General features: G+C 42.9%; 11 protein-coding genes across 17 annotated transcripts; 5 read left to right on the top strand and 6 right to left on the bottom strand.

Moving 5' to 3' along the window:
- Positions 1 to 38,104: 38,104 nt before the first annotated feature.
- Positions 38,105 to 56,267, bottom strand: RHOH (ras homolog family member H). The gene is made up of 2 exons (XM_060247297.1): positions 56,173 to 56,267; positions 38,105 to 38,909 (listed from the first exon to the last, which is right to left on the bottom strand). The coding sequence occupies exon 2, from the start codon at positions 38,735 to 38,737 to the stop codon at positions 38,162 to 38,164; it is 576 nt and encodes a 191-aa protein (XP_060103280.1). The 5' UTR covers positions 38,738 to 38,909; positions 56,173 to 56,267; the 3' UTR covers positions 38,105 to 38,161.
- Positions 56,268 to 74,248: 17,981 nt separating this feature from the next.
- N4BP2 (NEDD4 binding protein 2) lies at positions 74,249 to 121,861 on the bottom strand. Its single transcript, XM_060246282.1, has 18 exons — positions 121,608 to 121,861; positions 114,973 to 115,203; positions 111,721 to 112,061; positions 105,924 to 107,172; positions 103,639 to 103,766; positions 102,231 to 102,319; positions 100,852 to 100,928; positions 98,980 to 99,135; positions 93,141 to 95,410; positions 90,978 to 91,063; positions 87,436 to 87,475; positions 86,407 to 86,636; positions 85,217 to 85,335; positions 84,552 to 84,687; positions 83,461 to 83,649; positions 81,132 to 81,300; positions 80,366 to 80,489; positions 74,249 to 78,057 (listed from the first exon to the last, which is right to left on the bottom strand). Exons 3-18 carry the CDS (start codon positions 111,941 to 111,943, stop codon positions 78,012 to 78,014), a joined length of 5,331 nt encoding a protein of 1,776 aa, XP_060102265.1. The 5' UTR covers positions 111,944 to 112,061; positions 114,973 to 115,203; positions 121,608 to 121,861; the 3' UTR covers positions 74,249 to 78,011.
- A 13,704-nt stretch (positions 121,862 to 135,565) lies between these two features.
- On the top strand, positions 135,566 to 219,756 carry PDS5A (PDS5 cohesin associated factor A). Of its 2 annotated transcripts, XM_060246264.1 has the most exons (34): positions 135,566 to 135,768; positions 136,584 to 136,754; positions 174,699 to 174,902; positions 175,076 to 175,162; positions 175,555 to 175,652; positions 177,110 to 177,236; positions 178,115 to 178,195; positions 179,150 to 179,290; positions 181,134 to 181,249; positions 181,993 to 182,087; positions 182,945 to 183,090; positions 183,693 to 183,844; positions 186,329 to 186,442; positions 186,928 to 187,009; positions 187,384 to 187,432; positions 187,525 to 187,664; positions 188,844 to 188,959; positions 189,892 to 189,997; positions 190,814 to 190,974; positions 192,993 to 193,116; positions 195,986 to 196,144; positions 196,325 to 196,393; positions 197,427 to 197,563; positions 199,115 to 199,238; positions 199,494 to 199,698; positions 201,277 to 201,391; positions 204,787 to 204,919; positions 205,391 to 205,510; positions 207,815 to 207,877; positions 208,833 to 208,978; positions 211,338 to 211,443; positions 213,681 to 214,036; positions 217,743 to 217,893; positions 218,596 to 219,756. In XM_060246264.1, exons 1-34 carry the CDS (start codon positions 135,742 to 135,744, stop codon positions 218,686 to 218,688), a joined length of 4,314 nt encoding a protein of 1,437 aa, XP_060102247.1. In that variant the 5' UTR covers positions 135,566 to 135,741; the 3' UTR covers positions 218,689 to 219,756. The 2 variants fall into 2 exon arrangements, with proteins under 2 accessions (XP_060102247.1, XP_060102248.1); XM_060246265.1 differs by lacking the exon at positions 217,743 to 217,893.
- WDR19 (WD repeat domain 19) lies at positions 191,576 to 561,813 on the bottom strand. Of its 3 annotated transcripts, none has more exons than XM_060246267.1 (36): positions 561,718 to 561,805; positions 561,383 to 561,448; positions 560,713 to 560,838; positions 558,364 to 558,479; positions 557,138 to 557,253; positions 555,268 to 555,348; positions 553,067 to 553,179; positions 552,004 to 552,177; positions 551,041 to 551,111; positions 549,749 to 549,921; positions 549,541 to 549,655; positions 548,988 to 549,094; positions 547,114 to 547,236; positions 545,653 to 545,802; positions 543,488 to 543,635; positions 541,931 to 542,135; positions 541,662 to 541,821; positions 539,878 to 539,988; positions 539,650 to 539,759; positions 539,036 to 539,093; positions 538,299 to 538,445; positions 538,130 to 538,212; positions 534,240 to 534,323; positions 532,718 to 532,864; positions 530,811 to 530,935; positions 529,722 to 529,834; positions 528,838 to 528,906; positions 528,448 to 528,525; positions 524,572 to 524,668; positions 522,829 to 522,953; positions 516,717 to 516,798; positions 515,115 to 515,265; positions 510,610 to 510,733; positions 509,735 to 509,811; positions 508,229 to 508,350; positions 191,576 to 191,589 (listed from the first exon to the last, which is right to left on the bottom strand). In XM_060246267.1, the coding sequence occupies exons 3-35, from the start codon at positions 560,823 to 560,825 to the stop codon at positions 508,242 to 508,244; spliced, it is 3,855 nt and encodes a 1,284-aa protein (XP_060102250.1). In that variant the 5' UTR covers positions 560,826 to 560,838; positions 561,383 to 561,448; positions 561,718 to 561,805; the 3' UTR covers positions 191,576 to 191,589; positions 508,229 to 508,241. The 3 variants fall into 3 exon arrangements, with proteins under 3 accessions (XP_060102250.1, XP_060102249.1, XP_060102251.1); XM_060246266.1 differs by lacking the exon at positions 191,576 to 191,589 and adding an exon at positions 507,111 to 507,404 and having other exon boundaries at positions 561,383 to 561,443; positions 561,718 to 561,813; XM_060246268.1 differs by lacking the exon at positions 191,576 to 191,589 and adding an exon at positions 507,111 to 507,404 and having other exon boundaries at positions 561,718 to 561,807.
- UBE2K (ubiquitin conjugating enzyme E2 K) lies at positions 233,758 to 271,010 on the bottom strand. 3 transcript variants are annotated; one of them, XM_060246273.1, is made up of 8 exons: positions 270,428 to 270,610; positions 254,848 to 254,888; positions 247,468 to 247,561; positions 242,649 to 242,707; positions 239,599 to 239,681; positions 236,591 to 236,690; positions 235,010 to 235,138; positions 233,758 to 234,789 (listed from the first exon to the last, which is right to left on the bottom strand). In XM_060246273.1, exons 6-8 carry the CDS (start codon positions 236,678 to 236,680, stop codon positions 234,715 to 234,717), a joined length of 294 nt encoding a protein of 97 aa, XP_060102256.1. In that variant the 5' UTR covers positions 236,681 to 236,690; positions 239,599 to 239,681; positions 242,649 to 242,707; positions 247,468 to 247,561; positions 254,848 to 254,888; positions 270,428 to 270,610; the 3' UTR covers positions 233,758 to 234,714. The 3 variants fall into 3 exon arrangements, with proteins under 3 accessions (XP_060102256.1, XP_060102255.1, XP_060102257.1); XM_060246272.1 differs by lacking the exon at positions 254,848 to 254,888 and having other exon boundaries at positions 270,428 to 271,010; XM_060246274.1 differs by lacking the exons at positions 247,468 to 247,561; positions 254,848 to 254,888 and having other exon boundaries at positions 270,428 to 270,609.
- SMIM14 (small integral membrane protein 14) lies at positions 290,359 to 333,535 on the top strand. Its single transcript, XM_060246275.1, has 5 exons — positions 290,359 to 290,601; positions 315,800 to 315,901; positions 321,751 to 321,799; positions 331,282 to 331,430; positions 333,332 to 333,535. Exons 2-5 carry the CDS (start codon positions 315,827 to 315,829, stop codon positions 333,362 to 333,364), a joined length of 306 nt encoding a protein of 101 aa, XP_060102258.1. The 5' UTR covers positions 290,359 to 290,601; positions 315,800 to 315,826; the 3' UTR covers positions 333,365 to 333,535.
- On the top strand, positions 343,140 to 368,799 carry UGDH (UDP-glucose 6-dehydrogenase). The gene is made up of 12 exons (XM_060246262.1): positions 343,140 to 343,294; positions 352,326 to 352,494; positions 354,276 to 354,377; positions 356,473 to 356,673; positions 356,788 to 356,985; positions 358,014 to 358,161; positions 361,831 to 361,925; positions 362,088 to 362,218; positions 365,649 to 365,782; positions 366,186 to 366,277; positions 366,364 to 366,474; positions 368,270 to 368,799. The coding sequence occupies exons 2-12, from the start codon at positions 352,333 to 352,335 to the stop codon at positions 368,378 to 368,380; spliced, it is 1,485 nt and encodes a 494-aa protein (XP_060102245.1). The 5' UTR covers positions 343,140 to 343,294; positions 352,326 to 352,332; the 3' UTR covers positions 368,381 to 368,799.
- On the bottom strand, positions 371,620 to 393,018 carry LIAS (lipoic acid synthetase). The gene is made up of 11 exons (XM_060246261.1): positions 392,753 to 393,018; positions 388,472 to 388,644; positions 387,841 to 387,934; positions 386,880 to 386,960; positions 384,389 to 384,545; positions 381,925 to 381,982; positions 381,690 to 381,818; positions 380,678 to 380,823; positions 380,470 to 380,540; positions 379,610 to 379,721; positions 371,620 to 373,292 (listed from the first exon to the last, which is right to left on the bottom strand). Exons 1-11 carry the CDS (start codon positions 392,828 to 392,830, stop codon positions 373,240 to 373,242), a joined length of 1,152 nt encoding a protein of 383 aa, XP_060102244.1. The 5' UTR covers positions 392,831 to 393,018; the 3' UTR covers positions 371,620 to 373,239.
- Positions 395,233 to 401,763, top strand: RPL9 (ribosomal protein L9). The gene is made up of 6 exons (XM_060246260.1): positions 395,233 to 395,323; positions 395,420 to 395,535; positions 397,297 to 397,392; positions 397,613 to 397,745; positions 398,975 to 399,055; positions 401,622 to 401,763. Exons 1-6 carry the CDS (start codon positions 395,278 to 395,280, stop codon positions 401,726 to 401,728), a joined length of 579 nt encoding a protein of 192 aa, XP_060102243.1. The 5' UTR covers positions 395,233 to 395,277; the 3' UTR covers positions 401,729 to 401,763.
- Positions 409,394 to 435,433, bottom strand: KLB (klotho beta). The gene is made up of 5 exons (XM_060246259.1): positions 434,632 to 435,433; positions 417,928 to 418,438; positions 415,308 to 415,576; positions 411,232 to 412,375; positions 409,394 to 409,850 (listed from the first exon to the last, which is right to left on the bottom strand). Exons 1-5 carry the CDS (start codon positions 435,343 to 435,345, stop codon positions 409,450 to 409,452), a joined length of 3,039 nt encoding a protein of 1,012 aa, XP_060102242.1. The 5' UTR covers positions 435,346 to 435,433; the 3' UTR covers positions 409,394 to 409,449.
- On the top strand, positions 440,752 to 506,124 carry RFC1 (replication factor C subunit 1). Of its 2 annotated transcripts, XM_060246270.1 has the most exons (25): positions 440,752 to 440,905; positions 447,826 to 447,939; positions 449,679 to 449,754; positions 457,918 to 458,034; positions 465,344 to 465,576; positions 467,971 to 468,045; positions 471,282 to 471,359; positions 472,598 to 472,685; positions 472,771 to 473,060; positions 479,391 to 479,498; positions 481,047 to 481,226; positions 482,549 to 482,653; positions 484,409 to 484,805; positions 485,073 to 485,182; positions 485,960 to 486,074; positions 486,284 to 486,372; positions 488,324 to 488,461; positions 495,759 to 495,854; positions 496,412 to 496,510; positions 497,667 to 497,821; positions 497,921 to 498,038; positions 501,123 to 501,268; positions 502,981 to 503,194; positions 504,799 to 504,987; positions 505,636 to 506,124. In XM_060246270.1, the coding sequence occupies exons 1-25, from the start codon at positions 440,903 to 440,905 to the stop codon at positions 505,714 to 505,716; spliced, it is 3,414 nt and encodes a 1,137-aa protein (XP_060102253.1). In that variant the 5' UTR covers positions 440,752 to 440,902; the 3' UTR covers positions 505,717 to 506,124. The 2 variants fall into 2 exon arrangements, with proteins under 2 accessions (XP_060102253.1, XP_060102254.1); XM_060246271.1 differs by lacking the exon at positions 467,971 to 468,045.
- Positions 561,814 to 576,716: the final 14,903 nt, after the last annotated feature.

Genomic DNA, 576,716 nt, shown 5'->3' with positions numbered 1-576,716 from the left:
GATGCTAGGAACATTGGCGGCTTGAAGCACCTGAAAATCAGGCATGCCATGCTATGCCTTCCTCCCCTTTCCTCTATAGTCTTGGAGAGGGCACCCTTGGATGCTAGGAGCATCCACGGCTTGAAATACCTGAATTTCCAGCAGCTATAGCCAAAATAGGCTTGGGGAGGGTACATTATCAACAAATACTGAGCATTCCGTCTGCTGGCACCCAGTTCTGTTGCAAACTCTGGCATCCCTATAAAGATAGGATCTACCCGGCCCTCTGTATCTCCCACCACTACAATCCCCACAGTTCTTTAGCCATTTTGGTAAAGCTTCTTTTTTATTTTAGTGGGATTCCACTTTCCAAGAGACTTTGTCACCCCTGCTGGGCTGGCTGTTGAGAAACCCAAACAGAAACAGTCATGTGGAGACCTGTCAGCTTTCCTTGAGAGGAAAGTTATCTCAGTGCAGAGAATTTTCAAGCTTTATTATGAAGAAAAGAATCCATTTGGCCAGTCAGGTAGGAGATGGGAGAGGGCACATGCTGGAGTTAAATGTTCCCTTCCCTGTGCCCCAACTGGGTTCTGCTCAGAAGCTACAAGTGTGGTCAGGCAGGCCTGTTTCAAGCAGGGCTCTTATGTATTGGCAGGCTGAGTCACCATCTAAGTGATAAGGTGAAGGCATATCACAAGGAATGTACTCTAGCCAGTCCACAGGGATGACTTTTCTGCTAGAAATCTTTGATTCAGTGAAACTTTTCTGAAATCAAACCAGGGAAGGGCTGCTTGTGGAATCAAGGCTCTTTTCAGATAGCTAATGACATTTCATCTCTTAATATTAGCAAGGTTTCTAGGCTGGGGGATATAGAGAACTGTTCTAAACTATCATTCCCATGATCCTTTGAGGGGGGGATCATTATGCATAAAGCAGAAGGTTTCATTAGAAACAACTGAAGAGCTACCTTTGGTATTTACTGCTCACCCAGTAACATCTTGTAAGTGATGTTCAAGTTTCAAACTCATGAGACTCCAGCAATCTAGGAGCCACATGGCATAAGGTGGCTATGGCCTAGCTATTTGCTTTAGAATTGCTCAGCCTAACCAATTTCAAAGCAGTGTTAAGGGTGGGGGGAGATGTGGAAAGAATGACTTGTGCTGCTGTGAGGAAGATGTGGGATTAAAACACAATTTGTGCTGTAGAAATGAAACCACAGAAGCTGCTGTTCTTAAAACAAATTTATTAGGAGTTTATCAGATGCGATGAAAGATAGTTTATGAAAAAAAGCTATGCCTATAAATCAAAAGTCATTGTATTAACTGGAAATCCGCACTGGGGACTGCCTCTGTGCGGCCACCTTGCCAGCTGCATAATCTGTTCTTCTGGCAATCGCAGCTTCACCGCAGTTCGAACAGCCCCCAACCAAAAAGAATGTAGACCAAACTGTTCTGGGAAAAGACCAAGCAGCCTCAGGGACAGATCCAAGACCGCCATAAACCGTGCCTTGGTCAAGGGCTCCCCGTTGCAACTCAGAAAGAAAGGTCCTTCTTGGCGTGGCCTTGCTTGTAAATATTCTGAAAGGGCGACAACCGGACACAGCCATGGCACTTCTCTCCGAACCAAACGGAATGGAATTGTCTCTGGGCCAACCCCGAGGACGCGCACCTGAATGTCCACGGCGTCATCTGTGAATTGAAAATCAGAGAGATGCAACAGTGCTGGACCCAGAGCACTGCTGTCTTCAGCCACCATCTCCTCTGGCCTCAGGGCAGCAAACCAGGACAATATGAAAGCTGCCTTGAACAGGACCCGGTCATAGAGACTCGTGCAGACACTGTCCAGTACTGATACCAGGTTTCGGAGCATCTCTATGGATAATGGAGTCCAGCCTCTCCTTAGGATGTCTCTCCGCCTGGCCATAGCGATTGCCATGCGAGAAACATTTATGTCCTGAAGGGGATCCGGGAAGGAAAACATCCTGGAGATGTATGAAAGTCCAGACAAGTACCCCAGGATCTTGGGCGGAGATAGGTACCGTGAGTCCAAAGCCACCAGAAAGCTTCTGACCTGGTCCACAGGAATCGGCCAGGCTGATGGCATCTGTGCTTCTTGGCGGAAAGCTACAAACCGACTCAAGGCCCTTCTGTAAAGTGCCCAAATCCTGGTGTGGGTAGAACTCTCCAGAGACCGGAGTGCCTCCAAAGGCTGAGGGCCAAAGTGTTTCCTGGCTTGTCTTCTAAAATGGCGGCAATCTGGAACGAGAGAAATTAATGAACGATTAGCAACAGCTCATAAGCAATTTAACAACAAAGAAGTAGTTGGAATTCTTTTACAGGAAAGAGGGGAGCATGCACCTTGCGTTCCTTTTATGAGGTAGGAATGACCCTCAAGGTTATGATTAAGGGATGAGTGGAAATTCAGATACATCAGAGAACTTTTCCATGCAGCGTAGAATCACAGAGTTGGATGGGACCTCCGTCCAAACCCTGAACATGGCAGGAAATTCACAAATGCCCCCCCCCCACATATACCCACATTGACCTATGCTCCATGCCCAGAAGAAGGCAAAAATCTCAGGAACCCTGGACAAACTGGCCTGGGGAAAGATTGCTACCTAATCCCAATATCTGAAGAGTGATAGGCTTCCCAAACACTTGTGGCGGGTGTTGGGGATGGGACCACAGGATATGGGTAGAGATTTAACAGAAAATACAACCTTCCCCAAGATAAACAATGTCAACCTTTGGCAAAGATACCAATATAATAAAACAGGAATAAATGAACTGACTGATCAACTATAACTGTTAGTCAGGAATAAAGTAAAAATTTCCCCTAATATCTAGCCAATGCCTTCCCACCCTTAATTTAAACCAATTATGCTACTGAATAAAAAAGAGTTGGGATTATTCTATGGCAAAAGAGGGGAGCAAACATAATCGGTTATTTTCAAGGGGTAGGAATGAAGTGCACTCTGGAGGGAAGGTGGTGGAAATTGGAATAGATCAGAGAGCTTCCCTAGGCGGCTATATTTGACCAGTGGCAGGCTACCAAGGGTAGTGCGGTCTCATAACCCAATGCAGTACATTACTAGGAGAAATCTGCGCTAAACAGTTGGGTGGAGGGGGCAATGAGGCTTTCTTTGGAAGGCACCCGGTCCCGATCCCGCCAAAGAAAGCTCACTTGGGTGACCCTGAAGCCTAGCAGGCACGGGTCTTAGCTACAGTCTCGAAGCCGAACAGCCCGGCTAGGCAGAACTCTGAACCATTCCGCCTCCCCCTCGTAAAGCCAGGACAGGGCTAGCGTGGCGGCGGGGAAACAGAAGGCAGCCCCCTCCCCTTTAAGAGTCCACAGAACTGCACTTGAAGAGCGGGTGGAAAGCTGGGCTTTTTTAGGCTTGCACCGTCCGGTTAGAAAAATGCCTCCCGGCCGCCATTCAGGCTCATTTCTGCGGGCACCGGAGAGCCACGTGCGCCAAATCAAGCCCACCAGTCCGAGGCTCTGAGGGGGACACGGGAGGCTGCGCCGGGAGGCGCGTGGTGGAGAGAGAGGAGAGGAGAGGGCCAGCAGCCCTTCCAGAAAGAGAGCGGCGCCCCGCCGGCGGGCCCTGCGCAAGCGGGGCTCTCCGACGCTTCAAGAGCCGCGCAGGAGGCTCCCCCTGGGTTTCGCTGACAGGTACTCCCCCACCCCCGGGGACTGTCTCCGCGGAAGCCGCCCCGTCCTTCGAGCTCACTCGGTGCATTCACACGACACTGAATAACGCGTTTTGCAACTGGATTCTTGCAAATCTTACAGAGTCAAAAGCCAATTGCTCTCCCCCCACCACACGTCTAAACGCCTCTTGGTAGTCAAGGGCTCCTTCCCGCAACAGACAGCAGGGCACCCCCCCCACACACCCTACACACTCACACCTCCCTCCACTCAAAAGGGACCGTGCAACTTACGTCCTCCAAGCGGCGGCTCTTCCCGGGCGGCTGGCTCCTCTTCGGGGAAAGTGGCGCCAATTTCAGGGCGGCGGCGGCTGCGGCTGCGCACTGGCGTCTCCTCCTCCTCAGCGGGCCAAGCGGCGGCTTCGGCCATCATAGCGTGTTCGGGGGCGGTTTCCCGCTGGCGAAGCACCCAGGCCAGCCACGCCAAGGCGGGTTCTCGGGCTAGCAGAGCCAGCAGCAGCCAGAAGGGAGAGTCGTTCCGGGGCTGCGGCGGCGGAGGCATCCTAGGACGGACGTCGTTGCTGCTGCTGGGGCGGTTCATCCTCGACGGCGGCAAGAGAGAGCGAAGACGGGTCAAAAGCGCGGCGGGTCCAAGAGAAGGAGCGGCTGGGAATGGGAGGCCAGGCGGGGGGCATTTATGGAAGGCTGCGCCCCAGTGGGCCAATGGAGCCGCGCGCCCCGGGGGGTGGGGTGGGGGCGGCACCTGATTGTCCCCCTTGATGGTCCTCATTAATGGGCCTGTCTCCTCTGATGGACATGCAAATCCTGCTTGTGGCCCCGGGGGGGAGATGGGCACCGGCTAAGAGACCCACCTTCATGGGCGCTGGATGTGGAGATTCCAGTCTCTGCAGTTCATTACTTCAACTTTTAGGCAAAGGATGGATTCTCACAAATTGATCTTCTCCCAAAAGTCAAAGGAGCGGTCAAAACTCCAACACACTTTGTTGTATTTCCATCCTAGGAACACTCTTTCATGCCACTTTGTCCATACTAAATAATCCACTCTTAGTGCACTTTCCAACCGGATTTTACTGTGTAAACTGGCAAAATCCCGTCAGAAAGTGAATTGGAAGTGAATTGAAAGTGCATTATTTAGTATGTGTGATCACAGCCAAAGTCCTATTCAAGCTCAAGTAACTAGGTGTGAAATATTAGTCTTATAATTATACCTCATATAGGAAAAAGCACTCAAGAGGTACCCTGATGGTTGAGACTGTTATCCCAGCCCCAGGCTCCTGTTAGTGGTCAACCAGTTATTCTGGACAAACAGGTCATTCCCCTGACGTTGCCTCCTAGTTCTGATTTTCAGAGGTTTACTGTCCCCACTCCTTAGATGAAGAGTGCTCTGGTTCACTGTTTCCCAACCTGTGGTTCACTATAACAGACTTACTTCTGAGTAAACATATATAGTTAAGTGGAATATGAAAACAAACTGCATGCTTGCCATAGGAAAACATGGTTTCTTTCAGGCCTGTAATGAGTGATCCTTGAAGGGAATTTGCTTGAAATCAACAACTGTTTTACAGCTCGTTTTTCAGAAAGTGGATTGTTGTGAAAACATTAATTGGGGGGGGGGGAGTGTTTGCTTTTGCACTAGAAGAGGGAGCTATGATGTATGAAGAATTTAAAGTGTGGAGTGTGCCATTCATGACTGTAACACCATTATGGATACTATTTCTGGTTTAGTGAGGAGGCTTGAATGGCATGGAGGTGAACAGCATCTGCTGGTCAAGAACATCCCATTAAGTCTCTGTTTAAGAAACAGGATGTATTTCTCCAGGGCTGCTGGCAACCTACCTAGGAGAAGGTTCACCACTTGCTAAATTTGCATCTAGCCAGTGGGAAGAGGATAGGAGCTGGGCAAGTGAATTAAAATTAAAATCAGAAACCCTTAATGAAGGCTGTACAAGAGCCAACCCCAACATCCAACCAATAGATAAGTATTCCTAAAGACCCAATTCAGCCACTTAGATAGCTGCCAAAGATGCCATGTTTGTTGCACATGGAAAATGACACTCTGCTCCTTAGTGTTCATCTAGAAAACTAATGCATATTTAGAGTATCCTTACCCTGTCAAGAAACTCAGGGCAGTGCTTTCCCTTCTTTCATTTATTTATACTCTTCTCTTCTTGAGGGGTGCCCAAAGTAGCTTACAACACTTTTTTTGGGTTTGCATTTAATTGTCAGCACAACAATCCTGTGATGTAGACTAGGCTGAGACGGAGTGGCCAGGGTCACCCAGTAAGTTTCAGAGCAAAGGTGGGTTTCGACGGCCTTCTCAGTCCTAGTAGTGCCATGATAACACAGTGGCTCTCAGAATCTGCATTTTATTAACAAACTGCAGTGGAAAAAAGGTAATCCATATTTTAACCATCTTGACTGGAACATAAGTTTTATGGGAGGGACTAATTCACACATCAGAGGACTCTGCACTTTTGGAAAGCAGATTTTGTTAGCATGCTTCTACTAAATTTCAGTTTGCTACTTAGGGAGACATCATTAGATCCACAAAAGCTCAACCAGCCACAGAACAGGGAGCATCTCCCATCTCCACCCATAGATTTCTGGCTCTTCATATGGGAAGTTAAAGACACAAAGCTTTTGTGAAAAGTGCAGCAATCTTATCTAGAATTGCTGTATTTGTTGTGGAACACCATTTGTTCAGAAATCCACCCCCTAATTCCACACTATCCAGTGATTACAATTATGTCCCTATTAGGAGATAACAGGAGTGCTGGCAGAATTTACTCCTAGCCCAAGGGGCATCACTATCATGCAGATTGAGAGATAACAACTAAACTGAATGCCCTTAATGTCATCCCATTTAGAGCTATTTTGTGCTGGTTAGATCACACTTCTAAGATGCCTTATCCCAAGGGTTCTAAACTGAAAGCAAAAGCGATACAGACCTTTCCATTTCCAAATACCAGGATTTCTTTGCTAATACTGGCCCTATACTAGGGTGAGGGGGTTGGTTTAAGTTTATAAAAAAGTTTTTGAAGAATGTGCCCTGAAGCAACAGCAGACTTCCATTTCCCTTTCTGGATAGTTAGTATTGCATATTGTAGATACTCTAACAATCCATTTGGCCAGATATACTGTGAGTTCAAAATATTTAAGTTCAAAAAAGGAGGGTTGGTTTACAAACAGCAGCTGGAAAAGAGAAAGATGGAAGTCACTTGCTTGGGGAGGCAGGTATAAAAATCAGACTGCATACAGTGGAGGGATGGCCTTTATTGTGATAATATTAGTTTCTAAGATGCCACTGGACTCTTTGTTTAAGTACACTCTACTATCCATATTTTGGCATATGTCTATTTATTAGTAACCTCTGACTTGGCCCCAACTCATCAGATCTCAGAAGCTCTGAGCTCAGATCAGAGTCAGCTCTGGTTATTATTTGGATGGAAGACCACCAAGGAAGTCCAGGGCCCTGACACAGAGGCAGCAGACAATGGAGAACCACCTCTGAACATCTCTTACCTTGAAATCTCCATGCAAAGTAGAAATCCAATAGCACCTTTCTACTTTGCTCTGTTGCTTCAAACCAACATGGCTGCGCACCTGGATCTAACTCCATGCAGTCACCATAAGTCAGTTGCAACAGGATGGCAAAAAACAAAAAAATGCTTCATTTATACCCCCCTGTTCTCTTGAATGGGGACCAAAGGAAGCTTACATTGCTCTCCACTTTTCCATTCTATCCTCACAACAATCGTGTGAGGTAGGCTAGGGCTGAAAGTGTGTGACTGATAAGAGGTGACCTGGCAAGCTGCCATGGCAGAATGGGGGTTTGACTAGGGACTCCCAGATCCTGCTTTAACTCTGTAACTGCTCTGCCACATCAGGGTGTGTGAAAGGAAACTATCTTGGCATTCTTACATCAGGTTCAATGGGAGTCCTTTGTAAGGTCTCCCCTCCTGATATAACATCACAGATATACCTAGCAATATACCTCTGGGTGTCAACTCAAATCTAACCTGGAAAAAAGGAGATTCTCAACCCCAAAAGAGTGGTTGACAACTGTCTAGGGTTCCTATACTTCCTTCCACTGCAGCCTGATATGCTGAAATATAAGAGGCAAAGTGTCTTTCTCTCCTGGTTCTACCTGTTTTATTTCTGTTAGGCAAATAAACTGAACCTCCAAAGATCTGTTCATTTTGCTGGAAAAGGCAGTGTCTGGTGTACAAAGAAAAGGACCCTGAAAGGAGCAGCAAGAATTAGATAGGATAGCACCTCCTCTCTCCTGTTAAGTGTCATTCCTTGTTTGCCCCCAGATTGCTAATCTTAGGGCAATTTCCTCTTCCTTCACTCAGTCTCCTCTCTCTCCAAGCTAGAGATGTAGTTAGAAACCTATCTCTGGGTCTCCTCTTTCTTATCAAGTATGTTAGTTCCTAAAGAAACATTTATCTGCTCTTTAATCAGGTTATGCACCATTACTGTGTTAATTACATTGCCAACAGGTGTTCTAGAGGCCCATTAAAGGTGCATTAAGTAGTGGCCCATTAAGTGCATAAAAGGTAGAAAGATCGCCAGAGGCTCTAGGCACAAGCAGGTGAGATGAAAGGAACAAAGATGGTGGCCTTTTCTGGTGCACAGCATAGTCACTTGATAGATAGGCTCATGGAGAACAACAATCTAATTTGGAAAGAAAGAATGACAACCCATCTAATTAAAAAGGGTTTGTGAACTGAATTCCCAGAAGATCAACAGACTGCTTGGAACATTAAAAATGACGAGGAAAGAGGTGCAATTATTGCTGGCTTAACAGACAGGCAGGTATTAAGAGTAACTGAGATGCCAACCATATTAATGAGCTAGAGACAACTTTGTCACAATCACTGTTTTTTTAAGTGCCACAAGACTTCTCAGTTCCTTTACCATAACCTTGCCTGCTTTGTTCTCATCAACCAGATGTATGGATGTACAGCTTTGCGTGATCCAGAATGTACACATTCTTAAATTTCTTCATGTGGGGCTGTAACCAAAGGCTGACAAGCCTAATATAATAAATAACAGGAAGTTCTCTCTTCCAGCTTGCTCTGAGCTGATGATTTCCACTATACCACCATTTGCCTGTGATGAAGGGGATCCTCTTATGACTGCAGTCTTAAATGTGTTTACTCAACTGTAGACCCCGATATAACTTAGTGGAGCTGATTTTTGAATAATTATGCTTAGGTCAGGGCTATTTCGCAGATAGTGGACATTATTTTGCAGATGAAATTGAAAATACATATAATACTCCTGACTATGACACATAATTTCATGTTCTTTTAACCCTGCCAAAACAAAATCTTCCTTCTACAAAATGAAAATAATCACACATTTAGCAGACAATTAAATGGCTGTGTATAAAGATTGTTGGGTTCATTTTGGTTTATTTCTTAGCGTGATTATCTCCCCACTGAGGACCCAAAACATTCTAAACTGGTGCCCATCAGTTTAGCTCATCTCCTGGCCTTTAAATACTTATAATACGAAAACACTCAGCTTGGCTCTTATTAGGGGGGAATGATTAACCCACAATCCCCACCAACAGAAATCCAAAGTCTGAGGGTTAACTTTTCTTCACAGGCAGAGTGTGATAATTCTTTTTCTAATATCAATGTACTAATTCACTTGTTTCAAAAAGTTTAATGCTGCTTAGAAGTAGAGTTGCCAACACACCCAAGAATCCACCTGGCCTGTTCCTGTGCCTTTAATAGAACAGTGACTCACCCACCATGCACCCCCAACACACAGCTACAGTTTTTAAAAAAACTTTTTCACCTTCAGATCAAGGTTTCATTACTGGCACAGGGACAGGTTCAAATCCTGGCTACCTTAGCCGCTACTAGTCCTATCATCACAAAGACTGTGCTTCCTCAATGGCAAAGGACCTTGCATGTCTTTGAGAATACTTTACAGTATGTTGAAGCTTCAACTTAAATTCAGGCCTGACAAACACTTTCTAAGTATGTGACCCCCTCCCCTTTCCAACAGAAGCCCATTTCTTCAACAAATATGCTGAAATTGAGCAGGTAACATTTCTAGGTGGCACAGGGAGGAGGTTTCACCTATGGTAAATTATTATGCATCAACAGAAGGCACAAGAGCCCTACCAAGGGAAAAAAACAGTCTTAATTATTCTCTTCCAAGCTCATCATATCTAAGTCCTGAATGTAGTTGAACTAGAAGAGTACCCCCGAAAGATAGGTTCTTGCCTCTGTTTGACCTTATGTTTCTCATATTCTAGGCTTCGGGCTCTTATTCCAGGCTAAACTGAATGGCAACTTGAATTTTAAACATTTCTAGATGGTTTACTTTCAGGGGGTGTTTTGCTTCGATGGCTAGTAATTTTGCCCTATTTTTACTTTAGGAAAACAATGCTTTTGTTCTCCATAAGTTTTGGAAATAAGTGTTTGAAAGATCAGGGAACTACATACAATATATATTAATCTGTGTTGCAAAAGACGAGGCTGCAGATTGAAGGAATTTGCAAGCATTAGGTGGAACTTTTGCTTTTATATAGGTTGTTTGAAAATGCAACAACCAAAGGAATATATTTCTGGCCTTTTGGCTGAAGGGGTAATGATTAAACTCCAGTGGTGCTAGAGAGAGGACAGTACCCAATCTAAAACCTATTGTCCAGTATGAAACAACCATGGCCTTCAGTTGTGGATTTGTGATCCATTTCTGTGGAATGTTTCTGTGATTCATTTTATCTGGTGCTGATCAAACACCTCCCATGAAAGGAACAGCAGTCTATATACATTTGCAATCTCAGTGCCTTATCTTGATTGCGTCATCTCTAATCAAGGGCTGCAACCCTGAGTAGATGTCTTTCATGATAAATGCTACTTAACACAGTGGAATTGCTATACAGTAATACAGTATGCATTGCTATGCAGTACTTCAAAGCATGTTTTAAGGACAAATAAATGGCATTAAAGTCCGTTTGATTCTGACTTAAGTATTTCAGGCAGGTTTTTGATAACATATTGCACAACCCATTAATAGGATGACAACTCAGTCCAGTGGATTGAATGGCAAAACAATAGATTCTAACTTTGTATCGCTTCATATTCCTAACACTACCCACCAGCTGTATGTAGTTCTGCTCCCTTGTACACCATTCCCTCGTCTGAAGACGTATGGATGCATACCAAAGCTTACATTCTGAATAAAACTTTGTTGGCCTTAAAGGTGCTAGCTCACTTTGAGCCCGAGGCAACAATATAAAATTGTGCCCTCCTACACATTCATAGTAGCTTTCCTTTTTGGGGGGGTGGGGTGGGCTGTAGAAATGTAAGCACACAAAGAACAAACAATAATAGAATCTTTGAGTTTATTTCCACGCTTTTTCCTCCCTGGAGGAATCAACAGCGCAAGCAGCCAGGCGACCCCGCGGTACCCCGACAGCGACTCTCCTTTTTGGCAGCTCATGGCCATACTAGCCAAAGAACAGGACTTGAGGCGGCTGGGCTGCGTGCTTCGCCAGAGTGGAAGCGCCACCAGCCAAGCCATAGCAGAAGCCGCAGGTTGGGTCGCTGAGGAGACAGCAGTGCGCAGCCGCAATCGCCCTGAGGTTGGCGCCACTTTTCTCCAAGAGGCGCCGGCAGGCGGGGAGAAATGCCACCTTCTGAAAGAGCAGCGGGAAAACAGCACTGTGCCCCGTGTTTTTTAAACAGTCGCTGCCAGTGCTGCTTGGTTTTTTGGTATTGGGGAGAGAGGGGTTTGGGTCGTTTTAAATTTTTGCCATGGGTTCAGTGCAAAATAAACATAGTACATAGGAGATACTGTGTACAATTCTGGTCACCGCCCCACAAAAAGGATATAGTATTGGAAAAAGTGCAGAAAAGGTTTGATTAGAATGATTAAAGGTTTGGAATACTTTCCCTAGGAAGAAAGGTTAAAACGCTTGGGGCTCTTTCGTTTGGAGAAACGTCGACTGCGGGGTGACATGATAGAGGTTTACAAGATTATGCATGGGATGGAGAAAGTAGAGAAAGAAGTACCACTTTTCTCCCTTTCTCACAATACAAGAACTCGTGGGCATTCAATGAAATTGCTGTGCAGTCAGGTTAAAATGGATAAAAGGAAGTACTTCTTCACCCAAAGGGTGATTAACGTGGAATTCACTGCCACAGGAGGTGGTGGCAGGTACAAGCATAGGAGGGGATTGGATAAAAATATGGAGCAGAGGTCTATCAGTGGCTATTATGTGTGCGTGTGTGTACACACATATATTGGCCACTGTGTGACACAGAGTGTTGGACTGGATAAGCCATTGGCCTGATCCAGCATGGCTTCTCTTATGTTCTTATGAGATAGTATTTTTTCAGTTCAGCCTCTACTACCAACCAGTCATACTGCCAACTATGGTTGCCAGCCTGCAGGTGGGGCGTGTTTAGTTTGTGAGTGACGTAGCATGTTGGTGAACTGAGTCTTTATTAGTTTTGTTTAGGCTGTATTATATACATGTGATTTCTGTTTATTTTATTTTTTCAATCTGTAAGCTATTTTTGAAAACAAAATGTAACACCAGAAGAAAAAAATATATATTTGAGAGTCAATATGGTGTAGTGCAGGGGTGGCCAAACTTGCTTAATGTAAGAGCCACATAGAATAAATGTCAGATATTTGAGAGCTGCAAGGCATGAATGTTGGATGTTTGAGACCTGCAAGACAGGAAGGAAGGAAGGCAGGCAAATAGATGGGGTGAAGGAGGCAGAGAGGTAGAAAGAAAGCAACTTTAACTTTAAATGTATTCTCCAAATGGCCAGCTGGCTTGGAGAATTGATTTAAAGAGAAAAATGCCTTTTCCAAATCAGTTGATGGGGCGGTGGGGGGTTTCAAGAGCCACACAGTATGTGTGAAAGACCACAATATGTGGTCACCCCTGGTATAGTGGTTGAAGTGAGATGCTAGAGGCAGGACTGGCTTATCCAGGAGGCACATTAGGCACAGTGCATTGGGCCTATGATACTTTTAGGAGCTCATGAAAATGTTTAATTTTTTTCCCTCACACCAGATTAAAAAAAACTGTAGGGCCCAAAAAATCTATTAAAATATTAACATATATAAACATATGAAGCTGCCTTATACTGAATCAGACCCTTGGCCCATCAAAGTCAGTATTGTCTACTCAGACTGGCAGCGGCTCTCCAGGGTCTCAAGCTGAGGTTTTTCATGCCTATGTGCCTAAAACAAAACAAAAAAGGTCAGAATATTTAAAATTATATCAAAAATAATTTTAATTTGTGGGCCATGAAGGCAAAAGTGCCAAGGACCCACAAAAGTCATAATGCAGCTCTGACTAGAGACCAAACTGCACTATACTGCAATTATAACAGTGCACTTTCCACTTAGCTAGACAACAGCTGTGAGAAAAGTTTTAAAATAAAGCCGGGGAGGGCTGATTTGGCTCAACACTGTGGCACAGGGGGAATAAGTTTTTTCTTTGTGGGCAAACTATATGCTTCCTTGTTGTATAAGTTACTTCTCTGGATTGAGGATGAAGCCATACTGGGTCAAGAGCAAGCTGGGTTCCATAGAAGAGTTGGTGCAGGTGACCAACTCTTCAGTGTATTGCAGACAAGTACCCGCTCAAAAGATGGGATGTTAGCTGTTGCCTTTATGGATCTCACAGCAGCTGTTGACTCTATGCCTAGGCAAAGATTTTGGGACAAACTGAATAAATCATCTATTGGTAAGCGTTTCCTTTTTCTGATCCAGCAGCTATATGATCAGCCTGCTGCCCGGGTGAGATGTGGTCTATCTGGTGAACTGACCAGGGCTATTCCATTCAGTAAAGGAGTCAAGCAAGGATATATCCTAGCTCCGTTGCTATTTAACTTATATCTCAGGGGTTTAAGTTCTCATATTTCTGGAGATAAATTTCACTCACCTTGCCTGGCTCATGTTAAACTACCCTGAAATGATTTGAAGTCATATATGGGTGTTCCTTTAATAGTTGGTAAGTTGCAGTAGAGAAAGGGGGCTGAGAGGGGGGGGGGAATGTATGAGTGAGGTGATTGGTGGGTGACTGAGAGAGTGTGGGTGGAGCTAAGTATGTGTGTGTGTGTGCGGGAGAGAGAGAGAAGTCAGTCAGGAGTTAACTGTCAGTTGTGGTCAGGCAGTCTACAGAGTCTGAAACGCAGTCTTCTGACTAGATTCCCATACTAGCACTGTGAAAGGCATTAAGATTATAGGGAAGAAAAGTAGAAATACCTAGAGGGCACATTAGGGGCTAGACAGAGAGCCAAAACCTAATATAATCAGAGTATTATAGGAGTATGAGAGGCAAGCTGTCAGAAAGTTGAGTTAAGAAGAAAAGGAGGATTTGAGAGGGGAGGAGTGCGTGAAGTTAAAGAGTGTCACCTCAGTCAGAAGTTATTATTATTCATTGAAGAATTAAGCTATAAACATCTTGAAACCAATACACTTATTGTACAAATAAAATTTTGTTTTATATTATCCCAGAGTCCTATGATTTTAATAACATAAGAGTCTCATCCTCAGGGCCACATAGGCCAACGCAGAAGCCTTAGAGCTTGGACACAATTCAGTGGGGAACATTAAATAAAGTGGTTGGGGTTAAATTCCTGGTGGCAGCATCACACAAATTAAGAGAAATTGTGACATATCCTGTCTCTCATATGAAGATAATACCACACTTTTGTCAAGATTTGTGGTCAGCTTGTGTAGGCTTATAGGTTCCTTTTCTGAAGGCTTAACTTTTAATGTTTCCAAGTCAAAGGTTCTTTTCAGTAAAAAAACCCAAAAGATGATGTACAAATGGTTAGTACCAGGTCAACCCACTGAGGAAGTCCAAACATCTAGGAGTTATTTTTCAAGCAAGCCTTTCTTAGAAGGTGCACTAGAACTCTGTTGTGAGAGTTGCTGTGAACACTGGGAAGGCCATCTCAAGATTTTATTACTCTTCTCTCTGGTGGCCAGTATGTTCCTGCAGCAGTTAAGATGCAGTGTGCTGCTGGGGTTTGGATCAGAGAAGTAACAGGCAACATTGATAAGACTACTATTAAGATTCCTGTATAATACTTTGGGGATCCTTTGATGTGTGTTAGGAATAGCTCTGAGAGCCAAAGTTGGGGAGATGTCCTTTGAAGCAAAGGCCTGGGCAGAACATTCATTCTAAAAACTAGAATCCTAAAATCAAATCCAGAATCCAGCCTCCTTGGTGTGGTCAAACTGGACCATCACACAAGTAACTGGAACTAATTACTGGATCATAAATGATTACATTTGGGCATTACCCATAATGTGACAGAAACAGCAAATGAGAATTGACCCAGTTCATTAGAAGACATCTGAGGGACTTTGATTATGAGAGTATGTTACTTAGAGGCTGCAGAATGTGTTCAACTTTCTCCTGTCTCCAACATTAGAAGACATCTGAGGGACTTTATGTCAGTACATTGCTTAAAGTCTGCAGAATCAACTTTCCAAGATGCCAAGCTATCTATCTGAGCTAACTCTTCCAAAGTATAGAAAGGAATTCATGCATGTGTGCCTGAATGCCCTGCCTTCAGTGGTGATGTTAGGAAGATCCAATGGAATTCCATATTCAGATAAACTCTGTGATTGTGGCAACAACAGAGCCAATTCTGTGGATTGTATTTTTTTTACTGCCCCAAATTTTCAGATCGAAGAGCTGAATTGATCCATCCATTGTTTAATTAATTGCCTCTTCAGAAGCTAAATCATTTTGGTTAGTCAGGAAAAAAAACACCCTACTGTATAGCAAAATTTCTGGCAGCTGTTTTAAAGTTAAATGATAACTTGGTAGTAACTTTTAGACTCATTTTTGGGAGTGAGGGTCTGGTTGTTAAAAGAGTAATTAAGAAGTAGGTACAGGGGGAAAGCAGGAGCCCTCTTCTCCAGAGTCAGATTGGTTTTCTGCTGACTTTTGAAGTTACGTTGAGCGTTGATCTTCTATGCAGGACTGTGTATGGGCAGTGGCCAAAGTATTTGAGCATCAGTTTCAGCATCTGACCTTCCAGGGAACAGTCAGGGTTGATTTCCCTTAGAACTAACTGATTTGATCTTGCAGCCCAAGGGACTCTCAAGGGAGAATATAGGCAGGATTGATGAGAGTGGATGACAATAATACCAAGTCACTTAATTCTGAGATCTCAATGAAGCTAAACCAGCAATTAATGAATGCCAAAAATGCAGCTGAGGCTCTTGGCCTGTATGGAAATCTTACCAACTTTGTTAATGCTGCTGTCTGGCAGCAGGCCACCTTGTTCAATCATAATGCAGGGCTTTCTTTGTAGCAGGAAGAGGAGTAACTTTAAAAATACACCGGGAACAAGGAATGAGAGAGAATTATTACTGCTATTAATAACACTGTTTTGGAAGCTTTTGCTGAAACCATATGATTTTAATCTGCATAGCCAATTAGAAACCCTGCTTGGCGGAAGCACTACCTAACCTTTCTAAAAACACTTGGGGGCACCAGGAAGTATCAAAAGACACCTGGCACCCACTGACTTCTGCCAACAGGTGAGATGAAAAGGTGAGTTAGACTTCTGTCAAAATGCTCTCATGGTGTTTTCTATAAGGCAGAGGGTTCCAAGTTGTACCTTGTGTGGGCTACAGATGTTCTGGGATCTACAGCTCTGCTGCTGCTCTTATGGAACTGTAACATGGCATTTTATGGCTATGCACTTGCTACTTGCTCTGCTTAACCAACCTCACAGAGTCATTAAGGGCAAAATAGTGTGGGAAGTATCACATGTGCTGCTCTAAGAAAAGGATGGAATAAAAATTCAAAACCTGCATTGTACAAAAGATTCCAGAGAAGCCTTTTTTTAAAAAAGCAAACTTTATTCAGCTTTCCAGATGACATAAAAATATAGTTTACATTTTTGCATATAAATCAATGTGAGTACAAATAAAGTACAGCTACATATATCATAGGATCACAAAATCATAGAGTTAGAAAGGCCCTCCAGGATTATTTAGTCATATAAAACATTTAGCCATTATTTAAAAAACCCTTAAAACCAGCTATTGGAGTATTCCCCACCCCCAATTAGCCTTGAATTAAGGCTGATGTGACTTAACACTGGAAGAGAATATTGGACATTTTTCAGTGCACTGATTCGAGTAACTTCAATGTCCTGCAAGTGCCACTTAATCTTTATTGAACACTTTAATCAGATCTGCCTCCCGACAAAAAGAAGTAAAGCCTTGCGTTAAAAAGACTAACAGTCCTCACTGCTGCATAACTAAAATCACCATGTACTTGAAAGCCCTGATACCAACAGGGCGTTGTAAAAACACGCAACAAAACTGGCACACTGCAAACTGGAAATCAAATCTATTCACTCTATCAAGTCACTCTATCAACAATCAAGTCAGCCACAGGCCTTCTGCATCAAATAGAAAAGTCAGTACAAAATGCAACAAAGCTTGTATAAAATGGCTCTCTTCATTTATTAACGCGGATTGCGTCTGTTTGGGCACCTTGCCAGGTACTGCATCAGTCTCTCAGGTAATCCAGTCTTCACCGCTGTTATCAAAGCCCCCACCCAAAAAGAATTTAGGCTGAAGTGCTGTGGAAGAAGCCCAACAAGAGTCAGAGTATGATCAAAGACTGCTACAAACTGTCCCTTGGTCAAGGGCTCCCCATTGCCATGAATGAAGAAAGGTCCTTGTATGTGCGGTCTTGCCTCTAAATATTTGGAAACAGCCACAATAGGACATGGCAATGACTCCTTTCCCCGACCCAAGCGAAATTCAAATCTCTCTGGGCCAATTCCTAACACGCGCAGCTGAATACGAATGGAGTCATCGAAGAATTCAAAGTCATTCAAACGTAGCAGTGCTGGATCCAGGGCAGTGTCATCTTCGACCACGATCTCCTCTGGACGCAGTGCCGCAAACCAAGTCAACAGAAACGCTGCCTGGAACAAGATGCGATCATAGAAAGTGGTGCACACACTCTCTACTGCTTCCACCAGGCAAATTAGCATATCCAGAGAGAGTGGAGTCCACCCTTTCGTTTGAATGTCTTCCCGTCTGTGCAAGCCTATCACCAGGCGGGGAATGAGGAAATCTTGAAGGGAATCTGGAAAATTAAGCATCCTGGAGATATATGAAAGTCCTGACAAGTAAGCAATTATATTAGACGAAGACAGCTGCTGGGAATCCATAGAGACCAAGAAGCCCCTGATCTGCTCTCTGGGAAGAGGCCACACCGACGGCAACGCTGCTTCCTCTCGGAAAGTGACAAACCGTCTCAGGCCCACTTGGTATATCCTCCAAATCCTCCGGTGGCCTGAACCTTCCACTGATCTCAGGGCTTCTAGAGGCCAAGGCCCAAGATGGCGGATGGCTTGGCATCTACAGCGAAAGCAGTCTGGCACAAGAGAAGGAAAGGAATGATCAGCAATAGCTCATAAGTAGAAATAAATAAAGTGAAACATGTCATTCAAGTCTTAAATTAGTTGGAACTGATGTACAACTTGCATTCTTTTTATAGGGTGGGAATGATCCCAAAAAGGTATGTATGAGGGATAGTGGTGGAAATAGGAACAGATCAGATATATTCAACAGTATCTGAAAAATGTCAGGCTTCCCTTTCAGTTATGGGAGGGGTGGGGGTGACTATATACCTAACTGAAAATACTACAGTAACAGCTGAACTATTAACCTCCCCCCACCACCACCCAAAGGGAGCTCTCCTTTTAAAACATACAAATGAAAATGAAAGGTTCCTTGTCTGTTCTAAAGCAATACATGAATCACAGGGCTGTACTGAGACGGCTTCTGTTCTATACCCAGTCCCTACAGGTTACAGCCCTCTGACTAAGGAGAAATCAGACTTTTATTTATTTTCAGGTGCAAAGTGAAATCCTTGCATGACAGCCAAAGATCACTCATGTTTCTCTTTAAAAGATATTTAGCATTAATCTAATTATTCTGACTCACTATGATGCAAAATATTCCTGCATAGGTAAATGAAATCAGAAACAAAAACTAATCCTGCATTGAGCAGGGAGTTGGACTAGATAGTCTGTATGGCCCCTTCCAACTCTGTGATATACATATTACAATTCGCATTAACCTATCTAATATTTTAAAAAAGATTTCTGAGATGCCCCCCTCCCATAACATCAAGGAAATGGTGGCACATCATGTGCCACACATGCAGTGTCTTAATAATCCTGCGTGCATCAGAAAGTTGGGAGCACCAAACTAGGATGAATATGCTCCCCCCACCACACATACATACTGGCAGTCCAGTGAGGCTGGGGGGAGGGAGCCAATAAGGGGTTGCGAGCTCTTACTTAGAAATCAACCCAACAAAACTCATTTTGGAACAAAATTGTGAAATCCAGCAGGCTACAGAATCATAATGACAGTAATTTAAGGGAAGGACCAGGCAGAATTCTGAGACACTCAGCAGGCGGGGGGGGGGGGGGGGGGGTCCGGAAAAACAGCTAAAATGCGGCGCGGGGTGAGGGAATCCCTCCAATAAGAAAATTGCACAACTACAATTCAGTGAGCGGATCCCTAGCTGGGCTTTTTTTAGGAGCCCTTCCCCAAAGCCCAGGTTTGTCCGATCCCGCCCCCGTCTGCAGCCTCTCCAAACAGGACTAAGAATTCCCGCGGCCGCCTGAACGGACGGACGGAGCGAGGCTTCCCTCCAGGCGGGAGAGGTTTCCGTTTGAGGGTTGCCAGCTCTGGGAGGGGAAATACCTGGAAATTTCGGGGGTGAGCCTGGAGAGAGCGGGGTTCGTTTTGGGAAGGGAGGGACCTCAGCAAGACACAAGGCTACAGAGTCCAACCTCCAAAGCAGCCATTTTCTCCGGGGGAACTGAGCTCTGTTGTCTAGAGTTCAGTAGCGGGAGATCTCCAGGCTACACCTGGAAGTTGGCAACTGTATTCCGAAGGGAGCTCGAGGGATGGAAAGAGGGGGCTCTGCAAAGACGGCGGCGCCCCAAAAAGAGGTGGCCGACGGCAAACCCATCTCCCAGGGCAGCCCCGTCCGGAAAAAAAGGACTAACAAGCCGGCTGCTCGGGCAAACACAACCGGGCAGCCCTGTCGAGCTCCCTTCGGCAGAGCGGCAAAAAGACACAACCAAGAGACGTTTCCCGCTCAGAACTTGGTCTCTGCCTTTCCGCGCATGCCCAGAACTCTCCTTTGCCCTTCCAACCCCCCCCCCCCCCATGCCCGAGCGGACCCGCAGCTCACCGTTCCCGGCATAGCGGTGTTCTCCCGCAGCTCCTCCAGAAGGTGGCGCTTCCTCCTCGGCTGCCGGCTCCTCCTGGAGGAAAGTGGCACGAGCATGAGGTCGACTGCGGCTGCGCGTCGCTGTCGCCTCAGCGGGGCACGCTGCTGCATTTGCCGCGGCTTGGCTGGCGGGGGCTTCTCTCTGGCGAAGCACCCACCTCAGCCACCTCAGGTCTGGTTCTTGGGCTAGTATGGCCATGAGCTGCCAAAAGGGAGAGTCGCTCTGGAGCGATGCCATCGCTGAGGCCTGGCTGGCGCTGTTCATCCTCGAAGGCGACGAAGGTCCGAAGATGACGACGGTTGTGTCCAAAGTGCAAGTCCAGGGGCAAAAGCGGTTGGGAGGGATGCCGGCCAGGGGGTATTTATGGAGTGGTCGCCTTCGAATGAGCCAATGGGAGCCGCTCGCAGTTGGGTGTGACGGTTGGATTCAAACTGCCCTGCCTTGCTGATTGACCGTTCATGGGGCTTTAATGTTTGATGAAAAGGCTGGGAGTTCAAATCCTCCCTTAGGGCAGGACAGGTGTAGCTGTGACATCAGTTAGAACCCCCATCCCCGCGCTGCATTGTGTGTTTTTGTGTTGTTCCTATTGCATTGTGATGTTGACATGCAAATGAACGGGCCTTGCCCAGAGTCTTTCAGATTACACTCCTCTAGGGCTCTTGTGAACTTTGATGCAAAAGTTGGAATCTTAAGCATTGAGCCTCTCTCAGAAGTCAAACCTGAAGTCACCCCAAGCAAAACTGTTGGGTCAAGGGGCTGTGGAATTTTATTTTTGTATTACATGTTGAAGTAAGCAGGTAAGAGGTGTCCTGCTTCATCAAACCAGTGGGCCATCCAGTTCAAGATCATGGTAGTGGTCAACCATTTGCCCTGGAGGGCCAACAAACAGGGCGTTCCCCCAAGGTTGCCCCTTTACATTCGTTTTGAGAGGTTTACCTCTGCCTCCTGGGAACTTCTCTGTTGTGTCAAATGAAGTCCACAAAAACTTATGCTGGGATAAAATCTTGTTTAACTTTAAGGTATCACTAGAGTCCTCTTTATTTTTGTTGCAGCACGTTAATATGCCAAAATAACTAAATTCAGTGGGACATATCTAGTTAGTGTGCTATCGTGGCCTTTTTCATTTTAATAGCAAAGCACTACATTCATTCCTGAAGTGTTGAGTCTAATACTGAAAGTTATACTTCCTTTGGGTTGGTTTCAATAAAATATAAAGCTATGGCTACGGTGTATTGCACACTTTTTAAAAAGCTGCTTCATTTATATCTTGTGTTTCTTCTCAGCGGGGACTAAAAGCTACTTACATTGTTCTCCCTCACAACAACTTTGTGAACTCATGTAAAAACACATCATATTTCTATCATACCAGCCCAATATATTCTCTGACCTGACAGCTGGGTCTCAAAAATGTAGCAACTGAACCTCTCCTGACATGAAAATAAAAGATAGGACTCAAGTTGCCAATGGTCTTGGAAAAACATGTGCTGACCTTTTAACATCCCATTAAACCTCTGTTTAAGGGACAGGATGTCTTTCTATGGGCTGTTGCCAACCTACATAGGAGAAGATTTATCACTTTCTAAAATTGTGTCCAGCTCATAAGAAGGGAACAGGAGCAGGGCCAGTGAACTAAGGTGCTATTTTAAACAAAAAATGAGCAGAATTATAAACTATTACTCTTCATGATCTACCAGAGCCAACCCCAGAATCCAGCCAGTAGATGAGTATTGCTCAAGATGGAATTCAGCCATTCAGAAGTCTGCAAAAGATAGCATCTTTTTTTGTACTTGTAAAACTGCACTGTTGCCCTTGGTATTACTCTGGAAAATGAATACATATTTAGGGCATTCTTACTCTACCCTCCTCTCAAAAAGTTCAGGGCAGTGTTTTCCTCTTACAGTTTATACCCCGCTTCTCTCCCTAAGAGGTATCCAAAGTGGCTTACAACATCGCTCTCCCTTCCATTTTATTGTCACAACAACAATCCAGTGATGTAGACTAGGCCGGGGTAGAGTGACCAAGGTCACCCAGTAGGTTTTGGGGCAGGTGTGGGTTTGAACCAGGGCCTTCCCAGTCCTAGGCAATACTCAGTCTTAGTTAAGGGATAATGGTGACACTCTACCACAGTGGCTGTCAGAATTCACATTTTATAAGTTGGATCAAAGTGAATAAGTGCATGTTTGAAAAAGTGATTTTTGGAATTAAGTTTTTCAAATGTTTCAGTTTGCTACAGGTTAGGGACACATAAGTCTGCAAAAGCTCTACCAGCAGCAAAAAGGGATAATTTTCCCCATCACTCATACCCATCCAATTTTCACTTATGGATTTGCAGCTCTTCACATGGCAGTTGAAGACACAAATCTTTTGTGAAAAGTGTAGCGGTCCTATCTAGAATTGCTATAATTTTTCTGGAAGGTCTTGTATGCAGAAATTCATGAAGTCTTTTCTCAATAGCCAATGATGAGACATCATGGTCTCATCATTAGACGGAATGGAGAACAATATTGTAAACCACTTTGGATATTGAGACATTAAAAAGGTAAAGGTGCAAGCACCAGTTGTTTCCAACTCTGGGGTGATGTCACATCATGACGTTTTCTTGGCAGACTTTTTAAGGGGTGGTTTGCCATTGCCTTCCCCAGTCATCTACACTTTACCCCCAAGCAAGCTGGGTACTCATTTTACCAACCTCAGAAGGATGGAAGGCTGTGTCAACCTTGAGCCGGCTACTTGAACCCAGCTTCTGCCAGGATCAAACTCAGGTCGTGAGCAGAGCTTGGACTGAAATACTGCAGCTTACCACTCTGTACCACTGGACTCCTATTGAGACATTACATGGGCATAAAAAGATAAGAGGAGTATCGGTAGATATCAACTGAGTTGAATGCAGTTGAGGTAGTCCTACTCAGAGGTACTGTTTGTGCTGATACGATTAGATTTCAACAATGCCTTTTAGCAAGGGTTGTAAATTGGCATTTAGAAGAAAGTGATCCAGTTACTTCAATTTGCTTCAATTTGTTTATTTGCTAATGGGAGGGTAATGTTTTCAAAATGTTTTTAAGAGTGTCTGCAGATGTAATAGTAGTCCTTCCATCTGCCCCTCTGGACAGTTAATGTTAATAAACAAGGTCACAATTGCAATTACTCTTTAGCATAGGGGTGTCATTCATTTGTTATGAAGGCCAGATTTGACACCAATGGATCTTTGTGGGGATGAGCCATGCGTGTCATAAAATGTAATGCCAGATACCAGAGAGATATACTTTATAAAGGATACAGATGAACACAAGATATTTTTTAAAATACAAACATGCTTGAAACTCTTGTGATATTTTATTGAAGTTCCGGTTCCGGGAGTGGTCGGGGCGGACGGCTTCTTTATCACCGCTCAGTGAGACTGTATATTTTATCTTGTTATTTTAGTTATCTTTTCATTTAACTTCATCAATTTGCTTTTAGTCTGATAAGAAAACTTCAAGGAGTTTGTGTTAGTGCCAAGTAGCTTTTTAGGCTGTCACCTTGATGCTTTGGTGTGATAGTTACTATCTTGTTAAACAGCTGCTATCTGTTATCCACTCCCTCAAGAGTGAAAAACTAGAGTGATTTATGGTACCAAGGACAGGAGCACTTAAAAGGAGGAGAGAAAGAGAGGATGAAGGAGAGGTGACAGAAAGAGGAGGGGATGATTTACAACTCCCTGCAAATAAACAGACAAAAATTTGTGACTTTTTTGGAAAAAAAACACAGTTATTTATAACGTGCCAGTCGCAAATTATTCTGTTCCCCTGGCTGAGTGTCATGAGGATTTGGGGTCTGAGTCTGAAACGCCTGACGCAGTTTGTTTTGAAACACAGTGGGAAAAACTACTGGAACCGCAAATCATTAGAGAAGAAAAGGCTAGAGAGTCAGACATAACAATTAATAAGTATGCAGACCTTACAGCGAAAACAGTGACTTTGATTTTGGAAAGAGTTTCTGAAATACAAAATAACATCAACAAACTCTCCTCAAAAATTGAACTGTTAATTAAAGACAGGAATCTCCCAGCTGCTGCATATTATCATGAGAGACGGAGCTCACCTGTAAAGGGAGCTAATGAAGTTAAACGACAAATGCAGTCTCACTGGGTCGATAGACCCATAAAACAATCCTTGGTACTTAAAAAGAATAAGATATGTTTAACAATTTGCCCATTTGGAGGCAGGAAATTTGGTGTGATATTTTATCTAAAATGGAAAGGTGAGGAAATAGTGGGATTTGGCAATGCATTTTTAAAAATAAAACATCAAGAAAAAGCACAAGGGTCACAGCAGAAACTAAAAATATAAAACGCTCTGAATTTAGGAAACATGAAATAGTTGGGCATTGCAAGCTTCTATCCCAAGGTTAAAGAACTCACTAGGCACCAGTTCTCAGGTCCATTCAGCATAGACAAGCTGGCTCAAAGCATCAGCCCTGTATTTGCAAACGCTTCAACTGGCCATAAATGCTGCAACAAGTGAAACTGCCTTACCTCCACTCCATTGAAATAGGTTGCAGCACAAAGTTGCAAGGAAAACATGGAAAAGCCATTCTGTGTTTTCCTTACAGCTTTAGAAGCCAACAAAGACAAGGCAGAAGGAGCTGGGAATATCATCAGCAGCCTGAGAGCTTCAAAAGATGAGGACAGGAGTGGGAAGAGGGGAGAGAAAATTGCCCTGGGCCTGATTGAAGCCCTGGGGGGGCTGGGTGTGGCTCACAGGCCAGATGTTTGACAGCCTTGCTTTAACACATTAATCACACTTATTGTGAGATTAACAGTGCTTTCTTGGGAGTAAGCATCATTGAATACACCTTACTAGAATTCAGAGCAGACCTTCTTAGGATTGCTTTCTGAAAATCTTAAAGTAAATAAAAAGAGACTTGATGACTTTGAGGTGTTGAACTCATTTGTTACAAGGGATGGATCTGACAAAAATGTTATTTTGTTGGGCCGGGCCATGTGTGCCATAAAATGTAATGCCAGGTACCAGAGGTATAAACTTTATAAATGACACAGGCATATTCGGTTAACAATATTATTTTTTACTCATAATGCAAACAAAAGCAATGGATTCCTAGGAGTGAAAGCAATTGATTTACTGGGGAATCCACAATAAATGTATTTAATCATATGCAAGACTAGTTCCCCTGCCCAAAGGTATAATTGCAACTTGATTTTTTAAAAGGAAGTTTGTATTTGGACCAAGATCAAAGTACAGAGCCTACAAGTGTATCCCAGACCCAGAACCATCTTTTTAAAATAAATTTTTGCATTTTGTGTGTGTTTATATGTTTAAGCCCCCATGCCTGGAAGTCATGTCAACCTCTGGTGACTCCTACTGGAGCATGGAGGACATTCAGAGAAGTGGCTTGATAGCCTGCCTCCATCTCCTGACCCTGGTATTCCAAGGAGGTCTCCCATCCAAATACTTGCCAGGGTCGGCGCTGCTTAGCTTTCAAGATCTGATGAGATCAGGCTTGCCTGGGCTATTCAGATCAAGGTAACCCAGAACTATCTTGAAGTAGATGGGAAAGAACACACTCTTCTGAATATGCAGAACTTGGGCTCAGTCTTAAGAAATCTTTCTTGGTAATGAGCCCCATCAAACAAAATGAGGCTTTCTTCCATGTAGACCTGCTTAGGATTGTTCCCAGAGCTCATAGGACTTGTTTCTAAAGTACACATAGGCTTGCTTTCATTCTGCACACATTTACTTGGGAATGAGCTTCACTAAACTAACTGAGACTTACTTCTGAGTAAATATGCATAAAGTCTGGTGGTATATGAGACAAGCTGCATGCTTGCTGTAGAACAGGGGTGGCCAAACTTGCTTAACGTAAGAGCCACACAGAATAAACATCAGATGTTCAAGAGCCGCAGGATACAAGTGTTAGATGTTCAAGAGCCACAAGACAAGAAAGAAGGCAGGCAGACAAATAGATAGGAAGAGGGATGGTGGAAAGAAAGCAGCTTTAACTTTAAATGCATTCTCCAAGCCGTCAGCTTGGATAAGTGATTTAAAGGGAGAAATGCCTTCTCCAAAGTGGCCAATGGGGTGGTGGGGGCTTTGAGAGCCGCACAATATGTGTTTGGCCACCTCTGTTGTAGAAAATGATTGTTTCTTCCAGGCATGTAATGAGTCATCTGTTGGGGATTTTTCTTGAAATCAACTATATACTAGCTGTACAACTAATTTTGCAGAAGGAGAATTGTTCTGAACATGGTAGTTTTTGGCAGGTGTTTCCGGCGCAGAAAGAAAAACAGCTTTGTGGTTAGACTGTTTCCATTAGTGTATCCACCACCATGTTCACCTAACCAGCTGCTTTTGCACTAGAGAAAACTATGATGTATGAAGAATCCAGAGTTTAGAGTATGCAGTACATAACTGCATATTATTCTACATACTGTTGCTGATTTAGTGAGGACTTTCAGAACATGTCAGCAGCAGTGTCATCATGTCAAAAGATATTTCTATCATACTAGCCCAGTACAAATACTGAACCTTTCCTGGCATAGAAATAACAGGTAGGAATCAGGTTGCCAACAGCCCTGGAGAAAAACTTTGCCGTCCAGCATCTGCTGGTCAGTAACATGCTATTAAGCCTTTTAAAAGGACAGGATGTATTTCTCCGGGTTGTTGGCAAACCTACGGAGGAGAAGGTTCACCACAATTTGTGTCTAGCCGCAAGAAGGGAAGAGGAGCAGGGTCAGTGAACTAAGGTGCTGATTTCAGTGCTTTTTTTGTAGAAAAAGCCCATCAGGAGCTCTTTTGCATATTAGGCCACTCTGATCTGGGAGCACATGGTTGCTGCATGGGGAGTTGGACCCCTGGCCAGCCCAGGCAGAGCTCTGCTCTTGTGGGCTCCAGCAGAAAGAAAAAGCCCTGACTGTTTTTAAACACCCCCCCCCCCAAAAAAAACCCCATAAACCCATGAAACTTCTGCAAGAGGCAACTAGCAGATAAGTATTGCTCAAGACCCAGTTCAGACCTCTGCAAAAGACATCTTTGTTGTACATGGAAAACTTCAGGGGTGGCCGAATTGTGGCTTGGGAGCTACATGTGGCTCTATCACATATAATGTGTGGCTTTCGAAGCCTCCTATTATTATTTATTGTATTTGATGAATTGACCTATCCTGGCCAGTGCCATGCTCAGGGCGATGTACGCCTATGAGGTTGGAAGCTTGGAGAAGGCATTTCTCTCTTTAAATCACTTCGCTAAGCCAGCCAACGGCTTGGAGAATGCGTTTAAAGTTGCTTTCTTTCCACTTCTTCCTCACCCCCATCTATTTGCTTTCCTTTCTTTCTTCCTTCATCTTGTAGCTCTCAAACATCTGACCTTCATGTCTTGTGGCTTTCAAACATCTGATGTTTATTTTGTGTGGCTCTTATGTTAAGCAAGTTTGGCCACCCCAGTCTACTCCTTGGTGTTCATCTAAAAAACGCATATTCAGGGCATTCTTTCCCCCTCTTCCATTTATTCATACCTCTGCTTCTCTCCCTGGGGGGGGGGGGGTATCCAGAGGAGCTTACGACATAATTCTCCTTTCTTCCATTTTATTGTCACCACAATAATCCTGTGATGTAGACTAAGCTGAGAGTGGCCAAAGTCACTCCATAAGTTTCTGGGCAGGTTAGATTTGGGTCTTCCCAGCCCTAGTCATGTCACTGCAGCACAGTGGCTCTCAGAATCCACATTTTATCAATAAACTGCTTTGAAAGAAAAAAAAAATACACATTTTAACCATTTTGACTGTGGAATGTAAGTTGTATGGGAAGAGCTAATTCACATATCAAATTAAATCTGCATTTTTGGAAAAGAGACTTTGTTACTATACTTATCCTAAGTTTCAGTTTGCTACTTAGGGGCACATAATTAGGTCCACAAAGGCTCTAACAGCAGCAGCAGAACAGGGAGCTTTTCCTCCCCATCTCCTTCACTCATACTCTTGTAAGTTTTACCTATGGATTTGTGGCCCTTCACATGCTAGTTAAAGACACAACGCTTTTGTGAAAAGTGTAGCAGTCCTATCTAGAATTGCTGTAATTTTTCTGGGAGGCCTCCTATTTAGGACGTCATCAGGTAAATCTTTCCTCAGTGTCCAGTGATGAGACATGGTTTTACGCAGCTGGCAGAATTTGCTCATTCTAGCCCAGGGGCAAGTATGGATTCTCCACTGTGTCATGAAGATTAGTAGATAATTGATGTTAATGCGGTTGTGGTAATCCCCCCCTCAGCTATCTTTTGTGCTGATTAAATCACACTTCAAAGATGCCTTTTAGCAAAGGTTATAAACTGACTTTTAGAGGAAAAAAAGATCCAACTATTTCAATTCAGAAGGACCAGTACTTATTTGCAAATGCTGATCCCTATGTTGGGGAGTAGAGAACATTTTAAAAAATGTTCTTGAAGTTTCTGCACGGAAGCAATAACAGTTCTTCTATCCACCTCTCTGGACCATTCTTGTTGCTGAATGAAGTCAGAAGTTACATTACTTTATGATATACTTAGTTTCAAATTAATCTTAAATTTAAAAAGAAAAGAGTTGTGATTAGTGTACTAAAAGTATAGCAGAACAGGCAGCTGTGGAGTGAATTACTACTGAATGCAGCAGGTGAAAGAACACTGTCACCAATACAAAAGAAAAGAGAATGATGGAAGTCCCACTAGAGAAGCAGATAGAAATCTCAGAATAAATACATCCATGTGGGCAGCTGTATTGGTCTGAAGCAGTAGAACAAAGTTTGAGTCCAGTGGCACCTTTAAGACCAACAAAGTTTTATTCAAGGTATGAGCTTTCATCTGCACACTCACTTCCTTAGATACATTGAAATGGAAGTTAACAGTCCATATGTATAGGCAGAGAGTGAGCAGCAAATTAGAATGCAACATAATGAAGATGTTTTAACAGATGCAATGACCAAGCAGGAATAGCAAGCATGTAATTCAGCAGTTTCCCTTTCCAGTCTGTTCCTGAAGTTCCTTTGCAATAAAGCAGTTACTTTGACGTCACCCACTTAATGGCTATTTTGTCAAAGTGGAGGGAAGATCCTTAGCATGAGAATATTGCTGTCCATGTTTTCATGAAGGAGGTTACATAGTGATAGAGCCTGGGGATCTCCTGGAACTATAGGTCACTCACCTCCAGACTACAGAGATCAGTTTACCCAGAGAAAATGGATGCCTTGAATTGCAGACTCTATGATACCAAACACCACCAAGGTCCTTGTCCTCCTCAGGCACCACCTCCAAATCTCCAGGACTTTCCCAATGTGGAGCTGGCAACCAATACCCCTCCCCCCAACTCTTGCCGATGGCCAGGGGAAACGTAGCATCCCTACTCTGGTGTTAAGTCAAAGCAAATGCTTAAGCCTACTGAAAGAAAATCTGTCTTATGGAATGAAAAAGGCCACATATGGTGGACATTTAAATGGCCTTGTACAAAGGTTATTGGGTTGGTTTCAGTTTATACTTCAGCCTGATTTTCTCTCTACTGAGGACCCAAAACATCCTAAATGGGTGCCTGTCAGGTTAGTACATCGCCCAGGCTTTAAATATCTTTGACAGGAAAGCATGGATCTTATTAGGAGGCAATGATTCACCCACCCACCCACCCCCAAAAAAACACACAAACAAACCAAAAACCAGATTTCTTTTGAGGTTTAGCTTTTCATCACAGATTGAGTGTGACGGGCATTATTTACTAATTTCAATAGACTAATTGACTTTTTCAAAGTTTAAAGTAGAGATGCCAACACATCAGAGAAACAGCATGTCCTGTCCTGTGGCTTTGATAGTAGCATGATGACCCCCCCCTCCCCGGCAAAAAAACCCCCAACAACAACCCCACAATCCAACAACCTCACATGTACAGATTTTTAAAGCGATTTCACCTTCAGATTGAGGTTCCATTACTGGCATAGGGACCAGGCTGAAATTTGCTCACTCTAGCCATGAGTCCTGTGTTCTGTTACAGAAAGACTGTGCTTCCTCAGTAGCAAAGGGTTGGGACCCTGCATATCTTTGAGGACCCCTACCAGAGGGGAAAAAGCAGCCTTAATTATCCCCTTCCAGGCAGGTGTATCTATTTTCTTGTGCTGTTTTGTTCGTGGCTATCTCCACGCAACTCTGCTAAAGGATTTCTAAATGCGCAACATTTCTGAATGTAGTTGAACACTACCTCCTAAAAATGGGATGCCGCCTGTGTTTAATCTCATGATTCTCAAATTCTGGGCTGAAAGGTCTAATTCCAGGCCAGGTTGTCCAGATTTGTCTAGCATGGCACTCACATATCGAATGTTAGCAATGCTATTGCTAGACACATTAAGAAAACTGAATGGCAAAATGAATTTTAAAAATTTCCCGAGACTTAACTTTCAATAGGCGTTTTGCTTTGATTTCTAGTAATTTTGCTGTAGTTTTACTTTATGAAAAAGTATGACTTTGTTCTTCATAATAGGAAGTGATTGCAAGATCAGGGAACAGAACCACATGCAATATATGCTTATGTATGTTGTGAAACCAAGGCTGTAGATTGAAGGAATTTCTGTGACTCACATGCACTGCAATTGTGAGACAGAACTTTTGCTTTTGGTTTTATATTGGTTGCTTGTGAATACGACAGCCAAAGGAATCTACTTTCACCCTTTTAGCTGAACACGTATTAATTAAACTCTGGTGGTACAGGAGGAAGGCCAGCACCCAGTCTAAAACATATTGTCCAATATGAAACAATTGTTAAATGGATTCATTTGTTTGGTAAGGTTGCCAGCCTCCAGGTGGGGCCTTGAGATCTCTTGCTTTTACAATTGATCTCCAGCTGGCAGAGATCAGCTTCCCAGGAGAAAATGGCTGCTTTGAAGGGCAGACTCTATGGCTATTGGACCATGCTGAGGCCTCTGTCCTCTAGATTTACCCACAAAGTCTCCAGATATTTTTCAACACAGGCCTAGCAACCCTTTTCAATCATGGCTCTCAAACGAGAGTTGCCATCTTAAAAACAGAAAAGTCTTGACAGAACTCCTGCTTTAAAAACACCCATGATATTTCAACAACTGGTGTTTTCCCCCTCCCTACCTCACCTAGGCTGACATCCGGCCTTCATACTTTTTTTCTGTAAGCCAGCGGTTCCTCAGTGGGAGCCATGACAACTGAGGCTGCCATTTCCTTCCTGTTTCCCAGACTAGGTGCAAAGTAATTACCCTAGAACTCCAAAGTAGAAGGAACTAGCTGTGTCAGGTCCACATCTAGAAGGAAATTAAAAAAAAAAATCCCCCTGAATGCTAATCCTTCATGGAATACCTTAGGTCTGTTCTGGTAAAGGCCACATTATAAGGAATGGAAACATTGAACACGGCTTTAGGATTTTAATGTCAGATTCATCCACCTTTTTATGGCTTTGCTAATTCCTTCCTCTCGCACACCTGTTGTCAGCATTGTAAAGGAAAAAGAAACAACTTCCCCTCCCCATGTGGTTTATAGCTAAATATGGGACAGTATCTTTGCAATTTACCTTTTAAAGACCAAGAGAGATTCTGGATTCTGCTATGGTTGCCAATAGGCCTGGAGAATATGACCTGTCCCTTGAATAGAGGTTTAGTGTGTAGAAGTGGGTAGCTGCTTTTGTGTGTGTGGCATAGAGGTAAATAAAATCACCTAGTAAATAATATCCCTGTAAGGCTCTATTCAAGGGACGGGTAGACTGCCAACACCTGCTTAGGAAATACATGGAGATCTGGGGGTGAAGCCTGAGGAGGAGAGGGGTCTGCAGAGGGAGCAGGGTGTAGTGCCCTAGAGTCTACCTTCCAAAGACATCATTTTCTCCATCATCTGGAGATCTGTTGTAATTCTGAGAGATCTCTAACCCCCACCTGGAGGTTGGCAACTGGAGGGGCAGAGCACCCCCCCCCCCCTGCAGTTGGAAATCTTTGTTTCATTGGTGTTGCTTCTGGCTGATCATATGTAATGTTGTGCACCTGAACTGGTTTATCAGTGAATCTAGGCTCAATTTGTTCTGCTGATGCCCAACAGTGGTTTGGATTGTGTAACACCCAAAAACACATTGTTTGTCATGGAAAGTTCCTGAAGGTTTTTTTTTTTGGGGGGGGGGCGCAATGCCTGGGGAGGGCAGAGTTTAGGAAGGGAACTCAGCAGTGACATGATGCCAAAGAGTCCACCCTCCGAAGCAGCCATTTCCTCTGGGGTACTCACCTCTGGAGATCATCTCTAATTCCAGAAGAACTCTAGGCCTTATATGGAGGTTAACTTAGTAATAGCTTTTATTACGCCCAATCAAAATGACGTAAAATGTTTTTTGAGTGCAACAGAATTCTTCCTTGTAGGGTTGCCACCCTCCAGGTAGTATAACAAAGAAGAGCAACATAGGGGTTGGTATATACAACAAATACAACATATTACTAATAACAATAATGATTCATAGAATTAACTCAATTAAATATATTTATCCAAACCAGTTCAAGATTAGTAATTCTTTTAAATAAGTCATTCTGCTTTAATAATTTTTCTCTGAAGAAATGCTGTACTTGTAATGCTTGTAGACTGCTTTATGTGCTATGGAACAATAGAAATGTGGACAAGAATTAACCTCTCCATGAGGAAGGTCTTGAACGGACCACAAGGCTGGCAAGATCCATAGAGGTGGTTCTGGAAGCATCCTGTATTGATTCCTCTATTGTACTTGGATTTATGGACTTTGGACATTTTTGCACAAGCACTTTATTGACTTATTTGAAAGAATTACTCATCTTGAACTGATTTGGATGTACTTTATTGGGTTAATTCTATGAGTTGTTATTGTTATTAGTAATTTGTAACACGGTTTACATTTGTTGTATATCTCCAGATGACAGCAATAAGGTCCCCTGGAGAAAGTAGCTGCTTTGGAGGTGTAGAGGAATGTGCCTGCTCTGGCCTGCACGGCCAGGTCTTATTCCGCCCTGCCCTCCTAGGTGTTTCTCCACACCTGGAGGAGCTTTTCTTTCATTCTCAGGGTAACTCGCAACCACCATCTGATCGGGGTATGGAATTGGCCACTGGGATACTCAGGACTCCCAGCTTCCCTTCCAAGTTCTGAGGCCTTGCCTCTGTATTTCCCACTGCCCAGCACCAGGTCACCATGGCGACAATTTAGTGCCTTGCATGCCCCTGGAGAAATAGCTACTTGCCAACTGCCTGTCTTCCGCCTGGCATGCCTTTTTAAATTAGTAGGTCCAAGGCAGTGGAAGCCTATGTGGTACAGAGAACCATTCCCAGCATCTAAAGTTATAAAGTATTTATTAAACATAAAATGTTCATAATGTAATTTTGGGTTATCAAATTATTTTTTTACTGGCCCTTGTTTCTCTGTTTAATAGTTTATTGTTCTACAGACCATAGCCTAGGTGTCCCCAACCTTCTTGAGGCTGTGGTAATTTTGAGGTGAACACTACCTCAAGATGGCTTCCATGGGAGGCAGGGCCAAAACCCAAATGGCTGTCAGGAGGTGGAGCTACATAGAATATCCTCCTTCCTCTCACCTCCTGGGATGAAGGAAATCCTCAAGGGGGAATGGAACCACACACTAAGGAAAGCCTGTTTGCTTATCAGTCTTCCTCATCCTCCAGTGGAAAGCTCTATCATTTGAATGAGGGAAGCCAGTAAGGAACCCTGTTTTATTGGCCCCACCCACTTTCTGGAAAATTCAGCAGGCACCAAGGGAAGAACTGGCAGGCACCATACTGGGAAATCCTGCCTTAGCCTGTGATCATGCTGATCTCCTTGCTGAGAAAAGCTTCACCTGTTGGTTGAAATTGCTGTTAGCCCTCAGACTGTACCAGACCAGTCTTTGGGGTCATTTGGCTGTCTTTTTGAAAGTGTTTTCTGAAGTAATGAGAGGATGCTTATGTGCCACAAAACAGCTTTTATTACGAAATTATTGGTTTTTAGAAAACCAGCCTCCAGAAACATACCGGTACATGTCTTAAAATGTAGCACAGACATTTGTTTTAGTGCTCATTTAAATGCTCATCAAACCAGACATACTGAGAAAGGTGCAATTTGCATGCCACCTACTCTGAAGTAGTCCTGCTGAAATAATCAGCAGTGGCCCATAGGCGATGTGGCAACAGGGGTGACAGGTTTCCTGTTTGCACAGGAAAATGCATTAATAGCATTGACCTCTTTCAATGGCATGCTTACGGTAATTTAAACCCACTTCTGACAGACTACCTCAAAATGGGAGGCTATTTTTGTCCTGCCTATTAGACTTCTACCGCTTTGGAGTCACCAGCTATCAAAGATTCTCAGCGTCACTAAATACGGATAATCTTATAGTATAATCGCTGATAACTGAAATGAGAATACAAAGCTCACTTTGTGATAAAGCACTGCAGGGGCTCTCAGAATTTTCTGCTCACGTGCCCCAATAGCAGCTTCCTGAGTTCTCAGTCCTTCGTTCGTGTGATACTAATTTAAAAAAAAACAAACCCAGAAATTCAGCAAAGTTTAGAGTTTTGCATTCTCACAGTGTGTTTGTTATGCTGGTAAGGCTGAGGTTGCCAGCTGACTAGGATTAAAGCATCCTGGCTGGCTGCTGTGCATTTAGCAGCATCTTGATCATCCCCAACAGAGCCTCTCACAGCATGGAGATAAACATTACTACCTACTATGCTGCAAATCAAGCTACGGTTAAAGGCAGAGGGGCAAGTCACCAGCCAGTTACTAGTAGTGATACTAGAACTTGGGGGTCTATACTGAAGGGTTTTTAATGTGTTTCCCCCCCCCAGTGGGTCTAGTATATTGTAAAAGTAGTTCTTTACAGGCAGCCCAATTCAGACATAAGTGGTGGCCTGCCGTGGCGTAACTGCCACACCCCTAGTAGACTTCCTGAGGACTTCGGAACGCTGGAGCGTGGGGAGGGGAGAGGCGTAGCTTGCCCTGAGGGAGACTGTCACCATGGCAACACCACTGCCGTAGGCACGTGAGGGAGGTGGAGGCAGCCAGAAGGGAGGGCCAGCCCACCCACCCCCCATTGGCCAGTCCTGGCGCATGTGCCGCGGCTCATGACAGTCAGAGATGGGGAGAGGCGGCCCTGGAGAGGCTGAAAGCCATCCCCAACCCACCTCCAAACAGAGAACGGAGCCTATAATGGGCAGACCATCAAAGGCAAAGGAGAGACGTCCCACCAACATGGGGAGGGAACAGGAGTGAGGCTGGGCATGCGCGCACGAGAAGCCTGGCTTGGTGGCGAGGTGCAGGTGGAGATGGGACAGGCCTGCACGGGACCACGGAGAGGCCGTCAATCCCCTCACACCCTTCCGCTGTCAGAGACTCTGCCAATGGCAGGCAGACAAGAAGGAAGTACCAAGTGCAGGAGTTCGCTGTCATAGACAGCGGCTGGAATGTGTGTCTGGGAGTGAGCAGCCTGGCAGCAGACACCCCCCCACCCAGAGACCCCCTGTGTTGCCCTGACGCTCCCTGCCATGTGGACGAGGGGCCGCAGAACTCAGAATGCGAGTGCATCAGCCGCAGAACTCAGAGTCCACATCATCAGCCCCCCCCCCCAGTGCTCTGCACACAACAGCCCTGTGGGGTCGGGTAGGCTGTCAGCTTGGGCAGGCTGAGGGGCGGCACCCCCTCCCCTGTCCAGCCACACAGGGAGCAGCGTGGCGGCTCATAGACCAGTTCCCCCCCCCCAAAACCAAGTCTGCCCACCCTCCCAGGCATTCCCTCAGATAGGTCACTGACAGGGGGGTGGGGTTGCCCAGGGAACGTTCAGCAGATGCCAAGCAGGAGAGACAACAGAGGGCACAGCTCAGACTTTATTTTTCTGGAACAGAGTGCAACAGTTTCCCTGGCGCACCTCTTGGGGGGGGCATGTCATGGGCCAAACTGCTCAGGGGGCCGCCTAAGCCTGGCCGTGCCTGACTCCTCCCCCTCTTCTGCCGCTGCAGTCCGCTCCGCCAGACTTACACTTCCACTCAGGTGCAGCCCTCAGGCGCCGCTGCACTCGTGCGGGGCGGCACTCGAGCGGAGCTGTGCTCACATAACTCCCCTCCGCTGTGGCGCTGCCGATCTTCCACTGGCGTATGTGCCACTTCCGCCAACATAGCGGTAAGTCCTTTCCCAAAGCACTTTTGGTCCCACCCCCTCTGGATTGTGCTGTTAATGTGTAATTAACTTGCGGGAATCACAACCATAAAATATGGTGATTGTGACATAGCGTTTGGAAAGAATTTGGTGGAATAATGGCTGTTTTTTTCATAATGGTCTTCCCATTTTTACTTTGATTACGAGGTTCCATGTAAGGAGAAGGGAAAATTAACAAGGTCCGTTTTAAATTTACAATTGCAGTTCTTGCATATATGTTCTATATTTTCTTTTGACCCTGGCAGTTTTCACTGACAAAACTGAGTCTTTGCTAGAATAACAATTCCAGAGGGGTAGCTGTATTGTGTGGTGTGGTATGGCATGGCGTGGCGTGACGTGGCATAGTATGGTATGGCCCAGTCTTGGAAGCTAAGGAGGGATGGTACTTGGAAGGGAGACCACCAAGGAGAAGTCTCTGAAGAGGCAGGTAATGGCGAACCAGCTCTGCTCCTCACTTGCCTTGAAAGCCCCTTGCTGGGATTGCCAAAAATTGGTTGTGACCTGATAGCATGTGCATACACAGCTATGTTACAATGCAAATCTAAACTGAGTGATGTAATTCTTAATTCCCGTTGTTGTTTAGGACTGTACTGCAACTCTGCTGCAGCAAAACTAAATAGGAGTCTTGGAGTAATGTTATGCCATCATGAACTTTCATGTCTGCCTTATTAGATGTTTACAACAGAGTGGGTTCTAGTCCACTGATTACGTGCCGGAGGTGGGTGGGGGGAATCTTGTTAAAGTGTCAGATGATTCCTGCATATTGCTTTTCCTTGCCAGAGGTTACTATCAGATTTCTGGCTCTCAAAATTTTGTCAGCTGTATGCAACAAAATGATGTAATGATGGAGATGTTTCAACGCTTCTGAATTACAGCCTATCGTGCACCTGTTACAGAGGCAGAAGCCTTACTGTAATAAAAACTGGTCACCTGAAATTTCCCCAGCATTGCACAAAGCCTCAAGGTTGCTAAAGGGATTGTCTACTTCATGAAAAGAGAATCTTGTCTTTTTAACTGACAGGAAGAACATAAATGAAGTTTCTCCCATTGTTGCCAGGATGGCTCTTAATAAACATACCAGCGCTGTAGAATAATCAGAGCTACCTCCCTTCCCACATTATGTTAAACAAAACTGATATTTCCCCCCTGGTTTTTTTCACATTTTTGCTTTATTGCCCATGACGTTGCTAGGTCAGAAGAAAAGGACAACAGACATCTATATTATAGACCAGTAATCCTCAACGTGACATCCACTCCACTCCATTCTTTCCTAAAGCAAAGAGCTTTTCAGCATCACATTGGATGAGGATGTGTTTCAGAAGAACCTGTATGCCTTCAGGGAACACCCATTTGGAAACAGCTGCTGTCACCATAGAAGGATGCTTGGCTTGGGACCTTGTAATGTTTTGTGGAGCCTCCTCCTCATTTTATGACTGGTCCCAGTACACCTCGCAGTGATTTTGCAGCTGTGTAGTACCTGTTCTCAAAAATCTAAAAGCTGAGGAGGAAGGTTGGTGACCCCTGTTATAAACACTGGTTTTTAACAAATATTCCTTCCCCCAGGAACTCTACAAACTAAGTTCTATGAGCAGGAGAGGAGAGGGAGGCTTTAGTTTAGTTGCTGATATCTCTCAGCACCTTCACAAATAAGAATATTTTGTGATATTTTGCCAGGAAAGCCATTAACATGAAAACCAAAATAAGCCTTTCTCTTAAATTATATCCCCAACAATTAAAGACAAGCGCTGATGTTTAGTGAAAGCAACCAAACGTCCAGCATTAAATAAATATATTGTAAAGTTCCCAAGTATTATAATCAGACTGTGATATACATTGTATCTCTGATGTCTCTCAGTTCTCCAAATGCATGCCACTGGAAGTTAAACAGTTTCAGGGCAACCTTCTTAGGAAGGAAAGTTTTGGTGTGCCTGCCACACAAAGTTCCCCGAACCGATCACAGTCAATCTGCTCGGAAAGCATAACTGGGGGTGATTTCATTTTTTCTTGTGTTTAGATCGATATGAGAAGGAAATATTTTTGTGCCCGTTGTTTAAAAGATCTTGCATTCATCAACAGAGAAAAGTTTCCTCCTGGATCGTTTTCTTTCTTGATTCACTGCAGTACGGACAGCGCACTCAAACACCTGCTGTACTCCTCTGTTGCTGAGCGATGAACACTCCACGTAGCCCTTAGCCCGGATGTTTTTGGCAAGTCGCTTACCATGCACAGAACTGATGCAAGCTGCGCTATAAGGTCCAGCTTCCCTCTGGTCAGTCTGAGTAGCCACCACTAAAATGGGGATCCGGGGCAAATGGGTCCTGATCTCTGTAACCCATTTGTTCCTCAGGCTCAGAAACGAGTTGTGATTGGCCACCGAGAAGCACATTAGGACCACATCAGCTTGTTGGTAGGAAAGAGGACGGATCCCTTTGAAGCTGTCACTGCCCGCTGTGTCCCAAAGGCCTAAACTAATCTGGATTCCATCCAGGAAAACTTCGACTCCCGTGTTTTCATACACAGTTGGCTTGTAACTGTCCGGAAAAGTCTCAGAGGTAAAACGCAGCAGCAGTGCCGTTTTCCCAACAGCGGCATCTCCCACCAGAACGCATTTCACCGAATCCAACATCTCTTCAAAGTCTGCTGTTTCTAGAAGGGGATCTAGGGACACAGTTCTAAAGTGCTGAACTCCATACAGTAGGAATCAGTAGTAGTTTCTACAAGGTGTTTAAGGAGTTTTACACAAGGATCCAAAGTCTCCTTCCACAGTACTTGATGCTTCACTGAGTCAAACCAGCTTCCTGCAACAAAAAGAGAACACGGATAATTTTGTTGCATACGTTCCTAAAAATCTCTTCATTTTCTTGCAGGCAACAGATGAATTCCAAACCTCAGTACGCTTTACCCAGTACCCTGGTTGTGGCTTGAATCCTAACACTTAGCTCAACAAAGCTTTCCTTAGCCTAAAGTTGCTTCCTCCAGTGTAAGTGAGCTCTCCCTCTAGCAAAAGTTGGAGGAAGGCTGGAGAAAGGCTCCACTTTGCAGAGCGAAATAGTGGGATAGAGGTCCACATATATGTGGCATAACATAGAAAGTCCCGCCGAAATATTACCAACATTTCAGAAGTATAGTCTTGCAAAACTTCGTTATTCTTCCCTGACATAACAATTCCCTGAAAATGGCAAGCTACAGTAATTTGTAAAATAGCGTTTCTTTCAAAAAATGATAATTTTTTTATTTGCAGGGAGTTTTTTAAAAATGTAATTTTATATTTGCATGCAAACACAGTCAGCTGCTTATCAGCAGAGGGGCTGCTTGTGGCAGCTATGGGGAGATAAGGCTCATCCTTGATGCTGGTCCCTCCCTTCTCTACCAAACTCAGAGTTTGTTTTTCCTCCTAACCTCTGTCCTCTTTTCTGCTCAGAGAGAGAGAGAGAAGAAATATGTGTGTGTGTGAGAAAGAGAGAAAGAGCTGTTTCCTTCAGAGAGTGGCTGTTCTCTCTCCTTTCTTCATGAGGAGAGGAGGAGATGATGATGAAGAAAATAATAATAGGGAAGAAGCCTGCTAAAGAGTAAGAAATGTTATAGAACATGTAATGGCAGTGCAAATGGGAAATATTGAGCCCCAATGGACCCCCCTCCTTCTTCTGGTCAGATACGTTATCAAACTGCTTTGAGAGCCCATGAGTGTGCTGGTGGCTCTGCAATTGCATGGAAAATGAAAAATACGCCACAAATCTACACTTGAAAGACACTCAGTGAAAGCGGGAAAGCAACAGGTGAGGGGGAATGCATCCGCGTAAGGTACCACAAGTCTCCTGTTAATTTAAGCTCTATAAATAAAGCAAATATTATGTAAAGTCCCCAGTGTATTCTCTTTAGAGGAAACCCAGTGGTGTTAACACTCTGGAATTTAATACCTCTTGGGGACTTGGACCACTCACAATACCACTTAAGATAATAGGTAATCATCAAGCCCACTTTAATACATCTCTTATTTCTGTCCCCCTCCCTCTATCCCCCGGGTTTGTTCCTCATTAATAGAGCATCTGCGTCTCTCAAATAACATAGCACCAAATCAACTTCCATTTTTTCCAGCTTCTTTGACTATAGCATATCCCTGTTGAGCAGGATCTTGTCGCAAGGAGATTGAACCTTACTTACATGCAGTTTCTCAGAGCAGACAGGCTTTCTTGCTCCACACAGACCAAGTGAAGAAGCTTAAGTCTACTTCATGCTTCTAAAGAAGTAGGTTGCTGCCTACAAGAGCTCCTACCAGAGAAAAGCCACTGTTACTAGAGATCTTTGTTCTGAAGCTGAAAGACTAAGCGTGGCAATCCTTACAAACTAACAAACAGCTTCCAGTGCACACTGGTGTCTTTCACCTGACTTCTGCTTAGCAGTATTTATGAGGTAATAATTGCAACAGGAGGCATTTCCCCAGTTCACAAGCACTGTATTCATGACACGTCATGGGTATTCTGAGGTTCACAATATTGTGGAGAAGTCTGACTATTCCTGTTACACAGATATCCATACCCTGATTATTTCAATCTCATGTGAATACAGGAAACTGCCTCATACTGACTCAGACCCTTGGTTCATCAAGGTCAGCATTGTCTACTCAGACTGGCAGCAACTCTCCAGGGTCTCAGGGAGAGGTCTTTCTCATCACCTCTTACCGGATCCCTTTTACTTGGGGATGCTGGGGTTTGAACCTGGGATCTTCTGTGTGGTGAGCCGATGCTCTACCACTGAGCCATGGTACTCCTCCTGTCTCCACATATGGTCTTGGCTTCCAACAGTCCTCTCAAGAGAGGGGTCAGAGAATGGAAGGGCCTCTGTCACAGGTGACTATAGAAATGTGTTCCAGAGGCACAACAGCTGTTCAGAGCAGTGCTCTGAGGGGCAAAAGAGCGTCCCTTTTGAATAACCTTTGTAATCCATTTTAGCAGCCAGCTGTTAACAGATTTAAAGAACACGCCATGAAAAAGCCACAAGAAGGAAGCGGCACAGTTTGAAATGGCCAGAGTGCTTCAGACACGGCTCATTACAGATTTAAATTTGCTGTATGAAACCTCTGTCTCAATACCGCTTTACTTGGAACTGAGCCAACAACAAGTAACAACTGGTTTAGAATGGCGATGTGAAAGGATCCCGGATGAATCCTGTGTTCAGCACAAGGGACTAGACTTTTGCTTTTCAAAACATTGAGTGTGGGGACCATGGCACGGGGATGAGGGGCTCCTGTCCCCCCCCCCCCCAAAAAAAGCATTTTTAAGTGCTAAAAAAGCATGTGTTTTGTGAACGAAGGGTACTGAACTGTTGTGGTAGGTCAGCAGCAAAGTGTTGTGGTAAAATTATATCTACCTGCCTGGAATTCCTGAGGCATGTGAAAAATAAAAGCTAACAACGCACATCTCCTTATTCACTGTGAATATTTACCTTAGCTTGTGTGTTTTTAAAAAAATAAACTTTGTTCTTGTTCCTTTACACAGAACCCACTCCGTGCTTGTCAGTTTTACTTCAGTGATCAATCGGGCTTAGGTGGGTTATACCCAGGCCAAGATCCTATCCCTTTGAACCCAGTTCATATTCTTTTTAATTTCCTGCTGGGAACCCTGATACAGTGAGGCAGATGGGAAACTTGACATTGTGACTGGAGGGGAAAATCCTGGCTGGAGTGGTAATTTAGCTTACTAGGATATTCATCACAGCCTGTATTTCAGAGGCTTATGTTTCCAGCAGCAAATTTCAAATGCATTTTATTTGACTGAGGATAAGAGAGCCAAAAGGCAGGATGGGCAGCAAGCAGGGAGAGTTAAAATAATCGTGATGAGAGTTGTGCGTCAAAGATGGCTGCCAGAGAAACGAGATAATAACCATGTGAATGTCAGAGAATGAAGAAGGTGTGGGAGAGGAGAAAATGAGTGTGAAATGATTAGTGGCTAGCTGTTTCCATGTTCAGTCTGCCCTTCTAGAAAAAATGTCTGCAAAAGAGAGATTATACAGCAAAGATAAAAGAAAGGATATGGATGAAAAAAGATTAGAGAGCTGCCCTTGTGTGACTGCAGATGTAAAGTTTTATTTTTAAAATAAAATGGCACCAACGGGCTTACAAATTCAAATTTAAAATATACACTATAATCCCCAAATACTCCTCCAAATTTGCAAAGTTGTTGCTAACCCGCCACAGCTTTGTAGCACCACCTAAATAGCTGTAGAGACTGTGTCCCCGTCACCTCATGAGGGAGCCTGTTATGTAGCGCAGATGCTATAATGGAAAAGGCAAAGACTCTAGCCAGGCGGACAACACTAAACAGAACAGATGCCAGGTATTCCACAATCATCACTGACCAGCATACCTCAAACTAGTTTATCCAATGTCTTCTCAAAACTTTAGAATAAAGAGAACCCATAAACCACCAGTTCACATTTTGGCGTTTCTCATACAAAGCATAACGTACAACCTGGCTAAGACTATGAACATATTTAAGCCTTGTTTGATATGAGAGTTAAGAATAAGTTTCTAAGTCTCTTCCAACAAAAGTTGGATTTGCAAAAACTTTGCATGAATGCAGGGGATTTATAGATAATTTTAAATTGTAAGAATATAAAGGAAGACTTCAGATTCTGTGCCCACCTTATGCACCATTATTTTTCCTTCAGTATATTTATTCTGCAGCTACAATAAAAATGTTCTAAATCATGGTGGAATATTACTTGTGACTACATGGGGGACGGCATCCAAAGGTTTTAAAAATATTCATGCAGTTGTCCTATCGCATCTCTGCAGTAGCGTCAGCAAGCACCTTCCATTTAAATCTCCATGGTTCAGGTTTTGCACATGCATTTTCGCATTATTTATTTATTAATAATTTAAGAATCAATGAATTTGCAGAATTCAACCTAATTGATTGCAAGGCGGACTGGGAGGGTTACTAAATTAACTTGAGATATAAATAGTGGGCTGTCAACCAGGAATTGGTAGGGTTGGTGAGGAGGGTAAGTGAAGTGGTAGGTGGAGATAAACCGGAGAGTGACATTGGTGACTTTATAGTGAGTTGATTCAGATGGCCGGCCAGGGGATTCCAGTGCTCCTGGGGAGGGGAAGATACGACGGTGGGAATAGACAGAAATATAATGGAAGGAGACAGAGACAAAGCGGTGCTCGGCCACCTTCCAGTCTACTTCCCATCCCAATGGTGGCGGGTAGTGGGTCTAAGAAGAATTGCTCGCCTCTGTCATTGGTGTTATGTAACGCCAGGTCCATAAATAATAAGACCGCGACCCTTAAGGAGTTTCTGCTACAGCAGAACATGGACCTGGCTTGCGTGACCGAGACCTGGGTGAGGGACGGGGAGACAGTAGCTCTCTCCCAGATGTCCCCCCCGGGATACTCGGTCTTCCACCAATCACGGAGTAGCGGGCGGGGGGGAGGCGTAGCATTACTCATACGGGAGGATTACTCCTTTCGGGCTCTCCCGGGCCCAAAGATTGATGGGATTGAATGCGCCGGTCTGGCGTGGGATGTTGGAGAGGGGTTGGCAATTTGGCTGGTGTACCATCCGCCTAACGCACCGGCCAATGCCTTACCATCACTATTGGAGGCAGTGGCGGGCTGGGCGTTGGAGTACCCGAGGCTTATGGTCCTGGGTGACTTCAACGTCCATGCCGACGACACGGCCTCCACTCAGGCGATGGACCTAGTGTCGTCCATGGCAACACTGGGACTCTCTCAACTTGTCACGACTCCCACGCATCAGGCCGGGCACACATTAGACCTGATCTTTGCGTCCGGGATTTTGGTGAACGATATCGCCGTAGAAGCGGTACCATGGTCGGATCACCTAGCCCTTAAGGCCCGTATGGGGATGCTACCCCAACCCTGTATGGGCGGAGAGCCTATTTTGGCTCGCCCTCGGGGCCTGATGGACCCGGAACGGTTCCAAACGGCCCTGAGGGATCCTTGGCCCACTGGCAATTCCCTCGATGACCTGGTGGAGATCTGGCAGGACCAGCTATCCAGGGCTATCGACGAAATTGCACCCCGGCGTCCTCTACGCCCTCGCACGAAGCTGGCCCCATGGTACACCCTGGGGTTGCGCCGGCTGAAACAAGGGCTTAGACGACTAGAGAGGCAGTGGAGGCATACTCGGGACGAAGCAACGAGAACATCCTATAGAACGTTTATGAAGTCTTATGAGATGGCAGTCAAGGCTGCAAAGAAAGAATACTTTGCTACCAAGATTGCATCTGCAAACTCGCGCCCAGCACAATTATTTAGAATAATTGGGGATCTTATAACGTTGCCTCAAGGCAAACCAAATGTTAGAGAATTGGAAATAGGCTGTGAGGCATTTGCGAGATATTTTGCAGATAAAATCTCGTTGCTCCGCCAAGACCTGCCTACCACCTTGGATACAGTGAGTGAAATTGAGGCTCCGTGCCTGTCTTCAGGTTTAGTGCTGGACCACTTCGACCCGCTCAGCCTGGAGGAAGTCGACAGAATCCTCTCCGCTGCTCGCCCGACAACATGCGATCTGGACCCCTGCCCCTCTTGGCTGATTAAATCTTGCCAGGGGGAGCTTAGATGTCCTTTACGGGACATCATAAATAGGTCCCTCTTAGAGGGGCAATTTCCAACACCCCTAAAAGAGGCCTTGGTCCGCCCTCTCTTGAAAAAAGCTACAGCAGACCCGGCCGAATTGGCGAACTATCGACCGGTGTCTAATTTACCGTTTTTAGGTAAAATTATTGAGAGGGCTGTGGCGCAGCAGCTTCAGAGGTTTCTGGATGACGCTTCTGTCCTGGACCCATGTCAGTCAGGCTTCCGGCCGGGCCATGGGACGGAGACGGTGCTGGTCGCCTTAGTGGATGACCTCCAACGGCAACTGGATCGAGGCGGCGTTGCAGTGCTGATGCTGTTAGATCTGTCGGCTGCATTTGATACAGTCGACCATCGGCTACTGACGCGCCGCCTCGCCGACATTGGGGTTGAGGGGTCGGCCCTGCAATGGCTTTCCTCCTTTCTCCTAGGTCGGGGACAGAGGGTGGCTATTGGGGGAGAACGATCCCGGAGGCGCACACTGGATTGTGGGGTGCCTCAGGGAGCAGTTCTCTCCCCGATGTTGTTCAACATCTATATGCGCCCCCCGCCCAGATTGCCCGGCGGTTTGGGCTGGGTTGCCATCAATATGCAGACGACACCCAGCTCTATCTGCTAATGGACGGCTGGCCCAACTCCGCACCAGGGAATCTCGACCGGGCTTTACAGGCTGTCGCGACATGGCTCAGGCTGAGCGGGCTGAAACTGAACCCAGCGAAGACAGAGGTGCTGTGCGTGGGCCGCGGCGCCCTGGGAAGGGAAATAGCTCTTCCGGCCTTCGACGGTGCGCTATTGAAAGCAGCGCGCCAGGTAAAGAGCCTAGGTGTTTTACTGGAGCCTTCACTATCAATGGAGGCCCAGATAGCAGCCACTGCCAAGTCAGCATTCTTCCATCTGAAGCGGGCAAGGCAGTTGGCCCCTTTCCTCGAGCGCCGGGACCTCGCAACGGTGATCCACGCAACGGTCACCTCAAGACTAGACTACTGTAATGCCCTCTACTTGGGGCTACCTCTGTGCCGGACTCGGAAGCTGCAGCTAGTGCAGAACGCGGCGGCCAGGCTGTTGTTGGGACTTCCAAAACGGGAGCATATACGGCCGGGGCTACGTGAACTGCACTGGCTGCCGATTATATACCGAGTCCAGTACAAAGTGTTGGTCGTTACCTTTAAAGCCTTATATGGCCGAGGACCCACCTACCTGAGGGACCGTCTTTCCCCATACGAACCCCAGAGAGCACTGAGGTCAGTCGGGAAAAATCTGATGACCATCCCCGGGCCGAAGGAGATTAAACATCAGAGCACCAGAGTACGGGCATTCTCGAGTGCGGCTCCTACTCTGTGGAACCGACTCCCCGAGGAGGTGCGGGCCCTGCGGAACCTTGAGCAGTTCCGCAGGGCCTGCAAGACCGTCCTTTTTAAACTGGCACATCCGGACTGTTAGGAAGATCAAGAATTAAGGAGCCGCCAATGCGGTCTGAAGATTCACACCGCAGAATAATTATATCATTGAACTGGTTTTTAATGTTAGTAGTTTCATTGTTGATGTTTTATATTGTTGGATTTAAATGTTTTTATTATATCACTGTATGTTTTGTAATATGCTGTTAGCCGCCCTGAGCCCGCTAAGGTGGGGAGGGCGGGATAGAAATAAAATTTATTATTATTATTATTATTAGTTTGTTGAATGAAAGGGAATAGAAAGGAATGCAGGCAAAGGGGGGGGGGAACCACTGTGGAAACTAACCAGACTTTTTCTAAAACTGACAAGCAGCCGTGAAGCCCCATTTTCCATATTACTGAACACTGTGGGATTCTCTGCTGTGTTATTGACCACTGTGAAAAATGGGAAAGAGTCACACAGTCTCAAAATATGGAAGAACATGTTGAGAGTACAGAATGCATGATAGAACCCATTGACACTGGAATTGCAAGCTGTGATCGTTGGCAATGTGTGTGTGCACACTCATGCATGTGCCTGTGCAAAGTTGGCGGCAACTCCACCATGCTTTGCACGGGGCTGCAGTTTGTATGGTTAAGGAGTCCTCTGGCAGAAGCTCTGGAGAGCTTTTTTAGTCTTGTACCACTAAATTGAACAAAAATGGGGGGAGGAATTTCACTCATGCCCTAGCCTAGTGCATCTGCATAGGAACCCTAATTTTTTGTCCTTCCTTGCAAAATTGCAAGATGGGTTTTGTTTTGCTTGGGTTTGTGTGTGTGTGTGTGTGTGTGTGTGTGTGAGAGAGAGAGAGAGAGAGATTCTCTAACTTGATCCTGCACACTGGTTGTGATCTTGGCAGTTTTTTAAAAGCCTGTCCTGTGTGGATTGCACTTCTCCTCTAAATGGATCAATCCCAAGTGATTCTTAAGTCCGGCCATTCAGAGAGGTCCATGTGGCTCAGCCAACACTTTAATGGTAGGCTTCTGAAGACTGCCAAAATGGCCACCCCCTCCCTAAACTTTGTTCACTAAAGCATTAAAGGGAAAAATGTTTTCAAAATTTTAGACTTCTCATTCCAGTCTCTCTATCTCTCTACATCAGTTTCCTTCTGCACTGAGGATCTCCCACTTTATTTTGTTTGCATTCAGCACTAAAATTCCACACACACACACATTTTTTTTTCCCACTGGAGATGCCGCCAGTTGCCTCCTCACCGATCCCTCTTTCAACTTTCTTTGAATACTTGCTATTCTCTCCTTTTCTAAAGCGGAAGGGACTGATTTCATTTATCTATAAGGGTTTGCTAGACATTGATGCTGTTGATTTGTTATCCTATCAAGAAATTTGGCAAAAGAATAGTTCAATTAATTTTCAGGAGGATGTTTGGCAACAAATCTGGTCATCTCCTTCGTTTGTTTCAAAATCATTGAATATACAATTACAAACTCAAAAAAATTTGTTTCGGTGGTATTTAACACCTCAGAGATTAAGCCATATGGCGATAAATCAATCCTCCAAGTGTTGGAAAAATTGTGGAGAGGTGGGCACGTTTATACACTGCTGGTGGTCTTGCCCGAGGGTGCAGTCGTTTTGGGCAGTAATTGTGGCAAAAATCAAGGATATCATGGGTTATAGTTTACCCTTAAGATTGGAACTCATTTTGCTTGACTGTTGGAAAGGTATTTCTATTTCTTCTCTCAATAAATCCCTGATATCCCTTTTACTAGCTGCTGCTAAAATGGTATTAGCCCAATTTTGGAAATCTCCCAATATTCCTCCAGTTAAAGCCTGGTATGCTAAAATCTGGGAGGTCTATGCTGTGGACAAGATAGCAGATAGTTTATGCAATATAAACAATTCAGAAGGTAACGATTCTCTGATGTACAAGTGGCTTCCATTTCTTAAATTTTCTTTTGGTCCTGTAGATCAGATACGTACATGTATACCTGGTAGATATTATGACATTATTAATTTGATGTAATTAATATATGGACAGAGTACTCATTTTTTTAATTCAGCTGCCAATTATGTATGTGTGTGTGTATGTATATGTATATGTATATATGTGCATATGTATATGTGTATATATGTATATGTATATATATATGTGTGTGTGTGTGTGTGTGTATATATGTATGTGTGTGTGTGTGTGTGTATATATATATATTGTGTTTTGTTTTGTTTGTATTTTGTGTATATATATATATTTTGTTTTCTGCTGGTATGCTATGCTTATACACAAAGAATGATTGCAGATACAGTCATTGATTGCTTTATTTGTATGTTTATTAAATTCAATAAAAAAGTTTTTGGACAAAAAAAAAAGTCAATACCAGCAGAGAACTAAACCTTGTGCAGCTGTTTTTAAAATTCTCCCCCCTCATTTTAATTTTTTTAAATTCAGTGATCCAAGACTAGCGGTAGTATCATGTTGCTGGACTCATGCCTCTTGTAAAAAATAAAAAAATTAAAAGCAAGGGGAAAATTGAGCTTGTAAACTGATAGTGGGGAGGATGGTGGAAGGTACAGAGTGGGCAGAATGACCTCAATGTGTGTGGTGAGTGACCTTCGAGGGGTGGCAAAAGGGCAGGGGGGAAATCCAAGGAAATCTGTACACTTTTGGAAGTAGCTTCAGCTTGGAAGCAGAACAAAGGGAAAATAGCCACAGAAGTACTCTTAGAAATCCTGGGGAAACAGTGGCCAGAATGCGACCTGATAACTGAAGGAAGGAAAATCAGTGCAGAACAACAAAGAAAACCTGACGGACATGCATGATGAAAGTGAGGGCTAACAGGCTTAAGCTTGAGTGGACATGCCAGTTTGAGGAACTGATATTGTAATTGTCATAAAGAAACTGCTGCTCCCTTCCCAGGAACCAGGATGTTCACACTTGACCACACATGAAGAGACAGAACTTCACACAAACAACAATCACTATGAATTTGACCAGCTATGACCCTGTCAGGGGTGACCCTCAACCGCTTCCCTCATGCTTGTATAGGGTTAAAACATACTGGAATGGATGCCTAGAAAAACTAATTGTAAGGGAGTTGCTAAAATCATGTATTTGTTTTATTTCATTTCAACTGACTGACAATTCTTTTACTTCAATGGGTGTGCTAATCTTGCAAAAGACACTCCACCACCATCACAGGATGTCTCTGTGTTGTTGTTGCAAACATACAAAGAGTTATAGAAATGTACAAGAGTTTCACAGCCCAAATTTGTATCTGATGAAGCAGGCCGTTGCCCTTGAAAACTAGTGCCACAGTAATTTGCCACAAGAACTGTTTCTGAATTTTAACAGCTTGGGCAATCACTTTGGGTGTTGAATTTATATCTTTAATTATAGTCATCAATTTATGAAAGTGGCAACAAAAAATGAAGCATTCAGAAGCATGGTTGTAGTTGTATTCTACCCACATAGGAATTAAAGAATTATAGTTTCAATAGAAGTTTACACGTGTGGCCTAGAAGGCAGCAGAAAGAAAGATTAGGATGAATATGCAGCTAACCTGTTCTCATTTTCACATGTTAGATAATGTCAGCAAAAGTCTCTGAGAGCCAAATTACACGTAACATTTTTCACTTGGTTGCCATGTAGATCCAGAACACCAGCTATGAGTTCCTCAGGAACTCTTATTCAGAAGTGCTGCAGGGGTCCGATTCTGACCAGGATCACAGTTCTAATAGAGCTGCTACATTCCCATGGGAAACCACAAGTCCTCACAGTGACCACATGGAAAACGTAACATGTAGTTTGGGTGAGGCAGCAAGAGACAGCAGCTTGAGAGAATCCTGCATCAACACTGCTCCTTCATTTGTAGAGGCCTGTCTGTGCTTGCCAGCAAAGGACTAATGAGTTTAGGTGAATTTTCTACCCCCACAGAGGGTTTTGCAGCCCTGCATTATATTGATACAACATTATAGCAATCTGAAATCCCAGCTTTCTCAGAACTGGATTCAAATTGCCACCGTGCTGTGAAGCTCCAAATGACCTTGGGCCACTTTCTCTCAGCTGAACACGTGTTGGAAGGATAAAAGTGGGAAAGACAACAGTGCATGCTGCTCTAAGCCGCTTGAAGGAAGAATGGAATAAAAATATGCTATATAGATAGATCCACCCTACAACAATATTCCTCAATGTGGAGCCCACAGGTGACACAGCACCCCCCCCCCCCCTCCCAGTGTATTCCCTGGTGGTCACTGCTTCTTGAGTCTTAAAGCTGTTGTATGGAAGAGAAAAAAGAAAACAAAAAGCTTCAACCTACTCCTACCAACTAAGTGACTAACAAAATGCTGTGTTCATTCTGGGCAGCCATGTCCCCTCCACGTGGCCAAACAGAATTTTTCTTATGTCTCAGAGATGGGCAACCTCTCCCTGTGGTCATACAGGGAAACGGAAATCAAAGCTAAGAGCTATTACCAGTTTTCTGCCATTGCCTTGAAGTAAAGAGGTACCTGCAAGGGGGATCTGTTTGGAAGTAGCTACCACCGCTGTGGAGAAACGCCATCTGAGAGTGTTGGTGCTTCATCCAAAAAGGCAGGGATCAGTAAATTCCTCAGCAGGGCTTTGTAGCCTTCCCCTCACTCCCCCCCTCCCTTCCAGAGCCAAACCAACAACGCTAGGGGGAAAATCTCCTAGAGAGGCAGGAAGTGCTGTTGTTCCTTGCATGTGTTAGGCAGGAAGAGAAGGCAGATTTGAACTGGGGCTCGAGCGAGCATGTGGTGAGCAATGGAGGCTCCTGCCTGGGAGGGCCCAGGCAGGCAGACCAAGTGAGTAATTCTCAAGACAGGACAAGTTTGGACCAGGGACAGTAGAAAGCGTTTATAAACACCTTTCCTTTGTCATGCTGCTTGCTGTGCTGTGCTGTGCTAATTTTGTAGATGCAACTGTTTTTGTTTTGTTTTTCTTTTCCTATCTGTTTCTCTTTTTAAATAAATATATTTTTACTGTTTAAATGCTGGCAATCAATCTCTGTACCACATAGATCCCCGGACCGCTTTAGACCACGCTGTTTTTAAGAAGGGGGCCCCGAGGAAGGGGGAAGGCATGCAGTTGGATAAGGTGCCAATCCTCCAGGGGTGCCCCAAAGAAATGCTGAGGTCTCTGTGAAACCCAAGTGCAGGGTGGCAGAGGACCTGGAGGCCTAGCCTCACAGCTGGAGAGGGGGATTGGGAGTCCTGTTCCTCTCAATCTGAACCCCGGGACTGAGCAGGTGGTGGCAGCGAGCCCAAGGGGCAGGAGGAGAAATAGCTCCCTCCAGGAGTTGGCGACTCCATAGGGAGCAGACGGGACCGGGCCTGAAGGCAGAATCGGGCCGGTTCCGCCACAACCGCCATGGAAAGACACTTGATTTGTGTATGTGGACTCATGGAATGTTCCTTACCAGTGTTCCTGCCTGGCTCATTGGAGTCTTAAGGACTGAACTTGGGGACTCTAGAACAATGGGCAGTAGGATCCAAATCCCTGCTGTCCTGGTCCAAACAGAAGCCCCTTGCTGGTCCAAACGATCCAATGGTGTCCTAGCACGGGAACCGAGGACTGTATATAGTTGGCCCCATTGGCCCAGTTTACCCAGTCTTCTAGTTCAGCCGTTACCATGCTGTACTGAATAAAGAGAGTTATGATCACGGCAACCTCGTCTCTTCTATGCTTTGAACCTGCTATATTATAATTTGGAACCTCCCAGCATTTTGTGACTGGCTCCAGTCACCATGGCAGCCACTTTGTGTTTTGTGATGGTGCTGACTAACTCCCCCCCCCCCCCAAAAAACCCCCAACAACTCCAGAGGGCCTACAGACTTAATGAGACTGGGAATTTATAAGAATAAATTATCCAGGTATCTGTCGGAGGAACACCAGGGACATTGATAAAAAAACCAATGTGAAGAGCAGAAACAGACTAATAGGGAGTCAGATTAGTGGTCTACTTGAACAGGCAGAAGATCTTTGTAATCTCTTTTTGAGCTCTTTCTAAATCTTGATACCAGTGAAAACCCTTTAACTGGTGATAACAAAAACAGTATCTGAAGTCTGTTGCTGGTGGAGCATCATTCTGATAGGTTTGGTCCAAAATACAATTTTTGTCCCAAACAACTGAAACATACAATCCAACATAGTAGACCCCACGAGTCTTAAAGGTGTCACTGGACTCAAACTTTGCTCTGTTGCTTCAGACCAACGCAGCTACCCACCTGGATAAATGACAAATAGCTTTCATGCCTGTCATTTGAGAATTTTGGTCTAGTCCTTTAATTTTTAATTCTATATATCAAGCTGTACATTTGGATGCATTGGTTCAGAAGCAATACATTCATGGATCTATAACAAATGTTTGCAGCAAACTTGGTTTTCTAGAAGGATCCAGTGGCTTTTGAGCTAAATGTCACCTTGATTCCAACAAGCTATAAATATTTCTCATGATGAAAATAGGGCAGCTGCAAAGTCCTTTTTGTTGCTGCTGCTTTGATTTCTGTATTTACTCTGTAGTTGATTGGCATGGTGAACGGCGTAGTTTTGAACTATGAACTCTGGAGAAAATAACAGAAATGTATAGCATTGATCAATCTGACATAGGCACCAATACAATCTCTTAAACAGAACTAATTTAGCCTACAATGGCGTCTACGCCAACAACAAGGATTTGTCCATAGCTACTCATTATACAGTGAACACGGAAGTCAATGTAGTTTAAAAAAACCAAAACCAAAACCCAAATATTAATTTGGGGGGAACTGCATCTGGTTCAACCCTGCACAAAAGGGGTGAATTTCAATGTCCACAACTTTGATAAAGTTTGCCTTCATATTTTTACATAGAATGCCCTATTCTGTGCTCTCTTCCCCTAACATCCATTGTTTTTTTTCTTCATTGGTATTCACAGATAAAGCATTTTCATAGCTCAGCTTTATTTTATTTCTAGCCTGGTCCAGGCCCACCAAGCTATTAACATCAGAGACCAAAGTATTTTTGGCGAGGGAGATACAGCCTGCACTTTGGAGGAAACCCACTGAAGCCATTCCCTATCTCATTGGCTGTCCAAGCCCTCTCTCATCCACCTCCCATTCCATTTCCAAAAGACATTTTTTGACCTCCGTCATTTGTGTGGGAAGGAGTATCGAATAGAATAGAATCACAGAGTTGGAAGGGGCCATACAGGCCATCTAGTCCAACCCCCTGCTCAACGAAGGACCAGCCTAGAGCATCCCTGACAAGTGTTTGTCCAGCTGCTTCTTAAAGACTGCCAGTGAGGGGGAGCCCACCACCTCCCTAGGTAGCCAATTCCACTGTTGAACAACTCTTACTGTAAAAAAGATTTTCCTACTATCCAGCCGGTACCTTCCCACCCTTAATTTAGACCCATTATTGCAAGTCCTTTCCTCTGCTGCCAACAGGAACAGTTCCCTGCCCTCCTTTAAGTGAAAGCAGAAGACAATCCTGCTCAGCTCTTTCGGTGGAATCCAATGCAGATCGACTCCTCCAGTCTAAGTACATTGGAGCTACGGAACTATGTTGTTCATCACTTAATGTCTTCTGCATCTCACAGTAGGCCTTAAATTCCTGGGAAGACCACATTCCCAGATGTGCCTGCCTGATAACTGCATAGGTCTTCACTCTGGATGCCTCTAGCACCAGAGGTGAGATGGGTGACTGCTAGAGATGGGCCTTTCATTGGTAGCACCTCAGCCGTCGAAAGCCATTGTCACAGCAGCTTGCCTGGAGCCCAGTTTGTTATGTTTTTGGCCCCAGGCAAAAACCATTCTTTGTCCAAGTTATGTCTTTGAATATTGGAGTTGCCTTTGGCTGGTTTTACTGCTGCTTTGCAAAAATAATTATAATGATTTAATTCTGCTTTTGTTATGTGTTTCTGGTTGTATCTTGTGACAGGCCGTTTCTGTCAACTGAGGGGACTCACACGGCCTCGTATCATTTTGGGGGAATCAGGTGTATTTTAAACTATGAGCCTTCTCCTCAGATACCAGGTGTTCTAAAAGCAGTGAGTGTCTAAGCTTTGGGTTCACTGTTGTGAGGGAAGTTTTGTGGTGCACAAGTAGAATATGGAGGTTACTGAGGTAAGGATTATAGATTAACAACAACGGAACTGATCAACAGCACAGGTCTCCAGATAGACCAAAGACAAGCCCAGCTGAGGCATGTCAATTTAGAGAGCAGTTTCAGCTTTCTTTAATACTTTCAAGTATAAACAGGCTTTGACCGATTAGCCACTAGGTTGGATCCTAACACAGAGACAGGATTCCACCCACATCGGCCTGCCTTTTTCCAAGAGTCAGACTGAATGGCACCAGGTCTGCTGACTGCCCGAGACAGGCCTAACAACTGGGTACTCTTTTCTCATCAGAAGTAGGGCCAAACCACTTTGCCACACTGCCAAGCAGAACCACCCTTCACTCTGCCCACTGTTCTCCTGAGCCAGACCGAAGCTCTCTCTGTTCTCTCCCTCAGGCAGACCTGAACTCAGTTCCCGCTGTGCTTCTCTCCACCATTCCACCGCCACCCCCCTTTCTCCAAGGTAACTGGATGCTGGAGCAGCACTCCATAGGCTCAAGTGTTTCACCTTCAGGGGCGGGATAGCCTTCTATATCTTTTATTCACTATCTAGTGCTTTGAGCCATTTCAGGCATTTTTGCAGAGATTAAAAATAGTTAAAAGAAATAAGGAAGACACAGGACTTTGCTGTAAATATGCAGAACATTCCGTAGTGTTGACAGAGGTAAGCAGCAGTAATTAAACTTCTGCCCTGACCTGGATGGCCCAGGCTAGCCCGTGGTCATCATCTCAGCAGCCAAGCAGGGTTGGTTTTGGTTAGTATTTGGACCATCAAGAAAGCCGAGGGTTGTTACACAGAACCAGGCAATGGCAAACCGCCTCTGAACATCTCTTGCTGAAAATCCTACAAGCTCTGACTTGATGGCACTTTCAACCAGTGTTCCCTCTAAGCTGAGTTAGCGTGAGCTAGCTCACAGTTTTTTAGCCTCCAGCTCACGTGTTTTTGTCTTAGCACAGGAAGAATGGCCCTAGAGCAAATTAATTTATGCAGTAGCCAAATTGCTCACTCACAACTTTAATGCCAGTAGCTCACGAAGCAGAATTTTTGCTCACAAGACTCCATAGCTTCGAGGGAGCTTTGCTTTCAACCACCAATTAAACTTCTCGCTTTCCGTCAAGAGATCCATGGGAGCTTTGAGATACTTCAGGAGCACTCAAAGGGGGGCAGGCTTAATCATTCACTTTTTCTTTGCAAGAGGAAAGCTTCACACATGCAAATGGTTGAACAGAGAGAGTGGCCAAAGTAAATTTAACTGGTGCCTTATTCTGACAGTGCTTCTGTTAACACCAGCTGATCATTGCATAGCCAGAGAGTCAAATAACATTTCTGGTGAATTCTAATGATGTCTTTGACTAAATAGGAATAATTTACTTCAAGGTCCAAGCATGTGGCAGAGGGATAAATGAATACAATTTTCTGGAACCTGGGATAGGGGGACAATCTGAGCTGCAGGCCCATTACTATGAGATGGTCATTACAATATTTCATAAACAAAGTAGAAATGTTTCTTTTATGTTGAACGAGATATGTTTATGTTGAAGAGGTGGTCCATATTATAGGTTTGTATGGGGATTGCAATTTTGTACTGGGCCTTGTTTATCTCATGTACCTTAACACCAAACAAATAGCACCTTTCATCTTTTTTTTTGGCAGCAAAAGCAACCAGGAGTCCAGCTGTGTCATGAACAGCAACATATCATGAGTTCCCATACATATAAATGTACTTTATCAGTTATATGTTTTTGTACTGTAATTTGCAGTCCTTATGAGTTTAGCGTGCCGAGCATGTTTGATCTGATGCATTTATCCCAATAAGGGTTACTTGTAGGCAACTGTGCATAGAAATGAAACCTTCATAAATTAACTAGTTTCAAATGATCACTAAGCGGTAGTGAGCGATCACCCCTGAATACAAAAAAAGCTATCTTTTACTGAAGTTCTCCTTACCTTTCCCTTCCAGGATAATCTTTTTGACTACATGTCCGCGTTCAAGATTGCTTTTGTGAAATAAGAATTCCCTACATGATGGAACAAAATGAAAAATATTATTACATTTAGGGGCACTTTATGAAAGCAAGAATTTCTGGCTCGCAGTAAATAGATGATGAGAATAGATTCAGGTGGGTAGCTGTGTTAGTTTGAAGAACAAAGTTTGAATCCAGTGGCACCTTTACAACCCAGAATTAGATTTGTTGGTCCTAAAGGTGCCACTGGACTCAAATTTTGTTCTAGATGATAAATCATCCTTGAGCCGAATCATCTTGTTCCTCGCTTGTTTACTGATTGAGACTACATTCAAACAGTGACAATTCTTTGTTGCCTTGATTGTGATTGAGAACGCATTTATGCAGTCAACAGAGCATCCACATGATCTATTCAGCGATTAATTTCCATCCTGCTCCACCTTTCTTCCCTATCCCATTCCTTTCCAGGAAATCTGGTCCACTCCATACCTTTCCTCATATATTTCTGTAATGAAAAAGCAATTGTGTCTTTTTAAATTTAAGAAGATGAAAGCTGTGGATTCAAAAGGCGTGGTAGAGCGTGGCAATAAATTGTTATACCATTACTGTGCTCTAGCACAACAGAAATTTCTAATTTAAAAAACTCAAAAAGCTCTCCAGTGACATGGTAGGAAACATGGCAGCTGCAAGGAACTGATAAAAGGAAAATGGTGTCAGTGTGGCTGGGGACCTTCAAAAGCACACACCTGTCCATCCTGATGGATTGGAGTAGAGTTACCAGATGTCCTATTTGTTGGTGTCTGTCTTCTTTGGGGCTCTTTAAAAACTGATGAAAATGTCCTCTTTTGGGGTTGGAAAGTTAGGAGCATTCCTAGTTAGTAGCAATTATCACAGCTTAAATAATAGAAGTATTTAAAATGACACTTGTCATAGTGATCACTCTCTCTTTCGCTCGCTTTTCAAAATACGGTAACCCTAATTTAGAGTGCATTCATTCTTTTAAAAAAAGATTGTAGCAGAACAGGTTGGGAAAGATTGGTGGGGGAATGGAAATTGGATTATTAGAGGATGATATCATGTGGATACCCCCCCCCCCCAAAAAAAGTCAATTTGTAATCCAGGGCAGTGAACTACATCCTCCTGGAAGCAGCATAAGACTGCCCTTTTTCTCTGGCACCTCTCACGTGCCTTAGAGAATTGCCCTACACAGATAAATTTAAGCAATAAAAGCTTTCCCTAGAAGGTCAGTTGTACAAAAAAGTTTAGCTGATAAATTTCTGCATGTTGAGATGGTTTTAAAGATGCAGGAGCAGTGTGAGTAAAAATGCAGCAGCAACCCTACTACTTGTGTTTTGAAAATAAGAAGGCTACAAAAATAGGCCAGAAATGTACACCATTACAATATGAGACTTGGTCAGGTGCAACTCAAAGATGTGTGAACAACAGAAGATCCTAGGAGCTGAGCCACGTATAACCCTCAGATTGACTATTTCTAGATTACAAAGATGTGCATCCAAATAAAGCCACTTTCTGTCCACTAGTGCCTTTGTAGTATATGTCTCCTAAATGTGAGCGGCATATGCAGTCATAAAGAAACATAATTTACAATGTGATGATGGCTTCAGGCAACTGGATACATTGTCTCCGTTGAAAACCACTGGTGCAGATATTCTCTAAAGAGGTCCGTGTACAATTTGCAGAATACTTAAGTTTCTTCCACTATATTCACAGACTGAGATCTCTGCGATAGAGAAAGGTCTGCCCTTCAGGACTCTCATACTCCTGCTTGCAAGAAGGAACTACCACAGGACCTTCGTAGTAAGGAAGGAAGTATCCTATAATGGCGCCAAAATTCCATGTGGCTTTGTAAATGGTTGTAGGGTTGGTGTGGTGGCCGCAGATCAGATATGGGTTTCCCAAAGGTCAGTGCCATTTTGAAGGCAGTGGAGGAAAATGCTGTCAGATCTCAGCTGACTTATGGCAAACCCAGAGGGTTTTCAAGGCAAGAGACATTCAGGGTGGTTTGCCATTCCTTGCCTCCACATCACACCCCTGGTATTCCTTAGAAGTCTCCCATCAATATTAGCCAGGGCCAACCTTGCTTAACTTCCAAGATCTGATGAAATCAGACTAGCCTGGGCTATCCAGGTAATTTTTCCAAAAGTCAGTACGGTTTTGAAGTTACTTCAGTTATTTCCTAACCTGTGGAACCTACACATTAAGTACCTTCAAAATGGTACTGGTTTTTGGGATCCGCACATATGGTATAGCTACATAATGTGCAGGCCAAGTTTATCTGTTATTAAACTTGGGCCGCATGACATATTGTGAGGTCGTAAATACACTGTATGTATCGGTCTGTGACCAATCCCAGCTGCCCGGGGCACGTACCTGAATTACATTAAACATACCCTTGCTACATGCACACATTTTCATGTTTCCACACAGAGGTCCCAATCCAATGGCGTGTGAACATTTAATTTTATTTTCAGTTTCATTTAATTTTTAAATTTGTATCCCGCCCTTTTCCACATACAGTAAAGGAGGCTAGAATCTCACTCATCAGTTGTTTGGCATGGAAGAAAGCATATGGAGGAACTCAATCCATTTCTCCTCCCCTTCCCAAATGATTGATTTGGTTGGATTCTAGTTTTAAAAATGAAAATAAAAATAGAATTATAGCCTTTTAAAAAGGGCTACATGCGCACAACCCCATCTGCTAGAAAGGGCTAGGGAACTGCATGTGCCAACTAAGGACATATGTATGTTACATGAAGCAGATGCTGTAAAGATTGTTAGAAGATGGAGTTAGGCACAATGAAAAGAGCTGATATAAATGGATTGAAACTTGCCTAACTGTGTACTGGATTCTGTCCTCAAATGTTTGCAGTTCAGGTCATTTTTCTTTGTTGATATATTCTAGATGATTTTGTTTTGCACACTCAGTGCCATGTTCTGGCATTTGGCAAGTGTCTTGCCATTAAGGAAGAAATGCACAGCATACATATTTCAGCCTACAAGTTTTTGGACCTTGCTTGAAGATGTATTGTAGATTTCCCCACTCAGCTTCCTTTTTTTTTTATCTTTCATGAGTGCACAAGAGTTATGTTTTGAATTTCAGTGCTCTGAATTTGTTTTCTAATTAAACATGAGTTGCGGGGGAGGGGAGATTCTGACCAAGATCATTTTTCAAAGTGAGACAGAAATGCATGTTTAAGACTCTGCCATGAAAACCAACAAGATAATAAGTTTGGCTGGACCCTGCCTTACAGTACTTGCATATTCAATTGAGCTTAGGTGCATCATCACACTGGTGAGATTTCATGCAGTTAAGAACAGAAGAGAAGCCATGTTGGATCAGGCCAATGGCCCATCCAGTCCAACACTCTGTGTCATACAGTGGCCAAAAAAACCCAGGTGCCATCAGGAGGTCCATCAGTGGGGGCAGGACACTAGAAGTCCTCCCACTGTTGCCACTCCCAGGCACCAAGAATACAGAGCATCACTGTCCCAGAGAGAGTTCCAACAATATGCTGTGGCTTATAGTCACTGATGGACCTCTGCTCCATATGTTTATCCATGGCACAAATCTTGGGCAATGGGTTGCCAGAGGGATTTTGAAGGGCAGTTTCAATAGCTTTCTGAAAGGCCTACAAAAGTATCCATTCCTCCCCCCCTTTCTTTTTGCAAAGCCTTGTTAGAGGTCTTACCACTTGGTGGCTTTTATCTTACAGCAATGGAACTCAGATGGGTATTTATTGACATGTTGTGAGTGATGCTGACTATCATACACTGCCCTCTGTGCAAGACAATATGTGGTCAAATAAAGAAATAATGGGAACACCCAGGCACAATCCTTCAGTGGCAAGTTTTTGCTGAAATGCTAAAGTCAGATTATTTTCAAAACAATGGGAAAGGCCCAGTCTTACACAAAACACCCTTGCCTTCTATTTTAACTTTATTTTAAAACAATTCTGTACATTTTATTTGTTTTATGTTGCTTCTCTTCTGGTCAGGGCAGCGCACATTATTCCTCTCTACTCCATTTTATCACTCACATTTAGGAGACATCAGTGGGCAGAAAGTGGCTTCATTTGGGTGTACATCTTTGTAATCTATAAATGGTCAGTCTGAGGGTTACACATGGCACAGCTCCTAGGATCTTGTCTGTTGTTCACACATCTTTGAGTTGTACCTGACCAATTCACATATTGTAATGGTGTACATTTGTGGCCTATTTTTGTAGCCTGCTTCCTATTTTCAAAGTACATTATGCTGAGAGAGACTGGCCCACACAGTCACCCTGGGAATTTCATGGCAGAGTGGGGATTTGAAAGGTTGGTTGAGAGCTTTGCTCTTCCAACTCTACCATCTCTAATGGTCTAAAGTTCTTCCTTCAACGATTCTACCCTTTCTGCCTTGCAGCTCTTTAGGCCTGGGGGTCCACTCCAGAACTTCAGTGAAATGTCCACCTCTGCCACTTCCCACAAGTCCCTGCTCAAGCCTACATTTCTTGTGAACTCAGGGGCACAATCTAAGGTTTCTAGCTCTGGGTTGGGAAATTCCTGGAGATTTGGGAGTGGAGCCTAGGAAGGATAGCATTCAGGGAAGGATAGCATAAGGACCACCTTCCAAACTAGCCATCATCTCCAGGGGAACAAATCTCTGTAGTATGGACATCAGGTGTAATTCCAGAAGATCTCCAGTCCTCACCTGGAGGTTGGCAACCCTAGCACAATATTGTCACTCTGCTAGAACATAAATCTGTGTAACAAAATACGTACTTTCCTATGTTGAATCTACAGCCTACTTTTCTCTCCATCTTTCCATCACAATTGTGTCTTCCATGGCAAGTTTTAGATTGACATTTATCTGAAGAAGTGTCTTGCATACAAAAGTTTTTATCTTGAATAAACATTTGTTGGTCTTGAAGATGCTACTGGATTCAAACTTTGTTCTAAGTTTTAGAGTATTGCACATTACCATTATTATAACTATTCCACCAAAACCACTTCTTAAATGGTATATATTCAGCCTGAGGACTGCTGTTGTGTGCTGGAATCCAAGCAAGAATCCACCAGGTTGTGGTAAGGTAATAGGGAAGTCCTGTGATCTGCCTTCTGATTGCCACACTGGCCACTGAAAAGCGAAATATCCCAAGTGGGCAGAGATTTGCTTTTCAGGTGACTTCCTAACCTCTAATCTCAGTAGTACGTGAACCCCTGGATTCAGATCTGAATTCAGTCTGCATGTCTCTCTCCTGTTCCTTTCTACACACAAAGCAAAAAGCATTAGGCCATTTTTCCCAGGCCTTTGCACATACTTTGCTGGGGGGGGGGGGGAGGAACCCTTTGTCTATATTATAAAAAGCTATATGATGTGTGTGTATAGTATAAAATATATTAAAATAACATACGTAGTATAAAAAATTCACAGCCCAAAGTTAAGTGGTTTAAAGCCCCACTGCCTTCATCAAAGAGCATTTAGGCAAAAGTGTCATTATCCCATTGGAGATTTATAAGTGCTTTGGTCCACTTTTTTAAACAAAGCAAAAAGAAGAAGAAGGCCTTACTTACCGAATACAGAACAAGAAACCGCAGCACTTGTAAAGTGTTTGAAGCAGCTATTTTCTTAGGAGATCCAGAAAAAAACCCAGTACGTTCTCTTCCCAACTGCAGAGGAATGACAAATTAATAACCTAAAGAGCAGAGAAAACCAAGCGACATTTTCAAAATAAGCCCCACTGGTAGAGTGTAGTTGGCTGGGATGCCTTGAGGGTCAGAGCAGAGAAGGAGTGTCAGGAGCTGTGATGTGAAGAGAGAGATAAGCAAGCGAGTTCCGTTCGTTTCAGTTTCCTGCGAGCTGCTCAGCTCAGCCTCTGTGGGTTTTGCTGTGGGTTTGGTGTGTGTGTGTGTCATTATGACTGAGACAATCTGAGCATGTCAAGCCTGCAGAAAGATGTGGGGGGGGGGGGCGGGCAGGGGAGCATCTTACTTGAAACTGGTTCTTTTCTCACACCACCCCTCAGCCATCCCTTGTCTCTGTGGGAGGGGAGTACACAGTTCTCCTACACAACTTACCAACCAAAGCTCTATTTTCCAAACAGCCCTCTCAAGTATTTAAGGGAGCAAGCCTTCTCAGATGCCAGACTTCCAACACCATTAAAAAGCAGCCCAAAATAAGCAGCAGTCTTCTGGCATATGCGCATGTTCGTGCGTGCGTGCACATACACACATTCTGGCACAAGCTTTTGCTGACCTGCTTTATCAGATACCTACTGTAGGCCCCAACTTGGCATACAGTTATATATGAGATTATTAGGGTGCGGGGGAGATAAACAACAGGGTCAAAAGCAAGGCTTTTTTTGTAGCAAGAACTCCTTTGTATATTAGGTCACACATCCCTGATGTAGCCAATCCTGGAGCTTACAGTAGGCTCTGTACTAAGAGCCCTGTAAGCCAGGGGTGTCAAACATGCAGTTTGGGGGCCAAATCAGGCCCCCAGAGGGCTCCTATCAGGTCCCCGAGGAACTGGCTGTCATCTGCTTTCTTCTCCCTCACTCGTTCTTCCTTCTGCATAACAGCTTGCTTTGCAAGGCTTGCTCAATTGCACAGGAGCTACAGAGCAAAACCTCTATTTTCTCCATTGGCTGAGGCTCCTCCCTTGGGGAGAAAGGGGGGGATAATAGTTTGCTTTGCCAGGATCTCTCAATTGCACAGCAAAGGTACTGAGCTAAGCCTCTCTTCCTTCTATTGGCTGGGGATGGAAGTAAAGATCCAGAGCTTCCTTTGCCCAGTTCCCTGGATCCCATGGGAGAAATACAAAGAAAGCATCTTTAAGACTATGAGTGCTAACATTTTAAGCATGTTTTAAGTTTCTTTAAAAATATTTTTGTGTCTGTCTGTGTTCTTTATAAAATTTATATCTCTACTGCCTAATCTTATATAGGTACAGACATGGCTCGGCACAACCTGACATGGCCCGGCCTAACAGGGTCTGATTTATGTCAGATCTGGCCTTCACAACAAATGAGTTTGACACCCCTGTGGTAAACTCTTGGAAGATTGGCTACATCAGGGGTATGCAGCCTAATATGCTAAGGAGTTCCTGCTACAAAAAAAGCCCTGATCAAAAGATCATTAAATGTAAAATATTAATATAAATAAAATGCAGGAAGTACAGAAGTAATAATGTAAAATTTTAGCCCTTTTACTCTGCTATTTATATATTTCCCTTTATAACCTCTGCGTAATTTGCCTAGTGAGGACTCCCCATGTGCTTCTAAGTGGGGGCTCTCATCCATGAAAGCTTACGCTAGAATAAAACTTCATTAGTTTTCAGTTGCCGGAAAGCTCCTGTTTATTTTCGCTGCAACAACTAACATGGCCCATTACCCCTCTGAAATTAAAAACAAAAAACAAAACACTTGTCAGTTATTTCCGTTATTTTTTGGTTCTGCATGGAATTTCAGTTCAGTTACATCAGGAAATCAAAATGTGCTGGCCCTGACTTAGCCATTGACTTACACATTTTAAAAAGAGCTGTCCCTATACTAAATTACCACCAAGGGACTATGTAGTGCACAGTACCATCAAGAAGTCAGATCTTTAGTGTCTGCATTCATTGGGGCATTCTATTCTCCAGACAATAGCCTAGGACAGGGGCAGAAATATATTAAGCTGCATAAATTGACCCATTTATGGGTGATTAGTAGGGCTGCTAACCTCCGGCGGTACCTGGATCTCCTGGGATTGAACAGAAACCAGTCCATCTGGAGAAAATGGCTGCCTTAGAAGGTGGACTCCATTATACCCCATTGAAGCCCCTCCCCTCCCCCAAACCCCACCCTCCTCAGTCTCCACCCTCAAAATCTCCAGGTATTTCCCAACCCTGAGCTGGCAGCCCTAGTAATCAGCTTTTTCAGTTACCCAGTGGTCATGGTCACACCTCTGAAGCACATGCACTTGAACAAAATTTTTACACTTTGAATGGGAAGCAGATGAAATTGGTTTGCAGGAGTGGTTTGACCCATGAGGGTCCATCCTTGATTTACACTGAGTAGTAACGGTTCACCAGTGCCAGGGTGTTTTCATACAATAAAGCAAAAACGAGTCCCAAGTTCCCAACCTCACAGGTAGCTATAAAGATCATGGGCCAGTGTCTTGAAGCTGTGGTAAAACGGCCGAGGGTAAACAAACAGACACAGTGGAGCTGACACTGACTGGAAAGGCAGAATGTTTGGCAGGTGTCAACCCACTAGACCTAGATGGAGTTAAACGTTCTTTGGCAAATCAAGTTGGGAGCTTGGAAGTGCTCTTTGATTTGGCTTTGTTAATGGCTGTTAGAAGCCCCTTCTTTTGGTTACATCTTGCTCGTAAGCTGGCCCCTTATTTAGACTCTGCAGACCCAGAGATCCAAGTGGTTGTCCAGTCTCCTTAATCCAACAGTCACACTGAGGCAGTGAAAAATGTCTATGACTTTATTGTGCCATGGCCAAAAAATCCTTCCTAACTACAAAAGCATTATTCTTCCTCCTTCTCCATGATAACGTACATTTATTCTCCAGTTTATGTCACCTTTACATGACCTCCATTCCCACCAGTTCTATAGCACGGCAACTCAATAATCCAGTCATCTGCAGACATTTGCTAGCATACCTAGTAAAGTACTGCAGAGGCCTAAGAATATTTTCTCACATTCTTGGAGTCTTATCTACTATCATAAAAAGCTGTGCTTAGCCATCTGAAGCTGCTTGTGAAGCTACCAGCTATTCTGCTGACTCCTAAGGCGCAAGAGTTCACTAAACAGCACTATAAAATGGTGTCAGTCGGTAATTTTTTCTTCGCTACTATAACTTGCAGATTGACTGCACTGTGTGGGGCTGTCTTTGAAGACTTCTCAGAAGCTTCGCCTTGTGCAACCTGTGGCAGCTACTTGGAATAGTTAACTCTTGGGGAAGGCAATGGCAAATCACCCCGTAAAAAGTCTGCCGTGAAAACGTCGTGATGTGGCGTCACCCCAGAGTTGGAAACGACTGGTGCTTGCACAGGGGACTATCTTTATATTTTTTTTCATCAACTGTACTAGTCAATGATTTGCTTCCAAGTTCAAATGAAAAGTGTTGTTACTCTTGAAGCTGTTCAGAGCCTGGGAACAGAATACTCCCAGGCTGCAGGCATACTCCCACAACCTTGAGACAGTCTTTTCCTTGTGGTGCCTTCTCTCAGGACTGTCTGTATAGCAACAACGAGGCTTTCTCTGTGGCAGGTCCAGCCCTCAGGAACTGCTGCCACAGTGGGGTACGGCAGATGCCTTCACTGGAGGCATTTAGGCAAGCGTGCAAGACAGTTTTGTTTCAGACAGTATTTGGTGCAAATGTTTTTGATAGATTTGTCTGTTTTTAACGTTTTATTAATTCGTGTACTGTTTTTAGACTGTTTTATTTAGTTAACAGACTTACATTTTTAACTACTTGTTCTTGTGCTGTTATGTCATGAGAATATGAGATGGGGATGTAAATATATTAAATAAGCAGTGCTTTTTTTATAGCAGGAACTCCTTTGCGTATTTGGCCACATTCCCCTAATGTGGCCAGTCCTCCTGGAGCTTCCACTAGACCCTGTATCAAGAGCCTTGTAAGCTCTTGGAGGACTGGCTACATCAGGGGTGTGTGGCTTAATATGCAAAGGAGTTCCTGCTACAAAAAAAGCCCTGTAATAAGTAAGTATGATCCTTTGGATAATATTCCCAAAAAAGTGCTGACTCAGCAACGGTAACCCTTCTGCTCATCACTGACCTAAAGTTAAAAGATTTCACAAAACGGCAGAGACATTGGAAGACACTATGTGGCTCTTTGCCACTTAAAAAAAAAATCAAAAGAGTAAAACCAGAAGAATTCTGAGGGGTGCACAATCATTGAGGAATTTCCAAAGTTAAGAAGAATGCTTACCACAAGCTATGTAAAATTATTCTTCTAAAAGTAATGTTTACATACAACCATGAGGTCTAAAAGTCCTTTTTGGGGTAACAGGGAAACAAATATGCCACAAAAGCACTACCTCCCATGAAGAGATGTGGCAGACAGTAGGTTCTCTGAATTCCCAGATTTCATTAAAAAAAATCTAGTCCCTTTCATTGTGGAGATATAGCTTTATCTCTGCTGGGGAAAAGACTAGAGACTTATTTTGAAAATGAAAGCTGGGAATACAGAGAACCTGCTTGACCTATAATTACCAAAATATATCAACATTTCAGAGCCATTTTTAAAAATGCAGTCATGATATATTGATCCAAACATGAGCAAAAAATAAGGGGGGGAGGTACTGTGACTCCACCAATAATGAGAGCATCTTCCCTTGAATATCCTCATTACTTTAGGCACTTGCAGAAGTAAATTAACGTTACACCTTTGAAAATTCAGATGGACGGCAAAAGGGTAGAACTGTGCCCAAATCATTTCCAGTACTTGTGGATTGACTTATAAGAAAATCAGAAGTAAGCTGAGTGTGCAGCAAAGCCTTGAACGCAGTATCTTATACAAGTCACAAATGAAATCAGGTTGATGCAGCTGGTCTTGAACTGCAGGTAGCTGACTTCAAACCTCCATTCAGTGAGGAAGCTCACTGGCTGACCTCAGACCAGGAAAGGAAGTGGGGGAGATGGTCTATAACTTTTCTATCCCCTTTAATTCTTTGTTTCCAACATGTAAATTTCTGAGTATAAATGCTCCAGTCAGGGCTCTTTTTCTAGCAGGAGCTCATCTGCATATTAGACCACGCCCCCTGATGTAGCCAATCCTCCAAGAGCTTAGAGGGCTCTTCCAAGAGTTTAGAGGCCCTACTGTAAGCTCCAGGAGGATTGGCTACATCAGGGGGTGCGGCCTAATATGCAGAGGAGCTCCTGCTAGAAAAAGAGCCCTGGCTCCAGTGCATTTACGTTGGCTCCCTCACCCATCAAGGCTGCCTTGTTTGATTTCAGTGAGGAAAGCAGATCATTGTGTGCATTCTTTAGCGTGTGCAGATCCAGTGTCTTTTGGAGGGGGAATGAGACGCTTGAATGCACATAAAAACACAGGGCGGACTGGGAGGGGGCTGTTGGTGTGTGTTTGTGAACAGAAACAATGCAGCCACTTAAGGAATCTGGTGCTGTTTTTCATGGTGCACTAATGAGAAGAATGGCTTAGGGGAAGCATCATTAACACCAGTGAGTAAAAATATTCTTTTAGGCCAGTCTGAAAACTGGGTAGAGTAGCAACTTGTAAAACATTCTGATCAGATAAAGGCAGGCATAGTTTATGCACTGAACATCCATTAGAAAAGATTAAATAAAAAGGCCTGTCCACATTGATCGCCACTTTGTACAAGCGGGAGGGGGGGAGGATAGGATTACCTGTGGGCTTGTACATGCACTGCAACTATGCATGGAACACTTTGTGTGTGAACCAACTTTTACGTGCATCTCACATTAGCCGCCTACCCTTCCTCCCTCCCTCTCTCCACCCCCCCCCCCGCCCTGCTGGTAGATCACATGGGTGGAACATACATACAGATAAACACACAGGCATTGGTGCATATAAACTGATCTGTGCTTGGGGGATATGCGCAGGCCCACACGGGCCAAACATGCAATCAAAATAGCTCTAGGTTTAAATGTGATCTTAAGATATTTTAACAATGTTGTAAGATGCAAATTTAGTTCCAAGACTCCAGTCCCCACCTTAATAATTGGCTCATTGTGGTGAAAGGCTGATTCTGTGCCTTTTGTGTGTTCAAGAAGTATTTTGAAAATCAGGATGGAGAGAAATCTGCTCTGCATAATTCACAGTTGTTTTTTTCTAACTTTGCTTTTCTTGCTGGGTATTAAAATGTAGCAGATATACTAATTTTAATTATTTTTTTGACTGTAAGAACCCAAGAGCCAAGTCCTGCATCAGGCTGAAGGCCCAGCTAGTAGAGCACCTTGTTCTTAACAGAGGCCAGCCGGATCATTCTAGGAAGCTAAAAATGCTGTGTTGTTGTCTGTCCCCGGCAACAGATATTCAAACTGTTGGAAGTTCCCTTCAGCTACTATGGCCAATAGGTATTGCTAGATCTGTCCCTTTTTTAAGTCCTCTGCAGAACACACAAGAAGACAACATTGGATATATCCCGCCCTCTATTCCAGATTTCAGAGTCTCAGAGCAACTCACAATCTTCTTTATCTTCCTCCCCCACAACAGGCAGCCTGAAAGGTGGGTGGGGCTGAGAGGACTCTCACAGCAGCTGCCCTTTTAAGGACAACCTCTGCCAGAGCTGTGGCTGACCCAAGGCCATTCTAGCAGATGCAAGTGGAGGAGTGGAGAATCAAACCCGGTTCTCCCAGATAAGAGTCTGCACATTTAACCACTACACCAAACTGGCTCTCACCTCATTCTTGAGGGCTCACTTAAAGGTATACATATATGGAAACACAGCAGTCTTCATTTGGTGAGGTTGGAGCTGTATCACCCACCACTTCATCAGGCAACAGATCCAAAGGTAGTTTGGATCCATGGTCTCAATGGGAGACCTATTTGCCACGGGAATCACTCAATTGGTGTTATTGGTGTTCTGGGGGGGGGGGGGAAGAGGATGGTATGAGTGGCTGAGTGTGGGAATGGTATGGAACCCAAGGTGGAATCAGGTAGCAGATGAGCACTGAATGGATGTCCCCAGGAAGGGTCATAAGGTGGACATGGTTAGGCTGGGCATGTAGCTGACTGAAATGGCACGAATCAGGGCAAGCCATAGAAAGCAGGGTGTGGCAGAACTAAGTGCGATGGACTCAACTGAGGTGAAATAGTATGTCTTCTTTCCGGCAAGCAAAGCACAGGAGGGAAGTTCCAGCAACACTTTACCTTCTGAGAGGGAGTCCTCCTGTTTGTGGAAGTGAGGAGACTGGGTTCTTGGAACTGGAAGGAGGTCTTACTCCCAAATGGTGGGTTCTGATACCTCTGAGGAACCATGGGAAGCCTCTCTGTGGTGAATTTTGAAAAGCAATTTCTTTGCTTTTCAAGCCATCAGAGATGAGGTAAGAAGAACTATGACTACAACGAAGGGGGGAGGGGAGGAACGAGCAAAAGCTAGGACTAGTCTTCTCAGCTTGGCAGTAAAAAGAGAACTGAGGATGAATTGTGCTTCTCCTTGCTCATGCTGCATGATGGTTTCAGCCTCATGCACCGAGGGAGGAGTGCCTTTTCAGTTTCTAGAAACTAGGAAATTCTCTCTGAGGTGGTTCTACACATATGCTGTCCCAATGTGTGACTGCACAGAGAACTGAAAATGAAGTAGCAGTTCTCCAACAGCTCCTTACCTGTTTTCCTACTCTCTCCAATTTATTCTCCACTTTCTTTTTATACTGCCAACTGAGAAGTTGCTTTCCCTTCTTCAAACTGTCAGTATCTATTCTGTCAGGTACTTCGAACAACTTAACTATCTCAAGAGCAAGACTCAAGTCCAGTAGCACCTTAGAACTAGCAAGATTTTTGGAGGATACATTTTTGTGAGTCAAAGCTTTGGGAGCTTGTTGGTCTCTTAAGGTGCTACTGGGCTTGAATGTAGCTCTTCTACTGTAGACCAGCCTGGCTACCCTTTTGAAAATTGTCTCAAGTAACTATTTCCAGCAACACATAAAGACCCGGAACCATCCAAACCACAGAGATCAGCCCCCCACCCCCGCGGAGAAAGTAGAGAGAACAGTGGTGGCACAGTAGAAAGCAGAATATAAAACAACTGCGCCTGAAACAAATACGTACTTTACTCTTCCATTAAAGTAGAAACATTCAAAACCTTTTATAAGTGCACAAGCATCAATAAATCAACATTACGATTATAAAACTTTAAAAGCCAGAGTCCCATAAAGAACAAGTCAATTTCACCACGTGACTCTGGAAGAGTTCTCACTCCTTAATGGGTTATAGAAAATCCCACATAAATTTCCAACACAAAGTCTATCCGCAAAACTGGGCTTCAAAGGGAAATTTGCCTTCACGTGATCGCCATCTTGAAATATCACGTTTTGCTGAATGCAGCTTTTTCATAAGCCGATGAAATATAAAAGGTACAATGCTCTTAACAGTTCTGTAACAACTCCCAAGGTACAATGCTCTAAATGGTTCTGCAGCCATGTTTCTATTTTCCTTCAGAATTTCCAATGGATAAATGGGACAAAAAGGCCTCCAAAATAATTTCAAACTGGCACTTCACTCTAGAATTGCTCAAAGCCCCCAAATCTCCAGGAGTTTCCCAACCTGGATTTGGCAACCCTACCCCCATCCCCTGCTGAGGAGACCTGGCAACCCTATCTCTTGCTATCACTATGCCCTTTTCACCAGGTACTGTCAGTACAGCAAAATTAAAGTCAGGCTTGTCTGCTTTCCCTAAGGAATTTGTGTGTGTGTGTGTGGTTTCTCACTGCTGTCCCATTCATGTTGGAGGCAACAGGTGTTCTCAGGTCATTTTGTGTGACATCACGTAGAAAAACCTTACTAAATGAAATCATTGGAAAACTCCATCTACCATGAGGAAGTGGTGCAATTTGTGTAATCGTCACCTTTCCCTGAAATACTACCGTTTTTTTCTGAATTCACAAGTTCATTGAGCAGTTACCCACATGGACTGTGCTTTCGCTTTCCAATTCATAAGAGCCAGGGGATGAACTGTACCCAGCCCGTCTGGGCTAAAATCCTCAAGCAACTGGGCAGCCTTCCAGACGAAGTCACCACCTTCTCCTCTGTCTGCTTTCACAAGAGGGAAGGCTTTGTCAGAAGGTTCTGCTCTGTGATGGGAGAGCGGAAGAAGGCTGGGCCAGAGTTTCTGGGTCAGTTACCTAGGGAACAGGCTCAATTGAATGAAAACAACATTTAAAAACCCATCAGAAATAAAATTTAGAAAGACCCAGAAAGCAGAAGTTCTTCCTGGCACTTGTTCTTTTTCAGGACCTGAGTTCGATCCCGGCGGAAGCTGGGTTCAAGTAGCCGGCTCAAGGTTGACTCAGCCTTCCATCCTTCCGAGGTCGCTGAAATGAGTACCAAGTTTGCTTGTAGGAAAGTGTAGATGACTGGGGAAGGCAATGGCAAACCACCCCATAAACTAGTCTGCCGTGAAAATGTTGTGATGCGATGTCACCCCAGAATCAGAAATGACTGGTGCTTGCACAGGGGACTATCTTTATCTTTTACAGATATCCATTTTCGGGGTGTTTTCTACATGGGGATGAGTTTGTGTGTGATTTCCCGATTGCTGCTGCAGCCAATAAAACACAGCAGCAACAGGGCTTCTAAATGGCAAGTATCACTGTGTTTTCCCTGCCTTAATCCCGACAGCAACCTCCCTTATCACCAGAGCTTTAAATAATAAAAAAAATTGGCCATTGATATACTGGGGAAAGGCATATCTCCGCAACAAAAAGGACTAGAGACTGTGTTTTTTTTAATGAAAGGTGGTAATTTAGAGTACGTGAAGATTGTTATGATGTAATGATAAGCCAACTGCCTTTTTCTTTTTTAAAAGCAAAGCCCATTAGGGGCGGGCAGGGAAATAGGCACTGCCAAGATCCCGTCCACATGGAGGCCTGCCTGGTTTTGCTGCAATATTTCCCAAATTATCACAGCAAAGTAGGTTTGGGAAAGATCACAGGAAAGACTGGAGAAGACCTGGAGGTGTACAGAAGTACCACTGTGCTGTGGAGAAGTGGCCCTGGTTCTTCACAGCATGAGCTGGGGCAGACAAGATGTCCAGGGGAAGTGGACATAGTTAACCTAATGTTGGTTCATTTAATTGAAGAGGGCGCATGAGTAAAAAAGCAGCAGGATGCTCATTGACAACAGAATTTAGCATAGTATCATTTGCAACCTCTAGTGGTGGTGAAGCCACATTACTTTTTGATTGCTTTTAAAACCAAACAAGCACTTACCGTAATCTTCTGGGGCCAGTTTATGAGGGGTGCACTGTATTTTACACAGAACACTTGACAATGAACATTATAGTTCCCTCTCAGCCTGACCCCGTGCACATTTACTCAGAAGCCGATCTCATTGTCGTTCATGAGATTTACCGATTAAGTACACACCACCTCTGTCAATATTAGCGGAGCAGCAATCTATAAATATTTTTAAATAAACAGAGTAAGTGCTTTCATCTTCAGTGTTTCCCTGATAAATGGTTTCTTTGCTTGTTGTTTCCGGTTTCTACAGACTGGTGTGGAGGACTGGCTATAGTGCTGGACTAGGATCTAGGACTGGGTATTGGACTCATTTGTTATAAGGGCCGGATCTGACATAAATGAGACCTTGTCAGGCCAGGCCATGTGTGTACCTATTTCAGATCAGGTGTCAGAGATATAAACTTTATAAAGACACAAACACAATGTTTTTTTTAAGCTAAAAAATAAAACACGCTTAAAACATTAGCATGTTGGTCTTAAAGGTGCTTTCTATTTCTCCCATGGGATCCAGAGAACTGGGGAAAGGAAGCTCTGGCTCTTTCCTTCCTTCTCCAAGGGACCAGGAGGGGGAAGAGCCTCAGCCAATAGATGGAAGAGAGGCTTGGCTCAGCAGCTCTGCTGTGCAATTGAGAGAGCCTGGCAAAGCAAACTGCCTCCCCCCCTTCCTCCCCAAGGGAGGAGCCTCATCCAATGAAGAAAATAGAGGTTTTGCTCTGTAGCTCCTGTGTGATTGAGCAAGCCTAGCAAAGCAAGCTGTGATGCAGAAGGAAGCAAGAGAGAGGAAGCAGACAAGAGCCAGTTGCTTGGGGGGCCTGATAGGAGCCTTCTGGGGGCCTGATTCAGCCCCCAGGAAGCATGTTTGACACTCTTGATCTAGGAGAATTGGGTTCAGATCCCCAGTCTGCCATAGAAGCTTGCCAGGTGACAAAGGCCTATTGCATATTTCTCCATATAGTTCTTGTTGCTGCTGCATATGCAGACACATTCACACTGGTGATGTGAAGCATCCACACAACAGTTTTCCTTATGTTGTTTTTTTTTTAAATCAGCCCCATTCACAATTGCCATTTCCTCCCCCTTGCACTGGAAGGCTTTTTTGTGATTTTAAAAATATTAGCAATTTCTAGATTGTGGCAATAAATTGATAGAATAACATAAGGGCTTGTGCCCTTATTCAATTTCAAAAAGGGCTTTTGAGCTTGTGCCTTTTTGAAACTGAATGTCTTAGCTGGACATCAATGATGTTTGGTTACAGGATGGCTCTTGGATGAAGCTTATTTGCGAAATGTGGTATATGAAGTCGATGGACACGTAAAGGGAACACAGTACCTTTGGAGCCTTTATCTTGGGAGACTGGATCAACCACGGTTTATGGAACTTATTGTGATTAAATTTTCCAGGGGAAGCCTCTTTTGATTGGACTCTTTGCATTCTCCTTGGAACCTTTTTGAAAATCATTGTGGAATCCATCCCCTTATAGAAACTTCCTGTATATTTGTGGTATCTTTATAAACAATTTGGACACTGTACTTACTATTCATATGTTTATAAATTTCTTCATACACAGTAATTTTGCCTAGAATTCCACCCCTGGCTTCTCCATATGGAAAAACTAGATTGCTAGACTGTAACACGTCACCCTGATGCTTAGCTGACCAATGAAGAAAGGATCACTTTTTTGTATAGCCAGTCCAGTGAACTTCCACTAGACATTTTAAATGTTAAACCCAGAGGATTACACCTTAAATGCTCAACAAGTATTAGTATAGAGCTCCCAGTGTTTGAAGAGTTCACCTGCATCATCTCGTAAGTTAACCCTTACAACAGCACTGCAAGGTAGGCCAGTATTATCCTCATACTGCAGGTGGGGAGGCAAGCACACATCTGGCTTCAGGTGACATTTAAACTAAGGACCTCTCTGAACAAAGCTCATTCCATACCCATGATGTTGTTCCAGCTGAAAATCAAGACATGCATAATTTCCTAAGTTTTTAACTTTGTATTTCAGTAATTTCTTTAAAGAGACTGATGCAAAACTTCACTTCTGGTTCATTTTCTCTCAGTGCCCCTTGGAAAAAAAAAACAGTATGGGATCATAATTTATTAAACTGGATTTTATTTTAAATTCTTCACATAAAAATTCTACAAGCTAACAGCAAAGTATTACAAAAAAGATAGGAAAACAGAGTAGCTTTATACACTTTCTTAAAAAAATCTTTTAAAAATAAGAATCCATCAGTGTACTGGCCATTTTTTTAACATGACAAAAGGGAAGTACGATATTGGATTTTAGTATATATAGTTTGAAACTAGAGCTATCATCATCTACTGTCTGTTCAGCAGGAGAGACAACAGCTTCTCCCTTCCCTTGAAGTGGACAAAAAAAAAATCACTATTTTTCCCATATGAACATTTCTGACCAGTCTTGGCCACTTGCATGGCAAGTTGTTAACATACGACTTGGGCTCACAGATGGCAGCAATTTCTTGAACTTATGTTGCCAGGAAAAGCCCTGTGGCAGCAACCGGAAATTGTTGCTAGCCATATACGTCATCATCTTTTACATATTGCACTAGTCCATGCAAAGTGTGGAGGACAATATATATTTTGTGAATTAGTCTGTAATGCTTGAGCACAGCATAGGTCAGACTTTATGTACTATATTCTAGAATTCAGTGTGTTGCACTCTGTTTATCTGTCCAGGAAGAAAGATTAGGCAACATTCTGGGAAGCCTGAACTGCACACTTCTTCAGATTAATGCAAGTTATATTTATAGAATTACTTTCCATTAAAACATGCTAATCTCTAATTTCTCTAGGCACTTTCTCTTTCCCCACCCCTAAACCCACCACCCTGAGTAAATTTCTTTCCTTTTAAATAGTTGCATTAACAGTTTGGCAGCATTAACAATGATACTTATTCATACATGCTCATCAGATCTCCTCGCGAGGTTAATCTGATATGACTCCAATAATATAAAAGGGTAAACAGGTTATATTCTAATCTAATATGACTCCAATAATATAAAAGAGTAAACAGGTTATATTCTTTCCCAGTTTAAGATATCGGACTTTTCATATTAACAAGACTTCTGATTAAGCTGAGAAGAATTAGGGGACATTAAAAAAATAAGTTTTTATTCTACAATGGTTTTAATTTTTAAAAACAAAGCTGGCTGTTTCTTTTCTGCACATGTATATAACTTTCAAATGGTTATTTCTCAATAACAATCAACTACAATTCTAAAAGAAAAGCTGGAGGGTACAATCTAGATGTCAGTTTTCCTGAGCTGGTGTCACTGGAGTGAGTGGGATTTGCACAAAAGGCAGTTTTGTAAAGGGAGCTTTAATACCAAAGCAAGAATACATCACTGACCCAGAAGAAAATCAGTTATTAACACCAGTGTATTAAACAGGCAACCTGGGCCCTTCACGGCATGGTTTTCCTACACAAATGCCTCTTCTTTTGTAGGGGGAAAAAGTGTGTGATTGATACAAATATGTCCTTTTTTTTCTGCTTACACAAGATGTGGGGAATCATAGTTTCCCATCAATTGAACATGAAACAAAAGGCATACCTGTGTAGCAGCAATGCTAAAGTGTAAAGCAGCCTTAATTTAGATCAAATTCTTGACTATGTCTTTGACTAATCCAAGAAAAAGTCTGAAAATGCACCTGTCTTTTAACAGGAGCAGAAACAGAACTGGTTTCTTTAGCTATCTGGCATTGCATGCAATTAAAAAAAAAAAAAGAAGCCTCCATTATCAAGTCATTTTAAGATACAGAAGAGGTGCCTATTTTTCCACATAACTCTGTAAAATAAAAAGGCAGTTCAGTTTTTTATGCCATTGTCTCTTCTGCCAGGCATTTTTCTTAAAATAATTCTCATCTTTCACATTAAAAGTTCCATAATAACAATAATTTCCCCATCCTGTAAAGAGGCTGCAGTTAATTTATGCGCCACTATTTGTAGAACATACCAATATAAGGTTCTTGATCCAGGGAAGTGGAATAGCAGTAGCAAGCTCTGTACCTTCTCCTTTGCTCTGTGACCTCTTCCCCCACCATCACCACCACTGCCCTGGCAATCTTTTGCACTTCAATGAAAACTGTTTACTTGAAGAATCAGGGTGACTATCGATAAATGCAATGTAGACAAAGATATCATATGAGTTCATTAAGCCAGTAATTGTTGTAGGGACTTTTACTGTGGGCACAAAATGTGTGTGCAAGTTGTGTTGTATTCTAAGTAAAAGAGGCATCTGGGTTGAAAATATACCCCCTTAAATATTCACTGTATGCTAAGGAGAAGAAAAAAATATTTCACATTCCTGTTCACATAATTCTTGGTATGCAACCTGCAACTACTCTAAAAATGCCAAGAAATTAAAAACAACAACCCACAAATGAATTTCAAAGGGCACTTGCATTTCAACTCTGAAAAAGGAAAGGCATACATTGATGGCATATTTTTTTCTTGATGAAAATAAATTTTAAAAACATGTTAGGGCTGTAGTTTGTTTCTTAGGGAGGCACCGAATCCCAAGGGAAAGATTCAACCCTCTTAATTTTATAACCAGCATTATCACATGGTTTGCTATTTCAAAATGTGTCTTAAAACATCTTGAAGTCAATCACCACTTGCCCCCAGCAACAAATTCAGGCATTTAAAAACCTGTATGAAATAGGCTGCTATGGCAATAACAAAGAAAGTTTTTTCCTAATGAAACTTCATGAACTCTCCTTTTTTTACATGAATAAGATGTTTATGCTTTAACAGCAGCATGGCCAGAAATTCAGTAGATAAGATTCTTTTCACCACAGCACACTGCAGTGGGAGAGGCTGCTATTTAACGACTGCAGTCTGCAGAGCTGCTGATGGCGCAAAAACTGCCTTGAATTGGCAATCTCCTGTGCATCAATTCTGCCAGTCGGCTGGCATCTTTTCTAGAAGAGTGCCTGATTCTTATTATGTGCTCTTCTGGAGAATTTTTCGTCCCAAAGAATTTGAGACCACTGTCCCAAACCAGTGGCTTTTCTGATGGCATGTGTACGGGACCCAATTCATAGAGCTCCAAAGGAAAAGGTGCTTCCCTGTGCATTCCAATGCGGGGAGCAGTTGCGTGTGATTCGGCATGGGCCTGATCCCAATACTGAGGTCAATAAGGAAGTTGCTGCTTACATTGAGCTGTAATTCACAGGAAGGCCACAGAGTTTATGACCAGGGTGAATTTAGCAAATCATCTATCCTAGTCACAATAACTAGATCATTTAAAAATTCCTCATGCAGCACAGGCAACTGGAATGAATCTTTGTCACTTAAGGATTTCTTTTGCCCCACTGTGAGTGCAGGGAAAGGAATCCAGGGTATAAATAACAGACAGGTCTTGTTACTAGATCCAGTGGGTCACTTCTTTCCTCCGACTTCCAGCTGCTTCTGCTTCTTTGAAATAATCTCGGGAAACGTACAAAAAGAGTGACTTGCCTTTTAAACGCATGCAGAGAGTAGAAAGAGTTAAAAAAAATGCAGAGCCAGGGATCGCACAGGTATTCTCTGTATCGGATAAGAAAATAGGTGTTTTTGAACTGGAGCCAAAACTTCTTGTACAGAAGGGCTCCTAAAGACACAGACTTTCTGATAGCGAAAGGCCTGCCCAATACTTCCCTTTACAAAAATGAATCCAAGAAATCTCAATCAGGTAGGCAGGGGGAACATGCTGACAAACACACCATCTAAAGACCAAAGTAAAGCGTTAATAGGAAATATGGTTCTCTAAAGAATAGGAGAGTAACCCTAATATACTTGGAAGCTGCCTGTTTCTCAATACTCTCAGATTCTGTAGTCCTCTTCGCAACATCCTTTTACTTCAGCATGACCTTCAAGCAGCCTGGCTTTATTTCCGTGAACCTGCGAATCAGAAGATGCAAGTTCAGAGATAATATTATGAATCAATCACTAGTTTAATGTTTGTTTATTAGGGAAGTTTCTATGCTGCTTTTCCATTTGAATGAATGCCTGAAGCTGCAAATATTACACAAAACACAGCAAGAACAATATCCAGAAATACAGTCTTATTAAACATGAGGTAATTATCAAGTTCCTTCAAAGAAGACATTGAAGAAGACATTGGATTTATATTCCGCCCTCCACTCTGAATCAGAGCCTCAGAGCAGCTCACAATCTCCCTTTCCTTCCTCCTCCATGACAGAAACCTTGTGAAGTGGGTGGGGCTGAGAGAGCTCTCAGAGAAGCTGCCCTTCAAGGACAACTCTGGACAGCTATGGCTGACCCAAGGCCATTCCAGGAGCTGCAAGTGGAGGAGTGGGGAATCAAATCTGGTTCTCCCAGATAAGAGTCCGCACACTTAACCGCTACACTAAAAGGCCTTTTGGAAGAAATCTGCCTCCAGATTTTCCAGAAAACATGTACTTTTACAGAGAAGTAAATTTCATAGCCTAGGAGTGATGGCCAACCAAACCTTTGAAAAAGAACAGACTCGTGCAGCAGGTACCTCCCACCCCGTTTCTCAGGGCTGGCTGGTGGCTGGAAAGAGTCCTTCAATTACATTAAACATAACCCCTGAGGGCTTTGCAGATCAAAACGAACTGGGTCCCCAAACAGTTCATAAAATACTGAGGCTCACTGCAGAGGCCTCCTGTTAATACTTTGGCCACAACATTTTGTACTAGCTAAAGTTTCTGGACCGCCTTCAAAAGCAGGCCCATGTACAGCACATTGCAGCAATCTAACCTGAATGTTACCAAGGCAGAGTCGAGAGTGGCCAAGGCAGCTCTCCCCAGGAATGGCTGCAACTGGCAAATCAACCTAAGCTGGTCAAGAAGCACTCATAGCCACCTCTGCCTCTGCTTTATCTATGGACAAAAAGGAGTCCAGGATTATCTACCACCTGCTAGCCTGATCCTTCAGAGAAAATGCAACCAGTTTGGTGCAATGGTTAAGTATGCGGACTCTTATCTGAGACCTGGGTTTGATTCCCCACTCCTCCACTTGCAGCTGCTGAAATGGCCTTGGGTGAGCCATAGCTTTTATGGGAGTTGTCCTTGAAAGGGCAGCTTCTGGGAGAGCTCTCTCAGCCCCACTCACCTCACAGAGTGTCTGTTGTGGGGGGAGAAGATATAGGACAGGGGTGGCCAATGGTAGTTCTCCAGATGTTTTTTTCCTACAGCTCCCATCAGCCCCAGCCATTGGCCATGCTGGCTGGGGCTGATGGGAGTTGTAGGCAAAAACATCTGGAGAGCTACCACTGGCCACCCCTGATATAGGAGATTGTAAGCCGCTCTGAGTATCTGATTAAGAGAGAAGGGCAGGGTATAAATCTGCAGTCTTCCTCCTCCTCTTCCTCACTGTAATCTGTTCTTTGGACTTTACTCAGCTTTACTCCTTGATCCACAACACTTCCCAAATGTATTCATCCAGCCCAGGTTGGAAGGGAAAAGGGATATAAAAACCTTTACTAGGCCTAATAAAAGTATCTACTATCTTGCAAGTTTATTCTATATACCCAAAGCTTTGGGCTTATGTTTGCTGAAAAAAGAGAATCTTTGCTCCTCTCCCCATGTCATGCAACAAACTGCCTTTGCAAACCAAAGAAACTTTGAACAGCGAATTGCAACATGGTAGTCTATAAAGTCTGAATTGTACTGGGCATGCCCAAGCCCTTAAACACCCCTAACGTGTCCTGGCCATCACATTAAAAACCTGTGCTTTATTCTCCATGAAAAGATGCTTTCAAAAGTAAAAATACAGGAACATATCAGAGTATTAGGTGGGGTCTGAGGTAACTAACAGCTGCAAGAGATAGAAAAATTACACAGATTCACTCTCTATGCCCAGATTCACCAAGCCTTCCATCTTTCCTTTGTTATTTCCCCAGTTAGTTTATAGTAACTCATTCTCAACACTCTGCTTTCACTTGTTTCCATCTTTTCCATGCATGTCAAAAACTGTAAAACTGAACAATGGCTATTACTATATTAACATGGTATAGGCGAGATGCATGAAGGCTGTAGCTTCCATACAGAAATGTCACCGAAACAGGTCATATCCTTCAGATCTAATGATGTGTGCAAGCAGCTCTGTAAAATTCATCCAAACCCTCCACTATTTCTTTTAGAAGTAACCAAATCCCCAGGGTTTTTTTTTAATTTGATAAATGCAGGTTGTAAATTTTTAGCCTGAGCATTGTTTAACTCACCTGAATTTGTGGCTTCCCAGATACTTAATGACTGCCGGTCTGATGCGAGCAACCCCTCCCTGACTATGGTTTCCCTTTCCTGTGATCACGTAGAGATATGGTTTACCACCAGCCTGGTTGCATTCTGTAACACAGGTATGACAAGGGTCACAGCGTTCTCTCTTCACACACAGCTTTTTAAAAAAAACAAAACTAACGGTATAAAAACATCAGTAAGTGAAGTTATCTTCACTTTCTTTCTATGAACGTATGAAATTGCCTTAGAATGACTCAGATTATTAGAAAGTTCAGCCCAGTAATATCTACTGTCAGCGGCCTCAACTTGCCAGAGATTGCTCCAGTCCTGTTATCCAGGGCTTTTTTTGTAGCAGGAACTCCTTTGCATATTAGGCCACACACCCCTCATGTAAACAATCCTCCAAGAGCTTACAGGGCTCTTAGTACAGTTCCTACTGTAAAGCTCCAGGAGGATTGGCTACATCAGAGGGGTGTGGCCTAATATGCAAAGGAGTTCCTGCTACAAAAAAAGCACAGCTGTTATCCCTAGGACCCTTTATCTGGAGCTGGCCAGAGACTGAACACGGGGTCTTTCATAAGCAAAGTTTTGAATATGGAACAGTGTCATGACCTGTGTTTTTTCCACTGGCAGGGGGGAAAAACAACAGGACAATTTCCCATGAAAGTTTAATATATCCACTGTAGTCCATGCAGTGAAGTCCAAAAAAGCCAAACTGTTTTATGAAGAGATTTATTTATTTTTTGGTACCTTCTGTCTTCTCCTGCAGTACTCTGGACAGATGGTCCAGAGCTTCATCCACATGAAGACCATGCAGATCCAAAAGGTTTTCAGGCAGCAGGGAGGCGTTCACTTTCTCAAAGATTTGCATGGCAGCATCACGGTTTGCTTCTTTCATCTTCTCCTCATGAAGGCGGCCCTTTATTCAAAACACACAGCAGCTGTCAAATCACAGGGGGCAACCTAAGAGCTGCGCTGAATATCAGGACTCAAAATGTAACTCCATGATCAGGGAGCTGTTATGTCCCATGCCTCAAGAACAACGAGCTGTTTGGCTGGATTGTGTTTGTATCAGAAGATCAAGCAAAGTCTGATCAAACGAGGTTCAGGCTAAGGTAAATGAGACTGTGCAAAACAAGAATAGAGATCAGAGAGGAAGAGTAAATATTATGCGATCTCTAACTGAGCACAAGAATAGTTGCTGCAGAACTACGAAACTCTGCCTTTTAGCATTAAGAAGCATACACAGGAGTAGTTTAAAAATACAATTCCTTGTGTATAATAAAGGCTAGGGCAGGGGTGGCCAAACTGAGGCTCAGGAGCCACATGTGGCTCTTTTGCACATGTTGTGTGGCTCTCAAAGCCCCCACCGCCCCATTGGCTGGCTTGGAGAAGGCATCTAACTCTTTAAACCACTTCGCCAAGCCAGCCAAAAGCTTGGAGAATGCATCTGAAGTTAATGTTGCTTTCTTTCCACTTCTCCCTCCCCATCTATTTGCCTGCCTGCCTTTGAACATCCGACATTCATGCCTTGCAGCTCTCAAACATCTGACATTTATTCTATGTGGCTCTTGTGTGAAGCAAGTTTGGCCACCCCTGGGCTAGGGTATACCCCTTCCATCATGCACTGTATGCCTGTGTTTCTTCAACAGCAGCCAGATGGCGTGACTCTCACTAATGAAATGAGGTTCAAAAGTAGATCATCATAGAGCATGGGAAGACTGCCATTCAGTGGGAAAAGTCGAACATTCTTCTGGGCATGCTCCAAACTCTCAGGTGCATCCAGTGTAGCCCAATGATAGTAACTACTAAACCAAGGGTGTCAAACTCATTTGTCATGAGGGCCGGATCTGGCATAATGAGACCTTGTTGGGCTGGGCCACGTCGGGTTGGGCCATGTGTGTACCTATTTAAGGTTAGGTAGCAGAGATATAAATTTTATAAAGGACACAGACAAACACAAATATATATTTTAAAAAAACTTTAAACATGCTTAAAACATTAGTGCTCATTGGTCTTAAAGATGTTTTCTTTGTATTTCTTGCATGGGATCCAGGGAACTGGACAAAGAACGCTCTGGCTCTTTCCTTCCTTCCCCAGGGGACTGGGGGGAAGGAGCCTCACCCAAGGGAGAAAATAGAGGTTTTGCTTGTAGCTCCTCAACAATTGAGCAAGCCTTGCAAAGCATGCTTATGCTGAAGAAAGCAAGATATAGGGAGAAGGAAGCAGTTGACAGCCAGTTGCTTGGGGGGCCTGATAGGAGCCCTCCAGGGGCCTGATTTGGCCCCTGAACTGCATGTTTGACACCCCTGTTCTAAGCCATTCTATATTGTCTTACATTAATTCTCTTTCAGGGTATCTAGATGGAAGCTTGCAGAGCTTTAAGTAGCTATAGTAGCTCTGCATTGAGTGTACCAAAGACAGAACCCTTCCGTGCCCGACTTGCTCACTGCAGAAAGCCTATACTTGTTCTGTCTAGTCCCTGGAGGAGGACCAATGTACGGGAAAACCTCCAAACATCTTGCCTGTGGAGACTGGAAGGATTCGAACAGCAGATCTAGTTCCTCCAAATCAGAGCCATTTTACCATAAACTTTATTTAATCTATTCTCCTTACACTGCTTTAATGCACTGAATCACAGTGGGTTTTTTTAAATCAGTTGATCATAATAGTAGTATACTATTCCCGTAAATAGATTCTTCTCAATAAATTGAACCAAAAGGAACCAAAGTTTCATTTCCACATATGTAAAACATACTCTGGACTGCTTGTTGGAAAACTTCCTTAACAGTCCATAGGGAGACCTCATGAAGATGAATAAATCACTCAAGTCATACTTGATTTGTGGCTCTCTAGTATTGAATACCAAAAGCCAGGGCTTTTTTTTTTTTTTTTGCAGAAAAAGACCACCAGGAACTCATTTGCACATTAGGCCACACCAATTGATGCCGAGCCAGCCGGAACTGCATTCCCGCTCAAAAAAAGGTCCTTTTTGGTGGTTTATGGGAGCCACAAAATAGTCCACATTTCCATTATAGAAAGTGCATACTGCATGATCACTACTAATAAAATAATTTACCCGTTGTACATAAAATGCTGCAACAGGCTTCATTCCCATGCGATAGGCCTCTCCAGCTTTTATCAGACACTCCTGCCACTCCTTCTGGTGAAGAAAAGCCTCTGCCCTGAAGTCATCGTATCCTGGGTAGCTGAAGTCTTGGAATTTCTTCTCAGAGAGGATGTCATCAGTCTCCTTGAACTTTTTGGCCTATAATTCAAAACAATCAGATCACAGTCAAATGTTGAAAGTCACTTTAGGTTCCCAGTCCCACTGTGGAGAAAAGTGAGGCAAAAATGAACAGACTGATTCACTAAATAACATCATCCCCCAGATGTTCATGTCAAAATAGCTATGGGGAAAAAAACCTACACTAACCAAGATGAGCCTTTCCTAGGTATTAATATTATTAGCTTCATTTACAGTCCACCTTTCTTACTTGGACTCTTAAGGAGATACAAACAATCAGCAAGCAAGTTACAAAGAATGAGAAAAAGATATGAATGTAACAGCAAAGATTCTTGTAAAACAGAATAATGGTGTAGGGCTGGGCAGGGCTGGAAGGACTACAGGTATCAGAAAGACTATTCAGTCATCAGCAGGCAGAGTACAAAATATGATAAAGCAATTCAGTCTAAAAACATTTTTTTAAAAATAAAACAAGATAATGCAGTGGAACTGAGACCAAAGACTTGGAAAACATTTGTCTTATATAAAGCAGTGCAAATTTAGAAATATTATTCTATTTTTTTTGTATTTTTGTATTTACATGTGTGTATGTGTGAGTGTATACCTGGAAGTCATGGTGACCTCTGGTGACTGACCCCTACTGGGGACCTGAAGGATATTCAAGGAGGTGGCTGAATGAAGCCTGTCCCTGCCCCTTGACTGCTGGTATTCCAAGGAGGTCTCCCATCCAAGTACTTGCCAAAGCTTTTGAGATCAGGCTTGCCTGGGCTATTCAGGGCAATTTTAGCAAGATTCAGGGCAATTTTAGCAAAATCAGGCGACTGGTCTGGGAACTGTTGCTTAAGGCAACATAGTCAGAGGATCCATCTCTCACTAAAACCAGAGATTATGTATTCGTAATGAATGCACAGAAGGACCATTACCTTTTTTTCTCGGCTCTTCGAAACACCATAAGAGGACAGAGCGATACCCTGAGCTGTTTCTTTAGCTACAACTGTTTTTACAGGGTCTGCCTCCAGGACACAGTTCAGAAACTGGACCGTTTTTTCCAAAGAATAACTACGGCAAATAAAAAGCAAACAAAGTACAATGAATAATTTTGGACATATATAATCAAATGAAAAAAGGAACATCCTCCTATAACAAGAAAGGGAGGGATCAAAGTATTGATATTTTTTACCTTATACAGCAATGTAGTTTGCAAATGATGCATTCACAACAAGGCAAGGGCTACAAAATCAGGCCACTGCCTCTTCTGCCAACATGCCTACACTGGCTAAACTTTTAACATCTTTTTCCACAATGTGATCTAGAGCAGAGAGGTAATCCCAAGGCCCATCTCTTGTCCAGAGTCATCATCCCATCACATTCCACATTATAGCAACACCTTAACCCAGTGGAAACACTGAAGATGGTCAAGCATGCAGAATGAGTGCATGGCTGTCACTTGAAAAATCCGGGGGAAACCAAGGATAGGTCTATAAAGGAACTCATGCTTTTTTGAAATTATGTCCAGTAATCACTTCCTGTTCTACTGATAATGCACCATGTTACAAGATATTAACGATTTACAACAAGTAGAGCTTACTTGTAATCCTTGAAGATGTCCATTAAGAAGTTTGGGCTAATGGTTGGGAACATCTCCAGTAACTGCTTCTCCTTCAGGATGGCAGCACAGTCTTTTGCAGCCATGGAGGGAAAACGTTTCTAATCCAGAAAACAAAGTATTAACTGCAAGTCTTTTTTCTAGAAGTCTTTTTCTAGAAGAACTAATAATGTAGCTGAATAGAAACTAGGAAAAGAAAACAAGCCATAGTTTTTATGTGTGTTTGCTACTTGTTTCACATAATTTGTGGCTATGTTCATAAAGAAGCACTGAAGAACAAAAAGGTTGCATGCAGAACTGTCTTCAAGATGCTTTTGGAGACAAGTGCCTTAGGTCTACTGAAGCCAAGGGATGTTTTAATTCCAAGTATACTGTACGTTTTAATGGTTTTGGTAAATGTAAGTAAGAACTTAAGAGCAGCCCTGCTGGATCAGATCAGTGGTCCATCTAATTCAGCATCCTGTCTTACACAGTGGCCATCCAGTTCCTCTGGAGAGACAACAACAGGGCATAGAGGCCAAGGCCTTCCCCTGATGTCATCTACTGGCTCTGGGATTCAGAGGCTGACTGCCTCTGAATGTGGAGGCTCACCCTAATAGCCACTGACAGACTTATTCTCTATGAATATCTAATTCTCCTTTTAAAGCTGTTTATTCCTGTAGCTACTACAATAAAGGTAACTATGAACTGAAGTAAAAGAGAAAGGGACAAACCTGAATGTCCCACAAGAGAGACAAAACAGTGTTTCTAGTTTTTGCTGCCTGTGCAACCCACAGCAGAGTTACACCCTTCTAAGTCAAGGTTACACTGACTTCAATAGACCTTAGAAAGGTGCAACTTTGCTTAGGAATCCCTGTTAATATGTAGTTCCCAGCGAGCCACATTCTTGGCTATCAAGAACATACAAAATTTTAAAAAGTCATGGAAATGAAGCTTTATGCTGGCTCAGAAATTGTTAAAAATCGTTAAACTATTTTGGGACAAATTCTGAAACACAGTATATTTGAATTTAACTGGGTCCTGGGAAAGATACCTAGCAGAAGGCAAACTAGTGGCAGAGAAAAAAAACTGCTGATAATGAATGGAATAAAATTAATCCCATCTCTGTTACCATTGCACACTGCAGTTCAGCGCAGGATGGCAAAGACATCTTTAGTAAGTAATATTCATACCAGATCCTGTTTTTCGTGCAAAGCTATTTCTTCAGACATTATTTCCCGGAGTGAAACTTTTTGTCTCTGGACATTCCAGTGATCCATGAAGGGGAAAGTTTCTGAAGCTGCTGTGCTTTTTGTAGATGGGCAAGATGCTAAGGAAGCAGTTTTTTGCGCTTGATGGTTTATTTGCTGAGGAAAGATACTGTCCATATCCTGTAGACAGAATTGCTCAAATTGTGTAGGATCTTCAGAAGCAAGAAAAAGGGAAGGCAATTAAGAATTAAGCAGAACAGTTACACGAAAGGTCAAAAAAACAATTCAAATGCATTTCATTTTCTTGTGTTTCTAGTGGGACATCTAACCTTAATGATGGGCAGCAACATATACAATCAGCAAATTGCAACTAGTATAAATGTAACAACTCTACAGATGTAGTATAATTTAAATATTTTGCAATGTTGCTCCAATGAAGAACATGCTTCATCATGAGGACACAAATTATTAAGAAATGAAGTTAGGACTTGGACAACTTAACAAAAATGATGAAAGATGTTCACTAATCAGTTTGGTGGTTTATATTAAAATTTGGAGAACCAGTCTGGTGTAGTGGTTAAGTGTGCGGACTCTTATCTGGGAGAACCGGGTTTGATCCCCACTCCTCCACTTGCAGCTGCTGAAATGGCCTTGGGCTAGCCATAGCTATAGCAGGAGTTGTGCTTGAAAGGGCAGCTGCTGTGAGAGCCCTCTCAGCTCCACCCACCTCACAGGGTGTCTGTTGTGGGGGGAGAAGATATAGGAGAGTGTCACTCTCAGCCTAATTAACACCACAAACTGGATGCTGTCAGGATAAAAACGAAGGAGAGGAGAACAATATTGTAAGCCACTTTGGTCACAAGATAGTTAAAAGGAATACACACAGAAATAATCATGCTCCCCTGCTGTGTCCAGGGCTAGGGTTCAGTAAGGAAATAAACTCATTTCTCCAGATGCACAACATTCTGAACAATGCAAAGGCCAGTGCAGTGAAGGAAAATATATGCTTACCTTCAGCAAGCTTATGCAATTCTTCTCTCTTCTGCCGCTTCTAAATTAAAACATGTTGATGGATTATATACATGTTTTAATTTCAAAACACTTCCTAATTTTTGAAAACAAACAGTGCAATCTTAAACACAGTCGCACCATTCTGTGTCCATTAATTACAATGGCCTTAGACGGATGTAATGCTGTACAAGACTGCACCGTAAGATTAGTAATATTTACTTGCATCAGTGATTCTTAACAGAAGCCACATGGCCTTCAGGGATGCTCTACACTAGGCGTCCTCAACATGGCGCCCATGAGTTCCGCGATGCCTGCATGTAAGAATATATTTTGTATTCCTTTTAAAAGGCATCCTGTTAAACAGAACTTCTACCTGAAATATTGAAGAGTTACTATTAGAGTTATGCATAACCTCATGGCGGTTTGGCATAGCCAGTTTGGTGTAGTGGTTAAGTGTGCAGACTCTTATCTGGGAGAACCGGGTTTTATTCCCCACTCCTCCACTTGCACCTGCTGGAATGGGCTTGGGTCAGCCATAGCTCTCATAGGAGCTGTCCTTGAAAGGGCAACAGCTGTAAGAGTTCTCTCAGCCTTACCTACATCACAGGGTGTCTGGTGGAGGGTGGGAAGGTAAAGGAGACTGGAGACTCTGAGATTCAGAATATAGGGCGGAATATAAATCCAATATCTTCTTCTTCTTCAACCGTTTTTCTGGTGCCTGCCAAGTGTTTTTTTTAAAGCGGGTGGGGCTGTTGCCTAGCAGGGCTTCTGACTGGCTATAAGGGATGTGATTTGCACTGCAGATTTTGCAAAAGTTAATATGGCAGCAGATGCCACCACAGTATAAGGATCTCCACTTAGAGTTGCCAGGTCCTCTTTGCTCTCTGGTGGGAGGGGTGGTTGGGAGGGAGCTCTCTAGGAGTGCAGGAGGACATCACCATGTGCAATGTATGTCCCCATGATGACATCACACGGAAGTGACATCATCAGGTCTGGGATGCTGTCACTTCCATGTGATGTCATCATGCTGGGGATGTTCCACCGGGTGGTGGGGTTCCCCAGTGGCCAGCAGTGGATTGCAGCCTGCCAAATAGGGGGATCCCCGCTCCCACCTGGGGGTTGGCAACCCTATCTTCATTACATGGATGACAGCAAGGTGTGTGTATGTAAGAACATATTTCGCATTCCTTTTAAAAGGCATCCTGTTAATTAGAACTTCTACCTGAAATATTGAAGGGTTGCTATTAAGAGTTATGCATGACCTCATTCCCCGAGATTTTGAAGTTGCACCCACCACCCTGTGTCAGAATTCCAAAACTGCCTTCAGGCTCAAAAAAGTTGGGGACCCCAAAGAGACTCCTCCTTACTTTTTGCTGCTAAGACCATCATTGCACTAATTGGAAATTGACAATGATACCACACTTTCACATTGGCATAAGAAGATGTAGGATTTATATATCATGGCCAAGCTCAAGGATAATCTTACTCACTTTGACAGATTTTCTTCCCCTACCAATTTTACCTCTATCTGGTTTCCCATCTTAGAATATTTGCTCTCCCAGCGTGAAATTCCTAGGGTCAATGACGATCTATATTTGTGGTAAAAATTATGTACTTTCTGTTATGTTCTTTGCCTCAACCTATTTACAATGTGTTGTTTTATACCAATGTATGGATCTTGCATGTTCTCCTATCCCCTCTTTTACAGCTCTGCCATATAATTTTGTTGTGTTTTTTACTGTATTGTTTACAAACTTCAATAAACTGTTAATAGAGAAAAAAAAAATTGGGGGGGGGGCTCCTGCTCTACACCTTTTGGAGAGGTGATTAAAACTTTTCAGGACAAATAGGATGCATTCAGCTCCTTCTCCCCCAATGGCAATGACTACTGACAGTTTGCAGAGGACAGCTATTTTGTACTGCTCACCCCACACAGAGGATATAATCCCAAATTTCCCCCAAAGGTCCTTAAAAGTGTGGCGCACAGAAAACAGGAATCAAGACTAACATTAAAGAGTTATTTGATGGCCATCAGGCACGAGGATCATACAAAATGTACACCCGAGATCTGAATATTATATTCATATAATAAAAAGGTAGAGGTGGTCCTCTGTGCGAGCACTGAGTCGTTACTGACCCATGGGGTGACGTCCTAGCATGACGCTTTCTTGGCAGACTTTTTAATGGGGTGGTTTACCATTTCCTTACCCAGTCATCTACACTTTACCCCAGGGGTGGAATTCTAGCAGGAGCTCCTTTGCATATTAGGCCACAAACCCATGTTGTAGCCAATACTCCAACAGCTTACAAGGCTCTTTTTTGTAAGCTCTTGGGAGGATTGGCTACATCAGGGAGGTGTGGCTTAATATGCAAAGGAACTCCTGCTAGAATTTCACCCCTGCTTTACCCCCAGCGAGCTGGGTATTCATTTTACCAACCTTGGAAGGATGGAAGGCTGAGTCAACCTAGAGCCAGCTACCCGAATCCAGCTTCCACCAGAATCGAACTAAGGTTGTGAGCCAAGCTTGGACTGCACTACTACAGCTTACCACTCTGCACCATGGGGCATATATTTGTATAATAAATACTCCTAAAGTTACCTTGTGTGCAACTTTTTAATTTCTGGTTTAGGCAGGTGTGGTTGCACATTCAATGATAATCCTGCGTACTTGGTGGACAGTAGTGGATTAAAGATACCAGTTTGAACACTTGTACCAGTCTGTAACAGGTGCTGATAACATGCAACTATGTTCTGGCTACTCAAATGCAATTTTTCAAGCAACAGGAGCAGCAAACAGTCCTTATTCATCTAATAAGAAACTGCACTAGATATTTGAATGAATGACTGTTATTGCCTTTAAAAAGAACCAGACAAGGAATAGCTTAAATAATTCTAACAGTGACATCCTAAACAGAGTCACACCCTTCTAAGCCATGTGACGTAGAAGGTTGCAGTTCTGCTTAGGATGGCACTGCAAAATATATCTACGTAGAAGTTAGGCCTTAGAGTTAACATTTACTTTCCTCAGTATAGTTTCTCCAAGTACAATCCTACCCCTGTTGAAACCAGCTGGAAAATTCCCACTGTTTTTAACAAGGCTGACTTTGCCAACATATGTGCCAATCATCCCCAATTCTCCCACAAGGTTCCAAGTCACAGTATTAGGCACCTCATTTTAGTTTTTATTGCAGCTTTTCCCATATATCCCATATTTGCATATGCCTAACTACTCCTTCCAATAAATGAAAAATATCAAACTCGTACCTTCTAATCCAACATGCTCTAGATGCATACTGCTTTACAGATATTGTACTAGCCCCCCCCCCCCCCTTTCAAAGTAAATTAGCATTTTGGGTTGCATATATAAAAAAAGAGATTTGTTTTGAAGTTGGAGCACTCTAGACATGAAAGTGATGCATGTCCTATATACAGATATGTCCTAAAATGATGGAACATTAAGCACATAGCTACTGCTGTGAATTAACAAGGACCATATCTAAGCAAAACAAATACTATAATCACACCATAAGAAATGTCTTACCATAATAGATGCTTTCCATTTTTCATGAATTTCTTTGGCCAAATTCAGATCAATATGAACTACATAATCTTCATTAGTTAACAACTCTTATGGAAGAAAGAACACACATTCAGGCAAAGTACTACACTAACTAAACGTAGCCCAGCCATGCCGCTCCCCCAACCCCCAATCAGACAAGGACTTATAAGATGAAGAAACAATCACTACTTGAAAGAACTAATCAGGAGCATTCTCTAAAACAGACAGAATGTTTTCCAATCAACTCAGTTCATGAATCAGATCACTAATGCAGAATAAGAAGCAAAGTAAATTAAAACAGCATAAAAAGTTATTCGGAATTACAATCCAGTTCACGAAGTAAGGGTAGAGCTTTTCAGTTAATGATCAGCTCATCTGTTTATGATACTGATTGACCTCTATGAGGTGTAGCTTGGGACACCCCAAAGGTGGGATCAACCAAAGAACCATTTTACTTTCTCACATATAAGTACATCGTGGCCAAAATGGTGACATCACAGTATCACACAATAAGGAAGACAGCATTATCACAGTGCCTTCAATACGCATGATGCTTTAGAAATTTGGGACACAGGCTACATCTAAATAGCTACCACACAAGTGGTATTTTCTATGGCGGCCCTTCCCTTTCTATGGAGGCCCAGGTCACAACAGTTGCACGATCTGCCTTTCACCATCTGCGGCAGGCCAAACAGCTGATGCCCTATCTGACATCCCAAGACCTAGCTACAGTGATCCATGCAACTGTCACTTCCAGGCTGGACTACTGTAACTTGCTCTACACAGGCTTGCCTTTGAGGCTGATCCGGAAACTTCAACTGGTGCAAAATGCAGCAGCGCAGCTCCTAACTGGATTGCCTATATGGGCAAGCAGTCGACCAATGCTGTACACATTGCACTGGTTACTGGTTGAGTACCAGATCTGTTTCAGGGTTTTAGTATTGAGATTCAAAGCCTTATGCAGCCTGGGACCGACATATCTGTGGGCCCGCCTCTCCCCATATGAGCCCCAAAGGTGTTGCGATCGGCCAATCAACACCTTCTGGTCATCCCTGGCCCCAAGGACGTCCGACTTGCCTTGACTAGGGCCAGGGCCTTTTCAGCCCTGGCCCCAACCTGGTGGAATCAGCTCCTGGTGAAGGTGCAGGCCCTGTCGGATTTGTTACCCTTCCGCAGGGCCTGCAAGACGGAGCTCTTCCACCAGGCGTTTAGTTGCAGCAGGCGGACATCCTCCACTCTGTTGCCTATACCATTGGCTGCCCTCCCCCAGTGATCTATTATCTGAACTTTTATATTCAGGCCACTGAATGACTGCACCTAAGGTTACACTGCCTCTGCTACTTAATGTTGATGTAATGCTGTTGTTTTAAATTGTATTTATTGGTTTTTATTGGTTTATTATATGTGACTGGTTTTTATCTGTACGTGATCCGCCCTGAGCCCATTCGGGAAAGGGCGGAATATAAAATAAAAAAAGTGAACAGATGCTGCCATTCACTCATGGGGCGGGGGGACATGATGCACTTGGAGAAAACAGTGCAGCAGAAGCAAAGCCTGCCTACTAATGCCATAGAGCACAGCTTTGCCTCTGCTAATATGGTTCAGGATGTTCACATCCAGTCATCCTCCCCCCCAACCAGTATCATTGCAACAAGCAGTGAAGTGGTTTGCCCCCCAGTTGATTGTGAAAAAGCAGCTTGCCCAATCTACCTACAGAGAAGGTAAAGGGGGCTCTTTATACTCTGGCACTTTGAACTGAATGCAGAACTGGCCTGACGAAGACCAAATATGTTCCAGAAACAAAGAACAGAGAATGGAGGAAGGGGTACCTGCTCAGCCCCCTGAATGCTTACAGGAACCAGGAGTGGGTGAAGTTGGGATCTGAAAAGATTTCCAAATTAATCTTCACCTGTGATTCCTTGCAGGTCCAAGCCTTGTATAATAGCTACTGTTGTTTCAAGTACCTAGAATTTAGTTTCACATGAAGCTGCAGAACTCCTCTGAAATATAAAAAGCTAGCTACATAAGGTTGAATCCAAAAATGCCATCCTGTTTATGGGTAACATAGGATCCAACCCAATATATTATTCTTTTCATTTTCTAATGAATGATTATATACTTAGACCATTTTTTAAGTTCTCTTACCTGAATCAACACCAACGGGTCCAAATATTTCATTTAACTGAATGGCTAGTTCAGGAGGTAAGACCAGCTCCAGGCAATCTATATTCACAGACTGTGACACAGATATGGTTTGATAGCTATTCTGGTGAGGCACTTTGCTTTCTTGATTTTCTGCTGCAGCAGAAAACACAGTTTTACAATTCATTTCTTTGTAGGACTCAGATTGGCTTTCACAGTTCACACAGTCCTTCAGAAATACTGGATTTGCCAATAGCACTTGAGCAGCTGTATCTTTTATTTCTGAATACTCTTGATGTTCCTCTGAAGATCTGTTACCTGTTTCTGTTTCAATGGTGGGACCTTCAGTTAAATTATCAAGTACATTTGCAGGAACACAGAAGCCAATTTCAGTATTCAAAGCAGCACTCTGATGATCATTTTCCAATAATATTGAAGGGGTTATTTCTTTTGTCTGTGTTTTCAGTGTATCTAAAACAGATTCTTCGTCATCCAGCTCACTTATATGACCAGTTGGAACATTATGATGGACATTCTTATTTTCTACTGAAGAAACAAGGCAATCATTTGTTAGTAAGTTGGGTATTTCGGCACTTGGCCTGGAATCATCCACAGTTTTCCCACCATCATTAAGTAAGAAATTCTCAACTTCTGAGTTCTGAATAATTTTATATGTTCTGGTTAGCTGGGTGTGATCTGTAGACTCTGCTAGTCTCTTCTCTCCATAGTGAACATCTCCCTTAGAGTCAAGAGCCACACCAGGGAGCTGAGCCATTGTTTCCTGCAAACATTCAGTAGTGTCGTCTTTGCACAGCTTTTCAGCAGAATCTAACAAGATTCCTGTAGTCCAGTCGATGTCCCTGTTACATCTTTCATACAGGTCTTTCAGTGCATCGAAAGAAAAGGATCCAAACAGTTTACACAAAATATTTAGATTCTCAGATTCATCAATGTGGACGAGTTCTCTTTCTTCCACATATGTGCTTTTATCATAGGTGACTTTATACGGTATTTTTTCTGTACAATCTGGAGCAACATCAACACCTTTTGGTATGAATCCGTCCAATCTGCCATGTAACACCCTGGTATCCTCAGAAGCAATCATTTTCCTTTCAAGCCTCCACAAAAGAGCAAAGTCTTTGGGCTCTGTCTGTGAATACTGGCTTGCCTCTGCTGAACGACGTTCATCTGCCTTCTTTTCCAGCAAATGAGACAGAGACAACTGTTCCTCTGGCTTGCTCAGGGCCAAAATGTTGGTAAACGTCAGGGCTAACTTATGATGCTTCCGTGTTCGTTTATTCTGCAAAGGCCTTTTCTCACTAACCATTTCAGGTGAGACTTCAGGTGTCTGACAGCTTTCCCTCTTTGGTGAGACTTGTACCTCTTCCCTGCTTTCTGATGTTCCAGGAAAGACAGCCAATGTACTTAGGACACTGCTGTGGGTATCATAATGATCACCTGTAACTTCTTCAGAGTCATTAAGATCTCTCTTGGGCATTCTTTTCATTTTGTGATGTCTTTGTTCTAAAAAACTTTGGATGGGCCAGTCCCCTACTATCAGTGATACTGATCCATCGTCCTCTGAATCAGCACCAGACGTACAAACAGACAGCTGGTTATCATCTTCCTGCCTGTTTTCCTGTAGCACCTCCTGATGCACTTTCCCATCTATAGCTAAGTTTCTTAATGAGTCAAGAAGGGGCGTATTTATTCCCTTATCTCCCTCATCATCCTTTACAGTGTGTTTCCCTAACCTTCTTGCTCTTTTCAACCTCTGCCCCATAGTTTGTTCTACCGGCCAGTCTCCCACAAAGTTTATTATCTCTGGCCTTTCTGATTTCTCTAAACCAGAACCTTTCTTATTTCTGGTTCTCGGTTCAGTAAATTCTGTTTCTGACGACACATCACTACACTGATTTGCTTCGGCTTGAACATCTGAATCCTTGTTACTGTACTCCTGAATGTTTTCAACATTACATTGTAAATCTGTGCTTTCCTCAGACTTCTCAAGGTCAGCTTTAATCATTTTCATTTCAAGAACGGGTTCTATTTTGTCTCTTCTTGGGGGTAATGCATAAATATCCAAGTCATCCAAAGGGACGCTACGTTCAGAATGGGATTCTAATAATTTATGTCCAGTTTCTCTCCTTTCACTCTGAAAATTCCAGTTCTCCAGGGCTTCTTCTGACAGACACTTCTCATCCGTGCTCAATTCTGTGCGTTCTGAAGGTGGAGCCAAAGGTTCTTTCCCCGCATAAGGCAGCGTATCCTCCCTATAAATCAAACAATAGATTTAAAAAATAAACAAAACACCCACAGATCAGATGTACATCTTATAAAGCATTTTAGGCCATGATCTTTATAGAGCAGAGGCCTTGTCTTAGAAATCACAATCTTCAGCCAAGGCATGATTTCCATGATTACACATTTCCTGGAAAGACAAAAGAAATACAGGGCCCTGACCTGGACAGCCCACAAAAGCCCAATCTTGCCAGATCTCAGAAGCTAAGCAGGGTCAACTCTGGCAAGTATCTGGATGGGAGACCTCCTTGGAATACCGGCAGCTGGGAGGACAGGGGCAGGCTTTATTTAGCCACTTCTCTGAATAGCCTCCAGGACCCCAGAGGGGTCAGTCACCAGAGGTCACCATGACTTCCAGGTGCAGACAAACATACAAAACAAAAATACCACCACCAACAAAAGAAAATACAGGGTTTTCTTTTTTTTAAAAAACAGTATTTTGACTTTTAAATCTATCTGCTGCAGCAATAACTGGATGCTGCTGAGAAATGACTGGGGAAAATAGGAGCTATTAAAGCATTGCGGTACATACTGCAGAGTTCCGTGAGGGCTCTGAAGCATATATAAATACTGTGAATGAAAGCTACTCCATTCACTTTACAGTAGGAAGTTTATACATAGAAACAAGTAGTATGTGTAGTCCTCCCCTCTACACTAAAATGAACTGAGATATCTATGCAGGTAAAGAGCTCATTTTTGTGAGTTCCTGTGCTTGGAACCAACTAGTCTATTGAGTCAATGTAGCTGGAAAGAATCGCAAATGCTGACCTAGGACTCTGGCGTCCAGTCAGTTTCTGAACACTGGAAGCATTCCAACCACCTTAAACTTTCTCTTAGCTGCAAGTTTTTCATTGAAATATATAGTTTTCAAATATATATAATCTCCACTACACGGTGCATACAGGTAGAACATGTAAGTAACCTTTTATGTCAAAATACAACAAGACATTTCAGCCCCGCAAAAATTACAAGGAGGGGGGGTGCATATATGTGTCAGTTAACACAACTGGACGTTCCTCATCCCTTCCCAGAGTGCAAGACTGACAAGCTGTGGGATAGATCAACTTCCTGCTCTGTTAATTGTGAACCTCAATGGTCTAGCACACACCCATGCTGGATACTTTAAATTTTGTATTGTTATAGGATCTGACCACCTTCACAGCTGAGACAGTCCTTGGGAAGAGGACTGTGATTTTTTAAGAATCAAAGGAAGCACTTTTCCTCTGATAATTAATCCTCCTACCAAGACTCTTTCAGCTTGAAAGAAGGCACACAGCACCCTCTAAAGGCTTACAATACTGTGGAGTGGGGAGAGAAGCTTTGTGGGGAACATTTCCCAAACATAATCATCCCTCCAGTTTACTGTAAACACATATGGTTTCAGGAGGCATGCTCCCCCCACCCACCCAATCAACACTCAACTGGCGTTGATATTCCATGGCTCATAGATGAAGAAGAAGACTGCAGATTTATACCCCACCCTTCTCTCTGAATCAAGAGACTCAGAGGGTCTTACAATCTCCTATATCTTCTCCCCCCCCCACAACAGACACCCTGTGTGGTGGGTGGAGCTGAGAGGGCTCTCACAGCAGCTGCCCTTTCAAGGACAACTTTTATGAGAGCTATGGCTGACCCAAGGCCATTTCAGCAGATGCAAGTGGAGGAGTGGGGAATCAAACCCGGTTCTCCCAGATAAGAGTCCACACACTTAACCACTACACCAAATTGGCTCTTTTAGGTTAGTTTTAGGTTGTTCAAAACCATGCAATCTTTTATCTGCTTTCAACCTTTCTAATAACTGTGCATAAAAAAAACATGATCAAGTATATACTTCTGTTGTCAAATCTTAATTTCATTTTACAATTCCTCTGTTATGGCAACTTTATTCCTCAAACTATTATATGTTTTTCCCCCCTTCTCCTTTGTTAAACTGTAATTTTTCAGTATACCTTGGAAGGCACCCAACTGTGAAGAGACACCCAACTATCTTGCCCTATTTCAGAATCTTACTCATAGGCATAAGATCATCAAGTCTGCTATTAGGAGTGACAGGTGGGAAAAAAATTGTTCCTCACTCTACTTGACTCATAAACACAATATTCCTTCCAGTGTTTTTCAAACATTCTGATTTCACAGAGTCTTCTCCAAATTGCCTTGCCTGGCAATGAGCCCTTGTTTATTTGCCAAATTTTAGGACATTCTGAGGTGCAAACCCAGACTTCGCAAATGTCTTGCATGAACGGTGTACGTACGAGCTGAAACATACTTCCCTGCAGTCATAGATTACAGAGGAAGATCAGCACTGGTGAGCAGGATGTCTTTCTGGGAACGTTATCTGCTACCACCAATTTTATCTGTTGACTTCATTTATGCACTGTGTTCCTGCCAACACCCTGAAGGTGCTTTACATTTTAAAATACTCATAAAAAGGCAAAATCCTCTTAAGCCGAATGTCCTCAAACACTTGTGGTATGTGCTTCCTGACAGACTTCTGCATCCTTCTCAAGCCACCCAGGTCTCTAGGGCTGCAGTCCTAAGCAGTGTTCCCTCTAAGCTGAGTTAGCATGAGCTAGCTCACAGATTTTTGTCTTAGCTCAGGAAAAATGGCTCCAGAGCACAATAATTTACACAGTACCTCAGAATTTTAATGCAATAGCTCACAGCTTTAATACGAGTAGCTCACAAAGTAGAATTTTTGCTCACAAGACTCTGCAGCTTAGAGGGAACATTGGTCCTAAGAATACTTTCATGGGAGTCAGCCCCATTCATTAAAATGGAACTTACTGCTGAGGAGACCTCCTTAGGATTGCTCTTCTGGCTGAAGAACCTGTGTTGACAACAGATCTCCCAAGTTTGAAAAACAGTGCTCTATTTTAATAAGAGTGTACACTAAATGCACAAAGAATTGTTGAATGTCTGAGGATTACAATTACCTTCAAGCATTCTATAACATATATTCAACAACACATTTATCCAGAGAAAAGGAAGTTTGTGTTAGCTGGCATTCTTGAAGAGCATGTTGGCTTTTAACAATACAAGGATTCGTTTTACTCAAACTATATTAATACATGCAAACAGGGCTTTTTTTTGTAGCAGGATCTCCGCTGCATCTTAGGACACACTCCCCTGATGTAGCCTATCCTCCAAGAGCTTACAGGGCTCTTAGTAGAGGGCCTTCTGGAAGCTCTTGGAGGATTGGCTACATCAGGGGTGTTTGGCCTAATATGCAAAGGAGTTCCTGCTACAAAAAAAAAGCCCAGCATGCAAATGTATGAAAAGGGACTTGCAGCGCCCTGAACACCAGAAACACATTTCCAAACACGCTTCCAGAAACTTACACCACAACATATTCATTAGTCTTCAAGGTGACAGAAGACTGCAGTTTGTGCAGGAATTAAACATTCCCTGTTTCCCCCCTTCCTAAACCCACAGTTCTTCTTTGACCACAGTTCTGAGAGAGCACAAATGATGAAGGCCTTAGGGGAGTTTTCAAAACACAAATTCAAGGTTTCATATTTGGAAGGTTGAAATATTAACTTACCCATGTCCCTTTTTGTGATGAAGAACTTCTTCAAAGGTTGCACTTTTCAATTCACTTGGCATTGAGGAATTCAAAATTGTGCTAACCGTCAGACAATGTTCATATCGTTCCAACATTTTTTTAATCTTTTCTTTTGTTACTCCATGAATATTTCGCCTAGATATTAAAATCAGAAGGATATTTGATAGTATAACCTCATAAAAGAACCACATTAAACAATGTAACCCATTTTCCTTATTTCCTTTTCTCATTTAGCCTCCCAGGCTAAATATTTAGATGATATAGCTTTTGCAGTGTCAAAATTTAACATCAGGTTTTAAATACTACTATCTACACATACACAAACAAATGGAGACTTTGTGTATCACCTTAATATCACACTAATGTCACCTTAGAAATGTATTACTTTTAAAATATTGATTATGCAGAAGAAGAGATTTTAGCATTTTTTATTTTCTATTTCTATTTTGACAATTTAGAGACAACTTGCAAATGTAAGGGGGAAATACACTGAACTATTTTTATTTAAGTTCTGAATCACGATGACGTCTTAAATAACTTTTGTTAGAGCTCTGGAAATAATTAACAGTCCAGAATATTATTTCTTCTAAAACGTTTTCAGCAAATGTGGACACCTTAGCATATTAGCAAAAGACACAGGGCTAGAAAAGTAAAACACTTAAAAGACACCACTATGAAGTTATTGTTGGAAATTTTGTGAGGAAAATTATTTAAACTTTCCCAGATAATTCAATGGACCACTGGATCATAAAAGAGTTGAGAGATCTTTAATATTGAAAAATATATTTTCTTTCTAAAGAGGTAGGGACATTGGGATGAAAATAACACTACAGACTACATTATGTAAGCTATCACTAACAAGCTGTTACTCAGCTCACTCCAGATCCTAACACAGAACTGCTAACTGCTCTTCTTTAACAGTTCTTCTTTAACAGTTTTTCAAGCCTCTTCTTAACATTCCATCAGCTCTAGTCTGACTGACAGGTAAACATATTTAATACTATAATGACTGAACTTTAGACATTGCCTAGACAAACAATATAGATATTCAAAATTCCAGCAGTTATGGCATTTGATTTCTTTGTTTCTCGCTGTACCTATGGAAGATCAGTCACTGTGTCTGAATAGATGACAGCATTCCATTTCCTCAACCAATGAAGAGGGGACTGTAGATAGCCAAACAGCAACAGAAGGTGATAAGATTGTTCCCCATGTTTTCTTTCCTTCTGACCCCTGGAAAGATCATATCTGGTGTCACAGGACTAACAAGGACAAAAACCCTTGCAGGTCAGGGGGCTCAAGAAGAATCACTCCTGCTCTCTCCTACCAGCAAAAATCTGTGTGCAGAAGAGGGGGTGATTTCACTCCATTCCCTGCTCCACATTGCAGCCTCCACAACAAACATGGCTTTATTGTCCATGGAGGTGCTGTGACTCCAGGCCTCACTTATTTGGGGATCAACGGGGACTGCAAAGAAAATCTGTGCATGCTGCAAGCATAGTTCAATAGATGCCACTCCACCAGCATAGGCCTCCTATATCAAAAGTCAGGAAGAGTATAGACTCAACAACAGCCCCAAATTTATGGAAACTGAGCATCTTTAAAGGAATCAGTACACAGCTAAATAGTATTTCTGAAGTAGCTGGATAGCAATATGGGTATCAAAGATGCAACTCAAAGTACCAAAGATGCAACTCAAAGTAATTCAAGATTTTGATGGGGCTAGAGCAATTCAGAATATTGCAGCAGTATATAATGTTTGAACTGGCATAATCATGTTCAAGATGTACACTCTGTGTTTACTCATACTAGGATCTGTTCTTAATAAATGAGGAAGGAAATTTTTTTTACCTTTCAAGTTCTTTTGGTTTAAACTTCCACCAAGTATCTGGTTCACGAAATATAACTTTATATTTGTGTTGCTGTGACTGAATAAAAATATAACCGATGTAAACCCACTAATAACATATTGCATTATATTATATCCAAGATTCAGCAAGGCAAGCATACAGTTAAAAGATGCAATCAAATCTTAGTACAGAAGTCTCACTGGTAAATCACTACCACCAGGCACAAAGAAGGAGATCTTCCAAAAACTAAATACAAGTATCCACACCATAAACATATTAAATAACATAAGCTTCTATAATTATAAATTCTATGGCGCGCACACCTAACCATGGCAAATACTTGCAAAATCTAATTACAGTCTCTCCAAATGTCAAAGACACTTAATCGAGGGGGGGTCAAACTCATTTGTTTTGAGGGCCTGATCTGACATAAATGAGATCTTGTTAGACGGGGCTATGACAGACCGAGCAGTGTGTGTTCCTATTTAAGATTAGGTAGCAGAAATAGAAACTTTATAAAGGACACAAACACAATTTTTTTAAAAACTTTTTTGTATCTCTCCCATGGAATTCAGGGAACTGTCTCTTTCCTTCCTTCCCCAGGGGACCAGGACAGGGAAGAGCCTCAGCCACTAGAAGGAAGAGAGGCTTAGCTCAGTAGCTCTGCTATGTGATTGAGAGAGACTGGCAAAGCAAGATCTGCCTCCCCTCCCCTTCCTCCCCAAAAGAGGAGCCTCAGCCAATGGAGAAAATAAAGGTTTTGCTCTGCAGCTCCTGTGTGATTGAGCAAGTCTGGCAAAGCAAGCTGTGATGCAGAAGGGAGCAAGAGAAAGGAAGAAGGAAGCAGATGACAGGGGCCTTATAGGAGCTGTCCAGGGGCCTGATTTGCCCCCTGAGCTGCATGTTTGACACGCCTGACAGACCATATTCAGACAATATATACCCTAGAGAAAATAAGGAGTGGGACTTAGGCACATGCTGTGTCCTCCATCCTGAATCTTGGCAAGACACAGATGATGCTGGCTGGGAAGGCAGAGGTCTTGAAGGACATTGCACTTCACACATCTGAAGGGGTTCAGCTGATTTTTGCTGACTTGCTTAAGAGCCTATGGGTTATATGGGGCCCAGCACTATTGTTGGAGAAGTTAACATAGCTAGAGAACACAGTTTTTGCCTTGAGACTCAGTGAGAAAGGTAGAAGAATAAATAAATCCCTCTCACTGAATAAAGACAGCGTGCAAACCCCAAAGCACTTCTGATCTTCCCCTGCGTAGCACCAGAACAGAACCCTGGAGAGCATATACCTGAAATACCACAGTGTGAGCAAACCTAGAGACAGCAGGTCTCCATAGCAACAGCACTAAATTATAGGCTACTAACCAAAGCAACGTATGGCTTCATCTCCCAAGCCTGTATATTTGTGTTGTCTATTATTATAGGAGTGACCCTTTTTTCAAATTCTTCTTTGGCTGAAAAATATACCAAAATTTAAAAAAAAAGTTTAATTTTATTGTAATAAAAGTGACCTTTAAAAGATACATTTCCTTTCGAATAAGAGCTATCACAGAAGTAAAACCAAATGTTTAGAGGTTCTTTCTGGGTTTTCTTTTTTTGGGGGGGAGGCATAAGCTATTGAAAAATGACAGATTTAGGGAAGAGGACAAATTCCTGAAAAGACTCCCTCAAGTGTTACTTAGGAAGAGGGGACTAAGCGACTGCAGGACTTATATGAAGTACAGAAACATGATCCAAGCAAGCAGGGGTGGGTGGGTTGCAAGCCCAGCACAACCAGTTCAGTGTACAGAATGCCCAGTAGAACCAAATGCCACTGCAGCAATGCAAGCAACAGAACACTAATGCCAAACCAGAGAATCCCTGCAGTACCAACTGAAGGAGAGGGGGGCATTTTATTCAAGCCCAGCATAACCAGTTCACAGTACAGAACCTGGTGCTACTGTGGCAATACAAGCTTAAAGGGATTGGTCTCAAAGCACAATGTCACAAGAAGTCCAAGTGGGGAAGGGTGGATTTTGCAAGCCTAGCACAACCAGTTACCATGTGCCGAAGGTCAGGCAGAAACAGTCCCATTGGCATTGCAAGCTTAAAAGGACTGCTCTCAAAATATAATGTCACAACAAATTTAAGCAAGGGAGGGATTTTGAAATCTCTGTGTAAGAAAATGGGAAGGGAACATAAAGAAAAGCCAGCAAAGGGGGGCAAAACTCCTCTTGAAACTAACAAAACTAGTTGCTTTGAAGTTTGGTAAGCGAACAGTTTCTCCGGAAATGTATCTATTCACAAATTACAATGAGCCTCCATGAACTGCTCGAAAGTCCATGGAAAGTTTGTGTTGCTTGACTTTCTACAAACTTAAGTTTGTGAACATGAACTGGCCATAATTTGTCATGAAACTTCAGTTTATGAGCCAGCTTGTGCCCATCCCTAATGCTAAACCCATTATATCATTTGGATATATTGATTTTAAAAAAGTTTACTTGTATGTGGGATTCCTGAACACTGGTTCATATTTTAAGAATATACATTTTCTCTTATCCTCTGGCAGTTTTCCGGTGTTTCTATTGTTGCATTCCAGTAACAGAACCAGCGACAACTAGCTTTAGTTACTGGAGAATGAATTAATTACTAGAGAATGAATACCCACTTGTTTTTCCAGTATGCACTGACATATTGGAAAAACAGCTCCAATCCTAGCACAACTGCTGGTAATTTTTTTCTGTTCATAGATTTCTGTATTCTTTATTATTACGCTACTATATCTAGCTCTTACCACGTTTCCAGTTCCATTCATGTGCCTCTGATAAGCGATCAGCATTAAACTGGTATTGTCCACTTTTTGTATAAAAATAATCATCTGTACTAAGAATACTTCCACCAGGATTATCCTCAAGCAAAGACCTGTGGAAAAAAAATCAGAAGAAACCAGTATTTTCAGCAATGTTGCTTTAAAACACTTTAAGAACAAAATGTGCAATACACTAACAAGTCAATGATGCAAACCTCTAGTTCAAGGGTGTCAAATAGCAGCCTGAGGGCCAGATCAGGCTCCTGGAGGGCTCCTATCACGCCCGCGAACATCTCACTGTCATCTGCTTCCTTCTGCATCACAGCTTGCTTTGCCAGGCTTGCTCAATCACACAGGAGCTACAGAGCAAAGCCTCTATTTTCTTCATTGGTTGGCCAGCACATGAAGCAACTTATGTACAAAAGGTTGCAATGCCCACCCATTCTATGTTTTCCCATGGGTCTTAGGCTCAAAGCATTGACCATGAAATTTCTGTAATCAAAAGTAGGTTTGCAGCTTACAGACACGCACCTGAACAACACCTGAACAGCATACTAAGATTGCTACAGCACATTGTCTTCAAATGTTTAGACAATAATTCAGAGCAAGAGGTGTCAGTTATCAGAAACTTTTAACTATATTGCAAGGGTGCTAATCTTTTAAGTTTTTAAAGAATCTTTAATTGTGTTTTTATGTGTTCTTTATAAAGCTTATATCTCTGCTACCCGGCATTACATTTTATGTCACACATGGCCCACCCCAGCAAGGTCTTATTTATGTCACATCCGGCCCTTATAACAAATGAGTTTGACACACCTGCTCTAGTTAAAGTTTATGCCATCAATATTGTTTTCTACAGTGGTACTATCATATACATCAATATTATAGCTAGTTTTGAACCAGGGCCCTAGAGAGTGGATCTAAAAATCCACATAAGGAGGCCAGGACAAGATAGGGGGTAGTGTTCCACAAACCTGTGTGAAAATAGGGGGAAGAGGGGCAGAAAAAAGTCAGTGAGGAAGGGAGAGGGGCAAAAGATTCCAGAGAACAAAACAGAAAAAGGTAAGTAATGTAGAAGCAGGTATGCTAGAAGAGATACTGCAGGCATGGCTGGGAAGGAAAACACAAAAAGCAAGGAAAGGGATTAGAGAAATGGGACACAGCAGGCAACTGGAGAGCTAAACAGGGCACAAAGCTCGCCTTCTCCTGCTGCTGCCTCCTAACTCTAGAATTCAGATCTGCTGCCTCTGAATATGGAAGGTTCCTTTAGTCAACATGGCTAGCAGCTACTGATGGACCTTTCCTCCATGAATAGTTTGGTGTAGTGGTTAAGTGTGTGGACTCTTATTTGGGAGAACCGAGTTTGATTCCCCACTCCTCCACTTGCAGCTGCTGGAATGGCCTTGAGTCAGCCATAGCTCTGACAGAGGTTGTCCTTGAAAGGGCAGCTGCTGTGAGACCTCTCTCAGCCCCACCTACCTCACAGGGTGTCTGTTGTGGGGGAGGAAGGTAAAGGAGATTGTGAGCTGCTCTGAGACTCTGAAATTTGGAATGGAGGGTGGGATATATATCTAATATCTTTATCATCTTCTTCATGAATCTAACCCCGTTTTAAAGCCATCTAATGTTTGTGGCCACCAAATTCCATAATTTACTCATTCAGTGAACAAGTTTTTCCCTTTGTCTGTCCTTAACATATTCATTCATCAACTTTACTGGATGTCTGAGTTCTAGTATTATGGGACAGGGAGACAAAGTCCTCTTTATCCAACTCATGCATAGCTTTATAAATTATTACATTTACCTTTAGCTATCTTTATTTAAACTGAAAAGCCCCAGACTCTTTAGCCTTTCACCACAGGAAAGGTGTTCTAACCTTTTAATCAGCTTGGTCATCTTCATCTATACTTCTTCCCAGGGCTTTTCTTGTAGCAGGAACTCCTTTGCATATTAGGCCACACATCCCTGATGTAGCCAGTCCTCCAAGGGCTTACAGTAGGCCCCGTATGAAGAGCCCTGGAAGCTCTTGGATGACTGGCTACATCAGGAGGGTGTGGCCTAATATGGAAAGGAGTTCCTGCTACAAAAAAAGCCCTGCTTCCAGCATGGCAATATTCTTTTTGAGATATTCTAAGTGTAGGGAAGATTTGTAGTATTCTCAGTGTTCTCCTGTGAACCACCACAGAAAATGGGCTTGGGCTTTTTTTTCTTTCTATAAATAGTACAATAAGAATATTTCATAATCTGTAATCATAATCTGAACAACCTACCTTGCTAAATATGATTTGCCAGAACCTGGAACTCCTCTAAGAAGAACAAGCACGTGACCCACAAAAGGTGTCTTTCTTCTCATGTGAGAAACAGAAAGCTGACGTACTTGAGATAGATTAGTTTCTTGGCTCTCATCTTTATTTCGCAGGGTCTTTACCAAAGAAGAGTAGATATCCCAGCATTGTGAAGATTCTTGCGGGGCGTCTATTTTTCCAAAACTGCTATAGTTTGAAGTAGGCCGCCAGTGTCCTGGGCTGAGTACAACTGGAGTTACAAAGCTATGATTTTGTGGGTAAAAGGCAGGAGCCATTAGATTCCAGGTAGATTCCTGACAGTGTTTCTGGAGAACAGAAACATGTGAATTCCATGACTGTTGAGACTGGTCAACGTTCACAAGAGGGGCCAATTTAAAACCGGCTACTGGGCACAGGTCAGGAACAGAAATATTTTTAGAATTATAACAAACAATTGCTGAATTTTCCTCTTCTTTCGTAGCAGGGGAATTAGAACTCTCAAAAACACTCACTGCAGACTCAGAAGCTCCCTGGCAGAGTTGAATAGGCATGCCATTTATCACCATGTGGTCCAGTATAGCATTCTGTATCTCATCTGGATTAGCACAAGACACTTCCATGCTGCTCTCTGTAATGGTTTCTAGAACTGCATTGCTGTCTAGTACTACTTCCGGTAAACTACAGTTCTCTGAGATTTCTGCAAAGATAGCCTCATCATCCAATGGGTTGTTTGTCTGAAGGCTGGACTTTTGTAAAACTGGTTCAGAGATTTTATAGTAATCAGGAGGATTTAATGTAGGCAGTAAGTTCCCCATTTTTTCAATGCCTGCTTCCATTTGTTGGGAAGTAGGTACAGCAGTATAACCCAAGCTGGACTTTGCACATTCAGATAACTTAACACAGCTAGAACTATTGCTGCCCAAAGCTGGAGACAGAGTACCTGAGACTTGGTCATTCTTCAGATCCTTCAGTTCACTATTAAGATAATGTTTCCCAAAAGAATTATGTAGTAAATAAACCAGTTCTCCAGAGGATGAAAACTTCTCCAATTCTTCATTCAACTTCACAGTCTTTATTTCAGAACTTTGGTCCTCTGTTTCGTTTGCAACAACGCTTGGCTGGCTTTCAACAAACAGTGACTCAGAAATGGAATCAAAACCTGAGACTTCGGATGAAGACATTACCCGCTTAGCAGCCGTGGACAATTCTAGTAGATAATCCATAGCGTTTTCCACTATTAAAACAAGAAGGAAATGGTCATCAGAAGCCATGCAGAACTTATTCTGAAGTCAAAAGATGCCATGGACAGTGTTGCCTCTAAGCTGAGTTAGTGTGAGCTAGCTGTTTCTTACCCTCTGGCTCACATTTTTGTCTTAGCTCACGAAAAATGGCCCCAGAGCAAATTAATTTATGCAGTAGCTCACAACTTTAAGGCTAGTAGCTCACAAAGTAGAATTCCTGATCATGAGAGTCCACAGCTTAGAGGGAACATTGGTCATGGATCAGACTGAGATAAGCAGTGCTGGGGACTCCCTGGGAGAAGGGGACTCCTCAGGTGCAAAGGAATTTCATGTAGTTAACCCTGAACTAGTGCCAAAGCACCTACAGACTAACCAAGGCTCACAGCCAGCAGTTGACCCAGAGCCATCAGCACCTGCTCCCTGATGCAGCAGGTGAGAGCTAAGTGAGGCTGTCCTCCATCCTTTGAGCACCAAAGACAAGCCACAAGCAAGGATGCAGAGTGCACATCTCCTGGCCTGTCGCCAGCTGCTTGCTGATGACAGCCTGAAGTAGTTGCAGCACTGCTCCCAAGCAGCTGGTTATTAACAAAGGCTTGTTAGGAAGTGCCTATGAAACCCAGTGCTGGGAGCATGCATGTTGTCGAAGCAACAAGTCACCAACCTCTTCATTAGTGACCACACTGCTGAACTCTGCTGTATACCCTTGGACTGGCTCTTGACTCTGACATCTTCCTCCCTGCACTTGTAAATGACCTTGGATTGTTAAGACATTGCTTCCTGTATAATGCTTTGAACTGGACTCTGCTTGCTTGGTAACTGACCGTTGGACTGAACTTTGACGCTGGAATTTGGCTAGAATTGGCCCAAGATTCTGACAAAAGACATCAGAAACAGTGTTGGAAGTGTCAAGGAATTTAATCTCTCCTGTTACCTGATTATCCATTTAAGCCGTCAAGCAGTGCTCTATGTAGGGGCAACCCGACACCCCATGGCACCGTAGGTAGACTCGCTACCTGGCACCCTCGTGACTCCCACGCCTCCTTCTCTTCTCTCCCTTTGGACCCTTCCCCACCCCATGTCAATTTCAATGCCGGAACCAGCTCTAGTGCCACGTTCCGGCTATCTAAAGCCCCCCCCTCCCCAACCGATAACTCAATCGCAGGTAAAGCAATGCCACGGGGCCAGGATGCACTTACTGTCTGTCAGGATCAGCATCCTGAAAGGGCGACCTCCCTGCTGCTGACTCCTCCCCTTCCCACTTCCTCAATGGGAGAGGAGTCAGCAACAGCAGGGTTGCCCTTTCAGGAAGCTGATCCTGACAGGCAGTAAGCGCGTCCCGGCCCCACGGCGTGGTTTTACCCGCGACTGAGTGTTTGGCCGGGGAGGGGGGGGCTTTAGATAGCCGGAACGCAGTGCTAGAGCCAGTTCCGGTATTTTAATTGAAATGGGGTGGGGAAGCGTCCGAAAGGAGGGAGGAGGAGGAGGCGCAGAGCTGTGGGGGGGAGGCGAAGGGAAAGGAATGGAGGGGCAGGCGATGGTAGTGGTGGTGGCGGGCGGCGGTAGCAGTCGGTGGGTGGGAGAGGCAGGCAAACTAGGTGCTTGCCTGGGGCACAGGGAGGGGGCGTGGGGAGCCCAATTTGGCACACCCACCCTCCCAGTGCCCTAGGCAACCACCTAGTTTGCCTAGTGGGCGAGTTGGCCCTGGCTCTATGCTGCCATGTTCAATGGAACTTCTGCCAGACCTCCAATTAAAAAAAAAATTATAGACTAAGCAGCTGAAGAATATTCTTCAACTCTTTGGCCACCTAGGAAGCAATGAACAATATGTCCTGAGCTAGTCTAACAGAATATGTGAAGGTAAATTTGTTCCCCTGATGATTTATTTTTTTAAATTTAATTTAATTTGCAATTTATACCCCGCCCGATCCTGCAAGGTGGGCTCAGGGCTTACAACATTAAAACATTGCAGTAACAATAAATAAAACATATCCAATTAAACACAACATTTTTAAAAATATCTCATAAACATAATACATAAAATAGAGGGTCATAACTCCAACAATAATACAGCCAGAAGTCACAGTTCAGGAGTTGGTACCATTTCAGCTGGCTAACACCACTTAGCACAGCTTCAGGTCCTTGACACCACTCAGACCCTTGACCAACTCAAGCATAAGGATAGTAAAGTGCTGGGGGAAGGTTTCAGAGGACGCCCAGTAAATTAAAAGCCTGGCGGAAGAGCTGCATCTTACAGGCCCTGAGAAACTTATGTACGTCTGCAGGGCCCAGATCTCCAGTGGGAGCTCATTCCACCAGGTACGGGCCTGGATTGAAAAGGCCCTGGACCTCGTTGAAGCCAACTGGGCATCCTTAGGACCAAGGATCTATTATAGATTAATAATGCTTGATTTCAAACTAATTATCATAACCCAGTGCATAAGTACAGGAGCTCAAACACTTGCTAATTTCAGTGGGTCGGATGTGTGTACAATTGTATACTGGGATCAATATATATGAACAAGATCAAACCAAAAGACATTTTGAACTCATCTGCTATCGAAGCATCACTGTCCTTACAAAAGATTAAGACCTAACTATAATGGTTTAAGGGGAAAGTGTGCTGTAAAGGAGCTAAAAATCTACACTCAGCTGCAGAGTGTGAAGGACAACGTCTATGCAGAATGAATATTTTAATGCTCACAAAGAAGAAATGGGAAAGTAAATTACAACACAGCAAAGAAAAGCTTAATACAAGAGACACAATCATGTGTCCTATCACTGACAAAACAGCCCAATCATGTAAAAATACTTTAATTATTTTGAAAGCCAAGATCCTAACAGAAATATGGGAAGACAGTTTAACTATCTACTGAAGGAGAAACTGTAAAAACAACATGAAAAATGAAGTCTGACAAAGTTTATAAGGATACAGCACTAATATGAAACGGACTCTAAAAAAACTCCAGAAAGTAGAATAGGAAAAAATAGATATAGCAGGCACCATTTCAAAGAAACATGAAAAAGTCAGCCTTGACCAGTAAAGCAGAAAGCTAATAGAAACTTCTAGTTTTGTTTCCAGACTCTATCTAGATTTGGGTATAGCCTAGGCAAGTATTAATCTCATCACTTCAATTTTGCTATCATCACTCCTTCTAAAAGCAAGCATGATCATTTTATGCCTACCCAGTAGGGCACAGAGAAGGGATTTCTCCACACCAGATATAAAGGTAAAGGTAGTCCCCTGTGCAAGCACCAGCCATTTCCAACTCTGAGGTGATGTCGCATCATGGCGTTTTCATGGCAGACTTTTTTCCAGGGTGGTTTGCCATTGGCTTCCCCAGTCATCTACACTTCCCCCTTAGGGATACTCATTTTACCGACCTCGGAAGGATGGAAGGCTGAGTCAACCCTGAGCCAGCTACCTGAACCCAGCTTCTGCTGGGATTGAACTCAGATCATTAGCAAATATACATATACACAAGATATACATTATGTTAAAGTCAAGGGGGGAAAGGCCTAATGACTCCATAAGCCATAAAATGGACAAGGGCAGCTGAATGACAATTATAGATTTATTTATTTTTTAAAAAGAAGCAGGAAGAGGAGGAATTACTTTGCTGAAGTCTCTAAACAACAGTATGCCATAAATGTCAGGGACAGGGAATGCTCAACGTAAACCTCACATGACTGAAATTTAATCTGTGTCCCTAAATCCAGAATGTTGTAAATGTTTACAAATTGATCTTATTTATTAAGGTTTCTTAGCTGAATTTTGCAAATAAATAAAAAATGCTTGAAACAGCTTGTAAAATTAAAACAAAAAAACATATATTTATTACATAAACCGAGAGTCCTGTAATTCTAATTAAAAACATCATCCCTATGCACAACATCTGTGTAAACTACAAAGAAGGCTGAATCCATAACATTTTATAATATCCCAGAATGGAAGGTAGGGGAGAAACCATCAAGAGAATACATATGGAGCTGGTGTACATTCTTTAATCCCAACTCCACCTTCTCCCCTAAATCTTCCCACTGAGCACAGGGAAAGGGAGATAACATGGCACTCTCCTGAACTGTCACGCTTACGTTCAGGGCTATACGAGCAGGCTCCTGCTACTTATCTAAAGCTCAGCAGTCTTGCACTGTTACGCCATGGAGAGCGGAGCAGATTTCCTAATAATTTATCATCACAGGTTTTTAATTTGCAAGCAACTGTTGCTTTACCTGCTTTACTCATTGTTACTATTCAGCTTCCCCAGAAACTAGCAAGGATCCAAACAATTTCACACAGTTTAAGATTCACTTGTTCATTTACTCAAGATACCAGAACAAAGAGATAAGGACAACTATTTTAAAACATGCACATGAGCCAGTTCCTTTTTTTTTCAGACTCTTTTGGGTACGCAGAAAGAGATGTGAAACTGTTTTGTTTCATTTGCTCATTTACTCAGATTCCTAAGATGAACTGCATACTTGAAGGCGAACGCTCTCTCATGAAACAAAAGTGTTGACAAAAACAGCAGAACTTAACTTACCTCTGAAATCACACTCAGATAGCACCATGTAAACAACAGTAGGATCCAAGTCAGAAAACATTTCTGACAGGCTACTGAAGAGCTCTTCTTTATTGACCCCATGTGGTGCTTGTGACATTGAAAGATCTACTGGAGAGGGTGCCAAGCCAGTAGCAGCAGTCGTTTCTGAGTTGATGCTCTTTCTTGAGGGGCTCACGCCAATACTTTTCTTTTTCTTTGGCATTTTGCTTTTCAAAATAGAAGTTTCTTGCAGGTGTTATTTTATCCATATAACATTGGTTCCATCAAAAACAAGAGCAACTTTTTTAACATACTGCATATTCAGATGTGCAACTGCAAACCTAAAAGGAAGAGACAGATAGGACAATTATTTAAAATGCAACTGAATCATCTCCTCTTTCAGGTGTTTTTGTGTATTACATGAAGATCTGAAACTCTTTTCTTCAGTACTTAAAACTAAAAAGGTTTTTCTTTTAAGCTATGCTAAAAATAAACTACTATTAATACTTAATGACAATAAAGAAAGGAGAAATGCCTTTTCAAACTAATAAACCCTTCTGTTTTTGTTATGAATCACGAGTGAGACATGAAAAACAGTATATTGGTCAAAAGGCAAGATTGTTTTTGAGACAGTGCACTTCAGTAGATCATGTAATGATCTTACTGAAGGACGACTGTATTTAAATTACTGACTGGTCTCTGGGGAAAAACAGTTCTTTCTCAGCTTCAGTTCCTCACATAGAAAATGGAAACTATGACTTACCTCACAAATACTATTGAGTGAAATATAAAGACTACAAAGTTTTTTATATCTATACAAATAATAATGCTAAAGTTGTCCTTTCACATCAGTACTGTAATGACTGGAGGCTGTAAAATTTATAACTTAAAAATTCAATACTTCCTTATTTCTACCTGTTCAGATAGTATCCCATTCCACTCCATCTCACAAGTCTCTTGCTCCCCCCCCCTCAATCTCTTTTTAGGGGTTTTATTGGGAGACTAGTTTTGCTTTCTTTGTTGAATGCAAAACAAAAATGCTAAAAAATAAACTATAAACAAAGCATTTGTCATATATAACACAAGCTTTTGCATTAAAGAGCATAATATTCAAGTTCTACAGTGAGGCTGATCTATTCCTATTTAGATTGCCTTGGATATTTGTGAATGTCCAAATTACCAGCTGTTAAAGGTGAGCATTTCCAGCAGAATGCATCAATTAATGTGTGGCCATGTAAACATCAGTGGTTTCAGAGAGAACCCAGTACAAACAAAACAAAGTGCTGCTGTAAACTAGTAACGCCTGGCAGATTAAATACATGAGCATCAGCTTTGATTTTATAATATTTATGGCCCACATACTGGCAGCCTGAAAGAAGAAAAGGCCTCAGAAATTTCATGCAAAGTAAAGCGATTTCAGGCAAAGAAAAACAGACACTGTAAACCAACAAGAAGATGTAAAACAAATGGTGAAGGCAAACTGGGGTGGAAAAGAAGACTTGAAGAAACTGAAGTATGGAAGAAGTGGAATAGAAATGCCACAGAATCAACATTTAGTATCAAACAAAATTACTTCATAAAGTAACAATTATCAAGTGGCACTAGATGACTGCACACCCACTGCCTTACAATAATTATCAGTTAATTATTAACCTTATATTAACTACTTCTTCTATACAGTATACTTTTTTTCTATTAAACTTAATAATGATGAACTTTGCGTAATGATTCCAGTCTTCATGCAAAGTGTGAGTGATGGGGAGGGGAAGAAAACAGCAATCACAGTGGAGTCTGATGGGCTCTATCACTAGAGCCACAACATCTCAACCAGGTTGCAGTTCTGCCTGCACAGCAGTAGTGATGTTGTTGTACCACATGGAAGAGGTTGAGGCTTTCTGCTGGAAGTTCCTCCTGGCGACTGCCAAATCCCCACCACGTGCATGAATAATAAGGTGTTGACTATTTTTTCCCCATTGTTATGGAAACGTCATCACTAATTTTTCATAAAGATATAACCTACTTTCCATACACGGGCTTGGTAGCTCTCTCTTCAAATAGCGTTAACTCATTTTTATTCCAGAACCAGAAGTCTAAAGTATACACAAGTTTATCTGATGGTTACTTTTTTGAACAACAGTAACTGCTTTCCTAATCTTGCAATTATTCTTTCAAGGGTTAAAAAAAATACTCTCTCTCTCAGTCACAGTTCCTGTTCAGATTAATTAATGTAGATTAATTTCTAATTGCCTAACAAAGGTTGTCTAAACAATTAAGTGCTTTCCCATGCCTTCTCAATTATTTTATTTATTCTTTTACTCCCCTAAATTTAAGCATTTGCCTGAGCTGGAAAGATTTCAAGGTCTTTAAGGAATAGTTTACAGAACACTCAGTGCCAATTGGCACAAAGCAATATGGTGTTAAAAGTGGGAACAAGCAACATGATACTTGTTCTACTCAATATCTATGTTTTGTCTACATCCAAGTATCCATGGCTCTTTTCTTGATCTCTGTTTTTTTTCTTTTCTTGAAAGAAAATGTTTCAATCTTTATCTCCCTATAAAATTGGGTATGTATGGTCATATTATGATTAAGCTTTAGGAAATATAGGAACCCTTGAACCATTAAGATAGTTTCCAAAACCTGCTTTGACGGTCAATAATATGTCTTACCAGCATCTCAGGGTTATGTCTGATGCAGCAGACATTTCTGCACTAAGGACCATACACCCATATACAAGACAAACGGAAGACACGACAAGTGCTGAAATTGCATGCAACATTTGATTATTTAGCTGTTGTTCACAAATTCTGTGACAGAAAACTTTGAAAGTTTTAAAGGAAGCGCAGGCTTTGACTGATAAAATCCTACACAGCTTGGGGAAAAAGTATCTGCCAGACTGCCTGCTTAGGTATGAACCTTCTCATTTCCTAAGGACTCCTTTCCTTGTAGTCCTTGCCTTCAGAGGTGACAACTAGGAATAAGATATTTTCTGTGGTGGTCCCTCCAGAGACATTTGCTTGGAAACAACATTACTATCTTTAAAGTTCTAGATCAAAACAGATTTTTTTAAAGATTATCTTTCTGCTTCAGTTACTGCTGCTATTACAGCTTATTGGGTGGATTTTATGATTTAATAATTTTATTTTATCAGTAACAATACTATCTGATTTTATGTTTCATTCAGTTGCTGCCACGGAGGTTTATATTGACAGGTGAGTTACAAAACTCTTAAAGGTGAAAATATTTACTCACTTTCAGGTGTACGTCTTCAATGTTTATAAAGAAAATTTTGAAACTTTTTTTCCCTAAATTTCATCTCTGGTTTTGATAAATTAATTGCCAAAACCAAATAATATCCATGATGCTGAGAGGCACTGCTAAGCTTTTCGGTGTCAATATAAGGTGATCATCTTCTTTCATATCTTCCAAACAGTTTATTATCCACTCTGGATTTTACCAATTTTCATGTTGTGATTCATTAACCTACAGTTAGAAAAATAAGCATGAAATAATAGCATAGTTTTGATGCACAAAATGTCACAATGTCATACATACGGTTGCCAGGCTTGGGTCGCTAAATACCTGGAAATTTGGGGGGTGGAACCTGAGGAGGGCAGGGTTCAGGGACAGGAGGGACTTCAATGGGGTATAAGGCCATAGAATCCACCTTCCAAAGTCACCATTTTTTCCAGGGGAACTGATCTGTTGCCTGGAGACCAGCTGTAATCCCAGATTTCCAACCACCACCTGGGGATTGGCAACCCTATGACAAAGCACTCCTACAGAAGCATATGGGGGACCCAGATTTGGCCTAGAGGTTCTACAGATGCTGACCCTAACCTATAAAGTAAAAAGATCTGTGGAAGGAACAACAATGTGCACACCGGCATGAGCTTTCAAGAAAAAGGGCAGAATAAAAGTATCTAATATGTGTATGATTGTGTGCTTACACATGCACATATAAGAAGAGCCCTGCTGGATCATACCAATAGTCCATCTAGTCCAACATCCTGTCTCACACAGTGGCCAACCAGTTCCTCACACAATGGCCAACAACAGGCCGAGGTCTTCCCCTGATGTTGCTTCCTGGCTCTGAGATACAGATTTAGTGCCTCTGAAAGTTGAGGTTCCCCTCAGTCACCATGTATGGTAGCCACTTATAGACCTATCCTCTATGAATGTATCTAATCCCCTTTTAAAGTTTATTCCTATGGCCATCACTACATTCTTTGGCAGCAAATTCCACATTTTACTCACTCTGTGTCAAGTAGTATTTCCCTTTGTCCTTCCTGAACCTTCTGCCCATCAACTTCACTGGATGTCCCTGAGTTCTAGTATTTTGGGAGGGAGAAAATTGTATCTTTGTCAATTCTCTCTGCCCCGTACATAATTTTATAAACCTCTTCCATGTCCCCCCTTAGTCATCTTTTTTTCTAAACTGAAAAGTTCCAGACTCTTCAGTCTCTCCTCAGAGGGAAGGTGCTCCAATCCCTTAATCATCTTCATTCCTCTCCTCTGTACTTTTCCCAGTTCAGGTTTTCTTTTTTTTTGAGCTATGCTAATTATAGTGTTATTAGTACTGTACTACAGTTCTAAAAGCGATTATACGATACTCATTTACATTTGTGCATGAATTGCAAAAACAAAAAAGAAATTAAAGACTAAATATTTAAACACACACACAGCAACAACCAGACACCTGACAACACCAAAAGTGAATTTTACTCTATTCACTGTTTTAGACTCTGTTTATATAACATGTGCCCAACTGAGCTGCTATTTATAACATACGTGATTTATCAAATTGTCTTGTTCTATTGATTAGGTTTTAACTGTTGTTTTGTACTGTTTTTAGAATGTTGTGATCCGCCCTGAGCCCGTTTTGAGAAAGAGTGGAATAGAAATTGTCTAAATAAATAAATAAAAGAGGAATGACTGGTTCTAAATTATGGTCCTACAAAGATAATTGCCAGGTCCACTTTTAACTGCTATGACACTATATGGCCACAGGCAGTCCCTGCAGAAGTAAGCAGTGGCCTAATGACGTTCTGTAGTATGATCGGAGCTTCTCCTTTTCTCCTTCACTTCTGAAATGTGAAGGAACGAGGCCTGGGTGGACAGTCTGGTTTCGGTTTGCTTGCATGAAGAGCCTGAGGTATCTGGGGGCTCCCTTATGAATCAATGAAGATGCTTTCAAAGAGGCACCTACTTAGCAAATCAGATAAGTCATGTAAGACAGCCAAGACCCATATCACAAGAAAAGAATGAGATCACTTAGACATGCATTTGCATATGCTGTATGTACATATGCACTGTACTGGTTGGTGTCAGAGATTCAAACTCTTCATCTGTCATGGAGGCTTGCTAGGTGACCTTGGGCCAATTGCACTCCCAGCCTAACATACTTCAAGGGGTTGTTGTGAGAATAAAACGCAGGAGAGGAGAACAATGTTAGCTGCTTCCATTAGGGATAAATAAATAAAAGTGTTATCTGGCCCAGCTTGGATGCTACTGGGAAGTGGGATTTTCCTTGTTTCATAGCACCATCATGCTACTGGGCACAACCCAGGTCTTCCTTGACTTTTCTGCAATATTTGCCAAATTGGCTTTACTGCAGTTTTTTTTCACAGACCCCAACAAAGGGGGATTACCTTAAACAGCCCTATGGAGAATAAAACCTCTTTGATTGAATTACAGTAACCCTGTGGCGCAGAGTTGTAAAGTTGCAGTACTGCAGTCAGAGCCCTCTGCTCACGACCTGAGTTCGATCCCAGCAGAAGTTGGTTCAGGTAGCCGGCTCGAGGTTGACTCAGCCTTCCATCCTTCCAAGGTTGGTAAAATGAGTACCCAGCTTGCTGGGGGGAAAGTGTAGATGACTGGGGAAGACAATGGCAAACCACCCTGTAAAAAGTCTGCTGTGAAAATGTGAAAGCAACGTCACCCCAGAGTCAAAAACGACTGGTACTTGCACAGGGGACTACCTTTACCTTTTAACGCTAAACCACAAGGCTGTGCAAAGAATGATCAGTCTCTTCAGTAATTTTTCAGTACAGGTACCAGTCTTCTGACTGAAGAGAGGTCGGAAGTTCATTTATTCCATGTACTGATTGATTTCTGGAGGGTACACGCCAGTTGTCTCTAAATAATGGTTTAATCAGATCTAGAGTTACAAGATCATTTTTAAATAACAGTTTTAATGTTATTTAATACATTGACAGTTTACTGGCTGGGAAATACAGAGTTTCACTTTGAACCTGGAACAAATAAACTTCAATATCTCTCCTAAAGACTAAGGGCAAAGATTCACTGTTTTAAGGGAACATTAGGTGATAAAGCAGCATTGTGATTCAGTGGTCAAAGCAGTTTTAATCTTCATGTGGCTGTTTCAAGTAGGTGTGAGTGACTCACAGTGGAATCTTACAAACAGTCACGTCCTTCCAAGCCAATTTATTTCAATGAACTGAAGGGTGTGCCCCTGTTTAGTAACATCCACATAACTTGTTTATCCTAACAATGCATTAATTATTAGTGCGCTACCTGCATACTCTCCCAATTTTAGTATATCAGCTGCCAAAGCGAGCACATCTACCTGCATACTCTTGTACAACTGCTAATTTCTCAATTATCTTTTGATAATTCCCATGCTTTCATGTAAGAGGAAGGGCAGAATGTTTGAAAATGTATAAGCAGCTTCAGAAATTTAAGAAGAAGACTGCAGATTTATACCACCTCCTTCTCTCTGAATCAGAGACTCAGAACGGCTTACAATGTCCTATATCTTCTCCCCCCACAACAGACACACTGTGAGGTGGGTGGGGCTGAGAGGGCTCTCAAGGACAACTTTGCCCTTTCAAGGACAACTCCTGTGATAGCTATGGCTAACCCAAGGCCATTCCAGCAGCTGTAAGAAGAGGAGTGGGGAATCAAACCTGGTTCTTCCAGATAAGAGTCCGCACACTTAACCACTGCACCAAACTGGCTCTCTTAAGAGAGGGATTTATACAGTTTTGCATAGCTAAAAGCAATAACTAATACATTTTTGCATAGCTCATCTTACTGCATTCTTACTTTCCATCGTACCCCCATTCTTACCAGTCTGAAAAAGAAAAAGGAGATGAGCTTTGGAGAAAAGCTTTTAAAAAAACCTAACAAAACAAAGTTCAATCACTCCACTTTTACAACATACAAACATTAGTGTAACAACAACTACTAACAAAACAATCCTTTATTCTTAAAAAAAATCCCAATGCGATTTATGGGACCTTATCCAAGTGAGAAGTTCATGAAAGTTGGCTAATACTTCCTTATTTTTAGATTATTTTTGGATTATGATCCGCACACTGATTTTATCAGCTTTGATTGTAAAGTCAATGTTGTTTTGGAATGTCTTAGACATGTTATACACTTTAAAATTTTTATCTGTACTAGACATTGTTTTGTGACATCTGTAAGCCACCACAGCAGCCTATTTTTTATTACAAAGCTGGATAGAACTCTTCCAAAAATATACTGTGAGCATATATGGTGAGCATATATGGAAAGCAAAATCCTGGCAATTCACTCCTGTGAAGTACTTCCAGTAAGCTTCAAAATATAGCATATTTCTTACTTATTTTACTACAAACATACACAGCCTTTAAGATATTAAGCTACAAACAGCTCACTCTAATTTAAGGATCTCTCCTACAACTGCTGCACAAACAGTCCAAATATTAAAATATTGTATTCTGATTTCCATTTTTCTGCAGCACTAGAAGTTCTAAAGCAGAGTTTGTTTTCTTGTGAGCTGCTTATGGCACCTTTTCTGATGAGCCATTTATTTACAAATATGCAGACTGAGTAGATGGGAAGGAATATACTTAAGCACTACTATCTAAAAGAGCCACCATTCTAACCTCCTTAAAATACAGCAAGCTGCTCTAGTCAATCAGAAATGACTGCACAACTTTTTCCTAACAACTCCAAATTCAACCTGCTTCTCCCTCCATTCTGTCTAAACAGCAAAACCACATTTCTTAAATTTTGAATTTATGTGTAATACAAACTCTGTGGCACAGCCTGGATAAGAAAGATACTGGAATATTGAAAACTGGACATATCCTAAGCAGGCAGAAATGAAACTTTGAAACAGGAGCACTTCCCACACCTTCAGAAATGTATACCAGCTAAACTTACGCAAGTAATCTGATGTACATGCAAGCCCTACATTTCACCATACTCTGATCTGCTTTCAGCACAAGCATTCTACCAGGCATATAACCATTATCTGCCAGCAAGGTCAAAACACATCAGTAGCAGATACAATGTCTTCTCTCTCCATTGCCACATTTTATTTTTCTTCAGCACATTTAGTTTTACTGCAAACTTTCACCCTACATATTGCATTCAATTGTAAAGAGTTCTGTTTGCATCTCTACGTGGCGCATATAGATCCTGCCCTTCCTCTGAAGAGCTCAGAGCTGCCATACATGGCTCTCCCTCCATTTTGTCCTCACAACAACCCTATGAGGTAGATAAGGCTGGGAGGAGAGCTAGCTGCAAGGGCACCCAGCAAGGTTCCATGGTAAGGTGAGGATTCGAGAGATTTTTAAAAAGAGGCTGATGGTGCAATATCAGGTAAAAATACATTTTATTGCTCAACTACATTTTCAAAAACTCCCTACATACCGTATCTTGCCAACTGGCTTTGTCAGGGGAATCTGTTCGTCTTGCAGCCATTCTTCAAAAAGTGTAAAGGATCAGTAGCAGGGATTCAAACTTGGATCTCTCAGATCTTAGTCTAGAATGCTATCCTCTACACCAAGGGTGGCCAAATTTGCTTAATGTAAGAGCCATACAGAATAAATGTCAGATGTCTGAGAGAGAGTCGTAAGACATGAATGTCAGATGTTCGAGAGAAGGAAGGAATGAAGGAGGGAGGGAGGGAAGGAAGGGAATAGATTGGGGAGGGAGCGGTGGAAAGAATGCAACTTTAACCTTAAATGCCTTCTCCAAGCTGCTAGGTGGCTTGGCTTGGATAAGTGATTTAAAGAGATAAATGCCTTCTCCAAACTGGCTGATGGGGCAATGGGGGCGTCAAGAGGCACACAACCTGTGTGAAAGAGCCACAGTTTGGCCACCCCTGCCCTACACTGCCTCTGCTCTCCCAGTTTTGTTTGCAATGCAGAACATTAACATCAGGGCGAGAGAGAAGGGACACCACGTGGTGTAGGGGTCAGAGTGCCAGCCTAGGACCAGGCGGGTTCGAATCCCCACTTTGCCCTGGGTTTGGGGCCAGCCAATTCCTCCCGGCCTACCCGGCAGGAGTTTTGTTGTGAGGATAAAAATGGAGAAAAGGAGACTCTCCGCTCTCCCCTGGCAGCTCAGCTGACTGATCTGGGCCAACCAGTCGCTCTCCCAGCTTTTGCCCCAGGCCTGTTTGTGGAGACAAAACGACGCGCACCGCCCTGAGGCAAGACGCCATTTAAAGCGCACCAAACAAAACGGAGCAATGGAGAAACATTTGAGCACAAGCGTGTGTGCACACCCACCCACCCACCTTCCTCTTCCCCCCAGCGCCGCCCAGGCTTTCCCCCGCGCGGGAATCCACCTCAGCCCTTCCCTTCTCAACGGGTCATTTTTGGCGGCGAGGGCGCAAAATACTCTGGGCGCGCATGGCTCCATCCGCCCAGGAACAGGGCTATAGGTCGGGGGGGGGGGAAAGGGCTGGTTCCCTCGCTCGGCCCGAGCAAGCCGCTGCAAGGGGCACCGTGAGGCTCTAAAGGAAAGGATCCTGCAACGAAAAATCCGCGCGAAAGCGGCTCTCGCCGAATCGTTTTCCCGACTGGCCCCCGAAGGCCTGGTCGTGGTTGGCTGTGGGGCGCCTGGAGAGACACTCACCCACCTACCTCCAGTTCCTCTCCGCCGAGACCGCCCGGGGCCTGCCTCGCAGTCCGCCTCCCTCCGGTTTCCAGCGGCTTTTTTTACCTCAGGCCTGCAGAAACCGCCGTCTCTCTTCCTCCCTCCCAGCCAATGTTGTTGTTTTTCGCTGGCGCGAAGGTTTTCCCGAACAGGCGTCGGGGTTGGAGGACAGGTAGGCCTTGAGCGCGCCGCAGGGACACAGCGCCGCTCCCAGGCCGGCCGGCGAACAGCCGCGATAGAGGAGAGGCCCCTAGTTGGGCCTAGACTCGCCAGGAGCTCTTGAGCGCCTCCTGGGTCTCTGTGACCAATGTTCCCTCTAACCTGCAGAGTCTTGTGAGGAAAAATTCTACTATGTGAGTTTTACTGGTATTAAAGTTGTCAGCTACTGGCATTAAAGCTGTGAGCTACCGCATAAATTATTGTGCTCTGGAGCCATTTTTCCTGAGCTAAGACAAAAATGTGTGAGCTGGAGGCTAAAAATCTGTAGCTATCTCACGCTAATGTCGTAACTCAGATGCCGGGACCAAGTGCGCAGGATCCAGCCCACGCACTGGTGATAAGAGTAAGATTTACAACAAAAGAAAAACACACACACGCACACAAGGAGGCGTCTGAAAAAGTTATCTAGTGCTGCGCAAATCAGTCAGAAGCTTCTTCATAACTCAAAAAACTCTTTATTTACTTCTTGGTACATTCTTCAAAAAGACCCTACAAAAGACAAAAGACCCCTCCCAATACCGAGGGCTGCCTTTTATATCTTTCATGACTTAATAACATGCCACCTGTACCAGCCAATTAATTACCCTGTGTATTCTGCCCAGCAGCAGCTCACACATGCGTATATGAAAGAAACAATAAGTTTTCTCTAACAGCAAAATCAAGGTTATATGAAAAAGCGCTGTCCACATTCTTTATCTCTCTCTGTTCTCAAGCCTGCATTCCAACACGTCTTCTCTGTACTTAAACTGAATGAATTCCCACACGCTAACAGCTTAGAAGAAGAAGAACTGCAGATTTATACCCCACCCTTCTCTCTGAATCAGAGACTCAGAGCAGCTTACAATCTATATCTTCTCCTCCCACAACAGACACCCTGTGAGGTGGGTGGGGCTGAGAGGGCTCTCACAGCGGCTGCCCTTTCAAGGAAACCTCTGCCGAGCTATGGCTAACCCAAGGCCATTCCAGCAGCTGCAAGTGGAGGAGTGGAGAATCAAACCCAGTTCTCCCAGATAAGAGTCCACACACTTAACGGCTACACCAAACTGGCTCTCTTAGAGAGAACACTAGGCTGTGATGCCCGCTGATGGAGCCCTCCTCTTTCCTCACAGGTCTCACTCATTGTCCCCAGGTGGGACCTGCAGATCCCCTGGAATTACAGCTCATCGTTAGATGTCAAAGATCAGTTCCCTTGGAGAAAATGGATGCTTGGGGGGGGGTGGACTTGTGGCATTACACCCCACTGAGTTCCCTGTCCTCCCTAAGCTCCATCCCCAAATCTTCAGGAGTTTCCAGACCTGAATCTGGCAAGTCTACCATCCCATCCCCGCCCCTGGTGGGACAGGGGCGACCTGGCAACCCTACTGTGCCCCAACTCAATACTCGGCCTCAGAATGAGAGTAGTGCATCTGAACATATGCAGAGAGTGGATTTCTGGCATCAACACAACCATCCTCTAGGCCAGGGGTGGCCAAACTTGCTTAATGTGAGAACCACATTCAATAAATGTGAGATGTTGGAGAGCTGCAAGGAAGGAAGGAAGGCAGACAGGCAAATAGATGGAGGGAGAGGTGAAAGAAAGCAACTTTAAAGGCATTCTCCAGCTGGCTTGGAGAAGTGATTTAATGCATTCTCCAAGCTGGCTAATGGGGTGGTGGGGGCTTCAAGAGCCATATGTGTGAAAGAGCCACATGTGGCTCCCAAGCCACAGTTTGGCCACCCCTGCTCTAGGCTTTGATGGCAAAGATGTAGCTCTGCCCACTCCAGGTTGAGAAATTCCTGGAGCCTGGGGGCGGGGAGGGTCTTTAGTAGGGTATATTGCCATATTGTCAACTCTCCAAGGCATCCAGTTTATCCAAGGAAACTGAACTGATCTCTGCAGTCTGGAGATCAGTTGAATTCCGGGAGACCTTCCAGTCCCACTTGAAGGTTGGCAACTGTACAGGAGGGTAGAACATCTGAGTAACTGTAAACCCCACAGCACCTCACGTTTTGGAAATTATTTCGTTTGCCAGTGAACTTTCCTTGGTACTGAGAGTTTGAATGGAAAGAATAATTGAATATTCCTCCATTTTAAAAAAATGGGGAGGATTCTCCCCCCATTTTTCAAGGTCCTTTCCACTATGGTGTTCACCAAAAAGTACCAGCCACAACAGTTAAGCAAGTATCAAAAGTGATATACTGCTAAACCCATTCTGTACTCCTGGTCTGCTTGTCCTTCATGAAGTTTATTTCCTAGCGATCTTCAGCCTGCCTGCCTTCCTGCCTGATGTTGGCAGCAGGGCTTTCTCTCTGGCCCACAGAAAAGCAAGGGAGAGGAGAAAATAACGCAATTTAAGCAAGAAGAAGAAGATATTTGATTTATATCCCGCCCTCCACTTCGAAAAGTCTCAGAGCAGCTCACAATCTCCTTTACCTTCCTTCCCCACAACAGACACCCTGTGAGGTGGGTGGGGCTGGAGAGGGCTCTCACAGCAGCTGCCCTTTCAAGGACAACCTCTGCCAGAGCTATGGCTGACCCAAGGCCACGCTAGCAGGTGCAAGTGGAGGAGTGGGGAATCAAACCCGGTTCTCCCAGATAAGAGTCCGCATACTTAACCACTACACCAAACTGGCTCTCCACAAAAGAAGAAGAAGAAGAAGATATTTGATTTATATCCCACCCTCCACTTTGAAAAGTCTCAGAGCAGCTCACAATCTCCTTTACCTTCCTCCCCCACAACAGACACCCTGTGAGGTGGGTGGGGCTGGAGAGGGCTCTCACAGCAGCTGCCCTTTCAAGGACAACCTCTGCCAGAGCTATGGCTGACCCAAGGCCACGCTAGCAGGTGCAAGTGGAGGAGTGGGGAATCAAACCCGGTTCTCCCAGATAAGAGTCCGCATACTTAACCACTACACCCAACTGGCTCTCCACAAAAGAAGAAGAAGATATTTGATTTATATCCCACCCTCCACTTCGAAAAGTCTCAGAGCAGCTCACAATCTCCTTTACCTTCCTCCCCCACAACAGACACCCTGTGAGGTGGGTGGGGCTGGAGAGGGCTCTCACAGCAGCTGCCCTTTCAAGGACAACCTCTGCCAGAGCTATGGCTGACCCAAGACCGTGCCAGCAGGTGCAAGTGGAGGCGTGGGGAGGTTTGATTCCCCCACTCCTTCACATGAAGATGTATGTTCTCAGCGACAGTTTTCGCAGAGCTGTTATCTCACGAGCAGGGTATTTGTTGTGGGGAGCAGAAGGGAACCCCCATGCCAAATTAAGGTCGTGACACTCCTCCCCCACCCCCCAAGATGTATTTGTCTTCTCTTGAAGTCAATGCTGGGACTTAAGGTACATCGGGAAGTGGATTTAATATGCATAAATACAATAATAGGGAGGGCGGAGATCTTTTAAAGGTGGAATGAATGAATGGTGCTTGGCATATCTTTGAACCCTGAGATTCAGGGGTAGGAACCCTGTGTCTCCAAGATTAACACGTGTTTCAAAAGGGTATCTACACAGTGGCAGCAAATGAAATTTTATTATCTATGAATGAAAAATTAAGTGCAGATTATATGTTTATATGGAAAGGGTATTGCTGCCCCCACCATCTCATGGTTCATGTCCAAGGAGCACAATGAAGTTGTATGGATTGTGGGGCTTGTAGCAGTAGTAGAAATTGTATTTTGCAATTGTATAGAAAAATATACATAAGCAATATGAGAAAGAACTCTGTGGTTTATCAAAAATGTGGCATCTAGGGTTGCCAGGTCTGTGTTGGAAAATACCTGGAGGCTTTGGGGATGAATCTGGGAGAGGGCAGAGCTTGGGGAGGGGAGGAGCCTCAGCAGCATCCAATGCTATAGAGTCCACACTTCAAAGCAGCCATTTTCTCCAGGGGTATATATCAACAGGTGCCGATGTAAGTGAATAATAAAGTCAAAAAACACTGAAATAACAACACTTTTACACAATGTAGTGTATATGCAACCTACATTTATCAAAATACATGCATAGCGATGGTCATCATTAGTGACTTATGAACCACTCCTGATATTAAATTCACAAATGCTCATAATACAAATGCAGCTGGAAAAAGAGTTCTTTTCACTCTCCCACACTGTCTGCTGTATGAAAATAATGATACAATTCTTCAGTGGCAATTGCCTTCCTGCTGTTCTCCCTTATGCTCAACAACTTAGGTGGAGTTCTCAAATCTTCGGCACAGCTTGTCTCTGAGAGAGTAAGGGACCGCAGCCCAAGATTCCTCACGGTTTCAGACCTTCATCAGCCTTTTTCTCTCAGTGTTTTATCCTGGAGCCTCAGTACAACATTTAACCACTTGGATCAACACATGTTAGATCCAAGAGAGCCGGAAACAGAAAGAACAATTAACATGCCAGCAGCTTGGAGAATTCATTTAAAGTTAAAGTTGCTTTCTTTCCACCTCCACCTCTCTCCTCCATCTCCCTTCCTTCCTATCCTGCAGCTCTCAAACATCTAGCATGTATTATGCGACTCAGGTATAATCACCCAGTACTTGTGCCTCTTGACTCTGGTCTAGATGGACGTTCCTGACAACAACCCCACCTCCTATAAGTAAAGGATGGAGGGGATTCTGTTTCATCTGTATCTGACAAAAGTGTGCTTGCACACCAAAGCTTACACCATGAACAAAATTTCGTTTGCCTTAAAAGATGCCACTGGACTCAAACTTTGTTCTGCTGTTTCAAACTAGCATGGCTACCCTACCTGAATCTACCACAGATTATAATGGTAAATTTCCTTAACTACTCTCTGTGGATAGTTCCTCACTATGGGACGATTGATCCATTGATGGCTCTGTTGAACCATGTAACAGTAGGGTTGCCAATCCCCAGGTGGGGGCAGGTGATCCCCCGGTTTGGAGCCCCCCCCCCGCTTCAGGGTCATCAGAAAGCGGGGGGTGGGGAGGGGAGGGAAATGCCTGCTTGGAACTCTTATTATTCCCTATGATTTATTCCCATAGAAAATAATGGAGAATTGATCCACGGGTATCTGGGACTCTCGGGGGGCTGTTTTTTGAGGTAGAGGTACCAAATTTTCAGTACAGCATCTAGTGCCTCTCCCCAAAATATCCCCCATGTTTCAAAACGATTGGACCAGGGGGTCCAATTCTATGAGCCCCAAAAGAAGGTGCCCCTCCTTCATTACTTCCTATGGAAGGAAGGTGTTGAAAAGGTGTGCCGTCCCTTTAAATGTGATGGCCAGAACTCCCTTTGGAGTTCAATGATGCTTGTCACAGCCTTGATCTTGGCTCCACCCCAATGTCTCCTGGCTCCACCCCAAAGTCTCCTGGTTCCACCCCCAAAGTCCCCAGATTTTTCTTAAATTGGACTTGGCAACCCTATGTAACAGAGAGGACATAATCTCTTCCAGCTGAAGGGGGCAGGAAGGCATCTGAAAGAACAGCTTGAATTTTGGAAGAGGCTGAAACTGACAGACTTTGTTGTGAATTGACTGAAGTATGGGGGGGGGGGGGAGTGTTGCAAGCAGTGTTCCCTCTAAGCTGAGTTAGTGTGAGCTAGCTTGCATTTTGTTTACCCTCTGGCTCACAAATTTTTGCCTTAGCGCAGGAAAAATGGCTGCAGAGCAAACTGATTTACACAGTAGCACACAACTTTAATGCCAGTAGCTCACAAGTGGAATTTTTGCTCACAGGGAGTATTGGTTGCAAGGTGCCTTTCTGTGAGGGTCTGATGCGGGGTAGTGGATCTGCTGCCTTTTAGGAGTACTTTTTTGCCTCCCACTGTGCTCCATTTGTACATTTACAAATATAAACCCCCCCAAAAAAACAGTATTGAAGTTGTCATACTGTCTCCTCCAAAGGGAACCAACCTAAGTTGTGCCACAGTTTGGTTTTGTTTTTAAGTGAAACAGGTTTTTAAAAAGCAGAAGTCTGGTGGTGGCATCTTAATGTCTGGACTCCTGTTGTATTTTTCTGATACAGACTAACACAGATACCCATTTGGAATCTACAATTTAACATGCCAGCTTTGTTACCATTTTCAGAGGTGCTTACTCGGTCCTATTATATCCAAAGTTTTTGGCCCATTTTATCATAGATTCTTTCACTCATTCATCCTCTATCTCAAATTTCAACAAGAGTTTATGCATTTTAGCCAGCCCAGCGGTCCTTTGGAAGATAAGATGCACACCGCAGCCAGCAGGGCCCAGGCATGGCACGCTGTGATCACGCCAGGGGGGAGGTGAAGGGAAGGGAAGGGAGGGGTGGACATGTGGTTGTGGTGGGCGCACAGGCCAAGGAGGCAGGCAAACTGGGCGCTTGCCTAGGGCACTGGGAGGGGGAGCCCAATTCGGTGCACCCACCCCCCGGCGCCCTAGGCAACCGCCTAGTTTGCCTAGTGGGCGAGCCGGCCTTGATTTTAGCAATAACATGTTTGTCATTTGTACATAATTATGTTTCAAATTCAGTTTTAGGTTGTTCAAAACCATGCAGTCTTTTATCTGCTTTCAACCTTTCTAATAATTGTGCATTAAAAAAACATGGGCAAGTGTATTCTTCTGTTGTCAAATCTCTTAATTTCATTTTACAATCCCCTTGAGAAAAATCTAATATGTCACGGTATGTTAACCATTTATGTTTAGTTATCATTTCTCGTCTATAGGACGCTTCTTGGGTAGTTAGCCACAAGCTGACTCTCAGGACCTTTTTTGAGCAGGAACATACAGGAACGCAGTTCCTGCTGGCTTGGTGTCAGAGGGTGTGGCCTAATATGCAAATAAGCTCCTGCTGGGCTTTTTCTACAAAAAGCCCTTTCCAAAACAATGGTCACCAGGGGGTGTGGTCTAATATATAAATGAGTTCCTGCTGGGCTTTTTTGACAATAAAAGCCCTGCTGACTCCTATCCTCCTGCCACCCACTCCCCCATTTGCCATGCTGCCCAGAGACTGGTCCCTGTTACCCAGATGCTGATGTCACAAGGCCAGTATCACAATGCCCCAGGGAGACAGAGATGTATAAGTATGCTTGAGCCTTGGATATTGGATTCACAGATGTAAACAGAGACGTTCAAACTGAATCTCTCTTCACAGCTTGGAAAAGGCCCACCGTTGGGCTCCTGGTAAGTCATCAAAAGGGCCAGCGGTGAATTTTAGAGTGGGAGTTGGTGGGGAGAAGGATGGTTGGCAGGAGATGGGAGGTTGCGAAGCAGGAGGTTGGTAGGAGGCGGTTGAAGACAGTTTTATTTAACACATTTGACTGGTTTAGTTTGGAATGATTGGCAGTCCAAATTGGAGTTTTCCACTGTGACTTTTAATGGGTTTTTATCATTGTTATTTTATTTGTATTGTTTCAAGGGCTCCAGAAACAGCAAGATCGATGAAGGGTGTGCTGAAGACACGGTGTGGAATTTCCCACTCCATCTCCTCCCCGGCTCACTGAAACCCCCTCCTCCACTAACTCTATCTCCATTTCCTCTCTTTTGACCACCCCCACTGTGTCCTCTAACCCAATGTTTCCCATTTGCAGGATCGTGACCTGGTACCGGGCCATGGAAGCCTCACTACCAGGTCACAAGAAAAGCCAAAGCTAGCCCTGCCCCCAGCAAAGCTAGCCTCGCCCCATCTCTGTGTTGTGCAGAGAGGAGCTGGGCTGCCTCTCCTTCCTTCTCCCCATTCCCAGTGTTTGAGAAAAAAGCTAGCATCCACAGGTACTTTAGACCTATGAAGTATTCTTCAGGGTATGAGCTTTCATGTGCCTTGCAGTATGTTCTTTTGGGGAGATTTCCCCGGGAGGCCTGGGTGGCAAAGAAGGGTGTGTGTGTTTTTTTCAGCCGGGAGGGGTGGGAAGTGGGCATTCCAGTAGCTATTTCTTTTTTACCAAATGACCCCTGGGCAGAATTTTTGCTGCCTGGGGTCATCTGATGGTGAGGAAAGCTTTTTTTCCCTTTGCCCTCCCCTTCTTTCTTTCCCTGCAAGTGATGCTCTGTCTGTATTCTTGGTGCTGGGAGGGGGGAAGCAACAGTGGGAGGGCTTCTAATGCCCTGGCCCCACTGGTGGATATTCTGGTGCTTTTGGGGCATTGTATGAGGGAATTTTGGACTGGATAGTCCACTGGCCTGATCCAACATGGCTTCTCTTATGTTTATGTTCTTTCTTTCCATGTCTTTCTTTTCGTTTCCTTTCCTTTCCTTTCCTTCCATTTCTTTCTTTCTTTCTTTCTTTCTTTCTTTCTTTCTTTCTTTCTTTCTTTCTTTCTTTCTTTCTTTCTTTCTTTCTTTCTTTCTTTCTTTCTTTCTTTCTTTTTCTTTCAATTTTTACCGGATGGAACTTTTCTGTTCATCATACTGTTGTTGCAGACATAGGAGCTCTGCCAATGAAAAGTTGGTACCCCCAGTTGTAGCCAGGTGGCCTTCTATGAGATTTCTGTGTGAGTGAGTGAGAATAAGAGGTGTGGGGCAGAAAGAGATTATTGGAGATTACTGCAGTATAGCTCAACAGCACTGGAAGAGATGGTACTATGAACTTGGCACCATTTTACTGGTCCTGCTTTTAACAGCTGTCTGACACCAAAATTAAACTCCACCTGTAGATATTAAAAAGGATGAAAGTAGTTCACTGGCTAAGTATCTGCACAACAGGTTGCTTTTAAAGGTATGGGAAACACAGCCAGTAAAAAGCTGCGAGCCCTTCATAAATATCCTTTTTGGGATAACTGCAGAAAAGCTTGTATGAACTTCATATAACTTGAAATTAATTCATTAATTGCAATACAATTCTCTGCTACCTTTCACAGCAATTTCCCCGAGATTCAACCAAAGAAAAGTATGAAAAATAGCTGTTGAAAGATTTTCTTGAAACCAAGCAAGCTTGGTTGTAGCTTGAGGCAGGGTTCCAGCAGTAGCAGCTGAAGGAAGGGCCTACTAAATGTGTCAGCATATTTTGAGGTAGAGCAGCTGCCAGGGCCCAGTGTGGGTGGTACACAGTGCTGGCATTCCTGATGGCAATGGCAACAGCACTCCCAATTGCATACATTGGCCAGTGCTGTTGAGGAAGGGATGTGCAGGTGGTGCAGGCAATTGAACATTGGCATTAGGAGTTCTTGCAAGCTGGAGAAGAATACGCAAACAGATAGGTGCATGCAGGTGTGGGGGTGAAAAGAGAGGACTGCCCACTTTCCACCCCCATTTTGGGTTAGCAGCTCCTGTCTTCAGGAATGTAGTCTGAAGAACTGTCAAACTGAGGTGAAGAGAGAAGTTCTAGATCAGGGTAGCCAAACTTGCTTAACATAAGAGCCACGTAGAATAAACATCAGATATTTGAGAGCCACAAGACATGAACATCAGATGTTTGAGAGCCACTAGACAAGGAAGGAAGGCAAATAGATGGGGGATGAAGGAGAGGTGGAAAGAAAGCAACTTTAACTTTATTAAATGCATTCTCCAAGCTGCCAGCTGGCTTGGCTTGGAGAAGTGATTTAAATTGAGAGAGCTTTGAGAGCCACATTGAGAGAGCTTTGAGAGCCACATAATATGTGTGAAAGAGCCACATGTGGCTCCCAAGCCACAGTTTGGCCACCCCTGTTCTAGATCTATTGGGGAAATTAAGAACTAATAAGTTTCCAGTTCCTGATGGCATAGACCCAAGGTTTCTTATGGAATTCCTATATTAGATTGATGATCTACTAACCAGTATATGTAACTTGTCAGTAAAATCAGTCACCGTGCCAGATGACTGGACAGTAGCAAATGTTACACCAATATTTAACAGGGAACCAGGAAATTATAGGTCAATTCGCTTAATGTCTGTCTCAGGGAAATGACTAGAAACTGTCATCAAAGATAAATTATTAGGCATGTTGAGGAACAAAGCCTGCTGAGGAAAATAAGCATGGTTTCTGCAAAATGAAGTTCTGCCTCACCAATCTTTTGGAATTCTTTGAGAAATGTAACATACGTATAGATAATGATCGTCTGATAGACATTACATAGTTAGACTTTCAAAAGGCTTTTGATTACATACCTCACCAAAGTCTTCATTGCATAATAGGGCAGGTCTTATGCATTACAATTTGTTAAATGACAGGAAACAGAGTAGGAATAAATAGTCATTGCAATGGAGGGAAGTAACCCAGTGTGGCTCAACTTTGTAAAAGGCAAACTCTAGACTGGGAATCATAATGCCACCATACAGATCTTGATGAAGCTTCTGTTGGTATCAGATCCGTAGCTACAGTGGGGCCCCTGGTGTCCAGTCCCCACCAATCAAACCCCTATGCAACTATTCTGGCCCCATCAATCAGTCCCCCATTGCTCGCCGTCACTCTGTTCAAGAGGCCTTAAACCCTTTCTTTCTCCTCCCCCCACCTCACCATCCAGCCTGATAAAAAGTGCAGGGGAAGATGAAAGCTTGTGCATAATTTTGTGATAATAAAAGGGATAACATGGCATTTTGGGGGGGGGTGTTCACAAGATATTTTGAAAGTTTACACTGAGAGCCTGCCCCCTGACCCCCCCTAAACAAAAAAATCCTGCCTATGGCCCCACCAAATTTGAAATCCTTGCTACGGCCCTGGTTGGCATACTGTGCACTTCTGGTTGCCCTATCTCCAAAAGGACATAACAAAGCCAGCAAAAAGTACAGAAGAGGGCAACCAATGCGATTAAAGGTTATAGCACTTTTCCTATGAGGAAAGGCTGAAGAGTCTGGGACTTTTCAGTTTAGAAAAAAGATGACTAAGAGGGGCCATGATAGAGGCTGATATGCACAAGGTGGACAGAGTGAATATCTTCTCCCTCTCCCAAAATACTAGAACTTGAGGGCATCCATGAAGTTGATAAGCAAAAGATTCAGTATGGACAAAATAAAATAAAACTTTACTCAGTGAATTCGCTCTCAGAGGATATAGCGATGGCCACAGACATAAATGGCTTTAAAAGGGGATTCGTCATGGAGGATAAACCTATCAGTGACTACTAGCCATGATGACTAAAGCAAATATTCGCATCCAGAGATAGTAAAACTCAACACCAGTGCCAGGAGGCAACATCAGGGGAAACCTTGGCATCTCTGCCCTGTTGTTAGCTGTCCAGTGTAACTGGATGGCTGTTGTGTGACATAAGATGCTAGACTAGATGGACCACTGTTCTGATCCAGCAGGCCTCTTTTTATGTTCAATCGCTGCAGACATCTAAAAATGGGACAGTGTACCTATCTAATTCAAAATGTCCCAGAATAATATATTTACAAAGTAAAGCCTCTTGCATTTAGTTCAACGCATTCCAGTTAGAAAAGTCTGAAAATCAAAAAATATCTCCTTCCAAAGGTGATAGGTTTATAAAACATTTATTAGCTGCCTTTCTATCTTGCAGCACTGAAGGAAGCTTACAGCATAAATAAAACAACAGTTATAAAACATATCAAAGACAACAATTTAAAATCTCAGGACTGTCAATAAATAAAACCTGACTTAGTCAAATGCAATCCTCAATAAAACTGTCTTCAGCAGCCTCCTGAAGATCAAAAGTGAGGGGTTCAGGTACACCTCACGGGAGGTTTTGGTGGGGCTGCCACCAAAAAGCCCTCGTGTGCCCGCCAGATGTGTTTCTTTTATTAGTAGGACAGTCAAGACTCTCCCTGTGATCTTAATTCTCAGGCAGGAAGATTTAAAGTATACACCACTTAGTAAACTGACCAATGATCCATGACACCCTGATTACTAGAATAGTCTGAAAACAGGCTGTATCTAAATCTTTCTTGTTCAGTTTGCAGGGCCAGATCTAGGGGGTGCAGAGTGGGGTGCTTGCCCCGGGCACCGACGGAGGGGGGGCGTCAAATTGGGTATGGAGTCTATTGTATTCTATGGGACCATAAGACAGAATGGCCCATAAGGGGGCGTCATTTTTTAATTTTGCCCCCCCTCAAAAAACATGTAGATCTGGTCCTGTTCAGTTGAGACTATAAACCATAACTAACAGGAAGGTAAATGGCTTAGAAGGATGTAACGTTTGTTAGCAGTGCACAGTAAAATACTTCATCAACTAGAAAGCTGACATATACACATTTTGCAAGATATACTGTGCATTTATGTATGTCTGGTGGAGATTCCCTTTCATTATCATGAGTAGTAGCTACTGACGTACTTCTTGATGAACTCATGTTAACTGAGGCTACCGGACTAGTTATCTCCCTTTAAAGACAATGGGGTCGCAAAGAGTCGGACTCAACTGTGCGACTGAACAACAACAACAAAAGACATTGTAATAAGAGGAGCAGCAAGGAGAGACTGAACTATGAAACGTAGGACAAGCCAAGCCCACGTGGCCTTTCATTCTTCACACCTTTAACTCATTTCAAAACGGGAGGGAGGCCAATTTTTAATATAGAATCATGGACCTCCAGGGGTCATCTAGTCCAATCCCCTGCACAAAAGAGAAGCCCAGGAGGGACCCAAAAGACTAACAACATGTATTCTCCAAAAAGCTTTCCTGAGTCAGAACTCCGATGAAGGGACCAAAGCTTAAAGTTGAAATAAATATTGTTCCTTTTCCTACAGCGCTGGGCTCTTGTGAAGTCTGAATACTGCTTCCCAATTGGTTCAAGCACAGTGTGCCGGGTATGTTTGGCGCTGCCAAATCAGGTCGTTGTTGTTTAACTGAGCAACTGGGCTCCTCTCACACATTAACAAGGTTTTGGCGCCAACTGAAAAGTGAGCCCTTGCTGCAGTCAACCTCCATGGCTTCGTGGCATCTTCAGAGTGGATAAAAGCGGAGATTAAAAAAAAGCTCCTGGCCGGGCTGGGAACCAGCTGAGTAGGGCGGCACCCTCTTCCAGTGGCGGACTGGCCAGAATGTCAGCTTGCCCCTTAACAATAGACAATATGTTAAAAATGTTAATGACCTTTTAGTAGCTTGAAAATATAATAGAAGTTCCAGTATTATTACTGTAATGCAACTAAAATGTATGTTCTATTTAGGGTGGCCAGCCTCCAGGTGGGGCCTGGGGATCTCTCATTTTTACAACTGATCTCCAGCTGGCCGAAATCAGCTCTCCTGGAGAAAATGCAATCTGTACTTACATTTAGTATCTACCATATACTGCCAGTAATATGTACGATAGACGTACACTGTAATTACTGAAATATATATATTTCCCAAAAGCTGTATTGAACCCTTTTCCCACTTACGTATTTTTTTTAAAAATTTTATTTATTCCTTACAAAAATGAAACGACAGCCTTATAGTTGTGGGTGCACCCCCTATGTCTCCTGGCAACCAATATTTGTAGACCCATCCAAGTAGGCAGCCGTGTTGGTCGGAAGCAGTTGAACAAAGCAGGAGTCAAGTTGCACCTTTAAGACCAACACAGTTTTATTCAGGATCTAAGCTTTCGTGTGCTAAAAGCACACTTCTTCAGACCAGGGCCTGTACCTGACTCCCCTCGTCTTTAGCACACGAAAGCTTGCGTCCTGAATAAAAACTGTGTTGGTCTTAAAGGTGCCACTCGACTCCAGTTTCGTGCCATGTTTTAGACCCAGTCCGCCGTCGCTGCCCTCTTCTCCAGCGTGCCGCGAAGGGAGCCAGGAGGAGGAAGAAGAAGCAGCCCAGAGCGCGGAGCCTTCCCTTCCCTTCTCTTCCCCTCCAGGGCTGTCCTTCTCCGGCTGGCCGGGGAGCGGCACTGTTTCCCCGCGGCCGGGCAACCCGAGCGAGGCGCACGCGCTGCCGGAGGAGCCGGGACTGAGGCGGCCAGGCAGGCAGCCACCGGAGGAAGGGAGTCGCGAGCGAGGGCGGCAGGGCGCCGGTCGTCAGCCGTGGCGGAGTAGCGAGCCCAGCCAAGCGAGGCGGCGAGCCCCCCGCGGTCGGCCGCTTCTCCTCCACCGCCACCCGCTTTTCCTCCACGACAGCAGCCGCCCCACGGAGGCCGCTCAATGCTGCACCTTCCGGAGCTGCAGGAGGTAAAAAGGCGGGCGGGCGGCCCCTGGGGTTGCTTCGGTTCCCTCGCGGCCGTTTCCTTTCGGCGCGGCGTCTGAGGCGACGGGGGGCGTCGAGAGGCTGGAGGCCGGCGGCTTCTCCTTTGTGGGGCTTCAGTCGGGACGAGGGGGCCAGGGGAGGTCTTGAGGTGGAAGTTGAGGGAAAGCCCGCTGAAGTGGGTGCAGAGTGGCCTGCGCCTCTCCTCGGGGGCCGGGCGGCGGGCTCTGTCCCCACCCTGAGGTGAACCCTCCTCAGGGCCTGCTCGCGGGGGTCGCCAGATGGGGCTGCGGGGGTCGCCATCTCCCCTCCTCCTCCGCCCTCCTCCTGTTGGTTTCTGTGCCTCCTGATAGTTTTGAGGCCTAACAGCTTAGGCCTCGCCTCCTGATTCTGGGGTGGGGGGGGGGAGCGCATCTTGGGGGATCTTTCTGGGGAAGGGGAGAAGCCGGGGTTTTCCTCTCCCCGCCCTGGGATCCTTTCTCGGAAGACCGTGTCTTTTCTCATGCGAAATAAATGTGATTTTTTTGGCGTTATTTTTTTTTTCCCCCCATTGTGAAACGGCAGCAAAAACTAAGCGTGTCGGGCTTGGGAGCTAGCCGCCCGAGGGAAAGGAGGCGGCGGTCGCGGGTGGGAATCCTGGGTTGGTTTGTGGGGGGGGAATAAAAAGGCAATTCGGCCTGGTTGCGGAACGGCGAGGCCTTCTGCGAATCGAGGTTTTTAGAAATGGGGGAAGGAAAAAGAAAAGAGAGAGCTTTAGAAAAGTCGCCTCCATTCCGCTGAACTTTTGTTTTCTGACCGATAGAGGCCGGTAGAGGACTGTGGAGAAGGAAACTTTATAACCAGCAGCACCAGGATGGATTTCCCATCTGCCCAACCAAAGCCTCCCGCTGACGGCAAAATCATCTTCTACCCTCCTGGAGTCAAAGAGATCACGGATAAAATCACAAACGATGAAGTGGTCAAACGCCTGAAGGTAAGACTCTAGTTTTGTTTCAGTTATTTTTATTTGTTGGACTTCTAGTTGGTTCTTCAACCATATCTGTCTCTCGTTTATTGATTGTCCCATCTTGTGGTTTGTATTGACTCCACTCTGTAATCTGCCTTGATTCCCAGTGAAAGCGTGGGGACTATAAATAATGCAAATAAATAAAAGTGTGTGTTATTTTAAAGATTACTTTCCTTTTTTTATGCTTGGTACTTTTCAGGACAGGTGAGATTATACGTATTGTTTATGCCCAGCTGAAGTTTGTTAAGAGACATTCTTAAGCTTAGGTTTTCTGAGAGGTCATCAGAATATTCTATTTATGTTATAGAGAATTTTATAGTTTCCTTTATGCTGTTCAGCTAATTTGCAGTGATGCTACGTTGAGGGGACTGAGGCAAGCCGGGAACAATTATGAGTAGTAAGAAAGTCAGAAATACCGATTCTACATCCTTTGAAAACTTCAACGTTGCATTTATCTTGGCTTTCCCCAATGTAAGCAATCTGTGGCTGTGGGAAGGAGCCTGCATGGGTGTTGCAGAGCCAATGGAAGCTGTTTCCTGGTCCTGTGACATGACAGTGAAGGTGTTGGGGAGGGAGGAATAGGAGGACAGGATTGGTTGATAACTGCTGAAGCAGCCAGTCATGCTCAGATGCTGCCTCAAGCAGGGAAGGAAGCCGGATATGGTTGCCTGAATGACTGACGTGTGCTCCTTGAGCCTGGTAAGCTCTGAAAAATTTCTGCAAGAGGAAGAGAGTCTTGAATTCAATTATCCAAGCCAGAGGGAAAAGGAGAAGCCTGTGGCAGTTAATTCATGCAGAACTGTGTTTTGTTGTCTCCTTTGAACTTCTACTCTTTTTCCTTTGTATTGCACATGTTTATTGATGCGCAAGAATTGTAAAACATTGGAAAGGGTGAGAAAGAAGAGAACTTGCTCTTTCAGCTAGCTAGAGTCAGCCACGGGAAAGGTGTTTAATACTATGACATGTCACTATTTATCACCTTGCCATGGCTATCAAACTGTTATGATAACCTGATGATGCAGCCATCAACATCCCAGGAACGCATGTCTTCTATATTGTTGTTTTCTTGTATAGTTGGCTCTAAATGAACCTAGCAGTGGAGGCTTGTTTTACTCTAAATGAATGGAAAACAGAGGGCTTAGGTTGTGGTAACTCCGCATGGGATTGCATTGTAGAGGTGGTTTATAGATGAATCATGGCCAGGTCTGGTTCTCTCTTTGATATCCAAATGCTTCCCATAAGCTGAACAGTAAATTACCTTGGTTGTTACTATGACAGTGGAAAGCCAAGATTTCACAAAATATCTGTCTTCATCCAAGCATCATCTTTTACAATTGAGCTGTGTTCAGTGTTGGGCCATTTTTCTTTTCCAACAAGCAAAATAAAGGTGCTTGTTGCTAACAAGTGAAACTGTCTTACTACAAAACTGTCTGTTAGTGTTACTGTTTGCATGGACAGATTAATTTCAGAGTACATGTACTATCGTACATGTGTGGGTTTGCATTTTGTGGCCAGGAACATTCATTGCAACAGATACTGTAGGCTGATACTTTAACTGGGTAGTATGGCCATACCTCTATGTCCTGAAGTTAATACTTCGATGTTCTTTCTGCCATCATTTACTATTTGCATCCTCCAGTAGTTTTGAATGCGTTGCATTTTGTCTGGATCTCAACAAGCTTCATGCTTTAATAGGCCTCACTATAGAAATGGCAAGTGCTCTGGTTAAGTTACACAGAATCTGTAAGTCTCTGCAGCAGTTGTCTTTGCTTTTTTGGCTTTTAGGCCAAATTGCTTATTTCCTAGAATCCTGTCTTCCCTTTTGCTATTTGCATTAAACTTGTTGCTGTCTTATCTTGTTAGTTCTCCTATGCAGTGTTAATCACCCCTCTGAGGTAGTAGAATGGGCATCCTGGTTTGCTCTTTGCAGATTTCTTGTTGCTGCTTTTTTCCTGCCTGTGATTGAAGCTGTTGATTTTGCTCGAATGCAACTATCTTTGAGCACTCATCTGCTTGTTTCTGTGATATTATGAAACTCTGAATAGTAGAGAGCTAGTGTAAACAGTGCAGCCCCAAAGTGGAGGCAATCATATAGGCTTCCTTGTGGTGTAATACTTAAAAACCTCTTGCCCATGAATTGTTTGGGCACAATGCATGGGAAAAGAGGATTTTTAAGCATTACATGAATCATGTGGAGTATTGGTATAGGAGAATTCTTGTGTGTGTTGTTGTGACTCCACTTGTATTTTAGTGCAAGGTCATTGGTCCCTAGCACATTCCAAATTAGGACCAACTGGAGCAGTATAAAACAGTGGTGTTTGTGTAACACTTGTCATTCTTTCCGAAGTGGGAATGGGGCTATAAATACAGTTGGCTAGCAGTTTGTGATCTTCAAATATTAAGATAATTAGGGAAGAGAGAGGGTACAAAGTTTAATTTCTGGTTGCTGCAGTTGATAGGATGTTGTCATTTTCTTGTGTTGGGCCTGGCTCTGTTGTACTATTACATTTCCTAGTAAATCAATCATCTCTTTGGTTATAGGAATATTATTGTGGGTCATTGTGGAAGTAGTGCTGCATTTCCTGAACCTTGGGGACAGTATTTCAGGGAGTGCAATAGGCTGTAGGAGGAAGAGAATGTGGGAAAGATTTGTTAATGGGTGGAGTACCTCTTTGGATCCATCTGTATTTCTATCTTCTTATGGCTTCAAATGATGATTGAAGCTTGAAGAGTCCTCTGTTCAAAAGCCACATACTAAGGTCCAAATGGTAGCGTTGCAATGTTTACTGAAGCAACACTGCCCTGCTGCACACCTAGTAACCTAACGCTCCTTACCTAGTTGGTATTGTATTTATATTCTGCTTGCCTTCCAGATAAATTTTACTTTTGTGTTTATGATATCTTTTCAAACTGCTTTGTCGTGGTTCTAGATATGCACTATGGTGGCAGCAACCATATTTGTTCATGTGATTGCTTAATTCATATACAATACAGAATGTTGGCGGCAAAGAAGTTTGGACAACAGGCAATGGGAAAATGAGGACAGGGAAGGATTTCATTTATTTTACACTTTTATCCGTCCTTTCTCGCAATAAGTTTGTTAGAGTACATTGTCATATTTAGCTCGTCTTTTAATGACTTTCTGTTTTGACTGCCAGACTGCCTGGTGTTACACTACCTGTCATTGTAATAGTAAAGCCCGGCAGTGACATGCTGGTTAGTAAATACATTTCAGTTGTAGAATTGCATTGCTAATTTAAACAAGCACTTTCAGTGAGGGAAAAAAACCCGAACTACGGGATTATAAATTTGGTTAAGCCACTAATCATTACATTTGATTTATTTTATGTATACCACGTTTCTCCCCAATGGAGATCCAAAGAGCTATGCTGCTCTCCTCCCGTTACTCCTCACAACAGCCCTCTGAGGTAGGTTAGGCTGAGAGTTTGTGACTGTCCTGGCTCAAGGTCACTTGATAAGCTTCCATGGCAGAATGGGAGTTTAAACCTGACCTAGCCTGACACTATACCAAGCTTGTGCAAATAAATTACATATTTGAAAACATTTTCATTTTTTGTTTGACAAGCTTTTTATATACATCGTTGCCACAGTTGTCTGTTTTGCCTTACAGAAGTAAGTGTGTAAAATGTGTCTAGCACAGTTACTGCACCATCTGCATGATATGTCTGAGAGGTTAACATATCAGTTTAAAAAAGCCTTGTCAGTTTAAAAAACAAACAAACTTTGGCCCGATACAAGCAAGGCAGTAAAGACTTGCTTGTAATCATAACTTGCTTTTGAAAGATTTGAGGGGATGTGATTTCAAATAAAATAGAAAAGAATATCACAGAATATGCATAGGTATACGTTTTCGCAAGAGATCCAGAGATTATTCTCTTTAAGAATAATTATAAGATGATGTACTGCTGGTACTTTACTCCTCACTGGTTAAACAAACTTATTTATTTTTATTTATTTCAGTTTTATTTAAACACACAAAGAAATGCTGGCATACAAATCAGGTGCTTTATATGTGTATGTCTTTCTTTCTGTGTGTATGTATGTTAGTTTTTCCCTAAAATATGCAGTTTTGGAAATATGTAATGTAAGCTGATGTGTTCCCTTTGGTCTGATTAAGAATATTCAGTTCCTCTACTAAACAATATTTTCGTGAAAATTGCAGCATTGTACATACCCTTTTAATTCTGATAGCTAAAAGAAATGGAGAGGGTTGGATCCTATGAATGACTATAAATGTTTCAAGATAGGTTAAAGTTGTAAATACTGTTTTGAGTGGTTTTTTGAGTGTATAATTAGAAATAAAGATACTAGATTCTTACTGATTGCATATAAAAATACTGTATAAATCAAAGCTTCTAATTGAGTAACCCCCCCCAAAAAATATAGAGCAGGCACCCCAGTATTGAGTGTTTGAGGTTAATTTTAAGGGGTTTAATTACAGTTTTATATGTAGTTGGTTAATAAAAACTAAAGTTCATAAGAAGCGCTCTGTTGGAAGAGAGAGGTAGAAAGTCACTTTGTGATTTTCTTTCCAGTGATAGTCATTCATTTCTTGTGCATCCATAAACAAGAGAAGAAAGCAACAACTGTTAATCTGTTTTTGCCCACCAACTGGAATTCAGAGGCATACTGCCATGGAATCTAGTGATTATTCAAAGGTGAACGTTTGGAATATGCCCCTAAATCCGTAAAATTGTCAAGTAAACAATGAAACCATCATATAGGCATGCACTCCCAGAACTGGGAGATGAAGCTGAGGGAGGGGATCTGTTCTCTTAACAACACTTGTACAGGTGAAGGTACTCTCCAAACCTTGTCCCAACCTCCTGACCAAGATACTTTAAACTGTTGCAGAGGTTGCCTATATATATTTGTAAGTATTGTTCTGGTGGATCCCAGGTGTTCAGGTTACAGTCAATTTTTCTTCTTCATCAAGGCTCCTAATTGGCCTTGAGAAATATATGCCCTTAGCCGTTACCCATTCCCCATCCTGGTTCATAGTATTGCCCAGTGCAACAGTTAATGGTGTGTTCACTTGGATACATATCTAAATGTGCACTCCCATCCCAATTGGTGCCTTGACTAGGGATGGGCATGAACCAAATCATGATTTGTGCTAAAAATGGTTCATGGCTCATTCCAAATGGGTTTATCTGATCCCACTGCACATGAATGTGAAAGAAACCAGACTTTTTCTTGGCATGTTGTTTACTTTGTTTTTCCAGACAGCCTGATGCTGGCATGATTCCCTAGACCCTGCCCTTCTGAAGCAGCAGCTCCAATCTCCAGCAGCCTGCACTTCTGTTCAGTTTCCAGTGAAACTGACTTGAACACTGCAGCTCCGCTCTCCCAGCCCCTGTGTTTCTGATCAGTTTCCAGTGAAACTGACTAGATGCTGCAGCTTTGCTGTCCCTCCCCCCCCCCCCGGCAGCTTCTAGTTAGTTTCACTGGAAACTTAACAGAAGTGCAGGGATTGGGAGAATGGAGTTGTGGTGTTTAGTCAGTTTCCAAGCTTTCTGGGGGGTGAAACTGACTGGAAGTTGCAGGATGGCTTCCCTTTCCCCCCCCAGCTTGGCATACTCTCTGAGATCAGTTTACTGGGGGGATGGTAGCTCAGCCCCCCGAAATTAAATGTACACCAAACTTTGACAGCTGGTAGAGCAGAGTCCACTGAAGAGTTTGCTGCAAGTTTGGCATCTCTAGCCTACTTAGCCATTGTACCAAACAAACCACGAATTGTTCTGGAAATTGAAAAAATATGAAACAGAACAAATCACTGATTTGGGCAAGTCAATGAATCATGAATTGAACCACCATTTTCATGTTCCATGCCCATCCCTAGCCTTGACCCTGTCTTGAGGGGTGGAACATAACTGAAATAACAAGTGAGAGCACAGTACGGCACAGATCTGGGCAATATTTTCTCAGATCTATACTTGTTCATATTAAAGCCTTGGAACTTGAAGTTTGTCCAGTTTTAATAAAAAGTATTACTTGTTTAAGTGTTTGATAGATTACTGGGTAGCTTAGGTCCAGTCCAGTAAAAACAACATACAAATTGCTTTTAACATGGAAACTTGCTGCTTGCGATTTTCTGAACTGTTTTATATCAAGACTTGACAATTTGGGGGAGGTTATTGTGCCAGCCCAAAAATTTAGGAGTCAGACTCATTTTTCAGGCTTCAGCGTTTTGTGTTTTAATAACCCACATTTAATAACCACAATTATTGCTACCACTAAACTTAGTCCTAGCTTTCTTACGGTTTCTTGTGATTTTACGAAAGCTGTTACTAAAGTAATCCAGGTTGTCATCACTACAACAAAAAGCTAACCTCTCTCCAAATTCTCATATTTCATTATTGCTTTAAAAAGATCCATATAATTGAGTATTGGAGCCAGTATGGAAAACAACTGGTTACCACCATTGAAGGATGTAAAAAACAACGTCATAAACCAGGAGTGAGAAGAATTTAATGCGCATGCATTTTTATGTTGTCACATTCTATGCTTTGCACTTCTGAGGGGCACTGAGAAACGCTACTATGAAATATTACTGAAAATTTCTAGGTGCTTGGCAATCTGGCGCCTGGGATTTTTTGAGCCTTGGTTATTTGGTGCTGGCAAAATACATGAATGATCATATACTATTGTTCTCTGACTTGCTATCCCTCCTTGGCTGGCTGCTGACAGGATAATCATTTAAAGCTAGGAGTGGCAGTGTTAGAGTAGGTCATGCATGCAGAAGCCATATTTCCATGCCTTGTGTTTCCATATTGAGTACTTTAAGGCTATGTAGGTCATAAATGCTGTTAAAGGGCCAGGCTCTTGCAGTAGTGCTGTGGTGGAAAGAAGACAGCAGATAAAAGTGGAGCGGTTTGTGGGGAACCTCCTTCAGTTACAGTGATCGAGCTGCATGGATTTACTTGGCAGAAGGTGCCATTTGATGTCACTGGAGTTGGCTTAAAAAGAACCGATTCTTCACCTTGCAGCAGTTTTTATATACTTTTGCTGCCGTTAAATGTTTTGTTTTGATCATGGTAGAACACTAAACTAGGTGTATAAAATGCTTAATAAATGTTTGTGTGCTTGATAAATTTTTGTCTGTATTTAAATAAATGCATTTGTGTATTAACTCAGTTTTTTCACACTAGTTTTGAAAATATTTTTTCTAGACTGATTCCTTGAGGTGCTTTGAAAATTAAAATGTTTCATCGTCTAGAGTGACTTTCTTGTCATATACTGAGTCCTAATTAATGGCAAGCTTGCATGTACAGTACTACCGTTACTGTCTCCTGGCAACATCAAAGAGAGTATCAGGGAAAAAAAGAGGAGGCCCCTACGGGCTGAATGCATGCTTCAGACTTAGATTGGGGGAGAGAGAGAAAGTCTTCTGTCTCTGGTGGTTTAGCAGTATTTCTGTGGTCTGTATAATAATAGGATTGGCTCTTATAGTTGCATAAATGGAATGGGCTTCTGGTGGTGAGTGTTTCCCACCTTCCCTCAGCAAGTGACTACCAGCGCTGACAAAATGTGTGTTTCTTTGGGTGTGATACTGCAGCAGCTTGTGAGCTTTGGTTCACAGGCCCATGACAGTGGTTGGTGAATTTTAAAATAGTGCAAGTGCAAACCATAGCTTTCTGCTTCAGATATTTGCTGTGAATATGGTGCTAACTCAGTATCACACAAGAGGAGCTGAGACTGGCTAACCAAAAATAGTTTGTGAAGTGTCAACCATAGTTTGCCAGTATGTCTAAACTAGTGAGTTTTAATGACAAATGGAGCATGGCAGAAACGTGGCATTAAATGTCTCAGCTAAATTGCAAACAGCTGAATGTGGAATATTTTCTGCAAGGTTGAAACAGCAGCCTGCTTGGCTCTACAAAAAATGTGAGTGATTATTCAGGATTTAAAACTTGTTTCCATTGAAAAAGTCTTTCCACTGCCAACTGAAAAACATATATTTGCTTTTTAAAAAAATATTTAAAAATCAATTTTTAGAATTGTTTGAACTTCAGTTGAAGGCCTTCCTTCCTGCAAAAAACAAAATGCCTGTGTATGTACATGCATGCACATGCCTGAGCACAGCTTTCTAGCATAGGGATTGGGTATGGACACTGATGCTATGAAATTATTACAGGGCTTGATAAATCCTGGATGTTGGGTTGCTCTAGTGCAAGGGTGTTGAACTCATTTGTTACGGGGGGCTGGATCTGACAGCAAATGGGACTTTGTGGGGCTAGGCCACATGTGTCATAAAATATAAAGCCAGATGGATGAGATATAAACTTTGTAAAGGATACAAACAAAGGGGTTTTTTTTAACTTAAAATACAAACATGCTTTAACCTCTTGCAATAGATTGTTCAAAACTGAAAGATGGGGGAATAGTGGGATTTGACTATGCAATTTTAAAAATAAAACATCAAGAAAAAGCATAAGGATCACAGCAAAAACTAAAAATATAAAATGATCTGAGCCTAGGAAAACATGAAATGACTCAGTATTGCAAGCTGCACACATACACACCCCCGGTCTACTCAGATTGACAGTGACTCTTCAGTTAAATATCCTCCTTTGGCTGTCAGTTCCCAGGTTAGAGTACTCAGTGGGCACCAGTCTCAGGTCCTTTCAACAGAGACAAGCTGGCTGAAAGCCTCACCCCTTTATGTATGCAAGAATACAACTCCAACTAGCAGCAGCTTAAACTGTCCATACAAACACTGGAAAGTGAAACAAGCGCCACTCCATTAAAATGCACTGCAGCACAGACATAATTGTAAGGAAAATACGGAATGGATTTTCCATTAAGGTTTCTGGTCCCAGATACACAACTCCCAGAGTCCATAATGAAAAATCTACTCCACATTTTCATTGCAGCTTTGCAAGCCCAGAAGAGCTTCCTGCTACAGCCAGCAAAGACAAGGCAGAAGGAACAGGGAACTTTGGCAGCCTTGGAGCTTCAAAGAGGGAGGACAGGAGGGGGAGGGGGGGAGAAAAGAGCCATTGACCTGATTAAAACTCTGGGCAAGCTAGAAGTTTTACAGCCCTGTCCTAGTTCATAGTAGTTTCATCATGGTGTGTAATTTTGTCTAATATAAACCCTACATCTCTTGTCTCTGTGCTTGACTGCCCTGCTGCATTACCCATTTTACGCAAATCTCCCACAAGTGTATATACACTGTCTAAAGGGGCTTTCCCCTTTTCAGGAGTCAGAAGCCTATACACATGTGTTAAGGACAAATATGTTTGGGACTCTCTTGCTTGATTTATACAGAGGTCCAAGATTTCATCTAATGCCTTATAAGGGTATACTGAAGGAAAGGTCCCCTGTGCAAGCACCAGTCGTTTCCGACTCTGGGGTGACGTTGCTTTCACAACATTTTCATGGCAGACTTTTTTACGGGGTGGTTTGCCATTGCCTTCCCTAGTCATCTACTCTTCCCCCCCCCCACAGCAAGCTGGGTACTCATTTTACTGACCTCCGAAGGATGGAAGACTGAGTCAACCTGGAGCCAGCTACCTGAAAACCCAGCTTCCCCCGGGGATTGAACTCAGGTCGTGAGCAGAGCTTAGGACTGCAGTACTGCAGCTTTAACACTCTGCGCCACAGGGCTCTTTATAAGGGTGTACAGATTCTTAGAAATAAGCAGACACTGGTTAAAGTATTGAGATGGGAAACAATAGTTGGAACAACAACAAAAACCCTGGGATCTTTGAGGCTAACTTTGTATCCCCAAAATGTGAAGATGGAGGGGGGTAATAAAATAGTTCTCAAAATGGGTTGGAGCCAAAAGTTTCAAATCTCATTGGTAGTTCAATAAGGTAACTGCTACATGGGAAATATACCTTTATAGGAAATCGGAGATACCAGTTACTGCTTCAATGAAGTTTATGGCCCAAATGGAATGACAAGCTAGGTTCTATGGTCACCATTTGCTTGGATTGTTTTCCAGAAAAAAACATATTGAAGGACATAAATATATCAACATTGGAGATTGATGAATTTATGTGTCATTCTTAACTCAGGGACAGATCCTGTTAGTGTTTGTGGAATGCTGGATTTAACTAACTGAGCCACTGTTATTACCTTTGAATGGAGGGAGGGGAGTGAGCTCATGTTTGTCTTTTCCTTAGCATGGTAGTAGTTGCAGTACCTCCTTTGTTTGAAGTGGTGTGATTTGCTGCTCAGTGTTTTCATTCTGCTTCCAGATTACAGAAATAGATTCCTATCTGCAAATTCCAAACTTTGGTAGAGGCCAAATTAAAAATAAAAAGGATAACCAGTCCTTCTGGAGGATCGGAAAAAGGATCTCAGCTATGTACTCATGTGCTGATCCAAGAGGTTGCTCGTGGGGTAATAGATGCTGACACTTTTTGTTCACTTTTCATGGGAGGAGAAAAGCTAATATAGGGAAGCTCCAGTGTGCATTTGTCAGTAAAGATGGGTTAGAGCAGGGGTGTCAAACGTGGCCCAGGTGCCGAATCAGGCCTCCAGACAGCTCCTATCAGGCCCCCGAGCAACAGGCTGCCCTCTGCTTCCTTCTCCCTCTCTCTAGCTTCCTTCTGTATCACAGCTTACTTTGCCAGGCTTGCTCAATCGCACAGGAGCTACAGAGCAAAGCCTCTATTTTTTCCATTGGCTGAGGTTCCTCCCTTAGGGAGTAAGTGGGGGAGGGAGAGTTTGCTTTGCCAGGCTCAGTCATACAGCAGCGCTACAGCAAGCCTCTCTTCCTTCTATTGGTTGAGTTTCCTTTGCCCAGTTCTCTGGATCACAGATTTGTTTGTGTCCTTTATAAAGTTTATATCTCTGCTGCCTGGCATTACATTTTATGACACACTTGATTTAGCCCCACAAAGTCCCATTTGTCTCAGATCTGACCCTCGTAACAAATGAGTTCAACACCTCTGGGTTAGAGCTTTTTGAAGTTAGCCGAGTCCCTCCCTCCATTTTGGAAGGGGAGAGGGAATGGAGAAGAGTTGTCAGAAGCAACATTTGTTTTTTAAAAAACAGAAGTCTTTGTCTCCTAGCTTGGCTGCCACTGCTTGCAGTAGCTCTCGTCCATTTCCCTCCGTGACTGTAATTGGAGGAAGACTTGGCTGGTATCAGCAAGCTCTACCAGCTTGTCCTCACCAGCAACTACTTTAGATTTGGTGAAGATTTATTCCTTTAGATCATTGGCACACTCATGGGCACTCTTGTGACGCCACCCTATGCCAACATTTTCATGGCTAACCTGGAGCAGTGCTCAAATCTAACTGCCCCATGGTGATTGTTAGTGGTGATTGTTCATAACATGAAAAAGCATAATGTAACATATTGCAATACTGCACTTTAAATCATGGAAGCTGGAGCCCTGTAGAAGTATGTGTCCTGAAAATGGCTTCAGTGCGGTCCTTACAGTGCCGTCCTAAGTGGGTCTACTAAGTGAGATTCACTCCCAGAAAAGCGTTCTTAGGGTTGCCTTATAAAAGCCTCTGCAGCATATTTCTGGGTCTTAGTTAAGAGAAGAGAAGAGGAGTTCTGCATGTCAGCAGTGGGTGTTTTATATCTAGGTTGCTGTTAGCTGTTTGTTGTGATGACTACCGGTATTATTCCTAGAGATCTGTGTAAAGTTCCTGGAGATTATTAACCATAGGCATGTAACGTGATATAATTAAAAACAATGAATTTCTTGATAATAAATTGAGCATATTATAGGGTTTTGTTGCCAAAGTTAGTCCCATTTAAACAAACATGTATTTGAAAACGTTGTGTATATCTGGAGAATACATAAGAATTACCATCATTGCATGTTATAGATTGTCTTATATAACATATGTCATGCTGTACATTTGGAGTGAGGAAAGCCTTGTCTTAAAAAGCATTCTGAAAGGAAAAAAGTCCATAAGATTTTTTTTTCATTGTTCTTTAAAATGTCCTAATCTTTCCAGCAAATAGTCTTTTTCTTGTTTACGTCCAGACCTTCACATTTGTAGTTACATAATGTATATACTCTTGTCATATCATTAATAAAATTACAAGTCATGATTTGGCATTGTCATTCCCATTTTAATTATAGCAGTATGTAGCATTTTTGAGATTAGACAAAGTCTGTTTTTATTAACATAGTATTTTTTTTTGGGGGGGGGGGTGTTTCTGGCAAAGTTCCATTTAGTCCAGCATTCTTTTTTAAATGACAGCTAGACAGATGTCTCTGGAAACTCAGAAGTGTGATATGAAGTCGATGACCATAAGCTGTTATTTATCCCCAGCATCTGGTACTTGGAGAGATACTGAACACAGCCCATAAGGACTCAAAATATGTTCTCTTTTAATTAAACCTCAGATTCTCAGGATGTTGAATCATGCACCAAATGTCTGTACTGTTACCAAAGACTAATAGACTACACCCATCTTTTTAAAAATCATTACCAAACACCTATGCATAGTTTCAGAAAAGTATATACAATATATGTTGACCATATCTTAATGTACACCAAACTTTTGTTTTCCTATAATTTTACTTTATTATATTAAACAATAAGAATTCTCAGTTGTTGAATAAATGTTTAATATAAGTATTTTTGTCTCTTTGTTGTGTTATCATAATAATTTTATCAATTAATATATTAAACCAGCATTTGCTTCTATTAAAGGTATTGTCTTTTGTGTCCAATGCTTTGCTATTATAGTCTTCCTGGCACTATTAAGTTTCTTAACCAATATCCATTTTCCTTGCTTTCCCTCCTGCATCTGTCCTGACAAAATCAGATGGTGAAGCTATTGTGCTGGAGCATAGAGGGAGACATGCTCTCACAGATATGGGTGTCCAGTGTCATGAAGGGCTTTGTGCTTGATAGCCAATATCAGTGTTCCCTCTAAACTGAGTTAGTATGAGCTAGCTCACATTTTTTTAGCCTCCAGCTCACACATTTTTGTCTTAGCTCAGGAAAAATGCCCCCAGAGCAAACTAATTTGTGCAGTAATTCACAACTTTAATGCCAGTAGCTCACAAAGTAGCATTTTTGTTCACAGGACTCCACAGCTTAAAGAGAATATTGGCCAGTACTTTAAATCGAGCCTAGTAACTGATGGGCAGCCAGTGGAGTGACTGCAGAATGGGAGTAATATGCTTGTTATGTCTAGCTCCTGATAAAAGCTGAGCTGCAGAAGGCTGGAGTTTCCGACTGGAGTTTCCAAATTGATTCTGAAGAGAGACCAATGTACAGTGCATTACAGTAGTCTAATCTTGATGCTACTATGGCATGGATCCAAGTGGCCAATCAGCCTTCACAAGATAAGAGGCCATTTTTTGAGGCTGGGTTGAAAGAAAGCCTTTTTTGCAAATGCATTAACTTAATTCTCCAGCAATAATGTTGGGCCCAGTGTTACCCCATGGCTTTTAACTGTTTGCAAGGGACAGCTGAACCGCATTGAAAGTGGGGAGCATAGTGGCTTTCATGTTCTTCACTTTCCTAACCAGCATTACTTCTGTCTTTCTAGAGTTTAGTTTCAATTTGTTCCCGCTTAGTCATTTAACCACAACAATCAGGCAGTGATTTAGGACTTCTACTGCATCACTGGGAGATTTGGATAAGGCTATGTGTAGCTGTGTATCATCTGCATATTGATGGCCAATCTCAAAACTAAGAATGATTTGGCCTAAAGGCTTTCCATAAAGATTGAAGAGCATGGGGGGATTGTGTCCTGTGGAACCCCACAGGATAGGTCCCACACTAATAATAACTGATCTTCAATGGCATGCTTTGAGTCTAGACCATGAGGGATGATTTCAGCTATTTATTAATTGGACTTCTATTCCTCCCTCCCCTGCAGTGCTCAGGGTAAGTTACAACAAATAGATAAAATAATGAAAGAGTTAAAACATCCTTCCATTTAAACTATACAAAACAAACAGTAACACAACACACCAGATGGCAATCAGGCACCGATGCACAATGCTCCCACAGTTGTGGAAGTGCACCCACAGTGGACCAAAACCTGCGTAATGGGCAAAAATCACCACTGGTATCCTTTGATCCAGATGGTATAACAGGACAGAGCAGGGGAGGCCAATCTAACTAGACACTCACCACCTCAACCAAAGGCCTGATGGTCCATTTTACAGACCCTGTGGAACTGAAGCAGATCCTGCAGGGCCCTGATCTCACTTTGAAGAGTGTTCCACCAGGCCGGAGCCAGAACCAAAAAGATCCTTACTCTGGTCGAGGCTAAGCAGATGTCCTATGGGCTGGGGATCGCCAGCAGTGATGGACATTACCAACTAAAGCTAGCAGAGCCATTTCTATCCCATAGCCAGGCGTGAAACAGACTGAAAAGGTCTAGAGCAGATGAGTTATCTAAGAAGACCTGGGGTTGGTCTTCTGTTGCTTTCGCAATTCCTTTGTCTAGGAAGATTAGATTAGAGATAGGGAGATAATTGGCTACATCATTTTTCTGTTCAGAAGAGTTTTTTAGTAGCAGACAGATAACCATCTCTTTGAGTGGCCCTGAGTTAGTGATTGATTTATAATAGGTACTATGGGTTTGTTGATGTGGACTTTGAATGATGTTAGAAGCTAGGATAAGCAAGGATCCAGGGCACATGTACTGGCCTTCACAGATCCTAAGATCGTGGCAACATCCATCATGGGTCAAAGTGGTCCCTAAATAGGCAATGTAATAGGCAGTTCTTCTGGTGAACCTATTTTAATCAGCAAATTTTCTTTTTGCAAAAGTATCACAACTAATTATCTGGTCCTGATACAACGAAGGCTCAGTTTTAGGAGTCAGCAGGTACTGACTTGTTATTTTGGGTTGGTGGCGAATAAATTGATGTCATAGTACCACAGAATTCGCCATCTGGTAAACAAGCAGAATGGCTAATCTGTTCTTAATCCCTAATGTTCAGTGCATACAGTCAATGCTGTGATGGTTTTCCCTGGAAGTCTGTGGAAGTTGAACAACTCACAGAGAATAATGGCGATGCTTTCTCCACAATCAGCTGCGGATGGTTGATGGAGGACTGCATAACCAGGTGGTGCTGGTTGGGACAGAAGAGTTTTATTTGGACCACATCTCCACAATGAATGCCAGGTCAATTTCCTCTTCCTGTAACATCTCATACAGTTGTGTGGTTTTGTGCCTTATGCATTTGGTGTGCTACATAGTTTACAGGTGAAGGAAATAAGCCTCCTTGCCTCAACAACACTTGGGAAGGTATGGAGGTTACACAGGCAGTGAGCTTCCCCACCACAAATGGGCATTGTACATCGTATGCCCATGTCTACTAACTCCCAACTCAGAGGTGCCAAATTCATTTGTTACAAGGGCCAGATCTGACATAAAAGTTACTTTGTTGGGCTGGGTTACGTCTGCTGTAAAATGTAATGCTAGGTACCAGAGATATAAACTTTTATAAATTACACTGGCAAATTTAATAAACAATATTTTTCACTCAAAATACAAACAAAAGGAATTGATTTCCTAGCAGTGAAAGCAACTGGGGATTTACTGGGGAACCCACAAAAGCTCCAATAAATGTATTTAATCATATACAAGACTAGGTTTTTTCCAACAACTGAGCTTTCACACTGAGCCAGTGTGGTGTAGTGGTTAAGAGTGGCAGACTCTAATCTGAAGAACAAGATTTGATTCTTCATTCCTTCTCCACATGAAACCTGCTGGGTGACCTTGGGCCTGTCACAGTCCTCTCAGAACTCTCAGCCCCACCTGCCTCACAAGATTGACTATTGACCATACCCATCACCTGGCCATTTCTTTTCATTTCTGGACAACTTTGACAACACACCCCTCACTGTGTTGTGCCCACTCCCCGCCCCCCACCTTCCTTCTCTCACACCAGTTGCTTGTGGGCTAGAGAAGAGCCCTCAATAGGCTGGTTCCGTTCCCTGGGGCGCATGTTTGACACCCCTGTCCCAACTGCACGGAAATACTACATTCATCAGATATCTTGTAATGAGCGCCCCCCAAAACAATAATAAACCAGCCAAACACCCAACGATTAACATGCTAATGACTGCACAGAAACTGCTACAACAAACCAAGGGTCAAGTTGTGGTATGCTAATGTCAGTATTGTCCAACAGGTGTAGTTCTGTGTCAGTAACTGGTTAAGCTTTCCAGTAGTGGCAGACCTTCTTCCCCAGACCCAAGAGCCTTTTGCAAGAACTTGCCTTTAAAATGCACCACAGAACCTTAATACCTTCCCAGCATTAAGATGTTTCTCAAAGTTACAAGGAACAAGAGTTGGTTTTTATACCTCACTTTTTTCTACCCTAAAGTGGCTCCCTTCCTCTCCCCACAATAGTCAATCTTGTGCGACAGGACTGTGACAGGCCCAAGGTCACCCAGCAGGTTTCATGTGGAGAAGGAATTAAGAATCAAATCTTGTTCTTCAGATTAGAGTCTGCCACTCTTTTTTTTTTTAAACTTTAAATTTTTATTAATTTTAACCAATATTCAATAATTCAAATACATTCTTAACAGCTAAACTTTTTCAAAAGATGAACACGTATATTACAGTTGAACGTAGATTACCATAATTCTCCTCTTATTCTTTGAAACATTGGATGTCAACTAACCCAAATATAATGCTGTCTATCATTTAAATGTAATTTTCAATAATATGAAAAATCAATATATTTTTTCGGAACATATTTATGAGGAACCTTTTCTGAATTTATATAATTAAAAAACGGAAACCATTTTTCAATAAAGTTATTATTCTTCCTTTGTATCTCCATTGCTTTTATTTGTATTGCCAATTTGTCCAAAGCAGCTACCTCCCATACCTTAGTCAGCCATTGTTGTACTGTAGGGGACGCATCTCTCTTCCAGAATTGAGCAATCAGTAACTTTGCCGCCATTAGCAAAAGACTTATTAATTCCTTTCTCAAATGAGAAAGTTTTGAATTGGGCCAAAAATTCAAAAGAAAAGATTCTGGCATGAAGGGGATATCTTCTGCTGCAATAATATCAATTATGTGTTTAATTTCTTTCCAAAATTTATTAATTTCTGGACACAGCCACCAACAATGTATAAAAGACCCTTCCTGCTTACAGCCCTTCCAGCAATCTGGAGTTGGTTTTATGTGAGCCAAAAAAAGCTTTCTAGGCGTCAAGTACCATCTTGCAAACAGTTTGTAGTTTTGGAGTTTCACATTTAATGAATAGGTGGTGTAAAGTGGAGATTCCCAAATAGATTGCCATTGTTCCAATGAAAGGGATATACCACAGTCTTTCTCCCAAGCTTTCTGTTGGGTTGTAACCTCAGACCAGTCTTTGGCATTAATTAAGTTATATATAGTCGACGTTAATGTTTTAGTTCGTTCTGTATTCTTTTTCAGCAAGTTTTCAAAAGTTGTTAGCGGCCTGTCAATCACTTCTACAATTCTGGGGTTATGCAAAATAAAATGTATTTGTTGATACTGAAACCATGGGATTGATACTTTAAATTGCGTTTCCAATTGTGTTTTAGTAAGCATTTGTCCGTTTTTAATGATGTTTTGGAATTGGTATATTCCTGTCTCTCTCCAAATTCTAAAATCCCCTGGTTCACGTCCTGGCTTAAACCATGCTTGACCCAGAAAGCTTGCCATCGGCGAAGTGGATGGTGTTAAGGTTTTTTTGTGTCTATCCCAAAGTTTTAAAGTCAGATCTAGGTAAGGGTTATTGTTTACTGTAAAGTGTCTGTCTTTAGGAGTGTTCCAGATGGCTTCCCATAGATGATCATCTATTAGATACGATGCCTCAATTTTTACCCATGGTTTCCCGCAGTGCTTTATTGCATACATTAATATGTTTTTTAAATTTGCAGCTAAATAATATGCTTCTAAATTAGGTAGCCCCAACCCCCCCTGTTTTATCGGTCTTGTCATTAACTTAAATTGAAATCTTGGTTTTTTATTTGACCATAAAAATTTAGAAATAAACTTTTGTCTTTCCGCAAAATCCTTAGTTGAAATATAGCAAGGCAGGTTATAAAATAGAAATAAATATTTAGGAAGGACGAAGGTTTTAATCATATCAATTTTTTCTAACAAAGTCAAATTTAATTTGCTCCACTGTTCCAATTGTGTTTTAATGGTGCTATCCATTACTTTATAGTTGACAGCATAGAGATCCTGTAAATTTAATGGTATTTGTATACCCAGGTGACGAATAGATTTTTGAACCCATTTGAACGGAAAGGCGTTTAATAGATTTGATTTGGTATTTGGAGACAATACGATAGGGTATAATTCAGATTTTGTATAATTTATCTTAAAACCTGATATCCCACTAAATATTTGGATATGATTTAATAATGATGAAATAGATTGAAGAGGGTTTGTAACATAAAAAACTGCGTCATCGGCAAATAAACTCAATTTATACTCTTCTTTCCCTACTGAGATGCCAGTTATCGATTTCTCATTACGTACTGCAAAGGCCAGCGGTTCTATAGAAAGTGCAAATAGTATAGGAGACAGGGGACATCCCTGTCTCGTACCCCTGTGCAACTCTAAGTCCTCAGATCTATAATTATTAATATAAATTTGTGCTTTCGGCTTTGCATATAAAGTTTTAATGGAGGTTAAAAATTTCTGACCAAATCCCATATATTGTAATAAAGTAATTAAGTAAGGGACCTCCACCCTATCGAAGGCCTTCTCTGCGTCAATGGCCAAAAGGACCGATTCTTCTTTTCTTTGTTTCCCCAAAAATATTAAGTCCATTGTTTTACGGATATTATCCGTTAACGTTCTTGTGGGGATAAAGCCTGATTGGTCATTATGTATGTATTTTGTGATAACATTATTCAGTCTGTTGGCCATCAAAGCAGAGAAGATTTTAAAATCATTATTTAGAACCGAGATAGGTCTGAATGAGGCTGGGTTTTGTTTGTCTTTTCCAGGTTTAGGAATTACTGTAATTCTTGCTTCAGACCACGTGTTAGGCATTTCTCCACTATACAGAACCGAATTGCAGGTGTGGACCAAGGGGTCCAGCAGGTCTTGCTCAAAGGCCTTATAGAATTCTATAGGGATTCCATCCCTACCTGGAGCCTTATTATTTTTAATATGTTTTAAGGTTTCAGATACTTCAAGGGGAGTTATATCTTGTTCTAAGTATGCCTTATGTTCCGGAGATATTTTAACATTATAATTTAGTGAAGTAAGATATTCATGAATTTTATTAGGTTCTGGGTTCTCTGACTCGTATAGTTTTTGATAGAATTTCTGAAAAACTTTAATTATATCACTTGACTTAGTAACTAGGGATCCCTGATGATTCCGCATATTGTGGATAAGATGAGAGACCCTCGTTTGTATGGTCCTCTGTTTAAGCAGTTTTACTGATTTAGGTGTTTTGGTAAAATATTTTTGATTGAGTATCATTAAATTTTTTTGTATTTGAGATGTTTCCAATAGTTCCAATTTTTTTCGTTCCTGTTCTAATGTCCTTAACAATTTTTTCCCTCCTTTTTTTGCATATTGCAGTTCCATATGTTTAATGCTATTAGTAAGTTCTAGTATTAATGATTGTCTTTCCTTTTTATGCGTGGAAGCTAGTGCAATTAATTGCCCTCTAATAACTGCTTTAAATGCATCCCACAAAGTCCCTTGTGTTACATCCTTGGTGGTGTTGAATTTAAAGTATTCCTTTATTGCTGCTGAGACTTTTTTACAAATCATTTCATCTTGTAGCAGTAATTTATTCAGTTTCCAATGGTATCCCTGTTTGTCTTCAGATTGAGTGGTAAGTGACCCCAAAACCCAAGAGTGATCTGAGATTGTACGTGGGCCTATATCTGCTTCCTGAATTTGATTAGCCATCTTTTTACTCACTAGAAGATAATCAATTCTTGTGTGGATCTGGTGAACATTGGAGTAATATGTGTATTGCCTTACTCCGGGGTTTAATGTACGCCAAATGTCCACCAAATTGAATGTATCTAATATATTCTGTAAACCTGTTGATTTCAGTACTTTTCCCCCCGTTTTATATGTCCTGTCTAATTTGGAGTCCAGTATGTAATTTAAATCGGCACCAATTATTGTTTCTCCTTTCTGAAATTCAGACAGTAGTTGTAAAGTGGTCTTCAAAAACTCTCTTTGGTTCACATTTGGGGCATACACAGATGCTATTGTTAATGGCTGGCCGTCCATTTCTCCACTAATAAAAATATAGTGACCTCTAGGGTCCGCTTTTACTTTTTGGCAGTGAAAGGGTACTGATTTCGATATTAAAATTGCTACTCCTCTAGATTTTGATGTTCCTGCTGCCAAATAACTTTGATTAAACCAGTTTGAGGACAACAGTTTTCCATTTGTGTTCTTTAAATGCGTCTCCTTTAGGCATACAGTGTTTGCTCTATCCCTTTGCATGGTGTTAAGCAGTCTCTTACGTTTTACAATATTATTGAGACCTCTACAATTCCAGCTGAGGAGCTTATATGGGCGTGTCATCTTCCAATCTAACTAACAAAAATAAAAATGAAAATATTAATAACAACAATTTTCAGTAGTGTAACAACAACACACCACCTCACACAATAAAACTTAACTTAAAAAACCAACTTTATAAACTAAATTCCCTGATTAGGGATACTTTTCAGAAACTCCTCCCCTAAAAAATTCCAAACAGAGCAAAGAAAGCTATTATAGTGCTTTCTTATCTGAAAAGTAAAAATAATCCTATTACTATTCCTATTATTCGAGGGCGTTGTTCAAATGTCACAACTTTTTTCAAAAAACAACAGTACAAATCAAAACTTCCCTCCTTCCCTCCTGTACAGATATAGGCAGACTTAATTGTATTCCTCATTTCAATATAGCATTTCGTTAATGCAGTTAATGACTTATAATCTTTTTTTCCCCACCTTAACTCTATTATTAACTGTGTCTACTAACATTCACCTCCTCACTCATACTTAATTTAGCTATATCAACACTCACTCATATCCTCATTCAAAATTAACTCAGTTTACTTATCCCCCTCCCTTATTATTTAATCCAGCTGAACATCATGTAACATAATACTTAACTTGATTTACATTCTACAATGTACTATTTAAAGTACTTATATAGGTTCTATCTGATTTACTTAACTAGTACTGCCCTCTAGTGGTTTTACATCTTACTGTATCTAACCATAGAACTTAGTCTACATAATACATATTAAAATATCTTCTTCTTATATCTTCTGTATTCTTGTTCTCAAATACGTTGTTAGTTTATCTGTAGTTCATGTGTCAGTAGGGGTTTGTTCTTCTTCTTCCTCTAAGTCTGGGGAGAGGGTCTGTAGCTCTTCCTCTTCCCTTTGAGATAGCTTAATATTCAGTTTCTTTAAAAGCAGTTTTCCCGTTTTGATATCTGATGCCTTTAGGAGGGCCCCTCCTTTGTACACTATAATGTCAGAAACAGGGCTCCAGCGAAATCGAAAGTTCTCAGTATACAGTTTGGTTGCAAAAAATTTCAGGCTCCTTCTTTTTTCTAAGGCTTCTGGTGGCAAGTCTAGTAGAACTAGGACTTTTTGTCCCTCATAACTCAAGGCTCCTTTCTTTCTTGCTTCCTGAAGAAGCCTGGCTCTCGTTGTGGGAAATACAAACTGGATCAGTATATCTCTTGGCTTCCCTTTCTTTGCTAAGGCTAACGGTCCAAGGCGTATGGCTTTTACAATCTCAGGGGCTGTACTCTTTTCTCGCCCCAATACCTCCATCAGCCATTTGTTAATAAAGGGTAAAATACCCAAGTCTTCCTCCGCGCCCTCTTTAATCCCTCTGATCTTCAAATTATAGGCTCTCCAGCGGTTTTCCAGCGATATAATTCTGGCATTGAGTCTTGTTTCTTTAATTTTTATTTTTTTTATTTCTGTCTGCAATGCAAGGGAGGCTTCTGCATTGCGTTCCGCCATTTTGGCGGTTACTTCCATGTCGTTCTCCATCTCCTCGACTTTTTTATTTATTGGAGCTAGCCAGCTTTGCATAGACTCCTTAAAGAAGGTATGAATATCCTCTTTAAGCTGCAAAATGTCTTTTTTTGTTATAGGAGTCTCGTCTATCTGTACTTGCTCAGTCCCGGGGGAATGCTGTCCTGCTGCCATATCTAGGGCCGCTTGGTTTTCCCGCCCTGGTGAGGAGTTAGGAGAGAAAAACTTCCTTACCGACTGGGTCGTCTCTGAGGCCGTCTTCGGTTTCAGTTTTGGAGTCTCCTTAGCCTTTGCTTTGCTTTTTAAAGGTTTTCCCATTTGGGGCTGTTTTTTCGGTCCGCGATTTAGCAGAAGGGCCGGGATTTCGGAGGGAAGGAACGGAGCTGTGCTAATTTGCGTCCACCATTACCCGGCGACGCTCCCGAGTCTGCCACTCTTAACCACTACACCACACTGGCTCAGTGTGAAAGCTCAGTTGTTGAAGGTGTTAGTAATTAGAACTCCTGGAGCTTACAGTAGGTCTGTGAATAATAAGACCGAGACCCTTAGGGACTCCCTGCTTCGGCAGGATGTAGACCTGGCTTGCGTGACTGAGACCTGGGTGCAAGAGGGGGAGACAGTGGCTCTCTCCCAGATGACCCCCCCGGGATACTCGGTCTTCCACCAATCACGGACTAGCGGGCGGGGGGGAGGGTGGCGCTATTCATACGGGAGGATTACTCCTTCCGGGCTCTCCCGGCCCCAACGATCGATGGTATTGAATGTGCCGGCTGGGCGTGGGATGTCAGAGAACTTAGTAAAATACTTGTTTCTCTTTGGGAAATTCTATAGATGGTGATGTTTTCACCACTTGGAATCTCCATTGTATTAATCGTTAAGGCTCCATTTTGCACTTTTGCTGTGCAGTGTGTGTATATCTAAAGCCATTGGGATGAGTTATCTGGATATTGTTCATGCTTTTCATCTATTTTGGGTCTTCTGGGATTAGATTGTACAGTCTGTTGTCACCAGCAAATAGACACATGCTAACAGGATGTGTGCATGATTTTGGTTGCTTTCCCCCTCCCACTGCAGACACCTCCCCCAGCAATGCACCTATTGCTGTTCTTGAGAGTCTCATTATCCTTGGGGCAGTGCTTTGTGGTTCTCAGGTTACTATAGTGTTGTGGGGGGGGGGGGCAGCTAGAGAATTCTGTTCCATGAGTGGAGCAATAATAGGAACTATCTCATTGTCTCTGTGAAATGAGTCCGGATGTGGATGCATAAGAGAGTGCTTCTGGGTATGTATGTATCTGCCTCCTCCTTACTAGAATTACACTAGCCAGGCCTTGTTCATTGGTGCAAGACTTCCTACAGGAAGGGGTGAGGGATTTTCAAGAAGACTTGACCATGACATGTGTTTTGTAAATTGATTAGCAATTGGATGGACCGGTTCCAGACGGCTCTTTGGGATCCCTGGCTCCCTGGCGATTCCTTTGATGCCCTTGTTGATGCCTGGCAAGATCGGCTGTCCGGGGCAATCAACGAGATCGCACCTCGACGTCCTCTACGCCCTCGTTTGAGGCTGGCTCCATGGTACACCTTGGAGTTACGCCAGCTGAAACAAGGACTTAGACGACTAGAGAGGCAGTGGCGGCGCACTCATGACAAAGCGGCGAGAACATCGTTTATGAGGTCTTATGAGATGGCAGTCAAGGCTGCGAAGAAAGATTACTTCGTAGCCAGGATTGCGTCTGCAAATTCGCGCCCAGCACAATTGTTTAAAATAATTGGAGATTTAACTGCACTACCCCAGGGCAGACCAAATGTTAGAGAATTAGAAATCGGCTGTGAGGCTTTTGCGAAATTTTTTGCAGACAAAATCACGTCACTCCGCCAGGACCTGCCCATCACATTGGATACAGTACATGAACTGGAGGGTCCATGCCTGTCTTCTGGTTTAGTCCTGGATCACTTTGACCCGCTCAGCCTGGAGGAAGCCGACGGAATTCTCTCCTCTGCGCGCCCAACAACTTGTGATCTGGACCCATGCCCCTCTTAGCTAATTAAATCTTGCCTGAGGGAGCTCAGATGTCCTTTACGGGACATCATAAATAGATCCCTCCTGGAGGGGCGTTTTCCAACGCCCTTAAAAGAGGCCTTGGTCCGCCCCCTCTTGAAAAAAAGTACAGCAGACCCGGCCGAATTGGCAAGCTACTAACCGGTCTCGAATTTACCGTTTTTAGGTAAAATTATAGAGAGGGCAGTGGCGTTGCAGTTGCAGGGGTTCCTGGATGACGCTTCCATCCTAGACCCTTGCCAGTCCGGCTTTCGCCCGGGTCATGGGACGGAGACAGTCCTGGTCGCCCTGGCGGATGACCTCCAGCGGCATCTGGACCGAGGTGGTGTGGCGGTGCTGATGCTATTAGACCTGTTGGCCGCGTTCGATACGGTCGACCATCGGCTACTGATCCGCCGCCTCGCCGATGTTGGGGTTAGGGGGTCGGCCCTACAATGGCTCTCCTCCTTCCTCGAGGATCAGGGACAAAGGGTGGCAATCGGGGGTGAGCTCTCTCAGAGGCGCACACTGCATTGTGGAGTGCCTCAGGGAGCAGTCCTCTCACTGATGCTATTTAATATCTATATGCGCCCCCTTGCCCAGATTGCCAGGAGGTATGGGCTTGGGTGTCATCAGTATGCAGATGATACCCAGCTCTATCTGCTAATGGGCGGGAGGCCTGCCTGCGCCCCAGTGAATTTGGACCTGGCACTGCAGGCCGTGGCAACTTGGTTAAGGCTGAGCGGGCTGAAACTGAATCCAGCGAAGACAGAGGTCCTTTGCTTGGGTCGGGGCGCTCTGGGAGGGGAAATATCTCTCCCGGTTTTTGACGGGGCGCCATTGAAAGTGGCGTGCCGAGTCAGGAGCCTGGGAGTCCTACTGGAGCCTTCATTATCAATGGAGGCCCAGATAGCAGCCACTGCCAAGTCAGCCTTTTTTCATCTGAGGCGGGCAAGGCAGTTGGCTCCCTTCCTAGAGCGCTGGGACCTGGCAACAGTGATCCATGCAACGGTCACCTCAAGACTGGATTACTGTAATGCCCTCTAAATGGGGCTGCCTCTGTGCCGAACCCGGAAGCTGCAGCTGGTGCAGAACGCGGTTGCCAGACTGTTGTTGGGGCTCCCAAAGTGGGAGCACATACAGCCGGGGCTGCGTGAACTGCTCTGGCTGCCAGTTATGTACCGGATTCGTTACAAAGTGCTGGTTATTACCTTTAAAGCCCTATATGGCCAAGGTCCTGCCTACCTTAGGGACCGTCTCTCCCCGTATGAACCCCAGAGATCACTGAAATCAGCAGGGAAGAACCTGCTGACTATTCCCAGGCCAAAAGAGGTTAAACTACAGAGTACCCATACTCGGGCCTTCTCTGTTATGGCTCCACAGCTATGGAACCAGCTTCCAGAAGAAATGCGGGCCCTGCGGGAATTTGAACAGTTCCGCAGGGCCTGCAAGACCATCCTTTTCCGAATGGCCTTCACCGACTAAAGAGAGAGACTGCTAAGCAAACTTACCATCTGTATAATAGCACCAACATATTTATATTAATTTTATTATTTTAGAGTTTTAATAGAATTTTAATTAAACTCTTAAATTAGTATTGTTAAATACTGTACAATGTATGTATTGACTTGTGTTATTAGCCGCCCTGAGCCTGCTTTGGCAGGGAGGGCAGGATATAAATAAAATTGATGATGATGATGATGATGTTTTGTTTATATAAATTAAATGTTACAGATTTCTCCTTACCATTTTCACATTATTAGTAGGTCAGTTTTAGTAGAGAGCCAGTTTGGTTAACTATGTGGACTCTTATCTGGGAGAACTGGGTTTGATTCCTCACTCCTCCACTTACAGCTGGTGGAATGGCCTGGGTTAGCCACAGCTATCGCACGAGTTGTCCTTGAAAGGGCAACTGCTGTGAGAGCCCTCTCAGCCCCACCCACCTCACAGGGTGTCTGTTGTGGGGGGAGAAGATATAGGAGATTGTAAGCCGCTCTGAGTCTCTGATTCAGAGAGAAGGACAGGGTATAAATCTGTAGTTGTCTTCCTCTTTAAAAAGACTGAAGAGAGCAAGGGCGACGCAGAAAATGGCGGATGCCTGAAGCAGCTGCTCCCGACTTGTGATTCCTTCGCTTCCTCCCCGCTCCCATTTCTCGCCCTGACCGTACCTGGTATGGGCAAACGAAGCACGGCACACTCAAAGGCACCCAAGAGAACCTCCGGGAAAACCTCAGCAACTCAGCAGGTACTTAACTTCCCTCCAGTCAGTCCCGGGCCTTCGATCCCTTCTGAAATGGCGTCTAACCCCTCCCCCAGCCCTGGATCGGAGGAAAGCTCCCCGCTGACCACTCAAACATTCCAAACTGTCATTGCACGTTTGGAGGACACTATAGGCGACAAACTCAATAAGGCCATTGCTCCCATACAATCGGAGCTCAAGAAAATAAATGAAACTCTGGCAGCAGTCACCCAAACCGCAGATTCAGCGCTCGAGATGGCAACTCAAGCCCATGACGCTGTGGGAACTCTGCAACGCTCTAACCTCTGGCTCCATGAGAAGGTGCTTTACTTAGATAATAAACTTAGAGCTGCAAATTTGAAATTTCGCGGGCTGCCCGAGCAGGCTGAGGAGAACCAGGAGATAAAAATCTTTATGGCCTCGTGGCTTGCCTCAGCTCTTCACCTTCAAGATGGCGTTGCCCCTCTCATTGATTCGGCCTACCGTCTGGGTGCATTGCAGCCCAATTCAAAGGACTTCTCAAGAGATATACTCTCTACAAATCCAGACTCTAGGACCAGAACCTTGATTCTTCAAAAAGCCCGCTCTGAAGAGGGCCTGCTCTACAAGGGTAAAAAGATCCTGGTTCTGGCCGACCTTTCTCCAGAAACTTTGATGCACAGGATATGAAACCAATACTAAACCTGCTTGCAGACCATAAGATTCGCTTCCGATGGTCTTCCCCTACCCAAATTCTGGTCATCCGTCAAGGCCTTCGCCTGTCTGCCTCTGATTTTACTTCTGGCTGTGATCTCTTAAAGCAACTGAACATTGACTCTCCTTCATCTTCGGACTCAACCTCGGCTAACTCACTTCGCCCACTCAATTTACCGTTCTCCTCCAAGCCAAGAAGACAACGTTAAGTATATTACGTACCTCCATTTTGCCTTTTGTCTACTTTGACTCTCTTTATGGAACTGTTGATTCAGTAACCTATGTGCCTTATATTGTCAGTTAAAGGGAGCGGGCTTTTTTTCCCCCTACATTTTACTATATCTACAAAGGGACAGTCGGGATGTTCCTTCTTCTTGCCCTCCCCAGATTGTACCAACCTAGTATAGTGTAAAGTTGTATTGTTCCTTAATTGGTAACAATGAACAGTTTAGTAAGATTTATGTTGTTGTGGTGGTGGTGTTATTTTTGTAAGGAGGACTGTTATCCTTCTTTGTTGCCTATAGAAGGCTCTTTTCCAATTGTTGTTCTTAATTCATATTGGCCTGATTTATTAAGTGCCGGCTACAACCCATATGATAAATGGTATTTTTTAAATGTGATTGGGTTTATGAAACTTTTTACTCTTTCAAAGTGTGGCTTGCATAGTTTTAACTTTAACTTTGAAACCAAGATATTAACTGTTAAATTGAACTTACATGCTCAGGTTCCTTACCTTGTTTACTCTATTCTTAAGGTTCCAGTTTGCTTATACTGTGATAGATCAGTAAAGGAATTACAGTTGTTATTAACCATTTTTTCCTTTTCTTCCACTTTGGTTATACAGAGCTCTATTTTAGGGTTAACAGGTCTCTTATGTAATGTAGCATTACTACTACTTTATATTATATCACCATTATGTCAGACTTAAAGTTAATTTTTCTTAATTGTAGAGGCCTTAACAACGTTATTAAGGCCAAAAGACTTTCTTCCGCCCTGACCAAATTGCAACCTGATCTTCTCTTCTTGCAAGAAACCCACATTAAAACTGCAAACACTACTATTCTTCGATCTAAATGGTTCCATTCACAATGCGTAGCCCCCGGCTCCTCCAAATCACGTGGTGTCGCCATTCTATTCTCAAAAAGAATTCGGTTTGTCCTATCAGCCCAAGAGGTTGATCCCCAGGGTAGGTATATTTTTGTCAAAGATAAACTCAACGATTCTCTTTTTACCCTGGTTTCCTTATATGCCCCCAATACCTCACAAATTGCTTTTATAAAAGATACACTATCTAAACTTGCTCTTTTTCAGGAAGGGGCAGTCATTATAGGGGGAGATTTCAATCAAATTATAGATCCCACCTGGGACAGATCATTTAAACCACACTCCCCCTCGCCTCCTTCTTCGTCACCTATGCAAAATATCCTTCACGACTTTAATCTGTGTGACATCTGGAGGATACATAATCCTGGGGTCAAGGATTACACATATTTCTCTGCAGTTCATAATACTTTTACGAGAATTGATTATTTTCTTATCTCCCCCTCCTTATTGAATCAAGTTTCCCATACTAATATTGGTCTCAGGACACTTTCAGATTACGCCTGGTTAGAGTGTACACTGAACACTCTTCTTCATGACAAACCCACATATAATTGGACACTAAATAAGACTTTATTGTTGAACCAAGAATTTTGTACACAAATTGAGAAGGAGATTAATCTTTATTTTGAAATTAACTCTGAATGTGGGGTTTCCCAGGATATCGTATGGGATGCGATGAAGGCAGTTTTGCGAGGCAAATGTATTTCCTTGCATTCTGCCTACAAAAAAAGAAAACCAGAACTTAAACAACTCATACTAGATGTGACGGAAAGCAATGGGTTAAGCATAAGCTGAAGACGCACAGGGCTGCGTCAGGTGACCTGAGGGTGGGGGCAAAGTGCTCTGAGCTCTCAGGGAGGGAAAAAAAGTTAGTTTAGTGAGGGAAACTGCTGAGGCAGGAGTTCAGTCAGTTGGAGTCTGACAGAGTGGAGGCCTGTCAGAGAAGTCTGTCAGTGGGGACCTGACAGAGACTGAGAGGGTCAGTTAGTGCCGGCCAGAAGGGCTAAGAGGGCAGTTGATCCTGTGAAGAAGCTGGAGACGGAGACGGGGAAGCCTTCCAGAGACTGCCAGCTGGACAAAACCAGCCAAGAGGGCTGTGTGTGTGTGAGTCAGTTAAGACCAGAATGGTCACAGACACCGGGAAACTACTCTAAAGATCTAGTGAGGAGGTTGAGGGAGTGGATGTGGGTCTGAGACACCAAGAAGGGCTGAGAGGAGAGACTCCAGTCGAGGGGTGAGACTAGACACATCAATCCCAAGAGGCCAGACCTTGGCTAGAGGTGGAGAGTGAGTTAAAGGGAACGGTGAACTGTGTAACTGTGAAAGATTCAAGAAAGTAAAAGTGACTGTAAGCTTGAAACACCTGAACAAAGAATAAGCCTGTGTAAATATCTCCCATATCCCCAGTTTAAGACTTTTTGTTACAATAAATCTGTGGTTTAAGTTAAAGTTCTCGTGAGCCTATATATTTTGTGGGAAGAATAAACAAAGCTGCTGTGGTCCCATCAACAGAACAAGTAAAATACCCCGAAGAGACGAAAATATAAAGATCCAGTGAGGCTGTGAGGTGGGCGCTGCTATACTAGACAATATTAAACTCTTAGAACTAAAGCATAAACAAATTTGTTCAAAGTCTACCAAAAGCTTGTTCTTGAAAGGCAGAAATTAGATCTTCTGGAATCCTCTGCTATTAGGAAAAATCTATTATTTGTAAAACAAAAATACTGGTATAACCACCCTCGTTCTCTGAAGTTGCTTTCATGGAAACTTAGGAAAGAACTAGGTGAGAGACAGATTAATTTTGTTAAGGATGATTCAGGTAAGATTCATTCGTCTAACAAAAAAATATTGGACACCTTTCACCAATATTTTCAACAGCTTTACACTTCATCCAATCCTCCCTCCCACATTATTGATCAATTTTTTCAAAATCAGAATGTCCTTAGCCAATTATTGCACGAACACCAAGTTTTTCTACTCACCTATTTCTACTTTAGAAATAGCTGACGCTATCAAATTTTCCAAAATCAACAAGACTCCGGGTAGAGACAGACTTCCCTCAGAATTCTATAAAAAATTTAGCTCTTCACTACAGTCCCATCTCGTTACAATTTGTAACCTAGTTTTGGAATCTGGTCGTATGCCCCCCTCTTGGTCCCAGGCGAAGATAGTTCTTATTCCAAAAAAAGATAAAGATCCTTTGAGTACCAAATCCTATCGTCCCATTTCACTCTTAAACAATGATTATAAATTATTTACCTCCATTTTGACCGCCAGGCTCAATAAAATCGTTGGTTTCTATGTCCACACCAACCAATCAGGATTCATCCCAAATCAAGACATTACGGACAACACTAGACAAACAGTTAACTTAATTCAATATTGTTCCTTCCAACCGTACGAATCCTGTATCCTTGCTCTTGATATTGAGAAGGCCTTTGACAGTGTAGAACCTCTTTTTCTCAAGAAAGTATTACGTTACATGGGTTTTGGGCCAAAGTTCATGATGGCTATAGAATCTCTGTACTCCTGTCCATCCGCTCTTCTACAAATCAATGGTCAACTTTCCCCTTTGCTTAATTTGGAAAGAGGGACTCGTCAAGGGTACCCCTTATCGCCACTGTTATTTGCTATTGTTATAGAGCCCTTTGCCAATATGATAAGACTTTCTCCTGAAATTTCTGGTGTCTCAGTTCAACATTCTACTTTTAAAATAAGCCTATTTGCTGATGATATTGTTTTATTTATCACCAACCCACTTCAATCTCTAAAAGCTATTTCTGTACTTTTGTCAGACTTTGGCAAAATCTCGGGTCTTAGGGTTAATCATTCTAAATCAATTCTTTACCCGATCAAAATCTCTAATACCTCCAAAAAAGACATAATTGGTACCTATCCCTTCAATTGGGTCACCGAGTCATGGCCATATCTAGGATTGAAAATTCCCTTGAATATCTCCGGCTTATTAAACACTAATTATAAAGCCATTGTATCCGAAGTTACCACCACTCTTAAACAATGGGATGTGCTGCATCTGTCTTGGATGGAAAGAATCCAGACAATCAAATCCTTTATTTTCCCTAAATTCTTATATTTATTTCGGGCTCTCCCTATTGAGATTCCTCAGTCTTTGTTAAATTCCTGGCAAAAAATACTGACTTCTTTTATTTGGAACTACAAAAAAGCCAGAATTAAAATTTCAACCCTGTGCCGGTCCAGACTTAAAGGAGGCCTGGCTGTTCCTGACCTTACAAGGTATTATAGAGCCGCAATCTTATCCCAAATGACCAAAATACTTTACCGACATCCTCCACCTCCATGGGCGTCCTTAGAGGAAGCTCATTTCACCCCTTTGAAATACTACGAATTAATATGGCTTAAGAAATCTGAACGCCCATCTTGGCACTTCATAAATCCATTCCTAAAGGCACTCTTATCTGTATGGGACTCGGTGCGCCACCTTTTAGCTCCTGGCCTTTCCATCATTTCCTCTTATATAGGCCAAAGGTATTTCCCTCCTGCCCAATCACCTTCCTCTTTTAAAGTTTGGAGAGACTCTTCAAAAGTTTTTTTCTTTCATCTTCTTTCATCTTCCAAGCAACTTTTGCCTAAAACTGAGTTGGATCAAAAGTTGTTGGCTTCGGTTCCTTGGTTCGAATATTTCCAGCTAAGTCACTTACTTCAAGATCCCAAAGTAATCTCCTCAATTTCTCGCCCTTCCACTGACTATGAACATTTGATTCTTCACCTACAGGAAGAAAGAGAGACTAAACGTCTCATCTCACGGCTATACTATATTCTCCTGTCAACTCTGGAATCATCCTTACCCTCATATACCACTTCATGGCACAAAGACTGTAACACTATACTCTCTCCTGACCAATGGGACTCCATATGGGCCAGTGATACTTTACACTCTAATGTAATTAATATTACTCAACAGAACTACAAACTAATAGCTCGTTGGTATCTTACTCCAAACCAATTTTCCCATATGACTCAACTGGGCTCCCCTGTTTGTTGGAGGAATTGTGGTCTTAAGGCCTCTTATATACATTGCTGGTGGGAATGCCCCAAAGTGAGACCCTTTTGGACTTCAATTTGTGCCCATCTCTCATCCCTGACGGAGGTCATAATCCCAGACAATCCAATAGTTCTACTTCTCAATCATTGGTCCGGTGTCCAATTGTCACCCTCTAAGAAATCCTTGATTGTTAAACTATTGACGGCTGCAAAAACAACTATTGCGCAGTCCTGGAAAAACCCAAATAAATTGTCACTTGATACTGGTTACTCAAAGTTTGGGAGCATATTGTCATGGATAAAATTCAAGCGGCCATGGACCACAATGACCCTTATCAAGCCTATGCCAAATATTTGGCAACGTGGCTTCCTATTTTAGAACGGCTGGACAGTGACCCCTTTTATATTCCTATACTAAAAACAAAATGTATAAAGATTTCTTGTTGTTATAAGAATCCTGTAGCAACTAATCGCATTTATATTATATCTGTTTTTCTCCTTCTATAGTTTTATTTTATCATATTTTTCTATTTTATTTTATTTTATTTTATGTTATTTATTATATTAATATTAATATGGATATTGATTATTTTGAGAACTGTTTTGATCCTTTTTTTGAGATTTTGGTGTATTTTTTCTTCAAAATAAGCTTTTGTAGTCATCTTATGCTGATTTTACTTGTAAATTTTTCAATTTTATATTTTCTGTATGTTATATTTGGATTTCAATAAAATTGTTTAAAGTGGAAAAAAAAAGACTGAAGGTCGGACATATGTGATCACTAATGAACATCTGTTTTGGACTCTCTTGTGCAGTCCCTTTAAACTTTAAGCCTGAAAAAAACTATTCCTCTTCAAACTTTATGGATCCTTCTCATGTTCAGTTATAATACCAATGAGTTTTGAAGGTATATTGCACCATATTCACATTTTTTAGAAATACCTTTTAGTCAGAGTGTTTCTCTGTTTTATGTAGGGTAAAGATGTGGCTAACATATTTTAGGAAGCAACTTCTTCAGGAAAACCAAACTATTGCTTTCGATCTGTAGGGAAAGCTCTAGCTTGCAGTATTAGAACTGTGGAAATACATGTTGTGACTCCTTTGTTATGCTCTCCCACCATATTTAGTTCAGCACTCAAAAGTGGTAGACCATCTCAGAGCCGCTCTGAGATTCTGAATCACAGCTTGTCGACGTTTAGATATCAGTACTAGCTTGCTGTGGGGGAAGTGTAGATGACTGGGGAAGGTAATGGCAAACCACCTCATAAAAAGTCTGCCGCAAAAACGTTGTGAAAGCAATGTCACCCCAGAGTTGGAAATGACTGATGCTTGCACAGAGGACTATCTTTACCTTTTTACTAGCATGAGAGCCAGTTTGGTATAGTGGTTAAGTATGCTGACTCTTATCTGGGAGAACTGGGTTTGATTCCCACTCCTCCACTTGCAGCTAGCTGCTGGAATGGCCTTGGGTCAGCCATAGCTCTGGCAGAGGTTGTCCTTGAAAGGGCAGCTGCTGCAAGAGCCCTCTCAGCCCCACCTACCTCACAGGGTGTCTGTTGTGGGGGAGGAAGATAAAGAAGATTGTGAGCCACTCTTAGATTCAGGGTGGTGGGTGGAATATAAATCCAGTGTCGTCGTCTTTTTAGAGAATCTGTTGCAGTCTTTTATTTAGCCTCTCAAAATTTGTATATATGTGCTTTAAAAGCTTATTTACGTACAAGATTTTTAAATTGCTTTGAGTTTTGAGAAAGGGTAGACATTTAATAAATATAAACTCATGTCTCGGTTTCTCTTCCTTTTTTTGCAATACCAGGTCATTGGTTCATCTTAGTGTATTCTATGTTCTGACTGTGACTCTCTATAGACTCAGACAGATAAACATCTTTCTGCATTGAAATTCTTTAAATGGGGGTGATGGAACTGAATTTGGGGCCTCCTGCATGCAATGAAAGATCCTTTGCCACTGAACCTGTAGCCTCTCCTCAAGTTTTAAGCTTTGAATAAGACCCAGCTGGATAGTATGAAACCTAGCATTTTGTTAATTCTGCAGAGAAATACTTCATTACTTCTTCACAGGGGTGGAGTTCTAGCAGGAGCTCCTTTGCATATTAGGCCACACACACCTGATGTAGCCAATCCTCCAAGAGTTTACAGGGCTCCTTTTTGTAAGCTCTTGGAGGATTGGCTACATCAGGGGTAACCTAATATGCTAGAATTCCACCCTTGCTTCTTCACAGGTTCAGAAGTGGAGCATCAACACTGATTTGAAGATGACAGGTCGTTTCCAGATCTGAGCTTCTGATCTGATGAACATCTGATTTTGACTGTCTTCTGCAGCTAGTCCTTAAGGTGATCGAGCCATGGCTACAACCTGATGTTGTAAAGAGTGCGTGGTCAACTGAGTCTTTTATGGGTGGCACACACATTGGTTGCACAGTTGGCAATTTAGCTATTTGCTGCAGGCAGATAGCAAATTATAAATTTGTGTTAGATTACTCTGTATGTTTAATTAGAATTGGGATGATTGCTTTGTGCATGGTTTTTTTTAAAGCAAGCTATCACAGAAATATCTTTGTAAAGTGTAATTATTTAAGTACTGGTACTTCTTCTTTCTTAAAGGGTCCTGCGATGCCAAACAGTGGTTCCTCTTGTTTTTAGCTTGTTTAGGCTGATATGGTCTTGTTTTTTCTTTAATGCATGGATGCCGATGTGTAGTTGAATGAATAACAAAACCTGTTGCTTGTTCTGATAGCATAAACATAATTAAGATTACATTTGCGATTGTATCTCTTTTTATTTATTATTTTTAATTTGTAATGATTTTTAGTTGCGGTGTACTGTGTGTGTGTGTGAATTTTGTATATTGTTGCAATATGAGGAGAAGGTTGGGGTGTCAGTGAAAGATTTTTTGATTGTAGAGGTCTGTAGAATGTAAATGTGTCAGATCTCTTTTGTACAAAAGTTCAGCAAGCTGTGTGCTTTCTTTTTTTACTATACTGAGATTATGAATGATAACTAAAACACAACATTATTAGATTTTTAAAAACCTAGTCAACAGTTAAATCTCTAAGGAAAGCCTGTTAATGCAGATTAGGCCACAGGGGCAGTGCAGTTAATTAGACTGTGTATTGTGTGAGACAAATATTGCTATGGGGCCCTTGCTTTGCAGTTGCTTTTAACAGTGCATTTTTTTTAAATCATTGAGTGGATAACACAGTACATGGAATTCAAGAACTTGCTAAAGAGTTTTACAGAATTTTATATTGTTAGGTAGCCTTTCAGATTATTTAATTATGTCTTGTGATCATGATTATTGGATTTCTTCGTAGTTAATCTACTTTGGTTTTAAATTATTTGTAATTTGTTTTGTATTTACTGTCATGTTTTATCTTGAGCTTAAGACCATTGGTAAAAGAAGCTAGCAAATGAAAGGAATTCAAGAACTTTCTTTCCCTCTCACCTATTGGAAAAACATAGAATTTTATGTGCTAGCCTAAGCCATACTTGATGGGGCTGATGTTTTGGACCAGTTTAGAAACTGGTTCCTTTGAAATCACGTGGCTTTAATGATACACAACCTGCAGCTGTTCTCCTTCTGGAAAGAGGGAAATAATTCATCTGGGGTAAAGTATAGATGACTTGGGAAGGCAGTGGCAAAGCACTCCATAAAAAGTCTGCCATGAAAATGTCATGATGCGATGTCGCCCCAGAGTCGGAAACGACTTGTGCTTACCTTTACCTTTTTTAGCAGGTATTCAAAAGTAAAAGAAGAAATATAAAGTTCCTCTCAAAGTCGAAGTAATATACTCATTTAATATACTCTGCTTAATACAAATTTAGTTTCTTCTGATAGACTGTGCTTATATCAGGATGTTTCTCTATTACCAGAACTGTGTTTTTCAACAATTAAAGACAGAACTGTTATGAAACCAATAGAGTGTACAGTTACAGCCAAATTTCTATGAAATTATTCCAGGTATTGCCACAGTAGTCTATTTGTTGCTCCAAGGTTTGAAGAATCCCAGTCAACAGATCACCATGGGGTCTATACATTTTATTGTGGTGTCTAGAATTTTGTTTTTTTGACAAACCCTTTGCTGCTAAGCTTGGCTGCTGCTGCTTCTAGTAGCTCTTGTTGACTCCCCCCTTCAACTTCCCATTGGATGGGGATTTCACTAGCTTTAGAAAGATTGGAGGAGGGGGGGAGCAGCAATAAGGTTGTCACCTGTATCCAAAGATGTAGAGAGAGGTGGCCTAGAGGGGGTTGGTTGTACTGTTTGCCAGGGCATCTGGAATGGATTCCTATACAACTTGGAATCCTCAAATGAGTTTTGGGGAAGAATGTGTATGATGCGTGACCAGATAAGTTAGAAATAAATATGGGATGCAGAGAAGAATGGCAGATGGTAGCAGCATCCTTCCTTCGGGCTCCAGGCCTTAGGAGTAGACTTGGCCCTGACTCCAGCGCTCTAAAGATATGGTTGACCTGATGATCTGGAAAGCTCATTTGTTAACTGCTGTCCAGGGAATAAAGTTTGAGTCCAGTGGCACCTTTAAGACCAACAAAGTTTTATTTAAGGTAGGAGCTTTTGTATGCACACACGCACACTTCCTCAGATACTGAGATATCTGTAGAAGTGGGTGGGCGCACACAAAAGCTCATACCTTAAATAAAACTTAGTTGGTCTTAAAGGTGCCACTGGACTCAAACTTTGTTCTGCTGTTTTAGATCAACATTTAGATCAACCCCTCCCCCTAAAAGTGGTGTAATCCTCCATGGATTGGGTATGATATAGTTCTAGGTCATGATAATTTACTGGTTGAAGTCCATAGAAACGCAGAATATGACTGCTTGTTATAAGGTTTTACAAAGTCTTTGTAAAGCCAGTTTGATGTAGTGGTTTAAGTGTGTGGACTCTTATTTGGGAGAACCAGGTTTGATTCCCCACTCCTCCACTTACAGCTGCTGGAATGGCCTTGGGTTAGCCATAGCTATTGCAAGAGTTGTCCTTGAAGGGGCAGCTGCTGTGAGAGCCCTCTCAGCCTCACCTACCTCATAGGGTGTCTGTTATTGGGGGGGGGGGAGAAGATATAGGAGACTGTGAGCTGCTCTAAGTCTCTGATTCAGAGAGAAGGGCGGGGTATAAATCTGCAGTCGTCTTAATCTGGATTTAATATGCAAATTACACTGCCTGTGTTTCATCTTATATGGATGTCTTGGAAGTAATTATTATACAGAAAAACCAGTACATTTTTCCACATATAATTATTATTGTTTGCAAAAAAAGGCGCAGTTTTACAAGGTTCTGTCTTTGTACAGAAACTAAGCGCAGACCATATTAGATGATGTTGCATCAAGGCAAGTAGTATATAAGTCTAACAGGACTGTCTTTGAGCCTGTAGTCAAACATCAAAGGTTAGTCATTATAGGTTCCTCTTTAACACCCATGGTCTTAGGGTAGTAGATAGTGCCTATTGTCCTGTGTTTGTGTTTAAAATTGGCATTCTTCAGTTAGCACTCCATAGAATGCCCCACCTTACTTGTGTTGTCTGGAAGGATTTATTATTGAAGGTATTTTTAGCTGCTGACATATTTGCTGTTTTGACACTGCTGTTTAATATGTAGATTTTTAGGTGGAATTTAAACTGATTTTAAGCTTGTGTCTTCTGGGTTGCCTTTTGTTTGTTAACATTTCTAAATTATGCTTATTTGGTGCTATAAGGTTTTATCTTGTATATTGCTTCAAGTTGACTGAGTTGATTAAGTAAGTAATGGTGTGCCCTAAGAAAACTTGTAAAGTCAGTACTGGTTTGACTTGGTCATTGCATGTAAATTCAGAGTAAAACATTAAGAAAAAAATATTTCTTTTAATCTTTAGATGGTAGTGAAAACATTTATGGACATGGACCAGGATTCAGAAGATGAAAAACAACAATATCTCCCTCTAGCCTTGCACCTTGCATCAGAATTCTTCCTCAGGAATCCCAATAAAGATGTCCGTCTCCTTGTAGCATGTTGCCTGGCTGATATCTTTCGAATTTATGCCCCAGAAGCACCATACACTTCCCATGACAAACTCAAGGTAAAAATTATTTGCAAATAATATTCATCCATTTCAGTTGTGTTTGTATATTCAGGCAAAAGAGTAGTTTTTTTAACATTAAGAAATATTTATAATTTAATGAACATGGACTACAATATATTAAATGTTCACCTTTCAAGATGTTTTTTAAAAATCTCCTTCTTATTTTACAGGATATATTCTTGTTTATTACAAGACAGTTAAAAGGATTAGAAGATACTAAAAGCCCCCAATTTAACAGATACTTTTACTTACTAGAGGTAACTTTTTTTTACTAGATATAACTTTTTATAAATCTCTTGATGCCTTGCAATCCACAGAAATTAAATTAAGATGATATTTATGAAAGTTGCAGTTTAATATATAGTTTTTTATTCTAGTTTGTGTAAGATAGAAATAGTTATCTCTCTGATCATGGACTTATTTCAATGGTATTTTTTATCATGGACAGCACATGGTGTGTAAAGCTGTTTAAATATTATTGGAGTAGAAGAGTAAAGTGCAGGTAGCCTAAAGTTAGCAAATCAGTTTTCAATATGTTTGTGTTTTAGGCCAAACTGCTTTGAAGTTTGTGATAACAGTTAGCATCACTTACATCTGCATAGTTCTGATAAAAAAAATAATTTAATGCCTTGCTTTGTTTTTGTTTTAGAATTTAGCTTGGGTTAAATCTTATAACATCTGCTTTGAGCTGGAAGATTGCAATGAAATTTTTATTCAGCTTTTTAGGACTCTCTTTTTAGTTATCAAGTAAGTTGGATTGCTTTGAATTTTTGCATAGTTTAAACATGCAGGTTTCTTTTTTGAGGGTATGAAATAAATTCCAAATGGTTATAGAAAAATAATTGAACAGATATTTATGGGAATGGTATTGTGTACTCTTCATGTTTGTCTTAAATACTTAGAAGAACGTTTATTTTTAAACAACTTTAACAGCACTAAAAAAAAATCCTGTAAATTGCAATAAAAACTGCAGTGGTAAAATGAAAGCTACCTTCCTACTGGTTATATTCAGGGCTTTTTTGTAGCAGGAACTCCTTTGCATATTAGGCCATGCACCCCTGAGTTAACCAATTCTCCAAGAGCTTACAGGGCTCTTACAGGGCCTACTGTAAGCTCCAGGAGGATTGGCTAAGTCAGGGGTGTGTGGCCTAATATGCAAAGGAGTTCCTGCTACAAAAAAAGCCTTGGTTATGTTGGTAGTCAAGATAATTTTTATTTTGTGTCCAATGAGTCTGTTGGGGTCAAGCATGTTCAAGAAACAAATACAGGAGCAGCATCTGCAGGTTGGAAAGGCTTGGTTCTCTGTATCTTCCTTTTATTTCCTTTGCACAAAATAGACTAGCTACAGTTGGCAGGAAAGCTGGAAGAAAGAGCAAAGCCCTGTTCGTCTTTTCCAAAACAGGGATTATCAGGAGCAGAGGATGCCTTGACATTGTCTTCCAGTGCTGTCTTTGAGTATTCCCTTGTATAACCTTATGGTTTGCTTTCATGGCAAAAATGCTACTTATGAGGGTCCTGGTACATTGGAAGCAAAACCTTCCCTTTCCATCTGACTGAGTATAATTCAGTTTCTGTGTATGTGCATGTACGCGTGCTGTGTATATGCGGACAGAAATATTGTACTGCAATATATCGACATCCTTCCCCCCATAATTTGTATAAGGCATTTTGTTAATTGTTCTGCTTTTAGAGCTGATCGTATTTTGACAATGTCTTGCCCATATATTGATGGGAGGTACGATGGCTCAGTGGTAGAGCATCTGCTTGGTAAGCAGAAGGTCCCAAGTTCAATCCCTGGCATCTCCAAAAAAGGGTCCAGGTGTGAAAAACCTCAGCTTGAGACCCTGGAGAGCCGCTGTCAGTCTGAGTAGACAATACTGACTTTGATGGACCAAGGGTCTAATTCAGTATAAGGCAGCTTCATATGTCCATATGGCATGTATTGGGTGGGGGATTTTTGCTGGAATAACAAAAATGGAAGAATGTTGGTTGACCATGATGTAACCTCCTGGTCTAGGTGTTTGACCATGGGGTGGGAACTGTCTGATCAGTTGTAAAAGAGAAGAAAAATGTCACATAGTCTAATCACTTTAGTTACAGTGACAAAATTTTGAAGAATATGAAAGGACGTGCATTTTGTAAGTTAATAAAGGACTTTGCAATATTTGTTCTGTTACACTGTTCTAATCTAATTTTATTGTTAGCAATAGCCACAACCAGAAAGTACAAATGCACATGCTAGATTTGATGAGTTCTATCATCATGGAAGGCGATGGAGTGACTCAAGAACTGTTGGATTCAATTCTTATCAACCTCATCCCTGCACATAAGGTTTGCAAATAAAGACTACCACCTTCCAACATAGTTTAATTTAACTTTTATCTTGCTACTTACTTTGTCCAAAGAATTGTGTTAGCCTGTTACCCCCCTCCCTTATATTCTTTTATTGTCTCGGTGTAGTACCTGGTTGTTGGTGTGTTTCCCTAAAATGCAATTGTATATGCAGTCCTGTTGATTTGTAAGAAAGGTTTTGGAGCAGACCAAATAGGGGTGAATGCGTCTGTTTTTGTGTTTTCCTTCCTACGCATTGAATCGCCGTACATCATCTCTTGTGGAAGAAGATGGCTGGATGCACTCATACTGTAATCAAATATATGCTACATGTATCTGGCCCCTGTGGTAACCTGTGAGGACCCTTGTTATCTGTGGACGGCTGTGGCTGAGATGTGAGGGTTATGGTGAAGCATAATAGATTGGGTGTAGTGATTAGTGGCTTGCCATATGTTAATTCTTTATATGTGTGGTAGTTGACAGCTTGTGAATTAAGGGGCTTGCCAGGATAAAATCATCTTTAAATCAAAGATCTTCTTGTGAAAATATTTTTACAGCTCTCCTTGCTAGAGTAGTACAGACATTGGGTTGCAGGGAGATCCCATCTACAAATGAATGTAACGTTGTGCTGAGTTATATTTTTGCTTTCTATCTAGACTGAGAGTGTGAATGAATGTAAAGCTCTCACGCTAGCCCTGTATCAACATCAGCAGGACGTATGTTCTGCTTTACTAGAAAAATGTCTTATATTGGAAGCACTTAAGAGTTTGTGCTTTATCCCCTGTACATTACGATGTGCCTCTGTAGATACAGCCAGTGTTTTTATATTGATCATTAACAAAGGGAAGAATTTACCTATTTTTTTCTTTTTATTACAGAACCTTAATAAACAGGCATTTGATCTCTCAAAAGTCCTGTTGAAAAGAACAGTCCAGACTATTGAGTCATGTATTGCCAATGTACGTAATATATGTATTAATATGTTTTCACTTAATACTTTTTAATTTGCTTTTGGACCTATGAATGCTTAATATATTTGAGATAAGGTAGACTGAACAGACACTGTTGCTGCAACTACAGCTGCTGTAGTATTGGGATACACAGCAGAACATTGGGTTGACATATGCCCTTCTGTTGTCAGTGGGGGGCACAGCAGCCACAAAGTTTCTCTGTGTGTACATATTCAATCTTTCCCTCTCTAACACTGCTCTAGAAAGGTGGGGTGGTGGAGGGGAGAAGTGAATTCAGGTGGCATTGAACTGTCTGGAAACCCTTGCTACAGGTTGCCATTCAAGTGCCTGGACTCCTAAATGTAGTATCTATTGATACTATTTAGTGCGATTGATCACTAAAATTTGTTAGGTCATCTAAAATATAAACATGTGTGAAGATTACACTGAAAGTTCTTGTCAAGTTGGGGTGAGGCCAACAGATTAGCTACATTGAATCTGGCTGGATCCTGGTAAAACTGCTGTCTTCTGTGCTGCCCTGTAACAGCTCATCCTGGCTCCTGCCCCCACAGTTTGCTGTCTGGGAGCCAGTTTGGTGTAGTGGTTAAGTGTGTGGACTCTTATCTGGGAGAACCGGGTTTGATTCCCTACTCCTCCACTTGCACCTGCTGGAATGGCCTTGAGTCAGCCATAGCTCTGGCAGAGGTTGTCCTTGAAAGGGCAGCTGCTGTGAGAGTCCTCTCAGCCCCATCCACCTCACAGGGTGTCAGTTGTGGGGGAGGAAGATAAAGGAGATTGTGAGCCACTCTGAGATTCAGAGTGGAGGGCGGGATATAAATCCAATATCATCATTATCTTCTTCTTCCTTTAGCATAATGCTAATGACAGCTCTAATGCATAGACTCTTATTTATTAACTTTAAGGCTGAGATGTTATTATTAAACAACATCTTCTTTTTTCTAGTTTTTTAACCAGGTTCTAGTACTAGGAAAATCTTCTGTAAGTGACCTGTCAGAGCATGTATTTGATCTAATACAGGAACTTTTTGCTATTGATCCTAATTTATTATTATCCGTAATGCCACAACTCGAGTTCAAACTGAAGGTAAGGGAAAAAAATGCAGTCTTAGAATTTAATCTAAATGCATTTAATATGCAGGAAGGTCAAATGTGTGGAATTGAGGTTTTGAAGAACAAATTGTTTTACCTTGTTGCTAACGGCAATATCTATCTTTTGGTCTGCTTCCAAAGATACTTCCATGTTTAGTGGTGCTTTGAGCTTAACTTTATCAAGGAGTAGCCTCCTATAATGTGTCGTGAACCATTGATTTGTGCATATCAAAATCAGGTGGTGATAGGATGGGGGCCTCTTAAAAACAGGGTGGGGATACTTCTGTAAATTCAGTCCCTCAGGTGCTCTTGGGGCTAGATTAGACTCCTTCCCTCCGTCTTTAGCTGACACTCTGTTGTTCGGTGTTCTATCCATTCTGTACCATTTTTATTCCCTATCAAGACATGTTTTGTTCTCTTCCTCTTTTTGGGGTGGGAGGGTAAGTTTGGCATCCTATTTTTTGATACCCGAAGAGTCCCCTAAGTAGGCAAAGACTTCTGCTTATCTGTGAAATAACCCCATTGAGCAGCTTTTATAAATTTATGCAGGTTTGCTCTTGGGAGATATAGTGATATGGTATGGAGATCTTTAAAAGAAAAAAAAATTACTGGGGAAGCCCAAAGTAACTATGTAGATTTCAGCCCTTAATGACAAAATTATTAGCTCCCATTAAAGTACTAGGTCAGATTAATCAAATGTGACCAAAATTGCAATTGTCTAAGTGTTGAAGTAACATGGCAAACTTGTTAGGCTGTATCAAAACTATACAGGAATTTTGCTATGAACTAGTGTTGGGGCACTGAACGTAGTGCCTAGGTTGCTTTAATGAAAATAGTGCCCTGTTTGGGTGGGGTGCGAGGGTTCGACAAAGCAGGGTAGAAATGTTTTAACAAAACACAGTCTTTAGAAGAATTGTTAAAACAATAACACTTGTAATGTTAAAGTAACACTTGTAGTGCTTAAACTGGCAATAGGCATTATGGGTGGTCTTCCAACAAGGGACATTTGATGGTATTAGTAGGAAGAAGAATGATAGAGAGGAGAATTTAATTACCAGGTTAGAAAAATGGAGGGGGGGATTAGGAGAAGTTGGGGTATAAATGTTATTTTAACTGGACGAGTCAATATAGAGAAGACAGAAGTGAAATTGAGTTTGATCCCAATGATAATCTCTGCCGTAGAAGGCTCTTGCATTAGCAGAGAAAAGTTCCCTGCCCCTCTTGTCCAGCTGCAGCCCACTATAAGCCCCAAAATGCTTTTCCTCTGGGGACAGGAGACTCCCAGGAACAACATGAAACAGATTGAAGTTCTGTAGCAGGAGGGAAGGATTGATTTAAACCCCCCCCTCCCAACAGAAATATTCTGATCTTTTTAGTGTCATGAGGCATATCTTCATGCAGTTAGGTAAGGGCTATCTTAGAGATGTCCAGGCTAAACTGCAAGTGTGAATTGAACATGTTGCTGAAAACAGCTTTTTCTTGATGAACGATCCCTTTTTATGACTATAACATGTTGAACTTGCATCTTTTGTTGTTTTTATTGTAAAACATCTTGAGCATATTTATAGAAAAGCAGTGTAGAAATATTTTAAATAAACAAACATTTTGATGAATTGCTTCCATTATGCTGGGATTCCTAGAGCAACATTGGGAGAGAATTCTAAGCAGAATTTGTGACATAGATTCCAGAGTTGCTTTTGACTTTTCCTGTTGCTTGTTTTGGAAATTAAAAAACATAGTTCAGTGTTTGAATAGTCTTGATGTATTGGAACACTTAATAATTGTAATTGTGAGGAGTACAAATATCATTCAAAAGCTGTTTCTCCTTCCATTGATAGAGCAATGATGGAGAAGAACGTTTAGCTGTTGTTCGGCTTCTAGCTAAACTGTTTGGTTCTAAGGATTCTGATCTCGCAACACAGAACCGCCCTCTTTGGCAGTGCTTTCTTGGCCGGTGAGAAACCATACAGATGTATTTTCAGCTTAATTTGCCTTCGGAGCAATACTTTTCCTACCATTTCTGTCTCTTCTCCCACCCCCGGTACTATGTTTGTTTTTTATTTCAACCGGATTAACTTCTGCATGTTGATACCAGCTTCTGTTTTCAGACAAGCTTCTAAAAATCATGGTTTATTGGTTGTGTTCTGTTTCTGGTGATGGAAGGGTTATTCTGTTGGGGAGTGTGGTTTTTGCTGATTGCCCCTTGTGCTGTTCATGAGGATCTCTTGACCCTCAGGAACAAAACTGGGAATTTAGTAAGTTTGGTGGGATGAAGAAAAGATAAAGTTCCATCTGCTTTAAGATACAGGATTCAAGTTTTATTTTTATGTATTTATCAAATTTATATCCCGCCCTCCCCTAATAGGCTCAGTGCAGCTCACAGCAAACATAATTTTAAAAAAAAAATCAGATATACAATAAAATCATTTCTATATGCTTTATGGGATGGTAAGATAGATCAGATATTTTCTGCTGTACCCTGGATAGCCTTGTTTAGTTGTTTCAGTGCAACTTCATTTGACTTTTGTTTTAAGAATTACTGCATTCCTGTACTACAATTTTTGCTCTATTTTCACTGTGTCATAAATACACTTTGTGCTGCTCAGATGTTGGCACTTATGAAAACATACGCAGGTTATTTGTGAATTTAATATTGAATGTGCTCATAATTGCAAATTGATATTTTTCTTCATCCAGATTTAATGATATCCATGTCCCTGTGAGATTAGAAAGCGTGAAATTTGCAAGTCATTGCTTAATGAACCATCCAGATTTAGCAAAAGACCTCACTGGTAAGCTTTCTGACATTAAAAGAATTTGACAAAAGACAAAAGGGATAATTGTTTCAACAACATGCCATGATGGCCCAATAAATAAAAAAATGGCTGTGAAACATAAATGTGTCCACATTATTTTGCTTGAACATCGAAAGAGTCATTGAAGGCAGATTTTCATACAAGAATAGAAGCCAGTGTGGTGGTGCTGATAGATTGCATTAGAACATAAGAGAAGCCATGTTGGATCAGGCCAATGGCCCATCCAGTCCAACACTCTGTGTCACACAGTGGCCAAAAAAATTATACACACACACACACATATATATATATATATACACACACACTGTGGCTAATAGCCACTGATGGACCTCTGCTCCATATTTTTATCTAACCCCCTCTTGAAGCTGGCTATGCTTGTAGCTGACCTCCTGTGGCAGTGAATTCCACATGTTAATCACTCTTTGGGTGAAGAAGTACTTCCTTTTATCCATTTTATCCCAACTGCTCAGCAATTTCATCGAATGCCCACGAGTTCTTGTATTGCGAGAAAGGGAGAAAAGTACTTCTGAAACTTAAGTATCTTAAGCCATTTCTAATTCTTCTGATATTTTCATTTTAATGCAAAGCCTGATGAGTTCAACAAACCTATTCAGGTTGTTTTACCTGTCAGTTATTGACAACTCCTTCTGAAATGCATGTATTGGGAGATAGTCTCATTGCCTTGAAAGTTGCTTCAGAATAAGTGTGTGAAGGATTGTGGGTAAACAGTTTTAGTATTGCTGAAATTATTGTTCTTTTTAGTGGCAAGCAAACTGCGTGAATTTCTTGTATCTTTCAATACAGTTTATTAACAATGTTTTTTTTTTTAACAGAGTACTTAAAAGTTAGATCACATGATCCAGAAGAAGCCATTCGACATGATGTCATTGTTACAATAATAACTGCTGGCAAAAGGGATCTTTCTTTAGTCAATGATCAGCTACTTGGCTTTGTGAGAGAGAGAACACTGGACAAGAGGGTAAAAACAAATGAAACCGGTCTCCTTGCTGTTATGTATACAGAGACAAAGCTACCTTTCCAATGCTTTGAGACAGTATAGCTTTCCCTCTCCTGCTGTAGGTCCCCAGGCCCTTTGAATTGGTGCCCCTCCTGCCAAAAAAAAAAGCTCAGGGCACCCAAAAGAAGAGTAGTGGTTTAAAATGGGGGGGGGGGTCTACACTGATAGGAAGGAATCTGACCATCTCCCCCTCTCTTCTCTGGCAGAAGAAGCATCTTTATGCCTGCAGAGAAGATTAGTTGAATGATTAAAAGTTCTTTTTTTCTGTCTTTACTACATTTCTAGTCTGCATTTTAATCAAAAGATGCCCAGAATATTGTCGTTTACTCCTGACTCTTTTTTTCTCCCTCAAGACATCAAAACTGAAGGGTCCTACTGTTATGACTACTGGGGGAAAGTAAAATACCTTGGGGCTTTATGGTTCTATATCTCAGAAAAAGAACCACTATAGTAATTTCTTACCTCAGCATTTGAGACATATTATAATTGCTAACTTTATAAGTAAAAGTGTTTGTGGTGGTGGTGGTGAGGATGATGATGATACGTGTTGTCCTGTTTCTAAGTGGCGTGTAAGGAAAGAAGCCATGATGGGACTTGCTCAGCTATACAAGAAATATTGTCTTCATGCTGAAGCTGGGAAGGATGCAGCAGAGAAAGTGAGCTGGATAAAGGATAAGCTTTTGCACATATATTATCAAAATAGCATCGACGACAAGTGAGTCAATCTAGGCCACTTTCCTGAAATGTAACTGTGTTATGTGGCTGCTCCAGAAAAGCCAATGGGGAGAAAATGCATTGATTGTGGTTTCAGAAAATGTGCTGCAGCACAGCAGTATGTCTCAATAGCAGCAGAGTGGACTGAATAATAATTACAATGTATGCCTCTGCCATTTTATGCTGTACAGGTAACTCCATGGATTCTCTGATTTATCCCTGTATCAGTGATAATTTAATCCAGGAAAGGAACAGTTTTAGTGGGAACCTCCCTGCTCAAGCTGTAAGATTCTTGCACTTTGCAACTTTAGAGTAGGAAAACTTTTGCGTTCCATCACAAGGCCGTGTCTGCCTCTCAATACAACTCAAGGGCTTTTGGTTCCTTCTATGCTTCCAACGAATGTCTACAAGTCATCAGTGTCAGCAAAAATCATGTAGTTGGAACCTCTGCAGGGACTCATCAGTTTACTCAAGGACCTGAGTTCCCTCTTCCCTTCTCTCTTGCAGTTGTTCCAGAGAAGCGGTTTGGGAACCAGATTTAGCCTAATTTCTCTGATTCAAGATACAGAGAGACCTGAGGAAGGTTAAAATATTCTAAGAGGCTTTGCCAGAATACCAGCCTGCCTTTGTTGTAGAGTCTGGATGAGGAAATAAAGAACGTAAGAGGAGCCATGTTGGATCAGGCCAAAGACCCATCCAGTCCAACACTCTGTGTCACACAGTGGCCAAAAAAACCAGGTGCTATCAGGAAGTCCATCAGTGGGGCCAGGACATTAGAAGCCCTCAAACTGTTGCCCCTCCCAAGACGTTTTGATTTCTTTGACTTCATGTCATCTGTCTTGGCTACCCCACTTCTTCAACACCAAAGCATTCCAGATAGCCCTTATAATGTAATTTGAATGTATTTAAATCTGTCCAGCTTGTATTACCAGAGTGCATTGAGTGGTACCACTTTTCAGCCAAGGGCAGCACATTCTGTCAGTGGAAGAGCATCTAGTGCTGGCACGAAGCACCTCTCATTGGTGGAATACACTACCCATAGAAGAGTGTGATGCAGCTCATTGGACTGGATCCCGTCTAAATCTTCTAATGGCAGAATTAGACTTTCTTGCCTCTTTCCTCCCAATCAACTGCATGCCACTGACCTCCACTAAGTGCTGCCCCGGGAGCATAGGAGGAACCTAAGGAGTAATGTGAAGGGAGGTCTGCAGCTGGAGGGAGGAATTAATTGAAATTGCCAGTTTGATCTGGATCCAAGCGATTGTGTTGAATCCTTGGACTTCCTCTGCCGAGAGCAGTCTTCTGACAGGAAGTTCTTCTTTCGACAGAAGACTCACCTCATCCAGTTTGTTGGATTGAGGTTTGGCATAGAATTCTGGACAAAAGCCTGTATAGTTCAGTAAATGTTGAGTTCAAATCCCAGTGAAAATGCTAGACTTATGGGTAGCACACAAAATCTAGCCAGAAAATTGGTGCTTTATCTTAACAATGAAAGTAACATAACTGTAAATTAGATTGATCAAGAAAACCAGGGTTATAACATATTCTAAATACAGTCAGCTTCTGATTTTGCGGTGAAATAGTTTGAGCAATGACTTCTTAGACTTTACAAACTAGTTTATGCTTAATTACTGTGGTTCATTCATGGTCAGAACCTAAGGAGTCTGCTCATTCATTAGAGCTCTCTTAAGTTTTCCATTCCAAACACTGTTCATTGTTCTACATCACAGGCTCCTGTAGAGAGTTTTCTAACTTTAAATAGCTATTGAAGTTGGTACAAGAACCTGTGGTCTAAGTGATAGTTTCAGAAAGCATGGAAATTGTGCAGAATAAAGCATGGCCACTTGTCTCACTGGGTTGTAATTTGAAGAAATCAAACAATCTCCTGTGCTAGTTTTTCCCTTTAATGAAAAAAAATCATATCCTTGACTTTGGATTCCCCCCCCCCTTTCGTTTTTAGTATTTTGGATAGCAAGGGATGCTAGATAATGCAATTAGAGCATTCCAGTTATCTTACTAGTATGGATGGCATTTGATGTTCTGTATTCAGCAGCAGAGAAAGATTTTCTGTGTGCAAATGGGAGTGTGGTGGAACATAATTAAAAATGGGAAGATATGAATAGTTAGGAAACATAATCACTCAAGATGTTGGCTTATTTTACAGGCTTTTTAATGTTGCCTTATGACGAGTACTGAATATTCACTATAATATTTTAATGAGTACTGAGGAGTGAGTTGCCAGTTGACGTGGCAACTGTTCCCTTACCTGCATTTAGGAAAGTCTATGACATGCTTTTTGGACGAAGGATTTTTTGTTTATTTTTATTGTTGTCTCTGTTTTGCAAACGTAGTTTTAGGCTATTTGTTACTGTTGACCTGATTTGTGTTAAAATTTATTGTACAGATACATACCATTCTGAATTGCCTTAGGTGCACTCTTTGGGGACAGGTGGTCCAAAGCAATTTAATTTTTTTTCTTTTGCAGGTTACTAGTGGAAAAAATTTTTGCTCAGTATCTTGTTCCTCATAATTTGGAAACCGAAGAAAGGATGAAATGCTTATACTATTTGTATGCTAGTTTGGATCCAAATGCTGTTAAGTGAGTGTGCTTTGGAGACACAACTGCTCAAGCTTTTACGTGGGGTTGAAAATTTGAATGTCCTACATATTATGCTTTTTAAACAGATATTGTCTTATAGTTGATAATGGTGCTGGATTTGTAATGGGGAAAGTGGACTTTTCAGATAGATCTTGGAATTCAACTTCAGTGAGTGGCTTGACCCTAAATACCTCTGAAATTAGTTCAGTGTTAATGTCCCCCCCTTTTGCAGGATGTGTGTGTGGGGGGGGACAGCCAGGATAAGAATTAACTAGTGGGTGGGGGAGAAATCTGGGTTTATATGAATGATTACTTATGTCTGAACATTTAAGTTTATCATTTATTTTTGTTTTTAAATTAGACTGTTGAAAGGGGGTAGTGGGTCCAGCAAGAGAAGTGGTCCAGTTATACAGTAGGCACAGTGATTTCATGTGGCCTAACATTGATTTTATTCAACGCTTTTTTCCCATTTCTCATATGTCTAGGGCACTTAATGAGATGTGGAAGTGCCAGAACATGCTGAGGAGTCACATGCGGGAGTTACTGGATTTGCATAAGCAGCCCACTGTACGGTTTTAGAAAATCTAAATTGCTTTATTTTGTTTGTCTTTCCAGATGCTCATGTTATATTTGTTCTACTAAAAGATTGTTCTTAGAATAACCATCTGTTTAGAGCTTATTAATTTATTAATAGAATTTAAATGAGACAGTCATCAGCAGTCTGACATGTCACCTCTTTCCTGTTGGGCAGCAGTATTTGCAATATAAAATAGGACCCTTCCAAGAACAGAGAGCAGTTGGGTTTGGACATTGCCGCATATTTGCATCGAATCATAGTTATTTACCGCCTGAAATACGATCACTTGCAGTAGTAGATGCAGAGCAAGTGAGCATGCTGCATATAGCCTGTTCATACTCACTTTTAACCTCTTTCTCTTCAGTCAGAGACCAACAGTGCCGCTATGTTTGGGAAGCTGATGACCATAGCAAGTAAGACCTGTGGATCAGTATAACATGTTTCAATACAGCTTTAGAAGCTGTTGCTGAAACTTTAAAAACTTTTTCATGTTTTAATTCTGTAGAAAATCTTCCCGATCCAGGGAAAGCGCAGGATTTTGTAAAGAAATTCAATCAAGTGCTTGGCGATGACGAGAAGCTTCGTTCTCAGCTTGAGCTGTTGATCAGCCCTTCGTGTTCCTGTAAGCAGGCAGACGTCTGTGTGGTAAGCACTGATGGTTTTCTTAAAAAAAAAAAAAGATGCATATCAGATCTCCTTTGGTACGTTTCCAGGAGAATATGGACACATAGTGCAAATTTGATGCATTGACATTGTAAGCATGTTTACCCAGAAATAAATCCTTGTGATTTCAGTAAGACTTGCTAGTAGTGAGCCATTGCAGACTGTAGCATCTCATAGAATTCTCCATTGCGGCATGTTTAACTATAGCATACGTCACAGTTTGGTACTGTTTTCATATAAGCCACAGATGTTTTAACACAGTGATTGATAAAGGAGCACCAGTACATTGATGCCATTTTCCCGTCCATCGCCCCATTTGTATTCCTTTCTATATGGGATCTGTATACATACCTTGTATCTGCATCGAGCAGTTGCTGTTATTGAAAAGGCTGAGAGGGTTGGTGCAAACAAGAGCTCTCAGCATTTGTCAAGTGCCCAAAGATCTGGACACCCTCAAAAGAAACAATTATAGGTGCTTGGACTTGGATGGCTAATGCTCTCAGACATCTTGAGAATTAATCCAGTGTTAACATTTATTTTAAAATCATTCAACTATCAAAGATGCTTGTCAGTTGTGAGGTATACAAGCACACAGAGAGCCTTTTTTTGTCAAAATGTGTAGTAGAATTTTTTTTTTTAAAGTTTGTCAGATCAGCTAAGGTGTGTTTGTTCTATGCTGTTTTGTTGGTCCCCTTTGTAACTGAGCAGCCATAAAGGGTTTTTTTTTAAAGCATAACATAGAGCAATTTTTCTTGGTGGCATGTTCTACAGTATCTGTTAATATCCAAAACAGTTGTTTAAATCTGTGCTTGTGTATCTGGATTTTTACAGATAGTGGAATTAAGATAAAAAGGAAGATATGCAATGTAAAATGTAGGAGGGAGGGCAGAGTAAAAAATGAGAAGGTGCTAAAGGAGATAACTTTGTGATAAAATGTTAAAATAAAGCAACCAAATTGTGCCTGTTGTATCTAGTTCACATATTAATGAAGATTGGTAGAAATCCAATTCTGTTCTGCTTTTTAAAAATTCTTATTAGCCACATCCTGTGAATTTTATCAAAGTGAGATGTTTGCTTGCTTTGTTTTGTTAGTCAGAGTACCACTTATGCATGTTTTAGTTGTCAATTTCAACCAGCCTGTTCTTTAACCCTTTTATTCAGAGGGAGATTGCACGAAAACTTGCTAACCCTAAACAGCCAACCAATCCTTTCCTGGAGATGGTTAAATTTCTTTTGGAAAGAATTGCCCCTGTTCACATCGACTCAGAAGCCATCAGGTAAAGCTGACTGAGTACTAGTGTAGTAGTTTCTGAAACACAAAACTACTCTTATATGGGGGAGGTGAGGCCCACAGACATAGAGCTTGAGTGCTATTATTAGTATCTTTGTTCCTGTTACACATATTGACAAGCTGCTGGAATACAGTTAAATTCAGTCAGTTCATTAATTTTTTACACAATCTCATGTTGAAAGAAGGAAAAAAATATGGTTACTCTTTAAAATTTGAAAGAAGAAAAAATTATTTCTTGTTAAGGACAAAATTTACAAAAATTATTTCTTATTTAATACAAAATGTAGTAAGCCAAGATTTTAAAAAATCTAAATGTGGCTTTGGCTTAATGATATGTTCTAGTCAATTGGTATAAAAGCAATAGTAGGGAGGCCAGACTGTGTTCTACACAGGCTAGGGCCTTCTCAGTGGCAGCACCACAAATGTGGAATGCCCTCCTGGAGGCCATAAGGGCCCTGCGGGACCTTTCCCAGTTCCGCAAGGCCTGCAAAACCGAATTATTTCGACAGGCCTTCAACACCTAACCGGGAGAGGACTGCCACCCTGCACCACTGAGGAATTATGATCATTATAGGATCACTGTCAGAAGAAAGAAAGATCCCGCCTATACTGAAGTTAAACAGCACCATAAAATGTTTTAAAATTGTTTTATTGTTTTAAAATTGTAATTGTAGATGTTTCGACTGATTGTTAGCCGCCCTGAGTCTGCTTGCAGAGGGGGTGGGATAAAAGTCTAAAGAGATGATAGATAGATAGATAGATAGATAGATAGATAGATAGATAGATAGATAGATAGATAGATAGATAGATAGATAGATAGATAGATAGATAGATAGATAGATCCTGTTCTTTGTAATATATAAGCCATGACTATTGACATATTGATCATAAACATAATCTTTTTAATTCTTATTTTAGTGCATTAGTCAAGTTGATGAATAAGTCCATAGAAGGAACAGCTGATGATGAAGAGGAGGGCGTAAGCCCTGATGCAGCTATTCGTTCTGGGCTTGAACTTCTCAAGGTACTGTTCATATAGTCAGTATTGCTTCTAAATTATTTGCTCACTGAGCCATTTCAGAGCACTGCTTCCAACAATTTTAACAAAGATTTCAGATATTGTTACACTGGAAGAAAATTACAGGAAGAACCAGTCATCCTTTTTGTTTCTCCATATAGAGATTAATAAATCGGTTTGTATGTGGTTTGAGGTACAATTGAATTACCTTGCATGAGGCAGCATAGGTCAGTGCTTGGGTCATAGAGGCAGAGCCACATATAATGCCTATTTTGAAGAGCACACACATTTCAAAAATGCTGAGAAGCTGGCGATACTAGCTCAGTGCAGTGGGGATAAGAAATGGTTGTTGAAGTGAAGCTTTGAGAGAGGCAGAAGCCCAGCTGAATGCAATGAAAAAAACTCATGAGGACATAGAAATAAATATTTTAATGCCTTCCCCCCAGACCACCTGTGTGATATAAGTATTTATAGAAATGCCTTTTTAATTTTAAAAGCTTCAGTCACCTTTAATGGCATAATACATGTGATTTTCTTCATTTCAGAAGTGCTTTTCCATTTGACTTGGGGGTATAAATAAAAGTCAAGAGGTGATTTGCTCAGTATTGCTAAGGAGAGAGCAACATGGGGAGGTACCTGCCACCATGTTTTCTGCTTCCATGAGATCAAACATTCCCACCCCAGGGTTTTATTAGGATTTTTCAAGTGATTTTCCTCATGTTAGTCAAGTTCAAGTGAAAAATAAATGTGCATAATTTGCCCTGCTTCAAAAATACTGACTACCTGCATTAAAATGCTTTTTGGTTTGATGTATATCCACAGGTTTTGTCTTTCACGCATCCTACCTCGTTCCACTCTGCAGAGACCTATGAATCACTGCTGCAGTGCCTCAGGATGGAAGATGATAAGGTAGCAGAGGCAGCCATTCAAATATTCAGAAACACGGGCCACAAAATAGAAACAGATCTGCCACAGATAAGATCGTGAGTACCTTCCTCCACTTGCCAAAAACACTTTTAACACCGTTTACTTTAGTCTTTATTTGATTTAGTATTTGCACCAGAGCCAGTTTGGTGTAGTGGTTAAGTGCATGGACTCTTATCTGGGAGAACTGGGTTTGATTCCCCACTCCTCCACTTGCAGCTGCTGGAATGGCCTTGGATCAGCCATAGCTCTCACAGAGGTTATCTTTGAAAGGGCAGCTGCTGTGAGAGCTCTCTCAGCCCCACCTACCTCACAGGGTGTCTGTTGTGGGGAAAGAAGATAAAACGAGATTGGAAGCCGCTCTGAGACTCTGATTCAGAGAGAGAAGGGCAGGGTATAAATCTGCAGTCTTCTTCTTTTTCTTGCTGGTGCAACTCATTGCCTATTACTTATGGTTTTGGTTGTCCTCTGAATGTGTTTCTTGCACTATCTTAAGAAATAATAATTACTGCTGTTTCTAGTTACATTTCTGCCACTGTTTTTTCACTGGTTAGTTTAATTGAATTTTATTTTTCTATGGCTATTTTAAATTCCTAAACTGATTTGAACATGGAGAAAAGTGGGATATAAATATTTTTAAAACCAGTGCTGCGTATCAGTTGTTGCATCATTAACTGGTAAATAAGGTTTGCAAAACAGTTCTGGATGTCTTCTAGATCCATCATTAAAGATTTGTTGGGTTATAGTCTGACCAGGATGTGATAAAAATGGCAAGTTTGAAAGATGTCAAACTTAATGTAGATAAAATGTCCATAATGGAGTTTTGCCATAATAAGAAAGGATATAATGACATTCCTTTAGGAAAACTTAAATATAAAGAGACAGTTTTTAACTCTATGCATATTTCTCAAAAAGGAAATGAAAGATATAATTTTAAATATTTTCACTATAATCTTAAAGAAGATTAAGGCAGATCTTTTGATGTGTACAGACTCAGATTTTTCCTTATTAAAAGAGAATCAGTGCAGCCAAAACAACATTTAACTAGAAAAGCATTTCTTATGTTATACATTGATTTTAATTGCAGATATGAACTTAGTGACAAATTATGTTAATGAAACTGGGTGAAGCAAAAAGCCAAGAATCAAAAACTGAACGCAGTGTGGTATGTGGATGGGAAACCATGGGTCTACTAGATGTTCACTTAGAGTATCATCAGAACTCTCACTGTTCTGGTGGATAAGTGACATTATGATTAGTCCTTAACAGCAGTTGTATACAAAGCTTCCTCAGCATTTGTTAATTTGGATGAAGAAAATAAAATATCCTGAAGAAAACAAGTGTTTTGAATCTGTACTTAGATCTATGGCTGATGATCTTTTTCTGCGGCCATCCTATGAGTCCCAAAGAGCTGATACTGGGGGTCAGTTGCACCTCGAAGACACAGTGCAGCAAAGCACTGGGGACTGCTGTGAGGGTGGAGAATTATCCAAAATTCCTCAGTTGTGCAGCTGGAAATCTTACTCTACCTGCACAGCACTTCCTTGGCCCCCAAGATCCAATTCATGGACTAGCGTGGTTACCAGAGATTGCCTCTTGCCTCCAAGATATAACTGTAACCCTGATGAAGTTGGAAAGGTTCAGTATGGGAAAAATGGAAAGGTTTGAATCCTAAATTACTGTTCCATCAGCTGAATAATAGTTCCACCAACAGAAACGGATTTTCTGTGGGTGTAGAGGAGTGGGTGATTAACCCTTCCTAATTGCAGACCCACACTGTTCCTGGGGGCCCACTGACCCACAGGAGCACAGTTTATGGGGAGGATGACACAGAGGGTTGCAGTTGAATGGGGTGGGGGAAGAAGTTGCTTTCCTTTAACATCACTCTACTTGTGCTACTTATGGATCAGTGCAAATAGTCTGATGCCTCTGAACTACCTTTCCGCAGAAGAAAATATTTTTTTCCTAATCTGCTATTTTATATAACAGAGATTGCTAGAATGTTTCCAATTCATGCAAATATTACAGGAATGTATTTTTTGCTATAATTTCTCTTTTTTGTGTTGAATCTATGGAGAACCCTAATCCCTATTTTGCATCAGAAAGCAAAGAGAGGAACACCTCACCAAGCAAAACAAGCTGTTCACTGCATACATGCCATATTTTCAAATAAAGAAGTGCAGCTTGCACAGATCTTTGAGGTAGGCATGTGTTGTTTGTTATATATAAGCGATGGAAGAATGAGGTCCTAATTACAGTGCTGTAGGCCATAGTGAAGGTCTTCATAAATACTTAATGTTGTACCGTTTGCAGTGGTGTTCGATGCACTACCATTGAACAGTATTTTGAAGTAGCAGGTTTTAATCAGCAGATTCATCTCCTAAGGCTTTTAATTGTTTGATAGGTAGACTGAAAATTGGAAGCAAATTTTTCTAAGATATTTTGGTTATCATCTGCTATTATATGTGGACATGGAGAAGAAATATTTAAAATGTCCTGCACTTGTACTAATGAATGGTAGTTGTAGTTTATTAAAATAGAAGAGATCTGCCACTTACTGTCATATAAAGACATTTGTGTAGAGGTTTCAATAACATGTAAGTTAAATAGGTCAGTTGAGATACAGGTAACTGTCTAAAAATACTTTAAGCTCTTGACAGGCCTAAATTTCTCTGTGTGATTTTTGTCAAGTACATGAAATTGTCATTGTTCTCCACCAGTCTTGGGATGCATATAGATGGAGTGGATGCTGTTTCTGACATCTTGTGGTAGAAAAACTGACGATTGTGTGTCACCACTTTTTACTCATTTTGGGCTGGTTTCAAAATGTTACTTTTTTTTAAGTGTTTGACTCCTTGAGGCCATTCTGAAATGGTCAAGCCAGTTGTTTTCAGTCTGCTTCTCAGTTTGTATCTTTACCCATGATTTCAAGGGCGGGGGGGATAGTCAAGGACACAATACCGAATCGTAATGCCAGAACCAGCTTCTCGGTCTGAGCAGTTCATCCCTTTCCAGGTTTTAAACTGAAAGAAAATGTTCATTAATTTGATCCATTCATTTTTCAAACAAAGCAAGGTTTTCAGTTTAGTTTACCTACGTGCTATTCTGGTGTAGTTCATTCGCTTTGTTTGTAACAGAACACTAGAGATCATAATTTAATTAGGTATGTACATTCAAGACACAGTTCTGATTTGAACACATGCAGAACTCAAGCCTCTTCACCTGGTGCTCAAAATTGACAGGAAAAAATTGTAAAATGTACCGTAATTTGATAGCTCCCTTGAGCCCTGAGAGATCATAAGCTTAATTTCTACATTTACAACATTATTTTCTGAGCATCTGCGTGAGCAGTAAGAGATCCAATGTTTCCGATGTAATTTTCTGATCTGAAGCTTTTGACATGTGCCATGTTCATAGGGGAAAGACACAAGAGATGAAATAGATTGTAATGTAATATCTGAAGCAAGGCTTTCAAAATATCTTGCATCACTTAATTGTATTGTATTTTTATCCTACCCATTCTTCAAAGAGCTGGAAAGAATTCTATAAATAGGCTTGTTACCTTCCTTTGAATCCACATTTTCCTTCTTGGGCAAAAAGTTGCTTGTGAATGTCAGAGCTCTTTGGAGCAGCCCTGGAAGAAGGGCCTGCAAGTGGGCAGACAAAGAAAGCTGGCAGATGCATGCCACTGTGTGGGTATGGAAACTCTTTAGATCCCAGCTGCTATTATTTTTATAGCTGGTTTTCCTGACACAGGCAGAAATATTTTTTCCAGCAAAACTAAAGAGAAATTATTCTTGTCCTTACATTAAGAACATAATAGAAGCCATGTTAGATCAGGCCAATGGCCCATCCAGTCCAACATTCTGTGTCACACAGCGGCCAAATACACACACACACACACACACACTGTGGCTAATAGCCACTGATGGACCTCTGCTCCATAATTTTATCTGACCCCCTCTTGAAGGTGGCCATGCTTGTGGCCGCCACCACCTCCTGTGGCAGTGAATTCCACATGTTAATCACCCTTTGGGTGAAGAAGTACTTCCTTTTATCCGTTTTACATTAGATTGGAAATGCAAAATGTATAATGTCGCTTCAGATTTAAGTAAAACATATCTGTCTCAACTATATATGTAAACATTATCAATTGTCTCTCAAACACAGCCAACTCAAAAATGTCTTAAGAACATAAGAGAAGCCATGTTGGATCATGCCAATGGCCCATCCAGTCCAACACTCTGTGTCACACAGTGCCCCCTCCAAGCACCAAGAATACAGAGCATCACTGCCCCAGACAGAAAGTTCCATCAATATGCTGTGGCTAATAGCCACTGATGGATGTCTGCTCCATATGTTTATCCAGTCCCCTCTTGAAGCTGTCTATGTTGGCAGCTGTCACCACCAACTGTGGCAGTGAATTCCATGTATTAATCACCCTTTGGGTGAAGGACTTCCTTTTATCAGTTCTAACCCAACTGCTCAGCAATTTCATTGAATGTCCACGAGTTCTTGTATTGTGAGAGAGAAAAGTACTTCTTTACCTTCTTTATCCCATGCATAATCGTGTAAACCTCTATTATGTCACCCTCAGTCGACGTTTCTCCAAGCTAAAGAACCCCAAGCATTTTAACCTTTTTTAATAGGTAAAGTGTTCCAACCCTTGAATCATTCTAGTTGCCTTTTTCTGTACTTTTTCCAATACTATAATATATTTTTTGAGGTGTGGTGACCAGAATTGTACACAGTACTCCAAATGAGGCCACGCCATCTGAAAGATGCTTGGATTTTGAGGAACGTTAAAAGAGTATTACTAGAGGCTGGTCACTGAAGATTGTTTAGTGACCACAGGGAGGAGTCACTCACCTAGATATAAAGCGATTAATTAAAATGATTAATTTTTAGGCCAAATTAGTATGTTGCAGTAAGTCTCAAAGTAATTAGGAGGCTAAATCTGTATTGTGTTCTGGGTCCTGCAGCTAATACTTTGTAAAAGAATTACATTGTTTAGAGGTATACATCTGTTAATGCACAGTAGAATTATTAATGGTTCTTTCCCCCTCCTAGCCTCTAAGTAGAAGTTTGAATGCTGATGTTCCAGAACAGCTGATAACTCCATTAGTTTCTTTGGGACACATTTCCATGTTAGCACCGGACCAGTTTGCATCACCAATGAAATCCGTAGTTGCAAATTTCATCGTAAAAGATCTCCTGATGAACGACAGGGTAAGGTTTTATATAATAAAAGCTGAAATTATATGCTGGTAATGAAGAGCTTTATATAAATATCTGATATGATTAGGAGCCTGTGGGGAGGCAAACAAAATTTAAAAACCTCTTCTAAATCAAGACATTTTATTTATTTTTCACTTGAGTCAGCTTTTAATCTTGCATAAATATCTGCAGTCTACAGGTGAGAAAAATGGAAAATTGTGGTCCCCAGATGAAGAGGTTTCTCCAGAGGTTCTAGCAAAGGTAAGTTAAGGTTTCTTTAATGTATGATAAGTTGAAATTTCCTACAACAAACACATAATAGTATTAAGGCTTTTCACTATCAAGAGGAGCAGTCTGGTTTGATCTCTCTTAATATTGCAATCTTCAAAGAAGTTCATTTACAGTGAAGGAGCTCAGTGGCTATATTCCATTGACCATAGAGTCTTGCAAGACCTTGATGTTCTCTTCTTCTGTCTTATGTAGGCTGTAGGTTGAAGACGTCTCAGTTATGAGGAGCCACAGTTTGTTGCAGCTTCTATATTGAGAGTTTTATTAAATTGTGGTTTGCTTCCTGTTTGCAAATCAGAATTCTAAACTGCTATTAAACTGTAGTTTATAGTCCTAGTTGACTGACAAGAAACAAACTATTTTGTTAAGGAGACTGATTTGAAGAGCATAAGAAATAGTTCTAAAGCAGATGCAGTGTGGGAAGGGGAGAGTGCATGCAAGACTGCTTCATTTGATGAGGTCTGAATGCAGCTACTATTTCCAAATTTAAAAAAAAGTTTGCTTTCTATATTCTGACCAATCATATTTATATTAAATGCTGTTAAGATTTCTGTTGACCAGATTTTTTGCCCAAGTTTGGTAATATCTGCTCTGTTCAACTAATACATGTGCTGTTCGTCTTCTCTAGGAAATAGTGCTGTTCAGTTTTAATTGCTATTTTTGTTAAACTTTATATATTGAGAACATAAAAATGCATTGTTGCTCTAAACTTCAAACAGCTGCTTCTTCAGCTGAATTTTTTAAAAAAGAACTAAATGGATCTGTACCAAACCTTTGAATTCATCATTTTTCATTAGGGTTTTTTTAAGTGAGTATTCAGGTAGACATACAACCACTAGTGAATTCCCAGTACTTTGTGCAATGTGTCTGGCTTTTCCTGTTCTGAAACTAATTATAAATTAATATTCTCTTCAACCGGTTGCTAAAATTTCTGTACATAAATTCACAGGCTAATCTAATTTGATATTATTAGCTGCATCACACTGACTTATTAATTGGTTAATAGGTTCAAGCAATTAAACTTTTGGTACGATGGTTGTTGGGTATGAAAAATAATCAGTCAAAATCTGCAAATTCAACCCTCCGGTTATTATCAGCTATGTTGGTCAGTGAGGGAGATTTGACAGAACAGAGGAGAATCAGGTAAGGCTCATTCAAAGTTGCCTTTTGCTTGTTCTAGAAAGTCTTCTGTTTTGTTTTTCAAATTGCAATTATGCTTTCTAAGAGCTTAAACACCTAAGGTTACAAAGCTCAGAGAAAATAATTACAAATGTTGATCAGCAGATTATTTCTGAAGTTTTATGAAAGGTTCAAGTTTTATGCGATAGCACCACATCAGTCTTCCATCCTTCAGATGTTTGCATTCTGTTAGCCATTTTCACAGGTTGTCAGACCTTTTAAATCAGTTTCTTCACTTAAAGGTTTTTGGCCCACGTCACTTTTTAGCTATAAATGGGGGAACGTCCACATTTAAAGGTACTAATCCTCAGAATCCCTGAGCCAGGAGGCGATATGAGGGAAAGGCTGTGGTGTCTTTGCCCTGTTGGCCGTCTAGAGGAACTCGCTGGCTACTGTGTGATACAGGCTGCTGGACTAGATGGGCTGTTGGCCTAATTCAGCAGGGATCTTCTTATAAGCAAAGAATATTGCATCTATGGTCAGTGGTTGTTTGTCATTACTAAGAGAAAGGCTGTGGCATTTGCCTGACCTTTGTGAAAAACATATCCAGGAAAAAGTAGTGCATTTAAACTAATTTTTGAGCTTTGCTTTTAAATAAGCTGAGTTGCGTGCTTTACATCTTTCAGAGTATTCATTGGTGTTTGAGACTGGGAAGAGGGCATGTGTGAGTGAGCTGGCACATTTCCTCCTAGATACAAATAATTGCCACTTAAGTATAAATTCTTAATCCCTGCAGCACCGCCCCCAAAAAGTACAGTCTTAAGAGATGTATTGATCAAATAGAAGCTTTGTATTCCTACTTCTAACAGGTGTGTGAGAGTTTTGCCACCTGCAGTTGCTGTGACATCTATAGAGCATACCAGATCTCATGGCTTGGGATCCTACTGTTTTGGGTCAGTGTTCAGGGTGGTGATTAGTTTTTTTTTAAGAGGCGTATGACACTGTGACAAATGTCTTGACATAAAGATTAGCCCTCATTGCTGGATAGCTGTCCTTCTAAGGGAACTGCTTGGCCTTTACCCCCCTAAGGAGGCTGCTTCCCATGACCAAGTACCTCTGTCAATATACTGAGTCAGGATCAGGCTTTTACCACAGCCTTATACAGATCTGTGCTGCCGTGGCATAGTGGTTAGAGTGTCAGGCTAGGATCTGAGAGGCCGAGGTTTGAATCCCCACTTCTGCTATGGAGCTCTCTGGGTGGCCTTGGGCCAGTCACATAGTTTTAACTTAACCTACCTCACGGGGTTGTTGTGAAGGTAAAACAGAGGAGAGGAGAATGATGTAAGCTGCTTTGAAGGGTAAAGTAAATAAAATAAATCTAGTGGAGAAGCCAACGTGTTAATGAGCATCTGAAAAGTTATTTTTGTTAAAAAAAAGATTTTGGGGACCAGGTTGCTACCCTTTCAGGTAGAAGCTGGTGTTTGAGTGATATGTGTTAGAACTTTTGTGCTGTATGCGTTGTTAAACAGAGCTGAGACTTCTGAGAGAGGATAATGTGCTTTCTTTCGTATGCAGCAAGTCTGATATGTCCCGCCTACGATTGGCTTCAGGCAGTGCCATAATGAAGCTTGCACAGGAGCCTTGTTACCATGAAATTATAACCCCAGAGCAGTTCCAGCTCTGTGCACTGGTCATTAATGTAAGTAACCTGAAGGATTGCAATGGACATGTTAATTAAAGCAGCTTTTATTCCCAAGCACAGAATTTGTATTCAAGAAAAGTTTATTTTTTCCTTTTTTATGACGCAACATTCATCTTGTGCCTGTCCTTGAATGCTGTAAATGTTTTCTTCTGTGGAACCATATTTTAAAATGTGTTTTATAGAGTTTTTGTTTATCAGATTGTTATTGCTCAGTCATATTTTTTTTAAAAAAAATTCTTTTAACTCTTACAGGATGAATGTTACCAGGTGAGGCAGATATTTGCTCAGAAGCTACATAAAGCACTGGTAAAATTACTGCTCCCATTGGAGTACATGGCAATTTTTGCATTGTGTGCCAAAGACCCTGTAAAGGAAAGGAGAGCACATGCAAGACAGTGCTTGCTAAAAAATATAAGTATACGGCGAGAGTACATTAAGCAGAATCCTATGGCCAATGGTTAGTAAACTTTCCTGCCAATTCTCTCTCATGATATTTTTCCTCCCAAGTACTGTTTGGGGCACTCTCACTTTCTATGTGTGAATATATTTGTTTGCAGAAACGTTTCCAAGAAGCATAACAAGTTCATTTTACAGGGTGTTTCTTAAAGAAGGAGATAGCTGTATTGCTTGCTTGTACAGTAGCAAAAAAGTGATGCTTCTGGGTCTTTTTGCAAGTTCTGCAAAACCATGGCTTAGTATTGGACTAAAGAGCCTCCCCTCCCACCTCTTAGAGTTAGAAACATAGAATAATAGAGTTGGAGGGGACCTCCAGGGTCATCTTGTCCAACCCCCTGCACAATGCAGGAAATTCACAAATACCTCCCCCTAAATTCACAGGATCCACATTGCTTTCAGATATCCATCTAACTTCTGTTTAAAAACCTCCAAGGAAAGAGAGCCCACCACCTCCTGAGGAAGCCTGTTCCACTGAGGAACTGCTCTAACTGTCAGGAAGTTCTTCCTAATGTTGACCCAGAAACTCTTCCGATTTCTTTAATTTCAACCCATTAGTTCTGGTCCTACTTTCTGAGGCTGCAGAAAACAATTCCAAACCATCCTCTATATCAGGGGTCCCCAACCCCCGGTCCGTGGCCTTTTAGCTACTGGGCCATGGAGTGAGGCAGAGGCACCGCACTGCCCCTTTCGCCCACCCAGGTCCCAGGCGGCCGTAAGAGACAGTGCAGCCTCACTCCAAAGCACTACCATTTTCATTCGCCCAGGTCCTGGGCGGGTAGAAGGGGCAGCATGGCAGTGACCTTCGCCTACCCCTTAATTATAGACCCCCATGGTGGCAGGGATGGGGTGTGGGTGCAGCCTGGGGCAGCAAAACCCCCAGCACCCCCACCCCCACTGTTCCATGGAAAAATTGTCTTCCACAAAACTGGTCCTTGGTGACAAAAAGGTTGAGGACCACTGCTCTATATGACAGCCCTGCAAGTACTTGAAGATGGTTAGTTCCTGTTCAGCACAAACTATAATTTCTTGTTATATCCAGCGCAGTGCAGTGGTTAGAGTGTGGGACTAGTGCCTCGGAGACCCAGGTTCAGGTCCCCACTTTGCTTTGGAAGTTCACTGATTGACCTTGGGCCAGTCCAACCCACTTGGCCTAGTCTACCTCACAGGGTGGTCAAGAAGATAAAATGAAAGAGTGACGAATGGTGTAAACTGCTTAGGTTCCCTGTTGTGGAGAAAAGTGGGGTATAAAAAGTAAAGTAAAATAATATTTGATCTAGCAAGCTGTAGTTTGTGCTGTCTTCCAGACTAGAATGATACCTGCCGGTCCATGACTTGAAGTTAGTTTGCAATCCTAGATTAAGCATACAGACTATCGTTTGTCAGTTCTACTGTACCGGAATGATAAACTGTTTTGTACTAAACAGGAAATAACTAATCAACTTAAAGTGCATGAGGGGGAAGGGGAGTGCTGTATAAATGCAATACTCCTTCCCTTCTGAACCAGCCTTCTGATGGTCTATATGTATTGTATATTGTATTAACTGGTTGCTTATGGAGCTCTTATGCCTTATTGTTCCAGAAAAGCTTTTATCTCTGCTGCCTGAATACGTGGTACCGTACATGATTCACTTGCTGGCTCATGATCCAGATTTTACAAAACCTCAAGATGTTGATCAGCTTCGTGATATCAAAGAGTATGTGTTGTCCTGTATCAGGCTTATAAGAAACTATAAATGGAGAGCATTGCATTTGTGAGCAGTCTGTTTGGAAATTGTTTGTGTTGTTGCCAAAGAAAAATCCATCTTCAGTTCTTTCATCAATGTTTGTATGTGCAACTTGCATAAAATTAGGAATGTCTTCGTTATCAAGAGAAGCATTTATCTGGCATATTTCTGTCTTCCCTTGTATGTGTGTGTTTATTTCACTTAGTACAGTATTCGTCTTCTGAGGGACACAGAGGTTCCTGTATATAATTCTCAGGCAGTCTGTTCAACAGTTTACAGCTCCTGACCTGCCAAACTTCATAGATCTTCAGGGGACTCTCTGAGTGGGGGTTAACCCTCTCAAGGAATCAGGATATTTTTGACCCTGGAGCCATGGGGGGAGGGAAGTGGTTTACCCAGGGCTTTTTTTGAGCAGGAACGCAGTTCAGGCTGGCTTGATGGCAGAGGGTGTGGCCTTATATGCAAATGAGTTCCTGCTGGGCTTCTTCTGCAAAAAGCCCACATGAAACAATGGTGCTATCAGGGTGTGTGGCCTTATATGCAAATGAGTTCCTGCTGGGCTTTTTCTACAAAGAAAGCCCTGGGTTTACCCATTTAAAACTTTCTACAAGCACTAACCTCCTGTTATGCCTTCTCCTCAGTGAACTGCGGTGCCCTGAAGTCCTTCTCTTCCCTCCCCCACTACCTTTCTTTTTTAAATGTTGAGTTTCATCAAAGGGGAAAATAATGGGATCAATCTAGCCCCCAGTAGACTTGGCTTGAAAATGAAAGCCCTATGCATAATTGTAATTTGAGGTTCTGTTGACCCCCAAAATATTGGAAAAAATGATATTAGCACTGTTCCCATATTTAAATAGATGGACCAAACACCTATTTTCTCATAATGTATAGCTATAGATTTTTTTTTGATTTTTTTTTTTTTTTGCTTCATGGATTTAGAACACTTTTTGGAACTGGAGGTTGAAATGACCCCAAGGGAAAGCAGTCTTTGTAACCTGTATTGTTGAGTATATAGTAGTAGGAGGTAAAAGCCCAGTGTTTGTCAAAGCTTTTTTCATGCCCATAGCCTCATGGAAAAGCGCAGATTGAACCACACTGCACTTTTGGAAATGGGGTCATTCCACACCCCATTGCAAGACAAGCTAGCAACACATGTCTGCAGGTATATTCTAACCCTCACATTTTCCACACTTGAAGGAGCCATGAAGCCTGAACCTTTAGATGACCGCTGGCCTTCTGCTTATTGGGCTAATTGGTTTCCTTTGTCCTTCAAATTTTGCAGACCTGAGTGGTCTTCTCACCTTTACATATCTGGGGGTGGGGGAAGTATTCGAGATCAGAGGTCCCCAACCCCTAAGCCATGGTCCGGTACTGGTCTGTGGCCTGTTAGCAACCGGGCTGTGAGTTGTATAATTATTTCATTATATATTACAATGTAATAGAAATAAAGTGCACAATTGTATCATCCTGAAACCATCTCTCCGCCCCCGCCACCCTGCCTGGTCCATGGAAAAATCGTCTTCCACTAAACCGGTCCCTGGTGCCAAAAAGGTTGGGGACCACTGTTCTAGATGACTCCAGCCACCTGTCCACTGAACTTTTCACCTTCAATTTCTCCAAATCTCTGAGTCAACTTTTCAACCTTACATATTTGGGGGATGGGTGGAAGGTTGAAATGATAAAATAAACCGGTCCCTGGTGCCAAAAAGGTTGGGGACCACTGTTCTAGATGACTCCAGCCACCTGTCCACTGAACTTTTCACCTTCAATTTCTCCAAATCTCCGAGTCAACTTTTCAACCTTACATATTTGGGGGATGGGTGGAAGGTTGAAATGATAAAATAAGGAGGTGTGACATCCTTGCACAGCCACCTGCATTTCTACCTTGGCACACCAGTTGCATATTACTGAGGGTTTTGCCTTCGCTTGAAATTCAGAACTCTATTGAACAGTGGAAGAACTGACAACCCAGGGTACTTCTCAGTCCTCTGAAGCTGAGTTTTATAGATTCCCAGCTGTGTCTTCTGCTTTTAAAATGGTGTGGTCAATTTTATCCCATTTACATTTTTGTGAGGTTTTGATGTTTTTAATGAGGGGTATTTTTGACTGAGAAGCCCTGTGGCACAGAGTGGTAAAGCTGCAATACTGCAGTCCAAGCTCTCTGCTCATGACCTGAGTTCGATCCCGGCAGAAGCTGATTTCAAGTAGCCAACTCAAGGTTGACTCAGCCTTCCATCCTTCCGAGGTTGGTAAAATGCTTGCTGGGGGGAAAGTGTAGATGACTGGAGAAGGCAATGGCAAACCACTCTGTGAAAAGTCTGCCATGAAAACGTGATGTGATGTCACCCCAGAGTCAGAAAGGACTGTTGCTTGCACAGGGGACTACCTTTACCTTTTTTATTTTTGACTGTCCTTTGTCCTATATTTCTGAAGGAAGTTATGAGGCCTGATTTTTTTTTCTTAGTAGCTAATGCCATGACTGAGAGAGCAGTCAGGTTTCCATGACCTTTTGCTGTAATGTGGGGTCACTTTGACCCCTATGCCAAAGTAATATAGTTGGTTTTTATCTCCTTGGGAAGGTTAATTTCTATAAAAATGTGTATACAAACAGCAGTGAACACTAAGTTGCAGAGGTTTACAAGATAATGCATGGGTTGGAGAAAGTAGAGAAAGAAGTATTTTTCTCCCTTTCTCACAATACAAGAACTCATGGGCATTCAATGAGATTGCTGAGCAGACAGGTTAAAACGGATAAAAGGAAGTACTTCTTCACCCAAAGGGTGATTAACTTGTGGAATTCACTGCCACAGGAGGTGGTGGCAGCCACAAGCATAGCCACCTTCAAGAGGAGGTTAGATAAAAATATGGAGCAGAGGTCAATCAGTGGCTATTAGCCACAGTGTGTGTGTGTGTGTGTGTGTATAATTTTTTTTGGCCACTGTGTGACACAGAGTGTTGGCCTGATCTAACATGGCTTCTCTTATGTTCTTATGTTCTAACTGACTTTACTTATAAGCTTTTGGCTTATCACAAAACAGAAGATCTTTTTACTTTCACACCAGCCTTTACTAATTTAGAATAGTTCTGCTCCATGCAAGCTGTCAATTACTAAAAATTGAGACCATATTTTCTCCCAGTCCAACACCTTTGCAGTTAATTTCTTCTGTTTTGCTCTCTTTTAACTACTGAGGCCTGCTTTCTTTAGTGTTCTCTATTTCCCCTTAATAGAAAAATTTAGGGCTCTTTTAAAAGTTTTTTTAATGTTTTTTTAAATAGTTGAGATTATGAAAGTGCAGTTGTTGGATATACAGTTTAGAGTTTGAAGGAGGAGCCTTCATCCCCAAAATGTGCTTGTGTTCAATTAGGTGCCTGTGGTTCATGCTGGAAGTGTTAATGACAAAGAATGAAAACAACAGCCATGCCTTCATGAAAAAGATGACGGAGAGCATCAAGCTGACGCGGGATGCACAATCTCCAGATGAGCCAAAGGCCAGTGAAGTAAGAAATGTGGTGGAAGGGGAAGAGTTTTAAAGTCACTTGTTGAACAGGATGGACAGAATGCTTCAGAATGAGCACTAAGCTAGGATCTCTGGTTTATCTCCAAAGGGAATGTTAGTTGTAAGCATTTCATGTTAGCAGTCTCATGTTTTCAAAGTTCTAGCAAAGTATAGTTGTCAGGAAGCAATGCTGATTGTTCCTTAGAAAGGGAATAATATAAATGATTGTGACTCATAGGTGTAACGTGAAAGTAGGAAACAAGGAAATCTTCAATAGTAGTCATTTGGTCTTTATGTATAACACAGTTATAGTACTGCATATAAACCAAGATGAGAGGGGAAATCTAGTTTTTATTTTAAGCACAAAAGATGTCCATAGAACCGTGTATTAAAGTGTAAACACAATTTTGCTGTCTTTTCAACGAGCAAATTAACCTGCGAAAGTACCACTGTCTCTTTCTCTTTCCCTCAGAAACTCTACACTGTATGTGATGTGGCTCTGTGTGTAATCAACAGCAAAAGTGCTTTATGTAATGCAGAATCTCCGAAGGATCCTGTATTGCCAACCAAATTTTTTACACAACCTGAAAAGGTAATTTCATTAAGTTTCAATTTCAGGAAGGTAGTAAAAAACAACCTGAGACTGGATTTTCTAGTTTGGTATAGCTTCAAGTACAGCAAGATGCAAGCTTGTGTCTCTTGATTTTTATTAACTAGATCACCCACTTATATAATTATCCCAAAGTTATCCTATTCTCTTCTCTAATCAAATAAGAATGCTACTAAACTTATTTGCAGTCATTTGGAGATGTCCTGGACTATTGAATCTTGGTCTGTCATTTTATAAACATCAAACCTTTTTTTTTCAGTGTAATACTTTATTGCAGTTTAAAGTTCAGTTGCTACAAATTAGATTCATAATGTTCTAGTGAAGCGTTTGATGTTTGATAAGAAATTTTGCTCAAAATAAAAAACATCAAATCTGAATGAACATGTGATGGCATCTTTGAAATGCAGAAACTTCACCGAATCTTCAGTTTATCTTAACTAGGCCACAGTATAGTGCACTTTTCTTTAAAACAGCTGTTGCTGGCAGTGGAAAGTGCCATCAAGTCGCAGCTGACTTATGGTGACTCCTCATGGGTATTCAAGGCAAGTGATGTTTAGAGACGGTTTGCATTGACTGCCTCAACATAGTGACCCTGGACTTCCTTGGTGGTCTCCAGGGGCAGCCCGAGGCTCGCTGCCTGGCACTCCCACAAGCACCTCCTCCTCCTCCCTCCCTTCGGATCCTTCCCCACCCCATGTCAATGCCATAACCGGCTCTAGCACCACGTTCCAGCTATCTAAAGCCCCCCCCCCCCGGCTGATCACTCAGTCACGGGTAAAACCACCCCACAGGGCCAGGAGGCGCTGACAGTCTGTCAGGACCAGCATCTTGAAGGGGCGACCCCGCTGATTTCTCTCCCATCCAGGAAGTGGGGAGGGGAGGAGTCAGCAGCAGCGCGGTTGGCCTTTCAGGACGCTGATCCTGACACTGTAAGCAGCTCCCAGCCCTGCGGCACGGTTTTACCTCAATTGAGTGATCGGCGGGGGGGGTGGGGTTAGATAGTCGGAACGCGGCGCTAGAGCTGGTTCCGGCATTGAAATTGACATGGGGTGGGGAAGGGTCCGAAGGGAGGGAAGAGGCAGGGAGGGGGGCACGGAGCCGCGGGGGGGAGGCAAAGGGAAGGGAATGGAGGGGTGGGCGGTGGAGGTGGGCAAACTAGGTGCTTGCCTGGTGCACCGGGAGGGGGGTGGAGAGCCCAATTTGATGCCCCAACCCTCCTGGCGCCCTAGGCAACCACCTAGTTTGCTTAGTGGGTGAGCTGGCCCTGGTGGTCTCCCATCCAAACACGAAGCAGGGTTAACTCTGCTTAGCTTCCAGGATCTGGCAAAATCGGGCTTGACCGGGCCATCCAGGTCAGGGTAAATAACCCATGAGCAGTTTGGGTTCCTGGCCCTCTGCTCCATTGGCCAGCAATGGAGGACTCATCATCCAGCCTGAATAATTAGAAACCTTTTTTTTTTTTTGTTAGAGTTAAACGTCTTTTAGGAGAGGCATTTGGGTGGAACATCTACTCCTGCATTTCCTAGGAAAGTGTTGTCCCAGATGTTATTTGAAATATTTATTTACCTAAACACATATCGTTTTTAAGTTTCATCATTTTTAGGAAATTGAATCATATACAAATATAGTTAGAAACAAAGATGTGGGAGGACCTTTTGGTTTCATAGGCTACTCAGAAGAAACTATTTACAATCTCACAGGTTGGAAGTTTCTCGTTAAGACTTTTCAAAGGGGAATATGAAGTTTAAATGCCATCTGCTCAACAAGAATATTTCTTCTCCCCCCCCCCCAATCGCTTGTAAATCTGTAATTAAGAAAAAAAGAAGACTGCAGATTTATACCCTGCCCTTCTCTCTTTCAGGGATAACTCTTGCGATAGCTATGACTAACCCAAGGCCATTCCAGCAGCTGGGTGCATGTAATCATTGCTGACAAACATTATAGATTTTGCTTAGCAGCCCCAGGACATCATAGGTTGATGAAACATTTGCCCTGACTCCCAAATCATATATCACATCACATTTGAAACCCATCATTTTAAAAGCAGTTTGTCACCACAGCACCTGTTTGAGAAAGTGAAGAATAAAGGCATCTTGGGCTTCCCAAACGTTCTGAGCGTGTCCTGTTTTTGAATGAAAGTTGTATCTATTAGAAATAGCTGTTTAAAAGATCAGTACCAAAACCTGAAAGAATTTCAGATTCTGACAGGACTCTGAGAAATTTTACTGACCCCTGGAAATGTTGAAGTTAACAAGAAGAATTAAGTAATATTTCTTTGTTCTGCAGGATTTTTGCAATGACAGGAATTATATCTCAGAAGAGACAAGAGTTCTTCTTTTAACGGGAAAGGTATTGTTGATGGCATCCAAACGTATTGTGTGTAACACATTTAATTGGTCATGTGTCCATTTAAGTTAACATAGCCCAGTGATACAAGGTAGAAAATTTTCCAAAATGAAAAATTCTTCTGTGGATAATTTTCCACCCTACATATGTCAGTCAGTATAGTCCTTGTTTATAGACATCAGGCTTGTTGTGCCTCAAATCATTCATGTTTGATGAGCTAAATGTGGGGTATAAATTATGGACAAACCCTAGTGCTCATACATAGTGTATTTGTGTTCTTTCTGCTAACTTTATTTAAATAATTAAATTATTCTAATTTTAATTTAAAAAATGTTCCAATTCAGATTTTGCCGGAAAACCCATATCACTGATGTAGTTCCCTTGATTTCAGCAAGGAACTAGTATAGCTAAGTAATTTGTAGATTGTATCCTATTTTGCTTAGTAATTGTTGGCTTAGTAATTGTTGGCTGCCACTTTTAGAATAGCTCATTCTTAATCTCAAAGTGCAGTTTAAGGATAGTCTTTATTGTAATGATGTGGCATAATGCACATACGTTCGCACTTGTTCTGTACCTGGAATGAAGGCTGAAGGTCTTCCAGTATTTCATGGAATAATAATGCACTGTAGATGTGTCTCATGTGTATAACCACATGAAAACAAGCATTATATTCCAGCAGCTCAGGCATTTACAGTAAGTAGTGGTGGCTTTAGCAGTTTGATTATGCCAGACGGAAGTGTTTAGTAGTTCAAGTTGAAAGGGCAAATTTATGTACAATCAATCATATAGGAATAAACGTATAGGAACGTATTCCTGTGAACAAAGTGGAGTTTACTGTGTTTCACCATAAAATGATTTATTTTTCACTACTGTCTGGAAGAGTTTTAAAATCAAATGGTTAGCCTGTCTGTATCATGAAGCTGCACACACTTAAACAAATTTACTTTGTATATTTTAGCCCAAACCAACCGGTGTGTTAGGAGCAGTAAATAAACCTCTTTCTGCAACTGGAAGAAGACCATATATTAGAAGTACAGGATCAGAAACTGGAAGCAATAATAGTGTAAACTCAGAGCTGAGCTCTCCCGCAGGAAACCGATCAAGGTATACTTCAAGCAACAGCATAGCTGAGATTTCAAAAGCAGGCTTTCTTCTAGTATTACACTCACTTTATTTGTCTAGATGCATGCCTTTTGCATGCCAGGTTGCCAGAGTTTGTTCCAAAGAGAATTTAAAACTTCAAAGAATGTAAAAGTTCCAAGTATTTGCATAACAGATTAATAGCAGTACCTTGAAAAATAATTTATTTGCTGTCCACCAATTCAATAGGAAATTCAGCTAGAGCAATATAATTTTTACGATCATATCAGAATATGATATGGAAACAATTTTTGGAAACAATTTGGATATTTGGAAACAATTTTTACTGAAACATTGATGAATCTCCTAACTAAACCAGATAATGTACAATAGGAATAATATACAAGGAGGGGGATGCACAAATCACTTGCAGGAATGAGGAATCCTCCTCTGCTGCTTCCTCCCTTCTTTTGCCTCCACCTCCCTCCATTTTCCTTCTGCTGCTCGCCTTCTCACCAGCCTCTCCTTCCCATGCTGACTTCCTGTCTCTGTCTCCTTCTTCTTGACCAATCACCACCCCCTGGCATTCCTGCTGCCCTCACACACTCAGCATTGTTACTGGGGTTACGAGGCAAAATGAATGAGATGGAGTAGTGTAGCATCATGAGGTCCCATTTTCCCCATGGGTTTTTGCATGCCTCTCAGTGTTTTAATTCAGATTTTTCTGAATTTCTTGGGGCTTCTGGAGTTTGTAGAAGAAAAATTTCCCTTATCTGTACGTATCCCCATTGCCTGGATTTTTTTGATCCGTACTTTGGGGGCATGGTTCAGAATTAGATAGAAGGATATATAAAATGCCTACATGACTTGAATGCATGAAGCTGCTGTAGGCTAAATCAAACCACTGGTCCATCAAGGTCAGTATTCTCTACTCTGATTGGCAGTGGCTCACCAAGGTCTCAGGTAGAAGCCTTTCACATTACCTGCTTCTTTTAACTGGAGGTACTGGGGATTGAACTTGGGACCTTCTGTCTGCCAAGCAGATTCTCTGCCACTGAGCCATAGCCTGCTCCATTACAATATGGATTATTCTGTGACTTACAATAATAGTTCCGAAATGTTTGCTATGAAGTTGAGCACCTAATGTGTTGGAGTGTTATTTCAATCCTTTAATGGAGACTCATTAATTGTGTCTTAATCCCAAACCCTTATTTTGAACTGAAACCTGTTTGTCTCCTGTAGCCTTTACATTTACTCTTAACTTCAGTGTGTGAATCTGGCTGCTTAAAGTGCAATAAAACCATATTCTCAGATTCATATGTCACTGCTTTAACGCAGTAATCCCATTTTGTATTAAGCAATGCTTTGTGTTAAACAATGGTTTAAATGTTTTTAATATTGTAATTATAATAAGATGAAGGCTGATTGCCAATTGAAAAGCAAAAAAATTCTCTCTACTGATTGTAGTGTCTCAGACCACGTAATCGATTAAAAGCATATGCAAATTTATAGGGATTCTATAATTCAATGTGGCCATCAGGGGTGGAATTCTAGGAGGAGCTCCTTTGCATATTAGTCCACACATCCCTGATGTAGCCAATCCTCCAAGATCTTACAAAAAAGAGCCTTGTAAACTCTTGAAGGACTGACAACATCAGGGGTGTGTGGCCTAATATGCAAAAGAGCTTCTGCTAGAATTCCACCCCTAGTGGCCATACCTCTACCTGTAAAATGGAACAGAATATCTGAAATGTGCGTTATTCAGGCTGTAGAGATTGTGAGACTCCATCCACAGTCTAGCTCATAGGTAGGTACATTCCATCCTGTTGAAGTGAGCTGAAATGCATCTAATTCTCTGCTAGATTGTGGTGTAAATAAAGTATGATGTAGTGGTTAGTCTCGGCTAGGCTTGTGGAGTCCTGGGTTCAGATATTCACTTGGCCATATATGCAGCAGCCATTTGTTTCTCTTAGCCTAACCTATCTCACTTGGTTGTGAGGATAAAATGAAAAAAACAGAACTACATATGCCTTCCTAAGTTTTTTATTAAACAAAAATTTAGTGAATATATAGAACTGCTGATTTGTGAGCTCAAAGAACAGTCTTTTGGGGGGTGGTAGAACTAGGATTTTCAAACTTAGCTTATTAAAGATTAATGATTATAATTAATGATTGCTGATGTATGGAAATGTTTTATTATATATTTTATTTTTAATATTCTATGTTTGTTAATTGTTAATGTGTTTAAACTGTTGTTAACCACCCTGAGGCCGTAAGGGGAGGGCGGGATACAAATCTAATAAATAAATAAATAGGAAGAAATTCTTACAAGGATAGCTAATAAAAGCAGACATATATTGACTTGTGTTGATTCCTCCGACAGAGAGCAGAGCTCAGACATATCAGAAACTGGCGTCAGTGAAAATGATGAGAATCCAGTTAGAATTATTTCGGTAACTCCCGCAAAAATAGAACCTGTTAAGAACAAGGTATGGTTGAGGTGCTTAAAAGATCTCCCAGAATTGCTGCCTAGCGTTCTATGCAACTACAATATTTGCTTTGCCAACTTGTGAAAACAAAGTGCAGATTATTAGCACTGGTTTTGCTGAGAAATGGAAAGAAAGTAACTGATGGAAGCAAGGCTTACCTTGGTTACTGAATGCCTGATGAGTGAGGAAATGTGTTCTAGGGTAACAGAGGCGAGATTTGGCAGCACATGCGGTGGTTTGTTTGTTCAAAAATATCTCCATATTGGAATCTCCCTACATGTCTTCAGATATTGTCATTTAATGTCAAGGTAGGGGCATCTGTGTTGAGACTTAAGTGTTGTAAGAACTCACCCTGGCAATATAGTTAATTATGTATTTCTGGTTTGTTTCCTATGCATAATGTTTCACGTTCGGTGATTTACTTTGTTTTGAGAAAAAAACAAAAAAGAAAAGTTGAACATGTGTAGTATAGTGGACAGAATATCTGAATGGAGGGATGCTTGGGTCCCTATCCCCAATTAGCCATGAATCCCATTAAAAGATACCATTCTGGTTACCTTTTCTGACCTGCCTCACAGGGTAAAAGACAATAAATGGATTACAGTGTGAATGTCATACTAAATACAAAAAAATGTGATATATGGGCTACTATATCTTTTTAATAAAACTACTATATCTTTTCAATGAAACTACTTATACATTTCACAACTATAAATTCACACAAAGAATTAATCATAACCACAAAGTTATGTGACATTTTCAACAGAGTTCATTCTTTGTGGACTGCTGTATCTTTTAAATAAAACTACTCAGCTTTTTTTGAGCAGGAATGCACAAGAACACAGTTCCTGTTGGCTTGGTGTCAGGGGGTGTGGCCTAATAGGCAAATGAATTCCTGCCAGGCTTTTTCTACAAAAAAGCCCTGTGTGAAACAATGATGAATTTAGGGGATGTGGCCTAATATGCAGATGAGCCCCTGCTGGGCTTTTTCCACAAAAAGCCCTGAAACTACTTGTACATTCACAACTTGTCATTCACAGCATTCTCAACAGAGTTAATTCAAGGAGTAACTTAGTTGTAGACTTCTTTCGTGTTGCCACTTCATCAGAAGTCTTAATATCTTCCTCTTGTTGGGCTGTGCTACGGAGCAAGCCGGTTTCTTTTTATAAGCAAGCACAAAACCTTCTGTTTCATTGCTAGCTAAATATTCTCTCTAAGTACAAGCACTGAGACTTCACGAAGGAAACGCCCATTGTTGCCATTCACTTTTATATAGGGAGCGAGCCAATCATTTTTCTTTATGAAGTTCCAAACCTTTTGTTCAATAGCTGGCATAATGCTCTCCAAAATTACAAGCAGTGAGTCCTCATGAAGGAAAATATAATTTCTATAAAGAGCATGCCTTTCTTACTTTTAAGCCGGAACAAAGACTTTTCTTCTACTGATGGCAAATTAAAAAGAGCCCTTAGTGTTATCCGTTAGGACATTTTCCCTTGTGTAGGAACTAAAGCAGGCTGCCTGTCAATCTAGTTGAAAAAATGCCTTCAAACACAACCAGTCACGCTCCCATTGAAAGTGTGCTGGGGAGAGAAGGCTGGAGTTTTACATTTGGTGTAGTGGTTAAGTGTGCGAACTTATCTGGGAAAACCGGGTTTGATTCTCCATTCCTCCACTTACAGCTGCTGGAATGGCCTTGGGTTAGCCATAGCTCTGGCAGAGGTTGTCCTTGAAAGGGCAGCTGCTGTGAGAGCCCTCTCGGCCCCACCCACCTCATAGGGCGTCTGTTGTGGGGGGAGAAGATATAGGAGATTGTAAGCCACTCTGAGTCTGATTCAGAGAGAAGGATGGGTTATAAATCAGCAGTCTTCTTCTTCTTGCCTGCACCAGCTTTTTGCCGTGGCTAAAATTCATATCGGCACTGACCTTAGCCAGAGCTAATGCTAACCAAACACTTGAAAAATACTCAAAAATGAATCTTTTTATTGTCACCATGTATCCAAATCGGGTTGATGGTATTAAAATAAAATCTACTGGGAAAAGTGTAGCTGGGAGGATGAAAATACTTGCTTACAGTAGTAGATCTCTATACTTGCAGTGCTTGCAAATTGGTTATTATAGCCGCTCTTGGAAATACACTTCAGAAACATCTCAAAGCTTTTGAAAGGGATGTAATTGCCATATGACCTTCTGGGGATTCAGTTTGTCAGAGACGAATAATGCCTTTTCTTTTTTTCTAGGAGATGAATTCTGATCAGGCGACACCAGGAAACGTTAGCATGGAACGAGGGAAAAAAAGAACCACAGCAGCAGCTGGGGCGGAGAATATTCATCAAAAGACGGAAGAAAAGAAAACGGACGAGACGGGACAGTCAGCACCTCCCAAACCCCGGAGAGGGCGTCCCCCCAAGTCTGAATCTCAGGGCACCGTGGCAAAAAATGCTGAAGCCAGTAAACCGTCTGGGAGGGGACGGAAAAGGGCAGCGCCAAGTCAAGAGGGTCCGGGGGGGTTAGAGGCAAGTAATGCCAAAGCACCAAAACAGCAAGACACAGCAAAAAAAGCAGTACCAGCACAGAGACAGATTGATCTACAAAGGTAAGAAAACACACAGACGATTCTTGAGGACTGGTCCTAAATGTCAGAATAGATTTTTCATAAATGCAGAGCAAAATGCCCGTAAGCCGGAACCTACCTTTAACCTTTAGTGTTAACTAAGGCCAGGGCAGTGTGTGTTGTGCTTGGTGATACCCCTGTAATGATCTTGGATTTTGTTGGGTGGTAATCTGGAAAGGTGCTGATGGTTTTATTTACAGCTCTAGCATTTGCCTGGATTGAAACCGTGGTTTTTGAAAGAACTGCATGGCCTCACCCTTCTACTGGCTCTTGTCCCCTCACTTCTGTCTACTTTTACCCTGTTCCTGCCCACCCCATTTTGCAATTGTAGTCCTTGTAATACGATTCCCACTTCTTTGGGGGGAAAGATGCATAATTCTGTGTATGCAGTTAATATACGTATAATTCTAGCAAATAACAAACAGCAACTTAATTGAAGGTACTGGGATGGAGATTCTTTTACTATTTGCAGCCCCTTCCCCTGCAAAGCTATAGTCATGTTATTTCTGTAGGTCCCTGACCCTCGGGAATGACTTTGTGAAAGCTCTGGGGGCTGCAGTGGGAAAAGGGAACATGGCAGCAATCCCTCTTACAAACTTATCCGCTTTGAAAACTCTTTGGGTCTGTCTCTAGCACAGAAGTAGAACTTTTTGATGAGAATGATGTAGCCCAAGAATGGCCAAACTTGCTTAACATAAGAGCCACATAGAATAACTGTCAGATGTTTGAGAGCCTCAAGACATGAACGTCAGATGTTTGAGAGCCGGAAGGAAGGAAGATGGGGAGGGGGGGTGTGAGAGAAAGCAAGTTTGACTTTAAATGCATTCTCCAAGCTACCAGCTGGCTTGGCTTGGAAAAGTGGATTAAAGAGATAAATGCCTTCTTCAAGCTGGCCAACATGGCAATGGGGGCTTCAAGAGCCACATAGTATGCGTGAAAGAGCCACATGTGGCTCCCGAGCCACAGTTTGGCCACCTCTGATGTAGCCTTTCACTTGATGATGCTAAACATCAGTGTACAGAATACAAAAGTCATTTTGCTGAAAACCCTTTCCTACAGTGTCCTGAACGACCATTCACAAATTCTTGTTGTTCTCAAGCTAACACTGAGTGGATCCCAGGTGGAAGTTGGGCATGGAATCAAACCTTCCTGTTCCTGACCAGTGCTCTGATGGGGGTCAGGAAAATGCTGTCATTCAGAAAAGACCAGGTTTGGGGGCCCGGTCGGGCAAAATGGCTGGACAAGGAATCGGACAAAATGGCACCTGCATCAGGCTGCTCATGGGGAAAGTGCGGCAGGGCAAAACTTCCACCGTCATAAGAGTGAGATGGCAGGAGTTTTGACTGGTTCCTCATCCTCATTTCAGCCCCCCCAATAGCAGCATCTTTTAGTATGCAGGCTCACAGAGGATTACTGTGGGAAGCGAGGTGGCAGAGAAAGAGCTATGAGTGCGTTCTGTTGGCATGACAATAGGATCCAGATTCCTTTGCTTAGTTAAACAAGTAGGAAAAGACTTCCAAGTAAACGCAAGATTTCTATTCCGGCCAGTAATAGCTACTCATGAGTAGGCTGTTCCCTTTGTGGTTTGCTCTTGAGGGAATCAAAATGGGAAAGAGAGCAGCCATGTGAACTGTTCTTTTCTCTTCAGGTTAGGGACAGGCTACTGGAGGTTCCTTCTTATCCTTGAGAGTCCTTCTTATCCCTGAGGGTTCTCCCCAGTCCCTCTGTGCCAGGCTTCCATTCCTTTCTCCCATTCAGTGTGAGACATTGGCAAAGAGATCTGTGACCCAGCTTCCTTGACATAGTTAGAGACTTTGGCAAACTCATCTCCACATTCACCTCTGCAGTTTACTGCCATTTGCGTCTATCTTGGCTTGTGCACAGAACTGTTGATCAGCTGCATAAAAGGAAGGCTGCCAAAGACTCCATTTCTGTTCACACTGGGATTTCCACTTGAGCTAGTGTCCTTTGTGCTTTTTTTGTAACAGGAACTCCTCTGCGTATTAGGCCCCACACCCCTGATGTAGCCAATCCTCCAAGAGCTTACAGTAGGCCCTGTACCAAGAGCCCTGTAAGCTCCAGGAGGATTGGCTGCATCAGAGGGGTGTGGCCTAATATGCTACAAACGAAGGCCTGCATATTAGTAAAGACACAAGCAAAAGCAGTGGATCACAGATCCCCTTGCCAGGAGCAGCTGCCTCTCCTCTTTGGCAAGATTCTCAGTCTTGCACAATGATTACTGCCCTCTGAGTTTTTTGCAATGTGAAATGGACTGGGTGGGGTTTCCTGGGGCCCCAAAAAACCAATTCTGCACCCCTTCCAGTGCAGATAATCCAGGGTGTCTTGATACGGACATGGGAGGAGGAGAGCTCACCTTCTTTCTGATGGGATTTGTGTAGCACTCTCCTCCAGAAGTGGGGCCCAGCATTGTAGGCTCATGCCAGAGTTACTAGTCCTTTAGCCCTTTTGTCAATTCAAAATTGCCCTCTGTTAGAAATTGGTTGCTGACTGTGGCGTTAGAAGGAGGAAGGGTATTTATTTGATTCTGGCTACTGACTCATCTTGCTTGTAAGCAGCAGAATAGGAGAAGCTTGCTCAGAAGTCTTCATCCGGCACTTGCTCAGAAGACAAAGTCACCCTCCTGGGAAACCACGGAAGGTTTGATTGGATGCTTGTTAAGTAGTAAACCCCAGGCCCAGTCAAGTATCTTAAAATTCATCACTCTGCAGGTGCCAAAGGACTCAGTGGAACAGCCAGGTTACTGGTGGAGTTATCGAGTCCAGCCAAAAGGTGTGGGGCTGATCTCCCTGTGCTTTGCAGCAAGCTGCTTTTGAAATGGGTAATGGTGTTCAAAGCAGCCCCATGGTGCACACTGATAAAGCTGCAGTACTGCAGTCCGAGCTCTCTGCTCATGACCTGAGTTCGATCCCAGTGGAAGCTGGGTTCAGGTAGCCGGCTCAAGGCTGACTCAGCCTTCCATCCTTCCGAGGTCAGTAAAATGAGCACCCAGATTGCAGGGGCGAGGGGATGGGGAGTGTAGATGACTACCTTTTAATGGTGTTCAAATAGTAGTTTGAAATCCAGTTGTGCATACCCTTGGTCAAGGCCACACAATTTGTGGCACCCACCAGCCATGTATTATAGCCGGTTAGGAGCTTGACAAACACTGCAGGGGGCAGAAGGAGGTGTGTCTTTTGGTGTCCGGCATAAAGACAGGAGTTTATCAGGCTCCTGGTAGGATACCATTTATGGCTGTTGGGTTGTATTTAACTTTTGGGCCACAGGTCGGGCTTCTCTGCCCTTGGATGTGTATCAAGTAGCTTTATGAAGGATTCCAGTCCAATATTGAGGAGCTATTTTTAAATGGATTCTAGCAATATCTGGTATTTTAACTCTTCCTACAAGGAAGCGTTTAAACTCATTTGGCTTATCTTAAACTCAATAACCCTTTTTTAACAGCAGGAATTGTCCAAATAAGTATGGAGAACTTTTAAAAACACTGTAAAACACTTCTGTTCAGCTCTGTGGTATATACTCGATATCTGTAGATTACTCGTCCTCCCTTTCAAAGAAGAGCTAAGAAAAACATTAATAATGGTTTTGAAAAGCGGAATAATCAACGTGCCTCCATTGCAAGGACAGTTAGAATTTGACTCCCAGATGATATTCCCATTTTAACATTTTTCAGAAGCCAGGTGCTGGGAAGTGATGGAGATTCAGTGTTGGAGATAGAATCAAGTCCTGGATATTCTCCCAGTGAAATGGATCTTTTTAAACTTTGTGAGAGCAGCCAGGAAGACACTGAGGATACAGATCTAACAGAGGGAGGCTTCCTGAAGGTGCAGCAGGCAGCATATAGAGTTCCATTATGGATTTGTATAATTGGGGATGCTGGAAGGAGGTGGCGGCAGTCAGGCCTTTTATGAAAAGGGTTGACATGTGGATGGTGGGCGTCGCACCCTGTATTTTTGTAAATTTGGTTGATCTGATAGTTTGATAATGCAGGTATACACAATACTGGCCTGTATCCAGAGGCACTTTAGAGATTTGGCACGTTTTCTTTAGACAGGGTGGCTGTTTCCGCCCATTCCATGCCCCTCTAAACTGCTGTGCTGCCCCTGAGGGTCTGCTGATCTTATCCTCTTAAGGAAAATGTAAGGAAATTTTCTTAACTGTGTGGCTGGATACAGGCCCCCATGCTTTCTCTCTGTTTGACTACAAGTCCACTGCAGAGCAATTTCTAGACTCAAGTGAAAGCATCTTTATGATCACACCTGCTTTGAATTAAAATAATGCTTCCCCCCCCCCCCCCCCCCGCCCTTGATGAATTTGTGAAAGTATTGCTGAGTTTACTGTGAAAACAAATCGCCTCTGTTCAGGGAGATTAGGGTTAGGGCCCTAACTTCTACAGCAGTGATACTACTGAAAACACAGTTCATTGTAAGAAATTAAATGTGCATTTGAACAGGGAAGATTTGTTTTCCTGGCTTGGGGTAGACTCGAGCACTTCCTAAAGCTTTTCATTTTTTCTTCTCCTCAAGGTAAAAAGAAAATGTACCCCCAAGGGAAGGAAAGGAGGGCCCAGTCCCAGCGTGCCCCGAGCTTCTGCAAAACCCAAGAAACTTCCTGTATAGGAACTGAAAATATTTCAACACTTTGGCTTTCAGCTCTGAAGACAGAAGGAAAACTCTGCTTCCCTTTCAGTTGAAATTAATCTGCAGAAACTCTTGAGAGGCTAAAAGCATCTGTACTTATTTCCCCAGAGACTTTTGTTATGAAAAGTCAATAATTAAGCAAATTGCTTAACACTTGATTCCAGTTCCCACATATCTGGAGTTTAAAAGTGTTTTACTCCATTAATTTTCATGCTGCATTTTTAAAAAAAGAAAGTCAGAGGGAGGTCCTTATAACAAAAAAAAGATTAAAAATGCTCAAACCTAGAACCAGATTGGCCATCTTTTTATGAGAAATAAAGGCCTACTGAATGAATTTAAATGAAGACCCCAAGGAAAATCCTGAATTCTTGTTTGCTTTACTTTTGAAGACTCTTATGTATAATTCTTTCAACTTGCCTACTTTCCAGCAAAATTAAGGTGTACAGATTTTGGTTCCTGCTACGAAAAGTCACATAGTGGCAATTTTTATACATGTTGCTTTCTGACTTTTATCAGAGTGGGAGAGTAATCACTTGATGATTGATTTGCAAGTAGACATTTCATTTTTTTAAAAAAAAATTCCCCCTCTGTTTTAGTTTAATATAATTTGCAATAAATGTACATATTGTTGTTTGTTTTATAAAAACATATATCACTTCTAAGTGGGTTTGCTCCTGTGGTTCTGTTGGAATATTCTAAATTTTAATGGAGTAAAGACAGCCCCGGTATTTGATTTTATAATGTTTGTCACCAGATTTTTATTATTGATGTAAAAAATCAATTTTTAAAAATAGTTGGACTTTGGCAGCTTTGTAAGGAACGTTTGGAAATGTTTAGGATTGCTCTCAATTTTAAGCATTGTGCTGATTGAAAATAAGTCTGTTTCATGTTTTTGTCTTCCTGTCCCAGCTCATTTTTAATGTTTCATTTAGAAGACCGTTGCATCAATATTAATTTTCCTGGCATTGTTTGGCATACTGTGTACACTTTTATGTACACACTATCATATTTAAGTTTGTTGCATAAAATAAATGCTTTTAGGTGTCACGTGGTATCATTTTGCTTACATCTCCGTAGAATGTTTCTTTTGCCTCTTTCACAGCATTTGACAGGTCGAAGTCCCCAGAACCTAAAAACTAACCTTGAGACCTAGGATTTTGACACTTTCCCAAGTCTCTTCACAAAGCATGAATTAAATTTAATGGTGAGTAGGAATTTTAAACATTTTCTTTCCAGGCTGGATCTTAAGGGCTTACAGGGCATCACTGTGTGAGCAGAGCATGTTTATGTCGGCAAAAAGCACTTACTTTACACTTGCTTCATGAAGTTCATTTTCTCTTTTCTCTTACTGAGAACTTAAAGTGCTTGTTGGAGAAGCTGATTCTAATGGCCCACAATAATGGCTGATTGTAGATGACCTGATCTACATTTTATTCTTGATTTCCTCAAGCTTACTGAATTGAATGCATGTGGACTCTTTGGCAGGAAGCCATCTCAGTTTGAAAATACATGACCAAAAATACGAGTTCAGAAAGATTTAGAGTGACTTTATTTTGTGTGTTTTGCACTTTCATGGGTGTTTGGTGTCAAGTTCAGAATCTAACATTCTTAACCTCGGCTTTTGTTTAAAAAACGTAATTCCTCTTCATTTTGTGGGCTTGGTGTCTCGTAGCTCACTTATAGGGTGATGGGCTTCAGACTTGGGAAAAGTCAAAACCTCATTGGGATAAAATCAATACTCCAGGCATGGTTAAGGTTCTTAGCAACATCTTTATTGGGCCCAGTGGGCTGTGGTTACACACATGCAGTCACCAGACACCCCCAAGCAGGGCTATTTGTATAGGAAGAACCCAGCAGGAACTCACTTGCATATTAGGCCACACACCCCAACACAAAGGCAGCCAGAACTGCATTCCTGCTAAAAAAAAAAGGCCCTGCCCCCAAGCATATGCTGTATTACAGCTTTTAAGGCCCGCTCAAGCAGTTGGCCCCTCCCCCAAAGCCTCATTCGCACTTCAGCCGTCAGGCCCCCACATGCCCAGGGGCATGCCTTCCCCACCTAGAGCTGCTGGTGCCATGGTCCACCCTTGTCCAACGCCCTTCCAATGGGAATCTCCCTGCCTGACATCCTGGATTCCAGCTTCCAGGGGTGACCACTGGCCATTTAACCCAGCCACCATCCTTCTGGTTCTTGGCCTGCCAGTCATAGGGTCCTCGGTTTAACTTACTCCTTGAGTTCTGTACCCAGTGTCTTCCAAAGATAAATTTGGAATGTTTGCAAATCCTTTTAAATGAACATATCCTTGTGCTTACCAGCTCATTCTTCTCCCTTTTCAATTACATAATTTTTGAAATTTTGCCTTTCTGCACTAGCATCCCTGTCTAACTTAATTTAAAAAAAAACAAAAAAACCTTGCCTGCCCATCAATACTCCCTCTAAGCTGTGGAAATTTGTGAGCAAAAATTCTACTTTGTGAGCTACTGGCATTAAAGTTGTGAGCTACTGCATCAATTAGTTTGCTCTGGGGCCATTTTTCCTGAGCCAAGACAAAAATGCATGAGCCACAGGCTAAAAATCTGTGAGCTCGCTCACACCATCTCAGCTTAGAGAGAACCTTGCTGCCCACTATCCTGTGCGCTTAAGTGTGGAAAAAACTCTTTCCTGTGCACTTAAACCAAAACATTGGCACCAGCATTCCAGAGTACCCTATGTGTGCTGAATTCAAAAATTATATAAACATTTCTTTTAAAATTTCTATTATTTTAATAATGACCTAACTTAGTGTAAAGTAGATCCAGGTGGGCAGCCATGTTGGTCTGAAGCAGTAGAACAAAGCAAGTTGCACCTTTAAGACCAACAAAGTTTTATTCGGAGTGTAAGCTTTCGTGTGCTATAGTATGGAATGGCAAACAGTCCTAAATATAGAGAAAGTATGACTCCATACTAACTCACTGCCCGCTTTCTCTATATTTAGGACTGCTTGCTATTCCATACTATTGTCTAATGAAGCTTACATTCTGAATAAAACTTTGTTGGTCTTAAAAGTGCAATTTAATTCTGTCTGAGTGCATTCATCGTTACTTGCAGCACTAATTCCAAAAATACGTCAGAAGAATCGTTGGTTTGACCATTCAGTGCCACGTGGTTTTAAAAACAAAAACTGAAGTCTGAAGAGAACTTCATGAGCATCGTTGATTTAAGAACACCTGGTGAGACCTCGATTAGGATCTTCAGTCCCCTTTTGTGATAACATATGAAATTCCACTTAGAATTTTGTTTGTAGTAGTTCAACAGAAAAATCTGTCTAGTATGCCGATTCCCCTCCTCCCACTCTACTTGTTTGTGAAACCAAAAACTGGTATTTTGATGCTCACTAAGCAAAGCTTCTGGGATCCAGGTCAGTGAAGTACCTTTCAGCTTCCTCCCTAAAGCCAGGTATTCCTGACCTAGCAGTATCGAACAGCAGCTCTGTAGTGTTCAAACAGGAATGAAGTCTGCGACAGGTAAGCAGCCAGCAATCAAATGAAACACAAATGCAGCATTTGGATTGATGCTGTTTATAGACCATTTTCAGTGAATTCACAGGTAAGCCGTATTCTTTGTGTTCTCCACAGTGGTGTAAATATTAGTATACAACAGCAGAACAGCTGCACATGGGGAAGAGCAGTTTTTTAGTGCTTCAGCTTAAAAGCATGCCTCTACAGAATGCAATAGCCCAAATCCAATCCATTGTGAAAGAACTGAAAACCATGAATTGGGGCAATGGAGGTTGAGGGCACCTCATCTGGCCCATCCCCTAATAAAAAAGTGCCCTGCTACATTGTTGGTGTGGTCTCTTCAAATCATCAATGTTCAAATCCTTAAAAGTAACACAGCAGATCTTCTTCGTGGTCTCTGTGCAGTCCCACACATGGGTCTTGCCGCAGGCAATGAATCCATTCCTCGGAGTTCCAATAGCTCGCCTATAGCGCTTTTGGCGCGCTCCCCTCCCGCCCTGGGGAGCAGGCAGCGACCGCGCATGCCTGGAGCGGGGGGGGAGCGCCCATTCCACTCAGTTTCTTCCTTTCCGCCGCCCGGACAACACCTTCCTCGCTGCGCTCTTCCTTAGCTCGTCTCTCCTCAGCTCATCTCATCTCTACTTTGACTGGTATCGTTCTCTCTTTCTCCCGTTTCGTCCTAAAAAATATACAAAAAAAAAAAAAAAAAGAACCCCGTTTCTGCGCTTTTAACTCTCTTTTTCCATACCCGTCCCTTCCCGCCCTTCCCTCTCCCCCCCCCCCCACCGTCCGGGGCGTATGGAAGGGAAGGTTACCTTCAAAAAGTGTAGGCACTGTGGGGCTAAAATTCCCACCACAGACGGCCACAGCCACTGCCTTTTCTGCCTCGGGGAGGGCCATCGAGTCGACGCTTGCCCGCATTGTGCAAACTTTGGCAAGCAGGCACGCAAAAACCGCGCCGCACGACTACAGGCCTTCCTCTTAGAACGGTCTCTGCGGGCTATGCCCACCTCCGACTCGCCGCCTCCCCCACCTCGAGCGGGAGATTCGGCTGCCCCGGCTGCGCCTCAGCCTCAAAAGACGCACAAGTCCGGGAAACGTCCTTCGAAGCACGCCGAAGCCGGCCACAAGTCTTCGAAGAAACTGCGTCATCCCGAATCGGAGTCGGCGCCGAAGAAGCCTCGGCACTCGGATTCGGCGCCTAAGAAACCTCACCATTCCGAGCCGGCGCGTCATTCCGAATCAACGGACTCGGCGCCCATAAAGCCCCGCAGCACCATGTCCTCGACCGCTCAGTCGAGTTCAGCCCAACCACTCTTGCCGTCCGAGTTGTCGACCCCGGTTGATGTCATCACGGACATGCCCAGGCTTACACCTCACACCTCCACGGCTGTGGAGGTGATTCCGATTCGATCTCGATCGCCTTCAGTACATAGCGTGGTACCTTCCGAGATCCTTGAACCCGACCGTTCCACCGACCCGACGCAGACTTACTTACGCCCGTCTTTGCGACCTGACGCCTTCCACGATGTTGCACTCTCTCCGCTGTACCGTGAATCGGCAACGCAAGTTTCCTCCCATCGGATTCGAATTCGATCACGCTCTCCGCGTAGCCGCCACGACTCCGGTTCCTCCGTTTACTTTGAACAACAGGATTACTACTCGAGAAGGCGATATGAATACTCTCCTCTATCCAGATCGCCCTCACCTCGACAGGGCAGATCCCGTCACCGTTCCGGCTCCCACTCTGATTGGGACATCCATCGTAGATACCACGAGTCAGACTCCTACTTCCACCGTGATCCCGAGACTCCACGGGTCCGTTATGGCGGTTCGCCTCGGTCCCGCCACGCGCGCACAACCCGACGCGAGGATTCGCCTCAGCTCCACTTCGACCGCCCTTCTCGGCTTCGTGACCCTCGAAGTCACTTCGAGTACTCACCCAGACTCCTCAATCGCCTGCTATCATCTGATCAAGAGGCTGGCCCCTCGCATCATCACCGTGACCACCCTCGGTACCGAGACGTGGCTAAACCGCGTACTGCCTCTGCCACCGTTTCCGTGGCCCCGGATTCTAGACTTCGGTCTTCTCCCAAGACCTCGGAGGCAGCCCCCGTCTCGGAACCGATCGTTCATCCACCCTCCCCCTCCACGGGGGCCTCTTCCTCGGGAAAGGAGTCCCCAGGCTCTTCGGATTCGGAGGACCACTCTCCCTCTCTCCCACCGGACTCGGCGCAACAGCTCAGGCTCTCTCCGTCCGATGCATCCAAGGCCTATCTCAATCTTATTACTTCCATGGCGGAGGCACTGAAGATACCTCTCCAGGCAGACTCCCCCAAAGTGTCGGACATGGTACATGACCTGGTTCAATCAGACTTCCCTTCAGGGTCCTTGCTTCCTATGCTACCGGTGCACCTGGAGGGTCTTCAGGAGACTTGGGACAAACCTGCATCAGTACCTCCCACTTCTAAAAGGCTGGACTCCCTCTATCGAGTCCATGCCCCTGACGCCAAATTCCTTGCATCACATCCGGCTCCGAACTCTATAATTGTTCATTCTGCCATGAAGGCCAAGCCCTCCAGGCATCCCGCACCGCCGGATCGTGAGGGAAGGAAATTAGACACCTTGGCAAGGAAAATCTTCACACTTGCTTCCACCAACTCGAAGCTTAACAATTACCTGGCTTATTTTGCTGCTTATACTTTTAATCTAGCGAACCAGTTCACACCACTGATACCATCGCTTCCCGATTCCTCTCAGGGAACAGCATCAGCCCTGGTTTCCGAACTCTCCAGGGTCTCCAAACAACAAATTAATTCGATTCGACATGCGGTCTCCTGTTCATCCCGTGTCTTTGCCTCTGCGGTTGCCCTGCGTCGTCATGCTTGGCTGAGATCCACTAATCTTCAACCCGACATCAAGCAGAAGATAGAGGATCTTCCGTTTGATGGCCTTGGCCTCTTTCATGCCTCCACCGATGAGGTCTTGTCCTCTGTTGACGACGGCCGTAAAAGGGCCAAGCGCCTAGGAGTCGCCCAACCTGCTTCGCAACCCTTCGGCCGCAAACAATCTTGGAAACCATCTTTCCAAAGACGCCAGCGTTCTCCTAAACAGTCTGAATACTGGAAAAGAAGACCTGCTCAACAGAAGCCTTCTTTTCAGCAAAGGCAACGCCCTCAGCAGTCCAAAAAATCATCCCCCCCTACCAAGCAGTCTCTTTGACTTCCCCATACAGTCACCTTACCCCACGCGTCTTTCCCCATTCTACGGGACTTGGACTTCAATCACGACCGACTCCTGGGTACTCACCATCGTACGTCTGGGGTACGCAATAGAGTTCGCTTCGCTGCCTCGCCACCACTATTTCGTTGCTACCCCTCCATCCCATCACCTCCATCACGAGATTCTGGACCTGCTCCAGAAAAAAGCCATAGAACCGGTTCCCCCCCAACACCGGGGAACGGGACTCTACTCAAGGTACTTCCTGGTCCCCAAGAGGGATGGAGGCAAGCGTCCCATTCTGGATCTTCGGAAGCTAAACAAATTTATCCTGTACAAAAAATTCAGAATGATCTCGTTGCAGTCCATCTTGCCCTTGATTCCGAAGGATTCATGGATGGCTTCCCTAGATCTTCAGGACGCTTATTTCCATGTGACTATTCGACCTCAGCATCGCAGATACCTCCGGTTTGCGATGGGCCAACATCATTATCAGTACATCTCCCTACCATTCGGCCTCTCCACCGCACCCAGGGTATTTACCAAGTGCATGGCGGTGGTGGCAGCTGCTCTTCGACTACGAAACATCACGGTCTTCCCGTACATCGACGATTGGCTCCTCATTGCACCGACCCCAGACCAGCTCGAGTCCAATCTCCACGAAGCCCTTCTCCTGCTGGAGTCTCTAGGCCTGCGGGTGAATGTTACAAAATCGCACTTCACCCCCACTCAACAGCTCTGCTTCATAGGGGCCCATCTTCGCACCTCTATCCACCGTGCCTTCCTCCCAGAGGACCGTGCTATGACTATCATCACCCTTGCCAGGATGGTCCAGCTACATCCCATCCAACCGGCCCTAACTATTCAGCGTCTTTTAGGTCTGATGGCCGCTACTACAGCAGTCCTCCTCTTCGCCAGGCTACGAATGAGACCACTTCAGCTCTGGTTCGTACGTGCCTACCGGCCTCACGTGCAACCTCAGAGCACCCTGCTCACCGTCCCCAGGAGAGTCCTTCCTTCTCTCACTTGGTGGACCAGCCTCGACAACCTCCTCGAAGGCATGCCGTTCCTACCAACTACTCCAACGGCTATCGTGACAACAGACGCCTCCATGTGGGGATGGGGAGCCCACTTGGAAGGCAAGACTGTCAGAGGTCTCTGGACCCCTCAGGAGAGGACCCTGCACATAAACTGCTTAGAACTGATTGCAGTACACAGAGCTCTTCAATCCTTCCTTCCTCTCATTGCGGGTCGCCACATCCAGATTTCCACGGACAACATGGCGACAGTATTTTATATAAACAAGCAGGGAGGCACCAGATCCCCTCGACTATGTCGCATAGCCACTCTGCTCTGGGAATGGTGTATCAAACACAGCATCCACATGACCGCCATCCACCTCCCAGGTGTACAGAATGTATTGGCCGACTCCCTAAGCAGGATACGTATAGACGACCACGAATGGTCCATCAATCTGACCTACCTTCGTCGGATTTTCAGGTGCTTCGGGACCCCCAGGGTGGACGTCTTTGCCTCCAGGGACAATGCCAAATGTCACCGCTTCTACTGCAGGAAGGGCGACGATGCCTTCCTACATCTCTGGAGAGGTCCCCTCCACTACATTTTTCCGCCAACCCCCCTACTGACACGCGTGTTGACGAAGGTCGCACGGGATGGCACGGACTGCATCCTTATCGCACCGTGGTGGCCACGGCAACCATGGTTCACCAAACTTCTGCAAATGTCACAACACACTTACCGCCGCCTCCCGATCGTGGGAGACCTTCTCTCGCAGGCGAACGGCCAGGTACTTCATCACAACCCTCGGGTTCTGGCCCTCACCGCTTGGAGGATACACTCACCTGCCTCTCCACAGAAGTGACCAATATTCTTCTCAACGCAAGGAAGCCTTCCACTAGACTCTCGTACCAACGCAAATGGAAGCGCTTTTGTTCCTTCGTTGCACCCTATCATTGGACTCCTGAGGTAACACCTCTGAACCTGATTTTAGATTATCTCCTATCTCTGCAGAAATCAGGCTTGTGCTACTCTTCACTTAAAGTACACTTGTCTGCCATCTCGGCATTCCATGACACTATCGACGGCAGGACAGTGTTCTCTCACCCCTTATCTAAATCCTTCCTCAAAGGAATGCTGCACCTACATCCACCGGTTAAACCATTCGTCCCAACGTGGAGTTTATCCCTTGTTCTTTCCTGTCTAATGAAGGCGCCCTTTGAACCCATGGCGACAATACAGCTCAATCTTCTCTCTTGGAAGACAGCATTGCTAATAGCCCTCACCTCGGGTAAGCGGGCAAGTGACTTATGTGCCTTCAGACATGACCCTCCCTACACCATCTTTCATAGGGACAAGGTTGTCTTAAGACCGGATCCTACGTTCCTCCCCAAAGTTGTCTCCAAGTTTCATCTGTCTACCTCCACCGCGTTACCAACGTTTTTCCCTAACCCGTCGGACCAGGGACAGCGATCCCTGCATTCTCTGGATGTCAGAAGGGCGCTAGCCTTCTATCTGCATCGCACACAACCTTTCCGTAAGGACCCTAACCTGTTTGTGGCCTACGGTAAACCACGTAAAGGACACAAAATTTCTACCCAAAGACTATCCAAATGGGTAGTTAGTGCCATCAGGTTGTGTTACGAACTGGCTAAACAGCCTCTTCCCGAAGGCCTCAAGGCCCACTCTACTAGAGCGGTCTCCACGTCTTCGGCTTTTCTACAGGGCGTCTCCTTAGAGGACATCTGTGCAGCTGCATCGTGGTCCTCTCCTTCCACGTTCGTCTCCCATTACGCTTTGGACGTTCGTGCGAGACGAGACGCCTCTTTCGGCCAAGCAGTTCTCCGATCCATCTTCCACTGAAGTATGGTGAGTGTTTTCGCTTCTGCCTCTATGTCTTGGAACATGATCTGTTTTCTTATGTGACTAACTTTCTTCTTTTACCAGCACCCTCCTCCAGGTTACTCAGCTGGCTAGTCACCCATGTGTGGGACTGCACAGAGACCACGAAGAAGATAAACAGGTTGCTTACCTGTAACTGATGATCTTCGAGTGGTCATCTGTGCAGTCACACACGCCCACCCAGCCTTCCCCGCTGCTGGCTTCCTGTGATTGTTATTTAACTCTGTACTGTGTTAGGTCAGCGGCGGCTGGAAGAAACTGAGTGGAATGGGCGCTCCCCCCCCGCTCCAGGCATGCGCGGTCGCTGCCTGCTCCCCAGGGCGGGAGGGGAGCGCGCCAAAAGCGCTATAGGCGAGCTATTGGAACTCCGAGGAATGGATTCATTGCCTGCGGCAAGACCCATGTGTGTGACTGCACAGATGACCACTCGAAGATCATCAGTTACAGGTAAGCAACCTGTTTTTACTAGACCACTTGAGTCTATCTCCAGGCAAACAAATGTAGAATTCAAATAGGTTTGAACAAGTGAGGAGTTTCAGATCTGTCCCACAGCAAACCCATCACAGTACAGGAAGCCAAGAAATTAGTGAGATGGACTGGTGAAGGATAAGAGTTCACCAGTCATTGAGACTTGTGTCCACACCCAGTCCCCAGATTGAGATTTTATCTGAAACTGCCCCAAGCTACTGGTCCTTCCTGGAATGGAACATATGACTCTTGCCAAACTGGGTGACCAGGCTTCAGTTGGGGGACACTGCATCTACCAGAGAACCTCCTAAAACTAGAGCATTGTGCTATATCTTAGCTGGCCTCAGTCATATCAGTTAGAAAGTTTTACAGTTGAATTGTGTCCTTGGGAAAGGGTGGAATAGAGGGAAGGGGCTGTCGGAGGTGCCTAAGCACATGGTAAAGCTGGATGAGAACGACCCTTGGCACTTACCATGAGGGGTCCTTCTCCTCAGAGGAAAAGAGGACATCTTGGGTGTTTCCCACCATCTGATCAGGAAGGCGGGAACTCAGAACTTACTCTTCCTGTGTGGTGTGGAAACTCCCCTTTCTGGTTTTTTTCCCAGCCGCCACAGGGAGAGCAGTGTTTAGGATAGGCTTCTATCCTTCTTAGTCGTTAAACATGTCTTCTTCCATTTTAATTCCTTTTCTTTATAACACCTTTTCTCTCTACTTTTATTTCCCTCTCCCCTTTCTTTCCTCCTCCCTGAGGGGGACTTGTGTTGCGGTGGCCATAGTGAGAAGAAAAGCAGTAGTGTCATCCCACACCCCAACACATTTAGTGTTACATGCTGTCAGTTACCATCCCTGTTCTATGAGACTGCTGCACTGCTGTGCTGTGAGTCTTCCCCCACCGTACCCCACCCCTTTTGAAGGCTATTTGTTTATAACAAAGTAAGATGAAAACTTTTTTTTTCAGGGAAACATGCATTTATTAAGCATTTGCAGTGGAAATCAACATTTTTTTAAAATGTGAATTTATTTTTTAAAAAATTGTGTACAAAAGTGTTGTGTAGTTTTTAATTCTCAAGAGACCCACACACCCTGATGCTGCATTCTAACCCACTCATTTACAACGAAATGGAACACTCCCCCATTGAAAGCTTCCTACGAGTACCCTTTGCTGTCTTGGGTAGGAAGGGGGGAAAAAACACAACACAAATTGAGATGGAAAGTGAGAACTGGCCAGCAAGAATGATCAATGGTTACAGAAGCCATTTTCTGAAAAAAGGCAATTCTCTAGCCACAAATGAGCACCATGTTGTTGCAAGTTTTATTGGAGTAGGCTCTTATAGTACCTTAATTCTTTTTGGCATCATTTCGAATATTTAACAAATGGCTACATTTTAAGCAGATTTCCCCCCTCCTTGCGCTGGTTACAGAGCACATGAAGGCCAACGGAAGCAGTACAGTGAAATGGACATTGCAACCCTTTGTCAATTGGGAACTGATTCAAATGTGGAACAGCACACTCAAAAAAAGTGGGTGAAGGCCCCATCAACTTCCTTAGGGCACTTCATGCAAATAGAGAAGAGTGTGCATACACTCAGTGGGGCAGATTCAGCTAATGTGCTATTTTCTGAGCATGAGCTCATTTGTCACTGGCTTGGCTACATTCCCATCAAGGTATGTGAGAACCACCAACACCTTTACAAAGAAGTTTCAAGCACAACTGTTGCTTCTTCAGCAATAGCACTTTCCCTACTCTGTGTATACATGTAACTCGTAACCGTGTCGCACTCTTCTTCCTTCTGTGACTTCTGCAGCTATGAGGGGAATGGATTCTTGCAGACTTGGGTTGCCAGCCTAAACCCAATGCATATGAGTTTCACAATCTTCCCCCCCGCGTGGTAACTTAATATAGCTGGTAGAAGTGTGAGGGGGGCTGGGAGCCCATCGAGGTTTGCAAGTCTTCAGAAAGTCCGGTTCCATTCACCGTAAGTACAAAAGAAACTTTGTTGAGAAAGGACCAGTAGCCTGAATACTTCCAAAGTGAAAATTACCTGCCCATTCAGAAAAAGTTTTGCTTCATACAGCCTCTTAAAGAGGTGCAGTGTAGTCTGTCTAGGTTTTACAAAAATGTAAGATTTTTTTTTGTTCTAATGAAACAAAGGCGTGCAGTTCTTTAAAGAAAAACCCAATTACCTCAATTTAGTGAGAAATAAATTAGTCTAGCTTTTCTCTAAAGGTTAGCAACTTGGTTCTGCGTGGCTGTTCCTATATAAGACACATTTATCTTCAAACAGAGCAATGATCCTTTTAGCCACCTGGTTTTTCTTTTCATCCTAAAGGCTGACTATAGTGTTGTACCCAAGGTGTTTTCCTTTCTCAATGTACCAAATGAAAATTAAGCCAGAAGTAAACTTACACTGCAGTATTTAAACTCAGCTGCTCAGTAACTTGCACTGTAACCTCTCCAATTGATTAAATGCTTCTGAAAAGCCTCACTGCCCTGCAGCCAGCATGTAAAATGGTGTGTCCAAATTGCTAGCCTGCATTTTTATTTACTAACTGTAATGAACATATGAAACTGCCTTATACTGAATCAGACCCTTGGTCCATCAAGTCAGTATTGTCTACTCAGACTGGCAGTGGCTCTCCAGGGTCTCACCTGAGGTTTTTCACACCTATTTGCCTGGACCCTTTTTAGTTGGAGATGCCGGGGATTGAACCTGGGACCTTCTGCTTACCAAGCAGATGCTCTGCCACTGAGCCACCGTCCCTCCCAACTGTTAATGGCAGCTGGCTATATGGGCAGATAACCAGTTAAGAGTCATGAATCTGACTTTACAGGAGGGATGCTAGGGACCTAGTTAAGGTTAGGGTGGAGGGGTTGGCACATCTCTCTTGCCTTCATAATAAGGGGGGAGTTTACTGAAATCACTCAATCAAGTTGAGCCTTTCTTGGTATCCAAAGATACCAGTCCGTTCCAACTAATTTTCATGACAAAAGGTAGTCCCCTGTGCAAGCACCAGTCGTTTCTGACTCTGGGGGGAAATCGCATCACAATGTTTTCATGGCAGACTTTTTGCAGGGTAGTTTGCTATGGCCTTCCCCAGTCATCTACACTTCTCCCGCAGCAAGCTGGGTACTCATTTTACTGACCTCAGAAGGATGGAAGGCTGAGTCAACCTTGAGCCGGCTACCTGAACCCAGCTTCCACAGGGACTGAACTCGGGTCATAAGCAGAGAGCTGCAGTACTGCAGCATTACCACTCTGCACCACAGGGCTGTTTAAAACTCCTAGAAACAGGGTCTTTCAAGACCATCTTTGCCACTGAAAAGGTTTTATAGCATCAATATATAGAGAGAATGAGACACAGTGGCAGTTTCTTCACTATATAGATATAAAGGCCGTAACAATAAGGGAATAGTAAATTTTTCACGCCCTCTTTATGAAGGTCTGTCTGCTAAATAGATCAGTCCGAAGCCAACTCAGTTGCATTTACTGATTCTGGGTGCCCTTCCTATGAAGCATGAATCACACCCTTTTAATATCAGCTTCCCAATTTGCCATTAATTTCAAGGTAAGGATTCCCACTCAGCGTTGCACTATCTGACTCTCGAGAAATCTCTACAGATGAGCTGGTAAACCTACTGCCATTAGTAGAACAGTAAAACAGGAAACGTAGCACCTGTACAATCAATTATGTGTGTGTACATACACAAAAAGTTCTGTAACCAAGGGGAAAATCGGAACCATGAGGTTTAGCAAAAGCCTTTTCTCCTGTGTTCAAAGCCTTTCTAGTCTCATTTGACACAATCACAGAAAGCTTCCCTAGAAGGATTAGCAGTATCCAGATGGAAAAGCAGAAGACATGTTATCCCTCTAACCACTTCCGCATTCTTTCCTTTAATAAGCTGCAAAGAACAAAGGAAAAATGTAATCCAACAGCCATTTACATAATTACCACCAGGGTAAAAACAATGTTGCAGAGAAACTCATATTGACCATTTTAAAAAGTACAAACACAAATGGCAGATCACCAGGGTTACGAGGGCCCTGGTTATTATTTAACAAACTCATTGAGCAGCAGCAGCAGCAGCTTGTTAAAAAAATAAATAAATATCAAGGAATGAAAAAAAAATCACATTTCCTTTGGCATTTGAAAGTGATTTACATGACTGCAAGGGGCGGGGGGGGGGAACTATCACCAAATGTATAAACCGGATGTGAAGAGATCCATACCATTTTCCCCTGTGTGTGTGTCCCAGTAACTTTCGAAGTTATGGATAAGCTTTGATTGCTGCAGAAAACAACCCTGCAATTAGTTAAGCTTACACCCATATCTTCAGTTCCTGTATTATGCAGCAGATGCTTGACAGTTAATATGACAAATCAGCAAAAGGAGGGATGGAGTAGTAGCAGTCCATTGTCTGATCGTCAAGCAAAAATGGACTTTATACTTTCTTATCTACTGTAACAGAAGAAACAGTGGAAAGCAAAACTCTTGTTGCACTTGATATCCTCTGATTGTGCTCTCATATCTTTGCATTTGAGATCAAAGCAATTGATGCAGTTCTGTAGTTCTGTAAAGACACTAACTTTTAACAAAGAGATGAATGTTTGGAATTTATAAAACTAATAATTCAGAGGTTTTAGATCTCTCAGTGAATAAAAAGAGGGACTATATATATACAATGTTTTAGCAGACATCTATCCAGAAGAGACCTCTACTGGCTTTTAACATATGTACAGTTTTTAAAAAAAAGGTTTTGAAGTGTCAAACCACAGAAAATGCAGAGAGTGACATCTAAAACTCTTTATAAGCAATCCCTACCCAAAATTATATCCAAAATTCAGCTAGGAAGCTATTACCAAAAATCTGATTGCACCACAGCAAATACTGGAGAAAACGGTGTCATTCTCAGTGTTAACAGAGAATCAGTTCTTCCCAGCAAAATTAATTCTATCCAGAATTTATTGGAAGAGGTTTGATTTCTGCGTAAGAAACAAAAGAGCAGCTCCACTTGTTTGTGCTATGTCCAAATATACCAAACCTTTATACAATAGTGTAGAAATTACAATGGTTGAAACACTTTTACTGGTTATTCAAAATATACCACCTGCAGTGGGAAAACTAGGCTACTTTTAAATGGCACATACCCACAAAATTCTGGAGAGGTTCTAGTGTGATATTGTAGCTGAGTGCAGCTGGGCATATGGGCGGAGGGGGTGAGGGGGGAAAAGGAAGAGATGTGGGATTACTATTCATTAGGCGGTGAAAACGTTTCTGAGTAGGCCGTTATTTTGAACCATGAGCACATCTGGGAAGTTTTTAGGAAAAGTTACAAGAATGAATACTCAAGTACTTCAAATGGTGCTCTGTTCAGTTTACCCTACTCTTTTAAGTGTCTAAGTAAAGTACAAGCATGCAAATACAAGGTCAGTTCACAGGCACGTAGGATCCATTTTAAAAAACGGTTAAGGTAGCTGGGATGAGTGACATCAACAACTGATGACTATGGATACAATCAGTGATGTGTTCTGAGCAATTCTTAAAAGTCAAAATCCTGACACAAATTCCTGCTAGTCTTGGTCACGCCGCTAACTCTAAAGTAGGCATGTTGTCCCCCCCCCCCATTGTTTTAGCCAAGCTCAAGGAATTTACAATATTTAGTAAGAAAAAATTAAAGTATTTCCCCCTCTTTTTTTTTTTTAAATTTACACAGACGTTTAATTAGCTTTATTTACAGAGCATGTTTCTTTTTTTTTTCAGTCTCCAATAGTGCCTAGATAGCATCAGGCAAGAATGCCAGTTTTAAAAGAGAATCTATATAGAAACCTAAAAATAAGAGATGGTGCTGCTCCTCGAGAGAAAGGGTAAGCTGGACTACAGAAGCAGTTCTCTGCACATGGCTCAGTTACTCAGAAGTAGTTCTGTTGCTGTCTCTACGTCCCAAGATTTTGATGACAAGGCCACTATTACTGCATTCTGTAAAGGAAAAGAAAAAAAAGAATCAGAGCATACAACTTCTCTTTACACAAACTCAAACACAGCGAAGAAATTACTCTTAGAAATCTAACCAAAAATCAAATTAATTTCTCAGAACTTTCAGAGTCACTAAAAAATGTTCACCGCAGTGTTAAGCAAGAAAAAAAAATGGGGTGGGGAGCAGGGTCAGTGAGCGCAGCCTTGTTTGTATGAGACTTACCCTATCGAAGCCCATAGCACAAAGGTTTTCTATCTTTTTGGTGTATTCTGGACTAGAAACGGGTGCTCCAGCATACACATGTGCCCAAAGTCGAGCTGTCTGTTTAAACATTTCTGGATTTTGTTTGTACTATACCAAAGAGAGAAAAAGAAAAAGTGAACTCTTCTTCAGAAATATAAGGGGAAATTTTGCATTCAAATAAGTAACCACCAGTTTGCACTAGAAAATCTTTGGTGCACTAGAATGGGTCTTCAGTCTGGGATTAACCTATGAAGGAAATTATGAACTGAAGTTATATTATGAGGTTTACAGTCTGGGTGATTGCTGCTTTTGACTTTTTTCTGCGGGTTGTTTTATGCTTGATTATTTTATGCTGCTTCTTTTATTATGCAGATCTCTTCAAACGACACAGCTATTCTGTGTAGGAGACTGTGTACTGTGACAGGATCATGATAAACAAATGAGGGGAATCCACCAACTGCAACTTCATACTACCCAATGAGACACATGCATCACAGATTACTGTGAGCACAAAAGCAGTATGCATAGAGGGAATTATCCTGCGCAAAAAGCATCCTTCAGCTGCTAAACTTCTGAAAGTGCTGGACTGTTGGCTATTCTCCACTGAAACCTGCACGATCTAAGAGACCCAGATTTGAATCTCCACTCTGCCAAAGAAACTTGCTGGGCAACCTTGGGCCAGCCACATTCTCTCAGCCTAACCCACCCCAAATGGCAGTGTTTGTGAGGAGAATGAAGTATGCCTCTTCGATCCCCCACAAGAACGAGGGGTAAAAATGAAATAAATACACATTTCTCAGGTGCACAAACATTTGTAAAAAACATGCAAGAGTTATAGCTCCAAACAGAATGGTTTGGCTCGATGCAGTTGCACTGCCTTTTACATCCTAGCATCTTTCAGAATGCACAGACAATCACTGGCTGCTTCTCGGCCTTTTGGCTAAGACAAAGTCTAGTACAGGAATATACTATTGAAAATATTCAACAGTGTCAACATAACCTGGTGTCGGAAACTCCCCTTGTCTTAAATTTCAGATACGATTGCAAATTTCCACTTCCACAACAATGAAGACATCACGTGTGGCTACACACTGGTAACAAGAATCAAAAGCTAATATTAAGTGATTAGAAACTCAAGACTCTTATCTCTTTGGATGGCACATTTTCCACATTTTTTTGAAAATCAGTTTAAGTTTTTCCATCATTAGAAGAAGTGCATACACTTAAATTATTCTAATGCCTCCCCCCCCCCCAAAAAAAAAAAATACAAAACTCCTAAGTTAAAAAAGCCTTTGTGAGAAACCTTTTTCCTAGCTTTCTGACCCCAGGACTGTGGTAAAAAGACAGATATAGCAAGCACCGCTTTTCAATATTGTACATTTCCAGACTCCTGCTCAAAATGGCAATTTATTGCACTAGCCTATTTCCTACTAATTACATTTACTATGAGAAAAAAATCAGGAAATTACATTTCTGATCAGCTTGGGAGCTGTCAGTATCCTTTTGGAGGGGGATATGGGAAATGAATAAGGAGACACGTGGGTTTTTTTAAAGCTGTACCTGATTTGCTACAACTGCATCTTGTGGATCATCAGGTTCTGCAGCTGCCAAGAGTGCCTGCAGTGATAACAACACTGTCCTTAGAGTCATTGCTGCTGCCCTGAAATACAAGTTTGAGACCATCATTTCTTCTGCCATGTCACACAATTAGCACAAATGAGGTCACCAATCAAATAAACACTGCAAAGACTAATGCAGCATCATTATAACAGAATTTTTAAACACATCTTTGCAATTGTCTGATGGCTGAGCATACGAGTCACAGCCTTTTCCCAAATATCAAAACTGCTGCAAAAGAGAGAATGCTGGCTGCTTTGGCAATAATTGAAACAGAACAGCATCACAACATTACAGGCATTTGTGCAATATCATTTCTGATACATTGCTTTCATGTTAATGTTCAGATAAGCTGAGGAACACCTCATTTTCTCTACCTATTCCCCTCCTTCTCACACAGTTTCTTCTTTCCCTCCCTTTGGCAGCCTCTGTAACCTGCCACTTATCACTGCTTCCTTCTATCCCACACACCTTTAGTCCCCTCCCCTAGGTTTCAGTTTCCCCCCTTCTCTGCTCCTGACAGCCTCCCCTTTTTCTTCTCTCCCTCCAGCTTATTTCCCATTCCTTTCTCCTCATCCACTCCATTGTTTACGTTCTCTGCCCCCTTCACCTTTGACTGACAGAAACTAAAGCTTGGAGGCTTCAATGATATTGAACACAGTCTCATAAAATCTCTGGGCATTCATCTCTTGAAGCCAAAGAAGTCATGTCCGTTACCAGTTTATTTTTAATGCTCAAGTATGTATTTTTTTTTATAAGAACCCCGTGGCGCAGAGTGGTAAAGCTGCAGTACTGCAGTCAGAGGCCCTCTGCTCATGACCTGAGTTTGATACCAGCGGAAGCTGGTTCAGGTAGCCAGCTCCAGGTTGACTCAGCCTTCCATCCTTCCAAGGTAGGTAAAATGAGTACCCAGCTTGATGGGGGGAAAGTGTAGATGACTGGGGAAGGCAATGGCAAACCACCCTGTAAAAAGTCTGCCATGAAAATGTGAAAGCAACATCACCCCAGGGTCGAAAACGACTGGTGCTTGCACAGGGGACTATCTTTACCTTTTAATGTATTTTTAAAAAATACATTTCAGATTTTTCTGCTTCCATTAGGTTTGTAGACAAACCCTTCTTTTCTGTCCCTGGTTCCGTTCTGTGCAGCCTCTAGGAAGTTCAGAACTAGATATAGAGATTGTGGCCTGGTTCTCACTGAGGTTCTAAATCTATATCTGACTGTACCACTTCAAATGATACAGGGACTTGGCATGATGGAATACTTATGGAGGGGGAGATTCCTACACAGAGGCAGGCAACGGCAAACCATCTCTATTCCTCTCTTTGCACTGAAAACCTATGGGGTCATCCTATGACTTGACGGCACTTTCCACATAAAAACTAGCATGGCAGGAAGAAGGCTAGTGGGATTGTTTTGAATGCAAGTCCTGAGAGCCAGTTGGGTGTAGTGGTTAAGTGTGCGGACTCTTATCTGGGAGAACCAGGTTTGATTCCCCACTCCTCCACTTGCAGCTGCTGGAATGGCCTTGGGTCAGCCATAGCTCCCGCAGAGGTTGTCCTTGAAAGGGCAGCTGCTGTGAAAGCTCTCTCAGCCCCACCCACCTCACAGGATGTCTGTTGTGGGGGAAGAAGATAAAGGCGATTGTAATCTGCTCTGAGACTCTGATTCAGAGCAGGGCAGGGTATAAATCTACAATCCTCTTCTGTACTGTAAATGGTCCCAGACAGGTTCATCATCTCAGTGAAAACTTAACTAATACTGGATCAGAACACAAGAGTTTGCCATGCAGTTTGAATGGGAATGTTTATTGATATTAGATAGTTTTAGGCAAAGTTTCATTTTTTACTCCTTTGGTGCCAAGCTAACTGCTGGCATGTGAAGAACACTATTTTATTTATTTGAAATATTTTTATCCCACCTTTCCCGAACAGTTTAGTCAACCTACAAAAATATCCCCAAAGACAGAAGCAGTAATAAACAGACATTCATCAATGAACAGTAAATACTGTATACTTATTTAAAAGACATGCTTTTGTATTCTCTGCTTTCCTTCCTTTTGATCTTATTCAAAATGCAGTTAAAGCAAAATTCCTACCTACAAGGGCACAAAAACAACCAAATGTAATTGTAAGAACCGTATTATCGAAAATGGTTCTCACAGAACCTTTCTGATAAAGTCTAAAAAGCAAGATACCACCATTTAGCATCTGGCACTCTTCTAACCTCTAACAGATCCGTTACTGCATAGCGTGACACTATTACACGGAGCACTCCAGCTTGTACAGCAGATAGCCGTAAAATGCCTCAGCATTCTAACGGGTTCAGGTTTGGGTATGCCCCCACCTTTACGCTATTGTTTTCACTAATTACGATGTCCAAATTTTGCAAGGCAAGGTTTGTATTAATGTCCAAACTAGGGTTTTGAAGTCAATTCTAGCCACACCTTGCCAACTTGGATAGCTCCCCAAACTGTGGCTGGTGGAATCCAAGGAGTAGAGAAACCCATAAGCCACTAAACGAAACCACTAAATTTTCTTCAAGCCGTTCATAAGTTACCATAGCTGCACATCAGGTCTAACATTTATACTGAAATTTAAGGTTTTACATTTTTAAGTGTCAAGTACAAAAGGTATGTAGCAGCCCTAACAGCTGGATCTCACTGGAAGCTAAACAGGGTTGATATGGATGGGAGACCACCAAGGAAGACTTGAGGTTGCTATGTAGAGGAAGGCAATGGCAAACCACCTCTGCCCATTTCTTGCCTTGAAGACCGCATGAAGCGGAACTTCATGATATTGCCCTGAGTTGGCTGCAACCTGGACAGCATGCTTTTCCTTTACGAAACACAAAAACAAACAAGTCTGTCCTACAAATCACTTCTGCCTTATTTTGCTCTAAGAACCCATCATTTATTTTCAAAGCATCTAATACAACAGCTGTTTACTTACCATTGATCTTTTAGGATATCCAAGCATATAGCCCCAGTGACTGAGCTAATATTAGGATGCCATATTTTGGTGATAAACCGCACCTAGAACATTGAAGCTCTTATGAAAATAGCTGCTGAACAACATGAGCATTCCAAATACCTGCTATAAATTTTAATGGAAAACCTGTATCCCAATTCTGTGTCTGGAGTAGACTATTTCAGAATGCAGGACAGACTTCAGACGTATTTTTTAAAATCCTGAAGACTGTGGAAAAGGGTTCTACCCTATCCTTGATGCCAGTACTGTGAAGACAGCAGCTACTACATGAAGCAGGTTATGTGGATTACTTTTGGGGTGAAAATCAAAATTAAGATGCCAGGGCTACAACCAGAGAACTAATAAATCCAGCAGACAAGAATGGAATCTCTGGTCGCTTAGCATGGCCTGTGGTGTAGTATGGCCACAGAATCCAGCCGTCTCTGTTACTTGCCTTGCATTTGCAGTTGTAAAAGTTTGACTCTTTTTTTTGCACACCTTAAATAGCTCTTCCCTGTTTAAATTACTTGAAAGAGTCAGAAATACTCCACTGGCCCCTATTGGTTTAATGAAAATTCAGGGGTATTAAGTTATGAGGCTTTTCAAGGTACCCAGTATTGGGGGAGGGGGGTTATAACATGGGCAAACAATGAGTACATGCATGGTCCCTAAAGTAAGCCTTCTGCTTATTTTATTTAAAACGCTTCTATTCTGCAAATGGAGCTTTGTTCGTGAGATCTCTTTTAAGCATCACATCTGCAAAGAAAATACAATAACAATAAAAGCGTGACCAAGAAAAGATACAAAAGTGTAATATATAGCAGAGAAGAGCTAAAACATCCTAAGCCATATAGTTTCAGGGCCATTCCAATGACTGTTAAGAGAAGAAATAAATCAGTAAATGAAAAAAAAAATGAGGGGAATGAGAAAAACCGATTCATAGTCTGGGGAAAAATGTTTTTCGAGTAGAACTCTTGAGTTTTTCCTGAACGCTAATCTGTAGCCAGTGGCTATCAATACTGACTAGAAGCGTTCCTGAGAACCCCATCCCAGCAAGCAATCTTGCTGCTGTGCTGCATGTGTCAAAACTTCCAAACGGCCTCTGGATGCAGCCCCAGGTGCAGCTCACTGTAGTAATCCAACCAAGAGGTGATAAGAGAGCTTGGATAACTGTGGACGGAGCGTTCCTCTCAAAGAAGGGTTGCAGGGAACAAATCACCGCAAGGAAGACTTGGAGCTCAATCTGTAGATGCAGACTTAGCTGAATCAGAACGTCTGCCAGGACCTACCTCACCAAACACTGAGGGAGGGAGTCAACTCTTATATAGTAGTGTGGGTTAGAAGGATTTAAACAGAAAGATGCTCCATAGCAGGGGTGGGCAAACTGTGGCTCGAGAGCCACATGTGGCTTTTTCACACATGTTATGTGGCTCTCAAAGCCCACCACCCTGTCAGGCAGCTTGGAGAAGGCACTTCTCTCTTTAAATCACTTCTCCAAGCCAGCTGGCAGCTTGGAGAATGCATCTATTTGCCTGCCGCCCTTCCTGACTTGTAGCTCCCAAACATCTGACTTTCCTATCTTGTGGCTCTCAAACATCTGATGTTTATTCTTTGTGGCTCTTATGATAAGCAAATTTGGCCACCCCTGTTCGATAGGGAGAAATGGCCTTTCAGGCAATGTCAATATCAGAAAGCCTCTATCTACTCTTGGCTTGTGGTGCCCTGCCACAGAAACATGTCATTTTTTGTTTGTTTTTTTAAAAACCCTTCTAAAATAATGCGCAGTAGAACAATAAAAATGCCATATGCCCGCATACAATGAGAAAGGGGGTCCTGGAAAAGGATTGTTCAGGCAATGAAGTAATTTAAGAATATCTGAGAGTTTTTTTGTTTGTTGTTTTTGTAATGCCCAGAAGAATTCCTTTATATATATGAGCATGTGGAATGTCAGCATTTGCAGACAGGGAGATGTGAAAGAATGAACAAATGCCAGCTCACAGATACTGCTTTTCCAAAATCTTGCTATATTAAATATCTAATGGAACTATAAAACACATAGAATCCCTCCCTCCCCTCCACTTTAATGGATATCCAGGCAGAAATTCTCCAAATGCAACTTTCTCAGTTTCTTGTTACAACACATTGCTTTCCCAACACATGCTGCAGCAATTATTATATTCACAACCCCTACAATACAGCCATAAAAGGCACACCGTTTTAACTCTAAAGCATCAAAAGTGCAGTATCTGACTTGGCTAAAAATCCAAAAGGTGCGGTATCCCAAGGCACTAGTTATATATGAACTAAATAGCTTAGTGAGAGAGGAAGGAGAGGCCCCTTTTGACACACAAAGAAGAGGTTATGCTGGAGATTATGGGCCTCCGGTGAACAAAAAGATGCAGGATGGGGGCTACAGCAAGTGGGGGAAATTGAGCAAGATCACATGTTCTCCACCTGCAGCAGCAGAAAAACTGATTTAAAACTGAACCCAATTAATCTCTGCCTGGAAACATCCCCTGAGCCAAGGTAAAATGCACAGTTTAATTTGCAAACCAGCACAGTATAGGAGATTAAAGAATGTGTTTACTGTTTACATGGCACAGAAGTTAAGTAAGAAGATGTGCAATGTCTATGCTTTTTAGAGCATGGATGGATCTGTAAGTACCCTCTTAACTCCTCTCTTAAAACTGGAGTATTTCTAATGCTACAGTTACATTAATCATCATCATGATCATCACAGAATTCCATCCAAAGCAAACAGAAATGGGCTTCATGTTTGTTACTGAAAGACACTGGGGGTGGAGTGGGGTAGAAGACCTTCCAAACAAGGTTACTTTGAATGCAATTTTGTTTTCAAGTTCCACCAATGTTTTGTTTCCTGTGCATCATTTGGGGACCACGAGCTACTGAGTGAGAGCGATTAAAGGTGACTGATTGTTCTCACTGTATGAATCCAGAAACATCTTGAAAAACAGCAATGCAGAACAAAACGTCTACTGCACAAACAGTTCTGAGAATTATGCTTACAGTACCTTAGGAGGATTAAATGGATATGTTTCTGGAATTTTTATTTCTAGTTGATATCTTCCTCCTGCAAAAACGAAGATATAAGAATTACAGTCTTCACAATTATTATCCTACCAGCACATTCCGTCCTCATAAAAAGCACATCAAGTGGCATTTTAACATTTTCTCCTAGGAAACATAAGACGTATCAACTAATTTAATTTCAGACAGAAGTAATCCTGCAATGAAGGATTCTAGACTCTATGCTTCTGTTTGCAACAGAGGGTTCTCATAGCAGTAGCCAGAGATAGTACCAGCACTCTTGCAGAATATTTCATTCTATTTACAGCTTTAGTGGTCCATCTGGGGAAAACCACCAATACATGACAGGACATAATCCACCAAAAATTGCACCTACATGGTTTGTATCAAAGATACAGCAGTGCTTGAGAGACTATATGTATAAAATGCAACAAACATATTAAAGCACAGATGCAAAAATCAGTTATGAGTCAAGGACACTGAACTCTCACATATACCTTTTAAAACATACACACACACACACACAACCTGGGATTCTGGAAACAAAAAGAACACACAGTGCTTCAGACTACGGATGTGCATTCGGTTCAGCCGAACCGTATTTACAGCCGAATCACCACTGCTGCAGCCTATCCCCATAGGCGCCCATTATACGGCAGCCGAATACGGCTCGCCGTATAGTTACGAATGGCTATTCGGAAGTATATGGCTGTCAATTCAAAAGGCGGGAAAGTAGCTTCTGCAGCCTCAAAGGAGCTGCTTGCCTACTTTCCCGCCTTTAGTTGCTTTTTCCCGCCTCTCCCATAGCCTCCCTGGGATCAGGGAGGGGGGAGGGGGAAGAGGAGCCCCAGCAGCCATCCAAAGCATGCATTTGCAAAATGCATTGCAAATGCATGCTTTGCAGGGCTTTTTAAGGAGTCTTCCTTCCTGGCTGGACTCCTCCATTGCTGCTGTGTGTGAGAGATTATGCTGCTGCTGGCTGGCCCTTGGCTTCAGCTGCTGCCTGCTGCTCTCTCACTCAGCCTTACCAGATGTCCCTGGACTAGAGAAGACAAGGTAAGACAGTCTTGGAGTTCTTGTTTTTATTTATTGTTGGTAAAAGGACTTTTTAAGACTTCGAGTCCCTTTACTTATCCAGATTTGGGTGGTGGTGGGGAAGCTTATTTGGGGTTAGGGGTTTCTGCTTGGGGAGGGGGCCTGGGGTGGGGGGGGGTTGCCAATTTGCCCATATCTTAATTTAGTGAGAGGACTTTTAAAAGTGCAGTGTCCTTCTACTTCTCCTGATTTGGGTGGCTTGGATTTCTTGGGGTTAGGGTGAAGGGTTTTTTTGAGGGGAAGGGGTTGGCAAAGTTCCTGTATTGTTAAAAGTTAATTTTGTTACTGTTTTAAAAGTATTCAGTGTTTGATTTGTTGCTGCTGTTACTCTTCTCTTCGGGTTCTTGTGGGGGGGTGCTGTTTGGCCTAATTTCCATTGTTTAAAAGGCCACTTTTGTCCCCCTTTTCCTGGTTCTGGTTTTAGGGGGTGGGGGTGTTGTTGACTTATTTGGCCTGAGCTTTCTTGTTGGTGAAAAGGCCACTTTTTTAACACTTGGCCTTTTGTGATTCTGCTGGTTTTGTTTTCATTTTTTTAAATTACCTCTGGTTGGTGTGGGGGTTGGCGAGGGTGTGTGTGGGCTGGGTCACTTTCTTGTTTTTATAGAGTAGATTGTGTGTTCTGTGGCAGGGAAGCTGGCACCTGGGTGAGAGACCCAGAACCAGCAGGCTTGTTGTGGTTGGCCAGCTCTCCCCGTGTTGTTTGGGGCAGGGCTGGAGAGCTGGCATCTGTAGATTGTGTGTTCTGTGGCAGGGAAGCTGGCACCTGGGTGAGAGACCCAGAACCAGCAGGCTTGTTGTGGTTGGCCAGCTCTCCCCGTGTTGTTTGGGGCAGGGCTGGAGAGCTGGCATCTGGGTTTGCTGCAGCCAGGTCTGCAGAGCAGACCTTGAGCAGATTGTGTTTTGTGTGGCAGTGACGTTGGCAACTGGGTTTATATTGCTTCCAGGCCTGCAGGGTTCATAGAGTAGATAGAGGGATGTAGTGCATTTGAGTCCTATAGAGATTCTCTGATGTGGTTAGGTTTGGCTTTGGGTGCCCCAAGAATTGGACCCCCTGGTCCAATTTTTTTTGGCCTTGTGGGTTTTGTGTGGGACAGTGCCCTGAAGCTGCACAGCAGTTTGGGGGGCTCTCCTCAAAACCCCCTGCTCCCCAGAGCCACTTTTCCCACGACAATTACAGTGAGGAAGTGGCTAATTGGACTTTCCCCATCATTGTTGGCAATGGACCTTTTGGGGAGCCCAAAGACAGGGACCCCCTGGCCCAATCTTTTTGGGACTTGGGGGGGGTTGGAGGGGAGAGTCCCCTGCAAATTTGGGGGCTCTCTCTCAAACCCCCTCCCCTCCATGAGGCTTCAAATATACCCTATTTGCCATTGATTTCAATGGCCCATAGGGTATAATAGGGCCGTATATTCGGTAATAGCCGCGCATCTACCGTATATGCGACTATTCCGAAAGCGGTATTCAGGAGTATACAGGGATTCTGAATTTTTTCCCCCCATATACTTCCAAATCCGTGTAAAACCGAATTTTTTTTTTTTGCACATCCCTACTTCAGACCTTAACCAAAGTATCTGATGTAGCACCAATTGGGAAATCACTACTTTTTTTTAAAAAAAAGGATCAGTGTGTATTCTTTAACAAAGAAGACAAGTGGATTATTGCAAAAGGGGAAGGCAAACTTTCAAGGGTAAAGAACCCAGCTCCAGGCATTAGAATAGTTCTGCATTCTGTTCAGGAATATCATTATTGCCCCTAGGAAGGAAAAGTGAACCAAATGTACACTGATGATACGTAGGTGACTGGCAATGGTAATACAGGCAAAAACCTGGATGTTCGCAAATCCTGTTCATTCGGTGTGACAAACCATTTTGCTGCACAGCAAGTCTCATCTAGAATGACAGAAAGCAAGGGCACTGGACCTCATTCAAATACAGGTCTCAGGGCAGACATGGAAAGCATATGGTACAGCTACCTTGCTCAGCCCAAGCCCGTATGGCTTTGGACACAGTGCCTAGCTGCAAATTTTATATATGCCACCTATTACTGCATGAGGGAAGGAGGGCATAATGCAAATATAATAAATAAAACGGCAACTATGAGCTGCAAAGGAACATTTTTAAACAAACCAAGTGTGGCAGCCCCAACAGAAATTATCAAAACTACTGGGCAGTGCATTGGCAAGAATACTGGGCCCAGTTTTACATTCCTGTGTTCCAATGGGTAATTTCCAAGATGGATAAGTGCAAAGAACACACGGTCTAGATTGAAAGAGTTCTGTTCAGCTCAGTGGTTGAAATAAAGACGGCTATAGAACTGGACAGCATAAACATTCTTGAAATACTTTAGATTGGGAAAGTGGGTATAATATGCAATATAGTGCGTAATTTTTCGTATAGTTTCTAGTTGTGTTTTAACTTTATGAATGGCCTCTCCGGGGAGCAAAGAATCCCACGCATTCAAAACCACATGAAGGAAATTAGATCTCACATCTTTTGGAAATGGAAAAGATCTTATAATTTTGAACCCTCCATCTTCTGGTGAAGACATTCTCAACTAGAAACAGAATCATTAGGGCAAAGCTGGCTCCTACCAGAGTGTAATTAATATGTTTAAAGGTTTGCTCAGGATGCTAAGTAGGCAATGTTTATCAGTAGGAACACATCATTCTCTCTGACAGGGATGGTGGCAAGTGATCACTGCCTCCAAAGCATGATGCTACTCCTGAGATGCATTCTAGTTCTGCAGACTGCAAGCTAGAATGAATTAGGCAATGCATACAAAGCAAATACAATCTTCCTGGATTTTATCTGGAGAGAGAGAGAGAGAGAAAGAAAGGTAGTCCCCTGTACAAGCACCAGTCGTTTCCGACTCTGGGGTGACGTTGCTTTCACGTTTTCCTGGCAGACTTCTCACGGGGTGGCTTACCATTGCCTTCCCCAGTCATCTACACTTTCCCCCCAGCAAGCTGGGAACTCATTTTACCAACCTCGGAAGGATGGAAGGTTGAGTCAACCTTGAGCCGGCTACCTGAACCCAGCTTCTGCCAGAATCGAATTCAGGCCATGAGCAGAGAGCTTGGACTGCAGTACTGCAACTTTACCACTCTGCGCCACAGGGCTCCTATCCGTATAGTAGGTAACAGTAAAGTAAGAAACTGGAATGCAAGTTATGACTTATATAGTGCCACAAAGGTATATGGCACCAAGTATTGCAAAGCAAGCAAAGAGGTTTGAAGAGCAGAAATACATTTTTGTGTTGTTTACATATCAAAAGGTAACCAGCTAGGGAATTGTGTCACTATGCTGTGTCGGGGGGGTGGGGGGAGAGATGGGAGCCCAAAGACCTCTCATGCTGCTGAACTGTTGGACACGAGAACTAAAATGTACAAACTTTCAAGCTGATCTTTACACCGATTTCTTTCTCTAGTGTACTGCCTCTTAGGAAAGCAGCCTTGCAAAAATTTTTCCAGGGGTGCTTGTATCACTAATGCAAAACTGCATATAAAAGCACAAGCCAGTTTGAACCATCACATCCCACAAACCAGGAAGCAACCATTATTCAACCTATGTGAATGGTTAACCACAAAACTATACTAAAGCATCTTTGTTTGGCAACACACATCAGAATGATGCACAATATACTTAGAGAAATTGTAGTGTTAAAGCAACAAATTTTTAAATGCTCCATGCCATGTAAAATATTACTTGCCTTCATATGGTGTGTCTGGAGGTCCTGCTATTTCTCCTCTTAGTTCTGTAAAATTCTCATCTACAAGATCTACTTTAATCTGATTTTTGCTCGTCTTTAAAATAAAAACAGAAAAATTACAGTTAGATGCTAATATGCACTCAAACCTCTTTCCCCCTAAATTCAAAGAAGGCTTTATAGCCAACTGCTACAACAGCTGGTATACAGATTTGCATAATAAGCTACACCACTTAAAATTTAAAGATTCTGAAAATGTATTTATTCTGCCATTCAAGTAAACTTGGGAAAAGACACCATGAGAATCTGTATCTGCAAGCCACATTTTTTAAAATGGGTATCAAACCCACACATTGTTAAGAGATTTAAATCTCAAAGAGTTTTAAGTAATCTTTATGCAGGACTTCAGTATTGATTTTTAAGCTGACTATTTAAGGTGACACACGTACAGGGCTGGCACGTCCCAGTAGGCCAGGTAGGCAGCTGCCTAGGGCGCTACCTAGCCTCAGGGGCGGCTGGTGAGCGCTCCCTCCCCATGTGCGCCCCATCCCCACTGCCATGCTCGCTCTTGCCGCCCTCCACTGCCTCGCCACCGACAGCGGGCAGGGACAGGGAGCACAGCAGAGCAGCAGGTGTGCTGAGTACATGTGCCTCTGAGCACATGTACCACCCCCCCACTGACCCCACTCAGTCTTCCCAAAAGCAGCATGTGTGCTTGGAGGTGCTCAGCGCCATGCTGCCTGCCACCACTGTGCTTGCCTTGGGCGCCAGAAACCTGCACATGTACTTCCATTATATCAGGAACACAAAAGCAGACGCTAAAAAGATTCAATTAAAACTGGACGGTACATTTTCATTCAGAATAATCATTAACTTCAAAGCAACACATGAAACGTCTAAACTCATATATCATCTTATTTTAAACCTCAGTTCTTGACGAATGCTTAAGAATGATATTTAGATAACAGATCCCCCACCAGGACTTAGTAATGAAACCTCTTTGTAATAATGGTAGGTACTATAGTATTGTTATCTATCTATGCCCATGGTTACTTGTCAAAACAGAAAGACAGGGCTCACCCACATCTTCTGTCACCTGAGGTGCACAATCTCTGTCTGGGATCATGTATCACTTCCTTTTGGGGAGCAGATGAGCAAATATGTGATCAGTAGCAGGAGCTGAGGCACTGCACCGGCAGGAATGATCAGTAGTCACTGCAGAATAACTGGGGAACTGGAGAAAATACTGAAAATACTCCAGAAAATACTCAGGAGAGACAAGGGGAATCACAGCCAGCACCATGCAAGCTCCAGTTTAGGAGCAAGCTATTCAACATCACCTGTAAGGAACCATCCACTTGCACAGTGCTGGGTCTCTCTTGTTTCTCAACAATTATTGACTAGGATGGTTTGTGGTTGTCACCAGAGGAACTGCCTCATCATCTGCTTCTGCACATAGTATCAGTACAGCCCTCGTTGTACAGTAGCATTTCCCTGTGCCTCCTTCCTATCATACCAAGGTGCCAATGCTAGCTACTTTCTTTTGGAACAACTTGTACTGTACTAGAGGGACCTACTTTGGATAGCGGGTTCCTCTGGCGGTCTGTACGCTGTTGCAGTGCTGCATCTTCCCATACCATGATAACATGAGACGGCCCAAACCATGCAAAGCGAGCCGAAACTGTGGTCTCTTCCCCATGCTACTCTTTGCTTTCCAGAAAATGGTTTTTGACAATGTAGAAACTGCAACATGAGCTCTTCCCACATGGTCCAGGGATTCTCATTTTACCTCCCATGCAATTACAGAAACATAAAAAAACCCAAACCTGAATAAAAATGCCAAGGTTTGGAGAGAGTATTAGTAAGCAGCCACCTCCAGGAGGGATGCAGCTCACATCCAAACTCTAGCTCTAAAACTTATCCAAAAGTGGCAAAGCAACATCCATAGGGTTTAAGTCTCCTGGTAAGGAAAGAACACGAAAGGGACTTAGAGGCAGTTCACATGTCTTTCTGCTTACATTAAACTAACTGTGTGTGTTAAGTACCATAAAGTCACTTTCAGCTTAAAGTGGCCCTATAAATCAATGAACTCTAAAATGTCCGATTAACAGCACTGCTCAGCTCTTGCAAACTAAAGGCTGTGGTTTCTTCTGTGGAGTCAACCCATCTCACGTTGAGAGGCTCTTAATCTTTTCCTAGTATTTCTCAAAGCATCAATTCAGGCAGAACGCACATATTTTATTTTCCTATTTATATCCCATTTTCCTCCCAGTGGAAACCCAAAGTGATTTATCTCACAACAACCCTGTGAGGTAGGTCAGGCTGAGAGTGGGCAACTAGTCCAAGTTCATTCCGTGAGCTTTTATGGCAGAGTAGGGATATGAAGCTGGATCTCTTAAGATTCTAGTTCAGCACTCTAACCGCTATACCACACCGGCTCTAATTTTTTTCTCCCCCTAGCTTAACCCATTATCTTAATTCATAAGCAGACTCAACATTTACAATTTTGCTTTCATAATGAAATTTAATGAGGGTCATCCAGCCATTATAGAATGTATACACCTGTGCACTTGGGGACATGCTGCTATCTTGCATCTCTCTTGCCCACTCATTTTGGCGAGGTTTCTCTTAACTAAGCAAGCTTGTTTTTCAAGACGTGCCAATCAAGTCTGACTTCCTTTAAACTGACTATATGAGCTCATACCTACCTTGTAAAGCAGTGGTGGTGCAAACAAGGGCCCAAGATGACGGAACTCCTTAAACAATCTGATCTCCACCTACTATGTGAACTTGAGGCCCCGTGCCTGTCTTCTGGTTGTGTTCTGGATTGCTTCAACACTCTCAGCCTAGAGGAAGTTGACAGGATCCTCTCCTCTGCACGCCCTACAACTTGTGATCTGGACCCTTGCCCCTCCTGGCTTATTAAAGCTTGCCAGAGGGAGCTCAGATATCCTGTACGGGATATCGTGAATAGATCCCTTACAGAAGGGCGTTTTCCAGCACCTCTTAAAGAGGCGGTGGTCCGCCCCTCTCCTGAAAAAATCAACACTAGATCCAGCCGAATTAGCACATTACCGGCCGGTCTCGAATTTACCCTTTCTGGGTAAAATTATTGAGAGGGCAGTAGCATTGCAGTTACAGAGTTTTCAGGAGGACGCTTCCATTCTCGATCCCCACCAGTCCGGTTTTTGCCCGGGCCATGGGACGGAGACAGTGCTGGTCGCCCTGGTGGATGACCTCCAGCGGCACCTGGATCGAGGCGGCTCGGCGGTACTGATGCTGTTAGACCTATCGGCAGCGTTCGATACAGTCGACCATCAGTTGCTGACTTGCTGTCTCGCCAATGCAGGGATTCAGGGGTTGGCCCTACAATGGCTTTCCTCTTTCCTTGATGGTCGGAGACAAAGGGTGGCGATTGGGGGTGAACTGTCCCGGAGACACACGCTTGATTGCAGGGTGCCTCAGGGGGCGGTTCTTTCCCCGATGTTGTTTAACATCTACATGCGTCTCCTTGCCCGGAGGTATGGGTTGGGTTGTCACTAATATGCTGATGACACCCAGCTCTATCTACTGAAGGACAGACGGATGACTGTGTCCCAGAAAAACTGGACCTGGCGTTGCAAGCCGTGGCTGGATGGCTCAGGCTAAGTAGATTGAAACTAAATCCAGCGAAGACAGAGGTCCTTTGCTTGGGCCGGCGTGGTCCAGGAAGGGAAATTCCCCTACCGGCCTTTGACAGTGCGCCACTGACAGTGGTGCACAGGGTCAGGAGCTTGGGGGTACTACTGGAGCCTGCCCTGACAATGGAGGCCCAGATAGCAGCCACTGCTAAGTTCGCATTTTTTCATCTTAGGCGGGCGAGGCAGTTGGCCCCTTTCCTGGAACACGGTGACCTGGCAACAGTGATCCATCCAACAGTCACCTTGAGGTTGGACTACTGTAATGCCTTCTACATGGGGCTGCCCCTGTGCCGAACCCGGAAGTTGCAGCTAGTACAGAATGCTGCTGCCCGGCTGTTATTAGGGCTTCCTAGGTGGGAGCACATTCAGCCGGGGCTCCGGGGACTGCACTGGCTGCCAATAATATACCTGGTTCGTTACAAGGTGCTGGTTATTACCTTTAAAGCCCTATATGGCCTAGGACCTACCTACCTTAGGGACCGTCTCTCCCCACATGTTCCCCAGAGAGTACTCAGATCTGGTTCCCAAAATTTGCTAGTAGTTCCCGGGCTGAAGGAGGCCCATCTGAAGTCAACCAGGGATAGGGCCTTTTTAATCACAGCCCCCTGCTGATGGAACCAGCTACCGGAGGAGGTGAAGGCCTTGCGGAACCTTGGGCAGTTCCCCAAGGCCTGTAAGACGGTCCTCTTCCAGTTGGCATATAACTAACTGGTATTTAAAAACTGCGAAAGAAGGCTGTGAGAATAGCACCGAATTGTCAGATTCTCTTCTTGTTTTACTGTTTTAACCACTGTAAATTATTGTATATGCATTTTAATATTTATTAATCTTACTGTTTTAGATTTTATGTTGTAAGCCGCCCTGAGCCCGCCTCAGTGGGGAGGGCAGGCTATAAATCGAATAAATAAATAAATACTAGCAGAAATGTGTATTGCATTTTTGCTTCATGTTCCATCACTTCCGAGATTTTACAGTCCCTAAACATCTTGACTTGTTTCTTGAGCACACGCTCCCTCAAGCACCTCCTTCTTCAGAAAATTCTATCCTTGCAGCACACTCAGACTTTCCTACTCCTGTCATAGATCAGTTTCATAGGAAGTTAAATCTGCCTTTAAATTATAGCTGTATACATCATTCCATGTGAGATGTGCTTTTACCAAACAGCTGCCATTCTCAAAAGGCTCATACTACGATGAAAAACAGGACTCATTTTGCGAGACCCAGATCCATTAGCAAAGTCAAGTGTTCTCACCTGATGGTACCTGTTAGCACAGATGCACATCTGCGATTCCAGTAACAACCCATATTTTTTACTTTGAACACTATTACTGTAAATTGACTGTATATCTGGACCATATACACACACACATACACACAAGTCACAAACTGAATGTCGAATAGACACCGAACAATATATTTCAATACAGAACTAAAAGCTCCTGGTTGCTGTCAACCAGACTATCCTTCAACAGATCAAACCATGCCATTTGGTTCACTTGCTTCACATTTTTGGTACTGTCCATAAGTACCTTTTTATACTCCTCCCCCAGTCACACTTTCCTATTCTTCAACCAATTCCTCCTGTGTCACAGAGTTGCCACCATTCCTTCAGCTGGATCCCACCATCTTTTTTTCCTGTTTTTTTTTTTAATGACACAACCACTCCTGCCTTGCAGCATCTTAATTCACCCCTGTTTTCTTCTTAAGGTATGGTACGATCTGGATATTGTAAATTTATATATTTGTTGCAAAGTTATTCTGCTAAGAGTGCAGTGTTACATGGAATATGTTTAACTGGGAAAGAGACTTCTCCCCAGGACAGTTGTGAATCCATATACCTAGCCAACAGACCAAATAAATTCCACAGCTCGGATCTGCCGCCATGTCCAGAAAACACCCAACTAATGCCAAGAACTGCAACTACCTCCAATAGCCTCATAAGAGTCCTGAGGATCGATACACAAATTGCATGCAAATTAAATCATTGATACCTTAATGAGCGACAAGACAGTTAATAAAGGGCTCTGATTCTGGAATGCTAACATATAGTTTCTCTCACTATGATTTAAACTACCAGTAGTATTGTCAATAACTGTTAATAAGACTGCATTTATGACATCCATTTGATGTTTAAAAATAGCTATGCTTATAAACAAAAAATCAACTGAATGTCATATATTGATTGCATATACTTCAGAAAGCACTGTGATTGAACTTCTGCAAGTATTTTATCTCTTAGATTATTTGTTTGGACCAAAAAAAATGATTCTTCTCATCTGAAAAATACAGCAATATTTGAAAGCCTTCTAACAAGATGAAGGCCTTGTAAGACTTAAGGGGGCATCTTCTGCTCAAGCGAATATATCTTCTATAGATAACAGGCTGTCTTTTTTGTTTTGGTACCTTGCATGATGAGCCAATTATTAAATCACAAAGTTACTAGTTCACTCCTCACACAAACTGTTCCCCCTGGATGGCTATGGAAAGGAAAAGTTTAATAAATCACTCTCTCCAAGTTGATTAAAATGTTAAAGGTAGTCTCCTGTGCAAGCACCAGTCGTTTCCGACTCTGGGGTGACGTTGCATCATGACGTTTTCATGGCAGACTTTCTATGGGGTGGTTTGCCATTGCCTTCCCCAGTCATCTACAATTCCCCCTAGCAAGCAAGTTGATTACAAAAACACTAAAAAAAAAATCCCACCACCATTATTGGCTAAAGTCTGAATCCTGCCACACTTTTGATGTCCCCTCTGGAGCTGCCTGGCAGGATCACCACCAAGAAGACTTTACATTTTCTAAGTGAGGAGACAGAGAAAGCAGCATAGCTTTCAAATGCTGTATGACTTCAAGGAGAAAGGAACACTGAACTTTCTATAAAGGTTCCTTCTGCTCCGAGGTCAAGAGAACATTTTAACCATGTGTTGATGGTAGGTCTTAGCTTGAACTTCCTATCTCTGTCTCCTCGGTTCATAATCTTTCCCAAGACAGAGAAAGACGACTCACTTTTGAATTAATACAAACCACTTGTAAATTACAAATATAAACACAGCAAAGCAAGGGGGAAACTTGAAGGAGCAGAAAACATGGTTGTTCTGTAATGACTAGCTACCCACAGTAATTTTGCTCCTTTGATTTAGGGTGTGGCTGATGCCCCCCTTCCCTCAGAATGGAAGGAACCTTCATTGTAAGTGCAATATTCCTTTCTTACTTGCAAGCAGCAAGGGGATCCCCAATACATGCATTTTCCATTTCAGGCAGGAATGGCTATCATAACTGTTGTTCAGACCACTCGTAGAATCATTGCCCAAAAGCTACATCAGCCAAGAGAGTATGCAGTTTACAATACTAACGTTGAAGTTGCCCTGCAGATGTTTTTCTCGTGAAGCATTCAAATCAGATGCTGCAGATGTAACAGTGCCACAATTCCTGTAATTCCTTGGGGAATAGGCTGCTTCTGTGTACTACAGGAATGAATGATGCATTCTCTTAACCACCTGCTCAAGGTAAGTTTGGAGAACTTCTTTCATCCCGTAAGTAGATGATGGAAGGCGAACAACTAACCAGATTTTTTAATGAAGGTATCTACAAAATAAATGTTTAGCACTCTTTGGACATCTGAGTTGACTCAGTTTGGACAAAAGGATGGAAGATTGGTAAGAGACACATTTCACAGAAAACATCATAGCCAGTGCTGATACTTACCTCTAGAGAATACTGGATCACTGCTTCTGATCCGGGCTAATCTGAAGAAACAGAAACATCCATTTGATTGAGTTTCTTTCTTTTATACCAGTACGTATATGCTCTCCAGATGGTATCGTATATCCTGGATGCTCGGGGCCTTCCAGAATAGCATGACCTGAAATATTTGCTCCTCATAACCTAGATCTAGGAGGCATTTCTGTTCTACTTCCAGATCATTACTGGCAGTCAAACCGTGTCTGGGTGTAAAATTGGTCCTTAGGTTATCATATTACAAATTCATTACTGACATCTACACAAGGCTAAAAACACTGGCTTGCAGTGCTAATGGGAAGGTATAAATATTAGCGATGCTTTCCCTATCCCCTAAGTTTCTTCATTAACTTAGGAATCAGGGTTAAAAGTGGGGGGAAATATACATGAACTCTGGGGACAGTAAGGCATCCAGTTGTTCCATTCCCCAAGTCCTGAACCCAATCAAGAATCTCTTGGTCTGATGATTCATATCTGAAGAAAATAGGTCTACACTTGGAGTCCAAACCTGGTCATTATTTCATGAAATATCATTTGTTTTAGAGCCTATTTCCATGTAGTTGTTGGCAACTGAGCCAAGATCCTTGGATATTCTTGTATCTTTGTACGTGTTCAGCAGAGATAGACAGTAGACAGCCCTCCTCTGCCCATAAGAAAACATGCCTCCTTGTGTTTAAGCTTGGTCCCCCCTGTCTGTTAATATGTGCTTTGCCTTTTATACCGTCTACCCTTACTATCACACAGGCATAGCAGGAAGGGGAAGAAGCGACTTGAGACCTAGCATGATTGCTTTTAGCTCTAACCAATTTATATTATTGGCTAGTGTCTCTTGCCCCAGATATCTTGGGTGAAGTCCCCCAAACAAAGCGCTCTACAACCATGGAAGCTTGCATCTGATATTTGGAGCAATTCTTGTGTTTTTTACAACTTCCACCTGGAGAGGCTGCATCTTTTCATCCATCGCCAAAGACACTGCTGGAGTGATTCCATAATGTTGCTCTGCAGGTTACAATTCTTCATGGCCCAGTACAGAACCCATTGCAATGTTTTTGCATTTAGTCTTGCCCATCAAACAGATTCCGTTGAGTCCAGGAGGTATGCTAACAATATGAAGCCAGCTGATTTTGATCTCACTACCTGCATAGCTGACCTAATGATCTTTTCTTTTCTTCTCCTCTCAGAGCAACCCCCCCCCCCCCCGCAAAAAAAAATCTTGTTCTGAGCAAAATCTATTAGCACACTGAGATCAAGAACATTCAATTTGTAAGGGTCAATTGACTATCTCACCCTGTGTTTTTTCAGGCACTGCATCTCTCATTGCTGGGTCTGTGGACCATGGCTTCACCAGGAGGTCATCCAAATATGAACGAATGTGTACCCCTCGGCTCTGGAGATCAGCCACATGGTGTCACCCTGGATAAAACTCTTGGTGTCATCACCATGTTGAAGGGCACTGAACTGGGGATGGCTGGTGAGCTTAAGAAATGTGATGATGGTGGCACATGAAGATAAGCCTTTACATCAATTAAAGCCACTTTTCTGTTTCAGTGCTTCCACAACAGATTTGAGTGTTTCTGATCTATAAGCATCTATGCTTTATAAATTTATTCAGAAATTTCAAGTCCAATATTGCCTGCCAGTCCCTGTTCTTTTTTGGGGGGGAAAGGGGGAAGCATTATGTCCTCAGAATATTTCTGGTGATAATACTGTTTCTATCATTCAGTTGTTCAACAAATGGATGACTGCCCTCACTGAACAGTGTTGTTTTGTTTAGCTGTCTGCATATAGGAGATTCCATGCCCTACAGGGTCGTCATAAGTCAGCTGTGACTTGACAGCACTTTCCACCACATTAATTTGTTGGAGTAACAATAACAAATCCTATGGAGAAACATTTTGCAATTGCATCCTTGACCGAGCCAGGAACTTGGGTTCAACTACATTTCTGTTGTCAGTACTTCTTCCCTCTGGTACCTCTCTGGATAAACTCCTTGGTTTTTTCTGTCCTGGTTTGGTTTACTCTGTCTTCGTTCTAAAGCAAGGTAGGGAATGTCAAGAGCAAAAGGGCTGAAAAGTACAGCCATGATCATTTTTATATTTAGTTTTTACCGATATATCATTAAGACTCTCCCCGAACAACTTCCCCCTAAGTAAAGGGGATAAATCCAGGTTCACGTTAGAGACAGCATCCACTACCCATGATTTAAGCCATTAGTTGCATCTGATTGGTACGTCTGAGGCCATGGCTCTAGACTCATCTAGGTCGGCATCAACCATAATGAGGCTTCGATTGGCCATAAAACACTATCTCTGAAGTTCATGTTCTCTGCTGGTATTAGATGACCTTTAGCCATCCTCAGGGACTACTGTGCCTCAAACAAGACTAGTTATAGGAATATCCATCAGAGGCATCTGTAAAATAATCCATGATATATTAGGTAGGGTTCAGAACCCTTGTTTGACTGTCAACATTTTATACCCTGGAAATCTTGTTGAACTTTAAGGTATTACTACATTCAAATCTTGATCTTCTACTGTAGATCAACATGAACACGAACATGAAACTTATTTGGGGAGTGGGGCTGGTTAATACAACAGTAGGCTTGTAGGAAGCAGGAATAGTTTATACTTCCAACTTTCCAGTTCAAAAATTCAAGAAACTGGGAAACCCTCCCGAGCACTTGAGTCTCTTGGGAACCCCTTCTCATTCCTCCTGTGTGATTCCTTCTTCAGGATCATTAAACACCTGAAATCTCTAAAATTCTCATAGCTTTGACTAAAATAGAAAGAAAGATCATCCTGTGAAAAAATGTTTAAGTTGTTCAGTCTCTTTATCTTCTTCAGGGATTTCTGCATTCTCTTACTGAAAAATTGTCTGAAATCTTGGATTCTAGCAATCAGCCCTCGTCCTGACTTGCTCTAAAGTCCATATTCTCTACATTTAGCACAGATTTTTATGCTTCCTTCATTGACTAGGTTTTCCCAGGGTTCCTTTCAGCACAGCATGTTCTTGTAGTGGTCCAGGGCAGCCTTGCAGGCATTTGTAGGGTTGCTTTGCCTTTGCCTATTATTTCCTGCCTGATTTTTGTGAAGAGAGGGGGAAGGAGAGGAGAGGATTTTTGCCTAAGGCATTTATGCCCTCTGGTAGCTAGTTGTTCTTCAGACTAATTAGCTCTCCAGCCATCCTGCAAATCCTGGAGAAACTTGGGTATATGACTGGAGAACCCCCTAATTCAGTATTTCTGCCCTCTACTGCCCTATAGCAGCCCCAGGGGAGGACGATGACCAGTCCTGTGCAGCAACATTGACAAACAGGCCTGCATAGTGTTCCTCCTCAAATCAGTTATTTTTCTCACCAAAATTACTTCCCCTCTCAACTCCGCACCAATACTAAGCCTCTGAGATCAGCCTTCCCCAATAATCATTCCCTGCCCAGGACTCAGAAAGGCCATACACATCAATTCTATCATGCAAGAAGTCTCTTTTGCTGTTGGTTCCGCAGAGGATTAACTGTGCTTCATCCTTGGAGGACATACAGCCATCCTATCCAAGGATCTGTATTTCCATTGTCTTAGTAAGCTGACAGGCAGGAGCGGGGAAATAAAAAGGGGGCTGGGGGGGGATCAAAACTGGAAAGAATGTGAGAGAAATGAGCAAGCTTTAAGATACTGGACAGGTAACAGTACAAGAGGTCTCAAGAAAGGCAAAGATTCTCCAACCAAGAAGGCAGGAAACAAACTGAGAAAGAGGGTGACTCACACTGCTGGAGCCAAGGAGGTGAAGACAGGACCTGTCTCCTGACTTGATAGGAAGAATCATTCAGTGCAAGAAGCGTTTTTCCAGATTCTTCTATCTCCTTAAATCACCCTAACAGTGGCTTGCTTGTGCAAGCTCAAGATTCCTCAAACAATCACAGATCACTTCAAATCCAGAAGCACATATGGGATTTGAGATTGCAGTCTTGGTTGTAACACATTCTTGCCCATCACTGGTTAAGTACATCATCACAAAGACCATTCTTTACGCCAGCAGTTGTCTCAAGAGACTATTTTTAAAAGCCCGAGTCTGTGTTATTTATTTATACCACCTTGTCTTCCAGAACTTTGTTTTTATATAATCAGACTGTACCTTCCAGGCTTTTACACATTAGTACAGGCACTGTATTACTGTCAGTGTTACTGTTAAGATAATGTAGGTACAGAGAAAGTCTTACTGGTTAACACCAAGTGGCTTTCCAGCTCAGTAGTCCAGTTGACAGTGACCTTTACCAGATTTTATAGAGGAAGTAGATAAAAGCTCAAAAAAGTAATGGAGAATTTTATTCCCTATTAGCCATCTAAGGTATAAGGAACAAGCAATATCAAAAAATATGCTGCCACTGAAATTCGAATGACTCTTCCTACCTTCCATGAATTAGCTAACAACTGAAAGGTCTGTTATCTCCTTACATATTAGAAATACTGTAATTGTACAGTAGCCCCTTGTGAACTTGCAGAAGTGTAATCACCTGAAATCACCTGTTTCAAATTATGAAACAGTCATGTATTCCTCATAGGCTGAAGAGAAAGAAACCTGTTACTCTGTGCCGGGGGTGGCCAAACTGTGGCTCAGGAGCCACATGTGACTCTTTCACACATATTATGTGGCTCCCAGAGGTCAAGGAGGAACTTAAGGCAGACTTTCTCACAAGTCTTCCCTATGCTGGTCTTATTGGGACTATTATTCCCCGTTTTTGTTCTTTAAAAAGTCTCTTTCTAATATGGTTGTGTTATATAGTGCAAGTATTAAGAGTTTTCCTAAAGATGTGTGTGTAATACTTGTTCATATTGTGTGGCTCTCAAACATCTGATGTTTATTCTGTGTGGCTCTTAGGCTAAGCAAGTTTGGCCATCCCTGCTCTGAGCCCAGCTTTCTCTCACATTTCCAACGTTTTTGACAGGTGTAATGGCCAGTGAACCAAAGATTGATTCAGCAGTCCATCATGCACCTTCTGTCCACTTCAGATGGACTGTCTATCATCAGCCCATTTCATTTCAAGCACTACCAAATGTACAGCATGCACCACCACAGACAATTCAATTTACTACTGTTCTACTTTGTGTGTGGATGTGCACATGGCATTTGGGCTTTGAGCAGAATGGGCTCTGTCCAACAGACAGACAGAGAAGAGATGGGCAGATTTTCCAAAAATCAAAATCAAGAGGCATGTGTTGCACTCCCTCTCTCTCTCTGCTTGTTCCCATACACAACATCCAAGGCCTACTCAGAACCTCAAAATGACCTCTCATCAGTGGTAGGTAAGTTGGTAGGATGTAAACATTGCTCATCCTAATGAACTATACACACACATCCCCCTTTTTTGAGCCACAATGTAACAGCATTTTTTGGTGTACTGCTAATTTAACCAGTCATCCTACTCCCATAGGAAGAGGAGAGTGAACTTCCAACATCACAGGGGTCAACCAATCAGCACCCTGCAAGGCCCACTTCTGTACAAAGCAGTGAGCAAGCTTTCCAAACAGGTTCATCATTCAAATCATGTGTTTGTATACAGTCAGCTCAATTGCCTTTCTAAGCCACATCCTGCCACATTACAAAACATATTTATTTGAAAGCAAAACATAAGTTTCACAGGAAGCACAACATAAAGTTTCATACTTTTGTGTCTCCAAGTGCAGATGCCATAACCCGTAGTCTAACATAATTACGAATGGAGTTGAGAAAAGTGGACAGTGGAAGATTCCTCTCCCATAGTACTGGAACTTTGGGGGTTCCTGTATCTACTGCCTGCTAATGAAGCAGATGGGCAACAGGTACAGGACAGACAAAATAGAAGACTTATTTACTCAATTAACAATTAAATTGTAGAATTTGCTGCCAGTGGATACAGTGATGGCCAACAGTATGGGGGCCAGTGGAAGGGCTTCTAGCCCCACTGGTGGACCTCTTGATGGCACTTGGAGTTTTTTTGGCCACTGTGACACACAAAGTATTGGACTGGATGGGCCATTGGCCTGATCCAACGTGGCTTCTCTTATGTTCTTAGTATGGATGGCTTTAAAAGCAGCTTAGCAGATTCATGGATAGGGTTTATCAGTGGCTACTACCTACAGTGAGTAAAGGGACTCCCATATTCAGAGGCAGTAAGCCTCTGAAACCCAGTAGTAGGAAGCAGTAAGGAGGGGGGCTTCCTAGTATTGTGTTTCAGAATTGCCTTCAGGGCAACTAGTTAACCCCTGTGTGAAATATGATACTGGACTAGATGGGCTGATGGCCATTAGGACAGGAGAGTCAAACATATGGCCCACAGGCCAAATGCAGCTCACACAGGCCTCAAATTCGTCCCCCAGGACACTTCCATCTCCTGCTGCAGCCACACACAGTGGCTTTTTGCTTTCTGCCTCCATCCCTCAGCCCCCCTTCTGTCTCACGCACATAGAGCTCCACTGCTCCTTTGTGCAGAAGAGATACAAAGAAAAGCCCCCCCCAAAAAACATACACAAAGCTTCCTTGTCCAGAGAGGTAGGGGAAGAGAGGGAGAGGGAGAGAAAACAAAATTGGAATCCCATGGCAGGTTTAAGATCAACCGTTTTATTCCAGGTATAAGCTTTTGTGTGCAAGCATACTTCTTCAGAGGGAGGTAGGATTCTTCTGACAAGCACAATATACATGAGGAAAGTATTTTGACTTATTCTGAAAAGGTTTTTTTTTTTTTTAAACAAAAACTGGATTTCACTATTCCTATTTGGATTTATTTTATTTCAAAAAGATCCTGATTAGGGATTAGAACACTTGGATTGGTCGTTATATCTTGGGAGCGGAATGATTTCAGATGCCAAATGATAATAGCACACAGTGGTAACAAGACAGGAAAAACCAGCTCTCAGTTCAGTCCAGGAGGATAAACTGTTTTGAACTTCATTAACAACTGCAATTCAGCAGTCTCTCTTTCTAATCTCTTTGAAATTTCTTTGTAAGAGCACTGCTACTCTTAGGTCAGCAACTGAATGTTGCAGTTTCTAATGTCAGAGTTGTGTCCATTTTTCTTTCCATCTTCTGGACTTAATCCTCCTAGATTGAACTGAGACCTAAATTTCCTGTCTCATTACAAATGCTGGTATGTCCACGCCTACTACCCTTCTCCATAACACACCTAATCCATTCAAGTCTGCTATTGTCATTCACCTGCTATCGCCATTAAACCGCTGAAATCACCTTTATAGTTTATATCTCTGGTACCACATTTTGTGGTGTGCATGGCCAGGCCCATCAAAGTGATACTTATGCCAGATCCGGCCCAAGTAACAAATTAGTTTGACACCTTTGCAGTAGGACTTTTTCAAAAAACGATGTTCCTATATGTAGCAGTACTCATCTCATAGCTCATGGAGAGCCACATTCAGGGTTGCCACTAAAATTTTATTTTTCATTTCCCTGACTTTCCATGACCAACATCTATCGATTTCCCTGACCACCATTCAAATATAACCACAAGTTAAAAAATGAATAGGTTATGTCACATTAATGCAAGGCTTAATGAAATGTTCCACTCACAGAAAAGTCCATCACAGAAACTACACAGGTCTCAACTGCAAAAATATGTCAAAGTAAGAGATTTAATATCAGCTTCTTTCAACATTATCTGCAGCGACATCTTTTTTGCAACTGCACCAAAAATTGCACCAAGATACAAACTTCAGTTCAAGTAAACTCTGAATGCTAACAAGTAGGAACTTTCCAAAGCTGGGAAAGTTTCACATTCACTTTCTGGTTCCAGACGTGTAATGAGCAGATCAGCAGCAAGAAAGGAGGTGAAGTTTCTGCAATCTAGAGAAGCAGACAACCCTCATTTGCAACCATTATGCATGGGAGAAATCAGGAAAGAGGGTGAGAGAGCTGGTAGTTTGTAAACTCCAGCAGGAACAAGCAATCACATTTGCAAAATTTACTTTGCATGGTCAGAGTAGAAAGTGCTAGTCGTCTGTGAAATCCAACAGCGGCAAACTCTGTGCTGAGTTTAGCAGAAAACAAAACATCCATTCCATACACAAGCATGACCCAAAAACATGCTTATCTTTAATATGTAAGTTAAATGCAGTACTAGCAGGTAGGGATGAAAACAGTTAGATGTTCAAAGTTTGTATATTGCTAAACATTTAAACTAGCTTGCTTTGTAAATGCTACCGGCAGACTTTGGAAATCATGCAAGGACAGAGCTCAACAAACACATTAGGCTGGTTGCTGGGGGTGCAGCTGAGAAAAAGGTGGAGCTGGGAAAGGACATCATTACATTTTACTTGTATTCTGCTACTTCTCTATTCCAGTTGCCACAAGAACAGATCATGCCCTTGCAGCAGGTCAAAAATCCACTGCTTGATTTTAATCACAATTTCCTTGACCAATTTCTATTTCCTTGACTTTCCAGACTTTCCAACCCTGCACATTCTCAATTATTATCAACACAAACAGCCACATTTATTTCTATCCATTATATGTATATACTACAGGAAGGCTCTCATCTTACCCATTTCTCTAGCAGGAGCAGTTTCAAGGTGGGGCTACCTCCCAACTTGGTGCAATGACCTCACCCACTTTCTTCGAACATGAGGTATATAGAGCATGTGCCATGTTGGGCAACAGTGCTCAGAAGAGCCACATGTGGCTCTTGAGCCACTATCACTGTTCCAATCCTTATCACATACATACTTTTTGCTGTGCTTTTCTGAAATGGGATGATTGAAAAGTCCATCACAGAAGCGACTATTTCCAGTTTTCCTAAGCTTATCCAGCAGAATCCAGTACACTATTTATTTATGATTGAAGATTTTGCAAAAATCTCCGTCACATTTTTCTTTCAAGGCACCCTTTTCTGTTCTGTATTGTTTTGAAAATTAAAAATAGAAGGCTCCCTGACTAAAAATATGATGGCACTATAGAGAAAGGATCCATAGAGAAGGGGGGGGGGGTAAGTTTTATTATCCCCATTGTATTAGTTAATAATACACTTTTATTGGTCATGATAATAATATATTTTAATTAGTCATGATAGATTTCTCTGATCGTCCTATTGCCTGGATTGAACCTGAAGGAGAGAAGCCTAGTTTTGTACTTTTTAGATACTCAATAGGAAGATGTATTATATTAAAAGGTGCAGTTCACTAGCAAAAACAGCACTCAGACTTTCAAGTTTCTTAGCATTTTCTATACAATAAAATGAACTTCTTGAAATCATAATTCCTGTGGATCTGCTAATATTCTCATATTCTTTCAGGGCTTGCCTACAAGTGATCACAACTTAAAGTAGCATACTAGAGACACTGCATGCAGGAAGGCCAACTTCAGCTTTACAAATAACCTAGTTACTGATGGAAACCTGAAGCTACACAGATGTTTGTAGCTATCTCAGTTCAGCCTCTGAGATGAGAACACTACTTGCAAAATGCAGGGTTTCCTTCTGACAAGCATAAATTTCTTGTTATGGTTACAGCATTTTATAATAGCCAGTCAATCTATTTTACCATGACCCACTTGCTTGTCCTTCCCTAAACAGTTTTGAATTACATAGTCTTCCTTATGACGTCTAAAAATTCCTGTCACCTTAGGACAACACTAGTCTATTGGGAGACAGAATAGGACACAGCACAGGAAGGGCAGGCAGTAATGTAGGCTCTGCTCAGTGTTATACATCGGATGCAGAGGCCCTCCCATTTCTGTCCAGATATGCCATATTCCTTTAGGCTGTGCCACTGTGCAAGCACCAGTCGTTTCCGACTCTGGGGTGACGTTGCTTTCACAACGTTTTCATGGCAGACTTTTTACGGGGTGGTTTGCCATTGCCTTCCCCAGTCATCTACACTTTCCCCCCAGCAAGCTGGATACTCATTTTACCAGCCTCAAAAGGATGAGTCAACCTCGAGCCGGATACCTGAACCCAGCTTCCACCAGGGATCGAACTCAGGTCGTGAGCAGAGCTTAGGACTGCGGTACTGCAGCTTTAACACTCTGCACCACGGGGCTCTTAATGCATAGGAGACCCATACTATAAAGAGAACCAGTATTGTTCAGTAGTGTAAAGAAGTTCAAATAAAAACTAGTAGCTTAATCCTTGGGGAACAGAAGATCTCCAGCTACAGATGCTCAAGAAAATTCATGACTTTTTCAGTCATTTAAGTCAGGAAGTTAACAGAAGGAGAGGAACCTCCTTTGTAATACCTGTGTGCTTCTTAAAAGTATACATATACATCTGACTGTCAGACATGAAATACTGAAATAAACCTTTTTTGAGCATTCTTATCATACAGTTACTGCAACAATAATTCAATTATTTTCCTCCTCAAAAATAACTTTTAATACACAGCATTATTATATTTTCCTATAAAATACTGCTCTATATTCTTCTATAAAAGCTTAGAAGTATAGCCTTATTATGTGTCTCCTGAAACCACTAATAGATTCCAGACTCTTCTCTGCCTCAGCTAAACTAGACCCTCATCCAACAAAGAGTTATACAAACACAACTGACAATAAGTATGTCACAGGGGGGGGGGGGAGATTCAAGAACCAGTATGTAGAAGTGGACAGTGAGAAAACAGTAAATCCAGCACATGCCTGGACTTGAAACATCCATGTTATAACTACATTGCCAACTTTGGAGTAAGTAACATAAACATTTAGTCCAAACTATATTACCAGCATAACATAGGTTTACACATATCCCTGATCTGAATGCTCGTAGGGTGGATAAAAGTCAGATGCTCATAGGGTGGATAAAAACTGATATATTTTTTAAGATTAACATTAGATTTTTTTAAATATGCTATCAAAATATGTTTAAGTATTTTATATATTGTTTTAAAAATAACCTGACTAAAATTAAATCTGAATACAAAGTCTGTTACACCTACACATACTCTCTTAAAACTGAAACAATGTCCCTGCTTTAAAAACTCTGGATTAGACTACTTTTCTGTATTAACAAGAATCAAGGAAGAAGAATCTTTTTTAGGTCAAGTGTTTTAAATATAACACAATAGCTAATACACTATTGTTATTATGGTCTTGACAATGGGGGGAAAGGATGGCAAGAATATCACAAGCAACCCCTGGCTCACAGAGATGCTCTCTTCTCTCTCTTTAGGAGGATGAGCCTCTGCAGTCACATGAATGATCTTCTGTTGTTATTTTATGCCCTTCTAAGTACCTGAGGACAGCAATTTGCTCAGTTCTCAAATTATGCATATTTACACCCAAAGCAAACAATGAACATTCCTTTCTTCTTATGAAAATAAACAGCTCTGCCACTGCTCCAGAAAGTTCTGGGACCTTAGTTGCCTCTAAACAAAAAAAAGCATACCCAGCCACACAGGCTACAACAATAAAAAACATTTGGCTTGCTAGCTGATTATGTTCCTGATGAGGGGACAGGATTGCTGCTAAGGAATAGTGAAACAGAAAACAGCAGCCCTGGGAAAAATAAACTGTCATGCGCAAAGTATATGCTCTTTTTCAGTATTTTTTTTCAGTATATGCTCTTTTTCAGGCAGATTAATCACTTAGGATACAAATATTTGCAATACTATTAAAGGAAACCTTACTTAAATTAGTCACTTTTTTTCTTGTTGAATTAAGTAACGTCCATTTAATTTATTTAATTCAACTCATCCTGGAACAGACATATGAAAACACACACAATTTATGTTAAATTCTTTAAATTGGCTTTATAAATATTATTATGTATAACTGCATCTATTTTTCACACACACGCATATATATGAAAAACAGATGCAGTTATGCATAATAATATTTATGTAGCCCATTTAAAGAATTCCACATAAATTATCTCAATAATCCTTTCAAGAACTACCACTGGGTACTCAATATGGGGGAAAGCTTAAAACTTGCACTTTATCAAAAAAAGATCAAGGCGCTTTCACAATGTACCCAATACAGTATGCAGACATTATGCATAATCCTAAATAACTGTGACACTTCTGTATGATACAATGATCTTGTAAATGTCTGAAAACCTAAGATGGACCAGGATTTGCAGGCCATCTCTGAAATTCAAAAATTCACTGTGATATAGATTAATTAAATTAAACAAAGACATTCTAAAGGTTTTGTTAACATATTTAGGAATATTTAAAGTACATTTTTATCTAGTGGAACTTTTGTAATCAAAAACTCGCTATGACATCTACATCACTGCAGCAAACAGCTTACACGCTCATAGCCACAACCATATAACTGTACAACTTATGCACAGTCTAGTTACCTGAAAATTTATTGTACAAAGAAACTAATTACTCTGGTCTGAAAATGCTGCTAAACATGCAGGAACATTAACACAGGCCTTTATTTTGTAACCACCACACAAGTCAAATTTAGAGCTCCAGATGCACAACAGCTGTAAAAACAACCTTTCATGTTTTCTACACTAATTTGACAACATTTTCTTTTTGTTTGCATAGACTAATAGAATTCATCACCAAGAGAAAAATTCCTATACATCTTTTTTAAACTGTGAGACATTATTCAATTTTTCAAAGTTTAGCATTCAGCTTAACATTTTGAAGGAAAATAATCTCTCTAATCAGTGTGAATAAGAGAACAGGAACAACACAGCTATCTAAACCTATCTGCTAATGTTTTGATTTTACCCTGATTTTTCTAAGTTTAAGAAATCATAAGCAGCTATTACTAGCAATAATAACTGGCCGGTGTCTAGACAGAGAGTTCCATGACTGGTAATTTCAATACAGATCACCTTGATCCAAATCCAACTCTTATCTATTATGCCATACAATGCTTAACCTTATGCTGGATGTTAAAGAGTGTTGTTCTAAGAAACATGTAATTAATTTTGAAGGGCTGGGGTAATTAGTCGTGACTCAACTGGTTATTTTGCCACCACTATACAGGTCAGGAAGTATGTGGAAAACACAGGCACTGACAGATAGTCCAGTCAAAATAGAGCTCTTGCACATCACCAATTTCAACATAAGAATTAAGTATGACACAACAGAACCTACTATTGGAAATGTCATGCCAGTGTGAAAGCTGGCCCTTATTCACATGGGGTTTTTTTAGTGTAATGTCCAAATAGAGAAAACATGAAAAAAAAAAAGTATGCATAGCATAGCTATGCTGATCAGGGTGCTGAGATTAACCGCAGCTTCTTGTTGAGTATACACCTGGTCAGACACAGATTTGCTTCATATAATGTCACACTGAAAATCTGCAGAACATGCTGCTGACAAACATGTTCAGGATGGTGATAGTGACAACCCTAACAGAATATGGCAGAATAAGGTAAAGGGACGCTTTAAAAAATTAACAATAGCCATTTAAGTTCACATTTTCCCCAAGAGGCTGCTTTCAAATAGCAAAGGCATTACTACATATCCTCTGTCTGTCATTTCTGTCACATCCCCTTACCAATTTCATTTTTTCTGCAAAACAACTGCCTTTTCACCTTTCGAATCTCCCACCAATATTTAAACTCACAGCTATAATTCTTCACAAAAATGACACCACCAAATTTAAATAAACAGCCACCCAAAGTATCCTTATTAACACAGCATGACATTTCACACAACTCACTTGGAGTGTTTTTGACCTTTCCCCCTGCTGTTGGTGTGCACATGTGAAAAACAGAAATACAATCTTATTTAAGGAGACTTTTTAAAAAAAATCGATAGCCATTCATGATGACAGACTTACAATCACATCTCATCTTTTACATAGCTTTTGCATCACCTATCACCAAGTAAATATATAGCACATTTTTATTCCCCCACCCACCATTTTTTTCTCCTACAGAACTGTACATATGTAGTAACAGCTTTGTCAAGGATTAATCTCCCTTCCTTGAAGAGAAACATGTATGTTAGTGTGTGCGCTATATATGACAATTTCTTTCAGCTTTCCCTTTCTCTCTCTCAGGTGACACTGACAAGGTCAGGCGGAAGCCCTGCCAGTCTCACCCATATTAGGAAGAGTTCATCTTTCTTTCCCCACTAGCCAAGAGTGATACTTGGCTAGAGGGGAAGAGTTCATCTTTCTTTCCCCTCTAGCCAAGAGTGATACTCAGGGGCAGACTCAGAAGGTAAAAGAGTTCTGGAGTAAACCAGGATAAGTGAGCCCCATGACACTACAAGCCAACGCTATTAAAGGCCACTCAGCTTAGACCCAGCCAGCAACACCAAAGCTCACCTGTTGCTGCCTCCTGCACTGCCCCCAACCAGAGGCAATGGGGCAGAAGAACCACACAACCAAAGTTCCCTCTAAGCTGAGTTAGCATGAGCTAACTCACTGATTTTTAGCCTCCAGCTCACACATTTTTGTCTTAGCTCAGGAAGGATAACCCCAGAGCACACTCATTGATGCAGTAGCTCACAACTTTAATGCCAGCAGCTCACAAGTTTAATACCAACAGCTCACAAAGTAGAATTTTTGCTCACAAGCTTAGCGGGAACATTGCACACAACCCACCAAGTCTGAACTGAGTGGCGCCTGCAACACTGGCACAGGTACTGGGGGGCTTAGCTCTGGCTTGCACTTTTAGGAAACTGGCCCACTGGGAACTTCCCTTGTAACTTAAATAGCCAGTTCACTGCTGTGGATATTCAAAGGAGAGCTTTTAATTTCCTGAGTACTGGCACACTCAGTACTACTTTTCATTAAAAAAACCCCACGGAAACAATACTTTCTTTCACTTTTGTCACTCTGATGGTGGTAGAGGGTGAAAGGATACCTGAGGGCACTGCCTCAAATCTAGCTGCAGGGCAGTATTGGCCAGCATCAAGGGGGTGGGTGGCAAATGAGTGAAGGGAAGCATTTTCTGCTACACTAAGGCCAATTCTGCACTAGACTTTTAATCCTGGTCCAGCACTGTCCCCATGCAGACATTCTACACTAAAACCATAGAATCCTAAGAGTTGGTTTCTCCGATTTTAGTGTAGAATGTCAGTTTAGGGCAGAGTTAAACCAGGATTAAAGGTCTAGTGCGAAACTGGTCTAACTGAAAAAAGCTTCAGCAACACATAAATCAGAACAATACAAGAGGTTGGTCAAGTGTGTCCACTTCAGTCCCCCCAAGTGCTTTTAAAAGGCACGTGCGAATCGGCCATTCTCTTGGTTGGGCCTAGATGGGACAACAGAGATATGATAAGAGGGAAGGGGGTTGTAGGGCGGCTCTTTCCCCTCAGAGGGTCGGCGTGGCCCCTTTCCCCAGCGCCTCTCTCAGCATTCCTCCCTTTTCCAGTGGGCGATATCCTCTCTCTGCTCCCCTCAAGAGACGAAACCTCCCCAAGGCAACCTCCCCTCTCCCCACCTCCAACGCCTTTCTTTTCGCCTATTTCACGTCAAGAATAAATACCCACCGGGGAAACGAGGCAAAAGCGGACCACTACCCTCCCCCCCCCCCCATGTCATACCCTTAGCTATGGCAGAAAAAGGAAGGGAAACATGGAGGAGTGGGGAAACTGAGAGGGATGCCTCCTCCCCACCCCCCTCCCTACGCGACCGAAGAGGGAAGGCAGCCTGACCTCCTCGCTCTTCAGCACCTCCTTGAACTCCCGCTTAATCCTTTGCACCGCGATGTTGGCCATCTCCGCAGCGGGCTCCGCCAACCCGCCCAACCCCAGGCCGCTGATGCCACCTCTGAGCCGGGCCGAGCTCCGCCACCCGTCGCCACCGCCACCGCTGCTCCCGCTGGGTTAATTCCCCGGCCCTGCCAAAATGGCGCCTGCGCCGAGCATGCGCGTTGCGGCAACCGGGAACCTGCCTCTTCCTTCTCGTCAGAGAAAGGATTTAAATAAACAGAAAGAGAGGAGGGAAAAGTTCCTCCTTATCTCCTCAGAGAGAGAGAAAGAGGGGGCAAAAAAGAGAGAGCCAGCGCCTGGGGGACGGAATCAGGGCGGCGGAGGCGGCAACCGCCGCGGCCCTCTCTGGAGAGGGCGCTGGCGGTTTCAGCCCCTCAGGTCTGAGAGGAGGTTGGGAGCCCTTCGCCGCCCCTCGAGAGGGGTCGCCCTCTTCCCCCCGCTGCCAGCGACTGACTGACTGACTGCGGTAGAGCCGCCTGGTTTCTCGCTCTCCGTGTGCGTCTGCAATTTATTCTTTTAAAAACATGGAAGGTGCCGTTCATTAGGGTGTCCCTAAATACCCGCGCGCGACGGGGGAGGGCGGAGTAGTCGGCGTCGGTTGTGATGCAAGCTTGGCCTATTGTGTGATGTGTCACACACACTCCTGCCTGCCCCTGCGACGCAACACGCCGTCCTCACGCTTCTTTTTCAGAGGGGGCAAAGGCCCGCTTTTCCATCCTCTGCCTGAGGGCGACAGAGACGCCTCTTTGGGCGGGTTTCGTGGTGCTTCGAAAGCCTTGCTGGCTTCGCAACCTCAGTATTGCAAAAGGAGTGGTGGGTTGTTTTCTTCCTCGTCTTCTTCTTCCAATTCACCCAGGAAATAAAACTCTCACCCAGCCCGGATGGAGAGGATGGGACGCTTTCCAAAATGGCCTCGGAAGGCCACTGAGGAAACAGGAGAAGACAGAGCCCTAAATTACCCTAAGTCGCTCTTTTCAGGAAGAAAATATCTCGGTTTAGTAGCTTTACAACAATTTCCATGTACCCAGCACTTCTCTTCTTGTTCTTTTTGCTTGTTTTGTTTTTGAAAGGAAAATATCCCCCCCCCCCCTAGTTTATAAGTGGCTTTTGAGAATCTCATTAAATAATGTTACAGTTGAAAAATCCTTGAAGGGAGGCACTTGAAGAATGTTGTGTGTTGTCCAGCAAAAGAGACCAGATTGCATGGCCTTCTAAAGGGCTTCTGCATTACCACTGCAATCCCATACTGAGTTACTGTGGTCCAAACTTGCTGAACCTAAGAGTCACACAGAATAAATGTCAGATGTTTGAGAGCCACAAGACGAAGGAAGGCAGGCAAATAGATGGGGAGAGAGGGAGGAAAAGAAAGCAACTTCAACTTTAAATGCATTCTCCGTTGCCAGCTGGCTTGACTTGGAGAAGTGATTTAAGATAGAAATGCCTTCTCCAAGCTGGATGACAGGGTGGTAACGGCTTCAAGAGCCACACAATGTGTGTGAAAGAGCCACTTGGCTCCCAAGCCACAGTTTGGCCATTCCTGCTATAGTCTAAGCCTGTTAGTTTCAGGTCTATTTTGGGAAAGTGGCCTGCTGTACAAGAGAGTGTCTCTTGGATGGTTTCCCAAGTCCCATATACATAAAACTATAACTTAGAATACATTCCTGATATTCAGAAGTTACATACTTTTGACACCAAGCTCCTGCACTTGGTGTACATATAATCAAAATGTGATTCACTACATCGGTTTTTAAACAACTTCTGGGTCCAGCTAACCTTGCTTAAGGAGTTTTGTAGGTTTTGACCATTCATCCACCCAAACGCAGAGCCACATTCCAAGTTGCCCAAAAGCTGTATCCAGTCCATTTGGTAGGGCTTAGATAAGCATCCTAATTGGAATGAGGAAGCGCATTCAAAGCTGCATCAACACCACATGTTGTAGGCTCTCTTTTGCTGGATTAGGGCATTTGTTTTATATGACTCCTTGAGCACTCCAAAGTGCAAAGTCAGTAACAGTACAGTACAACCTACCTTTAATTACCTGATCTTGTTTGCCTAGAAATTACCTGTTGTAATGGTCACATATATCTATGGGTACAATCACACAAGGAATTTGGCATGGCAGCATCCCAGCTTTGAGAAGGCCGGTGTTCTTTGATGCGTGCCACAGCATTCACACAGCCCCCGCCCTGCTGCTGAAAGAGGCATAGACCGTACATGTGCAAGAGGAACATACAGCCTGCTAAAGCGCATATGGGGCACGTGCATCACATGCCCCTGCTGTTAAGACAGCCAGGAAACACTATACATACGCTTTAGAGATTTGCTACTGGGAAGTTCCCAGTAGCTATTTAAACTGGTCCCAGCCTATCCTAAGATGAGGTAAGGATGGACTGGACTTGGGGAACAGAAGTGCATGAATAATTATGTGCATTAAATCTGGATGGGACTCATTACTAGGTTGGGCCAAATCTCTTGTGTAATCACACCCTATACGTATCCTGATTGTGTGGCACAACTTACACTTCAATGTAGGCAACAATAAAAGTCTTCTGTGTATAGAATAGATTGTGATATGGGGGGAGGGGTTGCCACTGTCAAGTCACAGCTGATGTATAGTGACCCCATACGATTTTCAAGCAAGAGACATTCAGAGGTGGTTTGCCATTGCCTTCTTTTGCATAGCAGCCCTTACCAGGGCTGGCTCTGATTAGCTCCCCCAATGAAATCAGGCTAACATGAGCTATCACGGTCAGGGTGTGATCACACTAATATAGTATTTTCCTTTATTTCAGAATAATGTTGAGTCACACAGTAATTCAGGAACAGATTTGCAATTGCAAAAGAAAACAAGAATAGTTGTCTTTCCTTAGGTTCTAACAAGAAGGCACAGGTACTTTAGGTACTATGGTTTTCATCTACTCACAATACAATCTTAAACAGTTATACATTTTCAATGTACATAGAAGGGTGTAACTTTTTTTAGGTACCCTATCCTAGTTCTCTTGCCTGAAGAAAACAAATTATTCAGGTATTCGAGAAAGCACAGAAATGATATATGGTTTCCAAACTTCTAGGGATTCAGTTTCATCCCAGTTATACCTGCTTTATCCCATTTATTTAATTGGAACCAAATACATCAAACTATATAGAACCACAGGTATATCCTCCAGAGTTTGGTCAGCTGACCCTTAGGATTGTCTGTTTTAAAGGCAGTCGTGCATTTAATTAATGCACCATGGAAAAGCTTGTCTCTCTGTGTGTCTATGTAAAGTGCCATTAAGTCACAGCTGAATTATGGTGACCCCATAGGGTTTTCAAGGCAAGAGAGGAACAGAGGTAGTTTGCCATTACAACAGGAGAGCCAATTTGGTGTAGTGGTTAAGTGTGCGGACTCTTATCTGGGAGAACTGAGTTTGATTCCCCACTCCTCCACTTGCACCTGCTGGCATGGCCTTGGGTCAGCCATAGCTCTGGCAGAGGTTGTCCTTGAAAGGGCAGCTGCTGTGAGAGCCCTCTCCAGCCCCACCCACCTCACAGGGTGTCTGTTGTGGGGGAGGAAGGTAAAGGAGATTGTGAGCCACTCTGAGACTCTTCGGAGTGGAGGGCGGGATATAAATCCAATATCTTCTTCTTCTTCTTCTGTCTGTACATAGCAACCTTAGACTTCCTTGGCAGTCTCCCATCTAAGTCCTAACCAGGGCTGGTTCTACTTAACTTCTAATTGCTGACAAGATTGATCAAGCTTGGGCCATCCAGGTCAGATTACTGCCACTACCACCACATATCTCCTTGTCATATTACTCTCATTCTAGTTCTTTTTAATAATATTAGGTTTTTCCAGACTGTCTTGTTGCTGTTCCAAGTCATGTCTGCAACTTATTATTTAACTATAACCTTATAAAACTGAGCCAGTTATGTCGCTTACAACCTCTTTGCCCTGAAATGCATCTCTGTCATATTAACAGTTCACTTCAGATAATGAGTTACAGTATTTTGCAGTGCGACATTAAACAGAGTTATATCCTTGTAAGTCCATTGAAATTGATGGGTTTAGAAGGAAACAACTCTTCTTAGAATTGCATTGATAATTTTTCTCTTTAAAATAAACTCCTAGCGGACTCTTTATAAAGTACATGCACCTTTTAAAAGTTTGCTTTATTCATTTCTTGTCACAATTTGTCATTCTGGTGCAGGCCTTTCACCAATTGCAAAAATGTATATATACCATGATAGCGGCTAAATGCAGCAGAATGCAGGGTAATGAATTGGTAGAATAGACTGTGCCACTCATACAGCAGCACGGGGATATTATTTTTTGGATGCTCCTATAAATTTAAAATATCACCCTGCCGAGTAGAAAATCAGCAGAGAAGACAGAGGTCTGCCTTGAAACTGCCTCTCTTCTATGCTAATTTTCATCTGGTAGGAAGCATTTTCAATCTGAGGTTTTGCAGCCTGCTTCACCAGCTAAGAACTTGACACTACATGCCGATAGGACCCACATATTATTGAATATTGTGCTATTATAATTATTCACCTAGATTTTTCCTGTCTAGACAGGAAAACCCAAGTAGTAAATGAGACACAGTAGCACAAGATATGACAGTATGTTGCAGCACACATTGACATGGTTTAAAGGTAACACCAATCATGTTTTGGTCCCACTTGAATGAGGCTTGAATGAGCCTCAGGCTTCCCATGTATTGAGTTAATTTGTTACTTTCTAGTTATAATACCTATAATCTATAACTGCACTCTCATCAACATGAGGTCTACATGACTATTTCTCCTGAGCGCTTTCATTGTTTACATTGCTTACATTGTTTGAATGGTAAATGGATCCTTAAGTTTTCATATTTTGAAGGGAACCATCTTTTTTTGCCTGGTTGTTTTGCAGAGATGTTGTCAGTGAGAGCAGTCAGTACTGAGCTATATAAACCAATGGCCTTCCTGTACAAAGCAGCTACATGGAGGAAGAAGCAAAGAGGAGCAGAAAATAACCAAATCATGGTAGGAGAGAAAAGACAGAGTAATATGTACAATGTTTAAGAAAAACTGGACATTGTGCGAAAAAGAAAAAAACTCAAAGCACTAAAATAACAGTAATTTTAAAATATAATTTTTGTAATCATGTCCATCACTAAGGGGAAAGGGGGGGGGGAAATCCCAAGACATAATAGAGATGGGAAAGTTGAATTGCAGGCCCAAAGCTGACCTCTGATATTTCCATCTAGTACCCAAGACAGCCCTTCATCCCAAGAACCCTATGTATATTCCTGTGTGACCTTGGTTTCCCAAGCTGAGAGACAGCAAATGATTTTTGCTCCCCCTTCTGTAATGTGAATAGCAAGGAAAGTTTTGGCAGAGCCTCCCCATGAATATATATATATATATATATATATATGTATGTAAAGATAGTCCTCCGTGCAAGCACCGAGTCAATACCGACCCCTGGGATGATGTCACATCATGATATTTACTTGGCAGACTTTTTACAGGGTGGTTTGCCATTGCCTTCCCCAGTCATCTACACTTTTCTCCCAGCAAGCTGGGTACTCATTTTACTGACTTCGGAAGGATGGAAGGCTGAGTCAACCTTGAGCCGGCTTCCTGAACCCAGCTTCTGCCAGGATCGAACTCAGGTCATGAGCAGAGCTTGGACTACAGTACTGCAGCATACCACTCTGTGCCACGGGACTCCTTCCACCCTGAATATGCATGTTATCAATTTGTTCCTATGTTCAGGTAAATGCACAAAGAAATGGATAATGAATAACAAATCTTTAAGAAGGGCTTTGGTCAAACCTTCAATGCTCTTCACAGTATCTGTCTGAGAGCCAGTGTGGTGCACTGATTAGAGTGTTGGATTAGAATTTGGGGACATGCAAGTTTGAATCTTTACTCTGCTGTGGAAGCTTGCTGGGAAACCTTGGTCCAGTCACACCTCCTCAACCTTAACATATTTCACAGAGTTGTTTTGGGTCTAAAATGGAAGAGTGGAGAATAATGCAAACCATTATGGGTCCCCAATGAGGAAAAAAGCAGGGTATAAATGAAACTTAGTGCATTTTTACCCCACCCTCCTTGCCATGAGTTCAGCAGGATATATGGTTCTCTCTGTATAATTTTCTCCTTGCACCAACCTGGTGAGGTAGGTTAGGCTGGAAGAGGGTGATTGGCCCAAGGATATGCAGCAGACTTCCACACCAAAGGGAGGATTTGAACCCATGACACCTGGATCCTAGTCCAACACCTTAACCATTTCATCATATTAGCTCTCATTGGGAAAGAGGAAGTTGGCTGTCTTTGGTCTCATATGAGTTGAGTAGTCAATGTTGTTAACCCTCCGATCCTTGCTCAGGTTAGAGTGCAGTTTTTTAAAATTAGCTGCAGACCAGGAATTTACATTTATAAGCAATAAGTTTACGGTTGCAATTTTACCTTGCAAGTTCTCTGTTGCAAGGTACTCTGGAACATCTATTATTACTGCATATAGTAGAGAAGCAGAAATACCGTACTACCTTACATCACATTTCTACCAGTAGCATCTCTCCCATAAGAAAACTTTGCTGCCTCCTCCCCAGACCCCAGATGTGGGAGTGTTGTGCATTACAAATGTAGCTTTGCAGTTCTGTCAAAAGACTGAAAAGTAGGTATAACACTGCCCTCTGCAGGATGGTACATATCTTGCTCATAAAACAGACCTCTTCAATTGACCACGATGAGAAACACCTCATTCCAAGCTCTCAAGGAAAGTAAGATTTTCTTCATGATGCGGCTTAGACAGAACAGTAGGATTTTTATAATATATTCTACTACAGCGCAAGTATTATTTCAGTGCAAAATCCAGGATAAGTAGCAGCTCTGGAGGGGGTAATTGACATCAGAAAAAAAATGATGCAGGGGAGTTTTTCAAAAGTACCTCCCCAAGTGCCAGCTGTCTGACCCTACCTGCTTTGCTTTGACAGCAATTAATAGACATTTAAAGAAATGAGCCATCTGATCTCCAAGCGCAGTCCCTCCAGGAGATTATTATATACCTTTCAGCTAGACAGATCAACGGTATTACATTGTTTTTGAGAGCAAAGTAATGCATGTTGGAATAAATGGCCATAATGACACATTTTCGCTGATGGGTTCTGAATTGGTGGTAATTACTTGGGAAATAAATTTTAATGGAAATCTCAAAGAAAAGATCTTAGTATGATTTGTCGGGGGGGGGGGGATATTACAGAAGGGACTACAAGTAAAATAGCAATCATAATTATGTGATTGTATAAGTTTAGGTAGTGACCACATGTGTGAAATTATTTTAGTTCTAACTTTTTAAAAAAGCCTACAGCAGAGCTGGACATAGGGTTACCAGCCACCAGGTATGATCTGGAATTCTGGAATAACTGATCTCTGGGTCACCTGTGTTCCTGACCCTTGGTTTTCCTGGCTGATGAAAGCCGCTAGATGGGGCCTAGCTGAGGGGGGACCAGGAGGTAAAGGTAGTCCCCTGTGCAAGCACCAGTCGTTTCCAACTCTGGGGTGACGTCACTTTCATGGCGTTTTCATGGCAGACTTTTTACGGGGTGGTTTGCCATTGCCTTCCCCAGTCACTTACACTTTACCCCCAGCAAGCTGGGTACTCATTTTACTGACCTCAGAAGGATGAAAGGCTGAGTCAATCTTGAGCCAACTACCTGAACCCAGCTTCTGCCGGGATCGAACTCAGATCATGAGTAGAGCTTGGACTGCTGTATTGCAACTTACCACTCTGCGCCATGGGGCTCTTGAGTGGGAAAAGGGAGTGGGAAAAGTTTCCTTAAGAGTGGGAACTATGCCATCAATGCTCAAGTAGGCAGTGATTAGGCCTGTTCTGAAAATATCCTTCTGGGAACTAGACAGGAGAAATGTGACCCTGCTAGTCCTGCTAGATCTTTCTGTGGCCTTTGTATCCTGCTGAGCTGCCTCTCAGCCCTGGAGCTAAGGGGCACCTTGTTATGGTGGTTCAAGTCCTATCTGAAGAAGAAGATATTGGATTTATATCCCACTCTCCTCTCCAAATCTCAGAGTGTCAGAGCGGATCACAATCTCCTTTACCTTCCTCCCCCACAACAGACACCCTGTGAGATGAGTGGGGCTGAGAGAGCTCTCCCAGAAGCTGCTCTTTCAAGGACTGCTCTGAGAAAGCTATGGCTGACCCAAGGCCATTCCAGCAGCTACAAGTGGAGGAGCGGGGAATCAAACCCGACTCTCCCATCTAAGAGTCCGCACACTTAACCGCTACACTAAACTGCCTCTCCATCTGTGGTTGGATTCCTGCTCTACCCCATGGTTGTTGGCTTGCAGGGGGTCCCACTGGGTTTGATCTTATTCCCTATATTATTTAATAGTCACATGAAGGCACTGGGAGAGGTCATATGGATGATACCCAGCTGTGCCTCTTTTCCTCCTAATTCCGAGGATGCCATTGATGTTCTGAACCGGTGCTTGGAGTCAGTACAGATGAGGACGAACAACTCAAAACTTGACAAAACAGAGGTTCTCTGTGTTAGTAGAAAGGCAGACTAGGATCTGTTCTGCTAGCAGAGGCACTGTCCTTGAATCATCCTGAAGTTGGTGGCCAATTCTGAGGTTCCTAGTTTTATTTCTTGATAAGCTATGCCTGCCACAAATGAACGGACAGATGGACATGCGGATCCTTTTATTATAGATGTGTGGTAAGAGCCAGCAAAGTTATTTGTTCTGTTCCGATATTTGGTTTGAATCAGGGTTGTTGGGGAGGGGGGAAGATGAAATCATTATCCAGGGCCCATGGTGGCTCTCAGCAGACCTGGCAATTTTGGGTTCCCTGTTGAGAAGACAGAGCATAAATAGCTAAATAAATAGCACAGACATGCCATGCTTATTGGTTTCTCTAAAGCAGTGGCCCTCAACCTTTCTGGCACCAGGGACCAGTTTTCTGGAAGACAATTTTTCCACGGACTGATGGGGGTGGGGGTGATGGGGTTTTTACTGCCCCAGGTTGCCCCCATGCCCACACCCCATGCCTGCCCCCCATGGGGGTCTTTAAATGAGGGGTAGGCGAAGGTCACTGCCACACTGCCCCTTCTGCCGACCCGGGCAAATGAAAGAGGTGGTGCTTTGGAGTGAGGCTGCACTGCCTGGGACCTAGGCAGGTGAAAGGGGTGCTGCTATGCCTCTGCCTCACTCCGTGGCCCAGTTGCTAACAGGCCATGGACCGGTACTGGTCTGCAGCCCTGGGGTTGGGGACCCCTGCTCTAAAGCATCAGATTCGCTTCTGACTACCTAAGAGTGCTATCCTAAGAACAGCTTCTTGGGAGTAAGCCCCACCAAGTAGACCCCACTAGGATCTTGAGTAGATGTGCTTAAGATAGTACTGTAAAATACCAGACCTCTCTAACACACATGAATGCGAAATAACCTGCCAAATATCTCTTATTCAGTATTGCTGAAAGCTGAAAATTTCACTTCTCTGTCTCTGATCTTTAGAGATCTACCTCTGTGCTTCAAAACCATATCAAAAACAATACTGTTTGCTGAATTATGTATTTATCATCATTCTTTTTCCATTATTCCATGCTGTCAGATATGTCGTTGGCCGAGGAGCAGAGCACTCCTAAACAGAGTTACAGCCTTCTAAGCCTAGTGATTTCAGTGGGTTTAGAAGGCTATAACTCTGCTTAGGATGGCACTGCTGCTAAGCCAACATGTATCACATGCTCAGCCTCAGGCTAGCATGACATTTAGTACATGAGAACAGGAATTGATCAAGCTGGATTCATACAAGCTGTTTGATCGTAACTTTACCATATATTTAAGTCCAGTTACAGGGGAAACCTGTACAACACAAACCAGAACTAAACTGATATGAAGTCTGAGTACCCCTTTTTGTTATTTAACCCAGGGGATTGCTAATTCTCCTCCATTCTACTGAAGTGTAGAATCCAAGCAATAAAGTGGGTTTAGGCCAGAATTCTGAATTAGTTTAATAGTAGAATTGCATGGATGTGAGATCTTTACAATATTTGTGAGGAGCACTTGAGAGTACATTTCAGGAGGAAGAAAGTGTAACTTTTATCCTAACAGGTTGCAAAAACAGTGTCATATGCTAAGGAATCCCAAAGCAAATGTGCAGAATAAAACCCAATTTTCCTCCAGTATGTGAAGGAAGTACCCCACTTATCCTTTCTGCACTAATTTTCTTCAACTACAGCAATCCTGTCCATTCAGCAATTTGCATAGGTTAATTCTCTTATTCCAAAAAAATGCTGATTTTTTTTTAATTGGTAGGATGGCCAGGTGACAGAGAAAAAGCAGTTAAGCCAAAGAGCTGTCATATGTAGCAATTTTAGAAGAAAATAAGAGGGTGCTATGGAACTGTTATCATCATTGGCGGATGAGAAACTAAAAATTTACTATGAGTGTGTAATTATTTATTATTTTTGATTTATAGCCTGCCCTTTTCCAAATGGGCTCTGAGCGGGTAACAACAGTCAATAATACAAGGTTAAAATCAAATACATATAATAAAACAATATACAATCTAAAAACAATATAACAGTCTAAAAACAAACTCCAATTCTGCAGTTGGTGGTATCAGTTGCCTCCACTTCTTCCATACATCCCCCAGCTGGATCGACAGAGTTATTTCATTGGGGCCCCTACAGCAGGGAGGCCACAGAATAACAAAATGTCCAGTGGTTGTATAGTAGTTAGAGAGCCAGACTAGGATCCTGGAAACCCAGTTTTAAATCCCCACTCTGCTGTGGAAATTTGTTGCGTGACTTTGAGCCAGTCATACACTCTTTGGCCTAACCGTCCTCACAGGGTTGTTACGAGGATAAAATGGAGAGAACAATGTAAGCTGATTTGCGTTCCCCCTGGGAAGTAGGCTTGCCAGTCCCCAGGACCCAGTGAGGGATCCCACTTCCCATTTTACAGCCTCCTCCCTGCTGCCAACCAACTGATTGGTAGAGGAAAGCCTCACCCCCAACAGCCACCATGTGCCTTTAAGCTCCAGCAGGCTTACAAGATGCTTGCAACTGTTTGTGTTTTGGAATGTGTGTGTGCCTTTAAATCCCAGGAGCAGGAAAGCAGAGGATGGGGTGAGCAGGCAGAGTAATGAATATGTGAAACTGTGAGAAAGGCGGAGAACAGAGTCCCTCTGTTTTGCATTCACTTCAGAAGTCATTTCTTTAGTAAAATGGATAGGAAAGAGTTAGCTAGAACCTGATTATGGGATGGAAGAAAACTCTACCCCCTAGGCTGCTCTCCTTTTCTGTTCCTGTCTGAAGAAGCTGGTTGAAATACAGCAGATTGTTACATAGGGTTGCCAAGTCCAATTCAAGAAATATCTGGGGACTTTGGGGGTGGAGCCAGGAGACTTTGGGGGTGGGGTCAGGAGACATTAGGGATGAAGCCAAGATCAAGGCTGTGACAAGCATCATTGAACTTCAAAGGGAGTTCTGGCCATCACATTTAAAGGGACGGCACACCTTTTCAATTCCTTCTTTCCATAGGAAATAATGAAGGATAGGGGCACCTTCTTTTGGGGCTCATAGAATTGGACCCCCTGATCCAATCTTTTTGAATCTTGGGGGGTATTTTGGGGAGAGGCACTAGATGCTATACGGAAAATTTGGTGCCTCTACTCCCCAAAATAGCCCCCCCAGAGCCCCAGAAACCCACGGATCAATTCTCCATGATTTTCTATGGGAATAAATCTCCATAGGGAATAACAGAGTTCCCAGCAGACATTTCCCTCCCCTCCCCCAGCCTCCCCTCTGATGACCCTGAAGCAGGGGGAGGGTCTCCAAACCGGGTGATCCCCTGCCCCCACCTGGGGATTGGCAACCCGATTGTTACATTATGTAATTCCCATGAGTAAATTGCCCCAGTGAGATCAGAAAAGTGTGGGCTTGCAAACTCTGTTTATTTTGGATGCTTTGTGAGTGTGTGTGTGTCCCTTAAAAAAGCCATGCTTGGAAATGCTTCCAAAAGCCTGACAAGGGGACTTGTGGGGGTATGACAAATTCCACTTTAATTTAGTGGAAGTGCAGCTGCCAGAGTAGGCTAAAAGAGGATGAGGAAATAAAGACACTATTCAGGGGAATGGCACGGCTGTGTTTTTATTTATTTATTTAGGGAATGGGAAAATCTCCTGGCTCCACCCCACAAAGTCCCCAGATATTTCCTGAGCCTGACCTGGCAACCCTGCTGGGGAAAAAGGTGAGGTATAAATGAAGTAAGTAACAAGATATGTAATCCTGTGCCTTGGATGACCCAATCTAGAGGGATTTCATCAGAACTTGGAAGCTAAGCAGGGTCAGCCCTAGTTAGTATTGGGATGAGAGACCACCAAGGAAGTCCAGGATTTCTACACAAAGGCAGGCAATGGCAAATTGCCTCCATTTTAAAATCCTATGTATTCATAAAACAGCTGTAAATTGGTAGGACTTTCCACTATGTAATCCTTTTCCACACCAGGCTTTGGAAACTAATGGATTGGAATATGGAATACATATGAGTGTGTCTGTTCCCAAAATGAATGTGCATTTATTCCCAAAATGAATGTCCAGCATTAATGTATATATGTGTATATTCTTACTAATAATTGCAAAAGGTCTCATAGCACAAAAAAAAACACCCCAAGTGAATCAACTGTGGCATAGACTTGTGTAAATTTGGAGTGATGGTTAAATACAATAATAGAAACAATTATTTTTTATTTATTTTTAGTAACTTTGTTTCAATAATACTTCCACAGTGGTGTGGGCTACAACAGATACATAATGTATACATTAATATTCCATAATAATTGTTATTATATTAATATTTTACAGTTTATACACTTTTACAAGCCTGTTGAAAAATTGTAAAGCTGTGTAACATTGTAGCCCACACCACTGTGGAAGAATTATTGAAACAAAGTTATTAAAAACCTGGGATCTTCATATGGTGGACCCCTCGGGCTGATACAGAAAACTGTGTGGGACATGATTTATAAATATTGCCTAGTGTTGTGGGGGGGGGGGGTGTCTTCTATTATAGACTTGTGTAAGCCAGAGACCACATAGCCCACTTTTACAATCAGTAGGCGGTTGGCAGATGTATGTGTATGCATTGGTCCATCAGTGGCTGCTAGTCATTGTGACTAAATGCATCTTTTGCATCACAATGCAGTATACCAGTGCTAGAAGACCAGCCTCTGTACTCTGTTTGCCCTTCAGAATAACTGCTTGGTGGCTGTATGCATCTCTTTACTAGACTACATGGACCACTGGACTGATCCAGCAGGGCTCTCTTCATGTTCTTCGTGTTTAGCTCCAGGACAAATGAACAATGGCACGTACGACTATTTGATCAGAGAAAAGAGGTGTTTTCGTTCACATCCAGGACGTCTGAGTAAGTCTTCAAACTATTCATTTTTGTTAGCTATTTAATTACGAAGTATGTAAATTCAGAACTAAAACGAAACCTACGTGTGCACTGCAGGTATTCATTCATTCTCTAATTATATTACTGGCATCTCCCGTTTCCCCCACTGTCTGAGCTGTTACTCTGTAGGGCGTAGCCCGCCTTCCTTCCCAGGCAGGGCTTTGTAAATAAGGAGTGATTACCTTCTACGTATCTAACAGAAAGCTCTATAGCTCTGTTGCCAGGCTCAAGTGTGTGCTTTTAGTATCTATTAATCGTTAAAACCAGAAAGTCACAGATTGGCTTTAAAAAAAGCAAGTATTATTAAGTTCAGAAGCTTTTGCTTAAAATGAACGCCTTTCAGGAACTTCAAGCAGGGCCGGCCCTGCCACTAGGCAAACTAGGCAATTGCCTAGGGCACCGGCCACGTTTTTTTTTAAATAGCAGGAATGCAGCTCCGGCTGGCTTGGTGTCCAGGGGTGTGGCCTAACATGCAAATTAGTTCCTGCTGGGCCGTATCTATTTAAAAACAACCGTGTTAAACAATTGCGCAATCAGGGGGTGTGGCCTAATATGTAAATGAGTTCCTGCTGAGCTCCTAATATGCAAATGAGTTCCCAGAAGGCGCTGGCCTTCTGGGGGCGCCAACTTGGGTGCCTCCAACATGACTCAGTGATATTATCAGTGTGTGTGTGGGGGGGAAATGTTAGCCTTGCCTAGGGTGCCAGACAGTCTAGGGCTGCCCGTGACTTCAAGGCATCCCTTATTCCTCCACCCTAATGTGAGAATCCTGGCACATTCACATAGTCTAGATTTGAGTCCAGTATAGCACTTTGGAGACCAGTAGTATTTTCAGGGTATGAATTTTCAGAGGGCAACAAGGTTTTCAGGGTATGAACTATCAGTGGAAGCTTATACCCTGAAAAACGTGTTCGTCTCTGAAGTGCTACTGCAGTTGAATCTAGCCATCCTACCAAAGACGACTAACCTCTGACTGGTATCCTATGCTTGAATACTCAGGGCCAGAAGTGTGTCCTATTGAGTTCAATGGGACTTACTACTTTGTACATATGTTTAGGATAGCAGCCATGGGAACTTAACTGTGAAGATTTTGTGGGGGTGGGGGGAGCATTGTTCATTTGGGATGTATTCTCCCGCAGCCAAATCTAATTTTGGTCACAGAGTTCAGTATTTTTCACAACTTCCAGAGCCTGTTTTAAACACATAGAGCCTTTATATACTCTTTCTGGTGAGGTGGATTTTTTTTTTCCTTTTTAAAGATGCTTTGTAGAGCATACTTAATGACTCACACAATCTAGTTCTGTGGATAGTACTTGAGTCATCGTTTTTTTGTGAAAAGGAGGGGCTGGATCATCATCTTTCCAAAGCACTTAACAGTACTTCCCTTGCCTTGACCAGTATTTTTTTTTGGGGGGGGGGGGACAATGGAGAGTGGGGTTTTTTTACCCAAATACATTACACTGCCTGGGTTAAACAGAACACCTTGACTGCAAATCAGGTTTAAGCCCACACCCTAGGGAGAAAACAAGATGTGAGTGCAGGGGTATTTTTTGTAGAAAAGCCCAGCAGAAACTCATTGCATATTAGGCCACACCCCCTGACATCATCATTGTTTCACATAAGGCTTTTTAAATAGAAAAAGCTCGGTAGAAACACATTTTCATACTTGGTCACACCCCCAATGCCAAGCCAGCTGGAACTGTGTTCCTGTGTGTTCCTGCCTGGTGAGTGGCTGTACTGTGGAAATATGCAATGCCTGGTGTACAAGGGGCAGGGGGCAATGTGTGGAAAGCTATATTTGGCACCTTCCTTCTGCCAAATATTATTCCTTTGTGTGTTTCCCAGAATACTATTCTCAGGCTGCTTCCTGTTTCTTTTCAGAAATTCGCTCTTTTCCTGCCATCATAGAGTTAGAACATTACCCATCTCTCTCTGTCTCTCTATCCAGTAATGGCAGTTCCTAAATAAACTACTCTGTTTCCCTAACCAGTCCTACTGTCACTGGATGCTCACTCTGTCAGGCATGTGCAGGTAAAAGTTGCTTAGCGACACCACTTCTATGTGGACTTGCCCATGGCTGGTTCAAGATATTTTATTACCCTCAGCAAGGTACACCCATCACCTTCTTTTTCAGGACAGTGATACCAATTACCTTTCTTGTTGTTGATGATGGTAGGGATGAGCTGAGCCCTCATAGCACATCAGCAGCACAATCATTGTGCTGCCCCAAGCAGTTGTTTGACAAGAGAGCTGGCACTGTACCAGCCCCTACTCAGCCCCTTCTCCCACCCCTGCCTTTATCCCATCTGTTATGTATTTGCTGTGTTATGTATTGCATCTCACTGGGTTATTATTGCCAGAGCTTGAGACAGGCACTCCTTGCAAACCAGGATCCTGAAGCCTGGAAGAGCTGGCCAATCAGGATGCTAGGCATGTAACAACTTGTAACAAAGAGATGCAAATGAATGATTCTGGAGTGAGCCAATAGGAATAACTGTTGACTGCTGGGGTGGGGGTATGGTTAACTATGGCCAGAGTGTATATAATGAGTGAAGTTTGTGACTGTTTCTTCTTACAATCAAGTGTTCTTGGTTGATTCAGAGCTGGCTGAACTCACTTTACAATACTGCTGTCAAAATATAGAAGGCGTTTGCCCAATTACCTGCCTTCCTGTTTATGTATTTTAATTATGAGTTTTGTTTTGTGCCTGTTTTAATTATTGTGTGTGTGCGTGTGAGGGTATAATTTTTCAACATTTGCTCTAATGGTTTTGATTGGTTGCTGCCTTGGAGACCTTTGTACTGGGTAGAAAGGTTGCATAAAGAAGAGATCCCCAGCCTTTGTGGGCACATTTAGAATTCTGACACAGCATGGTTACAAAATGGCTGCCACAAAATGGCTACTGCAGGAGATGAAGCCAGCCACAAAACCTTAACTTGCCTTCGGTCACACAGTGAAGATCCATGTACTGTGGTTTTCACTAAAGCAATGGTTTTTTTTAAATCTTCATTGCCAATCAAATCAGAAGCATTGCTGGGCAAAAACCCACCTGGTTCCACCCTGGTTCTAAAAATGCTCAGTGGCCACCTGGAAAGCTCTCTGGTGCCTAAGAACAACATGTTGGGGACCCCTGGCATAAGAAAAGGATTTCTTGTTTGCCATGGCATCTTTTTAAGGGCAAGGAAGATGAGAGATTTGGGGTTTGTTATTTTATTCTGGTTTTAACTGGAATTTTAAAAGAGCTAGTATTGTAAGCCACCTCAAATGACAAGGAAATGTTAAGTATAAGTGTTTTAATAAATAAAAGTTTTAAATAGATGCAAATGCATTGTTCACGGATGTTACATTTTGTTTACAACATAAAGTGTAATGTGTTGCACATAAAGTGTCATGTACAGTAGCCTTTATAGTTAACGAGAGTGAGGAAGGCAGTAATGGGATACAATCTAAAAAATGACAGAATGATCTCGGTTCGTATCCAAGGCAAACCATTCAATATCACGGTAATCCAAGTCTATGCCCCAATCATTGATGCAGAAGAGGCTGAAGTGGACCAGTTCTATGAAGATCTACAACACCTTCTAGAATTAACACAAAAAAAGATGTCCTCCTCATCATAGGGGACTGGAATGCCAAAGTAGAAAGTCAAAAGGTAACTGGAACAACTGACAAGTTTGGCCTTGGTGAACAAAATGAAGCCGGGCAAAGGCTAATAGAGTTTTGCCAAGAGAACAAGCTGGTCATAGTGAACACCCTCTTCCAACAACCGAAAAGGCGACTCTACATGTGGACATCACCTGATAGGCAACACAGAAATCAGATTGATTATATACTCTGCAGTCAAAGATGGAGAAACTCCTTACAGTCAGCAAAAACAAATGAGGAGGGAGCATTCCCTGATGCTGGGAAAGACAGAAGGCAAAAGAAGAAAGGGACGGCAAAAGATGAGATGGCTGGACAGTGTTACTGATGTAACAAACACGAATTTGAGCAGACTTCAGAGGATGGTAGAAGACAGGAGGGCCTGGCGTGACTTTGTCCATGAGGTCGCAGAGAGTTGGACTCGACTGTGTGACTAAACAACAACAACAGTAACCGTGCTACACAAATAAATTAATTAAAAATTACACATCGGGGCATGCAGGCATGAGGCATCAAATAAAAAGGTCATCTTCAGTTCCCCTCAGTTTTATTTATTTATGGTATCATATCCCGCTTTTTTTCCTTCAAGAAATTCAAGGTAGAAGGTATATGTGGTAGGGCTGCCAATTTCCAAATAGCATCTGAAGACTGCCCACTATTGCCCACTATTACAATTCATCTTCAGGCAACCAAGATCAGTTCCTTGGAGAAAATGGCTGCTTTGGAGAGTGGACTCTATAGCATTATACCCTGCTGAGGTCGCTGCTCTCCCCAGGTTTCACCCCCTCTAATTTACAGGTATTTCTTAACCTAGAGCTGGCAACCCTAATATGTAAGGGTTCCAAGATGTCCTAACTGAGCATGGATCAGACCCCAGCCCGGTGAGTTTTGCACAGGGTTGGTGTAATCAGCTGCCTTCAGGCTATACCCTGAGCACATCAAAGGCGTGTAGTAAACCAACTCCCAGTTGTGAGGACATATTTAATAAATAAGTAAAGTTTACTGATGTCTTCTCCTGCCTAAAAGCACACATTGTGAACTCCCCAGTTCAAAACGTATCTCAGCCTCAACATCCCTTAGGTGAGCTACGCTGTTATGCTTAATGCCCTGTCTTGGAATCTGTAAAAGTCATACTTCTAAGAGAGAGCTCTCGCAAGAATGACTAAGTTGCTATATTTGAAACTCTTTGAACTGTAGGTCTCCCCACTTGTACAGGACTAATAATTCTTCACAACCATAAAGGCCTGTTGTGCTTAGATAATGCATGCGGCACTCTTTGAATACAGAAAAACAGCCAATGCTGTTATAATATTAAAATGCTTATTCAAATTTATTTGCATTGCCAACTTTGGGTTTCAAAAATACAGCTTTCACAGAACAGGTGGCAGAGTACGGTGGCTTTTGAGCTGCTAGATTGGGCTGTGAAGTCAACGGGCAGAAAATGTTCAAACACCTGTCCAGTTAAAAAAAAAAATCTTGGCGTATTCAACAAAATACTTGAGAGCCAGTGTAGTTGCTACAATGCTGCATTAGGACCAGGGAGACTCCAGGTTCAAATCCTCCCACTGCCATGAAGTTCACTGGATGATCTTGAGCCAGTCATACTTAGCCTCACCTGCCTCACAGGGTTGTTGTAAGGATAAAACGGAGAACAGAATGACATAGGCATCCCTCAGTTCTTTGGAGGGCAGGTGGAATCAAAATTAACTAACAGAATATATGTATCTTTCTGCAGAAAAATAATGTATGGGACAGGTTAAAAAAAATTAAACACCTAACATGTAGTAGTAGTTGTTTATTACAGTCTTTAGACCAGCATACAGTTCAAGCAGGCATAAAATACAATAGTAATATAATGGTAAAAATTTTAGGAACTTTTAAGGTGCAGTTCCCGTAATTTAAGAATGCACAAAATGTACCAGCTTCGCATGTGATCTTAGAATTATTATAAGACAAAAAAACAGTGAAGTCTTGCTTTATTTGTGTTTATGTGGCCAGAAATCTTATCAAATAATGGGGTGATAATTCCATGAGGAACCTCCCTATAGAGTGGACAGCTGGAAAACATGTGCTCTACAGACTCAACCTCCCCTAGGGAACAAGAGCATAACCCTGCTGGGTAGGGGAACACCTTACATGTACCAATCCTAATTAAAAGGGGAAAAATGCAAAATGTTACATGTGTACTGCAGCAAGAACAACCTACTAGCAAAGTCTACAGAATGACTGTGCGGCTAGTTAACTGCATTCTAAGCTCAGTGAACTCAGTCCAAGGCAGATTGTGTGCCATAGACAAAAGCCAAATTCTACCTTTAATGAAGACTGACCGAAGTGACACCAAACAGCATGCAAGCTTTTGAGTTATCTGGAACTCATCAGGCTTTTTTGTTTTGTTTTTAGGAAAAGGGGACAAGAAGGCTGTCTCAGGCTTTGACCTTAAGGCATCGCCTTTTAAGCATCCTATGGAAAATGCTGAGCAGTTGTGATTTAAAACGGTGCTGGAGTTAGAGGTTTAGACCGGAGTAACTCTGCACAATATTGCACGCCTTTTTGTCTTCCGAATCTTACGACGGGGGAGGGGGAGGGGGGGTCGTCCAGCCCGCAAGATCTTCCTCTGCTTCTAGCCTTCCAAGTGTTTGCAGACTCTCTCCTAACAATTGCAAAGCAAGCAGGGACAGACAGAAAACCTCGCCTGCTCCCCGTGACGACACCGTCCTCTGCCACCGGAGGGGACGACGACAGAAACCCAAGCCCCGAGCTGATCCCACGCTCACACCGGCGAACCAGGTGAGCCGAGGGGCGGCCTCTTGCGCCTTCTGCACCGCCCATCGCTAAGCTGGTGGGAGCCGATAGGAGAAGAGCGTGGAAACTTTTCTGTTGCGTAGCCAGATCCGGATCCCGTGGCGGCGGCGGCTGGACTGACGTGGTCCGTCGAATCAAAACAGAAGAGGAAAGCTGCGGCCGGATCGGCGTCCTGGGGCTCCGCTCTCGTAGTCTGTGGTTTCAGCGCAGATTAGACAAAGCCGGTGAGTTTTGCTGCGGGCGGAGAGGGTTGGTTTGGATCCCTCCGCCCCAGTTTATAGAGGATGTGATTTCAGGCTGGAAATCTTGGCTTGCACTTTCTAGGGTGGAGAGGAAGGAAGGCAGAGGGGGTGGGAAAAAAACACAGTGGTCTTTTCCTTGCCTGCAGCTGCTGCTTTAATGGCGGGGTCGGGGAGCGGAATAGAATCCCACCCCCCACCACCACCACAAATGACCTTTGCATCCATTTGCAATCTGATGCAAGCTTTCCCCAAAAATACAAACGATCTGGATTCCTGTCCTGCTCGGCATTTACCCCTAGATCCTGTGCAAGTCCTACACCCGGTCGTTGAGATTTTCTGATCCCTCCCTCTCCCTGTTCTGAGCCGGAAGCGGCGGAGGTCTTAGTTTGTGGCAGGCAAAATATAGGAGTTTTGTAGCATCTCGGAACGTAAATACGATTTGATTCCAGTGCAAGCTTTCGTTGGACGGGAGCCCACTTCTGAATCGTTGCATGGAAAGAAGTCGGCTCTAGTCCTCGGGAGCTTGTGTCGGAACACAGCCGCGTTAGTCCTTAAAATGTCACAGGGCCACTGTTTACATTTCAACCGGATCTTTCTTTTTTTTCCCCCCAAGCCTGTTGCCGGGTTCTTCAGCTTTACCTTAGTTCGGCCGACTGTTTTTGTAGAAGTCCATCCGTGGCAAGAGGAAGTCAACCCTCCCCCCTTCGTTGCCTCACAAGTGTTTATTTTTTTCCTTTGGGAGGGGGGCAAGCTAGCAGAATTTTTGTGCTTTTCTTGTGTTTATAGGACAGATTTCTTTGGAGCTGTGTGATTTTTTTTTTAGGTGCCCATTGTATTCCGTAGTATTGACGTTCAAAAACATGCAGAGAACTATCCTGCAAGCCCTAAGGAAGAATGTTTAAGTAATTGCAATGTAGCCAGGCCCTTGCAGGTTGATCCTTGTGCATCTCCCCTCCCATTGAGTCACAGCTGACTTCTGGCGCCCTACTAGGGGTTTCAAGGCAAGAAACTTTCAGAGGTGGTTTGCTGTTATCTGCCTCCAAGTCATGATCCTCATATTTCTTGGTGGTCTCCCATCCAAATACTAGCCAGGGCTGATTCTACTTATCTTATAAGAGAAGACTAGCTTGGGTTATTCAGGTCGGGGCTCTCTGCATCTACTTAGAAGGAGGTCCACACAGCTGAATGGGATTTAGGGTTGCATTCCTTCTTAATGTTAACAAAGAGAGTTTCACAACAGAAACAATTTCCTTTGAATGCGTACCAGATTTCCTAGGAAAGGGGAAATGCTCTTCTGATAACAGATAGCGAGGAGAAAGCAGTAGTAAGAAACCTTTGTTGCTCATGAGTGCATATGAATCTAAGACACTCTATAAGACCGCGGTCCAAAGCTGGACTGGCTCTTGAACATGCTGAGAAAGTTCCTGTTTAAAAACATACGAAGACCCCATGGGATCAGACCAGTAGTCTATCCAATCCAACACCCTGGTCACACAGTGGCCAATGAGTTGCCCTGGACAGTCAGCAAACAGGGCAGAGAGGCCAGGCTGCTCCCATATTGTCCCCTAGCTCTGAGTTTCAGAGGTTTACCACCTCTGTATATGAAGGCTCCCTTCAGTAACTAGTAGCCATTGAATGTGTAACACTTTTTAAAAGCCATGTATCCTCATGGCCATCACTAAATCTACTGGCAGTGAATTCTACAATTGAATTACTTGCTGAGTGAAGAGTTAGCTGTATGCTGGCTGTTTCCCTGGAGGGCCACTACTGGTGGTCACAGCCAAGTAGCTTCTATGATTCAGGAGGTGCTTTGCTTGACTCTGGGCAAGCAGGTGTATGCTGGCCTGGTGGGATGGAGCTGAGCAGCTTCGGTGGCTCTGCCAGAGTTGCAGGGGCCTCTTGGGTCAGCTGCATTCAGATCTGCCTCCTGCTGCAACCCTAAACAAAATCCTAAACTAGGTACCTTTTTTGGACTGTAAGACTTCCTTTGAATGTGTACCAGACACATGTATGAGATTAGCTTCGTTTGGTGGTGCAATAAGGCACGAGTCCAATAACTCACAATGTGCCCTTTGCAAAGATAGTAGAACTGATGGTTATTTAACCCCAATTGGGCATTAGAATTAAGCACTTTAAGATATCTAAAACACAAGATCCCACTGAGTGTGTTTTCATAATGCTGTAGTGTAGAAGGTTCATCCCACTGGTGAAATTTCCTTGCTTTTCAGAGCACGCTGATATATTGCATGTGATCTGCAACCATTATGAGATTAGTTTACTGACTTTCACTGTCCCACAACTGTCCCTGGGGGTTTTAATTAGAAATTCTGAAAGACAGGTCAAAGCCTCTGCATATGCATTTAAAGTACTTGTTGCCATACTTCTCTTAACTTCTGTCTTCCGGACTTGGTACTTACACTACATTAACATGAGATGCCAAGAGTCAAGTCCATCTGGTCTGCTCCCCCCCCCCCTCAAAAAATAGATTCTTGGTTTTTTTGTTGTCGGTCAGACATAAAGATCGCAATCCAGAGAACTAGTTGGTTTTTTATTTTTCTGGACCATATCACCCATAAATTCTGAAGTTTCCTCAGGTTTCCAATGTGATTTGCTTTATGTGCACAGGTGTAAGGGGGGTATACTGTTCAAGAAATATAAATCTCAAACCATGCTGAAGACACAGAACTGATTGTGTGGTACATTGGACAGTGGCCAAAGCTATCAGTTTGATTTACCAAACACACCCAACCAGTTTTTTTCCCCTGTTGTATCTTTTAAAAATTCTGTCTCCCTGTACACTCTTAACGTTGAATTTAAGCTTGCCTAGCTCAAGATACCAGTAGGAGAATGTTTCAGTTCCCAATATTTTCAAGATTGCAGTCAATCATCAGATTTTTGTTGGTCTTAATAAAAGGTATTGTAGGACTTTTGTTTTTGGGCTAAAATATCTACCTGTAACCTTACCTATCAGAAAACTTTCAAAGGGAGACTCCAACAAGGAGATGCTGAGTTGAAATCCATATACACAGGGCTGGATTAAACCCCTAGGCAGTCAAAATCTTGGGGGGCCCCTCGGAAATTATCTCAGAGTCAGAGCACCAGACAAGTCGGGCAAAGAGCCCTGCATATACAGATTTGATACCATCACACTGGAATTCAATAGGGCTGGGGGTGGTTGGTTCAGGTAATTGTTCCTCCTTGCACTATTCTGATTCATCCTACTTTTGCTGGTTTATCTACAGCTGGGAGTGGTTCACATCCATACTGACTGGATGATTTACTCTTCTGACTTGATCTCCACTTCATCTGTGCTTTGCTGTGTAATGTCACACTGAGATAACAATGAATTGTAGAATCACAGAGCTGGAAGGGGCCATACAGGCCATCTAGTCCAACCCCCTGCTCAATGCAGGATCAACCCAGAGCATCCCTGATAAGTGTTTTTCCAGCTGCTGCTTATAGACTGTCATGGGGGGGGGGGCTCACCACCTCCCTAGGTAGCTGATTCCACTGTTGAACAACTCTCACTGTAATTTCCCCCCCTAATATCCAACTGGTACCTTCCCACCCTTAATTTAAACCCATGACTGCAAGTCTTCTTTTCTGCTGCCAACAGGAACAGCTCCCTGACTTCCTCTGCATGACAGCCCTTCAGATACTTAAAGAGAGCAATCATGTTCCCCCTCCACCTCTTCTACTCCAGACAACAGTCTCAAGTCCCTCAGCCTTTTTTCATAGGACTTGTCTCCAAAACTGAGCTTTGGGATGCTGGGCCTTCAGGCTTCCCTTTGCAACAACCTCCCTTTCCATCCCCACACATTCATCAGCTTTGCAGGTGTGTGTGTGTGGGGGGGGGGGTGTATCTTCCCACCAAATATATCATTTAATGAAGATACCTTTGTGAACACATAAAGCTACCTTATGCTAAGATGGGCCATTGGTCTACCAAGGTCATTCTTGTCTAATCTGACTGCCTGCAGTTCTTCAGGGACTTGGATAGAGATGTTTCACATCACCAACTATCTGGTTCTTTAAAAAAAACAAAACTGGAGATGGCACCCTTGGCATGCAAAGCATGGTCCCACCACTCAAGACAAACATTGATTGATGCTACAACAAATTAGTCTTTTAAAGTACCACAAGTCGGTGGTGTTGTGAAAATATAATAGGAGTGCAGATCATTGTAAGTGACCCTGATTCTGAACTCCTTGGAAAAAAGATGGGATAAAAACAAAGGAGTGAAGAAAGCTACACAATCTGATTAAGATGTATTCTGACAGATATGTGTGCCTGGATTTGTTTTTCTCTGGTTCTTGTTATAATATTGGCTCTTCGGTACCATTACGTGGCTTTGATGAATAGATCCAAAATGGAGATCTCAAGACTTTTTATCAAGAGAAGCTTTTGTATTGTTTTTAATTTATTCCTTGCATCCTTTGGGAGGGGAGGTGTAGATAAGGGTGAGTAGCCATGTTGGTCTGAAACAACAGAACAAAGGTTGACTCCAGTGGGACCTTTGAGACCAATGAAGTTTAGTTCTGGGTATAAACTTTTGTGTGCACGCACACTGAAATGCGTGCACACAAAAGCTTATATCCAGAATGAAACGGTGTTGGTCCTAAAGCTGCCACTGGACTCAAACTTTATTCTATTCCTTTTTGGAGCTGAGACAACAGCTACACAGGACACTGAAATTAACTTCATGTCACATTTTTCATCGAATTTCAGTGAATCCCACTGCTGTGGTAGAGGGGGTTTGCTTGCGTCATTTCCCTGAAATTGCTGTATGACAAGGGTCATAGCGAGGTGGCAGCATATACATAAGATCCCATGTTAAATCCTTGGTATCTCTAGTAAAAACTAGATTTATGTCAAATAACACCTTAGAGACCAACCACATTTTGTCTTCCACTAAATAAGGTTTCAGTTTGTAGGGCTTGAGAGAACTGCTACTAAGCAGAATAGAAAATTACCTGACCTGTATAGGCTATATTTAGGGAAGCTGTAGACTCTGTATAGGGAAGTCTGGTATATCATCAGTGAATTTCTCTGTCATTTGGAGGTGGGGCTGTGATTCACATTTTGAGTGTTTTGAAATGATAAGGCTGGAAGATATGTCAGTTACTTGCAGATATGTAAATTTCCCTCTGGCAGACAACACCAAAGGCATTCCAGAGGCATGGCTTTTTGCAGCAGAATGATACAAGTCTTTAGAATTATCACATATTGTTTTGTGTCACCAGGGAGAGGTCTCCACCCTCTGATTTAATCTTTTGGTCTTTTCTCCTGGTTGCATCTGCATAGCAGTGCAATTGATCTGTATCAGTTCTGGTCTCAATTGGTTTAAACCCTTCCTCTCTGCCCTTCCTTTCTATATTTGCCTCTCAATATGTATAGGTATCAGCATGCTTTAAGGGGGGAAAAAAAACCCTGACAAAGCATTTAAAAACAACAACAATGCCACAATAAAATGGCATTGTTATGCAGATAAGACCAGAAAAAAGTCCAAAAGATACAATCACTGGGTGAGGATCAACTAGAAATGGAATTCCCTGTCTTTAAAAAGGTAAAGGTAATCCCCTGTGCAAACACCAGTCATTTCTGACCCAGGGGTGACCTTGCTTTCACATTGTTTTCATGGCAGACTTTTTATGGGGTGGTTTGCCATTGCCTTCCCCAGTCATTTACACTTTACCCCCAGCAAGCTGGGTACTCATTTTACCCACCTCGGAAGGATGGAAGGCTGAGTCAACCTTGAGCCGGCTACCTGAACCCATTTTCCATTGGGATCGAACTCAAGTCATGAGCAGCGCTTGGATTGCAGTACTGCAGCTTTACTACTCTGCGCCATGGGACTCATCTCCCATTCCTCAATGACCCCAAAATCTAACATCTCAGCTACTTCCCTTTGGAGTATCCCTTTGTGATGTGGTGGTACAGGCAGGGCAGAATTATTTCTCTTTGATATGTGGAGAGCTTAACCAGATAGTTACCAGCAGTTAACCTTTTGCTTAGTGGTCAACGTCCATGGTTAAATTCTCTATTTATAGATTGCACTAAATGCCTAGGTCACCTGAGGCTGCAGACAGTGATGAGCAGAACGAGAGATGGAAGATTTCCATCTGTGCTGAGATTCCTAGACTTCCTTGGAAAAGATAGAGGCTTTCCTTGTGTATTAGCTTCCGTCTGAGAAAATAGGTCCTGGTTTTTCTAAACAAATAGTTGGTTCCTGTGACTGCCTTCCATTGTTGTATGGAACCCATTACTCCTTTCCACCAAGTTTCTCTCCAACAGAGAAAGTCTGTCTTCAGCAAAAAAGAAAAACTTTTTTGTTATCAGCTTTTGTCCCTTAGAAAAGTCATTCTCTGTTGGAGGAATTCTTCCTCTGTTGAAAGGAAGCTTACAGCGTAATCCAAAACTGAGTCACACCACTAAGTCCATTAAAATCAGTGGTCTCAAAAGCAGAATACTCGGTTTAGGATTGCACTGTTTATGGAAGGGGTCCAACTCAAAGAAACGGGATGAAATATCATGGCAGAGTATTTAAGAGCCTTCACTATGACACTGAAAGTTGAGTTTGTTTGGGGCCTTGTTGAATTTGGATATCAACCTGTCCGGTTACAACATAAAGCAGAGCTAGGGGCAGCATGTCTTTAGTTCAATGTAACCCGTAGCTAGCTGACTGTGTCACTGAAAACCTGCTCCTTGATAGGAAATTCTGAATTAATTTGGAATTAGAATCACTAGGTCTTCACATATGATAGGGTTGCCAGGTCTGTGTTGGAAACTACTGGGAGACTTTGGGGATGCAGCCAGGAGAGAGCAGGGTTTGGGGTGGGGAGGGGCCTCAGCATGGTGCACTGCCAGAGACTGCACCCTTCAAAGCATCCATTTTCTCCAGGGGAGCTGATCTCTGCCAGCTGGAGATCAGCTGTAAAAATGGGAGATCTCCAGGCCCCACCTGGAGGCTGGCAACCCTTATGGGTAGGTTTGCCTGGGTAAATAGGTCTTGTTATGAAGTTTGAATGGTATTTAGCTCAAGGGACAGTTGTTACATGGTTTATAGCCTGCAAAGCAAATTACAGTTATAATGTGAAAACTGACATGTGGGTTTGCACTGTTTCAAAATGATATGGGTCTGTAAGAAATGGCTGAGCTTTATATTGCTCTTTGTTCTCCAGACAAAGTCAGTGAAATTAATGAGCAGTATCTCTTCCTTTTGGACCTAACAGCCCTGATCGTTCCCCCCTCCCTGCTTTCTGATTTGTATGCCTTATGCATGTAAAGGGAGCCCCATGGTGCAAAGTGGTAAGCTGCAATACTACAGTCCAGGCTCTCCTTACAACCTGAGTTTGATCCCGGTGGAAGCTGGGTTCAGGTAGCTGGCTCAAGGCTGACTCAGTCTTCCATCTTTCTGAGGTCGGTAAAATGAGTGCCCAGTTTGCTTGGGGGTAAAGTGTAGATGACTGGGGAAGGCAATGGCAAATCACCCCATGGGTCTGTAATGACTTGGTGCTTGCACAGGGGACTACCTTTACCTGCATGCATGCAAGGAACTGCCTTCCTTACATATTACTCCCATTCTGCAGTCACTCCTCTGGATGCTCATCAATTACGAGGCCCAATTTAAGGTACCTTTGTAGGGCTGCCAATCCGCAGGTGGGAGCAGGGGATCCCCTGGTTTTGAGACCCTCCCCTCACTTCAGGGTCATCAGAAAGTGGGGGGGGGAGGGAAATGTCTTCTGGGCACTCCATTATTCCCTATGGAGACGGATTCCCTTAATGGAGAATTGATCCATGGGTATCTGGGGCTCTGGGGAGGCACTTTTTTTTTTATAGAGGCACCAAATTTTCAGCATAGTATCTGGTGCCTCTCTTCAAAACACCCTCCAAGAGGGTCCAATTATGTGAGCCTCCAAAGAATGTGCCCCTATCCTTCATTATTTCCAATGGAGGGAAGGCATTTAAAAGGTGTGCAGTCTCTTAAATGTGATAGCCAGAACCCCCTTTGGAGTTCAATTATGTTTGTCACACCCTTGCTCCTGGCTCCACCTCCAATGTCTCCTGGCTCTGCCCCCAAAGTCCCCAGATATTTATTGAATTGGACTTGACAACTCTACCAACCAGCAGAAGTTATTCATTTATGTTATTTATAGTCTGCCTTTCTCACAGGGAGGCAAGGCGGATTACCCATAGTGAATGAGTGCAGTTAACAAAATGGGAGATTTAGTGAACAGCGCATTAGAACTATAGAAGGCTGGAACCCCCAATCAGAACTGAAGCATAGCCTAAGTATTCACATGACATATTAAGTATTCACATGACAAAAATTCCATAATAAGACTCTGCTTATAATAAGCTGGACACAGTGGTATAGACCACAGTCCCTGATAATTAATCCGAGGAAGTTTGTGAACCATTTTGTACAGTGCAACCTCATTACCTGTACAGAAAAGTCCTCTTGAATCATTCAATTTTGCATTCTTGCAGAAAAGCCAGGAGAGTGGGGGACCCTACCTGACCTCCTCAGGCAGACGGTTCCATAAGGTGAGAGCCACAATGGAGAAAGCATGCATGGAGGCAGTGTTGATTTTGTGCATTTGCATGTTGGCACCAATGTTCCCTAAACTGCAGAGTCTTGTGAGCAAAAATTCTGCTTTGTGAGCTATTGGCATTAAAGTTGTGAGCTACTGCATAAATTAGTTTTCTATAGGGCCATTTTTCCTGAGCTGAGACAAAAATGTGTGAGCTGGAGGCTAAAAAATTGTGAGCAAGCTCACACTAACTCTGCTTAGCGGGAACACTGTTTGCAAGTTGTGAGCTATTGGCATTAAAGTTATGAGCTACTGGCATTAAAATTGTGAGCTACTGCATAAATTATTGTGCTCTGGGGCCATCCTTCATGAGCTAAAGCAAAACCTGTAAGATGGAAGGTAAAAATCTGTGAGCTAGCTCATACTAACTCAGTTTACAGGGAACACTGGTTGGCACCTGTAGAAGACTCTGCTGGGGAACTAGGAGGCTACTAAACAAGAAGAATGTCTCATCTACCTTTAGTGCCTAAGGAGCATACAGTCAATGCCAGTGAGAGTTTGTACTGGAAGTCTGCAGAAGCTGAGGGACTTGTGGGCAAAATCAACAACTGCCCAGACAAAATGCTTTCTCCCCTGTGACCCCCAGAAAGGCTCCCACTTTCTTGGCTTTCTGCAAATGATGCAAAACAGAATTATTCAAGAGGGCTTTTCTACTAAGGCCATAGGGCTATATTGTACAAAATGACTCACAAATGTGCTTGAATAAATGATTAGGGACTGTGGTGGATACTATTGTGTATAGCAAGGGTGGCCACAATGTGGCTCTTTCAGACATATTGTGTGGCTCTCAAAGCCCCCCCCCCCCCCGCCCCATTGGCTGGCTTGTAGAAGGCATTTGTCTCTTTAAATCACTTCTCCAAGCCAAGTCAGTTGGCAGCTTGGATAATACATTTAAAGTCAACAAAGCAAAGGTAAAGTTGCTTTCTTTCCCTCCCTCCCCATCTGATGTTGATGTCTTGTAGCTCTCAAACATTTGAATAGTATTCTATGTGGCTCTTATGTTAAGCAAGTTTGGCCACTCCTGGTGTATAGCTTGCTTTGGTTCTGTATTTTAGATTCCTCCTTGGTTCCAGATTGCTACAGTCCTAAACCTATTGCATTGACTCGCTCTGTGTAATCCGCCTTGAATCCCAGTAAGAAAGACGAATTATAAGTAATGTCAATAAATAAATAAAAATACAAACATAAATACAAATATTTATTTTCCCTCAATGTTTGGGGCTCTCTCTTCCTGAGCTGCCATTAGGAAACATGTCAGAACAAAAACATAAAAGGCTGCATTCTTACACTAACTTCATTGGAACTTGAGCCATCTAATAGTGTGCTGGTTTGCATCTACAGTATATTCTGGCACACTTTATTGCTGCAGGTATTGTATTGACAGTATGGCGAGCCTTGTGAAGTGCAGTTCCATGTGTAATTCTCACATTCTCTCTGCTTTCCTTACATCATTTGCATTGTCTTTACCACAGCCTACCATTTGTAATGAAAATAAATCTTTGTTGCCCAGAAGAATTTCTCATTTCCTGCTTTCATGTATATTTAGATGGTAACATACTGTATTTGCATGGCAAACGTCTGCTCTAAAACGGAGCCACGGTTTAGTGCTTTCGTATTTACCAGCAGTTATTCTCAGGGATTGCTAGTGAGGTTTTCTGTGAGTGATCTTCAGAGAGGATCCACAGTGGGGCTGTGGCCGGTGTTTCCAATCTAAACTGTGTGCATGAGTGACCACCTATTCACACAGGAAGCCCTGCTCAGCAGCAGTCTGGAGCCAGGAAAGATCTTGCACTGCCCATTGTCCACTTCAAGATCACAGTTACATTCTGCTCGGGATGTGAACTGCTCCACTCAGAAGGAAAAAATTAGAGAGAATATCCCCATATATGCCCCAGAGGTCACTTTGCTCGGTCTCCCAAGATCTTTTGACCGTCCCCAGCCCAAGAGATGCCCATCATGCCTTTATCAGGACCAGGGCTTTTTCGGTCTTGGCTCCGATCCGGTGGAATCAGCTCCCTATGGAGATCTGGGCCCTACCTGGCTTGTTAGCCTTTCATAGGGCCTGTAAAGCGGAGCTGTTCCGCCAGGCTTTTGGATGAGGCAGCGGGCGTCCATTTGTTAGATCGGTTGGCCTCCCCTGCTGTACCGTCATGTTGTACCATCATCAGTGCCAAAAAAAATTATGCTATTGATATAGTATTGCTATTTCATCATTATTCAGACTGTTGTTACTGATGGGGGCCTGTGGGTTATGTAACATCATAATGCATGGTATGTGAAGCGCTGATTAGTTTCTGAGCTTAATGTTGTAACTGATTTTATTATGATTTTAGCTGTTTTAAATGTTTGTTTTATTATCATATATTTGATGTACTCTTCTCTGAGTCCCTATGGGGGAATGGGCAGAATATAAATAAGATGATGATGATGATGATTGATGATGACAGGAACATTGGCTGTAGCTCAGTAGTAGAGCTTGTTCCAAGCATCTTCACTTAAGAGGGCTAGGTAGTAGGGATCCGAATGACCTCCAGCTGAAACCCTGGAGAGAGCACTGCCAGCCAAAACAGCCAACACTGACCTTGATGGACCAATGGTTTGTTTGTTTGTTTATTTATTTGCAGTCCATCTTTCTCGCTGAAACTCAAGGCTAGTTGTAAGTCAGTACAATCGTCAGGATGATGAGACATCTAATAACGTAATAGGGCTGTTTGCATGTAAAGTGCAATTCAGTAGCAAGCTGACTTTTGACAACCCTATAGGGTTTTCAAGGCAGGAGACAAACAGAGGTGGTTTTTGCCCTTGGCTGGACTTCTTTGGTGGTCTCCCATCCAAGTATTAACCAGGATTGACCCTGCTTAGCTCCAAGATCTGATGAGATCGGGCTAGCCTGGGCCATCCAGGTTGGGGCAGTAAATAGGGTCAGGATTGCAGAAATCTGGAACAAGATATATGTATTAACTATGGTTGGACTCGGTAAACATGTTTGTTCATGGGCAACTCAAAGATAGTGTATCAGATACAGGGGAGTCTACACTAGCGCACATTTGTCTATTCATGCTGTGTTAGTGAGACCCAATTGGACCTATCTTTGGGAGAATCTGCCTGAATTGAGCATGCTGTTCAGATTTAGAACAGAATTCTAGGATCCTCTGCAGCAGGTAAGAGTTTTGTGGTAGACACTCAACAAGGTGGTTGATGTGAAAGGGACATTGAAATCGTTGATGGTGGGACATTGCTGGGTAGCTTTGTGTAACATGTAGCTAAAAAACAGTTGTTTCACAGACTGATAGGAAACATTTAGGACCTTCCTGGCCAAACCATTCAGGGAGTTTTATTTGGGTGTGATGTGTGACACTTTAAGTGTGCGGACTCTTATCTGGGAGAACCAGGTTTGGTTCCCTGCTCCCCCACTTTCAGCTGCTGAAATGGCCTTGAGTTAGCCATAGCTATTGCAGGAGTTGTCTTTGAAAGGGCAGCTGCTGTGAGAGCCACCTGTGAGGTGGGTGGGTGTTTGTTGTGGGGGGAGAAGATATGGGAGATTGTAAACTGCCCTGAGTCTCTGATTCAGAGAGGAGGGCGGGGTATAAATCTGTAGTCTTCTTAATTTTTTTACAAAATATTTTGAGATGGCTTCCACCATAAGCTCTCTTTTTGCAGGTAGTCTGTTCCTATGAGTGGAAAAGGGAGTAAAAATATTGCACAAACTGTTTGCTGTTTCTTACAGCAATAAAATGAAATAAACACCCATGATTCTGATAATTCAGTCAACATCCTTTCTCGTCTGGGTATATTACTCAGGTATCTTGGTAATTATATAATGTGATTACAGTAAGCAACTAATACCCACTTATATCGGTCTGTCTGGTATAGTGTTGTTGCAATACTGGCAGAACATGATGTTTTGTGATGTGGTATTGATATGTCCTGTTCTAAAAGCTTGGGTTCTTGCCTGGCAAGTTTTAGACCTGGGCAGCTCATTCTGAACGTTTCAGTTTAAAAGCTATCAGGAAAACTATTAAACATCTAATTTTCTTTAACTGATTTAAGTTCAGTCTCTTAATAGATTTGGCTGGGAATAATATTACTTCAAAATGGTCTCTTGGGTGGGGGAGGGGAAGAAAATACACCTGTGAGCCATTCCATTTGTGGGGAAGCCATTTCCCCAAGCAGGTTTCACCTGCTTCTGCAGCTTCTGCTTGGTTATTACAGCTTCTTTACAGCTTCTGCTTGGTTATTAGATGCTTTTTGACCTTCAGGGAGATTTTCTGTAGGTCAGGAGAAAGGAGAGAATTGAGCCCAATCTAAATAGGGGGTTGACCCAAAGCATTTGCCTGTTTAAAATGAGCTGAGCAGAGATGATACCATTAAATGGTCTTTAACTAAAAGAGGATGAACAAAATTAGAGTTTGATTGAGGTCAGGGTGGCATTGAGTTAAATGAAATGTATCTCTTTAGTCTGTTTAAGGTTGACATCTGTAACTATCTAAACCAGGGATGTCCAACATCCATCCCACAGGCCTCATCCAACCCCCAGAGGACTGCTATGTGGCTCTCCATGGTCTGCTTCCTTCTCCCTCTCTCTGGCTGCTGCTGTTGCCATTGTTGTTTTTCTCTGTGGGATTGAGGCAGTCAAGCAAAGCAGCCTTTCCTTGCTTTTTGCCTCTTCCCCCTTCTTCTTCCCCAAGGGAAGGGGAGAGTGGAGGGGTTTCAGCCAATGAAGAAGCTTGGCTCTGTAGTTCTGCTGTGCGATTGGGATAGCCTGGTGCAACTAGAGCTCTCCCAATCAAAGCTCGAGCTGTGCCAAGTTCTCTCAATCACACAACAGCTACAGAGCCAAGCTCTGTCATTTGCTGAGGCTCCTTCCTCCCCCTCCCTTGGGGAAAAGAGAGAGCTGCTTTCCTCCACTGCCTTAAAGATCAACACAGTTTTGTTCAAGGTAAATAAGAACTTTTTGCCTTGCTTCTCTCTCTCCCTCTCCCCAATTCAATCTTTCTCAGTAGGAGAGCTCACAGTGCCCAGCCATTTCATGTTTTCCCCTGGGTCATAGGGCACAGAGCACTGCCCATGAGAATTCTGTAATGAATGTCAATAAATCAGAAGTAGGTTTGCAACTTATAGATACACACCTGAACAACACCTGAGCTGTAACATACTCAAGATTGCTACAGCTCAGACATTGTCTCCAGATTTTTCTGAAATAATTCAGAGCAAGTGGTGTCAGTTACCAGAGATTGTTACATAAACAAAATATTGCAAGAGTGCTAATGTTTGAAGCATGTTTTATTTTAAGTTTTAAAAAAATCTTTGTGTTTGAGCCCTTTATAAAGTTATATCTCTGCTACCTGACATTACATTTATGACACATGTGGGCCAGCCTGACAAGGTCTCATTATGTCACATCCGGCCCTCATAGCAAATTAGTTTAATGCCCCTGATCTAGATAGTGGTCCTCACTTATTGTTGTATTTTATTATATTTCTACCCAAATTACCAAAGGAGTTTACAGGTCACCTAGTGAATTTCCATGGTAGAGTGGAAATCTTAACCTCTTCATTCCTTCCACCTTTCTTGGCTGCTTAGAGCATCACATTTGTCAGAGTACTTTCATGAAACACTGATAGCTGAAATTTGGTTCACACATATATGGTCTTGCCTATCCTATGTGGTGTAAGATTCTTCCTTTAGCTCTTACCCTCCCTTTTTTCCTTTTCTTGAACTTGATCTTCAGTTCAGCAGTTCAGTTCAGTTTCACAGTTTACTGTGAAATATTGGGGCAATAACCCCTGTAGCCATGAGGCTTCATATGTAACGACCAGATCAAAATAAAAACTCTCAAAAGCAGGATACTTTTACCTCAGTCCCTTGAATCTTGTGATGTGAAGACTGCCTTATAACCCTGGCCAGCATAGAGGAAGCCAAGGGATAGAATGATTGGCTGGGTGTGTGTGTGTGTGTGGAAACAAAGTCTGGCTAGAGAGAGGGGCAAATGGTAAGTAGTAGTGAGAAGCATAGTCTAAAAATAGTACAAGGTTACAGGAACTTTCTACTCCAGACACTGATGATCGTGCAGGAGGGATTTCCAGTGGCAGTCAGGAATGAATCTACGTGTACATAATGCAGTTAGGAATGTCTCTATGTATGCAAATTGCAAACTGTATTTAGTAAGAAGTATAGCCACAAACCTGTGCATGTGGCAGTTGCTGCTCACAGTGAACAAATTGTCATCTGATTCAGAAGCTGATCCTTTGAGTTCCATCCAAGCAATTTGGGTGAATTGCTGCATAAAAGTGACATGGCTCGATTGCTTTGCAGAAGCTATAGAAGACAGGAGACAGAATTTTTCCGTATCTTCTATCACTTGCTAGACTACTGTTTTATTTTCAGTGAATGAAGGATTTATAGAAAGGCAGTGAGCAAGCCAACAATTTATTGATGAACGTCTATGGTTTGGGCATATTTTACAAAATAATTTTTGAACTGTTACTTCAAGCCACCAATTTCTATACAAACTAGAAAACATACTTTTACAGTTCAATACATTTTCATTGCTGTACCATAAGCATTGCTGCCTTGCTCTACTCATCAAAAAATGTTAAACTTGCAGAAATTCAAAACTGAATTCATCTTTCCATATGCCAGCCAAACAAGTATCACTGGCAGGTTAAGTTCCAGTAAGAGAATGATCTTTCGCTTACTAGAAAACAATGCAGCAGGAACTGTACCCATTAAAGAAGCACAGCTAGAACGTATAATGTTCTTTTATCATCTTCCTGTGTGTTGCAAAAGGCATATGCTTTATCTGTGCCTTTTCCAATATATGGTGAACAACATCAACTGAGTATATGATGACGTGGAAAAAAAATTAGGCATGACTGCCCTCTCCAACGAACTCCTACAGGAAAAAGCATGGAACAGAAGAATGTGTCTCCTGTGTTCAACCATTTGTCGCAAAATAGTCACATCATGGAAAGACATTAGATTCTGTCTACATAACATTTCCTGTAGACAAGATGAATTGTAACTGCATGTAAGAAATGATAGCATATAAAGAGAAATGGCAAAGTGTGGTGCAGAAGAAGAGTGGGGTTTTATACCCTGCTTTTGAGACTCCTTTGGGTAGAGAAAAGCAGGGTATAAAACCCCCCTCTTCTTCTGCACCACACTTTGCTATTTCTTACAAGACATTGCAGAGTGGGAAAAAGTACAGAGGAAGGCAACCAAGATGATAGCCAAATATTGGAAATTCCTCAGACTCCCTTCCTTTGAAGCTTTGGTATGCTAAGATTTGGGAGGTTTATGCCATGGATAAAAATAGTTTGACACCCACAATTGGTTCTGTCAGTAGCACATCCTCTTTATAAGTAGTTACTTTTCCTTGAAAACTTTCAATCATACTAGCTCAGCATGGTCCTTTATCCCTAGTCATGATTATGATATTATAATATTATATTATAATCTTATGTGGGGGGGAGGGGGGGGCTCCCTCTTGGGTATCCTGCCCCCCCAGGGAAAGTGTATGCACAATACATAGCCTCTCCTTTCCCAGTGTAGTGAACGCCGCGTGGTCACTGTCCGGCTATGCCTGGCAGATGGTCACTGCAATGGCCTCGCCTGCATTACTGCATCCGTGGCAACACCTTCCTACTGGTCCCCCCCGTTTCTCACTGAGTTTGCCACGTCATGGTGCGACCGAATGTTCGGCGGTATAACCGGATGGGCAGGCTGGGCTCACCAACCTCGCCAGCCAAGAGAAGGAAAACTCTAACATCAAACCCGGGCAGATAGAGCTCGTTAATGTAACACCTACCACCTGGAGAACTCGCTGCCGGCGTCCCGGCTTACTGGGCCATGGCAGATGACCCCAAGGTGAAAGGGTGGAGCCAGTACCGTGCACACTGTGCTTCACCTAAAAATTCTTCTGTGCAGGCCTGAAGGGCATATCCACATCCACAACCCACAACACACCAAGTCCTGCAGTGATGGGCAAGGGGCGAAACGGCAGGTGGAAGATGCCACTGGAAGCCGCAGTCCTGATCCTGCATGTAGGCGGTTCAGGGTATTGGTCGCCTGATGCTGACCCGGAGATGAAAGCATTTTTCGGCAGCACCCTGAACAACCAAGCAGCCTTATCTAGGGACAGCACTGCTTGCTCCACACGGAGAGGGGCCTTGAAAAGGTGGCCTAAACAAAGCTCGTCTCCCCCACCCCAGTTGGCTAGCCGCAGTCAACAGGCATCCTTACTTGCGGTCAAAAAATAACAACAAAGAAAAGGCATGCACCTGCCTCACAAAGTGTGCAAAGACTAAAGCTTGCGTGTTGGAACATCAGAACCATGCTTGACACAGTAGACAGTGGTCGCCCTGAACGACGCTCTGCTCTAGTTGCCCACGAACTTCTCAGGTTGAATATTGACATAGCAGCTCTCAGTGAGGTCCATTTCCCTGAGGAAGGTAGTCTTCAAGAACATGGTGCTGACTATACCCTCTACTGGTCGGATAAGTCAAAGGCTGAGAGCCGCCTTTCTGGCGTTGGCTTCATGGCCAGGAACTCCATTGCCTCCAAACTCGAAAACCTGCCAACAGGTCACTCAGATCGCATCATGTCCATGTGCCTCCCACTTCAAAACAAGCAGCATGCAACACTCTTCAGTGTGTATGCCCCAACCCTTCAAGCAGATCCTGCAGAAAAGAACAAGTTCTATGCTGATCTACGCAACCTCGTACGGAAGACCCCTACAGAGGACAAGGTGATCATCCTTGGCGACTTCAATGCCAGAGTAGGTAAAGACTCGGAAGCCTGGAAAGGAGTACTTGGCAAACACGGCATTGGCAACTGCAATGATAACTGGCGCCTCCTGCTAGAATTCTGCACGGAGCACCAGCTCACCATCACCAACACTATCTTTCAGCAGAAGAACAGCCTGAAGACAACCTGGATGCACCCAATGATTTTTTATAAAGATTTTTATAAAGAGTGGAAAGAGTTAAAGAGATTTTTTTCCTTCCTCTTCCAAAATACTAAAACTCCAGGGCACCCAATGAAGCTGATGGACAGTAGGTTCAGGATGTACGAAAGGAAATACTAATTTACCTAGTGATTAAAATGTGAAATTCGCTGCCAGAGGATGTAGTGATGACCACAAAAATAAACAGCTTTAAAAGACGGCTACTAGCCATGGTGACTGAAGGGAAACTCCACTTTCAGAGGCAGTAATCCTCTGAATCCCAGAACCAGGAGGCGGACATCAGGGGAAGGTTTTGGCCTTTATGCCCTGTTGTTGGCTGTCCAGAGGAACTGGTTGACCGCTTTGTGAGGCAGGACGCTGGATTAGATGGACTATTGGTCTTATCCAGAATGCGCCTATGTTCTTACAATCACCTTCCCTTCCCCTGCCCACAACAGGCACCTTGTGAGGCCGGTGGGGCAGAGAGAGTGCTGAGAGAACTGAGACTGGCCCAAAGTCACGCAGCAGGCTTCCTGTGTAAGGAGGAGCAGGGACTCAAACCTGGTTTTTCAGATTAGAGTTCACCACTCTTAACCACTGCATTATACTGGCTGGTGGAGGGGTTAATTGGGAGGGAATAACAGCCTGGGGAAAGGTCCCTAGCCCTGCCCCCACAAAGGCGGGAATGAAGGAGGAAGAACTGGCCCTACCACCCCACATGGAATGGCTGCATGGGACTTGCTGAGGTAATGCATCTTCTTCCCAGCACAGGACTTGTTGGGACCTCTTTCATTGCTCAGACTGCTGCCTCTTCCATAGAGGATGAAAGCCCTTGCTTGGGGCCAAGGTGGCAGCCCACTGGCCATTGGGACTGATCCCACCTCTCCCTCCCCTCATCTATTTCCTTCCTTCCTTCCATCCTTCCTGCCTGCCTGTCTTGTGGCTCTCCAATATCTCATGTTCGTGTCTTGTGGCTCTTAAACATCTGACTTTTATTCTATGTGGCTCTTACGTTAAGCAAGTTTGGCCACCCCTGGTCTAGGAAGAGTTTTACTATACGTTCTGCTGAAGAACCCAATGTTAGATGAAAAGGTGGAGCCATTTTAAAAAGTGCAGGCACTGTTGTGTTCTTAAGACATTTATAGTCTGTCTCCTCATTGAATTTTCAAGTCAGGAGTTTTCAGTAACTCATAACAAAGCTGAATGTACCATTTTCACCCATGGATTGTTACCCGCTAAGTGCTTGGCAGTTCCAGGCAAGAAGCAAGAAAATTGATTAAACCCCTGTTGGATCACCATCCACGGCTGTGGGTCATGAAGCGAAAGTTATGCAAATCTGTGCTAGACCCCTGGACAGCCATGCCGTGGCTGGCTAGCGAAGAGGCCTTGAATTCAAGGCGTTTTAGGCACAGAGTTGTTCCCTCTCCTTAAGATCCCTTTTACAGTCTAAATGGAGGCCTCAAAAATATGTGCTGTGTCAAAGAATGGTATTCCTTTCCCTGCAACTTTTGTTCAAACATTATGAATGTGGACAGTGTTCCTGGGAGGTGCTTAAGGTTATGTCCCGAATGCTAGCGTGCCTTTATCAAATGACAGGACATGAGCACCAGCTGTTACTCCTCTGGCAAACTGAGCTCCAAACAATGTTATTTTTACCTGAATTAATATTTATAGCCTGACCTTTTAAATTTGATCACTGATGATTGTAAACCTAGTGCTGCACCTAGGCATTTCCAGCAGATGGAATCTTTAATAAGCATTCTTATCGGTTGGACTTGGAATGCAGAACATTCCCCCCTCCCTGCATTCACAAGCTTGAATGCTTAGGAAGAGAATTTGCTGAGCTGGCAATGAGCACTCAGTCCTGCTGGGGCTAGATGGTAATTTTTAAAGAGGCTCGGTAAATAAAGATTAGCAGTTGATGCTCGAGCTCTTTAAACATAGGAAGCTTCTTTATAGAGTTAGGCTGTTGGTCTGTTTAAACACTGTTTATTTTTATTGGCAGTGACTCTTCCAGCCCTACTATAAAAGGTGGAGGTGTTTGAAATTTAACCTGGAGCCTCATGCATGCAAAAAACTATGCTCTGGCACAGGGGTCTCCAAGGCGGTGCCCGCCAGCACCTTTTCCTATACCTGTCAAACTTTTAGAAAGTGAGTGGGAACAGGTGTGGCTTTTGCCCAGCAAGGCTTCTGACTGACCATTAGATTGGCTCTGCAGATTGTTATAAGTGTTGCTTTGGCAGCAGCCATTTTGTGGCTAGCTCCACCTTTTACGGCAGCATTTTATGGTAGCCATTTTGCGGCTGCACCCGCTACAATATATCAGAATTCTAAAGGTTCACACAGGGTCAAAAAGGTTGGGGACTCCTGCAAGATTCTATAGTCTCTTTTATTGATACATGAACTTATACAGCATAAGGGGTGAGGGGTGGTAGTATTTGTGTGTTCTGATTTAAAAGAGAGGTTACACCATCTTTATTTTGTTTATTGTTAGCTGCCTTGAAAGCTAATTAAGCAAAAAGGAGGGTATGAATACAAAAGCTCCTACTTTTGCCAGGTGTCTCGATAACGGTGTATGTATGGTCAGGGATATCTCATTTGTTAGGAGGAACGGATATGACACAATGAGACTGTGGGGTTGGGCCATGTATGTCATAAAATATAATGTGAGGTAGAAGATATATAAACATTATAAAGGACACAGACAAACACAATTAAATATATTATTTTAAACGTAAAATACAAACATGCTTAAAACTCTTGCAATGTTTTGTTTAAAATTGAAAGGTGGAAGAATAGTGGGATTTGGCAATGCAATTTTAAAGATAACACATGAGGAAAAAGCACAAGGATCACAGCAGAAACTAAAAATATAAAATGCTCTGAGCCTGGGAAAACAATGAAATGGCATTGCAGGCTTCTCCCCCCCCCCCCCCCGCCCCAGGGTCTACTCAGATTGGCAGTGGCTCTCCAGCATAATATTCCCCTTTTGTATCCAATCTGACACTTTTGGCTGTAGGTTTCCAAGTCAGAATGCCCACTAGGTCAGGTCCACTGAGCAGAGTTGGCTCAAAGCTGGCTCAAAGCATCAACCCTTTATTTGCAAGAACACAGCTCTGGAAACCTGAGCTTCAGCTGTCTATATAGGACAGGGGTGGCCATACTGTGGCTCAGAAGCTACATGTGGCTCTTTCACACATGTTGTGTGGCTCTTGAAGCCATCACTGCCCCATCTGCTGACTTGAAAAAAGCATTTCTTTCTTTAAATCACTTCTCCAAGCCAAGCCAACTGGCAGCTTGGAGAATGCATTTAATGTTAAAGTTGCTTTCTTTTGACCTCTCCTTCCCTCCTCACTCACTCCACCTACTTACCTACCTTCCTTCTTGTCTTGTGGCTCTCAAACATCTGACATTTATTCTGTGTGGCTCTTTCGTTAAGCATGTTTGGCCACCCCTGATATAGGAACTTGAAACACATTGCAGCACAGACAAAGTTGCAAGGAAAACTTTGAATAATAACATAAAAACATAAGAGGAGCCATGTTGGATCAGGCCAATGTCCCATCCAGTCCAATACTTTGTGTCACATAGTGGCCAAAAAAACCAAGTGCCATCACGAGATCCACCAGGATACTAGAAGCCCTCCCAAGCACCAAGAATACAGAGCATCACTGCCCCAGACAGAGAGTTCCAACAATAAGCTGTGGCTAATAGCCACTGATGGACCTCTGCTTCTTATGCTTATCCAATCCCCTCTTACGTCAAGGTCCCTGGGCCCTATCTATCTGGGTCCAGAGATCATAACGGAAAATCCACTCCACATTCTCCCCGCAGCTTTGATGGAGAGTCTGTTCCACGTTTTCCTTGTAGCTGTGTGGATATGGATGCTGGTCAGAGACAAGCCTGGGATATTATTCTGAGAAGGTGACTCAGGGCACTGACTTGTTAATGGATCTCTCCCTCCCTAAACAAAGATACTCAATCTCATCAGTGGATTTCCTGAGAACTGCTCCCCACAGCTGGTTCTGCTTTCTCTTATGTGTTCACCTTCATAAATGGGTTCTCCCATCCCACATTCAGGGGTGTTCAGAGAAACAGTGTCACCTTTAGTTTACATTCAGATATTTCATCAGAAAACATTAAAGCTGTCTGTCTACACCCAACAATCTTATGAAGCACCATTAAGCTACAGTGATGAAAACTGTCAGGAGCATTCTCGGTCTTTGTCCATCCATGAGAAAGCCATCAAGCCCCTCCCAACACATTGTTTTACCCCTAGGGAGCCAATCATGGTATTGTTTTAGGGGCACACACATCAGGCCGCATCAGTGCGAAATTTTGCTATAAATTCTGCCCAGTGCAAAGTGTGCATGTTGTCTCAGTGCCAAGCATTGCATCTCTACTTGTGTGTAGTCCTTCTTCCTCCACTCCAGGAAACACTGGCTGGTTCCTTCATTTACTTCTGCTGAACTTGACCTCCAGGACCTGGTAAATATTGCCTTCCCTGAAACACTTTCTCCACTACTTCCTTTTATTTTCCTCTCTTAGTTTGTGTGTTTTCCCTATGGGCTTTATATTATGTTTGTCCTTTTTGTAATAAGACACTGTTTCTGTACTGCTGCTGTCCGTTTATTTGAGAGTTCTTAGGGAACAATTCCTATAAGTACTGATGGAGATCTCACTTGTTACCCCCTCTCGCAAGCTCTTTCTCCAATTATGCTAACTCCCTCAAATAATCTGGAGACCCCAGTTTGGGCAACACAACCAGATGCTTGAATTTGTTAGGATACGTGGAATCTTTGGTCCGCTGTGACCCTTTTATTTGCTTTACCTCAGCACTGTTCTAATTTGAGCCTGTTGGAAGCAATGTGTTTCAAGGAATTAAAAAAAATAGTTTTTGAGGGTTGTGGCATGGTAGGATGCAAAGTTAATACTGATGGTCAGAGTTCCCTCTAAGCTGAGTTAGTGTGAGCTAGCTCACAGATTTTTATCCTCCGGCTCACACTTTTTTGTCTTAGCTCAGGAATAACGGCCCCAGAGCAAACTAATTTATGTAGTAGCTCAGAACTTAAGTGCCAGTAGCTCATGTGGTGGAATTTTTGCTCATAAGACTCCACAGCTTAGAGGGAATATTGCTGATGGGTTGTTTTTTTTAAATAGCTACAAGAATTGCAAGGAATGTCATGAGAAGTAGAGCAAACACCTATTATAGTATCTGCCAGAATCAGAAAACACAGATCCCTGTTTATGCTGTCAAATAATGAAAGATTATTAGGTCAACACTGTCGTGAGAGGGACTATGGGTATCATCTGTGTATGCTTATGATGGCATTCAGGGTTCTCCCTTTCCTATTTTATCCTCACAACCACCCTGTGAGGTAGATTAGGCTGAGAATGTGGGAGTGGCCCAAGATCACCCAATGAGCTCCATGTCTTACTAAAGACTACCTCTTTAGATCTCACCTAGAGTGGTCACTTTTGGGCACCACAATTTAAGAAGGATCATATAGACAAGCTGGAATGTGCCCAGAGGAGGGAAATGAAGATGGTGAGGGGTCTGGGGTCAAACTACTAGATGAAGAAGTGAGCAGTGATTTACGAAAGCTCACACCCTACCACGAATTTAATTAGTATTTAGTTGCTACTGGACTCTTTTCTTCTACTGCTTATTGATGGTTTATCTGTTTTTGCAGTTTGAGAGAGTGAATAAGTTATCCCTTTTTATACTTTCTGAATCATAAACACATAATAGCGGCAGTACACTGCATTACAGTTTCTCTATAGCATTTGTGAAATCTGGTGCTTGGAGCTGCTTAGCAATCACCCCAGATTTGTAATTTAATAAAATTATGTGGTTACTTGCAGTAAATATACAAAAACAGAGCTCCAACTTCAGTTATATATGCACTCAAAAGCCAGTGTGGTATAGTGGTCAGAATTTTCAAATTCCTACTCTGCCACTGAAGTTTGCATGGGGCAGTCACACACTTTCAGCCTGACCTACCTCACAGGGTTGTTGTTAGGATAAAATGGAGGAGCAGAGAACGATGTGTGTAACTTTGGGCTCTCATTGGGGGAAAAGGTGGGATATAAATGGAGTGAATAAATAGATACAATATTATAAGCCAGCCACACAAAGTTCCTTTGGTAGTAGGACTTGGTAGTAGTTTCAATGGAATCTAGTAATAACTCATTGTAGTTGGATTTGAGCCAAAGTGTTGCTGTGACTCACCTAATAAAGTTTGTTTTAAAGGCAAAAGAAGGATGCAGGATGATAAGAGGGGGTGGGAGAAAAGGCAGGAGGAGATAAGACTTCTAATTTGGTATACTTGCGTGCAAGTAAAAGCTGTTTAAAAATAAATTAGGTGGACAAGAACATCACTATCCAATGTATTTCTCGTTTAGCTGTATTAACATACTCAAATAAGGGATATTGACTGTTTATCTCATTACATATACTAAACCCATCTTCCACTATATTTTAATGTATTTTTCTTCTAATGGCAAATTATATGCATGTTACATGTTAAAAGGTAAATTAGTTGGATGGGGAAAACTTCTGAGAAAGAAATGCCCTCATTTTGGCCCAGGCTTATAAACAATAGAGTGATTAGCAGACATTCTCACATTTTGACATGTTACTATTTTATTGGTTTCTCATGCTCATGTTACCCAGATCAAAGGTTTGCTCAATTTGTTAATTTTGCTGTTCTGTCATTGAATTTAAAATTCGTACCATTTTGCATTCTAATCTAAACCACTGCCGCCTACTATCTATATGTAGCTCTGCTCACTGTACCTGATTCCTCGTCTGAAGAAGTGTGCATGCACAAGAAAGCTTACATTCTGAATAAAACTTTATTGGTCTTAAAGGTGAAACTTGACTCCTACTTTGTTCTGCTGTTTAAATCAGTGAGACCATCTTTCAAATAGATATGATGATCAGGACACAATTATCACTTCACCCCACTCTGTCTTTTATTGTGGGAGGAGAGCACAACTACAGTTATATTAATTAGTATAAAGAAGAACAAAAATTTGGTAGGAATTACACGTTATAGGATTTTTTAATACTGAAGAGTTATGCCAAATGCATCTTGGTAATGATACATTTGCTTGGATCTTACATCTTTGCACAAATGGTCTAAAGCACTGCAACAGTTGTTGAGAAGAGTCTTTCTTCAAAATTTAATTGGGGGGATTTTAACACATTTGCAAAGTAACCACTTCAATATATGAAATATAAATTAAGAACTCTCTCAGTCTGATTTAACCATAACTTTTGCTGGATTTTGCCCCCTGTCTATACAGAAATGTGGTTACATTTTTACTATGGATGTCTGTTTTGCCAAACAATAATTAGTATTCCTTTGGGAACAATGAGTGTGAATAACATCTTGTGTCCTGTAGCACCTTAAAAACTAACAAAATATGTGGCAGGGTATGAGCTTTCTTGAGTCACTGCTCACTTATTCAGCTACTTCCTCAGGTAATCTGAAGAAGTGAGCAGTGACTCACAGAAGATCATTCCCTGCCACAAATGTTGTTAGTTTTTAAGTGCTACCAAACTCATGCTGTTTTCTACTGCTACAGACAGACTAACATGGCTACCCATCTTCTCATGTCTTATCTTGTCTAGGTCCGATTAAGCTTCATTGGAATAACCATGGCGGAAGGTGGATTTGATCCCTGTGAATGTATCTGCTCACATGAACATGCCATGAGAAGACTGATCGATCTGGTGAGGATGGGGGGCGGGGGGGAAGGGATTTTCCTCATTATACTTTGGTGTATTTCAGATCTGAATGTAGCTAATGTATAGCCACAGCTGGATAGCTTTCTGCCACTGTGGGCTTACCCACACAGGATTTTTATCTCACTACATATGCTAATTTTCTACCCCCAAGCATTTCTCCACTGCTTTAATCATGCTGAGCACATTGTACCTCTGCTATCCTTTACAAACATTCTTTGCAGAACAAAGTTTGAATCCAGTGGCACCTTTAAGACCAACACAGTTCCATTCTGGGTATAAGCTTTCGTGTGCAAGCACACTTCCTCAGATACCATTTCTTGCAACACCCCTCCCAACTTCTGATTAGGATAAAAAGATTCCGCTTCTACTTTACTGTGTCTGACGAAGGGTGCTTTGATTCTTGAAAGCTTACACCATGAAACCCATTTTGATCTAAGGTGCTACTGGGCTAATTGTTCTACTGTAGAACAAAGTTGGAGTCCAGTGGTGTCTCTAAGACCAACAGAGTTTTAGTCAAGGTATAAGCTTTTGTGTGCATGCATCCTTTTTCAGATACAAACTTTACCGCCAGAGATCAGCACAGCTATCCTCTGAAACTATCCACATGCTCTTGAAATCCACGTTTAACTTTGAACAAGTCTTCTGCAAGATCCTCCTCCAACAATCACAGGCTGTATACCAGGGGTGGCCAAACCTGCTTAATGTAAGAGTCACATAGCATAAATGTCAGATGTTTGAGAACTGCAAGACATGAACATCAAATGTTTGAGAGCCGCAAGGTAGGCAGGCAGGCAGGAAAGAAAGAAAGAAAGAAAGAAAGAAAGAAAGAAAGAAAGAAAGAAAGAAAGAAAGAAAGAAAGAAAGAAAGAAAGAAAAAGAAAGAAAGAAAGAAAGAAAGAAAGAAAATAGATGGAGGGAAGGAGAAGTGGAAAGAAAGCAGCTTTAAATGCATTCTTCAAGCCACCAGCTGTCTTGGCTTGGATAAGCGATTTAAAGAGAGAAATGCCTCTCCAAGTTGGCCAACAGGGTGGTAGGGGCTTCAAGAGCCACACAATATGCATGAAAGAGCCACATGTTGCTCCCAAGCAGTTTGGCCACCCCTGCTCTAGCCATTGCAAAGTATGAGTAGTAATCATTTTGGTTTCTTTCTCCATCATTGTGTTCCCCAGGAAATGTAAAATGCAATCTCAGTAAGAATTATATCCTTCTAAATTCACTGATTTCACCCTGACCTGGATAGCCCAGGCAAGTCTGATCTCGTCAGATCTCAGAAGCTAAGCAGGGCTGACTCTGGCAAGTACTTGGATGGGAGACCTCCTTGGAATACTAGGACCAGGTGGAAAAGGCAGACTTTATTCAGTCACCTCTCTGAATATCCTTCAGATCTTCCAGTAAGGGTCAGTCACCAGAAGTCACCATGGCGCGCACACACACACACACACGCACAAATCACTGATTCCAGGGCACTTAGACAATAGTAACTTTGCATGGGATTGCACCATTAAAGTATTTCAAGGAACATTTTTGCTAATATATCTGTTACTGTTTTCCCAGTTTGTTTTCTGCATCTTTGAAACTCAGTCTGCAGCTTGATTGCTCCTCTGTGTTGGTCTTTGGAACTGGCAGCAATTCATTGCATTGTCTTGTTGACTTCATCATTTTATTCTTCCTAATGGAGTAGATATGGCTGCCAACGAGCTGAAGGAATGAATTAATTATCCCAGTGCATCAGACTGCAGTAGAGAGGATGCCATGGCTATCATAATCTGGCATGTGTATGCAGAGTTTGCGAAGTAGTAATTGTCACAGCGTCAATGGCCCGTGGCTGAGTTAAAGTACTTCTTGGATTAATGTATAGTCACAGACGTGACAACTTTTGTGCATGGGAATCATAAGGGCCAAGGCTAGCCCAATCTCATCAAATTTAGGAAGCTAAGCAGGGTCAGTCCTGACAAGTATTTGGATGGGAGACCTCCAAGGAATCTCAGGGTCATGATGTGGAGGCAGGCAACGGCAAACCTCCTCTGAATGTCTCTTGCGTTGAAAACCCCACAGAGTCAGCTATGACTTGCAGCATTTTACACCACCACCTCCAGTTTTCCTAATTCTATGATAACATCAGAAATCGAGAGCTGTACTCTTCCTGTAGTAAGATATTTGCCCTCCCAATGTAAGTAATAGGTCTCTGTGTGAACCTCCATTTCTGCTATTGTTGAACATCTGTGAAACCAGGAAGCCATTCCTGATTATCATGGGAGCCGCTCTCAGTCACAGTGATAGGGTGATGCAAAACAGTTCTAGCTTCTAAACTGGCAGTTTGTAGGATGCACAAAAAAATCACTCCATGCTGCTTTCTACTTTCCCAGTATAAAATGCAGGAATTTAAAATCAGATAACACTGAACACTTTTATTTTTGAATCTTTAGTTATTTCTAAATATAGCATTATCGAGGAAAAGGCTGTGTTTTTCACCAATATTTGCACTATACAGACACACACCCAAATTTGCAGGCTGGTTTATTAGAGCCTCATTTCCCCAGATCTCCCTGTTCTTCATCCTTCCTCCTGGTATCACAGTCCATCTGTGAAAGAGTCACAGACCACTTTGGGAAAACCCATAGTCTGAAAACCAAAGCTGGAGGGCCATATTTATAGCCTTATTTAGAAAGGTGCTTTTCATTAAATTGCAAGGTATTCACTTGCTGTGATTCATAAACACATACAAACAGGCAATTTTTTTTTGTAGGGAAGACTGTTTCTCAGTTCTTTTTTATGAAGCTGACATGTGAGAATTTGGCCATCTGCATGCTGTAAAAACTACAACATTCTCAGAGTGTTGTTCTGGCATGCTGAGGAGTAGGGCTTTGCACTTGTTGAAAGCCAATTTACAGAACATGTTGATATTATTTTGACATAAATTACAGTTCCTGAAAATCATTATGCCCTCTATATTGTCTAGAACAAGAAGTTACATGTGGTTGGGCTAAGTCAAGAGATAGAAATTTATATCTGTGAACATACTGACCAGCTGTAAGATATTGGTCAAAGACAACTTGAAGTATGAAGCTAATCTAAATCTATTGAAAATCCAAAATATCCAGCTTTCAGGACAGTACTATCAGTCTTTAAAAAAAAAGAATTATTAGTTGTTAGAAATTATGTTGGTGCCTTGTTTCCCCCCTGCTCAGTCAGTCTAGGTCTGGGAGCACTGCCCTCTAGTGGGATGTGATTTCTGCACAGGCTGGGTGAGCGTCTGTTAACTGGAAAAAGCTCGGAGGAAAGAGGGGAAGAAGAAAGTGAGGTATTTTTCTCCTGAGGGAGCAGAGAATTTCTTAGGAAAAGGGAATAATACTAGAGAAGACAACCTGTGGGGCAGCAAGGACGGAAAGTTGGCAGACGACTGGTAGTCTTCTAGCATGGGCCTTTTGATCCACATTATTTATGGGTACTCTGAGGAGAAGTGACTTCTCAGAGCCTGTAAAGAAAAGAAACTTTGCCAAGTATCCAGACCTTCCTGGAGTTTGTGAACCCAAAGTCTAAAGAGATTACCTTCTTGCTTCATCCTGACATTAAGGCAACCTAGTATACTAATTAGGGTTGCCAATCTCCAGGTGGGGGCAGGGGATCCCCCAGTTTGGAGGCCCTCCCCTTGCTTCAGGGTTATCACAAAGCGGGGGGGGGGAGAGGGAAACGTCTGCTGAGCACTCCATTATTCCCTATGGAGACCAATTCCCATAGGGTATAATGGAGAATTGATTCGTGGGTATCTGGGGCTCTGGGGAGGCTGTTTTTTTGAGATACAGGCACCAAATTTTCAGCATAGCATCTGGTGTCTCCCCTCAAACCCCCCTCCCAAGTTTCAAAAAGATTGGACCAGGAGTCCAATTCTATGAACCCCAAAATAAGGTGCCCCTATCCTTCATTATTTCCAATAGAGGGAAGGCATTTAAAAGGTTGTGGGGTTCCTTTAAATGTGATGCCCAGAACTCCCTTTGGAGTTCAGTTGTATTTGTCACAACCTTGTTCCTGGCTGCACACCCAATAACTTCTGTCTTCACCCCCCAAGTCTCCCGGTGCCACCTCCAAAGTCCCCAGGTGTTTCTTGAATTGGACTTGGCAACCCTAATACTAATACTTATTTTCAGAACTCCTCGTTCCCGTACCCCTTTTTTTCTTCACTTTTAAATAAAAGCTCTAACTGTTTTAAGCCTCAGTTTGAACTGGGGCATTCCCAGTTTTGTGACTACTGACATGGGCCTTTTAAGGCTGAAAGGATTACATAATAATCAGCCACTGCCCACAAAAGTATATGAAGAATTGTACCCAGCCTTCCCAACAGAGATCTTGTTCACTGATTTTAACGTAGTCATGTACCTTTTTGGTGAAGTACCACATAATAATAAATCTTTTGATATATAATGTTTTCCAACATTCTGTTTGTCATACTTACATGGGAAATCTAGCAACCCCCCCCCCCCATTGAAAATTTGGTGCATTAGCACTTGCTTATTATTAAAGACGTGTGTGTGTGAGAGAGAGAGAGATTCCTGCAAGAATGTCAATAAATTAATAGTCTTAACAGAGACCCAGAAAATGTATTCTCCCGACTGACCTAGATATGCTTGTAACCAACTGGATAACATTATTAGCTAAAACAGCTGAACAGTAAAGAAATAAGATACTGAAAGATGTTATCATTGCTTTTCTTGGAGACCTGCAGATGTAATTATTTTGGTATTTGAATGGACTTCTCGGTCTTAAACTGATTGGAGAAACGTCGACTGCGGGGTGACATGATAGAAGTTTACAAGATTATGCATGGGATGGAGAAAGTAGAAAAAGAAGTACTTTTCTCCCTTTCTCACAATACAAGAACTCGTGGGCATTCAATGAAATTGCTGAGCAGTCGGGTTAAAACAGATAAAAGGAAGTACTTCTTCACCCAAAGGGTGATTAACATGTGAAATTTACTGCCACAGAAGGTGGCAGCAGCTACAAGCATAGCCAGCTTCAAGAGGGGATTGGATAAAAATATGGAGCTGAGGTCCATCAGTGGCTATTAGACAGCTGTGTATACACACACACACATACACAGAGCTTTTTTTGAGCAGGAATGCACAGGAACACAGTTCTGCCTGGTTTAGTTCAGGGGTGTGGCCTGATATGCAAATGAGTTCCTGCCAGGCTTCTCTAAAATAAAGCCCTGTGTGAAACAATGTGACATCAGAGGGTATGGCCAAATATGCAGAGGAGTTCCTGCTGGGCTTTTTCTACAAAAAGCCATATATAGAGAGATAGATAGATATAGATATCTATATAGTGATATTTATATAGTGAGAGAGAGAGAGAGATCACAGAAGTAAATTCACCCTTTACTATTCGGATTTAATGGTGTCTTGATTCTGCTGCTGCTCTTGGATCCCCCCCCCCACGCCTTCCTATTAAAAATCTCTGTATCTAAAGAAACAGGGTCTGTAGTCCGTTAAAACTCATACTTGAAAAAGGTGCCACAAGCTGCAGCAGAGCAGACTGACAATGCTGCCATCCTGGAATTAAAAATGTAGCACACTAAAGTCCTCATCATTTGACATGGTGTAAATTATCATTCAACAGGTAGCACTCAACTCTTCCGAATCATTTTGATTTTAGAACTTCAGAAGACTTCTTCCTCAAACTTCAGAGCTGACCAGATTTCCCTGGCTAATCTTGTTTGCTTTTGTCTGTGTTTTTGTACTTTGTAATTTGAAAGCCTCTTTGAGTCTACTGGAGATAAAAGAGGAGTAAGAATCTGAATAATCAAATAAACCCAGATTCTGTTGTTTTTTTCATTTCAGTTACGACAATCCCAGGCCTACTGCACAGACACGGAATGCCTTCAAGAATGTAAGCAACAGGGATAATCATTGTTAAGTGCATGTTTATATGGTAAAGCATGGTGTCTGAAAAGATGCTATGAAAATATGCCCTCAGAAACTAGCATTCTGCTGGGAAAAAGGAGAAAATAGGGAAATTCAAATAAGGAGAAACCTGGGTAGCATATAAAGAATTATGCTTTTCATTGCAATGCTGTTAATTTGAGTCAAAGAAAACAGTGAATAATAGAGATTTTCCTGGTTGTAAATTGCTGCTCCAGTTTAGTATTCACAGGGCTTTTTTTGAGCAGGAAAATGCAGTTCTGCACAGGAATGCAGTTCTGGATGGCTTGGTGTCAGGGAGTGTGGCCTAATATGCAAATGAGTTACTGCTGGGTTTTTCTTACCAAAAAAGCCCTGAGTATTCATTACCATTCCAATCAGGAATATGCATATCCAAATATACTAGTTGATGCCAAATTATATATTGTGCTTGAATTCTGTAATTGAGTTTGCAGACATTTTTGTTTTTAATAAAAGGCAGCCACAAAGGGATGGCCATTTTTATCAGAGCAGTGACATTGAGGAAGGGTGATTTTTTTGTGTTTTTAGTTTTAAAAGCCTTTTCCACGTAATATTTCCCAGCTGCCCAACCCCGAGATCGCCTGCATAAAGTACTTTGGCTGCACAACCCAGTGTTCAAGAGGTGCTGTACTGTGCTTCAATATTGTACATATTCCTTCTACTTTTGAATAGGTCTAAGGATTGGCCTGGGTTCATCTACATTATTATGTTGGTAACATACATATCAAACTCTGTTCCAGTTTATCAGAAGGGAGCTATTGGATTCAGTATGTTTCAAGTAGGCCAGAAAAATGGTCAGATGTGCAGCTGGAAAAATAGGGAATTTGAAACACAGAACTTGGGTCCTGAGCACACTAACTTTCATTCTAGTATCTCAGTCTTCAGGGCAGATAACATATTGCCATACATTTTATATTTCCCTCTCCTGTCCCTTTTGAGAATTATTTAGTAGCAGAGCTTGTGTTGGAACTTGTAATATAAAACTGTAGACTGAAGACGCATTGGATTTGATTTATATCGCTTGGTGTTTACAGGAATTACAAACAAATAGGATGCCAGGCAGACTGATTAAAGTGCAGGCCTTGCTTTGTCATGTTAAAAGAGTCCAGGAAGGATCTGTAAAATATGAATGGCACAAGCATATATTTTTGGAACATTTCCCTTTGAAATATACACAGCAAGGGACTGCTCCAGACATGTTTATTGCTTATTTGCATGAAGGAGGTACACAGCAAAAAATAAAAAATGCATCTCATTCATATTTGACAAGACACACAAATTTCTTGCACCCAAATATGCTTTTCTGGGCCATCTATTTCAGCCTAACAGCAGGGCTGGTGTTCCCATCAGCTGTTAGGCTGCAATGGATGCAAGCAGGGCTTTTCTTGGAGCAGTAACTCCTTTGCATATTAGGCCACACACCCCTGATGTATCCAATTCTCCAAGAGGTTACAGGACTCTTAGTACAGGGCCTGCTGTAAACTCCAGGAGGACTGGCTACATCAGGGATGTGTGGTCTAATATGCAAAGGAGTTCCTGCTACAAGAAAAAAGCCCTGGACGCAAGCCATTTCAGCAATCCCTTTTGCTCCCCCACTTTTACTCCCTTCATCTTCCAGGTGTTCCCTTTAAATTGCTATTGTAAGCCATGCATGAGTGAAGTCCAAGCAGTGAGTTCACTTTGAAGTGGTAAACTCATCGCCTGGGCTTCACTAGTGCATGGCGCCTGCTTGCAAAAGCCATTTAAAGGGAGTGTTCCCTTTAAATAGCTTTAGCAAGGTCTTCCCCTCTTTCATTCTGCTGGCCTCAGGGAGCTGTCCCCAGCAAAAAGGTGGGAGGGAAGATCTCAGCTCTTCCTCTGAACCTCACAAACGGAACCGTTTTGGTAAGCAGGGAGGTTTATGAAGGTTCATGGTTTTTGCGACCTCATGAACCATGAACTGGGACGAACCTCATTTTCCTGGTTTGTACCCATCCGTAGACACAACCCTGGACTTCCTTGGTGATCTCCCATTTAAATACTAACTTATTATCTTAGATTCTGAGATATGGTTAGCCATGTCAGGGCCAAATATACCTATCTGAGCAAACAAACAAAACACCAACCACCAAATGCAGAATCTGATCTAAATCATATGTGAACAGAGCATTTTTTGTAGCAGGAACTCCTTTGCATATTAGGCCACACCCCTGATGTAACCAGTCCTCCTGGAGCTTACAGTAGGCCCTGTCCTAAGAACCATGTAAGCTCTTGGAGGATTGGCTACATCAGGGGTATGTGGCCTAATATGCAAAGGGATTCCTGGTACCAAAAAAGCCCTGTATATGTGGGTCTGGGTGTGTGGTGCTTTATTTTTGTCCTTTACCATATAGAATTTGGCTCCAGGACCAGTATGGGACAGTGGGTCATTTATAATAATCCAGACCAGGAAGTTTATGGTCTCTAATGTCAGCCATGTACATTGGAACCTGCTGTGCAACAAGCCAAATGCACGACTCTATTTAGCTGGCAGAGGCAGAAAGATAGCCTCCTCGTATTTATGCCAGGTCAGGTAGGGTTGCCAAGTCCAATTCAAGAAATATCTGGGAACTTTGGGGGTGGAGCCAGGAGACATTGGGGTGGAGCCATAAGCAAAGTTGTGACAAGCACAATTGAACTCCAAAGGGAGTTCTGGCCATCACATTTAAAGGAACTGCACACCTTTTAAATGCCTTCCCTACATTAGATATAATGAAGGACAGGGGCACCTTCTTTCAGGGCTCATAGAATTGGACTCCCTGGTCCAATCTTTTTGAAACTTGGAGAGCATTTTGAGGAGAGTCATCAGATGCTATGCTGAAAATGTGGTACATCTACCTCAAAAAAACAGCTCCTCCAGGGCCCCAGATACCCCCCAGATCAATTCTCCATTTATGAGAATACTTTATGAGAATCGATCTCCATAGGGAATAATGAGGTGCCCAGCAGACACTTCCCTCCCCCCCCCATTTCTGATGACTCTGAAGCGGGGGACTGGCATCTCTACTCACAAGTTGCTGAACTTCCAACTTCTTAACACAGAGCAACCAAAGGTTCAAGTTTACTTTTCCTATGCAAACGACCTCTGAAAACGGAGGGTCTGGGAGGGTCTGGCCTGATTTCACAGCCACTGGGAGCAGCCATGTTGTTCTCCCCCCTGTTCCCCCCACCCCTATTCAGCCTTAAAGACACAGACACACCATTCCAAGAGGAAGCCTTTTCAAGCCTCTGGAGTTGGAAAGGCACATGGTAGCTGTGGGGGCAGGGCTTCCCCCCACCGGCCAGCTGACTGGGAGCGGGAAGGAGGCTGGGAAAGCGGGAGAACCCCCACTTGGACCTGGGGATTGGCAAGCCTAAGGTCAGGAAATCTAGAGATACCGCTGCCAAGACCCATCAGTGACCGAGACTCCCTCTGGGCATCCCTACACTACCAATATCAAATTTAATTTGAAAATGAATAAAAGAAGACTGCGGATTTATACCCCACCCTTCTCTCTGAATCAGGGACTCAGAGCAGTTTACAATCTCCTATATCTTTTCTCCCCACAACAGACACCCTGTGTGATGGGTGGTGAGGCTGAGAGGGCTCTCACAGAAGCTGCCCTTTCAGGGACAACTCTGCCAGAGCTATGGCTAACCCAAAGCTGTTCCAGCAGGTGCAAACCCGGTTCTCCCAGATAAAAGTCCGCGCCCTTAACCACTATACCAAACTGGCTTGCCCATAGCATGGCTTGCCCATGTCTTTGGGCCCCTCAGATGACCAGGAAATCCCAGACTTCTGTCTTGAGTGCTCCCCTGTTAGTAACCCTACACTGAGGCTTTATATGTGTTGCACAATCTTTTTATAATCTATACCTGAAGAGGAATTTGTGGCTTGTGTAAACATATTTCGCTAGGGTAGTTTCCAGTTCAACCGTCAAGTACCTGACATAGCTATCTTCTGGACCATTTCAGCTTTCCCTCCTTTCCTTTTAAGCAAACCTGCACAGAGTTTAGATCTGAGCACACATTAGCTCTTTTTCTGGTTTGGAAACCAGGATATTAGGAGGAGTTGGTGTAAAACCTCTCTCTCTTTTTGCAGCATTGTGTTCTTTTTGAGCTCCCCAGCCACTCAGTACGCTCTGAGGACTTTTCATTCCTACCATTATTTTGCTTCCTGATGTCCAGCTGTTCCTGCAACTATAAAACATCCCCGTTGGGGTTAAGGATTACAACAGTACTGGCTGCGGTTTGGGTGGGGCTTGGTTTGGGAAGCAGCAGGGCTGCCGTTCAACCAAAGTCAGAATGACGTCTGTTATGGTGTTGCTACAAACAAAGGAGAAAGTCATCAAAATCCAGCCTTGAACTGCCCAAGATGGGGAAAGTCCTTTTCAAGAAGGTTTAACAGGACTAGGTTGTTGTTTCGCCCTGTATGCAGTGGGGGGGGGGGGGGGGAGAAAAACAGCAGCATGAAGGCGTCTGGGATCACGAAATAGTACCCATTTGTTTTGAAAGAGCCATATAACAGTGTTCCAGAACATCTAAGGAGCCCTTGATGGGGTTCGTGAGATCTGCAGCCAGCCTGCTGTGTGCTTCTTTCTTTTTCTTTTCTTTTTTTAAAGTTAGGTAGCTTCATTGTGAGATTTTGGGGAGGAGGGCAGGGCACAGAATTGCTTCTAGCCCAGTCTGGTGAGATGCTGGAGAGAATGTGAAAAACAGATGAGTCATTCAGAGGTAAATAAATTTAACAGGACAGCAAAGAGAGCATAGTGCAATAGTGACCGAACTTGCTTAACGTAAGAGCCACGTAGAATAAACATCAGATGTTTGAGAGCAGCAAAACATGGGCATCGGAAGGAAGGAAGGAAGGAAGGAAGGAAGGAAGGAAGGAAGGAAGGAAGGAAGGAAGGAAGGAAGGAAGGAAGGAAGGCAAGCAACTAGATGGGAAGGGAGAGGGGGAAAGAAAGCAGCTTTAACTTTGAATGCATTCTCCAAGCCGGCCGAAGGCGTGGAGTGACTTCAAGAGCCACGCAATATGTGTGAAGGAGCCACATGTAGCTCCTGAGCCACACTTTGGCCAACCCTGACATAGTGTTTATCAGAATAAAACAGGAGTCCAGTGGCACTTTAAAGACTAACAAAATGTATTCCAGTGTAAACTTTAGTTAGACAAAGCTTATTTCATCCATAAGTTTTTGAATGAGTATCTGTTAGGTCGGTGCTTTTATATTTAAAGCTGAAAGGGAGGGGCAGGCAAGGGAGGTAGAGATGTTACATGGAGAAGAATCACTTTGATGATTGTTTTTAAGTTGCTAAATGTTTTATTGCTGTTTTAAGCTCTGGCTGGATTGCAATGTTAATTATTTCAAAAAAAAACCCCATTTTAATGACTTTTATGACATTTTATGTTGTCAGTATGCTTTACTTCATAAGCCCCTTCAACCCCAGCTATCAGGAGAGGTGACAGACAACTCCTCTAAATAAATAAAGGCAGGTTTAAAACAAGAAGCCATACCAAGAGTAATTAGTTCACTTCGAGTGGGTGATGGCCATCACCAACTTTTGTTAGATAGGCAAAGTAAGACTATCAAGTTTACTTCTAAAAGCCCTATGATAAATGTTTATTTTGGCTTGAAGATAGCAGTATCTTTAGTATTTATCTCCTTTACACAGAAAATCCTTTCAGTGATGTAAGGTTTCTGTAGATGTGTTAGACTTTAAGGAGCCATGAGACTCCCTGTAATTTTTGTTGCAAAGCGCAGCTCTACTTTAAGCATTTCCTACAACACATTTGCTCCAGCTGTCCCTGGTGTAAAGCAAGTTCCTGGTTTTTCCTGGGAAAACACTGTGTCTGTTTTGTTCTTATTTTTGAAAAGGTCCTGTTAAAATGTTAGTATCGGACAGTATGGCCACCAGTGTAGCAGGAGAACATCCACCCTAGACCATCTGTTCCTTCTGCCACTTGACAATGCACTGGGGGGAAAAGGGAGGCCTTCAGCATTGCACCAGTCACAGTGCCATGACATTACTTCTGTCATGAACCAGAGGTGATATCATTGCATCCGTACAACACTCTGGGATTCACCAAAGCTGTGAGGTTAAACCACAGAATTTCTGGTGAATCCTAGAGTGTTGTGGCAACATAATGACATCACTTTGGTTTGTATTCAAAGTGATGTTGTAGCATTGGCAGGCTGCCCAACAGATTAGGTACCTTCAGTTTCTCACTGACTTCCAGTGCTGAGCTGGCAACCCAGTGTTAGCATGAATTGCTAGACTTATTATTCTTTGTGGTTCACCTCTCTCCCCTAAATCTCTGTAAATTGAAATCTGAGTGTGGAAGGTAGATGCATCATGTGTCTAGTGTGTATTGATGTCCTTGCAGTTGCTGAGCTGTATTTTGAACTGAGTGGTGGAAAATTGTATTTTTCAGGGATATTGTTAATGAAAATAACAATAACCTATTTGCCTCAGTAAAGGACAAGCTGTTGCTGAGTATAAGAACATAAAAAAGCCATGTTGGATCAGACCAGTGGCCCATCCAGTCCAACACTCTGTGTCACACAGTGGCCAAAAAAACCCAGGTGCCATTAGGAGGTCCATCGGTGGGGCCAGGACACCAGAAGCCCTCCCACTGTTGTTCCCCCAAGCACCAAGTATACAGCAAGTGGAGTCTTTTTAGCAAAAAGTATAGTGTGCAGGGATGGAATTCTAGCAGGAGCTCCTTTGCACATTAGGCCACACCCCATGATGCAGCCAATCCTTTTTGAGCTTACAGAAAAGAGCCTTGTAAGCTCTTGGAGGACTGGCTACACTAGGGATGTGTGGCCTAATATGCAAAGGAGCTCCTGCTAGAATCCCACCCCTGATAGTGTGCATTATATGATCCTTGCTATGAGAACTGGGATATTGCAAGCGTATCTTTATTTCTTGGATATCAGGGGACTTTGGGGGTGGAGCCAAATGTGTGACAAGCAGGACTGAACTCCAAAGGGAGTTCTGGCCATCACATTTAAAGGGATCGCACTCCTTTTAAATGCCTTCCCTCCATTTGGAAATAATGGGGGATAGGGGCAGTCCAAATGTCCAAAACATGTACATTCAAGTCCCAAAGTAGTGTGGTGACAAGCCAATCAATTAAGTACTTGTTTCTTTCCAGTCTTCATCAGACGTGGGACCAATATTGATTCAATTATATAGATTCTTTGTGTTTTAACAATTTATTGATAACATATGGCTACAAAACTTAATTATAAATTTCCTGTACTAACCTATATGATATTTCAATCCCCCCTCCCTCCCTTGTTTGACTTCCCCGAAGTTATATATTTAAGTTCAATACTAAAGGTACCAATAACTAATCAAAGTTCAATATTTTTTTTCCCTCATCAATACTAAAAAATTGTCCAATGTCTTTTTACATTCCACTCTTTCTCCATATATCCTTTAAATTTCTTCCACTCCTTTTTTAATATATCTTGATCATAGTCTCTTAGAGTTCTAGTTAGTTTGTCCATCTCACTCCACGATAAAACTTTCATAATCCAGTCCCATTTCTCTGGTATTTTTTCTTGTTTCCACAGCTGCGCATACAATGTCCTAGCAGCTGAGAGCAAGTACCAAATTAATGTCCTGCAACTATATAGATTCTTTACATAATTTTTAAAAAAGGACGCAGAGCGTCTCCAGCAATTTCACAGCGGCTACAGCTCAGCATGAGGCTTCTTGCACTGAGCTGTAGCCGATGTGAAATTGCTGCTGGAGACGCTCTGCGTCCCTCTTTTTTGAAAATTGTGTAAAGAATCTATATAACTGAATCAATATTGGTCCCAGGTCTGATGAAGACTGGAAAGAAACAGGTACTTAAATCGATTGGCTTGTCACCACACTACTTTGGGACTTGAATGTACATGTTTTGGACATTTGGACTGGTTTCTATATATTTATTAGTAAATTGGTCACTAGATTGTATTTTTTGTTGTGTTAGCCAACTGGGGATTGACAATCCTAATTAGGAGTCCTGTTGACTATTAAACTAAAGGACACTAAGAGAATATGTGCACAGGCAGGGCTTTTTTTTTTGTAAAGCAGGAATGCACAGGAACACAGTTCTGGCTGGCTTGGTGTCAGGGGGCGTGGCCTAATATGCAGACAAGTTCCTGCTGGGCATTTTTCTACAAATGAAGCCCTGTGCACAGGAAATAGAGAAACTGAAAAGCACCCCTCTGATGGAAAGTAGCCAGAAAGTACCATAGATGATTTCCTTGATTTTCAGAGATCAGCACACACAACAGTAATCTAAAGCAATTGAAAACTAAGTGGAAATGAAGCAGACAGCATTTAAGAAACAGTCATGTATGACTGTTCGTGTGAAAAACGTCAATACTGTGACTCAGCTGGGCAGTCTTTGGACAGTGAGTCAGAGGGTAGAGCTGCTACTCTGTTCTCACCCAGCATTCCCCACCCTGCTCCGCACTGGGAACTTTAAACCCCTGGGAACTGCCCAGCCAGGGATCCAGGACAGAATCAATCTCTGGTCAAAGAAGAGGCCCAGCAGGGAACTGTCAGGGCAAAATTTAACGGTCCCCAGAGGGAGCACATTTGCTGTCCCTAAACAGCTATCCAAAGAGTGTCAAAGAAGACGATAGTGTGATGGATTTGGAGAAAAACATAACAGGAAATACAGATTATCTACTGATGATGCATTACTCCGGCAGGGTTCAGTAGTTCAATACAAACCATTTTAAGTGTAGGAAATGCTCTGCTCAGACTTTTTACATATTTGATGAATCTACCTTTGGTAACAATTTTATGGAGCACAAGTTGCCTCTGTGGTATTTAGCAGGGCTCCTCAGGGGTGCAGTGGTACCTGTTAACATCTTACCTGTGTCTGCCGAGTGTTTTCAGAAAGTGGGTGGATCTAGGTAGTAGGGCTCTTGCCTAGCATGGCTTCTTATTGGTTGTGCAGATTGAAACAACACTGGCAGTAGCTGCCAACCCAGTAATGGTTTTGCATCCTCTCATTCCTCTTTTCCAGTGTATTTTTAAAATTACCCCACTTATACCCTGCACTTGGACTTCCTCTGGGTGTGTATGGGGAGGATGGTTGCTTATGCAGACTTGGTTTTGCAGAATTTCATTACTGTATCATATTTTAAATGGGTGTTTGAACTTGCATGTTTTTATTGTTAACTACTCATTGCAGAGTAGTTAATGAGAGGACTCCAACCTCAGAGTGAGGTGATTTCCTGACTGAGGAAATCCCATGTGCCCTGAGCCCACATTTCTGTTTTTCCCCATAATGCCACCTGTTCCACAGCTGGGTTTTATCACTTGCATATTCTTTATCCGTGGGTTTCATCATCTGTGTATATCCCGGTGGATAAAGGTGATCTGCATTCTACCCCTAATTTAATTCTACTTGCTTTCTAGTGCCAGGACCAAGTCCATCAGATGATAATGGCATCAGTGTTACAATGATAATGGTTGCCTGGATGGTTCTAGCCCTTGTCTTGTTTTTGATGAGACCTGCAAACTTCAGAAGATCTAACAGAGCTGAAAAACCAACCAGCCCACATAATGTAAGTGTATTTTCTACTGTTTCATGTAGCTTGACTGAATTATCTAGCATTTCTGCAAGATTCATAGAATCTCAGCATTGGAAGGGGCCATACAGACCATCTAGTCCAACCTCCTGCTCAATGCAGGATCAGTCTAGAGCAGGGGTGTCAAACATGCGGCCCGCAAAGGGCTACAATCAGGCCCTCCAGCAACTGGCTGTTGTCTGCTTCATTTTACCTTGCCTGCTGTGTTTGGTCACCATTTTGTGTTTCTCCCCAGCAATCAGTGGCCAGCAAAGCAGCCTTACTTGGCTCTTTCTCTCTTCCCCTCCCTTTTCCCAAAGGGAGGAGGAGCCTTAGCCAATGAAAGAGCCTGGCTCTATAGTTCTGCTGGGTGATTAAGTTTGCCAGACTCAATCACCCTGCAGAGCTACTGAGCCAAGCCTCTCTTCCTTCCTGGCTGAGGCTCCTCCCTCTCCTTGTGCCCTGGGGGAAGGAAGGAAAGAGCCAGAGCTTCCTTTGCCCAGCCCCCACCACCAGGAGAAATACAAAGAAAGCACTTTTAAGACTAGTAACATTTCATTGATGGTATGAGCTTTTTGCCTTGCTACAGAGAGAGAGAGTTTGGTTGGGTTTGTTATGGGTACAACTGGTTTCCCCTCCTCTTTTTCCTATATTCATGCCCTCCAGTCTTTCTTAATAGGAAAGCATGTGAACTGTTTAAAAGAGCAATAACAACAAGCTAGGGTAAGGCTGAGTGTGTCCACCCCAGGTTTACTTAACAAATTTCCCTTGATTTTTCTTTCACATTTTCCCTTGATTGGTGATCTTGAATTTAGACTTGCCAGATAATAGGCTGATACTGACCACTGTATATGGTTGTCTCTCTGTTCTTGCACTGCCACATAGAAGTTGTGGTTATTTTTCTGGGGAAGACTATAGCTTTGTAGACAAGCTCATAGCCCTCAGTCTGTGCCATGGTGCCTTCACATAATTTTGACCAGCACATGAAGCAACTTATGTACAAAAGCTCACAATGCCCAGCTGCTTCATGTTTTCCTCTGGGTCTGAGGCTCAAAGCATTGACTATGAGATCTTTGTAATGAATGTCTATAAATCAAAAGTAGGTTTGCAACTTACAGACGTGCACACTTGAATAACACTTGAACAGCATATTCAGGATTGGTACAGCACAGATGTTGTCTGCAGTTTTTGATGCAATAATTCATAGCAAGATATGACATTTATCAGACTATAAAACCAAATATTGCAAGAGTGTTAATGTTTTAAGTAAAAAAAAAATGTGTTTGTCTGCGCCCCCTTTATACAGTTTATATGTCCACTAGCTGGCATTACATTTTATGACACACATGGCCTGGCCCAACAAGGTCTCATTTATGTCAAATCTGGCCCCCATAACAAATGAGTTCAACACCCCTGGCCTAGAGCATCCCTGGCAAGTGTTTGTCCAGCTGCTGCTTAAAGATTGCCAGTAAGAGGGAGCTCACCACTTCCGTTGGTAGCTGATTCCACTGCTGAAAAGCTCTTACTGTAAAAAAGTTTTCCCTAATATGCAGCCTGTACCTTCAGCAGTGACAGAGAAGGACTGAGGAAAGGGTACATGCTAAAGGCAGGAAGACAGTGTGAGGGGAAGGGTATGGAATTTTTGAGCTTCAAATAAAACCCCTTGGAGCAAGCCTGTGCTTGCACAGTACCCATGTGTCACTGCACAGGTGACCACTGGATAAACAACAATTATAGGTAAGTGCAACCCTGTTGTTTTTTTTTAAGTGCCTGCAATTTAGCCTGGTGAATTTGGGCCCAGTTCAAGCGTTGCATTTCCTGCTAGAAACAAGCAGGTACTTCTGTTTTGTACCCCCTTTCTTCCCTCTGTTCTAACTCAATGTATTCTCAACAAATAGGGACAAGAACCACCAGCGCCACCTGTGGACTAGAACATACGGAAAAGTTCAACAACTGTAATCTTGCACGACCAACTGGATGAAAGTGACCAAACACTTTCTGTTCCTAAATACTGTGTTTTCCACAAATTTATAACTCCTTTATTTTATTCTATTATCATTCCTTGCAGATTACACTTGAATAAATTAACCAATGTGGCAGGAGGTGATGGACAATTTTTGGTGATTGTTGTTGGACAGATAGACATTCACAGTCAAGGGATCCATTGAGAACTCGGTTGTGGGAGATGAAATTGCTTTACCCCACCCTACTGGACTCTGTCCCCCCTGCCAATCTCATTCATGCCCTTCCTTGCAGCCCCAGTGTTGTTTGGTTTTTTCCCTCCTCTTCATCTTCTCACAGTTCTGTTCCTTCCTCTGCCTTGGCTGCTTCTACTCCTCCTGACTTCTCTCAGCTCTTTTACCCCTTTTGAGAGCTAGTTTGGTGTGGTGGTTAAGTGTGTGGATGTGGACTCTTATCTGGGAGAACCGGGTTTGATTCCCCACTCCTCCACTTGGAGCTGCTGCAATGGCCTTGGGTTAGCCATAGCTCTCAAAGAGCTGTCCTTGAAAGGACAGCTTCTGTGAGAGTTCTCTCAGCCCCACCCACCTCACAGGGTGTCTGTTGTGGGGGAAGAAGATAAAGTAGATTGTGAGCCACTCTTAGACTCTGATTCAGAGAGAAGGGTGAGGTATAAATCTATGTTCTTCTTTTAGTCCTTGCGTCTTCTCTGCCTTGCATCCTTTTATGACCCCTCTCCTTTCATATTCTTTATTCAGCCCCACTCTGGTGGAGGCCAAGTTGAATGCCATCTTGGGTTGCTGCAGCAGCCTAAACTGCCACCCAAAAATTGGGAGAATCTTCTGAACGTCTCCACATACATAGATATCACTTTTATTCTAGGAGAACCCCATATTTGCAGAAACATTTGCCCAGCTACAGATGGGCTTATTGTGCAGATTTAATGGGAATTAATTATTTTAATCATTGCGAAACACAGTCACTTCTGGAACAAATGTAAACATCTATAGTTATGCTTCATACTAATTGTTGTTATTTTTCTATATATGTGGAAAAAGAGTTACAAGGATGAGTCCATTCCCTTAGCAGATTTTCTCTGCTTTTTTAAACACAACATACACTGGGGATTTGAAGAGAAATTCTCAGTGGATTGTACACATTACCTGTATTTTCATATAAAATTATCCAAGTTGCATTTCATCCATGTGACTTAAAATGTACTGTATGACAATTTATCTGCTATTTATATCTATAGTAATGATTATAATCTTTACATCTTTAACACGAGGCCAAATTAAATGTATTTATTGTAAGTGAGCAGATAATCCAATATGGTGTTAAAATCAATTAAAGTCTGCATAACCAAATATTATATTCTAAAACAGGAATTATTTATATATGTCATAAAATGAAAAGGTAGGTACCTATACACTCTGTCCTGATGAGTTCTATAATCTGCAACAGCCCTTTTTCAGTTATTTGAATTTTCTGTGATAAGCAAATAAATCTGCATACCATTAAATGGAAGGGCAAAAGCATGGTATGCATGAAAGCAGTTGAAAAAAATTTCAGACCAAAATTTAATAGCATGTTCACTACTTTCCAATACCAGAGAAGTTGCACGTTCCAAGGCAATATGTAAGAAACAAAACAGATGCTTTTGGGGTTACTTGTGAGTGCCTTCTGAGACTGTTTAAAGGATTGCGAGTATACATGTAGGCAGTCAGTTTCAGTACTTGAGACTTTCATAGACAAATAGACAGAAATCCCAACACTTAGAATAAAGTAGTATACCAACAGGATTCTGGACCATACCAAGTGCAGATGATGTATCTTTAATGTTGATAAGAACCTGCATATCAGAAAGAGGAGTCACGCTGATCTTTTCTAATAGATGTGCTTATTAGATGCAGATAATTTTTCTGTGAAGCTGCCCATTCCTCAAGTAGACAGTCCAAAATTCAACTACCCCAGTCATTTTCATTTATGGAGCAACTTTTAAAACTGAAAGCTTCATAAGCTCAGCATCTTTGAACAGGCCTTTCAATGAGCTATTTACTTGCAATTGCTGATAATGGATTGTAAGGCTGAAATTTACATTCTTTTCACGCAGTGTCATGCAGTAATTCTTCCTTGTGTACTTATCTGTACAATGAAGAAGAATAATACGGAGGAATCTTGAATAATTTGGTATGCACATGTATCTGAGTAAGTGTATCTTCTAGTTCACTTAACAGGAATTTAAATCTACATTAAATAATTGGTGAGGAAAACCTTTTAGTGATGCAAAGGTAACTGACTTTGCCTATTTGTCTTCATCGCTTTTACAAATGAACAAAATAAGAAATCTGTTTTGATGTACACAATAAAGTATCTTTCCCACAAGTTTATAGCAATCTAGTAAGATTACTGTAAAAACAGCTCACAGGAGAAAAATATCGGTATTCAATTACTGAAACACAAAAGCACCTCAAATATAGCTGAACCACACACAAATTAAAACAGTTTAGCTGGTGGTATTCTCATTCATTCTGATCTGGGGAAAAGAAAAAACTCTGTCTGCCTCACAGCACTGCTCTAAAGGCGTGGTTTTTAAAATTCTCTAGCTTCAGACAGAGAAATCTTTTTACAATGATTCATTAGCCCTAGGACCCATATGTATTGCAGAGGATTCTGGGAAATGTTCTAGCATGCCTCCATTTGTGGAGCAGCTTGTGTGTAGAGTGTTGGCTAAGCCAGCTGGACAGTGTTGTGTTTGTCTAAATGGAGAGGGCACATGTAACACTGCCCTGATACTATAGAATGCAGGGCAAGGTCAGTAATGGTGAGCCAATAGCCTGTCAGGAAAATTGCCTGCCATAATTGACCTTCTTGCTGAAGAAATCCTGATAATCTTCTGGATTGTTTGGAACAGCTTTGAAAACCATTGTCCTTAAATCGTAGTAGGACGGACACCAGGAAAAATGTCTGCTAAGAACAGGGATTGGCCACCACTACCGTTTTGGGGATAGAGTAACATAGCCTAGATCAGGGGTGGCCAAACTTGCTTAACATAACAGCCATTTAGAATAAATGTCAGATGTTTGAGAACCACAAGACATGAAGTCAGATGTTTGAGAGCTGCAAGACATGAACATCAGATGTTTGAGAGTCATAAGACAGGAAAGAAGGAAAATAAATGGAGGGAGGGAGAGGTAGACAGAAAGCTACTTTAAATGCATTCTCTAAGCAGGCTTGGCTTGGTGAAGTAATTTAAAGAGACAAATGCCTTCTCCAGGCTGGCCAACAGGGTGGTGGGGGCTTTGTGAGCCACACTTTATGTGTGAAAAAACCACATGTGGCTCCCGAGCTGCAGTTTGGCCACCCTGGCCTAGACTGATGATCACATTGTATTGCGCCTTCCACACCAATAAAATACATGAGGCTGTTTGAGGAAGAGTCTATTCCTTTATCCACTACCAGTGCCTCCCTATGAGACTTGCCTCTCACTTTTAGAACTACAGTAGTAGAATGTGATCTGCTTTATATTAAAGGTTCGGTACCACACAGAGGTTATAGCTACTTGAGAAGAATTAATAAAGCAGGTTTGCTGTTAACGCTTTAGTTTATAATGCTGTTAATTTTTTTAAAAAATTCTTCAAATGCACTTAGATGCCAAAATGAAGACTCATATTCATTTGTATTATATCTACGGGACACTTAGCTTTAGTAGGTAATGGTAGTTTTCTGGATAAAAAGGAGGGCGATAAGTAATAATGTGATGATCTTAAATAGACAGAAACCTTCCAAACGAAACAATTGTATGTGCCACTTTGGACTTTATGGTAGTCTAAGATTAGCTGGGGATAAAAGGTTTGTACAATGCACTTTTTATTGATTAAAATAAATATTAACTCTCTGTGCACGTCTTGATTTTTGCACACAATCCGCACTTTGGAAGAAGGGAGGGCACCTTCACTGCATTTATGTCAGCATATTAAATCCCAAAAGTTACAGCGTGGGTTTCTTTCTACAATGCTGTTACACCAGTACAATGCTAACACATTAACTTTGTATCTAGTACTTCTCTGCACAATTGTCAGTAGTGTTCCAAGACGGCGACCTAAAGTCTTTGCTGCAGAAATACTAGAGAAATAAAATTTCCCGAAATTTTGAAGCAGTTGGAATATATACCTGCTTGCCAAACCAAAAAAACACAGTACAGGTTCAGCAACATAAAACACATCATTTGTATTTTAGCTATTATATATAAAATTGTACTATTTGGAATATTTATAAAACGAAAATGTTATAAGTACAATAGCTTTTACAAGCAACATTGTAAATATATAAACACACTGTTTAGTATCTTTGTATTTGCCATCTTAAAAAGGTGAAGCCTGCCATCAAGTTGCAGTTGCCTCCATGAAGTTCTACCTGATGGGGTTTTCAAGGCAAGAGACAAGCAGAGATGGTTTGCTATTGCCTTCTTCTGCATAGCACCCCGTCTTACTTGACGGTCACCCATCCAATTAGTGGCCTTAGTCAACCCTGCTTAGCTTTCAAGCTCATGAGGTTGGGCTGGGCTGAGGGATGCTATGTTTGTTGTCTTAGCAGTAGGAAAAAATACAAGTTTAAAACAGCACTGATTTTATAGTAAAAATGCATATTATTTGGGCAGTAACAATCTTGTGAGTCACAGTGAGATTAGTAGTGTATTTGGATCCAGTTCACCTAGAACTCTGAAAATACAGAACTCTTTGATAGGACATTCTCATCACACCCATTATAGCATATTCATTACGGACAAAATTAGTCATATTTTAAAACTATTCTTGAAAATGTATTGTATATACAATACAAAGTATTCGCAAAAAGTGTCAGTATCTAACCCTGTAGAATTGTCTTGCACAATAAAAATCATGCCAGTGATATCCAATCCATGGCTCGTAAAGAGTACATCTGCAGTTGCTATAACCCAAAACTCATATTTGCCTCCTTCACTACCATGAGGCCTGCACCTCAAGGAAGATTACAGCTTACCTGTTCCTCCAGCAGCAGCCATTTCTGTATGGGCACGGGCCTTGCCAACTTTCCTGAAACATGTTGCAATTGCCAAATTAGGGAACAGTGTCAGAAGAGCCTCCACTGAGAGTCACTATGCTACACATATTGAGTCAACCAGTTGTAAAACGTATTTTAAAAACCACATTTTTCTATTCTGCTTGTAATTTCAAATTCTTCTATTGAAAAATTGGAGGAAAATGAGCATGTATGTAGGAGTTTTTCTCCAGGCTTTCACATCTTTATGGTAAACAAGGCTTTTTTTTTTTTTAGCAGGAACACACACATGGACATAGTTTTGACTAGCTTGGCATCAGGGGTGTGGCTAATATGCACATTCGTTTATTCTGGGTTTTTTTCTGCAAAAAAGGCCTATGTGGATCAACGGTGATGTCAAGGGCATGGCCTAATATGCAAATGAGTTTCTGCTGGGCTTTTTCTACAAAGTCCTGATGGTAAATAAAACCATGGTTACACACATTCATTTTTAGTGACAGTGGTCTCAGTAGAACAGGTTTCGTAGCATTTCAAACATACCTGGAGTGACTTACTGAGTAATTCCCAAGACGAGTAATATTGGCTTTCCTTCTACCCCCGAGTCGTGGAACTACATTAATTTTAAATAACTTTCTATGTAAAAGGACACACAATAGCCATGGTGCAGCACATGCACACATTTTTCAACACTAGGGATAGAATATCTTAAGGAAAGCACAGGTCTCATTAATCTTGTCTGTATGACTATACAAAGTTAAGAACTGAAGCCACTGGAAGAGTAATGGGGAAATAGCTCTTGCTGTGTCACAAAGATAACTGGCAATTCACATTTTACAGTGGCTTTTTGCTATGAGAAACCACACATTTACTCTAGGGTGCTTGTTTCAGACCAAGTTAAACCCTTCTAAAAGGGGTACCTGAGTTTGTTGCAGCAAAATGTAAATAGGAGTCTTGTGGCACCTTGAAGGCTGCCATGCACTTTATTTCACCGTCACCATTAGGGTTTTTTGCTCAAAAAAAGTTAACACAAAAATAAAAACATTAGTCTTTAAGGTGCCACAAGACTTGTCATTCATTGTTGGTCCATTTCCTCAGAGGATGGCAACACAATTACTTAACTGAGGAGTGAGAAGTAAGGAACAGCCCACAATGTCTGTTTCCCTACATGGTTTAAAGAAACTTCTGTAGTTCTGGAGTGGGAAATAAAGGTGGTTGGGCGGCTTTCCATTTAACCAGCCAGCACTGAGCAAATGCAATGTTCAAAAAGAGAGGATACATTCACACTACACTGAATCCGGCGAAGACAGAGGTCCTGTGCCTTGGTCGCTGCGGCCCGGGAAGGGAAATCCCCCTGCCAGTTTTTGACGGCGCGCCACTAACAGCGTCGGGCAGGGTTAAGAGCCTGGGGGTGCTGTTGGAGCCTTCACTGACAATGGAGGCCCAGATAGCAGCCACTGCCAAGTCCGCGTTTTTTCACCTTCGGCGGGCGAAGCAGTTGGCCCCCTTCCTGGAACGTGACGACCTGGCAACAGTGATTCATGCTACGGTCACCTCGAGGTTAGACTACTGTAATGCCCTCTACATGGGGCTACCCTTGTGCCGGACCCGGAAACTGCAGTTGGTGCAGAACGCTGCTGCCCGGCTGTTATTAGGGCTCCCAAGACGGGAGCACATTCGGCCGGGGCTCCGGGATCTGCACTGGCTGCCAGTAATATTCCGAGTCCGGTACAAGGTGTTGGTTATTACCTTTAAAGCCCTATATGGCCTAGGACCTGTCTACCTTAGGGACCGTCTTTCCCCACACGTTCCCCAGAGAGTACTACGCTCGGGTTCACAAAACCTGCTGATAGTCCCCGGGCCAAAGGAGGCCCGTCTAAAATCCACCAGGGATCGGGCCTTCTCAGTAACGGCACCTTATTGGTGGAACCAGCTGCCGGAGGAGGTGCGGGCCCTGCGGGACCTAGGGCAGTTCCGCAGGGCCTGTAAGACAGCCCTCTTCCGGCAGGCCTATAATACTGACTGACAAGGAAATCTTTTGGATGGAACAAAATGCATCTGTAGACTGCCGGTTTTTATCTATCTTGCTTTTATTAATTTATGGTTTTAATTTTACTTGTAAGTGTTTTAAATTGTAGTATTTGTATTATCATGTTGTAAGCCGCCCTGAGACACTTCGGTGCGAAGGGCGGGGTATAAATCCCAATATAAATAAATAAATAAATAAATAAATAATGCAATTTGCAACTGGATTTTTACTGTGTAAGGGTTGCCAATCCCCAGTTGGGGGCAGTGGGTCCCCCAGTTTGGAGGCCCTCACCCTGCTTCAGGGTTATCAGAAAGCAGGAGGGGGGAATATCTGCTGGGCACTCCATTACACCCTATGGAGACCAATTTCCATAGAGTATAATGGAGAACTTCTCCATGGGTATTGGCGAGGGGAGGGTTTGAGGTAGAGGCACACATTTTCAGCATAGTATCCAGTGTCTCTCTTCAAAACACCCTCCAAGTTTCAAAGACTGGACCAGAGGGTCCAATTCTATGAGCCCCAAAAGAAGGTGCGCCATCATCCATTATTTTCAATAAAGGAAAAGCATTTAAAAGGAGTGCAGTCTCTTTAAATGTGATAGCTAGAACTCCCTTTGGAGTTCAATCATGCTTGTCACACCCTTGCTCCTGGCTCCACCCCCAAAGTCCCCAGATAGTTCTTGAGTTGGACTTGGCAGCCTTAGTGCAGGAATAGCAAAAATCTAGTTGCAAAACACATTTAGTGTAGTGTGAACTCACTCAGAAAAAATGAAACATAGAAGTTCAATCTGGAAGAGTAATACTTGCTCTTCCCCCCCCTTTAAAAAAAAAAACTGAGGAAGAGGCACAGATTTTCAGCGTAGCATCCAGTGCCTCTCCTCAAAAGACTGTAAATTTGCTGGGCCACGTTAAAGGGACTAGCATCTGGGAGACCCTTGTTCAAGCCCCCACGCGGCCATAAAACCTGCTGGCTAACTTTGGGCCCTCCGAGTCTGTCTTTCAGCCTCGCAGGACGTTTTGGGGGGCAAAGCGAGAAAAGAAAAATTAACTACGCCAGTACTGAACTCCTTAGAAATAGGTCGAGATAACCATGCAACAGACGAGAGTTTTGCTAAAAATCAGCAGTTAGCAGGCCAGGAAAAGCGTTCAGGCAAGGAAAGGGCCCAGCACCCCTTGAGGGAAAACGGCGTAAGACACGCTGTGTTTGGTGCGAAGAAAACGTAAGAGGCGCTGCGTACTGTGAAGAGGAAACCCCGCGCAACGATAGAGAATAGGCAGGCAGCCGCAGGCCTCACCGCCAGGCGCTTCTTTCGTGAGTCGCTGCCGCTAGATTGGGGCGTGAGTGACGGAGCACAGCCGAGGCCTGGCCGGCCAACTCCGCCGCCTTCCCTCCCGAGCCCGGCGGCCCTGAGGCGCCTCGTCCTTGCCCCTCGCGCCAGAAGAGACAGACACCGAGGAAGAGGAGGAGAGGCCGGGGCGGCTGGCGGTGTTTGCTTTGGCCCAGGGCGAGGCGGAGGCGAGGCCTCGCAGGGGAGAGGGAAGCCTTTCTTCATTGCCCCCCTTTAGCTTTTAAGTAGTTCCAGTGACCTCCCCCCCCGTCCCCCGCCACCACCGGAAGAGCTCCTCCATCTTTTATCAGGCTCTACGTTTTTTAATTGTCTTTCTCATGAACAATGTTCTCTCTAAGCTACAGAGTCTTGTGAGCAAAAATTCTACTTTGTGAGCTACTGGCATTAAAGTGGTGAGCTGCTGCCATTAATTATTGTGCTCTGGGGCTATTTTTCCTGAGCTAAGACAAAAAAGGTGTGAGCTGGAGGTTAAAAATATGTGAGCTAGCTCACACTAACTCAGAGGGAACACTGCTCATGAACTGCCTGGCGGCCCCTCTCCCTCTAATCTGGGGGAATCTTGTGAGCAAAAATTCTACTTTGTGAGCTTTTGGTATTGTGAGCTACTGCATAAATTTCCTCTAGTCTAGAGTGATTTTTCCTCAGCTAAAATAGGTGAGCCAGAGGCTAAAAAACTGAGCTAGCTCACACTAACCCAGCTTAGAAGGAGCACTGGTGTCAGCCAATGTTCCCTCTAAACTGCGGAGTCTTGTGAGCAAAAATTCTACTTTGTGAGCTACTGGCATTAAAGTGGTGAGCCACTGCATCCATTATGGTGCTCTGGGGCCATTTTTCCTGAGCTAAGACAAAAAGGTGTGAGCTGGAGGCTAAAAATCTGTGAGCTAGCTCACACTAACTCAGTTTAGAAGGAGCAATGGTGCCAGCTCTCCTGCCTCCTCCGAGCCCTCATCCCTCTGGCCCCCCGTTTCCATTTCCCTAATCTCATTCTTTCTTCTGGAGAGACAAGACCCGGGAAAGATTCTTGGCTTCCTCCCTACAGCCAGGCTTTCCCCTTGCTCTTCGCCTTTTTTCTCTCTTTGTCCGGTCATCGTCCACCCCACCACCACCCCGTGTTCCTTCTGGATCTCTGGCCTCGTTTGCAGCAAGACAGCCCTTCCTTGCATGCAGAAAAATAAAAGCGGCTTCTGCTTTTTTTGGCTGCAACTAGAGGCTAGCGCAGCTGCGCCTCTGGAATTTCCTTGCCTGCTTTCCTCCTCTTTCCCTCCCCCTTCAGTGGACCTGGCCCTCCCACCAAACGCGAAAAGCACCGCCTGGGCCAGGCTCCTCTGATGAATGGGGAAGCCGCTCTTTAAATAGAGGCGGTGCAGGGCACCTCGGCTACCCACTCGCCTTCCCCTGGTCTGGGCACATCAGCTCCGCCTCTCTCCAGCTGCGGCATCGCCTCTTTTCGCCTTCTGGCCTCAAGGCACTGGAAATCCTCGTCGCCGTGTATGTATTCTCTCTCTGTGCTGCTGATGGGGGCGGGATGGCTGGGTGACTTCTTTGCATTTCGATCTCCTTTCCTTTCTCAAAGGTCTGTTTCGTTTCTTCGCTTTGCACGCTGGCAGTCCTTCTCGTCTGACTCTTTTTTTCTCTCCTTCCCCTTGCTTACGGGACAAAGATCTGATAGAAAGGGATCCGTTCATTCGACAAGGATCTGGAGGCTAAGGGTATAGGTATGCATGTGAAATCTCTTTGATTTCCGGCTATGTTAAGGTTCTCGGTGAGATTTTTTTTTTTTTGGCTAACAGCTGTGTCTTTAATCAAAAGCATAAGGAGATCCTCTTCGCAACCCTCTAGTAAGGAAGGACTGCCTTTGTCAGGGCTTGTGAATGACTTCTTTTGCAATGCCGCTTCCTGTAAAAAGGGGGAGGGGTTTTTTGCCTTTCACAGAAAAAAAAGTACACAAATTAAACTTCAGAGTTCTTCAGACTGCAGTTCTGAAACTACCTCTTCCAATGGTTGTAGACTGACAGATAAAAATGAAGGATACTCAAGGTTAGAACTACTTGAGAATAATTTTGCTTCCTCCAGATTGCAATGCATACAAATTAACCCAAGAATAGGCACAATATGTCTTTTGAAACTTCTGAAAAACCTTTGTAGAGGATGAAATGAGGAAAGGAAAGCCATGTGCACCATTCTGAGCTCTCGCTTTTTTTTTAAGGTTTTGGAAAAATTTAATGTTTACAGTGCACAGTTTTTCTTGTTTCTAACTGTGCTTTGCACCTTTTGTTACTTGCATCCACTCTCTGGCAAGTCACATCTGTCTCTAATGTCCTGTGCTAATTTATAACAGTCTTATCATATCCTGTGCTAATTTGGGCCAGTAAGAATTCAACAGTTAAGCAAGGGGGAGGGGGGTTCCACAGAACAAACTGCGTTAATGTTTGTAGTGTGTGAACACAAGCAGTATCAGCACAATTGAAATATTCATGTATAGAAAGATCTTGGCAATTTCTCTGACCCCGAAGGTGTTGGAGACCATGGCAGTTACCATCTGAATCAGTTCTTTCTTCTGTGTCTCACAGCAAGTCTTGAGGAATTCTCTGAGGATGATCTTTGTGTTTGATCCTCCTTGGCCTTTGGCCCCTCTTTGCTTTACAATTTTTGGGTGAAGTTCAGAGGTGATTGATGACTTCCTCTTGCTCAGATTCTGCTTTAAATATTAGGCTTGTTCTGAAGACATCATACCCATTTAAGAGTTATATTTTATATTATTTTAGACTGTCTCAATTATTTGATTAATAACATAAACCCAAAGCGTTCCTATCCCAAATTACTATAATAATAAACATGCATTTATTATAAGAAAGACAGGCAAATACTGCAACCCTCAATATACACCTATTGAAACTCAGTCCAGTAATAAAATACTCAGTTCATAGTAACCATGTAGATTCCAGTAGAGTCAATGTATGCAGTCATGTTCCAATGTCATCAAATCCCATGAAAAAATATTCGTGCAACGGGACAGCCGGTATTCCCTGTTTCATAAATTTTCTCTGGCATGGGATTATAATTTTATTTCATAACATCAATGAAGACATAATTTCAGTCCAGAAATTTATGAAGGACAAAATGTCTCCTGGCTTCCTTTCTTAGAGGCAGATGCTCAGATGGCTCAATCATTTGATAGCAGGGGTCATTTCATAGATAAAGGGTTGCCGGAACTCATTAGCACAACTCACTTGCATCACTAATTTGCATATGCCCCACATCCCTGACATCACCAGTAGGTGTACTATATTATATCCACTCAGCATCTACCTTAAAATGCTGCCTGAATTATAATTGTCATAATAAAACTTTACTCCCCTCATACTTTATAAATTACTTTCTCCTATGTGGTCACAGTGGCATGACAAAGATTTCCATCTGTCTGCTTTATGTGTTTTGGTTATTTTTCTATTTTTTGTGGGGGGAAATATTAGAAAGTTTGTCAAATCCTAGAGTTCAGCAAAATTCTCACAGGGTTTGAACAGTGGAGCCCAGAAGCAATTATTTGGGGGGGTGAGGAGAAAGAAAGAGCACAATAAAATTCAGATGTTCCAGAGCTCTGCTCTTGTGAGCTCCTGCCCAAAATGAGGCCTGAAGCCATTCTGTCACATCTTTTCTGAAAGCTTCTGAAATTCTGTTCAGCTGTTTGAGGAGCTTGTCTTAGTCCTTTCATAGGTGCTTCAAGCCACTTCTGCACATTACTCATCGATGCTTCAGAACCTCCTCTTTTGAGGATCTCTGTGGATGCTTCAAGCCATCCCTTCTTCAGAGAATAGTACATGTCAGGTTCATTCATCCTTTCCTTCACCATCTCCCCCAAGATTTTCCTCATGCAGTTCTCTCGGTTCCTCATTCTGGTCTGAGTTCCAAAAGGCGAACTTGCCCAAATGATTCCACTCCCGTATTCTGTGAAGAAGAAAAATCCTTCTTGCTTTGCAGAATCCAGGAGATATTTCTGTTTTAAATAATATATTATTATGCGGGAGGCCCGCAAAATTTGCAGAGGGGGGGAAGAGAATCTAATCTTTTCCCCCCCATTGCAACTCCAGGCCCCACCAACAATCTACAGTATTAGTATCCCATCTCTTCTCCCCCATTGCAACTCTAGGCCCCACCAACCACCTACAGTGTTAGTATCCCATCTCTTTCCCCCCACTGCAACTCTAGGCCCCACCAACCACCTACAGTATTAATATCCCATCTCTTTTCCCCCATTGCAACTCCAGGCCCCACCAACCATCTACAGTATTAGTATCTGAAAGCCACTCTGAGCCCAGAGTGGCTCCTAGCATCCTCCACCACTGCAGCTGGCCCCAGATTCTCTCCTGGAGTCCTCTACCATGCAGCCGGGCTTGGAATGGTTCCCAGAGTGCTCCATCATGGCAGCTAGACAGAGAGTAGCCCCCAAAGTGTTCCACTGGTGTGGCCAAGCCTGGAACCTCTGCCAGCATCTGTTGCAGCAGCAACTGGGCCCATAGCTGGTCCTGGCACCCTATGCCATTGTGGCTGGTTTGGAGTTCCCATCTGCAGCAGCCACCTCCATTGCCAGCTCAACTAGTAAGTGCATTATCTGTACATGTTCAGACAACTTGGGTTTTTTATTTGGGGGAATGTAAACCCCCCGGTGTATTTTTCTAAACTTCTTGCACTTTTCTTGAGTACCTCAAGTTTGCAAAAAAAAAAAAAAATGTTTCATGTCACTGTGGTCCAGATCCAGGGATTAAAGTATCCTCAGGCAGGGGGGACTGTTCAGGATTAGATATATAGATTTGTATTGAGGGTCAAAATGAGTGAAAATTTCATTGGTAATGGTCTGTCCAGGAGGAAAGAGTTTACTGTGATAGCCTTGCAAGGCTGGTATGGGTCAGAGCTTGAGGAAGGGGCAGGAGGCTGCCCCACAGTTTCAAACCTTAGTGGTTAAGTGCTGTTGCAGGGAGAGAGAGGCTACAAACCATCTGTGTAGCCCTGAGATGTGTCCTAGGAAAACTCAGTCCCTAATCACTGGCAGTGTAATTTTTGTGAATGGATTGTACTGACAAGCATTGTTTCATCTGTGCGATTATAGACATTTCTGAGCTCTTTGGAGGAAAAGGTAGGATTTTTAAAAAGGACAAGATTTAGAGTATTCTGAAATAAATAAAATATCATGCTAGTTAACTTTCAGTGAAATACCACACAAAGGTTGCAATATTAACGAGTTATGTCGCAATAGGTTGCAATATTAACGAGTTCTTATGTTACATCTGCATTCCGTACCTGTAAGGAGCTCATGGTGGGAATTTGTTTCTCATTTTATCTTAACAATCCCAGGTTGGGTTGGGCTGAGAGAGTTATTGTCCCAAGGTCATCCAATGAACCATGGCTGGGTGAGAATTTGAACTCTGCCCACTGACACTGCATTGGCTGTCCCCTAGTGTTAGTGGTTCCTGTAATATTATTGATAGGCTAAAAATTTGCTGTAATAGAACATTAACTTTTCTATGAACTTCTTAATATCATCGTGTAGAAGAATTTCCCTTTCCCAAATGGGGACCTGAGGAATAGGAATGTTGAAGGTTGCTAAGTAAATCTAATGGCCAGATTAGTGTTAAGCCTTCACTTCTAGAGATCCAGTGCTGTGTAGTGGTTAGAGGGTTGACTAGGTGATCCTGGACCAATCACTTAGTCCCAGACAGGCCTTTGCAAGGGGCAATGAATAGACATGCAGATGTCCCATCAGTGGAACAGTCTCATATTTTAGTGGGAGAGATGTTGCAAAAACACTATTGGTAGGCACAGGGTAGACAAATGGGAATATGTTATATTAGTACATAAAAATTTATGCTTGAAGTTATTGTGATAACCAGTAACATAAATTATTTGTAAAAGAAATAAATTAATGGAAGTTAGACCTTTCAGTGTCTGCTAGCCACACAATGTTAATTAAGCAGGTCTACTTAGAAATAATAGACCCATAGAGTTCGAAGGGACCACCAGGGTCATCAAGTCCAACCCCTTACACAGTGCAGGGACTTCACAGATACCACCCTCTAAGTTCACTCATGGGGCTTGCTCCCAGGAAAGCATTCTTTGGTTTGCATTGATAGTGACTGGGGTATGGCGTAGAGTGGTAAAGCTGCAGTACTGCGGTCAGAGCCCCCTGCTCACGACCTGAGTTTGATCCCAGGGGAAGCTGGTTCAGGTAGCCGGCTCCAAGTTGACTCAACCTCCATCATTCCGAGGTCGGTAAAATGAGCACCCAGCTTGCTGGGGGGGAAGTGTAGGTGATTGGGGAAGGCATTGGCAAACCACCCCGTAAAAAGTCTGCTGTGAAAACGTTGTGAAAGCAATGTCATCCCGGAGCTGAAAACGACTGGCGCTTGCACAGGGGACTACCTTTTTATGGAAACTTCATGTGCAAAGGCCTTTGTATCTTCAGTTACTAGATGCTGGGACAGGAAGCAACAGTCTCTCCCTTCACCAGTCCATGAGTTTTCCCCAGAGGCATCTGCCTGTGAATTGCGGAAGAGAATGCTGAACACGGAGAACCTTTGGTCTGATTTAGTGAGGCTGTTCTTGTAGTCTAATAAGTGATTAAATGTAACATGTTAACCAATCGACTTTTTTCCTGGCACTGTGACGATTGCAGTTGAAAAGAAACTGCATGTGCTGACAATGATTAAACAGACATGTTCTCTCCCCGCAAGAAAGCCTGTAATGCAATTTTAATATACTTTGGAATGCGAGTTGAAGACCCAAATAGAATTATGCATTACAATAAAATATTTTTTTATGATTAAACATACTGAAAAGTTGCCCCTGGCCTTGGCTGCAATAGGTCATAAAGATGGCGGTCTGATTTGTGCAGCTCTCAGCATTGGAAGCCCTGACCTCAGCCCTTCAGAAAATGAATCCAACCTGACTTCTGAATTCTGCCCAGCAATGCTGTGTTTTTAAAAATTTAGAAACTCTGAGGAGAAAGCTGATCAAGTCAGCCACAAAACGAGTTATTTATAGTGGTCTGCAAGTCTAAGCAGAATTGAACCCTTCTCAGCCCATTGACCACTGTCAGGGCTTTTTTTGTAGCAGGAACTCCTTTGCATATTAGGCTATGCCCCCCTGATGTAGCCAATCCTCCTAGAGCTTACAGTAGGCCCTGTAAGAACAGTCCTGTAAGCTCTTGGAGGATTGGCTACATCAGGGGTTGTGGCTTAATATGCAAAGGAGCTCCTGCTACAAAAAAAGCTCTGACTGCAGTGGATTTAAAAGACTGTAACTCTGCTTAGGACTGTACTATAAGAAAATGGAAATATGCTTGTCATTCGGACTGTTTGAGTAGCGTACCATATTGGAGTATGTACTGGGCTCAGGCCTCAGATTCAGTGGGAGCTCACAGGAGCACAGCTCCTGAACCTTTCTGAGAGTTCCTCCTCCTCCTTCTGAGAGTTCCTCCTCCTTGTCCATTGAATAGTATTTGCAGCTGCATAATCCTGGATGAGTTCCACCACCTATTTTTCTACAAAACAACCCCTGACTGGGCTCTTCCTGAAATAATCAAGTACCTGGGAACCAGTTTGGGTTCTTCATTTCTCAGTCCAGTAGTGTTTCAGAAGGAAAAGCTGAGTGGGTGACTATTCCTTCAGATGCCCATGTAAAGATTGCATGGAGTTGCTGACGTGCTTTCTTGATAAGTCTGCCCATGCAATGCTTTCAACAATGAGGTCAAACAGTGACCCTCTTGAACAGATCAGATTGTAATCTTAAGAACATTTTGTGGCTTATTTACAAACCTTTGAGTTGCTGTAAATATGAGTTCTTCACTTAAGCCTAGCTGGAAATTCCTGTATTCAGGTCAGGAAGGCTCTTGAAATGAAGGATATAAAACTTGACTGCTAGCTGAGAAACAAATGATGTGAAATAATTATTTTTAAGCCTCCCAAGTTACCATGTGCTGCAATTTTATATATGTTGTGTATCTTCATCCCATGATATAGTAATATTTCCTAAATGTTTTCTCAAATATGATGCTATATAATGATGCTAAGAGTCCCGTGGCACAGAGTGGCAAAGCTGCAGTACTGTTGTCCGAGCTCTGCTCATGACCTGAGTTTGATCCTGGCGGAAGCTGGGTTCAGGTAGCTGGCTCAAGGTTGACTCAGCCTTCCATCCTTCCAAGGTCAGTAAAATGAGTACCCAGCTTGCTGGGGTGAAAGTGTAGATGACTGGGGAAGGCAATGGCAAACCACCCCATAATAAAGTCTGCTGTGAAAACGTTGTGATGCGATGTCATCCCAGAGTTGGAAACTGCTGGTACTTGCAGTAGAATCATAGAGTTGGGGGGGACCTCCAGGATCATGTAGTCAACCCCCCTGCACAATGTAGGAAACTCACAAATACCTCCCACTAAATTCACACCGTCTTCATTGCTGTCAGATGGCCATCTAGCCTTTGTTTAAAAACCCCCAAGGAAGGAGGCTAAAGAAATACTGCAGCTTTACCACTCTGCACCACAGGGCTCTTCATGTTAATTTAGACCCATCTTAATAAAGTAAGCCAGTAACTTTGTGCAATAAAATGATATTATGTTCTCTGAAAATTTGCACAAACGCAGTTAAATGATTGCTTAGAAACAGGTTCTTGGTCACTTGAAAGCTTTCTGATGGCAATTACCATAATGTTTTAAGTGAATGAGACAGTGGCGAAAAAATTGTTGTGTTCATGCACATGAAGGCTGTGATCCACCTGAACATGCGTAGGAATGGCGAAGGCTGATCATTCATAGCCCTTGTTTGTTTGTTTTTTATTAAAGAAAGTGATAGCATACTGCCAACCAGCTATGGAATGCAACCCACTGCTGTCTCTTCCCAGATGGCTATTGCTGGGATTTCCTCTTTTGTCAAAGTGCTATGGATTGAGGAAGGGAATTGTACATTGTACACATCATTTCTTACCCTTTTAGGACGTGCGCAAGGAAGCTTGATCCTGTTTGTGTATAGCTGGATCAGGCAAGCTGGATTAGGCAGGAATAGCTTTTCACAACCAAATATATTTTTCTCGAAAGGCTAGTATTATCTGAATGTATAAAAGCATGTATGATTATTTTGAAATTAAAACTATACAACAAAAATAGTGGAGGAAGACTGGAGGGGATTCTGATTAGTGTGTTATACTTTAATTAGAATAGTTGCACTAGTTTTTTTTCCTTACTTATGGATGCAAACCCTTTTTTTTCTAGATTGCTAAATAATTAATATTGTATTTATTAGAACATTTGAACCCTGCCTTTCCTTTTGGTTCAAGGCGGTTTACAATAGTGGTTAAACAAATTTTTAATTAAAACTAAAATAAAATAACAAGCTGCAACTATCTCCTTTCCTCCCCACCTTAAAAGATACCAGATGTGATCAGTGTTCCCTTTAAGTCGTGGAGTCTTGTGAGCAAAAATTCTGCTTTGTGAGCTGCTGGCATTAAAGCTGTGAGCTACTGCATAAATTAGTTTGCTCTAGGGCCATTTTTCCTGAGCGGAGACAAAAATGTGTGAGCTGGAGGCTAAAAATCTTTGAGCTAGCTCACACTAACTCAGCTTAGGGGGAACTCTGGATGTGATCTACATTTCATCCAAAGGGAGCGTTTGCACAACTGTGTGCTTGCTTCAGTGTAAATTTAATCTTAGCTTTGCAACTTTAAGGTAAACAGACACTGGCCTACTTTTTCCAAGGTGAAGGCCAGAGTATTGACAGAGAGCCATGGGGGCAACGAATGAAGTGCTGCATAATGTAACTGGCTAAAGAAATGTTGTAGTCCTATGGCTGTTGGTCTATGCACGCTTGCTCTGAGCCTGACAGCTAAAAAGATTACTGTGCACAACAGTTGGCCACTACTCTTTGGCAATGCTTCATTTACCTAAAAGAGGGGAAGTAATGATGGTGTTGCAGGGACTGGGACCCTTGCAAATATCCATGATTTTGTACAGCAGTGAAGCCAGGGTGGGGCAGTGGCTAGTGCGCAAGACGATGATCTGGGAGACCCTGGATCAAACCCCCACTCTGCCATGGAAGCTTGCCGGGTGACCTTGGGCCAGTCACACACTCGCCATAATGTACCTCAACAGGGTTGTTGTGAGGATAAAATGGGGGAGGGGAATGATATTAGCTGCTTTGGGTTCCCATTGGAGAGAAAAATGAGGTATAAATAACCTTTGTTTTTTCAGAGTTCTGTCACTTGGTCATGCTAGAAAAAAACATCTGTCTTTTAATAATTGTTACAGATATTTTATTACAAATTTATGACTGCAGTCACCTAAGCTGGCATTGGTAGACCTTTGAAGCGTTTCCTCAAAAAGATTAAGCATGTCTTTAAAATGAAAGAGCACAAATATTTGAATGTGGATATGTAACTACCAGGAAATGTTCCAGTTTTGTGAGTGTCTTAAGAATCTGACTGGTTTTACAGTTTTAAATCCTACAAATTGATCCTGTTCCATTTTGTTTGTTCTCACCAGACCAGTCATGTTTGAAATTAAGAGAATCTGCTGCATTGGTGCTGGGTACGTTGGTGGGCCGACATGTAGTGTCATTGCACACATGTGCCCCAAAGTTACGGTCACAGTTGTTGATGTCAACGAAGCCAGAATCAGAGCGTGGAATTCTGACACACTTCCAATTTATGAGGTACATCTGTGTTTAGAAATATACTTTCCTACCTTTACTCTCCTTGCCTCTTACAGTGCAGTTTTTCTCTGGTACAGCCTGTTGTTGCACTCTTCTGCAAAAGTGCATCACTTAGAAATGGTATTTGTCACTTGCATTTGGATGCTACTTTTTCTCCAAAGAGTTTCAAGATGGCTCCAGGGGTCAGAGGTATTGCAAACACATATATAGTGTTAAAGTCATTCACACACATTGCAGATTCATGAGTGAGAGAGAGAGAATGAGAAGGAAGAAAAACAGTCAGCTAGAAACCTTTCTTTTTGTGCCTTTTTCTCCATTTAAATGCCCTCCAAAATTTCTGTAGATGGAGGAGCACAGACACAGCAGCTGTATTCTCCTCCCGCCTCGTGCATCTTCAAGTGGGAGAGTTTCAGCTGGGGGAAAGATGTAGGAGGAAAGGGATTAAATACAGGCCTGTAGCCAGAATTTTTTATTTGGTGGGGCCCAAAGCCAGGATTTTCATTTAGTGGGGCACATTTTTTTTGTGGGGGCCCTAATTATTATGCTTAAGTGTGTAACTTGGCTCCATTGCTTCAGAACAACATTTCTTTTAACCTGCTTCCCAGGTCTGACACAGCAAGGCAGGCTTTTACGGAACAGTAACATTAATACTTGTTAAAAATTTGCAAACCGAGAAGCTATGGGCAGGATCGAATGTTCACACAGTAAGTAGTAAGACCTACAGAATGCCTTGGACCTAAAATTACGGTTAAAACCAACACTTTCATTAGTAAATAAATAAAAATGCCCCCTCCAGTCAGCTGATTGGAGAGGCCATAAAGGTAGAACAGAGGTTTGATTGGAGGGGCTTGGAACCCCCTGGAAAACCTCTAGCTTCGGGCCTGATTAAATATGTCTTCCCCTGTGACCATTTCCCTAAGCATCTGCTAATTTGGTTGTTTTTTTAAAAAATGTGAATATTTCTAATAATCTTCCACATCAACTCTAAATACTTGATTTTCTGGTCATCATGTCACCTAATTTATACAGTCATCTGACCATTTGTGGCTATGGCTCAGTGAGGTCCCAGGTTCAATCCCCGGCATCTCCAGTTAAAAGGACCAGGCAGTAGGTGATGGGAAAAAACTCAACCTGAGACATAGGAAAGCCACTGCCAGTCTGAGTAGGCGATGCTGACCTTGATGGAGAAAGAGTCTGGTTCTGTTTAGGGCAGATTCATGTTTTAATTTGTTTCATGGCTGAGACCTACAAGCCAATCTCATGTTTCTTCAGTAACTGGTCTTCTCATTATACCTGAGTCCTAGCTGAAATGCCGGCAGGAATGTTAACCTTCATAAACTGGGTGTGGACTCTGGCATTTCTTTGAAACAGGATCAGTGATTTATATGAGAAATGCCACAAATAAATTCTCTCTCTCTCTGTTGTGGGGGAGGAAGGTAAAGGAGATTGTGAGCCGCTCTGAGACTCTTTGAAGTGGAGGGCGGGATATAAATCCAATATCTTCTTCTTCTTCTCTCATAGTTTGCTGATTCAAATGTAATTAGGGTTCTAGACTGAAGAGGAAGTAACTGGGCAACAGCATAGGAGGGAAGGATTCCAAAGCCTGATTGACAGTGTATCGTACCATGGTTTAGTGTTAGGTCTGGGCCAAGCAATTGAGCAACATTACCATGATCTCATACGTGTGGAGGAATCTGGGTTTGTTTGGTTTTTTGCTGTTTGCTTAAATATACTTGTATAAAGCTTTTTAATACTCAGAAAACTTCTTCATAATTCTCCAGCCAGGGTTAAAAGAAGTCGTTGAGTCCTGTAGAGGGAAAAACCTCTTTTTTTCCACCAATATTGATGATGCCATCCGAGAAGCTGATCTCGTGTTTATTTCTGTAAGTAATGGCTTTTGCCCTGGAATAATTACAGCTGTACTGAGCATACCTAGCAGTGGAAGAGGTCAGGGAAATAGGGGCTGTCCCAACACACACTAGCCATGAGCTTCTGTCACAGTGAGTTCAACGCACGGGAGGGTGGGGATGATTAAAGGGGGGGATTTCAAGAATAAACAAAAAGGTTCTGCCATTTTGTGTGTGGTTCACATGTACTTAAGAGCCCCGTGGCGCAGTGTGGTAAAGCTGCAGTACTGCATGACCTGAGTTTGATCCCTGCAGAAGCTGGTTCAGGTAGCCGGCTCCAGGTTGACTCACCCTTCCATCCTTCCGAGGTTGGTAAAATGAGTACCCAGCTTGCTGGGGGGAAAGTGTAGATGACTGGGGAAGGCAATTTAAACTTGAGTTGCTTTTTGTGCATCAGTATTTTGGAAGTGAAGAGTGGATCAGATCTATCTTAGCATTGTTGTAGGAGCAGGATTGGGGTAATGAGAAGAGGAAAGAAAAAAAGCTGAGCTATCAAAGTTGTCTCTCATTCATTACTTGATAGATTGAAGGGAAGAGATCATTGCAAATTGGACTAGTCTTGTTTCCGCTAGGCAAAGACTTGAGGGAGAAGAAAACACATAGTGTAGAAACTTTCCTTTACGATTAAACATCTGCGCATCTGTCAAGCTGCAGCCATGTAGTGAATGGTTCTTTTCACAAAATCCTGCATGAATCAAGGAATTTTTTTAGAAGCCACAAGAAGCAATTGGTAGGTCTGTTTTCTGTTTATCTACCCTGCCACTAGGCAGTTGGACTGAACAGTGAAACAGAAATCTCTCTGTGTTGAAGGAATTCCTAAGACAGTTTTTCTTCAGCTGGATCTTTCCTTTCACATAAATGGGAGCCAAGAATCCATCAAGGCCCAGTTCAGCAAGTGTTAAACCAGGCTGATCTATTTTTTTTGTACAGATGTTTGGGTTTTTTGCTACCTAAATACGGTACAATTTTTTAAATTCAGTGTTGAGCAACAGACTACATTTAAATAAATCGGCACAGCTGTGACTGTGCATATTGCCTTGGAAGGGGTTGACAGTCCTGCAGACGGGTACGTGTTGTCCTGGCGATACTTCAGAAGCAGGAACCACGCTATCTGCATGTGTGCACAACCACAGTGCAGGGCCTGAGTTTTGCCAAGGCTGAGGAGGCCTGCAAAAGAGGCAAGAGTAGGAGGTGACACAGACATGGAGCAGCAGAGGACTATTTATTGGTCTGATGGTTAGTGTGCTTCTTTAGGCAACACGTCCTAGAACAGGAGTGTCAATCTCATTTGTTTGAGGGCCAGATTTGACATGAATGAGACCTTGCTGGGCCGGGCCATGTGTGTCATAAAATGTAATGCCAGATAAACTTTATAAAGGACACAGACAAAGATTTTTTTAAAACTTAAAACATTAGCACTTGTGGGTCTTAAAGGTGCTTTCTTTGTATTTCTTCCGTGCAATCTAGGCTCTCTCAATTGCACAGCAGAGATACTGAGCCAAGCCACTCTTTCTTCTATTTGCTGAGGCTCCTCCCCCTCCTGGTCCCCTGGAGGAGGAAGGAAAGAACCAGGGCTTCCTTTGAAGCAAGATATCACTCCCCCCCCTTCCTCTCTAAGGGAGGAGCCTCAGCCAATGGATAAAATAGAGGCTCCTGTGTAGCTCCTGTGCGATTGAGCAAGCCTGGCAAAGCAAGCTGTGATGCAGAAGGAAGCGAGAGAGAGAGAGAGAAGGAAGCAGATGACTGCCAGTTGCTCAGGAACCTGATAGGAGCCTTCTGGGGGCCATATTCAGCCCCCGGGGCTGCATGTTTGACACCCCTGTCCTAGAAGATACACAAACTGCATTCCTGTCCATTATCTCTCAAGCTCTCCTTTAGCACTTGGACTTCAAACATGAGTCCTGACATCCTGCAACACAGGTTTAATCCTAGGCCTTCACAGAAAATTGGCTTTTCTCCTGAAATGGTTATCCAAACTTTTAATTTTACATTTTGCCATGACAGCTAAGGAAGGAGATATCTGTAGGTTTTTCTGCCCTTATGGTTTCCCGTTGACTTCACTTGTCATTAGGTGAACACCCCAACAAAGACCTACGGCATGGGAAAAGGCCGGGCAGCAGACCTGAAATACATTGAGGCCTGTGCAAGGCGGATTGTGCAGAACTCGAATGGCTATAAAATTGTGACTGAGAAAAGCACCGTCCCTGTCCGCGCTGCAGAGAGCATCCGACGTATATTTGATGCCAACACCAAACCCGACTTGAATTTGCAGGTAAAGTAACAAGCACTTGCCTGTTTTAGATAGAATGGACTCTGATCTCTTGTACGCTCTTCCGGTTGCTCTCTTGTACACTCTTCCAGTTGACCTTCTGGTCTTTGTGTGCAGGTCCTGTCTAACCCAGAATTCCTAGCAGAGGGCACAGCAATTAAAGACCTGAAGAATCCAGACCGAGTGCTGATTGGGGGAGATGAGACTCCTGAGGGCCAGAAAGCAGTTCGAGCTCTGTGTGCTATCTATGAGCAATGGGTGCCCAAAGAGAAAATCCTTACAACCAATACCTGGTCATCTGAACTTTCCAAACTGGTTGGTGCTTCTTTAAAATGGCTTTCTTCAGTATAGCAAATGAAGTATAAAATATTGTCTTGGTAGTAAGTAGGTCTACATTCTCCCGAAGCCTCCCTATTACAAAATATCACTTAATTCCAGGAAGCAGATGTCCTCATGTAGACTGTTCCCACCAAGAGGTTTTCAAATGACTTCTGTGATTTTTCAGTTACAAATCCATGGTGTTTAGGCAATGCTTACCCAGTTTGCTTTAATGGATGCGGCCAGGGGTGGAATTCTAGCAGGAGCTGCTTTGCATATTAGGCCACACACCCCTGATGTAGCCAATCCTCCAAGAGCTTTCAGGGCTTTTCTTACAGGGCCTCCTGTAAGCTCTTGGAGGATTGGCTACATCAGGGGTGTGTGGCCTAATATGCAAAGCAGCTCCTGCTAGAATTCTACCCCTGGATGTGGCTTGGAATTCCAATTCCTTGGACTCCTGAATACCCTTTAATGCTTATATAACTAGTCTAAAGCTGCCCAGCCCTTCCATGACATGATAGCAGCTAAGACAGAAAGATTATGGATATCAGAGCCCATAGACTAGGAATTCACTGATCCCTGATACTTAGAAGGGGGGCGGGTTACTGTTGTCTACTTTCCATTTGATGTTGCTGATTAAGTCCCTTGTATGCATCAGAAGTAATTTGATTTGTTTTGGGAGGAGAAACAATAATTTATGGGGACATGGTTGTAATATGAGAGAGAGCCATTCTTTTGTAAAAAATTTCATGCCAGTGTAATAAGCCTTAGTATCACACTGAAAGTATAGACCGAAGTTGGAGTCCAGTGGCACCTTTATGACCAACAAAGTTTAATTCTGAGTATTTAATTTAATTTTTAGATTTATATCCCGCCCTATTCCGCAAGTGGGCTCAGGGTGGCTTACAACAGGGATTATAAGCTTTTGCACACTTCCTCAGATACATAGTGTGTGTGCACACAGAAGCTTGGTTCCAGCAGAAGGTGACATCCTTGTTCTCTTTATCTGTATTCTTCATCTCCAGGCAGCTAATGCTTTCCTTGCTCAGAGAATCAGCAGCATCAATTCCATAAGTGCTCTCTGTGAAGCAACAGGTGCTGATGTAGAAGAGGTAGCAAGGGCCATTGGGATGGACCAAAGAATTGGAAATAAGTTCCTGAAAGCCAGTGTTGGTAAGTCATACAAATTATCTCTTTTTGGTTGCTATGGAGAGCTGCTGCCTTGAATTCATTCACTGTTTAGACTACAGGGATTTATAAACAAGCTCCAGAGAACTCTAAAAAGGGGTTTTCATTTCTGACTTTTCCATTGTGATTGCCGCAACATACCCATATTTTTCCTATCAGTTTTCAGTTCACTTTGCATGTTTTCCAACTCTTGGTCACAGGCACAAGTGCAGCCTCATATGTCAGTCAGTCAGTTTATTGCGGCTCTAGGCCAATCAACAACAACAACACAACAACAACAGTACAGCACAACACCGAAGCCTCATATGAGCAAGGCCACTGTCCATTCACTTCTGTGGTTCAGGTGTACTGTGGAAGGGACTGTGGATTAACCAGCAAGCCAATCCACCTTTTAGAGCACTTATCCAACCAGTGTTCTGCCAGCTGCATTGGCTCCTGGTGGAGTACCAAATCCAGTTCAAGGTTATGGTATTAACCTTCAAAATCCTGAGAGGTCTGGGACCTACATATGTACAAGAGTGCCTCTCCCACTGTGTCCCTCAAAGAGCTCTGTGCTCATTGGAACAACAGCTGCTGGTGGTTCCCAGCTCTAAGGACATCCGTGTAGCCTCGATCAGAACCTTTTCTGCTCTGGCACCCACCTACTTTTCTGGGTGAGATCAGGGCTCTGCAAGATCTGCTTCAGTTCTGCAGGGCCTGTAAAACATAGATGTTCTGCCAGGCCTTTGGTTGAGGCAATGGGTATCTTGTTAGTCTGGCCTCCTCTGCTTCACTCCCCTGCCCTGGTATGTTCAGTATCCTTAGGGCCAGGGACCACCAGTAGATGTTGTTCCAATGTGGCTCGGGAGCCACATGTGGCTTTTTCACACATATTGTGTGACACTCAAAGCCCCCACAGCTCCATCAGCTGGCTTGAAGAAGGCATTTATAGTTAAAGTTACTTTCTTTCCACCTCTTCTTCCCCCCCATCCATTTGCTTTCTTTCCACCTTTCCTTCCTTCATTTTAGCTCTCAAACATCTGATGTTCATCTCTTGCGGCTCTCAAACATCTGCCGTTCATTTCTTACGGCTCTCAAACATCTGACATTTATTCTGTTTGGCTCTTCCGTTAAGCAAGTTTGGCTACCCCTGGTGTAGAGCTTTCCAAGGGACATAGCAGGAGAGGCAGTCCTGTAGATATGTAGGTCCCAGACCACTCAGAGCTTTGAAGGTTAATACCATAATCTTAGTTGCCCACTGCCCATTGTTTCATCTTGGGCATTTTACAGACCCACAGGAGCTTATGCTCCTATGTTTATGGGCCATCTTGGTGTGGTTATTTTATTGCATAACTGCAGAGCGTTTTGCTTATTGTTTTATCTGTGTTTTCAATTGTTGTGAGCCACCCTGAGCCCTGCATGCAGGGAAGGGCGGGATAAAAATCCCATAAATATGAGCTGTGCCACAACTAGTGGATGGATAATTCTGGAGCCCCAGTGAAGCTGCACTGCTTCCTGGTTGGAAGGGCTGGGACTGTGCCAGTTTGATGTAGTAGTTAAGTGTGCGGACTCTTATCTAGGAGAATTGGATTTGATTTCCCACTCTTCCACTTGCACCTGCTGGAATGGCCTTGAGTCAGTCATAGCTCTCGTAGGAGTTGTCCTTGAAAGGGCAGCTGCTGTAAGAGTGCTCTCAGTCCCACCTACCTCACAGGGTGTCTGTTGTGCGTGGGTGGGGGGGAAGGTAAAGGAGATTGTGACCACTCTGAGATTCAGAGTACAGGGCAGGATATAAATCCAGTATCTTCTTCAATATCTACATGAAGATAGGTTAGGCTACGAGTGTATAATTGGGCTGAGACAAGGATCACCGACTTTTTAAAATGTTATTTGCATCTGTGTGAGTATGTGTGTGTACCCGGAAGTCATGGCGACCTCTGGTGACTGGCCCCTACTGGGGACCTGGAGGATATTCAGGGAGTGGCTGAATAAAGCCTGCCCCTGCCCTCCCAACTGCTGGCATTCCAAGGAGGTCTCCCATCCAAGTATTCGCCAGAGTCAACGCTACTTAGCTTCAGAGATCTGACGAGATTTGAGCATTTGGGCACTTTTGGAATTCTGACACGGCATGGTGGGCACAGCAACAAAATGGCTGCCGCAAAATGGCCGCTGGAGGAGGCAGAGCCAGCCATAAAATGATTGCTGCAGCTTAACTTTGGTAGCATAGTATAGATCCTTGTGCTGTGACAGCAGCTGCTGCAAAGCAGCATTTTTAAAACTCTGCACAACCAATCAGAAGCATTAATGGGCAAAAGGCTTACCTGACCTCACCCACTTCCTAAGAACACTTGATGGACATCTGAAAAGGTGTTAGCAGGTGCCACAGACACCCTGTTGACAACCCCTGGCATGTGGTCACCCAAGAAGTTTCCATGGCAGAGTCGAGATTCGAATTTAAGTCAGTCAGAGAGTCACTGACCTATAGCTGAATTAGCTTGTGTATATATCTGATCCTGATCTCTCTCAGGAACTTAGTGGTGATGGCTCCTCTCTCTTTAGCCTGATGCCACAAGAAAGAGTGCTATGAAGTTCTGTTGTTGTCTATTAGTGCAAACTTTGGTTTAGGAATTTATGCATGGAGTGGAGAAAGTGAATACAATTTTTTACTCCTTCTCCCATAATACTAGAACGTGGAGTGGTTTTATAGAAAAGTGAGTGGTGGTAGACTCAAGGCAGACATCAGGAAGGACTTCTTCACATAGTGAATTTGCAGAACTCACTGTCTCATGATGGCTGCTGGCTTAGAGGGATTTAAAAGCAGGCTGGAGAAATTTCTTGTCTCTGGGCTTCCCTGTGGCATCAGAATGGCCACTGGATGCTAAACTAGATGGATCATTGGCCCATCTGTTACATTCTTAGTGAAATGTAATAAGATATTTAAAGTACAGTACATGATTTCAACTCCTGCAGCAAAACAAATTGTATAATTTTAATTAGACTGCCTGATTTAATCTTTTTCTGTTTGCTTGTTAAAAACCAGTTATTTCTCTGTTTTAAAAGTACTCAAAGCTATCCAACTCAGTGTTGTAATGAACTGAGAACAGCTTCATTGATGAGAGTTGGGTCTTGTCTCCTAAGAGACAGCAGAGTGATTATGCTTTAGAATCCAAGCTCCAGCAACACAATGGTCACTTGTTTCAGTGGCGCATAAAACATTCTCAGAAGTCAGACTTGACTAGGCGGTTTTGCTTATTTGGTTGGCTCTTGAAGTTGGTTAATCTGAAGAGGAGAGTTCATTTGGCTAATAACTGCAAGCTACCAACAAGGCCTATCGGGTGTTTATAAGGCTCTGAATCTCGGGGCTTTTTTTGTAGCAGGAACTCCTTTGAATATTAAGCCACACACCCCTGATGTAGCCAAACCAACAAGAGCTTACAGTAGGCCCTGTAAGAAGAGCCCTGAAAGCTCTTGGAGGATTGGCTACATCAGAGGTGTGTGGCCTAATATGCAAAGGAGTTCCTGCTACAAAGAAAGCCCTGGCTCTGATTCTGTACATGCTTTCTTGAAAGTTTATTTGGGGTTCACTTCTGAGTAAAAGTGTGTAGAAACAAAGATAGAAACCTTTCCCATATCAATTACGTGTCAGAGTAATTGTTTTTATTCGTTTACTCCCAGGATTTGGTGGTAGCTGCTTTCAGAAAGATGTTCTGAATTTGGTTTATCTTTGTGAGGCTTTGAATTTGCCAGAAGTAGCTCGTTACTGGCAACAGGTAAGAACTTGGGTTATGGAAACCTGCCCTCCATTAATACATTTTCATTACAAATCCTAAACAGACTAACACTTAAACTCATTGACTTCGGTAGTTGAAAGTCGGTTATGTAAATTAATGTTGTATTAGTACTGAACATCCTTGGGCTCGATGTAATTGCAGGTGATTGACATGAATGATTATCAGAGGAGAAGATTTGCTTCCCGGATCATTGACAGCTTATTTAACACTGTCACCGACAAGAAGATTGCTATTTTGGGATTTGCATTCAAAAAAGACACTGGAGACACAAGGTAATAAATACAAAGCAAGCTCAGCCTGCAGTTGTAAGGATTCCGTGCATTGCTGATGTTCTAACCCAGTGTTATTCACTCTGCCAGTTATGGAGTGCCACGTTCACAACTGCCACCAACCAAAAGAGCCACATTTACTTCCATCTCTAGTCTGAGGCCTTGCATCTCAAAGAGGCAGCCTTTTAAAGTGGGAATCACAGAGAGCCAGTTTGGTGTAGCAGTTAAGTACTCAGACTTTTTATCTGGGAGAACCGGGTTTGATTCCCCACTCCTCCACATACACCTGTTGATGTGACCTTAGGTCAGCCACAAGTTCTCTCAAGGCTGCTCTGCTCAACAGCAGTTCTGGGAGAGCTCTCTCAGCCCCACTTACCTCACAGGGTGTCTGTTGTGGGGATGGGAAGGGAGATTGTAAGCCGCTCTGAGACCCCTTCAGGTAGTGAAGGGCGGGGTATAAATCCAATCTCTTCTTTTCTCTCTTCACCGGGCAAAGCTTTGCCCACCTTCATGAGATATGGGACAGATGCCACACTGTAGAATGCTGCTCAGAAGAGTCACGGGTGGCAGGCATATCAAAGAGCCACATGTATTGCCCAGGTTACTGAGTTTCACTGCTCTCTCTAGTCTACTATTCAAGAGGGCTTTTCTGCACAGGTAATAGGGTTGCACAGTACAACTTGCAGACTTGCTTGGATAAATGATTAGAGACTGTGGTCTATACTGTATTGTATATCTTAACTGTAAGTAGGATCCTATTTATGTACTATCTTTATCATTTACTGTGTCTTGTGAATACTTATGCTGTGCTTCAGTTATTTCTGGTGGATCCAGACTTCTAATGCCCCATTTTGTTGACTGTACTAACTCACTATGCATAATCCGCCTTAAGTCCCTGTGAGAAAGGCAGACTATAAATAACTAAAACAAATATCACCGAGGAAACGCAAATTCTATGTCCAGAATAAATTACAAAAATTATACTGCCTTGAGTTTGCGGAGGGATAAAAATGTACTTGATGAATGGGTTCCTCTCCCCCCCCCCCCAGTTTTTATTTAATATTTCCGTTCAAAGATTCCCGTGCCAGCTTGTTTTGAAATGAGCTCACTTCATTTTCTTACTGTATTAGATACGGACGTTGCTTTCCCCCTTAAGTATTTACATATTCCTTTATATCCTGACTTTCTCCCAGATGGGGAGCCGAAGTAATTTACATCACACTCTTCCCATCCATTTTATCCTCACAAAAATGCTGTGAAATAGACCACAGCACGTGACTGGCCCAAGGTCACCCAGTGAGCTTCTATGGCTGAGTGTAAATTCTAACATGGGTCTCCCATATTCTGTTCTAACCACCGCTACACTACAGTGGCTCGTCACCGTGTATGGCAGCTGGTGTACTTTTAACCAGAAGCCATTCTGCACTGTAATGTGTTCACAGATTTCTGGAAAGGAGCCCAGCAGCTCTGATGAAAGAAGGCTTGTGCTTACACAGCACATAGAAGAACGGCTTCCTTTGTTGAAATGAGTGGGGGAGCCCTTGTGGAATGGGAGTTCTTCTGCCATTAAGAAGTGGCTAGGTCCAGAGCTGGCCCTGCCACTAGGCAATCTAGGCGACTTCCTAGGGCACTGGCCTTCCGGAGATGCCGAATTGGGCTCCCTCATGTGACTCGGTGATATTATCACTGTGGGGTGGGGATGCCAGAAGTTAGCCTTGCCTAGGGTGCCAGAGAGTCTAGGGCCAGCCCTGGCTGGGTCAGAGTTAATAGCATATGGGAGCCAGTTTGGTGTAGTGGTTAAGTGTGCAGACTCTCATCTGGGAGAACCGGGTTTGACTCCCCACTCCTCCACTTGCACCTGCTGGAATGGCCTTGGGTTAGCCATAGGAATTGTCCTTGAAAGGGCAGCTGCTGTGAGAGCCCTCTCAGCCCAACCCACCTCACAGAGTGTCTGTTGTAGGGGAAGAAGATATAGGAGATTGTAAGCCGCTCTGAGTCTCTGATTCAGAGAGAAGGGCGGGGTATAAATCTGCAGTCTTCTTCATATGGATAGGAGCCAGGGGTTGTTTTGTAGAAAAATAGGTGGTGCAGCTCATCCAGGGATTGTTATGCAGCTGCACCTAATATTCAGTGGGCAAGGTGGGAAGGAGGAGGGGGGAACCTTCAGAAAGATTCAGGAGCTGCACTCTTGTGATCTCCTGCTGAATCCGACGCCTGATAGGAGCTAATAGCATATGGATAAGAGCTGTGATGGAAAAGCAAGGGGAAGTTCCCAAAGGAAGATTACATTAATCTCCCCTTTGATTTTCACTTGACGTTCCATGGATCAAATTGGAGAACCTTCTTTTGCATCATTTGCTTCCTGAACTCCCTGCTGTCTGCAAGAACTAGACTGTGATGCAGCAACCTGAACAGAGTGTGAGAGTTCATAATACGCAAAGAGCCCTTTCCCTGTATTGGGGATCTGGCTTTATCAGTTAGCTGGACTGTTCAATTAAGCCTTTTTATATGAAGCAGCAGAAGAGGAGGATAACCTTTGTTCTGCTTACCTTTCACCTGCGTGCCCTTTCCTCTCCTCTTATGGCCTTGTGGTTAGTGTAATGTGCCAGCTCCCATGACTCAGCTGTTTTACGGTTTGAGTTTACGGAACAGTATTAACCCCCAAGATAAAAAGGCAAGAATGGTTTCTGCAGTGCAGATTGCATTGTTTTAAAAGTGTTAAGAGCCCAAGTAGAAAGGCTGCTGCATCAGTTAACACATTTATTTTCATTTTATATTCTCTGCTAGTCCACTTGCAAAGTTAGATTGTAATAAGCAGGGACACTGGTTCTCTGTATCAGTCTAATAATACTGGAAATTATGTGATTTCCTGTGCAGAAAACCAATGCATCATTGACCTTAGGAGGATTATAGCTTTCAGATGCATGTCTCTAGCCCTCATGATTAAAGGTGATGAAAGTCTTTAAAGGGTAGGCGCTATGGGTAAGTTTGCTGTGGGTGTAACTTTGAGATTGGTAGGCTTATTGGAAAGACTTCAGAAGCTCAGTCTGAGATCAGTAATGTCTTCTTCCTTACATCAGCTGCAATCTTCTTGTCTACCTGCACCTCGTGAGCCCTGCTGAACTTCTGGTTTTCATAATGCACTCCCCCCCCCCCCCCAAAAAAAAACCATGTTCCCTCTAAGCTGCAGAGTTTGGTGCGCAAAAATTCTACTTTGTGAATTACTGGCATTAAAGTTGTGAGCTGCTGCATAACTAAGTGTGCTCTGGGGTCACCCTTCCTGAGCTAAGACAAAAATGTGTGAGCTGGAGGCTAAAAATTTGTGAGGTAGCTCATGCTAACTCAGCTTAGAGGGAACACTGCCCCCCCAATATGAACCAAATAATTATCTAATGAAAGCTTCTCCATAAAAGGTTTTTTCCCCCTCCCTTAGGGAATCATCTAGCATCTACATCAGCAAGTATTTATTGGATGAAGGTGCAAAACTACATATCTATGACCCCAAAGTGCTGAAAGAACAGATAATTCTGGATCTTTCCCACCCAGGTGTATCTGAGGACGATCAAGGTGAGTAAATCTTGCTTTTTTTAGATGCTCCTCCAGCTCTGAGATTGCCCATGTATGATTAGATTCTTGTGGGCAGCCGTGTTGGTCAGAAGCAGCCGGACAACGTTTGAGTCCAGTGGCACCTTTAAGGCCGGCAAAGACCCACAATGAAACTTCCTTGCTCTTAAAGGTGCCAGTGAACGCAAACTTTGTTTCACAAGTGTGACTAGTTTGCTTAGTGGTTTATTGCAGCAAGATACTGCGAAGTTAATGCTTGAATGCAGGGCTTTTTGGGTAGAAAAAGCCCAGCAGGAAATGATTTGCATATTAGGCTTCACCCTCTGGCACCAAGCTAGCTGGAACTGCGTTCCTGCTCAGAAAAAGCCCTGCTTGAATGCATCTTTTGTTTGTTTCTTCCCTGCAGTGTCTCGACTAGTCACCATTAGCAAAGACCCCTACGAAGCATGTGACGGAGCTCATGCCCTCGTCATCTGCACAGAGTGGGACATGTTTAAGGTAAACAGGATGCAAAAATGGTAACATTCCAAAAAAATGAAAGAGAACTCATGTCATTGAAAACAAGTCTCTGGCATTATTTACAGGAGCTGGACTATGAGCGCATTCACAAAAAAATGTTGAAGCCGGCTTTCATCTTTGATGGCAGGAGAGTCCTTGATGAACTTCATAATGAACTACAACGCATTGGCTTCCAGGTAATTTTTCTGTTGCCCACTAACAGAGACACAGGGGGAGCTTTTGCATGGCTTCAGAGAGCAACTGGTTAGGGAGCTATGTCATATCCCCTCCATTCTCTGTTGATACATTTCTGGGAACGCGGATACTTTTCTGATACATTATACCATGCAAAATTCCATTAGCCAAGGCATTTCAACTGTTTTTATTAGCTTTAGTGAGTGAAAGATTGGTTTGTAGATTGTGGCCAGAGCCAGTCCAAGCACATTGGTTGACTGGACAGCTTTCGGGGGCCTCATAACCCTAAGGGGTGCCTGCTGCACTGGGTCAGTCCTGAGAATGTGAATCTTCAGCAGCATATTAGGCAGTTCTGGAGCACACTATCAGTACCTGATCCAGGGCTTTTTTTCTAGCAGGAACTCCTCTGCATATTAGGCTACACTCCCCTGATGTAGCCAGTCATCCTGGAGCTTACAGTAGGCTCTGTACTAAGAGCCCTCTAAGCTCTTGGAGGATTGGCTACATCAGGGGGCATGGCCTAATATGCAGAGGAGCTCCTGCTAGAAAAAAAGCCCTGCATACCTAAAACGTAGAGCCAGAACATAGCCTCGTTCTTAACCCAGTCTTGTGGCTCACTCATGTAAGTGGCCCAAACCCACGTATTGAACTCTCCAGAGATGGTCTTAGTCATTGGCAACCAGGGGAGCTGCTGAGCCCAGCATTGGGGGTTTTGTTGGTGGGGACTGAGTGCCAAACTGCCCTCGTTGCTACTGCCATTGCCAGCCTTTTTTCAGCTGCAGCAGCAGACAGTGACGGGCATCACTCAGGCAGCAGCCCCACCAGTCATTTATAAGGCAGTGAGATGTCCCCCCACCACTTGCCCTACAGCTGGTTGTATTTGCATTTTAGCAATGAACTGTGGAACAGTGGGAAGGCACTACTGTGACTTCTGTCCTGGCTGCCACATCGGGTGATTTTGAGGCCTTGTCCAGAACCCCAGTCACTATGACTGACCCTTGAACTCTCATTAATATAAAAAGCAGTTTGAAAAGCTCTTGAGAGCTGCTATTGGGAAAATGTTAAGGTGTTTGCTCACATGAAGGATGTTGCTTATCACCATATTCAATTAAGCAGGAATTTGCTGTCAGGTCATATAAGCTAATGACTTCTTTTTTGGCTGCCACTTGCAAGTTGGAGTGCTTTAGCACGGTTGTTAGAGGTACTTCGAATTGTTTACTCTGCAGGCCCTTTTCTGTGATGTGTATATGCATGCTTTGTGTGCCATCTTTTCGATTAGGTCAGTCACTCTTTCTGGGTGGTAGGTGAATGGTCATGATTTTGGGGAGGCATTGGAATTAGATGCCCTTTTGGTACCTTCCAATGCTATGCTCAGAGGAATAGAAGCCTACTTAGCTATTACACACTGAGATTAGCAGCAGTCCTTATTCCTTCTTTCCCTCCTCCCTCTACAGAGAAGCTAACAGAGCTTTTTTTGTTAGTAAGAACTCCTCCCCCCCCACCCCCCCGATGTAACCAATCCTCCAAGAACTTACAGGGCCTACTGTAAGCTCTTGGAGGATTGGCTACATCAGGGAGGTGTAGCCTAATATGCAAAGGAGTTTCTGCTACAAAAAAGCCCTGGAAGCTAATAACCAGAGCAAGGAGGTCCTGTGGTTGGCACGGTTTATAATATGTGAGGACCAAGCTACACCGTAGAATTATGCAATACGGATTGTTCCATTTTAGAAAGTGGGCAGAGGAATTGCATGTTACATGTGGTTAACCTTTGTCCTGTGGTTTTTTTCTCTCCCTCAGATTGAGACAATTGGAAAGAAAGTATCAGCTAAGAGGATTCCATTTGCTTCTTCTTCTGACATACCAAAGTTTAGCCTGCAAGATCCTCCCCTGAAAAAGCCGAGAGTATAGGTTTTAAATTAGTAACAAAGGGGGTTATTATAGCAGAACTTCTTCTGTGAGCTATAATCAGTATCAGTTTTAAAATAATAAGGGGCACAATTCAGCCACTTAGGCCTAGTTATTTCTGTGGAAGGTGAGCACCTTAAACGAAATGATTGGGGAATAAGAAGTGCTTTGCTGGATTGTGCTCAGTATGTTCTCATAATGAAGACAATTTTACATAAAGAGTATAAAAGTACTTGGGCACATTTCAAACCAGAATCTATTTTGTAATCTCTATTTTTATAATAATGGAACCTCTTGTCATTTTTATGGTAAAAACTGTACAGTTAAGTGATTTTTAGTAATATTTTTATATGAAGAACACATTGGCTTCAAACTTCAGCCTTCTTCTTTATAAAAGGTTCACAAAACTGTTTTAAAATCCCCATTTGTTTGGTACAATACTTTGTTTTACATGTTGTGAAGGTGCAGAGGGGTAGCCATGTTAGTCAGCTGTAGCCTAAATAACAAAAGTCTTGGGGTTCCTTGAAGACTAACAAATTTATTTGGGTCTGAGCTTTCACAAGTCACAGCCCACTCCCACCGGTTACATGAAGGTTGTACAATTGCTTTTGATGGAATGTTTCCTTTGACTCTAGGCAGGGGTGGGCAGGTTGTACAAGGGCCACTTTTCACCTGCCACAGTAACCCCTGGGGCTTGAAGCATTTTGGCACCAGAAGCAGAAAACTCAGACAGCACCCCCACCCCACTACCAGTGCAGGGTGGGGAACCTTTATAACCATGCTACCTCAACAATGCCCTTCATTTTGCTGGCTGTATCAGCATGCTTAATGACAGGGCTATTCCCAAACCCCTTTTCAAAAGCAGTATGTATTTAACTAGATGTCACAGTAATGAAATTGTCAGGAGTCCAGCACCATCATAAATGGCCAGAGCCTGTTGAAAACACGGGTGACTGCAGTGGAGGAAGCATACACATTCAGTGCAAGGCTTTCAAAAGCCACACTGAAGGAAGAGGATGAGCTATAAGACCCTTTGGTTCTTAACTCTTCTCTGTCAATTCCTGTGACTTGTGTGATTAGCCTTCTTTAGACAACATCCATACATACCCACTAAACTGGAAATCTGATGCAAGCAGAACTCTCTTGGCAAGGAAGCTTTTGTAAAGTGGAAGAAAACTGGCCTGGTTTTTCATTTAGGCAGCTGAGATGTGAAACAAATATGGGATGGTAGCTTTTACAGCCTTATTTGCAAGCCTGCACTAGAAGGTAAAGAATTATTCCATTGTCAGAGATAGCAAACCTCCATTGGTTCCAGCGGGTCACAGTTGCATCTAGGCGTTCTGGAACCTACATGAATGTTAGAGACTGAGAGCAATCTCTTGGTTAGCCTGTTCCGTCATACAAACTTAACAAATGTAATGTATTCCACAGTCAGGTGTGTATATGTGCTGTTCAGATTTCTGCAGTGGCCATTCACCATTAACTGGGGCAGGGGGATAGAATGTTGGACTTGAAATGAGGAGACTTATGTTTCAGATCTCCCCTCATTCATAAGATCCTGAGGTTTGTCGCACTCTCAGCCTAAACCACATTACAGAGTTCTTAAGATAAAGTAGAGAAGGGGAATACAATGTACCTGCCCTTGAACTCCTTGGAGAAATTGTGGAGTAAAAAATGTAAGCATCTGACCCATTTTCTTTCATTTTGCCATCTTTTTCACTGCAATTTGTTGTTCTAATGAGACCTGCTGCTTGGTTCATTCAAGCATTAGTGCTCAAAGTGAGAGATGTAGCTATTGGTAAAAAAAGACTGGGGGCCCCCATCTAGGCTACTGTGTAGGAGGAATTCCAAGCAATGTGGCTTGAATGCCTGTGTAATATCCCCACCCACTTTTTGTATTATCGTTTATGCCACGTACCAACCACTCTTTTAATGCTTCCCTGCCTCCTTACCTTTTGGAATATCAGATGGCAGTGATCAGCTGTAAGTGCCACCCTCTAAAATGGCTGTTCAGAAAACCGTTGCCTCAAATCAATGGTCCTGTCCATGTTTCCTGATTTAGAAGGGTTCACGTCTTTGGCACAAGAGCCTAGCCCATTGCTGTTCCTGCAGGGCCCCACACAAATAATGTCTACATAAATGTACATGAGCTCAAGGGGATGTGCTTACTTGGCCTAAAAAAGCCAAACCAATGAAACAAATGTCCAATGAAACAAAGGCCCCATGGTTCTAGTGCAGGGGTGGTCAAACTGTGGCTCTTTCACACACATTGTGTGGCTCTCAAAGCTCCCATCGCCCCATCAGCTGGTTTGGAGAAGACATTTCTCTCTTTAAATCACTTCAAGTTAAGCCAGCAGGTGGCCTGGAAAATACATTTATAGCTTAAAGTTGTTTGCTTTTCACCGCTCCCTCTCTCCCCAACCCTCCCCTCATCTTTTTGCCTTCCTTCCAGCTCTCAAACATCTGACATTCATGTCTTGTGGCTCTCAAACATCTGATGTTTATTCTATGTAGTTCTTATGTTAAGCAAGTTTGGCTACCCCTGCTCTAGGGGAACAAAATGTATATTTAATTGTGCTTGCTACCTCACTGTGATTACAAACAATAAATTTTATGCTCATTGATATTGATCTGCTGTGTTGCTGGAGCACTTGGTGTTCAATGGCAAGTTTAGATGTAGTAGGTCTCTCAGTCAGAAATGGGGACAATCTATGGGATCCATTCATTCCTAGGTATAAGCTCAGTAGGCAGGACAGGGAGGGATGGGCTGGGGAAAGTGTTGTACATCAAAAACAGCATAGAATCAAAGGTTACAATACATCAGAGGAATTAACTCCCCAACAGAAATTATATGGGCCCTAAGGGTTACTTAAAAGTGGAAGTATACTATTGCTTACTTGATCAAACACTTGAGACTGATCTTGAGATGAAGGAAATTAGGGGGGTGACTAAAGCAGATACTGTTATTATACTGGGAGACTTCACCTACCCTCACATTGTCTGGGCAAACAAGCATCAAGACAAACATCAGAACTCCTGTTATTTTTAAAATAATCTACAAAAGATCAAAGTTCCCATTAAATCAACTTGGAACCAACAATTTCTATTGGTCCAGTTAAAAATATAAGTGCATGTGGACTATACAACCTTGTTATAACGCTTCATACAGACATAAATGGGTAGAAGATGGAATTGGGTCCTCTCTCTTGACCACCACAAAAAAGCTGTGCCAAAACTGCTACTCCTGTTAAGCAGTGTAAAGTATTGCTACTTTATTGCAGACTTTCAAATGATATCTTGTTGGTATGAATTAAGTAGTCTCAACACTGTTAAGAGTTAATCACCATCTTGCTACTCTTGATGCTTATGGTAGAGCGGTGGGAGGAAAGAGAAGTAGAAATCTGAATTGCTAATGCAATGGTATGTTGGACTCCATCCTTCTGCACCTCCTACTTCAAGGTCCAACAAGGCAGCAAATGTGCCCACAAACTGAAGAAAACTTTTGCATCAGTAAAACACAGCATTCTTTTGACATTTAAAAGTAGTGTGCCTTCAGGAGCAAGAGCTGCTGTAAGGAAAACATCACTGATTTTCTGGTTGATGAAGATGGGATTACTCTAGAGAAAAGATCCAATGAAGAATCTTGTGCAATCTTTATCTGTGCATGAATCAACCACATTTAATTATTGTGTGGAGTCTCTGGCCCATGCTGCTGCACAGTGAAATGTTTTGGATTGACTCACACTGCCAGCACAGTACACAGCAGCACTGCATCCTGTCCTAGGCACATCCAACAGTAAGCACTAACTGTTCACAGTGCGGTGTCTACACCAGGGGTGTCAAACATTTGGCCCAAGGGCTGGATCAGGCCCCCAAACGGCTCCTATCAGGCCTGCAAGCAACTAATTGTCAGCTCCTTCTCTTGCTTCCTTCTGTATCACAGCTTGCTTTGCCAGGCTTGTTCAATCACACAGGCTACAGAGCAAAGCCTCTATTTTCTGCATTGGCTGACCAACACATAAAGTATATGTACAAAAGCTCACAATGCTCAGCCATTTAATGTTTTCTTCTGTGTCTTAGGCTCAAAGCAATGCTCATGAGATTCTGTAATGAATGTCAACAAATCAAAAGGTTTGCAATTTTACAGACATAAACAACATCTAAACAGCATATTCAAGACTGCTACAGCACAGACATTGTTTCCAGATTCTGATGCAATAATTCAGAGCAAGAGGTGTTAAGTTTTCGGAAACTGTTAAACAAAATAATGCAACAGTGCTAATCTTTTAAGCATCTTTTCAGGGGGGGGTTTAATCTTGTGTTTGTGTCCTTTATAAAGTTTATATTTCTGCTACCTAGTGTTACATTATGACACACGGCCTGGCCCAACAAGGTCTCAATTATGTCAGATCCAGCCCTCGTAACAAATGAGTTTGGCACCCCTGGTCTACATTGCATTACACTCTTTACATCGCACAACTATCAGATAAATCTCAAAATGCATGAATTATGACAGGGACTCTGTGATAATGATCCAGACAGATGTAAGTGCTTTCAGTCTTAAATCAATGGACAGGTTAAATCAATATTTACATATCTTCTTCAAGAATCAACAGCATATATAGTTTATCTATCTTTGGCTGAGTTCTGCCTTTTGACACTGTTGTTTGAATACATATTATATTTTTACTATGTTAAAGTATGCAAGAGTTCAAAGATAATCTGCATACTTCTAGATTAGGTTTAATTCTGAGTTCCATGAAAACCAGCTGAATGCTTATCTGTCAGTTTCTTCATGATGCAGCCACCGGCAATACTATACGATAAAGCTGTACTAGCAACTCCTCCAGTCATCTGCTGTTTTAGATCACTTTTGTCTTCCTCTTCTCCACTAAATTTTTCAAGAAAAATTCACCTAAAATGCAGGCAAAAAATGTAATGAAGCAGCAAATAATTATTTGCCAATCTGGCACTGTTTTAAACCTGTGCCACAGCGAGAAAGCAGATTTCAACAGCAACTTGAATTGGTCTTTTAACTTTTTATTTAATTCATTCTAAGCTTTTATATTGTCCGCAGTTGGTGCAAAACCCCACATTATCTATATATCTAATTCCTAAACATGCCTCCTATCTTTGTATATGCAGATCGGGGCCATACTTGCACTAAAACAACAACTGAATGACGCTGAAGATGCAGTTCTATTATAAAAATATATTATTCTATTATAAAAATATATAGCTGTGTTCAGCTCCATTCAATGGTTTTTGTTTCAACCTTTTTTTGTTATCTTTCCTGTGTTGGGTTGAGTTCCCTCCCCCCCTTTTGGCCCAATCCACACTTGCAGTAAACATGTTTCTGCAAACTTGGGAGCCCCTCTAGGTTTGCAGAAAAATCTGACATGAAGAATTGGGTGGGGGAGAAAGGTTTAAATTCTCCTCCAAAATAAAGAAGCTCTGTCCATATGTGCAGACAACACACTTACCTAACAGTCCAGGCAGCTGCTGTGGGGGTGCAACCCAGAAGCTGCTACTGGGTTTGGCCCACTTGGAGCCACGCCAGGCAAGCTGCCAAAAGCAGTAAGGGGGGAAGCCCCAGTAGGACTGTCCAGAGCAGCTGCAGACAAGCCACAGAGCAGCAGGGGATAGGGCAGCGGGTCCAGTGGTGGCTACAAGGAGCCCGGGGGCCTCACTGGGTCTACTGAAAAAGGAAGGGCTTCCCCTCCTGTGAGTCTTGTGGACACCCACTTAAGAACATAAGAGAAGCCATGTTGGATCAGGCCAATGGCCCATCCAGTCCAACACTCTGTGTCACACAGTGGCCAATTTTTTTTATATATATATACACATTGTGGCTAATAGCCACTGATGGACCTCCGCTCCATATTTTTATCTAACCCCCTCTTGATAATTCTTAGATAATCATTTGCTAAAGTGCTTCAAAAATTATTTGTGACTGAAAATAGATCTGATTTAAAACGCCCTGGAAGACATTTCATCACCAAGAGGTAATGCACATAATGAGATTTAAAAGGCAAAAGGAATCAGAAATTTGCATGTAATAGCTGAAATGATAAACTATACACAATAATTTTGATCTGAATTTTCACTTCGGCCACAATTAGGGTGACCATAATATCTGCAGGCCAGCCAGGGACACCTTGAAGGGGGAGTGAATGTGTGTGTGCGCGCGCAAAGCGCGCGCCGCCGCAAACAGGAAGTGACGTCACTTCCGGTGACGTCATGCCACCGCCGGAAACAGGAAGTGACATCACTTCCTGTGACATCGTTTCCCCGCGCCACCTGCCAGAAGCAGGAAGTGACATCACTTCCTGTGACATCATTTCCCCCAAATGCCAGTTGTTTTATTGGCTTGGAGTGACTTGAAACCAACTCCAATTCAATCTGTTCTGCATCCCACAAACAATGCAAGCTTTAACAGGGCTGAATACTATGTCCCTTTCCCAAATTCTTTTTAATTAATGTTACTGCTTGACTATGAGTTTTGGTGAACTTGAAAGCTTGCACTGTTATGGGTCATTTGGTTGGTCCTAATTAAAAATATTATGTGGGTTGTGTTCCTGCTAAATTAGACTGAATGCCCATCCAGTCCAGTATTCCAGTCTCAAACCGGAACAGATCAGTGTCCAGTTCACTCTCCATTCCAGTGGTGGATGGAGTAAATTCCAGAAGTACCACTCAGGTCAGTGATGCTTAATGCTGCCCAAAGGCCAAGTGGTGCCCCTCTTTATGCTCATCTAAATATTCAAATCAGATGGAAGGACATTCCCCCCACTTCCCAACAGACCTCGACTTCCCTGTCCGATCTCATACAATGCTAACCACTACCACTCCAATCTCATCTTTGGACAAGTGTTTTAATAATGTCATTCATTACAATTTTGCTCTGGCACACCCTACTAAAACCAGCACACTCCACTAAAACCCCACTTCTTCCTTTGACATCACTTTCTGGGCACTCTCCCAAACCTGCCTTTTCCTCTGAAGAAACTTCTTCCCACCCCCAAACTTCAAACATACTGTCGTATATAACTTCGCACGACCACCTTTTCCCCATTTTACATTACCTCTAGGCCAGGGGTGGTCAAATTTTCTTAATGCTAAGAATCACATAGAATAAACATCAGATGTTTGAGAGCCACAACACATGAACATCAGCTGTTTGAAATAGGCAAATAGATGGGGACAGGGCTTGAATTTGGTAGGAGCTCACAGGAGCACAGCACCTGAACCTCCAGCCAGGGTCTGTATGCAGTGGGCAGTTCTCTCCCCACTGCACACAGATTCCAGGGCACACACAAATGAGATATGCTACTGAGCTCCCACACCTTTTTTTCTACAAAATAACCTCTGGATGGGGGAGGAGGGAGGGAGAGGTGGAAAGAAAGCAACTTTAACTTTAAATGCATTCTCCAAGCTGCCAGCTGGCTTGGAAAAATGATTTAGAGAGAGAAATGCTGTCTCCAAGCTGGCCAATGGGGCAGCAGTGGGGGCTTTGGGAGCCACACAGTATGTGTGAAAGAGCTACATGTGGCTCCTGAGCCTCAGTTTGGCCACCCTTGCTCTAGACTTTTAGGCCTCCTGCCTGTGCAAAAATAACAAAAATTTTGCATAAAGCATCAAGGATGTTGTAGAACCTTACCGATTGGTAGAGTTATAGACGAAATAGCAAAACATATATTTCCTTGTACCAAAATAAATAACCTAACCAAAGCACTCTGGATTGGTTTGTTTTTAAAGAAGGTCAAATTTCAGCAGAAAACAAAGCAGGCCAAAAGAAGAGAGTTTGACTTAAGCAGCAATAGGGAACTCCAGCAGATACATTTCACACAGCACACATACCAAGCATAATTCATAGCTTCAAAACAGACCAAAATAAACCTCACCACCACAAAAATGCAGTGTTAATTTGAAAATTATACTGCCATCAGATTGTGCTTTAACAATAAGAAATAATACCAACAGAATACTTTCTGCATATACTCCACAACTAATTTAAGAAGATATACACAACACACAGGTAGAGGCTATCCAACATATAACATTAGTATTGTTATCAGCTTCATTTATAGCCCACCTTCCTCACTGAGACTCAGGACAGAATACAAAAAATGAAAAGCAATTCAATCAGACAGCAAGAGCCTTTAATAAACAATGTATTAGGACTACAATTACTGAAGTGGAGAACAATGCAAATGAATTACTTGGTAAAATATTCAAAAACAGTATAGTGCAGGGGTGGCTAAACTGTGGCTCAGGAGCAACATGTAGCTCTTTCACACATATTGTGTGGCTGTCAAAGCCCACACCACCCTGTCAGCTGACTTGGAGAAGGCATTTCTCTCTTTAAATCAAGCCTAGTCAACCAGTGGCTTGAAGAATGCATTTAAAGTTGCTTTCTTTCCACCTCTCCCTCCCCACAGCTATTTGCCTGCCTGCCTTCTTGCTCTCAAACATCTGACATTCATGTCTTGTGGCTCTCAAACATCTGACATCTATTCTATGTGGCTCTTACATTACACAACTTTGGCCACCCCTTGTCTAGAGCATGGCATAAAAGTTCTGCCAAAAATGAAGCCCTTTACACTGACTTTAGTAGGAAAGAGACGCATGCAATGTTGATTCTGTTAACTTCTTCGTGAATTTCCTGCATTGTGCAGGGGGTTGGACTAGGTGACCCTGGAGGCCCTTCCAGCTCTAAGGTTCAATGATTCTATGCACTCAGAAAAAAAATTACAACTTACAGTGCAGTTGGGAGAGAAGAAGAAAAGTTTGTTGGGAGACCACGTGGAAGGAAGCCGAGGAAGGAGGAGGAAACGCTGAGTCTGGGACGAGCAAGTGCCGAAGTGAAACTGAGTTGGGAAGGGAGGAGCCGAGGTGGTGGAGGGGGGGAGGAAGCTGGGGAACCTGTTTAAAGGAGCAGGGGAAATTTATTGCTCCAAATGCCGCCCGATTGTATTTAGACACGCACGAGTGAGCACATAGCTCAAAATAAAAGCTCCCAAGCCTCCCAGCCTCAGTGAAGCAACGATCCTGAGCCTCCACCCCCAAGCTCCTGCAGCAAAGTGAAGCCTGCCTGGAGAGCCTGCATTCTCCTCCCTCCCCCTCCCGCTTCCAGATGAGACTGCTAATCAGGGGAAAAGACAGGAAAAACCCCTTTTCAGAAACGGGATTTTGCACTGGGAAACTTTGAGTTTAGCAGCCGACCTCGAGAGGCACCACATTTTACCTCCCAGGAAATGCAGCCTCAGAGCATCAGCCTCACCAACCAAGGCGGCTGCAGCCCGCTCTCTTAAACAGCCAGGCAGCGGCTTTTGAAGTGCGCGGCTCCGCAAGATCCCGGCCGGCCAGGGCAGCCAGCGCCTCGCAAGCACCGGCAGAGGCGGCAGGAAGAGGAGGAAGGCAGCTCGCCCGGCCAGCCAGCCAGCAGGGGCGGCGGCTGCGGCCGAGAGAGGCCCGGGCGAGCGGGGTCCGGCACCTCTTCTTTTGGGGGTGGAGGGGGGGCTTGAATGGTTAAAGCATCGACACGGAGATCATGGGCAGAAAACACGGGGGCCGTTAAAAAAAAAGCCACCAGGAGAAATAAAGCTGGTTAATAAGATTTTTGGAAGGGGGAAAGCTTTGTGTTCCTCAAGTGAAAAAACTGGCGGGCGGGCGAGCGGGGGGGGGGGGGGGGAGAACAGCTGAAGCTGACAGTCAGTTCATGCTTAATAGGATCAGGGCTGCCCGCCTGGGGCTGCACGCTTCTGCTGGCGAAAGGCTCGGCACCAAAGGAGGACTGACTAGGGGGGCATTTCAAACGCTGGGCGTTTTAACACATCTGTTAGGCTCTGCAACAAACAGGCCCCCAAGCCTTTGCAATGGGCCTGCTGCTTTCATTGGGGACTTGAACCGACTCCTCCGTCCCTCGCTCGACCCCCCCCCCCCCATCTGAGCTTTTGAGCCACGACGAGAATACATCCCTCCTCCGCTTAGGCACCACTACCCCCCTGCTCCCAAAAATGGGGTGGGTTTTTTTTTTGTTTTGCCTCGCTTTGAGAGTTAAGAGGAAACGGTGGTCTCGGGAACTCCCTGCAAAGGTGGACTTTCTCGGCAAACTGACCCGCCCGGCCTCCCGCTCACCTTCTTGCAGTGCTTGGCAAGTCAGGCGGCCGGCGGCGGGGCCTCCTCATCATGCCTGAGGGCGCCGAGTCCTCCCTCTCCGGCGCGGAGGCTAACCGTCAAAAAGCGAAGGGGCCGTGGCGAGGAGAGCTGCAAAGCGGCGCTGGAGGCAAGAGGGGCCGGGAGGCAGGCAGGCAGCCTGCTGGGCCTGCGGGGCTGGGGGAGGAAGGTGGGCAGGACGGCGGCGGTGCGGGCCTGCCCGCGAGAGGCGGCGCTGGAGGGAAGAGGGGCCGGGAGGCAGTCAGGCGGCCTGCTGGGCCTGCGGGGCCAGGGGAGGAAGGCGGGCAGGACGGCGGCGGTGCGGGCCTGCCCGCGAGAGGCGGCGCTGGAGGGAAGAGGGGCCGGGAGGCAGTCAGGCGGCCTGCTGGGCCTGCGGGGCCAGGGGAGGAAGGCGGGCAGGACGGCGGCGGTGCGGGCCTGCCCGCGAGAGGCGGCGCTGGAGGGAAGAGGGGCCGGGAGGCAGGCAGGCAGCCTGCTGGGCCTGCGGGGCTGGGGGAGGAAGGTGGGCAGGACGGCGGCGGTGCGGGCCTGCCCGCGAGAGGCGGCGCTGGAGGGAAGAGGGGCCGGGAGGCAGGCAGGCGGCTTGCTGGGCCTGCGGGGCTGAGGGAGGAAGGCGGGCAGGATGAGGCGGCGGTGCAGGCCTGGCCAATCCGGGACTCTGAATGAGTCCCGAGCTTGGCCAATCGGGACGCGGGATTCAGGAGGCGGGGGCGGGACTTTCCCGGGAGGGCGGGACGTTCTGGCCACCCTAGCCACAATTCACAATGCACTGCTTCTGCTGAACGGTGCTTGCTTGGAAAAACCACTGACATGAACGGAATTTGTACAACTATAGTATTTGGTGGATACACCTTTTACAATATAAAACATGCTATTAAAAGTCTGAGCACCTTCTTAAGGGATAAGCAATGTTTTTATAACCAATATTATTCAGCCAAACTGACAAAACAGAAATAGTTTTTGGTTCCCTAAACAGGTATTGCTCTTACTGAAATTTGGGGGTAGGAGGACAGAAGTTATGACTCATTTTACAAATAAGAACCAACATTTCACCTGCTTTGTACGAAGAGCGCACAAGAGGCCCACTAGCGGTGTAATGAAATCCAAGATCATTTCCTACTTTTTCCCAGTATTTAAATTTCTCAGGTGTAATATATTCTTCTACCTGGAAAAGAAGAAATACTTCTGATCAGGGCTATAAGTCCAGAAGTGCATTTTTTCCTGGCCTTAATGAATACAAGCTACCCCTCCTTATGCTTGGGCCTGTGCTCCCAATGAGACTGATTTCTGAGTAATGTTTAGGTGTGTACTGTTTGTTTCCATAGGGGATGGGCACTGAGGCGTGTCAACAGTTTCACAGTAACGTTTTTTAGAAAAGCCTTTATTAGTAAATAATAGACTGCACCAAGTAGATTCTCTGTTTTTACACAGTTCCACCAAAAGAAACACAATTAGACAGGAACCACCAAACAACAAGACAGGTGGCTAAGTTCTGTTCGCAGGTTTATAAAGAATGCAAAAAGCGAGACAAATAGGCCAAATTGTAAATCTTTTAACAAATTTTAAAGTGACTTTAAAATGGTTTAAAGGGTTAAATAATAATCTTTTAAATTCTTTTTTTCTGTTATAACCCTCAAGTCATCAAATTTTAATATGCAGATTCTTTGCGGGATTTTTTATAAGGTACTTTACGGTTGTTCTAGATGGCTAAAATGTTCTGGTCAATGACTGTAATAATAAACTGAACTAAACTGAAACACAATTAACAGAACAAATAGCATCAGAGACAAGTTTTTGGACATCCCATGTGAATGACAGCTGGTGCAGACATTCCATGAGCCAACCAAGATCAAGCAGAAAGAGTGGTCTTCACCCAGTAAGCTGCTTTGAATACAAAAACATGATGCTTTTACCTTTAAGTGACGTTTTGTGGGTTGCATGTATTGCCCTAAAGTCAAACAGTCCACATCTGCTTCACGTAATACTATAAAAGATAAAAAGGATATCTTGGTATGGCCCCGCTTAGCATCTTAATTCTCAGCACGTTTATTCAGAGGAAAGATTCATTAACTTAACCGGAGCTTGCATCCAAGTAACTACATGCATGGAAGGTTGACTTACATTTCAAGGTTGTGAGTACTTGTTCATCTGTTTCACCCAGGCCCAGCATGATGGATGTTTTTGAAATTACATCAGGTTGCACCTCCTTAGCATGCTTCAAAACATTCAGGGATTGGTCAAAATTGGCCCGAGGATCTCGAACATGTCTGCAGCAACAACAACAATGATAAATATGATCAAAAGCTGCCTATTCATAAACCCAGTATCTTTTACTTCCTTGGTTCTTGACCTCTCTATCTATATATGGTTTCTCTAAGCTTTCTAGCAGAAACTTAGCATCTCAGGCAAGTGGAAGAAACATTTAGAAAAATAGAAAAGAATATAAACTCCCAGTGATTACTAATATTCACTTGGCTGTTTATAGTGACAATCCCTGCAAATTACTGCTTTGCTCATGAGAACAAGAAAATATTTTAGTGTGAGTAATCAATACACACAGCATGCCAAACCTGCAATTGTGTTCATAAGCCTTTAACCAAAGAAAGAAACCCAGAGTCCTAGGAAAGTGTTCTTAGGATTGCACTGAATATAACTTATAGGGATCCAAATGTGGGCCCTTTAAGGTTGGGGAGAGGCACACCGCCTGCATTGTCATCAGTGTAGATTGTTTTCCTTTCCTCAAGGAAAGGGGCATCTTAGAAGCAAAGAGTAGGCTCACTTTTTGGAAGCCTCACATCAAGGTAAAAATGTCAGACTTATATGCAACAAAAATAGAAGGCAATTCTAAACACCTACGCATTTTGTAAGATCCTAATGTGCACAGAAAACAAAAGCAGATCCAGAACTTTGTCTTTTTTATATATTAAGAACCTTTATGGGATCTGGCTGTGTACAACAAAGAAATCCTATTCAAATTGGCAGATCCCACTTCCACACACAAGACCCCTTTTGTAAACAGAAAAAGGCAGTGTCAATAGCCAATACATTCTTGAAGTGTCCTTTTCATCTGTTTTTTTTTACTTTTTAATTCCACTGTGTGAAACCTGTCTTTATATTTATCACCTTTCATCACCTCTGTAATTCTGGAACTGTTTCCACATTGTGAGCATATACATCTAGTCCCGACAGAACAACTTTCTCTACAGCCTTTAGATCACCTCGAAAATCAGGGGTTAAACATTCCACTAGAATTTTCGGATTCCTGAAAAACAAGGGTTAAAAACTAAATATGCACAATATATATCATGGAAAAATAATGCTGCATTAACCTTTTTTTAAAAGCCTATGTTATGTATATTCACACATACCTTTCTTTTAAGTGTGATACTGTTTTTGCAAAGTGTGCCGCTCCGCCGTCAGGAATATCTAAGAAGAGTACATTAGAATTAATTTTTGAATGAAATAAGTTACCTAATTTGTGTAAAAAAAATTTTTTTGCTGTCCTTTCATATACGGAAGATCACAAAAATATATAAAAGCATGAAAATAATTGGGCATCCATTTCCATATATAAAGATGAGCTCAGCAAAAGGCAATTCATACATGTGCCCCAGTTAGCAAGCAAGGTACTAGCAGGGAATGGGAAATGCACATACAGCCCGAGACTGACTAGGCATACAGACAATACATCTGTAACATGATGCATGTTCAGATGCAAGGTGATGTGCTGCTCATGAGCACTACAGTGGGTGCATGAGAGGGGTGCATGGGAACATGCATTCTCAGCCATTATGTCCCCTAGACTAGATGTTGATTCATGTAATTTAATTTAAATTGAGGCTTGTTGCAGAATGGACCCAGGGAAGCCAGGAACAACTAAGGATACTCTGGTTTGTGAATGACTTATGATTTGCAGGGTTTCTGCAACTGAAATCAATGGGCTTAGACTGGAGCAACTCTGCATAGGCTACGTTGCTGTTCTTGCATGGTTTTTAAGGTGTGTATATCTCTGTGTGTCAACAGGCATTTAGAGTGGCTATCTAGTCTGCAAGGATACCACACTGAAAATATCTTGCATAAAATGTATGTTTCTCATCTCCTTTCACACACAGTCAGGGTAGAAAATAAAATGTTTCTTAAGACCAATACTAGCGTGTATCTTCCAGCTACTCATCCCTTTCTACCACCCAAGATTTTTTTTTCTGGTTTAATTTCTATTCAGACTTTGAATAATACAAGGTAAACATACGGCAAAAGAAAAACATATAACAGAGCGGGGAAATGGGGAAATCGCAATTAAATTTAGTTACATTTATAGCTGTCTTCCTCACTAAGACTCAGTGTTTTGCGCATTTCACTACTTAGATATGATTTACATACCAAATAGCACTTCAATAGCACTAAATTTATTCTAAGTAATGCAGAAACACTAGAATTTTTTTCAGCGTAATAAATCTGACACCATTTCCCATGAAAAATAGGCATACAGATACTGCATCTGTAATATGATGTGAATTTCAGATGCAAGGTCACATGCTGCTCTCTAGCACTACACTGGGTGGGTGGGAGGAGTGCCTGGGAACATGTATTACAAAATCATTTCAGTTTGTTTAACGCAAGACAAATTTGTCAGGCTGACCTTTATCATTGCTTCAACCCACTCCTTTAAATATTTAGGTGAGCTGATGGTTTGGATCTAGAGCAGCGTTTCTGTACGGAGATGCAATAATTTCTGCCTGCACACGACAACTAGCCTACCTCTCTCCTCTGGAAGCTGCCTCATATAGCCCCTGAAATCTTGTTACTTCACCAGGCTTTTTGGGCTCCTGGAGCCAGAAGGTGGGAAAGCTGTGCTTTGTAGGCAGAAATCCTCACGTCTGTGGAAATGCTGGTCTGGGCCCAAACCAATAGAAGCAGCGGTAGAGTCATATCCTTTGGCTATTCATCCAAGCAGCATTTAAGAAAGACGGAAAGTTTATCGTAAAATGGGGACTACTTGTAATGCACTAGATCAGGGGTGGCCAAGCTTGCTTAACCTAAGAGCCACATAGAATAAACATCAGATGCTTGAGAGCCACAATACATGAACGTCAGATATTTGAGAGCCGGAAGGAAGATAGAAAGCAACTTTAAATGCATTCTCCAAGCTGCTAGCTGGCTTGGCAAAATTATTAAAAGAGGCAAATGCCTTCTCCAAGCCAGCCAATGGGGTGGGATGGGGCAGCTGCAAGAGCCACACAATATGTGTGGAAGAGCCACATGTGGCTCCCGAGCCACAGTTTGGCTGCTCCTGCACTAGATTAACAAATAGCAGGGTAATGTTCAGCCTGTATGTACTTTTTGCATTCTTGAAACATTTTTTTCTTTAAAATTCTTTAGATTGGTTATATGACTGAAGATATATCAATATATCCTATCATAATGCCCCTGAAAATCTTATTTCAAATACATTGTTAAATTCCATGCTGCTGAAGAATGTGGCATTAGGAACAGATTCCACATCCACTATCTGTTTATGAGAATTTACTTTATATTGTTCAGCAGATAGTTATGTTCTTCATAGAACTGCAACAGAAACATTCAAAATTCTTTTGTAGAAACTTCTCTATTGGAATGAAAGCTATGAGAAACTCCTATAAATGTAACAGAAGCTTTTTCCACTTTTATATAGTTTGTATTAATTTTATTTTAAAATCACCATTATAATTTATCAGGCAATTAATACTTGTTTGCATGACTTACAAGTATTTTAAATAAGCATTAAAGGATGAGACTTTTACATACATACAAACACATATTTGGTCTTGGGGGAAAATATATATACTTACTAACCATCCCTGTCAACAGAAGTCAGCACAACATAATCCAGACCCCATTCAGCTATTGCTTTGGCTGTGTTATATGGTTCCTCGGGATCTAATGGAGGTGGACTTTTGGCTGTCTTGACTGAGCAGAACCGACACCCTCTTGTGCAAGTATCCCCCATTAGCTGGAACAGGAAAGGATACAACTGCTATGTTCTTAAAGCTCTTAATTTCTTTGCACAGAAAGATAAAATACATATGTATGCACTTGACAACACAACCATCATAGAAGGATACTTTTTTAAAAAACAAACTGGGAATAACAATCCCCATAAGACTAGCATGGGGAAAGTTTAGGAAATTCTTTTTAGTGCTAGTGGGAGAAGGAAACACACACGTACCACATAAATAACTGACCACTGTTTGCATCATTATGCATCTCCCTTTGCCTTGAAACCAAGGTTAATAAATACAGCTCCTACAAGAGCTATGAAACTAAGAGGGAACCCTGTGCTGCCCTCTTTAACTATGTCCCACCTTCTATTGGCTCCCTTGATGCTTGCGCTCTCTTTCACTGCTTTAGGTCTCTGGGCGACCTCTGCGATAAAGAGCTTGCAAGCCTGCATATTTCCCCCTCCTTCCCTACTCCACACACGGCAGAAATATTCACCTATGTATAGGTCAGACCTAGGAGACTGATTGAGGTCCCGATGCTAAGCACACTTACTTGAGAGTAGGACTGCATTATGTTCCCCCTTGACCTCTGGGAGCCACACAATATGAGTGAAAAAGCTGCACGTGGCTCCTGAACCACAGTTTGGCCAGCCCCACAGTGGATGATATAATAATAACCATTGTTTGTATCACTGGACTGTGTGGCCCTATCATGCTAGCTTGTGGCACAGGGCTGCTTAGTTTGACATCTAGTTTGTTGATGATGCAATGGGTGATCTCATAATGCCCACTGTTTGCATCACTGAACTGTGTGGTCTTATCATGGTGGATTGTAGCACAGCGAGGGCTGCTCAGTTTGACATCCAGTTTACTGCATGATGCAGTGGGACTAGTCCAACCTCCTGCTCAATGCAGGATCAGTCTACAGCAGGGGTGGCCTATTTCCCCTTCCTTCCGTGCTTCACACACAGTAAAAATATTTGCTTATCTATGAGTCAGTGCTCAGAGACTGACTGATGTTCCAATGCTAAGCAAGCTTACTTGAGAGCAAGCCTGCATTAAGTTCCTCCTTGACCTCTGGGAGCCGCACAATGTGTGTGAAAGAGCCGCATGCGGCTCCTGAGCCACAATTTGGCCACCCCTGACCTAGAAGTTATTCCTCTTATTTAGGTCCCCTATTTGGGTAAGTTGTGCTAGCGAGGCCCTGGACCAACCTCTCACCTGGCAAAATTAGGCCAAAAATCAATAGAAGCCACAACTTGACATTCAGCAGTCTAAGGCTTAAGCAGGTTTTCAGTGAGGAGTTATTTGCTGGAATTGGACTCCTTTAGATCCTTCTGCATGAAACTTCTTGATGAACATGATACTCTTGCTAAATTAAGAAGCACACCACCGGGGCTTTTTTGTAGCAGGAACTCCTTTGCATATTAGGCCACACCTCGATGTAGCCAATCCTGGAACTTACAGTGGGCCCTGTACTAAGAGCCCTGTAAGCTCTTGGAAGATTGGCTACAACGGGTGTGTGGCCTAATATGCAAAGGAGTTCCTGTTATGAAAAAAGCCCTGCATGCTACAAAGATTAATTATTTGAGTAATACATTCAGAACACATTGTGTCTGCTCCTCTCAGTATTCTCAAAACTCTTCTGTCATATGTATATTATTTAATATCCCTCACTATGTAAGGGCTTTTTGCCTGGCCGAGCTTAATTCTTCCCAGGCTCACCAAGGTAGATTTTTTTTTTAATATTCCATATTCTCACCATCTTTGTCCTTGCCCTTTAGGTGGAATCGACACTTCCTTTCATATTCTTTTTTTGTATTTTTATATGTCTGTGTGCGCGCATGTGCATGAATGCGTGCACCTGGAAGTCATAGTTACCTTTGGAGACTGACCCCTACTGGTGGCATAGAGGATATTCAGAGGGGTTGCTGAATAAAGCCTGCCTCTGCCTCCTGGCTCTGGTATTCCAAGGAGGGCTCCCATCCAAGTACTTGTCAGGGTTGACTCTGCTCAGTTTCCAAGATCTGATGAGATCAGGGCACCTCCTTTCATGTTCTTTTTAAGTGTCCAATCTTGGAGGATCCTAGAGCATCTTTTATTACTCCTCATCTAGCTTGCCATCCTGACCTTTCAGTCTCAGATTTTTGTAATTTTTATTTTGTGATAAGGATCCTCAAACTACTTGAGCAGTAGCCAATTTTTTTCCTGGTCTTCTCATCCTTGAAGTCATAGCTATCTCTTCTGCTCAAGAGCACTCTCTCTAATACAGCTTTGATGGAACAAAAGAAAGGCATTCATTTACTGACTCTAACAGAACATTCCACTGCCAGTGGTCAGCTTACCATTATAGTTGCTGTAGCAGTAGCATACTCTCCTCCTCCCCAGCACTCCCCAATATTTGGACAACGTGCTTCCTCACATACCTACAGTAAGAATGAAATAGCTGTTGACAAGCACATGTATGTCTTGCATATAAGGAATTTAGCTTTTTAAAGGCAAATAATACTGCTGTGACAATAATGACGTTATGGGAGGTCACAAAACCAATGCAGTGACATAACCCATGGCACTGAGGCAATGCTAAGTGCCAGTATAGCAAAACTACCACCCAAATTGTCCTGCTGGATTGGTATGCCAGTTTGGTGTAGTGGTTAAGTGCACAGACTCTTATATGGGAGAACCGGGTTTGATTCCCCACTCCTCCACTTGCAGCTGCTGGAATGGCCTTGAGTTAGCCATAGCTCTCGTAGTTGACCTTGAAAGGGCAGCTGCTGTGAGAGCTCTCTCAGATCCACCCACCTCATAGAGTGTCTGCTTTGGGAGAAGGAGATAAAAGAGATTGTAAGCCACTCTGAGATTCTGATTCAGAGAGAAGGGCGGGGTATAAATCTGCAGTCTTCTTTTCTCTGTCCCTTGAAATGTCACCTATGCCATACTTCAAGGGTCAAAACTAACAGACAAGTCCCAAAAGCAACATGTTATCCATCCTTTCAGATTTGAAACATGCATTCTGGTATAAGCATTCTGTGGACCCAAAACGCTTAGGGGTGGGTATTAACAGCAACAGTTTTACTAGGAGTACATTGGTGCAACACGAGCCACTATTACAAGTACAGGATCCATCTGCTCTGAAAATAAAAGTTGCCTCATGCTAATTTCCTTATGATCCTAAAAATGGATCCAACTTACTTCTAAGTAAATCCCACTAACTGCAATGGAACTTGCTTCTAAATAAATGTGCTCAGGGCTGCAGCCTAAATCACAACTTTTAACTACTCAGAATTTAACAGGTACTAAATTTACCGTATGGAGGTTTAAATTTCGCAATGTAGCCTTCAATTTGTTATAGTTTTTTCCAATTGGGATCTCTGTTTTCAGCCATGGAGGAAGTCGTAGCCTAAAACAATATTAAAAACAGAAACAGCATGATACGTATTTTGTTTCATTAGATGGCTTAATTTTTTACAAAAAAAATATTTTTCCCTTACTAACAATATATTTCATTAAAATATTCTCTCATCTCCTTTTTAGTCAGCAGTAGAACCTTCCATGTCAATTGGACAAAGAATTCATGATAGACAAAGAGTTTCTGAAGATTTCTAAAAGCTGATTGTTTCTTGCACTTTTTATACCAACTCATAGCCTCTATGAAGATGGCAGATAGCTAAAAACTGGATATTTGTTGGCAATGAACTTTCTCATAGTGCACAGCATCAATTTTTATTTAAATTCTCGATTGTATATATATTCTTGCCACACTAAGAAGCTTCTTGCTTCTAAAAAAGCTGACATTCTGTTTAGGCAGAGGAACAGCTGGTAAATAAGCAGCATTTCATTTAGATGAGGAAAACCTTGGATTGTGAAGCCAATTGAAATAGCATCTGGTTATGAAAGTACTGGAAAGCAGAATAAAAAAGAACCTTCCTTTAATTACCTTTCTCCTTTCTGACGCTTTAAATTGCCTGTATATTTTGCCCAGTTATTCTTGTCTGAGAGTTCCCCAGATATAAAGTCCTGCAAATCAGGTCCGTTTTGCAAACCTGCGTTCTGTTCCTCTGGTAATGAATCTGATGCTCCGGACTGGCTGTATGCATTCCTTCTAAATACCTGAGAGGAAATAACTGTATTATCTTCCAGAAGCAGAAAATAAATGTAATACGTTTCAAAACTCTAATCACCCTCGAAAATACAGTATTCTGAAAAGTAATCATTTCAGCTCATAATCTAAAGAGTCTTATCAGACAAACACACTTCTGACATAAACTCACTAGGGTGACTTGCAACTTGTTATAACCTGATGATACATTTTTTTGAGATAGAAGAGCAGGATATAAATAATGGTCATTACTCTTTTCTTTCATTAAGGGGATGGTAAAAGGAATGCTGGAGATCATTCTTCTAGTAGCAAAGGAAATTCTGAAGTCACAGTTTTATTTGGCAGAATCTTATTAAACTCTTTTAATAAGTGACATACTTAGTGGCCAACTTCTCGTGCCTTCTTCACTTTTCCCTCTTTTTTTCAATTTCTCTTCATACAATCTTGTCAGTTATTTTTTCAATATTTATTTGCTTTTAACTCTTGGCAAAGCTGTAAATTAGGTTACCCACGCTAAGGTGTTTTGCTGTTTCTCATTTGCCTAAATTTGTAAAATTAAAAGCAAAACAATTTGCAGAAAACACACCAAGCTAAACAACATTTCCTATAAATGGCTGTGGCGTGGGGGAAGCAATGAAAGGGCAGTATGTTGCACAGAGGCGCAGAGTGGTAAAGCTGCAGTACTGCAGTCAGAGCCCTCTGCTCACGACCTGAGTTCGATCCCAGCGGAAGCTGGTTCAGGTAGCCGGCTCAAGGTTGACTGATCCTTCCATCCTTCGGTAAAATGCGTACCCAGCTTGCTGGGGGGAAAGTGTAGATGACTGGGGAAGGCAATGGCAAGGAAAAGAAAAGGAAAGTTCCCCTGAAAAGTCTGCCGTGAAAATGTTGTGAAAGCAATGTCACCCCAGAGTCAAAAACGACTGGTGCTTGCACAGGGGACTGACTACCTTTACCTTTTTACTATATATATGTGTTTACGATATGAATAAATGGTGGTAGTGTGTGACTGGCACAGAGCCTGAGCCCCAGTTCCAATAATCCTGTGAAGTGTTTGAGTGAGGGCAGTTATAAAACGGGGCTGGGGTACCCTATCAGTTGATGTCTCTGTGAGTGAAAGAGTGGACCCCCAATGTGAAATGGTCACAGCCAGGGCTTTTTTTGTAGCAGGAACTCCTTTGCATATTAGGCCACACCCCCTGATGTAGCCAGTCCTCCAAAGGTTTACAGTAGGCCCTGTGCTAAGAGCCCTGTAAGCTTTTGGAGGATTGGCTACATCAAGGGTGTGTGGCCTAATATGCAAAAGAGTTCTTGCTACAAAAAAAAGCCCTGGTCACAACTCTCTAGAGATTCTTAAAGAAACCAAGGTAGTGAGGATGACGGGCTGACCTAGTTGTAACCAAGAACCTGAGAGAGCCAGGGTTGCTGAAAGTGTTAGGCATTCTGCATGAGTGGGGAAAGGGGCATCACAACAACATATCTCAAAGAATCAAAATGCCACTGTCACTCCTGCTCTCTTCCTCCTTCCTCAGAGATTTAACCTGGAGAAGGGATGAAACCTGAAGAATGCCCTCCCTGAAAGGGAAAATGGGGACGATGATATCAGAGGAACAAGTCCCCAGGGCTTTCCCAGCAACTAGGCAAATTAGGGGATTGCCTAGGGTGCCAGGCTTCTGGCAGCACCAAATTGGGTGCCCTGTATGACATTACCAGAATGGGGGGCAGTGCCAGAAGTTAGCCTTGCCTAACCTGGTGGAATGAGCTCCCACTGGAGATCCAGGCCCTGCGGGACTTATCTAAGTTTTGCAGTGCCTGTAAGACGGAGCTCTTCCGCAAGGCTTTTAATTGATCCACCAGGTGTCCCCTGAAGTCATCGCACTCCCCAGCACCTTATTAGCACCTTACCATCTAGGTGCTTATGTTATGCTGAATACTACCAGCCTATATGTGGTTTATGACATGTTGCCAATGATGTGAATCATGGTTTCTTTGGTTCATGGCTAATTCTATAATTATGGTATTACCTAGTCTGGATGTGGTTTGTCTAATGTTTCTGTAAGGTTTTTAATGTTGTAAGCCACCCAGAGCCTGCTTGAGGGACATGGCGGGGTATAAATTGAAAAATTAAATTAAATTAGAATGCCAGACAGTCTCTAAGTCAGGGTTTCCCAAACTTTTCTTTCCCCTGGCCCGGTTATTTTTACACTTCTCCTTCGTGGTCCACTAAAATTTGGGAGTGGAGCCGGGAGACAGGAATTATGTCATTTCCTGTGGTGTCAAGGACCAAGTGATGTCACTTCTGGGCAAAACTCCACCTTTTCCTGTGATGTCACTTCCAGGGCACTCCCCCAAACCTGCCTCTTCTTCAGAAGTAAATTCATTTTCAGAAAAATCTCTCTAAAACTTATGCTGAGCCAAAATGGGGGTGGAAAGTGGGCAGTCCTCTCTTTTCACCCCCACACCTGCATGCACCTATCTGTTTGTATGTTCTTCTCCAGCTTGCAAGCACTCCTAATGCCCATGTTCAATTGCCTGCACCACCTACACATCTCTTCCTCAACAGCACTGGCCAATGTATGCAGTTGGGAGTGCTATTGCCATTGTCATCCGGAATGGAATGCCAGCACTGACTATCATCCACACTGGGCCCTGGCAGCTGCTCTACCTCAAAATATGCTGACACATTTAGTGGGTCCTTCCTTCAGCTGCTACTACTGGAACCCTGCCTCAAGCTACAACCAAGCTTGCTTGGTTTCAAGAAAATCTTTCGACAGCTATTTTTCATACTTTTCTTTGGTTGAAACACTGGGAAATTGCTGTGAAAGGTAGCAGAGAATTGTACTGCAATTAATGAATTAATTTCAAGTTATATGTTCAAACAAACTTTTCTGCAGTTATCCCAAAAAAGATATTTATGAGGGGCTTGCAGCTTCTACTGGCTGTGTTTCCTATGCCTTTAAAAGCAACCTGTTGTGCAGATAGCCAGTGAACTTCTTTCATCCTTTTTATAATATCTACAAGAGGAGTTTAATTTTGGTGTCAGACAGCTGTTTAATTTTGGTGTCAGAAAGCAGGACCAGTAAAATGGTGCCAAGTTCATAGTACCATCACTTCCTGTGCTGTTGAGATATACCGCAGTAATCTCCAATAATCTTTCTGCCCCACACCTCTCACTCACACAGATATCTCATAAAAGGCCAGCTGGCTACAACTGGGGGTGCCAACTTTTCATTGGCATAGCTCCTAGGTCTGCAACAACAGTATGATGAACAGAAAAGTTTCATCCAATAAAAATGGAAGGAAAGAAAGGAAAAGAATCAAATTGAAGGAAAGAAAAAGAAAGAGCATAAACATAAGAGGAGCCATATTGGATCAGGCCAGTGGACAATCCAGTCCAAAATTCCCTCATACAATGCCCAAAAAGCACCAGAATGTCCTCCAGTGGGGCCAGGGCACTAGAAGCCCTCCCACTGTTGCTTCCCCCCCACCCCTCCCAGCACCAAGAATACAGACAGAGCATCACTTGCAGGGAAAGAAAGAAAGAAGGGAGGGAGCAAAGAAAATAAAAGCCTTCCTCACCAGCAGATGACCCCAGCCAGCAACAATTCTGCCTAGGGGTCGTTTAGTAAAAAAAATAACTACTAGAATGCCCACTCCACCCCACTCCCAGTTGAAAAACACACACACACACACATACACTCTTCTTTGCCTCCCAGGCCTCCTGGGGAAATCTCCCCAAAAGAACATACTGCAAGGCACATGAAAGCTCATACCTTGAAGAAAGCTTCATGGGTCTAAAGTGCCAGTGGATGCCAACTTTTCTCTCAAACACTGGGAAGGGGGAGAAAGAAGGAGTGGCAGCCCAGCTCTTCTCTGCACAACACAGAGATGGGGCGGAGCTAGCTTTGCTGGGGGCAGGGCTAGCTTTGGCTATTCTTGTGGCCCAGTAATGAGGCTTCAGCAGCCCGGTACCAGGTCACGACCCTGCAATTGGGAAACTCTGCTCTGGGTCCTGCAAGTCCCAGAAAACTGAGGTCTCGAATACACAGAGATCGCAGCACTCCCGACATCTTTCCTCCTTCGACACACGGAAGGGTATGGAGAAGGGCACCCGGTACTCACCGGGCTTCCCGGGGCTGCCAGGCTGAGGCTCCACAGATTCGCTCTAGCAGCGGCTGTGCTCCGGTGGAGCAGAGACATCTTCAGCTCCCACAGCCTAGCCGGGGAGGCCTGAATGGCATCTCCCGCCTCCCTCCTCAGCCGGACTCCCGCGCTTGGAATTCTCCTCAGGCCGTCGTCCTTCAATCGAAGGACTCGGCGCTTAGCTGCCTAGGCTACCTCAACAGTTTTCTCCAGCAGTCGTTTAATCGAGGAGCTCGGCTATCTTCGCTACTAGGAAACGCGCCGAATTAAGAACTCGGCGCTCAGCCTGCCTACGGTGAGCGAGCGGCCTTATCGGCCACGCAAACGCTCAGTGATTGATTGCTTCGGACTTTAGGACGTGACCAAAGCGTGATAGCGTCATGCGGAGACGCAGCGGAGAGTACAAAGCCGTGATGACGTAACACGCCCTTCCTTTCCTCCCGTCTATGAGCTGGAAGGTAATGGCTTCGTTCGGTTTTTTTATGACTTGGACGGGCGGGAATCTCTGTCCATCTCCGAAGGGGAGGCCATGTGGCGCCTTGGACGGCCGGCGATCGTGACGGTCGGGGACCTATGGAGGGACGTGGGAGAGTATGAGGATGAAATTTAGTTGGGCTGTGGAAGGAAAGACCCAGAAATTATCACTTCTTCCCCGGTCTTGGTGGAGGAGAGCGCGAGCTCCTAACTGCATGTGCGCTTGCGTGGACCAAGTAGCCTGATCTGCTGAACCAGGGGGTGCTGTTTAAGCTCAGGCGTGGTCCACACATACAGAAGAATGAGCGAGTAGAAGTGTTCTAGGGGTCCAGTGGACTGTCATTTAAAAGTATTGGTGGAGAAAGTGAAGTCATAGATGGAATGCTTTTTCACATGCGGTATTGATTTTCCATTTGCGGGGAGTTACTGACGGAGAACTCTAGAGAATGTTTGAGTCCAGTGGCACTTTTAAGGCCCACAAAAGTTTTACGCATGGTATAAGCTTTAGTGTGCACACGCTTATTCAGTATGCTTGCACACGAAAGCTTATACTTTGAAAACACAGCAATTTCCTCTATTGGCATTATAAAAAGTGTTAGCGTAGATAAGAGTAGGGTAAAAGGAAATGCAGAAATGAAGCATACACATGTTATACTTTGAACAAAACTTCATTGATGTTAAAAGGTGCCACGGGACTCGAACTTTGTTTTGCAACAGGGCTGCCCACCTGAAACTAGAGGATGTGATTCCTTGCCTGCATTCAGAAGTGGTACTAATACCACTCTAGCAACTACCCACCCCCATTACTAATTCATTGTGCTGTGCTTTGAGACCAAGCATTAGGGAAGGAGAATATTGAAAAGCAAGATTGACCTAACAGTTGCACAGAGAAATATGTAGAATCAGGTATTTTGTGGCTGTAGAAAAGAGCAAGAATCCAGTAGCACCTAACAAAATTTGTGGCAGGGTATGAGCTTTTGTGAGTCACTGTTAACTTTTTCAGATACAGCTAGAATGTATTTTGCCATAGTGCTACTGGTGAGGCAGGAGGGCATAGAGTGCCCTTGTTGCTCATAGCTGAGATCTGCCTTCAAAACACTTTAGTATGCCAGAATGAAGGAGATGTAACCTCATGGTGTCTGTGATACTGATGCAGGTGGGACATTTTCCAGTGCTGTAATTTTCTTTGAGAAATTTTCTGCCTCAGGTACATAAGCGTGGTTTATTTACCTATATTTCTCAGGTCTTTTGGGCTGGATATCAGTCAGGTTAGATGAACTATATGTAGGATATGTTGTGGGGCCATGTGCATGGTGTATTTGTTTTATTTTGCAAAGGCTAGCCAAGTTTTGCCAATGTTACTTAAATGTTCGTTGTGTATTTAAATTTGAATTGGGAAGTATTCCAATTCGGATTTTTCTGGGAAATCCACATCACTGGTCAAGAATGGATTTCAGCACTGTTGGGGAGGGACGGTGGCTCAGTGGCAGAGCATCTGCTTGGGAAGCAGAAGGTCCCAGGTTCAATCCCTGGCATCTCCAAAAAAAGGGTCCAGGCAAATAGGTGTGAAAAACCTCAGCTTGAGACCCTGGAGAGCCGCTGCCAGTCTGAGAAGACAATACTGACTTTGATGGACCAAGGGTCTGATTCAGTATAAGGCAGATTCATATGTTCTTGCAAGAACTGAGTACCGTGTGTTTGATAGAATGTCTTTGGAGATAGCTAGGATTTTGACAAAATGCATGCAGTGAACCATCAGTGGCTGTTGGCTGTGGTGGTTAATGAAACCTCTGCATTCATAGGTACACTTTTGAATACTAGTTGTTGTATGTGCATGAGTGAGTAGTGATAAGAGTGAACAGCATAAATGAAGAAATAGAAGCAGTATGGCTCAGTATGATATAGATTTTAATTCTGATCTATTTGAGAAAGATGGCCTGTAAAGTAAATAAATGATTGTGTAGCATGTCTTGATCTCTACTGTGACGTGTCTGTTGTTTCTCATTTAGTTTTCTAGCCAGGCTTAAAAAATGAAGACCATTCTCAGCAATCAGACTGTTGACATCCCTGACAAAGGTATGTATATCCATGCTGATATCTTTTTAAAAACTTTTATTATATGTAACTGCTGCATGTTGTGTTACATTTAATCCCCCCCCCCCCTCTTTTCAGTCAACGTTCGCTTGAAGGGCCGGACAGTAATTGTGAAGGGCCCCAGAGGAACCCTGCGACGGGACTTCAACCACATCAACGTAGAGCTTTCTCTCTTGGGAAAGAGACACAAGAAGGTGAGTGGTCTGCGGGTGTTGAGAAGATTATTGAATTCTCCTTTTGTTTTTGCAGAGGTGAAATGCCATGGCTCTGTGGCAGGTTTTTGGGTTCTTTGCAATGTCTGCATTAAAACAACAGTTTCTGTGGCTGGAATTATGCCTTTTGTACAGCTTGAATTTTAAGAGTCTGAGATTTCATCACGTATCTATCTACAGCCCCTACCCCACTCCCCTCAGCTGCTTCTTGCAGTGCAGTAAACTTACACCTGAAACTTGGCTTGGGGGAAGGCTGGTGTAGGAGAGGTAGGGGAAGGTGTGAACAACCAATGCCATTTCCCCAATACCACTTTGCAGCTGTTCAACAGAAATCTGGATCCAAGCAACCTGAAGGGCCACCTTCTCTCATACAAGCTTGCCAGACAAACAAAAATCATCAGCAAATGTTTTAGCTTATGTCCACCCACCCATCCCTGGTCATCTGAGGTGCAGTGGGTGAACCTTATGGACAGGGCCTTTTCTGTTGGGGTGCCAAAGTTTTGCCAAGGTGTACAGTTTTTGGCTTACATTTGACGTCTTAAAAATGTACCATAAGTTGAACAGAGGGCAATAGGCAGTACTTTTGTAGTATTATATTGCTAATGTGGGCCTTCAGCCTTTCCAGATCTGTGATCTGACTTCATCCTAAAAGATAGAAGCCACTATTAATTGTTTTTTCCTTCCTGTGATTGCTTCATCTTTTCCTTTCTCTAGCAGACTTCTCTCCAAAATATGGGTTTGGCATTCCATGCTCAATCCACCACTGCTCAGACAGCTTGAGTTGATCTTACTGAATGAACTCTAAATTGAGTTAAATGATCTCTCCCTTGCCCACAGTAGGGCTAGAAACATCAGTGGGTCTCCAAAGACTCATTCCTGATTCATGCAGTCCTGTGGATAATGTAACATCTGAGCAGAATGTACATGCGTATTGCTGAAACGCTACAATTCCAGTCCCTTGTCTGAGTCCTGCATTAGAAACCACAACATTTAAAAACTAGTGGGGGAACATTTAATCTTCCAGAACATTCAGTTGAGCAGCAGTTCTCTTACAAAGGAATTTCAATGGGAAATTAGAAAGAGAGACTGCTGAATTGCAACTGATAATAAAACTCAAGACAATGGCATCCTCAACTGAATTGAGACCTAGGTTTCCTGTCTCATTACCAGTGCTGATTTCTCCACACCTAGTACCCCTCTGCAAATCACACCCAATCCAATCACTCCTGCTAATGTCATTCACCTGTTAGCATCATTTGCCTACTATCATTTGGCTTCTGAAATCACTCCATTCTCAAGATATAGCAAATGGGCTCGCATTGACTCATGAAAGCTCATACTCTGCCACAAAAATCTTTTAAGGTGCTACTGGACTCTTGCTCTTTTTAGTAATTCCTGTAGCGTGAGAAGCATCAGTACAACTGCTGCTGGTAAAGCGTTGCCTGCACCTTCATACTTCCAATTCACATGTTAAATGAACCAAGCCTTACTTGGCAGGGGATATTTTTAGCCCAGAACATGCATGCTGTGTGAATTCATTACTTAAAATTGCTTTTTTTACAACTTGGTAAACAATTAACTTGATTTGCCCTTTACCCATTAAGTAGAGATCCATGTAATGCAAATTTGTAGAAATTCAGTGATCTGGTGAACTTTTTAATTCTTGTAATATTTGAAGGGGGGAAACTTGATTTATGTTTGAGCTGGATTTATGTTTGATATCTCAATATTTTAATTTCACAGCTGCGTGTTGATAAATGGTGGGGTAACAGAAAGGAGCTGGCCACAGTTCGCACAATTTGCAGTCACGTGCAAAACATGATCAAAGGCGTTACGCTGGTAAGTATTAAAAGTGGAGCAGAACTCTTAATGGAATGGAGTACCTACTGGCTTGACAGCTGAATTAACTTAAATCTGTTGTGCTTAAGTCTAGCTCACCACCTAGTGTTGCCTGGTGCAAGAAGAGCTAGAACTTTGGGCTGTGAGACAATCTTAGGATCTCCTGGCTATTCTACACACAATGCCATACAATGATTATTAATTACCTTTTGTTTTCCAGGGCTTTCGCTACAAGATGAGGTCTGTGTATGCTCACTTCCCCATCAATGTGGTTATCCAGGAGAATGGCTCTCTTGTGGAAATCCGTAACTTTCTTGGGGAGAAGTATATCCGTCGGGTGCGCATGAGGCCAGGTGAGAAGCTGCTTGGCACATGGTATTATCTACTAAGACTGAGATAAGAGGGGAACTGTCTGAAGCATTTTCTGAGATTCAGGTAGTTTTAAAATCTAGTTTGGAAGCGCACCACAATGAATCCTACAATGTTCTTTTTAAATGATGCTGTTGAAATGAAGCATTTGCACAATGCATGCCTTATATGGAAAACCTGAAAAGATCTCATGCAGAGTCTGTGATTCATTTCTAAGAGGAGGTGGGATCTTAATCTCTCAGAAGTTCAAGGGAATCTAAAATGATTGTAGAAATGGAGAGCTTATAAGCACTTCCTAGTTAAATTGTTAAGGAGTTACGGCTCCTTTAAATTTCAGTAAGATTAATATTCTCTAGCTGTTAAATCTTAGTTATTAAAAACCAGATTTTAATACGAAGGTCTTGAAACTCTACTCTAGAAGTCAGCAAGTTTCTAAGGAGAGCAGCGCAGCCATAGAGAATGTCCTTTTCCACATCTCTGGTATGGGGAATGGAGTGAACCAGCTGCAGCTCAGACATTGGGGTTCATGGTGAAATGTGAGGATTCTGTAGATTGTGTTCAGGAGGCTACACAAAGCTGCTGTTGAAGCTGGATCATTATAGTAGGTTGCTTCGCCACTCTTGTTGGACAGCTAATTGCAGTGCTCTTCCTGAGCTATAGCTGTTGACCGTGGTGTTGAAAAGGGTGGTTGCATCCAGTTCTCTAGACAGTATTAGTGGAAAGGTCCCCAAGCCACTAGCTCCTTCTATCACATCCATCAAAAAAACTACATCAGACCTATTGAAGAAGCCCCACGCAAAAAAAAAAAAAAAATCACAGCTAATGCATGGTTAGGAAATCCCCACCATCGTCATTGTGTCCCAGAGCAGGACTGCGAAGCTCCAGGAGTCAATGAGTGACTTTGTGCTGCTCCCTAAATCTCCCATAGTTTAATTTGTAGCATTGTCACCCTGCCTGCTGAGATGCGGGGCGAGGTGAACAAGAAGCTGAGGAGTGTCGTGCAGGAATGGGTTATCTTTCCCCATTCTTCCACTGCATAGAGTCCTTGTTAAATGCAATTAATTAGCGCTTCTCCCATTAGCACTTCTCCCTTACTGATGTGGCTGCTGAACCTCTTTCAGTGTCAGAGTTATCAGACTCTTTAACGCTTAGGGCATGCTGCACCAAGAGATATCCCTTCATACTAATGAGCCAGTTTCTTATTTTTCCATAGGTGTCAATTGTGCAGTATCTCAAGCACAGAAGGATGAGCTGATTCTTGAAGGAAATGACATTGAATTGGTGTCTAACTCTGGTACGTCAGTTAAGTATTGTATCCCAGAAATAATGGGTATGAAGCACACAGACATAACACTTTCTTTTGGTTCAGTACCAAAGCATGCAGTTATCTAAATTCTTAGGCTCTGTATTGTGTTTAGTTTACCCATTTACACTCAGTAAAGCAGTTAGCTTTCTCCCTTAGGTTCTGCTATAAGTTCTATACCTGCATAATAAACCCAGGCGCTGGCAATGGGGTGCATTTTTCTAGCAAAATGTATCAAAGTTTGTTTTTTGAGCTGCAAGTGTCTTGTTAAATTGTTTTTGTAGATTAAATGAAAGAAAATTTATTTGTGACGGAAATTTAAATTTAAATTTGTGACGGAAAGCTAGGGGTTAACCAGAAACTGAAGACGCACAGGGCCTGCGTCAGGTGACCTGAGGGTGGGGGCAGAGTGCTCAGAGCTCTCAGGGAGGGAAAGTGGTTGAGAGACAAGAAACTGCTGAGGCAGTCATTCAGTCAGTTGATGTCTGACAGAGTGGAGGCCTGTCAGAGAAGTCGGTCAGTGGGGACCTGACAGAGACTGAGAGGGTCAGTTCGAGCCTACCAGAAGGGCTGAGAGGGCAGCTGATCCTGTGAAGGAGCTTGAGGCGGAGACGGGGAAGTCTTCCAGAGACTGCAAGCTCGACAAAACCAGCCAAGAGGGCTGTGTGTGTGAGTCAGTTAAGACCTGAACGGTCACAAACACCTAGAGACAACTCTGAAGATCTAGTGAGGTGGTTGAGGGAGTGGATGTGGGTCTGAGACACCAGAAGGGCTGAGAGGAGAGACTCCAGTCGAGGGGTGAGACTAGACACATCAATCCCAAGAGGCCAGACCTTGGCTAGAGGTGGAGAGTGAGTTAAAGGGAAACTGTGAACTGTGTAACTGTGAGAGACTCAAGAAAAGATAAAGTGAATGTAAAGCCTGAAACAACTGAACAACGTATTAGCCTGTGTAAATATCTCCCATATCCCCAAGTTAAGAACTTTGTGTTACAATAAATCTGTGGTTTAAGTTAAAGTTCTCAAGAGCCTATATTTTGTGGGAAGAACAAACAAAGCTGCTGTGGTCCCATCAAATAAACAAGTAAAATACCCCGAAGAGACTGAGTTAAAGAGATCCAGTGAGGCCGTGAGGCGGGCGCTGCTATAATTGGTTGCCAGCGTCGGGATTTCGAAGGAACACCCCAAAATAAGTGTCACTAAGACACACAGAAAGTAGAGGGACACTGCAGTAAAGGAATTAAGTCAGTTTTGTGAAAAATTCCTGTCAGAAATGGCTCCTCCTAAGAGAACTACCACAGCCACGGGGGATGGGCAGACACAAGAAGAGATTCCTGAGGAGAATCCTAGTCAGAGCATAGAGGCTATGAAAATACAGTTGGAATTGGCCAGAATAGAGGCAGAAAAAGAAATTCAGATGGCCAAGATTCAAGCAGAAAGAGAAAACAGAGAAAGGGAAGCAGAAAGAGAGAAAGAATTGCAGATGGCTAGGCTGGAATCAGAGAGAGAACAAAGAGAGAAATACAGATGGCTAGGCTGGAATCAGAAAATAGAGAGAGAGAACATGAGGAAAAAATGTACAGTTTGAAACTCCAGGAGATTCAGGGAAGGCCAGAGTTTCAACGTGATACTAGAAATGAGAGGCGCCTCACAGTAGAACAAAAGAAATTCCCCAAGTACCAAAAAGGGGATGATGTAGAAGCTTTTTTGTTTAATTTTGAAAGAACCTGTAAGGATTTAAGAGTTGCTGATGAGGACAGAATGATTTATTTGAGACCTCAGATCTGTGGAGAGTTGAGTGAAATCTACTCTGAACTGAGGAATGAGGAGACCTCTGACTATCAATTGTACAAGGAAAGGGTCAGAGTCCGCTTTGGCTTAACAGCAGAGCAAAGCAGGAAAATTTTTAGAGAAATCAGAAGAAAGCCTGGAGAAACATACTCTCAACTAGGTTGTCGGTTAGACAGGGCCCTTAACAGATGGGTAGAATGGAGTAAAGTTTCCACTTTAGAAGACCTGAAAAACTTAGTGGGCTTGGAACAGTTTTATAACCAAGTCCCCTCTCAGTATAGGTGGGTTCTGAGAGACAAGAAATTGAAAAGAGTAGAAGAAGCAGCTGTGATTCTAGATGAGATTGAATCAGATCTAGGGAGATCATTGTGGACTGCTCCAAATAAAAAACCCCGAGTCTGGAGCTCTCCAGAGAAGTCTGGGGCGGGTAACAACAACCCTGCAAAGCGGTACAGTCCACCTCCCTACAGAAAGACTCAGGCTGCTTGTTTCCAATGTGGGGGAATAGGGCACTATGCCAGAACTTGCCCAGAAAAAGGAAAAAAGACCCCACCAGCTAAGACAGTTTCTGGTTAACCCCTAGCTTTCGGTCACACCTGCATAATAAACCCAGGCGCTGGCAATGGGGTGCATTTTTCTAGCAAAATGTATCAAAGTTGTTTTTTGAGCTGCAAGTGCCTTGTTAAATTGTTTTTGTAGATTAAATGAAAGAAAATTTATTGCTCTGTTAGCTTAAATTCCATTAACCTATTTTGACTTTTTAATAGCTGCCCTCATCCAGCAAGCCACTACAGTAAAAAACAAAGATATCAGAAAATTCTTGGATGGGATCTACGTGTCTGAGAAGGGAACAGTACAACAGGCAGATGAATGAATTCTTCAGTAGGTTGGTACTCTATTTACACAAATACTTATATTGTATGCAGGGCTTTTTTTGTAGCTGGAATTCCTTTGCATATTAGGCCACACGCCCCTGATGTAGCCAATCCTCCAAGAGCTTACAGGGCTGTTACTGCAGGTCCTACTGTAAGCTCCAAGAGGATTGGCTACATCAGAGTTGCGTGGCCTAATGTGCAAAGAAGTTCCTGCTACCAAAAAAGCTCTGATTGTATAAGTGAAACAATTATATTGTATATGTTAAACATGTTCTTCTGGGGAGGACTTTATGGTAGCAACGGAACTGATTTAGAGCTATACAATCTTGACAAACAATGAAAAGAATCAGAGTCCTTTCCTTGACTTCTATCAGGTGCAAGTGTAGTAAGAGCCTTCTCACTACTTGGCCATACACAAAGATTACTGGCTGTAACATGCAAGCTGTAGCTGAGCTGCCACTTGGTAAATGGCCACTATTGCATCCAGAATGCAAAACTCAGGTCTCCTTTGAAAAGATTTCTGATTCAACAATGGAAAGCATTCTGAGTCATATTCACTTCAAGCTACTCTTGCAGAGGAATTCAGTAATAATATGTGATGCTTTGATGCTGTTTCCGTCAAGAAGCTTATTCCTCATCTTTCTACAAAAACATATGCAGTGACCAAAATGAGGGCCTTGATTCCCAGTGAGAAAGGTGGATAATAAATAAATAAATAGATGAGGCAAAAATTGAACTATGGCTTCCTTAGTCACAGATTGCTACTACACAGACTGTACTAAACAATCAGTTCCTCAATTCCAACTGCTGCTTTTTTGAAATTAGATGGTGATAAAATCACTTCTATAGCCTGGCGTCTGAGTTGATCTGACCCAGCTGTTCTGATAGTCCCCCGTGGGCCTTAAGGCCATCTAGTGTTTGGTGTGAATGTTGTTTGATGACGTTGATGCTGTGACACCAGTGTACTTGGTGCTGAACAGGAGAACGTCATCAAAAAGTAGTTTCCTGCCATACAGTCCAGCTATGAATTGGAGCAGCAGTTTCCTGTATGTGTGAGACAACTCTGTGGGACTCAGCCACGGCTGCTATTTTACATGCCCCCTTTCTGGAGTTGAAAGGGGAGGGTCACCTTCAGGCCGTCTAAATCTAGAAGTTTAATTTTTAACTCTAGACAAAAAAGTCTCATAGTTCCATCTTTTGGCAGAAGCACGATGGATTATGGGATTTAATCAGCTCATACGAGTATGGGCAGGATGGTGCCCCCTGGTTTTCTTTCTGTAGATTTTGAATGGGTTGTTTCCCAGGCCACCTTCATTCCCACAGCTGCTCAGATACCCCATTAGTATCAGATGCTATATGTTGAGGTGCATTTGAAATTGTTTCGATGCCTGAAATACTTACGGCAAGGCAGGCTCCTTCCTGAGTGTTAAATACCGCTAGCTGATCTTGCCAGTATTAAGACTTTTGCATCCTGCTTTTTTTCCTGCCAAACAGGGACACCTTGTATTATGCTTCTCATTTAGTGACTGAAACTTGACTGTAACTGAAGTCAGCTGCACAAATCGGTATCTAGCCACAAGAATGCATTCTTCTAATTCAGGGGTGGCCAAACTGTGACTCTTTTACACATACTGTCTGGCTGTTGATGCCGTCACCAGCCCCATTGGCTGGTGGCTTGGAGAATGCATTTAAAGTTGCTTTCTTTCCACCTCTCTTCTCCTCCTTCTCCTATCTATTTCCTTCCTTCCTCCCGGCTCTCAAACGTTTGACATTCATTCTTGCGGTTCTCAAACATCTGATGTTTATTCTATGTGGCTCTCACATTAAGCAATTTTGGCCACCCCTGTTCTAATTCCTCTCTCCAGATCACTTTTCCTCCTTCCCTCCAGTGGATTAAACATTGCTGGCGCAAGCCATGGCTCTTCCATAAACTAAAGTGAAATCTTTATTTGAAATAAGTTTGCAAGCTGGTTACAGGAGGACCTGATTTGTGTTGACCATGGTCTTCATTTCTGCATTTGTGACATAAAAACAAAGGAAGGATGGAAATAATTCCTCTAGAGAGCAGGAAAAGAGAACACCGTTTTCGCACCTGATTTATGAATTGTGGCTTGCGGGGAGTTGCTGTTAGTTCTTCGCTGCACTACTATGAACAATCAGGACTGTGCCTAGCCGTGCAAAAAGTACATACTTGTTTGACTTTTGTATTGTGTATTTTCTGGCATTTGCCTTGTCTTTCTTCAAAATATTGTATTATGCTTCTAATAGACTGAAGAACTGATTAGGAGTTTAGTGAGTCAAAATCTCACATTGCCTGTACTTGCACCTGTCTTGAATTCATGATGGTGAAGCTTTGTGTATTACTTAGATACGTAGCCTTATCACTTAAAATTTTACTTTTCTAACAATGTATATGTTTTTATAATTTTAGATTCCGAAATGACCGCCCAAGACAACACCTCTAATCCAGATACGCTGTCTACTGTAAAAGATATACAATAAAACAAATATCTTTATTAAGCTGTATTTGTGATTTAATAAGTTGCACCGAGTACTTTAAAACATTAAATGTTTTAATGTTTTATTTAAATGGATTGTTAAATACTTGATAGTACTGGTTCTGAAGAGGAAAGGAAAGGTCCCCTGTGCAAGTCATTTCTGACTCTGGGGTGACGTTGCTTTCACTACTTTTTTACGGCAGACTTTTTTACGGGGTGGTAACATTTCTTCATCAGTGGTGCTAGTTCAGAAGGGCCCTTTTCCTTTCCACAGTTGAGCTCTGGAAAAACTGATTCCACGTTTCCCACCCTGTTTGAGTTTGAACTGTGTAAAAGCCAGCTTTTACACAGTTCATTGTCTGGCTAGTATTTGTGAAGTCACCACCAAGTGAGGGATGAGTTGTTAACAATGAATATCTCTTAATTTAGGGAAAGTAGCCCAAATGAATATGATCGTGGGATAGAGAGCAAAACTGGCAACTGAACCAACCTTTAGTGTTGTACCTGCCCTACAAACCGCTAAACTGGATTTACATAGCAGATGAACAAATTCGTATATTATGGCTGCCTGAACCCAAAGGTCAAGTTGGATAAATGGCAAAGATACTGTAATACTGCTGATGTTTTGTCAGTTTCAAAGGTAGGATGCAAGGAAAAACAAGGCTCCGAGGCAGCTAAGAGTCCTCTGCATTGTACTGTTTGGCTTCTGTACTTCAGTTGGAACTAGGAGTTCTCTTAGTAGCGGGAAGGGTAGAGTTTGAACTAAATTCTGTGATTCTCGGTAAGGATTTGTATCAGATAACTGTATTTGTAATTATCCTAGGCATGTAAGTCTAGGCTTGTGTTCACACAGCATGCTCTCCCATCTTCCTTTGGTGTGAAGCATAACTAGTTATTTGTAGGAAAAAGTAAGAGTCCCAGTAGCATGTTAAAGACTAACAAAATTTGTGGTAGGGTAAGTGCTTATCTAGAAGAGCCCCATGACGCAGAGTGGTAAAGCTGCAGTACTGCAGTCCTAAGCTCTGCTCACGACCTGAGTTCAATCCCAGTGGAAGCTGGTTCAGGTAACCAGCTCGAGATTGACTCAGCCTTCCATCCTTCCGAGGTCGGAAAAATGAGTACCCAGCTTGCTGGGGGGAAAGCATAGATGACTGGGGAAGGCAATAGCAAACCACCCCATAAAAAGTCTGCCGTCAAAACATTGTGAAAGCAACGTCACCCCAGAGTCGGGAATGACTGGTGCTTGCACAGGACTACCTTTATCTTTTTTTGAAAGCTTATCTGAAGAAATGAGCAGTGAGTCACTAAAGCTCATACTCTACCACAAATAGGTCCAAGTAGCCAGCCGTGTTGGTCTGAAGTAGTAGAACAAAACATGCTGAATAAAACTAAGTTGACTCCTATTTTACCCTACTACAGATGTTAGTCTTTAACACGCTACTGGACTCTTATTCCTTCCTACTTCCGCAAACATGGCTACCCATCTTGGATGTATCTGCATAAAAGTTATCTGGGTTTTGGGGAAACCTTGAGAATCATTTGCTTGATATTCAAATTCATACATGAATAAATACACAGTCTGGAACAGCAACCAAAATAGAAGCTTGTTTCATTTCAGCCACTACGTTGTTTTCTTTTGGAGCTGTTCCAGCACCGATATTTTCTCATTGGGTTGGGTTAACTTTACACCTTTGAATGGTTTTTGGGGAGAAGGTTGTACCATTTGGAAGCTGGCATGGCCATATAAGGGAAGCAGCTACAATGGGAGAAATTGCTGTATTCAAGCCATTTGCAAGTTTATACCTGGTTTGGATAGGCACGAAATAGCACACAGCATCTGAGCCTCTTCCCCTACTTTGTCCACATTTTTTTACTGTAGTTAAATCTGATAACAGTTGTGGGCAATGAAATGGCAGCGAGCTTCCATTTCTGCTGCATGTTCAGTTGTTGACACAGTGTTTTATCTCAAATCTGATCAGCTGTTATTTGAGCATCGTGCCAAATGTGAGTCTGATGCAAAAGCAGGAAGTGTTTGGTTGTGGATTCTATATGAAGGCGGGTGGAAGGGAACGCGTCAGCAGAGCAGCAAGTCTGAGGTTTTTTGCCTGTATCAAAGGCTTGTGATTTTAGAATGTTTTTGCTGTCTTTGCCCGCTGGTTCAAAAGCGTTATATTATATTGCTGAGTTAACAGGTGTGAAATACAGTATATTGTTTTGTGCTTCAGGGAGTAAAAGACAACTGAGAAAAGGGGGGGAAACAAAATTTCAGTGCTGGAGGAACTGCCAAAGGTGCACTAGATCAAGACTTACAAAACATGACCAGGGGGATGTGAAAAGCATACCAAGAAGCATTTGAAGAGGCAGTTGTCTTTAATACCAATAAAAACAGACACGCTTTGGCAGCTTGAGAAAGATATTACTTTAATGGGCAAAATGGATATTAAAGGGGGGAAAGTTTTAAATAAGGACTGGCCCACACTGCACTGAATGGTCCATGTAGATAATGTCCTGGTTCTGATATAGAAAACTCTAGTTTATTTTACTGACATTAGTTTATGAAACCAAGATGCCATTTGCATTCAATTCTGGTTTGTTTTGGCAAGTATTTTGCTGCTACTGTGTTCCAGTGCATGAAATAAATTCAGAGAGTTCAGACAATCCATAATTAAACTAGTTTCACAATGATGCATGAACTCCTGAATCATCTCTTTTGCATGTCTCAAATAGCAATGTTTGCTTGTCACAAATTTTTAACCAATTTAAGGATGTCTGACAGGCCTTAAAGCTGTATATTGATTGGGTTCTGAATCTCTTGGAGTGTTCCCAGCTTTTCAAGAAAGGCCATTCAGACATTTGTCATCTTCAACACTCACGCCATCTAAAGTGATAAATCCAGATCTTAACAGCACAAACAGGTTCGTATGTTACAAGCTGATAAAAAAAATGTTTCCTCAAACGTTTTCCTTTTTCGCCATCAAATGCTCCTTTTTCCTGATTGCAGGCATATTAAAAATTGTGTCCATAATCTTAGCCAAAGTCCTTCATTCTTAAACACCATTCTTTCTGGCTCCCCATTTAACTGCCATATGGACTCATATCTGCCATGCATCTCCTGACTCATTCTTTTGGTGGGCAGTTGAGGTACAGTATGGGCTTGAGACGGAAGCTGAGGTGACCAGACGGTGTGTATACAGTCCCCCTGGACCTCAGACTCCAAGGGAACCTCAAATTTAGGCAACACTGACAGACTTCTCTGACAGGCCTCCACTCTGTCAGACATCAACTTGACTGCACCCCTCTCTCACTCAACTACCCCTCTCCCTCCCTGAGAGCTCCAAGCACTTTGCCCCCACCCTCAGGTCACCTGACGCAGCCCTGTGCGTCTTCAGTTTATGGTTAACCCATTGCTTTCCGTCACAGCAACATAGGTGATTACTGACCAACACTTCGGACTGACTCAGAGACGACTCTAAAATCGACCCAAAAAATCCTTCCACACACAAACATCTGCCACCTGTCCCGCTCTCACTCCAGCCTCTGCAGGCCGGCTCAAAAAGTGGAAATGGTAGCAAATTTCTCAGCTGACAGCCAGTTGCCCCGTTGACGTCTGGAAGTGGCAGGCGGATGCAAGGTGCTTTGGTGTGAAACCGCCAAGCTGCCCTAAGCCGCTTCCAGCTTTTTTCTGAGGTGCCTCCCCTTCTGAATACACCAAGTCACCTTATAGACAGGATGGAGCTGCCTTGCCAGGAAGCGTGTGAAAGCATCAGGGCGGCTCTTTTTGAGCCAGCCTGATCCCAAACACTTCCCAGCCGCCCCAAACTGCCATCTGTTATCACCCAATGTGTCTCATCTGGGGCCTCAAAAGCTGGAGGCATTCCATTTTTCTCTTGAGTTGTAAGGGGGCTTGCATTTCATTGCTGTTGATACGGGATAAAATTCTCAGCTGGGTCATAAATACTGTGGTTGCCCAGATCAAATTTCCAATGTTCTAGGGACAACTTGGGAGCCAAGGATTTGTGTATGTGCAATACTCCAACTTTTGCCAATTAGATTAAGACCTTTAGGCACATCTGAAGCATTCAGACTGGATTTTAGTGCCAGTGGCGGAGGGGGGAACTGTCTAATGTTATTCCTAAAAAAACAAAAGCCACACAAACATGACAATGACAAGCACAGCTTTTTAACTTCAATAAACATTAAATTCTGTAAAAGTGCACAAATTCTTCACAGCTTAATGTCCTTTTCAAGACAAAACTAGTTAAGTCGTTATGCCAAGCACAAAAGGACGCCATGTCTCCTTAAATTATAATTTAAGAATAAGTTAACTCTACTGAAACTTTCTTCAGCGTACATCTGGCTGAAGTCTCACTTCCATTTCGAGATACCCTGATAGGACAGTCATTAAATTTTGCATCAGTTGAGTTCATTTATGTGATCAAAGAATCCAGGGCTGAAAAACGTTAAATGCGAAGCAAGAGCGCCCTGGATTAATTGAGCAGCATTCTGTGCCATTTTCATCTTGTGCCATATGACACTGCAGAATGACTATCGTCCCAACACTGGCAAAGGGAATTCTCAGAGTGATGACGATGAAGAGGGATACGTAGCTAAAACACTCCGGGATTCCCTTCCTGTATAAACAATGAACTAAGAATTCAAGACAACCAGGCCTCAGATTCAGCAGTAGCTCACAGGAGCACAGCTCCTGAACCTTTCTGAGGGTTCCTCCTCTTCCTCCCCACCTACCTTGCCCACCTGCTGCTGCATAACCATCTCTGGATTAGGAGAGTGGGCAACCAGCCAGCCACTGGGGCTTTGCCATGCCCCCAGCAGCCCTCATTAACCCCTGGAGAAGCCCACACCACCCTTTCTCCACTTCTTATGTGATTTTGGGCAGCTGGTGGCTTGCTGGCCTTTTGACTGGGGGGATGGCTCAGGAGTGCCCCAGGTGAGCAAAGCATGCTTGCCTGGCGCTCTCCTTTCATGCATCGGGGTTGCTTTTGGCTGGGGAGGGTGGCATATGCTAATATGCTAATGAGCTCCACCACCTATTTTTCTACAAAACAACCCCTGTAGACAACCATTCTGAAAGAACCACCATGGATGTTCTAATGGCATGAAGCTCTTTTATAAGAACCTTGGTCTATGTAACAAGTGATTTTGGAGTGCTTCCATTTAATCGTCCGATCCTTGTTGATGTACATGCAATAAAAGAGTTAGCTTTATATCTGGTTGAGAATATTCTTCTGCCTCGTTTTAACAGGGAGACAGATGGGCTGGAAGTTTTTTGACCAATACCATTTTCTCCTTTTTCTTTTGTGAAAAAGGATAATGCTCATAAGCAATATGAACATTGAGCAAAGGCAGCACCCAAAGAAAATCAGTGGCGTTTTTAGCGTTAGAAGTGGACAGAGAGCGCAAGATTCTTTTTCCGTTGGCGGATCACATGTGTCCTCGGAAGGCTCCAGGGGAAAGCCGCTGTTGCTGATCACACGGTTGTAGAACTGGACGGCGGATTTGGCTCTGGAGTCAGAGGTGAAGAATCCAAATCGGGGTTTGGCTTTTTCATCTGTCAGTTTAAATGCAAAATAGCCTCTAATCTTGACTTTGTCAATATTGTGAGCTGAAAGTGACCATAAAGAAGTGAATGTTACTTGCGGTTATTTGATGTAAACTGAAATTTCTATTTTCCAGTACTTTTGATGTAGTGATCAGCAGGGCTTTTATGCAGCAGGAACTCCTTTGCCTATTGGGCCACACATCCCTTGATGTAGCCAATCCGCCAAGAGCTTACAGGGCTCTTAGTACAGGGCCTACTGTAAGCTCCAGGAGGATTGGCTATATCAGGGCCTAATATGCAAAGGAGTTCCTGCTATAAAAAAAAAAAGCCCTGGTGATCAGAATGCCAAAACAGGCCAACGAGAGCCCAAGTTCAATTTTCCAGTCAGCAATGAAGCACACTGAAAACTGTAGGACAGTCACTTTCTCTCAGCCTGATTTGTGAATTAGAGAACTGGCACGGTGTATGGTTAGATCAGACTAGAACCAGCTTCAGATCCACATTCTGCGATGCAAGCGTGGTTGCTGGGTGACCTTGGGCCAATCATTTGCATCCTGACATACTTGTGAGGGTAAACTGAAAGAGAGGAGAGCAGTATGTGCAGTCCCGATCTCCTTGGGGAAAGGATGAGCTACAATGTGAGAGAAAGTCCTTGAAAGATAATAGCTTGACCTCATTGACTTAATATAAATAATTGGTCTTGGTTATATACGATTAAAGTAGGTACTTCCTATGTAATTGAGAGTAAATATTTAACCACCACCAGATGTGGTCTCTTTTACAAGATAACTTCACTAAGCTTACAGCAGGGATGGCCAACGGTAGGTCTCCAGATGTTTTTTGCCTACAACTCCCATCAGTCATTGGCTATGCTGGCTGGGGCTGATGGGAGTTGTAGGTGAAAAAACATGTAGAGAGCTACCGTTGGCCACCCCTGGCTTACAGTAAACCCAGAGGTGGAATTCTGGCAGGAACTCCTTTGCATATTAGGCCACACACCCCTGATGTAGCCAATCCTCCAAGAACTTACAAGGCTCTTTTTTATAAGCTCTTAGAGGACTGGCTACATCAGGGGTGTGTGGCCTAATATGTAAAGGAGCTCCTGCTAGAATTCCACTCCTGAGTAAACCCCTAAGCAGTGTTTTGAAGTCACTGCACTTAGAAAGATGCAGCTCTGTGTTAGTAAAGCACTGTTAACTACCAAGGTGGAATGGTTATTGGATGATGTTTTGGGCACTGGGCTTTGGGCACCCAAAGTCAGCCTCCCCCAACCCTGCAGGTTCAGTTGCAGACATGGACCACTTTTCTTGCTGAATAAGAATATGGAATTTCCTCCCCCCCCCTTTAACATAGAAGTGCTGTCTGTGCCTTCCCACAAAAGCCCTGCAATGTAGATCAGCAAAGGTGCAGCCAGACCAATTACCTTCTTTTACCTTTCACTCACCTTTTAGGGCCTCTTGTATGTATTTTTCAATGTAGTATTTTCGGAGTTCGTCGTTATTTAAAGAATGGTCATCTATCCCACTGGCTGTCACATAGATGTCTATGTTTCCGTAGTGCTTTTTAATCCAGTTTAGAATTTTGCGTAACCCCTCTGGCACTATTGCTGAGCGAGATGGGGAATTCAGGTAGGTCAAGTCTTGCAGAAATGTCACATCCCGATCGAATTCGTACCGGCTTCCATTTTTCACCTCGTGGATTACAAACCTCGTAGTGAAGTGGTTCAGTGCATAAAAATCAGCAGCACCTTTTACGAGTTCTCTCTCCTCTTTCGTGAAATGCGGCAAAGCAGAGCGCGAGAGGCCTTTGCTGTTCTTAGATGCAAGGTATTCTCTCATGGCAGCTGGGTAGTCACCTGTCTTAAAAATTGGATCTGAAAACCAAGCAATTTCAAACTGAAGGAATCTTTCGGTGGCTTTCCAATGTGTGTCAACAAAGGGATTGGCAGGCTCCGCCCAATCAGAATGCAGAGATAGAGACACCTGACCTCTCTGGATGGATCTGTATTCTTTATCATAGACATGCCAAGCCAAGGCATGAGCTATCAGTAAATTGTGTGCCACTTGATAAGTATCGTTGCTACTGTTGTTATAAATATCACTGAGTCGATTGGGCTCATTTATCGTGATCCAGAATTTGACCAAGTCCCCAAGCTTCTGAAAACACACCTCAGCATAGTTTCTAAAAGCCTGAACTGTAGACTGGTTTAACCATCCTCCATTCTGAAGTAGAGGCCTGGGAAGGCCCAAAGAGCGGTGTGTTGGATAATATAAGGTGATCACGGGGCTAATTTGGACTTTGATCATCTCGCTAACCACACATCGATAATACCAAAGGACTTGTCTGTTTAGTGATGACAGCTCGCCACTGGGGAGAAGCAGTGACCAGTTGAGTGCAAACCTGTAATGGGTAATTTTCGTTTTCGACAACAGCTCCAATTGTTTTTTGATGCTGAGAAAATCAGTACACTGAGCAGGACGGGTTTTCAGTCGGACTCCTTTCACCTGGTGGAAAAGCCCGTCTCCAGTTACATTCCAGAGATACAAGTTGGGATCATGGAACTGGGGAGATGAAGCGACGGATTCAGCCTGTAAATATAAATGAGACAATAAGTGAGGTTTTTTTTAAAGGGGAGAGTTTAATGCAGGCATGAGAGAGAATGGAGCTCAAACATTACCTTAATGGCAGCAAGAGATTGTGAGGCACTCCCCTCCGGAAAGTAAATGTATTGCCCCAGGTGCTGGTATTTTTGTGCTGGCATATCCCTTTGCTCTTCTCTGTGGTCGCTAACAAATATGGTCTATCTGGTTAATGACGGTATTGTTTTCTTCACATCACTTTAAATTTGTTTTTCAGATAAATCCACCTGTTTCTCATTTAAATTGCCTTCTGCTGACTGAACAAGGTCTTCTGCTAAAGTTAATCAGTAAAATATCATATATCTCCCATCTATCTGCTGCTACAAACTGATCTGTCATCATTAGTATGATATGTACAAGCTCGGGTTTGTGACTCCCCCCCCTCCCCCAGTGACTAGCAAATGCTGAGTTGAACCAATTTCTCAGCCATTAAAAGTGCTCGCGGGGTTTTCCTGATGCATTTTCCTTATCTTTCTTCTGGCCTTGCAGATTACTGCTAGCACTGAATATGGAAACAAAGGTTTTAAATAAGGCACAGGCTGATTCGAAGGGCCTTTTTCATGAGCAGATGAGGAGTCACTGATTTCTGCCCATTTCCTACCTGCAGTTACAACCCCCCATGCCGCATACTGTTTTGAAGGGGGATCACTCATTTTACGGGAGTGGGTTATTTTGATGAGCTGTTGTGCTGCAACAGAAAAAAGGTGTGGGAAAGCCCCCTTATGTACATAAAACATTGTGCACAGCACGGCCAGTTTTAGATATTTTGGAGGGTATGGGAAGAGAATGCCCAGGGGACCCCCCCTCTCTTCTGCCTACCACCAGGCCCCCTTCTTATGCCTCCCTCCTCACCTACTGACCCATATGCCTGTGCATCCTTCTCCCACCCTTCCTTCTCTCTTCAAGCTCTTTCGGTATCTGCACTCACAGATGCCCGTAACCAGCGGTGGAATTCTAGCAGGAGCTCAGGCCAATAGCCACGGGAGACACCAGGGCCCCCCCCCTTGGACCTTTATGGCCCCTCCTTTCCCCAGCCCCCGCTCTCTCTGCCACCACTTTTCTGGCAGGCCTGATCTCTGCCCCACTCCGCGGGCGCCTCCCCCCTCCCTCCCTTCCAACTCACTCACTAACTCGGCAAATCAGTGAAGAGTGGGCTCCTGGGGCTCTTTCAAGGCACCCCCGCTGATCACGTGATACACAGGGTGGAATCCTAGCAGGAGCTCCTTTGCCTATTAGGCCACACACCCCTGATGTAGCCAATCCTCCAAGAGCTTACAAAGCTCTTTTTTGTAAGCTCTTGGAGGATTGGCTACATCAGGGGTGTGTGGCCTAACAGGCAAAAGAGCTCCTGCTAGAATTTCACCCCGGCCTGTAACCATCCACATTCCTGTTTACTGACAATGCTGGGCAGTGCTTTGGGCTGAGAGGACTTTTAAGGAAGTGAGTGGGGAAAGGGTGAGTGGGCAGCAGGGTTGGTGGGTAGTTTTTGGCAGCAGACCCTTCCAAGAAGCCCTTCGCCCTGGCAGTTGCTCCACCTCAGGGGGTGCTCCACCCTGGTGCACAGTGCTCTTGAGTCAGACCTTCCTTAGCCCTCTCTTCAAGCCAGTAGCTTAGCTCTCTTAGTTGAAAAATCTGTTAATTGCTTGGCTAGCAAATGCCTTATACGTCAAGTGGCGAGTGGTCCTGACCTCAAACAATGTAGTATATTAATTTCCCAGTTTGATGATTTCACAATTAATCCTCAGATTTATGAACATCAGGACTTCACACCACAATGGGATTGCCATCAGACGCTTTTGCCTATATTCCTTTAGTAAATGGTCAAATCACTTTTCCTTCCTATGTCTGAACGGGGAGAGTTCAGGCAACGAATCCAGAGATTAATCAACGTTCACTAGAAAATCTGTGTGGTACACTGGTTAGGCTAAGACGGGTGGCCCACCTGTGACTCAGGAGCCATGTGTGGCTCTTTCACACACATTGTGTGGCTCTCAAAGCCCCCCCCCCCCCATTGGCTAGCTTGGAATAAGCATTTCTCTCTTTAAATCACTTCTCCAAGCCAACCAGTGGATTGGAGAATGCATTTAAAGTTGCTTTCTTTCCAACTCTCCCTCCATCTTCCCTCTCCCATCTATTTTCCTTCCTTCTTTCCTTCTCTCAAACATCTGACCCTCATATCTTGTGGCTCTCAGCCATCTGACATTTATGCTATGTGGCTCTTTATTTTAAGCAAGTTTGGCCACCCCTGAGCTAGGATTTGGCAAGAACCTGGTTCAAATCCACACTAGGAGATGAAACTTGCTGGCTGACATTGAGATGGTTGCTCTCTTTTGTCTTACCTTCCTTCTCAGTATGACTGAACAGTTCCCAGTTTGACCCAGCTCCAACTTGCTGTGACATGGAGGCACTCTGGCAAATTAGAATCTGTTTCCTGCCATGGGGCAGAATTCTAGGCCCCAGTTAATCCAGTTTAGAATTCTGGTTTTGGTAGGGAGTGGATGGAAAACAAACTCCAGTTTCAGTTCAGGTGTCCCAGCAAACTGGATCTTGATTGAAAGGAAAAGCCGTGAATTGAGCTAGAGAGGAGGGGGGAAGATAGGGTTGCCGGCTGCAGGCTGAGAAATAGCTAGAGATTTTGGGGGTGGATTCTGAAAAGGTGGAGATGGAAGGAACCTCAGAGGGTATAACACCATAGAGTCTATCTTTCAAAGCAGCTATTTTTTCCAGGTGAACAGATCTCTGTCACTTAGAGATCAATTCCAATAATGGGAGATCACCAGGCACCACCTGGAGGTTGGCAACCCTGTGGGAGGAGCAAAAAAGAACAAACACTTTGTATATGATGTTGACAAACCTTTGGACACAGCCTGAAGATGCCTACCTTAATAACAGACTCTGTCATACCCCAAAAGAAATCACAGGGAAATTGGCTGCGTGAAGCTGTGGTGGACTCCTTCCTAGGAAAGCCGTTTTCCCGGATGACTTGCTTGTAATACAGTGCAGACGACTTTGGGATCCGCTCTTTTTCTTTACTGTTGAAATCAATGTAAAACAGTCCTCGTCTGGTGCTGTAAGCATGTTGCCATTCAAATCCATCCAAGAGAGACCAAGCCGTGTAACCGAATACATCGATGTTATCATACTTAATAGCTGCAGAAGGGAAATAAATAGGAAAGTCCATATTAGAAAATATAGAATATGGCTTATATAACAGGTATATAGAGTAAGATGTTTTCAGATCAGGGGGCATTCTCCTGTATATCTATGTCCTGATTTCTGCTTTGGGAAGGCCTTGCAGAGAAGGTCTTCTATCACTCGGGGGAGTGAGTGACCTCAAGGAACTGGAGCATCTTAGTGAGCAGAACGGAGTCTGTGTTCCCTAAGAAGGTCAAGCTTTCTCTCTATTAAGCTTCAGGGCAGTGATACCAATTACCATTATTCCAGAAAAACCAATGCAATGTCATTCTTTCCCACAACAAACACATGATTAATGGAAGCAAGAGATGAACAGCTAAGTGCTTCTTAAAATGTTGTGTGTACTAAATCAGAAATGTGGCTGAGCCAAGTTTCTCAAATGCGTACACATAGTTTTTAAAAGATATATGTCTGTGTACACATTTATTCCACTTTGGAATCTGGTCTGCATGTCTTGGAAGATAGTGGGAGCCACCTTGCACTGATAGAATCGTACAGTAGTCTTTTCTGTATTAATGTTGCAATTGACATATTAATGTGATCTCTGTGTGAACTTATTATGTAATTCACAGGTTGCATCTCAGATCTCCAATCTGTCTTTCTGTCATGTGTGACTTCTTACACATGGGGTGTCTGGTTTGGACCAGAACCAGTGTTCCCTCTAAGCTGAGTTAGTGTGAGCTGGCTCATTTTTTCAGCCTCCAGCTCACGCATTTTTATCTTAGCTCAGGAAAAATGGCCCCAGAGCAAACTAAATATATGCAGCAGCTCGCAACTTTAATGCCAATAGCTCACAAATTAGAATTGTTGCTTACAAGACTTCACAGCTTGGAGTATTGATCAGAACCATACTGCAGGGTAAGAAGTAGCTTAAAACTCATCCTGCCCCCATGCCCTTGTCCCAATGAATGGTTCTAGGAGAGTGCTATATGCACCACTGGAGAAAGTTATTTGAAGTACATGTTGGTTTCTCCAGTAGAGCAAATAGTACCACCAGAGTCCATTTCAAACTTGGAAAACCACTCAAACACCTCCTCTCTGTGTCATAATCCTGATCCAGACTGGGAACTATGTGTGCAGGATTGCAACCGAACCACTACCTAAAACAATATACCTCCTTCCTTGCTGAGGGTAGTGTTGGAACTATTTGTAACACCCAAGTGAGAATGAGCACTGATCTATGAGAGACATAAGACCTGGCCCCCTCTGAGGGCCAGAAGGCATGTTCAAGAGTCATGACCTTACAGTCTCAAGAGGATATGGCAGTTTATGACATGTCTGAGCCCTCTGAGATAAGTTCTTCAAAACATTATGGGCACATGAAGAAACACTTGTCATAATGGGGCTCTTTACATATTAGAAAGCCCTTGTGTTTGTTGAGCAATGACACAAGGATTTTGAAGTAGATGTTCAACATGAGTTTTGTGCCTACCAGGCTCATGTGTGCTCTTTCTCCACATGACTGGTGTGCACCGGTAGAAGTGGCTGCAACCTTTCCCTCCATGCTGTTTTCTCCTCCATAAGCTGCCCTGTAGGCTCCTTTCAAGAAATAAGGTTACTCATGTAGTTGCATATAATGCAGTCAATAGCAGCTCCATGGGATGGTTTCTTCCCACACCACTTCTGCAACCCCAAATAGTCTGTGTTATTTGGAATTTGGGGGGAACCCACATCTTCCCTGAGATATACGTGGATTTCCCCAGTCAGCCAAATAGCACCACCCCAGGGTTGTTACAGATCAGGAAAATGGCATGAAAGGGAAGACTGAGACCCCTTCTCCATGTGTACTATGGGCCCAAACCAAAATCAGGCACCATGTGTAGTAGAATTGAGAAGAACTTGCATCTAATATCTCTGTGTTACTCAGGGTGGGCAATCGGGACAGTAGTCAGTAATGTGTGGATACTTTTCTGCATGGCACAACTGGTTTACTGTAGCATAATTTGTGCAATGGCCCTTAAAGTACACAAACCAAGTTGCAGTAAAGGTGTAGCTCTTTATTTTCTGTACACATAAAATGTACACCTCTTCAGGGCTTTTCTTTTTTAAGGAAAGCCCAGCAAGAGCTTATTTGCATACTAGGCCACACCCCCTGATGTCACCATTGTTCCACACAGGACTTTTTGTAGAAAAAGCCCAGGAGGAACTCATTGGCATATTAAGTCACACACTGTGACACCAAGCCAGCTGGAACTGCATTCCCGTGCTTTCCTGCTCACAAAAAGCCCTGTCGCTCTTACTGTCTGGTTTGAATGCTATCTTTTGAAATAGATGCAGTATCTTTAAAAAAGAAGTGTTTTACAAACCTTGTAAGACTTTATTAATGAAACCCTTCATGATGTAGATGACTGTGGTGTCTTCTGTCTTGACATCGCTTTTGGTGAACCACCCGTTTTCTGCAATGAAGATTCTAGGATTGTGATATTCCAGTTTAATCCAGTTTAGTACTTCCCTTAGGTTGAGTGAGAAATTTTGTCCCATTTTAGGAAGCATGTTTCGTGGTATAAAATTATTAGGGCCGAAGGAAAAGGCAAAGAAATCAGCAGTTCCTTTTATTAGGGTTTTCTCTGTCTCGGTAAAGTTGGGCAAGATGGAAACGAGTTCACGTTTCAGTTCTTCGGGGTAATCTCCGTCCCCATGGATCGGCTTGGCAAACCACCCTAATACTGTCTGCATGGACTGCTGACACTTGTTAATATCTGAAGCATCCTTGGAGCGGTTAGGTTCAATCCAGTGGGATCCCAGTGTTATTGACAAAAATCCTTTCTGTTGCGGCCGGAAATGCTCATTGTAGTGATGCCAGATTCTTGCATGAGCCTAAAGACAGAAATATAATTAAGTGCTATCCAGGTACAACTGATTTATGGTGACCCTTTACAGGTTTTCAATGACAGTTTGCCATTGCCTTCCTCTATATAGGAGCCCCTGGTCCTCTTGGTGATCTCCTGTTCAAATATAGCCATATTCAGGGCTGTCCCTGGGCCATGTGGCATCTTGCACAGACTTACTGCTTGCTGTCCCCACTCCTCCGGTGGGCTCAGAAGAACTACGCTAATCTCGTCCTTACCCACTCCAATGCAGGAATCACAGTAGAGCGCTCTCTTAATAGATAGCAGGAAGAGGCTTTGCTCATACCTCCCTTCCGGAACAGGGAGTTCCTCCCCCACAAATTTCCAGGAATTTCCCAACCCAGATTCTGCAATCTACCAATTCTGCCAGTGGAGAAGTGGGCAATGGGGGTGGGACAGCGCACTGTCTAGCACTGGCACCTGAGTCAATAACTGAGGGCTGTCTAGCAGATGGGAATCCCTTGCCTCCTTTCTACCATGTGGTAAACCTCTGGGAAACTCAGCACTGAAGGTGCCCATGGTTTAAGACTAGCTTGCTGTTTTCTACCTGGGTGCCCTTTGTTTCACATCCATTATTTGAAGAAGCTATCACTGAAGTCAACCTTTGTGATCTCTGGACGAACAGTGCTGGACAAAAGCAAAGCAATATTGGGATTGGGATGAAGTGTATCATCTTTGTTTATAAGGCTCGGGGCAAAGCCTTTTGAAACATATTTGACTTACACAGGGGTAATTTGACCTCTCCTCCCTTAGATAAAGGTGCCTGTCAGATTATCTGGAGTTTACCTTACCTCTGAGATGGGCATTTTTTTTGGCCTTGTGAAGAAGAGAATGAAGAAGAGAACGGCTCTTTACAGGCAGAGAAAATGCTGACAGATCTTGGGAAATGCTTTGACTCAGCGAACCAAGTCTGCTTAGAATATTTCTCTTTTTTGGGTGGGGGAGGATATGCAAAACCAACTAAATTATTACAATATGTAATCTTGAAATCCAATAAAAAACACAAGGTACAAATCTATCTTGCCTTGGTCTTTTTGGTTCACAAACATAGGGCTTTTTTGCGTGCTCAATTTACTCCTGATTTTCTTGGCCGTCGATTCTCAAACACAAGAATCACTTCTGGGCATAGTTCTTCCATAAGTCTGTCTTCCTTCTAGATTTTCCCAGTTGAGGAGCCTTGGGTTTCCCCCCCACCCACCCATACCTTAAATAAGTAGGCTTTTCAAGGGAGGGTGCTATTGTCTTTTATTTAAGCTGGCTTTTCAAGGGAGGGTGCTATTGTCTTTTTTTTTTTTGCATGCTTATATTGATAGGTCAATATAATGGCTTCATTTTCAAAAAGCAAGGCACTAAAATATCATCCCATTCCCAATATTGCTTTGCTATTGTAATCAGGGCATTTTTGGTAGCAGGAACTCCTTTGCATATTAGGCCACACACACCCTGATGTAGCCAATCCTCCTAGAGCTTACAGTAAACCTTGTACTAAGAGCCCTGTAAGTTCTTGCAGGATTGGCTATATCAGGGGTGTGTGGCTTAATATGCAAAAGAGTTCCTGCTACGAGTAATGATAGGTTCAGCAGGTTCACTGAATTCCCAGCTTTCATTTTTTAAAAAAAGACAAGTCTCTAACCCTTTTCCTTGTGAAGATATGCCTTTTCTCTTATGTCTTAATTATATAAATGAAAGTTTGGAATTCAGAAAACCTGCTGAACCTTTAATCACAGCAGTATACCAACATATTGATATTTTAGTACTTAAAAAAATAAAATAAAACTCCACAAAACCACTAATCTTCAGGGCAGGGGGCAGGACAGGGAGCAGGAGAGGGAGAGATTTGAGCAGGAACACACAGGAACACAATTAGGGCTGGCTTGGTGTCAGGGGGTGTGACCTAATATGCAAATGAGTTCCTGCTGGTCTTTTCCTACAAAAATGCCCTGTGCAAAACAATGGTGATGTCAGGGGGTATGGCCTAATGTGCAAATTAGTTCATGCTGAGCTTTTTCTACCCCCCCCCCCCAAAAAGCCCTGACAATTACAACAATCCAGTCATTGAAAAATGGGTTGGAAGTGGCTGGGAGCGGGCAGGATAACGAAAATCGAAAGAAACATAATGCAGGAGAAAAAAGGCTACTCAAACCCGGCTTCCAGAAAAAGATCAGGTGGTCTCAGAAGACCTGAAGGGTGGAAAACGTTTGTGTGAAGGGAGCACAAACTAAAGGCATATACAGGAATAAACCAAAGCCCTACGGAGCCGGAATGGATTTTAAAAATTCACGTGGGAAAACCTTAAGTAAATATGGTCCATTTCTCAGCAAAGTCTAGACCTCATTATAAGTTGTTGTTGTCATTAGTACAATGCGTCCTTTTTTTCTCTATGCCACTCCATAATACAAGGTGGTTTACAGAGCACTTCTAAGTAGATCATCAATATATTTAATTCTCAACTAAGACTAATATGAGGATACTTACATCTGAAGACTGGAGTCGCAAACAGATAAGACAGACCTTTCAACAAACCTGAAAAATGCCTAATTTGAAACATTGAAAATTTTTTGAAAAATTTAAATTTTTTTGAAATCTTAACAAAAAATGATAAAAAGATAACTTGTAGGTTTAAAGCAATGGAGTGCATTCACACAACACTAAATAATGCATTTTGCAACTGGTTTTTTACTGTGTAAAAATAGCAAAAACTCAGTTGCAAAACACTTTATTTAGTGTAGTGTGAACGCACCAATGGATACCTTCATTGACTGTTGCTAGTGAACCACAACAGTTTTGCTGGCATTTCAGGCTTAATTTCTGTCAATAACCGGTAAAGGATAGGGCAGAACTCTTTGTGAGGATGCTTTGGCCTATGAGGGACAATTAATTAGGGCCAGGGTCAGCAGCAAATATAAGGTGACTAGTATGACTCACCCAGACCCAGCTGCTTGCTACTGTTCAACAACAGCCACTGCACAAAAAGCAGTGTGGTGCAGTGGTTAGAGCTTCTTACTAGGACCTGGCAGGCAGAGGTCTGAATCCTTGTTTTGTTGTGGAAGTTCACTGGATGACTTTAAGCCAGTTACATGCTATAGGGTTGCCATTCTCCAGTTTGGAGTGGGGGATTCCCCGCCCCCAAACAGTGATATTGCAATGTCCCCAACATGTTGACATCACACGGACGTGATATCATTGTGTTGGAGACATTGTGTGGCGATTAAAGCTGCTAATCCCTAATTTGGATGCCCTCCCCCTGCTTCAGGGTCATCAGAAAGTAGATGGGGGGAAGAGGGAAATGTTTGCTGGGCACTCCATTATTCCCTAAGGAGACTGATTCCCATAGAGTATAATGGAGAATTGATCTGTGGGTATCTGGAGCTCTGGGGGAGGGGCTGCTTTTTGAGGTAGAGGCACCAAATTTGCAGCACTGTATCTAGCACCTCTCCTCAAAACATCCTCCAAGTTTCTAAACGATTGGACCAGGGGGTCCAATTCTATGGGCCCCCAAAGAAGGTGCCCCTATCCTTCATTATTTCCAATGGAGGGAAGGCATTTTAAAGGTGTGTGATCCCTTTAAATGTGATGACCAGAACTCCCTTTGGAGTTCAGTTATGCTTGTCACAATCTTGCTCCTGGCTCCACCTGCAATGCCTCCTGGATCCACCCTCATAGTCCCCCCAACTTGCAACTCCTCCATTCATAGAACCCACTATATTATAGGCACGAACATCGGACTTGGCAATCCCATACACCCATTCATCTTAACCTACCTCACAGTTTTGTGATGATAAAATGGAAGAGAAGAGAATGATGTAAATTGATTTGAGTCCCCAATGTGGAGAAAGGCGGGATAAAAATGAAGTAAATAAGTATAGCTGAAGATGAGGGGACAGATAAAAGGCTAGGTTGCTTGGTGGGTGTGAAGGAGAGAAGGAAGCAGGGAAATAAGAAGGTATGGGGATGAAATAGCGTGGGGAGGAAAAACAGAAGTAAGTTAAGTCGCCCCTGAATGTCCTTGCGGGTTCCCCATCGTCCCACTGGGCCATAGTTTTCCTGAAGAGATGCTACCAAGAGAAGGAAGGAAGGAAAGCTCAAGAAAGGGAGGCAGATGGTGAGTGGAAAGGAAAGAAGCCAGCATGGAAAGGGGAGAGGCTATGGGTGCCTTCAGAAAAGGAAAAGAGGATGTGGTAGGCGAGTGGAAATGAGATACTCCCATAAGCCTTTGCAGGTGCTCCAGTTGTATACTTAGAATTCTATTCAGGTTTATAAAATGGTGCCTACCCCTTAGGGTCACACCATTAGACTCCCCCTCCACAATATGCCGCTACACAAGGTACTTTTAAACAATAACTCTTCTGTTCTCCAGAGCAGCCTGTAGCTAATGGTAGTGCCAGAAAAGAGAGTCTAATGGCAGCAGCAATGCTGAGGAATTACAACTTGGAACAATCTTGTGTCAGCTGTGCGACTGGTCTTCAGTGCTACAATCTACGTCTCAACATTTGCTCAAGGTCTAGACATTAATGTTAACCTTTGAGATGGAGGCAAGGAGAAAAGACTGCTTAAGCTAAGGAACTGATAAGTCACGTCTGTGCCCAGCCATTTACATTTATGGTATATACTAGCTGTGTCTTAAGTCCATTGTGGGTTCTCTTAATGCCCATATGCATAATGCCCACCTTGGATCAAGACTATGGTGCACAAGAAGAAGGGATTTTAGGCTTCAGCCTCCCCACCCCTCTGTACTAACTTGAAATGGTCCTGGGGGAAGCCCACATGTTCCCTGGGTTCCACACTGGTTCTCCAAAGGGTCAAACAGCACTAGGGTCGCCTGGGCAGTTCTGGAAAATATGTGGAGACTTTGGGAGTGGGTAGAGTTTGGGGAAGGGAGGGGCTTCAGCATGGTCCAATGCCCTAGAGTCCGTCTTTCAAAGCAGCTATTTTCTCCAGGGAAGCTGACCTCTGACACTTGGAGATCAGTCGTAAAAGTGGGAATTCTCCAGGCCCCACCTCAATCTCTCAGTCTAATCTCATAGAATTCTGTTTAAAATGAAATTGAATAACCCTATATCAGAGGTGACTCTTTCACACATACCATGTGGCTCAAAAAGTCCAAACTGCCTCATCAGCTGTCTTGCAGAAGGTATTTATCTCTTTAAATAACTTCTGCAAGCCAAGCCAATTTTCTTTCCTTCCTTCCTGTCTTGTGGCTTTCAAACATCTGACACTTATTCTACGTGGCTCTTATGTTAAGCAAGTTTGGCTGCCTCTGCCCTATGTCTTCTGCCCCGTATTCTTTGCAGGACAAGAACTATTACACACACGCACACATTTTAAACTCAGGATCAGAAGGGGGCAAATGTCACTGCTACTCTCTCTTGGTTCTAATGTCTGACAACTAGCTTTGGCTTGAGGTCCCGTTGACAGTCATTTGAAACAGATAAACTGCCCAATAAACAAGTGTAAAACGGTCATTGTAACATGTGCATTATTTTTAGTAAATAATGATTACAATCCGCCCCCCCCCCCCCGGTCTCCTTTGCTGCACACTACCTAATCTGTTCTACACCTTGAAGATCAAAGGTAAATGTTAAGGCTAAGTCGATTAGTGTGGGTATGATCAATACTGGACATTATGCTCTGGATAAACACAGGACTAAATTCTGCGCATTTCCCTGGTATTACTGCAGGTGTTGTAGTTAATGTGTAGCCTTTTGGAATGCATAGATAAATCAAGAATGTACCACTGAGCCAATATTAATTTCTGCAAGATTAAAAAACAATTCCGTTGTGCAATGGCTCAGTTTTGTACACCATTCTTGACGAGGGAGGATGGTGTTATTGTGGAAACATTCCAAAAAATGAACACATCAGACAGTAGAAATTTGCATAATGTTATACTTTGCTGCATCTATTCTGACACAATGTAGGTATATTTGAATGATTTCCCCCATCCCAACAATAGCTTGCAAGGCACCAGGGAAAATATTAGTAGAAGGGTATGTCATTTTGTACTCTGTAGTCGAGATAACTGCAGTGCACAAATGGCTCACCAGATTCCTTTTCCAAAGAGCAGCCCGCTTGCCCTCCTCTCAAGGAAAGCAGCTTCTGAATTTTGAGGAAGTTCTAAAAAATCTGGGAGGAAAAATCCTGCCTCTGTGGCCATGCCTTAACATCTAGATTGGATTACTACAATGTGTTTTTCGTGGGGCTACCTTTGAAAACGGCAAGGTTGTTGAACTCATTTGTTATGAGGGCCGGATCTGATGTAAATGAGACCTTGTCGGGCTGGGCCATGTGTGTCATAAAATGTAATGCCGGGTAGCAGAGATATAAACTTTATAAAAGACACAGAGAAGCACAATTCATTAAAAAAAAACTTTTCAAAAAGATTTAGTCCTCTTTCGATATTTTGTTTATTTAAGTTTCTGATGACTGACACTTCTTGCTCTGAATTATTGCATCAAAATCCGGAGACAATGTCTGTGCTGTAGCAATCTTTAGTATGCTGTTCAGGTGTGGTTCAGGTGTGTGTCTGTAAGTTGCAAACCTACTAGGGTTGCCAGCTTCCAGGTGGGGGCTGGAGATCTCCCACTTTACAACTGATCTCCAGCTGGCAGAGATCAGCTCCCCTGGAGAAAATGTGTGCTGCTTGAAGGGCACTTGGTGTAATTAGTAGACTGATCAAAGCCACCAAGTAATATGCCATCTTTCAGTTTGCAAAAATATATTACAAGAATTGTGTACACACAAAATAAATAATACAATACTGATAAAGGAAACACAAAATAAATAATACAATACTGATATCAGTATTGTATTGTTTATTTTGTGTTGTACACAATTCTTGTAATATATTTTTGCAAACCAAAAGATGGTGTATTACTTGGTGTCTTTGATCAGTCTCCTGGAGAAAATGACTGCTTTGAAGGGTGGACACTATGGGTTTGTACTAGAGTTGCCAAGTCCAATTCAAGAAATAACTGGGGACTTTGGGGGTGGAGCCAGGAGACTTTGGGGGTGGAGCCAGGAGACATTGGGGGCGGAGCCAGGAGCAAGGATGTGACAAGCATAATTGAACTCCAAGGGAGTTCTGGCCATCACATTTAAAGGGACAGCACACCTTTTAGAATGCCTTCCTTCCATAGAAAATAATGAAGGATAGGGGCACCTTCTTTTGGGGCTCATAGAATTGGACCCCCTGGTCCAATCCTTTTGAAACTTGGGAGGTATTTGGGGGAGAGGCACTAGATGCTATACAGAAAATTTGGCACCTCTACCTAAAAAAACAGCCTTCCCAGAGCCCCTGACACCCGCGGATCAATTTCCCATCATCCCCTATGGGAATCGTTCCTGGAGGTGCATAATGGCTGTGGGGGTGGAGTTTCCCCCACCGGCCAGCTGGGACCTGGGGATTGGGAAGCCTAGTTTGTACCATGTGGAGGCCCTTCTCCTCCCCAAGCCCTGCCCTCTTCCAGATCCAACCCCAAAGTACTCTAAAACCTTCTTTTGATTGATTGACATTCATTACAGAAATCTCATGGTCAAAGTTTTGAGCCTAAGACCCAGTGGACAAGATTAAATGGCTGGGCACTGTGAGCTTTTGTACATAAGTTGCTTCATGTGCTGGTCAGCCAATGGAGAAAACAGAGGCTTTTATCTGTAGCTCCTGTGCGATTGAGCAAGCCTGGCAAAGCAAACTGTGACACAGAAGGAAGCAAGAGAGAGAGAAAGAAGCAGATGACAGTGAGGCCTAATACAAGCCCTCTGGGGGCCTGATTCAGCCCTCGGGCCACACACTTGACACCCCCTGGGAAACTACAGTTGATATGGAACACTGTGGCCAGAATGTGGACTGGAATAGGCTGTAGGGCCCATATCACTCCAGTCTTGTTCCATCTATGCTGGCTCCCTATTTGCTTCTGCACCCAGTTCAAGGTGCTGGTGTTGACATTTAAAATGCTCTATGGCTTGTAGCCAGCATACCTGAAAAGCCACCTTTTGCCATACAAACCTACCCAACCTACTCTGGTCATTTCTGGAGACTTTGTTTTGGGTACCCCCACCATCTGATGCTAAACAGATGGCAAACAAGAACATACAAGGGTGAGAAAACAAGACAAAAATTGCATGAACAACTAATGGCAGATACCTTTAGGGAAGCAGGAAATCTTAGCGTGAGATAAAAGACACAGTTTCAGCTTCAAATAGTAACTGAATACATTTACAGGTACACCATATTCCAATTGAAAGTGCAAGTAATGCTGAGAGGGAAGTGGAGTTTTGTGAGGGCACTACTGTTTTCCACAAACCCCTTGTCTTGGCTGGAGCCAAAACAGTCTGCACTCCTTGCAAGTTTACTTGTAATTGCACTTGAACACAAATTTCAACAAACTGATGCTCAAAAGGTTGGCCAGTATGTCTTCTGTATGGAGTGCGATAACAGAGTGTTGCAATAGTGAATAATGCATAGTTTGTCTATATACTCTGTCCTATTTGGAGGGGAAGAAGAAAGCAATAGATTGTATTTATCCCAACCCAGATTTTTGTAACTATTTCATTAAGGGATCTCTGTCCATGGGCAACTTCTTCAGTACCTACTATTGAGAATAAATTATAAGCAACAATAGTGGATCTATTGTGGACATGCTTCAATATAAAGAACAAAGGTTTTTAGTACGTAATTTATGCATTATGATGACAATTCTAAAATACAGCCTCTTCTTGGGACAATCAGGAGTCAACTTTGGTTTTATTTTCCGTAGTGATCTCCCATCCAAACACTCAGCAGGTCAGGTAGGGTTGCCAATCCCCAGGTAGGGGCAGGGGATCCCCCCCCCCGGTTTGGAGGCTCTCCCCCCACTTCAGGGTCATCAGAAAGTGGGGGGGAGGGGAGGGAAATGTCTGCTGGGAACTGTGTTATTCCCTATGGAGATTTATTCCCATAGAAAATCATGGAGAATTGATCCATGGGTACCTGGGGCTCTTGGGGGGGACTGTTTTTTGGGGTAGAGGCACCAAATTTTCAGTATAGCATCTAGTGCCTCTCCCCAAAATACCCTCCAAGTTTCAAAAAGATTGGACCAGGGGGTCCAATTCTATGAGCCCTAAAAGAAGGTGCCCCTATCCTTCATGATTTCCTATGGAAGGAAGGAATTGAAAAGGTGTGCCGTCCCTTTAAATGTGATGGCCAGAACTCCCTTTGGAGTTCAATTATGCTTGTCACAGCCTTGATCTTTGCTCCACCCCTAATGTCTCCTGGCTCCACCCCCAAAGTCCCCAGATATTTCTTGAATTGGACTTGGCAACACTAAGGTCAGGGCTCAAAACTTATTGATATGTTATTTTGAAACACTTCCTTCTCCTACGGAAGGAATTTACAGAAATACATTTATTGTATATGTTGCTTTTAAAATATTTTAAATACCTAAAATCTTTTGGTAACATAGTTGGAGTGGAAGATTCAGGTAAGTAACTGAATTAGTCCTGATTACAGAGAGTTACGAAGGCAAAGGAAAATCTTGATTTGCCTTCCCTATGGTATGAGGTGAAACTAGAGGATTAAGTGAGGAGTTAAACAAGGTCTTTTGCCCTAATTCAGTCATCATACTCAAGACAATACCTTTCAGGGTTTCAAAGGTCTAATGCTGACTAGAGACCTGGATTAGGCTTCTGATTTCTAGTAACCACGATGGTTACTAGATAACTACGATTTTATCTGTATTGTGCCAAAAGTGAATGAAGAGTGGGGAGGAATCAAAGTATGTTTTTACAATCACACAATGTTATTTTACGTGTTTGTAAAGGCCCTCAGTTCATGCCCCAGCAATTAATGACCTGTTTACTGAGGTACAAAGTCATGCAGAATTTTGGATTCTAATGTTAACACATTTATAATGTTGAGACTTTGGAAGTATCCTTCTCCCAGTTCATTCAAACACTGGTTAGAATTAGGAATGTCTGAACACCTGCCAGTTCAGTTCACCATCTGTTCACTGGTCACCAGTGGACCTGATTGTCCATTGATCAGTTCACTGTCTGCAAACAGTTTGGGCCTGTTCATCAAGTTACTTTGCAAATATTCAAACAAACCAGTCCAGTATTAGTTTCTCCCCTTACTCAGTTAATGACCTGACCTACCACCTATGATCCCATGTATAATAAATTTCACCTACTCAGCAGATACAAAAGCTCTCATAAGGCAAGGAAATTAAACTCCATCACCACAACTTGATTGAACTCTACCAACACAGCTACTACACAGCCATAAAATCGTTCAGCAGTCATTCAGGGGGGTCAATGGAAAGACAAACAGATCGGACATTCAGCTGCCGGATGGTTGTAGTTTTTGAACAAAGTACTCTCAGTTATTGAATATATTCCCTGCAAAATTTGCAGATCTTCAGTCGGAATACTGGACTGCACAGCATGTTACACCGAGAATGAGAGCCAGTTTGGTATAGTGGTTAAGTGCGTGGACTCTTATCTGGGAGAACCGGGTTTGATTCCCCACTCCTCCACTTGCACCTGCTGGAATGGCCTTGGGTTAGCCATAGCTCTGGCAGAGGTTGTCCTTGAAAGGGCAGCTGCTGTGAGAGACCTCTCAGCCCCACCCACCTCACAGGGTGTCTTTTGTGAGGGGAGAAGACATAGGAGATGTTAGGCCACTCTGAGTCTCTGATTCAGAGAGAAGGGTGGGGTATAAATCTGTAATTCTTCTTATCAGGAAGAAGTGCTCAAAATATGACACAAAGGTCCTTCTCAGGAACAGCTGGTAGTTAAGGCAAACTAACTTATATTTATATATATATATATATATATATATATAGTAGCACCTGTTCCTGGCTCATGCACATCTAGTCACAGTGATCCATATCTTAGTTACATCTAGACTGGACTACTGCAATATAGTCTACATGGGGCTGCCTTCAGAAGCTACAACTAGTGCTGACGGGGCCAGTTACTGGGATCAGTAACCTCAATCCTACAGCAGTTATACTGGCTTCTGCTCTGCTCCTGAGCCTAATTCTTTTAAAAACCTTACACAGCTTGGGACTGAGGTGTCGGAAGGATCATCTTCTCCCGTACAATCCTGCCCAGGAATGAAAATCCAGTCATGAGGGAGGAACTCTCATGACTGTCCTATCAACCAAACAAGCTTGTCTGAGAGCCAGTTTGATGTAGCGCTTAAGTGTGCAGACTCTTATCTGAGAGAACCAGGTTTGATTCCCCACTCCTCCACACACAGCTGCTGGAATGGCCTTGAGTCAGTCATAGCTCTCCCAGGAGTTGTCCTTGAAAGAGCAGCTGCTGTAAGAGCTCTCTCAGCTCCACCTACCCCACAGGGTGTCTGTTGTTGGGGAGGGGTGCGAAGGTAAAGGAGATTGTGACCACTCTGAGACTCTGAGATTTGGAGTGATGGTGGGATATAAATCCAATATCATCTTCTACTTGAGGGCTTTTTCAGCTTCACAGTTATGAAACAACCTTTTCAGACAGTTTTATGAAGGCACTGGATAGTTCTTCTGCCTACCCGCGGTTTTTTAATTATTGATTGCAACTAATGGTTTCATGTATTTTATTGTATTAAATTATTATCCTCTAATGTATCCTGTGGTTATGGTGTATACAGATGTTCACTGATCGTCCCTTTTTCTTTCCTACTTTAGCTTCCTTTCATTTCTTGCATCCTCATATTTAACAGATGATTAGATGATAAGATGATTTAGAAATGCTTTCACATAGTGGTTTTTATTCAAGGCTAGCATTCAAACTGGGGTTGGGGTTTTTTTTGCATCCACACAATGTCATCACTTAATTGTTCACTATCCAGATCTCCCCCTGTTTTGTTCTCACTAACCAAAACTAACCTGTTTTGTTCTTACTAACCAAAACTAACCTGTTTTGTTCTTACTAACCAAAACTGGTTGGTTAGTAAGTGTTCCGCTGCCTCCATAACTCAAAAAGCCAAAACTTTTCAAATAGTGTGGCCAATTTGATCTTGGTGGTTGCCTTGCATTTTGACCCCGAATGAAGTAAGAACTTTTCAATAAAAGTGTAATCTTTAAAAATCTGGATGGTTTAATACTTTCTTTTGGGAAAGGTTGTATTCAAAATACATTTACGTACCATATAGTGAGGAAAACGCAAGTTTTTGCAGGTCCCACTCTGATCAATGTAATTTTACTTGCCTCAGCCCTAGGAATGGATCTACATGTTTTTTGAGGGGGAGCAAAATTAAAAAATGATGTTCTCTTATGTGCCCATTCGATCTTATGGGCCCATGAAATAGAATGAACTCCATGCCCAATTTGGCACCCCTTCCACTGGTGGTGCCGAGGGCAAGTGCCCCCTTCTGCGCCCCTGGATTTGGCCCTGCTCAGCCCCTGTGCCACCACCCCCACCTGAATTTCGCTATACCACTATAGTGCTAGTTTACAGGGACACGCCAATGACAAATCTGTTAAAAGTCTGAGAAAGTCCTTCGGTAGCACCAAGAAGAATGGCAGTTGTTGAGGGACATGTGCAGCAGTTTTAGGAAAACTGCCATGTGGCTGCTCTGTTGCCACTGCAAGTACCTCTCAATTTGCAGTGGCAATGAGAACTTCATGGATATTTATTACCACCACAAGCAACCAATGACACTTCATGCCTTGAAGCTGACCTCATGAACCAACTTCACTGCAACCTGTTGTGAGTAAGGGATGTGTGGTGTGTTTTGCCTGTGGTTGATCTGTGATGGCTCATTCCCACACGTAAGCCACTCATTGCTGTTGCAGTCATACATCTCAGTCAACCAGGTCTCATTTGTCCTACTGTCCACCCCCCACAACATACACACTGTTCAGTTCATGCCCAAGAATATGTCCATTACAGGCTTGTAAACAGTAGTTTGCTTCATGACCTATGAATGCTCTCCAGATAAGTTTTTGTAGATTAGTAGAGAATTAGATCTTGGGAATGGGGGGAGGGGGGATTAATATGCAATCAATGTACTAATACTTGCAGGTATAGGCTGACAGGCCAGCAATTGTGTGCGTGTGTGTGAGCTGGTGCAATTTCATGCCACAACATTCCATTTTGTTTTCTTTTTCTTTGAGCTTACAAAACAGACGCAAGAGCCAGTGTTTGTAATTGTTGGGTACTGTAGAGCTTAATTACATCATATTTATTTATTATTAATTTATCATCTTTTTTAAAATTTGAGGGCTTTTTTGAGCAGGAATGCACAGGAACGCAGTTCTCGCTGGCTTGGCATTGAGGGTGTGGCCTAACAGGCAAATGAGTAGGAACTTATTTACATAACAGGCCACATCCCCTGATGCTTTTCCTACAAAGGCCTGTGTGAAACAATGGTGGTCAGGGGTGTGGCCTAATATGCAGTTAAGTTCCTGCTTATCTGCATATTAGTTAATTCTATCCCATTTTTCTCTCAGATTAGGCTCCCGCCTCCACTTATCATCACAATGATGCCCTTGTGAGATAGTTTAGTCAGAGACTGTGACAGGCCCAAGGGTCATGCAGTGAGCTCTAATGGCAGAGTGGGAATTAAGACCTGGTCATCTCAGTCTTTAGTCTGGCACGTTGACTGCTATGCCATGCCAGCTCTCTAACCACTATGCATCACCAGTGCTCACACAGATACTGTACTGTGTTTCTAGGAGCAAGAACTCCAGTGGCATCATTGCTGTTACCTTTGCAACATTTTCTGTTGTAGGGATGCCAGCCTCCAGGTGGGACCTGGGGATCCCCTGGAATTGCAGCTCATCTCTGGACTACAAAGATCAATTCCTCTGGATAAAAGGGACACTTTGGAGGAGGGACTCTGTGGCGCTGAACCCCACTGAGGTATCTGTCCTCCCCAGGCTCCAGCCCCAAATCTCCAGGCGTTTCCCAACTTGGATTTGGCAATCTTCCTGCACTCCCCTGCCAGTGGCCGAGGGAGGAGGGATGGCAACCCTAGTCTAGAGGGTAGGAAAGGAACATGGCAGCCACAAAGCCAGTCAAGTGATTAGTGGTAGTGGCTAGTGGTGGTTCTGTTCATTTGCTGGGGATCTCACCATGGATAAGTATGCAAGGATATTTAACCATATGCAGACAACCTAACAACATACCAGGCACCAACATTTTTAAATGCTTTCCTTTCTTTCCTTTCAACCTAGTCTCCAGGTAGAAGACAATACTCTTGAAAGGTCCTATTTTCTCACCTATTCTTATTCAACAAAGGTGTCATGTAACCTGGAACTGTGGGGAATCAAAGTTGTACATGACAGGAAAGAAGATAAAGTTCTAATTGTATAACTTGTAAAAGATACCATTAAAAAAGGCCCTAACATGGGTATTTCTTGCAAAACTTCCAGACCTATATTATTTCTCTGTTGACATAATTGCTGGTATGATGTTGCTGAATTTAATTTATAACAGCAGAAGGCACACAAATCATGCACAGCACTACTGTTTACAGATTTAGGATCTGAACAGCATCTAATTAAATAGAGCATTAAGTAAATAAAGGAAGGATCGCTTCTTTGGTGTGCGTAATTCAATGTAGCAAGGGTGAGCCAGGTATTTTCACCTACCATTTAAAAATTGTACACATGAAAACAGGACCAGGCTGACGTCGTTCTGAAATTCTTCAATATTGACACAAAGGATGTTTCTCTTCAAGCTATTTAAAAGAGCCTGGTAACCTTGTTAGTTCAGCATGGTGGCCATTTGTTTGCGATGGGACTTTATCATGCTGGGATGTGTTATTTAATTATTCTTTATTTATGGGTGCTCCATTTAGCTACAATTTGTCAGTTTTTGGACTGTTCAATAAAACGTTGTTTATGCTTATCAAATAATTTCAACGTATGAAGGGCATTATTGGGCTAGACAAATTATGCCTAGAAGGAAGTGCAAGCTTTTTTAGATGACAATCGTTAATGTCTCTGAAGAAAAATATGGAAGAGGGGAGAAGGCTGTAGCGAGCCCAGTGGGGAGAAAAGTGGAGCATAAAGATCTTTGTAAAAATTAATAGCACTATTGGACCAAAGTTAGATATTAAGTCATTGATTTAATGGAAAAGAATAGTGCAAGACTGACTCATAAGTAAGACCAGGGGGAGGGCCACAGGGGGAGGGGCCATAGAGGGCTGTAGGAGGAGGAGGCCCATTAAATCACACAGGAGGCCGGTGACTGCTCCCACCACCTCTCCTGTTTGATTTAGAGCTCACCGATCAGCTGATTTGTGGTCCTAAAAATAGCATGGGGGGGGCAGCTGCTGCTCCTGAGCACTCCTCCTATATGATTTAAATAACGCAGAAGGGGGAGGGAGGCAACAGCCCTGGCATGGGGGGTGAGCCTTCCCCCCAAACTGTCAGGGAGCCAGGCCCCATGGGCCCATGGTTAGCTATAGCCTGAGTTGGACCCGAAGGATTGGGGTCCAACAAGCTATTCCGCTGGTGAATCAGGAAGGATGGGGTTTCTTTTGGTGATCAAAAAAGGCTCTACCAGAGGACACAGAACCTGCGTGGAGAAGCCATTCGGGATAGGGACTACAATAAAGAGTGGAATTGACCAAGAGTAAGTGAAAAAGCTGCCAGTATCCAACCCATTGAATTCAGTTTGACTTATTCCCAGTAAAGAGTGTAGTTTGAAGTAGCAGAAGAAGACGACTGCAGATTTATACCCCGCCCTTCTCTCTGAATCAGAGACTCAGAGCAGCTTACAATCTCCTATATCTTCTCCCCCCACAACAGACACCCTGTGAGGTAGGTGGGGCTGAAAGAGCTCTCACAGCAGCTGCCCTTTCAAGGACAACCACTGCAATAGCTATGGCTAACCCAAGGCCATTCCAGCAGGTGCAAGTGGAGGAGTGGGGAATCAAACCCAGTTCTCCCAGATTAGAGTCCGTACAATTAGCCACTACACCAAACTGGCTCCAATAAAATAAGCAGACATTTAACTCATCTTTTGAAAGCAGCAGGACTTTAGTAAGTGTTTGTATTTTGGCTGAATCATGCCCTAAGTGCTGTCATTTTCTATTTAGTGGCGCAGTAATCACACCAGCAGACAAGAAAGAACCAAGGAAGTCTTTAAGGTGGTGACAATTAAGATTATTCACAACTGATTGCTTGCTAACATAAAACTTTCACTGATAACATGAAATCAAATCAGGCTATGCCTTACCTTGATCAGATTATGCCCTACAGTGTAGACAGCTGCTCTTTCCCTCCTCTCTCCTGGTGCGTGGATACCTGTGCCATACCCATGCCAAGCAACCAGGTAAGGGTTGTGGATCGTTATCCAGTATTTAACTCGATCCCCAAAGGTTTGGAAGCAAAACTGGGCAAAGTCGCAGAAAATATCAACGAGGGATTCGTTTTTCCAGCCTCCGTATTCTTCTTGTAGGGCCAACGGTAAATCCCAGTGGTAAAGGGTGACCACTGGCTCAATCCATCTTTGGACCAGAGCATTGAGAAGCCTGTTGTAGTAAAGGAGACCCTTTTTATTGACAGCTGTTACCATCCCAGTGGGAAAGAGCCTTGACCATGAAACCGAGAAGTGGTAAGAAGAAATGCCCAAAAAATCCAGAGCCGACAAATCTTTTTCCAGGAGAGTGTAGCTGTCACTGGAGTCATCGATCCTGGAACCAGTTTGGAGAGTTGACTGAATAAAATGTTCCCATATTGAGGGTCCTTTCCCATCTGTCTGCTGGCTCCCCTCCACCTGAAAAGCGCCAGTTCCTACGCCCCAGAGGAACTTTGGAGGGAATGTGTCATACAGAAACAGCTGAGTTTCATTCACGGGACTTAGATTGGGGTCTTTTTTCCACACGGATCTCCCGTCCAGGTCAAGTCCAAGGACTATCTGCACAAATAACAGTGTCCATAAACCTGCCATCCCTTTCCAGTGTCGCACGAACACTGTGTGTCCCACAGGAGCATATGTTAAAAGTCTGATTTCTCTTGCTGAGGCTGGAGAAAAGCCATTCAGCTTCCCAGGCTCCCTGCGGCACTGACTGTCTTCATTTGCTTCTAACTGCTGAAGTGTCTTATCAAAGCTTGAGTTAAAAAAAAAAAAGCTCACAGTTGTAAAACTCCTGTCAATTATTAGCTCGGACTACGGGACTTAAGATGGGTCACAATAACCAAAGTAATCCCAGGGAGAAGGCTTTCTTGTAGTCACCAAGACACTTAGGAGGCATCTTTTCCTATAACACAAAAAGACGTTATAATCTTTAATGCTTCTCCTTCAGTTTGCATCGTGTCTGGAACAGCTGTCAATGTAGCTGTCAATCACAGGATGCCTGTGGTTGATTCAGTTACTTTTCACGGGAACAGATAATTGCCTTTTTTGACACGATAGACCCAATAACAAATGGGTTGTCATCACTGAGTAATAAATTGTAATTGTTAGCACAAGGGACAACAGGAATTGTTTCTTCTAGTCTTGCAGCAAGACCCAACTGAGTCTGATGGTACCAGCAAGACTGCAAATTTTAGACAATTGAGCTGCACGTTTTTAGCCTGTCCTTCCTCCAACGGAATTGGGAAATCATACACAGTTCTCTGTTTTAACTCCCCAACAGCTCTGGCTGCATCTGCATTCTGTTGGATATTGTGCTATTGCTGTCATTTGCAAGTGGGTCACATCAATTTGCAAATGATGGCTTATAGTGCGATGATAGTAGAAAAGCCAATGATGTGTGGATGCAGCCCATGTTGTATGGCTGAATTAATCAACTAGTGAGTTAAATGCAGAGATGGCTCTAGAACAGGAGTCCCCAACCTTTGTCAACCTGCAGGCCCCTGTACTAAGGATGCCAGCTTCCAGGTGGGAAGAGCCAGTTTGGTGTAGTGGTTAAGTGTGCGGACTCTTCTCTGGAAGAACCGGGTTTGATTCCCAACTCCTTCATTTACAGCTGCTGGAATGGCCTTGGGTCAGCCATAGCTCTGGCAGAGGTTGTCCTTGAAAGGGCAGCTGCTGTGAGAGCCCTCTCAGCCCCACGCACCTCACAGGGTGTCTGTTGTGTGCGGAGAAGATATAGGAGATTGTAAGCTGCTCTGAGTCTCTGATTCAGGGAGAAGGGCAGGGTATAAACCTGCAGTTCATCTCCAGATCACAGAGATAGCTCCCCTGGAGAAAATGGACGCTTCGGAGGATGGATTCTATAACACTGTACCTCAGTGAGGTTCCTCCACTCCTCAGACCTTGCCTTCCCCAGGCTCTGCCCCACATCTCCAGGAGTTTCCCTACATAGAGCTGGCAACCCTAACCTGTGGAATTCTGACATAGCATGCTGGGCAGAGCTCCAACATGGCTGCTGTAGGAGGTGGAGCCAACCACGAAATGTCAGGGAGTGAGATTATGCATAACTCTAATAGTAACTTAAACGTTTCAGGAAGAAGCTATACTTAACAAAATGTATTTAAAATTAACGTACTGTTTTTGAATGTTTTCTTACTTACATATAGTTTACATTCAGCAATACAGCGAAGTTTCATTTGCTGTTGTGACAGCTGCCACCGCCTTTTCTTTTTTAACCTGCAAAGCCAATCAGTTTTCCAATGGCCTGTCAGAAGCCCCGCTAGGCAGGATTCCCATCTAATGCCACACATTGGTTGTTGTAGATTTTCCAGGCTGTGTGGCCGTGGCCTTATGAGACCTGACGTTTTACCAGCAACTGTGACTGGCATCCTCAGAGGTGTAACCCAGAAATCTGGAGTTCTCTCTGGGTCAAATTGAGAAGAAGTTGGTAGGCAGGTCATTTATATCTACTCAGGCAGGTGCGGTAGGGCTGAAATTATCTTGTGAGAGCTTCCTGGGCTGTGACATGCTAATGGAGGATCTTACCTGAGGGGGTTCTTTTGTATATGGATTGGCTATTGAAATTCTAAATCTTCTCCGTAGTGCTGTTGTAAGTATGGTGTCACACACTTTCTACAAACTCTTGGCAGGTGCCACAAAAGGTGACATTGCATGGGCATGCTCTATAATGGGCATGCTCTATAATGATCTGAAGGGAAGTAGTGGTCTCAGTCAGCCTTTGTGCCAGTCCTGCCTTGCTCCCCTCATCCCTGCCACTCCTCCTCTGTCTTGTCCCCTTTGCTTCCCAAAGTGTTTTTTCACACAATGCATGCAGTTGCACAAATTCAATAGGATAGATTCAGGCGGGTATCCATGTTGGTCTGAAGCAGCAGAACAAAGTTTGAGTCCAGTGGCACCTTTGAGACCAACAAGGTTTTATTCAAGGTATGTTATCTGAAGAAGTATGCGTGCACCCAGAAGCTTATACCTTGAATAAAACTTTGTTCGTCTTAAGGTGCCACTGGACTCAAACTTTGTTCAAATCCAATAGGACTCTCCGACAGTTTGGATAACCTGATAGGGGTGCACATGCCTGCTGAATGAGGATGGAAGGGACATTAGGTGTTATGGCGTCAGTCAGCGGGTACAGTTTGTGTGGGGCAAAGGTGGTGAGCGCCGCAGTGACCTCAGGTGGCACCCCCTGTTGAAACTTCCCTATTTCCTGGCTGAACAGGAATTTGAACCCAATCTGAAACTCTACTATGTCACATGGAGTGTTTTGTGCTTGTTGTAGCATGAACAAGAACATAAGAGAAGCCGTGTTGGATCAGGCCAATGACCCACCCAGTCCAACACTGTGTGTCACACAGTGGCCAAAAAACCCGTGCCATCAAGAGGTCCACCAGTGGGGCTAGAAGCCCTTTCACTCCTGAAGAACCTACTTCAGGAGATGTAGGGGATGTTTCTTTGGTATAATCTTCAGAAAAACTTATGGGAGTCCACATGGCTAAGTGTTTACAGTATGACCAAGTAGGAACAAGATGCAAAGGGGTGTAGGGTGGAACTGTGGCTCGATGGTAAATAATCTTTGCTAATATGAACATATGAAGCTGCCCTATACTGAATAGACCATTAGTCCATCCCAGCCAATACTGTCTACTCACAGTGGCAGTAAATCTCCAGGATTTCCAGTAAAGCTCTTTCACATCATCTACTGCCAGATCCTTTAACTAAAAATGCTTGGGGCTGAACCTGGAACTTGCTGCATGACAAGCAAAGGCTCTGCTACTGAGCCATGACCCCTCTAAGCTGAGTTAGTGTGAGCTTGCTCACAGTTGTTTAACCTCTGGCTCACACATTTTTGTCTTAGCTCAGGAAAAATGACCCAAGAGCAAACTAATTTATGCAGTAGCCAAATAACTCACTCACAACTTTAATGCCAGTAGCTCACAAAGCAGAATTTTTGCTCACAAGATTCCACAGCTTAGAGGGCATATTGGCCATGACCCCACCCTAAAGAGACATCTAATCCAGAGGGTCTTAAAATGTTACTTAGCACAGCCACACAACATACAAAGTGGTTGCCAATGGGCCCCCATCTGTCAGCAGACTATTCCGCTCCAACACTGAACTTACAAAATGGAATACAGAATTATCTGTGACCAGAGGTCCACATCTTGTTTAAGCTTGTGTGCACTTTTTTGGAATGTTGCAAGAGTGGTAGTAAGTGCCACCACAAAATGGCTGTTGTGGCCACTTACAAAACACTGAAATGTTCCACAAAATGCTGAGGGCTTCCAAGCCAAGTGTCCTTCTAGAATGGTGGCAGCTGCACCCAAGGAGGTGGTCCTTGCAGAGACAAAGGTGATGTTTCCTTGGTTCTTGTAAAGCACTTCTTGCACCAAGGATTGGCTCTTTGCTTTTGGGGAAAAGATGCTGTTTAATTTTGGTTCTTAAAGGAAAGTAAAGGTTAGATCCCTGCAGTCACAAAAGAGGCTTCCTAGATCAGAGACACAAGGAAATCCAAACTGTGGGCGCACGGCCTTTAATCCATATAGTAGGACTCCCTTGATGTGCATCAGTTAAGCTTTTGTTGGCTGAAGCTTTATTGCTATGTCAAATGAAAAAAACAGAATCTTATCAATGTAACTTTATTTCCTTGCTCTGTTTTATATTTCCTAAATGTCTACAAAGTATCCAATTTCTGCTATTCAATCTTGATTTGTGTGAATCTAGGTTAATTAAATGATGCAGTATGTCCTTCTTCCCCTCCTTTGCTGCAGTCCTATCACAGATATTCAGCAGCCAGAAGAGTAGATCTCGGAAAGAACTGAAAGAAGCCACAGCACTGAAACAGAAACAATTGGATCAAAAAATCTTAAAACAACTGGATTTTTGTAATCCTGATTAGGAGGAGGAGTGACTGATCAGATCATGTTTAAAAAACAAAACTTTGATTTTTTAAAAAAATTGTTATTTTACTTTTGTTTATTTCATGGGATTTTTATCCTGCCCTCTCCCACAAGCGGGCTCAGGGCAGGTGATGCACAGTACTTTGTTTAAAATGTATAAATCCAGATGATGGTTGGTGAGCTAAAAAATACATGAGCAAAAAAAATATACATTTTTAGAGGCCTAAACAGTTCATGAGAGCCCCATGGCACAAAGCTGTAGTACTGCAGTCTGAGCTCTCTGCTCAGGACCTGAATTTGATCCTGGAGGAAGCTGGTTACAGGTAGCCGGCCCAAGGTTGACTCAGCCTTCCATCCTTCCGAGGTCGGTCAAATGAGTACCCAGCTTGCTGGGGGGAAAGTGTAGATGACTGGGGAAAGCAATAGCAAACCACCTTGTAAAAAAGTCTGCTGTGAAAATGTCGTGATGCGACATCACCCCAGAGTTGGAAACGACTGGTGCTTGCACAGGGGACTACCTTTACCTTTTTCAAACAGGGTGGCCAATGGTAGCTCTACAGATGTTTTTTGCCTACAACTCCCATCAGCCCCAGTCATTCTCCATGCTGATGGGAGTTGTAGGCAAAAAACATCTGGAGAGCTACCATTGGCCACCCTTATATATTTTAGGCTATAGTGGGAAATCTCCAGCTGCCACCGGGAGGTTTGCAACCCTAGGTGGTGGCAAAAGATCTCCCGCTATTACAACTGATTTCCAGGTGACAGAGACCAGTTCACCTGGAGAAAATAGCCACTTCGGAAGGTGGGCGCTATGGTATTATACCCCACTGAGGCCCTTCCCCTCCCCCAGACCCCACCCCCCAAATCTCCAGTGATTTCCCCTTCCGAAGCTGGCAACCGCTGGACTGCTCTACTGTTCCCCACTCCGAAGAAGGCGGCTCTCGCGAAAGTTTACCGCGGAAGTGAATCCCCTCAGGAGGTCCAAACGACCCCCGCCTTCCTTTCAGGCCAACCCCCCGCCGTCCCCCCCACAGAACATTGCCCTCTTTTGCCGCCATCTCCTCCCCCTCCGTGACGCCATGACGTCGCGCGCGCCTGCGCGCTTATTTATGGGCGCGAAGTTAACAGGGCAGGCCGGCGGGGGGAGGGGAAGGCGGGGGGCAACGTGATGGAACCCCCGCTTGGCGGTTGACCCGCCGCCAACGGCATAAACCGACGTCCCGAGAAACAGGGCGAGCATGGTGAGCGCGTGCGCGTCACGGGGAGGGGGCCGTCTTCCTTAGGAGGGGGGGAGAAGCTGGGTGGTCCCGATTCTGCGCACTCCCCCCCCCCCCCCCGCCTCAATAAGTGCATGAAATTGGATGGGCTGTGATCAGTAGAAGTGCATCGTGGTTGCCTGCGAGTCGGTGGGGCCTGAAAGGTGATTGTGTCTGGATAGTATTTCTTCTCCCACCTCCACCGCTTATATTTAGGCTCTGGGTGCTTCGCCTCCAGATGAAAACAACTTTATTTGCGTCGTTGTTCTGTTTTCTTCCCCCCTTTGCTCCTCTTCTTCCCCTTCTTTCACTGGACTTTCCCAGCCCTCAATCCCACCTGAATTCTTCTCATTGTTGGTATAATGAAACTCAGGTCTTAACGTAAAAAGCGGTTTAACTTGGATTGAACTTTGCAAAGCTCAAAACGTGAAACGTTATTAGGAGCATAGTTCTAGAAACTAGGTTTTGATGGTGGCAGGAGGCAGAAATTTGGCCTAAGTGACTGGCTAGTTCCTGGGTGGTTGCCACGGTGTTTCACAATAGCAGGCATTATACAGTAGGCTATGATCACTTGACAGGGGCTCTAGCCAATTGGTGCTTTCTGTGGAGTATGAGCATACATTTTTAACCTTGTAGTTTGCATTTTAGGTGCATGCTTAAAGCAGCTTTGGTGTGCACCTAAGAGCAAAGTGTGAAATGGGCTTAAAGTTCAAACATCCGACTTCAATTATTTCTTGGTATGATGTGCCCAACTTGTCTCTGTGGGCATGCCATGTGTGATGTTTATGTCACTGTGTATTTGGATGCTGGATGTCACCTGGGCTGCTGGTAGGTGCAGCCACATCTTCCTGGTGGTGATTCCTTCGATCATGGCTCAGGCTTTAACAGAGTTATGGCTTGAATTGTTTACAAATAGCGGTGGCTCTGTCTGCTGAGTTTGCACAGATCACATGCTGACTGTTCCCTAGGGATTGGTGGGGCATAGTCACATGGCAGAGATATTTGGACTCTCTGACATAAGGACAGTTTCCTTCTCTAGACATGGCATCAAAGACCTATGTAAAAGCAGTCATACTTTAAACGCATATCTGTATGACTGCAGTCCAAGCTCTTCTCACAACCTGAGTTCAATCCTGGCGGAAGCTGGGCTCAAGTAGCCGACTCAAGGTTGACTCAGCCTTCCATCTTTCCGAGGTTGGTAAAATGAATACCCAGCTTGCTTGGGGGTAAAATGTAGATGACTGGAAAAGGCAATGGCAAACCATCCTGTAAAAAGTCTTCCAAGAAAACGTCATTATGTTTTCTAGACATGACATGCATGTTGCGTGTAAAGTGAAGCCGGAGAGAATGTTGGGGCTCCCCACAAGGGAAAGAAGTAGGGTATAAAAAGTAAACAAATACCATCAGGAGTGACACATTTTATTTTCCCACATAAAAATGTTGTAGGAAGATGTTGTGTATACATAGTATCAAAGACCTATGTAAAAGCAGTCATACATTAAACGCATATCTGTATGACTGCAGTCCAAGCTCTTCTCACAACCTGAGTTCAATCCTCAGTGCTTGCCCAGCGGACTACCTTTACCTTTTATGGCCAGTAAATTGTTGGGAGCACCTAATGCTGCAGCAGTTTAAGCTAGGAAGGCATGGCAACTGGATAGACATCTATTGAGAGTCTTATGTAACAATAAAATAAATGAATATTTAAAAGATATGGATATATAATGACCTGTTTCCTGTGTACAAGTAATATCTGTACAGAAAATTTTGTCTTTATGTACAGTGAATGCTATGACTGTTCTGATGGAGTTTATTAACTTTTAAATTCTGCTTAAAAGCATGAAAAAGATACTTTCTTATGGTTTTTGTTTTTAAGACTAAGCAGCATTGTTTCTGGATTGCTGCCTGCCTAACACTGCAGTCCTAAACAGAGTTTCACCATTTTGATCCCGTTGATTTCAGTAAACTTAAAAGGATGGAATTCTGTTCAGGATTGCGTTGTGAAATACGTTAGCTTCTGTGGGATATAATCAGATAACTGAGTATAGGGTTGAAGCATAGGCGGGTTTAGTGTGCAAAGTAATGCACATGGGAGCCAAAAATCCCAACTATAAATACACTTTGATGGGGTCCAAGCATAGACAGCTTCAAGAGGGGATTGGATAAACATATGGAGTAGTGGTCCATAAGTGGCTGTTAGCCACGAGGTATAGGTGGAACACTGTTTTGAGGGCCATGATGCTCTGTATTTTTGGTGCTTGGGGGGCATAGTGGGAGGGCGTCTGGAGTTCTTGCCCCACTGGTGAACCTCCTGGTGACACCTGGATTTTGGTCACTGTGACATAGAGTGTTGGACTGGATGGGCCATTGGCCTGATCCAGCCTGGCTTCTCTTATGTTATGTCTATATTTGAAATTGTTCCTGTGTGCACTGTTATTAAAGAAGGTATGGGTCATTATGATTTTTACTTGGGAGTCTTGCAAATGCATGAGTAGGATTTCTTAATGCCATTCCAGAAAAGTGGTTTGTGAACTAATGATCTGTAAACTCAGTGAGTTGCAACAGAACTAGCTGCTAGCTAGTTCTTAAACATTCTTTAAACAACTGTTAACTGTTTAAAAATTAATATAAAATCAAAGTCATTCAGCTGACACATCTGCACTGTTTAGCATAAGGAAAATTAACAGATTACTTCTAGTAATGACACTGTTGGAAATCTTATATATTAATGATCAAATGGTATGGTATGTGTCACCCTAACACAGTTTTACGGAATTTTACACAGTATACCATGTTGTTCAGTCAGAAAATATTCTGAAAAATGGCCCAGTGCAAGCTCTGCTGGGGCTTATTTTGTGAGCTGCAGCAGCGGAGTAGTTTAATGGAATGAAGTTATGTTGGCTGGGAGATTTTATGTGAGTGTTTTTGATACTGCTGAGTGTCCATTGCTGTGTGTTGTTGCTTCCTTTACACTCTCTGCTGTTTTTGCTGTGTGTTGTTGGTTTTTAACAAACTGTACTAGTAAAATATGCTTTGGGTTGCATATCAGAGGACATGGAACCATGTGTTAGTTTTGATGTGTGTGTGTGTGTGTGTGTGTGTGTATATATATATATATATATATATATATATACACACACACACACACACAGATGTATAATTTGTGTGCCAGCTCAGGGAAGTGGGTAGTAAAGCAGCACATGTACAAAACTAAGCTAGAAAACAGGGGTGATAGATACATCAAGCTTGCCCCTTCACAAAGTCTGCCATCCTATCCTGTGCATAATAGGAAAAAGATGCTACAGGAACAGTTTAATTTGATCATTAGGCATCATTCTGTCTGATGCAGCTGTGGGCTTTGTTGTGGCTAGCCCACCTGAAAAAATGGAGAAGAATGGAAAGATCGAGCAGCTGCTGGAACAATAGGAGAAGGGGGTTAATTTCTCACTTTGTACATTTTATTTAATCTACTTTGCTTTGGAGTAATTGGAAGATGGGGAGTAAATGTTAAAGATTAAACATTAACCCAAAAAAGGAGCATTCCTACTGAGATAACAGCATAGCTGCACAATCTCTATTTCATAAGTTATATGTAGGCTAAAATAATTTATGAAAATCATTCAGGCTGATGTTTTTAATAAAGGGAAAACGTTTATTTACATCTTATATGTCCCACCTTTCTCCCCAGTGGATGCCCAAAGCCACTTGTTCTCTTATCCTCCCTTTTATCCTCACAACCACCCTGGGAGGGTGGGTTAGACTGAGTGTATATGACTGGTCCAGGGTCACTCACCAAGCTTCCATGGCTGAGTGGATCATCCAGATTCTAGCCCCCTGGTGCTCTAACCACTAAACACTGGCTTTAAGAACAATGCAGGTATTGTGAGATCACTCTGCAAGTATTCTGGAATGTTGTGTAACTTAGCAGTTATTTTGCCTACTGGTGACTGAGTTGACCCTGCAAGAGGCTTTATTTCTAAATAACGCACAGGCCACACCCTTTTATGTTATAAAACCCCCTCTGATTGCTTTCTTTTGCTGCTCTTAAAATGGCAGCTGTCTCTGGGAATAGAGATTATGAGCGAGTATAAAAGCAATTAGATATATTGTGTTCTAAAACAAAAAGGTAGTGTCATTGCTAAGTGTAAGTTAGGCTTTTTTTCTTTTCAGGTTCTGTAGCACTAGTGCTTGACATCATTAAAACATCTATTTTTGAGCATTTGTTACATTTTTGGACAAGGTTGGTGCCTAGTTATTGGGTGCTTGACCGCTAAACGTTTTGCTCTGTTAATTAAGATCTGGAAATGCTTTTCCAGTCTTGGCTATTTTAATGTAAGTGTAAGTACTGTTTGTATCATCTTGTATACTTTCTTGACTCCTCATCACCATGGCATTTGGTAATTATCTGACATGCTCACTAGAAGTATGTCCCCAGCTGTTGCCATTGTCCTCCCCCTCCCCCCCCAAAAAGGTTGCAAGCTTTTAAATCAACCCCTATAGCTTTATATATTTGAGTGTTTGGTCTGCAGGGGTTAGGAGTCAGTATTTATTTTATCTCCAGGCCACAAAAACATTCACCTGTTTATTTTTTCATATGGAGGTATAGTAATAGAGGCCAACTGAAAGCTTGCAGCCCTGAATCAGAGATTTTAGAGGTTCTGTAGTGTTTTTAGCTATGGATTAGGAATGTAATCATTTAGTTGGTATTTGCTTAAGTTTTGCTGATGAAAGCTGAAGGGTCTCCTACTTTACTAATTTCAGCTTCAGAAACCCTTTTCACGCTTTGCTGCTTCATGTTTGTTTAAAAAGTGCTTCAGGGCCTTCCTCTTCCTGTTGATACTTTCCCCTAGACTGCTGTTGATAGAAGCTGTTTCTGGTTGCCTTTCGACTGATCAGTTCACTTTTCAAAAAAGATTTTTTTGGGGGGGGAATTTTAGATCTGATCAGTTTAATTTGTAATCACCAATAAGTGTGCTGCTGCTTTTTTTTTTGGGGGGGGGTGGAGGGGCTTGATAAAAGTACTGTACACCCATCCTACTGCCAAAATGGTTAGAACCTCAAAAGCAGGGCTTTCTTGGAGCAGGAACACACAGGAACGCAGTTCTGGCTGGCTTGGTGTCAGGGAGTGTGGCCTAATATGCAAATATGTCCCTGCTGGACTTTTTCTGCAAAAGGCCCTGTGTGAAGCAATGGTGATGTCAGGGTGTGTGGCCTAATATGCAAATGAGTTCCAGCTGGGGTTTTTCTTACAAAAAAAAGCCCTGCTCAAAAGTATTTCTCTAATCACTTCAATAGCATTAGTTGTTTAATACCAGCCTGGTTTAGAAAAGATAGGGCAAGGATATATGCTTTCTTTGTTTGTGAAATTGGTGCAGATAAGGGCTACTATTCTGTGCATATTTAGGAGGACGTTCTTTTGAACTCTGAGTAAACGTGCCTTAAATCAGGTTGTATCACTGGCATTCAGAGGTTTACTGCCTCTGAATGTGACAATCCCTCTTCTCTGGTCTCCTCGACAAGCTTGAGAAAACCTTATCAATTGCGCAGTTGCTGGGAAAACTTTGCTGCCCACCTCTTTTCTCTGTCGTCGCTGCTGTGGCTCTAAGGAGAGGAAGAAGACGTTCATATCATGCACACTGACACTGGAATGCTTTAGCAAGAAAATGGAAGAGCATATCTGAATTTGTATCAGCGAGTTTAGATGCCATTAGTCTATCTGGTGGGTTTAGAATTTAGGAGCATAGGATCACAGAATTGGAAGGCCACCTAGTTCAACTCCCTGCTCAATGCAGGATTAGCCAGCATTCTTGACAAGTGTTCATCCAGCTGCTGCTTGAAGAGTACCAGTGAGGGGGAGCACACCACCTTCCTAGGCAGCCAGTTCCATTGCTGGACTACTCTTACTGTAATTTCCCCCCTCATATCCAGCTAGTACCTTTCCACCAGTAATTTAAACCCATTATTGCAGGTCTATCCTTTGTTGCCAACAGGAAAAGCTCTTTGCCCTCCTCCAAGTGACAGCCTTTCTGATACTTAAAGGGCACTCATGTACCCCTCCATCTCCTCTTTACCAGACTGAACATTCCAGGACCCTCAGCCCTTCCTTGTAGGTCTCCAGACCCTTTATCATCTTTGTCACCCTCCTCCACACCTGCTCTATTCTGTTCACATCCTTTTTGAAGTCTCCAGAATTGCATATATATACTGGTGATTTCTCTAATATGTACTTCTAGGCAATATGTTTCAAGTTGGGAAGATTCTTGGTTGTGAATACACCTTAGGCTTCAGTCCATGCTATTGTAGAAAGTTGGTCCTGTTGATTGCTGTGAGTGTAAGGCAATAAGTGCATTCAGGATTTCAGTATCGTATAAGAATATACTAATTGGCTGTGTGTTGGTTAATTTTTTTTAAATTTAGAAAGCAGCCTTTAAAAGAAGAAGACTGCAGATTTATACCCTGCCCTTTTCTCTGAATCAGACTCAGAGCTGTTTACAATCTCCTATATCTTCTCCTCCCACAACAGACACCCTGTGAGATGGGTGGGGCTTAGAGGGCTCTCACAGCAGCTGCCCTTTCAAGGACAACTCTGTGATAGCTATGGCTAATCCAAGGCCATTCCAGCAGCTGTAAATGGAGGAGTGGTGACTCAAACCTGGTTCTCCCAGATAAGAGTCTGCATACTTAGCCAATACACCAAACTGGCTCTCCAAAGACCAGGGAATTTATAAGACTAGCAAGTGTAATGTATTTAGTGTAGGTATATTCTTTTAAAATAATCATAGTATTAAAATATTTTGGTCTTGCTTTTTATAATGCTTGAGAGCTACCTAAGCTGTATCTTAAAATGCATACTCACAGATCATTGAATTCTGGGTTGCTTTTAATACTGTTTTCATTTTCATCAGGATATTCGGAAATTCTTTGGAGTTGTAAATGTTGAAAAGAAACATGAAAATGAGACTGCCAACAAACCTGAGAGACTTAAGGAAAGTGAAAAGACAAAATCGAAGGAAGTCAAGGTGGGCTTAACCTTTGTTAGCACATTTAAATTTGTTTTGCTAATGTGCATATATGTAATTTGCTAAGGCAAAAAAATACTCAAGATATTCATAACCAAATAACTGGAATGCCAGTATATGTTTTAAATATTGCTAATATTAATATCTTCACACAATATCATAAATATTCAGTGAAACCTTCAGTGAAAACTACATTGATACTTTCTTCATATTTGAAATTGAGAAGAATTTCATCCACGTTTTGAGAATCCTTTGGATGTTGGATAAGTAACTTGGAATGGACAGTTATTAAAAAAGACATTTGCTTGAAGAAGATTATGCATTGAGATTTTGATATTATATGTGGACTATTGTGCATTGAGATATTTCTATAAGTTTCACTGAATATTTGTGATATTATGTGAAGGTATTAATATTAGCAATAATTGAAACATATTCTGACACCCTTGTTATTTGGTTATGAATACCTTGTATATTTTTGGTCTTAGCTGAGTATGTAACCTTCTCCCTTTTTTGCTACACATATTTGTAATTTCTCAGTGGCTTTCAGAGTTGTTTTACTGGTTTTAAAAAGAGCAGGATTCAGAAAACAGCTGAACTAATTCTGTTTACACACTTGGACTCTGGAGTTGTCTTATATCCTTCCTAAAGCATAGGTGGAGGCAGCCAGTTTCTGCCCTCACTTCTGTTTGTCTTTACCCTTGCTCTCATTGAAGGAGGAAACTGACATACATGAAGCCAGAGCTTTTACTAAATCAAACTAAATCTACACCGTGCTCAGCACAGTGTGCTTTAGCAGTGAAGCTTGGGCAAGGATTCTTTCCCACTACTCACAGTTTTTGTTAAACACATGGATATGTTGCTATTGAACCTAGTTGTTTTTTTCACCTAGTTGCTCTTCCACTGAGCTACAAGTTGCTAACTACTAAGTTTCCTCAGTGTGCTTGCCTTCCTTGCTGGGAAGGTAGATGTATGACGTTTACTTGCATAGAAGTCTTTTGTGGATTGCTATGAGCGTAAGGGTGCTGAAAAGGCATGAACTGAACCTTATTCATTTAGGAGGTCTTGAAGTCACCTTGGAGACCTGTTCAAGGCAGCTCATGAAGTCTTTTAAAAAAGTACAATAAAACCCTCCATAAAATAGCGGTATAAACAATATTACGCAGCCTCTTTTGGGTTGGCTGGGAACCTGGATTTAATTCTAACCACAGATTGTGTTGGGTTGAGATATTAAATGGGAAGCTAGCCAGTTCTTTCTTGTATGCTGAGTGAAGTGTGCTTCTGGGGCAGACTTACCTTGTTCTATCTGGTGGATAGCAGCCCAGCCATGAAACATGGATAGCTTAGACTATTTTGTATATGGTGTTTAGTCTGCAGGGGTTATGCACACTGTCCAGATCAGCTAAAGATTATGATCTGGTTTTAGAAAAGAGTTTTTGAGGAAGGACCACCAGTATGCCAGGGGGGTTAGACTATAACAAAGGAGAAATGGCCATCCACATGTGAAAAGCTGGTCCCTTTCATTATTGTCTTCTGCAATTTGGGACCTATATTTATCTCAGAGTACATTTTAAGAAATAACTCATATAACTTCATTGGGAATGTTGATAACATGTGACTATGACAAAAGTTGATTGAATAAGAACATTTTATTTGGCTTGTACTTCTTGAGTATCAGGTAGATATGATCTGATATTAGAGGGACTTCTAATGAATAACAACTGAACTGTTCCAACTAGGTGAAGAATTCATCTCATGAAGAGGATTTCAAACAAAGGCAGGTTACCAAAAAGAAGAGAATAATCTATGATTCAGGTAACATTTATGATTGCTTTATCTGTGGCTATTTAGTATCTTTGAGATAGTTTACCTTTTAGACCTTGGTTTAATGTTGATCCTGAAGTATATGTTTAAATCTGGTGGATTTCTTTGAAATGAAATAATGTTTCGTCCTAGCTTATGCAAAATGAGCATAGTGAATATACCTAACATAGCAGGGATTTTGTTAGCATAGGCTGGTACTTGCACTGTTTTTACCTGCAGATATGAAGCTGCCATATAACAAGTCAGATTGATGTCTTAATCAGCCCCAGTCTGTCTCTTTTGGCTGAAAATAATTGTCTTTTAAGTCTTGGGCTGAGGCTTGCTTAGCCCAATCATTCTTTCAGCCTGAGACTGAAGGATCTGAACCTGGAATTTACTTTATACAACAGATGCAGGCCACCATATGAGCTACTGGCCCATCTTGTATTCTTATTTCTTGACTACCAAAACTATTAAGATTGGGAAACAAAGTGAAGCTTTATTTTCCATAGGCCCATATAAGTGAGAACTGTTTGAGGGAGAATTTTAAATGGAAGCTGTGAGTATCCTGTCCAGCAAAATGATGCATGGTGCAGAGATTCTTACTCAGAATTTTGGTGACACTGCTGGCGCATTCTAAAAGCACTGGTGGCTGACTCTTGAACAGCTTGGCAAATATTTGTAACAGCTTTCTTGTGAAAGAAGTGGTCACAAGTGGTCAGTTTGAATTTCACTTTTTCACAAATTTGTCATTTGCCTATCATGTTTTTTATTAGCATGGAAACTCATGAAAGCATTCAGATTATGAGCAAGAATAGAAATTGAAAGAATGGTCATGTCTGCCCAGCCTTCCTCGGTGGTCAGTGATACTATTGAGATTAAAAAAAAAAAACCCTGGAGGAAAACCTTTTCTACCACATATGTTGTGTAACTGCTGAAAATTTACAAATCTACAAACAAAAATTATATATTAGCTAGAATTTATGAGTATACAAGTGTGCAGATAAACATTTAAGTAAAAACGGTTGAATTTGTAAACCCACCTGGTGTGAACTTGATTAGGTTTCATGGTGTCATCAACATGTGGTAGAATTTTTTTTTCTTGAAAAATTTCTCTAAAAAATTTCTCAGTATTTATTTCTTATATTTCTTATAATAATTTGGCCTTTTATTTTTGTACACTTTGAGAAAGCAGCACCTGGCTTCACTTTGTATATAGTCACCTCGAGACTAGACTAGACTACTGTAATGCCCTCTACATGGGGCTGCCCATGTCTCGAATCCGGAAGCTGCAGCTGGTGCAGAATGCTGCAGCCAGGCTGTTACTGGGTCTCTCTATTTGGGATCATGGGCAGCCGGGGCTGCGGAGACTGCATTGGCTGCCAATAGCATTCCGGATTCGCTACAAGGTGCTGGTTATTACCTTTAAAGCCCTATATGGCCGAGGTCCTGTCTACCTAAGGGACCGTCTCTCCCCACATATTCCCCAGAGGGTACTGAGATCTGGATCACAAAATCTATTAGAAATCCCCGGGCCGAGAGAGGCGAGATTGAAGGCTACCAGAGAACGAGCCTTCTCTATTGCTGCCCTCCACTGGTGGAACCAACTCCCTGATGATGTTAGAGCCTTGCGGGACCTTGCTCAATTCCGCAAGGCTTATAAAAACACTTTTTCGAATGGCCTTCAACTAAAGTACAGAGCTGCTTAACATCATGGTATGGAACTTAGCACCAAAACTGTTTTTAAAATCTGTTCAATATTTAAAGTGTAATTGTTAATTTTAATTGATCTTACTGTAATTGTTTTTATTGCTTTATGGTTTTATTGTTTTGTTGTGGATATTTAATGATGTTGTTAGCCGCCCTGAGCCTGCTTCGGCGGTGAGGGCGGGATATAGGACTTCTGGGATTTGGAGAATGCTGAACTGACCTGCCTCTCTAAGGGGGGGAGACTGGAGCTTCTGTTCGGGGTAGTAAAGGGCAAATTTTTGCCTTCTGCCTACTTTTCTCAGTAAGAGATTAATCCAAGATATGCACAGGAAACTTTGAGGTGATTTACCTTGGCTAAAAGGGAGTCCCGGGGGGGGGGGGCTCCTTTGAGGCTTTGAGGGATCCCTTGAGAAGAGTTGCATATTCATCATCTGCAGAAGCTTACAGAGTCATTTATTTGACATAAGCTTGACAAGATCCTAATCTTCTTTGAGACTGCTAAACATCTGATCCTGTACGAGACCAGTGTTGATTTGGATAACCTTAGAAAAAGGTACTGATTGCTATTTGCCATTCCGGGACTATTTTAAAGCAAACAAAAAATAATATTAGAAGGTGGGAAAGAGAAAGTTTGAAAGCTTGGAAGAAGAAGAGAAGGGGTGAATTTTGGACTTTGTTATATTAAGGACAGTGTTAAAAATTGGAAAGGAATTTATTGTTTTGTCTACCTGTGGTCGTGGAATGAAAGCGCCATCGTCAGAGATCTGCAGTTTCTGCTGTTAACACAGGAAATACGTCAAGTATCATGAGACTTTGTTACCAGTGAGAACGTGACTTGGGGCAAGCAAAGCAGGAAATAACTATTGAAGAAGTGGACCTACTCTAGGATTGTTCTACCATAGAAAAACATCGGCAGCCATTACTGGGAGGCTAAATTTTTTAAAAATTAATATCTGAGCCTGGAAAGGTTGGAAGACGGTGAAATTAGGCTCATTTGAAAGGGCAGGTTCTAATCTATCAAACCTGATAGTTGAAATTTAATTTGGTGATATCAAATTTTTCGCTGTTTTTTTAATGTCAGAGTCAAAGGTAACCCGTGCAAGGGTTGCCTCATTGGAGAAGATGCAAGATCAGTTGGAAGCAAGGATGATGAAAGGGGTGGAAAAGATGATAAATGCTTGCAAAAAAGAACTTTAAAAAGATATTGAGGACTTTAAAAAAGAAATGGAACAGCTTAGAAAGGAAACAGTGGTGGTGTCAAAAAAATTGCAGGAGGTAGAAGAGAAAGTTAAACTCCAGGATTCCACCTTATTAAAAATGCAGGAAAAAAAATAACAATCCATGACTGTAAATTGATGGAGACACAAATACATCTGAGAGGAGAATCTGAAGAAGAAGGGACAGACTTAAAAGAATATGTAATAAAAATAATTGCTGATTTCTTGGAGGAAGATCCTGAAGGGACTAGAAATATATATGATTATATGTATAGAGTGAATTCATCATATGCCAAGAAAAATAACTTACCAAGAGATGTGGTTATAAGATATATGACAAAAGAAATGGTGGGTAAAATCTTGAATAAAAATTTTGAAAAGACATTGATCGTGGGAGGAAGCAGAGTAAGAATAATGAAAGAATTGCCAAGACAAGTGATAAATGACAGAACATATAAGAAATTAACAGAAAAACTATGTGTCAATGGAATGAGGTATAGATGGATAATACCTGAAAGTTTGAGCTTTGAGCTACAAGGAAGAAGGATTACAATTACAAATACACAGGAGCTACGTAAATTTTATAAGAGAATAAAGAATTTGCACCATGATGGATTATAAAGTATTATCTTGGAATGTAAATGGGCTAAATTCACCACAAAAAAGAAAGGCAATATTTCATTGGATTAAAAAACAAAACTGTAATATAATTTGCTTACAAGAAGTTCATATTAAACAAAAGGATTATAAATTTTTATGGAATAAACAATTGGGACTGGAATTTTTTTCATTGGCTGAACAGAAGAAAAGTGGTGTGATTTTTTATATTAAATAAGAATTGGACCCAAAAATAATATTTAAAGATAAAAATGGAAGATTTGTGGCAGTGGAAGTAAAAATAAATGCGAAAAAACCCTTATTATTGGGACTGTATGCATGCACCAAATGGTGCAAAAGATTTTTTTTTTAAAGACATTATAAAACCACTTGATGAAGTGACATATGACCAGGTCATGATTATGGGAGACTTTAATGGAACAATTCAGAATACATTGGACAGATCTGGGAAAAAAATAACAATAAAGAAGGAAAACTGCCAAAATCCTTCTTTGAACTGGTTAAACAAGAAAATTTGGAAGACCTATGGAGAAAATTTAATCCTGAAGTATGAGATTTTACATTTTTTTCAGCAAGACATAATACTTTTTCCAGAATTGACATGTTATGGGGTAGAAAGGACTTAGGCCTTATAACTAAGAAAATAGAGATCTTACCAAAGATAGGTGCAGATCATAACCCAATATTATGGATTACAAAATTGTCTAAAAAAGTGAGAAGATGGAGATTAAATGAAGATTTACTACAAAATAAAGAATTAGTGACATCTCTAGAAAATGAAACTAAAGCTTTCTTCCAAATAAATGATAAAGATGATACAGAATTTCAGATGGTGTGGGATGCTTATGAAGCCGTAATGAGAGGAATATTGATTACATTAAACAATAAGGACAAAAGGGCAAAAGAAAAACAGATGTTGGACATTTAAAATGAAATAAAGAAAAAAGAAGGGGAACTGAGGAAAAGGCCAGGGAAAAAGAAAATTATAAGGGAGATTACAATACTACAGGCACAAATGAGACATTTGTTAAATAAGGAATTGGAATGGAATTTGAAAAAATTACAACAGAAGTCCTTTGAGGGAGGGAGTAAACCTAGAAAGTATTTGGCCTGGCAACTGAAGAAAAAGAGAGGAACTAAAATTATTAATAAAATTGTGGTTGATGGAAGAGAGATGGTAGATCAAGAAGGAATAAAGAGAGAATTTTTCAAGTACTATGCTAAATTATTTAAAGGTGTTAAAGTAAAGAAGGAAAGGATGGAAGCGTATTTGCAAAAGATTAAAATAGCACCCTTAACTGAATATATGAAAATTTTTTTGAATGATCCAGTTGAAAAAATAGAAATTGAAGCAGTGATTAATGCAATGAAAATTGGAAAAGCACCTGGGCCAGATGGCTATATAGCAAATTTTTAATTTTTTTTAAAGAATTGGTACCAAAACTTCAAAAATTGATGAATATGATAAGAATAAAAGGAAAAATACCAAATACATGGAAGGAAGCTGTAATTTCTTTGATTCCTAAGGAAGATAGATGTCACGAATGTAAAGAACTATAGACCGATTTTATTACTAAATAATGACTATAAGATATATACAAGAATTTTGGCAGAACGACTTCAACAATATTTAAATTTAATAAAGGAAGACCAAGCGGGATGTCTCCCTAAAAGACAAATAAGAGACAATATTAGAACTGTTGTAAATATTGTAGACATCCAGAGAAGGAAGTTGCATTATTCTTTGCGGATGCAGAGAAAGCTTTTGACAATTTGAACTGGGACTTTATGTTTGCAGTAATGGAGAAAATAGAGTTGGGGGAAAACTTTATAAGAATGATAAAGGCAATATATACTGAACAATGTGCAAGGTTATGTATAAATGCAGATCTTACAGATGAAATGATAATCAGCAAAGGTACAAGACAAAGTTGTCTGCTTTCACCTTTGTTGTTTATAATGACTCTTGAAATTTTATTGATGCAAATACAAGATGATAAAGAAATAGAAGGGTTGAGAGTTAAAGGATTTATTTACAAATATAGAGCATTTGCAGATGATATAATGTTTATAAATAAAAATCCTACACAAGTAACACCTTTGTTGTTAGCTAAAATACAAGAATATGGAGAACTGGCGGGATTTTATGTTAATAAAGAAAAATCAAAATTTTTATGTAAAAATATGCAAGTAAAAAAACAAAAGGAGTTGCAGAGACTAACAGGATGTGAAATTACCTCTAAAGTAAAATATTTGGGTGTGGAAATAATAATGAAGAATATTGACCTGTTCAAAAATAACTATGAAAAGCCATGGCGTAAAATGGGTGAAGATATGATAAAATGGAATAAGCTTAACTTGTCATTGCTTGGAAGAATAGCTGCAATTAAGATGAATATTTTGCCAAGAATAATGTATTTGTTTCAAACTATTCCGATTGTGAAAGACAGTAAACAATTTAACAAATGGCAAAGGAAGATTTTGGAATTTGTATGGGCTGGGAAGAAACCAAGGATTAAAATGAAAAGTTTTAATAGATGCTAAAGAAAGAGGAGGATTCCAATTACCAGATTTAAGATTATATAATGAAGCAGTTTGTTTAGTGTAGATAAAAGATTGGGTGACGCTGTTGAATAAAAAACTTTTAGTGTTGGAAAGTCATGGAAATAAATTCGGCTGGCACGCTTATATGTATTATGGAAAGAAAAAGATAGATAGTTTTTTCTCTCACCATTCTATAAGAAATAATTTGTTGAATACCTGGATGAAATATAAGAAATATGGTGATGAAAGAAAACCATTATGGATAGTGCCAGAAGAAGTGATAAAAATAACAGCTGAGACAGGTGAGGAAAAATGGCTGTCATACAATCAATTATTAAAAATACAAAGTGGCAAAATAGAATTGAAAACTGCTGTGGAGTTGAATAACAAATACGATTGGTTTCAAATGCAACAAATAAAGAGTTTGGTGGAAAATGATATTAAAACTGAAGGAATAAGACGAGAGCAAACAGAAATGGAAAAAGTTCTGCTTGGAGATAATGAAAAATTAATTTCAAAAACTTATAAGTTACTTTTAAAATGGTCTACAGAAGATGAAGTAGTGAAATCTCAAATGATTAAATGGGCAATAAATGTAAATAAAGAAATACAGATGGATACATGGGAATATTTAAGGAAGAACTCTATGAAACTTTCAACATGTCAGAGTATTAAAGAGAACTGTTTTAAAACAATGTATAGATGGTGTATGACTCCTAAAAAATGGCAAAGATGAATAACAAGATGCCAGACAGATGTTGGAAATGCAAAAAACATGAAGGTTCTTTCTACCATATGTGGTGGACTTGTGAAAGAGCGAAAAAGTATTGGCAGATAATCCAACAAGAAATTTCTAGGGTCTTGGGATTCAAGAAAGCTGCAGAGACTTTTCTGTTGGGATTACAAATGGAAAAATTTCCAAAAGAAGATAGAACTATAATTTCGTACTTGCTTTCAGCTGCTAGGACACTATATGTGCAGTTATGGAAGCAAGAAAAAATACCAGAAAAATGGGATTGGATTGTAAAAGTTATGACATGGAGTGAGATGGACTAATTAACAAGAACTTTAAGAGACTATGATTTAGAAGATTTTAAAAGGGAGTGGAAAAAATGTAGAAGTTATGTAGAAGATGAATGGAAAGTAAAAGGACTTTGGACAATTTTTGATAATGATTAAACTTTAGAAAGAAGAATATTAATTTTAGTTCTTAGTAATTAACAGTACCTTTTAATGTTAGTAATTTAAGTAAATAACACTGGCAGGTGTCAAGTAACGGGGGGAGGGGTGATTAGAAAGAAGCATATGGGATAGATGAAAAGAAGTTATTAACGGAAATTGTTACCATATGTTATCAATAAAAATTGTTTAAAAGAAAAAAGGGGGGGCGGGATATAAATGCAAAAAAATAAAAAATATATAAATATATATTTACTTTCGCTTGTGTGTTTCACTATAATACTATTATTAATCACTGAGGAAGACCCTTGTGGCCAAAATGTTTAAGGTCCTATTGGTTATTTGATACTTTAATCAACTCTGTATGTGCAATCGTCATCTCTGTATGTAAAATGATTATAGTTTAATGTAAAGTTCATGTTGATGTTCTACATAGTCTGATTTTCAGACCATTTATCTTTTAATTTTTTGTCATTTACACCATGTGTGTGTGTGTTTGTGTATACACACACATATACGGCTTTTTTTGAGCAGGAACCCACAGGAATGCAGTTCTGACTGGCTTGGTGTCAGGGGGTGTGGTCTAATATGCAAATGAGTTCCTGGGACCTTTTTCTACAAAAATCCCTGTGTAAAACAATAGTGACATCAAGGGATGTGGCTTAATATGCAAATGAGTTCCTGCTGGACTTTTTCCTACAAAAAAAGCCCTGTGCACGTGCACACACACACATCTCTCTGTCTATCTATTCTATACATTAGCTTGACCCTTTTAACATTATTTGCCTTGTTGAATGACATGGCTCGTAGCTATTAGCATAGATTAAGAGGGAGCCTTATTCAGAATTTCAAAGCGAGTAAGTTTGTACGGATGTTAAATAATTATGCTATTATGTTTTAAATGCAGATTCCGAAGAGGAGATGCAGTTGGTGAAAAAAACAAAGACGCATCCTGTTAGAAAACATCCTTTAAAACCTGAGAAGATTCTTAAAAAGGACCCGATTGTTTATGTTTCTGAAACAGGTAATAGATGCTTCATGGTAACTGCTTATATATAGGTATTATGCTGTAGTAGAGAAAGTTCTAGTATGTGCTTAACTTTAGATAGTACAATACAATGAACTTTTGAAAAAGGAGTTTGGGTTATGCAATACAAAACTGAGTCTGGAAGCTGTGGCTTATATATGTTTCTGAGTATCAGACTGGCAGAACTATCGTACAAAAAGGTATTGTATACTGTAGTATACAAATAGTGTATAATAGTAACAGCTGCTATAACTGTTGTAACAACTTTAATTATACTACGGAGCCTTGTAGTATGTATATTTTGCTATGGAAATGTTTTTAAAGACGGGCATGAACTGGGAAAATGCAGTTCAGTTCATGATTTGTGGCTGAACTGTGAACCGAACCGGGAGGTGCATTCATGAACTGAACTGATTTGTGCAGTTTGTAGCCCTGCAGTACTCACTGAAAGAGACAACAGCCCCTTAAAGTAGGGTTTGGAGGAGGCAAAAAAAACCCCCCAGCTGAATGGCAGGGAGCAGCTTTTTTCCTGCCGCTTAGCTGTTTTGGGCTGTTTTATGCAGTTCCTTTAAAGTTTAAAGGGACTGTAGAAGACAGCACAAAAACAGTGCCCTGGGAAAGCACTTCATCCCTTTCATTTAAACCCTCCTGCTCCCCACAGCTTTTTTGGGGGAGGGAAGCAGAAAGCAGGGCCATTTAAAACCCTGTTTTCTGCTCCTGGTAGAAAGTCTCAGGGAGCGGATAGCAGCAGTGGTTTAAAGGGCTCCGAGCCATTTAAACTCTGCTTTCTGCTTCCACAAAAAGTTGTGGGGAGCTGAAAAACAAGGTTTGAATGGCTGTGAGCCATTTGAACCAAACAGTTAAGCAGTGGGGAATTCCCTGCTGCTCAGCTGTTTCTCCTGAGGAGCAGAAAATGGGTAAACCCCAGCTTTCTGCTTTTCGTGAACCGTCATGAGCCACCACAATTCGCACCAAAATTCATAGTAGTTTGTCCCAGTTCTTCAGTTCATGTTTGTGAACCTCAAACAGGCCAAAATTTGTGATGAACTGCAATTCATCAGCAGGTTCACGCCCATCCCTAATGTTTGTTTTCTCTTATGTCCTACTTTTAAAAATAAAATGCATTTTTTTTCTTGCACTTTTGATCCATGTTTATGTACATGAGGATTGTGGGCTGTGATACAGAGGCTGGTATAAAATAGCTGCTTTGGTTTAATTATACGTAGGTGTGATGTATATGTACCCCAGGAAATATAACTGAAAACATAAGCTTATTGCTTAGCAAATAGGTTAGCAAGGTGAAGAATCCCACTCAATCAGATAAGACTAGTTTCTACTTTGAATCACTGCAGAAAACTCTAGTGCAGAATATTTCAGTGAGTGGATTGAAAGAGAAAATATCTGAGTAAACAAGCTGATACAATTCTTTGGCGGTTAAAGTACAAAGATAAGATCAGATTAGATTTGAATTTTTTCCCCCTTTACATGTACAGGCCAAGCTCAATGGTGTTTTTTCATGACTAGTGTAGGTTACAGTGTAGCCATAATGTGTTGTGTATTGTTACTGATCCAGTTTTGATTCTTTTTTGGCTAATTTACCTATTAATGATATGCCTTTCTTAGTCATTTGTGCACTAAAAGGTGGGTGGTGGCAGTGGATAGTTTGCTTGTCTAGTTACCTGAAGGCAGTTCTCATTTGCCATGCACTATCAGGTGAGAGGCTGTTTTATAAGCCTGTTATAACAAATTTAAAAACAATCCTGGTATGGTCTTATAGCGATGTGTTACTTTCCCACATGCAATAGTTTTTAACTGTGGGATTTAAAATACCTCTGTATGAGAGGTAACGAGATACAGGCCCACAAGGATTTATGGAGGGTGGTATGAAATAACTTGAAAATCTTCTCTCCTCACCCCCTGAAAAAGCTTCCCCTTTATATTTCTGTGTGCTCTCAGTGACTTGAGCAAGCTATTCTCACCCCTCCCTCTTTTTCCGGTTTCGCTGATGCTTAACATTCTGGTGTTTGCCCCCACCTGCTATTTTTTCCTCTCCTGCTGTCGGCTGTTCCACTCCCCACAACTTCTGTTTTCTTCATTCTTCATTTTCTCCTCAACTTACCTATTCTGTATGCAGTAGTAATGCACAATGCTGTGTGAAATTTTTTCCCCCTTAGCAATAATTGTGCGTGCGCAGATATTGCTGTTCCTCTTCTGGGTATGTTAACTTACCTATTGAAAAAAACTTTTTGTATTTTTTTGCTAATAATAACAACAGTAATAATAAATTCGCCCTATCCCAGCTTGCACCAGGCTTCAGGTGTTCCCTTTGGTTTGTCAAAAATCCTGCACAATCTGTACATGGCCCAAGTGTGAATTTTTGATATGCTCTGTATGGCTAAGATTGGATGATGCTCCAGAAAAGTGGACTGCAGAAAACAAGGAGTATAGAAACTTGAATATACTGCTTACAGAGACTGACAGCCATCTGCTTCCGTTCCTGTTGATCCTTGGGTTTAAGGGTTTTGTAGCATTCATGATTAGGGGTGTGTTCTCGATATATACCAAGTTGAATAAATATGCAAAAAATACTTTATTGAAAAATACTGAAATAGCCACGCCCGAATAAAAGCCAATATTATTTGATTGTGATTGGGTGTGACTATATGCCTTCAGTTTGCTAACTGAGTCAGGCCATGACAGTAGCATGACTCAATGAGGGAAATGAAAACATTTAAAGTTTCCTAAAGGTGCAGGCGCAACTTAGCAAGTGAAATTCTCCATTATACCCTATGGGGACAGTCCCATAGGGTATAATGGAGCTGAATAAATTTGAGTTTCCTAAATATCTACCTAAACACCAATACAAAACCAGCACTAGGATTCAGGAATATTTGGGAGTACTGATATTTTTTGAGTCCAGTAGGCCCAAATTGGTAAAACAACAACAAAAAATTGCACACTCCTATTCATGATATCCATTACATTCTCTGTAGTCTTTTTGTAAGCTAGTACTCTTGGGGTGTGTGCCTGGAGGCAGGGTAATAAGTGTTGTTCTTTATTACATAACTTCAGGTGATGCAGACAGTTTTCTTAGTGTTAACATGCCAGAAAACATTGGTCAAGGTTGAGCATAAAGAACCTCAATTACAGATCAAGGTTGTTCTTATCTAGCAACTGTAAGCACACAACTGGGCAAAGTTGACAAAAGCAGTGATTAAAGCTGATTGTAAATGCAAGGGTTAATAACTGTATCTCAGGGGTGTCAACGGTAGCTCTCGATGGTTTTTGCCTACAACTCCCATCAGCCCCAGCCAACATGGCCAATGTCTGGGGCTGATTGGAGTTGTAGGCAAAAAACATCTGAAGAGCTACCGTTGACCACCCCTGCTTTATCTGATGCCCACACTGATCACCTATGCCTGATTGGTTTGTCTGTGGGTTCTGATCAGTTCTTTGGCAGCCAAGGTCAAGGATAGCATCTTGATCTAGAAGAGATTAGTAGGGCAGTATTGCTGCTCGTACTGGCCACTCTTCATTTACTGGTTTACATATTGTTGTACACACTTCAGTGTCTTCCAAGGCTTAGAAAACGGCAAAGAGATACCTGTGCAATTCAGGTTTGTCTGTTTCTATGGAACCTGTGTTTTCCAGTGCTGATGTCAATTGTCCATGCATCAAGACCCCCACAACAGAGCATGCTGACAATCGTTCTTAATAAAAATTGGTAGCAGAGCTGGATAGATCATGATAACATCTATTGTTGTGTGTGAAAGAACAGTAAATGATAACATCTATTGTTGTGTGTGAAAGAACAGTAAAAAAAGTACCAAGATTTATTAGAAGAGCTACAGTATTTGCAGTCTAGAAGCCGTTTAAAAACAGCAGAAGTTTCAGTGCAACATTTACCTAATATTCTTTTTTGGGTGGTATTTTTTAAAATGTGCGTGTGTGTGCACACACCCAAAGTCATGCAACCTCTGGTGACTGAACCCTACTGGGGCATGGAGGATAGCCAGAGAGGTGGCTGAATAAAGCCTGCCCCTGTCTCTGTCTCTGGTATTCCAAAGAAGTCTCTCTTCCAAGTACTTGCCAGAACTGACCCTACTAATGCTAGGTCAGCTCAGGATTAGATGGCCTCCATTACCAAACTTTCTCCCAAATAAATGGATATCCTTTGGATTTAATGTTTTAATCTAGAAACAGGTGATCTGTTAGTTTGGGGCTTGTAAACCAGACCATATTGATGAGGAAAGTACGACTACCTCATGAAGCAGAAGATTTGTGCCCTCTGTGCTGAAGTCATGACTAACTTTTGTCTGCATCAGAACTTACGGAGTCAGTTGGTGGATTCTAGAATTTTCTGTGGAGTGTTCTCTGATTTGGATAGTTGTTAACACTGAGGACCATGTTAACCAAAGGAATTCATTGTCTTCTGCATCTCTGGTTTACAGTACACCTCATTTAGTATGTAAGAAAATGATCGTAACTCAGTGTTGGGTTCATGTTGGAGCAGACCAGTTGTGTCATTACAGGTAGCAGCAGTGGAAAAGAAATCCATCTCTTCTGCCGCCATGGTGCTTTTCCACACAGTGAAAAGCTCAGTTGGTGTGAGATTGATAATGTTTTGCTTGCTGTGACAAGTTTGCCATTCAGCTTGCTGGGGGAAAAATTACTTCAACGTGGCTTCAGCTGGAATCAGTCTGTTTTGATTTTACTCTTTGATGTTTCCCCAGCCTTATGCTTCATAGCATTTCAAGACATTTTTTTTAACTTGAGCTAATTTCACTAAATCTGCTTCAAGGTGGGAAAAGTTTATATTTTGAAGCAATGATAATCTGTCCTAAACTGCTGAAACCTGTCTGTGGGCTTAAACCTCATTGGAGATCTTCTGGACGTTTGCTTCTGAAGTTATTTTACTTAGCACCAGTGTTCCCTCTAAGCTGAGTCAGTGTGAACAAGCTCAGTTTTTTAGCCTCTGGCACACACATTTTTGTCTTAGCTCAGGAAAAATGGCTCCAGAGCAAGCTAATTCATGCAGTAGCTCACAACTTCAATGCCAGTAGCTCACAAAGTAGAATTTTTGCTCACATGACTCCACAGCTTAGGGGGAGTACTGCTTAGCATAGTAAATGAATAGGGTCTAAAGTGGTTTTGAAATTGTGGCTATGAGGGGACAGTTTTTATGGTTTCTTTTCTCATTTGCTTATTCTTTCTCATGTTTCTGTCTTTCCAGTTTTCTGGCTATGTGAGTTTCAAATTTGGCGGGGACGAGGCTGGCGTTCATGTGAAAAGGTGCACTGCCTTTTAGCACAGGGAGTGCTGTACAGGTCATTAGGCTTATTTTAATCTTTCTAGAACATTTTTCATCGTTACTATGGTGAAACCAGCTTCCTCTCTAGATTATTGATTGTCAAAACCAGAACACAGTGTAGCTCACGAGTAATGAGTAAAAGAAGAACAGGTTTGTAAGTGCTTCTATTGCTACTCAGTTTTGAGTACATTGGGAGACATCCAAGTGCTTGTGTCCATTCAGTAACATCCGCATGGTATGGTTCAGTACACTGTGGGACCCAGAGGTTGTTTGCAGAAGTCATCTTGTGAATGTTACGCTGAACTTTGTGCAGGGCATTATTTTGTACTTCAGAATCATAGAGAGAATACAACAAATGTGGCTTCTAGCTCTTGACAGAGTGAAATAACAAGGGCAAGGGGAAAGTTTCCTTCATTCCTTCCCCATGTGCCTTTTCCATTCGCAGTGTTCATGTGTGGTAGTTCTCAAACAATCATAATCAGGGGTCATTTTGTAGAAAAATAGATGGTGGAACTCATCCAGGGATTGTTATGAGCTGCACCTACTATTCAATGGAGAGGGTAGGTAGGTGGGAAGGAAGAGGGGGAACCCTCAGAAAGGTTCAGGAGCTGTGCTCCTGTGAGCTCCTGCTGAATTCAAGGCCTGGTCATAACGATAACATGCTGAAAAGTTGGTTGCTGGTAACTTCACATGGCTGATCTGAAAGTCCATAGAAGATTTTGTAAACCAGCATCTTAAAATCTCTGAAGTCAAGAAACCCATTTTTTTGCGAGAGGAATGAGCTCAGAACCTTACTTTAATATATGTACAAGATGCAGTAGTTTGAAGCTGAGGCTCAGGCTGGATTTATGGTATGAAGGCAACCTATGGCATTAATGAAAGACCAAAGCAGAAGTAGAAATGATAGGTTGGCAGGTGGTGGGCAAAGACATGGATAGGCTTGGGGTTCTGTGAGAAGGTAGGACTAAGAAGAATAGAAGAAATAACTCACCTGGTACCTCGAAGGCTTTCTGATTCCCTCCCCTCATCAGCCAGATGCACCAGAGTCTTTTAGCAAACTTATATTTTAAAGCTTTGTTTCTCAAAACTAAAAATACGACCACAAAGGTACAAAAATAAAAGACAGGGGTTTCTGCCCCGCATAAGAGCATGCTGATCTTAATAGCTACTATTGGAAAGGAATCTTCATGCTATCTGGCCGTGGGCTGTTAATAAATCTAAATCTGAAAGTAGTCAGAGTGCAAGGACAAGTGTATGCAGTGGCTAAGACGATAGTTGCTATGATTCAAGGTGCCTTCATGTCTCTTTCTCTTCTCCAGTAAAGTAATAAACTGGGATGTCTGAATAGACTGTGCAGATCAGTTTTATGCTTTTATTGCAGCTGCAGCTTTTGGCATTTTGCTTCAGATAAGAGGGCTATAATTCCATTAATTTAAAGTACATATTTGTGATGCACCCATAATTAAATCATATGTTTTTTTTAAAAAAAATTACATAAGAAACTGTGAAGACTTGTTGTGGTAGGCCGCCAACAAAAAATAAGCTATTTAGGTCTGTGTGGTGGGTATCATTTTCAGGTCATCAGTTCCTGCTACCCGAAAGAGGCTGCTGTGCAGTGTAGAAGGTTGCTTTTTTTTTCTGCTATGGGAGCATCTCTGGTGAAAATGTGAAAAGTCTCCAGTTCATTGAACTCCACTTTAAATAGCCAAACGTTCCTCATTCGTTTCTGTGAACTATGCTCGTGCTGTAAAATATTCTACTCAAAGTCTTAATACAGCCCTTCTTGTTTCTATGAAAAGGACAGCATGATTTTAGTTTATCTTAATGGAAACATGACCATTGATATTCCATGGCTTTATTAATTAACACGCTGAAGAGCTTATTTGTTTATTTTTTGTTTGCTTTAAAATTGCAAGATTCTAAACAACTGCACACAAGGAGTGTGTGCTCATTGCCAGGGTACTGAGGAGTAAACAGATATGTGTTTCCTTTCAGATGAAGAGGAAGACTTTGTTCAGAAGAAGGTCTCTCAGAAACCCAAGGAGAATGGGATGTCAGCGAGCCTTCATACAGGAACCACTGTAGCACCAAAAGCAGATACAAAACCGAAAATGAAAACTAAGCCCTTATCTTCAGAGAAACTGACACCAACCTCTGTAGTTGATTACTTTGGAACGGGTAGCATCCAGCGATCAGAGAAAAAACTGGTATCAAGCAAAAGAAAAGAAGTGAGTAATCCAGGACTTAATGTTCTTTTCTTCTAGCTGACTTTGTGTGCGAGCAGAAAAAAGCCCACAAATGTAATGAAAAATATAAATTATGATGCATGATAATGTTTGGTTAGGCGTCTTCCTTCAGAGGATGTGAATGCGATGCTGATGCAAGAGGGGAAGTGGAGGACAGCAAAACCTATTTTGTGTTCATTGCCTTGTCTCTGCATAGAGGTTTTGAGTGTCTTCTGTAACAAGTGGCATTGCTGTGAAAAGATCCCAAGTCACAGCTTGATTTTCATCAGATTTTCTGCTTGACAGAAAAACTGTATTTTTTCCTGTGCACTGTTAAACCTATTGGCTAAATCCTTACAATATTTTAAAAGTTATTTTGTAGCTGTTTTTGGTCAAAGCTGTCAAAGATGTTCACAGTATAAAATCATTGTTTTATTATAGCAATTAAATTGATTTTTTAAAATGTAAAGCAACTGAAAAAAATCTTAACAAGTTAGAAGGAAGCTATGAACAATCTAACTTGCAACTAACAGTTCTAAGGTCTGTTAGAAAAGAACTAACAAGAAATCTGCATTTTCTAGTAGAAGTTCCTTGATCCTGGGGCCACTTGTCAAAAGGACCTTGTTAGCAGGGTGACAGCTCTTTTTTTTAAAGGCATATTATTGGTTAAGCAGTTGTTTCCTTGATCCTGTGGATTGGTTACACTGCCATGGTGCAAGCGATTAGTTATAGCTGGAGCATAATTTCGTGCTTGCCAAATTGCTTTAGTACAGCCAGCGTATAAGACTGGGCTTCACGTTCTTCTCTTAGATGAGTATTCTGTATGAAATGTTTTTATGGCCTGGTCCACCAGGGTAAGAACCAGATGTGCCAGGTGGTTGACTTGTTTTTATGTTGCTTCAAGGGCATTTGGAGCCAATCCTCACCTGGAGTATTGAGGAGTCACGTTAATGGTTTACTGGGCAGAGGATTCATGGTTTGTTTGGAGAAGCAGCACATAAATTTCATACACAGTGGTTTACAAGCCACAATGCCACGATCGTAAAAGCAGTTTAAGTAGCATTCAGTCTTTACTGCATTTCCTTTCTTTGTCTCTGATTGCCAGGGCAGACTCATGCAAAAGAAGTTTTCAGTGGTAGCAGTTCATCTGTTGTTTTTCTTATCTCCAGCATCTTAATTAGCTAGCATAGAAAGCATTTACCCACCCACCCTTGGAAATATTTTTGTCAATATTATGAACAGATGCAATCCATAACCTTCCTCCATTTCCTGTGTAGATGAAGTAGGGAGTTCTAGGCATTGGGAACTGATGGCTCAGAAGGCATCATGCCAAAATTAATCTTGCCCCCCTAGAGGAAAGGGAACCACTTCCTGCCCCATGGAGATCAGTGACAACTTTGGGAAGCATCAGAGGAGGACCCATTTTTTGAATGTGTTAGTTTCAACTTTTGTGTCACTTGTATTACTCTTTCCTGCATTCACGAATGCTCAGCAGGGGTATCAAGTATGTCTTTCATAACGACATCTGTACTAGGGGTGTGTGTGTGTGTGTGTATATATATATATATATATACACACACTCCCAATATTTGCACCAGTATGCACTCATGTCTAATAAAATCTGTATTTGATGTCTTTGTAACTAAAGAAAGTAACCTGCCTTCTTTCGCAGGTTGTAGCTGTGTAGACTTCCAGTGCAATCCTGTGCACAGTTTCTCTAGTACAAGGGTGGCCAAACTGTGGCTCGGGACCTCCATGTGGCTCTTCCATACATATTGTGTGGCTCTTAAAGCCCCCATCGCCCTACTGGCCGGCTTGGAGAAGGCATTTCTTTCCTTAAATCACTTCTCCAAGCCAAACCAGCTGGCAGTTTAGAGAATGCATTTTAAGTTAAAGTTGCTTTCTTTCCACATCTCCATCCCCCCCCCCCCCCGGTCTATTTTCCTTCCTTCCAACTTTCAAACTGTGATGTCCATGTTGTGGCTCTCAGACATCTGACATTTATTCCACGTAGCTCTTGCATTAAGCAAGTTTGGCCACCCCTGCTCTAGTATATCCCTGCTGATGTCACTGACTGGAGTAATTCTGCATTATACTGCACTGTTCAACTGTTTCACCATTTTTTCACCATTAATTGGTCTGCAAAGATCTTATATTTTCCATATTCCCAGTTCAGGGACTCATATGTTGTGAGTTCTCATGTCCTTTTGGAAAACAATTTATAAATAGAAATTGATCTTTCTGGTGAAGGAAAAGCTGAAAATTGTTGTGTGAAGGGTTTCAAAAAAATTTAAGTGCGCAGGTTGAGGATTTATCTTAAGTTTTATTTATGCAACAATATTCCATGTTGTATTCCAAACTGGTCCTTTCTGTGCCTCTTCTGTCTCTGTGGTGAAGCCTTCACAAAACAGTGATTCCACGCTCAGTGATGAAGCTATTGCCAAGCAACTACAGCTTGAAGAAAATTCAGAGGTAAAATGCTTTAATGCTTTCCTGGTTTTGGCACCCCTTTTCTTCATGCTGAATGTGCAGGAATCCATTTGCCTCTTTTTGATGAATGATGGTGTTACTGGCAGATACTTGGGGCATGATAGTTTGGTATAACCTTTCTGCTAAAATGTCTTTTTAAAAAAGTTTCTTTAGTATCTTTTCTACTTGGATCCTCTATACTTTCCTCTGACTTTTTTTTTTTACTTGACTCCACCATCTCCTGGAGCCATAGTTCTCAGATCTTTCCTCAATTTGTCATTCTCATTCAGTGGTACTCTTCAGCTAAAAGAGCCACATTTACTTTCATCTCAAGGGTATTCACAGCTTCCCCATGTCTCAAAGTGGAAACCACCTGCCAACCTCAAGCTGCATCAGACAAGGGCCTTGCCCACCTTTCTGCAAGAGAGGTTGGCTGCCACGTTGGAGTGGGACTTCTCAGCTGGGTTCCAATATTAATGTTTGGAAAAGCATAAACATTTGCATATTCCATGCTAACCAACAAAGATTGTAAAGCGCTGCATGAATAGGCTAACCAGAAGCATTGTGCTGGTATCGATAGTTTGTTCTGACCAGCTTTTCAAGTATACTCAAGACAATTTCTGCCAAGCTGGCAGTCTTGTTCTTGCAATAATGATTTAGGTGATCTGTAGCTTTTCACGTGCATTTTAATTGCTGTGTCAATCTCCAGCCACACATGATGGCTGCATACTCTGATGCTGAAACCAGAATTTGCTCCATTTACAAAGGAGATGAGGGTAGGGATCTAATTTTAACTGTGGGAACTGGAAAGTTTCAGCTCCTCTCATCTATGCCCTCCGTCCTCTGCTGTTTTCCCTTAAAAATCATGCCCCCTACATTTTATTCATGATAGGCCAGGGTTGGGTTCAAAGAAAAGGATCTGCCATCATCTTGTGGTGATTGAGCCTTAGAATATTAACTTTAAAACACATGAAAAAGCATTCTAATATCTGTACACACACACACATTGGTGAATACATCTTTCATTACATTTCTTAGCTTCATGTTGTCCTGTTGATGTAATCTTGCAGGACTTTTTGAACCATCTTATTATTTGTATCATGTTGAGGAGGGGGTTTGGCCCAGTAGTATAACATCTGCTTGGCATGCAGAAGGTCCCAGGTTCAATTCCCAGCATCTCCAGTTAAAAGGATCAGGTAGTAGGTGAGGAAAAAGACCTCTGCCTGAGACCATGGAGAGCTGCTGCCAGAATAGACAATACTAATCTTGATCAACCGGTGGTCTAACTCAGTACAAGACAGGTTCATGTGTGTTTCTACAAAACAGAGAAGAGAATAGGTCATAGACAGGTAGGCATTAAGTGAAGATGTGCAGAGACCTGCATCGGTGAATTGCCAGTGTTGACTCCTAGGAACTTGTCTGACAGATGCCAAAAGGTGCGGGTGGTACCTCTTCCAAGTTGGATTCTGAGGGGAGTCTGGGTGGTCTGGTCCCATTACTGAACTTGTTGCCTGAAATTGCTCTGAGGGCAACAAGTCGATTACAGCATTACCAAGGGCCTCTCGACCATAAGAGAAAATATTTATACCCATTGCAAACCTACAGAAAAGGGGAGACTTGGTAGAAGAGGTAAGATAAGTAACGTGTTGAAATTTAGCATGGCATCAGCTTTATCTTGGAGGCTGATCACAGCCTGGTTCCAACTTCATGAGAGGATAGAAGGCTTCTCCTAAACATTGGCATGGGTGTCCTTGGCATTGTGGGTAAGGATGCATCACAATGCCAGGGCTAGGGAAGGAGAGTTGTATCCCCATTTGAGTGATCCTGTATTTTGAAACACTCTATAGTAAAGGACAGCAAGCCCCATGGCACAGAGTGGTAAGCTGTAGTACTGCAGTCCAAGCTCTGCTCACAATCCTGGCAGAAGCTGGGTTCAGGTAGCCAGCTCAATATTGACTCAGCCTTCCATCCTTCTGAGGTTGGTAAAATGAGTATCCAGCTTGCTGGGGCGGGGGGAAGTGTAGATGACTGGGGAAGGCAATGGCAAACCACCTTGTAAAAAGTCCGCCAAGAAAACGTTGTGATGCAACGTTACCCCATGGGTCAGAAACGACTCAGTGCTTGTGCAGGGGACTTTCCTTTACCTTTTATATTAAAGGATAGGATTAGGCTGTAAACTTTAAACTACATTTCTCTGTTATGAAATATAAAAGCTAACCTGACAGCCAAAAAGGGATGATCTGTGTGTGTTTATATATTTGTATGTCAAGTTACCGGATGCCTTGGAAAGGTGGTTTGGTTTAGGGAAGAAGATTTTTCTTCAATCCAGACCTGACAGTTTTTCCTTTTATGTGCTGTTTGGTTTGTTTCGCCCACTCCCACTTTCATTGTTAGGTCTGCTTCATGGCAAAAACAGGAAAGATTAATGCAATTCATTGGTCCTAATATCCTCCTGTGGTTTATGACCACACAGAACTAGAGCCTCTGGCATTCTTCTGCTTATGAAGTTATCTGTCTGAATCACGCAAGGAGGCGAGTTTTGATCTCATTCTTGTCCAAAGATTGGATTTATGTAACACGGGTAGCACAACTCTTATCAATAAAAGTCTTGGCAAGAATAAATTAGTTTCCATTAAAGAAGCAATATATGACAATAACAGGATTCTGGTCACCTTGGATATTGTAGTTATTGAGTTAATGGCAAAATGAAGGAGAATTTCACTAGATTACAAATGGATCAGCCAAGGCATATATTTGTATCAGGGCAGAAAGATGGTGCAAAAATAACTTAAATTATGAAGGGGTTTTGGCTGATTTTGCTTATATTAAAACGCTTTTCTCCCCTCCCCCCCAATTAGCTGGCCTTTGCCACCATACCCTTCTCTTTTAGCCACTACAATGACATCACACTGTGGCCAGTATTTAAGATAAGAGTTGAAATGGATCTTTCAAGCTACGCTTATTACTTTCCTATCATTTTAGGCAGATCTTGCCAAAACTGGGTAATGGAGGCTGCTGAGGATCTTCTGGATTTGGCCTTCTTGGTTCCTTAGGAAATGTAAAAGGGGATTGCTTGTTTTTGCTTACTTGCAAGATGGCTTATGCTAAATTTGGGGGAGTCAGGGGTTGTAGAACGTTTGGTTTAAATACGCTTTCGTTTGCAGGTAGGGTAAATCTGATTATTAGCAATGGCAGTTTACTTTTGGTGTGATGAGTGACATGTTTCCTACTGCTTATAGGTGGAGAGACAGTTGCATGAAGATGAAGAATTTGCTAGAACCCTGGCCATGTTGGATGAAATCCCAAAGAAGAAAAAGGTAACCCTTTGTGAAAGGTTTGCTGTGTATAACTAATTCTTGACACCGGGTGGGGCAATCTAGAAGAATGTCTGTATTTTCTATATCCTGGACCCTATGTGTATTTGAAAGAACAATAATCACATTGGCTTCTGACTCTCTTGTAGATTTGCTATTTTCATGCTCTTTCACAGCCAGTCATTCTTGCTTAGTTGGCTCAGTTATAGTAATTCAGTATCCATGGTAGATGGACACTTGCAGCTGTGTCATTTTCTGGACCAAATCTTGTATTGTGAATGAATTTTCCACACACCTTTCTATAGGTGTGTGGATTGAACGGGCTGGATTCTTGGAAAATTGGCAGACACGGGCATTGTACCAGGCAGCACTCTGTAGCTACCGGAGATTGCTTTGTAACTGACCCTGAGTCAACACTGAAATTACTTACAGCGGGGAGCCAGATAAGCGATCCTGCTGGCTGTGGTCAAATACCTGATAGTTGGCCTGTATGGCCAGATATGTGTCCTTTGGAAATGTCAACCAATTTTCTGTCTAAATGTAGAAAACAGAGAAGAGAGGCAGGTTTAACAGTGTTGAAGAATGGCAATAGCTTATTCATCCGGAAAGTTGAAGCAATTGGAAGGGAAATAATTTGTTTTTAAACGTGTGGTACAAAGCCCAATGGATGTCTTGGTTGTCCACTTCTACCCTATGCTGTCCCCACAACAATTTGGTGAAGACCAAGTACTTCTAGTCATCTGGTATCTAAATTATTTTGTGGGAGTAGCAAAAAACACATTTGACAGGATAGAAAGTAATCTAATGTTAGGACATCCAGGTTTCCCGCAATGACAGGAGACCTCCCACCACTCACCACAATGGCAAAGGGAAAATGGAGGGGAATAGATATAATTCTGACACTATGATGTCACTTCCTGCGTGATTCCAGAAGTGATGTTATTATTTATTTATTGTGCCATTTATTTATCCTGCAAGTGATATGATGCAATGTTCTAAAACTCTGTGGAAAAACTCTCTCTCTCCCCCCTCCGCCCCTTCTTTCTGGTGGTTGCAAGTCCTGGGCTGGTAGCTCTGTCTGGTATCCTTGTGTTGAATGAATACAGAATTTCTCTTATGATTGACTTGAAAAAGCAGTAAAGGGATGCTGGCTGCTATATAAATAAATATTGAAATTATAGCTGTGTAGTTTAAATCCAAAGTATACAGAGCACATCTCTTAATCTGTTTTTTTCCTTTAGCCTCGAAAGGATCCAGAAAATAAACATGAAGTTTCAGCAACAAAAATGAGTCCCAAGGAAATGGAAAGAAATAAGCAGACTCACAAAGGTAACTTTTACCTGGAAAAATAGATAATTCTGTTTGTACTGTGTAGCACTTGGCTTTGTGCTTAAAACCTCCCTTTTCCCCCCAGTGAAATCTGCTGACTTAACACCTGACTCAAGAAATTATATTTCAAAGGACCGGACTTGCATAGATAGTACCAGGACGTCACTGGATCCACACCCAGTCTCTTCTGTTAGTAAAGAGAGGAAGGATTCGGGGAATGAGATGCAGTCTTCAAAAGTGAGCTCTAAACTGGCAGCTCTGAAGCAAAAAGGAGAGAGTATAAGCAAACAAAATGAAACTCCAAAAGTAAAATCAGTTTCACCAAAGGAAGAAAAGACACCTAAAAAAGAGAAAGTTTCTCCCCAGAAATCTAAGGTAGGCTTGAGGAATACCACTTAGGGGACAGTTTACTTTGCTACTTTTGTGGTAATATGTGCTGGAAGGTTTTGTTGAATCAGGTCAGTCATATTACTTGGCTGTTGCCAAAGGCTCTTATGAAGTGCAGATCTTACACTTGACTTGCATGCATGTGTCTGTCAGAACTTAAGAACTTCAAACGGATCCCATACTTGGTTACAAAGTTAGGATTTTATTGAAGAGAACTAAGCACTGGAAGAGGCAAGATAACAGTGATGGCGAGAGCCAGCACCAGCACAGTTTTATACACGTAAAGCAAACATCTCACAAAGCCACAATTCACACCGTTACAGGCACATCTGTCTTCTCACCATCACTATCAGTAGAGAGGATGCCTCCCTACTCCGAAGGCCAGGCTGCTCGGCTTCAAAGGGTCCCAGTGTGAGAATGTGCAGAGACATAACATAACTCATTCTACAGCCCCAAATATTTTGGATACCAGTGGGGCAAGGTTAACTGCTATTCAAGCACTTTGGGTCAAGCGAGGGTTACAACATGGAGTCAGTTTGGTTCAGTAACAAAGCAGCTCTAAGCCATAATAAAAGTACAATACAACATTGGTCTCATTATAGGGGACCAGCAGTAAAGATACAAGTTCTGACATACTGCCCCCCCTAAGCGCCCCCTCCCGCGGGGCCAGCCTTGGGCTTGTGCGGGTACAGTAGGTGAAACTTTTTCAGCAGTTGCGGAGCGGCTACATTCTGAGATTCGACCCACTCGTCACAGCTCGGGGGGAAGTGTTTCCACCTGATCAAATAATACAGTTTCCCCCGTTTGACTTTGGAGTCCAGGATCTCCTGGACTTCATGGTGACTCTGACCCCTCACTGTCGTCGGAGGGGGTGGGGCCCTGGGATGGAAGGACGTAGCACCAGGGTCTTTCCGAAGCAAGCTGCAATGAAAAACAGGATGGATCTTACTTAGAGATTTGGGCAGTTCGAGTTCCACTGTTACTTTGTTTATTACCCTTTTTATTTTGAAAGGCCCAAGAAACTTCAGTGCGAGTTTACGACAGGACTGGGGGAGTGGAAGGTTTTTTGTTGACAGGAAAACCGTATCCCCCACCTTTAGGTCCCACTCTGGGGAGTGTTTTTTGTCAAACTGCTTTTTGTAGGCTTTTTTCGCTTCCTCCAGGTTTTCCTGAATACCCTTCCAGCCTTCACGGAGGCCCTCCCACCATTGTTGACAGGAGGTTGGTTCGGACGGGCTAGCGGGGAGGGCGAGTGTGGGAAACGGTTTGCCCTCGTAACCATTGATAATTTGAAAGGGGGAGGTTTTGGTCGAGCTATGGAGGCTATTGTTGTAGCCATATTCTGCAAAAGGGAGGAGATCCACCCAGTTAGACTGTTGGAAATTAATGAAGCAGCGGAGGTATTGTTCCAGAAGGCCATTAACCCTCTCCGTCTGTCCGTCCGACTGGGGGTGGTAGGCAGAGCTTAGTCCTTGCTCGATGCCAGCAAGTTTGCAGAACTCCCGCCAGAAGTTGGCAACGAACTGCGTCCCGCGGTCGCTAATGACCTTGTCTGGGAATGAGTGTAGGCGTACAATGTGGGTGAAAAAGAGCTGGGCGAGTTTTTTGGCCGTGGGTAGCTTTTTGCACGGGATGAAGTGGGCTTGCTTTGAGAATGTGTCGACTACGACCAGGATGACTGTTTTGCCCTGTGAAGGTGGGAGTTCGACAATGAAATCCATGGAGACCACCGACCAAGGCCGGGTGGCTGTAGGGAGGGGAACCAGGTGGCCTGGGGGTTTACCCCCCCTTCGCTTCGCCATGAGGCAGGTGGGACATGAAAGAACAAATTCCGACACATCTTTTTTAATTTTTGGCCACCAGAACTGGCGGGTGAGCAAGTTGAGGGTTTTGACATAGCCAAAGTGGCCGGCCAGGCGACTCGAGTGGCAGTGCTCCAAGACTTCTTTTCTGAGGGGAGTGGGCACATAGATTTTTTCATTGTGCAGCCAGAGTCCGTTTTCGGCTTTAACTAAGTTAGGTGGGCGGTCGGCCTCTTGGTTATACTCTGAGAGGAATCGAGGCAGCAGATCTGAATCCGGAGGGCTGGTCTGCCTGCCGGAGCGGGTAGTGACCCCCCCCGAGATGGCTGAGGGGGAAATTAATGAGTCCACTACCTCCTCCCGGAGACTGTCGTGTTGTGGCATGCGAGAGAGGGCGTCTGCTAAAAAGTTCTTTGAGCCTGGGATGTGTTTCAGCACAAAGTCAAATTTAGCAAAGAAACCTGCCCACCGGATTTGTTTTGCAGTCATTTTGCGGCGCCCGGTGAGGGCTTCAAGGTTTTTATGATCGGTCCAGATTTCAAAGGGCACTCTCGCTCCCTCAAGCCAGGAGCGCCAGGTTTTTAGGGCAAACATGACTGCAAACGCTTCCTTGTCCCAGACCGACCAATTTCGTTGTTCATTGGAAAATTTCCTTGAGATATAGGCGCATGGTCGGAGCACCCCATTTTCCCCTCTCTGCATTAATATGGCTCCCACTGCGGCGTCGGAGGCGTCGCATTGGACCACGAAGGGTTTAAGTTCATCGGGATGAGCTAACACGGGTTCGGATGTGAAGAGGCGTTTCAGTTCAGTGAAAGCTTTTTGGCAGTCAGGCGTCCACGTTAGGCGCGCGCCTGGCTTTTTCGCCTCGTCACCTTTCCCTTTGGTTTTGAGGAGTTCCGTGAGGGGGAGCATGACTGTAGCGAACCCCTTAATGAAGTCGCGGTAAAAGTTAGCGAACCCGATAAAACTTTGTAATTGTTTACGGGTTCGAGGGGGCTCCCAGTCTAGTACCGCTTGGACCTTTGCGGGGTCCATGGACAATCCCTCCCCCGACACCCGGAAACCCAAATAGTCCAGTTCGGTCTTGTGAAACTCGCATTTCGACAATTTGGCATACAGTTTGTGTTTGCAAAGGGTGCTTAACACTTTTCTGACCAGGGGCACATGAGACTTTAGATCTTGTGAATAGATAATGATGTCATCAAGGTACACCACCACCCCCTTAAACAGGAAGTCCCGTAACACTTCATTGATAAAGTTCATGAATACACCAGGGGCTCCTTGCAGTCCGAAGGGCATGACTAGGTACTCAAACTGTCCCAGAGGGGTGTTGAATGCTGTCTTCCACTCGTCCCCCTCCTTGATGCGGACGCGGAAGTACGCGTCTCGAAGATCAAGCTTTGTAAATACTTTTCCCTTTGCCACGGTGTTCAACAAATCCTTTATCAACGGGATCGGGTAGGCGTTGGACATGGAAATCCCGTTTATCGCACGAAAATCTGTGCAAAGCCTAAGAGACCCGTCCTTTTTCTTTCGGAAGAGGACGGGGGCGGCATGGGGGGCAGTGGCCGGTCGTATGAAGCCGCGCTTAAGATTCTTGTCCAAAAACTTTCGGAGTTCAGCTTTCTCCGCCCAACCCATGGAGTACAGTTTCGCCTTGGGAAGCTGTTGCCCTGGGATCAGCTCAATGGCACAGTCCGTAGGGCGGTGGGGCGGTAGCTCGTCCGCTTCTTTCTCGCTAAACGCTAGCCTTAGATCCCGGTACTCCTTGGGGATTGAGGCGACTTCCTCGAGTGTGAGGCAAGCCCGCATGTTTTGGGGGGGAGCATGCGGCCCCCATTCGGGGCGCCAGTGGTGGTGCTCACACCTCCAATCCGGGAACCGGACGATTTGTTCCTCCCACCTTATGTCTGGTTGGTGGCGGGCGAGCCAAGCCGAGCCCACCACCACGTCGAAAGAGCAAGAGGGGGCAATTACGAAAGTCTCAATCCCCCAATGCTCCTCGGTTCCCACCGGGACCGCCTGAGTCTCTAAAGTACATGGCTCCCCCCTCATGGGCCCCCCGTCCATCTGCTGGAACTGCATCGGTTGTGGCAGGGGTGAGGTGGCTAATCCCAACGCCTCAACTAGGCGGGGGGTGATCAGGTCCCTGTTACACCCTGAGTCGATCAGCGCTCGGGCGTGCATGAATCTCTTTAGGTTAGGGTTAAGGAGGGTAACGGCCATAAATAGTAAACCCCCCGTTGCTCTCACCGTGAGGAGTGCCGGCTGTTGTTGGACCTGCTTTGCGGCACCCATTAAAGCAGGTCGCTGTCGTTTCCCGCCGACTCGGTGTCGTCCGACTCCTCGGTCGATTCTTCCACTGTCGCCAAGTCGGTGGTAAAATCCTCGTCAGTCGCCAAGGAAGTGGCGACGGAGCCCCGACTGGGCTCCTTCGAGCGGCTGCTCTTTTTCTTTTTCGGCCCCGGGGTGGTTGGCTTCGCCGTGGGTGGGGTGGACCCCGCTTTCACTGGGCAGTTGGCAGCGAGATGATCTGGGTCTCCGCATTTGAAGCACTTGCGGGCGGGAGACGGGGTGGAGGTCGCCGGGGTCTTCCGCCCTTCGGATTTAGTCGGGGTGTGTTTGGCCCCCTTCTTCGCCAGCTGCTGTCGTCGCATCCCCACATGTTGGAGGTTGGTCTCCACTTCTCCGGCCAGTTGGATCCATCCGACCAACGTGTCGGGCCTCCCTTGACTGTAGCAGCGGTCGAGGATGTTCGGGTTCAGACCATTGATGAACGCGGTATATTTCATGACCTCGTTCCATCCCCTCGCTGCCGCGCAGTACCCCAGGAACTCGGTGGCATACTCGCGAGTGGAGCGGTTGCCTTGCTCTATGCGCTGAAGGGCGGCGACAGCCTTCTCCTCCCGTAGAGGATCGCCATACTGGCGGAGCATCGCGTGCAGGAACCCCGCCACGGTAGCTAGTTCGGGCTTTCTCCCCATGAAGAGCCCCACGTACCACTTGCGGGCCGCACCTCTCAGTCGGGACGCGATGTGGTACACTCGGCTGGCTTCGGTCGGGTAATCTGCACCCCAGTGGGTGAAGAACGTGTCGCACTGTATGGTAAAATACTCCACGTCCTCTGGATTCCCATCGAAAGTAATCTTCAACTCCCTTCCTCGACCCTCGGCCCCCCCCGGGGCTCGCGGCGCCCCCGGCGGCGGCGCTGGGCCCGGTAGAGCTGGCAGGATCGGGGCGGGTGGCGCCGGGGGCGCCGGAACGGGCAGAGCCGGTGGCGCCGGGGCCAGCGGAGCTGGTGGTGCCGGGGCAGGCGGAGCCGGCGGCGCCGGGGCGGCCGGAGCCGGTGGTGCCGGGGCGGCCGGAGCCTGCGGGGCTGGGGCCGGTGGAGCCGGCGGGGCTACGGGCGGTTGCCCCAGTGGTAGCCCTCCAATCGGGACCCCCAGGACCGCAGTTTGCAAAGTGCGGAGCTGGTCGTAAATCGCGCCCAGGTTCTGCTGCAACTCCTCGGCCATCGTCACGCGGGACCGATGCACGTCGTCGTGGATCTCCCGCACCCAGTCGAATAAGTCGTTGCGGAGGGTCCGGATCTGGGCGTCTCCCCCTCGGGGCTCCGGGCCCTCCGCCTGGTCGTCGTCGCCGTCTCCCCCTTCGCCCAACATGCTTCGGTACCGTTGCTCCGCGGCGTCGATTGCTGCCGTGGACTTCCGCGGGCTCCAGGTTCGCGGGGCGGGGAACGCGGCGTCGACCGAGAAAGGCGCTGGGACCTTAATTTTGCGCCGAACCCCCGTCACTTTTGGGTCGAGCGGCGGGTCCTCCGTTGGGGTGGTGGGCTCTCCGTCGTCTGGCACTTTTGCCGCCATCAGGCCAAGCCTCCAGTACAGATAAGCCACGAAACAATGGGATCACTGTTATAATGTCAGAACTTAAGAACTTCAAACGGATCCCATACTTGGTTACAAAGTTAGGATTTTATTGAAGAGAACTAAGCACTGGAAGAGGCAAGATAACAGTGATGGCGAGAGCCAGCACCAGCACAGTTTTATACACGTAAAGCAAACATCTCACAAAGCCACAATTCACACCGTTACAGGCACATCTGTCTTCTCACCATCACTATCAGTAGAGAGGATGCCTCCCTACTCCGAAGGCCAGGCTGCTCGGCTTCAAAGGGTCCCAGTGTGAGAATGTGCAGAGACATAACATAACTCATTCTACAGCCCCAAATATTTTGGATACCAGTGGGGCAAGGTTAACTGCTATTCAAGCACTTTGGGTCAAGCGAGGGTTACAACATGGAGTCAGTTTGGTTCAGTAACAAAGCAGCTCTAAGCCATAATAAAAGTACAATACAACATTGGTCACATTATAGGGGACCAGCAGTAAAGATACAAGTTCTGACAGTGTCTAGGTGAGACATTAACCCACAACTTAGTTCCAGTGTGTTTCATTCCACGTCTGATTACATCCATGCTAAATATATATATATATATATATATATTTTCTTTTGAAGTCTGTAAGTCCCGAAGACTCTGAAAAGAAGCGTGCCAACTATCAGGCTTATAGAAGCTTCCTTAATCGAGAAGGTCCAAAAGCCCTTGGGTCAAAAGAGATACCACAGGTAAATCTAATTGATTTGTTACAGAAGGATGGTTGGTGCTGTGTGTTTCTGATGCCTGCTGGCTCAGCTCTTCCAGGTGGGACAGAAGGGCGCTGTCCAGTAATCCTGTCCCCCCCCCCCCCCGCCCTCCACTCTCTTCTGTTGTTGAATTTTTCTGAGCCCTCGAGAGACACTGCCTGCAGCTTTGTAAATGAGCCTTTGCAATCATTGTTAAAGAAAGCTCGGTCACATGATTTTTGTTACTTTTCTGTGCTGTAACTCATGTTGCTAAAACAGGTTTGGAAAAAATGTAATGGCATGTTAGACAGTAACCTGGTAGATCTGCGTTCAGATCCTCATTTTGCCATGACTTTTTACTTGGTGCCTTTTAGTCAGCTATTAGATTGGATCCACTGATAGTTTCCACTGACACAGAGGAATTTCTGCCTCTGGGACATTCTTTTCTCCGCCATCCTACTGAAGCCCAGCCTAAAATGCTGCTCCTGGGGACTTGGGACCTCCCCTTCGGTTAGCAGAAATCTACTGCTGTATCCAGCTCACGCTGATTGTGAAAGTAGCACAGCAGGCCCACCCAAAAACAGATAAGGGTTCCCATAAGCATGCAAAAAAAAAAAAAGGACTTTGTAAGTTAACCAGAAGTGGAAGAAGAGGGAAATCCCAAGTCTTGTCTGAAGAAGATCCCATGAGAAGCAAAGACTTGAGAGCAGTCAATTACCAGTTGGGCGGATCAGTCTGCTCAAATGAATGGAAGCTTATAGTACCCTGGAGGGGGGAGATTCCAAATGGTGTGGTAAGATTTCCAAATTGTTCTCCCCTGTCCTCTTGGTCACAGGCCTTCACTCCAGCTTTCAACTGAAAGAATCCTGAACATCACAGACTTAAAAAAAAGCACCTTTAAACACTGGTGTTTGTTGAGGTCATGCAGAATATTGGAAAAAAATTATTACTTGGTGTTCTCCAGTAAATGGATTTTTTTTTTGGAGAAGAGTTCTAGTATAGGGAAAAATAGTAAGTCCCTTGTGCTTGAGGCCTCCACCTCCATACTTTAAGAACATCTGAAGCACCAGCCAATATTCGCCTATGTTCACTTGTGAGTCTGTCTACATTCTTGTGTGCATTTCCAACTTTTAGGGTGTATGTGTCCATACAAATACTGGTAGCATGAAAATTTGCATGCATATGGTACAAGTACAGCTTTGTACCAAGAGTTGTAAAAACCCATGCAGAAATAAAACTGGGTCCCTGGAATCCATCACTTTCAGGTATGAGTTAGCTTGGTACATATGTGCTGAACTGTTTTGTCCATCCTCTTACCTCCAGAGCATTAAACTCATGGTTCCCTCCTAAACAAAATTATAACTATAGTTTAAAAATGGTAGGCAAGAATCTGGTTTGCATTGATGCTAAGATTGCGTTAGTTGCTTACGTGTCATGAAACCATGGGTCAAGACCAGAAAGAGAAGGGGGAGTAACATATACAAAGCTGGCTTATGGTGTGCAAATTACAGTTTGCAGGAGTGCTTCATTTTAATGAATTTCTGTTCATAGGGTGGTGACAATTGCTTGGAAGGTCTGACCTTTGTGATCACAGGTGTCTTGGAATCTATTGAACGAGATGAGGCCAAGACTTTAATTGAGCGCTATGGTGGGAAAGTGACTGGTAACATCAGCAAGAAGACCAACTATCTTGTTAAGGGCCGTGACTGTGGTGTATCTAAGTGTGAAAAGGTATGTTATTCCAGATATAATGGGTTGTACCAAGCAGGTTTTCCATTGGCTGAAGGCAGAGGGAGGTTCTATCTGTTGGCTGAAGGCAGAGGGAGATTTATCCATGAGCCCCATGACTAGGCTTGTGCACTTTTTAAAACTGGCATTGTTTGGTTTGGGTCTATTGGATCTGAAAAAAATTTCAGGATTCTGAAAAAATCCCAGATCCCAGTTCTGGTATGGTATTTGAATCTGATATCTTTTTTTTTTGAAATCCTGATTTTTTTTGGGGGGGGGGGCGGTGTCCAGCAGACCTGAGAAGAAAAATACTATTTAAAAAAAAAAGCCAGCCCAATCCTGAGGCTGGCTTGGCTTCTCCTGCAACTTGGTTTAAACTGCTCTGCAGGAGAAGCCAGCCCCAACCATAGCCAGCGTGGAGCCTTCAGCTCCCTGCTGGCCCAGCTGATCCTAAGCTGACATCTCTGCAGTCTGATTTAAACCAGGCTGCATGGGAAGCCCAGCCCCAAGCCGAGCTGGCAGGAACAGTCTGCTTCTTACCAACACAGCTGATCCTCGGGCCGTCTTCAGCAGTCCCTTTAAACTTTAAAGAGACTGCAGTAGAAGCTCAGCAAACCTCTCTGCTGGTTTTGGATCTTACTGGTAATTCCTGAATACATCTCGGATTTTTTTTTCCTGAGGAAATCTGGATACATTTGGGAGATTGAAATATTTGAGTATATTTTCAGCGTGAGTAGATCCCCCCCCATCCATGATATCCCCCATCTGCATTGTGCTTCAGAGCAAAGATTGACTGGTTTACACTAGTGGAAATCTAGCAGGATCCTGTCATGAGACTCAAATGTGTTGGAGTCATGGACTCCTTGCTGAATCAGAGTGGCTTCCCATCTCTCTGACGCATATACTGCCCCTTTCCTACTATCTCACACTGATAGCGAGCAGTGTGCTGACATTTACATTTTTCTGCACATCTGGAAATGTAGCCAGTACTCTCCTGTGCTGAGAAGAATCATCCGCTCTGGTTTTAAGAAGAAAATTCCTCTACAGGATCACATCAGGGTTCATCCTGCCCATTGTTCTGGCCTTAATAGTCCTCAGCCTTGCCTTGGCAAATTATAATCCATGCACCTAGTTCAACCTTGACATCTGGCCCTCTGAAATACACTGCCTCTGATAATCTTTTAAAGCCACTTCTGTTAATTGCCACATCATCTTCTGGTTCATAGGTATTTCTCTTCTACTGTATTTCAACACATTGCCCTAGAAGATTTGACCCTGAGTACTATGTGGATGTTTGCTAATGTGAATTTTTATTTTTGGCATAGGCATCAGCTTTGGGGACCAAAATCATTGACGAAGACGGTTTATTTGATCTCATTCGAACTCTGCCAGGCAAGAAGTCAAAGTATGAAGTGGCGGCTGAAGCAGAGGTTTGTGTGAATTGATTTGTAGCTCAGAGCTTGATAGATCAATCCTATGATCCATAAAGTGTAGTTTTTCCATCAGTGAAAACTGTCTGGCGGATTCCTTTATAACTCCCAGTATGGAAGAGTTGAAACAAAGATGGTGCTGTTCTTTGTAAGTAATCTCAGCTTCATGGCTATATTTAGGATTGGCTGCTTACCCCCAGTCCTTCTCCAACAAAAGCCTTGTCATGTAAACTGTAAAGAGTTGACTTCTGATAGGTCTACACTGTTCTTCTGAATGAAGAAAGCCAGGTTCCCATTTTATTGGCTTATTTATCAAATGTTATTTTGCATGTACAGAATACATAAACAAAAAGCTAAGTCCTCACTGTTTGCATTTTAGCATAAAGATAAACCATAGTTTGCTTAGAATGTGGAAGGTGCACCTTGTCCAAGCCCCAGAACCTCATGTTCAGACTCTCCCAAAATTATTGTTTGCCATTTGTTGTGTGTAGACTAGGTCCAGTATTTCTTAAGCAGCAGAATGAGTACTGGCAGGGGTGGAATTCTAGCAGGAGCTCCTTTGCATATTAGGCCACACACCCCTGATGTAGCCAGTCCTTCAAGAGCTTACAGGGCTTTTCTTACAGGGCCTACTGTAAGCTCTTAAGAGGATTGGCTACATCAGGGTGTGTGGCCTAATATGCAAAGGAACTCCTGCTAGAATTCCACCCCTGAGTACTGAATAAATACCGTTGGTCCAGCTTTTGACACTAAACTTGGGCAGGCCTGTTGGAGAGAAATTTGATTTTGACATACATTTGGAAACGCCTGTGAGGAGCAAGACTTACCAGGTTGAAGTTGGATTTTGCTCATTACCCTGCGTGCTGTGGAATTGAGCGTTGTTGAGAGAGCTGGATATAGAGATAGTTGTGTTCAGATCTTTTGAAAAACGGCTTGTAGGTACTTTTGTTGTGAATATATAATACAGTTAACCGTTGGGCTTCTATGAATAACTTAAGCAGTTAACTATTGGGCTTCCATGAATCACTGAATAAGCTATTGGTGAGCATAAGGACCTTTTAGAATGCTTTTCAGTTTTCAGGAGCTCTTTCCTAGATTATTCCTGTCTGAGCCACCCCGTGCATCTGCTACAGTCCCCTCTGCCTGTTGCAGAGGGTAGGACGCTGGTGAGGGCTGGTGCTCTTCATGGCCACATTGGATGAACGTATAAAGTGCTCAAGAATGCCATCTGCTCATGGCAGGGAGAGAGAAGTAGTTAATGGGCAAGCTGTTAGGGAGTTAGTATCTTAGAGCTTCCGGACTGACATAAACTGTTGTATCTATTGAACAACAAAGATGGGAGCACAGCTGATTCTGTGGCAAAGTTTTTGCAGGCTGTTCTCTTATACGCAGTAATGTATTGTAATTTAAATTTGTATTCAACAGATTGACTTTAGCCTTATTTTTGTAGAGATTTTAGAAAACCTTTTAGAATTCTCTTTTGTCTTGACTCATGTTGGCATGTTTAATCTATTTGTATGCATATGTGTGTACATCTCTCCCCCCCCCGCCTCTTTTATCTCTCCTTTAATGCCAATAAAGGTAACTGAACTGAAGCTGTTAGGAAAGTTTGACTGCCCCTACCAGTCTCTTTGATGAATCTCTGATGAGCTTCCGGGAGCCTTGAACTTCCCAGAACACTGTTCGCTGTCTTCAAGCTCAGGCCTGTTAACTCTTTCCTGTGCTTTTTTTGTTGTTGTTGTTGCTTTCATCAAGGCAAAGAAAACACAACCCAAATGGGGGAAAACTCCACCAAAGGTAGAAGCAGAGAAAAGAAAAATTAGCCCGGCAAAGTTAGAGATCGAGGCTAAAAAGAAAAAGACCACCCCTGGAAAAGATGGCACCATGAAATCCACAAAGAAGGAAACCATGGAAGCTAGGAGAGGGCTGGTTTTTGATCAGAAAACCTTGGAGAAGAAACATGCTGCAGAGAATGCCGAGAGACCAGTTCAAGGGACAAGTAAAGGCGAGACAGAGGTGTTGTTGTGGGTGGACAAATACAAGCCCACATCCCTCAGAACAATCATTGGTCAGCAAGGAGACCGGAGCTGCGCGAATAAACTTTTGTGTTGGCTTCGGAACTGGCACAGGAATACATCAGAGGACAAGCATGGTAAATGTACATAACATTATTTGTTTACTTCAAGTATTTTAGAGGCTGCCTTTTATGACGTTGACTCAAGATGGTTTACAAATACACTGTACAGGGCATAACTAACATTTTTTCTGGGATTTGACCATCGTAGTAGTGGGTTCAAGCTAAAGAATCCATTTCACTCATAGAAGTTGTGGGTGCTTCATTTCAGTTAAAAGTACTTTGATTCTGTCCATTTCTGTATTTGATCTGCCTTGATAAACCTGTCCTCCATTCTCCCTACAGTAAAATCCAGTAAATTTGGAGGCAAAGACGATGGCGCCAGTTTCAAAGCAGCTTTGCTTTCAGGGCCACCTGGGGTTGGTAAAACTACTACTGCTTCCTTAGTTTGTGAGGTAAGTTATAGTTTTTCAAGCAGTGTTGGGGAGGTGGGAGATCTGATCCATGCAGATAGGCTTCCAGTGGAGGTTCTTATTGGTCGCGACAGCTGAATGGCAGGAAAAGTGCAGCGTTTCGATGTTGGAGAGGGTATAGCGGCTGCTTTTGTGCTTAACAGTCAATAAGAGCAAGGATACCTATTGTACTTGGCATGTGGGAGTAGCTCAGCTCTTTGAAAATTTTGAAGGCTCCCCCCCCCATTGGCACACAGAGAAAGCTGGAAGGGATCACATGAAACTCATAGGAGAGTGGTCCACCTGGCTGACTTTGTCACCGTCATTTCCTCCAGAAAGGACTAGTGCCCCGCCCCCCAAGTCCTGCTACAAAACTAGCTATAGACTAAGAATCTATTTAGTACGGGCCAGTTTGGTGTAGTGGTTAAGTGTGCAAACTCTTATCTGGGAGAACCGGATTTGATTCCCCACTCCTACACTTGCACCTGCTGGAATGGCCTTGGGTCAGCCATAGCTCTGGCAGAGGTTGTCTTTGAAAGGGCAGCTGCTGTGAGAGCCCTCGTAGCCCCACCCACCTCACATGGTGTCTGTTTCGCGGGAGGAAGGTAAAGGAGATTGTGAGCTGCTCTGAGATTCGGAGTGGAGGGCGGGATATAAATCCAATATCTTCTTCTATCTTCTTCTTACGAGTGAGGGGTTTTTTGGGGTTTTTTTTGGTAATATTGCTTTAGTAGGTGTCTTGATACTGAAACTGGTGTTTTGCTTTTGTGTTGGGATTAGGAACTGGGTTTGAATTACGTGGAACTGAATGCCAGTGACACACGCAGCAAGAACAGCCTGAAAGGGGTAGTTGCCGAATCGCTAAACAACACCAGCATCAAAGGATTCTGTTCAGGTATTTTGATCTACGTAGATGTTTATTGCTTCACCTAATTCAGTTATCCCAGGTTTGCGTACATGTCTACAACTGATACTTAGCTCTCAAAAAAAAATTTTTTGGCCCCCTTTAAAGCAGTCCCCTCCATGTGCAGCATTTTAGAAAGCTAGTACTTGGGAAAGAAGACCTTGGTGTGTGATCTTTTTGCTTCTCCATCCTGTCTTTAGGAGCGTCAACGTCTGTTAGCTCAAAGCATGTCCTGATCATGGATGAAGTGGATGGAATGGCGGGCAGCGAAGACAGAGGAGGAATTCAGGTGAAACTTCTTTTGGGAAGCATAAAGGAGTTATAATCGAGCGCATGGTGTTGTGGGATAGGCGGAGAAGTGGGGAATTCCGGATGCTTTGGGGGACAAAGTAAACTGAAAGAATCAAACCTCAAAATGTCTAATGTGACAAAAATAAAAGGGGTGTGTGTGTGTCTGGGGAGAAGGGTGGGGAGCTAGTATTATTTATTAGAATTGTGGATCACCCAGTCCCATAAACTTAGATTGGATGAAACAAGTGATGACAAGAATAACCAGAATGAAACAAGGTAGAATGATTAGTATTGTGCGTTGATATGAATGACTGCATACTTGTATTCCGACCTGGCAGTTGTTCACCCGTAACTGTGGCTAAGAGCATGGGAGCCATCTGCAAGATGACTTTTCTTCATACCCCTTCTCACCTGGGGATGAATTTCCCCCTGCACCATGGTTAAGAAGAGATGTTAATAACAAGGCTGCCCACAGCTGATGTATGACAAGGTGCCCAGGTTCAGGATCCACGGGTTAATGTTTCAGAGGGTTCAGGATCCACGGGTTAATGTTTCAGAGGGTAGCCATGTTGGTCTGTGGCAGAACAATTAGATTTGTATCCAACAGCACCTTAGAGATCCACCAGAGTTTCAGGGTATAGGTGTTTGAGAGTCCAGACTCCCTTCCCTGTGTCTGCCCAAGGAAGCTTTGAATCTCGATAGCTTATACCCTGAAACTCTTGTTTGTTTCTAAGGTGCTGCTGGACTCAAATCCAAAGGTTAATGTTTGTTTCAGAACCACGTTAAATGGGAACCCAGTTTTAGACCAACCATCAGCTTAGATTGGTACAGATCAGGGGTGGCCAAACTGTGGCTCGGGAGCCACATGTGGCTTTTTCACACATATTGTGTCCAATGTTCCCTCTAAGGTGCAGAATCTTCTGAGCAAAAATTCTACTTTGTGAGCTACTGGTATTAAAGTGGTAAGCTACTGCATAAATTATTGTGCTCTGGGGCCAATTTTCCTGAGCTAAGACAAAAATGTGTGAGCTGGAGGCTAAAAATCTGTGAGCTAGCTCATGCTAACTCAGCTTTGAGGGAACACTGATTGTGTCTTTCAAAGCCTCCACTGCCCCATCAGCCAGTTTGGAGAAGGCATTTCTCTCTTTAAATCACTTTTCCAAGCCAGCCAGCGGCTTGGAGAATGAATTTATAGCTAAAATTGCTTTCTTTCCATCACTCCCTCCCCCCATCTATTTTCCTGGCTGCCTGCTCTCACACATCTGACACTAATGTCTTGAGACTCTCAAAACATCTGATGTTTATTCTATGTATCTCTTACATTAAGAGAGTTTGGCCACCCCAGGTACAGATGTTGCCCTTTCATGTAAAACTATCCTTAAATGAATTGGACATGCTTTTATACCTGACTTCTTATCTAGAGACACCTTAAGAAGGTGGGTTGGAAGGAAAGGCGGGGTGAATATATTTTAAGCACATAATTCCTTTTCTCCGTTTGAGAGAAATCTAACATTATTTCTCCAGTGCCTCCTGGCTTGATAAGACAAAATGGAAGCAGTATTTTAACTTAGATTTGATTATATGCATTTTGAACTGGGCATTTTTCTTCCTTCCTTGTTGTGGATTTATTCTTGTACCAATAAAGAACAATACATGTGTGCTTACTGAAAAGAGCTGCTTCTCTCTTAGACTGTACGACAGAATCTTTTGTTTGGCACAGAATATTTTTGGCATTAAGTGTATAGATGGCTCCAGGACTTTGTGCTATCAAGCACGTGTAGCAGAAAGGTGCTGCCTTTTGTGATCCTGAGTCCCAGCACTTTGAACTACCAATCAGTGTGCAACAGTGTGAAGCCCTCCTTGAACAGCTGAAGACAATACCCTTGTGTTTTTGCTGCCTTGCTTCTGTGTGATGAACATAACCCTGGTGTCACAATCTATAATTGCAGGAACTAATTGACCTGATTAAGCATACAAAGGTTCCAATAATCTGTATGTGTAATGATCGGAATCATCCAAAGATCCGCTCCCTCGCCCACTACTGCTTTGACCTTCGCTTTCAGAGACCACGTGTAGAACAGATTAAGGTACGCAGTTGACAGTGTATGTGCTGGGGCTCTTCACTCAGTGCCACATGGGATCTGACCAGCAGTTCACTGCATTAAAGGTGCCTAACCAGATGTTTCCAGGCAGCTCTCAAACTGGGCGTGATTGTCACCCACTGTTCACCCCAAGCATCATATGATTTCAGATGTTACTGTAGGACAGGGGTCGTTTTGTAGAAAAATAGGTGGTGGAGCTCATCCAGGGATTGTTATGCAGCTGCACCTACTATTCAGTGGACAAGGTGGGGAGGAGGAGGTGGAACTCTCAGAAAGGTTCAGAAGCTGCACTCCTGCTGAATCCGAGGCCTGCTGTTGGAGATCAGAAAGAAATTCCAGTCAGTTGTCATGGCTGACAGTCAGTGAGAGATGAATTTATAGAGAACTGTATCTAACCTGAGTCTGTACATGTGACATATTAAGATATTCCAGGTACTTGACGGCTCCCCTGTTTTTGCAGTTCAGAGCCCGTAGCAGAGGCAGGAAGGAGCCATGGCAAGCCAGTGTGCATAGCTAGCTGCAAGCAGCTTGGCTGTTGGCTCACAGGCTGTGCAAGCTATGCGGATTTTTTTACTGAACCTTTCTCCCTGACATGCTGCCTTTCCATGTGCAGTGAGGTGTTTTTAATGGGGCAAGGGAAAGCAATACAAATGCAGCACTTTGCTAGAAGCACCTTGTTAGAGTGCCGCCATCCAAGAAAAAGCTGCATTAAGTCTGCGGGTTGAATAAACTAGTGCTGAATCTGTTTTTGAGAAGCCTCACTCTAGAGCCTGAGGGCTTTTTCCTTTTCCTTTTTCTGCTACCCAGGAATGTCTTGGTTGTTATAATAAGGAGGAATGCTAATCACTTCTTTGGGGGTGGAAGGGGCAGAAAGAGTGGCCAGTCACTCTGAGTTCTCATGGGCTATAGCAGAGCTGTCCATTGCTGGTAAGCAAGAAGAAAACACGTAACTTGGTATCTGTTGGAGGTTATTTTACCTTCTCTGTCAGCTGTCAACACGTCTGTAAAGAGAGAATCTTCTTCGTGGTCTCTGTGCAGTCCCACACATGGGTTTTCCTATCAGGACGAACCCTACCTCGGAGATTTTAAATAGCTAGCCTAGGCGTTATTTTTGGCGCGCACTCCCTCCCGCTCTGGGGAGCAGGCATCCACTGCGCATGCCTGTAGCGCGAGGGAGGCGCCCAACCCACTCAGTTTCTTTCCAACCGCCGCCCGGGATAGTCCTACCTCGTTGCGCTCCTCACTTACCTCAGATATCTAGCCTTCGTTTTCCTCAAGTTTCCTCTTCTTTCATCCTTCGCTATTTCTTCATTTTCTTATCTTCAAAAAAAAAAAAAAAAAAAAAAAAAAAAAAAAGATTTAGATAAATATCTTCCCCGCTTTTTCCTCAGACCTCCCTTCCCCCACCCCCACCCCCCCCCCCCCGGGCGTATGGAAGGAAGGGACAGTAAAATAACTTTCAAAAGGTGCTCGCGCTGTAGGGCGAAAATCCCTACATCGGACGGGCATTCGCTTTGCTTGTTCTGTTTGGGAGAATCCCATAAAGTGGACGCCTGTGCGCACTGCCTTCAATTTTGCAAACAGGCGCGAAAAAACAGAGCCGCTAGACTCAGAAGCCACTTAATGGAGTCTGTGCTCCAGCCTGATATGTCGCAATCTTCGTCAGCAAGTAAGTCGCCTCCCCTACTGACTCCCCAAGGGGACGGCGCAAGGTCGGCAGCTTCAGTGGCCATTGCTCCCAGCAAGCATAAGTCCGGCGATGCCGCGAAAGCCGGCGACGGCGCGAGAACGTCAGAACAAACGGCCGCGGCGACTAAACCAAAGGGCGGGAAGCACACTAAGAAACATAAGCATTCCGACCCGAAGGGCCAGAAGGATTCGAGAAAACCGTCCGATCCGAAGGCTCCGCGGAAACCGACAGACCCGAAGGACCCGAAGATTCCGAAGGACTCGAGAAAATCCTCCGAACAACAGAATGAGCCTGAGACGCAATGCGAGCCTTCCACTCCCGGATCCGACACCCAGGAAGTGACCACCCCGGCTACGGAGTCGCCGCACCAGCAGACGGAAGAAGTTATTCCCATTCCGTCCCGATCCCCTTCCCCGCATGGATCCATGCTAGACCCTGCGCTGGAGCCGATTCGAGACCCGCAACAGTGGACTCGACACCACATCAATCCTAGATCGTTCCGCGATATGTCGAATCCCATCCAGCACAAACATGATGCTTACAGGTACTTCGATGCGCATCGGTTCCCAGCCAGGTCTCCCAGCATGGAGAGATATAGGTACCATCATGCGCGTTTCCCGGAGAGATCCCCTAGTAGAGGGAGGGACCGCCATCGCTACAACCCGAGATCTCGGTCCCCATCCATGTCCCCGAGGCGACGCCATTATGCTTCAAGGTCTCCTTCCATCGAATCCCATGCATGCTGCGGATACCATCATTCTCGGTACCGAACCGATTATCACATGAACCCATCCAAGGAAGCGACTCCTGTCCAACGGAGCAAGCAACCACCGAGACAGCCGTCTCCGACTCCTTCCACTTCGACTTCTAAACCTAGGGGTGCGATTCCAGTGGAACCCAAAAGCACGACTCCAACCAGACCGGACCTACCTGAACCCGAACCTGACTCTGATGCCGAATCCGAAGCTCAATCATCGGATTCGATACAGTCCATGTCCCCTGGGTCCCCTGCTTCAGATATCGCCAAGCCCGCGGATTTGTCACCTTCCGAAGGGGCAAAGACATACCTGGACTTGATTGCCAATATGGCCTCTGCACTTAACGTAACTCTGACTTCGGATGCACCCAAGGTGACAGACGTGGTACACGACCTGGTGCACTCAGATTTACCTGCTGGTTCCTTTCTGCCGATGCTGCCGGTACACCTAGAAGCCATCAAAGAAGCTTGGGACAACCCAGCCTCCATTCCCCCGACTTCAAAACGAATCGAATCCCTTTATAGGATCCAAGCACCGGATTCGAAATTTTTATTTAGCCATCCAGCACCGAATTCTCTGATAGTGCATTCATCTTCTAAAACCAAACAGACCCGCCACCCGGTACCCCCTGAGAAGGAAGGCAGGAAGTTAGATACTCTTGGAAGGAAAATGTATTCAATCTCGACGGCAACTGCCAAGATCAACAATTACCTAGCATACTTCGCCGCGTATTCCCACAATATCTCCTCCCAACTGAATACGCTAGTCTCTGCCCTGCCTGAGCCCTCCCAGAAACAAGCCTGCAAGCTACTTCAGGAGCTCAACAGGATTTCAAAGCAACAGATAAACACCATCCGTCACTCTGTGGGGTGCACTTCCAAGGCGATGGCCGCCTCCATTGCCCTAAGGCGACATGCTTGGCTTCGATCCTCTTCGTTGCAGCCTGATCTAAAATTCAAGATAGAAGACCTTCCCTTCGATGGCCAAGGTCTCTTTAATGCCACAACGGACGATATACTGTCCACCGTGGATGACAGCCGCAAACGAGCGAAAAGATTGGGGGTAGCCCAACAGCAACAACAACAACAGAGCTATAAGCCCAGATCATGGAAACCAACCCCCTTCAAACGTTCCAGATCCCCTCGACAATCTGAATACTGGAAACGTAAAGCTCCTCCTCCAAAGCAATCCTTTAACCAGAGACAGCAGAGACCACAACCACCTAAAAAGGCTGCATCTTCATCGAAGCAGTCTCTTTGACTTTCTACCTCTACCACTTCAGCACGTCTCCAGGCTTCTTCCATTTCTCGACAATTGGCAACAAATAACCACAGACAAATGGGTTCTGAACATTATTTTGAGGGGCTACTCCATAGAGTTCCAAGCACCACCAAAAAGACATCATTTTGTTTCCACTCCCCCATCACCTTCCCTTCAGGAAGAAATAGACACCTTAACAGCCAAAGCGGCTATAGAGCCTGTCCCAGTCCAGTATCATCGGACAGGTTTTTATTCCAGGTACTTTCTAGTCCCGAAAAGGGATGGGGGACAGCGCCCGATTCTGGATCTAAGAGCCCTAAACAAATTCATCCGCCACAGAAAATTCAGAATGATCACCTTACAATCGATTCTGCCATTAATCCCCAGAAACTCCTGGATGGCACTGGTAGATTTACAGGACGCATACTTCCACCTGACAATACACCAATGCCACAGGAAGTTTCTGCGTTTCGCCGTTGGCAACAACCACTACCAGTTCCGAGCTCTGCCCTTCGGACTTTCCACGGCACCACGGACATTCACAAAATGTATGGCGGTTATTGCAGCGTACCTCAGGCAACGCGGCGTTGCAACCTACCCATACATAGACGATTGGCTCCTTGTGGGAGCTTCAAGGACACAGTTGATGAAGGACATTTCCATCACACTTGCGCTCCTAGCAAACCTGGGCCTCCAGGTCAATCATCAAAAGTCACACCTTACCCCAACTCAAGACATTCAGTTTATTGGGGCTCGTTTGTGCACCACGGACCACAAGGCGTATCTTCCTGTGGACAGGATATCCTCCATTCAGACGCTGGCCACACAAATAATGCAACAACCCAAACAAGCGGCCTTCAACATTCAGCGCATGTTAGGACTTATGGCAGCCACAACGGCAGTTCTGACACACGCAAGACTACGCATGCGAACCCTACAAATCTGGTTCGTCCGCGCGTTTCGACCCCAACACCAATCTCAAGGAACGGTCCTCACTGTTCCGAGCCACATCCTCCCTTCGCTCGAATGGTGGACAGTTCGAGCTCACCTGCTTGCGGGAATGCCCTTTTTACGGCCAAGTCCATCAGCAGTGGTTACAACAGACGCCTCGAGATGGGGCTGGGGAGCTCATCTCGACGTACTCACGGTCCAGGGGCAATGGACACCGTACGAACAGTCGCTCCACATCAATTGCTTAGAGCTTCTAGCTGTTCACAGAGCGTTAAAATCGTTCCTTCCATCTCTTCAAGGCCTACACGTACAGATCGCCTCAGACAATGTGGCGACGGTTTTTTATATAAACAGGCAAGGAGGGACAGCATCCACCCGCCTTTGCAAAAGAGCAATGCACCTGTGGCATTGGAGTATTGCCCATCAGATTCACCTCACTGCGGTACATCTTCCTGGCATACAGAATGTTCAAGCGGACAGACTGAGCAGATATTCCATCAACGACCACGAGTGGTCACTCCACCGGTCATACCTTCTGCCAGTATTCCGGAAATTCGGAACTCCGTCAATAGATGCGTTTGCTGCACCAGACAATGCACAGTGTGCGATCTTTTTTATGAGAGGTCCGCCCTCACAACAGTCTGCAGGGGATGCCTTCATACAGACGTGGACCGGTCCACTACACTTCCTCTTCCCTCCCTTTCCGTTAATAACACGGTGCATACAGAAAATTCAACTGGACAACACAGATTGCATTCTCGTGACGCCATGGTGGCCACGTCAGCCATGGTTCACAACCCTTCTCCTCCTGTCAGAAAGCACTTACCATCACTTCCCTCTGGCACACAACCTCCTGTCCCAACAGAACGGCAGGGTTCTGCACCACGACCCGAACAGACTTCGCCTGACGGCCTGGAGGATATGTTCTCAGACTTTCCTGAAGGAGTAAGACACGTTCTCCTTAATGCAAGGAAACCGTCAACAAGGAAGTCATATTCCATGAAATGGAAAAGGTTTTCCATCTACGCTACCAAGCATAATTTCAGACCCTCCTCGGCTTCCATGCCTCAAATCTTAGCATATACACTGCATTTGTCAGAAAAGGGCCTTACGTACTCCTCTCTGAAGGTGCACCTGGCAGCAATCTCAGCTTTTCACCCGCATGTACAGGGTCGAACTGTCTTCTCACACCCTGCTGCGAAATCCTTCTTAAAGGGAATCTTACATTTGCACCCACCACTACGGCAAATGTATCCTAGCTGGAGTTTGTCACTAGTGCTTAGCCAACTAGTAAAACCACCTTTTGAACCTATGGCTACGATACCACTTCACCTCCTCTCATGGAAAACGGCTCTTTTAGTTGCACTCACCTCTGCTAAAAGAGCAAGTGATCTCTGCGCGTTCAGAGCGGACTCGCCTTACACCATGTTTCACCATGATAAGGTGGTGTTACGGCCAGATCCCGCTTTCTTACCGAAGGTGGTCTCCGCATTCCATCTGCATAGAACCACTACCTTACCTGCCTTTTTCCAACGGCCTACGGATAAGGGCCAAGAAGCTCTACACTGTCTAGACGTGAGAAGAGCACTCGCCTACTATATAGATCGAACTGCATCGTTCCGCACAGACTCCAGACTTTTCGTGGCCTACGGCCGCCGTCATAAGGGAAAAAAGATATCTACGCAGAGACTATCAAAGTGGTTGGTTGCTGCTATAGAGCTGTGCTACAAGCTCGCGAAGCAACCAGTTCCATCTGCCATAAGAGCTCATTCTACAAGAGCTTTGTCAACGTCATCTGCCCTTGCCAGGGGTGTATCCATGGAGGACATTTGCGCTGCTGCCGCTTGGTCTTCCTCCTCGACCTTCGCCACGCACTACGCTTTGGACGTTCGTGCTAGGCGGGATGCATCCTTTGGACAGGCAGTTCTTCGCTCCATCTTTGACTAAGAAGCTGGTCCGGGCTTGGTGAGTAGTTACTTACCTTATAGCCTATAATGTGCTGCCTATGTTGCACTAACCTTTGCACTATTTTTTCCTCCAACTCTAGTGCCAGCACCCACCGCCTTGCAGATCAGCTTATCAGTCACCCATGTGTGGGACTGCACAGAGACCACGAAGAAGATAAACAGGTTACTCACCTGTAATTGATGATCTTCGAGTGGTCATCTGTGCAGTCACACACGCCCGCCCAGCCGTCCCCGCTGCTGGCTACTTGTCTTATATATCCGCGCTCCTATTATGTCAGCGGCGGGGAAAGAAACTGAGTGGGTTGGGCGCCTCCCTCGCGCTACAGGCATGCGCAGTGGATGCCTGCTCCCCAGAGCGGGAGGGAGTGCGCGCCAAAAATAACGCCTAGGCTAGCTATTTAAAATCTCCGAGGTAGGGTTCGTCCTGATAGGAAAACCCATGTGTGTGACTGCACAGATGACCACTCGAAGATCATCAATTACAGGTGAGTAACCTGTTTTTTTCATTTAGTTCTTAAAATAAAAATGACAAAACAGTTTGGGGGTGTAGCTGTTACAAAATGTAATCACTATCATGGTTTACTAGAATTCTTGGGAGGGAGTTGCCTACTGCCCTTTCTGTGATTTTCATATTTTAAAGTATGTGCTACTTGCAGGGTGCCATGATGTCTATTGCCTTTAAAGAAGGGCTTAAGGTTCCACCACCAGCGATGAATGAAATCATCTTGGCAGCTAATCAGGACATCAGACAAGTGAGTCATCTGTTCCATTCTTAGTACTGCTCTGTCACGTGTAGATGGGATACCACCAGATGAAATGCAGATTCCTTCATCTGAGGATGTTAGGTTGGGCGAGGGGTAGATGGCAGTGTGGGGATGAGTGGGACTGGAGGAGGGGATGAAGTTACATGGAAGATTTTATCTGTTAGTGGGAGCAGGGTTAGAGGCGTGATTGGCGGAAGTAGGTTTGAATGTTCTTGATGGATACAAGAAATGGAATACGTATAATATGTGTAGTTTGAGAATAAAGGGAACCCTGGCATCAGTGCGGGAGGAAAGCTTGCATTGCTAAAGAGGTCTGGCAAGAAGGTTCCAGGAAACAAGTGCTGAAGGAGTGGTGGAAGAAGGCAAAGACAGAGGTTTTAAAATCAGACCAGAAGTCTTGCTTGCAGTGGGAAGTGTTGCACTCGCACCTCTTTGTGGATATTTGCTGATATCCAATTGAGGACTATTTTTGATCATTTATAAACTTAGCATTTTTCTCTGGGGGTCACTCCTAGCAAACTTTATCAAATCTTCCTACTTCTCAGGTTTTACATAATCTCAACATGTGGTGTGCAAAAAGCAAAGCTCTGACTTACGACGGTGTCAAAGAAGATGCCAGCAAAGCTAGAAAGGATATCAAGCTGGTAAGAGAAGCATCTCCCTGACCTTGTTTGAGCTTGTTAAATCTTAGAAGCTAAGCAGGCAAATATTTGGATGCGAGACCCTCCCGAGGGATACTGGGGTTATGACTAGGGATGGACACAAACCTGGAAAATGGTAGTTAGTGGAAGTTTATGGGGTCTCACAAACCACAAACCTCCACGAACCTTTCCATTTAATGAACTGGTGTGAGGTTCATGGTTTGTGATATGGCACAGTTTGCAAAAGCAATTTAAAGGTATTTCAATTCCTTTTAAAGGAATGCATATCCAAAAGGTGAAGGTCTTTATCAAAGAACTGCAGTGATGAGGAAGCTGCAGCTGATAGAGTTTGCCCTGTGGTCATGATTTCTTGAGAAGGAATGAGAAATGTCTTGGTAAGAGCATAGGCTGGTTGTGATGAAGTTTATTACTATCTCATCTCTGACAACATTGTTAGAAATATCTAAGATCTATGTTTGGCACTATTTGGTTATCACATAACAAACCTTATTTATTTAATATTTAAAAATCGGAATGAAGCGCACCAATATATCAATGTCACAGGCAATACAGAGCATTCTGTTTGCTTAAGTTCTTGCTCTCTGCATTGTATTTAGAGACTGGCATTATGAGAGGTGTGTGTGTGTGTGGGGGGTCCCTACATGAAATAATCAGTGATTTGTTTCCTTCTCCATTCCTCCAACTTAGGAAATATGCAGTTAACCCCCCCCCCCCCCCCCAAAATCTGGCCACATGATGGGATGTCATCGTATTCTCTGTTTGTCTTTGACACAAGTGTCAGAGAGGATAAATTTGTAGGGCAACGATAGTCCATCACATGTTCTGCTGGGGGTGGGGGATGCAGAGCTGCTGTGTCATCATTGTAGCTTCTGTGCAGTCTGAATGCAGAACAGTTCATGACCTTTAAAAAAGGGACATAATTTCATGATGTCCCAGGAGTCATTGCCATTCTTTAAACCAGTCTGATGTGCTCTGACCATTCGGAGCTGTTGAGATTTAATGCAAATTGTTGTGAATCCTTGGGCAGATGATGCTGTGCATTGCTGCTGTTGTGGAATTGAAGCTGACTTGACTGATCAGTGCTGGAGTTTTCCTCCACAGCATCCACATGTCTTGCTTTAAAACAATTGCTTTGCAGGGCCCTTTTGACGTTGTCAGGAAGGTTTTCGCTGCTGGAGAGGAGACTTCTCGTATGTCCCTTATTGACAAGTCAGACCTGTTCTTCCACGATTACTCTCTCGCCCCTCTCTTTGTCCAGGAAAACTACATACATGTGAAACCAGCTGCTGCTGGGTGAGTTAATGGAACGAGTATAGTTGAGACTTGAATGAAAATGGATGGAGATTAAATGGAATATGTTGGTAGTAACAATGCCAGGTGGTCTTCTCCTAGGGGCAACATGAAGAAACACCTGATGTTGCTTAGCAAAGCAGCTGACAGTATATGTGATGGTGATTTAGTTGACCGGCAGATTCGCAGCAAGCAAAACTGGAGCCTTCTACCAACACAGGTAACTTCCAACTTTGGTTTCCACTCCCTAATCTCTGCATTTCATAGTATTAATTGTTTGTTTGTGGCAGGGGGTGGACATGAAACATACAGTGGCTCATAGAAGTAACATGGTAAAGCTATCTTTTGCACACACTCCATCCCCCAAGCAACGCTCCCTCTAAGCCTTAGAGTCTTGTGAGCAAAAATTCTATTTTGTGAGCTACTGGCATTAAAGTTGTGAGATACTGCATAAATTCATTTGCTCTGGGGCCATTTTTCCTGAGCTAAGACAGAGTCGGAGGCTAAAAAACTGTGAGCTAGCTCATACTAACTCAGCCTTGAGGGAACACTGCCCCTAAGCTGTATGATAGATCTTGACCTGTTGTCTAAAGCAGTGATCAGCAGCTATCCAGGTGGTTTAGTATAGAGCCAAATATGGATCTTTTAAAAAGTATATTGGAGGGGCAGATGTGAATGACCAGGGCGCAGAAGGAATATCAGGCAAAGATACTTATGGGATTCAAGGCTGGACTGGAGATGCTTCACAGAAAGTGAAATGTTAGAGGTAAACAGCTTTTAGGAATCGAAGCGCAAACCACAAACAGATTTTGCCACTGCATTAAAACAAATGGTTCAGGTTGCTCCTGTGTATATTTATTACTGTGAGACTTTTTATGATTGGGCTGCAGAAACTTTATGGATTATTAATCAACATGTTTATTAATACTGAATATTTTCAGTAATATTCAGTTGTACATTTTTAAACATATAAACCAGCTCTCTTGTTCTGACTCTTTGTTGATCTTTTGTTCTGATTTTGACACAAGGTTGGATCCTGTCAGTTTTTTCTTTGAATCTTACCCAGTTCCCTTCCATACTACAGCCCCAGTCCCATGTAGCTTTTGATGCGCAGATCCCATGATTCTTCTTGTAGCCTTTTCAGGTGATCAAAGAAGACACCTCCTTTTTCATTAGCAGAAAAACAGGTTGTATCCAACCCTTTGTTTGGCTCTTTAATTACATAACATTGTTGACTCCTGGTCTGAAGTGAATGTGAAAGCAGAGTAGGATTTTTTTAATTAGTTGCTCTTGGTACTTTTTCTTGCATAAATCAAGAGGTAAACAAAAGGTATTTTAATTGTGAAAGGTGAAATAGGTGAATTTAGAACATTGCTATTTTCCTTTCATGCAGTGGTATTCTGGTGGGACCACATCTGCTGACTTTTCAAGTATGCTGAGGAGTTCTAGCTAACTACTTATTCTTCCTTCCATATTGATGTTAGGCACACACGGCTTTCTGGCTGTTTTAGGAAAATTCAGTAGTGACTCACAATAAGAGAAATCAAATTTTTCCACTGACAGCAAACTTAGGACATATATGTATTTGCAGGGCTTTTTTTTGTAGCAGGAGCTCCTTTGCATATTAAGCCACACACCCCTGATTTAGCCAATCCTCCTGGAGCTTACAAAAAAGAGCCTTGTAAGCTCTTGGAGGATTCGCTGCATCAGGAATGTGTGACCTAATGTGCAAAGGAGTTCCTGTTACAAAAAAAGCCCTGTGTATTTGGCTTTAAGGATTAGACTAATTGAAAGTACATGCTTGATATGGATGTCCTATAATAATTTCCAATATGGATTTTTTAATGACTTTTCATTCTTCTGTTATGTTCAAAACAACATTTAAACTGGCTTAAAACTGATTTTCGAAGGCATGTTGTCCGGTGATTCTGTAGCACAAACAACTCTCAGCAGGACTTTATAGCACAGTATCTACCAAAGTTATTAATGCCAAATATATAGGTCACAAAGCTTACTTGACTTGGAGAGCAGAAGTGTAATTCATCTCACTGCACTGGAATGACATGCCCTGTCCATAGCTTCTTTTCATTCTGTTAGTTACCCAGTCTTGTGGAATAATCTTGTACTCAGAGCTGTAGCATCTGAATTGTTCTTCGGGGGTTCCACAATTTTGTAGTAGCCAGTCTACAACAAGGGTTCTTTTAATTCAACTAGTAAGAATAAAATCCCTTTTAGGTGACCCTGCTTCTAGGTAATATAATGCTTGAGCTTAAATCTGAAGGCAGGTGTTCGCTTTTATAATGTTGACCCTCTTTGGATTGCAAATATATAGAAAGAACAAATGAGCAAATGTGTACTGTGCTTGAGATGCTGAACTCCACAAAGATAAGCATGAAAGATTTAATTGTGTCTGAGCCCCGTGGTGCAGAGTGGTAAAGCTGCAGTACTGCAGTCCTAAGTTCGATCCTGGCAGAAGCTGGGTTCGGGTAGCCGGCTTGAGGTTGACTCAGCCTTCCATCCTTCCAAGGTGGATAAAATGAGTACCCAGCTTGCTGGTGGTAAAGTGTAAATGACTGGGGAAGGCAACGGCAAACCACCCCGTAAAAAGTCTGCCATGAAAACATTGTGAAAGCAACGTCACCCCAGAGTCGGAAACGACTGGTGCTTGCACAGGGGAACTACCTTTACTACTTTTTTTTTTTAAGGCCAGAGGCATTTTTCTGCTATGCAGAAATCAGTAGATAAGAAGTGATGCAGATACATCCTCATGGAATTACATTACTCACAGGAAAGGAAAGGTCTCCTGTGCAAGCACCAGTCATCTCCAACTCTGGGGTGATGTTACTCTTACAACGTTTTTACGGCAGACTTTTTACGGGGTGGTTTGCCGTTTCCTTCCCCAGTCATCTACCACTTTCCCCTCAGCAAGCTGGGTACTCATTTTACCAACCTCGGAAAGATGGAAGGCTGAGTCAACCTTGAGCCGGCTACCTGAAAACCCAGCTTCCATCGGGGATCGAACTCAGGTTGTGAGCAGAGCTTAGGACTGCAGTACTGCAGCGTTAACAACCCACCCTGTATTTTGGTGGCTCTTAAAATGAGACTTGACAAAGCAGGAGAATATATCTATACTAGTCTTGGAGCAGTTCATTAGAGTCTATCTTCAGTCTTGCCCATTTCCACAGTGATAGCCTTGAATACGGTTCTGAATTTGCATGTTATGTGTATAGTTTAAGAAACAGTGATGTGTCCATTATAAAAGCCTCTATAAAAAACCATTGCATATTTACTCTTCCCTTTTAAGGCCATTTATTCAAGCATCCTCCCTGGAGAACTGATGAGAGGCTCCATGCAACAATTCCCAAATTTCCCAAGTTGGTTGGGCAAATTTTCATCCACAGGAAAACATGACCGGATCCTTCAAGAGCTGTCAATGCACATGAGCCTCAGGTAACACTGGGGAAACCTCTTGTCGCTTTTGATTGTATGATATTCTTGTGGTCCATACTGTCTGTCAGGCACAATTCATTCTTTCACATATTAAATCACTTCCTTGGAGAAAGATAAAAGGTGGTGCAGTCATTTTTGTGATTTTTTTTTAAGGCGGAGGCTTAGTTTACCCATACAGTTGAATGAGTGAGTAGGATTGTGAGACGGACAGAAATCTTCAGTATGACCAAAGAACAGCAAGTCTTCATACATCTTAAAAACAGATTTATTTGTGGCATATGGCCCAGTGTGTGCTTTGTAAAAATGTACAGAATGCAATTATTCTTAGCAGAGAGATTGAGACTCAAAGCTTATAAGCAGTACAATGGTGGGGAATAAGAAGGTACTGAAAGAAGTGGGAAGGCCATTTTGGGCAATAGGTTGGGTAGCAGTACATTGTAGAATACAGACGAAAACAAGATGAAGGCAGTCCATTTCTCAGTTTTCCCTATCTGTGTTAAAACAAAACAAATACTTGTTGCAGATAGAAGTAAAAACAAACCAGCACTTCAGGGAGAGTGTGTGTAGCTTAGCCTGCTCCGTGATCTGCTAATTTTTTTTTACTTGCAGGGAGGATTTTATGTGGAGCAGAAACGTTCAGATACTCCACTTGGAGTATGGTCCACTTGGCCATTCTTCTGCACACACAAGGCCAGGCCTGAGTGAAGTGTCTAGCCTACTGTTCCTGCCCTAGATAGTGCTGTCTTCCAGACAGCAGTTTCCTTTATCAGCAATGTGACAAGGCAGAGAATTGTTTCCAGGGACAATTCAGTGTGCTGGTCTTGATGTTTGAAGCCCTTCACTACTGCTATTCCCTCCCTGTGTGAGCTTTCTTGACAACTGGGGCAAACGTGAGCTCCTCTCACACATTCCTTGACAGTACTGCAAGTTGCACTGCCTCTTAATTTTGCATTTAAATAGGCATTTCCAGCTTGCAAGGCGTTGGATCAAAATCACATGACATTGCGAGGTAGGCCAGAAAGCAGAACATTTGAGATACCATATGGGCAGAAATCAGATGTATGGTGTAATGGTGGTTCAGAATATTCTTTGAGCTGAGTTTTTTTCCAGCATTCATGACCCTGGCTTCCAGATGTTCATGATGAATTGTAATAGCATATAGTTACATTCCAACATCAGAAGCTTGGTCTCCATTTTACCCCTAACATAGAAGGGAATTATACCTTATCAAGTCAAGACTAAAAAATAAGAACATAAGAGAAGCCATGTTGGATCAGGCCAATGGCCCATCGAGTCCAACAGTGTGTCACACAGTGGGCAAAAAACCCAAGTGTCATCAGGAGGTCCATCAGTGGGGCCAGGATACTAGACACCCTCACACTGTTGCCCCTCCCAAGCACCAAGAATTAAGAGCATCATTGCCCCAGACAGAGGGTCCCAACAAAACGTTGTGGCTAATAGCCACTGATGGACCTCTGTTCCATGTTTATCCAATCCCCTCTTGAAGCTGGCTAGTGACCTATTCAGTTCAAACCACATTTGTACGTGCACACATGCACCCAGCCCATGATCCTCCAAGATAGCAGGCAGGAGTCTGTCTCAGCCCTGTTGTCTCTGAATGCTGGTGTGCAAACGTGGGAGTGCCTTTGTGCAATGCTGTCGACCCTCCAGAGAGAAAAGGCTTGCCAAATACATTTTATCTCTCCCCACAGAACCCATGCAAGCAAGAGAGCAGTGAACCTGGACTACCTGCCATACTTACAAGACGCCATTGTGAGGCCCTTGGCTTGCCTGGGGACAGAAGGGGTACAGGATGCTGTGGCCTTCATGGATTCCTATTGTTTGATGAAGGAAGACGTTGAAAACCTGATGGAAGTAACCAGTTGGGGAGGCAAGCCCAGTGCATTTTCTAAACTGGATTCCAAGGTAAGAAACCCATCAAATGAATTTCATTTAAGGCTATGTGTAAAAAAGTAAGGGTGCTTTGTTTATAAGATGAATCACGGAAGTGGGAGTCGGAAGCAGTGATATGACTTGGAAATCCCCACCCCCACCCTGAAACTTCCCCTCCAGGATTCTGTACAATCTCAAGGGCTGGAAAAGACTGATTTCAGTTCTTCCTTACCTTTAATTCCTACTAAGCTGCTCTCAGGATTCCATCCCTTCTGGATTTACTTAGTCCTTGTAAGGGTGTTGGGGAGGGAATTGGTTGGTAGGTTTACAAAGTCCTAGTTGGTACCCAGTTTGATTTGTTGCAGATTCCCAACCTTTTTTTGTATTTTAACATCAGGTTTTTTTGTGCACCGTCCCATATTATTTGTACAATAAGTATGTTTGAGAAAATACATGTCAAGTTCAAAACAGTAGTGTGTACTGCACATATGGATTTGCACAACCCTTCCAGTAGCTTTGCGACTCTTGGGATTGGTATAGCAGTTAGAGCATTGTTCCAGGAGGCGGGAGACTGCATTAACCTGGAATGTACCACAGGATTAAATTTTCTACAGCGTAAGCTTCCCGGAGGCAAGAGCCTCCTCGGTCAGTTGCATCTGACTAGGTGGATTCTAACCCTTGGAAGCTTTTGCCACAATAAATGAGTTTGTGTTCAGGATGTCACATGCCTCAAGAGAATTTTGGATTGAATCCCTTTTCTGCCTTCACTTCTTTGCAAAATGTGTAATTGCTTTCCTTGGCTTTGGCGGTAGGTCGGTAGGAATCATCCAGTTTGGTGTAGTGGTTAAGTGCATGGACTCTTATGTGGGAGAACCAGGTTTGATTCCCCACTCCTCCACTTGCACCTGCTAGAATGGCCTTGGGTTAGTCATAGCTCTCGTAAGAGTTGTCCTTGAAAAGGCAGCGGCTGTAAAATCTCTCTTAGCCCCACCTACCTCACAGGATGTCTGTTGTAGCGGAGGAGGTAAAGGAGGTTGTGGCCGATTGAGACTGAGATTCAGAGTATAGGGCGGGATATAAATCCAATATCATCATCATCTTTTGTGGCTAGAGACTGAGTTCCTAGATGAATCACTTTTATTTTTGTGAGACAATCTCCACATCAGCATACCTGCTATAGAGCCTGGGCCCTGATATCAGGCACTGACCAGGCCTGTTGGGCCCATCCATTGCCTCATGTGTGCTGGTGTGGCCTGGAACTCACCTGTGTGTGCATGTGTACTGAGTTAAGGGAAGCTGTCTTCAGGGATGCTAGTTTGCCCTTACTAATTCTCTCTGAAAAATCTCAAGGAACCTTAGGGAACACCGTCTGGAAACCATGGTTCAAACATTATTTCATTTATACCCTGCCTTGCTTACATTGTTCTCTGGACCTACATTTTGTCTTCACATCAACCCAGAGAGGTAGGTTAGGCTGAGACTATGTGACTGGCCCAAGGACACCCAATGAGCTTCTATGGCAGAGTGGAGACTCGAACCTGAGTCTCCTGGATACTAGTCTGACACTCTGACCATTGCGCCACACTGGCCAAAGTGAAATTTTATTTCCATATGCATTTTGTTTTCGCCCCGAACAGGTTAAATCGGCTTTCACACGGACCTATAACAAAGAAGCGCATCTCACGCCCTATTCACTGCACATAGTAAAGAAGGCAAAGCGACAAGCAGAGTCTTCTCAGGATACAGAACTGAATGAAGAACTGGAGGCTGATGAAGTCCAGTCTGAGGATGAGCAAGAGACTATTGAAAATGATGCCATGATTAAGGTAATATTTTCTACTAATGGTGCAGTTAATGCAGCAACTCTAGGGAGCAGCTTTATCATTGAGCATTTGAGCTGTGTGCTTTCATTTATTAGCTTAATTGTTGTAGACTGTTAAAATGGCTTCTTTGAAATGTTGGTGGACTTGCAGGAGATGACTGGTGTGAAAACTGAGAGACAGCTTTCGAGCATATTCTGCACCACTTCCTCCAATTCTTCCAGTACATTTTACTGTAGAAAGTGCTCTGGGAATGATGGAAAACCCTTTGACATTCATAACATGTGACTGAGTAGGAAATGGCAGGAGGCCAGCATCCAGTCTAATGCATCTTCCCTCCCCAGCCCCCACCAAGGCCATACACTCACCCACAGCAAATTTCTAGTGCCTGGTGTATTTCTCCTCACAGCCGGCCTTATTATTAGTATGCAGGTGTGTATGTGTGTGTGTGTGTATTCCAGAAGTTGGTGGTTTAATAATGAAGTTCACATGCTACTATTATGGGTTGGCCTACTCATCACTGGTTCTCTTTTTACCTTAGCTTCTGGGGAAGTTGTGGATTAGGGTGGTGTTTTGCAATCAAATATATAGTTCAAAAGTTGGCAGTTTGTTATAATGGCTATTTATATACATGATTTTTTACCTCTCCTGCAGAAGGCAAAGTCTGCCAAGCAGCCAAAAGTGGAAAGAGCCGAAAAAACAAAAAAGGGAAACATAAAGAAGAAATCTAAATGAATTATTCATTTCTGACTAATAATACTGACTAGCTGCTCAAACTTTGCTGTCATGTTTACTTTAGGCAGAGATGAAGACGAAAGGCTAAAATCCATGGGTTGGAAAAGCCCCTTAGACAGTGTTTGTCCTGTTTTACTACTACAGTACAAAAAGATACACACATGAGCCTAAAGAGGACTAACAACAATTTATTTCTGCCTATTGGTGTAAAGACTCAGCAACAAGGGGGCGCACTGCCCACTTGTGTTTCATTTTTGCAGAGATCGTGGTATTTTTAAAATAACCATTATGTTGTCAGATCTTGTATATAGTATATAATAACAGATGACAAATTACGTGTTCCTTTTGTACATGATGAATGTGCAGCAGTATGTAAAGTTGCAATAAAAATTAGTTTCGTATTTTAAACAGTTTTTCTAGCAGCTGAACTTTATTTCTCATGCTCATTGCCTAATACTACAGAATTTGAGGCATTCTTTACACACAATTCTGTGTACCCATGTAGGGGCAGACCACATCCTATGCTATGAGGTGGAAAAGCTGTTTTCTGGGAAGAACTTCAGATCTTGTTCTAGGTTTCCTGTTCACAAGCAGGTGCTAAAATTTCCTGGTGTCCATATTTCAGTATGTTCAGAATTTTCAGGGCAAATGTCCCCCCCCCCCCCAGAGCACCCCTGCATTTGGTACTTGGGTCTGTCGAACATGCTCCAGATATCTAATGCGGCCACAGCTAGTTCTGCTGAAAAAGCAAACATTAAAGGACATAATCTTTTTATTTCCCCAGGTGTTTTTTCTTTTGTCTTCCCAGCGTGTTTTCCCACCCTGATTATTAGTGAAAAATTAGAGGTCAAAGGATCCCTGGGAATCCTTTCTATTTTTCTATTTCTATTTCTATTTTTAGGGAGGGAAGGGTCTTTTCTAATGGTGCTATTTGCCCTGGGATTTTCTGACTAAAGGTGATTTCCACATTCAGTGGCAGTCACCTTGTGAACACCAGTGCTGAAACGTTCCATTGAGGGGAGATCTTTGCTTGCATGGTCTGTTTGTTGCTTGGCTCACTGTAGAACTGAGGCTTAGAAACCATTCTTGTTTCAAATGGCCCATTCTGAAGTTGGAAACCACATGCCACTGATTCCAACACCATCCTCTCATCTAAACTTACCTAGCAGAGGCAATCATTTCCTCTTTTGTACCTGGAACCGCTGAAAAGGATATGTGGTGAAACCCTGGGGTTACCACAGCTCCTGGCCATCCTATGGATCACTCAGGTGCTTTAAATATCCTTGCTGAGGTGGAGAACATCTAAAGGGGAAGGGTGTTTGATTTGTAATGTAATCCCATATATAAACTTTCAAACAAGGTATGAACTTCAGCAACTTCACTAAGACTTGCCATTTAGCATTCAAATTTTTATTGTAAACAGAAAAGGCTATGGTACAAATGTTCTATCAAAATATAAATATTTACAGGTTCAGAATCAGAACAGTTCTGGTAACTATAAAAATCTTTTAAGAGCAGTACCAACTGGATTCAAAACCTTGACCCATCCTTAAATATTGCAGCACTTGTGTGTCCAATGTCTTCTGAAAATATACACAATTGTATTGATTCAGAAGGGTTAGGTAATTTTCATTATGTTCACAGTAGACAAAATCCATTTTCTGGCTTGTATAATGTTGCATCTAAATCTGCAGAGGTACAAAAACATAAAATACCTGGTCTCAAACTGCTTTACAGTCTCCCACATTCCAGGAGTTGGGAAAACAGGAGTAAGGGATGAAAGCTGCTGTATTGTAGACATAATCTGTTTTAAAATAAGACAATTGGCTCTAGCCTCCTATTAAACTCCTCTCACTTACTGAATATGCCACAAAATTATACTTTAAAAATATGGGTGAATCTGGCCTCCTTAATATAACAATTCCTATATTTCTAAGAAATTATTTCATCACGGGATGGAAAAAACACGTTAATTGGGTGCTTTCACACACTAAATAACATGCTTTCAATCCACTTTGCAACTGGATTTTGCTGCGTGAGATGGCAAAATCCAGTTGTTAACATGTCACTGAAGTGGATTGGAAGTGCATTATTTAGCTTGTGTGAAAGTGCTGATTCTCAACAGGCATGGGGATGACAGCACACTTGAGAGAGACTGGGGAAAATTTTACAATAGGATCTGCTTGGCTGGACTGGCTGTTAAACCAGTTTAAGTTCTCTGATTAGTTAAAGACTAATCACAGCAGCCAAATCCTGGGCTTTTGTTACTCAGTACTGCTTAAACTGTACAAGTTAGAATTTTATTCTAGTGACAGTGTTGAGGTTTGAGATAGATATGTTTGGCTGATGTCGCAAAGCTTATGGGAGGAGAGGAGGAAAGTGTTAACAATAAAATATGCATTTCCCTGACTTGGCACTGGCAGAGAAACCAGAGGCCCTCTGGATCATTATCTTAATTATTTCTAACAGGTTAGAATAGCTCTAAAATTACAGTGAAAGTCAAAATACTTACTTGACTATGATAATTATTCTACTTCCAGCTTGAGGTACGGTGTACAGTCAACTATTTTCATAAGGCTGGCAATATTAACTTTTTCTGAACACATTGGACACGTGCTTTCATTCTGTAACAAGCTGTTCAAAGATAATTGAAATCACATTAATGGCTGTTAGAATCACACTTAAACCATTACAAATGTGTGTTTTGGCTTCTTTGATTTCACGTCAGAAGGATAAGACTTCTACCAAGGGGTCAACTTGCTTGAAATCTGTGCACTAGGTTCACATGCAAAATGTTTTTCCATTAGCTTTTTTGGTATGAGCACAGAATAAAACCTTTATACATTTTGTTCTTTTGGCTGAGAGACGTTTCTGTATTACTCTCCCCATGAGCTGGCCACATCAAGCTCATGGTATGAAAATCCTGAGAACTAGAAATTGGTAAGCTCTGCCTCAGCACCACACGGACATGCAGTAAGGGATATTTCCTGGCTGATCCAGAGCAAACTACTACAGTTGGTGGCGGACTACTACAGAGAACGTGGCATCTGTGGGAATGCTTCGGTAAACTCCCTGATGCAGACCCAAGGAGGAAAAGAAGTGGAACCTACAACCAGGGACCCAAGGAGGAAAAGAAGTGGAACCTACAACCAGGGACCCTAACAGAATCTACCTAGTCATATTAGTACCCTAAAATGAACTCCAGAGAATCCTGCGGACTGCACTGCATATGAAGGAGCACAATGTGTATGGTAACCCCCACTGCTTGCTTTCAGTTTTAAGAGGGGATTAGGGTAAAAGGTTCAGAAACTGCTTTGTCATTTAATATCTCTTCTGTACACTGAGTAGTGCTGATAGGTTTCCTATTATAATTTCTGAGTTAAAGTAGTGCTTTCAGTGGGAAGAAACTGTTAAACATGCAAATGTCTCCTATTCTCCCCCCAAACCTCTTCCCCTTGATATCTGTCCTTGTTTCCCAGGGCTTGGTTGTGCTAACAGGGCAGAGGCAAAACAAAAATGATGTGGCATAAAGGCATGGGACCTGGACTGATCACATGCGTTGTGCTAACCAGTTGTAACTGTTTACAAAGACCCACCTTCCCCCAAACCTTCAGTTTTGTCCTCACTGTAATATGATAAACGAATGTTGTGATGATGGAAGTGTTTGGCAGTGATTAGCTGAGTTGCCCTAAAGTCAAAATGAGGCAAAGTACACACATTTCCCCCCTAGCGACTACTGACTGGTTCTCTAGAGAGGCAGGAGAGGCAGACGGGACCAGGGCAGGCAAAATCCATTCTGCTAGAAAACACACTTGCATCAGAGAAAGCATCCTTCTGCCAAAAGGAAGTACCTCCATTAGAAGAGCAAAGGAAAGCTGAAGTTCACATATGTGACAGTTACAAATGTTTGGCTGCAGAACTCTAGGTCACATTGAATTGATCTAGCCCCTACTGTGCTTTGATGATAGTGAAAAGTATCCTTGCCATTTAGATTAGGCTGAAAAGGACCCACACTTACTTTCTGAACTCTGAAAATAGGGCAGGGAAGTCACAGTGGGGACACATAGTCCAGTCGCCTTTCACCATATGTCGGCCCTAGATGAAACACAGTGATTAAACTTGGAAATAGTGCTTCCTTGTGAACACACAACAACAACACACACAACAACACACACACACAATATACATCGTGAAGAAATTAACTGCCAAAATTAGATATCATTTACAATTAGACATCTTTTATGTGTGAACATGAAATTCATGGAGCAAGATCTATGGTATCAATAATGTCATGGTTTGGGCACACAAAACAAAATGTGAATCAACACCTGGTTTGGCTTAGTATATCAACACTTGTTCTTGGTACATAGGTATACATACATATTGGTGACTACTAAAGAAGGCCAGTAGAGGCCAAAACACTGTGATTGTGGTCTTGTTTGTAGGTCATCAGCTTTGAGATATCCATATGTATTATACATTATACACTGAGAACGGAGTCCAGTGGCTCAGTCTAAGGGCTAAATTCAAGGCCTATATTTTTAACTTGTATTTTAAGCACACTGTAGAATAAACTGATTTATTTTAATTCATTTTGTATTGTTTCTGCTCAACCTTCGTGGTGCCTAACACAACACATTGCCAGAGGCTCTGGAATCCAAACTACTGACATGTCACTGGTAAGAAAAGCCTCAGGTGCCAGAATAAAACCATTAATGTGTAATGTTTGAAAGCAGGAATGCAGGAAAAAGTGGTTGAGTAACTCAAAACTAAAAGTGGAAAATTACTTAAAAACAAAACTATAAGCAAACAATTTATCAGGTACTTTCCAAGAAATATAAGATGAGGGAGACTTAATTAGATCTTCCCAGCAGGATTTCACTTGGGACTTACTGTAGCAATGCAGTAGGGAAGGTTGTTTTTACAGCCAGGACAGAGTAGCTCACATTCAGGTAGCAAGAATTCACAGTAGGGGCATGGTGTGGTTGGCTCTTCTATTTCTGAGGTGTCAGGTCGTCTAGCAACAGAATGGAAGAAATCTATTAAGAAATAAAAGACTGCTAGGTCTTCTGTCTAATAAAGTAGCAACACTGTTTTTCTTGTCTGAAGAAGCACTAAGCACAGGTATACATTCATTCCATCACTTGCCTCTGAGTGACTCTTCAAAGCAATCCTCGATTCTGAGAAGGCCTGCTTGCAAACTGATTTTCAGCAGTTGGTCATTTTCCTGCTGTAAACAGACAGTTAAATTTGGTGGTCTATCTCTTCCCTTTATGGAAGGATGTGGCACATCAATGCTGTGCAAGCTTAGTGGCATTGATCTGGTGGCAGCTTCAGGATAGGCCTACAAGGATGCCAAAATGCTCAGAAGTTATTTCCCAGCGTTTTGACAGCTGCAACTCTGGAAGCAATTTGTAAGTTGCTTATAATCCTCTTGCTGTCCCAATGAACATTCAGCAAATGGACCTTGCAACAATCTTCCAGATTCACAGCTCGGCCACAAAATCTCTAGGTGGTGCTCAGCCTCAGCCCTGCCCTCTCTGACTCAGTTATGTGGAGACGAGCAACCCATTTCTAGTTCAGATCAATTTTATTCCTGTGCAGCCATGACAACCAGGGGTAACTCTTCACTGTCTTGGGCTTTAGATCAATGAATAAATCAAACTTTTAATGTGGCAGAAGGAATGGCTGTCCTCATTCGTGCATGTTAAAGGCAGCTGAATTCTGTTGAGGAATGCTGTCATGACCCTGGGCCTAGTGAGGCCTATAAGAACATAAGAGAAGCCATGTTGGATCAGGGCAATGGCCCATCTAGTCCAACACTCTGTGTCACACAGTGGCCAAATACACACACACTGTGGCTAATAGCCACTGATGGACCTCTGTTCCATATTTTTATCTAACTCCCTCATGAAGCTGGCTATGCTTGTAGTCACCACCACCTCCTGTGGCAGTGAATTCCTCATGTAAATCACCCTTTGGGTGAAGAAGTACTTCCTTCTATCCATTTTAACCCGACTGCTCAGCAATTTCATTGAATGCCCACGAGTTCTTGTATTGTGAGAAAGGAAGAAAAGGACTTCTTTCTCAACTTTCTCCACCCCATGCATAATCTAGTAAACCTCTATCATGCCACCCCGCAGTCGATGTTTCTCCAAGCTAAAGAGCCCCAAGTGTTTTAACCTTTCTTCATAGGGAAAGTGTTCCAAAACTTTAATAATTCTAGTTGCCTTTTTCTGCACTTTTCCCAATGCTATAATATCCTTTTTGAGGTGCGGTGACCAGAATTGTACACAGTATTCCAAATGAGACCGCACCATCGATTTATACAGGGGCATTATGATACTGGCTGATTTATTTTCAGTTCCCTTCCTAATAATTCCCAGCATGGTGTTGGCCTTTTTTATTGCAATCGCACACTGTCTTGACATTTTCAGTGAGTTATCTACCACGACCCTCTTGGTCAGTCTCTGCCAGTTCACACCCCATCAACTTGTATTTGTAGCTAGGATTCTTGGCCCCAATGTGCATTACTTTGCACTTGGCCATACTGAACCTCATCTGCCATGTTGACACCCACTCACCCGGCCTCAACAGATCCCTTTGGAGTGCCTCACAATCCTCTCTGGTTCTCACCACCCCGAACAATTTAGTGTCATCTGCAAACCTGGCCACTTCACTGCTTACTCCCAACTCCAAATCATTTATGAACAAGGTAAAGAGCATGGGACCCAGTACTGAGCCCTGTGGCACCCCACTGCTTAACGTTCTCCACTGCGAAGACTGCCCATTTATACTCACTCTCTGCTTCCTATTAATTAGCCAGTTTTTGATCCACAAGAGGACCTGTCCTTTTACTCCATGACTCTCGAGCTTACTAAGGAGCCTTTGATGAGGAACTTTATCAAAAGCTTTCTGGAAGTCAAGGTAAACAACATCTATTGGGTCTCCTTTGTCCACATGTTTGTTCATCCTCTCAAAGAACTGTAACAGGTTAGTGAGGCAAGATCTTCCCTTACAGAACCCATGCTGAGTCTTCCTCAATAACTTGTGTTCATCAATGTGCCTACTCATTCTGTCCTTGATAATGGTTTCTACCAACTTTCCTGGTATTGAAGTCAGACTGACTGGCCTGTAATTTCCCGGATCTCCTCTGGATCCTTTTTAAAGATGGGGGTGACATTTGCTACCTTCCAGTCCTCAGGAATGGAGGCAAGATTACACATTTTTGTCAGGAGATCCACAAGTTCAACTTTGAGTTCTTTCAGAACTCTTGGATGTATGCCATCCGGACCTGGTGACTTATTAGATTTTAATTTGTCTATCAGTTGTAGGACCTCCTCTTTTGTCACCTAAATCTGACTCAGGTCTTTCAACACCCCTTTCAAAATAAGTGGTCCTGGAGCGGGCAAACACTTCTCATCTTCCACAGTGAAGACGGAGGCAAAAAATGCATTCAGCTTCTCAGCCATTTCCCTATCCTCCATCAGTAATCCTTTTACCCCTTGGTCATCCAAGGGCCCCATTGCCTCCCTGGCTGGTTTCCTGCTTCTAATATAGAAGAAGAAGAAGAAGACATTGGATTTATATTCCGCACTCCACTCAAGAGTCTCAGAGCGGCTCACAATCTCCTTTATCTCCCTCCCCCACAACAGACACCCTGTGAGGTGGGTGGGGCTGAGAGGGCTCTCACAGCAGCTGCCCTTTCAAGGAGAACCTCTGCCAGAACTATGGCTGACCCAAGGCCATGCCAGCAGGTGCAAGTGGAGGAGTGGGGAATCAAACCCGGTTCTCCCAGATAAGAGTCCGCACACGTAACCACTACACCAAACTGGCTCTCTTGAAGAAATTTTTATTGTTGGTCTTTATTTTTTTTGCAATATGCTCCTCATAGTCCCTTTTTGCCCGCCTGAGCATGGTCTTGCATTTGATTTGCCACAGCCTGTGTTCCCTTTTATTAATCTCACTTGGACTAGCTTTCCACCGCTTAAAGGAGTCCTTCTTACCTTTTACAGTTTCCATTACTTTGTTTGTTAACCATGCAGGTCTTTTCTTATACCTGTTTGTGCCTTTCCTAACTTGTGGTATATATTTTATCTGAGCTTCTAGGATTGTAGTTTTAAATAGCCTCCAAGCTTCCCCCAAAGGTTTTGACTGTATTTACGTTTCCTTTCAGTTTCCTCCTCACATGCCTCCTCATCTCAGAGAATTTACCCCTTTTAAAGTTAAACGTGATTGTGCTGGTCTTTTGGGGCAACTCTCTCACCAACAAATGGTGAAATCAATAATGTTATGGTCACTGCTCCCAAGCGGTGTGATCACTTTTACATCTCTCACCAAGTCTTGAGCATTACTGAGGACCAAATCCAGGATTGCCCCACCCCTGGTAGGTTCTGTGACCATCTGCTCCATAGCACAGTCATTGAGAGCATCTAGAAACTCAATCTCTTTCTCTCGACCTAAACATATTGACCCAATCAATCTGCAGATAGTTAAAGTCACCTATTACGACACAGTTTTTATATTTAGCTGCTATCTTTAATCCTTCCATCATATTATAATCGTCCTCTATCTTTTGATTTAGTGGGCGATAACAAACTCCCATAGTTAAAATTTCCTTTTGGGCCCTCTATTTCAACCCAAAGCATTTCTAGAAGGGAATCTAATTCTCTGACCTCAGTCTCCAGAGAAGCTTGCCTAGGAGTTACTACAGAAAGCCCACATCTCCCAGGATCCCCTCTGCCCCTCTGATTGATTGGCAAGGTTTAGGAGGGAAACTGGCCCAGATAGGGGTGGCATAAAAGGGCCTAGCACAGATAGGGTGTGTTCTTTCCTGAAGAGCCTGCAGGCAGGAAGGTTCTCTGTCTGGAGAGGCTGCAGACAGAGGAGTATTCTCTGGAACAGGCAGTAGGAAGAGATCCCTCATACCAAGGAGATGGTGAGTTTTGGTATTAGAGCAGAGAATGTCTAGCTAAATGCATCAGGGCTGCTGTTTATTTGCACCAACCTATAGCACTAAATGTTTATCACCCACTTATTGTTTTAGAACACTAATAATAAACTTCTTTTTGTTGTTGCACTGCCTGGGTCCTCATGTCTCCTTGGTCACAGTTAAGAGGCATTTACTAATAAGGGGGTGGTTGGGGGTTTTGGGCTTTCCCATGCAGACCCTTACCAGAGTGGTAGCAGCCAGTAGAAGGCCCTCCCAGGCCCCTGCTGTGTGACAAATGCACTCCTTTAATTCTGTGTGTTCTGAACCCTCTGCCCCCCTCAGCCTCATAAGTCCTGGACGGTGGCAATTAAGGGCACTGCCTCAACTGCCCGTTCTTTATATTGGGCAAATCTCACACACAACAATGCATCTCCAAGGCCTAGTTAAGTAAAGCGGCGGAGCTCACCTGACCATGGCTTCAATCTTCTTTTTATACCTCTGATCAATTTTATTCCGGTACTCTGGTCTCATCAACATTGCAGCAAAACCAAACGCTGACTTTTTCAGTCCTGCTCTATGACATTCGATCACAGTGGAGGTCAGGATGGGGACAATGTCTGCAAGGGAAACCAGGCCTTCAATGGTTAGGAAAGGTTCGTTATGGGCTTTGTTTCCACCTTATTGTCAAGAGGTTCCTGGGCTTTACAGAGAGCTGCTAATGTTCTTCCTAAATTACAACATGATAATGTTCATTATAGAAACAAAACACAACATCTGGCATTAGGCAGTCATGGATATTCCTGATGGACGACTTGTCAGAGATAGGCCCAGTGGTGACTACTGGAAAAAACTACCGACACAAACCAGTTTTGTAGGGCCACATGGTTCAGTGATGCAAATAGTGGGCATTATTAGATCACCCCCTGCATCATCCAGCAAACTGGAAGTCAAGCTGAGCAGCCCTCACTGTGCTACAAGCCAGCATGATTACAGCCACGCATTTCAGTGATGCAAATAATGGTATTATTACTTCACCCATTCCATCATCCAGCAAACTTGAAGTCAAGCTGAGCAGCCCTCGCTGTGCTACAAGCCAGCATGAGAGAGCCACACAGTTCAGTGATGCAAATAGATGGTGGTAACAACTGGGGATAGACTTATTTCCATCTAGCCTTTTAAACCTCCAGGGACCATCAGGCACTGTCTGATTATATAAGACATTTCTTAGATTATTAATTATTCTCCTTTTCTCACTACCGGTTCAGAGCTCTGAATTTCAGTACTATTGTTTTTAGGAAGTTATAAGCAAAACCTAGCAATGCCCCATTTAGCGTCTTGCTAAGCTAAGAAGGAGGGGACGGCAAAAGATGAGATGGCTGGACAGTTTTACTGATGTAACAAACCTGAATTTGAGCAAACTTCGGAGGATGGTGGAAGACTGGCATGACTTTGTCCATGGGGTTGCAAAGAGTCAGACTCAACTGTTCGACTGAACAACAACAAAAGCAACGCCCTCAAATGATTCATATATAGGAGGAAGGTTAAAAAGTTATATAAAGAAAGGAATGTCAAAGAACTGGCATCTTCCTTAGCGAACATAAGAGAAGCCATGTTGAATTAGGCCAATGGCCCATCCAGTCCAACATTCTGTGTCACACAGTGGCCAAAAAACCAGGCGCATCCGAGGTTCATCAGTGGGCCTGGACATTAGAAACCCTTCCAACTGTTGCCCCCGTCAAGCACCAAGAATACAGAACACCACTGCCCCAGACAGAGAGTTCCAACAATACACTGTGGCTAATAGCCACTGATGGACCTCTGTGGAACACAGTTGTCAAGGACATGCACCTCTGAAATGAAATCTTTTTCCCCTCTTCCTGCCAGTAACTCTACAGTTAATTTTTCCTTTGACTCTAGACCACCAACACCCAGAGTAACATCTTCTACAGTCCACTGTATCCCTATGGAAAAAGACTGTAGTGATAGAGGCATGGGAGTGGTACTCTTTGGCCAAGGCTTTAGTGTCTTGCTAAGCTCTTCATTCATTCTCAGCACAGTTAACACTTACGGGATGGAAACTTGCTGATATTGTTGGCCACGCGAATAAGCATACGTGCTCCTTTCAGATGGTCGTCGTATTTAACATGAATCTGAAATACAAGACTAAGTTATCCCAAAGGCAAACAGTTCAAATATTTAGGATCAGTTTGGACTGGTTCATTTGTGCGCCTGATCTGCTGCTGATGCTGCTTCAAGGAAGAGATGCAGCTGCAGGGTGAGAGGGGGGCAGTGAGGGCCCAAAGGCAAAACATCAGCCTGCATAACTGCAGGCCTTGAATTCAGCAGCTCACAGGAGCCCAGCTCCTGAACCTTTCTGAGGGTCCCCCTCCTCCTCCCTCCCTCCCTCCCTACCCTGTCCATTGAATAGTACAGGGGTGGCCAACGGTAGCTCTCCAGATGTTTTTTGCCTACAACTCCCATCAGCCCCAGCCACTGGCCATGCTGGCTGGGGCTGATGGGAGTTGTAGGCAAAAAACATCTGGAGAGCTACCGTTGGCCACCCCTGGAATAGTAGGTGCAGCTGCATAACAATCCCTGGATTAGGAGAGCAGGGAGGCAGCCAGCCACCAGGAGCTTTGCCACACCCCCAGCAACCCTCATTAACCCCTGGAGAAGCCCATGCCACCCGTTCCCCACTTCTTGTGTGATTTTGGGTGGCGGGTGGTTTTCTGGACTTTTGACTGTGGCGGGGGGGCAGCCAAGGAGAGCCCCAGGTGAGCGAGGTCTGCTTGGGCTGGCTGGATCTCTAGCCAGCCCAAGCAGGCCTTGCTCACCTGGGGATCTCCTTTCTTGCGTCGGGTTGCTGTTGGCTGGTGGGGGGGGGCAGCATATGCTAATAGTTATGTTAATGAGTTCCACCACCTATTTTTCTACAAACGACCCCTGACTGTGGGTAACTATTTCACTTCATTCAGAAGCATGGGTGGTTCCTGAAGCAGAAGCACAGGAGGCCTGAAGCACAGGGGCAGAGACTCTTCTGTTCTCATCCCACTCCTTGCTAACAGCAGCTTGCATCCTTTCCTACGTTGTGTCAGCTGACACAAACCACCACTGGCTGCCTTGCATGAGCCAGCAGCACCCCTGCCCATACAAGACAAGTGGGAAATGCCACCATTGGTGCTGTGAGCTGGTGGCCCCCTTCCCCACAGGTGCAAGCAAGGAGGGACCTGTGTCAAACCTACTTGTTCCCACCTCGCTCCTTTGGGGGGGAAGCAATTTTTGCCTCCCAATCTGTCCTTGGACAGAGCTTCTTTCTCACTCTTGAGTAATTTATTTATTTGTTTGTTTTGACTTTCTGCCCACCCTTTCTGTAGAACAGGCTCAGGGTGGGCTACATCCAATGTTCCCTCCAAGCTGCAGTCTTGTGAGCAAAAATCCTACTTTGTGAGCTACTAGCATTAAAGTTGTGAGCTACTGCATAAATTATTGTGCTCTGGGATCATCCTTTCTGAGCTAAGACAAAAATGTGTGAGCTGGAGGCTAAAAATCGGTGAGCTAGTTCACACTAACTCAGCTTAGAGGGAACACTGGCTACATCATAAAAACAATCAACAGTAAAAAACCAATTCAAACTATATAAAATCTAAAATTACAGCGTAACAATAGGTGCTAAGATGGCAAATTCTGCCTCACAGACATGGCCTATTGTCTAAGTCCAGCAGGTCTTATAGCACTGGGGTGGAATGAAGGGGGGAGGCCAGTAACAAGTGACATCTGCTACCTCAACTAAAAGCCTGGTGAAACAGCTCTGTTTTAATCACTAGGACAGAAGCAAATGTATGCCTTTTCAAAGTTCTTTTTCAATCTGAGCTAGTCTAAAAGGCAATGAGGTGATTAAAACCGTTTCTGGACTTTAAGCACTCTAAACAAGATGCAGGGAAACATGTAAATGAATGCTCCATGCCTGCAATTGTTTTTTTTTTTAAACCCTTCATGTGCACAGCAAGCTAATTAACATTCATGACCAAGGCAAGTCACAACACAACCAGTCAGGACAAAAAAAAAGTCAGTCCTAAAAAGTATCTACACGAATATCAAAACCAGCAACAAAGCCTAAGAGACACCAGTCAGTGTAATAACAACACAACACTGTGAGACAATTTGTCAACAGAACGATTCCCTAATTAAAAGCCTGCTAAAACATAAAGATTACTTTTGCCTGTTATCTAAAAATGGAAAGTAATGGGGCCAAGTGAAGGGAGAGAGGAAGGAGATTCTGAAATTTGGGACAGCATATTGAGAAGGGCCTGTGGCCTCCTCTCTATCTTCTGAATAGGGACGGACAAAAAAGTAGTGCCTTTGATGAAGAACGCAACACCTGGGAAATATAGCAGCAGACAGTCCTGGTTAAGCCACAGAGTGCTTTAAAGATTCAAACAAGCATTTTAAATTGAACCCTGAAATTAACAGGCAACAAAGTCAAAGATGGGGGCCATGTGGCTGGGGAAGGCTGGGGCTTTGGTGGGACTGCAATTACTGGCTCTTGATGGGAGTACCATTAAATCCACGGGACTCAGTAGAAGAAGATGAAGAAGATATTGGATTTATATCCCGCCCTCCACTCCGAAGACGCCGGCTCACAATCTCCTTTACCTTCCTCCCCCACAACAGACACCCTGTGAGGTGGGTGAGGCTGGAGAGGGCTCTCACAGCAGCTGCCCTTTCAAGGACAACCTCTGCCAGAGCTATGGCTGACCCAAGGCCATTCCAGCAGGTGCAAGTGGAGGAGTGGGGAATCAAACCCGGTTCTCCCAGATAAGAGTCTGCACACTTAACCACTACACCAAACTGGCTCTCTTCTGTGGGGGTTTGGCTTAATTCTTCGCTTCTGTTGCACAAATAGGTGTCCACAGTGGTGCAGTCAACATTTTTCTTTCTACACCAAACCTGCCATCTGGCTCCCCTATTTGGCCTGCTCTGATCTTACCGCAGTGAACCATGCCATGGTCACCTCCAGACTAGACTACTGCAATGCACTCTTTGCAGGGCAGCTGTGAAGAAGTGTTTATCCAGACGAGGCTTCTTCCCAGCCCGGGCGGTCACTTAATAAAAACTTTCTCCTCACAGACCAGCCTGGCTGTCTGACAGAAATACCCTGAGCAGAAAGTGGCACACACACAAGTTTTTAATTTTTAAAACCAAAAGAAAAGGTTTACTGGTTTTTCAAAGGCAGGGGATGGGAATGTATTTACGAAATAAAATGAAGGAATAAAATAAATCAGTTGGCAGAACTTAACAATATACAAAGAAAACCACAGCGCTCCCACTGAGTGCTTATCAAGGCTGGCCGAGCCTTCAAACGAATGAACTGAAGCTTAGGTTATCCTAAATTTGGATAATCCAAATAAAATAAAAAATCAGCTGTGGCCAGTATAAATTTGGTTGGCACTATAGTGTCCCACACACTCAAAAGCACTTCAAGCCCTGAGGTACTGGTTATCCTTGAAGGTCCACCTCAGACTCTGCTTCCAGACCCCCTTGATACTGACTCTCCCTCAGGGTTCTATCACTAACTCACAACTTCAGAGTCTGAAGTTGTCTTTTTGTCTGAAGGCTTTGTCTGTCCTGGATCTCCCCTCTGATAGCCAAACTTCAACCCCTCAGCTATCAGTGTATGTATGATGTTCTGATTTTACACAGGAGTCTGACTATTGGCCTGTCAGAACTTCTAAACCAGAGCTGTCACCAGAGGCTTACTTGGTCTCTAAAAAGAAAATAAAAATCTCCTCAGAACAGAGCCTTATTTGTTGCCAGCTCTGTCCCTCACAGGTCTCAATGCTCAAACAGGTCTTTCTCCTGTCTGTGCAACTCCAGACTGAAGCAAAAAGCCCCTCGTCTCAGCCCTGCCCCCTATTTAAGTCACTCTGGTTGCGAGGAGGCAGGTTAGCCAATCCCAGTGAGCTTGCTATTTAACTCACTCCAAGCTTCGCTGCATGGACTGTTTTCAAGTCCGTCACAGCAGCCCTTAGGGATACTTCAGAAATGTCAGGTAATCCAGAATGTAGCTGCCAGGCTTTTGACCAGCTCATCTTGGTCTACCCATATACAGCCCAATCTTGAGGCAGCTGCACTGGTTGCCAGTTGGTTTCTGGATTAGGTTCAAGGTGCTGGTTATAAACTTTATAAAGCCCTAAATGGTCTGGGATACCTTAAGGGCCACCTCTCCTGATATAATTCCACACGCTGCTTGTAATCATCATCCTGCAATTGTTTGGCAGTGCCTGGTCCTTGGGGAAATCCATCTTGCTTCCACCAGGCTGAGGGCTTTTTCCATCAAAGCCACATCCTGGTGGAATGCTTTATCAGAGAAGACGTGTGCCCTGTGGGACCTGTCAAGATTCGGCAAGGCAAGCAAGACGGAATTGTTCTGGCAAGCCTTCAGTTAATCCTTTTATTTTCAACGGTAATTGGTTTGCCAGATGTTCTCTGTTTTGACTATTTCTAGGTACCGAGAGAATGTCAAGATTTTAACGGTTTCAATGATGAATCTTATGTTTCTGTTGTATGTTTTTAAAATGTTCTGAGCTACTCCAAGTCCTGTATTGCAGAACAGGGGTGGGATATAAATCTCAAAATAGAACAGAATAGATAAAATCAGTAAAAGAAGAAGTAGCAAAGATTGGATTTATACACCGCTCTTCACTCAAGAGTCTCAGAGCTACTTACAATCTCCTTCCCATCCTCTCCCCACAGACATCCTGTGAGGTAGGTGAGGCTGAGAGAGCTCTTTTGAGAACTGCTCTGCGAGAACTGTGACTGACCCAAGATCACTAAGGAGGTGCTTGCGAAGGAGTGGGGAATCAAACCCGGTTCTCCCAGATTAGAGTCCGCACACTTAACCACAATACCAAACTGGTAAAACTGGAATGTCTGTATATCCACACCCGATAAGTTTTACGGCTATATTCTGGTCAAATTAAAGCTTCTGAACTATCTTCAAGGGTGGCTCCATGCAGAGAACATTAAAGTAATCAGACTTGGATGAGATGAGACCATAGCTCATTACAGCCAGATTTAAGGTCTTGAGGAAGTGCTGTAGCTAGTTTAAAGCCACTACATTCCTACAGCTAAAAAGTTTTGCATTCCTCCGTAGATTCAAATCTAACAGCACTAATAATTACAAATCTACTCCCTCAGGATTAGCATAACTCCATCCAAATTAGACCCAATTTCACAATCAGTGCCACCACCAGTCAACAGCACTGTAATCTTATTTGGACTGAGCTTAAGTTCAGTGGCTTTCGTTTTATCTTATTACTACTACTAGACACCAGTTCAGTACATCAATCACCTCAACTAATAGAGACAAAAAGGAGAGAGCTATCATCTTAATATTCTTGATATGGACACCTCTCCCAGTGGATTCATGTGGGCATTAAACAACGAGGAGACAAAACTGAACTGTGTGGAACTTTATGGCACAACTGCCATGGAGCCAAACAATACTCCCCACCAGCTCCATGTTCTGGAATGATGGCTCAGGTATGATCAGAACCACCACACCACAGCACAGTGTCCTGAATATTCAACCCACCTAGTTGATCCAGATGGATACTTTATAGTCAGTGGTACCAAAGGCTGTCAAGACATCTGGGGGGGGGGGAGGACTTAACAGGGACACAGTTCCACTGCCCCATTTTCTGTGGCCATATATTAGGGTGACCAAGGCAATTTCAGTCCTGGAAAGTTAGATGCCAAGAAAAGAGATTCTATTGCATAGTTGTTCCCCTGCCTTCCCAGTTCACTATGTGTAAGCATTCTTCTTTCATAGAGGAACAGTCAGACATTCTTCCTATCACCTCCACACAACTTATATAGTATGAATTAATAAAACGCAAGAGGATTTTTGCCTGTGTACACCAGCCCTCAACCAGGCTCTTCTGAGTCACTCTGCAACTCTCTGAACTATGCAATGGATGATTTTCCATTAACAAGCTGTTAGACTCCTTAGTGCTGTTAGATTGCTTTCTCAGTGCAATCACATAGTTTTACTTAAAGGGGCCCATGAATTCCAGTGGTGTGAGTTATCTAAAAAGTCAGAAGGCACAATCAATACAAGATGCACATAGGTTTACACAGTTCTGTGTATTTCCTCTACAGCTACATTTTCAATGGATTACCTTTACTAAAATATAGCTGTGCAGAATCATAAGGTTTGTAGCCATCTCAGAAGGTATTTTAATTTTCTGGGTTTTCAGTTCTGAGTACATACTGAAGAGAACATCATGAGCATTTCGATAGTTCCCTTAAAAAGAAAGTACATACAATAATAAAATTTATTTAAAAATACTCTTCTAGCAATGACCTGGTCCCTCTTTGTATTCTACCTAATCTTCTTTGAGATGAACTAGACACATTTTCTTTAGATTCAAGGTGGGAAGTCATATTGGTCTGAAGCAGCAGAACAGTACAGTGGCACCTTTAAGACTAACAAAGTTTTATAAGACCAACAAAGTTTTCTGCCAGGCTCTTAGTTGAGGCTGCGGGTGTCTATTCTTGATCTGGTTGGCCTCCCCTATCGGTACCGTCACCTGTGCTGCAAAAGGATCATCATCTACCATCTCTGTGAGATATTATGATGTGAGACAGCCAGGCTGGGCAATATGTGATGATACGGTAAACTTCTCTGGGTGCTGTTGAATTGCCTGTTTTTAAAATGTTTTTATTGTATTTTATTGTTTTATCATATGTTGTACTCTGCCCTGAGCCCTACGGGGAATGGGCAGAATAGAAATATACTAAAATGAATAAATAAATAATAGGTGTAAGCTTTTGTGCACATTTAGGGCTTTTTTTGTAGCAGGAACTCCTTTCCACACACTCCTAATGTGCCAGTCCTCCAAGAGTTTACAATAGGCCCTGTAATAAGAGTCCTGAAAGCTCTTGAAGGACTGGCTACATAAGAGGGGTGTGGCCTAATATACAAAGGAGTTTCTGCTACAAAAAAAGCCCTGTGAACATTCATGCTTCTTTATATGTCTATCTGAAGAAGTCTGTGTGCACACAAAAGCTTAGAATAAAAAGTTATTGGTTTTAAAGGTACCACTGGAGTCAAACTTTGATACGATACATTTTCTTTAACACTGAGGGACCAAGCTATGTGAGACAAGACAAAAAAGGCACGTAACCAGTTCATATAATAAAGCAATTAACATGTAGAAAGTTTTGAAATCAAGGTTTTAAAAAGGAGAAAGGTGAGGATTTCATTAATTAAAAAAGAGATGAATCCATATTTAACTGCCAGTTTTTAAATAAGTCTAAGAGTACAAGCTATACATAAATTTGGTTATTGAACTTTCAAAATGTATAATTGTATGGAGTAATCTATAAGCATATTCAAATAGGATATTTAGATTTAAGGCAGATTACATTTCAGTAACGGGAAAAAATCACCTTCATTTGTGCTTGACTGGTTTCTGCACTACCTATCACATTAATACTTGACAATAGCAATGATCTGATTACAAACTCTCACTTACACCTTTGTTTTCCACCTGGCAAGGGGAAAGGTATGTGAGAATAGTACCCAGGCCTAGTGTGGTCTCCGTCTCTTATGCCATCCTACTGAAGTTAATTCATTTACAGTATTTCATATAATCATTCAGTAAAAAGATTCAAGAGACGTTTTATCAATTAAAATGCCTTGCTCTTGGTGAGGGTGAACTGGCATCCCCTCCAACATGGTATTCTGAGCATGGGAGGGCTCATTAAGGACTGGGAGGGCTCATACAGCGTTAAGCATACAGGGAGTCTGGACCCAACTGTGCTGTCAATGCCATCAGTCATTTGCTCAAGAGAAAGAGAAGCACTCAACCACAACAGAAATGAACCAACTCCATCACTGGGAGCACAGAGTGCCATACCTGCACATTGCTCTTCTCGGGCAATTATTATGGCTGTCCGGGCAGCTTCACGGTATTGCTTTAGCGCCATGTACAATCGAAACAGGTACTTGGCATCCTGCATTAGAAAAAAAATAAGTTATATTTTAGAAGAATGCAGTAACACAGAATTGCTGGGATTTTAGCCATTCTTGGAGTCTAACAGTTTATAAGAAGAAGCAGATTGTGAGCTGGTTTTATACCCCACCCTTCACTACTTGAAGGAGTCTCAGAGCAGCTGACAATTGCCCTTCCTTCCTCTCTCCAGAACAGACACCCTGTGAGGTAGGTGGGGCTGAGAGAGTTCTAGAGAACTGTGACTGACCCAAGGTCACCCAGCTGGCTTTTACGTGGAAGAAAGAGAAATCAAACCTGGTTCTCCAGAATAGAGTCTGCCACTCTTAACCACTACGCCAAACTACTTCTCCCTTTGGGGCTTTCAAGCACAATCTTTCTGTCTAGGGGTTGGAAGTGCAAAGGGGGACTTTGCTCCATTTACCTATTCTACCATTGATCTATGACCCAGATCAACTCCCTACTGTATGCAGGCCTGTAATATCTCTGTAGGACCTTGGATGATGCATTATAACACACACACACACATTATCCCAATCACTGAAGTCCACTGGAATTACTTCCCAGTCAAAGACATAAGCAGTCATTGTTAAAAAAAACAAAACAAAGCTCTCCCTCCAGTTTTCAAGTTGTCGTGTCAAGCTACAGGTTTTAAATAGTAGTAATAATAATTTTGCTTTCTAATGATAGTAAAGGTAAGTCCCCTGTGCAAGCATCAGTCGTTTCCGATTCTGGGGGTGACATTACTTTCACAAAGTTTTCATGGCAGACTTTTTTACAGGGTGGTTTGCCATTACCTTCCCCAGAAGTCAATGGCAAAATAAGGGCAAGATAACATCTACACTTTCCCCCCAGCAAGCCAGGTACTCATTTTACTGCCTTTGGAAGGATGAAAGGCTGAGTCAACCATGAGGCGGTTACCTGAACCCAGCTTCTGCTGGGATTGAACTCAGGTCATGAGTAGAGCTTGGACAGCAGTACTGCAGCTTTGCCACTCTGCGCCACGGGCTCTTTTTCTCATGATAGCAAGACCAAAATAAAAAAAATTCTGAACAGATTATAGCATTTTCAGAATTTTATTCTAAACAGATCTATCAGTGCTAAAACTTTGTGTTTAAGTTCAATAAATGAAACTTAGTGACAAAACTCTGCAGGATGCTACTATTGCAACATACATTAGTAAATTAAATAAAGGTGTTTTTTTTTAAATTCAGGACCTCTTGTATTGTTATCAAAGACTGAAAAAGCTCTGAATACATTCTGGTCAAAAACTAACGTAGGTAGGTAGTATTCTAGTATTCTAAAAGAACCTAAGAAGCAGAGAGGATGAGCGTTTATCAGCAATTTGATAACTTGCTTCACAATGACTAAACCATTGGTCTGTTGTCCTGATCCCTCAGAACTTTAAAAAATTAACAAATGCAATTACAACTGACTATAGCAAAAAAAAAAAGTTACTCACAGAAACAGACTAGGGCAGACGCAGTAACACAGAACAAGAAGAGATAGGTTTTAAATGACAAAAAGTGAACAAGGAGCAAACTAATATTGTTAAAAATGGTAATGTTCATGGTTACACAAAGCACTATAAACTTTTCTTTTTTAAAGGACGAAGAATTTCCCATCCCCAAATTTCCCAGGTGTAAGAGATGTGCTAGGTACGTTTACACAACCAAGGGGAACCAGACCCCCATTTTCCTTCTGTATCTCAATTTCTACACTCAGGAAGAAGGCGTTTGTAAGAAAAAACAGTTCTTGCCTGGAGCTTTTACAATTTAATTTACGCAAAAAAAAACCCCTGGTTTATCACTGAATCACAGATTACGGCTGAATTTTGCACAAATTTTAACCAAAACAGACATGAAGTAGCTGCTAGAAACAGAAGAAATAAAAAAAGAGAGAGTTCTTTCAAGCAAATTGCAGACATGCAGCACAGAAGTTGTTTCAGAACTCAGGAGCTCAATTCCAGTCCTAAAAGCTTTCAGCAGTGTTGTGTCAGTCACAGCCTTACAAACAGGCAGGAAAGCAACCCTACAGCAGCCAATAAAAACAAAGTGCTGCTCCGTACAAGGTAACCTTTCCACATTATTCAGGGTCAAACCCAGGGTTGCTATGGTGTTTATCACCCACTCAACAAAGAGCTGCAACCAATCATGGCTCTTGAGAAATGCACAACACTCCTGCTTGCGAATCGGCATGTCATATTAACGCTTTACGAGTTCATTTAAGCTTCTTTGTCATTTGCTACTGCTTTTTTTTATTATTTATTTATTTATCTGGGATTTATATCCCGCCCTTCCCACCGAGTGGCTCAGGGCGGCTTACAACATATATAAAACTAACATAAAAGTATAAAATTACATTTTAAATTAACATTTCACAATATATAATTAAAATCAAACATTTGTTATAACTATACATCATTAAAACAGCCAGCAGTCGTGGAGCTACACTCTATTCTACTGCTCTTTGCCATGCAGGTATGAGAGCCTAGTTCTTTCTGCAGTGGTAGGATCTGAGCTGCTTATAAAGGTTGTTTTAAAAATGCCAAACAAGATGAACAGTAGAGGAACTGGGTTTAAAACGGCTATGCCGTAACGTAACATCTGACCTTGTGGAAAATCTGTAATATGTATAAATTCAGATTCTAATTGCAGTTGGTGCAGTAGACCAGATTTCTTCCCCATACCTGGTAGCAATATCTGTTATAACTTTTGGAAAAGTTATAAAAATGTGATCTGAAGCATACCAGATATTAATATTTAGCTTTCAAAGTGTACTTAAGTATTCCTGAGAAGTTACATAACTTGCTATTATATTTCATTTTAGCAGGAAGATCTGTATATGTTAAGTACTGGAAGCTATGGATAAGCCCTCAAAAGGTGCAGGAGCTACTAATAGTTGACAAATTAATGGCTTACTAGAAATTGAATTTTAAATTTCTTTAAATAAAGAAAGACAGAACACTATTTTTAAAAAAGTAACACTGTATATGTGATTTCACTGGTAGTCTTCAAGCAGTGGCTGGACTAACACTCATCAGGGATGCTTTAGGCAGATCCTGAATTGAGCAGAGAGTTGGACTAAAATGGTCTGTGTGGCCGCTTTCTAACCCTATGGTCCTGTAACGTGCAAAAGCACAGTGAGAATGCAGATGTAAACAGGTATCTATTAAAAGAACCACTGAAATTGCAAATATTGCATGGCTATTCATACAGATATAAAAGAATTAATGTATAAAATAAGAGCAAGATAAATGTAGAGCTGTATCACTGGAATCTGTCAGAAGAAACGAACAACCTTGTATGTGGAAGTGGAGGAGAAGGAGAAATGAGCACCTGACAAAGTACTAATGGCAAAAAAAAAAGGTGCACTGATGCAAGTCACAGGAGGGGCAATTTCACCCATTTTCTCCTCTCCCCCCAAAGCCACCCATGTTCCATGGTTTCTAATCCTTGTGGGTCCCCCAAGCCTCAGTATCAGCATTTGGGGACCCACAGATGGTTGTTGGGGGAAGGCAAAGACAAGCCTGCCAATCTCTGCCAGCACCTTCTGTGGGTGCTACACAGGATTCACCCCTTTGATACTGTGCATGGGAATTCCGTCATCTGAATCTCCCCCTACTGTCTGAAATTATACCGTCCAGATAGTTTTCCTTCCTCAGGCACAGATACTGACTTGTCTATTAAAATCTAGACTGGGATCCATGTTTAGCTGGAAGGCATTCAAGGGCTACCAAAAGAAAGTTACACTGAACAAAGAATGGTGTGTAGAACCCAGTACCTTTGGTATTCCATCACTCTCTCCCATGAGGTAATCTATGAGCTGATTTGTCAGAGCTTCATCTTTTGCTTGTCCCACCTGTCGGGAAAATAACATTTAAAAGAGAGAACAATTAACACCCTATGAAACAAACAGTACTTACAAGCAAGCTACAGTTAACATGGAACGTTGGATCTGCAACTTCCATACTTGCAAATAATTATACTAAGATGAAAGACCCAATTCAGTGAATATTTAGTGTGCTTACAATATTCTTACTTTGAAATAGAAGTAATATAATCCAGTTACTTTGGTGCTGTTTCTCTAATTTATCACTATACAATAAATTTCAGAGTTCTTGTAACAGGATGAGTCACTGTCTCTCTGTCCTTTGCCAAAGAAGTTACTTACGGTCTCTATTGCCATTTCTATAGCCATATTATCATCTGTATTTGGACTTTTCAGAAAGTGTTTTAATGCCTGAAAAAAGCACATGTAATATTCAAAGCATTAACTTTCTATAAATAAATTACTCTTTGTATATAAATTACTCTTCATTTAATGAAGCATATGAAGATATCCTTTGTGATTATAAGCGACCACACTGGTCTTTCATAAAATATTTATTCATAGGTTAGCAGTTGGGTAACTTGGCTAGAAGATTTCAAGTGGTAAGGAAAGGCAGAAATATACCAGGAACAAAGAACATTAATGTAATTCCCCCAACACTGTTTCTGCTTTATGAATAAAAAATCTTCAAGTCCTTCATGTTCACAGGCAGTAACAAACCTGGGGGATAACAACAGAGGAAGCCTTTGCCTTCATGCCTGCCTGACTGGTCAATGTATATTTTAAAGGGCTGGTCAATGTATATTTAAAAAGGCTACACTAAATGGACCATTGGTCTGATCCAACATGGCTTCTCTTATGTTCTTAAACTGTATAATACAAACAATATTGGAATCTGTCATCTACAGCAGCTCCTGATTCTCTGAGGACAGTGGCTTTGGCAGGTGAGAAGCCTAAAATGTTTAAATGCATAACAACCAATACACTACCCAACTTGAAGTCTGCAGCACCAAGTTTGAATAGTAAAACTATGTAAAATTTTGATGGGGATGTCTTAACATAGTTCAAAGTGCAGACATATCCTGTGATTCAGAATCGGAACCCACATATTTAGATTTAGTAGTTACACAATCCCTTATGCATCCCAGAATAGCTGCTGTTAAAGACACAGTACAGGCCCAGAAACAGCTGACCCAGTGAGACTGTCTTCATTCTTTGATACTAACCCGGGCATACTGACCACATAGAAGGAAGAACTTCCCTGCCTGAAAATGCTTTTTCTCCCCTTCAAAATACAAGGCAATACTCTGATAGTCTTCATTAGTAGTGTTCTCAGAACCTGCAACAAGTGAACATTTGGAATAAAGAATAAGTCAAAATTATGAGCCCTTTCAATGGAGAAGCAATTTCATTAAGCTTTGCCTTTTTTCTGTGACTTCAAAAACTGCAGGAACCAAGCAGATAGTTTCAGAGTGTAGCTGTACTAGTCTGCAGTAGTTCAGCTAGATTAGAGTGCAGAAAAAATAAAGATGCCAACAAGACTTTCAGAGTACTAGCTTTAAAGAGAAATGATGAAAGCTTTCAAGAGTTTTGGTTATCAAAAGTTCATATCCTTAAAATTTTGTTGGTCTCCAAAGTGCTTGTGGACTTGAACTTAACTGCACAAACCAACTGGCTTCTATTTTGTGTTAGACAATAAGACTATATTGTCAATTTTCACATTTTACAATGTAATTTAAGGTTTCCCATCTAAAAAAACCCCACCATGCTAGGCAAAAGAAAGACCAATAATTCTGTTCTGTACTGGTAGTGAGGTAACAAACTATAAATAGTATTATTTCTTTTTCAAAATTTAATAATATAAATTTACAAAGGAGGAAAGCATTCATATAGTATGGTTGTTTGTCAACAATTCAAAGTACTGGATTAAAAGAATAAAAGCTCCCTAGACAATTTGTTATCTGGAATTACATAATTCAAAGTTAAATATTCTACCACTGGATGCCACAATGCAACAAAATTTTCCTGTTGTTTTACATAGTGGGCATCAAAAGTGTGTCTAGCACATTTACTTAGCGCAAACATTTCCCATAACTTATTCTGCCACATTGAAAGTGAAGGTACTCTGTTCTCTTTCCACTTATGGGCAAGAGTTATTCTCGCCACCGCTAAAAGCAAGGAAATCTGCTTAATTTGAGTCTCTTACAATAAATCAGTTGGAAAGAGATCCAGGAGAAAGACTTCAGGTAGAAAAGGTAAGTCCATATTGACAATTAATTTTACTATAAATAGTATTCTTGAGCTACAATACTCACTAACTATGTCGGCATAAATCTCCATCTTACTGTGCTGCTGGGCCAGAGAAAAAGCTTCATTATTACATTTGGACATGACCAAAAATTGGATGGCAGAACCGTAGTCACCTAATTGCAGAAAGAATCTGAAAGAGAACAATTTCATGATTTGTTTGAACTAAATGAAAGATACCATTATTCAAAAAAAGGAACTTCAAATAGGCGCAGGGTCAGCTCCAGTTCCAGGGCAGGGGAGCAGGCAAAATGACAGTCAGTGGTCTACACATCACAAAGCACACAGGAAGGAGGACACTCCCTTCAAGCTCTGTTAGCCGAAGTAAGATTAAAAGGCTGGGAGAAACAGCCATCCCCCTCTGCTTCCTCCCCAGGTGTCCCATCCTACAGGAAGTGAAAGATTCCTAGAGAGGCCATTGTGACATCACAGAGGTCTCACATTTCCTGTGGAAGTGGCACCTGGAGAGGCAGTGGAGCACCGTGCTCCATTTAGCCTTGGCAGCACCAATACAGTTTGAAGGCGTACAAAGGAACTGCACTCTACTCCATTCTCCACCCACCACCAGGACCAAGAAGAGTCAAATACAGGTTAGCAAAGGTTGCAGGGCCAAGAGCACTGCTGTTCACTCACTCAATTGCACGGTTGCACCTGACTCTCTTTCTCTGTGTGGCTGCAGAAATGGTAGTGGGACTGGGTCTCTTTCTGGCACACATATCAACCTTTGGCCTCTGCTATCTGGCAGAGGGATGTGGAGGAGCTCAGTCATAGTGTCGGACAGGGCCATACAGGCCATGTAGTCTCAATACAGGATCAGTCTAAAGCATCTCTGACAACGTTTGTCCAGCTACTACTTGAAGGCTACCAATGAGGAGGAGCTCACCATCTCTCTATGCAGCTGATTCCACTGCTGAACTACTCATACTGTTTAAAAACAATCCTAGCTGGTACGTTTCTGCCTGTTGCAAGTCCCACCCTCTGCTGCTGACAGGAATAGTTCTCTGCCTTCCTGTAAGTAACAGCCCTTTAAATATGTTAAGAGAGCAACCATGTGCCCCCTCAACCTCCTCTTCTCTGGACTGAATATTCCCATGTCCCTCAGCTTTTCCTTGTAGGGCTTGATCTCCAGGCCCCTGATCATCTTTGTTGCTCTCTTCTGTACCCATTCTATACCACATCCTTTTTGAAGTGAGGCCTCCAGAACTGCACACAGTACTCCAGGTGCAGCCTGACCGATGCAGTGTACAGCAGGACAATGACATCTTGCGATCTGGACATTATACCTCTTCTGATACAACCCAAGACTAAATTAGTCTTTTTTTGCTACTGAATCACACTGACTGCTCATATTCAGCTTACAGGGAACTTGCTAAATTAGAATTTATCTGAAAGTCTGATTGTAATCATCAGCACATCTGTTGAGATGAAATTCTCACCTTAACTAGTTTAATAAATGTTTGTTATTACCACTACCGAATTACAATGAAATGTAAAAAAAGGTGTCTCTTCTGTTTCATAGCCTTTTCACCGCATCTTGTTACAATGTGTCTTGCTCGTACCATGAATGTTTATCAATTTCTGACAGCTGCAAATGTAAAACAGGGTTGCATTTACCTGTAATGTTGTTCATCGACATCTTATGTGCAGTTCATCATTTCTCTAATGAACTGTGAGCTAGATCCCACTTCAATGAATTAAGACATTAAAAATGACACATATTTGTATGTGTGTGGGAAGTGCCATCAAGTCCCTTTTGACTTATGGGAACCCTATGAATTAATGACCTCAAAAATGTTCTATCATTAACAGCCTTGCTCAGGCTGTTTATATTTATAACCTGGCCATTATAGCTATGAATGGATAGAATTATAAGTTTGAATAGTTTGAACAACTAGGTTGTATAGAAAATAGTTACCTGGCCACCATCTTGGCTCCATCAAGAGACTGGGTTTCTCTGACAATGCTAACAGCCCGTTCAGGATTGTTAAGATGATCCAAATATAGCCGGATAACATTATCCCACTGCTTGGCATTTTCATAGGCCAAGACAGCTTCTTTGTACCTATCGAAAGAGATAATAAATTAATTAAATGGTATTTATTAATTATATTTATATCCCACCCTTCCCAAGCGGGTAACATCAAAATATATAACAATTAAAAACCAATCAGTATAATTAAAAAACAGATAAAACAGTTAATAAAAAGATAGCAAAATTTATATGAGTTCTGAATTCAGACCCCCCCCCCTAAACTGGACAGAAAGCAGTTTAAAATCTCCAGTTGCACCAACTTTATTTTATCAAAATGTATCCAGAGCCAAGTCATTAAATATGCTTTGTGAATTCCTTGTGTTGAAGGCATGGAATATTCTGGGGATTCTGTATGTATGTATCTGTTGATGAAGAACATGTGTACAGTCTAGCTTTGCACATGAAAAAAACTTGCAAGACTTTTCATCGGAATAACTCCGACTACCCAGAGGACTGTGTTGCTATTAACAGAACAGGGATCCAATCCACTGTCTTGGGTAACTTTGACACAAACACAAAGGTCCCCTTTATAGGAAGGCATATGATTTCATGGCTAATGTTTTGCACTGGCTTAAAATCAAGTGATTAGCTACTGAATCTGTCATGAAGATCTCACCACTACTGTTGGATCTACACCTTCCAAGGCATAAATAAATCCATGTCCACCAAGGATGCCTTTTGGCACTGGAGCTTAGATAACAGTCTTTTAGAACCATTTTGGTTCCAGAACTCTCTTGGACATTTCTGAAGCTTTAATGGCTTCTCTCTTAATGGGTTTCCTGTGCCAAATTTCACCTAAGAATGAGCAGTATTTTTTGTTTGTCAAGCTATTCTGTTTCAACCTCATCCTACCCCAAAGCCACTGTCCAAGAAAAAAAAGCCCCTTTAATTTACATATATTAAAAAACTTAAAATCTGTTAAAAGCCCAAGTCAGCTGATAATGTTTTTTTTTTAAATCTGTAGCTAGTTGACAGTCCTTTTTATGCCACGCTGTGAAACCCCCATACACATGCACCATCTCTATATTCATTATGTTACCCAAAAGGGCTTAATAAATCTGTCCTATCTCCTAGATTTCAAGTCCTTTTAAAATAACCTTATCTTGTAAGAAAATAGCAAAAAGGGGATGGTAGTGGATTAATTCTGTAAAAGTATTCTTTGTTTGCTGTTCCTTCCAGGACATGGCACAAAAAATACTACATATGTCATCTGAGATTTAAAACTCAGCAACAGAAAATGAAAGTGATTAATTTTCCATTCCCGAATGAATTAACATTTAAGAGGCCATCTTTTGCACACTTGCTCAGATGCAAGTCCTGCTGGATTCAGCAGAGCCAGCCCACAGATTCAGCTATGATTACAGGTTCACAATAATACATTTGGATTTTTCTCTAGAAATTATACCTGCCATCTGCTTCCTTTGCTTTGGCATACTGTAAATGTATCTTTGGCGACGACACATGAGGGAGAAGCTCACCAACTTTTGCCCTAGATGACAGAAATAATATGTTATATTTCATTATCAGAATTTTGCACTTTTTTATTTATTTATATTCCACCCATTCTCCCATTGGGGGCTCAGAGCAGAGTACATCAAATAGAAATAAAATCACAATAAGACTAATTACAACATTCATCAAAGTGCAGCAAGATGATTCAGCGAGATGACATGAAAGCAAGGTGGTATATAGCACAAAGTAGTACCACAATACAGCACCACAGTACAGTAGTGCAGTAGAGCAGTAGGGGGGAGGCCAACTGATCGATAAACAGATGCCCGTTGCCTCATCCAAAGACCTGGCGGAACAGCTCCATTCTTTTTCTGTCTCAAACAAGTCCCCCACAAAACCGTACCAAGGTAAGGTTACTTTTTGCTGCTTATTTAGTTTGAATTTTCTCAAGAAGTGTCAAGATATATTTAAGGCTGGTTGTCAAGATCACATATATTATAACCTTAGCTGTGCTATGATTTTGAGGGAATGCGGAATACAACAGCTGGTACATAATTCAGCTTCCTCAGATGCCTAGTTGTCATTTAAAAAACAACCGTATTTCTAGATCTTATGACAGTGACGATACACTGCAATACATGTGTGCGTGCAGTGCTTGCTGAAGTCACAGAAGCCAAAGGGCTGGTTCAATTAGACCATCAGTGGTGGTGGTGGTGGTCATCCACCCTGTGGGTAGTAAAACCAAATTAAACTATGTATAATTAAAAATACAAAACTATGCAAATTTGCTCAGCTTCCTTTCTCTAAGCAGAGAATTTGCATTTCCCAGACATAGAATTTTAATTATAACCCTTTTGGAATCTTTGAGAGGGCAAGGAGTTGATGCCTAGGGAGCCATGGGTGGGCACTTGATTTGGCCCACAGGCTGGGGGGTGGGGAGCCTGTTCCTAAGTAGAGGAGCTGGGGTGATCTCCTGTTTCCCAGCATGGAAAGTACATAAAGAAACTGGATGAAAGAGAATTATGCCCCACAGCCTGGAGGCCCCTGAAGTTCTCAAGAGAGAGCCAGTTTGGTTTGGTGGTTAAGTGTGTGGACTCTTATCTGGGAGAACCGGGTTTGATTCCCCACTCCACTTGGAGCTGCTGGAATGGCCTTGGGTCAGCCATAGCTCTCACAGAGTTGTCCTTGAAAGGGCAGCTTCTGTGAGAGCTCTCTCAGCCCTATCTACCTCACAGGGTGTTTGTTGTGGGGAAGGAAGGTAAAGGAGATTGCAAGCCGCTCTGAGATTCAGAGTGGAGGGCAGGATATAAATCCAATATCATCTTCTCACAGATTCTTTCTCAGACTCACCAGCGCTGCTGGCATTAAAAGTGTGTGAAAGAAATTCAAATTCTGGCAATGGGATGTGAGGTAAGGAAACTGCAATGGAAGGGAGTTCAGCAAAACCACAGCTGGCAGGGTAGAAGTGGCCATGGTTTGGGGGAGGAGAGATGGAAGGATCTATGGCACTGTGTTATTTATTTTGTTCGATTTATATCCCACCCTCCCCACCAGAGCAGGCTCAGGGTGGCTTACATGTTTATGTATATACATAAGATATAAAAAGTACATTAAGACATAAAAACATAAATATCAAAACATTTCAAGTGCTATATTAATCTCTGGATGGCAATCTGTTTGATAAGATGGACAGCTGCCTAGTCTGTGTTTATATCTCGTTTTATTATTCTGCTGTTCCAGCTTGATATTCTATATAAAAACAGATCTTAGGTTCATGCTAGAGGTGGTCTGGATGTTCCAGAGTCTGTCGCAGCCTGTGATCTTAGTTAACAAATGCCTGGTGGAAGAGCGCCATCTTACAGGCCCTGCAGAACTGTGCAAGCTCTCGCAGGGCCCTAACCTCCTCAGGAAGCTCATTCCACCAGCATGGAGCTACAACAGAAAAAGCCCTGGCTCTGGTCATCATGAGCCTGGCCTCTTTAAGACCAGGGATTGAGAGTGGGTTTTCTGATCCTGACCAAAGTGCTCTCCGGGGAACATGTGGGGAAAGGTGGTCCCGAAGGTATGCAGTTCCTGGAACAAAAAGGGCTTTAAATGTAAGAACTAGCACCTTGAAACGGACCCGCTATGCGATGGGCAACCAGTGCAGCACTTTCAGCACAGGTTGAATGTGCTCCCACTATTTCCCATCCTGATTACACATCTATGCTTGGCAGCTGTGCTGTTGGGAATGATTTCTAAGGAACGAGTCTACCTTGCAGCTAGACAAGAGCAGTGGCTGAAGCTTGGGGAGAGGCACAGAGAGTAGAGGACGGAAGGCTGCACAGCAGCCAGAAGACTGATAGTTGGGGCTGAGCTCCCTTTTCTTTAAGCATGTCTTTGATTTTCATCTGACACCAACCCACAAGCTCAGGACACATAACACTGTGTTAAAAATAACATCCCCGTCTCAATGATTAAACACACATCTTGTTCTTTCCCTTCCTACTGCTTTGTAATTCCTGGAGATCTGTAAAAGGTCAAGGCTTCAGAAGCTTTCAAAAACATGTTCTGACTTCCTTATGTAGGCTGACATTTTGTAGTAGGAGTTAATGGGATTGGAAGAGATCTTTAGCAGGCTCTTTGGGTTAAACAACAACAAAAAGCTAAAAAGAACCAATGCTAACACAGATTGTACCCACACATTCCATTTTTGCATCTGTAAAATGGAAACAAAGGCATATGATACTTGATAAATACGGTACATGGAGCATTTAAGTGCTCTTATATGGCTAATGAAATGGTGTAGGGGGATCAGAGATTACAGCCAACATTCTCATCGAAGCTTTTCCTATTTCCCAGCACTCTATTTAAAACATTTTTATGTCACCTTTCCACCTGTAGTCCCCAAAGCAGTGAGCATTTGAACATGAAAGGAAAGGTCCCCTGCGCAAGCACCAGTCGTTTCCGACTCTGGGGTGATGTTGCTTTCACAACATTTTCACAGAAGATTTTTTACGGGTTTGCCATTGCCTTCCCCAGCCATCTACACTTTTCCCCCAGCAAGCTGGGTACTCATTTTACCGACCTCGGAAGGATGGAAGACTGAGTCAACCTCAAGCTGACTACCTGAAAACCCAGCTTCTGCCGGGGATTGAACTCAGGTCGTGAGCAGAGCTTAGGACTGCAGTACTGCAGCTTTAACACTCTGCGCCATTTAAAGTTTAAAATTATAACGTAATAAAATATATATAAATACATAAATATACAATATCAAAACCATGAAGGCCAATAACAAGTCTCCCTGGGCAGAGAGTTCCAATTTTTTCACATCACCACTGAGAAGCCCCTTCCTCAGGTTGGTACCCATCTAGTCTCAGATGGCAAGGGCACCTGAAGCAGGGGCGCCAAAGATGACCGGACCGAACAGGTAGGTTGATATGGGAAAAGATTGTCTTTAAAGTAGGATACATTTTTTTTACAAGAGTGTAACACTACATTTACTTCTTCACCCAAAGAGTGGTTAACACGTGGAACTCACTGCCACAGGAGGTGGCAGCGGCTACAAGCACAGCCAGCTTCAAGAGGAGATTGGATAAGCATATGGTGCAGAGGTCCATCAGTGGCTATTAGCCACAGCATATTGTTGGAACTCTCTGTCTGGGGCAAGTGATGCTCTGTATTCTTGGTGCTTGGGAGGGACAACAGTGTGAGGACTTCTAGTGTCCTGGCCCCACTGATGGACCTCCTGATGGCACCTGGGTTTTTTGGTCTCTGTGAGACACAGAGTGTTGGACTGGATGGCCCATTGGCCTGATCCAACATGGCTTCTCTTATGTTCTTATATATTAGTTTTGTGCTTACCAGTTTTTGCAGCGGATATATACTGATGCAGCTTTGTCATAATATTGCCCTTTTTCATAGAGCTGGGCAGCTTCTGAAAATTGCTGCAATACAAAGAAGTGATACGAATGTTAGAGTATGTGTATTTATACTATGAACCCATTCTTTATCGATTACAACTACCAGCTACCTTCATGCTCTCCAGAATAGCTCCACAGTCTCTTTTCAAAACCCTGCTAGGGTGCTTGATGGCTTGGTTAACACCCCGTCGAATATCACCCATGCGAATAGACATCTGAGCAACTCCAGCTAGGCAGGCCTCATCATGCTCTTGGAACTGGAAATCAAGAGTACAATATAAAGATATAACAACAGTCACTGTAAAAATAACAAAGCAAACCATACCACTGAAAGAATACCAATCACTCCATGATAAACAAACTGCCATTATTTTGGAAGCATTAAAAAGAACACCTATGGAAAGGAGATTTATTGTTCGTGTTTAAAATCAATCTCTTTTTGTTTATAACTTTTCCTTTTATGCAAGGAACAGCCCAAGTGCGTATCTGCAATATTTTCAAATTAATCCACTGGGATGGGAGGGGGAGGGAACCACTTTTTTTGTAGCAAGCTTTCTCTCACATAAATTGCTCAACATTTTTTAAAAAATCATCAATATGAAAAAGATTTTCTAATCAAGACAGAAATAAAACCTATTTCATTCTTCCTTGTCAAACATAAAAACTAGAGATCTAAAAGAAGATAAATCATGTTCTAAATATCTCGTAAGCCTTCCTTTAATATGTATGATTTTAATGGCAAAACTGATTTCTAATATTATTAAATCAGCTCCTAGTCAGTATTCTTAATAGTTTCAAATGGAGATCTTAACAAAAGTGGAGAGTATAATTTTGAGCAGACCATTACCTTACTGTTCCCTGTAATTCCTTTTTCGTAGTGTGCCAGAGCATTCACATAATCTCCCCTAAAAGAAAGCCAAATCATTACTAAGCATTAGTTATATGACTGCATCATTACACAAACGAGATACTTAGAAAAACCTGAGGAACAATTTCCAGATTTTCACCATTTGAAAACAAACACTTCCACCTGCACTTGCATCTGAGTACTTAGCGCAAGTGAGCTGGTAAAGTACGCACTCAGAGGGAATTGTTACTTGCCCTGGGTAAGTAAGCCCCTGAAAGGCTGCTTCAGTTATTACATTACTTCTTGTGTTTGAGACACGTGGGTGTACTGAAAATGCACTCACACATTACAATATGTACAACATATTACCCTAAAGAAAAACCATGGACAGCAGACCTGTTCCTGGAGTCTCATCCTTCACAATTCCTCTCTACGGGACAGTTTCATGTTTCATCCACATGGCTAACATGAGATTCTACCGATGTCTTCAAAAAGGAAACACAGGAGGCAGTCTGCATTTTCAGCAGCTATCTTTAGCTGCTTTTGAAGAAGTTATTTACAATTTTCCCCTTAACAGCAACAGAACACAGCTGAACTTTTAAGAGAGAACATACGTGAATTCCAGTTGTACTGCGTATTCCTTTGATATGAAGGGGATTTCATCTGGTGCCAAACGCTTCGCCAGCTGCAACGCGCTGTCCCAATGCTGCAAATCTCTTCTCATCTATTACCAAAGGAAGCGTTGATTTTAATGGGAAGGACTGTGATGATTCTGAAGAATCAGCACATTAAAAACAAATCATGAATCATGCAGTGCAATTTTAGGTGGCTTAGTCAGTTACCTCAAGGGCAGCAGAAGGACAAGAAGATGCCAGATATAAATCCTGAGCCAAATTAAAGTCATTAGTAAACATAGCAAGGTGCCCCGCTAAAAGGTTGTGGTCTTCTATGCCCTGAAACAGACAACATAAAAATAGGTGAGATCTCTATTATGGAACAAACCTAATTGTAGATACATTGCTGCACTGTGTGTGAAGATCAAGAAAAAAACATGGTGTAAAGAAGTAAAAAAGCCTTTTTTTCTGGCTGTCATGTAAAGGACAAAAATGTGAAATCCAAAATGGGCAGGGTGTTCTTTCTGTATTCTGTATGCTGGTTTCATATGCTACGTTATTATTATTCTTCAGCATGATGCAAAGCTCTATGTCAGCTTCAATGTGCACAAGAATTCCCATATGAGGAGAGTTTTCTTGTACACTTTAATGTGAGGGACTACACTGTGGGTGGAGACAAACCTAATATTTAAAACATCATGGTTTTTCACCTACATGTGATCTTGCCTTCCCCTCTGCTTCACAATTTGCACGATAAATAGATATTTATTGTAAAATTATCATTCTTGCCTTTTTCAGCATATATCCAGCAAGCTAGCTGCTTTTTAAACTAATTTTGCAATGCCACATACACATTTATATGCATGCCATCCTCCCCCACGGAAAATGTTTCAAAAACAGCTACAAAACTGCACCAGGATGGGTATCTGATAGCTGTTTTGGTGGCAATACTGGCACCAGCACGATCAATAGATTACGGCCAAAGCTAACTTGCACAGTATGTATTATTTCCCCAGTGTTCAAGCCTGGAGAACAAAAAGTACTTGAGTATTTAAAGCAGTAAAGGTGCTTTCAAACTAGCTTTCTGCTCCACAAATGTTATATCCATCTTCACTCTACATGCACAGTGAACACGGAATACTACCTCTTGTACTACAATAAACATAGAAAAGTCTTGCTTGCATGGGAGTAAATGCGAGCATAGGAAGAAGATGACTGCAGATTTATACCCCACCCTTCTCTCTGAAATCAGAGACTCAGAGTGGCTTACAATATCCCATATCTTCTCCCCCCACAACAGACACCCAGTGAGGTGGGTGGGGCTGAGAGGGCTCTCCCAGAAGCTGCCCTTTAAGGACAACTCCTGTGATAGCTATGGCTAACCCAAGGCCATTCCAGCAGCTGCAAGTGGAGGAGTGGGAAATCAAACCCAGTTCTCCCAGATAAGAGTCCGCACACTTAACCACTACACCAAACTGGCTCTCTCCATGAGATCAGCACTACATTTTGCAGGCACAGGTGTTCTGTAGAAATAGCAAGAGTTTTTGAGCTTTGTCGGAGATAAATATTCAGAATGGAAATAATGGTTTTTTCCCCCTTTACCTGGATTTAAAAAAAAAACAAAATCAGCACCATTTATTATTTACACCAGGGGTGGCCAATGGTAGCTCTCCAGATGTTTTTTGCCTACAACTCCCATCAGCCTCAGCCAGCATGGCCAATGGCTGGGGCTGATGGGAGTTGTAGGCAAAAACATCTGGAGAGCTACCGTTGGCCACCCCTGATTTACACCATTCTAAGGCCACTGATTTCAATGGTCTTGTATGATTCTGTATAGGATTGCTGTTACTCAAAAAAGTTTGAGGTCACACCTTTTGGCTTTCTTTTTTTTGGTGTTTAACTGGAACTTCAGCTGAAGTTTGGGCTCTCAGAAATCAGGATGAGCTGTGGTGCAATCTGACAAGAGTTTAAATTAAACAGCTAAAACCACAGAACATTTATATTTGTGTTACCTTTATTTGCTCTAGTGACATGACCATTCCCACATTTCTGATGGTCCTGTAAACCCGTATGGCAAACTCCAACTCCATGTGATGTAAACAGGTTCTGGCAAGTTCGGTCCAACTTGACTGATTGTTCAGGAGTTTGCACAACTCCCATGCCTCTGGAAATCTACATAAAGTCGTGAAGATAAAATAAATAACAGCAATAAGCACACTAAGCATGTCCATTTCCAGGACATTTGGGAATCTCTCATGTACTATAGCTTGAAGGAACCTACCTTTTCAACATCAACGTCTGTGTAAGCATTTGTTTCATATCATTAGGCCCCACGCCTTTTAAAGTACCAAGGAAACTATGTGTGCTAAGGGCAATAGTATTGGCTTTTCCACTTTGAGTCTGGCAGGTTAATTCTCCATTATACAACAACAATGGCTTGTAAGAATAAGGGACTTTGGTGCCTCCTGCCAAAATCACCTTGGATCCTGTGTTACAACGAGAAGAAAGCCCTTCAGTTTCTCATTCCAGCAAAGTTAACATTTCATTGTTGATGAATGACTAACTGTGCTGTCCTAAGAGGAGTTATAGCCTTCTAAACCCACCGAACTGATAGGCTTAGAAGGATATTAACTCTGCTTGGAATTGCAGTGTAAAAAACTAATGAAGAAGCAAAACCTGATGCATTAACTTTATTAATTGAACTGGTTACCTCCAACAGATCTGTGCATGCCTATTTGGAACAATACTAGAAAATAAATGCTCTTAATGTTCAAGTGCCAACCAAGAAACTAAAACCAAGTGAATGTAAGGATCAGCTGTTGTACAACTGAACCTTTATGCTGTAATATCTTGCACTGATAAAAAAGAATTAAATGTAAAAACTAGTAATTTCAATTTGACTTCAACTTTCTAATATAAAAATTCAGAGTTTCTGTTTTTAGTAGGCATGACCATATGTTTCATTAAAAAACAAACAAAGGAGGAATCAAGAATAGCTGGCAGCATCTGTCCTAAAGAAATTTTAAAAAATAATTTTTAGATTTGCATTGGATATACTGCAATAATTTTTTTTGGGGGGGGTTGTAGCCTGTTTCCTGTAATCATAGGCTTTAATCCTATTTATTTGGGAATAAACCTCATTTCAATAGATGAACTGTAAGGTTGAAAGGGGATAAAAGTTCAACCCTTGCCAAAAACCAGAACTACACGTTGACTGACTCTACAGAATTCAAATTACATAACCCATCCCATAGCTGGACACAGCAAGTTTAAGGTGACTCAGGTAAAAAAGTATAGTAAAAAAGCCAAAAACAAACAAAACTAGATAAACCTCACCCACCAGAGTCTCTAGCCAGTATGACTGGACAATTTTCCTGATCTCAAAATAGAGTGATCAACTAAAACACAGCAGGAGCAGAATTTGTTTGATTCCAAGCCAAAAGAAAACTATAATGGATGTAATGTCACATCACTCAACATTCTATATGCTAACATATGAGAAGATCAGGAAAAAATTATCACAAGCTGACTGAAGTTTATTTCTAACATTCCAGACAACAGAACAAGTCACCCCTACAACTGGTTTAATATCTAAAGTTCTAAGTACAGTAGCACTCATTAAAAATATGCACAAATTTAAAATATTTAACATTGCGGAAGTACACAGCCTGACCTAAACTGGCACGAAACTAAATAAAATCCTTGTTTTGATGTTGCTTCATCTCCCTTTAAACTTGTGTGCCATCTAAATTTAACTTGTAAGCACCTTGGAACAGGGACCTGCCTTTTATTTATACTACTATGAAAACTGGTAGAAGAAAAATAAAACTTTAGATACCTTGTATAGTATCCTTATGGAAGACATAAGTATATATTTTGTCGTCATCATATGCAACAAACACTCCCTTATCCATAAGCCAGTTTTCCCACAGAATGCCCTTGATAGTTGGCTGGAAATTTGGAATCTCATAGACGCCATCATTTACCTACAGAAGACAGCAGCACAAAATTACTCTAAATTGAAGAAGCAAGTGAAATATGATAAATATTTCACATTCTGTGTTATATCAAAATGACATTAAAACAGGAAAACATAATCCACAAACTATGGTAATCGGCAACAGCTGAATAAAAAGACAGCTGTCAAAAGACTGGTCCCTTTTGGCAGTCTGTGGTCAATTCGAACAATGATTTAGGCTGAGGCCTAACAAAAAATCACAGAAGCTTCTTTCTCTTTGAGAACCAAGGGGTCAAAGTGACTGTAGCTTCAAAGAATGAGATAAGGAAATGGAGGTTGTCACATATGCCAGACAGGCCATGGATGCATTGGAGAGGGGAAAGTGCTTGCTTAATTGGATCCTATATATCTGCAGAATATATGGCCTTATTGGGGCAACTCAACTGACTGGCTGAGTCATGTGGTTAACAACATAGATGACTGGTCATGTAACATCACTGGCTATACCATGGGTGTTGGACTCATTTGTTATGAGGGCAAGATTTGACATAAATGAGACCTTGTTGGGCCAGGCCATGTGTGTCATAAAATGTAATGCCAGGTAGCAAAGTTATAAACTTTATAAGGACCACAGAGAAACACAACTAAAGATTTTTAAAAAACTTGCTTTTTTTGTGTCTCTCCATTGGGATCTAGGGAACTGGACAAAGGAAGCTCTGCCTCTTTTCCCCAGGGGACCAAGATGGGGAGAAGCCTCACCCAAAAGAAGAAGAGAGGCTTCACTCAGTAGTTCTGTTGTGTGACTGAGAGACCCTGGTAAAGCAAGCTATCACTCCCCCCCTTCCTCCCCAAGGGAGAAGCCTCAGTCAATGGAGAAAATAGAGGCTTTGCTCTGAAGCTGTGTGATTGAGCAAGCCTGGCAAAGCAAGCTGGGATGCAAAAGGAAGCAAGAGAGAGGGAGAAGAAAGCAGACAACAGCTGGTTGCTCAGAAGCATGATAGGAGCCCTCCAAGGGCCTGATTCGGCCCCCAGGGCTGCATGTTTGACACCCTTGGGCTATACATTTGATTGGTTAACTAGAATTCTGCAAACGCAGGTCATTGGGCATAAGGAAAGATTCTTTGGTTAGTTTTCACCCTTTGCCTGGATTATATCGAATTTTGGGACACTTCTTGATTCTGGGTGGGTCAGGGTGGCTGAAGCACCTATTTGGACAAGACTTTGAAACTCTATTGGACTAAGTCTTACCAGGTAACATCTGGATTTAGTACCAATTTCTGTAAAAGTGCTTGAGTTAGAAATTTAGCTTATTTCATCCTCACTGTTAATCACTCTTTTATTGTATATTCCTGCACAATCTCTAAATAAATCACTTTAAATATACTTTGTAGTGTTCCTGGCTCCTGGGCCTTCAATCTGAATCCAATACTTTGGACCACATTGGCTATAGCTACCAGAATAATTGTTTCTGGAACTCACCTTGTTAAGTGTCCTACCTTGCAGTGTTCCTTAAGGACTACAGTCCCTTAGTCTGTGGCTGATGTGATAGTGAGGGTACTGATAATAGAATTATTCTGGGGATTCACACTTCAGCTCTTGACCAACCCGTCACTTTTAAGGAAGACTTTGGCTTTAAAGTCTTGGACAACTCCTAGCGATCATTAAACAGAAATTCATGTCTGGTTTTGGCCTGCAAGGGCTGCAAACAACAGCCCATAAAAGTCTATGATACTTCATGCGTTTACATCAGAAAGAAAAGGCCAACATGGGTTAGAAAACAGACTTGTGTTTAGCGTTAAGAGACCTGGGTTCAAGTGCCTGATCAGTCATAAAGCTTATGGAATGGCACTGGACATGCCACTATTCTAAGCCTAGCCTACCTCCCAGGAAAGCTGGAGATAAAATGGAATGACCCCATGTATGCCACTCTAAGTTCTTATGTGTAAGATACAACTGAGAAAAAAAATGACAGCAAGCGGTGGTGGTGGGAAAACTTTAGACTTCAGATCACAAGTTATACTTTTAAACTCAGAAAAACAACTTACAGGACAGTAGACAAAGCCATCACTTTTATCATCAATGAAAACCAGCCTGGAACCATTGGGATCTGGGAAGATTTTTCGCACACTGACAGGATGCCGATAGTCATTCACATACTGCCAGTCTTCAATGTAAAAGTACTGAATAACACCAGCCTAATAAAGAACAAAAGGGTAATAACAGCTGCATCAGAAACTAACAAATCAATATACTTGGGAGTTAGGGTGATATATCTAGACACCTTCTCCAGCAAAATACTTTTTGACAAAAACTACAGAACAGCAAGAAGAGCAGAGCGTAACATAAAAATAAAGTGAACAAACAGTGATCTCTCCTTATACTAGTAAAATGGGATGCCTGTGTGAAGGCCTAACTGGAGGGAGAACATGAGGCCTACATGATGGGAGAACAAGGCAGGGCAGGATCACGACCGAAGATACCAACTCTCTGCCCTTGTAGAAACATACTGGAAGGGAGGGCAGCCTCTCCCACTTTGGAAACCCCTTTGCCTCCTTCCAAACCCAGACCTAGGCCATGGTTGTTGTTTCTGGGTGTGTCTGTGTGAATGCATGATCCTTTTCTCATACTACTGGAAAATACCCTCAAGAAGTAGCATGGTGCAGTCACAAGCCTTGAAACAGGGAGTGGGGAGAAATTATATTGGCTGAGTTGAACAGAGGTGCACAAAAGCGGCATGCACAAAAAGCCAAACCAGCATTTTTTTATATCAGTATTTTGATATTCCGGCATCCCAATACCCTCGCCACCCCTGACAATCCTGGGCTTGCTCCTCTTGCAGCCCCAGCCAAGGCAGCACGGAGCACTCAGCTCCTGCACCCCAATTGATCCTCTAGTATAGCTGAATATATTTGAATACAAACAAAAAAAATCCACCCAGCTTTTATACAGCGTCAGCTATATTGCTAGCCAATCAGATTATCTGATCTGTATTCGGCTTAAATAAACCTAGTAAGGTATTTTTCAGGTATTTGTTCGGCTCAGCTTATGCCAAATGCACACCCCTAGTACACAGTGGGACAGTTTCAGGAATATCTTTCCCCTGCAACTGTGCTAGTGAGGAAGGCCAAGCCATGTTCACCACCAAAGAATGGGGGGGAGGGGTGGCGGGGAGACATGCACCGGAATTGACTTTAAGGATGCATACCACACAGTGCACATTTTTGGTACCCAATTTCCATACTGAATTTTTTTTCCAACAGCAAAGCTGCTTTTTTGCTACTGAAACCATCAAGAGCACTATAGGATCCCTTCTAGCCCATTCCCCTGAGGCTGGGGACGATAGGACAGACATTGAAAGACACTCTGGATTTCTCACATCTGAAGCTGTTTTTTCTTGTATTGTTTCTTTTTAACAAGGTGTGTTATGAAATGAATATCCACTAAACGTGATGATGACATCCTAATGCATTGATACCAACCAAGTGAACTTTGAAACAAATACTCACATCAGTACCATAGATGAGGAAATCACTAGATAAACCATGGCACAAAATTTTACTTTTATCATCATTATCGGGGAATAGTCTAGTCTCCCGTTCTTCCTGGGTACCCAAGCCTTCACTTTCTATCTATAATATACAACAAAACCACAAAGTTTCTTGTCAGCAGTAAGAATGAAAGCTATTTTAATTGGCTCATAATTTGAAATGAAAGAAAGTAGCCATATGCTGTATCCATCTCTGTTACATGCTGATGCTTAGTTGCCCTGAGTCTTGTGTTAGCTGCTCCCAACAGAACTTTCTCTCATGCTTGAGTCTAGTTGCACCTTTAAGACCTACAACGTTTTAGCTTTCATGTGCATGCATGCTGCTTCAGATACATTGAACTGAAAGTTAACAGTCCATACATATAGGTAGAGAGGGTGAGCAGCTTATACAAACTGAGTAACTTTTAGCTGAGCGATTCCCTTTTGAGTCTGTTCCTGAAACTCCTTTCCAGTAACCATGAGGTCATCTAGAATGCTGAGGTTTCTCCTACAGTTTCTCAGTCTTGTGATTCTTGGCGTCAGATTTGTGCCCATTTAATCTTTGGCATAGGATCTGACCTGTTTGCCCTATGTAAAGAAAGGGCATTGTTGACATTTAATGGTATATACAATGGATGTGCAAGTGAATGAGCTTCAGGAACAGACTAGAATGGGAAATTGCTCAGTTACAAGTTATTACAACACTCAGAACAATGGAACCCTTAGGACTTAACAAAGATATTGGTTTCATCTCACTACATATGCTAACCTCATTTACTCTTTATAAATGAGGTTTATAAAGGGCTATACATCCTCTTTATTTTATTTCTTATTTAGAATAGCAGATTGGAATAATGATTGTACTGTAATGAATATCAGAATGTAATGTAATTTGGAATGGTAGATTGGAAAATATTTCTCTGGTCGGGGGACAGAGGAGATGTACACTGCACAGCCAATCACCCCGCTTCAAATAAGAGGATGCTGTAAAGTTGCCTCCACGCTTGAGAGGAGGCAGGTGGTGTATAACACAGTCTCAGTTAATTATTCTCAGCATTCCACAATTAAGGAGGGTAGATCTACCTATCTCTGATTTTGATTTATTTATTTCCTTCACAATGTTCTCCTCCAGAATTAAAACCAAACAAATTGAGGCCATACAAACTAAGCTTGTTATTCCAGTTTGGTCCTTGCATCTATTGAACACTTTTTATTATGCTTATGCTAATTTGCTGCTCACCCTCCACCTTTATGGGTGGACTGGAAACTTCCTTTTCAATTTATCCGAAGAAGTGTGTGTACGCACAAACGCTTAAACCTTGATTAAAACTCTGTTGGTCTTAAAGGCACCACCACTGGACTCGGATTTTACTTTGCTGCTTCAGACTGACACAGCGACCCACCTGAATCTCTCTCATGCTTGACAGCAGCAACTTCATAGCCTGGGTTGCTTTTTCCCCATTGTAAGCCAGGTACAAGTTGGCCTGGTTCATCCAAGTGTTTGGGACAGCTAAATCACTTATACGCATAGCTGGCATTTAGGGCATAAGACACATAGTTTTAGTCATGCCTGCGGTCTTCAGGCTAAGTTCCCCTGTACATGTGCACACTCAAGGCCAGCTGACAGAAGCTTAGCCTGCATGGCTTACATACGCACACAAGTTACAGTTATGTCCAACAGTAATATTTTTGTGTGCAACATTTTTAAGGGTGGTCTTACATTCAGGCTCATCTTCCTTTCAAGTAAACATGGTATTTTTATATTTTCAACTATCTTAACGTCAGAAGCATATCATCACATTTCATGTATTTATAGTTTCTCCTCAGTTTTCTTCTGGTTCTTAATATGCTTACCATATGTAATTGAACTTTACCCTCAAAAAGGGCAGCAGCATAATCAGAATTAAGGCACATACTGGTTACTGTTCCCAGATATTCCATGTCCTTGAGTTTTTTGACACCTGCAGAATTTTAATGAGTATTGTGATTATATGTCTCCTTTAAATATCTCTTTAAAAATGTAAAATAATCCTAAGCATGTAGAACTACAGATCCAAGTACTGAATGCTGGGGCTATCTGGATGAAATGCTTCATCTTTCAGAACTATCCTAAGCAGACATGCACTTCTCTAAGTTCAACTGAAGTCAAGGGTATAATTTTGCTTATGATTGTACCATTTATCACACAATCCCAAGAATATTCATTCTAAATGCCTCTATAACCATCTTCATAACCCCAACATCTAAATTTTGGGAATAGAAAAGTCTTCCGAAAACTTCTAATTAGGTGCTAGTGTCAACAGGGTATGACTTTAAGCAATAAACTTACATTTTGTAGAATGGCAGCAATATACTTAAATGCATTCGCAAAGTGCTATTTTTAAAGGAGGAAGCTACAGATACTTACTGTTCTCTCCAAGAGCATAAAACCATGCACGATTATTCATGCCCACAGCCAAGTGGTAATGTCCCACGGCAACAAAGCTGGGCTCCACTTCCACAGAAACTGTAATTGGTATCTCCTAGAAGAGACCATATTTCTATAAGCTGATGACTTCCTGAATAATCAAGGTCTTTACATTTAACTTGATTTAAAAATGAATAAAGTACCATACTCTTTCAATGTGATTGGCTACAGTGACTTCAAGAAGGGAGGTGAGGTATGCAATCCGTGTGCTGCAGGAGTCTCCAAGAATGGGAAGTTTGGTTAAGAAGACATGAAGAGAGCCTCTCTTTGTCGACACTGCAAGCAGTTGCCCATCATCAGTCCAAGACAGCTGATCTAAACCTAAAAGACCAAGGACATTTTGCAGAAATGGACATTTTGTTCCAGCAATCAAAAATTCAGATTTTACAAAGTAATAGCTTTAAGACTTCACCACAGGGAAAAAATATGTCTATCAATGTAGCTTAATATCATATGCAAGATTACACATATTGACAGCAGAGCTTATTTTCATAGCCTGGGTTGACTGCCAATGCGGTCAATCTCTGCTAGTAGACTGGCGTTTCAGCCCCTTCCCATCCACCCACTGCAGCCCCAGTTGCTCCTGCAAATGCAGCTCCTGGAAAACAGGGAACCTGCAGGAACATTTTTTTTCCAGGAGCAGTGGAAGTCAGAGGTCTGCAGTGAAATGAGAGAACAGGCGAAAATCTCACCTTCTTCCACTAGATTAAACAGGGAAGCCAAATTATTTAAAGCGCTGGTTCTCTCTCATTCCTTAGCCTTTGGGAATGTAAAATTAAATACAACTAGAAAAGATGTTACACTAGTGTTATGTCACATAAGAGAACGTAACATAAGAGAAGCCATGTTGGATCAGACCAATGGCCCATCCAGTCCAGCACTCTGTGTCAAACAGTGGCCAAAAACCCAGGCACCATCAGGAGGTCCACCAGTGGGGCCAAGACACTAGAAGCCCTCCCACTGTTGCCCTCTCCAAGCACCAAGAATACAGAGCATCACTGCCCCAGACAGAGTTCCATCAATATGCTGTGGCTAATAACCACTGATGGACCTCTGCTCCATATGTTTATCCAATCCGCTCTTGAAGCTGTCTATGCTGGCAGCTGTCACTACCTCCTGTGGCAGTGAATTCCATGTGTTAATCACCCTTTGGGGTGATAACATGTGTAGTCTTGGCTTTCTACCAAAGAGCTCAAGGCCACTTTCTTTGGTTCTCTGTTTTCATCATAACACCCCTATGAATGGTTAGGCTCAGAGATATTGACTGGCCCAAAGCTACTTGCAGTTAGCTAGCTCCATGGTTGAGGAAAGATTTGAGTTTAACATCATCTTGGTCCACACCCAACATACTGTTACACCACTTAAAAAAACTTATGCAAATCTAAATAAAAATTCTCTGAATCAAATTTGGCAAGACATCCAATCAGGAAATTGACATACCTTTATTTTCATCCTCTAAATTTATTATTGCATACATTTCATTCAGGTCTGACAAGTCATGTATCTTAATGCTGTAACAAAGAGAGAATCCCAGTCTTCAATATTTATCATTTAATCTTGTGTTATAAATCATCAACAGTTTAATTGTACCACTGTGGAAAGCAAATAATTGACAGAAAGAATGTAAATCTAGAAATAAAGTTTTATTAGAGAGTAGAAAATAATTTGTCTCAGCTAATCAATTTAGCTTTGTGAAAACATACGAATGGTATAATCCTGAACAGTTACACCCTTCTAAATCCATTGACTTCAACAGTAATCCTGTCTAGACTTTCAGGGAAAAAAAAGAAAAAGCATAGCACTCTTCCAGCTCTGGCACTCATGGAAGCATAAACATAACATCAGAAACTATCAGAATGGGACCTCTAAACTAGAGTACCTCAATAATCTACAGAATGAAGACATCACCAGTACCGGCTCCCTACATCTGTCTGAATGCAGTGGTTTCAGTAAGCACAAAGGACTCCATGCGAATTGTTGTATGTTATTTCCTTTGAGACACAGAAGGAATTAAGGCAAAGACCTTCACTGTATAGAATTCAGTAAGAACCTTAGAGTTTCAGGGAGTGTGGGATCACAAGGAGGTTTTGTAATAACGCAATCTGTTATAGGCCTGGGAACCTTCTATGCATGCATAAATGAATCTCTTTAACATCAATAAATTAAAAAGGAGGACTCTAAACTGTGTGCAGATTACTTTTTGAATATGGATTGACTAGAATAAACTGGGTAGCATATCCACACACACACAATGCCTATCTTCCATCTGAAAGTCCTTTCAATATGAGTGACAGTTGCTAAAATGGCTTAATATATTCCCAGCATTTTCACTAACAAGTTTCCATCACTTGCTTTGAGGTATCTTATATTTTAATTGCCTCATACAAAGACATAGCCACTCACCAGTTATCTCCACATGATGCAGCTTTGTTGAGCGACTGTGATATTGCAATGCTTGTCAGGTTATCTTTATGATTGCAAGCTTGTAAGATTTCATGACCAATCTCTCGAATGTGTGTAGAGATCACCACAAAGAAGCCAAGTGAGAAACCAATCATGATGTAACCATCTCCATACCTAAAGAGACAGCATAATATTAATCACACACACACAAAATCCAAGCAACATGGCTACAAAAAAAGCAAAACAAAAGTTGAAAGGCCCAAATTCCTAAGCTAGCAAAAAATAAATTGGGAGCATTTATGGAAATAAAAGTGGCATCTCAATCTACAACTTTACTGGTAGACAGATTGGTAACTACATATCTTCTTTTCAAGAGCACTGCATTTTAGTCATGATGTATGCAAAGGAAATGGACAACAGGTTTTAAACCTACTAGCTTAAAAACTATATACAAATCTAAACCACTCCTTTTTCATACTGTGTTAGAATTGTGGACCAAGTGGGTAAGGAAGAGAGTGAGGGCAAAGGGAGAAATAATGAGCAGACCACATTGATTTGGAGGCAAAAAGGGCACAGCTTTTACTGAGTACACCTGTAGGAGCATCAGTGCAGCACAGGACACAGATCCAGCATTGGGTGGCCTGTCTGGGAAATAACCACAGGATGACAAGTCCAAGGATCTCACATGGGTGTATGCCACTGTATGGTTCCTTTGCCACCTGAGGGTTAGATTTGGGTGCCAGTACCCAAGCTAGGTATGACAACTCCACCTTCAAGACTGCTTATGGGGGTCTCCAGACCCAGGGAAGCAGGCATACAGGCTCAGCCATCACAAAACTGGATCCGACTCAATGCCCAAACCACCTGAGAAAAGCCATGACAAGCATTCAATATAAGCCTTCTTACCAAACCCCATACAAAATGCCATGAAGAAACAAGGGAAGGTTGGGGGGGCGGGAAATAAGAGCTGACTGTGCAGTCAGCCTGGGCTGCAGCTCCCTAAATACTGGAGAGAGGACTACAGGTAAAGTCCAGGGGTCGTTGCTTGCAATGGATCACTTACCATTTGTAAGACACAATGTTCCCATAGTGCTGCTGAAACTGCAGTTCAATTGGGTTATCTGGATCTTTGAAGTTATAAAGATACAGTATTTTCTTGCCAAGTACGACACTTACCTGAGGAAAAAATGAAATTAGAAGTATACATTGAATGAGACTATCATAACTGTACATTAGTATTGTAACAGTAGTTATCAGAATGGGCATCATGATCTCAGACACAGTTTGCAATATGGTGCAAAAAATGAACAGCACAACAGTTTTAACAAAAACAGGGCAAGTTATATACTTTGGTCTTTCAAAATCTTTGCATTTCACATTTAAAGAGCATCTGAACACTATGAAGGTCATGTTGAAACTGTCTCAATGACAAGCCACTGAAACAAAAAACTGACATACACTTTTGCCCCTATCATTGTTCAGAGACAGGCAACTTAGCAAAAATCAAGCAATAAAGAAAAAAAAAGCTGAAATAAAAGTCTTATAGCCAAGTACTGCAGCTCTAGTTTAACACAACTTATTTCTTACTCAGTATGAAAAACAGTAGTTTCCATACCCTGAAAAAAATAGGATTTTAATCAATAGTAAGCCTTCTACAGTTTAAAAACTCTTCAATGAGTCTACAATAAAAGATGGGTAGTCCATAAAAGATATTAGAAAATAAAACATCAGCCCAATTAAAGACTAACTACTAGTATAGTGCCATTCTAAGCCCACTGAATTCAGTGGGCTTAGAAGAGTGTAGCTCCATTTAGAATTGCAGTTATTAATGATTTGATTGATTGGATTTACTCCATTTTTAGCCTGCCCTTCCTGCAAATGGGCTCAGGGCGACGTACAACATAGTTATAACAATAAAAAATACATATAAACAAGATTAAAATTATCCACATTAAAACCACAATCTAATATACAATCTAATATACAAAGATGGCTACCAAAATATATTTCATATGTTCAATCCAGTTAAGTATCATTTAACAACTCTTGGGGAGCCAAGTCTACATCAGCTCAACTGCAGAGAGAGTGACAGAGAGCAACAGGAGGGGTCTGATGAATAGGTGGAAAAATGATGCCCGCTGCCTCATATTAAAGCCTGGCAGACAAACTCCATCTTATAGGCTCTGTGGAATTACAAATGGTCTCTCAGGGCCCCTCTAGGGGAGGCTTATTCCACCAGGTTGGAGCCCCGGCCAAAAACGCCCCCAGCCCTAGTCGAGGCTAGACAGACATCTTTTGGGCTGAGGATCACCAGAAGATGTTGCTCTACTGTGCATAAGCTTCCCTGAGTCAGAACTCGCGCCAATGCATCTGATGAAATGAGCTTTGGACTCATAAAAGTTTATACCGGACTAAATTTTCACAGGTGCCACTGGACTCGTTTTAATAAACAAAAACAAGAATTTTCTCAAGAAGGCAACAATTCTCTTTTACAGTAATCATTAATTTTTTACTAAGTTCCAGGAACTGAAAAACTGATAACAGAACCACGGTTAAGAAATCAACCATGTTATATCAGAAGTAAGTTATGTGCAGCAACTGTTAATGCTTTGTGAATGCACAGGTGAATGTCTACAGAACAGCGAGGGAAGAAATACTGAAACGATTCCAGGGATGCAGAGAAATTAACACAATTGCAACCAAGATGCAAATCTGACTACTCTGAAGATTTGCTTAAAAGCAGTACTGTGAGCAGATTCGCATCTATGCACGGGCAGTTTTTGGCGTGGTGGCTGGTAACTAAACTACTAAGACTATTTTGACTGCCTGATTACCATGCTGGCTGCTCCCCCACCCAGAATCACCATCTTAATATTGACCAGTGCTCTAGCCCTTTCCATCACAGTTCCCAAATGGTGGAATGGGGCCCCTGAGGAAGTGAAGGGAGGCTCCTCAGTGAAGATCTACGGACTTGCTTGTTTGCCAGGCATTTTGATGAAAGGGGTTGGGGTATTTGGTGTTTTAACTGGTAATGTCTTAATTGTGATTTGTAAGCTGCCTTGAACCAAGAGAGAGGGTGCGGTATAAATATTTAAATGAATAAATAAACTGGGTTACTGCTCAATGCCTTTCTGAAAAACAGCTATGTTGGACTGTATGTTCTACTTTTGTATCTCCACTGTTGGATACACTCCTCCACAGAATATTAATTTAAGCATAGTTAACATCACCTGTTAACAGCTTGTCTCGTCCTTAATCACTTACTGTGGTCTCGCTTCCTGACGTTCTGTCATCTGTCTTCATGACTATGAACTGCATATCACTGGGTTCCCCTTTCACTGCTGCCTATAAAATAGGACTTTAAAAGTTAATATCTATATCATGGAAGAGCCCATGTTGGTAGTAGAGACCCATATAGGATCAAGAGTTTATTGCAAGCTTTAAAACCATTAGCTGGTGTGATAAAATAATCCACTTGCCCTATATATGAATACTTATCTATAAGGATGTAGACAGAACTTCATCTTGATTTCTTTGTTAAAAATTGTGCCTAGATTCTTTAACGTTGCTATGGTGTGCATTCAGTTTAATTATTGTATTTGGGAGACATTTGCATTACTTTATATATGAAACACATTCCCATCTGTGGGACGGAGAGCCTCCTAATTCCAGAGGCAATGAAAATTCTCAATGCAGAACAAGCTGCAACAACAAAAACTTTACAGCCTTAGATCAGTGAGGGAAGATCAATGAGAAGCATGAAACATGGTTTGCTTCCCCCACACCTGCATATTCTGGTTTTGCAAAGGTAAAAAACAAAAAATGAAACAAATATGCTTTACATTTGATCAGGCAGATTACAAGAGCATCCCCCTCACCATCCCCAGGAAATGAAAAACTTGAAGATGCCTGAAGAAGTGGATACTGAAAGCAGAGTGCATCTGAAGACAAAAGGCCAGACCTCGCCTAGTGAAACTGGATCCAAAAGTCTGAGGAAATTTAATTCAGATTATTTAACCTTCAGAAAGTAACATGTATGGCGGACCAGTTTTTTATTAATGTTCTGAACATACACATCTACTTATTTACAAAACACATATACTGCTTTTAAAAAATATTATTAAATTGAATTTTTAAACTGCCGTCCCCTGTAAAAACAGGGCTCAGGGCAGTGTACAATAGTGGGATACATTCATATACTGGTCAAGAATGGCTGGATATCTCTCGGACCACGGACCATCAGTACATTCTTATCTGCCAGCCAAGCACAAAGATGTTCCGGGGGTATACCAGAAGAGATGGTTCCTAATCTGGTCTTTTCCATTTGCAACTAACCAAAATATGTGCCATACAAAATATATTAGAAACCCATGAACCAAAATGGTAAGACACTTTGCAACAATCTGCAACTCAGCCCTTTAATAAAATGCACTATGTTTCAACATCTACACATTCATCACCCAGTAAACAGAGGAAGCTAGAAAAGTAAAAGCAAACAGAGGAAGCTAGAAAAGTAAAAGGAAAAATGAGATAAAAAAGCCGTATCATATCATACCATACTTTTAATGGCATAACAATAAAGAAGCAAATATTACTGTATTGATGATAAAAAAAATAAACTTTCAATTTTCATATTGCTAATTTTGAATGATTGGGCACTCTCACTAGCAAAAGTTAGTCGAATAAAATATAGAATGATAATGATTTATACACAACATCTTCTTAATTAAAACCACAGGGCTTTTTCCACTCCCAGTACAAAAGTGCTTTTTGCATCTAATCGAAACACAACTTCAATACTGGCTAGGAGCGGGATTTTAATTTGTAATTGTCTATCTTTTTCTCTCATATTAATGGGGTGCAATCACCTCCTCATTGTGTACCCTGGATAACGCTAAAGAGCTGGAATTTCTGGCTGCCAGACAATCATAGGATCTCCTGGCTATATTACACATGGAAACAATCAAACAGTCCTTCTCCAGACTACCTGACAAAGGGTGTAGGAAACTTCATCCAAATCTGTCTCACATTAAAAAATTGACACATGGCATTAACAGCAAAAGAGAAGCAGAAAGGTACTTTTTCATGTCGTTCAACAGTTACAATCTTCTGGATAACAACACAAGTTTATTACCACTCGGATAGTGTCTCCTTCGTGGTTGCTAATGGTTATCAATCTGTCTTCACCACCTAATGCTATAAGTTTCCCACTGCTCCAACAGCCACACGTGATGCGCTTGGTGTGTTTACCTGATAAAAGTAATATACAAATAAAAGCTAAATTAAATATTTTTGCTACCCAAAACATAAAGATATTAAAAATGCTGAGAAATGATCTGAATGTAATTTAAGCAAGTGCCAGTGAGTGTCCCACAAGGAATGGGGGAGTCTTTTTCCTCCTCTCATCTTGCAAGGAGGTCTTAGTGCCCAGTCAGGTTGCTACGGCAACCCCAATATTCACAAAGTCTTGCAAGATGATTTCATGAAACTTCAGATGAAATTTTGCATTGCTGTGGCAACCCGTTACACGCCAAGCCTCAGGCTCCCATTGTGCTTCAAGGACTCGTCTCCAAATATACTGTCATTGGCCAAGCATCAGGCCACTTGACTCCCGATCCTTGATAAACAGCAACATGCTGTGCAGTAGGTCCTGTGGCACCATGAGAGCCAAATGCCTCACCATACAGTTGGGTTATCAAGGCAACCCAAAACAGCACTCATTTTCATGTGAGTGCAGGCATCGTTGTGTGTTTACCAACTTACCACTCTGCAGTGCACCCCAGAAACATGCATAGATTAAAAGGAACCCTGAAAATAGGGTCTGGTCAGGGTTAGGTGGGGGCGGGGGGAGCTGGATTCTTTTGTTTACCTCAAAATCCCCCAAGTAAGCAGAAACCTCTCCTCCTTGTGGTTCTCTCCTGCATATGGTCCTATTACCAGGATTTTGCTACCACCATGAAGATTTCAGAACCAGATGTACTGGTATTTAATAGTACTATTATCTCACTAACCTGATGGACTGTTATTCATTACAAGGAATACACTTATCTTACTACCTTTTTATAAAAAGTGGCATCATAGATAAAAGGTTAGATCCAGTTAGCTTTTTCATTCATTCTCACCCAATTCCCATTCTAATTACAATCCCACCTCACATAGATTTTGTCCATACATGTCCCATGATTCCCAGCATAGCCAAAGAAGACCCCTTCCTCCTATTTCCACTATCTGAAAATTTGGCTGGATCCAAACCAAACAGTCTACCATTACATACTGTTAAGTATTATACTATAATTATTATAATCTTAACTTTAAAGTTTAGTTTTCTCTCTTTCATACTGACTTCATTTTGGCACTGACCAAGGATAGGAATCTTGCGGGAAGTTTGGCAATTATATATTAGCAAGTTTCCCTTAGCTGTTCCAGCAGCAAGTAAGGCTTCAGTTTTGGACCAACGTAAGAAAGACATCGGCTCCCTGAAATACAAAATAATCTGGGCTGTCAATCATTTAATGACATTTTAATTAAAGGATTTTCACATTTAGAAATGAATAAGAACAGACTCCATAGTTCAAGAACTGTTAAATAATTCTTAGGGCATTCTAAGGTGCTATTGTGCTACTATTAACATTTATAATATTAACATTTATAAATCTAAATGTTGAGTATTAACATGTGCACAGTATTTGTAATCTGTCCTTCAGAGCTAATAAGCCTACCCTCTCCCTTCCAAAAGCAATCACAATAATGTTCCTCGATCCAATCATCTACATTTTAAATAATTAAATTTAAACAAACATACATATTACTCAAATTGCAGTACAGGTTTCTGACAATCAATGAAAATGAGGGATAACAAGTAATAAACAAAAACTAGATGCTCATCGTTATAGTGAAAACCTATCATTCTCAAAAATAAACAGTTCACTTGCTCTCTAGTTCACACATTAAAATTGATTCCTTCAGATTGACCGACGGAAGCTTCAGTTGAGTGATTAATCAGCTCAGCCAATAAAAGTTAGCCCTAACCTCCCCCTACAATAATTACTAAGGGCATGCACTAGAAATAATAGTTTAAATTTGCATCAGGAAATTGGGAAGGGCATACTTCCTGAGCAGAGACAAAAATGTGTGAGCTGGAGACTAAAAAATTGTGAGCTAGCTCACGCTAACTCAGCATAGAGGTAACACTGGAGACTACCAAGAAAATCCAGAGTTTCTATGCAGAGGCAGGCAATGGCAAACTGTCTCTGTTGCCTTGAAAACTCTGCGGGGTCATAAAAAGTCAGCTTCAACTTGACAGCAATTTCAACTATACACACTGTTATCATTAAATACTGGGGATATTATTACTGTATCAGAAAACTATTCCAGAAATACACCAGTAAGGATCAACATGACCTTCCTAACTCTTCCACACTAATTTAAAATAGAAAGGAAAAGGGAGGGAGGGCTGATTCAATTATTCCTTCCTTCCACTGGAGAACTCCACCCCCTCCCCCCCATCATGATGTTCCTGAAGGTCCCTGTCCCACAGGAGTGGCATTTTGAGCAACTTTAGGAGGGAAGAAGCAAGAAAGTTATGCTGTACTGACAAAAATCTGTTATTTCAGCGCAAAATTTCAACTGGATCCTAGTCTCTGTTTGGATATACCAGCAAGTGCAGTTTTCTGCAAACCAGGAAGTGCAGGAGAGCATGCAATGAAGGGAAAGAGGAATATGAACGAACCATCAGCTTGCATGTCAACACCAAACTCATGTGATTCTGTCCAATAACAGTACACTTTTTCCCTCTTTCTCTTTCTAATGGACCAGATGTAGATTAGAAAAAAGGCTGTTAAATTCACCTTCTTTTATATGTTCCCTTCCAACAAGGCTCCTATTTAAAGCAAGTAACATAAGGTCACAAAGCTAAACTGTAAACCAAGACATTCCTGTTCCAAACCTCACCTCTGCCATGAACTTCTACATTCTTAGCCTCAGCCACCCTGTCCCCTCCCACCAATCTACTATATGTGATAATATTTGCTTAACTTACAGAGAAATTTGGAAGGGCTGCCACAATATATATGAAGTGCTTTACGAATGGTGCGCATTATTATTTCAGAACCAATGAAACGGAAGTACTCAGGACTACGGAATGTGAACATTTCCAGAAAACAATTCACTAGCAATTTTAGAATTCAGCTTAATGTCAACAAGCAGAAACAAGTAAGACTTTCTCACAGTTAATGCTGTGAAGACAAACAACCCATATAGCAGCTTCCTGATGTGCTGACATAACCCCTAACACTCCTTTCCTACACTGGATTCCGGAGACCTCAAAAAGATGTATGGATCCCTACATACTCTGCTCTCTTTACATTTTTTAACTTGTACAGAAAATTTAAGAAGTGGTGTGAAAACCACTGAGGGGCATGGAAAATCCAGCAAAACTTTGTTCAGTGTCTTATCTTCTAAATATTTGCCCCAAGCATTTAAGAAGAAAAGAACATTAGGCAATCTGTCCTCTTTGTGCCATTAAGAAAGTCAGCACTCATAAAGTCTGTGCCATCGATATGAAAGGAGCATAGCCAAAATGTTACACAGAGATGACTGAACACCACAGATAACCAGTAATCTAGCCTTACAAGCAGCAAACTGCTTCACATTTTAACCATATTTAAGATATAATAGATACATTTATTTTAATACAGATGATTTTCATACCTCATGCCACTGTCCATCTGGATGGTTTTGTTTGTATTGGCATCCCACAGATAAATGGAACTGGATTTATCAGCTATTATTGCTAGGGTATCTCCATATTGATCCCAGTCCATTGCAATGCAGTTGCTAAATTTGCACAGGAAACTTTTATTAGAAGTTCTTAAATAAGATTTGGTAGGAAAAAAAATATTACATTGGATGGAAACGCAGACCTTGCTTAGATTCTCTGCCTTTGTCTACCACCTGAATATAAGAAGAGCCAAAGCTGGAGCAAACCAAAGACCCACCCAGTCCAGCATTCTGCTCACACAGTGCCCAACCAGCTGCCTCTAGGAAACTTACAAACATGGCGACTGCAATGGCCTGGGCTCTCCAGCAACCAATTTAAGAAGGCATACTGCCTCTGGTACTGGAAGGAGAAAATATCCATCTCTTCTTCTCTTCCCTTCCTCTCTATCACTGTTACTGTATACCCATAAAACCCTGATGCCTCTCTTCATTCCTATCACTGCTACTGTATGCCCACAAATTAAAAAGTTAACATTTGATTCTTTAGACAGAAAAATAAATAATGATTTAGCAAAATTATTTCTTGCCATTTTTATTCCTTTTACGTTTGCTTAAAATGACATTTTGCATCTACACAATACAATGGTTTAGTAGGACTTACCCAGGTAGATTAATTTCATTTTTCTTTTGACCATGGCGATCAAAGATCTTTACAGTATGATCTGCTCTATAAAGCAAAAAAGATTAGCATGATGACAACCTTTTAAAAATAACTACCTTAGTTTATCTAAATTCCCTAAACTGCTTTTTATGTAACATTTGGTTCAACAGTTTATTTAATTAACATACACACGCAGAAAGAGGCTCAAAAAGCAATGTTAACATCCAGATAACATATTGGTGAACTGAAGTATTAACGCCAGACACACATGCACAAATAGATGCTGTGCTAAATGTAGTGTTAACACTTATAGTCTTAAAAACGTGTCATCTTACCCTGTAACGGCAATGAAGTTTCCTAATGTTTTCTGCCAAGCAAACTGCACAGGGGAACCAAGCAGAGTTTTTTCTAATAGGGAAAATACTCGCTGTGGAAAGAAAGTGACTGTTTAAAACAAAACAAATGGTTGCATTTTTTATCTTGAATAGATCTCCAGACTTTTGCCAGCAGTGTGGCAGTTAAAGTCTCACCAGGCTAAGCTCTCCCCTATTACTGTATGTCTACGCTGTATGGAGCAGAAGTTTCACTTATTGAACAGCTGTCTTGGATGCTTAAAAATAAAATTTTAAAAAAGGCTGCAGAGCCAAACGCAGCACAGCACAACAAGGCTCTCTGTGCCTGCAACACCTGCAAGCCACAGAAAATTTCAGCACACCTCCACCCAACTATACCTCCAAAGTGGGGGAAATCTGTCAAATGCCTGACACACAGTGTATAAAGACTAGGAAAAAAACCAGCCATGGAGACTACTGCAGCAAAGTACTTGTAAATATTTCCTTTTTGTATCGACCAACTAATATTTTTAACAACAAAATTAAACACAAGTCTAGTGGTAGCTCAAAAGTTAACAACCACTTACTCCAGCATAAATTTTCTTGAGTCAGAAATCACTTCATCAGATGGAGATGTTCAGATTCATCCACCCATCTGCAGAAGTGAGCGCGGCTCCCAAAAGCTGCTGCTGAAATAAACTGTGCTCGGCTGCGACCGCACACACACACACAAAATGCACTTTCAGGGCACTTTCCAACTGAATTCTATTGTGTGAACTGGCCAAATCCACTTGGAAAGTGCCCTGGAAGTGTATTATCGAGTTAGTGTGTCTTGATCTCAGCCCAAGCCTTTAAAGCACTCCAGGCAAGCACAGACTAACAATTAGACCAAGTAGGCACTGGACTATGGGCCCCCACGCTTTTAGGGGCACCAGGCTAATCTCCCCTCCCCCTCCAGGTTTTCCCCCAGCTTGCAGCCCTCCCAGGCTGCACATGCAGCCAGCAAATGAGCCACTCTTTGCCCAAGTTGCCTAGTGCGGCTGTTGCTGGTGTCATTGCCAAGTTTGCCTCTCTCTGCCTCTCCCCCGCAGCTTTGTCAAAAGGGCTTTTAAGAAGGTGGCTGCAGCAGGGACCATGGGCGGTGGGGCGGGCACTCCGACTCTGAGATAATCTGCGAGGGGCCCCCAAGATTTCAACTGCCTAGAGGCCTCCACAGGGTTTAATCCAGCACTGGCTCCAGGAACCCCCGTTTAACTTCCCCGCCGCAGATTTAAACACGTCTTGTTCCCACTGCAATATTTCTCGCAGGCCTCCCCACAGCGGTATGGCAAGGTGCGGGGAGAGCCCAGAAGCTCTTCTTCCTTCCTCCTCCCTCCCCTGCGTCGCCATGTTTCGGAAAGCTTCACCTGTTGAACGTCTACTACACCACACTCTTGTCACAAGGCGCAGGGAGAGTTCCGTGAGAGAGGAAAAACAACAACAGCAGCAGCGACCTCCAATGGCTCCTTCTCTAGAGAGGCGTCCACAGAAGCACTGCGGAGGTCGCTAGAGGGGCCTTCCTCACCCGAGTTGTAGCCCCTCAGGCACCAGGGATGCTTCACCCCCTCACAGGCCTTACTTACTGCCTGCCCCTTTGGGACAGCCTCCCTCACAACAAGCGCTTGGGCTACACTGAGGGACGGGGGCGCCCACCCCCGCCCCAAATAACGGCCGCTCTCGACTTTACCTTCATCTTCTCGCCTCAGGTACTGGTTTATTTAGGAGGGGAGGTGTGGAAACCCTCCCGTACGCATGCGCGTTCCGAGCGCCCAGCCAGGCACCTCCCCGCCGAGCAGCGTCCGCATCACCCAGGAGATGGCGGCTGGGCGGGACCGGAGTTGGAGGGAAAGCGCGGCTGTCGCGCGTCCAATCAGAACGCGGAGGCAGACGGCAGGCCTGGTTCGTTTAACCAGAGGCTCCGCCCCACAAGTGTCATTGGCCAGAAGGAAAGGGAGGTTTCTGGAGTGTGTGATCTTGGTGCGCTGGGATTGCAGGTTTGTTGAGAGTGCGATAAACAATGTCCGCGGACAACAGTGGTGTGCAATGGAATTTTCTTTCACGCGGGGAATACCGTTAAGCAATTGAGTTTTTAATGTATTCTCCACAGCCTCCCAAAGCCGAGCAAGCAGTATTTAAAACTTAAAATGCACATAAATAGGTATTAGCACAGGGGTGGCCAAACTTGCTTAACGTAACAGCCACATAGAATAAACATCAGATGTTTGAGAGCTATAAGACATGCATGTCAGGGAAGGAAGGAAAATAGATGGAGGAGAGAGAGGTGGAAAGAAAGCAACTTTAACTTCGAATGCATTTTCCTGGCTTGGCTTGGAGAAGTTATTGAAAGAGACAAATGCCTTCTCCAAGCTAGCTGAGAGGGGAGGGGCTTTGAAAACCACACAATATGTGTGAAAGAGCCACATGTGGCTCCCGAGCCACAGTTTGGCCACCCCTGTATTAACATGCTGTCGAAGTACGCTACTGAATTTGACTTACATAAACATGAATGAAAAAAAAACATTTATCATACTTTCATGGACAAATTAATTTAGTTATGCGATTAAAGTAATCAGGAGTTTCAGGGTTTAACGATTCTCCTTTACTTCCTCCAGGTAGTGAATCTCCATTCGAAACAAAGTTGGAGTCCAGCAGCACCTTTAAGACCAAAAACTTTGTTGGCCTTAAAAGTGCTATTGGACTCCTATTGCTTCAGACCAACACAGCTGCCCACCTGGATCTGTCTACTGTTGAAAGACTCATGCCTTAACTACCCCCCCCCTGAGTATCCTGTCCCATGAGAAGTATTCTTTGATTTCCATACATATGATGAACCAAGCTGGGTTTCACAAAAGCTGCTATTAAATGTTGTTAGTCTGGAGCAGAGTGATAAAGCTGCAGTACTGCAATCAAACACTCTGCTCATGACCTGAGTTTGATCCCAGTGGAAACTGGGTTCAGGTAGCCGGCTCAAGGTTGACTCAGCCTTCCATCTTTCCGAGGTCAGTAAAACGAGTACCCAGCTTGCTGGGGGGAAAGTGTAGATGACTGGAGAAGGCAATGGTAAACCACCCCGTACAAAGTCTGCTGTGAAAATATCGTGATGCAACGTCACCCCAGAGTCGGAAATGACTGGTGCTTGCACAGGGGACTACCTTTACTTTAGTCTTTTGTTTTGCTGCGACACGACCTCTGCAATTAAAGACTAACAGAGCCCACTTCCCTCTGAGGAGGGTTGAGTGGCCTTCAGTAGCAATGAGATTTACACCCAGAGCTACAAACAATAGAAAGGGGATGGAGGATTGTCCCAAAATTGCTAAAAGGAATTATAATTAATGAATATTGGAATACACTGGTTTATTCGGAATGACTAATAAGCCTGCACTGATTACCTGGGGGGCCTCTGAGAAGCATTAAAACATGGCTATTTCTATGAAGGAAGGAAGGAATGGCAGGTCTCTGCTTTTGCCAGCTTGTTCCAGAAGTGGATGTCACATATTATTAAGAGCACTCTTAATTGGTTCCAGCCATTGTTGACCATACCTTGCAAGACCTGTGCCAGAATATAGTCTCTGTGCTCCTTGGATAGGCATGTTTAAACTCTTCAAAAATGAGCAACACAACACTTGAACATAATGCAAGAGCATTATGGGTGTTTTATTGGCTTTCTGTTGCAAGCTGCAGATGGTCAAATGAGATAACAGGCCAGGATTCCTATGGCTGAGGCTCCCAAGCATATCTTATTTGTAAATCTCTATTTGTTAGAGCCTCGGTTTAGTTTAGGGAGAGGGGGATTTAACCCTTCCCCCAGTACCATTTCCCCAATTTACAAAGTTCCATGGATCTGCTGTTTGCCCTAACCTGTCCAGGTCAAGCAAACTGGCATGAGAGAAAAAGGCTAACCAGATTAGAGGGTTTCCAGCCTCAAAGTGATGGAGTTCTCCCAGCTGAACTCTACGCTAGAGATCGGATCCCTTGTAGGAAATAGCAATGTTGCAGGGCAGACCCTCTGACATCTCTCTGCTGAAGTCCCTCCTGTCAGAACTTGTAACTGTTATGTATGCTGAGCTTGGTGACATTAGCCTAACCGACTCCATATTGTAACTGCCTGCTAATCCTATGTCCTTGTAGTCAGGCCTACTAACCAAATGCTTTGCATTTCAAACAAACTGTAACCACTGAAGGGTGACAGATAGCCTCTGGAAAACATCTGCAGGTGTCCTTTGAAGCTAGCCTGCCAGAGCATCACAGCAGGGCTCCTTCCTCCTCCTTGGAGATAAGGGACCCTGGGAACAGACAACTGTCTCCTAGAGTGTGAGAAATGGTTTTATTGTTTCTGTTACAACTGCATAAAGAATATATCGATAGCTGAACCCGTTATCAGAGTCAACTTGTGCTTTCCCTGAACACAGTTCTCAATAAACGCCTTATACTTTTGAAACAAAGTAATGAGTTTCGTTTGAAGTTCTTCAAGTTCTGACATCTCCTCTCCCTAATCTCTTCCTTTCCCAAGTACCACCTGCAAATCTCCAAGAATTTCCCATGCTAGAGTTGGAAACCCTACCATTCATCGTGATCTGACCTCCCCCAGAGGGGAGGGAATACTTGGAAACTCCAAATGTGGAACTCTGCATCTTCTCTAGTTTGACCTAAAGTGTTATGTCTGTGTTGTTTACTTCATGACCAATACTATTTCTTTCCACCAATCTGGAGAATGATCATTCAATTTCTCAGTCCCAGTTTCCTTCCCAGGTCCAGAGTTGTAGCCCTTCACAGTTTGCTGGTATACTATCATTATTAAACAGAAGTCTTGAGGAACTTCCCTCTTGTTTGTTCAGAGGGAAAAGTCCCTCTTGTTTGTTCAGACTTTACCTTTCCACACGTTTCGTGGCACCTCCACATTGGATCTCAGGAGTGTGGTGGTCATAGCAATATTGGTTGCACCTGCAAAAAGTGCTGTAGGGGCAGTGTAGGAAAAAATCTTGGGATAATGGATTCTGTAAGGGGCTGACAGTGGGAAAATGAAGCAGATCCAGAAACAGCATTGGGGGCAGGTGTGTGTAAGAAAGTCATGCTCACAAGCAGAAATCCTTCACTTCATTCACTTTATGAAAGGATCTGTTCCTGAAATAGTTCGAAGTAGCTAACCATATTGTATTGATATTGTCTTGAGATGGACAGAGGCCAAAATCACATGTGCATCCAGGGAAGTTGAAATGCAAATGTCAAGGTAAATCCACCTGCCTAGCCTTTGATCCAGTTAGAAATCTGGTAGTGCAATTAAAGCTGCCTACTTTCACATAGGCATATACATGTATCTTAAAATGCCTTTCCCCCTACCCATACACACCAACAAGTATGAAAAAAAACCCACAGGGATGTGAATTTGGTCTACAGATACTAGGAGAAGAAACAGGCGAATTGGGTATTGTTAGCCTCACACTGATTGAAAACTGATATTGTTTGTGTTCACTGTGTTCCACCAATTCAGTTTGCATTTTTGTGAACACAGATCACAGAAAGCACTAGACAAGGAAGGTAGAGCTTGAAAACCCTGCAGCATCTCACCACAGATAAGGTTAGCAATATGCAACAGTAGCGGGTGTGTGCTTGCAGGAAAACAGCGTGTAGCCTCAGTTTGGACAGTAATACCTCTTGCCTCACTTTAAATCTTTGGGCCAGAACCGTCAGTCTGTTGTTCACCAGGCATAAGAAATAGATACTGGATTTATATCCCGCCCTATACTCTGAATCTCAGAGCAGGCGGTCACAATCTCCTTTACCTTCCCTCACCCCCAAAACAGACACCCTGTGAGGTAAGTGGGGCTGAGAGAGCTCTGACAGCAGCTGCCCTTTCAAGGACAACTCTGCGAGAGCTATGGCTGACCCAAGGCCATTCCAGCAGCTGCAAGTGGAGGAGTGAGGAATCAAACCCGGTCCTCCCAGATAAGAGCCCGTGCACTTAACCATTACACCAAACTGGCTCATAGGCGGTATGAACTCTGACCTCAGCAATTAAGTTTCTATACCAAGAGAATGAAGTGAGGTATTTGTAGATTCCTCACCTGCCCCGTGGCACAGTGTTAAAGCTGCAGCACTGCAGTCCTAAGCTCTGCTCACGACCTGAGTTCAATCCCCGGTGGAAGCTGTGTTTTCAGGTAGCCGGCTCGAGGTTGACTCAGCTTTCCATCCTTCCGAGGTCAGTAAAATGAGCACCCAGCTCGCTGGGGGGAAAGTGTAGATGACTGGGGAAGGCAATCGCAAACCACCCTGTAAAAAGTCTGCCATGAAAACGTTGTGAAAGCAACGTCACCCCAGAGTTGGAAACGACTGGTGCTCGCACAGGGGACCTTTCCTTTCCTTTCCACCTCCCACAGCTGACCTCCAACCCTTACCTCATGCTGTTCCTGGGGGAGGAGAGTCCCCTTTCCTCCTGGATCAGCATTTGGGGGTATTTTAGTGGCAGTGGGAGGGGGAAAGCCCTGCTCTATGAATGGACAACCCTCTATCAGTGGAGATTTTGCATGGAATCCAAATATAAGTCTGCTCATGTTCATCTGCCAGTCGTCCTGTAGAGAAATCAAATAATTTCCTTTATTTACTCTCCTCACCTGTTTTCTTTGATCACACCATGCTCCATCATTTCCCTCCCTTCCCAACACAGTTATTCCAATTAGTGAACATTTCCTTTTTAACATGCCTGCACAGATGGTTCGGGGATAAGCCCCTAATGCTCAATATTAAGTATCAATAAAAACTTTTATCAGCTGTTGTAATTTTTGCTCCTCCCAGGGAAAGCTAGGAGGAGGAGAGATAAAAACAGGTTGCTTACCTGTAACTGATGATCTTCGAGTGGTCATCTGTGCAGTCACACACATGGGTCTTGCCGCAGGCAATGAATCCATTCCTCGGAGTTCCAATAGCTCGCCTATAGCGCTTTTGGCGCGCTCCCCTCCCGCCCTGGGGAGCAGGCAGCGACCGCGCATGCCTGGAGCGGGGGGGGAGCGCCCATTCCACTCAGTTTCTTCCAGCCGCCGTTGGCACTGACACTATACAAGGTTAAGCAACAATTACAAGAGGCCAGCAGCGGGGAAGGCTGGGTGGGAGTGTGTGACTGCACAGATGACCACTCGAAGATCATCAGTTACAGGTAAGCAACCTGTTTATCTTCTTCGTGGTCTCTGTGCAGTCCCACACATGGGTGACTAGCCAGCTGAGTAACCTGGAGGAGGGTGCTGGTAAAAGAAGATAGTTAGTCACATAAGAAAACACATCATAATCCAAGACCTAGAGGCAGGAGCCAAAAACACTCACCATACTTCAGTGGAAGATGGACCGGAGGACTGCTTGGCCGAAGGAGGCGTCCCGTCTCGCACGAACGTCCAAGGCATAATGGGAGACGAACGTGGAAGGAGAGGACCACGATGCAGCCGCACAGATGTCCTCTAGAGAGACGCCTTGTAGAAAGGCCGAAGACGTCGAGACCGCTCTAGTAGAGTGAGCCTTAAGGCCTTCGGGAGGAGGCTGTTTAGCCAGTTCGTAACACAACCTGATGGCACTAACTACCCATTTGGATAGTCTCTGGGTAGAAATTTTATGTCCCTTGCGAGGTTTGCCGTAGGCCACAAACAGGTTAGGGTCCTTACGGAAAGGTTGTGTGCGATTGAGATAGAAGGCTAACGCCCTTCTGACATCCAGAGAATGCAGCGCTCGCGGCCCCTGGTCCGATGGGTTAGGGAAAAACGTTGGTAGCGAAGTTGAAGTAGACAAATGAAACTTGGAGACAACTTTAGGGAGGAATGTAGGATCCGGTCGCAAGACAACCTTGTCCCTGTGAAAGATGGTGTAGGGAGGGTCAAATCGGAAGGCACACAAGTCACTTGCCCGCTTACCAGAGGTAAGGGCTATTAGCAATGCTGTCTTCCAGGAAAGAAGATTGAGCTGTATTGTCGCCATGGGTTCAAAGGGTGCCTTCATGAGACAGGAAAGAACAAGGGATAAACTCCACGTTGGGACGAACGGTTTAACAGGTGGATGTAGGTGCAGCATTCCCTTGAGGAAGGATTTAGATAAGGGGTGAGAGAAGACCGTCCTGCCATCAATAGTGACATGGAATGCCGAGATGGCGGAGAGGTGTACTTTAAGTGAAGAGTAGCAGAGGCCTGATTTCTGCAGGGATAAGAGATAATCTAGGATCAGGTTTAGAGGTGTTACTTCAGGTGTTAGATGATAGGGTGCAACGAAGGAACAAAAGCGCTTCCATTTGCGTTGGTACGAAAGTCTGGTGGAAGGCTTCCTTGCGTTGAGAAGGATATTGGTCACTTCTGTGGAGAAGCAGGCGAGTGTATCCTCCAAGCAGTGAGGGCCAGAACCCGAGGGTTGTGATGAAGTACCTGGCCGTGCGCCTGCGATAAGAGGTCTCCCACGACCGGGAGGCGTCGGTAAGTGTGTTGTGACATTTGCAGCAGTCTGGTGAACCATGGTTGCCGTGGCCACCACGGTGCGATAAGGATGCAGTCCGTGCCATCCCGTGCGACCTTTGTCAAAACTCGTGTCAGTAGGGGGGTTGGCGGAAAAATGTAGTGGAGGGGACCCCTCCAGAGATGCAGGAAGGCATCGTTGCCCTTCCTGCAGTAGAAGCGACGACATTTGGCATTGTCCCTGGAGGCAAAGACGTCCACCTTGGGAGTACCGAAGCAGCTGAAGATCCGACGAAGGTAGGTCAGATTGATGGACCATTCGTGGTCGTCTATGCGTAGCCTGCTTAGTGAGTCGGCCAGCACATTCTCCACACCTGGGAGGTGGATGGCGGTCATGTGGATGTTGTGTTTGATACACCATTCCCAGAGCAGTATGGCTATGCGGCACAGTCGAAGAGATCTGGTGCCTCCCTGCTTGTTCACATAGAAGACTGTTGCCATATTGTCTGTGGAGATCTGAATATGGCGACCCCCGATGAGAGGGAGGAAGGATTGGAGAGCTCTGTGTACCGCAATCAGTTCTAAGCAGTTTATGTGCAGGGTCCTCTCCTGAGGAGTCCAGAGACCTCTGACAGTCTTGCCTTCTAAGTGGGCTCCCCATCCCCACATGGAGGCGTCTGTTGTCACGGTAGCCGTTGGAGTAGTTGGTAGGAACGGCATACCCCCGAGGAGGTTCTCGAGGATGGTCCACCAGGTGAGAGAAGGAAGGACTCTCTTGGGGACGGTGAGCAGGGTGCTCTGAGGTTGCACATGAGGACGGTAGGCACGTACGAACCAGAGCTGAAGTGGTCTCATTCGTAGTCTGGCGAAGAGGAGAACTGCTGTAGTAGCGGCCATCAGGACCCAGAAGGCGTTGAATAGTTAGGGCCGATTGGATGGGATGCAGCTGGACCAGCCTGGCAAGGCTGATGATTGTCATAGCACGGTCTTCTGGGAGGAAGGCACGGTGTATAGAGGTGCGGAGATGGGCCCCTATGAAGTTGAGATGTTGAGTGGGGGTGAAGTGCGATTTGGTGACATTCACCCTCAGGCCTAGAGACGCCAGGAGGAGAAGGGCTGCGTGGAGATTGGCCTCGAGCTGATTTGGAGTTGGTGCAATGAGGAGCCAATCGTCTATGTAAGGGAAGATTGTGATGTTGCGGAGTCGAAGAGCAGCTGCCACCACCACCATGCACTTTGTAAACACCCTGGGTGCTGTGGAAAGGCCGAATGGAAGGGAGACGTACTGAAAATGATGTTGGCCCATCGCAAACCGGAGATATCTGCGATGCTGAGGTCGGATAGTCACATGGAAGTAAGCGTCCTGAAGATCTAGGGAAGCCATCCAGGAATTCTTTGGAATGAGGGGCAAGATGGACTGTAGCGAGATCATTCTGAACTTCCTGTACTCGATGAATTTGTTTAGCTTCCGAAGATCTAGAATAGGACGCTTGCCTCCATCCCTCTTGGGGACCAGGAAGTATCTTGAGTAGAACCCCGTTCCCCGATGTTGGGGGGGGAACAGGTTCTATGGCCTTTTTCTGGAGCAAGTCCAGAATCTCCTGATGGAGGTGATGGGATGGGGGGGTAGTGACAAAGTAGTGGTGGCGAGGTAGCGAAGCGAACTCTATTGCGTACCCCAGGCGTACGATGGTGAGTACCCAGGAGTCGGTCGTAATTGAACTCCAAGTCCTGTAGAAAGGGGAGAGACGCGTGGGGTAGGGTGACTGTATGGGGAAGTCAAAGAGACTGCTTGGTAGGGGGGGACGATTTCTTGGACTGCTGAGAGCGCTGCCTTTGCTGGAAAGAAGGCTTTTGTTGCGCAGGTCTTCTCTTCCAATATTCGGCCTGCTTAGGAGAACGCTGGCGTCTTTGGAAAGATGGTTTCCAAGGTTGTTTGCGAGTGAAGGGTTGCGTAGCTGGTTGGGATACTCCTAGGCGCTTGGCCCTTTTACGACCATCGTCAACGGAAGACAAGACCTCATCAGTGGAAGCATGAAAGAGGCCCAGGCCGTCGAAGGGAAGATCCTCTATCTTCTGCTTGATGTCGGGTTGAAGATTGGTGGATCTTAGCCAAGCATGACGACGCAAGGCAACTGAGGAAGCGAAGACGCGGGAGGAACAGGAGACCGCATGGCGAATTGAATTAATCTGTTGTTTGGAAACCCTGGAGAGCTCAGAAACCAGGGCTGATGCTGTTCTCTGAGAGGAATCAGGAAGCGAAGGTATCAGTGGTGTGAATTGGTTCGCCAGATTAAAAGTGTAAGCAGCGAAATAAGCTAGGTAATTGTTAAGCTTCGAGTTGGTGGAGGCAAGTGTGAAGATTTTCCGTGCCAAGGTGTCTAATTTCCTCCCTTCACGATCTGGAGGCGTGGGATGTCTGGAGGGTTTGGTCTTCATGGCAGAATGAACAATAATAGAGTTCGGAGCCGGATGTGAGGCGAGGAACTTAGCGTCGGGGGCATGGACTCGATAGAGGGAGTCCAGCCTCTTTGAAGTGGGGGGTACTGAGGCAGGCTTGTCCCAAGTTTCCTGAAGACCCTCCAAGTGCACCGGTAACATAGGAAGCAAGGACCCGGGCGGAAAGTCTGACTGCACCAAGTCATGTACCATGTCCGACACTTTGGGGGAGTCCGCCTGGAGAGGTATTTTCAGTGCCTCCGCCATCGAAGTAATTAGGTTGAGGTACGCCTTGGATGCATCCGACGGAGAGAGCCGGAGCTGTTGCGCAGGGTCGGAAGGGATAGATGGAGAGTGGTCTTCCGAATCCGAAGAGGCTGGGGACTCCCTGTCCGAGGAAGAGCCCGCCGTGGAGGGAGAGGGTGGATGAACGATCGGTTCCGAGATGGGAGCTGCAGGCTCCGAGGTCTTGGGAGGAGACCGAAGTCGAGAATCCGGGGCCACGGATACAGTGGCAGAAGCAGTGCGGGGTTTGGTCACGTCTCGGTACCGAGGGTGCTCCCGGTGCTGATGTGAGGAGCCAGCCTCTTGCTCAGAGGATAGGAGGCGGTTAAGGAGTCTGGGTGAGTACTCGAAATGGCTTCGAGGGTCACGAAGTCGAGAAGGGCGGTCGAAGTGGAGTTGAGGTGAGTCCTCGCGTCGGGTTGAGCGTGCGTAACGAGGCCGAGGCGAACCGCCATAACGGATCCTTGGAGTAGCGGGATCACGATGGTAGTAAGAGCCTGACTCCTGATATCTATGATGGACGTCCCAATCGGAGTGCGAACCGGAATGGTGACGAGACCGACCCTGTCGAGGTGAGGGCGATCTGGAGAGAGGAGAGTATTCATATCGCCGTCTGGAGTAGTAATCTTGCTGTTCAAAGTAGACAGAAGAACCGGAGTCGTGGCGGCTACGCGGAGAGCGTGATCGGATTCGAATCCGATGGGAGGAGACTTGAGTTGCGGATTCACGGTACAGCGGAGAGAGTGCAACGTCGTGGAAGGAGTCAGGTCGCAAAGATGGGCGTAGGTAGGTCTGTGTCGGGTCGGTGGTACGGTTGGGTTCAAGGATCTCAGAAGGAACCACGCTATGTACTGAAGGTGATCGAGATCGAATCGGAATCACCTCCACGGCCGTGGAGGTGTGAGGTGTAAGCCGAGGCATGTCGGTGATGACGTCAGCCGGGGTCGACAATTCGGACGGCAGAAGTGGTTGAGTCGAAGTCGATTGAGCAGTCGAGGCCATGGTGTTATGGGGCTTTATGGGCGCCGAGTCCACCGATTCGGAATGGCGAGCCGATTCGGAATGGTGAGGTTTCTTCGGCGCCGAATCCGAGGGTCGAGGCTTCTTAGGCGCCGACTCCGATTCGGAATGACGCAGTTTCTTCGAAGACTTGTGGCCGGTTTCGGCGTGCTTCGAAGGTCGTTTCCCGGACTTGTGCGTCTTTTGAGACTGAGGCGCGGCCGGGGAAGCCGAATCTCCCGCTCGAGGTGGGGGAGGCGGCGCGTCGGAGGTGGGCATAGCCCGCAAGGACCGTTCTAAGAGGAAAGCCTGTAGTCGTGCAGCGCGGTTTTTGCGTGCCTGCTTGCCGAAGTTCGCACAATGCGGGCAAGCGTCGACTCGATGACCTTCCCCGAGACAGAAAAGGCAGTGACTGTGGCCGTCTGTGGTGGGGATTTTAGCCCCACAGTGCCTACACTTTTTGAAGGTAACCTTCCCTTCCATACGCCCCGGACGGTGGGGGGGGGAAGGGAGGGAGGGAACGGTAGGAAAAGGGAAAGAAAAGCGCAGAAACGGTGTATTTTTTTTTTGTTTTGTTTTTTTAGGACGAAAAAAGGGGGAAGAGAAAACGATACCAGATAAAGCGAAGAGTGAAGGCCAAGAAGGAGATGAGCTGAGGAGAAGACGAGCTAAGGAAGAGCGCAGCGAGGAAGGTGTTGTCCGGGCGGCGGAAAGGAAGAAACTGAGTGGAATGGGCGCTCCCCCCCCGCTCCAGGCATGCGCGGTCGCTGCCTGCTCCCCAGGGCGGGAGGGGAGCGCGCCAAAAGCGCTATAGGCGAGCTATTGGAACTCCGAGGAATGGATTCATTGCCTGCGGCAAGACCCATGTGTGGGACTGCACAGAGACCACGAAGAAGATGGAAACTTCCCTCTGTATATCTACATATCTCACTACGTTTTCCTCACATGAAGGCAGGAGAAGCAGATGACTCATTTCCTTCTATTACTTGTCAGGACTTGGACGGTTAACAGTATGGAAGATTAATCCGAGCTGGATTAAAAGATTTGTAACTGGAAAATCTCTTGCTCCGGTACTCTTCCTGTGCACCCACAAGTGGTGGTCAGTACTCTTCCTAAACACCTGGGTGTGGGGGAAGATGTACAATGACGAGGCAGAGTATAGTTCATTTTTACAAGAGTTCTGGTAAGAAAAGGGACAGCTGATAAGAGAAATGCAAGTTCTTGTTCCTTACTTAGGAGCAATATTTGTCAACTGACACATTTGCTTTATTTAGGAGGGTTTTTTTTCCTGTATCCCAATTAAGGGCCCTGGTTATTTAGTGATGTCGGTATTTCAAACCATCCTGTAGCTAGCACTGCTCTAAGCACACAAAAAACCTGGCTATTTGGATTTAGGAGGATACAGTTATGTAGGCGTTATTAAACTAGATTACATACCAGAGTTAAAGAAGTTAGTTGATGGCTCTGAAACTAAATTGACCTATCACAGCCAAAACTAGTATTTGAACAAAGTGTTTGCACAGTGCTGTGGTAAACTAGGGATGTGTGCTTGATATATTTGGCCTGCATACATACCTGAGAAAGACTTTACTAGTATTTTTGGTATATATTTGGGATCTGTACCAATATTCAGGATTCTCTACATACTGGTATCCTGATCCTGACTGTTTCCAGAAATATTTGGGAATATCTGGGGCTGGCTTTTTAAAGCTTACAGCTTGGATTTGTTCTGTTTTTACTGGTTTATTGTTTAAATGTTGTAAATTGATGTATTTTAAAACTTAATCCTAGGTTAGAACTTTTGTGTTGTGAGCCGCCCTGAGCCGCTTTGGTGGGAAGGGTGGGATATAAACTAAATAAAATGAAAATGAAATCTGTTTTGTTGGTTTCCCTAGCAACAGGGAGAAGGAGATTCCCTCAGGACATTAGTGCGTGCTTGTGTAGATGTTTTACCATTGCCAGGTCTGGTTGGCTGCCTTGGTACTGGGATTATCTAGTTTTTCACTTATTCTACCACATTGGCCCTGGGTTCTGCTTGGCTTCTGTGGTTTAATATTGGTTCTGTTGGGCTGGAAATAGCATCCCTTGCTTAAATTGGTTTGGCTTGGATTCTCTGGTTTACACTGGTTGTGTTGGGCTTGCCACACTGACCTGTGCTTCTGCTTGGATTCCCTGATTCTATATTACGTTGGGTTGGTAGGTTTAGTTCACACTGGGATACTTTTGGCCAGTGGTTGCTTGCTCTTGTATATTTGGCTACTGGCTTCTTTGTCTTGGAGAAAGCATGGAATTTTTTTCTGGATAGAATGGCTGGGGGACACCTTGTTCAGGGACCCACAAAATTGGACCCCTTGATCCAGTCTACCTCAAATATGGGGGTTCTTTAGTGAAAAGGCAGTACTAACTCTGTTGCAATTTTGCTGTCATTTGCTTGATAAACAGCCACTCTAGCCCCTCAAAAGATTCCTCATACAGAATACTGGATCCAAATAATTTTGGAACTCTGAAAAAAACCACACCTGAATCTGAGTACCAAACTGGCTTTAGGGACCCAAATAACTTGAAATGTTAACTATGCCCTTCCCAAAATCTGAAAAATACTGATTTTTTTTTTTCAGGTGCATACCCCTACTCTCTCTCTCTCTCTCTCTCGGCTTGACTTCGCGAACGAAGATTTAAGAAGGGTGCAGTAGTCCACGTCTGCTGCAGGCTCGCTGGTGGCTGACAAGACCAATGCAGGACAGGCAGATCCGGCCACAGTGGCTGCAGGGAAAGGTCTGATTTGGGGTTGGTGCTGTATCAGTGCGATTCTTCCTCAATCTC

Source organism: Heteronotia binoei, chromosome 9 (genome assembly GCF_032191835.1).
Source record: "Heteronotia binoei isolate CCM8104 ecotype False Entrance Well chromosome 9, APGP_CSIRO_Hbin_v1, whole genome shotgun sequence".
Lineage (NCBI taxonomy): Eukaryota > Metazoa > Chordata > Lepidosauria > Squamata > Gekkonidae > Heteronotia > Heteronotia binoei.
This window is presented reverse-complemented; position numbering and strand designations above follow the sequence as displayed.

What these genes read in the sequence shown, in the direction of transcription:
- SMIM14 (XM_060246275.1), top strand. Translation starts at nt 315,827, where the DNA reads ATGGCGGAAGGTGGATTTGATCCCTGTGAATGTATCTGCTCACATGAA. An exon ending in TGAGAAGACTGATCGATCTG is followed by an intron (nt 315,902 to 321,750) that starts GTGAGGATGGGG and finishes TTTTCATTTCAG; the next exon opens with TTACGACAATCCCAGGCCTA. An exon ending in AACCAACCAGCCCACATAAT is followed by an intron (nt 331,431 to 333,331) that starts GTAAGTGTATTT and finishes CTCAACAAATAG; the next exon opens with GGACAAGAACCACCAGCGCC.
- RFC1 (XM_060246270.1), top strand. An exon ending in TGTTTATGTTTCTGAAACAG is followed by an intron (nt 458,035 to 465,343) that starts GTAATAGATGCT and finishes GTTTCCTTTCAG; the next exon opens with ATGAAGAGGAAGACTTTGTT. An exon ending in TATCAAGCAAAAGAAAAGAA is followed by an intron (nt 465,577 to 467,970) that starts GTGAGTAATCCA and finishes TCTGTGGTGAAG; the next exon opens with CCTTCACAAAACAGTGATTC.
- N4BP2 (XM_060246282.1), bottom strand. Translation starts at nt 111,943, where the DNA reads ATGCCAAAGAAAAAGAAAAGTATTGGCGTGAGCCCCTCAAGAAAGAGC. An exon ending in CATCACAAAAAGGGACATGG is followed by an intron (nt 95,411 to 98,979) that starts GTAAGTTAATAT and finishes TTTGATTTATAG; the next exon opens with GGAGGATACGCTGCCTTATG. An exon ending in ACTGCAGGAGAAGACAGAAG is followed by an intron (nt 80,490 to 81,131) that starts GTACCAAAAAAT and finishes CCTGTGTTACAG; the next exon opens with AATGCAACCAGGCTGGTGGT.
- RHOH (XM_060247297.1), bottom strand. Translation starts at nt 38,737, where the DNA reads ATGTTGGATTCGGTGAAATGCGTTCTGGTGGGAGATGCCGCTGTTGGG.
- RPL9 (XM_060246260.1), top strand. Translation starts at nt 395,278, where the DNA reads ATGAAGACCATTCTCAGCAATCAGACTGTTGACATCCCTGACAAAG. An exon ending in TGGGAAAGAGACACAAGAAG is followed by an intron (nt 395,536 to 397,296) that starts GTGAGTGGTCTG and finishes TTAATTTCACAG; the next exon opens with CTGCGTGTTGATAAATGGTG. An exon ending in TCGGGTGCGCATGAGGCCAG is followed by an intron (nt 397,746 to 398,974) that starts GTGAGAAGCTGC and finishes ATTTTTCCATAG; the next exon opens with GTGTCAATTGTGCAGTATCT.
- PDS5A (XM_060246264.1), top strand. Translation starts at nt 135,742, where the DNA reads ATGCTGCACCTTCCGGAGCTGCAGGAG. An exon ending in CTGGGCTTGAACTTCTCAAG is followed by an intron (nt 189,998 to 190,813) that starts GTACTGTTCATA and finishes GTATATCCACAG; the next exon opens with GTTTTGTCTTTCACGCATCC. An exon ending in CAGAGGGAGGCTTCCTGAAG is followed by an intron (nt 217,894 to 218,595) that starts GTGCAGCAGGCA and finishes CTTCTCCTCAAG; the next exon opens with GTAAAAAGAAAATGTACCCC.
- WDR19 (XM_060246266.1), bottom strand. Translation starts at nt 560,825, where the DNA reads ATGGACTGGGATCAATATGGAGATACCCTAGCAATAATAGCTGATAAA. An exon ending in CAGACGTTGATGTTGAAAAG is followed by an intron (nt 541,822 to 541,930) that starts GTAGGTTCCTTC and finishes GACTTTATGTAG; the next exon opens with ATTTCCAGAGGCATGGGAGT. An exon ending in TTCCCTACTGCATTGCTACA is followed by an intron (nt 509,812 to 510,609) that starts GTAAGTCCCAAG and finishes TGTTTCATCTAG; the next exon opens with GGCCGACATATGGTGAAAGG.
- UBE2K (XM_060246272.1), bottom strand. Translation starts at nt 270,490, where the DNA reads ATGGCCAACATCGCGGTGCAAAGGATTAAGCGGGAGTTCAAGGAGGTG. An exon ending in ATCCATTTAATCCTCCTAAG is followed by an intron (nt 239,682 to 242,648) that starts GTACTGTAAGCA and finishes TCAATGTTCTAG; the next exon opens with GTGCGGTTTATCACCAAAAT. An exon ending in GATATCCTAAAAGATCAATG is followed by an intron (nt 236,691 to 239,598) that starts GTAAGTAAACAG and finishes CTTGTATTTCAG; the next exon opens with GGCAGCAGCAATGACTCTAA.
- LIAS (XM_060246261.1), bottom strand. Translation starts at nt 392,830, where the DNA reads ATGTCTCTGCTCCACCGGAGCACAGCCGCTGCTAGAGCGAATCTGTGG. An exon ending in CTGCTACAGCAACTATAATG is followed by an intron (nt 384,546 to 386,879) that starts GTAAGCTGACCA and finishes TTCCTGTTCCAG; the next exon opens with CTAATGGGGGATACTTGCAC. An exon ending in ACAGTTCCAGAATTACAGAG is followed by an intron (nt 380,824 to 381,689) that starts GTGATGAAAGGT and finishes TTGTTGCTGCAG; the next exon opens with ACATGTTCGAGATCCTCGGG.
- UGDH (XM_060246262.1), top strand. Translation starts at nt 352,333, where the DNA reads ATGTTTGAAATTAAGAGAATCTGCTGCATTGGTGCTGGGTACGTTGGT. An exon ending in AAAGACACTGGAGACACAAG is followed by an intron (nt 362,219 to 365,648) that starts GTAATAAATACA and finishes CCCCTCCCTTAG; the next exon opens with GGAATCATCTAGCATCTACA. An exon ending in CAGAGTGGGACATGTTTAAG is followed by an intron (nt 366,278 to 366,363) that starts GTAAACAGGATG and finishes CATTATTTACAG; the next exon opens with GAGCTGGACTATGAGCGCAT.
- KLB (XM_060246259.1), bottom strand. Translation starts at nt 435,345, where the DNA reads ATGGCAGGTTTATGGACACTGTTATTTGTGCAGATAGTCCTTGGACTT. An exon ending in CATTAATAAAGTCTTACAAG is followed by an intron (nt 415,577 to 417,927) that starts GTTTGTAAAACA and finishes TCCCTTCTGCAG; the next exon opens with CTATTAAGTATGATAACATC. An exon ending in CATACAAGAGGCCCTAAAAG is followed by an intron (nt 409,851 to 411,231) that starts GTGAGTGAAAGG and finishes GGTCACTTTCAG; the next exon opens with CTCACAATATTGACAAAGTC.